At 41.5% G+C, this 576,716-nt stretch overlaps 2 protein-coding genes across 8 annotated transcripts; both read left to right on the forward strand.

Moving 5' to 3' along the window:
• Positions 1-21,958: 21,958 nt before the first annotated feature.
• Positions 21,959-295,204, forward strand: TRPC4 (transient receptor potential cation channel subfamily C member 4). The gene is made up of 11 exons (XM_088460139.1): positions 21,959-22,044; positions 140,864-141,265; positions 215,988-216,506; positions 237,847-238,177; positions 269,032-269,171; positions 271,690-272,012; positions 278,425-278,620; positions 280,666-280,860; positions 282,464-282,505; positions 283,476-283,565; positions 294,416-295,204. Exons 2-11 carry the CDS (start codon positions 140,888-140,890, stop codon positions 295,118-295,120), a joined length of 2,919 nt encoding a protein of 972 aa, XP_088316265.1. The 5' UTR covers positions 21,959-22,044; positions 140,864-140,887; the 3' UTR covers positions 295,121-295,204.
• A 70,127-nt stretch (positions 295,205-365,331) lies between these two features.
• On the forward strand, positions 365,332-428,426 carry POSTN (periostin). Of its 7 annotated transcripts, XM_088460194.1 has the most exons (28): positions 365,332-365,486; positions 366,582-366,680; positions 385,995-386,059; positions 386,841-386,998; positions 387,153-387,317; positions 387,952-388,098; positions 389,809-389,950; positions 390,806-391,018; positions 393,071-393,205; positions 394,307-394,455; positions 396,160-396,296; positions 397,989-398,119; positions 400,439-400,569; positions 401,138-401,240; positions 402,656-402,723; positions 404,745-404,790; positions 407,082-407,111; positions 408,276-408,341; positions 409,928-409,975; positions 412,230-412,292; positions 412,509-412,607; positions 414,163-414,261; positions 414,775-414,873; positions 415,199-415,282; positions 416,401-416,481; positions 421,741-421,809; positions 421,898-421,942; positions 427,285-428,426. In XM_088460194.1, exons 1-28 carry the CDS (start codon positions 365,365-365,367, stop codon positions 427,326-427,328), a joined length of 2,838 nt encoding a protein of 945 aa, XP_088316320.1. In that variant the 5' UTR covers positions 365,332-365,364; the 3' UTR covers positions 427,329-428,426. The 7 variants fall into 7 exon arrangements, with proteins under 7 accessions (XP_088316320.1, XP_088316322.1, XP_088316323.1 ...); XM_088460196.1 differs by lacking the exon at positions 421,741-421,809; XM_088460197.1 differs by lacking the exon at positions 416,401-416,481.
• The last annotated feature ends 148,290 nt before the right edge of the window (positions 428,427-576,716 follow it).

Raw genomic sequence — 576,716 nt, forward strand, 5'->3', positions numbered from 1 at the left:
TTATATTTGGTTTTGCATTCTATTTTGACTTTAGTAAATCTCTGGTGATCAAAATTGAATGAAAATAGAATGCAAAATTCACCGCAAATCTTTTTTGTAAATAGACCCCCTGACCTCTCGCCGAGCTCCGGCAGGTTGTAGAGACCACCTGCTCAGCTTACCTGTGTGCACTGAGAATGAAGGCAGCGCCAGAGCGCTCCTCATCCAACAGTTTCAACCTATACATTTCAGTCTAACAAATTAACAGTCAAAAGTTATAATCTATTGTCCTCCAATCCCTTTACTACGGCGTAGTGTACTAAGGAAGTTTAAATTCCACCAAACAACTATGGTGAAGTCCAATATTAGTCAAATAGGGAATGCTCAGAATTCCGGTGCCGGCAACTCGACTGCTGACATCCTGATGGTAAGTATTGGGGTTAGGCGGAGTGCTAGGGTTAGGGGTTAGAGTTAGGCACTAGGGGGAGGTCTAGGGTTAGGCTGTTGGGGGGAGGGTTAGGTTTAGGGTTAGCCTTCTTACTGGTAGGTGTCGGCATTGTAACCCAGTCGGGATGCCGGCGTCGGGATTCTCAGTGCTGGGATCCTGAGCGCTGGCATGCCGTACCCAACCCATATAATCAATTAATATGACTATTTAAAGTGCTGTCAGTGTGCTAGGGAGTTTTGGATTCCACCAATTGTCTGATTTGTTATTATAAATATTTAAAAACATTAATCAGATAGTGGCAGTAACAAAAGAGTGTCTGTCTCTTTTGATTTTGTAATTAAATCATTATTTCTTGTATAATATTTTATTCGTTCCCTGTTGTCACTAGATCCAAAGATACCTTGACAGCTACTGTATATTAGTGAAACACATAAGCATTTCCACTGTTACTGTAATTGCCATACTGAGAGAGATATAAGAATATTTAGTAACATGGTAAAATATTTTATTATCATGATCTTAATTTTAATAAATAATTCTCTAGCCAAAAAAAATCCAATTATGATATAAACTACTTTTAAATTGTAATAAATAATATTTCAACAAAAAAATTGCTAACCAAAGAATCCAATTATGATATAAACTGTTTATTAAATTGTAATAAATAAACATTGTTTTTTTTTTTTTTTTTTTAAAAGGTGCTAGTCCCATGTGCACCACCAAATGGTTATTAATAGGCAGCAGTGTGGCATGGGTAAATATACTAAGCCTTGGATGGAGATAAAGTGGACGTAGATAAAGTAACAACCAACCAGCTCCTAACTGTCATTTTCAAATGTAGCCTGTGACATGGCAGTTAGGAGCTGACTGGGTGGTACTTCATTCACTTTATCGCCATTCAAGGCGTAGTAAATAGACCCCTTTGTTTCATACATTAACACTGATCAATTTTGTTTAAAGTAATTTTTTAAAAATTGCTAGTGTTTAATATAAAACGGGAGGTGATGACTCGCTCTGCCAAAGTTGAGCGCAGTGGATCCGTTTTTTCTTCTGTGCATGCACATAGATGGCGGTGCCATTGAGGAGCACGAGAAACGCAGAAATGGTGGTGACTGGGAGGTGGATAAGCAGACTCACAGAGATGGTCCGTTCTATGGGCGTGTTAAGTGAGTGTCGCTGAAAGTAGTTGCATACAAAGACGCTCAACCGCTCACATAGGAGACCACACTTGGGCAGAGAAACCGCACTTGCCATAGGAGCTGGTGGAAATTTTGATGGTGCGACCGGCAAATGATGCACACACAGATGCGGCTGCCTACGATTCAGAATCAGCCCCATTTACATGTGGATTTTTAGTTTAATTCCCAAACCCTTTGTGTGTATAGGCATGTAAGACTTTATTTGCAATTCATAAATTAACTTTTAAATAAGCTTCTTAGTCCAGCAAAGTAGAGCACTACTGTAATATGCTGCATCCCCCTGATAGTCTCAGGCCGTTGCACGAGGACCCCTGTGACAAATTTTATATAGTAATAAAAAAATGATAAAATGGACATGTGATTATTAAGGATGTCAGGAGCTGGGATGTTTCCCCAGCTCAATAAAACACATTACAGTTTTATCAGTGCGTGTAACAAGCTCAGAGACTTCTTAGCAACAATTCTGTACATACTGACCAGCTAATTGGGGACAGAGAGAGAAAAATCAGAACGAAGATCAACCACAGAGAAATGCAGCAAATTCTATGTAGCTAAAATATACATAGACAAAGATTGTGCACAAGGTTATACACACACACACGTGCACATAGGACATCTATAAACATAGAACTATTACTAAATACAACATATACAATATTTATGTTTATTATTAATCTCACTCTCCCCATCGCTCTCTCCATCTATGAGATTGTCGTGTTATAAATGCAGCTCACTATGCCATTAGTGATGATGGTAGGAAACGCAAGCATGTAAAGGGCTATCTTACAGGTGGATGGCGTGGGGGCTTGCAGAGCCGTAACTAGACTTTTTGGTGCCCTGTGCCAGAAAGAGCATTGGCGCCCCCCTCATTTTTCAAAGGGACATAATGCACCCAAAAAGGGGAATGGCCTCATGGGGAAGGGTAAGGGAAGAGATAGGGGAGGCCAGCAGGACCTGCTGGGGATGAAATAAGAGGAAGCTACAAGTGAGAATGATAATAAACATAAATTTGACAGGCCCAAACAGCGCCCCCTGACCTGTGGTGCCCTGTGCGATGGACTGGATGCACTACCCTAGCTACGGCCTTGGGGGCGTGCTCAATAAATACCACAGAATTTGGATTGCACAGAACTTTGGGTACTTGCATTCACAAACACAACTTATATAGATAGACTGCTAAAAAGACAGATTTAACAAAACACAAAGTTATGCAACCCTCCACCCCTGCAATCATGCAGTCACACAACCATACAGACATACATTATACTCATAAACAAGCAGAAGATTTAACAAAACACATATCGCAGTGTTAGGTCATAAACAAAACATAGACATATTAATTGAATTCATTATTAATATACATTCAGTATTCTTCATATCTTTATAAAACAGAAAACTGACATTTAAACATTACTGATTAATATCAATTTAAGCGTTCATTTTTATTATGTATAAATTACTGCAGTGTAAAAAATTCGGAAAAAAGTAATTTTAAAAACAGATAAATAAATAACGCCTTCAAGAGGCACAGAAGGGTATTCAATTAGAGGCGAAAAGTAGGAAAATTTTCGCCTGTCCGACTTTTTGCCTGTTTCAGAGGCAAAATCATTCCATGCGCATCCCCGCTTTTCACCTAATTCAATTGCAAAACAGGCAAAAACGGAAATAGGGAATGTGGAACATGCGAAAAGTACTGAAAGAATTGGGGATCTCAGTCTGTTCTTCAGGCCGCTCGCTAAGCTGTGGGTGACCACTAGTGATGTCAGTAGGGCCACCCACAAATGCCAGACGTTCCTTTGGGAACGCCTGCGTTTGCTCAACCACCCCACCTACCCGCCTACAAAATGGGGCGACATCAATCAACATCGACAGCTGTCCTGTCTTGTAGCGAGCCCCGGAGCGACTGAACTTCAGTCGCTCGCTGGGTCTCGCGCATGCGCACGCCGGACGCAGCGCATGCGCAGGGGGCAAACATCAACCCGCTTGCGAGCACTGTGCACTCGCGAGTGGGTCTGAATCAGGCCCTAATAGCCCTAATAAAACTATTTTGAGTACTTAAGTTGTGTAAATTGCTTGCAATTCGCGTCTTTGTAAAAGTGGTGAAGAATAGCATTAAACAGTATTTTTTTGTGAAAATAAGTAGTCCAGTCAAATTTGGGGTACTTGAAAACGTGAAAAATCCACCTGCTACATGCACCTGTAATCCCCAAAACACCTGACCCATCCTTGCAGCCCCCCAAGAAGCCTATTTCGCTAGTTTTTATGCTTGTCCCCCCACTTTTTAAATTTTCAACCCAGATTTGTCTTTTGGGGAACTGTCCCAAGGGTTCTGAGTAGTTTCCCCATGTTTGCACCCCAAAATAAAGATTTTGCACTTTTTTTCACCTGCTATTGATTGGAGAATCTTTTTTGGCGAATTCAATGCATCAAATTTCCGCTTTGGTGAAATTGTCCTGGAATTGAATTAGGCGAAAAGTTTTTAGCCTAAATTTTTGCAAAAAAACAGGCGAAAAAGGTTTTTTGCCTCTAATTGAATATGGCCCAAAGGGGTACATTTACTAAAGTGAGAGATGTTGCCCATAGCAACCAATCAGATTCTAGCTATTATCTTCTAGAAGGTGCATTTTAAATGTTAAGTAGAATCTAATTGGTTGCTATGGGCAACATCTCCACAACTAAAAACTCTCACTTTAGTAAATTTACCCCAAAGTCTATTGCACAATTTCCACAAATTGGCAATCTCCATTTCAAATGAGTTCCAAATATAATTTGCAATTTTTCCCAGCGCATTAATGGCAAAAGAGCATTTCACATAATTCGTCCTATATCTTCTTATACATTATTAGCGCTGTTTTCCCCTGTGGATAATTCTAGCAGCAATCGGTTATTGCATTTTGTCTAATGCAATATACCCATTGTCTGTACAAATGCAAGCTCACATGTCACAAGTGATGTTTAACTCACACAAAGGACTTAAAACAAAGAACCTCTGTCTTAACAACTCGTTGAAACCTGTCCAGTAAATTAGATTCAGAACTCTGTACACAAGTACACAAGTGCACACACTACGTGCACTCCAAAAATATCCTGGTAGGTGATTGGCTCCCAACAAAAATTGACCATAGTGTGTATGTGTGTGAGCATGTGATAGGGAACATAGATTGTAAGCTCAACTGGGGCAGGGACTGATGTGAATGGTAAGATATTCTCTGTACAGCGCTGCGGAATATGTGTGCGCTATATAAAAAACTGGTAATAATAATAATAATAATAATAATAATAACACTTACTGGGTCTGTGAGGAACTTGAAAAATACTGTACACTGGAATACAGAAGTGTAATGAAAGACATATACAATACAATTTTTACAGCAAATTTAAGGCCTGGTTCAGAGATGTACGCAAGGCCGATATTTACACAGTTGAGCGATTACCGGTAAAATCCGCCTGCATCTAAGTTGCACTGTACATATGTTGAGTTACATTACCGTAGTCGCTCGTAGCAACTATTTACTTGCGGTGCGATTGACCGTCAGGGAGTGTTTGTGGGTGGTAGCAGGGAGTAGCGGCCAAGAATGCCAGCATGTCACAACCATTTCTAGGAAGTGTCGCAGCTTGTGTCTGCCATCCCGTACAAGGTGAAATCGTCTCCGGCATCTCAGTTCCTGCGACCACTCTAAGTAGCCATAGGGTTACTCAGAACTGTGATAATCGAATGATCTGCGACCGATGCTGCGTCTTTGTACACAGATGCTTGGAATTACAAAGCTGCAGGTGGGCATCTTAACAAGACGGTGGTTCAATAAATAAAGTAACAAGAACTCTCATTGTATTCAACTCGTACATATACTGTATAGTATGCATATAATCAATAGTATGGCCTTCGTACAGATTATTTTTGTCTAAGCATTTGTTCCAATGTCTGCGGCATTTGCATGTTATCGCACAGCAGCGGTGAACAGGATTGCAGCTGCGATGGCATTAGCGTACATCTCTGAATCAGGCCCTTAGACCAGGGGCATTTCTAGAGAGGAGGGGGCCCGTGTGCAGTCTCCGACACAGGCCCCCTCCTCTCCGTTTGGTGGCTTGCAGCGCACTGAGCTGTGCAAGGCCAGCGCAAGAGTTATAGACTCTGGGCACTAGAGTGCGCCCAGAGTCTATTGAGTATGCGCAGGTCACCGTGAAAATGGCTGCGGCGGCCATTTTCCCTGTACTGCACATGCGCAAACTACGGGAAAATGGCTGCAGCAGCCATTTTCCAGTCATTTTTACAGCGCAGGACCCCCGCGCCGACGTGGGACTCCAGAGAAGTAAGTAATTCTATGGGTGCAGTGCGGTGCCCCCCTGGACCCAGGTGCCCGTGTGCCCCGCACACCCTGCACCCATTATAGATACGCCCCTGCCTTAGGCATAAACTGCAAGGAACATAAAACAGACTGGGCTAACCCAAAGATCAAAACAAACATTTACAAAAATGTAGCAAAGAATAAAAACTTTAGCTCTTACACAGCAAAGTCCAGGTCAAAATCCAGCTATGAAGTAGATGTGAAAGGGCCTGATTCAAGTTAGTACTTAAACACGATGGGTTACTTACTAACCCGATGGTGGGGGAATTGCGCATACGCAGGACCCGTTATGTACATGTGCAGAATGAGTCCTGCGATGATGCTCTCAGTGCCCGACGCCTGATTGACGGGTTGCACCTGTTTCGGGTTGGGGGCAGGAAGGGGGTGCCACTGGCCTACATTCCTAGAAACGTAGATTTCCTGGCCTCAGCAAGGCAGGTAAGATGGCCATTCTGGGAAGCCTTTGGCTTTTTCAGATAGCCTGAAGCTACAACCATCATGACCGTTAGTCGTAATGGTGATCTGATGTATTTATATAGACCATCATATGTTTATTTTTGGTTCATCCTAGTAGTAAAGTCAATGCTTCTATTTGCTATGTTTATTGTTAGTGTATATCTGCTGAACGTACATATCCGTCGCATGACATCTAAATTCATAGTAAGACCTCAATCCTCTATTAAAAGTACCTTTCGTATACCTAGAAACATTTTCAAATATATTTTTTAGCTGTACTGCAATTATGTGGTTGCATTAACTACTGCAAACTTAGGGGGTCATTCAGACCCGCTCGCGAGCGCAGGACGCTCGCAAGCAGGTCGATGTACCCCCACTGCGCATGCGCACGACGGAGGGAGCTCCGTCGTGCGCCTGCGCGAGACCCGGCGAGCGACGGGCTCTCCATCGCTCCGGGTCTCGCACCAAAGGGGACGTGCTGTCAATGTTGATTGACAGCACGCCCCCTTTGGTGGGCGTGCCAGGGGCGCGCCTGCCAGACGGAGGCGTTCCCATGGGAACGCCTACCATCTGAAGCCGGCCCCACTGACATCACTAGTGATGTCAGTGGGAGTGATTTTGGCTCTGATAGAGCCAAAATCACTCCTGGGCTTGCGGCAACGAGACCCTACCGCAGGGTCTCCGTCGCAAAGCCAGATGGTCGCGATGGTCAAGACCATCGCAACCATCATCATGGACGCTCGCATAAGCTGTGGGTGGTCACCCACAGCTATGCGAGCGGCCAGGAGGCCGCTCCATTTTCATGGAGGAGGGCCCTGATTCAGAGCGAGCGCTCTGGTCAGAGCGTTCGGCTCTGAATCAGGCCCTAAATTCCTGGAATAAAGGGCAGAATGGAAAATTATAATTTAAATACTTTTGCAAAATAGTATATTAAAGTACAGTCTTATTTCTAAAAAAAAATCAAAAAGGAGAAAAAGTAACTTTTGTGCTGAAACACTATTGCAAAAAATGCAATCATGGGATGAATACTATTTTGTACAAAATGCCCTTATTATTGCTTTATTCGCATCATTGAATAATAAGCTGTGACTATGTCTTATTATTATTTAAAGAGACAAATAGAACATGACTGAATTCATTCTGAATCTTGTTTTTGCAACACACAACCATGGATGACAACAACTATTTAGTGTTACTTATATGCCATTGCATAGAAAGCTATTGTATTATTTGCCATTTATTTTAATAGGATGAGTTTAAAGGTCAGATGAATATACCAGGAATATAAACACAGCTCCCGGAGAACAGAAGCCAGGGTTGCAGCTGAATAATGAGTCAGGCTGCTGCTGGCTCTGGAAACCCAGTGTATTTGCAGGTAGTCAGTGGGAAACAGGATTTTACTTAGCGCTCATTTCCTGCTATCACATGAGCTTGCGGTTAATATAGCAGAACCAGAGATATAACCCCCCCCCCCCAAAAAAAAAACAAAAAACTAGCATTGCTTTTTATTCAGTGGCTCTTGCAGGGTCTCTGGTCTAACTCTCCCCCGCTCTGCATAGTAGAGGTATACAGTGTCATGTCCTTCCGCAATGGAGGATGGAGTTGAAGACATGCAGACTGGCAGTATAGAGTCCTGACAGCTCAGAGGAGACAGTGCAGAGCACTATCCTCCGACACCCTACTTAGCTCAAGACTGTCTCTGGCTACATAGTAATGCAAAACATTTCACATTCTTGGATGCCTCATCTGTAACCAAAATCCCATGATGATATACAAATCAAAACACAGTATAACACATCAACATTTCAAATGCATTACAGTACACACTTCTGTAGAGAGGAATATACTACATGTAACATCAGACCCTTGGTCAACATAACAGCGAGATTCAAGATATCAGCGAGATTCCCTTCACTAGTTACATATTTCACGCTGACTAAAGTGTGATCTACCAGCTCTCTTTAAAATGGTGCTTTATGGCAATATGCTTAGACAAACCATAATGTTTGGTGCTGGAAAACAATACAATTGCACCTTTGTTGTCACATGCAATGTTCACAGCGTCTTTTGGACTAAGAAGACCTAATTCACATAAAGTCTCCTTCAGCCACAATCCCGCTTTGACTATTTTTGTTAGAGCCATATATCATGCTTAAGTAATAGACAAGGCAACAGTAGGCAGTTTCCTGCTAGCCTAGATGATGCCTGCACCCGTCATAGTGAATATGTAACTGGTGTAAGAACATCTGTTATCCACATCCGATCTCCAGTTGACATCACAGAAGGCTTGTAACTTCAAACTTCCATTTGTTTGCAAACTAGTTTCAAGGTGTTCTTACCGTTTAGGTATCTCAGGATATGTCTAACAGCAGTCCAGTGCTCTTTTCCTGGATTGCTTGCAAATTCGTTAACACGACTGACTGCATGTGTGATGCCTGGAAGTGTGCCAACACTTGCATATATTAAAATTCCAATAGCACTTTGAGGAGGAACTCCTATGATTTAATCTATTTCTGTCTCTAAAGTTGGACAAGTAACCTTGGTGCAAGGTCTTTTAATCTGAACCTGTCACTCAGCCACAATTTTACTTCAGCTATCTGGCTTCCTTGGCCTGTTCGCAATACTGTAGATCATCTACCTACACAGCTACGATGAATAGGCTTTTCTCCTTCCACTTATATTATAAGAAGTGATCCATTTTAGAATCTATTAAGTAAATTTCCAGTTATACACTGCCTAGTTTGATGAACCAGCAATGGCCACTTTGTTCTAGCCCATACAATGATTTCTTTAGTAGATATGCTTTTCTCTCTGGAAATGCATTAACATTATAGTGTTCCAGTGGCTCCATGTAAATTTCTTCAGCTAACTCACCATTTAAGTAGGCTGAATAACAATCTAGGTGGTACAGTAGTAAATCATACATAGCAGGCATAGCAATGATCATACGTAAAGTATTTTACTTTGGAACAAGATCTCTCCATAGTCAATACCAGATTTCAGCATGCAATCCTTGGCAACAAGTCAGACTTTGTAGCAATAGAAAAGGAATGCCTTAAGCGCTTGAACTGGATTGTTTCTCAGATAAAATAGTTATAAATATTGGCTGCTATCACAGGAAATCTACTGGTATCCCACCAAGCAACTGGACTTATATTCATGTTTTGGTTTCAGTTTTGCAAAACCACCCTCAAGTGCTTTGGTTTTGGATATGGATTTTTTTTTAAATGATAGAAAGCTTTTAAAAACATCTAAAATCATGTAATTTTTGCAATCCAAAACTAAAACTCGGGGGTCAGCGCACATCTCTACTTGAGCGGGAAGTTCCCTGTGTGGTTAGGAACACAGCTGCCTACAGTTTGTATCAGGAGACCACACATGTAAGTTATGTTGTCTCCTTGGATGGCTGTGAATGTGCGGCTTGTCCATAGTAGCAGTTTTCTGTCGGTGGACAAGAAAGTACAGGACTTGGCCAAATGCCGGTATTAATTCAGTGGGTGCAATACATTAAGGGCTGAGAAGTGCAGTCCCCTTATGTGTTTCTCTGCATGCAGCAGTTTCTTCAGAAGATAATTACACTATGCTTTATCAAGAGTTATAGTAAATTTTAAAACTGATTAACATCTACTTGAAGGACACTCTTTATTTAATAAGAATTTTTGCAATTATGTGACCATTTACAGTGAAGATTATGAGATACATTGCCATTTATAGTTTTATACTTCTTATAAGCAGAATTTCCTTGTACACAACCACCGGGCGTGGACAGCCGCGGGGCAGGGGAGAGTTAGGTTTAGACTAGGGGAAGTGGGGGTTAGGGTTAGGCACCCCCAGGGGGAGGTTAGGGTTAGGCACCCCCCCGGGGGACTTAGGTTTATGCTGCAGGGGAGAGGGGGGGTAGGTTTAGGCACTTAGAGGGGGGTTAAGGTTAGGCACTTAGAGGGGGGTTAGGGTTAGGCACCCCCCCAGGGGACTTATGTTTATGCTGCAGGGAAGGGGGGGTTAGGTTAGGCACTTAGAGGGGGGTTAGGGTTAGGCACCCCTAAGGGAGGGTTTGGGTTAGGGGGTTGAATAGGGTTAGTGAATACTTACCTTTTGACGATCAGGAATTTCACCCCTACCTCTCTGCCGCTGTCAGGATTTGAACCGCCGGCCATATGGCCATCGGTAAGTAATGCTGATTCTGTGTTATACAGTTTATTCAAATTGACCTCTAGGGCTTTAGTTTCTTGTTAAACACCCACTTGTTTTGAATGTTTTGCAGTTGCATGACCTGTCTACAATGGTCCATGTGTCATTATTGTTTAAGGCTGTTAGTTCTATGGCTGATTTCCAATTTTCCCTGTTGCTACTTGGCTTTGCTTCTTGAACAGTTTGAGATTCATAGTAGACAAAGTTAGCAATTATTTGCTGTATCTTTTAGGTGTTCTACCATCTACCTTTGTTGCTCCTCATAGAGTTCCTGCTCTGTGATTGATCACTTGCATCTGTAACATCAGCTGTTGACTTATCACAAGTTTTTGTGGAGTTGCAATATCCGGAATCGGTATGATTTACCGCCAGACCCCTGCCCGGTGGTTGGAATCCCAACAGTGGCATCCCGGCAGAGGAGGAAATCCCGATCGTCGAAGGTAAGTATTCTCTAACCTATTTCTAACCCCCTAACCATAACCCTCCCTTAGGGGTGCTTAACCCTAACCTTCCCCCCCAGTGCCTATCCCTAATCCCCCCTCTAAGTGCCTAAACCTAACCCCCCCTTCCCCACCGCCTAAACCTACATTCCCCGGGGGGGTGCCTAGCCCCAAGTCCCCGCTCAGCACCCGGCATCCCTTCGATCGGGATGCCGGGTGCCGGTCTCCCGGCATTGGTAAAATGACAGGCGTCTAGATTTAGACGCCTGTCATTTAACCGTCGCTGGGATTAAGCAATATCCAGCTGTTTAGTTGAAGCTGTCTCGTGAAACACCACGTCTCTTAACTTTACAAGTTGTTGGTTGTTAATGCCCCCCAGGGGCGTAGGGAGGGCAGCTCCGGTGGACCACAAGCTCCAGGCACCTAAAAGTTTAGAGGGCATGCCACAGCCTGACTCTGGTGCGGCACCTACCGCCCGGCCGCCTGCGGCTCGCACCTGTCAGCCTGAGTCACGTAGGCTTCCACACTCTGTGCTCCCGAGTCCTCTTCAGACTCTGGCCCTCATTCAGAGTCGGTCAAAGCGGATGCTCGGTCGTACGCCTAACGACCGCAAAACTGAAAGGAAGCGATCGCACGGCCGGTCGATCGCAACCAAAGTGGCGCCCATACGTGAACAATGCACCTCCTCTAGCTAGCGAGTGATAGCAGCTAGCGATCGAGTCAATCATTGTCAGTTATTGTCAGTCGCTGTATGTTAATTTTCTTCTGATGGTTGCGGCCGCTTGTGTTGTGTGCAAATGACACCAAAAATTAACAAAAAATCGCATAGAATAAGCCATCCCCAAGAAATATATTTATTCTTATTATTCGCTAATGCAAACGCAGGTGAATCAATTACATGCCAATTAGCAGTGTTATTAGCTACAACAAACGATTATTAGCTGCTTGCATTGTGTGACTCAAAATAGAAACATCACTCCGAACATCAGTAACATTCAATAGTATCGATTGTACTCTGGGGCTTGAGAAAGCACATACCCAACCTCAAGCTGTATGATCAGCCAGGCCTCTACCCTGCTCGCAGAGTGACGTTTTATTACTTCCGGCCTTCTATGTCGATCGCAGCAGGAAATTTATGTACGCCCCTAAAATGCCCTGAAAACGATGAGGAACACCTGCGTTTTCAGACCACCACCCCCGTCAACACCCACAAACGGCCTTTCATGTCAATCAAATCTCGGAAGCCACTTCCTGCTCATAAGCCATACGATCTACAGCATTTTGGATCGCAAGCTCTCGTACGCACATGCGCACAACTAACCGTATGCCCCAGTCTGATGTCATACGCACGTGAATATGACGTCAGACGGGGGCTGAGATTAGACAGGACCGAATCTGAAGAGAGGAGCCGCACTGACAGGGGGAAAAAAAGTGTGTTCTGGCTGGACTTTGTTTATAGGTTGGCTACCTACAGTATGTACTTTGTAATTTATAGGGGCGGTCACTGCTGGGTGCAATATTGAATATAAGGGATGGGGACCTGCTACAAACAATGAGGGGGAGGAAAATCAGTGGTAGTGCCTCCCCCCCTCTCACTGATTGTTGCCTCCCCATCCCTTATATTTATTATTGCACCCATCAGCCAGTGTCCTGTTGATTATATATCAGTGTACCACTGATATATAATTAACAGGTCACTGACTGATGGGTTTAACCACTTGCCTGGCATGGTCGTATCAGATACGACCATACCAGACTGGGCTTTCCCTGACATGGTCGGTTCTGATACGACCAGTCAGGAAAGCTCTGTGGGCGGCTGCTGGAAAATAAGATTCTAGCAGCCGCCAATCACAGAGGGACCTCCTGGTCCCTCTGCACACTGTCCCTCCCCGTGGGCCGGCCAATCACTTCTAGCAGTGATCGGACAGCCCAGCGCCGGCACACCCACCTCCGACAGCAGCCCGGCGGCTGCTGACAGGGCAGAGAAGGCAGCGCTGATAGCGTTGTCCTTCTCTCCCTCTCTCTCCGGAGGACAGCCGCTGACAGGGCAGAGAAGGCAGTGCTGATAGCGCTGTCCTTCTCTCCCTCCTCCAGAGCTATCAGCGCTGTCCTTCTCTCTCTCTCCACCCCCACTAGCAGCAGCCCGGCGGCTGCAAACTAGACAGAGCAGCCGCCGGGCAAATAGAAGGTATCGCTTTCAGCACTGACCTTTTCTCTGCCCCCTCCCTGTCCCAACGCCCTGTTAGCGGCTCCCCAGTGGCTGCAAACAGTAGAGGGAGCAGCCGCTGGCCAAAGAGCCATCCCCTCCTCTCCCCCCCCATTTTTGCAAGCCCCACCCCATGTATAAACAGCAAAACCCTATACGTGTGTATATATATATATATATATATATGTGTGTGTGTGTATATATATATATATATATATAAAAAATGTGTGTGCACACATGGATATATACATATACTGTGTATATACAGTATATATATATATATATATATATGTGTGTATGCGCGCATATATACCATATATATATATATATATATATATATATATATTGTGTGCGTGTGGAACCCCCCAACCGATGTCAAACAATCGATTGTTTCTATCGATGGCTGAACCAATCGGCCGTCGATGGTACAGCTGTCAATGACCTGAACTACAGTATACCATAAAAATTTTAATTTTTATGGTATATGGTGTTTAAAAAAAAAATTAAATCGTTTTAAAAAGATGTTCTTGACCTAATTCAATCATAAAAAAAACGACAATTTCGGAGCGGTTTTTGGAAAAAAAATTTGTCAGTTGAGTGGTTAATAATAAATATAAGGGATGGAGACCTGCTACAATCAGTGAGGGGGGGGGAGGCACTTCCACTGACAGCCATAAATGAATGTACCATATAAAAAAATGCATGTACTATATAAAAAAAAAGTGTGAACTATATACATTTAGATCTTAAGAGAACGCTGCCTCTTTCATGTGTCTGTGTATGTGTGAGTGTGTGTGTGTGTGTGTGTGTGTGTGTGTAAAGTAGGAGTAAAGGCAGCACTCAGAGGGCCTGATTCAGCAGTGCACACAGATTCCCGATGTTTGGGAATTTGCGCAGGACCCATTCTGCGAGTGTGCAGAATGGGTCCTGAGTATTCACACATATACTCTTGTATGCCTCTGCCTGATTGACAGGCAGAGACATTTAAGGGGCGGGCGGCTGCCGTTCTTGGAAACAGGGTGTGTCCGTCCCATTTTCTGGGAGTGGCCAGCCCAGGGACTGCGTCGATGTATGCAGTTTTCTGTGCTCGCATGCAGGCCAGCTGAGTAAGCTGACTCAGTTAGCTGGCCGCCCGGCGCCGTCCACCATCGCGACCATCGACCACCGATGGTCGCGAAGGTGATACCAGCCTGCGACCTCGGTTACAGTGTTGGGATCGCAAATGCAGCAGGGGGTGTCATACACCTCTTGCTGCATATTGATTATTGCAAGGATTGCAATTGCAAAGCTGCCTGCATGCATACTGTACATCATATCTATAGCCTGCATGCAACTTTGCCATTGCGGTCCTTGAAGAATCAGGCCCTGTGTCACCAATTTAAGATTTTTAAATATTTTTTATTTTCAAATGTAACATGCCCCCACATGTTGGCCATGCCCCCAATTCAGTAGAGGGGAGATGGGGCGCCGAAACATAACCCTTGCTCCAGGCACCATGGCACCTAACTACACCTCTGATGCCCCCAATCTGTATTCTTTGCTTTCTTGACAATATCCAGTCATAATACAGAAGATGGACATGGAATCCAACTTGCTCCTCCTTTCTTTAGGGAAATGGGCAAATGCTTTACACCCAAAGACACGGAGATGACTGACACTTTGCTTTTTACTAGACTGCCTCCAGTGGTGTTTTACTTTTAAATGCCAGTATAGGTGCTCGATTCATAAGGTACATGACAGTTAGGGCTGCCTCTGCCTAGAATCTCTTGTCTAGAATTTAATCACTTACAGATGTGTCCTCAATACACCTAGCCTCAATACGCCATGCAGTGCGAGACTCCTGGCTTGAGTGAACCAGGTTTTGCGCAACTCTGCTTGCACCGAGCATATTTTTTTCTTCTTTTTCATCCAAAATTGCTTGTTATCACAGTACTAGTAAGAAGCAGCAGGAGACTGCACTGATTAATTTGATATGCAACATTTGCATATCGGTGTGCGAGTGAGTCTGTAACTGAAGCACAACAGAACTTGGCGTGGAAAAAAATATGACCGCTGTATCGTAGCACTTCATATACAGATTCAGACTCAGGACCGTATTCAATTAGCAGCAAAAACAGACGTTTTTTCGCCATTGGCTAAAACGGACGTTTTTGTCCAAAAAACGGCGATGTTTTCACCAAAAACTGGAGATAAGTTTTCTCCATCCCAGACCAGGCAAAAAAAATACAAAATCCCTATTTTTGGCTAAAAATGTGGGGATTTCTATCAGAACCCTTTGGACATCCCCCCTAATAATAAATTATCCCAAAAATTTTTCGTAAGTTGCGCACTTTGGCAAAAAACGACCGCACAATTTTGGGGAAAAAAAATAAAAAACGCATCTTCTATGAGCATCATGAAATAGTGGTAACCGCTCATTGACTCCACCTCCATTGGTCCAAATGTGCCTATGTGCATTAATTACAATGGTGCTCATGCTCTGGATGCTGATTTTGTAAATGGGCAATGTGTTACGCAAGTTTCACACTCTGGTCTTTCTCGGTTGTTCACTGACATTCCCATAATCATGCCCTCTATACATTTCTGCACATTGTCATACCCTAGGTGACCCAGTCTCCTATACCATATTTCCATAGATTGGTTGGAATCTTAAACTGTCATTACATAACATTCCTCAGTGTCCAGGATGTACAGTTGTTTATACCAGGTTGCCATTGCAATTACAGTTTCTCTTCTGCAGTATACAATGCACTCTCTCCCTGTGAATTGGAGCTTGTATCACTTTTTTTCCAAAACACCGATCACAATCATATTGGTTCCTAGATCTGGGATCAATAGTACATCTTCTACAGTATGTCTGTGACAAATGTTATGCCTTTAATTCTCAAGCGCACAGTAATTGTCCAGATTTTCGTAGCATTTAGGACTTTATTTTCTATTACCATGATCTTTGCATGAACACATGACTTTAGTGACTTGAACCACCTCCCATTGCAGCTGAAGTGACTCATAACTCCTGAGTCCATGTACCAGCAATCTTTGCAGTGACAGTCAGCTACATTTAATGTTGACTTCTTTTTTAACGCTTGCATGAAGAAGTACCACATGGTTCACTTGCTCTGAATTCTGAGGACTTATGTCCTATTTTGTGGCACTTCAAGTACTTGTACTTGGGCTTCTTGGTTTTATGCCCTTTCACAATAGATTGTAATTCTCAGCATTAGTCTCAACAAGTATGCACTCTTAAAACTGTAGTAGCTTGGCTATTTCAATTTCTGTTGCTAGCTTTGCAGTGCATGACTATAAAGCTACTATTAGGAAATCATACTCTGGTGTAAGGTTTTGCAGCATTGTCATTGAAACCTCCTTGTCGTCTACTTGGGCAGCTACTGAAGTCAATTGAGAGATTGACAGCATCCTATCTATATATTCATACATATCCTTGCACGCACTTAGCTTAGTGCCATACAATGTGTGCCTAAGGTTGATTCAACTCAATAATCCTTTGTCTTCATAAGACGTCTGCAATGCTATCCACATTTCTTGTGCTGTCACCTTCCCATGAATTATGGAATACACATGCTGTTCTACAGCTAAACCTATATTTTCCATGGCTCTATCAATATCATCTGGGATTGAATTATCCCTGGAATCTCTAGTAACTTTCCACAACTTTTCCTGCTGTAACTGCCTCAATGGCAACTTTCCATGTAGCGTAGCTCTCCAAGCCTGTTAACTTGGTGAAGCCCATGCTGGCACTGGTACTGTACATATTCACCCTTTTATTCCATTTTGCTGAAACCAAGTTCTTGGTATCATTATTGTTCACATGATGGTGCTCTGGAAGCCTGAAGGCCTGGGCCCATAACTTATTGGCAGAACCTATAGATGTCAATATATGTGGCAGCGGTGTTTGATGAACATCATCCCACACAATGAATAACTTAAACATATTGTGGTTTATTAACCAGATAGAAAAGGTTTCTGAATAACACAGGGTTAATGCAGAAGGCATACAACGTTCATAACAGGTTCAACTGATCCAACCAGGAATGTGTGGGGGCTTAATACTTTGAAAAAGTCACATGATCGGTGATGAAACATGTTAGACGAGATGCTGACGTATGTTTAAATAATTGGGTACTGCTGCTCTGCTCACTGGTCCGGCGATCACCGAGACGCCACGTTTTCCGCATGCTCCCTGCCAGGACATTGAAAATATTGCTGGCCAGAATACTGATAGCTCCGGTGGTGAGTGACAGTCCGTGGCTTTCAGGAGATTACAAACAAGAGGGGCCCCCATACAGACACCTTCATGCTGTATTAAACGGAGGACAGGATGCCGGTTTAGAGTTGACAGTTACCTGATATCCTGGAATACGGAGTGCTACCAAATGGAAAGCTACTGTTTCTATGAAGTCCGTGAGTACTTCCAGTAGCAAGTAACTGTACATACAGCTGGTTTGAAGCAAGGTCTGTAAGTAATAAACTGTCTCCAATATATGACTATTGGCTTATGTATGTCACTCTCGATCTTTCATACTAGAGAGGTGGCTGGATCAACTAAGCACAAGTAATCAAATTGAAACTACTATTAATTATTAGTACACCATGGTTTTTTTGGGACTGAAATATCAGTTGAGAGCCTCTTCCCGTGGACATTATTGGAAGTGCATGAACCTATATGGTGTATAACTGTAAGCATACAGATACATTTACAGCCCAGGACTCTATTACTCTTTCACTACTGAATTGGTAACATTAATTACTTACAACTGGTAACCTAATTACTTACAACTGGTAACCTATGCTATTTATTTAGAGATTATCCCTGGAGCATGCTTAAAGTATCTTTTTGAGTAATCAACAGTAACAATAGAACACTATAGATTTGCACTACAGGTTGAGTCTCCCATATCCAAAATGCTGGGGACCAGGGGTATTTTGGATAACGGAATATTCCGTATTTTGGAATAATTGCATACCATAATGAAATATCTTGGGAATAGGACCCAAATATACACACAGAATGCATTTATGTGTTACTTACACCTTATACACACAGCCTGCAGGTAATTTTATACAATATGTTTAATAATTTTGTGCCTTAGTTTGTGTACATTGAACCATTAAAAATCAAAGGTTTCATTATCTCAGTCATGCCAAAAAAATTCCTTATTTCGGAAAATTTGGATATGGGAGACTCAACCTGTAATAATATTGTTTTAATTCTACTTGTCACAATGTGTTAAGTATCCTTTTTATACTGTGAATGCTATGTATACTCTGTGTTATATTAAATTTTTTGATAGATTTTAAGTGAGTCGACTATATACTACACTTAAACACGACAGATCTCTTTTTCTCTTGGACAGTATTTTCTGTCCTCACTGCAACTATTTATGATTATTTAATGTCAACTTACATTTGATATTCATTTATTGAACTTAGTGCTTCAACCCTATTTGAATGATAAAATAAATATTGGCTGCACAGACTATTCTTTTGGTTTTTAGGGGCTTAATACCAATGGTGTGCAGATTAGTGAGGGGTTTTTCTCGCTCTAACTTTAAAACTGACCAGACAGAAGATTCTACAGGACAGTTTACTCCTAATTACATCCCACATACACACAGAGGCGTTTCTAGAGAGGAGGGGGCCCGTGTGCAGTCTCCGACACGGGTGCAGCCCGTGTGCAGTCCCCGACACGGGCCCACAGACAACTTGGAGAACAAGATGGCTGAGGTCGTTGCCTCAAATAATGACTTAATATTGTCCCATGAATCTATGGGCCTGATTCAGACCCACTCGCGAGCGGCTGTCCGCTCGCAAGTGGGTCGATGGTCTGCACTGAGCATGCGCACGACGGAGGGAGCTCCGTCGTGCGCATGCGCCAGACACGACGAGCGAAGGACTTTCCTTCGCTCGTTGTGTCCGATCAAAGAGGGCGTGCTGTCAATGTTGATTGACAGCACGCCCCCTTTGGTGGGCGTGCCGGGGGCATGCCTCCCTGACGGGGGCGTTCCCACGGGAACGCCTCCCGTCAGAAGCCGGCCCACTGACATCACTAGTGATGTCAGTGGGAGTGATTTTGGCTCTGATAGAGCCAAAATCACTCCGGAGCTTGCGGTTGAAAACCTCAACCGCAGGCTCCGGCTCGCAATTTCGATGGTCGCGATGGTCACGACCATCGCGGCCATCAAAATGCACGCTCGTATAGCCTGTGGGTGGTGACCCACAGCTATACGAGCGTCCAGGAGGACGCTCCATGAAAATGGAGCCCGGCCCTCATTCAGAGCGTGCGCTCTGCTCAGAGCGTACGGCTCTGAATGAGGGCCTATGTAAGCTGAATAGACAGCCCTTCAGGACAAAACTGCAGATACGGAAGACATGGCCCATCTCAACAATGAAAAAATGATGGGAATACCCGAATTTGGTTGTCGACATTATGACAGTCGACATTTTGGTGTCAACCTTTTGATTGTGTATAGTTTGACTGTCTACATTTTGGCTACATCCCCTGGGGGCATATGTCAGCAGCTTCTGTGGTGCGGATCTACACTGCAGAACTATTTTGGGTCATAACACTGTGCATTTTTAATTTCTACAAATTTCTACAAACCACCAAAGTTAGTGGAGCATCTAGGGGTGTATAATACATCCATATTCTGCTACATAACACTATTATGTGGTGTGTGTTTAATTTTTCTACAAACCAACAGAAATTTATGGAAGCATATGGGGGTGTATACAGGGTTGGACTGGTCCACAAGGGTACATGGGAAATCCCTGGTGGGCCCCACTGTCTTAGGGCCTTACCCCTTCCTCTTGATGTCAGGTTCCAGACTGTGCACTCAAATTATACATTGTTACTCTATTAGAGAGTCAGTTACCTGGTGGAGCAGGACCACTGTTAAACATGGGGGCTTTGTGCTCTTCTATAGAAACAACACCAAGATTTGTCTAATAGTTAACCAAGCAGCTGTAGTGGTTGACCACACCCCTCGGGCATGGGCCCTACCAGCTGACCACACCCCTCGGGCATGGGCCTCTACCAGCTGACCACACCCCTAGGGCATGGGCCTCTACCAGCTGACCACACCCCTCGGGCATGGGCCTCTACCAGCTGACCACACCCCTAGGGCATGGGCCTCTACCATTGCATTCCGGCAGTGAGCCTTTCATACCCCAGTCCTACACTGGGTGTATAGTACTTTATTATGCTACATAACACTGTGTGGTGTGCATTATGCACTACGGTAGATCGCTAAAGATTTTTGGCCTCTAGTGTAGATCACCAAGTCCAAAAGTCTGGCCATCCCTGCCTTAATGACTAACATAACTCAGTGAAAACTCTCAGAGCTTAGGCTACCAGTAATTGATAAAACAACGCTCGCAATATTCAGTCGGTTTGTTTAGAATATACTTTAGTGGTGTAAACTGTGCATTTAAAGTGGTTACAAGTCCCTTTATGCTTCTAGGGCTGTAAGTGGTCTGTATATTTTCCTAAGACCCCCACATACATTCTGTAAACCACAGCTCAATTGCTGAGAAAAGATTAGGACTGGCATCAAATTTATGTTACAGCAAACTGCATGTGGTAGAAGCTTTCAAAACACCCATTCAATTGAACGGATAGTATTATTAAAGCTTGGAGACTAGAAAAAATACAATTTCCTCAATTTCACACTGACAGTTTTAAAAAAAGCTGATTTAAATGTTTCGCAGTGCTATTCCCTGGTTTTGTATCATTTCTTTAGGCAGATGTACAGAATACAGCGTTTCTCCAGGGTTTCTGCTGAAATTCAGCACTGTGTACAGATAAGCTGTCAGTTCCAAAATCCTGTAGGCAGAGAACATGAGAATAAAACTGAATTTAAAACAGAAGCTCTATCTCTGTAAGGGGAAAACAGCATATGGCACGGACATTTTATACAAAAGTAACTTATAAGACTATGAAGTATTTTAATCTATTCTAAAAACAATAAAAATATTTTTGGTTGCAAAGTGTTTTATCTTTTTTTTTCTTATTTCCCTCGATCCCCAAAAAAGACGGATAAGATTTGTGATTTAAATAGAATAGAATGGCAATGACCTGATTAAAATCTGAACACTTTTCTCATGCTCTGTCTGTCTGCAAGTAGCTCAGCAGATTTGGCTATGAGTGACATAAAGAGAAAACACACAGCACAGGCAAATGGAGCTGGCAAATCAGTAGCTAGTGATCAGTGAGCTATGGGGGAGATGCAGGAGAGGAGCTTTCACTCAGAGTGGGAGGAAGGAGAACTACTCAGAGTGGGAGAAGGAGATAATCGAGTGGGAAAGAAGGGAGATCAAAACAGCATGAAAGGATACCCTAAGGGATTTCACCAAAGAGAGGCGTATACTTCACAGCTGAGAGAAAGGCAGGCTCCATATAAGTCACTGTAGGCAGCAGCAGCCCAGACAAGTAGAATTGGAAATCTTCATTTCATGTGCATGTTTCCTAACTGCAACAAGACAGTGTAGAGATGAAGTGATGGCATTAGTGTGGTCATCATGGGATACTCTCACTCAGTGCTCTATTGCTTCCACCTCTACAACAATGTTCTGTCAAAGCTGCTAGATGTGAGAAACAAGGTAATCCAGTCTCCTGGCATGAAGAACAGCATGTAGAAGCATCCAGCGTCTTACCTGGCACCCCAAATCATCTCCTGTAATGAAGTTTTACTTGGAAAGACCCAAACAGGACAATTACTGAACTGTACTTGTGGATATAAACACATTGCAACTGAATGAAGTAAGTGCTAAATAACTTCATATGTGTGTTTGATTTTTCTATTACTTGTGTTTTTGTTTCTAAGTGAATATGATGCTCTATAAAATCGATGGATAGTTTGCATATGGGTCCTTTGTCTTGCCTATTTACACTTATATAATTGCTTTTAATGAAAATCTATTATTATTCTTATTATTGTGGCTATTATTCTTTACTTAATAATATACTGTGCAATTTATCGTACTATTTGTTTTATCAGTAGAGATATACAGTATAGGGCTGTTTTGGCAGATCGCTGGGAAAGGCTGACACCTGCAGGATGGTTGAGAAGCCAAATATCAACAGTTTCCCAGCAAATGTTTCTTATTTAAAATGCTAATACAGCTGAACATTAAAGTTTGCTGTACTATACTTATTGGTGGGCTTACAAATATAAAATGTACTTTTTCTGTGCATCCTTATCTGAGTCATTATAATAAGCAAATTTATAATGAAGTAGCTAACCGTTCTAACTATATATTATCTATGATAATAATATAGGTGCAGACTTAAACATCCATGAGGGTACTGTACATATGGAGATTTTCTGACTGTGGCTAAAACAAATATTTATTATTAAACTAATCATTATCTATTATGAAAGCAGTCATGTGAAATGTATACATTTAAGTTTAATTTTAAGACATTTCCAATAGCTGGAAAATGTATGTGTATGTGTAGTTTGTTGAGTTTTGTTAACCTAAGGGGATTGTAACATTCTGACTTGTATTGATACTTACACTGTGGTTGTTATCATATAGCTGTGGTATATCTGTATATAAGGCACTTACATGGTTTGTGTTAAAAAGAACTTAATGAGGGCATAAGAGAAAGATATCTATAAAAGCATTTGTAGTATGTTATAGTTATGTGCAAGGATTTTATTACCATTTGACATCATTAGTGTCTTCTCCAGAAGACTGGATCATTTTTTTTATTAAATTACAGACAGCAGTCTGGCTTGGATTAGTCCCTCTCTCTAGAGAAAGTGGTTTTTAAAACATTTCTACCAATTTAGCTTTTTATGACATTGAGGAAATAGTAAACATGTTTATTTTACTTTACTAGGTTAGATAAAGTTACAAGAAATGTTCAAAAAAGATACAGAATTTAATTTTATTTTCTGTCATTTTTCTACAATGTCCATCAATAGACATTGAAAAATCCTACACATGTGTGCCATATCCTTTATGAGATCTCTTTAAATGTTGCTTAAAGTAGATTTTAACATAAATGTTGATAAAATGTTGATTTATACAGATAATAATGTTATAGAGCTATCAAAAATTCTAACAGTAACGTTTAGATAGATAAAAGTCTTATATTTGTGGGTAACAAACATAAATCATGTACTGAACTGAAATATATAGTTAACTCTCTTTTAATGGTTTTGCAGCTTAAATCCTGTTTTTCTAAATCAATGTGTTTGTGCAGTTATTTAAATAAAGACAAACTTGCTGCCCCCTTTATACTCTGCATGTCGCAGGATTTCAAAGCCTCCGGTTGTGAACGAGACTTATCACGGTGGGGTTGCTATGCAGTGTGTAGTGCATAGCAACCTGACAATAATTAAACAATGTCACCTATGATGCACCACTCTTTTCACATAAGGACCTACTAGTGTTCTTTTCATGGAAGCGTCATGCTATTATTGCAAACCAAATTGCAAAAACAGGTTTTATTCTAAAATATTATAGTTACAAGTTTTGTATGTATTTCTATATAGCACACTTTGTGAATCAGAGGAGTTGTATGTGTATATAAACTGATAAAAATATACTAAAACTCACCATTTCATTTTTGTCTACCTCTCACAATCCTAATGCGGGCCATACACCGTGCGAGGCGACAGGGGATACGTCGTCCGACATATCGGGCGGTCCCCACACCCAGTGCGATCGAGTGGTCGACCCTCCCTCACACTCATAGTGCTGCATGGGATAGCACATCGCATCCCCTGATCGTCTAATCCTGCAGTAAGATCAGCGGGTGCGATGTACGACCCCAAGGGAGCGTGCTCGGTCTGACATCAGGCCCATACACTGTGCAATATAGCAGTCAAATCACACCAAGGCTGCTTTATCACACCGTGTATGGCCTTAGTCCGCTTTCTCCTGACGCTCCACTTGCATCTTGCAGACCCACCAACATGACCCCTTCCATCAGGTACTGTACAAAATGCCCTACTCCTGGACCTCCCACCTAATGTTATGATTGCCGTCACCTGTGTTAAGCTAGTTAATTGATGAAAAGGTGTTTCAGCACAGGTGATTGTAATCATAATCTAAGAGGGAAGTCTGGGAGAAGAGCATTTCGTACCTAATGGAAGGGGTCATGTTGGAGGGTCTGCATCTGCCACTCAGTTCCCACCTACCTCGTCGTCATCGTTATTTCGCTGCCCCTCCATAATGTTATGTCACAAGCAGATCCCACTCTTACAGTACTTATATCTTACGTCTCCAGACCTCATCCCCTTGTCCGCATGCAAGTGTTTGTTTTTGTTCTGCTTTGTGTCTATTTGTATTTGTATGATGCAACTGGGATGGTTGCATGCACATTTGTTTTGTTTTATGTGCTGCTGACTGTATGGCGCTACGCAATCTGTGGCAGCTCATAAATAAACATTGACGATGATGATCCATGGCGGTCACATGCCCGAAGCTGACCTTATGTTTGGAAACGTCTGTTGTACTGTATCTCTTGCAGACAGTAGGTAGATTGATGAGAAACGGACAATCATTTATAGATATAGTTCTCCCTATAGAAATAAAGGATAGCATACTAAATATTAACTAGCCAGAGGCAGATATTATTGGATGGCCCGGAGATTCAATTGGGCTCTTATGAATTGTGGAGAGGATGTAAATAATGGGAATTCTAGAGTTGGATTGTATAAAGAAATCTGTTTCCTGCTCAATAAACCTGTTGTTAGCACGTATTTAAATGCTCGGAGTCACTGCCCATCTGTAATTACATTACATTGCTGTAATGTAAAGATTGAATCTGATGAGTGTTGAGCTTTCTGGCAAAGTTATTGTTGCTTATAGATGTGTCTTAGGGGCTGATTCAGAAGTGAACGATAAAGGCACGGCCACCACATCTTTGTAGGCAGCAGCCGCAGGAGGCATTTTTGTGTAAACAAAACGTACACTGTCAAAAACGCAGCATCAGATCAACTGCGTGAACATCGCCGGGCCATCGAACATCTGGGTAACTCTCAGGTTAGTCAGGATGTCCTGCAGAACTATGTTGCCGGGGCTATTGATGCTTCGGTACACTTACAAAATGGAACACTCCCCATTGTCGCCAGTTCTGTACGTGAAGGTGCAGATGTAACAAAATTGGAGATTTTTTTTGTGAATATCGATCTAAAGTAAATCTCTTAATCATCCCCTTAGTATTGTAGCTTGGCTCTTAGGAGCCTAATCACTTACAGCATCCCCTACTGATAACTACTGTAGTTACCTGTGGTGGCTCCAGAGGTGGGGCTGCAGCACAGTCCAAAATTCAAATAGGGGAGCCACCCCAACTGCCAGTGAGTCCCGGCCAGCAATGTTTGGCAGCGTTTGAAATGGCAGTTGGTGTGGTTCCCCTATCTGAATTTTGGACTGCACTGCAGTCCCACCTCTGGAGCCACCACTGGTCTTGAGTGATAAAGCTGTATTCCATGGTTTGGAGAAAGTAGAATTGTGAGAGAGAAAGTAGAAATCGATGGTGAATGCAGAATTGTGAGGGATGGAGCACCTGTCATCTGTAGCTGGTATTGCGGTGGAATTTGCAGATGCCAGTGTTGATGCCACCTCTGGAGCCGCCACTGGTAGTTACCTATTTCACATTGTCTGGTGTGCCACAATGCCACAATTTTTGTCCTATACCCCACTATATTGATCCAACAATACAGGTGTGATAATCATTTTTCTCTTTGTTGCTAATTAATTATTCAGGCAACTTAGATGCTTCAATTAAAAGTGACGTATACCATGCCTAAGAGCTAATTTACAAGGGTGCAATCTGCTGTTAAAGATGGGACTGCCTATTTCACTGGCAGTGGTGGTTTCTGTGGGCGGTGTGTTGATAGGTATCGCTTCCCACAGCCGCCTTGGAGTTGGCGTGAGAGATATTTTTATCCGACTGATTATGTGACTTTGCCATGAGGTTGCTTGTAAGCAGTCACATGTCAAATCCCCTGTTGTAGCCCTGGACTTTCTGTTGATATGTAGAGAAGGCATTTTTGCACATAGAGAACTTCCGTAAAGGATCGTAGAAAGCAAGATGACATATATATTGTATTATAGAGAATATAGGCCCTCATTCAGAGCCGCTCGTTAGCGGCAGTACGCTCGTTCCGAGCGATGTTTGCACATCTGCGCATGCGTACGCTTTTTAGTACGCATGCGCGAACCAGTCAGTGCGGCCGAAAATCCTTTGTACGCTATATAGCGAGTGCCTGCTATTTTGAGTGACAGAATGAGGCGTATGTGGGTGGTAACAGGGGAAGGTGCTTGAAAATGGGGAGTGGAGATCCGATCGCAGGCGTGCTTAAAGGTCAAAACGGGCGTTTTATGGGTGTGTATATTTAAAACAGCAGCGTCATTGACCACGTCACTGGGTTATTTTATAGCCAGAACTGCACGCAAATTTGTGGTAGCAAACACCAACCACAAGAATAGCGAGCAGTTCATACGCTGGTCGATGTACTCGATTAATCTAATAAATAGCGGACATGACGTAGGATGCGTGCGGCCAGGGGGCGTTTTTAACAAATAAACGAGCGTATGTTTTGCTCGTTCGTTCAGACTTAGAGGTGTGAACACACTGCAATGTGCGTACGGATCATTTAAATAGCCACCCCTTGATTTTAAACGAACGACCGCAAATAGCGTGCGGCTCTGAATGAGGGCCATAATGTACAAGGGCTGGCTCTGAGTCGCACGCATCCACGGTTGCTATTCTGACTGCTCATGCATATCTGCTTACAATAATATGGTAATTAGAAAAAGGGGGGGTCTACTTGGTATGACCCCTCCCTTTCATGCACCTGAAAAGTACTGCCAGATTGAGCAGCTGCCATTTTTTGTTAATAATATGGTAATGTGAGAATTTGTCTTTGTATACTAGTAAAAATCTGTGTGCCTGCATGTGGAAGCCTATCCCGCCTACTGTGATTACATCTCCTACCACAGCCGTCATCAGTCTTATCTGGACTTACAGCAGCCATGCTGGGTGCAAAAGATCCGCCTGAAACAGAGGTGCCATCTCTGTCCACATGCTGCGATTGAGCACAGAAGCCGGCATATAAGCACACAACACTTCCATGACACTCCCATGAGTTGGGACAGTTTTATCTGATCACATGGTCACCGGCCAGAATCGCCCATTTGACGGAAAGTGCGGTCTGTTGACGGACGGATCAGTACATACACACTAGCGATCTTCATGCACAGATGATGATGATGTCTTTCCTTTGTGCATGCGCAGTATGCTGAAATCACTGAGGTCTATGCACATTGCAACTAACGTGCCAGTTGGATTCAGCCCCACAATGAACAACTGTGTTAGGCCCGTATTCAATTTGAATACTGCTGGACTTTTCGTCTGTTTTCCAGGAGGAAAAGTATCGCTCGTGGGCCCGCTTATCCCCGTATTCAATTTCCATGGACGCGAAAACGGGACCCGGCGAAACTGGAAGCGACAAAAAAATTTGGCAATTTTCGGGAAATCATCCTTGGACCCCCCTAGAGATGTCCAGACATGGGGGATCACTATGGGTACCCCCATTTTTGCATGCTGAAGGGAAGTGGGGTTTTTAAATAGCCGCGGCAGGTGATTAAATGCGGTTTTGAAGAAGGTGATGCAGAAGAGCATTTAGCAATTTTTGGGGAAAAATAACTATGCCCATCAAATTTGGGGTACTTGAACATGGGTGCAAGCATATTTTTAAGTCCTTAAAATAATTTTTTCAAATTCTTCAAAAATGCACCTGCCGCTATCACCCGCATTGAAGAAAACACCTGCCGCATACTTTGGAACCCCTCTTGATCAAATTTAGCTATTATAGAAGTGTGTTCCCTATTATAATTTTTTAACCCCAAAATGTAAAATAATTTTTTGGGGTGTCCCGATTTTTTTTTTGTTTACCCTTTTTTTAACACACATTAATTTTATGGGACATTCCCAGGGGTGCAGGCAATTTTTTTTAAGCCTGCACCCCTAAACCTCAATTCTGCACTTCTATTCTGAGGAGAAAAGTTTTCCACGATTTATACAAAGACTTTTCGCACTGGCGAAAAGTCTTTCAAATTGAATACGGGGATAATTGAAATAGACAAAAATGACGTCATCTGCGATAAATGAATCGCCTCAAATTGAATATGGCCCTTAGTAGTTTAACAGTTCAGAAAGTATTTTAAGCATTTCTGATTCACATGATTATATATAGGTACAACTAGTATATATGCACTAGATCATTTATGTTGTGATAAATAGTAATTCTACAGTATGTATCCATTTACAATAAATCTGTGTAATGTGGATATACTGAATAACTTACTTATAGCAGCTTGTCATGTCCATGCTTGGTTTCTTCTGTCCAATAAGAGTTGGGGAAAAAAATACATTTGTTATGGATCTAACAAACTGTCAATCATTCAACCCCTGTACCTTCTAAAATTCAACACTGTTTCTTAACACATCCCCATTGTTCTACAGCATAAATCTTCATTCTTTTTCTATGCATTTCATTCATGATTTTCTGTGCTTCCCTAGATCAACCGCATGTATTGCTTCTGTACTACCCAGCCAGCTACACTGTGTAATACATAATAATAAGATACTGTAGCAGGAGTAAGTCATAGCAAATATTGAACAGCTTCAAGCAGTTACATAAGATGTACCATATGCACACTTGCCAACTATCCCTGATTGTCAGGGAGACTCCCTGAAATAGCAGCAATCTCCCTGACTCCCTGAAGAGTTTAGAAATCTCCCTGATTGCACTTTTCCCCATCATAAAGCTGCTATATATATATATATATATATATATATATATATATATACAGAGTTATATACATTCAAATGGGATCATTAGTATCATTTCCCTGCATTGGTTATAAGGCACAATGATCCCTATGGCTCAGTGGCGTAACTTGGGCAGGGCGAGCAGGGTGCGTGCCCTGGGCGCTGTGGGACCGGTGGCGCAGGGGGGGCACCGCCGGCCACGGTACCGGCCCGCCCTAGTTAGCCAGTGTAGCGCCGACCGCAGTGAATGCGGTCAGCGCTACACATTTACACAGGACCGGCGCTAGGCTTCCAGCATCGGTCCTGTGCTGCACAGCTGAGCCCCTTCCCTCCCCCTGAGCACTTGCCCAATAGTGCCAGGAGGAGGGTGGCAGGCGGGCTCATGCTGTGCATAACACACACATCGCCGCCAGCGCTGGCGGCGATGTGTGTGTTAACCAGCAGCCAATGAGAGTCAGACGACTCTCATTGGCTGCTACTGCACACACATCACCGCCAAGCGGTAGCGATGCGTGTGTGAATCAGCAGCCAATGAGAGTCTATCTGACTCTCATTGGCTGCTGCTGCACACACATCACCGCTAGTGCTGGCGGCGATGTGTGTGTTAAACAGCAGCCAATGAGAGTCAGATAGACTCTACTGACTGCTGCAGCCGCAGCGCCCACTGCAAGAGCCGGCTCCTGCAGTGGGTAATGGGAGAGACGTCATGACATCATGACGTCTCTCCCATAATGCAGAGCGCGCCAGCCTGGGAGGACTGACGTGCGGACGACAGGGGCGGCGGGAGCGTGGATTCAGGTAAGAATTTTCTTTTATTGTTTAATTTCTGTGTGTATTTACCGGTAGCGGGAGGGGGAGGAGGAGGGGGGGATACTACATGGGGCCACTGCATTGGGGGGGGGACCACTACTGGGGACTACTACAGGGGGGGATACTGCTGGGGGCACTGCATTGGGGGGGACCACTATTGGGGACTACTACAGGGGTGGATACTGCTGGGGGCACTGCATTGGGGGGGACCACTACTGGGGACTACTACTGGGGGGGATACTACTGGATGCACTGCATTGGGGGGGACCACTACTGGGGACTACTACAGGGGGGGATACTGCTGGGGGCACTGCATTGGGGGGGACCACTACTGGAGACTACTACAGGAGGGATACTGCTGGGGGCACTGCATTGGGGGGGCACTACTGGGGACTACTACTGGGGGGATACTACTGGGGGCACTGCATTGAGGGGGACCACTACTGGGGACTACTACAGGGGAGAATACTGCTGGGGGCACTGCATTGGGGGGGGGACCACTACTGGGGACTACTACAGGGGGGTACTGCTGGGGGCACTGCATTGGGGGGGAACACTACTGGGGACTACTGCAGGGGGGGATACTACTGGGGGCACTGCATTGGGGGGGACCACTACTGGGGACTACTACAGGGGGGGATACTGCTGGGGGCACTGCATTGGGGGGACCACTACTGGGGACTACTACAGGGGGGATTCTGCTGGGGGTACTGCATTGGGGGGGCCCACTACTGGGGACTACTACTGGGGGGATACTACTGGGGGCACTGCATTGGGGGGGACCACTACTGGGGACTACTACAGGGGGTACTGCATCAAGGGGGACTCCTACTAGGGCACTCTATAAGGGGCTTACTACTGGGGGCACTGCACAGGGGGGACCACTACTGGGGGCACTGAAAAGGGAAAACCACTACAGGGGGCACTGAAAAGGGAGATCCACTACAGGGGGCACTGCATAGGGGGGATAACTACTGGGGGCCTGCATAAGGGGCACTACTGGGGTCCTGCATAAGAGGAATACTTCTGGGGGCACTGTATAAATGGCACTGTATATGGGGGATCACTACTGGGGGGCTGCATATGGGGGATCACTACTGAGGCCACTGTATAAGGGGAACTAATGGCGGGCTGCATAAGGGGGACTACTACAGGGGGAACTGTGTAAGGGGCAATGCATATGGGGGATCATTACTGGGGGCCTGTATAAGGGGAACTAATTGGGGTCTGCATAAGGGGGACCACTACTGGGGGTACTGTATAAGGGGCACTATTGGGGCCTGCATAAGAGGCACTACTGGGGGCCTGCATAAGAGGGACCACTACTGGGGGCATTGTATACTGGGGTTACTATATAAGGGGTACTACTGGGGACCTGCATAAGGGGGACCACTACTAGGGGCACTGCATAAGGGGGATTGTATAAGGGCATTGCAAAAAGGGGCAAATGGAAAGAAACGTTCCCAGTGACAAGAAAGGGGTGTGTCATGCTGACACGCCCCATTTTTCAGTGGCCACGCCCCTTGTGACCTCGCCCATTTTCACCGTGCGCACATAGGAGGGGGGGCTCCTTTTTCAAATTTGTCCTGGGTTCCAAATACCCTAGTTACGCCACTACTATGGCTACATCCATTTTCTGGAAAGTATCAGTGTGTTTTTCATCAAAAATATTACTAACTGCTTTGGGGCTCATTTACTTTTAGATGTAAATCAACTTTATAGCACGCCTCCCAGATGTAACAGTACACGCCCACTTTACCGCGCACTCAATAGGCGTTGCTTTCAGAGTCTCCCTGAAATGCTTTTTCAAAAGTAGGCAAGTATTACCATATGCTTCAAAACACAAATGCCAAACAATAATGGTGCCAAAAAGGATTTTTTTTTTCCCCGTTACCGCGGCTGTCTGAGGCACTTCACACCTGCAGAGGATCAAACCCTGGCATAAATGAAACTATTACATATTGCATCACAGAGGAAGGCTTCACTAGCCATCCCAGTACAGCATATGCATAATGTCTCTGCGTCATGTGAGTTCATGCCATACAATGTCACATAGGAGCTTCCCCCATCACCAGTCTGCCGCACAATGAAGCAACCGTGGCCTACAAGTGAGCTAGCTCCATGAGGGGGGCCATCTGGTAAAGTATATAGAGCAACAAATGGCCCCTCATAAATGATGGAGAACTGCTCCAGTGCAGCGCTTGAGGGCTTGAAAAAAGTGTCTGTTGTTCAGTGAATACCAACGTTTAAGGACACAACCGGCATTTTATCAAGGTAACATGGAGCAATAACTTTTTCCATTTTCCTCAAGACTTCAAAAGTCTCGGACTTCAAAATTCTCTCTCCTCTCTCTCTCTCTCTCTCTCTCTCGTCTCTCTCTCTCTCTCTCTCTCTCTCTCTCTCTCTCTCTCTCTCTCTCCTTCTCTCTCTCTCTCTCTCTCTCTCTCTCTCTCTCTCTCTCTCTCTCTCTCTCTCTCTCTCTCTCTCTCTCTCTCTCTCTCTCTCCTCTCTCTCTCTCTCTCTCTCTCTCTCCTCTCTTCTCTCCTCTCTCTCCTCTCTCTCTCTCTCTCTCTCTCTCTCTCTCTCTCTCTCCTCTCTCTCTCTCTCTCCGGATGCCTGACCCATTACACCAACAGGGACTGTAATGACATTGTATTCAAATACATATACGTTAATATGGAGTTGGTCCCCCTCTTGCAGCTATAGCAGCTTCCACTCTTCTTGGAAGTGGGCGGATATTTAAATAGAGCGCTCGCTCTTTGCGGTCTGTTGACGCCTCTATGTCTGAACGAGCGAACGAAACAGGCGCTCGCTATTTTTTTAAAAATGCCCCCTGGTCGCTCGCAATCCTACATCATCTCCGCTATTTATTAGATTAATCGAGTACATCGAAAGGCATATGAACTGCTCGTAGTGCTTGTGGTAGCATTTTCCTACCGCAATCATGCGAGCAGTTCAGGCTAAAAGACAACCAAGTGACGTGGTCGATGACGCTGCTTTTTAGCAGGCATTCGCTATTTTGCGAGCACACAATTTCCAACCGCAATGACTGGTTCGCGCATGCGTATTACAACCCATACGCATGCGCAGTTGTGCGAACATCGCTCGGAGCGAACGAGCGGCTGTGAATCAGGCCCAGAGCCTCCACCACAATATTGGACAAATAAAAAATATTTTTTTTGTTTGTCAATTATTTTGGTGGAGGCTCTGTCTTGAGAAAGGCCAGTGTTTCACCAAAATATATATATTTGAAACTTGTAGCGATATTCTATAGTGCTGTCTATCACCTGTTCTTTGTAAATCTTATGGATATGTTTTTCAGCTTCTGTGACTGGTTCCTCCTTGTGATAAGCAGTGCAATGATTTGCAGTGAATTATATGGACAGTTACAGTATTAGCTTAATGTGGATATTGGCATGGATAGATGTTAACAAGAGAATATTTTCACCATAATGCATGGTTGCAAGTTTAAATTAATGTAATTTGCTCTGGTAAGTGTATTGCACTGAATAGATCTGTAGTTTTATGGCTGGTTGTTCTCAAGTATTGGAGATGTGCAGAATTATGCTTGATCATTGCTAGTTAAGATTTTAATGTTTTATATGTTATGTTTTGAAAAGTTTAATTTCAAATATATTTTAAGCAAATTCCTGTAGGTGTTTGAAATCCACCTTTTTTTATTTTATTTTTAGTATTCTATATATAACTACTAATTATGGTTTGTCTAGTATTGCCGGGGCTTTATTGACTGTTGCTTTATTTCTAAGACAAAGGTGAGAGCAATTGACCTTTGTCACACAGCTGGTGTTTATATAACACTTGTAAATTGAATTGATTAGAAGGAACAATTTGTTAAAACCACTTTTGGTGTTCACATTAAAAATAAAATGTCTCCTTTAATTAGATTTTATTAGCCGTGGTCTAGTATGAGGTGTTAATGGAGTAAAGTTAATTTATACAATTTGTATCCATTTATATCTATTTGTGTGTGTGTATATTTACATACATACAATGTATCCATATTGTACAATTTTTTTCAAAATCACTTCACTTCTTCATAATACTGGCCATACACCTGCACGATTTCGGGCCGATTGCCCGATTTTCGATGAGTCCTTAGGATGGATCCGATGTGCGCTCCCGCAGCTCCTATAATGGATCTTATGATCAGATGTGCAGCCCATATGTTCCATCCCATTATGCGCAGATTGTACCGTTTGTTTTGTGCATGCCATGCATCATGCGTCCATTCATGTCATTTCAATGACTTTTTCCCTGATGAGCGCATGAGGCTCACGATCAAGCGTACGACAAAACAACAACTATGCTGCCGGGACTGACAGGGAGCTCCGGGGAGTCGGATGGTGAATCTGATCTGATGCTGGTCGCGCAGTGTATGTCCAGCTTAAGCTGGACGCACTACTACACTTACTAAATTCGGCAATAAAGCAGCCCCCATAGAAACGTATGGGGGCTACGTTTGCGAGCAAAAATGGAGGACTGTAGCATATATCTTTAATAAGAACTTGCTGTGCTCCTCTGTAGATACATTTGGGGATAGTTAATATTTGTGGGTACCCCCAAAAAACATGTTTTCGGAGGATATCCTGCAAATATTAATTGATAAATAGGTTCCATAATGCCTTGCTACCCAATTTCCTAAATAAATGCTGAGAAGGTATTATTAAACATCAGTTCATTATTTCGGGATGTTGTTATGAGACCAGTGGTCATGATGCCGCCGGTCTCAATTCCGATGCTGAAATTCCGACACGGGACTTAAGATAGGCATTGAAATACTGATGCCTATCTTAATCCCGACCTCGGAACACAGAAGGACGCCAGCCTGTGCAAGGTAAGTCCGGGGCACCCTTAGTGTTAGCCGCGCGGGGGGAGTGGGTTAGTTTGGATAGTATTGCTGATTTAGCGTTAGGTGTTTTTTGAGAGGGTTAGAGTTAGGCACCCCTAAGGGGGAAGGTTAGGCACCTCTGGGGGGGTAGGATTAGGCACTAAGGGGGGAGGGTTAGGTTTAGGCACGAAGGGGGGAGACTTAGATTTAGGCACTAACAGGGAGAGTTAGGGTGCGCGGTGGGGAGGGTTAGGGTTAGGCTACAAGAAGGGAGGGTTAATGTTAGACAGAGAATGGGGGAGGGTACGTATACTTACCCGGGGTACCAACCATCAGGATGCCGCTGTTGGTATTTTGACATGAGTCATCCCGGACAGCTGGCTTTACATACCGAATCCCATAATTTCAACCTAGGTTGCTGCATTAGAAAATCTGTGTGGTGTACCAATGTTATTGAGTAAAAGGGATAATAATGGTGAGAGAAATAAAGTGAACAGATTCAGTTTCATAATGAATGAATTTCTTAATTTCAGGTGGTTCAATTACTTAGCAAATAAAGCCTGATTGAGATCAGAGTCATTGGATAAAACTGCCCCCTGTAGAATCAGAAAAGTCACATTTGAGCAAATAAAAAGAAGCCAATCACATTACAATAATCGTAATTAACATCACAATTCCATAACCTTATGAAAATAACATGTAGCCAGTTTCACCTCTATGTACTAGTAATCGTGGTACTGCCACGATTATTATGTATCCATCTCACTGGGAATATTTTGATTTTTAATGAAAATATCCCGGCTATGTACCAAGGGGAACTCACAGGGACAGAGGTTGCGGTAACCGCCATGCCCGAGAGTTACAGTATATCCCTGGCATCTAGGAGACGTCTTTTACAGAAGTGAAAGAATTCCCCGGGGGAAGCTGATACTGCACGTGCGCACAGCGTCAGCTTCCGGGACTGGCCGGGGGCTGCGAGAGAAAGATAGAAAAATATCTCTCCTGCACTGGGAGCCCCCATAGGCTAACAGTAGTTTACACCATCTCAGGATGGTGTAAACTACCCAGGGGTGTATCTAGGGGTCCGAGCGCCCCTGGCAAACTAAGGGACTGGCGCCCCCTCCAATGACTGCTTCTACTAAAAAAAAAAAAAATAACACACACTGGGGGTAGTTTAATTCACACACATGAAGAAATAGGGAGAGTATAATTTTTATTTGTCTTTTTAATGTATATATATCTTTTATAGAACTTACTCTATTGCAAACCACTATATATAAATTTAATTATGCAAAAAAACACAGGAAAAGCTTAAAAACATTGAATCAAAAACAAACAAAATGCATTATGGGTAATTTACATATATTCAAATTGGGCTATCTATACTGCATTATGCTTTTTAACAACAGATACCTCCACTCCACCATTAATTTACTGGGATGATAACTCACATGAATCTTTTATACTAACCCACATAAGAATCAAGGCAGACCATATGGATCATATCTTATTCCCAACACAGGGTTAGCCACAACCTATAAAGATCATAAATAGTCCCCCAAACTGAGGAAAACATAAATTTATTACACTTACACTTGGGGAAGTTCAATTTACATGCCTGTAGAAATAGGGAGACAACATATATATATATATATATATATATATATATATTTTTTTTTTTTTTTCAGTTATAACAGTTACTACATGAAAAGCACTGTTTATTAATTTCTATTTGTCAACAACACAGGAAAAGGAGGCATCAATAACAAACAAGATGCATTGTTGGCAAGATAATTTGCATATATGCAAATTACCTTGTGAATAGAGCCTTGTGATTGATGTGGTGCTTGCACTCTTTTCCTGCAGTGTTGACATATTGGAATTAGTGAGTGGTGATTGGTATGTGTTGTGTATTGTGGGGGAAGAGATATATTAGGGATAAAAATAAAAAAAATGTACTCTCCCTAATTTTAAATGTTTGTGATATAAAGCGACATATAAGAAGGCTAATGCATACTAGCAATCAATGCAGAACACTGACGAGCAGAGGAGACAGAAAGAGAGCAGGGATTTTTTCTGCAGCTGTCTACAGGACACTGCTAAGAGGAGACAGGAGATCATGTGCTAGTGATGTCGGGCTGAAACAGCGCCCCCCCTCAGCTGCCGGTGCCCCTGGCAAGGTCCATCCAGGCCAAAAGGAAGATACACCCCTGAAACTATTGGGGCAAAACATCCTGAAAAGCTTTGCTTTTGGAGTTTAGTACATAGGGGACAGATTGTAGTCCCCTTTGACAATAATCGGGACTGCGAACTGAAGTGCTAATTAGTACTTTCCTGGAGATTTCTGTGAAATCTCCTGCATTGTGCTATTAGTACATAGGCACAATACATAAAATTATGCAGAAACTGCAGTTTCTGCATAATTTTATGTATAATTCAGCTTAATACATAGGTCCATATGACTCACAGTTTTGCACAGTTCTGCCTATTAAAAAGTGTAATTTAAACTCTCACATACATTGCTGTCGACGCTGCATAGTCTGTATTTTGCAATGTTTGTCAGTGTATATAGAGAGGTCTTATACAGTTTGTATTATCACAAATATAATAAATGTTTTTATTTTTTGTTACATATATTACATTGGTTACTTATTAAAAGATGCTTTGTTTTGTTAATTTCTAGTTTGTTCTTATTTTTCAAGCTGCTACTGTATTAATGATTTACAAGTTGCCAAGTGTCCCGTGACATGTGATGTTTTTATCAGAGACGTTTCAGAATGTAATTCCCTCAGCTTGCACGTTCATAGCACAATCCCTCCATTCTGCACCATCACATGACCACTGAGGAGCTTCCTCACTGACTGGATCTGACTCTAGGATCAGGTGTCATTGTCCTCATTAACAAACTTCTGAGCTGAAGCCAAATGGTCTTGCAGTGGAAGCTATTCCAGTCTCCCCATCGAGAGATATTACAAAAGAGAGACTAACTTGGAATCAGCTTAACGTTTCAAAGTTACAAAACTTTGTTTAAAAAGAAACAATGAGGTGGAGATACAAGAAAAATAGCAAATAGGAGCTGATTGGTTGGTGCTTTATCTCTCTCCACTTTATCTCTCTCCAAGGCTTAGACAATCTCCTCCTGAGTCACTTAAATACTCCTAGAACATGGATTAGTGGGACAGCAGACTGTTGTTTAAAGGCTCGCCATTCCTTGTGCTTATAGCCAGCAAACAGCAGTCTGTTGTGCCACTGATCCATGCTGTAGGAGTATTTAAGTGACTCATTGTAATAATAACTGCTGTGGAAATAATTTTATCCAGCATCTCATATTTTATTAATATATTGCACTTCCATTGAAAACTATCCAGTACATTATGTAACCATTTAATATTGATACATGTTAACACTGTATTTCATGACCTGCCGCTACATTATTGCTATATTTTGTTACTTAAGTGTAGCTGCATACTTATTCAATCCAGACTTGCTCTAGATATATGTTGTGATGAAGGTAGTTTAATATATTAATCTGTGTCTTATATTATGCCAGAGATCGTGCCATTATTATTTTGTGCTTTATTGTTTGTTTACTGTATTTTAATAAATTATTTCAGTTTTTGGATGTTTTTCCTGTATCTAGTACCAGCGCTTAGCATTTCTTTTGGTATGTGGTTTATTTGAAGGGGTCTGGCATTCCATTATTGCCAACAGCAGCAGGTGCTTTGATTTCAGGTTGAACACAATTGTTCTGGGGCACCCAGATCTTTTTGTATCTGTTAACGGATACATTGCAGTTAATAGTGGTGTGAGTCATTTACATTGTTCAAACAGAAACTGTTGTTTTACACTTTTTTGTAACAGAAACCATATTATACATTTGTCTTTCAGCTTATCCATGTCATTAGCCATTTTTTTGTCACTGGAATAATTGGTGTGTTTGCAGATTAGAATAAACTTTATCATTTGTAGATCCATGACAGTACGTCTTCTAAAAAACATTTTTTCCCTATTAAATAAATATTGCAGTAAGTTTGGTTGGAAATGATTAGAATACATTTTATCCTTATACTGCATATGTGGCCTGATTCAGTACGGATCGCAACTGTGATTGCAATAGCGATTATGCACGCAGTCTCACTGCAATAATTTGCTAATCCTCTGTAGTCACTATGCCGACGCAGCACAACATAAGGACGCCCACCTTACCTTTCACACATCCGTAATACTTAGTAAGACTGCGAACCCATCGGTAACATGGAGTACCATCGCAGCCTCACGCACACTTGCACAAGCTCTGACCTTACTCAGAAATTGCTAACCTTCCAACTAATTTTTGCATGCCCCTGCAACGACGTTCAAATGCAATGGAACACCTGCGTTTCACCGACCACCACCCCGTCACCACCCCCAAATGTTACTCCCTGTAAATCACTCTGCGATGGGTCTATGTAGCCATTGCGATCGCAGTCCCGATCGCAGTGGAGTATTGACGCATGCGCACTGCAATGCATACGCATTCGCAGTACGCGATAATCAGACGATTGCGTGCGTAATCTCAGTTGCGATCCTTTCTGAATCAGGCCCCTAGTCAGAATATGTCCTGTTATATCATCATATGCTTTTTGTTCACTCAAATACTTCAGTACCTGTGCTGTAAAATATTATTGCTAATACAGGACCAGAAAGCAATAGCACACTTTAAAGACATTTGGGATGTGGCAGCCTATTTACTATCTTATGTGAGAATCCAAATAGAGAAAAACAGTGGGAGCGCTAATGCAGCTGCTGGCTTGAAAAATAATGAACAATTTATTCAGCAATCAATAAAATACATAGAAATATTGCTATACCATGGTACACAGATGGAAAAATTAAAAATGCACAAAATTAATTAAAAAGCCTGTGGCCACAATTTAGATAATGCAATATTGCACGGATCCGACTAAAAGCACATAATTAAAATTAGAAGTGTTGACAAATAAACACAATTTCCCGGTCACAATAAATACAAATTAACAGCAAGGCATGTATCTTGCTCTATAGAAAAAAGTCCAGTCACAGCAGTTGTCAAAGCAGATAGGCAGGCTAATAATGAGTTCTGTTAGCAGCAAAGCATAGCAGTTAGTAATGTCATATGAGTACCGTTCAGTCAATAGAAATATCGGTGTCTGGAAAATGGAGTATATTACCGTCCAGCAGCTTTTCCCATTTCCAAAAACACATATAGGCAGATCATTCCTACCTCTACTCTAATCAGGGGAGGACACTGGATCTTTATTTTGGTGCTTTGTCCTGCACTGCGGTGATATAAAAACTGGTACCAAAATACTCGCGCTGTATGAACTGTGTGGTCTGGAGTTGCTGGGGTCTAAGACAGAGGGACCTCTACTCCTAACCTGCGGCACTTATTGCTGACCTCAATACTGTAGTGTGTTAGGAGATGCTGGAGATCGTGTGATACATCACTTTTGGAGCTTCCGATTTGCGTTCCACCTGCGTTTCTCAAGTCAACTGATGCATTTCTCCGCCCTGTGATGCGGTGTATATATATATATATATATATATATATTTATACACAGCATTTGTCTTTTTATATGTGAGAATCTGCCCGTGTATGCCGAAGAACCATGCATCTGTCCCGCCCAATGTTTTTCCATCTGCAGCCATAACCGTCATCATTAGTATCAGGAGTTGCACCCACCTCATGATGGGTGTAGGATGTTCTATACCCATCCCATGCAGGGTGTAGGATGTTATATATCCTCACCCAGTGCTATTTTTCTGGGAAAAATAGGTTCGGGAACTGTGGGTGGAGCTCTGGGGATGGAGCTATAGAAAAACAATTATATGTATATATATTATATACTTATATATATATCATATACAGTATAAATATATGCAAAAGATCAGAATGAAATAGGTGCACCATCTCGTCTTCACACAACGATCAAATAAGAAAGTTGGGCAATACACTCATGACACTCCCACTAAAAGGAACAGTTCCATATGTCTGCATTCTCACCATCCAGTTATCTGTCCGTACTTGCGGTCTCCATTCATGTGCGTATGTCTGATTCAATGCATGAGCAGTCACTGGGTTCTTTCCGCTGTGCATACGCAGTATGCTGAAGTCTGCAAGATGTGTCCCCAAAAGCACTTGCGTTTGACTCAGGTGTGTATTATACTTCATAATATTGCCATGGGACATGCTTTTTTCATTCAAATAAATTGTTGGTGAAACATGTTTTAACATATTTTATTCTAATTATGGCAGAAAAGTCTCTGTGGTATAGAATATTGGAAAATTTTTTTTATTGTGACTGAAATGTGGAATAAAAGACCAAGGCCATAATAAGGGGTGTATGCAACCAATGCTGCCGTGCACAGCGCCGGACTGTGTCGGAGCCATTGTGCGGCCCTTGCTTCTGGCACTTCAAGCATCCTAGGAGCATATGAAGGTGCCTCTCTGATCGTTCCTTCTCTGTGTCCTCTCATGACTCCTCTCCCCCCCCCACTTCCACTAACAGTAGGAGTTCCCCAAGGTTCTGTTCTTGGACCTCTCCTTTTCTCCCTATATACGTCCTCTTTAGGTGAACTCATTAACTCCTTTGAACTCCAATATCATCTCTATGCTGATTATACTCAAATCTACCTTTCCACCCCTGAGCTCTCCCCCTTGCTCCTTACCTGTATCTCCAACTGTATCTCTGCTATCTCTTCATGGATGTCCCAGCGCTTTCTTAAACTTAACATGTCTAAGACTGAGCTGATCATCTTCCCACCCTCTTCCACTACATCACTTCCCACAATTTCATTATCTATTGATGGCACAACTATCTCCTCTAGCCCCAAAGTGCGCTGTCTTGGAGTTATGCTAGACTCCTCCCTCTCCTTTAAACCACACATTCAGCACCTCTCGCAGTCCTGCCATTTCCACCTAAAAAATATCTCCAGGATTAGACCCTTCCTCACCCAGGATGCCACTAAAACCCTCATCCACTCACTGGTCATCTCCAGATTGGACTACTGTAACCTTCTCCTAGCTGGCCTTACAGTCTCTCACCTCTCTCCACTACAATCAGTTCTCAATGCTGCTGCTCAGCTCATCTTCCTCTACAGACGTTCTACATCTGCTTCCCCTCTCCTTCAAGCCCTACCCTGGCTCCCTTTCCCCTTCAGATATCAATACAAGGTTCTTACACTCGCCTACAAAGCCCTCACCAAATCCTCTCCCACTTACATTTCTGACCTCATCTCCCTTCACACTCCCGCCCGTCCACTTCACTCAACAAATGCATGCCGCCTCTCTTGCCAACTGATTACTTCCTCCCACTCCAGCGTCCAAGATTTTACCCGTGCTGCTCCCTACCTTTGTAATGCTCTCCCTCTCCCTATCAGACTCTCCACCTCTCTACAAATCTTCAAACGGGCTCTCAAGACCCACTACTTCATCAGCGCCTTCCAGCACTCATCCTAACCCACCTCATGCTCTTTCCTCCCTATCTTCCCCTTCTGTGTCATGCCTCTCTGTCTGCCCCTCCCCTTTAGAATGTAAGCTCTCATGAGCAGGGACCTCTTCCCTCATGCGCTTCTCTTTATATTTTCTTCTACTCTTTTCTCCTCATTAGGGCACCTAACACATGACTCCTGGCTGCTTATTGTGAGTGCTTTAATCGCTATTGCAGCAATGTATATAAACCATGTCCTTGTCCTGCACTGTAATGTACTGTAAGTTACTTGTTTCTTGTTCACTTATTAGTTCTATGTACTATGTAAGGCACTGCGGAACACTTGTGGCGCCATATAAATAAAGGATAATAATTATAATAATAAATAGTGGTGTATTTGTAAATGTCTCCAGCATTAGGTGGGAAGCAAGTTTCAACTAGTGGTCAGAATAAGGACAGACCCCCGATGAGCATACCAGATAGCTGGCACTGAAGTCCCCTTCCATACTGTAGCCCAATTATTAAAGACTGATATGTTAGACCTTGGGGGAGATGCAGGTTTGGTTAGATAGGAAGTTAAAAATAGAAATTGGTCCAGATTTGTAATGTAGGGATCTTGGTTTCTTTCCACATGTCAAGCTGCGCCTCATGGTGTGATTATAATAATTATTAATATTAGTTGTGGTAGCCATTTGGGACTGAAGATGCTATTTAACATTATAATAACTAGCATGAGTGTTATACCCCTTTTCCACGTAAATTCCGGGTCTGACCCGGAGTTGGAACAAAGTTCCTATCCGGATCAGACCCGGAATTTTGCCGGCGCTGACTCGGGATATTCCCGAGTCAGCGCCGCTCACACCGCAGTCGGGTCTGCATAGACCCGGCTTTTGCGGAGTGAAAGTGGACGCTTGGAGATGACGTCATCTCCAAGCGCCACTGAAGCCGGACCAATCGGCCGGCTAGCAGCGCACGCCAGGTCTTCGTGACCCGGAGTGCGCTGTTCCCATAGCAGGGTTTCACGGGCTACGCCCGTGTTAAACCCTGCTAGTTGCCTGGGTTGGATTGCCGGGTCACTCGACCCGGCGATCCAACCCTCTGCCCTTTTTGCACCAGGGAGCTGCCCGGGTTAACCCTTCAAAAACCCGGGTTTTAGCTCCGGTGTAAAAGGGGTATTAGTGAGCTTAATGGCTAGGGATTTTGCACAGTATGTTTTAATATCAATCTACCAAATTCTCTAAACCCAGTGACCACATTAGGGATTAGGATACACACAAGCAGAAGTGAAATATAAATCTTTCAGATAAATTGCATGTGCAGCAGTGGCGCCCTCCCCGCGGTGACACCTTGTGCGGGGAGAGTGACTGAATTATGGAGTGCGCACGGCGAAGCCGCTGACATAAAAAAGGGGGCATGGCCTTACAGGCAAGGGGCATGGCCTCGCAGGAGGGGGTAAGGTATCGCGGCCCAAACCCTCGTTCTTATTACTCGGGGGTGGTGGAGGATTGTGGTGCCGGAGGTGCAGACTATGCTGTGTGCAGTGCCGGCTCCCTCACTGTATCAGGAGCAGAGTGCTGCACTTAATGCTACAGTGCAGAACCCGGCTCCTGTCACTGAGGAGGAGTTGGCACCTTGGTGTCACCCCTCAGTGGGTGACATCCAGGTCCGCCCGCACACCCCTTGTGACGCCACTGATCTGCAGTGTAGTACGGCCAATGCAATATATCTGTGAAAGTTGTCTTTTACCGATACTGTATATTGTGTGTACACACTGCCAGATGCCAGATGGACTGAACAATATATATTTTGTTGGCTGTGCCAATAATATATCGCCTAGTGTTTTGGCAGCATAAGTTATAACAGACAATATCCAGATATATATTCTAAATAAAATGTACTCTTTGATTGAAATAAATATACTGATATTTTGGCACTAAGTAGGTGACCAATTGTTGGTGGTTTTGTCTGCGGGATTTAAAGACACCAATAGTATTGAATCAAAACATGCCTGGTTTTGCATTTAACATTACAAACATTTGAAATCAGATGGGCAAGACTGCCAACAATCTACACACTGCTTAGTAAATGTAGCCCTACAGTATGTGTTTAAAGTTTATTCAATAAAGTGTTTAGGTAATACTGTAAAAGCCCTTTTATCTTTAGCTCCATGCTGCATCAAAGAAGTATGTATTCAGGGAACTACAAGCAGCTTTTAGATCAATCAATTACAGGCTCATGTCTGATAGCTGTTATAAGATGCAGGTTAATCAGTGCTCATTGTTATTGACAAAATGCATTGTGTTAAAACTGGAAACCTTTTTACAAACTTGGCATCCTCATCTCACAAACACAAGTATATATCCTTTGAATGCAGCCAATCAGAAAACACAGTGTCTGACATACTTCTCTGAGTGCTGACACACTTATATTACCATCTGCTTTATTGTTCAAGTGAATATACTGAGAAACCTTTTAGTCTGCATATTTAAGGTGATACACTTAAATGAAAAATTTTGGTTACCGCACATTTTATAAAGCTGTGGACAAGTAATCTGATACAAACAAACATTCCCAATAATGGTAAAATTCCAATCTTCCACCTACAATCAAGCTTAGCTATAATACATTTACAGTCAGGTGCATAAATATTGGGATATTGACAGAATTGTCATATTTTGGCCTCTATTCACCACCACAATGGCTTTGAAATGAAACAAATAAGATGTGCTTTAACTGCAGACTTTCAGATTTAATTTGAGGGTAATTACATCCAAATCAGATGAACGGTGTAGGAATTACAACGGTTTCTATATGTGCCTCCCACTTTTTAAGGGGCCAAAAGTAATGGGACAAACTAAACAATCCTAAATCTAACTTTCACTTTTTAATACTTTGTTGCAAATCCTTTGCAGGCAATTACAGCCTGAAGTCTGGAACACACAGACATCACCAGACGCTGGGTTTCATCCCTGGTGATGCTCTGCCAGGCCTCTACTGCAAATGTCTTCAGTTCCTGCTTGTTCTTGGGGCATTTTCCCTTCAGTTTCAAGTGAAATGCATGCTCAATCGGATTCAGGTCAGGGGATTGACTTGGCCATTGCATAACATTCCACTTTTTAGCCTTAAAAAACTCTTTGGTTGCTTTTGCAGTATGCTTTGGGTCATTGTCCATCTGCACTGTGAAGCGCCGTCCAATGAGTTCTGAAGCATTTGACTGAATATGAGCGTATAATATTGGCCGAAACACTTCAGAATTCATTCTGCTGCTTTTGTCAGCAGTCACATCATCAAGAAATACAAGGTAACCAGTTCCATTGGCAGCCATACATGCCCACGCCACCACCATGCTTCACTGATGAGGTGGTATGTTTTGGATCATGAGCAGTTCCTTTCCTTCTCCATACTCTTCTCTTCCCATCACTCTGGTACAAGTTGATTTTTGTCTCATCTGTCCATAGGATGTTGTTCCAGAACTGTAATGGCTTTTTTAGATGTTGCTTGGCAAACTCTAATCTGGTCTTCCTGTTTTTGTGGCTCACCAATGGTTTACATCTTGTGGTGAACCCTCTATATTCACTCTTGTGAAGTCTTCTCTTGATTGTTGACTTTGACACATATACACCTACCTCCTGGAGAGTGTTCTTGATTTGGCCAACTGTTATGAAGGGGTTTTTCTTCACCAGGGAAATAATTCTTCTGTCATCCGCCACAGTTGTTTTCCGTGGTCTTCCGGGTCTTTTGGTGTTGCTGAGCTCTCCGGTGCATTCTTTCTTTTTAAGAATGTTCCAAACAGTTGATTTGGCCACACCTGATGTTTTTGCTATCTCTCTGATGTCCAAATTTTTATGCACCTGACTGTATATAATCTTTGCATTGGATCGAATATTTCAACTTTTTGGTATAAATAACAGGACTGCCGTGTGAGGGGGTCTAGCCCCTTTGTCACCCTGAATTGCATTTCTGAATTGTATTTTTTTAATTTTGCATTCTTTCCACTGCTTGGCATAATTAAGGTGGGACTGGGAATACTTCAGAGTTCCATCAGCAACAAATACAAAATTTTGTAGACAAATATGGAATTAGACAAGTCAAGGTAAGGAGTGTGGCCATGCCCCGAGGGCTTGCATGCTTGGCCTCCTATTATACCCATCCTCTATCTTCCTTTACCCACTCTGTGGCAGGTGCAAGCAGCACCCATTAACCACAGCTCTGCTATGCAGAGCAGCAGGTAATGTACATCTCCCTAACTCCTAACTTAATTGGAACAATGCAGGTCTTGACTCCTAGGTGGAAAACACCAGCAGACTCCAGTGTCCTTCTTTCTGTGCTGCTAATTTTGAAGGGTTTCTTTTTTCTCTATGTTCCGTCTGCCTTTTTGGTGAAGTACAGAGGACTAATGTGTCTTTAAAGTTTTGTTGTGTCGGCCATTTTGGTGAAGACATTCAAATAGTTGCCAAAACATTTATATGTACAGAAGAGTGTAGTTAATGAGAATTTGTTCTTTACTAGGTGAAGCTCCATATGAACTAATCGATAGTATGATGTTATCTTCAACATTGATATATTAGTATGTGCTTCAATAGGATGAACCATTACTCAATTTGTCCGCATCAGTTGGGGAGTGAATTTTCTCCCATAAAATGGAAGAAAAAAGTGAATGAGAAGGGGAGAAAAGATTTTGGATGTATACATAATGCAAATTGAGGTTACCACAGCAGAATTGAAATTTATCACAGAAACCATTTGATTTCAAAATCTAGGTTATACCCTTTGTTGAGGAAATCTTCTTTCAATTGTTTAGTTTGTTCAAGGCATATGGTATCCTCACTGCTATTGTGTCTAATCTTGGTAACCTGGCTTTTTAAGATACCTTGTAACCAGTTATGATGGTGTTCACTAGCTCTAGGGATGTAGTTCCTAGTATCCGTGGGTTTTTGGTATGTCCTTGTCTGTACAGTTCCATCTTTGATGTACATGAATAGATCCAGGTAATGTATTTCCTTCTTGCTTTTAATGAAGGTTAGTTGAATGTATTTCTCATTGGAATTTGTAAATTCACAGAATTTCACCAAGTCCTCTTCTGTTCCTTTCCAGACAAAAACAATGTTGTCTATACAGAGGCTTCAATTCATTATGCTAGTTTCATATACTTCTTTGGAGTAGATCTCTTTGAGTTCCCAGTAGGCCATGAAAAGTTTCACGTAGCTGGGTGCGAAACGCATGCCCATCGCTGTCCCTTTTTCTGTAAATAATAATCCCTGTCAAAAAAGAAAAAGTTGTTTTCCAAGATGAATTTTATGGATTCTTTGATTAAATATTTTCTGCTGTACTGTACTCACTTTTTTCCAAAAACCATATGATAGCTTCTTCGCCATGATGTTCTATCACTGTGTATAGAGACGTGACATCTGCAGTCACCATCCACATGTCTGATGTCCAGGTAAGATTCTGAAATTTTATTATGGAGTCTCCGGTGTCTTTCTAATATGACAGATTTTTTGTAACTAACGGTTGAAGTAATTGGTCAATAAGTGCTGAAAGATTAGAGGTAAAACTTCCCGTACCTGCAATTATGGGTCTTCCAGGAGGTGCCGTGATGTTTTTATGCACTTTCGGTAGAATGTAGATGGTTGGAGTGCTTGAATTCTCTATGTTGATAAAACCTTGGTGATAGCTCATGTCCCCAGATGTTTGTCAATTTCTGAAAGTTCTTCTTAACTCTCATTGAGGGATCACTCTTTAATTTCTGATAGGTGGAATTATCTGCTAATTGTCTAAAAATTAATTTTTTATAGTCCTTTGTATTTAAAACTGCAATGCCCCCACCCTTGTCACAGGGTTTTATGACAGTGCTTGTATCTTCTTTGAGGTTGGTGATGTCCATCATTTGGTACAGTCACCTGTCTTGTTATTGTACCATCTTGCTACAGGTGTCTATATATGTGATCCGTAGGAGTATTCAATTGTGTACCCCACCATATTTTTTACCTACATTAAATATCTCTTTTATATATTTATATTTTTTTAGACCTCTCAGTTTTGTATGGTTTACTGGGTAGCGCCATTTATCTATGACACCCTTTTTTCTAGGCTATTATTTATCCTGGTGAGTTTTATAAGGAAACCCACAGTCTTAGACTTTAGAAGCGCCCACACGAGTCCCTACAAATCACTTTATTACTGTCTGAACACACTGATTGGTGGATGGCTTGAGCTGTTCCTCCCAGAGCCGTAACTAGACATTTTGGTGCCCTGTGCAAGAAAGAGCATTGGTGCCCCCTGCCACCCCCCAACTAGCCTAGCTGTGTTTATTGCCTCTACTGCTGCACATGTTGTAGTAGCAATGCAGGGTTGGGAGTGACCTCACCTGGCAGGTTCTTTCCAGTGTTCACTGACTACACAGTGCCTTACTACTTGCTGCCAGGACCCTGGCTGGTAGTAATAGTAACTGACTGCAGTGGGGAAGAGAAGATATATTTCAAGCCTAGGGACTAGTGGGCAGAAGTTATGTGATGATGGGGTGGATGGGTATGAGGACACAGCAGTGGGTAGCACAGGGTATCAGGGTACTCACTGGCTTAAAGAAAACGCAGTGCTCCTAGTTGCTGCTCCTGAGAAGAGATGTGCTTGGAATGCTCTCAGCACGTGGCAGGATAATTGTTCCTGCTGCAGCCTCTCTATCTCTGCATAGATATTCTTTATATACAGTGCACCCCACACATTGGCAGGGCCCCCAGCCTGCACAGCAGCCTTACTTGCCAGATGAGCATCGCTGCCTGGGTGCACATTCGACCCTCCGTACAGGCGTCCGCCGTACATCCTGTCCCTGCTGCCACGCCTGCAGAGGGGGCAGACTCCTTCAGCGCAGGGGACAATTCTGCTGCGCGGTAGAGCTGCTGCTCGGAGTATTGCTGCTGGCGTCAGAGCTGGATCGGTGGCTGCACCTGCCATGGAGCCCCTGAGATAGGGGGCCCGGTGGTACTCACCCCCTGTGCCCCCCCCCCTTAATCCGACTCTGTGTGCAGCAAGGTCTTTATGTTGCCGGCGCCGGGACTTGGGAGGTGGAGACTCAGACCGAGTCACACTTTCACAGTGTCACGTGGGAGAGGCTGTGGCTGACTGACCTCCGGAGTGGGAGCTGTACACTGCTGGGCACGGTGGCAGTGCATCGCAGTTTAAGCAGCAGCTGCCCAGTGCCAGCAGGCAACATAAAGAGAAAGGATAAGGTGGGCGGCCGGTGTTCCACCCTCATGGCTGTTACGCTCTGTGCGATGGCACCGGCCGCACCACCCTAGCTATGGCCCTGGTTCCTCCAGCCAGAGTTCAGAAGTCATCAAGGAGAGATGTTGAGGGACCAATGGGAGGGTGATTATTATTATTATTATTATCTTTTATTTATATGGCGCCACAAGCGGTCCACAGCTTACAAAGTACATAAATAGAAACAGTATGAACAAAACAGAAGAAAAATAGACATTTACAGTACAAATTCTTGCAGAACATGGACTACAAGATTTATAAACCGTGCTACATAAGCAGGGCCTGATTCAGAGCCAAACGCATGTAATGCCAATGTTCATGTAGTTGAGCAATTTGTCTTTTTTGCAACTACGCTTTTTGTGCGCATCTTCACTAGCTCTGGTGGCTTACAGTACTTCCGAAGGACATTCTGAGCAGCCATAGTATTGCTAAAAAGTTTGATGGTGCGACTAATGGTGCTTTTTTGTACGCAAGCAGTGTATTAGAGACACAGAGGTCTATTTACTAAGCCTTGGATGGAGATAAAGTCAACGGAAATAAAGTTCCTACCAATCAGCTCCTAACTGTCTTGTCACAGGCTGTGTTTGAAAAATGAGTTAGGAGCTGGTTGGTTGGCACTTTATTTCCGTCCACTGTATCTCCATCCAAGCCTTAGTAAATAGACCCCACAGCCGTTGGGCGTCTCTGTACAAATTACAGCAGCTGCGGCATTAGTATAACTTCTCAATACCGCTGAGTACAAAGACGCAACTGATTAGAGTCCACCTCTGAGCAAGGCCCTAAACGACAAAAGCTACAGACAGAACAGGACATCCACCAGGGTGAACAGCTGCGTCAGTGTACAGTTAGTGCGGTCCAACAACAATCCAATACATGGTATTCCTCTGACCAGATTTAGCATCCATCACGGTCAGTATCTGGACAATTTTCTCTCAAAAATGGGATTTGTATATGCTGCATTTTATTGCCTATTAGGCTAAAACTTTTTTCTGGAATAAGTGTATTAGACACGGTCCCTCTGTTGAACTAAACCTTATGTATACTAAACTGCTGTACAGCCCTGGTATAGGACAATGGATTAGCAAAGATTTATTTCCCTGCATTAACCATGAAACCTGCACTGTACCCTAATGGAGTTGAAGCCTGCCTGGACTTAAGACGCAAACCTTTTTAGAACTAGATGTTAATTAATTACAAGAAATGCATAGCATTAAATCATCGCTTCTTATCTCTATGCCAGCAGTGCTTACCTGTGATTAACCTAATATATTCTTTTCTCAGGGATGTACTGTTAGAGCATCAACAACAACAAAAAATCCTGAAGAGAAATTGTATCACTGCCTGAAAGTGTGTAGTATGTAATAGTTATATTAATTCCCAGCTTAATTCATAGCAGACAAGGTTTACATATACTGTGCTGTAAAGCTATTGTGACAACACTGATCTGCAAGTTCAGGTTTGTTTGTACAGTAAATAAGTAAAGATGGGTACAGAGTAGGGGTGAGCGGGTTCGGATTTCTGAAATCCGAACCCCCCCGAGCCCCCCCGATCCGAGGCCGATCCGAGTCAGGCTCGACTTTTCCCGCCTGACTCGGATCTGAAATCGAGGCAAAACATCATCATCCCGCCTTCCAAGCGTGCACCTGTGTCCCATAAGTAAAAGGCCAGCTGGCTTGTCCATTAAAGGGTGCTGTAACCCCCAAAGGGCACTCCAAACAAAATAAAAAAATATATTTTTTTGTGTTTGTGAATTGTGTGCGCAGTAGCCGCACGTGCATCAACAAAGTAGTGCCAAGCGTGCGCCTGTGTCCCATAAATAAAGGGCCGGCTGGATTGACCACTAAAGGGTGCTGTAACCCCCAAAGGGCACTCCAAACAAAATAAAGAAATATATGTTTTTGTGTTTGTGAATTGTGTGCGCAGTAGCCGCACGTGCATCAACAAAGTAGTGCCAAGCGTGCGCCTGTGTCCCATAAGTAAAAGGCCGGTTGGCTTGCCCATTGAAGGGTGCTGTAACCCCCAAAGTACACTCCAAACAAAATAAAAAAATATTTTCTGTGTTTGTGAATTGTGTGCTCAGTAGCAGCACGTGCATCAACAAAGTAGTGCCAAGCGTGCGCCTGTGTCATAAGTAAAGGGCCGGCTGGCTTGACCGTTAAAGGGTGCTGTAACCCCCAAAGTACACTCCAAACAAAATAAAAAAATATTTTCTGTGTTTGTGAATTGTGTGCGCAGTAGCCGCACGTGCATCAACAAAGTAGTGCCAAGCGTGCGCCTGTGTCATAAGTAAAGGGCCGGCTGGCTTGACCGTTAAAGGGTGCTGTAACCCCCAAAGTACACTCCAAATAAAATAAAAAAATATTTTCTCTGTTTGTGAATTGTGTGCGCAGTAGCCACACGTGCATCAACAAAGTAGTGCCAAGCGTGCGCCTGTGTCATAAGTAAAGGGCCGGCTGGCTTGACCATTAAAGGGTGCTGTAACCCCCAAAGTACACTCCAAACAAAATAAAAAAATATTTTCTGTGTTTGTGAATTGTGTGCGCAGTAGCCGCACGTGCATCAACAAAGTAGTGCCAAGCGTGCGCCTGTGTCATAAGTAAAGGGTCGGCTGGCTTGACCGTTAAAGGGTGCTGTAACCCCCAAAGTACACTCCAAACAAAATAAAAAAATATTTTCTGTGTTTGTGAATTGTGTGCGCAGTAGCCGCACATGCATCAACAAAGTAGTGCCAAGCGTGCGCCTGTGTCCCATAAATAAAGGGCCGGCTGGATTGACCGCTAAAGGTTGCTGTAACCCCCAAAGGGCACTCCAAACAAAATAAAAATATATATTTTTTTGTGTTTGTGAATTGTGTGCGCAGTAGCCGCACGTGCATCAACAAAGTAGTGCCAAGCGTGCGCCTGTGTCATAAGTAAAGGGCCGGCTGGCTTGACCATTAAAGGGTGCTGTAACCCCCAAGGTACACTCCAAACAAAATAAAAAAATATTTTCTGTGTTTGTGAATTGTGTGCTCAGTAGCCGCACGTGCATCAACAAAGTAGTGCCCAGCGTGCGCCTGTGTCATGAGTAAAGGGCCGGCTGGCTTGACCGTTTAAGGGTGCTGTAACCCCCAAAGTACACTCCAAACAAAATAAAAAAATATTTTCTGTGTTTGTGAGTTGTGTGCGCAGTAGCCGCACGTGCATCAACAAAGTAGTGCCAAGCGTGCGCCTGTGTCTTAAGTAAAGGGCCGGCTGGCTTGACCATTAAAGGGTGCTGTAACCCCCAAAGTACACTCCAAACAAAATAAAAAAATATTTTCTGTGTTTGTGAATTGTGTGCTCAGTAGCCGCACGTGCATCAACAAAGTAGTGCCAAGCGTGCGCCTGTGTCATAAGTAAAGGGCCGGCTGGCTTGACCGTTAAAGGGTGCTGTAACCCCCAAAGTACACTCCAAACAATATAAAAAAATATTTTCTGTGTTTGTGAATTTGTGTGCGCTGTAGCCGCACGTGCATCAACAAAGTAGTGCCAAGCGTGCGCCTGTGTCCCATAAATAAAGGGCCGGCTGGATTGACCGTTAAAGGGTGCTGTAACCCCCAAAGGGCACTCCAAACAAAATAAAAAAAAATATTTTTTTGTGTTTGTGAATTGTGTGCGCAGTAGCCGCACGTGCATCAACAAAGTAGTGCCAAGCGTGCGCCTGTGTCCCATAAATAAAGGGCCGGCTGGATTGACCACTAAAGGGTGCTGTAACCCCCAAAGGGCACTCCAAACAAAATAAAAAAAAAATGTCTGTTTTTGTGAATTGTGTGCACTGTGGCTGCACGTGCATCAACGAAGGAGCAGCGCCAAGCGTGCGCCTGTGTCCCATATGTAAAAGGCCGGCTGGCTTGTCCGTTAAAGGGTGCTGTAACCCCAAAGGGCACTCCAAACAAAATAAAAAAATATATTTTTTTGTGTTTGTGAATTGTGTGCGCAGTAGCAGCACGGTCCATCAACAAAGTAGTGCCAAGCGTGCGCCTGTGTCCCATAAATAAAGGGCCGGCTGGATTGACCGCTAAAGGGTGCTGTAACCCCCAAAGGGCACTCCAAACAAAATAAAAACATTTTTTCTGTGTTTGTGAATTGTGTGCACTGTGGCTGCACGTGCATCAACGAAGGAGCAGCGCCAAGCGTGCGCATGTGTCCCGTAAGTAAAGGGCCAGCTGGCTCATTTCTTAAAGGGTGGTGTAACCCACAAAGTGCACTAGTCTCCATCAAAAATAAAAAAATATTTTCTGTGTTTGTGTGCGCCTTAGCTGCACGTATAAATCAATATAACATAAATGGAGGACCAAACTTTCTCCGATAAAAATAAAATAGGGAAAGATCAAGAACCACTTCCTCCTAGTGCTGAAGCTGCTGCCACTAGTCATGACATAGACGATAACATGCCATCAACGTCGTCTGCCAAGGCCGATGCCCAATGTCATAGTAGAGGTCACATACAATCCCAAATGACAAAGTTCAGGAAAATGACCTTGAAAAAAACATTTAAATCATCTAAAGAGAAACGTAAACTTGCCAATATGCCATTTACGACACAGAGTGGCAAGGAACGGCTAAGGTCTTTCCCTATGTTCATGACTAGTGGTTCAGCTTCACATGACGATGGAAGCCCTCCTCCCGCTAAAAAAATCAAACGAGTTAAGCTGGCAAAAGCACAGCGAAGAACTATGCGTTCTAAGAAGATATCACAAATCCCCAAGGAGAGTCCAAGTGTGGTGGCGTTTGCGATGCCTGACCTTCCCAGCACTGGACGGGAAGAGGTGGCTCTTTCCACCATTTGCACGCCCCCTGCAAGTGCTGAAAGGAGCACCCACAGTCCACTTGCTGATATGCAAATTGAAGATGTCACTGTTGAAGTACAACAGGATGAGGATACTGGTGTAGCTGGCGCTGAGGAGGAAGTTGGCGAGGAGGATTCTGATGGTGATGTGGTTTGTTTAATTCAGGCTCCGGGGGAGACAGTTGTTGTCCGTGGGATGAAAAAGCCCATCACGGTCATGCCTGGGCAGAAGATCAAGCAAGCATTCCACCTCTTTGGTCTGGCAATATTTCTATCCAAATCCGGACAACAACTGTCTTGCCATATGTACCATATGTAAAGGTGAAATAAGTAGGGGTAGGGACGTTAACCACCTAGGAACATCCTCCCTTATACGGCACCTGTAAAAAGTTACTGTCAAGTTCAGAAACTTTGGCTAAGACCGTAAGCAGTCCAGGGACACCTAAATCCCTTTTTCCTGTTTTATCCAAGGAATCGGTGGATGAGGAGGATGAGGACGACATCTTGCCTCCGTAGAGCAAGTTTGTGCAGGGACACATTAATTGCCAGCTTGTTTTGTGGGGGCCCAAACGAACCAATCATTTCAGCCACAGTCATGTGGCAGACCCTGGCGCTGAAATGATTGGTTTGTTAAAGTGTGCGTGTCCTATTTATACAACATAAGGGTGGGTAAGAGGGCCCAAGGACAATTCCATCTTGCACCTCTTTTTTTTTTCTTTGCAGTATGTACTGTTTGGGGCCATCCTGTCTGCCACTGCAGTGTCACTCCTAGATGGGCCACGTGTTTGTGCCGCCCACTCGTGTCGCTTAGCATAGTCATCCAGCTACCTCGGTGCAATCGTTTGGCCATAAAAACAATATTGTGAGGTGTTCAGAATAGACTGGAAATGAGTGGAAATGAAGGTTATTGAGGTTAATAATTGCATAGGAGCAGAAAAACTAACATTCTGTGATTTTAGCTGTTTTTATGCTTTTTTTAAAAAAAATACAGATCCAAAACACAAAACCCAGAACCCAAATCACGGAAGGGTGGTTTTGGCAAAACCAATCCAGATCCAAAACACAAAGAAAGATCCAGATCCAAAATACAAAACACGAAAAGTGGCCGGTGCACACCCCTAGTACAGAGCAGAGATATGCGCTGATCCCCGTGTTTTGGTTTTTGCAAAAAAAACCACCCTCAAATTACAGATGTGCGGTTCAGTTTTCCTGCAATATGAACACACCCGAACTTGGAGCTTCTGAGTCGAATCGAGTCCCAGTTCGGAATCACTTGTGGGGTCCGAGTGAGTCTGCTGTGTGTTTGTAACTAAGATTTAAGAAACGAACTTGGGTTTTGGATTGCATGTAAACAGGCCCAAATGACAAGATTTTAGCGTTTTTTATTGATTTTTTAAATCGATTTGTACGGAAACTAGAACTGAAACAAAACCAAACCAAAACACTTGAGTTTGGTTTAGCCCAAACCAAAATCAAAACAAAGAGGGTCCGCGCACATCTCTACGTCAAATGTTATGGTTTTAGCAAAACCATTGTGTTTTGGTTTGAATTCGGTTTTGGATTTTTCGAAAATTTATAAAAACAGCTAAAATCATGTAATTTGTACCTGTGTACATGCGATCCAAACCCGAGATTCAGTTTTTAAATCAAAGTTCCCAACCTACAGCAGACCCGAGCTGGGACTCGACTCTACTCGGAACCCCAAAAGTGATCTAAGCTGGTATTCGATGTGATCCTAAAGTCCTGTGTGTTCAGTTTTCAGGAAAATCAAACCGCACATCTATAATACAAAGGGGGAACCAGAACTTTGCGGTATTCAGTGTACACAGGATAGCCATAACAGCATGAGTTTTTCAGTGGTTATACTTTATCACATGAAAATCATAAAAAAAAAATGCTCAATTCTTTGAATAATGCATTTTTTAATATATATATGTTTTTGAAATACTTCACTATTTATTTTACATATTTTTATTTAGAATTTGTGGAACTAGCTCTAGTACTGTATGTGCATATCTACAGTGAATGGCCAGACAAAGTGGTAAGATCACCCTTAACTCTCCAGGGTAGTATTTCTGATGTGGCTAATGTGGTGTGCTAGAATCTTATTGGGTAAATGATTCATCATAGTCTTGATCGTAGCATTGCAAGTGTTATATATCAATTATTCTTGTATGAGTCTGTGGCATGTTACCCTTTTTGTGATTCAGTTTGATTTGTGACTTCTGGTTTTTGAGTAGTGTTTGTGAACTTGCCATCACATGGTTAACAGGTAGATCTATTTCACTGAATTGTTTTGCTACTCCTATCGTACAACGTAAACTGGTAAAACTCATCACAATACACTTTCAAGTGTTTTTTTTTCCACTGGAGATGTGTACAAAGATCTAGCAGCTGAATATTCTCCAGTGACCCACTATGGGAATCTTACCATTCTACAGCTCACATGGTGTAGTTGTTATCAGTTTTGTTCTGGAGTGTAAGGCACTATTGTTTGATCAATGCTTCTTAAAATTGATCTATGCTTCTTTAGATACTGTATGTTGTGCTGTTCTCCTCATATAACCCTCAAACATTATCAGTGTAAAGTTCTACATGTGTGTCCTGGATTTTTTTTGGTTGTTCAACAATTCTTTTATTGCATCTGGATGCCAGGGTCCCTGCCAACTATGCCATGCATAAATATGCCTCTAATGAGGGCTGCACAAAGACTTTAGCTCAGCTGTCTCTGCTTTGAGCTCAAACGTTCTTGTACAGTTTCTCTGTTGTTCCCTCAGCAATGATTTCTGGAACATGTTAAATTGTGCATACTTCTCATTTGATATGAAGAGAGTCCAGCAATAATTAAACATTTAATAAATAGAATGCTACTTCTAAAGGGGCCTATCCATTAGGCGACCTGAAAGACTGAACGTCTAGGGTTCAGACCTTCAGGTCGCCGAGGTATGGTGCCCGCACTGAACGGCGTTCACTGAACGTCGTTCACTGCAGGAACCCGACCTCCTATCTCTGAACATGCCGAAGGTTGACGGACATGTTCAGTAGATGGTCGGGGTCGGCAAGGACCCAGGGTGCACGCGCATCGCTGGTCCTTGCCGGCTATCCATTACACAACTTTGTGAACAATGCGACCAAAACCTCCTGTCATGTAATGAATAGGCCCCTTAAGTCCAGGACATACAGTACATCTTGCTTTTTTGTTTAGTGCTTGTTCCTCATTTGTATCACAGTCTATTTGATAAAATAAAAATAACTTGTTACTGACCATGTGACTGTCACCCCTGGGTCAATACCCCAATTTAACGAGCGCATTTCTTGAATTAGATTAAAATGCCAATTCCTTTCTAGAACTTTCCCAGAGCCTGTGCAGATTATTTTGCTGTGACTGTCATTCTTCTGCATCATTCATTTTTACAAATGGAGCATTATTTTGTTAAATTACCTTCTTACAACAGAAGGTAAACAGGCACAAGCAGAAGATGGGGGGGAGTCTCACCATAGCCTGCGAAGTGCAGGCATAGGTGAGACTCCAGCGAGTCTGCCTGATTTTTTTAAAGCGACAATAATTTAGAATTCAGAACCAACCTGGTTTTGCCTTTTACATTTTTTCCGCTTTAAAAATCCGGCATACACCCCAAAATCTCACCCGCACTTAGCAGGCTATTACATTTTCCCTCCGTCTTCTGCTTGTGCTTCCACACTTTCTGCAGCTTTAAGAGCTGTTTTTTTCCTATGTGGCTTTAGTTGCTGCAATGGTCTCTGTCAATGCTGTAACCTTTGAAAAACTCCCTTAAGAATTGTGATTCTGGTATAGCTTCAATGGCATTAATTGAAACTCTATAAGATTCTGAAAGGCTGCACTCAAGTAACTTATCTATATTTATTTATTATTTATTAGGATTTATTTATATAGCCACAGCAGACTCCAGAAAGTTTTAACATTGGGATGGCTATCTTTAATGTATTTTTCAATTCCTCCTGTTTTGATATTTATAGAATTCTGTTTACATGCTATTACTTTTTCTGATGTTTTTGTAGTTTTGTGCTATATGATTTACATAGAAGAAACAGGGCCCGATTCAGACCCGGACACTAAGCTGCGGACACTCGCTATGGGAGATTGTCACCCGTCTGCGCCTGCATATGCATCACAGCGTGCGTGCACAAGCCAGTCATTGCGATGGGAAATCGTACGCTCGTTGAACACAGACTGAGCGCTACTATGAGTGACAGTGCCGTGGATGGTAACAGGGGAAGGTGCTTGTGTGCGGGGGAGTGGTGGTGCAAAAGCAGGCGTGTCTGGGCATCAAACGGCGTTTACTAGGCATCTATAATTAGAATAGAGGCGTCATTGTAAATGTCCCTTGATTGTATTTCAGCCTGCAGTGATCACAGTGCTTGCGGTGGGGTAGGGTCTACCTCAAGCGCTGCGTGCAGCTCCGATGGCGCTTGATGTAACTGATTAATCATACACTTCCTGGAGATGACGTCTTTAGACCAGCGTGCGCTCACTCTGCCGTCACTTTCTAAAACATAGAGGCATACTTGCCAACTCTCCCTCATTGTCAGGGAGACTCCCTGAAATAGTAGCAATCTCCCTGACTCCATGAAGAGTCTACCAATCTCCCTGATTGCATCTTACTCCCATTATGAAGCTGGTGTATTATAAAAACAGAGATATATACATTCATATGGGATCATTAGTATAATTTCCCTGCATTGGTTATAAGGCATAACGATCCTTATGGCTTCATGTATTTACTGAAAAGGATCCTTATGGCTTCATGTATTTACTGAAAAGTATCAGTGAGTTTTCATCTACAAATAGATCTGACGGACTGCATTGGGGCTCATTTACATTTGGATATAAGTAAATTTCATTACACGGCTCTCAGATGTAATAGTACACGCCCACTTTACCGCTGTGCTCATAGGTTTTTCTTTCACAATCTCCCTCAAATGCATTTTCAAAAGCAGGCAAGTATGCATAGAGGGTGTCCTGAAGCCAGACAGTGCGATCGCAGAGAGCGCACCTTAGTGTCCAGGTATGAATGAGCTCCACAGTTTCCTATTAAAACCTGATCAGTAGTATTTTATAAATATCCTTTTTCTGTGCTTTATTTCCTGATATAGCAGTTGATTACCTATCAGTAATAAGCTCATTACAGGTTAAGTCTCCCATATTCAAATATTCGGAAATACGGAATATTTTGAGCATGACTGAGATAGTGACACTTTTGCTTTCTGATGGTTCAGTGCACACAAAGTTTGTTTAAGGCAAAGAAGTATTACAAATATTGTATAAGATATTCATCAGGCTGTGTGTATAAGGTGTATATGAAACATAAATGAATTTTGTGTATGTACACAAACTTTGTTTGATGCACATAATTATTAAAAATATTGTATAAAAAGACCTTCAGGCTGTGTGTATAAGGTGTATATGGAACATAAATGCATTCTGTGTTTAGATTTGGGTCCCATCCCCTAGAAATCTCATAATGGTATCCAAATATTATAAAATACAGAAAAATTGCATATGGGATACTCAACCTGTACTAATATAGCCTGTTCGAGTTTATCTGTGTTGAATATTTCCTGCGAGTTATTTTTACATAGGAACACCTTCACTTTGAACTTCCATAGCTGATCATTATTGTTTTTATCTTTGCTATGCCTGATTTTAAGTACAAATTTTAAAACGTAGGTTCAGGTTCTTTGTAAATAGGAACCCAAAGACACATGAAAGGCATTGTGTTTAGGGTGCAGGATCAACATAGCAGTCTGACTTGTTTGTAACTTGAGATGTGCGCGGACCCTGGTATTTTGATTTTAAATCATCATCCTGTTTTGGTTTGGGCAAAACCACCCTCAAGTGTTTTCGTTTTGGATTTCTTTAAAAAAAATCACGTAACTTTGACCTGTTTTATTTCCTACATAATTATTAACATCAATAACATTAATTTCCAGTCATTTCCAGTCAATTTTGCACTGCTGGAGCGTCCCTTGGATGCAGCAGTTTTACTAGCTGAAGGGTTCAGTTACCATAGCAGGGGCAGAACTATGAGAGACAGTGGAGGCACCTGCCGCCGGGCGCCAGCACTGAAGGGGCACCTCCTCCATTGCCCACAATATATTCACCGCACTTAGGGCTGTAACTATGGTCCTGATTCAGAGCCGCTCGTAAGCGGCAGTACGCTTGTTCCAAGCGATGTTCGCACTTCTGCGCATGCGTACGGTTTATAATACGCATGCGCGAACCAGTCACCAGCTGAAAATTGTTTGTTCGCTATATAGCGAATCCCTGCTACTTTGAGTGACAGGATGAGGCGTATGTGGGTGGTAACAGGGGAAGGTGCTTGAAAACGGGGAGTGGAGATCAGAACGCAGGCGTGCTTAAAGGTCTAAACGGGCGTTTTATGGTGTGCATAATTAATTAATACAGCAGCGTCACGGACCACATCACTGGGTTATTTTATAGTCAGAACTGCTCGCAAATTTGTGGTAGGAAAAACCAACCACAAAAATAGCGAGCAGTTCATACGCTGGTCGATGTACTCGATTAATCTAATAAATAGCGGACATGACGTAGGATGCGAGCAGCCAGGGGGCGTAGTTATCCAAAAAACGACCGCAAGTTTTGTTCGCTCGTTCAGACATAGAGGCGTGAACAGACCGCAAAGAGCGAACGGTTCATTTGAATAGCCAGACCCTTTTGCTGAACGACCGTCCGCAAATAGCGTCCGGCTCTGAATCAGGCCCTATGTACCCAGAGTGTACCGTCACAGCTGCCCAATACATGGCAACGCTTCCTGGCACCTAAGAAGCCACCATAACCATATACTAGTGGAGGGCTCCGTGTCAGACCACTTCCGTCTATCTATAGCCTGTCCCTGCTCATTGATGTCACTGCTCCTCAGCAGCTTCTCATGCCAGTGTGAGTTTTTAGGGGGGGCACCAGATTATAACTGTCCTTCAGGCGTCTGTGATGAACTTACGCCACTGTACCATAGTAACATAGTAACACACCACCAATGTGCCTTCTGCGCATGCGTGGCTTACTGCGCGTTTTTCCTCCTCTATCCTTCATATAGGCAGTATGTGCCCATGGGTGTCCTATCTGTCACTGAGACTTACATATGTGGCGGTGCCACTGTTTACGAATGTTTCACAACCGCTTACCACTGTGTTACCACCGCTTGTGGAACTAATTCTAAAATTATAATGCCCTCTGGTATAATTTGTGTGGATACTGAATAAAAAGAATTACTGTTATTGGATTGTAATGAGCACAAATCTAAAAATAAATGGGCTCAGGAACGGACTGAGAAAACCCTCCTGCATTGAAGGGGTTAAGCCATTTTTCTACCAATTGGAGATACAATATTAAGGGAAATGCATTACTGCCTTTATCTTTAATTATAATACATAAATTCATCTGTTTTAGTGCCAATAAGTGCTATTTATTAATAGAATGTAAGGTCAGCTTCAGATATGTTCCCAAAGCAAAAGGAATCCTTACTTATAGTAACAGAATCGGTATCTAATGCCGGCGACTGAATAGCTGCCGGATCAGTGGAAGAACGCCGGTTTGAAATCCCAACGGGGGGTGGTAAGTACCCTAACCCTCCCCTTTCCCTACCCTAACCTTCCCTTAGTGGAGCCTAACTCTAACCTCCCCCTTAGTGCTTAACCCTAACCTCCCCTCATTGGTGCCTAAACCTAAGCCCCCCTTTCTGCCCTCTAAACCTATCCCTCCCAGGGGGTGCCTAACCGTAAACTCCCCCAGGGGTGCCTAACCCTAACCCCACCTTCCCCTAGCCTAACCCTAAGTCCCCCTGGGGGTACGTCCTCCATACTTAGAGGCATGCCTCTATTAGCTCTCTTTCTGTACAGCTTACTGCCCATGGTGTGGCCCTTCCCCAGTTCTGCAAGCAGTGTCTTACAGAAGCGAGACTGAGCTGTTGCTGCCTTGTCTTTCATCTCCCTGCAGTCCCAGGAAGCTCCACAAAGTTGGTGAGTGTTAACTATAAAAATGATTACAATAAACAGAGAAGATGTTTATAAGTTATAAATATCTTCTTTGTATTATCTACATCATTTTTATATCAAATATCAGGCGTATGACAGGGGAGTCTCTGCCTAACCTGACTGCTTGTCCCTGGAATGATCTAAGACATCTTTAGTCTAACACAGCAATGGCAACTGGTATGCCCCATAATGGTAACATGGTCTGAATGCCGATATGTACAGAATGTCAACATTCAACATGTTGACATTCACAATGTCAACCCCAACATAATGTCAAAACATTATTTTAGGGTTAGGCTTCAGTTAGGGTTAGGCTGCCATTAGGGTTAGGTTTCAGTTAGGGTTAGGCTGCAGTTAGGGTTAGGATTCAGGTAAGGTTAGGCTTCAGTTAGGGTTTGGCTGCAATTAGGGTTAGGCTGCCATTAAGGTTGAGTTTGAGTTAGGGTTAGACTGCAGTTAGGGTTAGGCTTTAGGTAAGGTTAGGCTTCAGTTAGGGTTAGGCTGCAGCTATGGTTAGGCTTCAGTTAGGGTTAGACTTTCAGGTAAGGCTAGGCTTCAATTAGGTTTAGGCTGCAGTTAGGGTTAGGCTGCAGTTAGGGTTAGGCTGCCATTAAGTTTAGGCTTCAGTTATTGTTAGGCTTCAGTTTGGATTAGGCTGCAGTAAGGGTTAAGCAAAAGTCAGGGTTAGGCTGAAGTTATGGTTATGCTGCAATTAGGGTATCTTAGGGTTAGGCTTCTTAAGGTTAAAATTTGAGTTTGACTAGGCTTCAATTTAGTGTTAGACTGCGGTTAGGGTCAAGGTTAGATTAGGGTTAGGTTTAGATAAGATTTAATGAAAAGTCCCATTGTCTACATGCCGACTGTGGACATTGTTAATGGCGAAATTTGACATCTCGCTATTCTATACATGTTTACATTCAGAACATGTATAGAACATGTTGAGATTATGCCGTCAACATTCTGATTAGCTACAAAATATACAAAATATACTACACCTTTACAACTAGCTCCATATTAACTTCAGTCAAAAGGCAGGTGTTTCTCCATTATCAGATATCATATACAGTAGTTTACATAAGCATGAAGTTATATGACAAGATAATGATTACACAAAAAAAACTGTCATACTGGTTCTACAGTTACAAACAGATCATGTTTAGATAGATAGTTATTAAGTATCAGTTATTTTCTGATTACTAATTTATTTTATACAGTAGTATCCTTCTAATCACTTCCCAAATCTTAATTCCTATTTTAAGGAAACAAATTACCAAGCTCCCTGGCTGCACATCATTCTACAACAGACACTTGTAAGTAACTCAGTGTCTTCTCTATGGTTACCACACTCATCCTGCTTAATTGTAAATTTATTTCAAGATCAAATCAACATTATTTTTATCCGTTTTTGTGGGGCCCCTAAAAGGCGCAGGGCCCATAGGCCAGTGCCTACTCTGCCTATTTGGTAATCCGGCACTGAGTCCGTGGGAAGGTGGGTGAAGCTAAACAATGCAATCCACATTGTTTTAGCTCCTCCCTTCCCTACAAAACCACAATTCCTGGTATTACAGATGTGTATACATACACTTTTCCTAAAATCGAGCCATATGGCCAAATGTGCCATGCCTTTGAATCTGCGAATTAGCCACACCTATTTCTTAAAATGTGCTACTTTAATCTTATACTTTATACAAATACTTTTGCAGGAAAAAAAAATTGGGATCTATCTAATTGCTACTCGTTGTGCTGCATCTTAGCTTTGACAGCATCTTGTGCCAAATGAAGTGATTAGCGTATAGTAAGTATTATAAACGAGAAAAATATTTATTTTTTAAATAGTCTCCCTAGTCCTAAATGTTTAGTGAATCATAGCCATGTTATATATCATAATCAGTTAGTGAGGAAAGGCAGAGGTGGCTGGGCCAGTGACAGCAGACGCTCTGCGGCAGCACTCAGAGGTGGCCTGGGTCTGGGCTCCATAGCAGCCCCATTCTCTTCACCTACTGTCTGAGATCTGCTGCAAATTCGGACAGGTGAGTAGGCATGTACAGTATCCCCTCCATTCTGCCCAGGGGTGTATCTATAATGGGTGCAGGGTGTGCGGTGCACATGGACACCCTGCACCCATATTATCTAAAACTTACCTCTCCAAGGTCCTGCGTCGGATCTCTCAGCGTTGCTCAAAATGCCGGAAAATGGCAGCCACAGCCATTTTTCCAGTGTTTTGCGCATGCTCTGTGAAGAAATTGCAGGGAAGATGGCAGCTGCACCATATCCCCGGCAATCTGCGCATGCGCAGTAGACTCTGGGCACACTCTAGTGCCCAGAGTCTACTGATTCTGAGGTAGCCGATCCGATGTGTCAGACGTGTCATTCGGCTGCTGGCCGTCAGGGTGAGAGGAGGGGGCTTGTGACGGGGATGCACATGGGCCACCTCCTCTCTAAAACTGCCCCTGATTCTGCCCACTTCACTAGATCCTCTCGCTCTTCCAGGGGTGCGGGGGAGTCTCCAGTAATTTCAGTGAGAGTTGGCTTATTATCTTCCACATTAATTATTGCAAAGGGCTCGGTATATTAGGTCAACATTCACCATATTGACAATAAACATGTTGATGCTGTTATCATACCTGATGAACTCCTGCACTGTCAAAACCTAAACAAAGTGCTCTTCACCAATAACAACCCCCTTTCCCAGAACAGACACTTGTTCGTAGGTACTTGGCTGCCGCCTGAACATAGGAATGTGACACTAAGTACTCATATAGGGAACTACACCAAGATTTTCAGGAGGTCTCCCACCCAGGAATAAACCCAAGCCCTTACTGCTTAGTGTCCCAAACTAGACAGAAGTCTGTCTAAAGCTAATTGATGTAGTAATACAAGTAGCACTCCAATAGAGTGATTACCAGAATACTCTCCTGCAGTTAACGTCATTGCAAGCTAGTAACAAACAAGAGTTCAATTTAGCTACTTAAAATAAGCAGCTAAAAAAGGGTATGCAGTTATATTTTAATTTCATTATATATATTCTTAAGCAATAGTAATAATTCCAGAATGATAATTCAATAAACATGAGTAATTGCAAAACTCAGTAATTTCTTTAGATATACAGCAAACTGCAGGATAAGACATTTCAAAACACATGGACTATCCAGAGTAGTATATTAGCCAGGTGTACATCTGCTACCAATAATATATAATAGAATGTTTCCAAGATACTTTGCGGATAAAAAAACCCCAGCAATCCTTCCTAGGCAGCTTGAAAACAGCTAGAACTAGGGACCAGGCAAGACATAGAATCCTGTGGGAGATACAGCCAGAACAGAACAACCCACAAAGGGCTAAGAGCCAGCACCTGATTAAAACTGCTGGCTAACCAATCTCAGTCGACCAGGGAAATGCCCAAGCTGACATAATCACAACAGGTGAACAAGTCAGCAACCATTCCTATTATTCAATCTACACTTGAACAGCTGAGTACAGATATAACAGATGCAAGCAGTGCTCCTGGAGCAAACAGTCTGTGAGCACCCTCTGACCCGTTCAGTGCCTGGAGCTTATGCTCCGCCAGAACCGCACTCCCTACGCCCCTGTTTGCACCTAAAGGCTCTTTTCTATTGCATTGTCTGAGTTGTCTAATGTATGCGATACGTCCTTATTTCCATATGTCAAATATATTTGAAGCAGCTCCATTTCTGCATTTCCCAGCAGGGGGAGAAAGAGAGAACGGAACACATTGAGGTTCCACTTATTACGGATTTTATGCCAAGCTGACATGTTGCCATCCATGACAGATTATGAATTATGAAGGCTGTATTTATTAAGGTGAAGGAAGTATTGTAGAATGATTTTAGGCTTAAATTGTTATTGTTCCATGGCAGTATTGGCATACAGTGGTGTTTGAAGGTTTGTGAACCCTTCAGAAATTTCTATATTTCTGCTGAAATTTGGTCTAAAACTACCTCAGATTTTCACACAAGTCCTAAAAATAAATACCGAGAACGAAATCAAACAAATGAGACAAAAAAATAGACATGCTCCTTTTTTTGGAGGAAAATGATCTAATATCACATATCTGTGAGTGGCAAAAGTATGTGAACCTTTAGTCTTAGCAGATTTTTTGAAGGTGAAATTAGAGTCAGGTATTTTCAATCTATGGGATGACAATCAGGTGTGTGTGGACAACCTGTCTTTTTTAAAGAACAGGGATCTATCAAAGTCTGATGTTCACAACACGTTTGTGGAAGTGTGTCATGCCACAAACAAAGGAGATTTCTGAGGACCTCAGAAGAAGAGTTGTTGATGCTCATCAGGCTGGAAAAAATTATAAAATCATCTCTAAAGAGTTTTGATTCCGCCAATCAACAGTCAGACAGATTGTGTGGAGGAAATTCCAGACCATTACTACCTTCCCCAGGAGTGGTCGCCCAACAAAGATCACGCCAAAAGCAAGGCATCTAATAGTTTGCAAGGTCACAAAGGGACCCAGCGTAACCTCTAAGCAACTGAAGGCCTTTCTCTAACTAATATTAATGTTCATGAGTCCACCATCAGGAGGACACTGAACAGCAATGGTGTGCATGGCAGGATTGCAAAAAGAAAGCCACTGCTCTCCAAAAAGAACATTGCTGCCCATCTGCAGTTTTATAAAGATCACCTGGACCAGCCAGAAGACTATTGGAACAATGTTTTGAGGACAGATGAGTCCAAAATAGAGTTTTTTGGTTTAAATGAGAAGTGTTATGTTTGGAGAAAGGAGAACTGCATTCCAGCCTAAAAACATCATACCATCTGTGAAACATGGTGGTGGTGGTATCATGGTTTTGGCCTGTTTTGCCGCATCTGGCTCAGGACTACTTGCCATCATTGATGTGACAATAAATCTTGAATGATATCAGAATGTCCTAAAGGAAATCTGTCTATGAGCTGCTTCTCAGTTGAACATGGGTCATGCCGCAAGACACTGACCCAAAGCACACAAATCATTCGACCAAAGAATGGTTAAAGAAGAATAAATTAAAATTTTTGGAATGGCCAAATCAATTTCCTGACCTTAATCCAATCAAAACATGTGGAAGGACCTGAAGCAAACAGTTCATGGGAGGAAACCCACCAACATAACAGTTGAAGCTGTTTTATATGGAGGAATGGGATAAAATTCCTCCAAGCCGATGTACAGGACTAATCCACAATTACCGGAAACATTTAGAAGCAGTTATTGCTTCAAAAGGGGGTCATACCAGATACTGAAAAGAAAGGTTCACATACTTTTGACACTTACAGATATGTGATATTGGATAATTTTCCTCAATAAAAAAATGAACACTTCTAATTTTTTTTTGTCTCCTTTGTTTGATTTGGTTCTCTTTATCAACTTTTAGGACTTGTGTGATAGTCTGATGTAGTTTTAGGTCAAATTTCAGCAGAAATATAGAAAATTCTGATGGGTTCATAAACTTTAAAGCACCACTGTACAATTCTAGTTTTTGTATCCAGTCTTGTTGTGATGTATTGGCCTAACGTAACTTGATTACTGCATATAAGAAAATGTTGTAGAAATTTATGTCACCCTCCTCCCCTTAGTTTTATGTAATATTTTAAAGATTATTTTGGGTTTCTTCTTATTCCAGGGAAAGTGTCTAAAGGTTGAAGTAATACTTTTGCCATACAGTAGTAAGTAGACAACCTAAGTGGTACCACCTGAAGCAAGTAAAGAATATTGGCAAATGTGACCATTTTTATTAAATTGGCCTAATTTTTTTTTTCTTTTTACTAACTTTTTCCAAAAGTGGTACTGGAAGTCCAAGTCTGGGCTTCCAATCCACTCCGCATGCAAGAAACCGGCAAGCTGGGTCACCAATGTGCATATGCCTCTGCACTGGTTCAGCCGTTCTGCTGCCAGCTAGGGAAGCTGGGCATTACTCAAGTTTTATTGGTTATCAATGTATTATCAGTTTGACAAGTGGTTATAGAAAATCTTTGCTATAATAATAGACTGCTAAGTCTTGTTTTATTACTGTGTTTTTCCCAGGTTGCACAGCAATGCGGAGTCTGTAAATAAAAAATAATAAACAAGCCTATCTTTCTTTATTGAACAATAAAGAATACACAAATGTGCAAAAAAAATAAAAATCTAGACTAGAAATCTAATTCTTAATATTTAAAATTACATTTTATTTTATTTAGTTTATATCATTGCCTCTTTTATACATAAAATAAAAAGTGAGAAAAAACTAGAAATGTTATTTTTTTGACACAGCCGCTGAGGTCCACACATAAAAATCTGATAATTGCTGTTTGAATGCATAACAGTTGCAATGTTAGAACATGTAATTTGATACTGCCATTAAAGTGAAATGTTGTAATAAGCATTTTCGCGACATACCCAGTGAAGAAAACACAGTAAATCTGTTAATCAAAGAATAAAGTGCAAATGAGTCTCTATTTAGACAAAATTTACAGTATCTAGCTTAAAACACTCCATTAAAACTAGCACAGCATAACATAGAAATCATTATTTCTTATGCAGGTATGGATGGTGAGTATAACCAGGTTTTTAAGAAGAAGATCAGCACATGTGGCTTTTTGTTGCAGTTGATCTGCCTTGGATTTTCTTTGTACACCATACTTGGGATGGGATTTTTCAAGCATCACATTTTGAATGTGATACATCCTGTCATTTACCGCATGCTAAGTCACAGTTATTAGCGCCATATACATGTACTGTAGTGCCATATACATGTAGTTTTGCAATTAAAACAGCAAAGGACAGGTCTTCTGATAAGAGCTGTCCTTTGCGGTGTGAAGACTTCCGGGTTAATGACACAGGAGGACGCCTGCGCATTAGTGGAAGGGAAATGGGGCAGCGCGGTCCAGGTCAGTGACAGTGAGTTTGTTTTTGTGTATAGTGCTGCTGTCGGGGGGGGGGGTTGCCACCATCCAGGTCAGTGCGGTTTCCCCCCTCCTTTTGCCCACCATCAGGTCTGACAGCGCCCAGGGCATGTGCCCCGCTCGACCACCCCCTAGTTACGCCACTGTAATCTGCCTGACTCTTATTGGCTGCTGCACCCAGGGCCAGCGCCAGGCTGGAGCTCACTCTTGAGCTCCGTTTTCCAGCTCCCACAGTGGGTGAAGGGAGAGACGTCATGATGTCTCTCCCATAGTGCAGAGCGGGACAGAAGGAGCTGCGGGCGCAGGAGCGGGGATTCTGGTAAGTATACTTTTGTGTTCTGTGTGTTTCATGTGTAAGGGGCACGGGATGATGTCTGTTGAATCCTGGCATCGGAATCCCGACCCGGGACTAAAAATAGGCGGCTAAATCCCGAACCCAGCCTACACACTGATGCTGGAATCTCGACAGACGGCATCCTATTCGAAGGTAAGCAGGGCGTCCTTAGCCGTGGGAGTGGGGGGGTTTAGGGTTAGGCACCACTGGGAGGGTTAGGGATAGGCACTAAGGAAGGACGGTTAGGTTTCAGCACCAAGGGGGGAGGGTTAGGCACTAACGGGGAGGGTTAGGGTACAAGAAGGGAGGGTTAGGGGTAAGAAGAGAAGGGGGAGGGCTAGTATACTTACCCAACTCCTGTTGGGATTCCAAGCATCAGGATGCAGGCATCCCGACTGCCGGGATATCATACCCAACCTCTGGGGACACTGTATAAGGGGCACTGCATAAGGGACACTACTAGGGGCACTGTATAAAGGGCACTACTGGGGACACTGCATAAAAGGCACTACTACAATGGGCAATGCATAAGGGGCACTACTACTGGGGCATTGCATAATGACACTACTACTAGGGTCATTAAGGTGCATATGGAATGGAAAGGAATGTTTCTAGAGTGACTAGAAACGCTGGTGTGTCATAATGACACGCCCCCATTTTTCATTGGCCATGCCCCTCATGGCATGAGGACATGCCCACTTTTTTGGTGGGTGGAAGGTTGCACCATTTTTTATCTTACCCTGAGCGCCAAATACCCTAGTTACGCCACTGATGGGGGACACTGAGATCTCTCTCAGGGAATTAGTAGAAAAGAAGTCCATAGGCTTCTATTCGGCAACGCATTTATAGATGGCATTGCCTATCGGGTGAAAGTTCCAGAGCCTGATACATTTGGGAAGTGCAGTCAACCCTCCCGAAAACAGAAGGTTTCAGAGGTTTAACTGGGGCTCTATTTATCAATCTTTTTGGCCTCTTTAATCATGCAGAAACAATAGTTTCCACCTGATTTATGTTTTGTTTTTATTTATGTTTAACATACTGTACAATTGCTGCATACCACTATTATGCTGTCTATCAAGATCAGAAAAACAAAAGTTAGCAGGCTCCCTACAGTGGAAATAGCTATCTAAGTGTGACGCCTCTGTTCTCTTCACGAGCGACAGAACCCTGCACTGTAAACTTAAGGCGCGGCCATCAGTACAGGTTTTTGCATTTCCATTTGCTTATCAGAGCAGCTGTCCCGCATAAATGTATAAATAGCCCCCAACATTATTCCTTATCACGTCGCTAAGGATTGTTTCTGCCGCCAAGGATAAGTCGGCCCCTTAATACTTAATATGCCAGTACTCAGCTATCAATCAGACAGATCTCTGCATATACTCACCTCTAAATAGCCCCCAATATTTCTACTTGCCCACAACACAGACTCAGAACATTGGAAAATGCCCAATTGATGCAAAGGTACTCCCATGTGTTCGTAGCTTAAGGTTGCTAGTATTAATACATATTAGCTGAGTAGCGGACCCGGTACTAGCATTAGCATGTCACTGGGCATCAAAGTAGTATAAACACCGGCGGATAGTAGTACTATGCCCCTCTAATATAGCAGTGGTCTGACATTTAAAGCACACAGGCCTACCTTGCGTTACACTTCTTAGTCTATGCTCCTACAAATATAAATAATATTAGAACAACATACAAGTATACACAATACTCTGTATTAAAATACACACAACAGAGCAAATCCTGCAAGGGATTTAAACGTGCCATAGTCAGAAATTTGGTATTTGGTTGGTTGTGTTAGGTAAAGCTGGCACTTCACTGGTGTAGGTCACACACAAAGAAAAGGGAAGGCATTTTCCCAATTGACCAAGCCCTAGTTTAGCAGTTGTAGAGGATTAGATAGCGTTCACTGTGTGAGTTATTTAGGACGGGGGTGCTGAACATAGAGGACATATCTATGCACACCAAAGCAGAGCCATTACTATGGATTTTGGTGCCCTGTGTACATAAAGAGCATTGGTGCCGCCATCAACAACTGAAGCAGGTAAATTGTGCGGTGAAAGCACTCGCCGATTTAAACGTGTGGTCAGCTGGAAAGGGGCGTGACCACACAATAGTACAATAATTCATAATATGCCACACAGTAGTGTCCCCTTAGTCACATTACACAGCACAGTAGTGTCCCTTATTCACGTTATGTCACACAGTGGTGTCCCTTATTCACGTTATTCACGTTACACCACACAGAGCCCATTCACGTTACGCCACACAGAGCCCATTCATGTTACGCCACATAGTAGTGATCCTTATAAACATTATACAATATCATGCATCAGTAGTAGTGCACCTTTTACATTATGACATACAGTAATGCCCCTTAAAACTTATTATGCCACACAGTAATGCCCCTTAAAACACTTTATGCCATATAGTAATGCCCCTTAAAACACATTATGCCACACAGTAATGTCCCTTAAAACACATTATGCCAAACAGTACTGCCCCTTATAACATTAGGCCACACAAAGTAACATCCCTTACACATTATGCCACCCTCCTGCACCAGCCTCTTACCTCCGTTTCTCTGTTTGCCATCAGCAGCCTGCAGCAAGTGAATTTTGTGACGGGCCACCAGCGCTCCAGCATGCAGCCGCAGCCATGGAGAGATAGCGTCGCCGGCATTTCGAATCTGGCACCAGTCGGGAGCCAAACGGACAAGCAGCCTCTGCTGATTGGCTGCCCGGCCGCAAGCTATGATTGGCTCGCAATCTGCACCAGATTAAAAATGATGGTGCTGTCTCTTAACAGCTATAAGGAGCGTTCCTCATCCAGCACCATGGAGATGCGGCTGAAATGAGTAACGACTCTACATCGCATGTACTTACACCACTTTCCCTTAATCTTCTTCTCTTGATGATTATGCAATTCTTTTATTGCCATTTAACATGACAATTTTTCTATCTAAGTGAGAAACAGTAATTTTATTTACAATTATGTTGTTACTTTGGTCATTTTTAGATAATATTTTAATGTCTTTGTTTAAAGTACCATCAGTGTTCTTCGAATTTGAGAAAAGCTGCTTATATGTCATAACAAAAATAGATAACATGTGTTCTATGGGTCAGATTCACCAGCAGACAAAATAGCAATTACAGACGCAGTTGAGCAATTGTTTTCCATTCCACATGCGTACAAGCCACACTGCGCGTGCGCAGCGATCACATTGCAATTATGATCACACAACAGTAGCGCACACAGGAGGGTTTCTGAGTACCCAGAACCCCCCCAGAGACTGGAGAGCAGGTACCATCTCCTTAAGCCCCACCCCTTCAGGCAAAATGCCATGATTCATGGGTCAATCAGGAGGAGGCGGAGTCAATATGACGTGATTCCATTAGAATCACATAATTTAGCTCCGCCCCCTCCCAATTGACCCACGAATTGCAGCATTTTGTTGCTAGGGGGAGGGGCCTAATGATGTGGTGCCAGTCTGCAGAGTCCCATCCTTGTTAGTTCTACAACCCGCAGTTGCTGCAAGGTAAGTGTGTGTGTAATGTATGTGTGACACACAGTAGGTGCGTGTGTAAGGTATGTGTAACATATGTATGTGTGTGTATGTGTGCATATGTATATATATATATATATATATATATATATATACAGTATATATGTGTGTGTGTTGAAAAAGCCTGCGTTTGCCCCTGCACAAAGGAATCCATTGCAAATTGAGTGACAGGCTGTCAGCATTTGGGGATGGTGACAGGGGAGTGGTCAGGAAAACGCAGACATACCAGTCTGTTTGAACTCCGTTTCATGGGCGTGCATAAATTAGTCACTGCGATTGCATACGCAGTCTGAGAGCCCTTTGCATAGGACAAGTCTTGCAGTTTTTGCGGCAAGTCAGACCTGCTGTAAATGCTGCGTGAGTGGTTGATGTGCGTCGATGGTACAGATATTACGCAGGAGAGCGAGTGTGGACGGATGTGAGAAAGCAGCAGGGGGCCTCTTTATGGCGGCTGAGCTTTGGCAAGCATTAGCATATTTTAGCATCTGTGTTGTGTACAAATTCACAGTTGCGATCCATACTGAATGAGGCCCTATATATGCTAGTATACTATATGTACCATTAACACGCTAAAATCCCTGCTAGAGCATACTGCACACCATGGTAATACAAAACTTTCATTCTTTCCAATGGATATTATAAGTGAATTTGGAAGTAACGAATATAATCCTGGAATACAGGGAGAAGCTGAGGACGCTGCTGATGTGGGTTCTTTACTTTCTGTCACAACTTAAAAGTGCTGTCTTATCATATATTCTCTCTCTTATTATTCTCCTGCTGGCTGAGATGACTCATGTATTCATTTATTTCTATGTACTTCAGTATAAATCTGCCGTTTCAGAACACTTTCTCTTCTTTAGTGAATCTTTCACAGCGAGGAGTAACATTGTTTATTGCACACTAATTATTTTGAAATTCAGAATTTTGCTATTGACAGTGAACCTGATTAAGAGATGGACGCAGAAGCGATATTTAAGCAGATCGAGCAATTGTTTTCCATTACGTATGCGTGACACCACAATGCGCACGCATAGCAATTGAATTGCGAATTCGATCACACAGAGGATTCACTCACAGGAGTATAATTACTAAAGTGCAGGTTTTTTTTAGAAATGGAGATGTTGTCTACAGCAACTAATCAGATTCTACTTAACATTTAACTAGCACCTTATAGAAGATTATAGCTAGAATCTGATTGGTTGCTATGGGCAACATCTCCACTTCTAAAAACCCGCAGTTTAGTAAATATACCCCACAAAGTGATTGACAGGTAGTCACCATTTGGGGTAGGTAATGGGGGCTGGTTAGAAAAACACCAGACACACCTGGATAGAAAAACACAGATGTGTCTGACCGTTTAAACACTGTTTTCTGGGCATCCATAAATTAGCCACTGCGCTCTTGCTCACAGCAGCAAAGCTCAGAGCCCTGTGTGCGTCTAGAGACCAGCTGTGTCTGCAACAGCTTAGAGTAGACTTACTTAACAGGCTTGTCGCCGCCTGATCTGCGTTCAATGTTTCCGGTTTTGTGCATGATCGGCGGATGTGAGTTTCTTTCAGTGGGCGTCTCTAAGCACTGGACAGCATGTGCGTCATTAGCATATTTTTGAAATTGTGATCAGTGGGAGCTCACAGCTGTGATAGCATTTGTGTCAATCTCTAAACCAGACCCAGGGTGCAGCTGGAAGAAGTTTAAAAGAGGCAGATGCTGAAAAAGGTGTCACCTGAATTATTAGGGGGAGGGGAGATGTATCAAGCCATTTACTATCACATCAATATAAAACAATTGTCTGCAAGTAAATGTGTGATTTAGCCCCTGAAACACAGCATCGATGTGGCTATGATGATCGATGGGGCTATGATGATCAGTTTAGATACCTTTCAAAACAAGTCAATTAACCTACCAATATATTTTTGGAGTGTGGGAGGAAACTGGAGTACCCTGAGGAAACCCACGCAAGCACAGGGAGAATATACAAACTCCGCACAGGTAGGGCCGTGGTGGGAATTTAACCCATGACCTCAGTGCTGTGAGGCAGCAATGCTAACCATTAGATCGTCTGTGCTGCCTGCAATTCCTAAAAGTATATACACAGGTCAGATGCTATTATTGGACCAAACAGTGAGGTCATATTGTATTATTGAACCAATCAGTGAGCCCAAAATGATGGACTCAAAATGAGACAGTGTTGTCACTGTCAGCCAGAGATATGGTCGGTACCTGCGGAGCACTCAATGAGGCAGCAGGTTCAGAATTTTGAGTGTGTTGGGAAATTTAAGCAAAGCACAGATGAGTGTGTATATTATTTTTTGTCTTTATTACAATATTTATGATGTGTTTCATGGTACATTTATTTTGTATAGTTTGCCGTATGTCCTAGTGCTGTGTGTAATGTTGGCCATGGATGTGTTGTATTAAGAGATCCTGCAATCCAGCAGAGTGACCTGAGCATGTGTGAGGTTGAAAGGCATTTAAATAAAAATGGAATCAGTCACTTATGGCTAATGTTGCCTGCTGGAAGGTGGTATAAACTGCCTGCAGTATCTGTTCTAAGTATTAGGGTAAAATTAGGTAGTTGAAGTGGTTATTGCAGACAAGAGGGTGTATTGACTATGTGGGATAGACATCATTGTTGGGTAAGTAGAATTTATTACTTGTGATATCAGAAGCTATACTGCTCCAATTATTTGTTAGGTTGGCTGTTACCACACAAGACTATGAAAAATAACCATAAATTAGAAGAATGAGTAAGCTTATAATTATGTGCAAAGGGTGAAGCAGTTGTATAAGTTGCTTAATTTTGGGGCCTGTAAGATCAATTGTTTATTTTGGTTAACAATACTGTGTTACTATTTTGTATTTATTTGTTAATTTTTTCACATTATATCCCATTCACACCTCTGTTAGCACAATAAGGTTATCTCCAACAGACAGAGAGATCCTAGAGATATTTCTGCCATTTCTTGCAGTGGTGATATTGACAGATTTGGAAGAGCTGACTATAATATTTATAGGGGCTACTGTTTTCTATTAGCAGAGTGACCAGTGTCAGGACACTAAGGGGTAAATTTACTAAAGTGAGAGTTTTTAGAAGTGAGTTTTAAAAGTGATAGAAGACACAGAAAAAAATCGTGTGCTCCAGAAAAGGCAAACTGAGAAATACACATAGAATTGCAGCTCACCACTAAGGGGATATGCAGACCCCTCAAAATACTAGTTAGGAAAGAAAAAAACACACAAGTGTGGGAGCACTAACAATTTGTTAATGAAACATAAAATGAATGAGGATAAGTAAGTTATAAATACACATTTAATTTTGCAGATAACATGTAAAAAATAAAGGACAGAATGGAGTCTATTCATAGACAGCAATTGTTAAATGAACATGAAATAATATTTGAAAGAATTCTGATATATATCAAAAATAGTAAAAAATTAAAATGCGCATATATTCCAAATTAAGAAAGAATATCTCAGTAAGTATGGAGTCTGGTAATGAATGAGTCAATTGGTCCTCAAAAAAATGGGACACCAATAACTGCGTGCAGTAAATATGTAATAGGATAATAAATAGTAGTATAAATGTTCCAGAAACCAGTCGCCAGATATGATGATCAAATTAGCCAAATAAAGGTGCTGGATGTTTCCAGTGGCTTACCTGCTCAATGCAGTTCGTAGTATGGGTGTTCAGTGGCAGAAGATCTGGATAATGTAGCCGCTCGTGGGTCCCGGCCGGGAAAGAAATGATTAGGCAGAGTCTCGTGATGCTTGTTAGCGGTGTTGCTCTAGTATAGGGCGGCTGAATAGTGTGCCGCTCTTGCAACGACCGATATCTTGCTAACTGTTGCTGACCGTCAGGAGTAGCCTCTCAGTGAATCGGCAACAATGTGGAGCTGGAATCAGCAGGTCTTTATCGGGGCATATGCTTAAAATAGCCCCTGGCTGGACTGATATCAGCTTCTTAGCTTCCTAGCTTCTTAGCAATGGTCAGTTTGACCTATGAACAAAATGTAGATGGGAGCACTAACGCGTTTCTCGGCTCTGGTAATCTGGCCATTTCCTCTGAGGAAAGTGATGTTGCCCATAGCAAAAAATCAGATTCTAGCTATTATCTTCCAGAAGGTGCTAGTTACATGTTAAGTAGAATCTGATTGGTTGCTATGGCAACATTACTCTAAAACTCACTTGTAGAAACTCTCACTTTAGTAAATTTACCCCTAGGTCTATAACCTATTAGCAGAGTATTGGCAGAGTTGGGGCTTATAACAGTACTCTGGGCTATCGGAGTGCTGATAGTGCATGCTGAACTGGTGAAATGTGCATCAAAGGTGCTGGTGACGGTTAGTCCACACGTGAAACAGCTTAACCAGCTCTTTGGCTTGTTAAACAGGCAGAAATACAGGTGGATGTAGACACAGGGATAAAGCAGGTACAGTATAACTGGGTATTAGATTGGGTATACTGGGAGTTGTAGTGCGCCAGGTGGAATCTGAGCATACTCTGTTAGCCCTAGTGGTGTGTGGCACTGTGCTCCACTAGACAAGCTGTGGTGGTACAGGTTGTCTGGGACACCTGTGGGGCCTTGTTAAAGTTCAAGTTCTTTACATCCCTTCCACATTACAAAAAATGTATCAGCAAAATTGTATGGTTGTAATGCTGGGGAGAGTCTCAGAGCATGTCCTCTTAACATGGATACCAAGGAGAAAGACATGTGGAAGTTACGCATGCGCAGTATCTCACATGCTGGAGGTCAGACCTCCTGACAGAGCCATGGCAGTACCTAGAGACTGCCGGCTCCCACTGGTATAGATGGAGGCAACACAGAGCGCTCCTCATCCAACATTGGGCCTAATTTGCTGAAGGGAGATTCCGAATGGTAGGTCATCTGTGCAGGCGCCTGACCCATTATGCGCTTGTGCAGAACATGTCTGCGATCCAGCAAGCAGACTGGCAGATTGTCATTGATTGACAGTGTGCTGCCGTTTGTGGGCAGGAAGGGGGCGGCGACGGGTTCCATTCCTCAAAACAGAGGTGTGTCGATGCTGTTAGGGGGGAGGGAAGAGGCCAGGATCTCTGTCTGCTGATGGAGATTTCCTGGCCTCTTTCTCTCATCTGTGGCAGCCAGCTTGTGTGACAGCCTTGCAATTTCATCCTAAGCTGAATCAGCCCCATTGTCAGCTACTGAATGCCAGCAGTGGGGCTCTCAGTCTGTAGTGGAGGGGGGACGAGACTGTTCTCCTGATTAGGAAAGTGAACTCCTGATCATAAGAGCCTGTCACTCTTTTGTAAATCCTTTAGTTTTATTTGGTACTCTTTGCACTATGCAATTTTAATTTCTTTTACAAGGGGTCTATAAGTGCTCATCAGATATAACAACTTAATGAAAGTGGTCACCCAGGATCAAGCACGTACTCTCAGGAGGAGTCATGGTATTAGCATACAGACACTGTAAAATCATGGCTCTATCTAAAAAGTGGCAAGTCTTTTTTTTTTTGGCACGTATGGGGTTTCTTCTCCTGTTATGTTATAAACATTTTAACAGGGGCAGATTTAGAGGTCAGGGCGCCCCTAGGCACCCCTAAGTAATGTCCGCCTCACGTGCCTAATGTGAAATTCACCACTGCATTTTAGAAAGAAAAAGTATATAAAAAAAAATAGACAAAAATAAAATAAAGACTTTGGGCAGGTGAAGAGAGGAAACATTGTAAAGTTGCCAGATCATCTTTAAACAGCTACAGGTGCATCTGGCAGCTTCAGTACCCAGTATGTGATTGTCATGTTCTTTGTGAGAAAGTGACATTTTTGGCCCTCTAAGGACCGAGAACCGCTGAGCTACAGAAGCAGGAGAGGTCCCCATTCAGAGACTAATGTTGTATATGAAGTTTCTCTATATCTTAAAAGTTTACACTGTTGCTAAATTGTACCATTTATATTACCGGTAACTGATAAATAATTGTACGCTGATACAATATAATATTTCAGAATAATTTCAGCCTACAGTTCATTTACGTGAGACATCAATAGTTTTGCTCTCCTTGTTTTACATTTCTTAGCAGTGACGACAATTTATCAAATTCCAAAGCGCTGATTTGGTTCATTTACAGCCAAGCGACCACTTTCATGCTGAATTAATCAAACTCATTGACAAGTGAAGATGCCATGGCAACATAAATCAAATGACTCTTGTTTGCTCTTTTCCTCTCCACAGAATAAGATCTGTTTAAATCCACTTGTATATAACGTTTAATCTCCAAATAGGAAAAAGCCCATTTTATGCAGCTGGCATTCTTCACGTTTTTTTTTAATTTTATACTTTGCATAATGTATATACTGTAGCAGTATGTTTTGTTTTATTGTCCTTTATTTGCTTATAGGCATCATGGTTCATCATCCATCAGTAAAGTACATAGACTTATTTATTTTAGCAAGCCTCTAGGGCTCGACCTTGTGTATGTTCTATTAAATAAATGTTTTCTTGCAAAATAATAAACCCACTGTTTAAACAGACAGTACAGTATAGGCACAAATTATGCACCAAAAAAGGAAAAAGGATGTGGCTCATGCATGGTGGGTTTCTAAGCAAGGACATTGCAGAATGCAAAGCCAAAAATGTAACTGTTTAGTCTAATGGGCCTGAAAGTTTTTAGAAGGAAACATAATTAGTGTATAACTTTGTTCTATACAGTGGTAAACAATTTATTTTTTATTTGGTAATTTTTTTTTAATTTGGTACTGGACATTTAATATCCTGATATTCAGGAACATTTTCTTGCAGCATAGTGGTTAACAATTCATCCCAACAACAATGTGGCTTTAGGTAGGCCGCCTTATGGAGGAAGGGAGCATACACTATGTACTGTAGGTGGCCATGTCATGCCTGGCAATTAGTCTGGGATGCCTAACTTAATAACTTGAAGATTAGGTCCTGTTCGGATCTCCCGTTGATGTACGCTGGACAGAATTTTGACCTGTGGAGTCTGTTCTGGGCCTTCCACTGGATGGATTTGGATGAAAACTTCACAGGGGTGAAACCAACATGAGGTGGTCCAGATGGATCCTGGCCAGGTTTTAGGGGGGATTAGGGTCCCAGTTGGACCTCCCATTGGTGTATGCTGGGCAGAACCTTGACCCAGGGAACTTGTTCTGAGCCTTTCACTGGATTGATTTGGATGACAACTTCACAGAGTGGTAACATTGGATCCCAAAAGACATACTAGGGGGTTGAGGTCTTGGTCGGACCTCCTATTGGTGTATGTTGGGCAGAACTTTGACCCGTGGAGCCTATTCTGGACCTTCTACTGGATGGATTTGAATGAAAACTTCATAGAGGGGTGGCAATTAGTCTGGGATACCAAACTTAATAACTTGAAGATTAGGTCCTGTTACAAGTCCAGTCCAGGACTTGTCTCCTGCCAGTATTCCTCCTGCTCCTGACCATGCTTCTAGGTTGCCAGTTGCTAGGAGACCCAGACGTCAGAGGATTTCACATGTTTCCTCCTAGTGTTGCCTGATTGGCACCTGATCCTATGTGAACTTCCTGGACTGTCGCCGCCCTGTCGGCTATAGAGGTTTGGTTATGCAAGCGGCTGTCTGTGCATCAAGACTTCCAGCTATATTTTCTACATGCTGCGTGTATTCTGCTCACCGGCTTTTAAGTGACCCAAGTACCCTGGGTCTAAGTAACGCTGTCTCCAGGGCCTCCAGGCCATACAGCTATCCAGCTTCTATACCACTTTTCAAGTAACACTGTCTGCAGGCCCCTCCAGGCCATACAGCTATCCTGCTTCTATACCACGGTTCAAGCATCGCTGTCTACAGAGCCTCCAGGCCATACAGCTATCCTGCTTTTACACCACGGTTCAAGTAACACTGTCTGCAGGCCCCTCCAGGCCATACAGCTATCCTGCTTCTATACCACGGTTCAAGCACCGCTGTCTACAGAGCCTCCAGGTCATACAGCTATCCTGCTTCTATACCACGGTTCAAGCATCGCTGTCTACTAAGCCCTCCATGCCATACAGCTATCCTGCTTCTATACCACGGTTCAAGCATCGCTGTCTACAGAGCCTCCAGGCCATACAGCTATCCTGCTTCTATACCACGGTTCAAGCATCGCTGTCTACTGAGCCCTCCAAGCCATACAGCTATCCTGCTTCTATACCACGGTTCAAGCATTGCTGTCTACAGAGCCCTCCAGGCCATACAGCTATCTTGCTTCTATACCATGGTTCAAGCGCCGCTGTCTACAGAGCCTCCAGGTCATACAGCTATCCTGCTTCTATACCACGGTTCAAGCATCGCTGTCTACTAAGCCCTCCAGGCCATACAGCTATCCTGCTTATATACCACGGTTCAAGCATCGCTGTCTACTGAGCCCACTAGGCCATACAGCTATCCTGCTTCTAAACCACGTTTCTAGCTACGCTGTCTACTAGGCCCTTCAGGCCATACAGCAATCCTACTTCAACACCACGTTTCAAGCACCGCTGTTTACTAGGCCCTCCAGCCCATACAGTAATCCTGCTTCAACACCTAGTTTCAAGCACCACTGTCTACTAGGCCCTCCTTGCCATATAGCAATCCGGCTTCTACACCAGGTTTCAAGCATCGCTGTCTGCTAGGCCCTCCAGGCCATACTGCAATCCTTCTTCTATACCAGGTTTCAAGCATCGCTGTCTGCTAGGCCCTCCAGGCCATCCAGCAACTCTGCTTCTTCACCACGTTTCAAGCATTGCTGTCTACTAGGCCTCCTGGCCATTTAACAACTTCAGTTTGGACTCTAAACAGGGCAGTTTCTAGGGTTTGAGGCTCCCAGTGCGAGCAGTCAAAATGCGCCCCCCCCCTCGAAGCAGTAATATTGTGGAGTGGGCGTGGCCTCATCGTGAGGGGGTGTGGTATCACAGTAAGGGAGTGTGATCTTGAAAGACCAGAGAATGACAGCCACTGTGACTACTGAGTACTGGGTTGGCTAACCTGTCAGAGGCAAAGCGCTGAAAAATATATGTAGCTAAACAAAAGACAGACAGCATGCGGGTGGGGCCTAGCTGTCACAAGCCCACACCGCATTTCTGTGTGCATGCCTTTGGTGTGACATTTGCAGAAGTATGACCTTGCATCACACTCGTTTTTAGTCGCATTGGGAGCGAACCCAGCACATTGAAAATAAAAGCCAGATCCACATAAAATACACTGCAAGAAACCACTTCCACATAAAATATATTGGAAAAGCCAGAGACACATAAACTACGTTTTTAAACCACATCCACTTCAAATACATTATTAAATCCAGAACCACATAAAACACATTGAAAAAACATGATTCACATAATACACATTCATTCCAGCCCCCTCCCTTGCCATTCCATCCCGACAGGTCTTAGGCTTCCCCCCCACTGGCTCTCAGGCAAAAGTGCCCATTATGCAGTGCCCCCTGTAGTTGTCCCCATATGCAGTGTCCCCTGTATTTATGCCCCTTATGCAGTGCCCACAGTGGTAGTGTAACTTATGCAGAGCCCACAGTAGTGGTGCCCTTTATACAGTGCACCCAGTAGTAGTGCCCCCAGGAGTGGTGCCCCCTATGCCATGCCACCATTAGTAGTGCCACCTGTAGTCATGCCCCCATCAGTAATGCCCCCAATAGTAATGGTCCCTGTTGTAGTGCCCCAGTAGTAGTGTCCCCAGTTGTATTGCCCGAAATAGTAATGCCCCCTCTAATAGTGTCCCCAGTATTAATGCCCCTGTATTAGTCCCCCCAATAGTAACGCTCCCTTTGTACTAGTGCCCAAAGTAGTAAAGCCCCTAGTAGTAGTGCCCCCAGTAGTAGTGCCCCTGGGCCCTGAGTAATGCCCCCAGTAGTGGTACCTCCTAAGCAATGCCCCCAGTAGAAGTGCCCCCCGAGTAATGTCCCCAGTAGTGGTGTCTTCCCCAGCAGAAGTGCCCCCAGAGTAATGTCCCCAGGCTGCCTGCACATAAAAAAAAAAAAACAGTAATACTTACCTTCAGCCCTGCTCCGGCGTCCGCTCCGCTCGGCTGCTCCTCTGCACTATGGGAAAGACATCATGACGTCCTCCCATAGTGCTCACTGTGGGAGCCGGAAGCCGGAGCCTCCGTCTCTCCAGCTGCTCTGCTCTGACGGGCGTCCGCTGGTAACTGAATCTCAGCGGGCGCCCGGCAGTTAATAGGCTGTTTCTGCTGCAGAGGTCGGAGGCGGTGCGCCCAGTGCGATTGCACGGGTCGCCTGCCCCTAGAAACGGCCCTGACTGTAAACCTACAGTATATTCTTTTGACTGTCCTATGGTTTCAGCTCCTTATTGCACCATTGACATGTTGTGTTTTCACTGGTCCATCATATCATTTATTTAGTAAACTGCCATGATTTAACTATACTTCTTGTGTTTGTTCTTCGATGTGCCACGTATCTCCAACACCTCCATCTCGGTCCTAGCAATTGCTAGAGGATCGTAACAGGTCCCAGTCAGACCTCTCATTGGTGTACAGTGGGCATAACTTTAACCCAGAGAGCCTGTTCTGGGCCTTCCAATGGATTGTTTTGGATGAAAACTTCACTGCGAGGTGGCAATTGCTGGGATGCCTAACTTAATTACTTAATTACTTAAACCTGGGCAACGCTGTGTACTTCAGCTAGTATGTAAATAAAAAGTGACTGGTATGCTATTTTATTTGTAGAACATTGTCAAATTTACAGACGTTCATATTCTAAATATTTGAATAAATGTACTATGCAGTTTCTGCACTTTATTTCTTTGTGAAAGTTGTTTTCAATTTTAGATATTTAAGATTTTTTCTGAGCAAAGTGTAAACATCATTTTTTTTTCCAGTGTTTCATTCAAGCTTTCTATAAGCTTTCTCTCATCAATTTCTAATCTCCAGGTTCCGACAATCTGTATTTTTATTTTGTATTTCTTTCTGTTTGCTTGCTCTCTGATGCTTGCGGCCTCTCTAATGCAAGTGGTTCTCTATACAAATCAGATGGAGATGCAGCCTAATGATCAAGCAATTAAGATTAACCTGGTCATTGTAGCCTTTGTTTTTATTTATTACAATTGTTTTACAGAGGCAAATGCAGGATATTCTGAGAGACACAAATAGTACAGGATACCAAGTAACGGCGGCACTCAGGGATTTAGAATAAAATGCGACAGCAATCAGCTAATATCGACGTTTCAATGCAACAGCATTTTCATCGAACACAAATAAAGCAACAAAAAACAAACCTTAAATAGGTGCTCCTCCTCACCATGTTGCTGCAAACTCCGACACGGCTTCCAGCTAGGCTCCCGCCGGTGCGCGCATAATGATGACCTCACCATAGTGCACCCATCACCCATAGGCAAATGCAGGGGGGGGCTCCGTCTGCCTGGAAACCCCCTTCCCCAGCACATACCATGACCACAGTAGAAATAGTAATAAAATAGAATTTTACTAGTTCTTCTCAGTATCACAAATTAAATAATTAGCACCACCTGTGGGTCTTTGAACATGTATCAGCCAGTAATAAATAACCTGTGCACCAACTAAGAGATCTGGAAAACATGCACTGTTAGAGATGCACTGCTATAGAGCCCAATATGTATATATATGTCCAGGGAAGTGCTAGGTTCTTCTGCTGCTCCTCCAGGCTCCCGGACTTGCTCCAGTGCTCTGGAATGGTGCCCACATCTACAATAAATACGTTCAGCCCAGGCAGGATGGGTCACTGCCGCATCAAATGACTTACTGTGATCCTGTATATGCTGAAATTATGACACACAATACACATTGCATGACGCATATTAAAACTGGATAAGTACTAATTCTGCCCTCTTCATGGACTGGCCACACTCGCTCTAAAATCAAGCATTTGGAACCCCCCCCTCTAGAAATCTTGCGTTTGCCACTGTCACAATGTACAATATATAAAATACAAATGAGCAATACATATAAATATAATAATATAACTGTATGACCCAGTCTGTCACGCTGAGTCCCACCAGAATCCAGATAATGCATAAAACCATACAGAATAGTCGAGACAACGACACTGCACATGAAGTCAATAAAATGTAGCAGTACAAATACCTTAGTACAAACAATGTAAGATGCATAACCAATTGGTATAATGATATCATAAAAACATTACATACCAAACAAAACTACCAGCTTATAGAGATAGTAATGAAAAAAAGGAGAACATTTTTTATATATAAAATCGCAATCATAAGTAACATTGTAAGCCCATAGTTTCATTGAGGCCTTTTGGACTCAATGTATCCAATAAGAAGATCAATATTCCCTTTGGTGTTTTTGCTTTATTTGTGTCCTGACGAAAATGCTGTTGCATTGAAATGTCGATATTAGCTGACTGCTGTGTCATATTTTATCCTAAATCCCTGAGTGCCGCCGTTATCTGGTATCCTGTACTATATATATATATATATATATATATATACACTAACATACTGTACATACATACATACCAATTCACTATACATACTGTACATACATTTTTGATGCAGCATCTGTAGCAGGTTAGATCACTCTTGGTGTACTGATGTGATTCACTGGAATATGGGGATGGGACTTGTCATATTGGCTATTAAATAGTTCCAATATCCCTTAGCCCTTTGCAATGGAAAGACAGACAAATATATCAGATTAACCAGTGAAGCCTGACACTGAATTACATGAGGGCCTGGAAATAGGAAGTGATAAATTGGCATAAGCAAGTTGTAAAAGTTCTACCTGGTCTTGACATGAGCCAAGTCTGTGGAAGCAAGAAACAACCCTGGACATCAGCAGGTTTCAAATCCACAGCATAAAAGTTATTTGCACTGTGAAAAGTAGATGCACCAATGTCAGCAATATTTAACCTATCTGGAATGAAGAGGACCTTGTTAAGGTCAATGCATTTCACCAAGCATCCCTGCCCTCCCAACACCACAACCACCTTGTTCTAATTGTGTTCTAACTCTTTTGAAAACAAGTTGCAAGATATTGGTGCTGCCTCAATAGCCTGATGGAGTTCTACATTAGATATTGTACAAGATCTGAGATATTGACTTCAACAGGGTATTGATCCCTTTGTAAACTGCACATCTTATATTTTGGCAGCTGCAGTAAACCAAGCAATGCATAATGGAGACACTGTCAGCTCATGTTTGTTTATCACTCTTTAACTATCCAGCTACTCAGCCTCTGCAATCAGCAAAACAGTAATTGGTTGTATAGTAGCTTTTCCTATGTCAATTAAATAAAAGTATTGTCTTAAGCAAAGCTTTTAAAATCCTCATTCACTGCGTCTTCAGTTTGTCACGGTTTTTACTTTACATAATGAAATGTCAGTAAATAAGTAATGTTAAATGAAAGAGAAGAAGGGATGTACTGTTGGAGCAATACAAAACAGTATTGGCGAAAACATTATGGCGATCAATAACATGGTTAAAGAAATATATTTTGGCATTCAACAAATGTTTATATTCCTAAGAAATACTGTCTAGGGAAGTGACAAGAGTTTATACAATAAACTAAAGTTCAAACTTGTATTCATGAGTTAAATCATCTCAGAACTTCCACATTTGCAAGATACTGATCTTTTGACTGATGACCTGTTTAGCAGATAGACAAAAAAAAACATTACATGGTGGCAGATTGGAACCTCACTTCTGCTGTGGAGAGTGGATCTAGTGTTGTAGAGATGCAGAGGAAATATAGACCAGGTCCCCTTTGCATCATCTGACAAATTCAAAGTAGAAAACAAAACCTGCATACATTTAAATTGACTTAAGAAATGGTACTCGTCTACCCCAACCCCTTTCCCAGCATTAATAACGTTCTCATATGTCAGAGAAAAATGACCTACATGATTTTTATGTGTTTCCAAATCCTATTAATATGGTTTTTTTTTCTAATTGTCATTTTGCGTTTTCTTTAACGCCTTAATTACTATTTTATCCATAGTGCCTATCGCCAAAATATGTGACATGCACTCTTTAATCTCCTGCAATGTTTGTTTTACTTGTATCTACTTTCATATAAAAAGAAACCTCTTGACACTCATAACTGTGAGCAGGGGCGTATCTACCCATTGGCCAGGATGGCAATCGCCAGGGGCGCCGCCCAAAGGGGGGGCGCCATCCATCAGTGCCACCAGCAGCCAATGGGTGAACTACCCCAGGGGCTTGAACTAGCCCCGCTAGTCCCTCAGCCCCACAAATGTAGGGCAGACCGCAGTGAGAGCGGTCTGGCCTACACAGTAACAAATACACACAACCGCCAGCGGAGACACGTGTGTTTGTTTATAGCAGCCAGCCAATGAGAGTCAGACAGACTTTATGGGGAGTGGCCGCTACTGGGGGCATTGTATAGGGGGGCGCTACTGGGGCCATGTTATGGGGGGGTGGCTCCTACTGGGGGTACTGTATAGGGGGACTACTAGGGCAATGTATAGGGGGGACTACTACTGGGGACAATGCATAAGGGGGACTACTACTGGGGGCACTGCATAGGGTGGACTACTACTGGGGGCACTGCATAGGGTGGACTACTACTGGGGGCACTGCATATAGGGGATTACTACTGGGAGCATTCCATAGAGGGGACTACCACTGGAAGCACTGCATACAGGGGACTACTACTGGGGGCACTTCCTGAAATTATGGGGGGAGGGGGGCAAGGGCACTGGGATCCCTAGATACATCCCTGACTGTGAGACAAATATATCTAGGAGCAAGACAAACATACGAATATACTACTTCATTTTATAGTATCAATAAACCTGACTTTATATGTGTGTGTGTGTTTGTGTGCGTGTGTATGTATGTATATATATATATATATATATATATATATGTAAACACTTTTTTATTCCATCAGTATGATTTCTAGTTATAGAATCTGAGACATGTTTGTTATTTTATTTTGCAAATGCATTACCAATAACTTTTTTAGAGGTACCAGCAATGTACACCAGGTTAAATTAGAAACTTAATCTATATTAAAAGCAAGGGCTTCTGTAGAAGTGTGGCTTATTAGTTAAGCAAATGACAATCCAGCAGGGTCATGGGTACAAATACTGGACAGTCTGGTTAATAGAGGATAGCATGGCTACAAAACTTTGAAAGAGTCGTAATTGTTCCGGGGTGTTTCACAGTCAGCAACATTTCATGCAAAACACTGTCTATTGTGATGTCAACATGAAATGCTGCAGGAGAACGTCATCAGCAATGGACAACATTTGGTGGAAGTGCGTACTGCAGTATTGTGATATCCATGTACTGTACTAATTTAAAGTGTAAGGCAAAACCATTGCAGACTGATTGAATGCAAATTTCAGGTGGTCACCTGATGTGAATGCAGTTAAGCATTTATGGGATATTCTAAAAAAGATGGCTGGCAAAAAAAAATTCCTTTATTAACCAGGTTTTAGCGACTTTCTTGTTTTAGGATAGTTTTGCACTCCTCCTTCATAATACCAGACATTGGTAGAATCAGTGCAACCCATGGTGCATATATGCCTTACTGTCCGCATGTGGTAGCACATCATTTTATTAAGTTACTTTATTTTGGTGTTTAACAGTGGGTCCACCAATTGAATGTTAGGTGTCATTGTTCCAAAAGGGTTAAAATTTGGCTCCAGCCTATGCCTATGCCAACATCTATATGCAGTAGAGGCATATTAGCACAGACCTTCACTGTTACTAGCCTTTTACACTGATCTAACCTTTATATACAGTAGCTGTATTAGACACAGAACGTACTCTTCCGGCTTCACAGTGTAGCGCAAACCGAAAGTAGTCACAATGATTGGCTCTATCATGCCCAAAGTGTCTCATTGTTTCTATATAAGGTCCTTTGCCAATGTCTTTACAGTGTGACTAAGGGGCCTATTAATCATACCTAAAAAGTCCCTGGAGGTAATTAGGTTTAGAACTCGCATGGAGTTCTATCTAATTACAGGAGGAATTCATCATTCCTCCTTTCCATAACTATCTATTTCGAAAAGCTCTCATTTTTGCGATGACAGCTTTTCGGGAAATAGATAGTTTTCCCTATCTACAACTTTATTGTGTTCTGCTGGGAGAACATGTCTCAGAACAGCCACTGGAGCCAGTGGACGGACCAGAGCGCCAGAGGGAGATGCGGGGGACCTTCACACGCTGGAAGAAGGTAAGTGTTACCTGCTATTCACCACCTCACAGTGGCGAATAGTAACTCCATCAAATTCCGAAAATACATAATTTTCGGAATTTGATGAATACCATAATTTCACAGGGGGACTTTAACACAGGGGGACTTAACCAGGAAATATCAGTGATATATCCTGTGTTAAGTCTCTTCATGAATACTAAAATAACGTTAATTAAGGAAAATGTCCTTTATTTTAGTGTTGATGAATAGGCCCCTAAGATATTAGTGTTTATTTTGTGTCTTTGATCATTTATATGCATTATTAATGTATTATGATTGATGTTGACATCACTTCCGGTTAAAGGTCACATGTGACCTTTAATCTGCATCATTACTTGATTGCCACTGGTATATGAAGGGGTGAACTTCACTGGGGCATATGCTTTTGGTTTTCTTATCCTTGATGTGGCTTATGTTCTGAGGAAGGTCTACTTGTGACCGAAAAGTTGACTATGACTGATGTTATGCTATTGTGAGTAATAAAACTTCTCTCACTCTCTCTCTTTCTCTTTCTCTCTCTTTCTGTCTCTCTCTCTCTCTCTCTCTGTATATATATATATATATATATATACTTGGTATGAGACGGCACTCAAATGGTTAATGGACAGTCAAAATCAGCGGTGCAGGGTCCAGAAGCAATGGATATAGCACTCACCTCTTTCAAATAGAAAAAGTAGAAGACCAGCACTCACATTTAGTATAGGAATTTATTCAGTTAAGAGATAAATACAATTCATGGCGTGTTGGCAGACCCGACAGCCGTTTCAACTGACTCCTGTCAATTTTTCTCAGGGGTTTAACCACAGAGCTAATTAGTAATCTTAATTAGCAGACCACCTGTTAGGGACTAATAAAAGGTGGGTCAGTTTCTCTAATCTGTCTCTCACTGCCTGGGGAGCAGGTTGACACATGCAGAGAAAGAGAGAATGTTACTTGTGATTGTAAGTCCTGACAATAGGATGTAGTCAAAAAGTCAAACGTAACAAAAAAGTGATGCCAACACCACAATGTCATCAGTCATGATGATGACATTGTTAAAATGTTGACAGACAACTGGTCAGTTTGTCAGTATATTGACATTAGGGTTAGGCTGCAGGGGGGGTTAGGATTCGACACTAGAGAGAGTGTTAGGGGTAGGGATTAGGGTTAGGAATTGCAGAGAAATCCTTACTGGAATAGCAGAGGATCGGAACTCTGACCTGGAAGTGACAGTCACTTGATTGCCAGGACCTGGTAGACACCACTGTAGGTGCTGCGGCCGTTGAGAACAAGGTAAGTCACAACTGAGCTACCAGGACAAAATGACAACATTCTAACATGATTGATGATTCTAACATGATGAATGTCGACATTATGACTGTCAATATTTTGTACCAAACCCACTGACAAGAACCCTGGAATAATGTTTGAAGACAGGTATATTTGTCTCAGCTTGCTGGCCTACATTTCAGGTCTATAGGGCCTCTATAGAATACTGACCGACAAGTGTCGATATTATAACCCTGTCGGGATGCCGGCATCGGGATTCTAACCGCCAGGATCCTGAGCGCCAGCATCCCGTACCCATCCCGTAATACATGGCTTATGTTAGAAGATGTAATTATGTCATGTTTTTTAGCTAAATTACTCCATTATTATTAGGGATGTGCGCCGACCCCCGTGTTTTGGTTTTGGTTTTGTATCTGTATCTCCTTCAAGGTTTTGGATCTGGATTTGGTTTTGCAAACCACCCTCAAGTATTTTGGTTTTGGTTTTAGTTTTGGATCTGGATATTTGAAATAAAAAATAGATAAGAAGTTTTAAAAACAGCTAAAATCATGTAATTTATGTAATCCAAAACTCGAAATTCGGATTTAAAATCCGAATCGCAAAAATATCAGAACCGCGACCTGGATTTACCCGGATCTCCTCAGGATATTAGGACCGCGACTCGGATTTACCCAGATTAATGAAATTCGGGTGGATTCGGATTTCTGGAGAACCGAACCGCACATCTCTAATTATTATTACATACTTTAAATCTGAACATCGCTATACTTTCAGATTTCCATTGTGAATGTTTTATTTCATGAAACAGAAGCTGCATTCGTTATCAATCGACACTGATTGTGCTTTCTGCTGCTAAAAATGATTGGAATGATGATTACTGAGATGCAATCAATTATACTCAAGCCCAAAAGATTTTGGCTTCCAGCAAGAGAGAATAGGGGAGTGGTTAAATGTGAAATTTAAAAAGGGAATGATTCTACATAGAACTTATAGTGCTCCTTCCTCTGTGTTTTCCAATTTCTTAAACCTTGTATACAATTAAAGGTATGTTGCATCACTTACACTGCTTTATGGTACATACACTTTTTGGACCTGAGAATTCTTACCAGACTAATTGTACTGAATTGAATTCATGTTTGTTTTTGCTTCACACCAATAAGCATTTATTAGCAAAATAATGGTATATGACCAAGAGTAATATTGCAATGACTCTAGCGCTGTTTTGAACAAGGCCAATGTAGATTTTTTTTCTCTTCTAGCTCCAGCAGTTATTCAATTTATACCATGAACCATCAAGAACTTGTGTAAAAATGAGGCTTTTACGTTAACTGCTTTTTGATTTTTTTTTATTTATTGTATTTTCTGTAGATCTACAAAGCTGGATCTTGGTCCAACTACTGTACCAAATTGGCAAATTCATACAGATATAGTTTCAGTCTCAATAATCATGAATATAATACATTGCCTGTAAACAAATATATTATTGTAGAAATGTTGGGGTATATTTACTAAAGGGCAATTTTAATCGATTTAAAATCAATGAAAGTCGATCAACATTGATGTTGTGTTTCTTGGGCTATATCACACATTTACTAAAAGACAATTTTTGATTTGGTATTTTAAGTATTAGTAAATGTGTGATGTGGCCCCAGGAACACAACATTGATGTTGATCGATTTTCAATGATTTTAAATCGATCAAAAACCTTTAGTAAATATACCCTGTTGTCTCATCATGGTTTACCTTACTTGCACCATTACACAGTTAGCATCTAGAATTCCTTTGCTTATTAAAATTATTACTCCTAAAAAAATGTTTGCAAATAATCATTAAAGCTTTTTAAAAAAAAAATTTGAATAGAGAAATGTAAAACTATGGGCAGATTCAATTAACCACGCGACTAAAGCTCCAGGTTTAACACCCAGAGATATTGATTTATTAAACAATTTCCCTGTATGATAGGCAGTGGCTAATGCACATTAACCTATGGATTCTGGGTTAAGGGGTCTATTTACGAAGCCTTGGATGGAGATAAAGTGGATGGAAATAAAGTACCAACCAATCAGATCCTAACTGTCATTTTTCAAACACAGCCTGTGACATGGCAGTTAGGAGCAGATTGGCTGGTAATTTATCCATGTTCACTTTATCTCCATCCAAGGCTTCGTAAATAGACCCCTAAGTGCTAGAATCTATGTGTTTTCCCATGCAACAAGTCCCAGGGGGTGTAGTTACCACGCGGGGTAGCGACACTAATTGATTAGCTCAGGGCAAACCCTGTGGCTAATTAAATCTGCTTCTAGAATTTGTAATTAGTTGCAATTTTTCTGGCTTTTGCACATTGTATTTTATACTAAAGGTTTTTGGAAGAAATCTCATCATCAATAAAGCAAAAGAGATTGTTAGTGAAATGTGCTAGAAGGATCATAATAAGGGGACAAGCTGTGCAATATTTAATTATTAAAACCAAATAGGTCACGGCAGAAATTATGTAAATTCTGAATATTGTATGTTTGCAATTTGTTGTCATTTCCCTATTGATAAGCTAATAAATATAAACTTAGCTGAAAGTTATGATTCTTTTTTATATATTTTACCTTCAATATTGCTTTAGCCTATGTACAATTCAGCATAGTCATGTTTTTAAATGTGTCTACGTATTTCCTTAGTGTCAATAATTTACGTGTTTCAAATCGTTGTCACAGGAGTTGTCAGTATGCTACAGTATATCGAGAGAATTTCCTTCTTGTTCTGTGCTTTACACTGACTCTTTAGTAGTGTCATATTTATTTTATTTAGTATATATTTGCGATGTTGTGTCCAGAATACAAACTTTCTTGCAAATTAAAATTGAATGTTGCATTAAAAATTTGCAAGCCAGTAAATAACTTTGTTCTTATATTATTATACTTTTGTTGCCAAGGAACTTGACCCATGGGGCTGCAGGAAGATTTCCATTTTAAATAATTCATATTCAGCTGCTCAAAATCTATCTCCGAAGCAGAATACCATAAAAAACAATTAAAAAGAATCTGATAATGTAAGCAAGAAAAAGAATGTTGTGTGTAACAATGTACTTCACTTATTTGACAACAAGAGTTAGAAAAATAATTGCTGAAATTCAAGTTGGATGTTTACGATAACAGAAATAACAATGGAATCTAGGACAGATCTTTAAACATGCCATTTTAGGACACCGCAGAACTTGGAACATGTCCTGTGATAGTACATGTTTACCCTCTCTATGGAATATTTGGCACACTTGCACTTTGTAACTATTTGGTCCTTAGTAAAAGATGGTGTCCCACACAGGTAGTTACATAATGTCAGCATCTTAAAAATCACCTATAAATCATTTCAGTCCACCTAATAAAACACAGGCACCTTTTAAAATCTAAATATTTATAAATAAACTTTGGCACCAGGAGAAAAGAATGTTTCTGCTTGCATAACAAACAGAACTTGTAAAAGTTAGATACAGCATTGGCCACTATCTTGCAATTTTAAGAATGGAGCATGATGTGCAAACAGAGGTTTTAGCATCCCAGTATAAATGTTTGTGAGAAATTTGACTAGACTATTTTACTTTTATTATTCTTACATAACTGAGGTTTGATGTCGCCAGACAGTAAAGGTCACTTTACAAGCACTGTAAAAATCACACTGTATATACGGCTGGCTTTATTCAGAGTAGGGGTGAGCGGGTTCGGTTATACTCGGATTTACTCGGTTCTTATCGCCACTTTACCGCAAATTCGGATTTATTATATTGGCTATCCAAAACACATGATAGGCGATAGCCAATAAAATGCCGTTTAAAGATCCGAGTAAATCCGAGTAAAACCGAACCCGCTCACCCCTAATTCAGAGTGGACATAAATGCAAGTTGTGGTTTTTTTGCTGCAACTTGCATTTTTTTCTTCATGTAAGTTGGACTTTTAACTGTGTATGCCAAGGGGTCCAAATAGGGGGTTGAAGTAGGCGTGACAAAGGGGTAAGTATATGTGGCAGTACAGCAAGGGAGTGTGCATGTTGACATGAATTATTCCCAAAATGGCTACCAGGAAGGACCTCAATTTCAGGTACAGAATCTCTGGTGCATCTCAAGTTGCATTCCTGGCGCATCTGACACCTGAATAAGGCCCAATATCTTATATATCACATCATGCTGCTATTTGTCTTCCGCTCCCTTTCTTTATGCTGACATGTCATATGACATCTAATATATTGTTGCAAGAATATGATAAATATATTCAGTCTAGGCATAGGTTTTATGTTTGTAAAAGGAAGAAAAAAATTTAATGAATTCCTAATAATTTTCAGAAACTTACAGTGGGGCCCTGAAAACTTTCTTTGCTTATTGCAGCATACTGTGACAATAACAAATGACTTTTATGGGGGGTATTTATGGAAAAAAAAACCTTGTCTGATAGGAGCCTGTCCCAGCCAAGGGTTTTGTAGTGAAGAGATAGCTATTGCTCTGACTCTGAAAAACCCAGAGATATTTTGTTTAATGGTGACAGGAGGAGCATAACGCCTGCTGGAGAGGGACCAGAAGATTCCTCTCTGGTGATGCTCTCCCTATAGGGTTAGAATGTCACATCCCATCTGAGGATGGTGTTAGCTATGGCACCGAGCTCAAAAAAGTTCAGTTTGTCAGAGTTTTGTAAATTGGCTCAGAGTGCAGTCCCCATTCAAATTAAAAAGAAACTGTGGTCTGAAGAATGAATTTGCCTACAAATATTATGCCCGCTCTTTAGCAGGGCATGGTAATTTAATACCCATTTCACAGTGCCAGCAATGATCCGGGTTATTTTGCGTAAATGTGCAGCAACCCAGCTTATTGCGTCGTGTGAAAGCTCCCAGTTGAAATAACCCGGGTCGGCATTTCAACATGGATAATCAGCAGGGTTTGAACACGTGTTCAACCCGGCTCACAGTGCAGTGTGAACTGATAACCGGGGTCGATGTGACTCGGGCCCCATTCACTGCATAGGAAAACCCGATGCTTGGAGAGGATCTCTTCTCCAAGCACCGGCTCAGCAGGTGATGGTGGTGACATCATCGTCCTGGCAATAAGTCAGGTTGGGCCGCCAGTCTGAAAGGGGTCTCCGCTGTGTCGCACTCAGGATGGACCAGTATACAAAATTCCGGGTGCGACCTGCGTGTGAAAGGGGTATAGGCTACAGAGTAATAAAGTGAGACTGTTTTACTGAAGCCATCTATCACTACTTATGGATTGGTGAATCTTTCAGATAACAGTAAATCAACAATTAAATCAGTGGACACGAGTCCCTGGTTGTTTAGGGATGGGCAAAGGATAATGCCAAACTAAGGTAGCTGACTGATAAATGTACTTTTATAACATACCTACAATATATAACCTATTATCTCTCCTTTAGATGGGCTGACAAACTATTCTATAAACATCAGTGTTTGCCCTGTATTGAGTCGTGTATTTATTTCAGCATGAAAGGAGTGACATTGTCTGCAATATATTTAGGATATTTGTCCAATGTTGGAGTCTCTGTCAGGGCTTGTTGCATTAGAAGGGATATATATGGATCTATCTGGACTCCGAGCAACAATTATTTGATCAGCAGAGAGAATAGGAAGGATTTTAGATAAATCTTTGTTTTCTTGCGAAAGGCTATGACAGCATCAACTGATACATTTTGTTCCTGTTCTGTAGATGATATTAAAGTTGAATTGAAAGTCAACAATGTTGCTTGTCTGGAATTCAGTGTGAATGTGGCTGATTCAGGGTGGTCAAGATTTTTATAATAAGTATGTAGGATGTTTTTAGTGAAAAAGTACAGTAGTGTGTGTTTTCTAGACCATCACCGGCACCAACTTCTATGATGGAAGTTTGCAGATTATCACAGTGACACAATATGGGAACTGAGAAATACACTTGTTAATATTTTTTGAAGTCTAAATTTGGCTTTTGGTCGATTCCTAGATCAGTGATTTTCAACCTTTTTCAACTCGCAGCACACCGAACATGATTTTAAAATTGCTAAGGCACACCATCAGTCCCTCTCAGGAAAAAAGCACACACATTGGCCCCCATGGGGAAAAACACTCACAAATTGGCCCCCACAGGAAAATGAACAGACATTGCCCCCCACAGAACAAAACAAACACATTGGACCCCACAGAAAAAATAAATAAAACACAATGGCCCCACTTGACAACTGTGCACAGCACACTAGTGTGCCGTGGCACAGTGGTTGGAAAACGCTGCCCTAGATTGTTGCCCTTGTTTGTCAAAGCAATGACTGGTTGAATGAATCATCTTAGTATGGGTTTTACCACTATGGCCCGTATTCAATTGCAGACGAAAAGTCCGGCAAGTCTTGCCTGTTGGACTTTCCGCCTACATCGCGTGTTTTTGGAGAAAACACTTTCCTCACACGCACCCGCTTTTCGCCTTATTCAATTCCAAAGGACACGCAAATAAATCCAGGCGAAACGCTAACAGGCGAAAGGTGTTGGAAGAATTGGGGAAATCAGCCTGATGCCCCCCAAAAGATGCACTAACATTGGGGATCAATCTAGATGTCCCTGATTAGCCCTACTGAAGCTATTTGGGGTACTTAAGTGCTGTTAATTGCTCCTAAAAAGCGTCTTTGCACAAGTGGTGAAGAATAGCATTTAGCAATTTTTTAATGTGAAAATAATTAGTCCTAGCAAATTTGGGATACTTGAAAATGGGTGCAAGCATATGTAAAAATCACTAATGTAAAGCATTAAAAACCGCAAAAACACACCTTCAGCAAGCACCTGCAATCAAAAAAACACCTCCTCCATACTTGCAGGACCCCCAAAGGCTATTTGGCTAGTTTATGAATTTGTACCCCCACTTTGAATTTTTTCGACCACATTTTCAAAGTGCTTTTTTGGGGTGTCCTTTGTGTTTTTTTACGCCTTTTTTTATGCAGTTTGCATCAAGGGTGGTGTACAAAGGGTGCAGAGTGGTTTCCACACCTCAAAACCCCAATTCTGCACTTTGTTCCGCCAGGTATTCATAGACAAAACCTTTTTGCCTATTACATTGCATTGTGTTGTTGCACCGGCAAAAAGACGCTAAAACTGAATACGGGGATAAGTGAAATCAGCGAAAATGACGTCATCGGCAAAAAAGTTTTGCCAAAAAGGCTTTTCGCTCCAAATTGAATATGGCCCTATAGTGGAATTCAGCCTAATATACAATAGTTTTAGTCTTTTCTGGATTCCTGACCTGGGATATACATGGACTATTGCACTAAAATATCATCAAGATCGATGGCGACAAATCGCTTAAAAAATGTTTGAAAATGTATATGACAAAACCTGAAAAATAGTCAGAACTTTTCAGGGACTAAAGGCCTGATTCAGCAATGTACGTTTATCTGATGATGAAAGTACATCGCCAATGTTTCTGGGTCTGCGCCTGTGCAGAAACGGTCCTGCGATTACGCTCGCAGACTCCCCCAAGCCGCAGCATGATTGACATGCTATGGTGGTTTAGGGGGCGGAGAGAGGGCATGGCTGTTCTCCATTCCTGGAAATGGGGGTGTAGCGCCCCCATTTTCCGGGAGAAACGAGGCCAGGGTCTGTGTTGGTGGACGCAGAATCCTTGCCTCTTACGTGACAAGCAGTTGATCTGTTTACATTTTCCTTTTACTTCTAGTTTATAGAAGATTTTACTTTCTAGTATTTGTTTCAAAAGACTAGTTATAATGGGTTAGGAACATTTGTTATAAACTGTAATTTTAAGATTTCTGGGTGTAAAAAATGGCGCTGGATATCAAGTAAATCACGTGACATATAAAAGAAAAAAAAAGAGAAATTTGATACTCAATCTTTATATGAGTTGACAATCTCAAGACGTATTAGTTGAGTGTCTCGGTGTACACCTTTAAATCTCATTGATGTTCTCCGTTCATGCATGAAAAAAATGCAAGAAATTCATATACAGTTTTAGTGGTTAGAATACAAGATGAATTTTAATTAGGGGTGAGCGGGTTCGGATTTCTGAAATCAGAACCCCCCCGAGCCCCCCCGATCCGAGTCCGATCTGAGTCAGGCTCGACTTTTCCCGCCTGACTCGGATCTGAAATCGAGGCAAAACGTCATCATCCCGCCTTCCGAGTCTCGCGGGTTTTGGATCCTATATAAGGTACCTGCGTCGGCGCCATTTTCTCACTCGGCTGTGGACAGTGAAGAGGGAGGGTGGGAGTTAGGGCTGGCTGGGCTGTGTAGTGTAGTGTAGTGTAGTGCTGCTGTTGTCCACTACTTCAAAGTCCATAGGGGCTGGCTGTGTTGTGCTGTGCTGCTGTTGTTAATAGGGGCTGTGTCCACTACTTCAAAGTCCATAGGGGCTGGCTGGACTGTGTTGTGCAGTCAGTTCTCCATAGGGGCTGTGTCCACTCCAAAGTCCTGTGCAGTGTCCCAGTCCTAAAGGGGTGCTGTAGTGTTGTGCAGGGGGTGCTCTGTCCATCAGGGGTGCTCCCCCCAAGTGCTAAAAAAATAATATATTTTCTGTGTTTGTGAATTGTGTGCGCAGTAACCGCACGTGCATCAACAAAGTAGTGCCAAGCGTGCGCCTGTGTCATAAGTAAAGGGCCGGCTGGCTTGACCGTTAAAGGGTGCTGTAACCCCCAAAGTACACTCCAGTCCAAACTAAATAAAAAAAAATTTCTGTGTTTGTGAATTGTGTGCGCAGTAGCCGCACGTGCATCAACAAAGTAGTGCCAAGCGCGCGCCTGTGTCATAAGTAAAGGGCCGGCTGGCTTGACCGTTAAGGGTGCTGTAACCCCCGAAAGTACACTCCAGTCCAAACCAAAAAAAATATTATTTTCTGTGTTTGTGAATTGTGTGCGCAGTAGCCGCACGTGCATCAACAAAGTAGTGCCAAGCGTGCGCCTGTGTCATAAGTAAAGGGCCAGCTGGCTTGACCGTTAAAGGGTGCTGTAACCCCCAAAGTACAGTCCAGTCCAAACCAAAAAAAAAATTATTTTCTGTGTTTGTGAATTGTGTGCGCAGTAGCCGCACGTGCATCAACAAAGTAGTGCCAAGCGTGCGCCTGTGTCATCAGTAAAGGGCCGGCTGGCTTGACCGTTAAAGGGTGCTGTAACCCCCAAAGTACACTCCAGTCCAAACCAAAAAAAAAATTATTTTCTGTGTTTGTGAATTGTGTGCGCAGTAGCCGCACGTGCATCAACAAAGTAGTGCCAAGCGTGCGCCTGTGTCATAAGTAAAGGGTCGGCTGGCTTGACCGTTAAAGGGTGCTGTAACCCCCAAAGTACACTCCAGTCCAAACCAAAAAAAAAATTATTTTCTGTGTTTGTGAATTGTGTGCGCAGTAGCCGCACGTGCATCAACAAAGTAGTGCCAAGCGTGCGCCTGTGTCATAAGTAAAGGGCCGGCTGGCTTGACCGTTAAAGGGTGCTGTAACCCCCAAAGTACACTCCAGTCCAAACCAAAAAAAAAATTATTTTCTGTGTTTGTGAATTGTGTGCGCAGTAGCCGCACATGCATCAACAAAGTAGTGCCAAGCGTGCGCCTGTGTCATAAGTAAAGGGCCGGCTGGCTTGACCGTTAAAGGGTGCTGTAACCCCCAAAGTACACTCCAGTCCAAACCAAAAAAAAAATTATTTTCTGTGTTTGTGAATTGTGTGCGCAGTAGCCGCACGTGCATCAACAAAGTAGTGCCAAGCGTACGCCTGTGTCATAAGTAAAGGGCCGGCTGGCTTGACCGTTAAAGGGTGCTGTAACCCCCAAAGTACACTCCAGTCCAAACCAAAAAAATATATATTTTCTGTGTTTGTGAATTGTGTGCGCAGTAGCCGCACGTGCATCAACAAAGTAGTGCCAAGCGTGTGCCTGTGTCATAAGTAAAGGGCCGGCTGGCTTGACCATTAAAGGGTGCTATAACCCCCAAAGTACACTCCAGTCCAAACCAAAAAAAAAATTATTTTCTGTGTTTGTGAATTGTGTGTGCAGTAGCTGCACGTGCATCAACAAAGGAGCAGCGCCAAGCGTGCGCCTGTGTCCCATAAGTAAAGAGCCGGCTTGCTCATTTCTTAAAGGGTGGTGTAACCCACAAAGTGCACTACTCTCCAGCAAAAATAAAAAATATTTTCTGTGTTTGTGTGCGCTTTAGCCGCACGTATATATCAATATAACATAAATGGAGGACCAAACTTTCTCCGATAAAAATAAAATAGGGAAAGATCAAGAACCACTTCCTCCTAGTGCTATTGCTGCTGCTGGGAGTTGTTCATCATCCCAGAGAGGAAGTAGGAACATCACTACTTTTACTAAACAATTGACCCTCCAACAGTTCCTAGCGATGAGGATGAAGTACGACAGCAGTCGTCCTGGAGCAAAACGTATAACTGAGGCCTTGACTGCTATGTTGGTGTTAGACGTGCGTCCGGTATCCGCCATTGGTGCAGTGGGATTTAGACAATTGATGAAGCTAGTGTGTCCCTGGTTCCAAATCCCGTCTAGATTCCACCTGCATCCTCAAAGCAGCAGCGACAAGCGTGCGTCTGTCTGTTAAAGGGTGGTGACACCCTCAAAGTGTGCTACACAAACAATAAAAATATTGTTCTTTTTTTTTCGGTCTTTGTGAAATGTGTGGGCTGTAGCCGCACCTGCATCCTTAAAGCAGCAGCGACAAGCGTGCGTCTGTCTGTTAAAGGGTTACATCGGTGACAGCATCCAAGTAGGCATGTCAGACAGTCCGTACCTGTACTGGCAGGAAAAAGAAGCAATTTGGAGGTCCCTGTACAAACTGGCTCTATTTTACCTGAGTTGCCCCCCCTCCAGTGTGTACTCCGAAAGAGTGTTTAGTGCAGCCGGGAACCTTGTCAGCTAAAGGCGTAGGAGGTTGCTTCCACAAAATGTGGAGAAGATGATGTTCATAAAATGAATTATCAACTCTTCCAGGGAGACCAGCCTCCAGAACGTACAGAGGGACCTGTGGTTCCAGCGGGGACGAATTAATACTCTGTGAGGATGAGGATGTACACACTGAAGAGGGTGAGGAATCGGTGGATGAGGAGGATGAGGATGACATCTTGCCTCCGTAGAGCCAGTTTGTGCAGGGACAGATTAATTGCCAGCTTGTTTTGTGGGGGTCCAAACGAACCATTCATTTCAGCCACAGTTGTGTGGCAGACCCTGGCGCTGAAATGATTGGTTTGTTAAAGTGTGCATGTCCTGTTTATACAACATAAGGGTGGGTGGGAGGGCCCAAGGACAATTCCATCTTGCACCTCTTTTTTTTCTTTGCATTATGTACAGTTTGGGGCCTAGTTTTTCAAACTGCCATCCTGTCTGCCACTGCAGTTTCACGCCTAGATGGGTCACGTTTGTGCCGCCCACTCGTGTCGCTTAGCATAGTCATCCAGCTACCTCGGTGCAACCTTTTGGACATAAAAACACTATTGTGAGGTGTGAGGTGTTCAGAATAGACTGGAAATGAGTGGAAATTAAGGTTATTGAGGTTAATAATAGCATAGGAGCAGAAAAACCTACAAATTCTGTGATTTTAGCTGTTTTTATGCTTTTTTTCAAAAAAATACAGATCCAAAACACAAAACCCAGAACCCAAAACACGGAAGGGTGGTTTTGGCAAAACCAATCCAGATCCAAAACACGAAGAAAGATCCAGATCCAAAACCAAAACACAAAACACGAAAAGTGGCCGGTGCACACCCCTAATTTTAATACATCAAGTTGTCTACAATAACGCCTATCCCTCTAAGGCAATAACATACCCCACTTACAAGTCTGCAAGTAGGTATAAATATATCAAGGTATCTTTTATCTTCCCAATCAACACCAGATTTTCAATCTTTCTATATATTGTGATATGATGTTGAAGAGCAAATGCGTACCATTACTTACATGTCAAGTAATGTTTCATCACTCATCAAGGTTTCTTTTAAGCATATACAATTTTTCAAGACAAAACAATGTCATTCATATATCCTCCCAAGAGTTAAAATTCATATGGGTATGAGGGAGATGAACACGTGTGGATATTTATAATTCAATTTATTTACACTTAAAAAAAAAAACATTCATAAACATAAGCAGCAGACACTTTTTCTGACATAAGTGTAAACTACAGAAAAAAGGAAAAAATATGTGAATAAAAGAAAATAGGCTTCCTAACCTATAAAAATAGAATAAGTCCTGAAATGCTAATATAAAACTGGCAAAAAAATCCCAGTATAAGTTACCACGGAGTCCTGTGTAGATTGATAATGTCCAAAGAAATAAGTCCCGTAAAATCAACGCCTTTCGATCTGTATCCACAGCTCTTTTTCAAGATGTATGCCATTTGCTCTTCAACATCATATCACAATATATAGAAAGATTGAAAATCTGGTGTTGATTGGGAAGATAAAAGATACCTTGATATATGTATCCCTACTGCAGACTTGTATGGGTATGTTATTGCCTTAGAGGGACAGGCGTTATTGTAGACGACTTGTATTCTAACCACTAAAACTGTATATGAATTTCTTGCATTTTTTCATGTATGAACGGAGAACATCAATGAGATTTAAAGGTGTACACCGAGACACTCAACTAATACGTCTTGAGATTGTCAACTCATATAAAGATTGAGTATCAAATTTCTCTTTTTTTTCTTTTCTATGTCACGTGATTTACTTGATATCCAGCGCCACTTTTTACACCCAGAAATTTGTTTGTTATATACTATGTATAGAAATTTGTATGTTATTCTAAGTGTGGTGACACTTTTTTCTTTGGGGTAGTGTACAGGCTGCAGGTTTTACGCACCTTATTTACCCACAAACTTGAAAATATTCTAAACTGTAATTTTAAGATACCTCCTTCTTTTTTTATTTTACCAACAAGAAGGAAACCTGCTGTCAGGACACAGAGAAATGTACTAAACAGCGGTTATTTGGTGTCCTGCATCACCAGCGATTTAAACTTCACATAAACACACAAATGTGTGCACTACAAGTGTTGATCCCATACTACTGTAAATGTCAAAGTAGTGCCCCCTAATTAAATAAATAATTCTAGTGCCTTCATAATAAATTTAAATAATTCTAGGGGATGTAGTCAGGAAGCCGACGGTCTGTATACCGACCTCCAGCTTCCCGACTGTCTAATCCCGGCAAGGTACTAATGACAGGCATCGAAATCCTGACACCTGTCATTAGACCTACACTGGGAGCACGATGCCCAGCAAACCGAATGAAGGTAAGCTGGGCGTGGAAAGCCGCGCGGGGGGGGTTAGGTTAGGGGCTCCCGGGGGGGACTTAGGGTTAGGCACCCCAAGCAGGAGGGTTAGGTTTAGGCTAGGGGAAGGGGGGGTTAGGGTTAGGCACCCCCGGGGGGAGGTTAGGGTTAGGCCCCCCCAGGAGACTTAGAGTTAGGCTGCGGGGAAGGGGGGGTTAGGTTTAGGCACTTAGAGGGGGGTTAGGGTTAGGCACTTGGGGGGGAGGTCAGGGTTAGGCACCTCTAAGGGAGGGTTAGGGGAGAAAATAGGGTTAGTTATACTTACCTTATTAGCGATCGGGATCTTCACCTCTGCCGGGCTACTGCTGTCGGGATTTGAACCGCTGGCCACGCGGTCGGCAGTAATACTTACTACACCCAATTCTAGTGCCCATTTATAATTTAACAGGATTATTGTGCAATCGTAATTATTTAAAATGATTGTAGTTCCTCTCTAATGATTTAACTTAATTATTGTACCATCATTATAAAACAACAATTTGTTTTCCCCATAAATTTTTATGTACAGTAGAGCGGTTACCATAATAAATGCAGAAAACATGTTCAGGTGCACACTCTAAGAATTGAGAATACTGGTGATCAAAACAATTATGATAAACTCTATAATTAACATGCATAATGAGGTTCTTAGTACATGTTTGGCCAAAAATGCTTGCCCGTCTACCACGTCAAGGTGGACCTCATCAGGGGGGCCCTAACATCCCTAATACTAACACATTATGTCAATGTACTGTATCCAGGACTTACCTATAATAGTGCCCATTCTAATGTGCGGTTTGGATTTCCTGAAAAACTTAACACATCCGAACTCAGGGGTTCCGACTCAGTTCAAGTCCCGGCTCAGATCACTTTTGGGGTTCCAAGTAGAATTGAGTCCCTGTTCGGGTCTGCTGTAAGTTTGGAACTCAGATTTAAAAATCGAATCTTGGTTTGGGATTGCATGTAAACAGGTCCAAATTACATGATTTTAGTTGTTTTTATCAATTTCAGAGAAATCAAAAAGCAAAACCAAATCCAAACCAAAACACTTGAGGGTGGTTTTGCCAAAACCATAACACAGGGGTCTGCACACATCTCTATTTCTATTACAGTATGTATACAGCAAGGATAGAATCTGTACTAGTTAAAAATCACCTAAGGGCATATGGGAGAGGTGCTAGTACCAGACCAAAGGAGTCTCTACCTTGAAGTGTAGCTTTATATACTGTACACAAATACAGAGGAAAATTGCAGGGGACTTACCCTAATTTTAAACATTACAAGAGGTGTTATCATGCTGAGACTTGTAGTGCCAAGATCACATAATAGCATTTAATGGGCACCAAGAGAGGGGGAGTACTGATTACCCTGGCCCGGGCTTGCTGCAGGGGACCTAGTCTGCCGCTTCTTTCCCTTTCCCCACGTAGTCCTGTCAGCAGCAGCGCAGTGAGTACAGTCACCTCTGCCTGCACCTGATTGGAGGGGGGATAGCGAATGCGCTCAACCCCTCCCCCCCATCTGCATTTGGCTTTGCAATGCCGGAGATACTGTTGTTTTATTTTCATTTTTTGTTAGGAGGCATGGCCACAACATTAGGTCATGCACCCTTGCCATTCCCCAGGCCTGACCAGGCTCTCTCTGGCCCCAGGAATAATGGAAATATTTAGGTGTAACTGGCCTAGGAATAATGGATACATTTAGGTGTAACTGGCCTAGGAATAATGGATACATTTAGGTATCACTTGCCTAGGAATAATGGATACATTTAGGTATCACTGGCCTAGGAATAATGGATATATTTAGGTGTAACTGGCCTAGGAATAATGGATACATTTAGGTGTAACTGGCCTAGGAATAATGGATACATTTAGGTGTAACTGGCCTAGGAATAATGGATACATTAGGTGTAACTGGCCTAGGAATAATGGATACATTTAGGTGTAACTGGCCTAGGAATAATGGATACATTTAGGTATAACTGGACTAGGAATAATGGATATATTTAGGTGTAACTGGCCTAGGAATAATGGATACATTTAGGTGTAACTGGCCTAGGAATAATGGATACATTTAGGTGTAACTGGCCTAGGAATAATGGATGCATTTAGGTGTAACTGGCCTAGGAATAATGGATACATTTAGGTGTAACTGGCCTAGGAATAATGGATACATTTAGGTGTAACTGGCCTAGGAATAATGGATACATTTAGGTGTAACTGGCCTAGGAATAATGGATACATTTAGGTGTAACTGGAGAAGACAGGTAAAAGATTAGCACACAGCAAGTGTCTTTTGGTAGTGTCTATAGGAAGACTTGTTTCTTGAGAGATGTTTTGCATGTGTTGAATGAGCTGAAAGAGATAGACCAGGTGTAGCTGCATATCATCTACATGGGTTGGGATTGAAATCCTGGCTGTCGGGATGCTGCTGGTCAGAATACTGACAGCTGCATCCCGACATCCAGAATCCAGACACCCATAGGAAGGAATGTTAAGTACTTTTCTAACCCCTACCCTAACCCATACCCTAACCCACCCTCTCCGGTGCCTAAACCTAACCTCCCCTAGTGCCTAAACCTAACACCTCCTCCCCAGTGCCTAAACCTAACCTCCCCCCTAGTGCCTAAACCTAACCTCCCCCTCCCCGCACCCTAATCCTAACACTACCTCCCCGGTGCCTAACCCTAATCTTCCCTGAACACCTGATTCTTACCTTCGGGATGCCGGCGATGGGATACTGGTTCCAGGATCCCGACCTGTCGGGATTTCAGTGACAGTCTTCTGATCGTTTGCATCCCACACACCGGGCTGCCGACTACATCCCATCTACACAGAGATGTTTAAAGTTAGATTGTGAAAATTGGTAAGCAATAGAGACCAATAACAGGGATTAATGATCTTTGAGTGAATTCATAACATCTTCTATGAAGACATTGGGCTCCCTTGAGATACCGCAAAGTGATAATCACTGTTCACATACCAGGTAGAGGTTGTGGGCCTAATTCAAAGTCACAGGCTATACCGATATTGCCGATAATTCACGCAAATGCCCAATATGTACAGATGTGTCCACATACATCTATCCTCTGTGCGCTACAAGTCAGGCTACACATAACGCGGGAGCTCCGAGCGTCTTTTTCTGCGACAGCATGGTGTGACTAGAATGGCTGTTTAACACGCAAGGAGACTAGATGTATGAGGACACATCTGTAATTGTACTGCGCATGCATTGGAGTATCACTGATATTGCGTTGCGATTGTTAATGTAGATGCAGATTTGGATGCAAGGTCTGTAAAGGTCAGTGGGTGCTGCTGGGAGTTAACAGAAGGCTGGTTAAGCAGACGCAGGCTTGTCACTGTAAGTGGCTGCATCCAATGACACACAGCCACTCACATAGGAGGCCATACTCAGGTTTAGAAACTGCCCCTACCATGGGATTAATGCAAGGTTCGATGGTGCAAAGTTCGATAGTGCATCTAAAGACACGCCAAGATGGAAATGCCCCGTCACAAGACGCTGCAAGGTAGCATTTCAGTATTTAAAAAAAAAGGTCCGCAGCATTAGAAGAAAAGGCTGCTGCGTTTGCATGTGACTCTGAATCAGGCCCTATGTATCTAATCCTTTCGCACAAATTACCCCTGTAGTCAAATGAAGGGACAGCTCACGGGGCATCAGTGAGTATGTGGTTGCCCATGGGGAGATTTATAAAGGTTTTTCCACATGCGTGAGATCTTAAGATTAAGTTGCTGATGTTTTCATTTTCCAAGTTGCCATCTTCATTATTACAGAAGAGATGGAAGTACACTGGCAGTAAGGTAATAGGAAACTGGGTAATGAATGTACACAAATTCAACAAATTAAAAAAATAAAACAGTCTAAAATAATCATGTTATTCAACCTCTCCCTTGACTTGGTCCAGCTACTGCAGCGTTTCCCATCATCAGTATAGGGGATACATAGTGGATACATTTATATTTTTTAATTACAGTATTTGTTTTTCTAACTTGGGAGCAGCCTTATGTAGTTTATCTCACCTTTCTGCTGATGACAGAGAGGGGGTGATGTACTATGGCCGCACTTATCGAGGCGAAGCAGGAAGTGATAACACCCAGATGTATTAACATCGCAGCCGCCGGATTGGGGGAGAGAAAACTCCCCCCTCCAGCAAAGACCCACAACTCTCCTCCGGCCAGGATCTTGTGCTGAGTCTTGCCTCATGACTAGCTGCATTATGAGACCCCAACAGGAGCCGACTGGCTGCTGCAGGTTAGCACACCTATTTTAATAACATTTGAATGATTTTCTGTGGCCGTACAATAGCAACACCAAAATGATGTATGGCAAAACCAAAATGCTTAGATGCTCGCATATCGTATAGAAAACTGATTTTTCTCTACATTATCTGCTTTCATATATATACGGTACCAAGGTTCAATGTAAGCATCAAATAGCGCTGATATAGAGCATTTTCTATAGCGCACTTCTTTCATTCCAAAATCTATATAACCGATTCAGTTCACCCACCAGTAATAATATCAGCCTTTGCACCAAATGAGGCAAAGCATTAAATAAAGTACTACATTTGTGTCTTAATGTAGCAAATACATATTTATGTAATTCCCTTTTTTAATAAATTCATGGTATACACACACTGTATATGTAAGGTATTGAACATGAAAGCCAATCAGACATGAGCTACTGTATCATTTGTTTAGTATATTCTTTAAATTGAGAACTAGGATCTGATTGGCTGCTATGGGTAACACCTCTACTTGTCTCTTTAGAAGTTTTGATTAATATTCCCCCATGTCACTAACTTAGATTTAGGTAAAAATGAAAGTAGGCAAGCATACAGGATGTATGTACGCTCGCAACATATGCATGAAAAAGAATATGTGCATAAATTCAATCGGACACATCTATAGATGCATCTAACTCAATAGTAGGAATTGTGCAAAGCATACATCAGATAAACAAAAGTGTATATTTATGCCCCACAAAAATGTAAAGAAAAAGTAAAAATTTTATTTGACAATATTAGTAGCAAATGCTAATGTTTGATTACCCTTTTGTACACAAAATAATAATGTCATGTACTGTAGTTATTTTAAATGCAAAAGTTTAATTTTCTGTATAAAATGTAGTTAAAAAATAAAAATATAAAAAATAAATATTAAATTAAGTAAAAATTCAGGGGTCTATTTACTAAAGTACCAGCCAATCAGTTTCTAACTGCCATGTCACAGGCTGTGTTTGAAAAATTACAGGAGCTGATTGGCTGGTACATTATCTCTGTTCACTTTATCTCCATCCAAGGCTTAGTAAATAGACCCCTAAGTTAATTAAGAGCATGACCTTTTACCTCTTTGTCCATCTGTTATTAACCAGTCTTGTTTTATCACTATTGTGTTCCCAATTGTAAAGCACAATGGACTATGCTGGCGCTATATAAGTAAATGTTAATAAAAAAATTAAGTTCTATTAGCTGGACGGTCAGATGCACGAAAATCCAAACATCCTCTTTCAATATGCAACATAATATTTATTTTTCATCTTTAGCATATTTTAGGTTACAGTTGGTACATAGCTTATGTTCGGTTATCACACAATACAAACATACAATGTATCTTCTGTTGTAATTGCATTCTTCTTAAGGGGCACATCCACTAGCAGATATAGAAACGACTGCATGATTACGACATTGTAATCGTGCTGTCGTTTGTCAGTCGTTCAGTGCAGGCACATCAATCATCCCCTAACATGCTCAACCTGACGTTATCGTCAGGTTGACCAGCATGTTCGGGCGATGATTGATGTCGAAAACAACCAGCAGGAGTGTGCATTGCTGGTCGTTTCCGACATTAATGTGCGCAATTTGTGCCCGATTACTGAGCGGTTGCACGATTACGATGTCGGATAGTGGATATGCGGCATTATTGTGGAAGGCAAAATGTGTTTTTTGGCTTATAAATATTTATTTGAGCAAAGTGATTTAATGTAAATTTAATAGTTTATACAGTTAATTTCTGTTGTTTTTGTCTAAACTGGAAAGCCATCTCATTTTAGGTTCCAAAGGGTACTTTGTTTGGTATTTGTTTTACAAAACAAAAATCAACGACTTAACAATGTTATTCGACTTCCAAATTATAGTTTGGGAGTTGTTAAGCAAACAGAAAAAGAATGCAATGTATTTACTGGTTATAATAAATAAGGCAATATAATAGTTTGCTTCCCTTAAAAGCCCTTCAGTCCTCGTAGTCCGCTACAGTATCTCCTGCAATCATAAACGGACCTGTGTAAATGTTCCTTATTTATCACTCACGGTCTGTTTATTAAACATTTCCTGTTGCAGCCTTCAGTACTTCTTAGGAGTGTGAGAGATCTTCCCATTGTCTCTAATACACTGTATTGTTTGAGATCATGTTTTCCTATTTTAGCTCCTCAACCACGATTTCTTCAAAATACTTACATTCATTGACCTCAATCACATCCTACACATTCTACTTTAAACTGTTTCCATGTTTCACACCATTAGCCTGCCAACTGGACTAGTGCTGAAGTGAAAGTTACCAAAATTGACACCTGTCACAGGCCATGGAGGGACAGGTAAACCAAACAATAATGACAAAACGCACACTAACGGCGCTAAGTGTGACCAATAATAGAAATATAATAAGACACCGTGGATACTAGTGTGGACTGCAGCTACCTATTTGGGGGTGCTAATCCCCACAAACAGATAAACTGGTCAGGAAAGAAAAAAGAATATAGGAACGCTGACCACAAATAACATTCACATTTTTCTCACAAAGGCAAAAAGTGGGGAAGGGGAACATAGTGCATTCCCTGAAAATGGCAAAATAGAGAGGGAAAAGGGGAAAAGGAGAGAGAAGGAGCAAGTGCATTGGGGGCGGGCGGCAAGGGAATGCATTATGTTCCCCATCCCCACCTTTTTTTGCCTTTGTGGTCTTATACCTAAAGCTGCATACACACACAACGATTTTTTAAATTATTATCGTTAAACGATATCGTTTAACGATAATTGATGGCAAAAATCGTTCACTTTCTGAGTCAAACGATGAACGATTATCGTTCATGCGCGTTCATGTTTGTAGTTTGTCGTTTGTAGTTTGTCGTTCAGTCAGACTTGTCGACTCAACGATTTTCATTAAGCGAATATGCAAAAATCGTTTGTAGTTCATAAAAATCGATCATGACATTTAGTAAATGAACAACTTTAGTAAACGATTTTAGTAAATTTTTTCAAGGGAAAAAAATCGTTTACTCAAATCGTTCATTAAAAAAATCGTTGTGTGTGTATGCAGCTTTAGAATTACATTGAACACACTAGATTATGAGCATTAGTTTACCCTTATAATTAATATGAGGTATTGAATTAAGTAGTAAATACTTTGGATAAATAGCATGAAATTGCCATATATAACATCTAGAGATCGGGATTGTCTATATGTTTTGTATTTGATATTATTTAAATATCAAATGGAGTATTTTTTATTTATTTTATATTATTTTTTTATTATATTTATTTTATTTTTATTCTCATTCTTTACATTTTTTTTTTTTTCATATGTATGTTTTTGCTATTTTTATCTAGATTGAATATGTAAATTGAACATTTTTAGATAATGTTATCACTATTTAGTATAATATTAATGTATATCTGCTCTAATGATTAAGACCTGCTAAAAGTAAACTACATTTTTAATGAATGTCATTTATAATGCCTTGTGATTGCTATTATAGTATATATCAAAAAGAAACAATGTTGTTTTTAAGAAAAATCAGAGAAATGAAAAGTAAACAGCTGTGATTGGCTGGAACAGACAATAAAAAATAGGAAGTATCGAGGGGAGTTACTTCTGAGGAAATAGCTGTTGGAGTAAACCCTCGATAGGAATACCAGTCTGGAGAAACCTCACCCAATCAGAGGATCCACACCCATTTGGAATGCTGCACCACCAGCAAACTCTGTGTTATCGGAGCATACAGTGACATGGCTCTGCTCACATTTAGATGCCAGTGTGGGAGACGACCAGAAGGTGTCACACTGGTCGGGAACCATCTATCATTATTGCCGGAGCCGGACAGCAATTAGTCTCTGAACGGCTAAGTGACGGTGCAGATATACAGCTAAGTGTCGCTGTTGTTTAGCAGTGTTGGGAATTGATAAATCATTAAGGGGCCCCATGCTTAATTGTCATAGCATTATTCCCATGTGAGGTAGTCAATTGGCTTATAAGAGGACCAGAATACTAACATCCGTGCACAGCAACATTTACTATCACTAACCACTATTTACACTGCAGGACTGTGGATTAGATTGTCGAGTCATATCTGATTGGGAAGGAGGTGACTATGATCTTCATTATCCTGATTGAGCTAGGATAACTTATTAGTTCCTTACAGCGCTTCTATAATTTCTTTTATTTTTGGCATTGCAATACATTCTTTGTAATATCTTCTAATCAAGATAACAATAATCTAATTGACTCATAATAACTACTGAGATCTATTACCAAGGATTTAGTTACACCTCTATACTTTTGGGTGCATTGCACCATCTCTGGAGTTCACTGTGATAATTACCATCTTATGTTGCTGTTTGTCTATTGTGGGACTTAACCTATTTACCTATTATAGGTGCATATCAGATTATACAGCTGGATCTGCTTAATAGGCATTTAGAATATTATTTTTTATGTAATTTTTGGCATATGTCTTTTATGTGGGATTCCCATATCATTTGTACCCACACAATTTAATAAACCGTGAATGTTATTTGTGGTCAGCGCTCCTATATTCTTTTTTCTTTAATGGAGGGACAGGTACTGATGATGTAAGGTGACCACTTTACAAATGTCACCTAAGCAAGGGTGTAGTTATAGTAGGTGCAAAAAGTGCAGCTGCTATGGGACCCAGGCCCTCTCCCTGCACCGATAAACACTGCCATCTCCTGAGCCCTGGCTTTTCTATTCACACCAGAGTGCTTCTGCAGGGCATCTGGACACAAGGCTGATCTAAGCTACAGCCATCTCTAGCTGCAGTCTGAATGAATTGTGATGTCACAATGCAGGTCACAGCCCTATATAAAGGATGCCCAGCTATTGGCAGCCATTTTGTGGTAACATTGTGTCCTACATTGATACTCTCTGAGTAGTCCCTGCTTTATTTAAGTGACTTCGGATCACGACTACTGATACAGATTTTGGATTACATCTTCTAATAAGGTCCTGAACAGCAACATCCTCAGAAAAAGAATGTGAATAACATCTTCAGGGAAGGACTATATAACAAATTTTGGCCTATCACCGTTACCCCTTCAGACACCTCCCTTTATTTTATCTGCAGTTTTTAATTTAGTAACAACTAGCTGGAGTACCTGGCATTGCCCGGGATTTTAAGAATGTTTGTTTACACATCATCCTGCAACCAACCTCTCCTTAGGCAGGCCTCACGAAAAGTATGACAAACTTCCCCATCAACAGTTCTAAGGTTTTCGAAGGAAGTAGGACCTGTAACGGTGTAAAGCAAACTTTGGAGATAGAAGCATTCAAAGTTTGTAGGATGTACAGTGTAAACATGGCCAAGAGCTTCTGTTGCTCTGATACCAGGATGACCATCTACAGCGACTCCCTGTTGTCTATGCCGAAAAACTTTGGGAGAAGCATTCCATGTGTAATATTTTGGCAGCTCACAGTACATCAGGGTCCTTGCAAAGTCATCATTTTGACACAGTTGGAAGAAAGAAGTAAATGTTGTTGTGTAATTTGGTATAGTCAGAGAGCTGAGCAGAGAGCAAAGCCTGCTAAAGCTATCTTCAATAATAATCATTAAGAACACGACATAACATGACAACACAAAACGCTTGCTCCGAGGTCCTACCCATATGCCGTGAGGCCCCACAATGAGTGTCCAGCAAAAATTGTGGTTTTAAATTAATTAAAAATGAACAGTAATTAATTTCCATTTAAAAAATTTTTCGGGTTTTAATATGCTCGTATGTAAAATGTCACAATCTTCGCTTGTAAACTGTGGATTTGTATAGAAAGGGCAGAAGTACAGAAGGACAAATTTTTGCTTTGATATAGTAGAGAAGATAGAAAAGAAAAAATAGTAGATAAGCTAAATCCTTTTGTAATTTCGTACCTGACCTGTAGAGGGTGAATGCTATGCAAAAATTGTGGTTTTTCATTACTTAAAAATTAACAGTAATTAATTTCGATTTCAAATTTTTTTTAGTTGCCTCCGCCGTGTACGCTCGTGTGTAAAATTTCATGATTGTGGCATGTAAAGTGAGGATTTGTATAGAAAGACATAAGGACAAATTTTATATTTTATATAGTAGATGGATAAAGCAAATTATTCATCTTATATGAAGCTTCATGATTAAAGATGGGTACACACTTGTCCAGCAAGATTCTGAGGATCCAACTCTAGACCTGACTGTTGATATAATCCTTCTGGAGACCTGGATGCAGATTCAATACCCAATATATGCCTACACACCTGTCCAATTTAGCAGCAGATCTCAGACAGTAGGTGCAGAGAATGGGGCTGCTATGGAGCTCAGACCCAGGCCGCCTCTGAGTGCTGCTGCAGAGCATCTGCTGTCACTGGCCCAGCCACCTCTGCCTCTCCTCACTAACTGATTTATTAGTAAATCATAGCCACGTTATATATCATAAACATTTAGGACTAGGGAGACTATATATTTTTTAGAAAACATTTTTCCCATTTATAATACTAAAACTGCTAAATAATTTGCACGGGGTGGGCCTTGTGGAAATTTTGCTATGGGGGTCATGCTACACCCTGCACCTAAGCAATTGAGATGGAAGGCTTGGAGATCTGGTTTCAAATCTGGAACAGATTGTACAAGATGAAGATTAATAATGAATGCTTGTCCAGGGAGGTTCATCCTAAAGATAGGACCTCGCGGCTCTCGTCTTCCCATTTTTTCAGGCTTGTGTATGGCTGCTGTCTTCACCCATGACTAGGTCTGGTCCTGCTTCTTGCATCCATATCTCTCTGTGTCAGTCTCCTTATCATGTTCAGCTTTAGTCAATATTACAGCTGGGTCAGGAACATAAATATAATCTGGGGAAGGAATACATACAGTATGTTTTGTTGACACTCAATATGTCAACCGTCAATATGCTGACTTGAGACACAGCGCTGTCTATATCAACCAATAGGAGTTAACTAATCTTAAATATTTTTTGATTGGCTGCTGGACTCAACCAAAACAGCCAGACAGCAATGGCATTGACAGTGTTGCGTTCTGTATTTGAATGATTGTAAATACTACAGCCATCATCTCAAATATGATCACAACCTGTGCTGTGTAACTATTGGGACTAGTGCTAGTGAACAGGTAGGTGGCTTAAGACAAACTTTGGGAGGTTGGTGGAGATGGCAATACATCATAGTAACAGGGCCTGACACCCCACCCCCCCTCAAGAAACATTTCCTGTGCCTTATAAATCCAGATAGGCAGGGATAACACACAGAGGTTTCCAAATATTGCCATTACAGTGCAGGTTTTAAGGATATCCATACTTGAGTCCAGATGGATAAATCAAATTGACTTAGGTACTATTTAAGTCACCTGTGCTCAAGCATGGATATTGTTAAAATGTGGACTGTAATGGATGAGTTCGGGAACCTCTGATCTAACAGAAATCTGAGTGAACTTGATGTGGTATACAGTCAATATCCCTACATATGGAAAGCCGGCACTTAGAATACCTGCGCCAGAATCCCGACACCTGCCAGAATCCCGGCTCTGGCATCCCGAAGGTAAGTATCGGGGTTAGGGGGGTCTGGTTAGGGTTAAGCACTAGTGAGAGGGTTAGGCACTAAGATGGTGAGGGTTAGGTTTAGGGGGAGGGGACAGAGGGTTAGGGGTAGGGAGAGAGGGAGTGTTAGGATACTGACCGACAAGTGTCGCTATCCTAACCCTGTTGGGATACTGGCATTGGGATCCCGAGCACCAGCATCTTATACCCAGTCCCTTCATGTCATTGAATAAAAATAAATGAGAAAAGCATAGCTATTACAATCATCACGGTTATGAAAGGGAAAAAAGCTCTCTGGTTAGGAGGGGCTATGGAAATCCACTGGTTGTGTTGCTATTCAGTCATTATTTTGATCAGATTGTTATGATATGTGTTTATACTGATTAGTCTTGCTTGCTCCGATGACAATACTTACATTATATAGCAATGTTCTTCCTAAAAATGAAAAAAAGGATGAAAAGCTTTTTGAGTTTTAATTTATACATCACTGTAGAGAATGTGATCAAAGTTAGTGTTCTGAAGTTTGATTAAATGTTCTGGATTCATTTAAATGTTCTCTGCAGACACCATCTGTTTGATTAAAATGAGTCGGTTTCTAATTTATTAAAGAAAGATTAAGGGGAAAACAGGGCTATTACATTGGTTCATTCCTAAGTGTTAGCACATTTATATTTAACAAGTTGGTTGGTGTTACAGTGTTTCTAGATACAGTATATTTCTGGAACATTGTTTGCTGTATGGTCAACTAAACTTTATTTATACTGTATTACTCTCTTCTTATTAAAGTAAATTGCTTTATTTTAGCAGAAGCTTATACTCTATTTTTATGACTGAATAACGACTAAAGAATTCAGACATAATGTGAATAATTTGTTTAAATAGTGTGACATTGCAATCGTGCATTCATAGAACTAAGGGCCTGATTCAGCAAGGATCGCAAATGCTAAGACGCACGCAGTCGGCAGATTTTCACGATCTGCATATGCGTATGCATCGCAGTGCACGTGCGCGAGCTAGCCAATGCGATCGGGGATGAGATCGCAGTGTATACGCAGACCCATTGCAGAGTGATTGACAGGCAGTGTTGTTTGTGGGTGGTGACGGAGGGGTGGTCGGGTGATCGCAGGCGTGCCAGTGCGTTGGGACGGCATTGCAGTGGCATGCATAAATTAGTCACTGCGATGCCATATGCAGCCTGAGGCCTCATAGTGTGTGCTGAAGTGAGCAATTCCTGAGTGAGCTCCGACCTGCCTTAACTGTGCATCTGGGTCCGATGTTACTCGATGTTACTGATTGTTTCACCATCTTGCCAAAGTACACGGATGTGAGTTAGGGGAAGTGAACATCCTCATGTTAGGCTGAGATCGCATTGCGAATGCAATTATTTACATATCACTGCTGATATTAGCAACTGCATTGTGTGCGTATAAGCAGAATAGCGATCCATGCTGAATCAGGCCCTAAGTCAGCCGTTTGTGTGGAATTGGTTGTTATTAGTACTGTATGTTGCACAATTACACATTTACTACTTTTACTGTATTGTTTCTTTGTTGTTTGTGCCCTGGGCCAGTGCCAGCCCTGAACAGGTGACTTAATAAAGTCATAATGAGGGGGCATGACCAAGGGTACCAGGGACAAGTTCAGTACCCGGATCATCCTGGTCTGTCCTGCCACCATGATCAGGGAGAAGCTGAGCCTAAGGATGCTCCAGGCTTCAGCTTTCCTGGCTGCAGGTTGCTGTGTCAAATACACGTGCCATGGGACAGTGATGGTGCTGCCTGCTAGGCCATGCTCCCTGGGCAGCGCCAATGCTCGCCTACTCCTAGTTACAGCCCTAGTGATGTCACTTGACTAGAAATACCTATACTTATGTAATGTTACACATATACAGAAACAAAGTCACAACTTTATATATTGTGTATATATATATATATATATATATATATATATATATGAATAGTATACTTACTACGGGTCTGATTCAGAGATGGGTTCTATTCCAATGTTTTTGTACTATGCATGTGTCGGAGTCACAATGTGCATGTGTCCTGATGGTCTTATTATGGTAGTCACAGAGAGGATTTATTATCAAAGTGATTGACAGGCAGGGACCGTTTGTGGGAGACAAGGGGTTGGGGTGGCAGCTCAAACACAGGTGACCATTTCAGTAGCGCATCACAGCTTGCGTCTGCATTCCTGTAGGCAGTCAAAATGGCTCCAGTGTCTAGTTCCGTGAGCCATTCTGCAGGCCCATAGGGTTACTCAGATGATTGATGCTATGGCATTTGCGGCCATCTCTGAATCAGGCCCTAAATTTGATGTCATTCCTTTTATTAGTTACAGCTGCAGACAGCTCGGCAGAGGGAAACATCATTTTGGCCACATGGTATATACTGTATGTGTATATTTTATGGCGACATCCAAAAACACCAGGGTGGTTTCGGAAACAGAATTGAAACATGGGGTGGTTTGCTAATCTCTGATTCTCGTATTACTAAAGCTGCATATGCACTAGACAATGTGTGTACCCAGCGATGCAGGAGGCGACCGAACAATATATTGTGCACTCCGTACACACTACACAATCTGGTGTACAACCGGCTGATATGTTGTGCCTTGTCGCATCCACAAGCATGGTGTTGTTCCTGAAATCTTCAGATTGGCCTGCAAGTACGGCAGATCTGAAGCTGCGATGAACGTCACACAGGAGCGCGCAATAGAGCGTACACATTTGACGATGTGGACGATTTGTTCTGATCCATCGGAAATTGGCAAATGGTCCAATACATCATCTAATGTGTACCCAGCTTAACTGTACTTGGCAGCATAAAGCCAGAAAGTACTGAGCAAAACCATTAATCTTAAGTGTGTCTATATCTGTTTACAGAATCATATATCCATGTGAATGTGAGCGCTCATTCTCAATGTGTTTTCACTTTCTTGTCTGAGCCTTTGTACAGTTCCGAAACCAATCTGGGCTTTATCTGATCATTTTCAATGAGTATGCTTTATGTTATTCAGCGTAGCATGTATCTGTCAGCTTCAAAGTGATTCATATTTTCAGAGTACAAACTCCCCAAATCCCCTCACCGAGAACAAACATAATTCAATTTACCACAAGCTTTGATAATAGTTAAGAGAGTCCTATATATAAAGAGAATAAAACAAAGCGGTACCTGATTGAAACACACGCAATTTATAAAAACATACATTAAATAAATATCTTTATAATTACTCCCAGTCTTAAACAACTTTCAAATACAATAGAGCAGTATAATTAGCACATTCATTGAAGACTGTGCGGCCTATGTATCAAGCCATTTTTTACATAAATTTATGCAGAAACTTCAGTTTCTGCATAATTTTATGTATCGATCCTAATGGCATAATGCAGGAGACTTCACAGAAATAATAATAATAATTAGCACTTCATATCGCAATCCCCATTATTATCAATGGGGACTACGGTCTGACACCTATGTACTAAACTCCAAAAAGCCAAGCTTTTCGGAGTTGAGCACCGTTAGTTTACATCATCGGATGGTGTAAACTACTGTATGCCTATGGGCGCTCCAGGAGCAGGAGAGAGATCTTTCGATCTCTCCCCCGCAGCCCCCTGGCCAGTCCAGGAAGCTGACGCTGCGCGCATGCGCAGTGTCAGCTTCCCCCGGGGAAGACTTTCACTTCAGTGAAAGACTTCTTCGAAATGCCAGGGAAATAACTTGCGGGGGCAGTGGTTATCCCAACAGCTATCCCTGCGAGTTCCCGGTAGTACATAGCTGGGATATTTTCCTTAAAAATGAAAATACTCCGGTGATTGGGTGAGTTGGAAAGTTAATATTCGTACCACGATTATTAACACATATGCTGGTAAATCCAATAATATTACAGACTGGAATTTGTCATTTTATGCAAAAATGTAAAAAAAATTATAATTTGGCCATGGTCAAAAGGTGGTAAGTGGCTCTGGCTTAGTCATAACGGGAGCACCCACAGTTCAGAGAAAAGTAACAATTGTATACATAAAATAATTACAATGCACTGACAAAGCAATTAATGTTTATAATTGCTATCTATATAATAAGCGAGAAAGCGTGTCTGCCTATCTGTTTTGTCTTTAATGCACAGCCACATTTTTGGACATAACTCCACCAAATTTGGCCTTGTGATGTAGTTTCACCAGGATTAGGTTTTTGCCTAGGTTTGAACTTTGTCAGGGCCACTTACTGTCACACAATCACTAAAAATGGGGACACTCTTACATTACACAGGTTCCGAGGCTGGCTCTAGTGGAAATTGGCAGTCTGCCAAAAACCTGTGTGAGAGCTACAAATGTATCCTTTTAATCTCACATGCTGAGCAAAGTTTATGACTCATGCAAGTTCATATGAAATCCAGAGTTAGTCCTTTTTAAAGTGTCCATATATATTAGGCAGCCCTCTGTGTTTGCATGCAAGGGAGTAACTAGAACTTTGGAGGCCACATAGCAAGATCTTAAAAGAGCCCCCACAGAGGTAAAAAAACACAAACATTTGCCCCCACACATAGCCCATTCATGTTATGCCACGCAGAGCCCATTCTGGTTATGTAGTAGTACCCCATATACACATTATGCCATGCAGTAGTAGTGCCTCTTATACATTATGCCACACAGTAATGCCCTTTACAGATTATGCCACATAGTAGTACCCCTTACACATTATGCCACACAGTAGTGCCCCTTATAACATTATGCCACACAGTAGTGCCCCTTACACACCCCCAGCTACTCACCTTCCTGTATCCCTCCAGCAGTCTCTAGTCTCCTCCTGTGTTCCATCAGCAGCCAGCAGGTGTGCATTTGGTGCCAGGCCACCAGCTAATTACAGCTGGCTCACCGGCAGTCAGCGCCAGACATGAATAGACAAATGGTGAAATTTGAATCTGGTGGCAGACGCAAGCCAATTTCAGCTCGCGCATGCAAGTTAGCAAACAGTAGGGTCCTTTTCAGGATCAGTGGAATGGGGTTATAGGCAAGGTCAATATAAACAAATAAAGGCTGCTGATGTACTTCAGGGTCCAGTCTTCAACCTGGGCAAAGTCGTGTATCCCAGCTAATATAAAATAATTTTTATAATTTTAATTTTGAAATCGATATGAAATACCGCCGGCAGCGCCTGGCCGACAACAGCAGAGTTCCCGGCAGCGGAAGCCCGACAGCGCTGGAAATCCCAATCGTGGATAGGTAAGTACTAACTAACATAACCCCCTAACCCTAACCCTCCTTAGGGGTGCCTAACCCTAACCTCCCCCCAAGTGCCTAACCCTAATCCCCCCTCTAAGTGCCTATCCCTAACCCCCACTTCCCTGCTGCCTAAACCTAAGTCCCCCGGGGGGGTGCCTAACCCTAACCCTCCCTCCCCCTAGCCTAACCCTAACCCTCCCAGGGGGGTGCCTAACCCTAAGTCCCCCCGGGAGCCCTAAACCTAACCTCCCCCCCACGGCTGGCCGCTTGTGGCGCCCGGCATCCCTTCTATCGGGATGCCGGGCGCTGGTCTCCCGGGAACGGGGAAATGTCAGGCGGAATTTCTCGGCATTTCATCCCTCGCCAGGATATGACAGTCGGGAAGCCGTCTGCCGGTATTAAGACAGCCGGCTTCCTGATTGTATACCTTCATTTGTACTTGAACTTCTTCTAGTGATGTTTGAATGTTCTTTGTGATGGTTCCGTTCGTACTGAAATTTGTCAGTGTGAACGTTTCAATAAAATAGATAAATTTCCCATCATTTAGATGTGACTTAGTGTGAATTTGTCATGCATGAGCCGATCGTGTCAATCATCGACAGTATCAGGATCAGTGTACAAATTGGGTACTCATGTTGTTGGCCAAACTATATGATATCAATGTAATTTATCACCAATGAGGCCTCTTTGTTGAGTTTGGTGAAGAGGGTTCATCCATCTCCAGACATTGAACTGATTCTTATTTTATCATTTTATTATAAGTCATTAAACGCATTTCGCACAAAAAAGTTACTTGATACTGCTGCATATATGTGACTAGTTTGACATCACAGAACCACTTTCCTAATGTCTCCTTCTTCTGGTACTCATTATGGGGCAATATGTTGGCATGAAATTACTAGAGATAAGCAAAGCCTATCCCTAAATGTTATGAGAATGTTGCAGTAAAACAGGCCATGTAGCGGATACTATGTTTTGCGTATTGGTATTGATATTGGTATTCTGAAATTTGTCTGTAAATTCTGCACTTTGTGGAGTTGTCAGTTTTACATTACTATGTATTGTAGTTGTGCTGGGACCATTTTAGGGAGACAAACAGAAATAAAGCAAGACTGATAATTACAGACATGTAAAAGTTATATATATATCGCACTGCAATACATGAAAGTAAAAATAATGGCAAACAGTTAAAGTTATATTCTCAGAAAATAATTTTAACTAACATACTACATTACCACTGGCAGTCCCGCACCAGAGGCTCCAGGACTATTCACCACTAACAATACTTTAACAGTTTTTTGGCACTCCTTGTCAAGCTACCACAAACATGTTGTTTGAATGTTTTTTTAGAGGCCAACAAGGAAATTAAGGAATCTTACACATAAAAAGCTTATAAAGAAGATTAAGATTTGTGGTCATGGATCGTAGCCAGGCAGCAAAGGTGGCCACCTTTGACTCCGGTCAGCTGGTCTCTGGGCTCCTACGCGGTGACACCGGTCAGCTGCTCTAAGGGAGAACACAATGAGGTACATACAATAAGAATGCACAAAAATAAATGTAATACTCTAAGAAAACAATTAAAGAGCAAAAACATATTAAACAATATTATGTGGTGGTGACAGATTTGCGAGGTAGCACAATGTGGCAGCAGCTAAAACAAGAGAATATTTATTTTTCAATTAGCTTATTTTGCAGTGACACTGCAGTACACAATTGTACTACTGTTGTCAAGTATTAATCTATAGAATAAAAACATTCCAGTAGTAATAGTACTAATGCTATTTGTAAAAGAGAAGAAAGTTTCCGACAAGGTACTACAAACAAAGGTTAATAAATACCTGCTGACTTCACCATCAAACCCATCCTAATCTGAATCATTGTCTTTAAGTAACACAGCAAAGTTTCAATCACAAATAGACACCCCTAATGCGATCATGCCTCCCCAAGATGAATCCTTGGGTACTATGGCTGCCACTGTTGCAGAAAGGAACATCTATAAATATGTTGCAAATTATAAACAGCAATTGAATGAGAGACAATCCTGCATTGTATTGATGACTTCAACAAGAAACATACTGATTCCTGAAAAACGTAGCGTTGTCAATACAAATTGGTCCATCATTTTTAGTCTCTCCAGGATCCATTTCTGATAAGAGAATTAAAAATAAATTAGAGGTCAGTGCAAGAGATGCCAGCTGTAGCCCAAAAAATATCTCGCCATTTTCGGCATTTAGTAGATGTGCAGAACACAGCAAAGACTGCAACACAAATGTAATCTTGCAACTGCAAGGCAACAAGGTGGATATAAACCATTTAGGGAACGGTGATATGTTTGGTGGTGTTGTTGATTGGTCGAGGAAATGCTTTTGAACGCAGGTGTCAGTGCGTTTGAACGCCATTACAGGGGCGTGCATAAATTAGTCACTGCGATGGCATACGTAGCTTGGGCTTTCACTGCGTGCGATGGGGTTAGCAAATTCTGAGTAAGGTCAGACCTGTTGTAATTGTGCACCGATGGTACTCGATGTTACTGATGGTTTCTCAGACTTGCACGGTATTACGGATGTGAGTACGGGGAAGTGGGCGTCCTTCTTTTGTGCTGCGATGGCATTGCACACAGCATTCTGGGCCACAAGTCTGACATGTGCAGAACGGATTTCCTCTTTAAAAGCCGTGGGATGGAGGCAGATGGCACGTCACATGTTATGCGGCCGTGTCAGCGAAAGCCCCGTGCCTGTTAAGTGGTTAATACTATCTTTGGATCTGGAATGGACATCATTATGTATGAATAGAGATATACAGCTATTTCATATCAATTTTACATTTTATTAAGAATTCATTGAAATTTAAAGTCACTACATTTTGTTAACTGATTCTGTGTGGGTTTAATATTTTATTTATGTCATTGTCTAAATTGTCTATTTAACTGTATTTTTAATAAAAAATTTTAATAGTGTTAAAAAAATTTGAGTGTGTACACATTTTGTTTAATATAGGACAGTAAGTTCTCCTTTCCCCAAATACTGTTGATCATGATGTGGGGGAAATGTAATAGGCTGCAGCTTTGAGACATCGGCGAGTCCTGTGTGAGACTTCCTGATGTTTTAAAGTACTGTAGCAGTCATTTAAAAGGTAAAACCTTTTGATTTTGCCTATTAAAAGACTGCTACTTTAAAACATTGGGAAGTCTCGCACGGGACTCACCGATGTCTCAAAGCCGCAGCCTATTGCATTTACCCCATGGTCTTTATAAAATAGACTATAAATGAATGTAAACTACAGTATATAAACAAAAGCATAGGTGCCCTTGCTTAAAAATGCATAACATCATAAATTTTTGTTACCATTTTTGATTCTTTTTTTTTTTTTTATTAAAATTGTTTGGTGAAAGCCGAAACACAACAGTAGCCTGGTTTTGACACAACCCCCTCCCTCATGTGCAGTGCAAAAACACACAAGAGGCCTGACTTAGAGCCACATGTAATGCTGATGTTTACATACAGTAGTTGAGCGATTTCTTGCAACTGTGCATGCGCAAACTCATAAGGTGCATGCATTACACAGAGTGTACACACAGAGGCGCTGTTGCCATTGAGATGCACGGTATCTGAAATGTTGTGGAAAAGTGCTGGGCGTTCCCGGGTGGTGACTGGGAGGTGGCTAGAAATGCGCACAAATATGGTGCATTCTGTGGGCGTGTTATAGGAGTGTTGCAGCCAGTGGCGGCTCCGGAGGTGGGGCTGCAGCTCAGTCCAAAATTCAAATAGGGGAATCGCACCAACTGCCAGTAAATCCCGGCCAGTGATGTTTGGCAGCGTTTGTGGTGGCAGTTGGTGTTGCTCCCCTATTTGAATTTTGGACTGTGCCGTAGCCTCACCTCTGGAGCGTCCACTGGTTGCAGACCTGTCAATGCAAGCCGTAGTGTTCCCAGACACACAGCCCCACACACTGCACCAGCCATAGGGCTAGTGCAAGTTTTGATGTTGCCACTGATGGTGGCATCTAAGGACGCACCAATTGGTATTACAGCATGCACAGATGCTGAACATGGGCATCTCAGTCCATGCACATTCGGCACACGTGTGTACACAGGGGAAGGAATTTGTAGCGACATTTGCATAGTTGTAGACGAGCGACCGCCAATAGACCGTGTTGTGTGCGCTTCTGTGTCCTCGTCTGAATCTAGCACAAGATACTCTCTACAAACAAGAGCACATGTAACACTGCTTGTGCCCATTAACCCTAGATCCAGAATTGGTTGCCTTCAAATGGTGATACATCTCTGCATTTTAGTGACTTTAATATTATGCTGCCGATATTTCACAGAAAACACACAATGACTAACCCAATTTTACTAACTTGTATTTCACTTTGAAATGTTCCTGTCAAATGCAGGCTTTCCTTTATTCACTAATGTTGACAAGGATATTAGGATTTGTTTTTCCCGTTACATAAGAAACATTTGCCTGTGACTTTGCCTCTGGATATCAACAAACTAGACACTGCTTACGACTGCGCAGTCATCTTGGGTCTGCAGTTTCTATCGCTAAGAGCAGCTGTCTCTCTCTCCTCCTGGTCATTACTAATATAAAACATAGAAATGCTTAATGCTTCATTTCCATTTTGGCATATTTTTGTTGTTGACGTCTATTCTGTATTCATAACATTTCTCTGGAAACTTTCTATAAAAAATATTACCCACTGTCAACGGCAAGTGGCTAAAGTAGCGATTCCATGAGAAATGGATTTCATGTAAATGTATCATAAAAAAATATTTTAGAATGACATTAGTCTATGGCCATCCTTTTGATCCTACACATGCAGGAATTTTTGCAAATTAAATTACAGTATGTATTTGAGAAATATAGTACGTGTATGTTTAGAGCTTTGGTCAATTCTTTAGAGGTAAATGATGTTTAAATAAACAACTTTAAATAAATGTGTTGCAGATTTAATGCAGTTTACTGATTTCTAGCAAATATATTTTTCTTAGTATTTAAACCATGGTGATTGAGATTTGTTTTTAATGATAAACTTATTTTCTGCTTATTTGCGGATATAGCATATTCTATTTAAAGCGTAATTATGATAATTATGAAAAAATATGTTAATGTTATTAGGATCTACCCTACTATCTGAACTATCTTTGGACGCAGCAGCAATAGTGAAATATGATAATGCCGCAGGAGGCGTTTTGTGTAAATAGACACCTCCCGTCGGCTTCTGTAATCTGCTGCTGCGTCCAAGGATGCATACAACTCTAAATCAGGTTTGCATACAACTCTGTCAGGCCCATTTTTGTCACAGAACAGCAATCAACAGTATTAAGAGTTTCAAGGAAAAGATTGGCAAAGATGAATATTTTGGTCACTCAAAGTTAAGTGTACAGTCTATATAGGAAACACAATGGAACAATGCAATAATTTAACACAACATGTGTTTAATATAGGGATATGCAGGCTCGGAGTAGTTCGGATTTTCACGCCAAATTCAAATTTTTACCATCAAAAATCGGGTCTCAGAAAGAGGCAAAACATCATCTTTCATGGACAAACATCATCTTTCTTGGACTTTTGTCTAGGAATGATGATGTTTGTCCATGAAAGATGACGTTTTGCCTCTTTCTGAGACCCGATTTTTGGCGGGAAAAATCTGAACATGCCGGTAAAATCCGAACTAATCCAAGCCTGCACATCCCTAGTTTAATATATGTACCACCTATAGGAATGATGTAGATTTCCTAGAAATCAATATAATGTAGTCATATTTCATATGTATATGTGTGTAAAACCACACCAAGTTTAGTGGAATATGTGCCATTTCTCTGCTATGTTCCAGAATCAAGTTATGATATATTTTTAGAACCCATGATGAGAACTGTTTTTGGATGAAAAGGCAATAAATCATAGAATGATACAGGCAAACCTCTTAAATTGATGTTACTGATTAGTGTAGTTTGAGCAAAGAACATTGTTTAAAAAGTAATGCAATTATTTAGAAATGTGTCCATTTTGAGATATCAGTCTGTTTTTAAGAATTATCTAAAATGTCTAGCTTTTCTGCAAGTGGCAGATCAATTGAAAAATGATGTACTGGTGTGCTTTATGTTCCTGTATTGTCCTATTTTAATGAAACCATTTTGCATTTATATTAGTGTATGACATTATCACCATTGTTATTCTGTGAGAAATTAGCTGTTTTGTCAACTCAACCCACATTTAGCTTTTTCTTCATAAAGAATTCATGTGTCAGATAGACTTGATTCTGTACAAACACTCCTTCATACAAGGAATTGTTTGGTTTTTATTAATGCTAGTTAAATAAGAAAGTGATTGCATGTTTGTATAAATTAAAGAGTATCTATAGGCCTCCTAAGCTCTATGGGGCTACCGTAGTAGTCATTGGTGTCAATAGGGGCACTAAATTACACAATGTAACAAATTATATTTTTTTGTTTGTCCATTTGTTTGAAGTGTTATTTCCTAAATGCCTATGCCTCTAGTATGTAGAAATTGGCAATTATTCCCCACAAACTATAATTTTGTGACCTGGTCAGAGATATTTTGAAATGTTATTTTTGAGGACATTCCTGATACTTCAGTGCGGTTGTAACACGGGAGCTGCAGAGCAGTCCGACTCTGCCAGAAGGGAGACCAATAACACTGACTGTACTTCCAAATGCTGCTTCTTATTGCCGGGAGTCTGCGTGAACGGTAAGCTCATTGAGGATCAGCTGGATGTATATCACAGCCACTACCAGAACAGAGCATCCAGTCGCATCCCTACCAAGTTTCCCTGGTTTCTTTGCTTTTGGGACAGCAGGGACACCAAGGCGCACTACAACAGACAACATTGGCCACAGCGGACAGAGTTCTCTGTGGGGATGAAGAACATCTGGTGGACTCCAGGAAGGTGCTGATGCCCCCACTACACTTCAAGTTGGGCCTTTTGATGACAATTTGTTAGAGCCCTAGATAAGGATTCGGCAGCCTTCAAGTGCCTTCAAGACTTCTTCCCTAAGCTGTCTGAGGCAAAGATTAAAGCTGGTGTTTTTGTGGGACCACAGATTAAAAAGATCCTACAGTGCAAGGAATTCCCAAAGATGCTCGCCCAGAAGGAGGAAGCTGCTCAGACCAGCTTTATCAGAGGGGTTCGGGGCTTCCTTGGTGGAGACTTTGGTGAAGAACGTCAGCACAGTGGGCTGCAAGATGTCCCTTAAAGTCTATATTTTTAATGCTCATCTTGAGAAATTCTAGAACAACATGGGAGCATACTCAAAGGAGTAAGGCGAGCGCTTCCATCAGGATATACTGCAATTGATTGCCATTACCAAGGACAATATAATAAGAACATGATGGGAGACTACTGTACATCTAAGGGCTGATTTGTGAAAATGATGTACTGTAAAATCATAAATCTCGGAAAGCTACTAACTAAAATTCTTTTGTAGTCATGTTTATAAAACTTTATATGTTCATTTTCATACATACGTTGATTTTTTTCTCACATTGTGTAAAAGAAAATGCAAATTTGCCCTTTCTCATCTAAAATAGGTAAATTTCAAGTATAAAATGTCCTGGTCTCAAAAGCAAAGTTTGAGGGGAATAAATACAATTTTCCGTACTTTTGAGACATAAGCAATTAATATTAGCAATTAAGCAATTAAAAAACAGCACTTACTACCCAAAGACATAAAATTTATTACATATTGTTATCATTTCTTATAGACATATATCATGGCAAAAATGTATGATTTTTCAGGCCAATTTACAGTACCAGTTTTGCTTATGCTGTCAGTTTCCTGCCAGGTTCAAACTTTTTAAAAAGTAGTGCTACAGTAGGATATAATGGCTAACGCCATATCAAGATACAATTACTGTAGCTACTGTATCAGTGGTGGTCAGGCTTTGAAAAGCTTGCTCTTCAGAGTTTGATTTGGAGAAGATTGCAGTCCGCATTGAAAATAAAGGGGTCTATTTACTAAGCAGTGTTAGGAGACAGAGTGAAAAGTGATAAGGTACCAGCCGATCAGCTCCTAACTGCCATGTCATAGGCTGTGTTTGAAAAATGACAGTTGGGAGCTGATTGGCTGGCACCTTATCACTTTTCACTCTGTCTCCTAACACTGCTTAGTAAATAGACCCCAAAATCTGATATCTCCTGCATTCAGCCTTTGGAAATAGCAGGTGTACTTAAATCATGCAGAAACATATTTTTCCACATGATTTATGGGGGTGATAGGTTCCATAAATAGGCCCCTAAATATTAGGGGTGGCAATGAGTGTGAGAAATCTCTTTGCAGTATTTCAGACCTTTTTAGGCAGAAATTGTGTTTTTGTTATGCATGTCCAGGTAGGTCTTGTTGTGGGATGTGCATTAATTTATTTTATTTTATTTAGTGCCTCGGGCTTCATGCAGAAATAAAGTCAATATCTATGACGAGTACATTGGATATATAAGCTGTGTTTTGTCAGTCAGTATCCGCTGGCTGTGAGCTCAGATACAATTTCCTGGCTTTATGTGAATCAATACCAGTTTAATAAGATGGTCACCCATGTGGTCATGCGCAGATAATGTACTATCAAGCTAACAAAAAATTAAATATAAGTGTGCAGTATATGTTATTGAATCATTATTACTAGATATATGCGCAGACCCCGTGTTTTGCTTTTGGTTCTAAATCATTGTCGTGTTTTGGTTTTACCAATCCACCCTCAAGTGTTTCTGGATTTCTTTAAAAACTTATAAAAACAGCTAAAACCATGTAATTTGGACCTGTTTTTTTCCCCTGCGGTGTTATTAGCACCAATGATTTTCATCTCCAGTCAAATTTGACAACCTCAAAGCTCACAATAGTGTTTTTACCAATACTGGCCAAAGGCTGCAGCAAGCTGGTGGATAAACTAAGCGACGGAGCATTGGCACAAACACATGGAAGTTTAAAACAATATACTATAATGTAGCTCATCTATGAAACATAGTGGCACTGTAATGACAGACAGGATTGCATTTTAATAAACTATACGACCCTATAGAAAGTTTTCATTAATCAAGAACTAATTATATAAAATGAAAAGCCTAGTACAGTGGTTCCCAAACTGTGCGCCGTGACACCCACGGGTGCCTTGGCACACTTTTTAGGGGTGCCTCAGGTTGGTGGGCCAGCACCAAATTAAATTATTTATGGTCAATGTAATGCAAATATGTGAACAAACAGAAGTGCAAACCTGTCACCACCACATAACTGACCCTAAGGATGACAGGTAAACACAATTTACTGCACTTTACTACTTCACTAGATTTTTTCTGAATTTCTCGACAACAAATTTAAACTTAGGGGTGCCGTGAAAACAATGCTAATACTGTAGGGTGCTGTGATTCAAAACAGTTTGGGAACCACTGGCCTAGTAGACAAGATTATTAAATTAATAACTTAAATATAGAAAAAATGGTTAATTAAGAACAAAAAAGTTTATGGTCCTCCACCAAATCTGTAACCAACCGCCATCCGATAAGCCTTATCTGGGGGACACACAGCATTGGGTCCACCTGCCATAATGTTAACCAGCCCCAAACTAGTCAGCCCAGGCCTGAAGTCCCTTGGAAAGTTAGGACCCCACCACTCCTCAAAAAACCCGCAATGTTGGAAGATTTTCCAGTGATGCTGTGAGACCTGTCACCCCTTTCATATCCCTGTTTTTGCTATAATAATATCAAAAAGAAAGGCAACATATTGAGTACTATGTCTTTTTTCTATACCATTTATATTTTGAGATTTACGATGCTCTCTTGATAATTGTGCATTTGTTATTCCTTGGCAAATGGGCATTTGTTATTCCTTGGCAAATAAGTTTTTTTTTCTTTTCTACGTCTAATTTCCTGTTTGCTGATTTGTTTGTTTATAACATGCATACCTCATACTATATGCTTTTTTATGTTCATTATATTTTAATCTGCCTTCCTATTGCCATTAAAAATAAACATATATTTAAAAAAAATATATACTTTTATTTGAATTAAAAATTATTTAAACACAAACCTCAGACATGACCTGTGAATGCGTGTCTTGAATTTGAATAAGGTTCCATATTTGAGGTTGTCAAACCAATGAAATGTAAATTTGGAAGTGGTTTGATATTTAAAAGCATCTCACACACTTAGCCATATCACTATAGGCAAGGCTCTTGCTATTACCAAACTTTCTTTCAATCCAGCACAAGTTGTGCCTCTCCATCCGCAATCAGCGATTGAACCCAGTAACTTATTGTTCTGGCTCTATAAGCTCAGATTGTGCCAATATTTTCCTTGCATGGGATCCCACCACTCCCCTTTATCCACTTATGGTCCTGCCCTATGTTGCCTCCAACCCTGTGACTTTTCAGTGCTCATTACAAGGTTAGTGTGTCCTTTGAGGTGGTTACAACACTAGAGAATGTGGTCTCCATTTGCTTACTCAGGGACACAAAACATAAGAACAGGTATACACAAGAAAAGTTATCTTTTTTCTATTTGCTTTTATTATAGCAAGGGTTGTGAGATGGACTATACATGGTGTGGCATTACAGAGAAATAGTCATATGACATAGATACAACTTTGAATAACTAAAAGGAAAAGAGGGAGGGGGATATCATCGCACAGACAAAAATGAAAGAAATATATAACATGTATATAAATATATATACATGAATAACCACTATTCCTATAGTAATGTGACTAATCCTTAAAAAAGGAATGCACTAAGGTGGTGGTGGTGCTCACTAGAGTTGATATGATTGGTAAAGAGAGGGGAAAGAGAAAAAACTCTGTGTGGTGAGCACTCTTTCAAGATAAATATAAATGTTAAGACATAACTTTTAATAAATCAATTAATAATAATCGAGCACCATTGGTACATAACAAAACTGGATACACATCAATGAAAAAAGAACATAAATCTAATTGACAAATATATGACAAAACAAAGACGAATACAGACGAAAAACATTAAAGCATGATAATGAAAGTACCGATATAATGTGGTACATTAATCAATAAATCACTTACTGCAGCTTTATCCAAAATAAGGTTGTACTACATGAATACAAGGCGAAATATAGAAGAAAATATTTATCATATCAAATCACCCAATTGGTGTAATGAATAAAAGGTTAGTTGGTATCATAAAATACAAACATACATGTGAGAAGAAATATCTGAAAAGTCAGGAAAAAAGATTTAGTGTAGGCGGTTCCGCTGTCTCTCACCTGGCCTAAGGCCATCTATGGGAAAACTGCTAAGCCTTCTACACATAATAATCCTTAGAAACAACAGAGTAATTGATACATTGCTCAGGTATGTATTCTCACCCCTGGGCGTCTTGCTGACGTATAGGACGCACGAGGGAAGACCAATTTTCTGAGTTAGTTTTCAATTAATCAGAAAAATATAGTTGTGATAAATTTCATGTGGTTTAAAGTGTAAGGATAGTAAGGGAAAAGGACCGTTACTACCAGTTCTACCACTACTCACTTGTTTTTGATAACCATAGGTGAGAAGTGTGACATGGAAGGACGGTAAACCCTTTTGAAAGAAAGAAATGAGTGATTTGTTGCTCAGATGATCCTTTCTGCTTTCAAGTGTCATACCAAAGCATAGGACACCTGATGAGAGAAGTACTGATCTGAGATTATAACTAATCAATATGGAAAAGATACACTTTATAAAGAAATAGTTAGTTATAACACCAAAATTATAGATTTTCAGAATATCAATAATTTGGTGTATTGAACAGTGCAGTATGTGCCAAGGAATAAAGAAAAATGGCAATATTATGTTTTAAATAGAATACAGCTAGTTTGTGCTGTCATTATGCCAAATTTAAGATGAGATACAGCTAATTTATGCTGACTACTCACCTGTTACTGACTAGGGATACACATTAATGAGTCTGATGGAAAAGCATATAGTCTAATAAATTACACGTATATTCAACAATGTGGATGCATTTTTCAGGTACAAATCAGACATATACATCGATTAAAGCTCATGGTTGGGTAATAGATATTTGTCACGATGTGGCCCCTGATTGCTACAACATATGTATAGACCACAAAGTCAACTATATACATATGTGTAAGCTGATCGAAAAATATACTGAAAATGGCAAAATCATGTATTTAAACAAATTACAGTCTATGCTGTTATTATGCCATAATTAGAATAAGATGCAGCTAGTCTATGCTGTCTGATCACCCGTAACTTTATATTGCAATTAGGACTAAAGCTGCATACACACAAAGATTTTCTGTCCAACAATCCAACTAGCTGATTGGTTGGAATGAAAATCTGGTAAGGTATGAAAGCAAATGACAATCAGCAATTTGCTCCCAAACGCCGGAAAACGGACAAAAACTGTAGTTTGAATTGTTTAGATCAATCAAACAAACTTGTCTGACCGACCATTTTTATCTGTTTTCTGACATTTAGGAGCAAATTGCTGATCATCAGTTACTCCCATACGTTACCAGATTTTCATTCCAACCAATCAACTAGCTGGATGATTGGACAGAAAATCTTTACGTGTGTACACAGCTTTAATGATTTCAAAATTGCTTGACATTTCCACTTAAATTCGTTTTTCAGTGTCAGAAAACGGAACAGAGTTGAGATTGGTACTCACATAGAGAGATAGGGCTTTTCTCTACATAATAAATAGAGCCCTTTGGATCAATGATCCCTGTCACCTATTTTTCAGAAGATGGAACCTCTTCCTATCTACCAAACGTAGGGAAGCCAATTTAAGGTTTTTGGCAGTTCATCTCAAGATGGCAATATTCATAGAAAAAATGTGTTATTTATTTTAATAAAGCATGCACAAAGGCTGGCCAGCGTATCAGCAAATATATATATTTTTTTAACCATTTATGGTAAAAAAATTTCTGGGGCCGCTTAGTGATGTTTGCCAGCAATACTGGCCGGTAGTAGTAAACATAGCATAGCCGGTCAGCTGGGGTACCTACTGCTCATGTGTGACTCAGGGGCACTGCACTTGGAAGCCCGGTCTCTGACTTTAAGGTGCAGAATTGTTAACAATAAAAATAAAAAAAAATGTAAAAAGTAAAAACAAAATGAATACAACTTTCCGAACAAAAAATGCTTGATTTTAATAGTAAATTTATTTTTTAATTTTTTTACTGAATCTGCTGCTGGCGATAGCATAGGAAGACAGTTGGTGGTACAGAACCCTCCACTATCCTTCATAAATATGTGACAAATAGCCGGATTTTCCTTTCATAAATAGACCTTTTAATCACTAACGGGAGGACATAAGGAGCCATGAACCAACTTCCAAACTTGTTTTTATTTATTGTTGTTAATTGTTATAATTGTTATTATTATTTTGTAAGGCATTACTGTGCACTGCAGCAGCAGGCAGTGAGGAAAGCAGGTCACGCATAAAACAGGAACATAAAAGGGGCCCGATTCAGATTTGGAAATAGAGTAAAGGCCTCCATACACCAGTTGACAGACCGGATCCTGAGATCGGATTTGAAATAGCGATCGATGTTCCGCGATCCGTCAGTGGATCGGTGAAATAATATATGTTAAATTTCACCGATTTGCAAATCGCGATCATATTTTGATCGTGATCAGCAAATCAGTGAAATCCAACATGTTGGATCTCACCGATCCTCGGACCCGGTATCTGTGGATCTCAGCATCAATCCATCACTAGTGTATGGGGGCCATTTGATAGAGCAAGTAACTGAGTCACTATCTTAGGCTGGGTACACACTGAACAATGGGCATACATACAACAGTGATTGTACGTCCACACTGGATGAATGATGGAATGATCACTGTTACGTCATTCATTAACAATGCACTGATCGCTAGCTTTGATGTGCAGCACATCAAACCTGGCGACTGTCGCTTGCGACCACGGGAGCGCACAATAGCCGGAACAACACTGAGCGATATAGGCAATTTATCATTCCAAAACCTCACATCGGCCCCACATCGCTCCAGTGTGTACCCAGCTTTGCTCTATTCCCAAGTCTGAATCAGGTCCAGAGACAAGAGAATTTTGCGCAGAGTGGCAATAGGGGCGATTATGTGATATTCTGCCTTGTAATATAATTTATTACACTGATATTTGTGATTTGCTGTTTTTCTTTACTGGATTATAACTTTAAATGTACCCAAATTTCTTCAATCGTAACTGTAACAATGTTATACAGTAGTAGTTGCTACATGCTTTTCCATCCCAATAATTTAATTTTCTCTTTTTATCCAAAGAGCCATAACATGAAGCCATAAGTAAAAGTAGATATGTAGTACGGTAATTTAAGATGTAACATATGAACAGGTTTCTTCTAACACCATAGATTTCTGCATGATTCTGTGGGTTGCAGTGTTATTTCGGTCCTAATCCTATGAGTCATTGATGTGCTGTTCTTAGTCACGAGCAGTTTAATATTGTGATGTTATATCTTGTAAGATAGTAAGTGATCACTTTGTTTTCTATAGTTTACCCTTTAATTAGGAAAATAACATCTCTGAATAGATAAACACACAATGTGCCACACTTGGCAATCTGAAAATCATAATGTAACTTAATGGAGATGTTGAAAATAAATCAAATATATTACAGTATTTTAAGATGATTAAGGGACCTATTTATTAAGTTAAAACTTACCATGGCAATAAGTGTAACTTGTCATTGGGCCTAATTCAGAGATGGAGGCAATGTAGATGTTCGCCACAGTGGAGCGATTCTTTTTGCTCAGTTGGGGGAGGAGATAAAGGGGAGTGGTTAGAAAAACACAAGTATGTTGGGACCATGAGCCTCTGGGAATTCGTTTGAAGCTGCAGGGGCCTCAGTATCTAAGGAGAGCTCCTCTGTCTGAGACAGCATAGGCTTACTCAGACCTTCCCAATGCGACCAATGGTTCCATTTCCCACTTTGTACATGAGCATCAGATGTGAGACGCCAGAGATGGATGTCTCAGTGAAGAAGACGGCATTTGCATAATGTCGTCCCCTGCGTAACGAAATCACAGTCGTGACGGGATTTGCGTTCATCTCGGAATCTGGCCCATTGTTGTCTATTATTTAGACTTTATTTTATCACTATGAGATCTAAGCAATGCTCAGGCTGAAAACTATCTAGACCAATTAGTGTTATTGTGCTATACTGAGCATGTGCAGCTGCCTGTCCCATGCGTATATCGAAACTGGAAGATAGAAATAAATATATTAACTCTAAAAATATACATAGAAGCTGTAAATGTTGGATTCAAATGAAATTTATTTGCACTAATCAACACAAAGTACTCGATGATATAAAAATGTAATCCAGACATTTCTAAATTACTAACAACTGAAAATAAGTGATTGCATTAGTATCACCCCACCCCTACCCTCCCAGAATTAATTCTTGCCAGAACCCCACACCAGTGGACAAGTAGCCGTAACATATATATCTATTAACAGGCATACCTATAAACTGGGTTGGACTGGCCCACAGGGGTACAGGGGAAATCCCTGGTGGGCCCCTCTGCCTGAGGGCCCCACCTCCTTTTCTAATGTCAGGTTTCAGACAGTGAACTCAAATTATACATTGTTACTCTATTACAGGACCAGTTACCTGGTAGAGCAGGAACATGGATGAACAGACCATGCACTGTAGTATCCATGTTGTCTGCAGGTAATGTCCTCTATAATGGTTGGCCAAGCCTCTGTGGTGGCTGACCACAACCTTTAAGCATGGGCCCCTACCACTGCCTTCCCCTGTTGGGCCATTCGTGCTCCGGTACGACACTGCCTGTAGATGTGTTCTGCTCTTACTAGACTGCATCTCCAGGGGTCATCATGCATTTATATGTGCACGTGCTTAAAGTGGCTGAATTACATCTGCACTCTCCAGTCCCCTCTCCAGGCATGTACTGTAACTTATTTTGTACTCTAATTTCCACATCCTTTTATAATATACATCCACAACAGAACAAAGCAGTATTTTGTGCCCAGCTCTACTTTGAATGACACCAAATGTCCTCCATTTGCAGGGACAGACCCAGATTTCAGAATCTCGCCCCACAAACGTTTGTAGCATTATATATTGTCTTACAGCCCAATACAATTTCTCCTTTCTGCCTTTACATGAAATTTTTACAATCTATTACAATTTTCTGGCCCTTAATAAGTTAATATTTATTGAAGATGAATTTTTAAAATGCTAAACACGTTATAATGAAATTGCGGATACGTGACACCATGAGGATTGCACATCTGTAGCGCTCTAAGCTTAGCCAGGACCTTATCAGCTGTGACAGCTCAGCAGTAAAATGTCCCCCGAAACTATTTTAAAATGTTGGCAGCCATCCTGACACATCATCGTATGAAACCCAGGTTCAACATATGACAAATTACCAACACTCTTTTTATGTCGTTTTCAGGAGGTATATTTCATGAATTGTGATGGACTGGCATATCACTGTAATGTCTGTCTGTGACGTACTTACAGTTGGTGGATATTGTACATTCAGCTTTTAAAGTAATTTGAACTTCTTTATTTAATGAAAACATTCTGGCAGACTATTCGCTTAGCTCCAGGAAATTCACCTAATGATAATCGTAAAACAAGGCAAAATATTGCTACTCTGCTGCCCTCTCTAAATGCGCAGAGACTGTGAGCATATAATATATGCTTATTTTTTTCCACAGACGCTGCTTAATTAGCAAAGCATTAAAGCTCTGGTGTATTGGTACAACTTGTGTCAACCGAAATGATTTCAAATAAACTGACCTGAAAGAGGGGTTGTAGTCGACAAATAGAAACAGTCTTTGAAGTAAGATAATTATGTGTAGAAAGACTATTCAGCTTGATACTTAACACTTAGGGGTATAGGGGTATATGTACTAAGCCCAGTGTCGTCACAAGGTGGTGCGGGGGGTATGGTCTGCACCAGGGTGTCACCCGCCGAGGGGTGACACCAAGATACAGACTCCTCCTCGCTGACAGGAGCCGGGTGCTGCACTGTAGCTTTAAGTGCAGCACTCGGCTCCGATCACTGAGGAAGCCGGCCAGCATTCCACAAAGGGGCCGTCTGCCTCCCCACCTCCTCCCCCAAGTAATAGGTACGGAGGTTCGGGCTGTGTGACCACACCCATTCCCTTGTGGCCACACCTCTTCAATGTGACCACGGCCTTCTCACGTGTCCATGTCCCCTGCCAGCGTCCCTCTATGCACCGGGTGACACTGGGAGAGTCTAAGCCTTTGGGGTCTATTCACTAAGCCTTGGAAGGGGATAAAGTGGAGAGAGATAAAGTACCAACCAATCAGCTCCTGTCATATTTCAAACACAGCCTGTAAAGTGACAGAGGCTGATTGGTTGACACTTTATATTTCTCCACTTATCTCTCTCCAAGGCTTAGTTAATAGACCCTTTGGAGAGAGATAAATTGGAGAGATATAAAGTACCAACCAATCAGCTCCTAACTGTAATTTATTCCAAACACAGCCTGTGAAGTGACAGTTAGGAGCTGATTGGTTGGTTACTTTATTTCTCTCTGCCTTAACTCTCTCCAAGGCTTAGTACATCTCCCCCATAATCATTAATATGCCCCATCTGTCCCTATGATTCTTTAGTATCCTACTCACCATGCGTTGCGGCATCAGATACCACATTACTAGTGCAATTCAAGATTGCTCAGGTGGGGAATAGCTGCTCCGAAAATCAGCTGTCCCAGCGTGCCCTAATGTTAGTAATGTCGCTTATAAGTAACAGAGTTTCTTTCCACTGCCAGGACTGACACAGCAATTTTAGTGAGTATGGGTGACCTGAGTTCATATACAGTATGTGCACAGAGTGCTGGCAGATCGAGGAAAGATCTGATTGGATCTCCCTTTGCAACCTGGAATCCCTTCCCATAGGATGGAGAGTGGCTCCAGAAAACAACACCATATGAAGATGGCATAGGTTCCTGCTGTCAAACTCTGAAAACTTTCAGTTACAGTAGGAGATGAAAGGTTAGCACTTAGCAGTAGAAATCAGTGATATATACTGAGTTGCCACTGTAATACCTACGATACCTGGATTTTACAAATGTAAGTGAAAAATAATTATTGATGATGAATGGGTCCCTAAAAGAGGTTTTCAACTTTGAAAATACTGTAATTTATAGGTTTATCCATGACCCGCTGCAACTTGCAGGTATCCATGTCGAAATGAACATATTAAAGTTGTCCATAGGTGTTTATCTCATTTAGGGGCTCTATTTATTAACATTATTTTGACTAAAATAAAGTGAAAAAGGGTGTTTTCACACCCTTTTCACATTATTTTAGTATCACCTATAGTTATTACAGGGCAATTGGAGTAGAATTCGTAAAATTCTACTCCAACCCCTAAGTATCACTTATTTTTAGTAAAGCAGATCGCATTTCCCATAACTGGAATGGGAAATGTAATCCGACCAGAGTTACTAAAAATAAAATGTGAAAAAATATCGGGGAAAGCCCTGTGATAATAACCGCACCTGGAGGTAGTGTTATGCAGGGTCTCCCCCGGTTACCGGACTCCTGCCCTGCTCTAATGGGGAGAGCAGAGCCGGGAGTCGGTCCCAGTAATCAGCTGTGTGGTCTAAACAGACCGCAAGCTGATTACTGTAAAAAAAAGAAAAAAAAAATAGTAAGAAAAAAATTTACTAACCTGACTCAAGGGACCGGTGATCGGGCCTCCGGAGATGACTCCCCTCCGGTCAGCTGGTCTCCCATACTGCACTGCTGCCCGGTCATCAGGTGATCGGGTCCCAAGGCAGTATGGGAGATCACCTGACCGGAGGAATGGAGAACATCACCGGAGGCCCGGAGCATGCAGGTAAGTGTAATTAAGGGAGAGGGGGGTTGCGGGGGTCCGCGATCAACGGGGGCAGGGCTTAGCACTGGGGGGGGGGTAGCAGCAGCGACCGGTCGGCGCATGCGTGGGCACTTAATCACAGTATTTTTAGCAAAAATACCGTAATAAGGCTCCGAAGGGGATTCGCAGGGACAGTGGGCCTGATTCAGAGCCACTCGTAAGCGGCCGCTCGTTCACTCCGAGCGATGTTCGCACAACTGCGCATGCATATGGGTTGTAATACGCATGCGCGAACCAGTCATTGCGGTCGGAAATTGTGTGCTCGCAAAATAGCGAATGCCTGCTAATTTGAGTGACAGAATGAGGCGTTTGTGGGTGGTAACAGGGGAAGGTGCTTGAAAACGGGGAGTGGAGATCCGAATGCAGGCGTGCCAAAAGGTCAAAACGGGCGTTTTAAGGGTGTGCATAATTAACAAAGCAGCGTCATCGGCCACGTCACTTGGTTGTTTCTTAGCCTAAACTGTTCGCATGATTGCGGTATAAAAATCCAACCACAAGCACTGCGAGCAGTTCAGATGCCTTTCGATGTACTCGATTAATCAAATAAATAGCGGAGATGACGTAGGATGCGAGCGGCCAGGGGGCGTCTTTACAAACTAGCGAGCGCATATTTCGTTCACTCGCTCAGACATAGAGGCGTCAACAGACCGCAAAGAGCGAGTGCTCAATTTAAATAGCCGGCCCCTTTTTCTGAACGACCGTTCGCAAATAGCGTCCGGCTCTGAATCAGGCCCAGAGCTTTAGCGCAAGCTCTGTCCCTGCAAGGGATTGTAGTAAATCCCTGTGATATTGCCTGAATTCGCAACGCGAATTCAGTCTTTAATATCACACTACAATCTGCATTCAATATGCGGATTGTAGTAAATAGAGCCCATTAGAATGATATAATATACATAGAATTTCGTACTTAATACATTGGATCTACTACATTATAAATCTTAGTTAACTGGGGCAGACACAAATGAAAATGTCACTGCAGTTGTGTAGAGAGGAGCTAGGCTGCATCCCAGCTGCTTTACTTCGCAGAATATTTAACTTATCTAATAACCTTTGCATGAAAATAATGCTCCGTAAACATTTATTGAAGATTTTCTGTGATTTTGATATTTATTTTTTTCTTTTTCTTTTAGATGCAAAAAGCGATGGCATAAAGTATGGCTCAGTTTTATTACAAAAGAAGCAACAGTTCTCCTTTTCAAGATCGAATTCCTCTCCGCATTGTACGTTCGGAATCGGAACTCTCCCCATACGAGAAAGCATACCTGGTTTCAGTAGAGAAAGGTGATTATGGCAGTGTAAAGTTAGCACTGGAAGAAGCTGAGATTTATTTTAAGATCAATATTAATTGCATCGACCCCTTGGGAAGAACGGCGTTACTGATTGCCATTGAAAATGAGAACCTTGAACTGATCGAACTTTTGCTAAGTTTTAATGTCTATGTTGGAGATGCTTTACTACATGCTATACGGAAAGAAGTAGTTGGGGCTGTTGAACTACTATTAAATCACAAAAAGCCAAGTGGAGAAAAACAGGTCAGTTAATTATTATTGATCGAGATTACATACTGGTATTAATGTCATTTTATTTGTGCATTGCATGAGCTTGTCCATAGATCCAGTGATTTCATTTTAATTTCTTCTTTGTATTTTTTTACTTTTCAAAACAGTGCAAAAGTGATTGATAATTTACCTACTAACATTTAATTCCCAAGTCGAAAAACACATGCATAAAGCTCATGCTATAGTAATCCTTATATATCTCTTCCTTGCAGTAAAATCGACGTTCTTGCCCCACTATTCCAAAAATGAATTGGCTCTTCATCATAGTTCCCAACCATCCTGATTTCAGTGGGACAGTCCCTATTGCAGAGCTCTTTCCCATTGTCACAATTGGATGAATTTTCATGATCGCTATGCAGTTAGGTGGCATTTCCATTCACTGCTGAGAGGGTGCAGGGGGTGTTCGGAGGACCACTGGAGAGGGATTATAAGGGACACTCTTGTGCTTTTAAGCACTAGGCACAGCCTTGAGGGTGTGACTGCCCCCCCCCCCCCCCCCCCGTCGTGACACAACCATGCCCTTCCATTATGAGAGACAGTGGAGTTAGAAATATATATTATTTTATCACATGTAACATATTACAGTGACTCAGAAAAGCCTGGGTGGTACATAAAGATGTGGGTATGCAAATCTATCAAGTTGTCTACAAGCAGCTAATTACAGTGCTCAGCCTTTGCCCAGATAGATATACTGTACATTCCATTTATTCCATTCACAATATTTTGGGGCAAATTAAATTAGACCTGGGATGTCTTGTACAGTCTATTCTCCAAGGAAACATCTACAGAGTTAATCAATTAGAGACTTACGATCAACCGTCGAGCAGCCCTGAGGCAGCAGTTAACATTTATTTCTGCTCGCACCTCCCAAGGTGTAGTTCTAATTTTGAATAGCTCTTTATAGCATATACATGAATGACTATCTCACTATTTCTCTTCTGCAGTTATTTCTAACTTAGGGGAAAAGAAGTATTTTAGTATGCAGCTTGCAAACCGCCACACATCGGATGCGGTTTTCAGCTCCAAACTGCAGAATTGACTATTCTGCGGCTTGGAGGCTGAATACACAAACTACAGCCAATGAATGGCATATGTTTCAGGCCAAACCGCCTGGTAAAACCAGATGTGCTTTGCTTTGCAGTACTGGCGATGTAGATTGCCTGGTGGAGAGTATTGTTTCCATCACAACAGTGCCACCAAAAGCCAGGTTCTACTGTATTAAATAAATCACTTACATTTCTGCATTGTTCTAATACCTGCCTACTCCAAAATATCCAGAAGTCTCCCAAGTTTCAGGTAGTTCCGCAGGCTGGCATTGGGCAGCAGGGGGCGGAGATGGAATTATGCAATTCACAACGGCACATTCCTCACCTTTCACCTCAGAAACTCAGAAAGTAGTATTGCCATGTCATGACTGTAACAGCTAAATTGGGAGAGTTTGGGTTTATGAGAAACTGTCTTTATGTGATGTATCAACAAATGTATAAACAAGTGATAGTCTATGTGCAGAATGCAGTAGTGCTGAAGCCATAACCCAAGATGTATGAAAGTGCTAATGTTTACTGTTCAGAAATCCAACATTTCCCCAGCAGTAGCTGTGGCGACAATTGTATCAGAACTTACAAAGTGAAAGGTTACTTTATCTTTGCTTGTATGTAATGAGAACCATCGAATAGTGACAGTGATGCTGTCATGGGAACATCCCTTGCAATGACATGTAGCCTTTGCAAGGTACAGTAACTGTCAATGGTTTATGATTTTCATTGGTGGTTACTTGCTGCAAATAAGCCTACAGCATCGGGATTTGTGCATGTTCAAAAGATCCTGTCCTGCAGACTTTGCTTCCGGGTGTCCACAGCTGCACTGAAAATATACACCATCGGAGGTAAGAAGGCGTGCAATGGTTGGCAGTCATCGCAATCCAGGCATTGAATGGAAAATATTTACAGTATTTCCATTGAGCTGGGAACATAGATGGTTGCTGCCATCCTTACCTCATTCAAGGTCTTCCTCTCCCGATTAAGAGCCGTTTTCAATTGCTGGCGAAAAGTCCGGATTTTCCACCTACATCACGTGTTTTTGGCGAAATCACTTTCCGTGTGCATGGCTGCTTTTTGCCCTTTTCAATTCCAAAGGATGCGAAGATGCGTCCCGGCGAATCTCAAACAGGCGAAACATGCTGGTAGATATGGGGCAATCAGTCTGACACCCCCCAAAAGATGCACTGGCATGGGGGATCACTATGGATAGCCCCGAATAGCCCTGCTGAAGGTATTTGGGGTGCTTAAATGTTCTCAATTGCTGCAATTTAGCGTCTTTACACAAATGGTGAAGAATAGCATTTAGCAGGTCTTTTTTGCAAAAAAATGTAGTCTCACCAAATTTGGGGCACATGAAAATGGGTGCAAGCATGGTTACAAATCGCTAAAGTGAGGTTTTAAAAAATTTAAAAATGCACCTTCAGCAAACAGCTGCAAGCAAAAAAACACTGGGGCATACTTGGGGGACCCCCCCTGGAGTCTATTTCGTTAGTTTTTAAGTTTGTCCCCCAACTTTTAACTTTTTCGCCCCCCAAAACGATAGTACTTTTTTGAGGGGATCAAAAGTGTTTTTTAATCTTTTTTTGACGCGGTTTACTGTACCTTTGCGGGACTATCCCAAGGCTGAAGGGGTGTTTCTGCACTTTTTTCCGCCTCCATTCATAGGCAAATCTTTTCCACTGGTTACAAGGCACAGACTTTTCGCACCGGCGAAAAGTCTTTGCAATTGAATACGGCAGAAAGTTTCCAACAGGCGAAATAACGTCATCGGCGAAAACTTTTCACCCACAAAGGCATTTCATCCGCAATTGAATACAGCCCTAAGAGGCATAGGGGTATATTTTATAAAGTGTGGGTTAGTAGAAGTAGAGTTGTTGTCTATAGCAACCAATCAGATTCTAGCTATTTTCTTCCAGAAGGTGCTAGATAAATGATAAGTAGAACCTGATTGGTTGCTATGGGCAACATCTCCACTTCTAAAAACCTGCACTGTAGTAAATATACCCCATAGTCTTAGAAATGTAATGGAAATGTATCGGGCATGCCTGACCGGTGACTGATATGTGGCTATTCCAACACACAGACACTCACCGTCTTATGGGTATGTTATTGGACTGTTGGTGGAGTGCCGCAAAACTGGTTGGAAACTCAGGCACTTAATTGCTTACATTGTAGGTCATACTCGGAGAATCTGCACCCAGCATGGGGCAGGTGCACGTTTTGCTGGTGAATCTCACGGTAGTGTCTAAGGACACACTAAGTGGGCGTCCCAGTCCTTGCACAGTTAGATGCACACTTGTACACCAGGAGAAGGAATGATACTTGCATTAGCGTGCAGCAAAGAATCAGTCACTCTATCTAGACTCCGCTCAGGGGCTGGCTGGCAACTTTTAGCCTGGGGGGCAAATGCATGCAGGTGGCCCTGGCAGAGGAGTAGCTTGTAGACAGGGTGCACGAAGCACGTCCGTGCTACGGCCGCCCCCCCTCAAGTGTTCCAGGGAGGAGGTGGGTCCATATGGAATTAATGTAAAGTAAAAATAAAGATATGGGGCAGCCCCCTGTAGTGGTGCCCATATGCAATGCCCCCTGTTCCCTAGGAGAGGACCCCCTTATGCAGGCCTCCAGTAGTGATCCTCCTATGCAGTGCCCCTTATACAGTGCCCCCAGTAGTGGTCCCCCCTGTGCAGTGCCCCCAGTAGTAAGCCCGTTATATAGTGCCCCCAGTAGTGATCCCCCTGTGCAGTGCCCCTTGTGCCCCCAGTAGTAAGCCCCTTATATAGTGCCCCCAGTAGTGGTACCCCCTATGCAGTGCCCCCACTAGTAGTCCCCCCTTGTAGTGCCCCATGTAGTGGTCTCCCTCTTGTAGTTCCCCCAGCAGTAGTCCCCCCCTTGTAGTGCCCCCAGTAGTGCTCTCCCCCTTGTAGTGCCCCCAGTAGTAGTCCCCCCCTTGTAGTGCCCCCAGTAGTAATCCCCCCTTGTAGTGCCCCCAATAGTAGTCCCCCCTTGTTGTGCCCCCAGTATTAATCCCCCTTGTAGTGCCCAGTAGTGGTCTCCCCCTTGTAGTGAACCCAGTAGTGCTCTCCCCTTTTAGTGCACCCAGTAGTGCTCTCCCCCTTTTAGTGCCCCCAGTAGTGCTCTCCCCCACTTAGTGCCCCCAGTAGTGCTCTCCCCCTTGTAGTGCCACACGTAATAAAAAAAAAAAACATTTACCTGAATCCCCGCTCCCGCCGCTGCCATCCGCTCCTCCGTTCATCCTCCCGGGCCGGGCCACTCTGAATTATGGGAGAGACATCATGACGTCTCTCCCATTACCCACTGCAGGAGTCGGAAGATAGAGCGGCTCCGGCCGTGGGCGCAGCAGCAGTCAGTGAGAGTCTGACAGACTCTCATTGGCTGCCACTCAAAACAAACACACAGCTGCCCGTGCCAGTGGCTGTGTGCTAGACACTGTGTAGTGCTGACCGAACTCCGTCCGGTCAGCGCTACACGCGCGGTGCAGCCTGAATCATAGAGACACAGACTGCCCACGGCCAGCATCCCGCATGGCGCTGCGGCCCGGGGGGCACATGGCACCCTGCCCCCCGGCCCTGCCCGCCACTGTCTCTGCTTATAGAATGTAATCTGCACTGATGGGATCTGGGGAACCAAATCCGATTTGTCTTATAATTACATAATGATTCATCACATGAGAAAAGAAGTATTACTGTGTTGTTTTAGATTTTTAGTTTGTGATGTCATAAAGTATTTTCCCTAAGTGTTATTGCATTTTGTTAATCAACACAGTCACAGTTAAATAATATTTTTAGACATCAATTAGAATTTAATTTCACAAAGCTGTTACTGACAATGGATATATTCCTTAATACTTTCTTATATAAAAGCACAGACAATTAAGGGTATATTTATTTATTCGATGTTGTGTTCCTGGATCAAAATCACACATTTACTAACAGACAATTTTTCACGAAGTATTGGTATGTGTGCCAACACATACCAATACTTGTTCGTATGGGTTCGGTTACTCGGTTTGTTATGTTGCCAAGAACCCTGGATGCTATGGAGACAAGCGCGAGGATGGAGGAGAGTATAGGATCTTTATTCCAGATACTCCAAACGGATTCTACATGGGAGAAGTGGACCGAAAAGCTGGCACAGGTAAGTATGTGTGAGTGAGGTAGGTAGGTGTCTAATAAAGTTTTACTTTAGACAGTGTGTGTGTACTGTCTTTTTTTAACTAATTATTTTACAGTAGAGGTACGGGTGCTGGCCACCTGCTGGCACTTGTAGTTCCACAAGTGCAAAAGGGCAGGCAAGCTGGCACTTGTAGTTCCACTGTAAAATACAATAGTTTATAACTAATTAACACACTATTACACCATACATGCCTACCCTCCCGGTTTTCACGGGAGGCTCCCGATTTTTCGGGTAACCCCCCGCACCCCCGGAAGGGTAGGCATTTCTCCCGCATTCTGCCCACTTCCTAGTGAAGTGGGCAGAATGAGAATACCCGCAGCGATCGTGGGTCTCCGTGAAGGGGGCGGGGCTTACGATGTGATTCTGCATGAATCACATCATTTGACCCCGCCCCCTATGTAAATTTGACCCAATTGCAGCAGTTTTCCCATGAGGGGGCGGGGCTTAATGATGCAAATCGTTAGGCCCCGCCCCCAACGGCCCCCTGCTGCTTCTCTTACCCGGGCTTCTCCCGGGAAGAGATTTATAAAGGTAAGTATGTATTACACCCGTACCCACAGCCCAGGGTTGCGGGGAAGAGCCCTGGGCTTCAGCCCAAGCATAGGGTTTCAGGAGGGACCCCTTCTTGGGGGGGTCACCACCTCCCCTGAGATCCCCGGCTTGGGCTGACCGGCTCGGGGTGTGAATGCTTTGGCCATGGAGCCCCGGTGATAGGGTCTCCTGGCTGTGGCATTACACCATGGTCTGATTGTGTCCGGTGCTGGTTTAAATATAGGGGGACCCCAGCACATTTTTTCTCCCTATAATTAAAACCAGCAGTGGCCCTGAAGCCAGGTGCTGGTTCCTAAATTACGGGGGAACCCTACTCGTTTTTTTCCCTGTAATTTTAGGAACCAGGACTGGCTGAGCAGTCCGGGGCTGGTTATGCTTTTGGGGGGAGGGATTCTATGTCTTTTTTTTTTTAAATAAAAACACTTTAAATTAGGTACACATGCAGAAACATACACAAATCACACTGATCTGTGTATGATTCTGCAAAACTTGCAGCTTAGGAGGTGGAGTGTTTGAAACTTCAATTTCTCTGCGTGTTTGCTCCAATCTCATCCGAGATGAAATCTCGATTCTTGGTAAATTCCTGAGTTGCATCTTTTTCATGAAAAGTACTTCCGAGTTTGCTCGAGGGTGAGTTGTTACGAGTTTGCGATCTCACCCGAGTTTTACGAGTTAGAAGAGAGAACTCTCTCCCAAACTCACCCAAGTTTGTCTTTAGTAAATTTGCGAGATGAAAAACATGCCCAAACTCACCTTGAGATATTCATCTCAACCAAACTCGAATCTTTGTAAATTTACCCCTTCGTGTCATCAGTCTTTTTTGTACAGCTGAACAAGACCTGACAGTGCCACAGCAACCATGTTTAATATCCATCTGTCTGTCTATCTCTCAATCTCTGTCTATCTTTATATCTCTCCTGAGGAGATCCGGACAGATCCAAGTCGCGATTCTGATCTTCGGTTTGGAATTCATATTTTAAATCCAAATTTCGGGTTTTGGATTGCAAATGTTTTTAAAAACTTTTTATACATTTAAAAAAAAAACAACCCAGATCCAAAACATGAAGATTAAAGCAGATCCACAAGCAAAACCGAAACACGGGGATAGCGCACATCTCTAATATGAATTATCTCCTTGTATGCAAACATATGTATGATCTATGAATAATAATTGCATGTTCTGATGTAGTCATTTTAAATTGATGAGTTCAGGTGACAATCCTTTACAATTACTTGGAAAATATATGTGCTATAAAGAGTAGCAATACATGAACTCATGTAGAATAGGACATATGCGCACAAAAAAACGCTTGCATTTGTATCATGGGAGTAACTACAATGGCTGTCTGGTGCCCACAGGTCCCTGGATGCACACCCTGCACTTATAACCTATACTTACTTCCAGTGGTGGCTCTAGAGGTGAGGCTGCAGTGCATTCCAAAATTCAAATAAGGGAGCCAGACCAACTGTCACCCCAAACATTGCTGGCTAGGACTCACCGTGCCTCCCCTATTTGAATTTTGTACTATTTTGCAACCCCATCTCTGGAACTGCCACTGCCTGCCTTTCCTCCACTGCCACTGTAATCACTGGAAAAATGGCACTGGTGCCATATTCCCAAAGATCTGCACTGGATTAGCGCCTCCCTCTGGCGCTAATCCAGGGGGAGGCGCGATCAGTGTGATAGCTCACATAACAGACAGAGCAGTCTCGCACTGCAGCCCAGCACACAGCAGTGTGTAATGGGCTGCTGTCAGGTAAGAGGGAGGGGATGGTGTCGACCTGGGCTCCTCCAACAAGCCCATGCCCAGGTAATTAGTACCCCCCCCCTCAGCGCCCCTGTACACATGGACACCCTCATCTCTTAAACCATCCCTGATCATATAGATTCATTTGCAGTTTTTTGCTTAAACAGAGGGGTGGAACAGGGATGGGAATGTGTGGTCAATAGGCAAAGTACAGTAAGGGAGTGTATATAGAAAATAAATGCAACATAGGGAAATATGCGTCCAAGGTCTACCTATCAGGAGGAATATCTCCTGCAGGTTCTCAACCCCTGGTGGACTATATGCGCTGATTATGATCACAATCTGCAGCCGCTTCTGATTGGCTGATTGCAACTGGACTCCTCCCACTGATATATAAATATATAAGTATATAAATCACTAGTGTAACTGCTATTTTACATTAAGTTATGACCATTGAATTGCATTACTTAGTACTTGCATTCAGATTGCACCAATTAAATATATTCACATTTGGGGGGAATTCAGTTAGATGCAATAAAGCGACAACTTAACATCGGAGAGGTTTTCGCACAATTTGCGTGTTTTGGTGCAATATTTTCGTGTCTTTTGTCTATACACACTCCCGTTTATAGCGCTATCCAATTACAAAAGACACAAAAACGCATTCGCTTGAAAAGTGTTCATGGAGTAACCAGCCAAAAGTACAGGCAAATTTGAGGAAATCTGCCTGTACCCCTTAAATTAGGTAAGTGACATAGGTAATCAATTTAGAAGTGTATCGGTGGCCCTAATAAATTTGGGGTTCTCAAATTGTGTCAAATGGTTGTTATATGCATATTATATGTGTGGAGAAATGATAAAAAGCTATTTTTTGGACCAAATAAATGCTGCAGTTAAATTGGGGGTACATTAAAATGGGTGCAAGTATATTTTTGAGTCCAAAACATGCACTTTGACATTTTTTAAAAAATACACTAGGTGCAGCCACCTGCAAAGTTTAAAACACATGTCCCATCCATACAGCCCCCCCAAAAATACCTGACCCACTACTTTAAACCCATATGCACTACGTTTAATTTTTTTACCCCCAAAATTACGTAATTATTGGCCAAATTAAGCTAATTAAAAAATTATTTTTGCCTAATTTGTCATTAGGGGGTATCCAAGGGGTTCTGAACTAAGGAGCTAATTCAGACCCGCTCGCTAAAATGCATACTCTCGCTGCTGCCGATGGTATGCAGTGTGTAAGCATTGTGCGCATACGAATACATAGCATTGCACGTGTGCATACCTTAGCGAAAGTTCACAATGAATTTGCCCGCTGCTCATAGACAGCCCAGCACAGTGAGTGACAGGGGAAGCTGTTTGTAGGTGGTAACAGGGGCTGGCCATTAAAAACGGGGGAGTGGAGGTGCAAACGCAGGCGTGCCTGAGCATCTCAACGGCGTTTTAGAGGTGTACATAATTAAAAGACAGCATCATAGTACACGTCACCTGGCTGGTTTTTACAATCCAGACGTCAAATGCTCGCAGTGCTTGCGGCAGGGTATGGTCAACCTCAAGCGCTGCGATAGCATCCGATATAACGATGGTTGCATACACATCCTTTACATGACGTGCACAAGTGGGCATCTTAAAACAGGCTGGTGGGTGTCTGCATACACTATGTGATCGCTCTCTAAGAAATACTGGGCATACTAATGCATTGCTGTGCGATATCACTGCCTGCGCAATTTGCATACACATCGTGCGAGCGATCGCATCTAGCGAGCGGCTCTGAATCAGGCCCTAAGTCCTCACATTTTTAAGCAAAAATAGGCGTTTTGCACAACTTTTCACCTGCTCTGATATGGTCAAAACAGTTTGCCATTTTTTGTCTATGGAGAATTCACACGTGCAAAAACTTCAACAGTAGGATTGCACGATACGCATTTTTGTGTGAAAAGTTTGCACGTGCGATTAGATACAGATCCACGTGTGCATCTTTATCTAATTGTGTTTTGCATCGTAAATGCAACTTTCACATTAATTAATAACACTGGAATTAATAACACTGGGCCTGATACAGAGATATATGCTAATGCAATCACAGCTGCGATTTTGCACAGTTAGCAACTGCAAAACTATGCTAATGTGTCTCAAGCTTACCCGTGCATAGGGATGCCCACTGCTGCCTTCTTATAACCGTCTGACGTCACTCACCAGCGTAAACATCGGTAACATCGATGCAGATTAGACAGCCATGCAGCTTGTGTGGCAAGTCTGACCTGTCTCCATCACTGCGGCTCTCCTGACACAGAGGACCTCATTCCGAGGCGGTCGGAGGATGCAAGCGGTCGCTCAGAAACTGGGCGGCCACTTGCATCCTGACCGCCCGCCTCTTTTGCGGTCGTTAGGCTGTGGGTTTACACCCACAGCTCTAACGACCGCTCGGGTGATGGTCGCGATGGTCAGAGACCATCGCGACCATCGGGGCTTACGACGAGACCCTAGGGTAGGGTCTCACTTGATGTAAGCCCTGGAGAGCTTCTGGCTCTGTCAGAGCCGGAAGCTCTCCACTGACATCACTAGTGATATCAGTGGGGCCTCCCCCAAACGGTAGGCGTTCCCATGGGAACGCCTCCGTTTGGGCTGCCACCCCCCCGGCCCGCCTTCCAAACGGGGCAAGCTGTCAATCAACATCGACAGCTCGTCCCCTTTGGAAAGAGACCCGCTACGACCAGCGCTGTCGGTCGTAGCGGGTCTCACGCATGCGCACGAGGGAGCCGGCTCTCTCATGCACATGCGCACTGGCCAAACATCGAGGCGGCCGTGCGGTCGTAGTCCGTATGGCCGCCTCTGAATAAGGTCCAGAGAGCTCTCATGCTATGAACGAGATCACAATGGCTAATTTGTGTACACCCATGAAACGGCGCTTAAACAGTCAGACATGTCTGCGTATGCCTAGCCTCCCCCCGTTACCTCCCCCAAATGCTGACTACCTGTCACTTACTTTGCAAATGGTCACTCTGTACGAGCGTGATCTCAATACAGTCACTGCAGGTGCACAATGCGGTATTCGCACATGAGCAATGGCAAACAATTGCTTGATCTGTGTAAATATTGGCATTGCGTAAATCTCGGGAAATCAGCCTCACTGTCCAGACACTTCACTACAGTATTATCAGGCTGCAAGTATTTGCTTTTGTTACTCCTGGTCAGTACTATGGACCTCATTCAGAGGTTATCGCAAGAAGCGATCGCTCTCTCTGAATGAGGGGGGCCACTTCTAGTTTTTTGGTGCGGCATCCTGGTCACAAGCTAAGCTGTGGGTTACCACCCACAGCTTAGCTAGAGACCAGGGTGATGGTCGCGATGGTGATCACAATCTCGACCATCGGGGCTTGCGACCAGACCCTAAGGTTGGGTCTGGGCACTCGCAAGCCCCAGGGAGCTTTCTGCTCTGATCGAGCAGGAAGCTCCCCACTGACATCACTGATGATGTCAGTGCGGCCGCCCACAAAATGGTAGGCATTCCTAAAGGAACGCCTCCATTTTGGAAACCACCCCCCCGGCCCGCCTACAAAAAGGGGCGAGCTGTTGATCAACATCGACAGCCACCTCTTTTGTAGCGAGCTCCGGAGCGACAAAAGAGGCAGCACCCATTGACCCGGTTGCGAGCACATCGGTGCTTGCAACCGGGTCTGAATGACCCCCTATGTGTTACCATTGCAGAGCTGGAAGCATCTTGAGATGCATCTGGCTCAGCATACAGACCTTATTGCTTCTCCTTTTGGCCACATTTGACGTCTGGATTTTTATGTAAGAAACTCCCATCTCTACATGATCGTCAATATAATAGCAACTCCTTTTGTAGTGAAACGCAATCTGATACTCAAATGGATTGACTGACAGACAGACAGACAGACAGACAGACAGACAGACAGATAGATAGATCGATCGATAGATAGATAGATCATAGTGGTATTTGCAGGCCAATAATTCATCAAGTTTCTATTCTTCTATTCTGACATTACTGCACTTATTGTGGTTCTTATATATAGCAGAAATATGAGTCATAGTTTTATGGTGATTTTTTATATATTTTTGTAATTGTCTATAATTGTTTTGTGCACTAAACTTGATCCATCTTATCACACTAATATATTGTCTATTTATATATGAGAGATATGTAATACAATTGTTTCACTTAAAGGTCATGATTGAGCAACTGTTAGAGGTAAATTTACTAAAGTGAGAGTTTTTAGAAGTGAGTTTTAAAAGTGATGTTGCCCATAGCAACCAGATTCTACTTAACATTTAACTAACACCTTCTAGAAGATAATAGCTAGAATCTGATTGGTTGCTATGGGCAACATCACTTTTAAAACTCACTTCTAAAGACTCTCACTTTAGTAAATTTACCCCTTATAGTTAGTCCCGTGGGCAGCTCACCTCTGGTGCATACTTGCCTACTCTACCGAATTTTGAAGTGCTACCTCGGATTCCCTGGAAAGTAGACCAGCCTCCTGGATCTAGCCTAATTCCTTAGTGAGTTGGGCCATCTGGGGGCCTGATGACGTCATTTGCTATGAATTGCCATTGTGGCCCCACCTCCCAATAAATTTCACAAATCTTAGGTTTCACCTTGACCTTCAAATGTCTGCCAGTATGTACTAAACATACTGCACTTCCATAGTTAGGTGTATGGGGTTAGTACAAGACACCTATGCAGTTGGGATATAAATGTGTATAATATTCTTTTAAAACTATATTGTATAGACACAGAGTACATGTCCCTAGCATATCCTGTTTATACTTACAGAATTAATTTTTCCGATACTGCATCTGTAACACACAAGCCAAGAAAGTGTAATATAGCATGTTTATAATTAGAAACATAACCTGCCAACCCCTCTTGAGCAAAGTGTGCATGATGCTAGGGGCTTACTAATTAATTTGTATTTTAAAATACTTTTCCATCCTTCTCCTCCTCAAATTATTTATTCTTAGAAGGATAATTAGTGAGACGGGCAGATAAATATTAAATATATAAACAACATCAGATGTCTCTGTATAACTATGGCCTCGAGGACATTAAATAGAAAACTACCAAGGGATATTTTTTATTTTACTTTATTCATTGCTATTACACATAAACCATTCAACTTAACATTACTTAACATTACTTTCTTTTTATTATTGACTGGGAAACAAGTGAAAAAAAATGACATGAATAAACTGTAAAATCTAAATCAAGATGCCAGTTTTTCTTTTTCAAATGTAGAACCATGCAGGTAGATACAGCAACCATAAATACAGATGGAACTACAGTTTTCTCTAACCAATTACTTCTGTTTTAACCACTTAACTGATAATTTTTTCTGGCAAAACCACTCGGAATTTGCGGGTCTGCAGGAAAATCCGGGGAGTCAGAGTAGATCCATTCTGCACATGTGTAGAATGGTTTTCCTTTTCAAAAATACAGCGGGGAGGACCGGTCGCACCTTTTCAGCTGAAGCACAGTTGGCTGCGGTGCAGCCCATGCGACCACGTCAGTTAAGTGGTTAGTTAACATACTGTAGGAACTATAACTTAACAAAAAATTCCAGCTACCAGAAGACTGCTCTCAGCCTGTGGGCAGGATGTACTATGCATCGCATTTTGAATGCGATACATCCCTTCACTTATCGAGTCCATGGCAGCATTAATAATGCCCGTATGCACTTAGCATTCCGATTAAAATAGCAAAGGACAGCTCTTCCAAAAAGAGCTGTCCTTTGCGATCATTGGATCCGGGGTCCTTCTGCGCATGTGTTGACACTCTGGGGAACATTGCAAAGATATGGCCTTCTATACAGGCCTTCTACGGAGCTTGGTACATATGAGGAATGCAGCCAAAACTCAGAAAATGGCAGTTTTCTGTGTTTTAGCCGCATTTTTGCTTTTAGTACATCCTACCCTATGGCTGTTGTTAAACTGACCAATGAGCCTGCATAGGCTCATGTATGGAGACTATACTTTATGGAAATGCAATGGTACTTACAGCACTTGATTAATTGTTATTCACACAGTTGAAAGTTTTAATATTTTTAGTGGAATCTGAGATATGGATAGGTCCATATGTAATCACCATGTGACATAGACACCAGGGGAAACCCATAAAGCCAAACAGAGTCTGATAATTACTTATTATCCCTTCCTTTTAAGCATTGGGATACTTTGACTTGCACTTTACTCAGCTATAGTCACAGGGGAATGGGTATAAAATACTGGATGCTGTCTAAAATCCTGACTCAAGAAACCTGACAGGACAAGATCCCAACTAGGCTGGTATGTACCCCAACCCTCCCCTCTCCCTTCCCTAACCCTCCTTTAGTGGTGCCTAACCTTAAAACCCCCGGGGTGGTGTCTAACCCTAAATCCTCCCTGGGAGTGCCTAAACCTAACCTTCTCTTTGTGCACCCTAAACCTAAATCTCCCAGGGGGGGTGCCTAACCCTAACCTCCCCCCCAGTGGCTACTAAACTACCCTCTCGCTAGCCTAACCCTAACCTTTCCTGGGAAGTGCCTAACCCTAAGTCCCCCCAGAAGTCCCTAAACCTAACACCTTGCCTCGATCGATCTGGCGTCCTTCTGCATTCCGGCGTCGGAATTAAGATAGGCGACAGTATTTTGACGCCTATCTTAAGCCCCCCATTGGGCTTTCATTGTCAGGATATAGACCGGCTGTATCTCGTCCACCGGTCTATTAACTACATCCCATCACAGGCTGGTGCTAATGCAGCTTTGACACTTTTACAGTACACTTTTAGTACATTTACTAAAGGCCAATTTGAATGAATTAAAAACCTATTTAAATCGATCAACATCAATGTTGGAGCTAAATAACACATTTACTAACAGACAATTTTTTATATTGATATTTGTGTTAATAAATGTGTTATTTAGTCCCTGAAACACATCAATGTTGATTGATTTAGATATATTTTTAATAGATTAAAATCAATATAAATCAACCTTTAGTAAATTTACCCCTTGGTGTTCCATAACAATGGCACATTAATACTAGGGGATCTATTTACTAAGCTTTGTTAGGAGATAAAGTGAACTGAGGTAAGGTTCCAGCCAATCAGCTCCTAACTGCCATGTCACAAGCTGTGTTTGAAAAATGGCAGGAGCTGATTGGCTGGCACCTTATCACCGTTCACTTTATCTCCTAACACAGCTTAGTAATAGATCCCTTGATTTAAAAAAAAAGCGCCAATGTTATAATCCATATCTCCCCATCAGGGCCAGATTAAGACTTGTGGGGGGCCCCGGAGCAACTAAATTGTGGGGGCCCCAACCAATCAAATTGACGCTGACCTCCAGATGCCACTCCTATGCCCCTGCATGATAATAACACACATAATGGGTGGCATCTGTAAGAAACATTGGGGCAGTAGAGCCGGCAGGGAGGGCAGTCTCTGGGCAGCCAGGTGCCAGCTAGCATTGTCAGGTTGCTGGCTGGAGCCTCTCACAGCCACTGTCACTGCATTGGGCAGGGGAGGGCAGAGCGCAGGCATGCACACATTAGGAAATTGCAAGGACCAGACACCGGTGCGTTACCTGTTGGGACCGGCATGACTGATGATGATCATTCCTTCAGCTGACATCTTCCTTTTGCCAGAGGGTGGAGGTGCTGTCACTGGCCAGGCTTTCACAGAGGAGCAGCAGCTTGGGTTAGTAGAGCTGGGAGTCAGGCAAGAGAGCAGAGTGCCGAGGAGCACATCCTCTCCATCTGAGGATACACTAGACTGGAAGGTAAGTAGGGAGAGGGCTCAGGTTTGCAGTTAGAGAGCCTGCTATTGTCCGGAAGCCGGACACGCAAGGGAGGTGGCAGAGTGGGCCGGGTAGGGGCAATGTGAGGGGGCCCCTGGACGACCGCCCCATTCACCCCTTCTATAATCCGGCCCTGCTCCCCATACACTCCAGTTTATCATGAGACCGTACCCAAGAGGTGTAGCATGCTGGTGAGAGAGCATGGCCAAGGTTAAAGAGAACTGTGGCTGATTTGATTCATGGTGTGGCCTGTTTTGTTTTTAATTTTGAAGTATTAGTCGCGCTGGATCTAATAAGTAGTGTGCCTCCAAAAATAATGTGTTATGCTAATCATTGCAGTTGGATAAACATCTGCATAACATTATTATTATTATTATTATCATCATTTATTTATATGGCACCACAAGTGTTCCGCAGCGCCTTACAAAGTACATAAACAAATAGATTGATTTACAGTGACGTACAGTACAATACAATACAATACATTACAGGACATGGATATTATACATTGCTACATTCGCGACCATAACACCCAGATAAGCAACAATGCAAAGCAACCAAGTGTTAGGTGCACTGGCAGAGAGTAAGAAGTAGATGAAGGTAGAGTAAGGAGAAGCACAAGAGGGTAGAGGTAACATAACAATTCTGTCATAGTGCTTGGAGGTTTAGAGGGAGATGTATCAAAGCTTTGAGAGAGATAATGTGGAGAGACCCAACCAATCAGCTGCTAGCTGTCATTTTTCAAACACAAGCCTGTAAATTGACAGAAGTTTCAAAAACTAAGCACTCCTAAAGGAAAGCATATAAGAAAAGACTTATAATATAAAACATCTAAAACAAATAATGTTTAGTATCTCTTTTGTAGAAATAGTAAGATTGAACAGTGTAATAACTGTCCCAATTGTATTACGTACATCGAGGAAAGTTCGCTAGCACTTGCCCTTACTTTCCCTACCTTTGGTTTACAGGAAGTATCTTTGGTTAAAGTGCTGGACACTTGGGATTGGGTCTTCTGTTTCTCCCCAGTATCCAGTAAGATACGAGTGCTGCGTGTCTTCTCCGCGGCGCCGCTAGAGAATGTTAGACGTTACTTCCGATCTCTCTCTCTGGACCTCTGGTTAGTGCCGTTCAGATCATCCAATGCGTTTCGAACCATAGGCGGTTCTTTGTCAAGGATGAATGTAGTAGTCAATTGACTGCTTTAAATAGTAAAACTTTATTCTCCAAACAGGAAGGGGTAAAACTGGAAGTCTTCAAAAAGGCGGCATCCACATGTTTTCTAAGACTCCATTTTATAAAAAGTTCTTGTTTATAAATTCTTGTTTAAAAATCTTTTTGTCTTTTCAATGCTCTCTAAAATAATGTAAGTCAGTAATGTATTTCAGTAATGTGTAGGAGGGATATTCTAATAACTGCCCCTAAGAGTGGGTCTTCACCTCTCCAATCAGCAGTTTACCTTTTGAATGCCTAGAAATTTAAGGCCTTTTGGATTCTTTTGATGGTGTTCTGGGAAGTGAGCTGAGACACTATGTGTCCGTAGTCCTCTCCTAATATTGTAGATTTGCTCGGAGATTCTGGTCTTTATTTCCTGTTTAGTTTGTCCAATATATTGTATACCACACAGACATTCAAGCAATTAAATTGCCCCTTCAGCTTCACATGATAGATTTTCCTTGATTTTGGAACATCCCTGTGTTCTTTTCGATTGGAATTCCAGTGTGGGTTTGGTACTGCTCATATGTTGTTTGCAGCCCATACATTTTGTACAATAATAAAAACCTTTTCTACTGTATTTTTGCATATCCTTCTCTATAGGTAGAAAACTTTTAGTCAGGTGTTGTTTCAGGCATTTAGCTTTTCGGTATATCACTTTGGATTTTGAGGGTATGAAATCCTTTATTTCTTTATCCAGCTGTTATACATGCCAGTGACGGTTCAAAATATTTTCTATTTCTTTATGCTTTCCATTGAATTGCGTGATAAAAAGTGTCTGTATCTCTGTTTGTTCTTTGTTGGCTGGTTGATAAGTCAACAGTTCTTTTCTGTCTAAATTGGATATCTTTATGATTTCATCTTCCAATTTTTGTCCATGATAGCCTTTTTCCAGAAATTTTATTTTCAGTTCTTTACTTTGTTCAAAGTAATTAGTATTATCTGTACAATTTCTTCTAATTCTACAAAATTGTTCTCCTGGGATATTATCGATCCATCTCCTGTGGTGATTACTATTGAACGGTAACATATTGTTACCATTACATTCTTTAATATGTATGCTTGTATGGATGTTATTTTCCCTAATGAGTATTTCGAGATCTAACAATATTACCTTGGTGGGAGGACCAGCACATTTAGAGCAATAACATCTAGCAAGAGAACATCAAATGCTGGTGAAGATATATAAACAACATTTTCTTTGTCTGGAGTGGCTCTAAAGAGGACCTGGATGAGTTCTTACTTTACATGAATGGGAATGGAATGAATCTGGAATTCACAACAACTTACAGTAAAGAGATGGTAATATTCTTAGATCTCAAAATACTCATTAGGGAAAATAACATGTATACAAGAACACATATTAAAGAATGTAAGGGTAACAATATGTTACCGTTCAATAGTAATTAACACAGAAGATGGATCAATAATATTCCAGGAGTACAATTTCATAGACTTAGAAGAAATTGGACAGATAATACTAAGTACCTTGAACAAAGTGAAGAACTGAAAATAACATTTCTAGAAAAAGGCTACTATGGACAAAAATTGGAAGATGAAATCATAAAGATATCCAATTTAGACAGAAAAGAACTGTTGACTTATAAACCAGCCAACAAAGAACAAACAGAGATACAGACACTTTTTATCAATCAATTCAATGGAAATCATAAAGAAAGAGAAAATATTTTGAACCGACACTGACATGTATAACAGCTGAATCAAGAAATTAAGGAATTCATACCCTCAAAACCCAAAGTGATATACCGAAAAACTAAATGCCTGAAACAACACCTGACTAAAAGTTTTCTACCTATAGAGAAGGATATGCAAAAATACAGTAGAAAAGGTTTTTATTATAGTACAAAATGTATGGGCTGCAAACAACATATGAGCAGTACCAAACCCACACTGGAATTCCAATCGAAAAGAACACAGGAATTTTTAAAAATCAAGGAAAATCTATCATGTGAAACTGGAGGGGCAATTTATTTGCTTGAATGTCTGTGTGGTATACAATATATTGGACAAATTAAACGGAAAATAAAGACCAGAATCTTCGAGCATATCTACAATATTAGGAGAGGACTACGGACACATAGTGCATCAGCCCACTTCCCAGAACACCATCAAAAAAATCCAAAAAGCCTTAAATTTCTAGGCATTCAAAATGTAACTGCTGATTGGAGAGGTGAAGACCTTGTAAAGAAGTTGAAAAAAGTCGCAACCAAATGGATCTTCATTTTATACACACTGGAACCTAATGGTTTAAATACTGATATAGAATTAAAAGCTTTTTTATAAAAACACTCTTAGGGGCAGTTATTAGAATATCCCTCCTACACATTACTGAAATACATTACTGACTCACATTATTTTAGAGAGCATTGAAAAGACAAAGATTTATAAACAAGAATTTATAAACAAGAACGTTTTATAAAATGGAGTCTTAGAAAACATGCGGATGCCGCCTTTTCGAAGACTTCCGGTTTTACCCCTTCCTGTTCGGAGAATAAATTTTTACTATTTAAAGCAGTCAATTGACTACTACATTCATCCTTGACAAAGAACCGCCTATGGTTCGAAACGCGTTGGTTGAGCTTAACGGCACTAACCAGAGGTCCAGAGAGAGATCGGAAGTAACGTCTGACATCATCTAGCGGCACCGCGGAGAAGACAAGCAGCACTCGTGGATACCGGGGAGAAACAGAAGATCCAATCCCAAGCGTCCAACACTTTAACCAAAGATACGTCCTGTAAACCAAGGGTAGGGAAAGTAAGGGTAAGTGCTAGCGATCTTTCCTCTATGTACCTCGTACAATTGGGACAGTGATTACACTGTTCAATCTTACTATTTCTTCAAAAGAGCTACTAAACATATTTGTTTTAGATGTTTTATATTATGTCTTTTCTTATATGCTTTCCTTTAGGAGCGCTTAGTTTATTAAATTTTAACCCATTTATTTTATTATACTGAACTGCTGCACATTATTCAGAGTGCAGAGCATGTACACATATTTTTTTGACAGAAGCTGATTGGTTAGTACTTTATCTCTCTCCAAGCTTTGATACATCTCCCCCTAAGTTATAATTCAGAGTTTGTTATAGGAATCTTCATCAAAAATCAATGTCCTATTCATGCATTTATCTTCATAAGTCACAGAACAACATTATTTTATAATTCTCTAGAGTTAGATTTGTTCCAGCATTGTTGTAGTTAAATAAATGTTTGCTTTATCATGCAGTTTCAATGCACAGATTGTATTCTTCAACTGTAGATAATAATAAGTCACTTAGTATGAAAAACAGGAAAACTTAAATTATACTGGTAGATAAAGATGCAAATCTGATTACAATTCTCAGTACATTAATAAATTCAAACTTACTGCTTTATGGTATTTTCATACTATTTACTTTTTATGGTATCAATTACTGAATAATTCTCCGTTATTAAATTAGTCTATGCAGCATCCACTGGAAACAAGTGTTTCTGGGAAGATTGGTTGAACTTTCCCGTAAGCCTACTGAAATGTGCATTTATTAAAACTAATTTACATATTTTTCTAAGGTACTGCATGAATAGTATCTATTTGATTTGGTTTGTAGGTTTTACTTATGTCAAGTTATCCTAAGGAAGTTGCAATGTTTTACAGATTGGAGGATTGTACAGCTGACTGAGCAAAGATGTGTAGTGTACTCATGAGGTCTCACACTCAGCAAAACAAGGTGTTTTATCTCAGGTGCCGTCAACTCCATCCACTGCAATGCAAACATTGATAAAAATGACTAATAGTTTAGAATTCAGTGATCTCTATAGGACTCTTAACATCGCTGTCATAGGAGCCAGTTTTTGTTATAGTGTGGTTTGGTCTGTGACTGCAGCAGCACAAAAATTGGGGGAGCACAATCACTGACAGAGCTGTGTCCCATGATTACTAGGTGCAAATAGGGTGGATATCACAGACCGCACATGAGTTAAATGTATGAGGTGCATGCTGTAGCTTTTGCCTTGTAATAAGGGTTGGGTACAAATGCTCGACAGTTATAATGTCATCAAGACAATGTCCACATGGTCAAACTGCCAACATGCTGTTAGGACTCACTTTGTCATGATTCATGTTTGATTACTCTTATAAGTGTGTAGTTCAAAGAGGTGATGCAGAAGTGGAATGAAACAGTGTCACAACTCATGGATGGATAGTGGATGCTACAGTAGCCTGTACTTTGGGATTGACGAGACCCAGTACTGAGGCGCAGAGTCTAATGTGCTGGCGGCATTCACCAGAGGCACCTGCAAGGGGGTTTGGACTTAGCTGCATCTGACACCCAGTATAAAAGTGTACAATGTAGTCGACAAGCCAAGTCAGAACCACGATACGGGTTTGGACTTAGCTGCGTCTGACACCCAGGTCGCTGGCCTCAGACTTGGTTCCCTTGTACATGTACTGGTGTACTCTGGATTGATGCGGAGTACTATAAAAGTGTACAATGTAGTTGACAAGTCAAGTCAGAACCACGATACCAGTGTGCAGACATAATCAGGTCACGGGAAATAGCCAAAGTAAAAAATCAGTGTGACCGGACGCCTTTCGCCTAGGCCGTCCCTGGTCACGGGTTAGCACTTTTGGACTCCCACTCACCGTCAGTGACCGCCTGTCACTGACTCCGCCCACTGCACTGTGGGCGTGTAGCGATGCTGCCACCACCAAACTCTACCATGGGCGTTTGGAACCGCTTACTAGGTACACTCAGGCTCCTGCCTTGGAACCTGGAACCGCTTCTGCTGCGTATGCGTTTGATTAACTGCAGACACACCTCCTGTTTGGTGTCGGCTGTTCCCACCTGATCCCTCGCAATGGACCAGGTCTGCACGGTAGCTGGCAGAGGGCTTGAACTTGGAGACACGGAGCTCTTACCCAGAACAGCAGGAGAACGGAATAGCGTTTTTGCGCAATTCTGTTGGTCGCAAGATTGAGGCAATTGGTAAAGGCAAACAGTGTTTATTTGCTCAATGTCTTAAAGAAGACCCTCCCTTCCGTCTGAAGGGGAATATCACACAGAATCAAACAGCAATTCTCCACAAAGGATTTCCAAAGATGTACCACATACAGGAATCTTATCAGCAGCTCTTCTCCTCATAGAAGTTACAGGGTTGTACCACATACAGGGCTCACAGTCCCTCTTTTTATGTCATTCTTACACACAACATCACAGGGGGGCAAATCCACCCTGTGTTCCTTCTAGCCAATCGGGCTATCTCATAGAACATGAATAAATACGTCTTACATTTCACAGAAATGAAATCAATTTCCTTGATACCACCCAAAAACATTTGGTTTCCCAAGCACAGACTGAGTTCGCATATACTGTTCTGAAAAGGTAAATATAATGCAAATTACTATTGCATTCGTCTTTTCACACGTCTATGACTAAACCAGTTTAGGCTTTCTGAGTCTTATCACCTTCTAAGTTCTTACACAACATAGAAGCTTCCTAAACACAAACAACTTGTCTTTTACAAATTTGCTTGGTATGGTATACAGACACACAGGTGTCTCCCTAGCCCGCATTTCAAAGGAAAGGCTTCTTCAGTCACCACCTAACCCCCCACTGCCAGGCTAGGGTGATTACCATATCCATCCCTAGGTGAGGATGTCTAACCAGCAGTTTGTCTCCAGAGATCAAGACATTTTACATTTCTATAAGTGCATTTAAACCCATATTACATACAAAAATATATTCAAACATGTCATAGACTATACTACTTTACTTTATACACCAATGCATTGCAGATGCAGTGCTTTACCGCAAAATGGGTATATTAATACAGTTTACTATGAACCATGTACATCTGTGCTTTTAAACTGTCCACTTTAACGGTTTCAGCACTGGTCGTAGTGGGAGCTGGCTCTCCCTGTCCCGCAGCGGCCATGACACACTCTACCTACACTCCCCCAGTGCAGCGAGTGCAGGCCGCTGCATATAAAACATTAAAAACACACTTAACACTCAGCGCATAGGGCAGAGTATACATTTACAATGGGCGCCTGGCGCCTTTTTGTCCTTTTAAAAATGGCGGCACAGCACGGGGGTTAACACCTTCACTGCTGTGGCAGCCATTAACCCCGTGTGGCCTGCCTCCGGCCCCAATCAGAATACAAAGTGCAGTACCAGGGAGGAGACAGAATCAGGTCACAAGCATAGCTGAGGTCAGAAACGAGCAGCAGGGATCTGTAGGAGTGCTGGAGTATGATTTTGGAGCATATAATTTATTATACACTTGAGGGTAAGACAGAGACCATAGTTTACACGGGATCTTCTTAGAATGCTAGGTTCACACACAGTATTGTACAGCAGGATAAATGGTGCAAAAACAGAAGCAGGATAATGACCGCACAAAACAGCTCATTAATGAGAAGTCCAAGAAAAATAACACTCTACTGCAGGCAGGGGTTAATAGCTGAGCAGGAACAGATTACCCACACTGGGGAAGAACTGAGGAAAGTCTATGAGCTCATAGAGATGACCATGGTCACTGGAATGCAGAATAAATCTATGCTTCTCTGGCAGAAATTGGTAACAGGAAGCTGGCTGAATGCATACGGTAGACAACAACAGCTGGATGTGCAGAAACTGGTATAACTTGTAGCACTGTATACAAGTTTAGTGGATGTGTTGCAGCTTGTAAAACCATAGACAAGAACAACAGGACATGCTAAGACTAGAGTAACTTGTAATGCAGTATAACAAAATATCAGACATGACTTGTAATTTAATATAGCAAGATAGCAGACCTGACTTGCAAAGTATAATAACAAGATAGTAGACTTGACTTGCTAAGTAGTATAACAAGATAGCAGACTTGACTTGTCATGCAGTATAGACAGTGGCAATAAAGCAAAGTCCTATAACATAAAAAGTACTTGAAGTGCTAATGAGAACAGTCACAGACACTCACTGGAGGAACATGTATAGCAAGGGTACAGAATGGCCTGTGAGACGTGGAGCTGTAATAGACTTCAGTCTTGGAGCAGGAAGAAGGCTGTGGAGAAGTGCAGATTCTGAGCAGCCCGGGTACTGAACTGGAAGCCAGGAACAGGATTGATTCAGGCAGCTGAAGAGCAGAGAGATTCCACTTGGGATGTGGTCATAATCTCGACCGCGGGGATTCCGTTGCTCAGAATGGCGGCCACCAGAATCCCGACACCTGTCAGAATCCTAACCACCGGAATCCTGTAGGTAGGTAGCGGGTCTAGGGGAGGGTTAGCATTAGGGTTAGGAGTTAGGCACTAAGGGGAGGGTTAGGCACTAAGGGGGAGGGTTAGATTTAGGGTGTAGAGAGGGAGAGGTTAGTTTTAGGCACTAGGGGGGGAGGTTAGGTTCAGGCACCGTGGAGGGAAAGTTAGGGTAGGAAAAGGGGGAGGGTGTCGGTATCCTAACCCTGTCGGGATGCCGGCATCAAGATTCTGACCACCAGGATCCCTAGCACCGACATCCCGTACCCAATCCTTCCACTTGCAGCATGAGCTAGATTAGTCTCAGGTACCTGGAACTGATGATCTGGCACTGACTGCTCAGAGAAGCTAAGTAATAAACAGGAGTAGCAAGTACAGCTTATTAGCCAATTGCCTCCAGCTGCAGAGAGACAAACCAGGAGTGCTAGAAGCACCAGCAGAAGTGCAGCACCACTGGTGAGGAATGATACTGCAGGAATCAACACAACTGGAGGAAGAGTGGTACTGCCGTGTATCATAACACATGCTACATTGATGATATGATGACAAGATGAACTGTTGACAAATGATCCCTAGTGCAGCAGCTCCAATGTCTTCTTCTATTCACGTGAGGATCAGTTCCGGTGGTGGTCTCCCAACAGCGTCATTCTGGTGAGTATTTTCCCCACTTTCCCTAATCCTTCCCCTTAACCCTTGCTCTAGTGCCTAACTCCCTCCCCCCCTCCCCGCTGCCGAATCCTAACTTCCCCCTGCAGCCTTACCCCCACTTCAACACTTGGCACCTAACCCTAACTGTTGGCATCCTCAGACTATTGACATTTCACATGGCAACAGTTCAGATGTCGACATTGTGAACATGTTGACATTATGAGGATGTTGACATGGTGCCTGTCGCCCTTCTGACTGGATACCCTGTAATAAGCATCAGTTCACAGTAGCTGTGTGTTGGATGGAGTTCACTGAGTAAATATAAAATAAACAGTAAATACAGAAATTCATTCATGTAAATTAAACTTACATTTTATCTACTTACTGCAGATTGCAAAGGCTCTTATAGTCCAGTTTTGGCTACTAAGACAACCTATTATCAAACTTAACAACTGCATTATCGATTACACTCCTCTGTCAACTTGAACATTTGCATGAAGACGGCATTGACAACACTAATGCCCGTTTTACGCAGTGGTACTAGTAGAGAGTCACACACTGCTGGATAATTGGAGGCTTTAGGGGATCCGCTCAATCTTGGTAATGCCAAACTGACATAAAAAAAACTTTGGATTTTATTTTATCTTCGTGAAATCCACCCAACTTAATTATGCATTGTTCTTTGAATGATCTTTTGATAATATGTGTTAAGATATATTTTTTAACCAATAAATGTATTGTTATTATTATTATTATTATTATTATTATTATTATTATTATTATTATGACCACAGAAATAGCTTTTGAAGGGTCAAGTAATAGTTTTCTTGTTTTAAAATGTATATTTTCTAAATGCAATTCTTGGGGTGGAAGGGAACCCTGCTCTTATAGTACAGTAGAAGTCAGGACTTGATTTAGATAAAATATAATTTAGACTTTTCTGTACAAGCAGCATATTAAAATATGTGCAACTTTCTAATCTAGCATGTATATACATTATAAATACTCATTGAAAGCCTTCTAAACGCTGCAAAAGTTTTCAATGAACATCTTGCATATATACTTCTAGCTTTAAAATTCATATGTGTCATACAGTATGTAATTCAAATTCGGTTGAGGAGTATTGATCATAGTGAATGTTGAAAAGGTTCAACTAAAGTTGTTTAAGCTTGAATGAGTGCAAGACTTTTTGAACAGCTCAAACACTTGAACTGTGTTTGAAGTTTTAAAGCTTTCAGTTGTAGTGTATGATAATTACAACCTAATGTGAAGATTCTGATAACTAATGTGAGAACAATTTCCAAAATGGTTTGAGCCCCTCTACTCTGGACCCTTCATTCCTCTCCAACCATCAGCCAGTCTAACTATTCCCCTTCTCTAAGCTATTTGAAATTCTTATTCATTTGCAATTGATATCCTTGCTTTCCTCTAATTCCTGAAAAGAGATTGTACAAACTTGTGTCTGATCTCATTATTCCACAGATACAGTGTACTGCAGCCATTTACTCCATCACCAAGGGCTGTCATTGCTCTCTGTAACCCTGCATTCATGTGTTGACTACATCCTCCAGTCTTCATCTTAAATCAACTCCATCATCTGATGCTAGTGTTACATGACTACTTGTACCAGGGCCAAAACTAGGATATTTGTCACCCAGGGCAAGGCAGTAATTTGGCACCACCCCCCCCTGCCATAACAATAGACTCTGTCCCTCCAACAGCCTCTCACCTTGCTCCCTCTGTGCCACTCCTCCAGGAGCCTCTCACCTCGCTCCCCCCAGTGTCCCTCCTCCAGCAGCCTCTCACCTGCATCAGCAGGTGTGGATTTGGTGCCACACCAGCAGGCAGCCACGGCCCTTGAGAGACAGCACTGCAGTCAATCGAATCTGGTGCTGGTCACAACCAATCGGAGCTTGCGGACCGGCAACCGCTGCTGATTGGCTGCCGGTCCGCGAGCTCTGACCGGCACAAGAGGACAGATTCGAATGACGGTAGCACTGTCTCTCTCAAGGGATGCAGCTGCCTGCCAGTGTGGCACCAAATCCACACCTGCTGCCACCCGAGCCCCCCTCCGTGACAATGGCCGGACTGGCCCATCTGGCCATTGGCCCTTTTGGTATTTGCCAGAACTGCCAGATAGACAATCTGGTCCTATCGGTGCCCCATTAAATGCGGCACTCGAGGCACGTGCCACCTCCCACACCAGTTGAAGCTCTATTTGTATAAAGGAAAAGTTTAAGAAATGATGTATATTACTTATGCAGTATTATTTAATATTTCAAAAAACAATTTCCAATAGTGCAATACTTTATGATGTATGGAGTAGAGAAGTGCAGAAGTAATAAAATAATAACAAGAAAAAAATATAGAAAAAGATATCCCAACATTTATATGAGATAATAAATTCTTTATAAAGCTCTTTTATTTTCATATTTTATAAAAGGGAGGTTTGAATGTGTAAAAAAGGAGATATATTGGTATAGGTGAGTGTAAAGCAAAGATTAAATACAAGTATAATACTTTTAGCTAAGACAATTTTGTTGTGCTTTATTACATTTATGTACTGTAATTAGTTTGTAGATGACAGACTCAAAATAGGTTGACTACTTGCTATGATTTTAGTTAGGGTATGTCTTTTTCCCAGAAAGTGGCTATTAAATCTTCAAGTAGCATTTACAATATGTTTTATGAGGGTTGCAAGTTTTTTGGGGATTATATTGATCAAACGACAACATCCTGTAGTAAAGAAAATGTGGGATAGGGTGGAGTAGCAAAGTCTATGATATTTGTATATAATTTGTGAACTTCATTCCCAAGTGTCCTACTATTAGAAGAGGTTCACCATATATGGAGGAAGGTGCTTCTCCCACCGCAAATTCTCCAACATTGGTCTGAGATTAGCAGCTTATTTTGTTGAGTCTAGAGGAACTTGGCACCACCGTGTAAAAAGTAAATATGAGCCTTTAATTTGTAGTTTATTGCCCCCTATGGATGTCCGTTTGGATTGTATTCCACTTGTCTTTCCCAGTCATATCTGCTACATCTTTTTCCCATCTTATGGGCTGATTCAGAGATGTATTATTAACTATTACAAAGCAGCCGCTGTGTCTTTGTGCACAGAGGCTGTGCTAAAATAAAACGCAGATGCCGCAGGAGGCATCCTGTGTAAATATACACCTCCTGTCGTCTTCTCTAAAAATGCCCGGCTGGGGTCCCTCAGGACACTCTTATGCGGCAACATTATTTTCATGTTAAGGAAGCCATTCTCCATGCAACACATATGTTGGATTCTGATGGAGCAGTGTTGGAGGATCTACAGATTTGGAAATATTTCAGCTACACTGTGGCCGCTAGTAAGTCATTCCAACAAATTACAATCGCTGTCCGTAAGGCAGATATACCCTATAGATGGGGCTATTCGACCAAATTGATTATTTCTTGAAATGGATCGATGATAATTATTTCTACACCTGATGATGACATTCAACGTCTCAAATCTTGGAACATTACAGAGGATGTTCCCTCAGAAAGCTCTTCTAGCTCTCGTGCTCCCAAGGTTTGATCCTTGGTGAGACCTAAAGAATGATGACTCTTGTGTTCTTACCTTTGCTTAGAGGGCCTGATTCAGAGCCGAATGCTCTGACCAGAGCGCTCAATCTGAATCAGTGCCCTCCTCCATGAAAATGGAGCGGCCTCCTGGCCGCTCACATAGCTGTGGGTGACCACCCACAGCATATGCGAGCGTCCATGATGATGGTGACCATCGCGACCATCGGGCTTGCGACGGAGACCCTGCGGTAGGGTCTCGCTGCCGCAAGCCCTGGAGTGATTTTGGCTCTATCAGAGCCAAAATCACTCCCACTGACATCACTAGTGATGTCAGTGGGGCCGACTTCAGATGGTAGGATTTCCCATGGGAACGCCTCCGTCTGGCAGGCACGCCCCCGGCACACCCACCAAAGGGGACGTCCTTTGGTGCGAGACCCGGAGCGATGGTGACCCCGTCGCTCGCCGGGTCTCGCGCATGCGCACAACGGAGCTCCCTCCGTCATGCACATGCGCAGTGGGGGAACATCGACCCACTTGCGAGCATCCTGCGCTCGCGAGCGGGTCTGAATGACCCCCCGAGTCCTTTAGTAATTTCGCCAAGTTCAGTTTTTTATAATTACCTGCTCAGATTGGCCTTCTGTTATAAGTCCGATATCCTGAAACATCCAATATCATAGGACTGTATTGGGTGAGATATATGTAATAATAACCCTCTAATCTTTAGGGGCTTTTTTTTTATCTATCAAAGACTGATTGCTGATTGTTGGTGTTGATGCAGTACTTACATGGTTTACGATGTGCATGGTGCTTCAATAATTACATTTTTTGCACTGTTTATATTATGTTAGTACTAATATGCACCTTTAGGAGTGGTGGAGGAGGGGCCTCTACCTCCCTTAATTTTTATTAGTGTCACTCTAGAAGTTATCCAAGTTTGTTTTATTTACCCCTTTTTCTTTTTGAAACGAAAAGGTTTTATTGAGGGTGACGAACCAAAAAGATACATATGTGTACAAGATAATAGTAATAGAACACAGCAATGATGGGTCGTCAGACCATACAACAAATTATCAGCATATAAAAATAATACACATATTAACATATAAAAAAACATTATATGTTGCCCTTTTTTCATGATTTGTTTTTCCCTGATCTATTTCCTATTTGCATTTTCTGCTATTCTGGGTACACATTTTGTAACTATTCTGCACTGTAACATACTATGGTTTAACGCTTTCAATCACTATGGCTTATGTATAAAATTGTGTCAATAAATGTCAAGGGCCTCAACTCCCCATAAAACAGGCATCAGGCTTTACGTTATTTTGCTAAGGTTAGGGCGCAGGTTGTGACCCTACAAGAAATCCACTTTACTAAGTCTTCCCCCCTAAGTTTCTGACCATTACTACCCACATTGCTTTACTGCCAACGGACCTATGAAAGTAGCTGGGGTAGCAATTATTTTTTCCCGCTCATGTAAGTTTACCTTATTGTCCCAACATGCTGACCCCAATGGCTGCTATCTGATCTTAATTGGTCAGTTAGCTACCCAAATAGTAACTTTTGCATCTGTGTATACTCCTAATACAAAGCAAGTTGCATTTTGTAGGAAGGTTTTTTCCCTCTTACAAAAAATACAAAAATGTTGTAAATTCTCAGTTATGGTCCCAGGGGATTTTAATTTAGTTGTCGACCTAACTATTGATAAAACTTCCCTTACCGTTAACACACAACTCACTCCTCCTCAGGATCACTCTCTGGCTTTTCAGAGAGTCCTTATGGAACATGACTTGTTTGGCGTTTGGAAAGCAAAGAACTCCATAGTTCAGAATTGTACTTTTTATTTACATGTCCACAAATCATATTCCCTGTTTGATTTTTCTCTAATGGTCAAATGGACCCTACAACAGGTCCATAAAGCTGCCATCCTACCTATGACATGGTCTGACCATGCCCCCTTAGTTTAGAGTCGGCTGTAGGGACCCCTTATATGCCTTTTAGACCTTGGGGATTGGGTGCTTATCTTTTGTCTAATATTGAATCTAGCCAAGCCATATCCCAATCTCTTACCACGTACTTAGATACTAATGCACCTGTAGACACCTACACATTTAATTCCTGGTGTGCCCTAAAGCAGTAGTTAGTGGTACTACCATACAATCGGCTGCACGGCTTAATAAAGATAATTTACAATTCCAGGTTGAGTTAGAAGCTCACATTGTTAATTTGGAAGACGCCATAAATATTTCACACAAAATCTAGCTATTTTTAAAGAATTACTTCAGGTACGGGATGAATAGACTGTTTATTCAATGTGGGAGGTACAAAAGAATCGGTCCAAGCTTTGACAGAAGTTTTATTTCCAAGTGGATAGGGCTGGCAGGATGTTAACGTGGAAACTGAGGGGAAAATTGGACAAGGAGAGGATTTGTGCAGTTTTCAATAATGTAGGAGCGAAGGTGATGGATCCTTTTGACATAGCAAATGCTTTTGCAGATTATTATTCTTTAACTAATGATTCCCAAATCCATCAGCCCACTTCGAAGGAGATTAATCAGTTTCTAGATGGTCTTAACCTACCATTTTTGGACCCAGAGTTAATTCATTCCCTTATTACCCCTTGGTCTGAGGAGGAAGTTGCTGCAGCTATCAAATTACGGCCTCTAGATAAAGCCCCTGGCCCGGAAGGCTATATTAATGATTTTTATAAATCTTTTAAGAGAACAGTTAGTACAAGTTTTTCCCTAGAGAGATGCTGAAAGCACAAATTGTGGCAATCCCTAAGCCTGGGAAAAACCTTGCTCTGGTCACCAATTATAGACTATGGGGCATATGTATAATGGGTGCAGGGTGTGCAGTGCACACGGGCCCCATACCGCACACCCTGCACCCATAGTTATACTTACCTTTCCGCAGATTTAGGTGTCCTGCTCTACAGTGCTGGACAGCAAAAAATCACAGGTTAAATGGCAGTGACCATTTTCCTGGTGACTCATGCATGCGCAGAAACAATGTCTCCAGGAAAAAGGTGCAGGCAACATTTTCCCAGAGACCCGTTGTCAGACTCGTATTTGTTTGTGGACTCGGTATCTGAGAAAAGTCTGTATGGGTGTCTGGAAGTGTGTAGAGAATGCTGGCAGAAACGGTAAGTGACCTGGCAGCAGGGGAAACAGACCCGGGTTGTGACCATACCCCCGCCCCCTTCAGAAGTGGCCTCAGGACAACCCTTTTGGTTTCCTAAGAAGCTTGGCATGAAAACTGGAAATTAGATGAAGTGCATTAACATCTTCAGAACTCACCCAGGATCTCTCCTCAACCATATCCTTTTCAATGGAACAGATATTGGAGTTTCCCATAATGAGATCGGGAATCGACAATGCTTTCAATTTCAAACTCAGCCCCTCACTGGGTCTTAACTGGAGGAGGTTTAGGAGGAGAAGTCTAGAACCTATTGAGAATAAGTGGTTTGAGGTGAGACACATGAAAAGAATTGGGAATCTTGAGTGATGGAGGAAGCTGTAAACTATAAGCCACTGGGTTGATGATCTTGATAATAGGAAATGGACTGATGAAATGAGGAGCAAACTTCATTGATGGTACTTGAAGTCTGATGTTGCGTGTAGATAGCCAAACACAATCACCCACCTTAAAATGTGGAATGGCCCTCTTCTGTCAGTATGGGGCCTGGGATTGATCGTTACTTACACCTACGCTGGCATCTCCATGCTCTGTGGCCTGTGGATGCCAGGCCTAAGGTTATGAAGCGACTGAGTATCCTCCTCTGGGTCCACTAGTATCCTCATGTGTGTGTGTTGGTTACCATTAGCATGGACATGGACGCTGCCATGTTGTTCATGTCATCTGACAAGTATCCACCAATGGTAGCCTATGGTCAGTCAGCTGTCTCATTCGATCAATAACTAGCTACCTAGAGGTATTTAAACCTGACTCTTGGTGCAGGAAGTTTCCTGTGCAACTTCGCTTCTCTTGTGGTTACTCGCTGAGACTTTCCAAGGCTCACACTTCTCTGAAGTATTTCTACTAGTTGCAAAACCTGAGTATAACATCTTTACCCAGCATCTGGTTACTCAATAGTTAACATCTCTAATCAGCATCTGGATACTCACCAGTTAGCAACATTATTCAGCATCTGGATATTCACCAGTAAGAACCTCTATTCAGCATCTGGGAACACCTCTAATCAGCATCTGAGATTCACTGATGGCTGTCATCACTACCTTGTATCCGAAGTCGTTACAGTTACACTGCTACTGAGAGTCTGGATACTGATCATCTTGCAAATACCTCCTAGTTGTATCATCGCTAGTTTAAGTCTGACTGCTGATACCAGTTCCATACCACCTGTGTCTGGTCCTCTAGTGTATTGTGTTCTTTTGTCTTCTGCTTTTCCCAGGTACTTACTCTAGGGGCCGCGACCTGTTCACTGGGTGCTGTAAACACCCATATCCTGCTTGGAGGGGTCACTGAGTGGATTAGACTCCACACCCTGGACTAGGTCTCGTAAACATCTGGGAATAGCTTATGAGGAAGATCTACATCCAGCCACCCCATCTCCTGCCTCCAATCCACCCTAGCCCCCTGGCTACTGAACCCAAATCTGAGGATCAGACATCCCGGGGCCTGATATCCTCTTTCTGTCAGCAAAGGTTTTGTAATGAGCTAAATATTTCTGTAAAGTGGCATGAATTTCCTTCCAGATATTCGAGAAATATTGGAGAGATGCTTTGGTCGCAGGTACATCAAATGCTGGAAAAGACTGAAACTCAGGAATTCGGGTGTTGTCCATAGACTGTCAGAAAGGGAGTAGTTCCAGATGAAGTGTGGTATGAATTGTTATGGGAGAATTCAGCCATGGCAAGAACAGTCCAATCAGCCTGGGAGGATGTAATATATCTGTGGAGAAAAATTTCTAGGGCCTGGATAACTTTCTCAGTCTGCCCATTAGATTGTGGGTGATAAGCTGTGGAAACTTTTTGCTGTATCTGAAAAGAAGAGCAGAGAGCTCACCAGAAATTAGCAACAAACTGTGATCCTCTGTCTGAGACAATGTCATTGGGTAATCCGCAGAGACGAAATATCTTGGAAATGAAGAGCTGAGAGAGACGTGGAGCAGATGGTAGGCCGGTTATGGTTACAAAGTGTGCCATTTTTGAAAACCTGTTGACTACAACCCAGATGTTGGTAAAGCTCTTGAAGGCTGAGATGTCAGTAATAAAATCCATGGATATATGGGTCCAGGGTTGGATGTGGAATGTACAGAGGCTGTAATGGTCCAACAGGCAGCTGGTGATACATTTTATGCTGGGCACACTGGGAGCATGAGGATACAAATTATTTTACATCAGAACGCATGGAAGGCCACCAATAAGATCTTTTGATATGTTCCAAAGTCTTTTTAATACCTGTATGGCCGGAGAACTTGGAGGCATGAGCCCATAACAGGACAGGACAGAATGTCCTCAGGACAGAGTGTGCATAGTAGACCACTCAATTTGAGGGTTATGTTTCTGCAGCCATGGAAGTCTGAGTACAATAGAGTGAGTGGTTTTTGGAATAATCAAAAAGGATATTTCTTCAGAGTGTAATGCCCCCACCTGGAGTTTAACAGCTGAGGTGCAGTGAGTGATGGAGCCAAGAGAAATCAAACCGCTGTCCACAGCTGACAGACTGGATGGGACAATTGGTCTCATTCAGACCCGGTTGCAAGCACCGATGCGCTCGCAACAGCATCGATGGTTACCCCTGCGCACGTATAGCGGCCGCACTGCGCGTGCGCAAGCCCTGGAGCGAGAGAGAAACTTTCTCTTGCTCCAGAGCTCTCTACAAAAGGGGCGGCTGTCGATGTTGATCGACAGCTCGCCCAGTTTTGTAGGCGGGGTGGCGAGGTGGTTACACAAACGGAGGCGTTCCTGACGGAACGCTTGCCGTTTTGTGGGCGGCTGCACTGACATCAGCAGTGATGTCAGTGGGGAGTTTCCTGCTCGATCAGAGCAGGAAGCTCCCTGGGGCTTGCAGGTGCTGAGACTCAACCTTAGGGTCCCGCAGCAAGCCCCGATGGTTGCGATGGTCTTGACCATCATGACCATCACCCTGGTCGGTCGCTAAGCTGTGGGTGGTAATCCACAGCATAGCTAGCGACCAGGAGGCCACAGAAAAAAAAATTAAGCACCTGCCCTCATTCAGAGAGAGCAATCACTTCTTGCAACCGCCTCTGAATGAGGGCCAAAGTCTCAGTGGGTATATAATAGGGGTGTGCACCAGCCACTTTTCGTGCTTTGTGTTTTGGTTTTGGATCTGGATCTTTCTTCGTGTTTTGGATCTGTATTGGTTTTGCCAAAACCACCCTTCCGAGTTTTGGGTTCTGGGTTTTGTGTTTTGGATCTGTATTTTCTTTTAAAAAAGCATAAAAACAGCTAAAATCACAGAATTTGTAGGTTTTTCTGCTCCTATGCTATTATTAACCTCAATAACCTCAATTTCCACTCATTTCCAGTCTATTCTGAACACCTCACAATAGTGTTTTTATGTCCAAAAGGTTGCACCGAGGTAGCTGGATGACTATGCTAAGCGACACGAGTGGGCGGCACAAACACGTGACCCATCTAGGCATGATACTGCAGTGGCAGACAGGATGGCAGTTTGAAAAACTAGGCCCCAAACTGTACATAATGCAAAGAAAAAAAAGAGGTGCAAGATGGAATTGTCCTTGGGCCCTCCCACCCACCCTTATGTTGTATAAACAGGACATGCACACTTTAACAAACCAATCATTTCAGCGCCAGGGTCTGCCACACAACTGTGGCTGAAATGATTGGTTCGTTTGGGCCCCCACAAAACAAGCTGGCAATTAATCTGTCCCTGCACAAACTGGCTCTACGGAGGCAAGATGTCATCCTCATCCTCCTCATCCACCGATTCCTCACCCTCTTCAGTGTGTACATCCTCATCCTCACAGAGTATTAACTCGTCCCCACTGGAATCCACCACCACAGGTCCCTCTGTACGTTCTGGAGGCTGGTCTCCCTGGAAGAGCTGATAATTCATTTTGATGAACATCATCTTCTCCACATTCTGTGGAAGCAACCTCCTACGCCTTTCGCTGACAAGGTTCCTGGCTGCACTAAACACTCTTTCGGAGTACACACTAGAGGGGGGGGGGCAACTCAGGTAAAATAGAGCCAGTTTGTACAGGGGCCTCCAAATTGCCTCTTTTTCCTGCCAGTACAGGTATGGACTGTCTGACATGCCTACTTGGTTGCTGTCACCGATGTAATCCTCCACCATTCTGTCAATGGTGACAGTATCATATGCAGTGACAGTAGACATGTCAGAAATTGTTGCCAGGTCCTTCAGTCCGGACCAGATGTCCAAACTTGGTCCTGCCTGCCCTGCATCACCGCCAGCGGGTTGCTTAGGATACCTAAGTTTTTTCCTGGCAGCCCCAGTTGCGGGAGAAAATGAAGAAGGAGCTGTTGACGTGTCACGTTCTGCTTCAGCTGACAGTGTGTTCACCAGCAGGTCTTTGCACCTCTGCAGGCTTGTGTCGGCCGGAAAGAGAGACACCACATAGGCTTTACACCTAGGATCGAGCACGGTGGCCAAAATGTAGTGGTCTGATTTCAACAGATTGACCACCCTGGAATCCTGGCAAAGCGAATGAAGGGCTTCATCCACAAGTCCCACATGCCGAGCGGAATCTCTCCATCTTAGCTCCTCCTTCACTTTCTCCAGCTGCTTCTGCAAAAGCCTGATGAGGGGAATGACCTGACTCAAGCTGGCAGTGTCTGAACTGACTTCACGTGTGGCAAGTTCGAAGGGCTGGAGAACCTTGCACAACACGGAAATCATTCTCCACTGCGCTTGAGTCAGGTGCATACCCCCTCCATTTGCCTATGTCATAGGTGGATGTATAGGCTTTTATGGCCTTTTGCTGCTCCTCCATCCTCTGAAGCATATAGAGGGTTGAGTTCCACCGCGTCACAACCTCTTGCTTCAGGTGATGGCGGGGCAGGTTCAAGAGTGTTTGCTGGCGCTCCAGTCTTCGGCACGCAGTCGCTGAATGGCGAAAGTTGCCAGAAATTTTTCGGGCCACCCAAAGCGTCTCCTGCACGCCCCTGTCGCTTTTCAGAAAATTCTGCACCACCAAGTTTATTATGTGAGCAAAACATGGGACGTGCTGGAATTTGCCCAGATGTAATGCCCGCACAATATTGGTGGCATTGTCAGATATCACAAATCCCCAGGAGAGTCTAAGTGGGGTAAGCCACTGGGCGATGATTTCCCTCAGTTTCTCTAAGAGGTTGTCGGCGGTGTGCCTCTTACTGAAACCGGTGATACACAGCGTAGCCTGCCTTGGAACGAGCTGGCGTTTCTGAGATGCTGCTACTGGTGACGCTGCTGCTGTTGCTGCGTAAGGTGATACATCTACCCAGTGGGCTGTCACAGTCATATAGTCATTAGTCTGCCCTGTTCCACTTGTCCACATGTCCGTGGTTAAGTGGACATTGTGTACAACGGCATTTTTCAGGACACTGAGGACACTTTTTCTGACGTTTCTGTACAGTCTCGGTATCGCCTGCCTAGTGAAGTGGAATCTAGACGGGATTTGGAACCGGGGACACACTACCTCCATCAATTGTCTAAATCCCACTGCACTAATGGCGGATGCCTGACGCACGTCTAACACCAACATAGCACTCAAGGCCTCAGTTATACGTTTTGCTTCAGGATGACTGCTGTCGTACTTCATCCTCCTCGCTAAGGACTGTTGGAGGGTCAATTGTTTAGTAAAAGTAGTGGTGTTCCTACTTCCTCTCTGGGATGATGAACGACTCCCAGCAGCAGCAACAGCAGCAGCTGCAGCAGTAGGCGTAGCAATGCAGGATCCTCAAGAGGAATCCCGGATAGGAGAGTCAGTCATGCCAGTGACATGGCCTGCAGGACTACTTCCGATCCTGACTAAGGAGGAAATTGACGAGGAGGGAGTTGACGGTGTGGTTTGCAGGCGCTTGGATACAACAGGACAACGGGAATTAGGTGTCCCTGGACTGCTTACGGTCTTAGCCAAAGTTTCTGAACTTGACAGTAACTTTTTATGAACGCGCTGCTGGTGCCGTATAAGGGAGGATGTTCCTAGGTGGTTGACGTCCCTACCCCTTCTTATTTCACCTTTACATATGGTACATATGGCAAGACAGTTGTTGTCCGGATTTGGATAGAAATATTGCCAGACCAAAGAGGTGGAATGTTTGGTCTTCTGCCCAGGCATGACCGTGATGGGCTTTTTCATCCCACGGACAACAACTGTCTCCCCCGGAGCCTGATTTAAACAAACCACATCACCATCAGAATCCTCCTCGCCAACTTCCTCCTCAGCGCCAGCTACACCTTCTTAGAAAGCACAGTTCTTCGCTGTGCTTTTACCAGCTTAACACTTTTGATTTTTTTAGAGGGAGGAGGGCTTCCATCGTCATGTGAAGCTGAACCACTAGTCATGAACATACTAGGGATCGACCTTAGCCGTTCCTTGCCACTCCGTGTCGTAAATGGCATATTGGCAAGTTTACGTTTCTCTTCAGCTGATTTAAATGTTTTTTTCAAGGTCATTTTCCTGAACTTTGTCATTTGGGATTGTATGTGCCCTCTACTATGACATTGGGCATCGGCCTTGGCAGACGACGTTGATGGCATGTTATCGTCTATGTCATGACTAGTGGCAGCAGCTTCAGCACTAGGAGGAAGTGGTTCTTGATCTTTCTCTATTTTATTTTTATTGGAGAAAGTTTGGTCCTCCATTTATGTTATATCGATTTGATATATACGTGCGGCTAAACACAGAAAATGTTTTTTTATTTTTGCTGGAGAGTAGTGCACTTTGTGGGTTACACCACCCTTTAATAAATGAGCCAGCCGGCTCTTTACTTATGGGACACAGGCGCACGCTTAGCGCTGCTCCTTTGTTGATGCACGTGCGGCTACTGCGCACACAATTCACAAACACAGAAAATATATATTTTTTTGGTTTGGAGTGTACTTTGGGGGTTACAGCACCCTTTAACGGTCAAGCCAGCCGGCCCTTTACTTATGACACAGGCTCACGCTTGGCACTACTTTGTTGATGCACGTGCGACTACTGCGCACACAATTCACAAACACAGAAAAAATATTTTGTTATTTGGTTTGGAGTGTACTTTGGGGGTTACAGCACCCTTTAACGGTCAAGCCAGCCGGCCCTTTACTTATGACACAGGCGCACGCTTGGCACTACTTTGTTGATGCACGTGCTGCTACTGCGCACACAATTCACAAACACAGAAAATATATATTTTTTTGGTTTGGAGTGTACTTTGGGGGTTACAGCACCCTTTAACAGTCAAGCCAGCCGGCCCTTTACTTATGACACAGGCGCACGCTTGGCACTACTTTGTTGATGCACGTGCGGCTTCTGCGCACACAATTCACAAACACAGAAAAAATATTTTGTTATTTGGTTTGGAGTGTCCTTTGGGGGTTACAGCACCCTTTAACGGTCAAGCCAGCCGGCCCTTTACTTATGACACAGGCGCACGTTTGGCACTACTTTGTTGATGCACGTGCGGCTACTGCGCACACAATTCACAAACACAGAAAATAATTTTTTTTTGGTTTGGACTGGAGTGTACTTTGGGGGTTACAGCACCCTTTAACGGTCAAGCCAGCCGGCCCTTTACTTATGACACAGGCGCACGCTTGGCACTACTTTGTTGATGCACGTGCGGCTACTGTGCACACAATTCACAAACACAGAAAAAATATTATTTTTTTAGCACTTGGGGGGAGCACCCCTGATGGACAGAGCACCCCCTGGACAACACTTCAGCACCCCTTTAGGACAGGGACACTGCACAGAACTTTGGAGTGGACACAGCCCCTATGGAGAACTGACTGCACAACACAGTCCATCCAGCCCCTATGGACTTTGAAGTAGTGGACACAGCCCCTATTAACAACAGCAGCACAGCACAACACAGCCAGCCCCTATGGACTTTGAAGTAGTGGACAACAGCAGCACAGCACAGCACAACACTACTCTGCACTACATTACACTACACTACACAGCCCAGCCAGCCCTAACTCCCACCCTCCCTCTTCACTGTCCACAGCCGAGTGAGAAAATGGCGCCGACGTGGGTACCTTATATAGGATCCAAAACCCGCGAGACCCGGAAGGCGGGATGATGATGTTTTGCCTCGATTTCAGATCCGAGTCAGGCGGGAAAAGTCGAGCCTGACTCGGATCTGACTCGGATCAGGGGGGCTCGGGGGGGTTTGGATTTCAGAAATCCGAACCCGCTCACCCCTAGTATATAATGCTTGATTACATAGTTTTGTGTTATAAAATTCTCAGCCGCACCGGAGTCTAGGAGAGCAGAAAGGGTGTTATGTTTATTGGAACAGAAATCTTTTCCCTCTCTGAGATATTAGGAGTGACTGTTTCCCTGTCGTTTGGTACATGAGGATATCATATGCCCAGGTCACCACAATACAAACATAAATTTGACTGACGTTGTCTCTGACGCTCCTCAGAAGAGAGACAGGATCTACCGATTTGCATGGGTTCTTTATCAACCGGAGGTTTAACAGAGGGTGATGGAGGACCCCTGAATTTATTTTTCTCACAGGAACGCTCATGGCGGCATAAGTACATTTTAGTGCATAGAGAGATATCTGCCAATTTAGAGGGATGATCACGAGTTGTCAATTCGTCCTTGATTCTTTCAGAAACTCCATTCTCATTCCACCGTAATTCTGATGCTAACGTCTGAAATTGTGCCACATATTTTTACTGCCTTGGTGTAGCCGTATAATGTCTGTAGATGCTGATGTAGATCTTCCGGGCTCGTCAAATATCCTATACAAGGTGATCTGATTGCTCCCATAATGGGGATACCCAATCCAGGGCTGGACCTAATAGTAGAGATACAATATAGGCAATTTTTGTTTTATCCCATGGAAAATTGGTAGGTTGAAGAGTAAAGTGCCCATCACATTGATTTAAAAACCCGCAGAATAACTTGGGGTTCCCATCAGATTTATTAGGAGTGGGTTGTGAAGTCTGGGTGCAGGAACAATAGATGATTCAGGAGGGGTCCAGATCCTGCAGCAGAGTTTAGAATCATATCCTGACGGGTGGAGATTTCCTGTAAACATTGTGCCAGCTGGCGACTTGTCACCTTCAGACCCTCCAGACATTCCGCAATATTGCCAAGGAGGTCCAGTGATAGACAAATTCTTTCGGCCGGACCCATTTGGCCAGTACAAACTGTCAGACTCATATTTGTTTGTGGACTCGGTGTCTGAGAAAATTTTGTATGGATGTCTGGTGTGTAAAGAAAGCTGGCAGGCCTGAGGAGACCTCCTGGCATGAGGCAGAAAACACTTCCCTAACTGGCAATACAACCCGGGTCCCAGTGGAGAGGTGGTGGATCGTACCCACTAGACCACCAGGGACTTCGGTGTTGGAGACAGGTTGGTATGTATAGCAGAGAAGAGTGTTGCAGTAGATTGATCAGGCTGGTACTGGGTTGTTACTGTAGATAATATATAATAACACTCTTGTTACTTGTATCTGTAAACCGAAATGCTGGAGTGGTAGATCTTGGTAACGTATTTACCAAGCTCAAACTGGGTTGTTGCTGTAGTCCAGGATCCAGGAGCACTCAGATGGTAGCAGAACCGGATGGAGACCGAACAATGGAATGGGTAGTGGATAGTGATACCAGGAATGGCACCAATGGAGCAGGAACCAGCAGAAACTCACTGTGCAGCATGGATGGTATATACACTGGCACGAGTCCATGCAGCAAACAGGAACAAAACTGCACCAACAGAAATCCAGGAATGCAATAGGAGCACAGCATAGCTTACTTAGTAGAGACTGAGGTTAGACATTGTACTGGCAAGTTGGTAGAGCCAGCAGCTGGGAGATATACATTTTACACTGTTCATTTTATATTTTGTATGATTGTCTCTACATTTTGAGACCCATTTTTAATGCTCATTAACAATTAAACGTATTTTTATTTTTCATCTGCCATATATGTATTTATATTCATTTATTCATTTTTTACTTTACTACAATTTCATTATTATTATGGGCTCTATTTACTACAATCCGCATATTGAATGCAGATTGTAGTGTGATATTACCGAGTGAATTCGCATTGCGAATTCAGGCAATATCACAGGGATTTACTACAGATCCCTTACAGGGACAGAGCTTGCGATAAAGCTCTGTCCCTGCGTATCCCCTTCGGAGCCTTATCACGGTATTTTCGCAAAAAATACTGTGATTAAGTGCCCGCGCATGCGCCGACCAGTCGACACTGCTACCCCCCGGCGCTAAGCCCCGCCCCTGGCATTAAGCCCCACCCCCATGATCACGGACCCCCCCCGACCCCCCTCTCCCTTAATTACACTTACCTGCATGCTTCGGGCCTCCGGTGATGTTCTCCATTCCTCCGGTCAGGTGATCTCCCATACTGCACTGGGGCCCGATCACCTGATGACTGGGCCACAGTGCACTATGGGAGACCAGCTGACCAGAGGGGAGTCATCACCGGAGGCCCGATCACCGGTCCCTGGAGTCAGGTAAGTAAAATTTTTTTTTTACTATTTTTTTTCTTTTTTTTACAGTAATCAGCTTGCGGTCTGTTCAGACCACACAGCTGATTACTGGGACTGACTCCCGGCTCTGCTCTCCCCGTTAGAGCAGAGTAGGAGGCCGGTAACCGGGGGAGACCCTGGATAACGCCACCTCCAGGTGGCGTTGTTATCACAGGGCTTTCCCCGGTATTTTTTCACATTTTATTTTTAGCAACTCTGGTCGGATCACATTTCCCATTACAATTATGGGAAATGCGATCTGCTTTACTAAAAATAAGTGATACTTAGGTGTTGGAGTAGAATTCTACGAATTCTACTCCAATTGCCCTGTAATAACTATAGGTGATACTAAAATAATGTGAAAAGTGTGTGAAAACACCCTTTTTCACTTTATTTTAGTCAAAATAATGTTAATAAATAGAGCCCTATATCGCTATATACCTATCCCTTTATATTGAATAGATTGTGCCAACTGTTTTATAATTTTTCATACTACATTTACATCAAGTGACTTCTGATTTTTGTTAGCAGCATTTTATATATATATATAAATATATATATTATATTCATTTATTTATTTCTATGTCACAACTTTAGTAGGTTAGACAGCGCAGTCCCACTTCTCTATTTTCATTAGCTGGGAGATATACCCCTGGGTTTTCCGGGATAGGCTGAGCAGAGTCAGGTGGTACAGGAAGGCTCAGGTTGTCACTCGATTGGCCGCTACAGTCAGATGATCGGGACTTGTCATTTCAATACTATAGAACAAGCTCTGATGTTGTCTGTGGCCTAGCAGGCCGGGAAATACTGACGCCTGCGTGTCTAGGATATGACAGAGAATTCTGGCAGAATCGGTAAGTGACCTGGTGGCAGGGGAAACAGACCCGGGTTGTGACACACTGCGTTGACAGAGACGAGGGGGCCAAAATGGAGGCTGCACACGGGCACTCTCCTCCTGTATAGACCAATCGCATTACTGAATGTGCATGTAAACATTTTAATTGCGGCTAAATTAACCCTTTGATACCTTCCCTGACTATCCCAGACCAGGCTGGACTTGTCCTTGACAGACAAGCTTCTGAAAAACACATGCCAGGTTTTCAATATAATCGAGATTTGCTGCATCGGGAGGTCTGTTATTCTTGTTCTCTTTAGATGCCAAAAAGGCATTCGATAGACTGAATTGGGGATATCTAACAAACCCCATTTTGGGTTACTGGATAGGGCCCTTTCTTCTATATTAGCTCTTTATTCTGATCTTTCTGAAAGGTTTTTTGCAAATGGTAACCTCTGGTATTTTCTATTTCTAATGGCACCATGTAGGGATGTCCACTTTCTCCTCTAGGTTTTACGCTTGCTATTGAGCCCTATGCAGAAAAGATTAGACAGTCTGCAACTATTTACGGGTCTAGTTTAGGTGGTTTGTCTTACAAAATGTGTTTATTTGTAGACAATGTCTTATTGTCCCTTACTAGTCCTGAAACTTCGCTGCAATCCTTGCAAGAGGTTTGAAGATTACTCCCGCGTGTCCTATTACAAATTGAATACTGCAAAAATGAAGGCTCTTCCGATAAATCCCCCCCCCCCCTCCACCCCAGACCTCCTGTATAACCTTAAAGGCATTTATACCTATGCTTGGCAGGATAAGAGCCTTTTATATTTATGACTGCATATTCCTCAGCATCCTAATGACATTTAATGGTTGATTCTGTCTTGATGCTTGATACATATGGAGATTTAACAGAACTTCTATTTATCAAGAGTGGAGGTGTTGTTCATATCAACCAGTACATTTTAGAAAATGATAGCTAGAATCTGATTGATTGATTGATTGGTTGGTTGGTTGGTTGATTGGTTTGTTGGTTGCTATGGGAAATACCTATATCTCTACTCTTCCTTTTTGGAAGTTTTGCCATATCTCCCCCATAGCACTTAATGTATCCAAGATGGGTTACACAGTAACATGCTAAGTTAGCACTCTTCAGTATGGTTTTGGAATAGAGATGAGCAGGTCCGGTTCTCCGAGAACCGGACCCACCTGAACTTTGAGATCCAGACCGAGATCTGAACGCAGCTCGAGGTTTCCTGCGTGACGCACATATCAAAACGAGGCAAAACAGCATCCTCTCGCTGTTGGATTCTCGTGGGTTTTGGATTTTGTAAAGGTCCCCATGATCTGCGCCATTTTCACTCCGGCTGTGGAGAGAGAAGCTAGCAGACGTGTAGTCAGTCACTGTCAGTCACTCAGTGTGTGTGTCCAGTCGGGGTCTTGGGCTGAAGGCTGCTGCTGTAAAAAAAAAGTGGTTTTTTTTGTCTGTGTGTGCGTTAGAAACTTAGCTGCACTTTTATTGTTCGTGACACTGTCGCAGTTTATCGTCCATGTATTTGTAACTCTGCAGGTGGTCTGTCTGCACTCAGCAGGGGTGCTTTGTTGTCCATAAAAAAGGCGTGCTGTCTGTGTTTTTTATCAAGGTGCTGCTGCCTCATTCAGGGGTGCTCTTCCCCTGTATCAAAAAAAATAATAGTGCTTTTTTTGTGTGTGTGTGCGTTAGCAACTTAGCTGAGCTATTATTGTTTGGTGACACTGCCGGCCAGACCGCAGTTTATTGTCCACATATTGTGAACCTAAAAGTCATAGCACAGTGTGTTATTCTTATTCATTAAAAATTTTGTGACACTGTAAGTGGTAGCGCAGTGTATTATTCTATTCTTATTCATAAAACATCTTGTAACACAGTAAGTGGTATCGCAGTGTGTTATTCGTATTCATAAATAATCTTGTGACACTAAGTGGCAGTGCATTGTGTTATTCTTTTCTGATTCATAAATAATCTTGTGAGACTGTAAGTGGTATCACAGTGTGTTATTCTTATTAATAAATAATCTTGTGACATTAAGTGGCAGCACAGTGTGTTATTCTTTTCTGATTCATAAATAATCTTGTGACACTGTAAGTGGTATCACAGTGTGTTATTCTTATTCATTTATAATCTTGTGACACTAAGTGGCAGCACAATGTGTTATTCTTTTCTGATTCATAAATAATCTTGTGACACTAGGTCATTGATACCCTAGTGTAATATTTAAAATTGGTACAAATTGACATGTGTGCTGTACCCCATTTCATTCCTGTTTGTTGATATGGAGAACGATCAGTTGAGAGGAAAGCAGGAACCATATACAGACGTGCCCACATACATCTATCCTCCCATGCGCTACAAGTAGAGCCACACATAACTTGGGAGCTTAGTGTGACTCGGTAGCGCAGAGCGTCTTTTCGTGTGTCCTATGCAGCATGCATATGTTCTGTGAGCGACTGCAGGTGTATCTGCATGCGAAATGCAGGGTTACAGCCACTGACACTGTAATGTAGCATTTCATATGCAGATACACCCACACTTGCTCACAGAACATAGGCATGCTCATATCATTTTAATCAGCAGAAGCTGCTTGTGCTATCTAGGTGCATTGTTATGTGAATAAGATGCATTTAAAGGTAAAAAGATGTACAAAAAGATGCTCTGCGCTACCGAGTCACGTCACGGATGGCGCGACGAGAAGGTCTGTTTAACGCGCAAAGAGGCTAGATGGATGTGGACCCATCTGTACTAGTGCTGGAGCTGCTGCCAGTGCCACCAGTCATGACGATACTAGTCCATCTATATCATCTACTAAACCCGATGCCCAAGGGCATACAGAGCTTAAATCAGGGCATCTAACATCAAGAACTAATCTTTTACAGTGGTAAAGAAAAAAACATCAAAGGGAAAGTTAGCTGCAGAAAGACATAAACTTGGCAATATGCCTTTCACCACATAAAGCGGCAAGGAAAGGCTAAGGCCTTGGCCTTTATTTATGACTGGTGGCTCTGCCTCTTATGATAATGTAAACACAAGTGAACATGCTGACATAGAAATCGAGGATGCTTCTGTGGAAGTGTAACAGGATGAGCAGGATATTTGTGTAGCTGACACTAATAAGGATGTTGTTGATGAGGATGTTGTTTGTGTAAATCAGGCACCAGTGGAAGAAACAGTTATGATAAGGAAAAGCCCATTGTCATGCCTGGGCACAAGACAAAAAAATCCACTTCTTATGTGTGGAATTATTTCTACCCAAAACCGGACAACAATTGTCAAGTCATCTGTACCCTTTGTAATGCCTGAGTAAGTAGAGGTAGGAACCTTAACCATCTAGGAATCTCCTCCCTGTTACCTCATCTGCAGCGCATCCATCCAAAAAGTTTTTATGTTTTTGTGTTGACTCATCTGCATCACCAGTGGGTCTTTTGGGAAAGTTTAGTTTTTTTCTCGGCAGATGCACTTGCTGGAAAAACTGAAGGAGAAGCCACCGCTGCATATGTGCCACTTGAGCTGACAATTAGCTTACCAACATCTCTTCAGATCTGTGTCTGTTGGGAAGAAAGAAATCACTTAAACCTTGTATCATAAATCTTGCATTTGCTCTGTTCAGCTTGTCTACATATCTGTGGTTAAGTGAACAATGGGTACAACGGCATTTTGGAGGTCACTAAGTAAGTTTTTTTTAATGTCCCCTGTACAGGTTGGGAATTGTTTTTCTAGTGAAGTGTACTCTTGATGGGATTTGGTAGCGTTGACACAGGACCTCAATTAACTGTCTAAAACCCACTGTATTATTGGCGGATATTGGATGCACATCTAATACCAGCATAGATGTTATGGCATCAGTGATCTGCTATGCAACTGGGTGACAGCTGTCATACTTGCTCCCCCTTGCAAAAGATTGTTTAACAGTCAATTGTTTTTTAAAGTACTACTAGTAATCTTTCTGGTCCTTAAAATCCACTCCCAGCAGCAGGCATAGCACTGGTGTAAATGATTTAAATATTTTTTGTAAATGCCCTCCCTCCTCTCCTACCCTCTTCCCTCATAAATTTGCTTTGGCATTAAAAATTTTTTATTAAATTTACTACTAATCAAATCTTCCTTTCTCTGCCTTCAACTACCTGATGTGCCATTTTAGAAGTTGAACTGCCACTGCTGCTGCAATCTTTGACATGCGGTTGCTGAATGCCAAAACTGTCCAGAAATGTTTATGGCCACAGACAGCATCTCCTGAATGCCCCTTTAATTTTAAAAAAATAACCACCAAGTTAATTTTGTGGGCAAAATATGGGACATATTGTTCACCCATGCTCTCCCCTCCTCCCTCATAAATTTGCTTCGGAATAAAAAAATTAAATAAAATTTACTACCAATCAACCCCTCCTGTCCCTGCTTTCAACTACATACATACTCCAACTCCCTCAGGCCTTTTGATTAATGAAAACATATGTTTCCTTATGTGCCATGTTGGAAGCTGAACTGCCACGTGTTTGTGCTGCCCACTGCTGCCAGCCAGCTAGCTTTGTGCAAATTTTGAGCCTAAACCAGATGAAAACAATATTGTGAGCTGTGAGGTGGTCAAAATTGACTGGAAATGAGTGGAAATTAATGTTATTGAGGTTAATAATACTGTAGGAACGAAACAAATAATTACGTGATTTTAGCAGTTTGAAAAAAAATACAGATCCAAAACCAAAACCAAAACTTGCAAGGAGCAGTTTTGGAAAAACCAAATCCAGATCCAAAACACGAGTAGATACGGGGGTCGGCGCACATCCCCAGTTTGGAAGCTGTATTTATTGTTATGTTACATATCATGTTATCTGAATCCTTACTGACATTTTATTACATGTACAGATATGTAGAGAAGGGTGCACCATACACATTAATTCATTAATTGGAGAATCTAATTATGCAGCACAGTGACACAGTGGCTACCATTGTAGCCTCATAGCACTGGGGGCATGAGTTCAATTACTGACCAGTGCCCTATCTTGGTGGAGTTTGTATACTCTGAGCATATTGGACCTCATTCAGACCCGCTTGCAAGCGCTGAGCGCTCGCAAGCGGGTCGATGTTTAGGCCCTGCACACGCGCAGTGGCCGCCCTGCGTGTTTGCAAGCCCCGGAGCGAGAGATAAATTCTCTCGCTCCGTAGCTCACTACAAAAGGGGCCGCTGTCGATGTTGATCAACAGTCTTGACCATCGCGATCATCAACCTGGTCGATCGCTAAAGCTGTGGGTGGTAACCCACAGCTCAGCTAGCGACCAGGAGGCCGCACTTCAAAATACAAGCGGCCGCCCACATTCAAAACGGGCGCTAGCACTTTGCGAGCGCCTCTGAATGAGGGCCATTGTGTGGGTTTCCTTTCCGCCCGCACTTCAAAAGCTTACTGGTCCCCAGTTGGACAGTGACTGACAAATATTCTCTTTATAGCGCTGCATAATATGGTTGCATGCTATATTAATCAATGTTATTCTATGTTATTGAGACAGCTCTCCGATTAGTTTACTTGGGACTAATATGATATATTTTATTTTGATAATTATTATTATTATTATTATTAGGCTACTATTATTAGTAGTAGTAGTACAATACTTTTGTATACTATAGCAAAATCTCAATTTTAATATATGCTGATAACTCTACAGTATCAGTATTTTACTGTATTGCTGCCACATTACTTCTGTTTATAACATTATTTGCTAACACAATGAACACTAAAGGCCACAATTCACTTGGGAAATGTGTTAATGGGGAATGAGGATAATATTTCACGGAATACTGACAGTTTCTTGCTTCTCTAGTTTACATTAATCAGCGCCTGAGGATATCCTTTAATCCCAGACAATAACCTGTAATTTATAGAGTAATGCTCTAGGCACCTTATTAATATATTTTCCTTTATCATAGCTACATCATAAGATTTATTTTACATTACAGTTATGCTGAACTTTTAGCTTTCGTAGACCTTAGAATTATTTGGCAGTATCTTCATGCAATGCTTAACTCTGCGCATTTCTTTCTTTGTTGTTACACTGTCTGGTTGTCAACCTAAAGAACAGTATCCTCCTCCCACAGATACTTATTTTCTTGCCTGGAGCTATACCCCTGAGCTGTACCAATTGCTGTCATTTCAAATTACACTATCTTTTTCTTCTTCTCATCTGCATCTCACCCTTTCAGGGCTTGGCAAAGCTTCAAATAACTACAAATTATTTGATGCTAGTTCTAGCAGCTGAAATGATTATACAGTATCCGCTTTTCACTGCAAGGGCCAAGTAAAATGTTAAATTAGCTATCTTGGATTTCTCACCACTATCAACGTTGTATCATAACAGCAACAAAAACTGCTGGGTGGTTATACTATTAACTTAATGGGAAAATAGTGTTTGCCAACGACTGAAAAAACAATCCATTCTGAATAAATAGATGTGATTTGGAGAGATAGGAAACGGTAGATTGTAAATGTTAAATTTGTTTTCTAGATTAGTAAATTCTCCGTGGATCAGTGACTTGTTCCCTATCTGTAGAAACTGAATATATCTAGCACAACAGAACTCTGACGTTTATATATAGGTTATATTTTATACAGTATTGGACAGGCAAGGATACTGTATGTATGTATGTGTATATATATATATATATATATATATATATAAACATATATATTAGGGGTGAGCGGGTTCGGATTTCTGAAATCCGAACCCCCCCGAGCTCCCCCGATCCGAGGCCGATCCGAGTCAGGCTCGACTTTTCCCGCCTGACTCGGATCTGAAATTGAGGCAAAACGTCATCATCCCGCCTTCCGGGTCTCATGGGTTTTGGATCCTATATAAGGTACCCGCGTCGGTGCCATTTTCTCACTCGGCTGTGGACAGTGAAGAGGGAGGGTGGGAGTTAGGGCTGGCTGGGCTGTGTAGTGTAGTGTAGTGCAGTGTAGTGTTGTGCTGTGCTGTGCTGCGCTGTGCTGCTGTTGTCCATAAGGGCTGTGTTCACTCCTCCAAAGACCATAGGGGCTGGCTGTGTTGTACTGTGCTGCTGTTGTCCATAGGGGCTGTGTCCACTCCTCCAAAGTCCATAGGGGCTGTCTGTGTTGTGCTGTGCTGCTGTTGTCCATAGGGGCTGTGTCCACTCCTCCAAAGTCCATAGGGGCTGTCTGTGTTGTGCTGTGCTGCTGTTGTCCATAGGGGCTGTGTCCACTCCTCCAAAGTCCATAGGGGCTGGCTGTGTTGTGCTGTGCTGCTGTTGTCCATAGGGGCTGTGTCCACTCCAAAGTCCTGTGCAGAGTCCCAGTCCTAAAGGGGTGTTGTAGTGGTGTCCAGGGGGTGCTCTGTCCATCAGGGGTGCTCCCCCCAATTGCAAAAAAAATTAAAATAATTTCTGTGTTTGTGAATTGTGTGCGCAGTAGCCGCACGTGCATCAACAAAGTAGTGCCAAGCGTGCGCCTGTGTCATAAGTAAAGGGCCGGCTGGCTTGAATGTTAAAGGGTGCTGTAACCCCCAAAGTACACTCCAAACAAAATAAAAAAATATTTTCTGTGTTTGTGAATTGTGTGCGCAGTAGCCGCATGTGCATCAACAAAGTAGTGCCAAGCGTGCGCCTGTGTCCCATAAATAAAGGCCCGGCTGGATTGACCGCTAAAGGGTGCTGTAACCCCCAAAGGGCACTCCAAACAAAATAAAAAAATATATTTTTTTGTGTTTGTGAATTGTGTGCGCAGTAGCCGCACGTGCATCAACAAAGTAGTGCCAAGCGTGCGCCTGTGTCCCATAAATAAAGGGCTGGCTGGATTGACCACTAAAGGGTGCTGTAACCCCCAAAGGGCACTCCAAACAAAATAAAAAAAATTTTTCTGTGTTTGTGAATTGTGTGCACTGTGGCTGCACGTGCATCAACAAAGGAGCAGTGCCAAGCGTGTGCCTGTGTCCCATAAGTAAATGACCAGCTGGCTCATTTCTTAAAGGGTGGTGTAACCCACAAAGTGCACTACTCTCCAGCAAAAATAAAAAAATATTTTCTGTGTTTGTGTGCGCCTTAGCCGCACGTACATATCAATATCACATAAATGGAGGGCCAAACTTTCTCTGATAAAAATAAAATAGGGAAAGATCAAGAACCACTTCCTCCTAGTGCTGTTGCTGCTGCTGGGAGTTGTTCATCGTCCCAGAGAGGAAGTAGGAACACCACTACTTTTACTAAACAATTGACCCTCCAACAGTCCCTAGCGAGGAGGATGAAGTACGACAGCAGTCATCCTGAAGCAAAACATATAACTGAGGCCTTGACTGCTATGTTGGTGTTAGACGTGCGTCCAGTATCCGCCATTAGTGCAGTGGGATTTAGACAATTGATGGAGGTAGTGTGTCTCCGGTTCCAAATCCCGTCTAGATTCCACCTGCATCCTCAAAGCAGCAGCGACAAGCGTGCGTCTGTCTGTTAAAGGGTGGTGTAACCCTCAAAGTGAGCTCCACAAACAATAAAAAAATTCTTCTTTTTTTTCTGTCTTTGTGAATTGTGTGGGCTGTAGCCGCACCTGCATCCTTAAAGCAGCAGCGACAAGCGTGCGTCTGTCTGTTAAAGGGTGGTGTAACCCTCAAAGTGCGCTCCACAAACAATAAAAAAATTCTTCTTTTTTTTTCTGTCTTTGTGAAATGTGTGGGCTGTAGCCGCACCTGCATCCTCAAAGCAGCAGCGACAAGCGTGTGTCTGTCTGTTAAAGGGTGGTGTAACCCTCAAAGTGCGCTCCACAAACAATAAAAAAATTCTTCTTTTTTTTCTGTCTTTGTGAATTGTGTGGGCTGTAGCCGCACCTGCATCCTCAAAGCAGCAGCGACAAGCGTGCATCTGTCTGTTAAAGGGTGGTGTAACCCTCAAAGTGTGCTCCACAAACAATAAACAATTCTTTTTTTTCTGTCTTTGTGAATTGTGTGCACTGTAGCTGCACGTGCATCAACAAAGGAGCAGCGCCAAATGTGCGCCTGTGTCCCATAAGTAAAAGGACGGCTGGCTTGTCCATTAAAGGGTGCTGTAACCCCCAAAGGGCACTCCAAACAAAATAAAAAAATATATTTTTTTGTGTTTGTGAATTGTGTGCGCAGTAGCCGCACGTGCATCAACAAAGTAGTGCCAAGCGTGCGCCTGTGTCCCATAAATAAAGGGCCGGCTGGATTGACCACTAAAGGGTGCTGTAACCCCCAAAGGGCACTCCAAACAAAATAAAAAAAAAAATTCTGTGTTTGTGAATTCTGTGCACTGTGGCTGCACATGCATCAACAAAGGAGCAGCGCCAAGCGTGTGCCTGTGTCCCATAAGTAAAGGGCCAGCTGGCTCATTTCCTAAAGGGTGGTGTAACCCACAAAGTGCACTACTCTCCAGCAAAAATAAAAAAATATTTTCTGTGTTTGTGTGCGCCTTAGCCGCACGTACATATCAATATAACATAAATGGAGGACCAAACTTTCTCTGATAAAAATAAAATAGGGAAAGATCAAGAACCACTTCCTCCTAGTGCTGTTGCTGCTGCTGGGAGTTGTTCATCGTCCCAGAGAGGAAGTAGGAACACCACTACTTTTACTAAACAATTGACCCTCCAACAGTCCCTAGCGAGGAGGATGAAGTACGACAGCAGTCATCCTGAAGCAAAACATATAACTGAGGCCTTGACTGCTATGTTGGTGTTAGACGTGCGTCCGGTATCCGCCATTAGTGCAGTGGGATTTAGACAATTGATGGAGGTAGTGTGTCTCCGGTTCCAAATCCCGTCTAGATTCCACCAGCATCCTCAAAGCAGCAGCGACAAGCGTGCGTCTGTCTGTTAAAGCGTGGTGTAACCCTCAAAGTGCGCTCCACAAACAATAAAAAAATTCTTCTTTTTTTTCTGTCTTTGTGAATTGTGTGGGCTGTAGCCGCACCTGCATCCTTAAAGCAGCAGCAACAAGCGTGCGTCTGTCTGTTAAAGGGTGGTGTAACCCTCAAAGTGCGCTCCACAAACAATAAAAAAATTCTTCTTTTTTTTCTGTCTTTGTGAAATGTGTGGGCTGTAGCCGCACCTGCATCCTCAAAGCAGCAGCGACAAGCGTGTGTCTGTCTGTTAAAGGGTGGTGTAACCCTCAAAGTGCGCTCCACAAACAATAAAAAATTTCTTCTTTTTTTTTCTGTCTTTGTGAAATGTGTGGGCTGTAGCCGCACCTGCATCCTCAAAGCAGCAGCAACAAGTGTGCGTCTGTCTTTTAATGGGTGGTATAACCCTCAAAGTGTGCTCCACAAACAATAAGAAAATTCTTCTTTTTTTTCTGTCTTTGTGAATTGTGTGGGCTGTAGCCGCACCTGCATCCTCAAACCAGCAGCAACAAGTGTGCGTCTGTCTGTTAAAGGGTGGTGTAACCCTCAAAGTGCGCTCCACAAACAATAAAAAAATTCTTCTTTTTTTTCTGTCTTTGTGAATTGTGTGGGCTGTAGCCGCACCTGCATCCTCAAAGCAGCAGCGACAAGCGTGTGTCTGTCTGTTAAAGGGTGGTGTAACCCTCAAAGTGCGCTCCACAAACAATAAACAATTATTTTTTTTCTGTGTTTGTGAATTGTGTGCACTGTAGCTGCACGTGCATCAACAAAGGAGCAGCGCCAAGCGTGCGCCTGTGTCCCATAAGTCTGTTAAAGGGTGGTGTAACCCCCAAAGTGCTCCAAAAAATAAAAAACTTTTTTTTTTCTGTGTTTGTGACTTGTGTGCGATGTAGCCGCACATGCATCAACACAGTAGCAGCGCCAAGCATGCGCCTGTGTCATAAGTCAAGGGCCGGTTTGGACGTCTGGTCTGGACTGAAGGACGTGCCAACAATTTCTGACAAGTCTACTGTCACTGCATATGATACTGTCCTCAAAGCAGCAGCGACAAGCGTGCGTCTGTCTGTTAAAGGTTGGTGTTACCCCCAAAGTGCGCTCCAACAAAATAAAATAATCTTCTTTTTTCCTGTGTTTGTGTGTGAAATGTATGCGCAGTAGCCGCACCTGCATCCTCAAAGCAGCAGCGACAAGCGTGCCTCTGTCTGTTAAAGGGTGGTGTAACCCTCAAAGTGCGCTCCACAAAAAATAAAAAATTCTTTTTTTTCTGTCTTTGTGAATTGTGTGGGCTGTAGCCGCACCTGCATCCTCAAAGCAGCAGCGACAAGCATGCGTCTGTCTGTTAAAGGATTACATCGGTGGCAGCATCCAAGTAGGCATGTCAGACAGTCCTTACCTGTACTGGCAGGAAAAAGAGGCAATTTGGAGGTCCCTGTACAAACTGGCTCTATTTTACCTGAGTTGCCCCCCCTCCAGTGTGTACTCCGAAAGAGTGTTTAGTGCAGCAGGGAACCTTTTAAGCGAAAGGCGTAGGAGGTTGCTTCCACAAAATGTGGAGAAGATGATGTTCATAAAATGAATTATCAACTCTTCCAGGGAGACCAGCCTCCAGAACGTACAGAGGGACCTGTGGTTGTGGATTCCAGCGGGGACGAATTAATACTCTGTGAGGATGAGGATGTACACAACACTGAAGAGGGTGAGGAATCGGTGGATGAGGAGGATGAGGACGACATCTTGCCTCCGTAGAGCCAGTTTGTGCAGAGACAGATTAATTGCCAGCTTGTTTTGTGGGGGCCCAAATGAACCAATCATTTCAGCCACAGTCGTGTGGAAGACCCTGGCGCTGAAATGTTTGGTTTGTTAAAGTGTGCATGTCCTGTTTATACAACATAAGGGTTGGTGGGAGGTCCCAAGGACAATTCCATCTTGCACCTCTTTTTTTTCTTTGAATTATGTACTGTTTGGGGCCTAGTTTTTCAAACTGCCATCCTGTCTGCCACTGCAGTGTCACTCCTAGATGGACCACGTGTTTGTGCCGCCCACTCGTATCTCTTAGCATAGTCATCCAGCTACCTCGGTGCAACCTTTTGGATATAAAAACACTATTGTGAGGTGTGAGGTGTTCAGAATAGACTGGAAATGAGTGGAAATTAAGGTTATTGAGGTTAATAATAGCATAGGAGCAGAAAAACATACAAATTCTGTGATTTTAGCTGTTTTTATGCTTTTTATAAAAAAAATACAGATCCAAAACACAAAACCCAGAACCCAAAACACGGAAGGGTGGTTTTGGCAAAACCAATCCAGATCCAAAACACGAAGAAAGATCCAGATCCAAAATCAAAACACAAAACACGAAAAGTGGCCGGTGCACACCCTTAATATATATATATACATATATATATATATATATCCTTAGGGCCTCTTTAATAGGTACACCTTTCTAGTTCTGCATAGAGTCCAAATTCTTCATTGCGTGGATTCAAGAAGGTGTTGGAGACGTTCCTTAGACATTCTGGTCCATCCCAACTGTGTCACGCCTGTCTGTCTGCCTCTCCCCTTTAGAATGTAAGCTCCCACGAGCAGGGCCCTCTTGCCTCATGTGCTTCTCCTTCCCTTACTCATACGATCATCTACTCCAAACTCCCCACAAGGGCACCTAACACTTGGTAGCTGATGCCATGCTGCTTTTGAGTGTTATGATCACTATTGCAGCAATGTTTATATACCATGTCCTTGTCCTGCATTGTTTTGTACTATAAGTCGCTATTTTCTTGTTTGATCATTTGCTTATGTACTTTGTGAGGCTGCTGCGGAACCCTTGTTGCGCCATATAAATAAAGGATAATAATAATACTAATAATTTTGCCATGATTGCATCACACAGTTGCTGTAGATTTTCGGCTGCCCCGTTCATGCTGTCAATCTCCTGTTCCATGATATCCCAAAGGTGCTCTTTTGGATTGAGATCTAGTGACCCTGGAAGCCATTGGAGTACACTGTAGTAATTATCATGTTCATGAAAGTAGCATAAGATGATGTGTGATTTGCGACATGTTCAGCCACAATAGTCAGGTAGGTTGTGACATTTAAAAAATGTTCAATTTGTAAAATATTCCCCACAGCATTACACCACCACCGGCAGCCTGAACCTTTAATCCAAGGATGGATCAGTGTTGGTTAGTCTCAAAGGTGTGCAATTTTTGGACATTGTATGGTAATTATTGAATAACCGTCACATAAGCCTGTTTGACATTTTTGACAAGGTGTTAATCACAACACAACTGCCTGTTGGTCTAAAATTCCCCCTCTAATACTTTACACTCACTATTGCTCATCTTATACTACCACCACCAAGATTTGATTTGAAAGTTATCACATGATTTTAGAAGTTATTTGGTTCTCCCTGACCTATATGCCACTACAATTAAAACTTAATTTAACCAGAGTTATCATACACTAAACAATCATCTTTTAATTAGTTATGTAGCATTTCTAATATCCAAGCTATCTACCAAGTGAATCCCTTAAGAATACAAAAAAAGAACGTTATTAAATATAAGGAAAATTAGTTTCTAAAAATATAAAGAAGAAATAATCTTCTGGAGGAAGCAGAAACATTAATCATAACCTTAATAACAGATTGACCTATAGAAAATATGTCAATGTCTAACTTTTTTTAATGATAATTTAAATACATTATATCTACCTCAACCTCCCATTATTGTGAAGTTATGAAGTGCTGTGTGTAACCTAAGACTATATTATGGCCTGAATTCACAAACCACTTTTTAGTTAGGAATCCTTAGAACAAAATATTGTTTCTTGAGCAAACAGTACAATTAAAATATTACTGCGCCCATGTTAAACCCTGCTATTTACCTGGGTTGGATTGCGGGGTCACTCGACCCGGCGATCCAACCCTTTCCCCTTTTACACAAGGGAGCTGCCTGGGTTAACCCTGCAATAACCAGGGTTTTAGCTATGGTGTAAAAGGGGTATCAGTGAAGTGTCATTTATGGCCTAGTGTTTATTTAAAACAGAGTAATTCAACTCCTTTGATTAGCTGGTCATGTGGCTTCAGCTGTAGCCTGTATTAATCAGACCTACTTTAACTTTGCATTCAGTTGTGGGAGCAGTTGTCTGGGGGGCAGTTGTCTGAGGTCAGAAATTTACGAAGTGAAGACATTTAAAAAGTTTAGAAACATTTTAAATAACCGTTAAAAAACAGTTGAAAAACATTGACCAACATTTGAGACCAGGTAATTCCAAAAAATCATCTTGCCCATTGTTATTTTGTAATATACTCACAAACCATGTCTCGGAAAAAAGAAACACCACTCTTAGAGCTATGGGCCTGATTCAGAGCCGTTCGCTATTTGTGGTCGTTCGTTCAAAAACAAGGGGTGGCTATTCAAATGATCCGTTCGCAAATTGCAGTCTGTTCCCACCTCTAAGTCTGAACGAGCGAGCAAAACATACGCTCGTTTTTTTTATAAAAACGCCCCCTGGCCGCACGCACCATACGTCATGTCCGCTATTTATTAGATTAATCGAGTACATCGTACAGCGTATGAACTGCTCGCTATTCTTGTGGTTGGTGTTTTCAACCGCTATTTTGCGAGCAGTTCTGAGTTAAAAAAAACCAAGTGACGTGGTCAATGACGCTGCTGTATTAAATATGCACTCCCTTAAAACGCCCGTTTTGACCTTTAAGCACGCCTGCGTTCGGATCTCCACTCCCCGTTTTCAAGCACCTTCCCCTGTTACCACCCACATACGCCTCATTCTGTCACTCAAAATAGCAGGCCCTCGCTATATTGCGTACCAACGATTTTCGGCCGCACTGACTGGTTCGCGCATGCGTACTAAAAACCGTACGCATGCGCAGATGTGCGAACATCGCTCGGAACGAGCGTACTGCCGCTAGCGAGTGGCTCTGAATGAGGGCCTATGTGTGCAAATGCCAGGAGCATAGCTGATACAATCTCTGAACTAATTGCAATAATGACAAGGGATGAACTAGATATTGTAGCAATTACAGAGTCATGGTGTAATGAAAATCATGACTGGGACATAGCTATACCAGGCTATAATCTATTTAGAAAAGACAGAATGGGGAGGATTGGAGGAGGAGTAGCTATGTATATGAAAAACAGCATAAATGCTACTATAATACAAAATGTTGAAGCAACAACTGAGGCCCTTTGGGTGACTATAGAAATGGGGGACAAGGACATAATTCGCACTGGGGTGATCTAGAGACCACCTTAACAGGGTCGGGGACTGGATAAGTACCTATTGCAGGACATTACTAGAATGGCTTTAAAAGGAGAGGTCATAATCATGGGAGACTTTAATTTACCTGATGCAAACTGGGAGGTGTCTGCTGCAAGTTCCTCTAGAAGTGGCCACTTTCTAAATTCTCTGCAGGGAGCATCTCTCAAACAATTAGAGAGGGAGCACACTCACAAAAGTGCTATTCTGGACTTGATACTCACAAACTGTGACAGAATTTCGGATGTAACTGTGGGTGAGAACCTAGGATCCAGTGATCACCAAGCAGTATGGTTTAGTATAAAGACAGGGTCCAATTCATGCCACACACAAACAAAAGTGTTAGATGTTAGGAAGGCTGACATTGCAGTGATGGAAAGATGTGTTACTGAGTCAGTGGCAGATTGGAGGAACTTGGAAGGAGCGCAGGAGAGGTGGGAAAAAAAAAAAAATGCAATACTGAAGGCTACAGACCTTTGTATTAAAAGCAGGGACGGTTCTAGGGGCGGGCTAACAGGGCCATCGCCCGGAGCGCCGCTCCCTAGAGGGCGCCGCCGAGTCCCTTTATTCTTTTTTTAATGTCCAGCAGCTGCCATTTACACCCTCACCCGTTATGTTGGCTGCCACGACCGGAGCTCAGCTCCGATTGGGCACCGTTTACAGCCTCTGCACATGAGCAGCCAGCATCTCAGCTCACTGAGGCTATAGAAACAAATGGCCAAAGGGGGAGCGGGAGCTGCGGAGCCCGTCAGTCACCACTGACGGCTCCGCCTCCAGACCGCCCACCCCTGCCTCCAGGACCTCCAACCATCTCCGTCAGGTGACATGATGTCACTGACATCAGGTCTGCAATGCACTGTTCGGCAGGCCAGTTCACGTGTCCCCTTTGCCTCTGTCACCTGCTGAGCAAGCAGGGCACCCGGCGGCACAACGAGTCACTGCAGTAACAGGAGATCCTCCAGAGACGTGGCAGTGACAAGGGGGACAAGGCAGCGTGTGTGACGTCATGACGCCGCGCTGCTGCTAGTATTATATAGAGAAGCCGCGCACCGGGTCTGAGAGCTGCCCGCCACCGCCAGGGAAGGCTGAGGATGGAAAATAGGCAGCCCAGTGTGGCAGGTAAGTGTTGGCTGGGGGAGGTGTATCAGACACAGGGGCTGGGGAAGTGGGGGGAGGTGAATTAGACACAGGGGATGGGGAAGAGGGGGGAGGTGAATGAGACACGGGATGGGGAAAAGGGGGGAGGTGAATGAGACACAGGGGATGGGGAAGAGGGGGGAGATGAATGAGACACGGGATGGGGAACAGGGGAAGGTGTATCAGACACAGGGGCTGGGGAAGATGGGGAGGTGTATCAGACACAGGGGCTGGGGAAGAGGGGGAGGTGTATCAGATACAGGGGCTGGGGAAGAGGGGGAGGTGTATCAGACACAGGGGCTGGGGAAGAGGGGGAGGTGTATCAGACGCAGGGGCTGGGGAAGAGGGGGAGGTGTATCAGACGCAGGGGCTGGGGAAGAGGGGGAGGTGTATCAGATACAAGGGATGTGGAAGAGGGGGGAGGTGTATCAGACACAAGTGCTGGGGGAGGTGTATCAGACACAGGGGCTGTGGAAGAGGGGTTTGTGTGACACGCTGCTCGGTATAGGCTGTCTATCACTGAGACTTAGTGATAGGTAGCCTGTACTGAGCAGTGTGTGACAGTGAGAGCTCTGCTGTGATACCAATGCAGTGCCCGTTCCCAGCATTCCTCCCCTGCTCTCTCCTCCCCCCCCTCTAGGAGCAGATGCTGGGCTGCCAGTTTACAATGCGAGTGTGATATGTACAGCACAGTTATGCAAATTTGGAACTATATATGAATATATATGTACCTATGGATAATATGAGTGTATGTGTGCATATGGGGCATTACAGTGTGGTATAATGTGTTATAAAGGGCATTACTGCGTAAGACATACTGCGTAAGGTGCATTACTGCGCACATAAATTATTCACCTCTGTAAGTGCTGGGCATGTCCCAAAGTGATGAATTGGTGTGTACCGCAAGGACATGCCCCCGTTTCGGAAGCGTGTGCACCAAAGGCGTGTGCAGAGGAATGCCCCCTATATAGAAATGTTTGTTTTTTTGGGGGGGGGGGGCGCAACTGGGAACTTTCGCCCGGAGCTCCGCAATGTCTAGAACCGGCCCTGATTAAAAGGGTTAGGAAAGGCACCAGGAAAAGGAAACCAGTGTGGTTTACAAAACAGGTATCAACTAGTGTGAAATTAAAAAAAGATGGCTTTTAGGAAATATAAGCAGACTCAAAATAATAACGACAAAGGTGTATCTTGCCAGAAGGAAGGAGGTTAAGAAGGTGATAAGGCGTGCAAAGGCAGAAGCTGAGGAGAAAATGGCCCAGTCAGTAGATAAAGGGAGCAAAACTTTTTTTAAGTATATAAGTGAAAGGAGGAAGTCAAATGGAGGAATAAGAAGACTTAAAGACAGAGAGTGAGTACATGATCGGGGGAAACAAAGAAATAGCAGATCATCTAAATAATTATTTTTGTTCAGTATTCACTACAGAAAAAGAGGGTAATGGGCCACAGTTAAGTTGCAGAGGCATTCATAAAAGAAATTTCATTTACAGAGGAGAGGGTCCTAACAGAACTCTCAAAACTGAAAGTGGATAAATCAATGGGGCCAGATGGGATACATCCAAGGATACTAAAAGAGCTTAAAGGGGTCCTGGTAACACCATTAACAGAATTATTCAACCAGTCGCTAGTATCAGGAGGGATTCCAGAGGACTGGAAAAGAGCAAATGTAATACCACTGTACAAAAGTGGCAGCAAAGAAGAATCAAGTAACACTAGACCAGTAAGCCTTACATCAGTAGTGGGAAAAATTATGGAAACACTATTAAAAGAAAGAGTGGTGGAATATCTCAAATCCAACAATTTACAGGATCCCCAACAGCATGGATTTACTCAGGGAAGATCATGCTAAACAAATCTTATAGACTTTTTTGACTGGGAGACAAAAGTAATAGATCAAGGGGGGCCGTAGATGTAGCTTATCTAGACTTTAGTAAGGCTTTTGACATGGCCCCGCATCGCAGAATGATAAACAAACTGGAAAGCTTGGGATTGGATTCTATGACTCTTGAATGGATAAGATTTTGGTTGCAGGATAGGAAACAGAGAGTTGTAGTAAATGGAGTGTATTCACAGGAGGGAAAGGTAATCAGTGGAGTACCCCAGGGATCAGTACTTTGACCAATGCTTTTTAATATCTATGTTGGTGATATTGCAAATAATATTAAAGGGAAAGTATGCCTTTTTGCAGATGACACTAAAGTATGCAACAGGGTAGACACACCAGGAGGGGTAAAACAAATGACTGAGGATCTGGGTAGACTAGAGGAATGGGCAAGAACATGGCAACTACAGTTTAATGTAAAAAAAATGCAAAATCATGCACTTGTGTCCCAATAACATAAAGGCTAAATATAGTATCAAGGACACTATAATGGAAAATACAGAGGAGGAAAGGAATTTAGGAGTCACCATTTCAGATGACTTGAATGCAGGCAAGCAATGCACCAAAGCAATGAGGAAGGCAAGTCAGATGCTTGGTTGCATAGGGAGAGGAATCAGTAGCAGGAAAAAAGAAGCAATAATGCCACTGTAAAGGTGCTTTGTACGGCCTCATCTAAAATACTGTGTTCAGTTCTGGAGGCCATATCTCCAGAAAGATCTAGACACATTAGAGACGGTACAAAGAAGGGCAACTAAAATGGTGCATTGCCTACAACACAGAACTTACCCAGAAAGACTAAAAGATCTTAATATGTATAGTTTGGAACAGAGAAGGGAAAGGGGGGCATGATAGAAACTTTCAAATACATGAAGGGTTTTAACAAGGGACAGGAGGGAGCATTCTTCAAAGGAAGAGATGTAGAAGAACACGAGGACATGCACTGAAACTGGAGGGTGGTAAGCTCAGAGGAAATTTGAGGAAAAATTACTTCACAGAAAGGGTAGTGGATAAGTGGAATAGCCTCCATCAGATGTGGTTGGAGCTAAAACGGTGGAAAAATGTAAACATTGGGATAGGCATAAGAATATCATTAAGAGAAATGTAAGGAGTAAATAGTGTTGAAGTTGCCTAAAGGACACATGAAAAGGGGCAGACTAAATGGGCCAAGTGGTTCTTATCTGCCATCAAATTCTATGTAAGGACTTATGATGTAGTATATTGTGAGGAATGTGGAAGAAAAGGAGCCACACCGCCAACAGTTGAGTTTACAGAGCTATATTAATATTATGAAATATCAGCCTTTGCTTAAATTAGAGATGTGCACTGACCCGTGTTTTGGTTTTGGTTCTAATTCATTGTCTTGCTTTGCTTTTGTTTTTTCCAAAACCACACTCACGTGTTTTGGTTTTGTATCTGTATTTTTTAAAAATTGATAAAAACAGCTAAAATCACATCATTTTGGCCTTGTTTTGTTCCTACAAAATTATTAACCTCAATAGCATTCATTTACAGTCAATTTTGACCACCTCACAGCGTGTTTGTTCAGTGTGTGCAATACTTCTGTGTGTGTAAAAGTAAATAGTGTTAAAAATTACAAAAAAATGTGTGCTCCCCCCAAAGCACAACCAGCACCAAGATTTTTTGAGCCAGTCCTAGTTGTAAAAATTACAGAGGGGTACTCTGTATTTTATACAGCCAGCACCGGGCTCTATCTAGTGGGAGTGTAATGCCACAGCAGGGGGTCCTCCTGCCAAATAATTCAGCACCCCCTACTGGTCACCTAAAGCGGGGGATTCCTTTGAAATTGGGTACCCCCACAGTAATGGGGTCCACCCTCTAGGGGACACCCCAGGTGCAGCTGGAGGCCCAAGGCTTTGCTCTGCACCACTGGTTGCGATGGGTGCCGAGTTCATGGTGTAAAAGATAGAATTAATAATATTGTCTTTTACAGGGGAACTACAGGTCCCAGCAAGTCTGTCCCCGCTTGCTGGTATTTGGAGAGCCACACGTACTGGCAAGGCAAGACATTAAGGGCCTGCTGGCACCCATAGTACCATGGTAAAAGAAATATAAAAATTAAACAAAACACACACACCGAATATTGTATTATTTTATTAAACATTCACACACACTCATAGTAAATACTTACCTATACTCCCTATAGTCATTCTGTCCTCTTGTCCAATAGTATCCATGAACGCTGAAAAAAGAAATCCATACTCACCTACCCGTTGAGTCATGTCCTCTTCGGGCCATCTAGGCATTAATGGTCTTCTTAAATAAAAAAAACTATTTGCATGAACCCACCGGACAGAGTAGTCACTACTACCCAAATGAATGCTAAACAATGGGGAGAGCATTCCTTGGCGAGAGAGAGGCGAGCCCCCGGCAAATCTACTTGAAAAAAAACTGAACAAACAAATCAGAAATTAATAATCCAAGAATGTAAAAACAAATCAAAACAGAAAATTAAGGCCCTCATTCAGAGCCGTACGCTCTGAGCAGAGCGCACGCTCTGAATGAGGGCCGTCCTCCATAACTATGGAGCGTCCTCCTGGATGCTCGTATAGCTGGGGGTCACCACCCACAGCCTATACGAGCATGCAGTTTGATGGCCGCGATGGTCGAGACCATCGCGACCATCGAAACTGCGTACAAAAGCCTGTGGTTGAGTTTTTCAACCACAAGGCTCGGAGTGATTTTGGCTCTATCAGAGCCAAAATCACTCCCACTGACATCACTAGTGATGTCAGTGGGCTGGCTTCTGACGGGAGGCGTTCCCGTGGGAACGCCCCCGTCAGGGAGGCACGCCCCCGGCACGCCCACCAAAGGGGGCGTGCTGTCAGTCAACATCGACAGCACGCCCCCTTTGAAGAGACACTACGAGCGAAGGAAAATCCTTCGCTCATCGCGTCTGGCGCATGCGCACGACGGAGCTCCCTCCGTCGTGCGCATGCTCAGTGCAGAACATCGACCCACTTGCGAGCGGACAGCCGCTCGCGAGTGGGTCTGAATCAGGCCCAAAATCAAGAGATAAATGATAATGAATAATCAGTCAATTGACTTGTAATGTTAATTATTCAGTTGAGTCAGTTATATTCTGATGGATATCATATTGTATAAATGTGATTGAGAGTGGCGTTCAACATCTCTCATACAGATGAAGGTGTCTCTTTGTCAGGTGGTTAAATCACTGCCAAAATCGTTCCTACTGTGAAGGATAACTCTTGTTGTCATAGAGCAGTGGTCTCTATTTGGGGTACCCCTACGAGTGCAGTCAGGAGGACTGACCAGAAGGGACTAGTGATGGGACCGTGGACTTTACTGCCCTCTGTAGGGACAAGCAATCAGTCTTCTGCCTATCTATAAGCATCTCCTCATACTTGTACCAAACAAGATGCAGCTGCAGCCTGGGAAGGGATGTTCCTTACTTCAGATCCAAACCGGACTTTCTGCTAGGCACCCCCTCCTGTTACAGAGTCTTACCTTCCAGCACTCCTCCAGGTGTCCCAGCATCCACCTATCTCCGTTCCAAACTCAAATTCTGGCAGCTGCCTGATGCTACTGTGGTCTTTCTCCTGGCACTACCAGTCCTGTGATGGCGGTCACGTGATCGCATCTGTGCAGGCTGTGGGAGGCTTCACATTGTATCAAATGGCGGGGTCTTCCAGAGTTATCCCCAGTGAGCGATCACTCTGTTGATTGTGTTGGAGGGTTGAGATGGCTCCTACGTGCATCAGCCCATCCAGGCACTCGTCATGGAGTTGGTGGTGGCCATATTGGATTTGGACATTATATGCCCTTCACATGTGATGTCATTCCGGGTTCTACTCTTTATCTGCCCAAGCATTGCCTACAAATTATCCACTAATTTGTAACACAGGTGGAATTAATTAACACATTTTGTGACTTTAAGGTAATGTATTTCACCTGTGCATATTTGCATTTACCAGGGTGTGAACACTTGGCTCAGCCCACCCTCTTGCAAAAGGTGTTTCAGTGAATAGAAAAATACAGGTGTCTCAGATATCTAATAACACTCAAGTTGCTTTTAATAATGAGACCAGCTAGTTAATTAGTGGTGCTTCTCATCCACTATATAGTGCAGAGGTGGTTGCAGCTGCTTGGTCACCAGTGGAGCAATAAATCCCCCCTTTGTTGTAGAGTGCTCATCACACACATCTATTTGCAAGTGCAGGTGCTGCTTAAAAGAGTGCACCAAGAGGCGCCTGGTTCCTACAAGTGTGAATATTATGCCAGTTTTGAATCCCATCTGGGTGACCCTGCTCTCAATGCGCTAGCAGCAGCAAATGCATTTGATGCATTAGTGGAATCTTTGGTTCCATAATTAGCAGCACAGTTATCTGCATCTGCTGAACCAGCCGGTTCAGCTTCTATGCTGCCTAATCCATGCATAGCTGGCACCATTGACAGGGCAACTGTCACAAGCATTAGGAGTTGCAATCTTGTCTTGGCCACTTTTGATTGGTTCGGCAGCAGCTGTGTCTGTTGATCCAGGTGCACTTGGAACAGAACATGAGGATGAGGTTCCTGGTCCCCCAGGTGAGTTGGGACGACTTGGGGTTGGTGAAAGTATAGTCACTAGTAAGTCCCATTCAGCTTCTAGTACTGATTCTGCAGGTTCAGAGGAACCTGCAACTAAATGATCTACAGTACAGTAGATGCAAGGAATTATTTTGGTGGTCTGTAGCCTTGTGGGGTCTTCATTCCTATTGGTCTGCCTGGTCCAAATGGGAGCAATATTTTGCCTCTTTGGTGAATAGGGGTAAGCATTGTATGATGCTTTCTTTCATCCGGTCTTATTTCAATGCTAGTCGCTTGCTTTCTGTTATAAATAATAATAACGCACAATACGACTTTCCTATAGTCTCCAATCCTTCAAGCGTTCCCTGAAAACTCACCTCTTCAGGCAAGCTTATCAGATCCCAGAACCACCCACATAACCTCCATAGCCTCCATATGTAATTACATCTCCTTTCACAATCCACACACAACCTCACACATCGTCTTTCTCTCACATCCTCATGACATTTGGCCGACATTCCGGTGTAAATGGATCATGCAGCCCACCAAGAAACTCTGCATCCTGGCTGGACCAAAATGCAATATATTGCACCTATCCTTGTGTAGCAATGCCTATTTCCCTATAGATTGTAAGCTTACGAGCAGGGCCTTCCTACCTATATATCTGTCTGTCATTACCCAGTTTTGTTCTATTAATGTTTACAATTGTAAAGCGCAACAGACTATGCTGCGCTATATAAGAAACTGTTAATAAATAAATAAATAATTAAATAAATAAATAAATGTATGGCTGGCTGCATTGCATATTTTTCAAATAACCAGAGGTACTAGACTACTTACTGTATTTTGCAAGGGTCTGTGAGGGATTTGTTTTTCCTACATAAAGGCATCAAGTTATTTACTTCAAACAAAATAATGAATGTAGAAAAGATTCTGTAGGTTTTTTGGTTTACCTCCGGCCTGGATATCGTGCTATGTCCTGCTAACAATTGTATAGTTTTGTAATTATGTGTTAATATGTTTTCCTATTTGTTGTTTGGTTAATGCTGGGCATACACTATACAATTATCTGTCAGATATCTGTCCAATCTAGCTGGTTGGAATGAATATCTGGTAATGTATGGGAGACAATGACAACCGATTATATGGTTTTAAACACTGGAAAACCGACAAAAACAATTGTTCAAATTGGTTAAATTTGTTTTATTTAACCAATTTGGGTGAACGTCCATTTGTGTCTGTTTTCCAGTGTTTGTGAATAAATGTTCGATTGTCATTTGCTCCCATACACTACCAGGTTTTCATTCCAACCAGCCAGATTGGACAGATATCTGACAGATAATTGTATAATGTATGCCCAGCATTAGTGTGTTGGGACATATTTGAATTATAATTTTTCCTTTATTCATTTTTTATTGATTTTTTTTTATTACAGGAATGTTTGATGTAAAGCCCATTTGGATTATTGGGCATTCTTTTGTTTTTTGGGCTTCTAGATTTGCAGTGGATATTGACATTACTAGGTTCCAGTTTGCTGCAGACATGTGTTGGCTTGTATATGTTCTGGCAGATTTTGAAGATACATTTGTTGGATATGGTTCAGTGTTTTGGATTCAGGAAGGTGATCATTGTATATCTTGATGGCAATGATTTAGGCCGATGCATGTCATTGATTATGCTAAGAATATAATTTCCGATATAGATTAGTTACAGCGGCCTCAGACCTTTTGCACGTTTGCATGGTCCATCAATCAATGCCACAAGTGGAGAGCATTAAAGCTGGGTGCAGTCATTGAAGAAGTGCGGGAAAAGGTCAACTCCAAGGTTTCCCATTTTCTATGTTTGAGAGGTGGTGGGGTGATTGGATACAATCTAAGTTTGGGATGCTCATCTTTTTCGTCCTGATGGGGTTAATTTGGCCAATTAGGGTCTTTTCCTATTTATTGAGGATTTGTTTAGAGGAGTTTTCTAATCTGAGTTTCTTAGTAAGAGTATGGTGGCGGTGATTCGACATTTAGGCCTTGCTCTGGTAGTAGAATGATAGTATGTTTTTAATTGTTATTTACTGTAGATTAGAGGGTGCACTCTTCTATGATTTATGATGGCCAATCCAATGTCCCTACCAGAAATTTAACACAAGCCCGTCCAGGTTTGTTAGTTGAGATATTTGAACACTGACGTTTGATTTGTATGAATGGTGGTTGTTATGTTTTCATTATATTGTTTGTCATCTGTTCCTTGTCATACTCACCATACTTACATTAATTATCAATCTATAAAATGGTGAAAAATGTTATTCAATTTGTTTAAAATAAATCTGACCTAATTGGAGCCGCCAACTCTTGTGTTTGTGTCTTTGTTTTAGTATAAGCTAGAGATGTTTAGTATTAAAAGATGGTGACCTACACAAGTGAGGTAACTGATAGGGAGTTTATAGAATGCAAAGAGATAATAGAGTTTATTAGGTGATAAGTATAAAATGCTGAGTTATATAATGTGACAATACTAGAATTAAGACTAGAATGCTGATTACATCAGGCGATAAGCATAAAATGCTGAGTCATATCAGATGACAAGACTAGAATGCTGATTACATCAGGCGATAAGTATAAAATGCTGAGTTATATCAGATGACAAGACTAGAATGCTGATTACATCAGGCGATAAGTATAAAATGCTGAGTTATATCAGATGACAAGACTAGAATGCTGATTACATCAGGCGATAAGTATAAAATGCTGAGTTATATCAGATGACAAGACTAGAATGCTGATTACATCAGGCGATAAGTATAAAATGCTGAGTTATATCAGATGACAAGACTAGAATGCTGATTACATCAGGCGATAAGTATAAAATGCTGAGTTATATCAGATGACAAGACTAGAATGCTGATTACATCAGGCGATAAGTATAAAATGCTGAGTTATATCAGATGACAAGACTAGAATGCTGATTACATCAGGCGATAAGTATAAAATGCTGAGTTATATCAGATGACAAGACTAGAATGCTGATTACATCAGGCGATAAGTATAAAATGCTGAGTTATATCAGATGACAAGACTAGAATGCTGATTACATCAGGCGATAAGCATAAAATGTTGAATTATATCAGATGACAAGACTAGAATGCTGATTACATCAGGCGATAAGCATAAAATGCTGAGTTATATCAGATGACAAGACTAGAATGCTGATTACATCAGGCGATAAGTATAAAATGCTGAGTTATATCAGATGACAAGACTAGAATGCTGATTACATCAGGCGATAAGTATAAAATGCTGAGTTATATCAGATGACAAGACTAGAATGCTGATTACATCAGGCGATAAGTATAAAATGCTGAGTTATATCAGATGACAAGACTAGAATGCTGATTACATCAGGCGATAAGTATAAAATGCTGAGTTATATCAGATGACAAGACTAGAATGCTGATTACATCAGGCGATAAGCATAAAATGTTGAATTATATCAGATGACAAGACTAGAATGCTGATTACATCAGGCGATAAGCATAAAATGCTGAGTTATATCAGATGACAAGACTAGAATGCTGATTACATCAGGCGATAAGTATAAAATGCTGAGTTATATCAGATGACAAGACTAGAATGCTGATTACATCAGGCGATAAGTATAAAATGCTGAGTTATATCAGATGACAAGACTAGAATGCTGATTACATCAGGCGATAAGTATAAAATGCTGAGTTATATCAGATGACAAGACTAGAATGCTGATTACATCAGGCGATAAGTATAAAATGCTGAGTTATATCAGATGACAAGACTAGAATGCTGATTACATCAGGCGATAAGTATAAAATGCTGAGTTATATCAGATGACAAGACTAGAATGCTGATTACATCAGGTGATAAGCATAAGATGTTGAATTATATCAGGTGAAAAATGTTAAATGTTTAGCCCTTTTTAGTTACAAGCATAAAATGCTGAACCATATCTAATGACAAATCTAAACTTATGTACCATAATTTGGTGCCTAAATGGAACAAGTGCTTTGCACTCCACTGATGTCACTGATTTCTAGAGAATTGATAGTGGTGATTGTGTTTTGTGTAGTCGACAGTTAAACGTTAAGAAACAAAATTCTTTAGAGTCTTCGTTTTTCTACAAATATATTGAGCTGTATTGCCCTGTGAGATTAAGTTTTATGGTAGATATGGATTGAATTAAAATGTTGCGCACTCTAGTAATTATGCTGCTGCTAAAACTGTAACTGTGCAACTTCTATTTAGATTTCCTTCTGAAAGACTATTTGATTTTGAAGCTTGTCAAAGACCTGCTAAAAATGGATAAATGATTTCTGCTTCAACCATTTCTATTTTACCAATCATGTAAGCTCCAGTCGTTTATAATCTAAATTCAGCTATGACTTGTTTGCCGAATTAAGCTACAGTAAAATGATTCAACAATTAAATTGACCAAACCAGCAGAAACTTATTAGTATTAAGATTCAATCATTCCTTCAATCAATCAATCAATCAATCAATCAATCAATCAATCAATCCATTTCTTCACTTCAAACTTTCTGGAAGTGACAAGTATCTGTGTACAAAGAAGCTTCCATGCAGTCAGATGGAACAAGTTCACCCATATTATTAGCTTTAGTTTACAACAGCAAAGTGTACAAAACTTGGGGGATCCTGCCCTTTCCTCAGGTAACAGTGTAAACCACAAATATAAACATTTGACCATTTATTATTATTATTATTATTATTATTATTATTATCATTTATTTATATGGCGCCACAAGTGTTCCGCAGCGCCTTACAAAGTACATTTAATAGAATTGCAAAGAAAATTGTATTCCAACACTTAATTAAGTATTTGTCTACTTTAATTTAAAAACAATCTAGTCATTAAAACATTGTTAAAAAAATAAACACATAGTGATAGATATACATAGTCTATCTATCTATCTATCTATCTATCTATCTATCTATCTATCTATCTATCTATCTATCTATCTATCTATCTATCTATCTATCTATCTATCTATCTATATCGATCTTTAAGAGTTTCATAATTTCAACGATCATATGTGAAATAAACAAACAATAGTTTAATTTCAGATCACTTCAATTTTGTTTATATTTATTGGGACATAATTCTCAATCACATATGCGGGATACCCTCCGAAAACACCCATTTTTGGGGTCTGCCTACAAATATTAAGGATCTCCAGTGTATGTGTGTTTTTGACTGCAAAAGCAGCTATCTGCAACTGGCGATGGCCATTGCAGCCTAGGGGCTTCAGTTCATAACAATTACTGGGAGAGGAATCACAGTCATCATTATCATTCTGTATTTTTGCCCCAACCATTTTGCACTTGCAAAAGCCAGACCTCCTGACAATAATACCTGTGTATGCTTCAGGGGCTGGCTGGCAACTTTCAGCCAGGGGGGCAGACACAAGCAAGTGGCCCAGTTTTCTACTAGCAAATGCAATGTAAAATTTGGCGTGACATGGTTTCCGTAATGTGCGTGTGGTTTAAATAGCAAATGAAGCATATGAGGGAAAATTGTTATGACAACGAGCTATAAATAAATACCATCTATTGTGTGCGTCTCCTGGGGGCTGGGTTGAGCAGCTGTGCCCGGCCCTTTGTTCCGCCTTTCTCTAAAACTCTGGCCCTCATTCAGAGGTGGTCGCAAAATGCGAGCGGTCGCTCTAAATGAGGATGGCCGCTTGTATTTTGAAGTGCGGCCTCCTGGTCACTAGCTAAGCTGTGGGTTACCACCCACAGCTTTAGCGACCGACCTGGTTGATGGTCTTGACCATCGCGACCATCAGGGCTTGCGACGAGACCCTAAGGTTGGGTCTCGTCAACCGCAAGCCCCAGGGAGCTTCCTGCTCTGATCGAGCAGGAAGCTCCCCACTGACATCACTGCTGATGTCAGTGCAGCCGCCCACAAAGTGGCAGGCGTTCCTTAAGGAACGCCACCGTTTATGAAACCACCCCCCCGCCACGCCTACAAATGGGGCAAGCTGTCGATCACCATCGACAGCCGCCCCTTTTGTAGTGAGCTCCGGAGCAAGAGAATTTCTCTCTTGCTCCGGAGCTTGCGCCCGCACAGTGTGGCCGCTGCGCGTGCGCAGGGCCTAAACATCGACCCGCTTGCGAGCGGGTCTGAATGAGGTCCTCTGTCCCACAGAGTGTGTGTGTCTGACCCGGACAAAGCAGGGTGCAATTCATCGATCACAAAACGAGCAGGGTGCATTTCACAGTTAACAAAACGGGCAGGGCGTAGTGCCCTGCTAAAAGTACCTAGTGGGAACACTAATAATATACATACATACAGACACATTAAGTACACACACATGCAGGGGAATTCAATTCAAAGCGATGTTGAATAGCCCTGGGAGGGAGCTCCCAAAGCTATTCAACGCGATGTTGGTCGGGCTAAAGGATTTCTTTTCGCACCCCCCTGAGGATGCAAGGAGAAATTCTACAAAAGTGCCGGCTGGCACTTTAGTCCCAGAATGCTGGTTCTCGCGATTAAATACCTAAGTTAGGTGGCGAGAACCAGCATTCTCCGACGTAACAGCGCGCTGAACTGAATAGCTCCGCGAGCTCCCTCCCGGTCCTATTCAGCATGGCACTGAATTGAATTCCGCCCATGGACATTATAAAGTACAAAACAACACCCCCACAAAGTTTATGCCACACTGACACATATAACTTGTATACAAGATATGATAGATAGATATGAGATAGATAGATAGATAGATAGATAGATAGATAGATAGATAGATAGATAGATAGATATGAGGTAGATAGATAGACAGACACACTGTATATAAGCCCCACCCTCCACTTACCTGGTTTCTAAAAGTGTAGAGAAGAAAGGATGTTCTCCTGCATTCTGTGGAGCACTCCTCCCCTCTGCACTCATTGTCTCTCTCTCTTCCCTGGTTGCCATAACGCTTCTTATTCCTCTCAGCTTCCCTGTCAGACTCCGATAAGCTCCGCCCCCTTTTTCCACTTTCCAGCCTCTATGGATCCTGGGAATGAACACCTGGCTCCTCATTGGTCGACAGCGGCCATTTCTTTGTAGCTTAGCATGGGGGCAGCCATTTTTTATTAGCCTCTTTAACTTGGATATCACTCGCTGCATAGCTGGTCTTCCCCTGTCAGAGCTGAAGCAGCACTCTCTGCCACAGCCAGGCGGCCTTCAAGTACTAACAATGTACTGGCCCGGGGGGCAGATGGCACCCTGCCCCCCGCCCAGTCCGCCACTGGTATGCTTCAACTTCTAATTTGGTTACATTTATGAGATCACACCCTTAATGTACTCACGTGGGCCAGGTCATTAAACATGTATGAGGCCACTAACACAATTGATATCTTTAGCAGATTCCATAAGTATTGTGTAACTTTCATTTAATTTTTTTAATTATCTATTTCTTCAAATACAGTTGTTGTCTATCATAAGTCTCAAAGTAGACCATAAGCAGAGGATGACATTTTTGGAATACTCCAGGTATACTCAACAAAGTAAAAAAATATATATTTCTGGCATATCCCTAAAAAAACACCCATTTTCAGCGAGGTAACCACAATTTATTACGTACTTATGGGGACCGCAGCAGCTATCAGAGACTTCGGTGGTCCCCCATTTTTGACCGCAGAAGCAGTTCGTATAGGGTTGCTAAAATGCAGAATTGATCAAGCTCCAGTATACTTTACATTCCAGAGAAAGGGCCCTGTAGCTAATTATCTACTTAAATGGCATTAACCATTGTAGCCTATGGGCTACAGTTTTTGACATTTAATAAATATCCCCCAAGTAAGCAACAGTTTCACGTGAACTAACAGGATTTATTGATCAAATGTATAATGGATTATTTAAGTCTGTGAACATTTACAAAAATATATATAGTATTAATATATATATAAGAAGGAATTGAAGAAAAAATAATTGTCAAAAAACAGAATGTCCAATCTAGAATTCATATCAGGAAAGAAAACCTAACTTTTACTTCTATCTTTAGCCAATTATGCAAACAACATTTAGTTTAATGTACTTTTAAAATTCCAGATATTCAAAAATTGTGACTTTAAACCATTATATTTAGACAAAAATAAATTTCACCAAAGTTTTTAAACAGTCTAACCAAAATATTAAAATTAAATCTATTAATTACCATGGTTACCTGCAGTCCTCCCATAGGCAAACACATGGGGGGTTTGCAATTGCCCAGGAGCACCCACCCCAGCCACAAAATCATAACCACAATAGCAGTAGTATACAGCCACAACATGCAGTATAAAGGATGGAATTGAGCTGCTGTGCATGTACCAGTAGCAGCAGCTTCTCCTTCAAAATCTGCAGTGTGTATGTGTATCTGACTGCTCAATAAGCACACTGGACCAAAGAGCAGCTGCCTGCAAAAATATACTGGTGTCATAAAATGAGGTGGGAAAATCTGTGCTTAGAAAGCTCACTTCCGTCTTCTTCTAATTATAATATGTATGTATATTTCTTATGGGTTGTTTTATCTCTTCATGACCACTTATTCTATTAATATGAGATAAATATTTTATACAGAAAGTTAAGTTTTTAGACTCTCTCTCCTACAGCTTATATTGTAGAGAAACATACGCTAGTGGTAGTTTATAAGATATACTGTATGTCCATGGCCAGTGGTAGGTTCTTCAGAGGCTCCCCAAGACTCCTGGACTTGCTCCAATGCTCCGAAGCGTATGGGCACTTGGACTATGGAATGGTGCCCACATCCAGAAAAAAACATTCAGCCCAGACGAGATGGTTCTACTGCCGCATCTAATGGCTTACAGCAATCGCTGGCCCTGTATATGTCTCAAGTAATATGTATGATGCAGACTATAGCTTGTTATGTGCTAACTGTTCCCGCTTCATGGACTGACCATACTATGTAAAAGAAAGCATTTGGAACCCCTCTCCCCCACTTTGGAACCCCTCCCCCCCCAATCAATTGAAAAAGGAGCCCTGGAAATACTACTAATTAAAATATCCAGGCAGAGTGTACATTTTTGCCCTTGATTACCATCTCAGCTCTGCTCTGTACTCTATTGCATTCACAAGGCATTTTTGAATCAAAGAACAGAAAAACACTTATACTTATAAGTGTTTTTCTGTTCTTTGTGAGTGAGGTTGACAAATAACTCTTTTTATATAATCTGCAACAATACTTGAGCCTAATAATTGTTTAGCGCTGGGTGTTCTTTTCTCATCCTTGCTCATTTTTTAATCAAAACCAAAAGCAATGAAAGCAAACTGCCTAATTGGTGTTTCATTTATTTTTTATGTTTTTGCTAAAAACTCAGAATAAAGTTAGAAAGATAATACAGTGTACTTAGTAAAAGTTACAAGAAGGCATGTACAAGTACATACCTAAAATACATAAACCAAATATATTTAAAGCATATTTTCTGTGAAATGCTAAAATAATAAATAAAACGTGTGTTCAATGTTTTGTTTCCATGCAGGTTCCACCAATTCTTCTTGATAAGCAGTTCTCTGAATTCACTCCAGATATCACACCCATCATTTTGGCTGCTCATACAAACAATTATGAAATCATAAAACATCTGGTTCAAAAAGGCGTCTCAATCCCCAGGCCACATGAGGTGCGCTGCAACTGTGTGGAGTGCGTTTCCGGATCAGACGTGGATAGTTTGCGTCACTCTCGATCAAGGCTTAACATCTACAGGGCTTTGGCGAGCCCGTCTTTAATTTCACTGTCAAGCGAGGATCCTTTTCTAACAGCATTTCAACTGAGCTGGGAGCTGCAAGAGTTGAGCAAAGTGGAAAATGAGTTTAAATCTGAATATGAGGAGCTGTCAAGACAATGTAAGCAATTTGCAAAAGACCTTCTGGATCAGACAAGGAGTTCGAGGGAATTAGAAATTATATTAAACTACAGAGATGATGGTGGCCTGTTGGAAGAACAGAATGGTAATGACCTTGCCCGATTGAAACTGGCAATTAAATACCATCAAAAAGAGGTAAGCTCTGATTCATAAAATGGCATATTTTGTGGTTTAAATTCCTATCAAGTAGATTTGAGATTTACACTTACAAAAGGTTACAAATGGCAGTGTCTTTACCTATGTACATGGAAAATGTGTTCACGCACCATTAATACACACAAAAGGGTAAATGTAATAGCCTGAAAGCTACAGTACAGTCATAAACAGGTTCCCGGAGAATCTGGATGATGTTTTAAATTAGCAACCATTTAAAAGTACAGTTGAGCGGTTCAGTTTTACTCAGTTATGCTCGGATCTCAAAAACGGCCTCATATTTGCTATCTGGCTCTCAAGTGTTTTGGATAGCCAATAAGATAAATCTGAACTAATCCAAACTTGTGCTAATTTGCCTAAAAAAACAGCTCAAAGCCAGATTGATTTTGTCTTTTAAATGATTGTTACTTTAACACATCGGCCAGACTAGCAGGCAATGTCTGTAGTTTGCAGACTGTTGCATTTACCCCAAGAGAATAAAAACATTTTTTTTTAAATGTGTTTAATTACTCCATCAAGAAAATGATATGATGAAAATAAATATTTGAAATACTGTATTTCAGGGACACATTTCTTAACATTTTGCAATCAAATGTGAAAACTGGTGAGTTTTTCAGTTTTAAAAATGTTGTTCTACTCAAACTGGAAACACTGAAATAACAACAGATGATTAAAATACCTATGAAATTGTCTGAGCTGAACCTCTTTAACATCTGCTTCTTAATAATATAATGTAGACAACACAATCCGAGTCTATAATGCAGAAAGGATTAATAAGTACAACTAAGCTTAGACAAGCACTTTTATTATAATATATTGGTGAGATCAATGTAGGAGGTTTAGGCAATGGCCAATTTATATGAACAGAAGATTATTATTAAACTGTTCAAACAATAAAAATGTAGATGACTGACATTATTTATAATAGCGATAAAATGTAGTGAGTGAGCTAGAATTATAGTATTATTGCACATAAAAATAACAGTATGATAATGATAAGTCGTTCAAAAAATGTTTATTGATATGGATGAGAGTATAAAGTCTTTGACAATGATGATAAAATTAAAAAGCACATTATGATATCCATTGACTAAAATATTGGATGTCCGATCAGTAACTTTTAAATGATGTTCTCTTAACGAATGCAATTTAATTCCATTTCATGAAAAGGGAAAAAGTATTATAGGATTGTAAACTATTAACCCTGTATTCAAGGAACCTTCTAACTTTAATGTTAGCGTGAGAGTTTTCTGCTCCATTATACCATACTTGTAAATCTCCCCATCCTTCCCTCCAGAAATATGCCGTCTCCCTAATTCTGGAGGGAGTACGTCAGGGGTCTTCAACCTTGGCCTTCCAGCTGCTGTGGAACTACACATCCCAGCATGCACTGCCACCTTTTTGATATAACAGCATGCTAAAACTATGGCAGTGCATGCTGGGATGTGTAGTTCCACAGCAGCTGGAGGCCAAGGTTGAAGACCCCTGTAGTAGGTATTATGGCCATGATGGCATACCATAGCACCACAATGAGTAGAGCCAGGAACAGCTCGGCACCTGCATTATTAATTGCAGCAGAAATGCAATGTACATTCATCAGTCATTGACCATAAATGCAAATAGAGATAGTAAGTTGAGAGAACACATATTTAGTTAATGACTCAACTCCACAGTTATTATTCTCCTAATACAATGATTGTAGGTGGAATCCCAGGTAAATGTTTTTTTGTGTCACTACGCTACATTCTATGATTTCAGAGTCAATATCAGGATGACTCCTGGCATGAAGACCATAAGTAGGGGTGTGTGACTGGTGCTGCCACCCATTCGGCCCTGCTATGGCAGTGCCTGGCATATAAATAATGACAGAGAAAGTAGGCTGGGGATGTGAGGCAAAGTGATAACCTAGGATTTTGCTACACAGAGAAAGCTCACATTAGTATAGAAATGACCCTGCCTGCATTCATGGATTTTTGTTATCTGCTTTATCATCTATGTTATTATTCTGTGTGAAGGAGGCCATCATATATTGCATAGAGGATAACGATTTTCTTAGTGCATTATTTATATCACTATTCTGTTAAACCTTACCAACAGGATTAAAATCTATTGTTTTTTAAATTTTTGTTGTTTCAAGCAAACATGCAGTATATTAAGGTAGAATGGAAAAAAAGGGAGAGTAAACCATTACTTTATACAGTACTTTCCAGTATACAAACTAGCAAATACAGGAGCAGCAGATGGTGCCTACTTGCCTACCCTCCCAATTCGGCCGCCGACCCCTCTGACAGTAAATACAGTAGCCCTATAAGATGCATTTGATTTAGGCTGTTTTTGGGCATCATGTTAGTTTTGGTCATTTTGGGCCAATTAGATGGTTGCTGCTGAGATGGGCGAATGGATTTGGCCGATTATGAAATACATGCGAATTTCTGAGATTCGTTGAATGCAAATAAATCACTCTATCTACACTGTCAGACACGCTGTTAGCTACCACTCTGTTTATACAGTGATTGTAGGTGGAATCTCTGATAATTGTTTTTCGTAGTTACACTAATTTTGCAACTGCTGCTACTCTTAAGGCCCCCATACATCAGCAATCTGAAAACCACAATTGAACAATTTGAAGATTTATTGCCCGATCTTAGGATTTCCCAATCGAGCAATTTGCGCCCATACACTACAGATCTTTTTCAGTGATTTGCAGATCGATTGCAGAAAACACAGATCAGACAATCTTGAAAGGCCCATCATTTTACTGGTAACGGTCTGCAAATCTGCTGATCATGGCCATACACTAGCAATCTACAGCCCCAATCGATCTATGAAATCCAACATGTTGGACAATCAGATTTAACAATTCCAATCACTTTTTGGTTGCAATTTGCGATCTGTGAAGCCCATACATTGCAGATTTTTATACACAATCGATTGCAAATTGCACGATTGCTGCAATCCATCTCTGATGTATGGGGGCCTTTAGTTAACTGACACCTTGGTCATCAAATTAAGTTGCAGCTGCAGGCAGGCATTTAAAGCAGAGTAATTTCGCTATAAACATTCAAAAAATACAATGTACTTTCCCTCTTGTGGTTAATTTAATACATAAATTAAGCTAAATCGAGCAGTATGTTTTGAGAAAATGGGAAAGTTGAAATGAATAAATTGATGTTTCACTCTCCCCACCATGTGTGTTTTATTTTAGTCCACAACTCTACAACGCTAAGTGCAGTCTTATTTTCCAGAGGCTGTTCTATTTCACTTTGAAATGTTCTAGGCAGATCAGGGGCGTTTCTAGAGAGGAGGAGGCCCATGTGCAGTCTTCTACATGGGTCCCCCTCCTCTCTGTCCGGCAGCCGGCAGCGCACTGAGCTGTGCGCGGACAGCGCCGAGTTATAGACTCTGGGCACTAGAGTGCACTGGGAGTCTATAGAGGATGTGCTGGTCACCGGGAAAATGGCCGCGGTGGCCATATTCCAGTCGTTTTTACAGTGCCGGACCCCCGTGCCGTCATGGGACTCCGGAGAGGTAAGTAATTCTATGGGTGCAGGGTGTGCGGTGCGGCACCCCCCTGGACCCATTATAGATACGCCATTGAGGCAGATAAATAGACTACATGTGCAAATACATAAAAAATATAGGCTAGTATAAAAATAAATGCTGAACTGCAGCTGCTTTCTACCTGCCACTAAATCTGATGCCATTTTAGAACCACAGAATTTATCAACCTCAGATTTTGCATAAAATCAAATTCGATGTGTGCGGGGTTTGAATATCTGAATTTCAAATAAGATGTTTTTTAAATATATGCAATGATGTATCTGCAGTCAGTATTTTGAGTTACTTGCATACAGTATTAAGATTCATGTAACCGTAAATCCAGTGGCGTAACTAGGGTATTTGGAGCCCAGGGCAAATTGAAAAATGGAGCCCACCCCCCCCCCCACTCTATGTGCGCGTGCCTTTGGCGCGCGCAGCAAAAAAATGGCCATGGTCACTTAAAAATGGGGAGTGTGTACATGACACACACCTCTTTATCGTCACTCTGAACATTCCTTTCCATATGCACCTTAACCCCAGTAGTGCTCCTTATACAGTACCCCCAGTAGTGGTCCCCCTTATGCAGGTCCATAGTAGTGCCCCCCCCTTATGCAGCCCCCCATTAGTTCCCCTTATTGAGTGCCCCCAGTAGTGGTCCCCCTTATGCAGTGCCCCATGTAGTGGTCCCCCTTATGCAGTGCCCCATATAGTGGTCCCCCCTATTAAGTGCCCTTTATATAGTGCCCTCAGCAGTAGTCCCCCCCATGCAGTGACCTCAGTAGTGCTCCCCCTTATGCAGGCCCCCAGCAGTGATCCCCCTATCCAGTGCCCCTTATACAATGCCCCCTGCAGTGGTCCTCCCTATTTAGTGCCCCCAGTAGTGGTCCCCCCAGTGCAGTGCCCCTAGTCCGTTATATAGTGCCCCCAGCATTAGTCCCCGCCCCATGCAGTGTCCCCAGTAGTGCTCCCCCTTATGCAGGCCCGCAGTAGTGATTACCCCTATCCAGTGCCCTTATACAGTGCCCCCTGTAGTGGTCCTCCCTATTTAGTGCCCCCAGTAGTGGGTCCCCTAGTAGAAAGCCCCTTATATAGTGCCCCCAGTAGTAGTTTCCCCCCCAGTAGTAGTCCCCAGTAGAGGTTCCCCCTCCTGATGCAGTGCCCCCAGTAGTAGCCCACCCCAGTTGTAGTCCCCAGTAGTACCCCACCCCCAGCAGAGGTCCCCCCCAGTAATTGTGCCCCCAGTAGTAGTAGTAGCTCCCCCCCCAATAATGGTGCCCCCAGTAGTAGTAGTAGTAGTAGTAGTAGTAGTAGTAATAGTAGTATCTCCCCCCCAGTAATGGTGCCCCCAGTAGTAGTAGTATCCCCCCCCAATTATGGTGCCCCCAGTAGTAGTAGTAGTATCTCCCCCCCAGTAATGGTACCCCCAGTAGTAGTAGTAGTATCTCCCACCCAATAATGGTGCCACTGTTTCCCCCCTGTACCCCCCCAATAGTGGTGCCCCCAGTAGTAGTAGTAGTATCTCCCCCCCAATAATGGTGCCCCCAGTAGTAGTAGTATCCCCCCCCAGTAATGGTGCCCCCAGTAGTAGTAGTAGTATCTCCACCCCCAATAATGGTGCTCCCAGAAGTAGTAGTATTTCCCACCCCCCCAGTAATGGTGCCCCCAGTAGTAGAAGTATCTCCCACCCACCCCCATTAATGGTGTCCCCAGTAGTATCTCCCCCCCAATAGTGGTGCCCCCAGTAGTAGTAGTATCTCCCACTCACCCCTAATAGTGGTGCCCCCAGTAGTAGTAGTATCTCCCACCCACCCCCAATAATGGTGCCCCCAATAGTAGTATCTCCCCCTGTTCCTCATAGTGCAGACACACAAGTTACACAAAAAAAAAAAAAAATACACTTACCAGAATCCATGCTCCAGCTCCGGCCACTGCTCCCACCGCATGTCAGTCCTCCCGGGCTCGCGTGCTTTGCATTATGGGAGAGACGTCATGACGTATCTCCCATTACCCACTGCAGGAGCCGCAAGGGAGCCGGCTCTTGCAGTGGGCCTGCAGCAGTCAATGAGAGTCTGTCTGACTCTCATTGGCTGCTGTTTAACACACACATCGCCGCCAGCGCTGGCGGAGATGTGTGTGCAGCAGCAACAGCCAATGAGAGTCTGTCTGACCTCATGGACTGCTGATTCACACACACATCACTGCCGCTCGGTGGTGATGTGTGTGCAGTAGCAGCAGCAGCCAATGAGAGTTGTCTGATTCTCATTGGCTGCTGGTTAACACACACATCGCTGCCAGTGCTGGATGTGTGTGTTATGCACAGCATGAGCCCGCCTGCCACCCTCCTCCTGGCGCTATTGGGCAAGCGCTCAGGGGAAGGAAGGGGCTCGGCTGTTGAGCACAGGACCGGTGCTGGAAGCCTAGCGCCGGTCCTGTGGAAATGTGTAGCGCTGACCGCACTCAATGCGATCGGCGCTACACTGGCTAACTAGGGCTGGCTGTTACCGTGGCCGTCGGTGCCCCCACGGTGCCCAGGGCATGTGCCCCACTCGCCCTGCCCTAGTTACGCCACTGCTTAAATCTAGCTTTTTACCAAGATGCATCTTTACATACCTGAGTGTAAATGCACCTACAGGCAACTCTGAATCTGGCCCCAAGTAATGGTAAGATCAGTGAGGGATTTCAAGTGCAACCCGAGTCTAGAGCATGTGCGCTGCCTGAAAAGGGAGAATTTGCTCATCATAGCAGCCTGGATCAGTGGCGTAATTACAGAGAAAGCAGAGGGTGCAGTTGCTATGGGGCCCGCCGCTTGGGGGGGCCCGAGTTCCAGCAAGGAAACTGCACTTTGTTAAAAAAAAATTTGCTGGACAGACCAGACGCCACCGGAGAGTCTGCTGACAGACTGATACGGTGAGTACAACCTGGTCCCCGGGCTCCCCCACCTCCGCCAGTGCTGACCAAGTATCCCCGCTCCCGCTGCTGCAGGTCAGTATCAGTCTCAGATGGACACACTCCGTTCCAAGACCTGCTGCAGCGCTGCTGATTCCTGTGGCGCTGAGTACTGTCCCGAATAATACATGGAACTCCCTTCCCTCGAGTGACTAAGAGGAGTTTTGCTATGGGGCCCACAAAGTTTTAGTTACGCCCCTGGCCCAGATGGCCACCCCATAAAGATATGTTTTTTTTTTAAAAAGGAATCAAATATTTGAAAATTCAGCCAGGATGTCCCTCCTAAATTCCTTAACTAGCCCTAATGTTATATAGCTATAGAGCTTAGAAATAATATTAACGTAAAAACTACTAAAGAGTGTATGCATGACATTAGCAAGCAACAAAACACTTTGAGACTATAATTCCCCTTAGCGAAACAATTAACACCTATATATCTTGGCTGAAATTCATCACTTTAAGTGTATTCTCATTTTAAGAGACAATTATACAAATATCGCTAGTATTTAACAGATAGTATTGAATCAGAGTAGAAGGGGAGGAATTAACCTTTCAGAAAAAAAAGTATTTTTATTTTTCAAGCTAATTATATGTACATTAATTGGAAAAGACAGCTTTCGACAGCAAAATCTGGAATTTATGAACATCATATGTAAATTGAGTACAATGCGACTGTACAACGAGAACAGACTTTTTATAGAACCATAAAATAAATGATGTAGGCTTTAAATTGAATTTGACAGTGTCAAATTAAATTGCTGTTATCATTTTTCTATGACTCTATTCATATTAAAAATTACTGAGCTGAATAATATATTTATAATAAGTGAACCCATGATTAACTAAAAATTAATAACTATTCTAACTTATCACCTGTCAAAAATCACTTTACGACTGGTCAGTGCTAAGAATAGGCTTAGGCCCGTATTCAATATGTTTCGCACCCGCAATACTTTTTCGCCTGCCGGACTTTTCGCCTATTTCGCTTGTTTTGGGTGCGGAAACTTTTCGGGCGCGTCCCCGCGATTCCTCGTATCCAATTTGAACGTGCGCGAAGACGGCGCCCGGCGAAACTTGAACAGGTGGGAAGTCCTCTCCAAAATGGGGTAATCTGCCTGTCACCCCCCAAAAGATGCACTGATATGGGGGATCACTTTGGATACCCCTGAATTGGCCTGCTGAAGGTATTTGGTGTATTTAACATTTTAAATGGTCTCAACAGGTGCTGTTTTGCGTAAGGGGTGAAGAATAGCATTTAGTTGTTGTTTTTTGTGAAAATAACTAGTCCCAGCAAATTTTGGGTACCTGAATTGGGGGGTAGCATATTTTAAAGTTGCTAAAGTAAAGTTTAAAAAATCGTGAAAAATCCACCTGCCGCAAGCACCAGTAAAGTAAAAACCACCTGGCCCATACTTGGGGGACCCCCTGAGTCTATTTCGCTAGTTTTTAAGTTGATCCCCCAACTTTGAACTTTTTCGCCCCCAAAATGAAAGTACTTTTTTGGGTTGTTCTAAATTCTTTTTTAATAATTTTTTGACACAGTTTCCATTTGGGGGACTGTCTTAAGCATGCACGGCGGTTTCCGCAATGTTGCACCCCAAAACCCCAATTCTGCACTTTTTTCTGCCTGCAATTCATAGGTGAAATTTTTTTCGCCCGGTCCATTGCATTGACTTTCCGCCTAGGCGAAAAGTATTTGAAATTCTATACGGCAAAAAGTTTCCGCCTGGCGAAATAACGTCACCCGCGATAGGCCCATATTCAATTTAAGCCGAGCCAGGATAATTTAACGCGGCCCGGGCTTAACGCTTCCTTCGCCTGTTTTGTGGGCGTTAAAGTATCGCACGCGTGCCCACGTATCCTCGTATTCAATTTGAAAGTAGGCGAAAACGGGACCTGGCGATACTTGGATCGGAGTTGAAAAAATGGGAATTTTCGGGAAATAATCTTAGGACCCCCTAAAGATGTCCAGACATAGGCGATCACTATGGGTACCCCCGTTTTTGGCTGCCAAAGAAATTCGGGTTTTTAAATAGCCCGACTTTGAAGAAGTGATGCAGAAGAGCATTTAGCTTTTTTTTTTCGTTTTTAAAAATGGTCCCATCAAATTTGGGGTACATGAAAATGGGTGCTAGCATATTTTTAAGTCCCAAAATGCATTTTTTTTTAAATTCTGCAAAAATACACCTGCCACGGCTATTTGAAACCCCGACTTCCTTCAGGAGTTAAAAATAGGGGTACCCACAGTGATCCCCCATGTCTACACATCTTTAGGGGGTCCCTAGAATATTTCCTGAAAATTCCCATTTTGTTGTACCTGTAATAAAAAAAAGTAAAAATTTTAAAAAAAATGACATAAGGTCCCTCCCCCAAAAGCCAAACCAGCCCCAGGCTTGCCAGCCAGTGGTGGTTTCTAAAAATATGGGGAACAAAAAGTGTAGGGTTCCACCGTATTTTAGAAACCAACCCAAGGCTGTAGGGACCAGTTCTTGTTTTAAATATAGGGGTAAAAAAAACATGGGGATCCCCCTATATTTAAGACCAGCACCAGACCCAACCGACCGGGGTGTAATGTCACAGCCCGGAGACCCAATCACTGGAGCTCCAGGTCCAAAGCATTAGCACCCCAAATCGGTCAGCGCAAGCCGGTGATTTCGGGGGAGTCGGGGACACCCCAAATAAGGGTTTTCCCCCTCCCGAGCACCACAGGCTTAGGCTGAAGCCCGGGGCTCTTCCCAATACCCCTTGCTTGGTGGGTATGGAGGTAATGGGGGGGGCAAATAATATAAAACTATTGTATTTTACAGTGGAGCTACAAGTGCCAGCATGCCTGCCATTTTGCACTTGTGGAACAAGTGCCAGCAGACATGCGGCAACTGTAACTTCACTTTAAAATAAATAGTTAAAAAAACACAAAACACACACACCATGACAGTATAACTTTATTACACACACCTACCCATTCACACTTATTTACCTATACCAGAAGTATCTGTCCCTTTCTCCAGTATCTGTATCTGTCCCCTGCTTAAAACATGGCTCTGCAAAGAAAAATTCACTAGGGGCACTTCAAGGGGCATTACTACTGGGGCACTGCAGGGAGCATTACTTCTGGGGGCATTACTACTGGGGGCACTGCAGGGAGCATTACTACTGGGTGCACTACAAGGGCATTACAACTGGGGGCACTACAGGAGCCCATACTACTGGGGGCACTTCAGGGGTAATCATCCCTTTAATTCGAGTCATGTGAATATTATTAGGGTGCTGTGTATGTGTCTGTGAGCTGGGCGGAGGGTTTGGGGGAAAACAAGGGCGGCATTGTGAACCTTTGTCTAGGGCGCCCTGAAACCTTGCACCAGCCCTGCACATAAGTAATACAGTGATGGTTGGGACCTACTATGATGGACTCAGTACGTACCTGAGCCAAGGCATGTGGAGGCACCAGCACACCAAGTGTTATGAGGAAGCTACGTATGCAGTGATGTCATCACACTAATGTCTATACTATACTATGCTATTATCACACCAGTGGAAGTGTTGGACCAGTGGAAGTGTTGCCCAATCAGATTCTAGTCATCATTTTTCAGAATGTACTAGATAAGTGATATAATCTGATTGGTTGCCATGAGCAACACCTCCACTTGACCTTTTTAGATGGTTTGCTAAATGTCCCAGTTTGATTCTGATTTAGATGTAGCACAACCATGATGATGTTTCGGTGAGTGCTTAGAAAGGGAAAACCTAAGCAGCCCTGAATGCAAACAGCATATTGGGGAGACTGAGGGCCCCCAGAGCCAATGGGCCCTGCTATGATTGCAATGGCTGCTTCCAATATTATTATTAAACTGAATGGAGGACTTCGTATACCAATCAACATAGATTGGCTCTAAACTAACTTTGGGGTCATATAATTGATTACAAATTCAATCCCACTAATATCATGCAAAGTGCATGTAGAGAAATGACATACAGTGTAAATGTCCTTACAGTATTGTGAGTGGAAGTGGAATAATGGACATATAAGAAGCGCACTTGAAGTGTTCTGTAAAATGTCATGGTGTTTCACCACTGTCCCTAGATGGTCCTTCCAGCACATCCCAATGTACACACCTACTTCCCATCCTTTGCAAACTAAATATTATGGAAACATTTCAAGTAAGATCTCCTACAGCTTTAGAACCACCTATTCCATTAAATACAACTTTTATCTCCTAAAATACGGTATAGTACATCCTAATTAGTGGCTCACATTAATCGTAAAGGCTTGGCTTTATTACATACGGCTTGGCCCTTTTGAAGATTTTTTTTTTTACATTTAGCAAGTTGCGTATATAATTGTGTTGTCTGCCAAAGTGCAGTTGGAAGGTGCAAAGTGCCTCTCATTAAATGTACAGGATGGGATCCGATGCCCTGTAGCTCATATCTCGTGCTGAAATCCAGTTCTTTTGCAGAGCGCAAATGGTTGTGTGACCTCCCACACATATAAGGGACATAGGGCCTGAATCAGAATTGAATGCAATTCTGAATGCAGACGGATTTGGCTTTTTATTCCAGCAAATTGCTCATGTGTTGCTACTGCATGCGCAACTTCAAAGCAATTACGAGAGATTCAGAGTTGTACTTATCTCAGTTGCATCACAATTGCAGATGAATGAGTGTTACTGGGTGGCAAAAGATCGGTATTGAGGTGTTCACACCTAAGATAAACATCCTGTGGGTATTTTATTGGCGTGTAGACAGAATTGCAGAGGTGAGTGTATGCAGAGCTCTATCCAACTTCAGGCAGATCTCCTGCGCCAAGGATGGGGCAGGCACCAATGCCGATAACAGTGATGAGGGCTGCTTTCACAAGTGGGGGCAGAGATTGATGCGGTCACGTGGAATACAGGTGGATGATCACGTGGATTTCTGATCGCTGGAAACAGATGGAATTGCGACCACTTTAAATGTGACTCAGAATGAGGCCCATAAACGCCCTAAATTTGTGCCTGAAAGTATGTTTTTTAAGCACACTTAAATCAATGCAATAAAAACATTCACAATGATATATAATACACAGTCTCGGACTCCTCTCACACTCATGATTGTTTTTTTTTATCATAAATGAGGCTAAACTGAACTTTGTGTGAGATAAACAATTTAAATGAATAAAGTTGGTGATTCTAAGGCGGTTGGCAGTTGGCCTTTGACCTTGGTCTTTCTCTTGTTCCCATTCTGCCCCAATCAGAAATCTCCATTGGCCCACAGAATTACTGTAGGCACAGAGGGCCTGATTCAGAGCCGCTCGCTCTGACAGAGCAATCGCTCTGAATCAGGGCCAGGCTTTTTTTTTTTTGGATCGGCCTCTTGGCCGTTCGCATAGCTGTGGGTGACCACCCACAGCTATTGCGAGCAGCCATGATGATGGTCACGATGGTCAAGACCATCGCGACCATCGGGCTTGCGACGAGACCCTTGTGGTAGGGTCTCGTGGCCGCATGCCCCAGAGCGATTTTGGCTCTAACAGAGCCGGAATCTCTACACTGACATCACTCATGATGTCAGTGTGGCCGCCCCCAAATGGCAGGCATTCTCATGGGAACCCCTCTGTTTGGGCAGCCACCCTCCCATCACTCAACATCGACAGCTCGCCCCCCTTTGGTGCGAGACCCGGAGCGGCGGATTGCCCGTTGCTAGCCGGGTCTCGTGCATGCACACGACAGAGTCAGCTCCGTCGTGCGCTGTGGGCCACCATCGACTCGGTTGCGAGCGCTCAGTGCTTGCGACAGGGTCTGAATTAGGCCCAGAATGCTTTTGCAGGGCTTTTTCTATAGACTGTGAAATGCTTTTGGCATGCACATTGTCCACATAAAGAGACAGCGAAAAAGAGCAGATTTTGCAGTTTGTAACTGACTCTTAGGAAGTAATTTACAAAACACACAATACTGTAGCAGAGGCTTATATCAAAATCTACTTTGGTAAAGGAGTTCACCTTGTATTCACTGAAGGGCGCTTAGATTTCCTGCTAAATAGCCAACGACCAACCTAATAATAAAAAAACATCAATTGAGAAAACGGGAGGGTGAGTGAATAAGAATCACCAATCAAAGAGGCGTGGGCCTTGAAAAATCATTATTATATAATCATGAATCAAACAACACCGTTGGCAGGGGTGTATCTATAACGGGTGCAGGGTGTGCGGTGCACACGAGCTCCTGCATCCAGGGTTGGCCCGCACCGCACACCCTGCACCCATATTATTTAAAACTTACCTCTCCAAGGTCCCGCGGCAGGTGTAAGTGCTGTACAAAAAGCCGTAAAAATGTGCGCCGCGGGCATTTTTACGGCATTTTGTGCCTGCGCGGTAGACTCCGGGCACTCTCTAGTGCACAGAGTCTACTATTGCTCCAGTGGCTGGCCAGCCGCGTCAGTTGGCTGCCGGCCACCGAGAAGAGAGGAGGGGGCCCCCGGACGGGCCCCCTCCTCTCTAAAGACACCCTATGGGTGCATACATGTATGACAGGCAGAAAAGCCAGCCCTCATCCTTGAGGTTTAACCTATTTCAGTATCATAGTAAACCTTCAGTTCCTCTTTCTTGAAAAATATTACATAGACAAACCAGTGCACCTAGCTTTTTTCAATTTTTAGAGTGTGAATATTGAAATTAGATAAAGTGGCAGAGAGATTGCATTTTTAGGAACATCCCCTGCTGGCCAAAAGAATATTGATTTTTACACCAGAAACAAAAGAAAACCATTGGGGCTTTAATAAGCTCAATGGAGATCAGCAGCTACCTGATAGGACAAATGGCCCTATATGAAGTGCTAAAAATGGGCTTGATTCTGACACAGCGCTGACTGCAGACAATTCTCACAATTATCAGCAGACTGCGTGCACACCACAAAAACTAAAAGCAGACTGCGTGCACACCACAAAGACCAAAATCAGACTGCGTGCACACCACAAAGACCAAAAGCAGACTACGTGCACACCACAAAAACCAAAAGCAGACTGCGTGCACACCGCAAAGACCAAAAGCAGACTGCGTGCACACCACAAAAACCAAAAGCAGACTGCGTGCACACCACAAAAGCCAAAAGCAGACTGCGTGCACACCACAAAGACCAAAAGCAGACTGCGTGCACACCACAAAAACCAAAAGCAGACTGCGTGCACACCACAAAAGCCAAAAGCAGACTGCATGCGCACCACAAAAACCAAAAGCAGACTGCGTGCACACCACAAAAACCAAAAGCAGTCTGCGTGCACACCACAAAGACCAAAAGCAGACTGCGTACGCACCACATAAACCAAAAGCAGACTGCGTGCACACCATAAAAACCAAAAGCAGACTGCGTGCACACCACAAAGACCAAAAGCAGACTGCGTGCACACCACAAAAACCAAAAGCAGACTACGTGCACACCACAAAAGCCAAAAGCAGACTGCGTGCGCACCACAAAAACCAAAAGCAGACTGCGTGCACACCACAAAAGCCAAAAGTAGACTACGTGCACACCACAAAAAAGCAATTGCAGACTATGCGGACAAAGCAAAAGCATTTGCAGACTACGTCTGTGCCCCACAATGCATGCGCACCTTGACAGAGGATGCGAAGTGGCGACGCTTTGCTCTGTGTGTGGCCAAATCTCTCCGTATGTGAAATGAATGTCACTAAGTAGTAACTGGGCGGTTACCTTGCTAACGCACTGAAAAGATTCACAGTGGGAGTCATGTACGGAGACGGGACTTCTTTTTCTGATGGATCTTTTGCACCCAGTGCCGATATTAAAGATGATGGCTGCAGCTGTAGATGGAAAAAAAAGTGGATGCATGAAGCCATACATACAGATGTGTCCACATACATCCTATCTCCGTGCGCTACAAGTTGCATCAAACATACTGTATCATGTGAGCGACAGCGTCTGCAGGTGTATTTACTGTACATGCAAAATGCTACCTTACAGTGTCAGCCGCTGACACTGTAACATAGCACACAGAATATAGGCATTGCGCATATCATTTTATTCAGCAGAAGCTGCTTGTAGCATTCCCGCTAGGCTGTTTTAGCGGGGCACGGTGCCCTGCCCTCCTTCTGGAGGTCAAAAAGCACCCTGCCCTCACAGCCTGCGGGTGCTATCTTCACCTGTGGTTCACAGTGTCCCGCGGGTGGGGAAATGTGCGGTGACCCGGTCACCGCCGGTGAATAGACGCCGGGCGCATGCGACCGGCATCTATTCTCCCTGTCAGCAGCGTTTGGGGGTTGCCCGGTGTGTCCGTAAGTGCCGGGCACGCCCCGAAGAGTGAGGAAAAGAGTGACCCCTTTTCAGTGGCCACGCCCACTTTTCGGGAGGCCTTCCCTAGCTCCGGCGCCCTGCCTGCCGCCGGAGCTAGAGTAAACACTATGCTTGTGAGCAGGGCTGCCATCAGAAATGGTGGGGCCCGGTACTGACAAATTAGGCAGGGCCCCCCTCACCCCGGGGTATGGGGCAGAAGTGGGCGGAGCTGTGGATGTGGGTGGAGCTACTTTGGGGGATGAGAGATAGGGAGGGCTGGACCTACTGGGGGCACAGATTAATAGTTCGTAAGTGCTGTTATATTACTTGCTGTGCTGACATTTTCATTTGCATGTTTTTAATTTAATAAATCTAAGCACAAGATGTTTTGTGTGTGTGTGTATATATAAATAAATATATATATATATATATATATATATATATATATATATATATCTATATATATAAAACATACATACACAAACAAAAGCCTCTGGTATGTCCCACTTTTTAAGGGGCCAAAAGTATTGGGACAAACTAAACAATCCTAAATCTAACTTTCACTTTTTAATACTTTGTTGCAAATCCTTTGCAGGCAATTACAGCCTGAAGTCTGGATCGCATAGACATCACCAGACGCTGGGTTTCATCCCTGGTGATGCTCTGCCAGGCCTCTACTGCAAATGTCTTCAGTTCCTACTTGTTCTTGGGGCATTTTCCCTTCAGTTTTGTCTTCATGAAGTGAAATGCATCCTCAATCGGATTCAGGTCAGGTGATTGACTTGGCCATTGCATAACATTCCACTTTTTAGCCTTAAAAAACTCTTTGGTTGCTTTTGCAGTATGCTTCGGGTCATTGTCCATCTGCACTGTGAAGCGCTGTCCAATGAGTTCTGAAGCATTTGACTGAATATGAGCATATAATATTGCCCAGAACACTTCAGAATTCATTCTGCTGCTTTTGTCAGCAGTCACATCATCAATAAATACAAGGGAACCAGCACCATTGGCAGCCATACATGCCCACGCCATGTATGTAATTCCTACACCGTTCACCTGATTTAGATGTAATTGCCCTCAAATTAAATCTGAAAGTCTGCAGTTAAAGCACATCTTGTTTGTTTCACTTCAAAGTCTTTGTGGTGGTGAATAGAGGCCAAAATATTAAAGTTCTGTCAATGTCCCAATAGTTATGCACCTGACAGTATATATACACTGTATATATACTATATATATATATATATATACACTGTATATATATAATATATATATATATATGCACACTGTGTGTATATATATATATAATTATATATATATATATATATATATATATATATATATACTGGATATAATACATAAATTAGGCACTCCCTCCCTACAACAGAGCCCAAACTTACCTGGACACTCGCCCATCTCCGTGACTCTGGGAGCTCCCTCAGTGCAGAGTGGTGTGAGGTACCTCGTGTCACTGGTGGAATGCACCGGCAGCTGCCAGAGAAGAGGAGAAGAGTCTTGGTGGCATTTAATACATGGAGCCGGTTGCAAGCCAATCACATCTCACGGAATGGCAGCCAGCCAATCAGCAGCGGCCGCTGCTGATTGGCTGGATTCTGTTCCACAAGCTGTGATTGGCTCGCGGAACTGCAGCCAATCAGCAGCGGCCGCTGCTGATTGGCTGGCTGCCGTTCCGCGAGCTGCTGTGATTGGCTAGCGGCCGGCTCCATGTAAGTCTCTTTACTACTTTGGCTGCCCCTGGTACATTCATTTCACACCTCCGCTACCCGGGCCCCCTATCTCTCCGGACCCGACTCTGGAGTCCGAGCAGTCCCCCCCTGATGGCGGCCCTGCTTGTGAGTATTATTTGCATCAGTTTGCAAATAAGATAAATTTGAAGGTAAACAGTTGCATGAAAACACGTTTGGAGCTACTGAGTCACGCCACGGCATGGCATGATTAGAAGGCTGTTTAACCCTCAAGAAGTAAGATGTGTGTGGACACATCTGTATACTGGCATTAGCCTAGGGTAGAGACTCTGGCTGCAGCGGCCTTTCACACTTGCAGTCGCTTTGCTTCTGACATTTTATTGAAAAACGACTTAATAAAATAATAACATCAAATCGATAAACAATGTAAATAATTAATTCATACAACAGTATTCATGTGAAGAACATATTTTTAAATTGTCTAATGAGATGATGAGAATCCAGACCCTATATTACAATACACCGGGCCTGTGTTGGTGGAGATTGGGCCTCATCCTGTTCCGTTAATTATATGCATACTGCACCTTTCACTTGCAGTTAGGTGGCGTTTAAGACACAAAAGTGCAACATGTAACAAAGACAGCCCTATGTCTCATTGTTACTTTAATGTAATAAATAGATGCATACTGTATAAGCAGAAAAATTAAAAAAAATTTTCTCTTATAATGGGTAATAAATCAAAGTTCGGATGCGACATTTACACTTCAGCAAAATGTGCCGCTCCAGATTTTTCCCCCGCTTTTTGCACACCTACAGTAGGTGCACTTTTAGTTTTTGGACACGTCTCCCAAGAGCGGAGAGTAGCTCAGCACATTGATGTGTGCTACGTTTTTACTTCTAAACACAGCAGTCTAGAGATAATCATGTTAGAATTAAACTTGTTGGAAATAATCCATCAGACACTCAGTACAACTCTTCAGAGTAGTGGGTATATTTACTAAAGTGCGTGTTTTTAGAAGTGGAGTTGTTGCCCATAGCAACCAATCAGATTCTACTTAATATTTTTCTCGCACCTTCTAGAAGATAACTAGAATCTGGTTGGTTGCTATGGGCAACATCTCCACTTCTAAAAACCCGTATTTTAGTAAATAAATAGACCCCTACCTTTAGCAACCTAGCAGTTGCCACCATTGAAGTCAGTGGTGGGAACCGTTCGTTGACTGAGAGAGGCGGAGGTTCACCTTTCTAAGCCAATGAATGCTCAGCCCATGCTTTTCTAAGTGAAATGCCGTGGCTGAGCTGTCATTCGGGAAGTACCGTCCTTAGAGGATGGTACTTATGTCTGTGAGTCGGGGCTTTGCGTTTTTTTGTTTTAGCAAGACATGGATGCCTACATTGAGAAGAGGACATGTACAGGGATTGTAGTTGAGTATGTGGGACATGCCCACCCTCCGGGGGGGTTGGCAGCCTGGTCAGCCAAGCGGGGGGCTGTGGTGCGGCACAGGGGGTGTGGCCAGGGATGTTACCTGGCAATAGGAGCGGAACGGGGGTGTGGCCACGCAGTCGCATAATTTTGGGCCTGCCCCCGCTACACAAGGCTGAGATTACAGGCATTGTGAAGCATCTGTGTAATTCACACCTGCTCATGCTAATAATTCCTGCATGAAGCAGGTCTATTATTTTTGTAATTTGAAGTTTGATTTTGTGTTCGATTTAGACATGGGCATCCAAAATCAAACAAGAAATCCTTATTCCAAATCGAACCAAATCAAATTTAGAAAAGGCTTCCAAAATCAAATTTTAGTAAATGTGGGATTTTGACAGTGATTTCTACATTCGATTTGATTTAATTTCAGGTGAGCTAAATCGAATATAAAATCGAATGCAAAATCGAACTTTGATAAATATACACCTTAGTGCAGTGGTCTCCAACCCGTAGCTCAAGAGCTACCGGTAAGTCGCGACCGTAATTTGGGTAGCTTGCCCAGCTGCAGTGCTGCTGAGTCTACTAGGAGGAAGCGACCTCTGACAAAGCCATGGGTAGAGCCACGGGGACACACAGCAGGTGAATGTCGTCGGGCGGCACAATATGTTACGGACACCATCTGGACATCACAGGAATCAACTGCATTTGGGGAGAGTGACTCCCACCCAGCCCTGCCGGGAAAATCACACAGCAGCCCTGCCTATATCTTTTGCTCCTCTACTGCACTTACCTCCTTGGAGCCGGTAATTAAAAGTGAAATCTGCAACAATATCTCTGTATTAATTAAATGCATTGTTTTTTTTCTATTAAGTATTTTTTTCATTTTCCTTAAATGATCTTCAATTTTTCAGTTATTAGCCAATTATTTTTTTTCAAAAATGTTATTAACTCTTCAGGAGGTTTCATTTTTCTGGAGTAGCTCACACCCCAATTAAGGTTGGCGACCATTGCCTTAGTGCATATCAGATTTGTATGTCATAAAACTTCCACAAAGAGAGCAAAATAATTTTCCTCTCCTGCAAACAAATACGGCAATATAATATCTGTATGCATTATGAATCACGGACATACTGTACATGATGCATGAGCTACAGTCAGGTCCATAAATATTGGGACATTGACAGCATTTTCACATTTTGTCCTCTATTCACCACCACAATGGCTTTGAAATGAAACAAACAAGATGTGATTTAACTGCAGACTTTCAGATTTAATTTGAGGGTAATTGCATCCAAATCAGGTGAACGGTGTAGGAATTACAATGGTTTCTATATGTGCCTCCCACTTTTTAAGGGGCCAAAAGTAATGGGACAAACTAAACAATCCTAAATCTAACTTTCACTTTTTAATACTTTGTTGCAAATCCTTTGCAGGCAATTACAGCCTGAAGTCTGGAACGCATAGACATCACCAGACGCTGGGTTTCATCCCTGGTGATGCTCTGCCAGGCCTCTACTGCAAATGTCTTCAGTTCCTGCTTGTTCTTGGGGCATTTTCCCTTCAGTTTTGTCTTCATCAAGTGAAATGCATGCTCAATCGGATTCAGGTTAGGGGATTGACTTGGCCATTGCATAACATTCCACTTTTTAGCCTTAAAAAACTCTTTGGTTGCTTTTGCAGTATGCTTCGGGTCATTGTCCATCTGCACTGTGAAGCGCTGTCCAATGAGTCCTGAAGCATTTGACTGAATATGAGCATATAATATTGCCCGAAACACTTCAGAATTCATTCTGCTGCTTTTGTCAGCAGTCACATCATCAATAAATACAAGGGAACCAGTTCCATTGGCAGCCATACATGTCCACGCCATGACACTACTACCACCATGCTTCACTGATGAGGTGGTATGTTTTGGATCATGAGCAGTTCCTTTCCTTCTCTTCTCTTCCCATCACTCTGGTACAAGTTGATCTTTGTCTCATTTGTCAATAGGATGTTGTTCCAGAACTGTAATGGCTTTTTTTAGATGTTGTTTGGCAAACTCTAATCTGGTCTTCCTGTTTTTGTGGCTCACCAATGGGTTGCATCTTGTGGTGAACCCTCTATATTCACTCTTGTGAAGTCTTCTCTTGATTATTGACTATGACACATATACACCTACCTCCTAGAGAGTGTTCTTGATTTGGCCAACTGTTGTGAAGGGGTTTTTCTTCACTAGAGAAATAATTCTTTTGTCATCCACCACAGTTGTTTTCCGTGGTCTTCCGGGTCTTTTTTTGTTGCTGAGCTCTCCAGTCCGTTCTTTCTTTTTAAGAATGTTCCAAACAGTTGATTTGGCCACACCTAATGTTTTTGCTATCTCTCTGATGGGTTTGTTTTGATTTTTCAGCCTAATGATGGCTTGCTTCACTGATAGTGACAGCTCTTTGGATCTCATATGGAGAATTGACAGCAACTGATTCCAAATGCAAATGTCACACCTAGAATCAACTCCAGACCTTTTACCTGCTTAATTGATAATGAAATAACAAGGGAATAGCCCACACCTGTCCATGAAATAGCTTTTGAGTTGATAGTCCCACTACTTTTGGCCCCTTAAAAAGTGGGAGGCACATATTGAAACTGTTGTAATTCCTACACCGTTCACCCGATTTGGATGTAATTACCCTCAAATTAAATCTGAAAGTCTGCAGTTATAGCACATCTTGTTTGTTTCATTTCAAAACCATTGTGGTGGTGAATAGAGGCCAAAATCTGAAAATTATGTAAATGTCCCAATATTTATGGACCTGACTGTATATGATGGTCTCCTTCACTTTCTGTGTGTGCAGTGATGGGGGGCGATTGAATTGTTTTTAAGGCACTCTAATTAATAGTGGCCCCAATGTTGCAATTCAATTGTTTTTCAGCACCCATTAATTATCGCGCTTGTCGCTCCAACTTAGACCGGGTTTGGCTATGTAAAATGGCTAAACCCATTTAAAGTCCTGGTTAGGGCACCCAAACAAAAACCAGGACATCACGCACATTTCTGTTTGCCTCCTAAGGAGGGGGCGAGCAGAAATGCCGGTTCCCACGGCTCTCTCGCCGAATGGAGCAACAATTGAATTGCTCCGTCGGGTGCCCGGCAATGACAGTCACTGGTGCTAACATTTAAATCGCCCCCATTGAGTCTGTTTTTGTCCTTGAAAAACCTCACCTTTCCTGCTTGGAAGCAACTTACTAGTCAACTAGGGTGTTCCCAGTAGCTCAGTGTCTAGCCGTAGTGACTGTACTGTATCACACTACCAACATCAGACTTCTGTACACAGCATAGAATACCAATGTGCCGTACAATAAGCAAAATGGACGACCTACTGTCTCCCATATCCATAAACAATTTTAGTTATTCAACTGCAGTTTAGCAGACTTGTATATGTCATTTATTCTCTTTCTGTTTTGTTTTATAGTTTGTTGCTCAACCTAACTGTCAGCAGCTGCTTGCATCACGCTGGTATGATGAGTTTCCAGGCTGGAGGAGACGACACTGGGCAGTGAAGATGGCGACATGTGTAATAATAGGAATACTTTTCCCTGTCTTCTCTGTGTGTTACTTGATAGCTCCCAAAAGCAACCTTGGACTCTTTATTAGGAAGCCGTTCATCAAATTCATCTGCCACACTGCATCCTACTTGACTTTCCTGTCCCTCTTATTGGGTGCTTCACAAACTGAATTCAACAAACACCGTCCAGGACCTGCACCAGACAACATTGAGTGGTTGATATTACCGTGGGTTTTGGGTAAATGAATTACTAAATTAAATACAGTTCATACACAAATAGCTTTATAAGCCAACTGAAATTTTGCTGTTTACAGGGAATATAACATAATTACGTCACTTACTTTTTATGTGTACCAATGTTTTGTTGTCCAGTACAAGGAGATTGTCCGGTGTGACTTTGCTGCATGTTTAGTATTAGCTTAATCAAAATGCATCTATTTAATCAAATTACTAATACTGTACAAATGCATTGTGAGTTTTTTTCTATAATGCATTGTAACTGCTGCATTTGGACTGTGTTTTACTGTAGGCATTACATTGTAATTGTAATGTTCTAGTAAGAGTTGCAAAGACTATGAGCTGTATTCAATTTTAGAGCGAAAAGTCCATGCTGGACTTTTCGCTCCACATCGCTGATTTTCCGGGGATAAAGTATCGGCCGTGTGCCCGCTTTATCCCCGTGAAATTATCCAGCGAAAATGGGAGCCGGTGGAAAGGTAAGTATCGCTAAAAATTCGTGAATTTTTGGGTTTTGTTCTTAGGATATCCTAAAGATATCCAGACATGGCGGTTTACTCTAGGTACCCCCGTTTAGCCCTGCAGAATGTATTCTGCATTTTTTAAATAGCCGTGGCAGGTGTTTTTTTCCGACATTAGAACAAATGATGCAGAAGAGCAGTTAGGTTTATTTTTTTGTTTTTTTAAGTGGTCACATCAAATTTGGGGTACTTGAAATTGGGTACTAGCATATTTTGAAGTCCCTAAACTTATTATTTTAAAATTCTGCAAAAATGCACCTGCCGCTAATAGCCTATTGTAGAAAACACCTGCCGCACACTTGTAGAACACCCCCGAACCTATTTGGCTATTTTTAAACACTGTTCCCCATTTTTGTTTTATTACCCCAAATTTAAAGTTAATTTTTTGGGGTGTCCCGATTTTTATTTTTTATTTTTTTTGACACAGTTCGTTTTAAGGGGTCATTTCCAAGAGTGCAGGCTATCTTTTTTTAAGCCTGCACCCCTAAACCCCAATTCTGCACTTTTTTTCGCCAGCAAAAGGCTGATGAAAACTTATCCCCGTTTTTTCGCAAAGTCTTTTCGAAATTGAATACGGGGATAAATGAAACATGCGAAAATGATGTCATCGGCGATAAATTAACCTATTCAATATGACTGCGAAGTGTCGAAATCGGCGATGACGTCATTTTCGCATGTTTCATTTATCCCCGTATTCAATTTCAAAGACTTTTCGCCGGGTCGAAAAGTCTTTGCAAAAAAATGGGGATAAGTTTTCACCAGGAAGGTGATGAGAAGCTGAGGATGGTGATGAGGGCAGAGGATGGCGATGAGGGTCTGCGGAAGGTGATAAGGGACTGAGGAAGGTGATGAGAGGCTTTTGGGATGATGATGGCGATGAAGGCTGAGTATGGTGTTGAGGGTCTGAGGGCTGAGGAAGGTGATCAGGGACTGAGGACTGTGGATAGTGCTGAGGGTTGAGGACAGTGTTGAGGGGCTAAGGAAGGTGATGAGGCTTGCTAAGGATGGCGATGAGATGCTGAGGGCCCGGGTGAGGGAGGGAGTGGGACCACTGGCATGTACTGGACTCTCTGGAGGGAGATACTCACTGGTCTGGACTTTCTGAAGTGACTGGAGGCTGGTCTCCTGCAATTACTTCTGCAGCTATTTGTAACAGCCCAGCAGGTGAGGTTATTCAGTATGATGTAAGGGACTGGGGGGAATCAATGTTTTATTTTATTTTTGGCTTTGGGGCAATTAATCAATGTGTGCTATTTTTTTCCTGTGGGAGCAATCATTGAATCTATGTGTTTAATTTTTTTGTGTAGGCCAATGTGTATGTTTTTTTTCCCTGTGGAGGCCAATGAGTGTGTTCTTTCCCTGTGGGGGCCAATGTGTATGTTTTTTTCCCTATGGGGGGCAATGTGTTTATGTTTTCCCCTTGAGGACTATTTTGTGCTTTTTTCGCTTTGGGAGCCAATGTTTTTTTCCAGCCAGGGACAATGTGTGTGTGTTTTAGTTCCCTGTCAGGGACAATGAGTGTTTTTTTTTTCATGTAGCGGCCAATGTGTGTGTGTTTTATTTCCCCTGTGGGGGCTGTACTCTGGTATTTCTTTATTGCGCTTCTGTGGAAAAATTAGTTTAATTAAAAACTAGAAAATATTTTGTTTGGTTATTAAAACTATTAATTATGGATATAGTTGAATCTGGAGCGGGGATCCAGAATTTATTTATAGTATACCTGGAGCTGACCCTGCTAAAGAGCAATCTTATTCATTGTCCATACTCCATTGCAAGGAGCATTTCCTTCCCTCACCTCATCACCCACTACACATCCTGTGTAATAAAACCTACAGTATGTCTACATTGTTAGTGCTCTTTACATACATCATAAATAACAGAAAAGTTTCACTTTTACAATGCCACAACACCACGCTAGAATGATTTATTATTCAGTTTGTGCGATAGGGACTGTGGGCCTGATTCAGACCCGCCCTACTGACATCACACGGTGGATGAGACCCTACCATAAGGGTATCGTCGCAAGCCCGATGGTCGCTATAATCGGTCACCCACAGCTATGCGAGCGGCCTGTAGGCGTATTTAAAAATAAAAAATTCCGCCCTGACTCAGAGCGAGCGCTTGCAAATAGCGAGCGCCTCTGAATCAGACCCCGTATTTGATCAAAAATAAAGAAGACCTTGTGTAGTGCATAATAATGTAATTGTCGGGGATGGTACAAGAGTTTGTAGATGTGTATTGGATTTCATTACATTTTCCCTATTTTTAAATTTCCGATTATTTGTTCTTACCGCTAATTTAGTCTTCTGAAGAGTAGTGCATTTCATTTTTAATATAAAATGTTGACTTTTTAATGTGATAATCTAGATAACCTCTGAATGCTGTTAAGCAGACTGTTTTAGGCCAGTCGACTTTTACGAGCTATGGGTCCAAAAGAAAACAGTTGTACATTTTCAGAAACACAGAATAAATTGCTGCTTTAACAGACATCGTTCTATGTGGCCAAAGCAAAGAGGGATCAAACAGAGCAGCATTGTTCAGCGTATATAAATACAGAGATAAACCGCTATAATTGGAATATGAATCTAAATCTGGAGGCAAACCAGATGAAAAAAGTAAAACAAGTGATAAGCAATTACATTTCTATATTTGGTTTTACTGGTGCTCAGTATACCTAGTAACTGAAAGATAGTAAGTCTGCACTTTAAAATTAAAATATATTTATAAAACTCTATATTCATTTACCTGTTCTGCACTTGAGACAGGATTGTGTGTGAGGTTTGGATTTTACGTTGATTGAAGTGTTATGAAACGTGACAGATAGTACTGCCTATGGTGCTACTACCTTTAGCAAGGTTTCCCAAATTCATAATGGAGGTTATGAACTTGTTGGTGTTGTGATATTGAGTCTTAAAGTGACAGAGGAATGCAGCACTATGACAATAACAGTCACTCTTCTGACGCCTGGCTGATGGTGGTGGAAATATATCCAGTTGACCGAGAATGCAATGCCATATGGATATTCATTTGATGCTCATCAAACCACTGGGCAAGCCCATGTGCTCTTTTAATGGGGACATTGCTGTCCTGGAAAATACCCCTCCCTTCATTAAAGAACTGCTGGGGTGAAGATGATCACTCAGCAATTAGCTTTGACCTTTTCTTGTAACAGAATATCTGTACCGAAACCATGCCAGGATAATATGCCCCACGAAATTATGTAATCAACAGATTCTTTATTTGTTAAAAAGTGCACTCAATGTCAAGCATCATCTGTTTGATGAGAACTTAGTAATGGATGTTTCCTCTGACCATTTCTCCTTTCTCTACTGCCTGCCTGTGCTCATTGTACCACTCAACTTGCAAGAATGCTTCAGCAGGTGTGAGAAGCAATTTATGGACAGTAATCTGACATGTTTCCTGCTCTACGAAGATCCTATTGGACCATTTAAATGAAATTGGCCGCACATGCCTCAGAAAGAAAATTTGCAGTCAATTGATCTGCAGTCACTTGTCTATTTTGCCTTGCACTTTAAATGAATTCATGCATACTGTACCACATTGTTAGTGTATACAATTGTTGCCGTTCCTAAAGATGTCTGTTCTTCGAGATCCCGGCTGACTTCCTCCTAGACATTATCGCTTGAGAATCTTTAGCAAAACAAGCTCTCTTGGGCCAACAACCAACTCTCTTTCAAGGTCACTGAGATCTCCTCTTCCGTGTGTATATGTACAGTACTGTATGTACTGTATGTATAGATAGACAGAGAGACAGTATGGGCCAAATGTAATAGGGTGAGAGTTTAGAAAATGTGAGATTTTAGCAGTAAACTCTCACATTAGTCGAGTTTTATTTTCACAATGGGAAAGTATCTGGATGAGAGTTTAAATCTTGAGAGTTTTTTGAGTCTAAAAACATGTATGTTCTCGGACTCTATTACATTGGCCGAGTTTAAAAAGTGTGAGAGTTTACTGCTAAACTCACATTTTCTAATATCTCACCCTATTACATTTGGCCCTATGTGTGTAAATGTTCATTGTAAAGTATTTGTACTGAAGCCTTTTTATTAGAGATGAGGAGTTCGGTTTTGGCTCGGAGTTGAAACAGGCAGAAAAGGCAACATTTTATTTAAAGATTTTTTAACTTCCAGAGTGAACTTATGTTCAAACTTTGATTTTGAGCAGCGTATCAGTGATCGATAAAAACAAATCAGATAATCTCTAGTCTGCTGGACCAGGAGCTTAAGTTCATTCAAATGAGACAATTTCAAACTGGCTCAAATAGTTGGAGCATCTCCAGCCATTATCCACTGTTCTTAAGTTTTTTGTATAGAAACCAATGAGTACTTTAAAATATCTGTACCAAGGAACTGCACTGACCATCATTTAATGCCTCAGTATAGTATACAGTCGGGAAACCGTCTGCCTTTATACCGACAGCCGGCTTCCCGGCTGCTTTATCCCGGCGTGGGATAAATGACCGGCGTCTATATCTAGACGCCTGTCATTTACCCGATGCCGGGAGACCGGCGCCCGGCATCCCGATCAAAGGGATGCCGGGCACTGCGCGCGGACAGCCGCGGGGGGGACTTAGGGCTAGGCACCCCCCGGGAAGGTTAGGGTTCGGCTAGGGGAAGGGGGGGTTAGGGTTAGGCACTCCCGAGGGGAGGTTAGGGTTAGGCACCCCCCGGGTGACTTAGGTTAGGCACTTAGAGGGGGGATTAGGGTTAGGGACTTGCGGGGGAGGTTAGGGTTAGGCACCCCTAAGGAGGGTTAGGGGGTTAGGTTAGGTTAGTTTTAGGGACGATCGGGATTCCCAGCAGGCTGTCAGACTTCTGCTGTCGGGCTCTGCTGATCTGTCGGGCTGCCGCTGCCAGGAATCGAACTGCCAGCCATGCGGCAGCCGGGATTCCATACTGATTCCCTCAGTATACATAGCACATATTATAGACAGAAGTCACAAAAGCTTTTACATATCTGGCTGCGCTGCTAAATGATTTGCTTCTCGGTATTTAAATCAGTTAGAGGGAGTAATAGATGAAGGAATTTACATGTTGTATCATGTACAATTGTCATGGCCACACAGTTGTCAAAATGTCAGAATCAGAGTACTTTTTCACCCTCCTACAGGTACGCTTTAAAGGACTAATATTGGGTATACATTGATAGATAAAATGTGTGTCAGACTGACAGACATTTTATCTAGCAGCCTGACACCCAGCAGATATCGTTGTCATACACTGGGAGATATACCACAGTGTATGGCCACACAATATCTGGCTTCCTCCCCTGGGGAGGAGACATTTCCCCACTGCTCTGCTGTGAAAGAACAGGGGAAATGTCTGTCTGATGGCTACGGCAGTGCATACACACTGCCCGATGCGACCGACTTGTGACTTCAAGATATCACATGGTACGTACATGCTGGACGATCAGGCATGCCCCAACGATTCATATTTTCGGATCGGTCACACACATACGCAGTACAATTATCTGGCCGATCTGCCAATATTAGGCGGATCACCCAGATAATGATAAAGTCTATGCCAAGCATTATTTATAACCTTACAAAAATATTTATTTGACGTTCAACTCCAAAAATATCTCCATTAGGTAATTTTCAGTTCTTGTTCAGGTTAAATTCACTTTGGGGCTGGTGCAGAGTGAACACTATGCCAGTATGTGTAGCATATCTTGCCTATTTTCACACTGAATATTCTCAGAATGTATTTTGAAGATCTCAAACCTTATGATAAGAGAGGTGGAATGAGGGTTTGATGAGGGCTCATCTGCCCAATGTTTTCATGGGGTGTCTTTATTCAAATGTGACTCCTGCAGACCAGCGAGCAAGTGTACATATGCCTGTTAGGAGGTGTGTAGTTTGCACCTGCTACAGAGCAGGGGAGAGTACAAATTGTTGTTTACAACATAACGTAAACTAGTCGCATATGCTATATCAGCCTACCTTACAATTGCTATTCCCATACACATGTTTTTTAAGTAATTTTGCCACCAACTTTGCATCAGCCTTATAACATTTTATTTGGAAAAACATATAAATTGAGAATTAGATTGTTTCTCTTTAATCTGGTTAAAGCTGGAAATGGAGTTGGCCCCAGGATCAAAAAAATTATTTAACAGGTCTGATGTACAAATTAAAATGCAGTCCTGGAGCAAATTTGGGATTACCCCATACAGTAATATATTTTTTAATGGATTTCTTGAAAAAAAAATGATATGTTCTGTAGACTCACAAGTTATACACTGAAGTGTCATAAGTCATGAGATAAGTGCCTAGTATTGTGTAGGACCCTCTCTAGCCCGGCGAAGTGCAGCAACTCCTCGTGGCATCGATTCCTCAAGTGGATGGAAGACCTCTGAAAAGGTGTTGTGGATAGCTTTCTACAGCTCCCTGATATTTGTAGGTGGACAACTTGGGACCGATGACACGGTGCATTATCCTGCTGGAATATTCCATTGTTGTGAGGGTACATGAAGTCTATGAAGGGCTGCAAATGGTCATCAAGCAGTGCAACATAGTGGTTAAAGATGTGTGGAGGCGAACCAGAGGACCCAATGCATGCCATGTGAACACACCCACACCATGATGGAACCAGTGACTTTTTGACAACTGGAGTCCATAGCCTCATGGGGCCTGTGCCACACTCGAACCCTACCAACAGTCAGAAACAACTTGAACTGGAACTCATCAGACCACGCCACAGGTCCTCAAGGGTCCAATTAGCACCGTTACAAGGTTAGGCGCTGTATGCAGTATCATAGTGTTAATAGGAACACTCTCTGGTGGGTCTTCTGCTCCTATATAACATAGAAACTAAAGAACGCTTCACCGACCTGCTGGATATGCATCTGGTACCTCCTGCATTGAATGTGGATATGACTTGAGCCAGTGTCGCTTATCTGATATCATGGACAATTCTGGCCAGACACCACTGGTCACAACCATTAAGCACCCATGGTCAGCCACTGCACTGTCCACAGTGGGAGGTAAAGCCTTCCATAAGGTATTCCCAGTACACACGTGACACCATAGGAATGTTGAATGTCCGCAAAACTTCGGCTCTGGAATGTCCTATCCGTTGGCCACCCACTATCATGCCCCATTCAAACACTGATAATTCATGTCGCCTCGCCATGAGCAGCCTAGCTGGTTTTCAAACTGACCCACGAGATGTCAGATTAAAACTGATGCAGGTCTGGGCATTTCCAAGACATCACAGTATGGTGACAGCACTTACCATTACCTTTACATACTGCTATCCCATGACTTTTGGCACTTCAGTGTAAGAATCGTTATACAGAGTCTCCCATATACAAAATGCTTGGGACCAAGGCTATTTTAGATATCGGAATATTCCGTATTTTGGAATATTTGTATACCATATTGAAATGTCTTAGGAATAGGGCCCAAATCTAAACACAGAATGTATTTATGATTCATATACACCTTATACACACAGCCTGAAGGTAATTTTATACAATACTTTCTATAATTTTGTAGCTCAAACAAAGTTTGTGTACATACATGAAATTCATTTATGTTTCATATACACCTTATACACACAGCCTATAAGTATTGTTGTGCTTTATTTTTAATAATTTTGTGCCTTAAACAAAGTTTGTGTACATTGAACCATCAAAAATCAAAGATTTCACTCTCTGTCATGCTAAAAATATTCCGTATTTCGGAATATTCCGTATATCGGAATATTTGGATATGGGAGACTCAACCTGTATAAGATATTTGAGGCTATCATATTGTGAGGAGTATCTGACCTTTGCATGTGTAATTAAGCTGCAAAACAGATTGGAGCAATAATTTCTTATTCAAGTAAGTTACTGTATTTGTGCAGATTTCTTGAGCTGGTAGCCAATTTCTAGCAATTGTAAAAATAGCAGAGTGGGAGAAAGCTGTATACTGAAAAGGCTGATACCCCCTTGAGCTATACTTGCTTGCAATTTAAAATTTGTATGCTTTTTGCCGTACCATACAAGACTTAAACATTGTTAGGATATTCATGGATATCTAGCTTAGTAAGACAAATGGGAACGTCAGAGCAGGATAAGCAAGTTTGGGAAATGCAAACAAATTAAGATCCTCATTGCAGACTAGCAAAAATAAGTTTGAACATTTCTAATTGTTATTTTCTATCTAGATAATTAATCCCCACATCATTCGTCTTATTAGGAGCTCATTGTAAAAATGTTTTCTAGAAGTAAAACCAGGATGAGTGATAAGTGGAAAGTTAGATTTATTTATTTTGTTTTTATATTTGGAAAATTATCTAGAAAAGCTCCATTATATTAAATGTGCTTCTGGATGGGATAAATATAATAGAAAATAGGGCTAGTTTACATTCTTTAGTAATTGTTCTAATAGCCGAAGATCTCTCACTTATTGTTCTAATAGCCGAAGATCTCTCACTTATTGTTCTAATAGCCGAAGATCTCTCACTAATTGTTCTAATAGCCAAAGATCTCTCACTAATTGTTCTAATAGCCAAAGATCTCTCACTAAGGGCTCTATTTACTACAATCCGCATTGGTAATGCAGATTGTAGTATGATATTACCAACTGAATTCACATTGCGAATTCAAGCAATATCACAGGGATTTATTACAAATCCCTTGCAGGGACATAGCTTGCAAGAAAGCCCTGTCCCTGCAATTCCCCTCCGCACACTAGTCACGGTATCTTCGCAAAAAAATACTGTGACCAGTGCCCTGCGAATGCGCCGACCGACCATCGCTACTACCCCCCCGGCGCTAAGCCCCACCCCCATCATTAAGCCCCGCCCCCGATGATCACGGAACCCCCCCGCAACCCCACCTCTCCCTTAATTACACTTACCTGCATGATCCGGGCTCCGATGATGTCTTCCATGTTCTTTGGTCAGGTGATACCCCATACTGCACTGGGACCCGATCACCTGATGACCGGGCCGCAGTGCAGCATGGGAGACCAGCTGACCGGAGCGAGGACATCACCCGGAGCCCCGACCACCGGTCCCTGGAGTCATGTAAGTAAACTTTTTTTTAACTTTTTTTTTTTCTTTTTTTTACAGTGATCAGCGTGTGGTCTGTTTAGACCACACAGCTGATTACTGGGGCCGAATCCCGGCTCTGCTCTCCCCGTTAGAGCAGGGCAGGAGCCCGGTAACCGGGGGAGACCCTGGATAACGCCACCTCCAGGTGGCGTTATCATCACAGGGCTTTCCCCGGTATTTTTTTACAATTTATTTTTAGTAACTCTGGTCAGATCACATTTCCCATTACAATTATGGGAAATGCGATCTGCTTACTAAAAATAAGTGATACTTAGGGGTTGGAGTAGAATTTTACGATTTCTACTCCAATTGCCCTGTAATAATTATAGGTGATACTAAAATAATTTGAAAAGGGTGTGAAAACACCCTTTTTCACTTTATTTTAGTCAAAATAATGTTAATAAATAGAGCCCTAAATGTTCTAATAGCCGAAGATCTCTCAGTAATTGTTCTAACAGCCGAAGAGCTCTCACTAGTGCGTAAAAGCACATTAGCATCTCTAGGGCCTGATTCAGAGATAGACCCTAATGCAATTTTTACCCAGATTGAGTGATTGTTTACCATTGCGCATGTGTGTAAGTGCACGGTCTGTGATTGCATTGCGATTACTCACGCACAGAGGATCTATTTGCAAAGTGAGTGACAGATAGTCAGCGTCTGCGGGAGGTAACGGGGGTGGTCAATAAAATGCAGGCATCTGTTACATAGGCGTGCATAAATTAGCCCTTGCAATTTCGTACAAAGCACGAGAGCCCTCTGCACATCAGGAGAGATGCCGAGTCTGCGGCTGGTCAAAGCTTCCGCAAGATATGCGTCGATATTACAAATATTTAAGTAGGTAAGCAAAGTTGTACTCATAGGACGTTGTACGCAGTGGTGGGCATCCTTATGCTTGGTTAAGCTTTGGAGCTATTAGCTGATGCCATCGCTTCAGCATCCATCTCTGATTTAAGTCGCTAATGCAATAGCAGAACGAAGCAGCTGTAATATTTGGTAATAGCATAGTCATAGCAGTAGAATAAATGGTGACTAAAATGTTAACAAATGTATCAGAGACAGATTTGAGAAGGGATTCAAAAAAGTGTTTGCGTTATGTGAGATCAAAGGATTTTTCAGGATTAAATTGAAAACTGTTACCTGGGAATGTGCATTATTACAGCTAGAATCTTTCTGATATTCAAAGCTGAACTCTTTCCCTGAATGTAGCAGGTTTGATCTTTATTGATAAGAGGTCAAATCAACTCCAGCCTGTCAGCAAGGATCTTAGGGCCTGATTCAGAGCCAGACGCTCTGAAAGAGCGCTCACTCTGAATCAGGGCGTTTTTTTTTTTGTGTGCGGCCTCCTGGCTGCTCGCTTAGCTGTGGGTGACCACCCACAGCTATTGCGAGCGGCCAGGTGATGGTCGCGATGGTCTCGACCCTCGCGACCATCGGGGTTTGCGACGAGACCCTTGTGGTAGGGTCTTGTTCCCGCAAGCCCCAGTGAGCTTTCGGCTCTATTAGAGCCGGAAGCTCACCCATTGACATCACTCGTGATGTCAGTGGGCCCGCCCCCAAATAGCAGGCATTCCTTCGGGAACGCCTCCGTTTGGCCAGCCACCCCCCCTGCCCGCCTCCAAAACGGGGCAAGCTGTCAATCAAAATCGACAGCTGCCCCGCTTTGGTGCGAGACCCGTAGCGACGGAGTGTCCGTCGCTAGCCGGGTTTCGCACATGCGCATGTCAGAGCCTGCTCCGGAGTGCGCATGCGCAGTGGCCAAACATCAACCCTCTCGCGAGTGGGTCTGAATCAGGCCCTTAGTAAATATCTTAAATATAGTGAGACCTTTATAAAAGTGGAATTAAAATGTTCCAGTAATTTGGAGAAATAAATACAGTCAGATTAAAATTGTTAATGTTTAACAAGGTAGCTCTTGAAAAGTTTTTTTTTTTAAATCACCTTTATGGGATAAAAATGATCTAAGTAACTTAATACTGGTCACTGTTAAGGTACGTATCCACTAGTAGATAGTGGAACGGCAGAACGATTACAACATTGTAATCGTACAGTTGTCCCTCTTCCCCTGCAGTGCCTATCGTTCAGTGCAGGCACCCTCCCTCATCCTTGAACATGGTCAATCTGTCGTTAATGGCAGTTCGACCAGCATGTTCAGGCGATGATTGATGTCGGAAACGACCAGTGGGAGCGTGCGTCGCTGGTCGTTTCCGACAGTTTCATGCCCGATTAATGAGCGATTGAACGATATCATTATCGTTCAATCGCTCATTTTAATCGGCAAGTGGGTACCCACCTTTCCAGTGATTATAATTTTTTTGCCTTTGTGTTCCATGTTCACATCACCATATACACTGTTGCTCATGAAACAGTATCTAGTTCATCTGTTTGGTGGTCAATGAAGTTTCTGCCAAGCGCTCCCCAACATATATCCATTTTTCAAAGTAACTAAGGTCATCTTTTACAGCTAAATAATACACTATGTAGACAAAAGTGATTGGAGACTAACAGCAAGTAGATCAACAATATTTTATTGATGTCAGTAATTTGTAGGTCCACCACGGGCAGTGATTACTGCAGACACCCTTCTTGGTAAACTGTCCGCAAATTCCTGGACAGCAGTATGTTTTGCCATACCACCTTATGTACAGTGACCAACTGTGACACTGAAGAAAGTTGAGTCGGCCTAGAACGCACCCGTCGATCCATTTCATCCCAGGGGTTCTTAATAGAGTTAAGATCTGGACACTGAGATGGCCAATAAAACTGGGTTAACAAATTTTCTGTGTACTAGTCCAACGTTGCCCTGGAAACATAACAGGTGGCATTTTCATCCTGATAAAAACATTTGTTGTTGGCATAGAGCTGCAAGTGCCTGGGCTTCCCTACAAAGTGTTCTTGTCAAAACTGCCACATTAGTGGCCATTTGGAACTCATGTGCAATGGTATGCATGGTATGTATTTCGCTTGCATGGGGGTGTCCAATTACTTTTGTCTACACAGTGTAGGTAACCAGGGCAGTCCAGAAACTTTATACATGACCATGGCTATTCTAGGATGTGTATTTGCATAATAAACACATAACTCCCCAGAAGATGTCCCCTGGAGAAACGCATAGAGGTTGCTGTTATCCTGTATCTGGTTTCTAGTTTGATATTAAGATCATCTTGCTCTGAATCTTGGTTCCTTTTTTAGAGTGGCAATTTTTTTGCAATAAAAAAATTCACATTAGAGGCCAGATTCTGAGTCGGATGGATGTCTTAGCACCAAGCAAATGGCGAGATTCTTATGCATATTTAGGTATGCCCTTCTTATTCTAAATCAGACAGAACTTGGCCGGATTGGTCTTTCTGTGAAATAGAGCATTTTGGGGGTGGGAACTGGGTGGTGGCAATGCGATCTCATGTAGCTATCCTAACTTGTGGGAATTTCATGGGAGTGTTGTGGAGGGGAAGCCAATTTATGACATACTGTGACTCTTGCACCTAGCATGGGGATGGTGAAAGTTCATATACCAATGATGTTTGTTGAAGCAGCTAGTATAAACTCAATGGGTGGTACAGCTTCCTGCTTGCACACGTACAAGCCCCCGCTTTAGTGGAACAGATATTCCTATTAGCATATATCATAGTACATATGGGTTACGCAGCTGCCTGCAATGACAGTCACTTTGCACTCTCCTCAGAATCAGCACCTATGAGGATTTATAACCCTGAACTTTTACCAGAATAAGATAAACCATAGAGGATTTTTAATATTGGTGTATGGATCTTTATAATGGATTAAATAAATCATCTTTTGAAAGAATACTACACTTCCATGTGCTACTGTAATTGTCCCTGAGGTTAAATATGGCCACTCACTTTGTGAGCTTATGGGTATTGAAGAAGCATGTACTGTATGTTCTACCACCTTACCTGGGTGTAGCCACATAAACAGTTAAGTAATCAGCTAATACATCATGTATTCAGGATCTATGGAAGAAGCCTTCATGTGTGACTAGATATCAAGCAGTCCATCTGGTATGTGGTTTCATTGTCTTTTGTCTTAGTTCACCACTGGACATCTCCTGTATGTTATCATTCATCTCCTGCATGTTATCATTCATTACTCCTGTATTGGAGATATTGCGTTCCAATTGTTTGGTGCCCCTCATGTATTCAGGTGTTTCCAATTTTTCCACTACCTGTACTGACCCTGTTTATCCCAAAGTGCCACTATGTTGGAGTGTTATCTTTGTCCTCTTAAGAAATTAGGGAGTATTTTACCTGTTTTATTGCCATGTCTATAAAAATTGGTATTGAAAGATACATAACAATTTGATGTCCACTGGGAAATTATTTCCTCAAACATCAAGTTCTTTGGTTTTAACTTCTTTAGTTACGGACAAGACCTTGTTTGTGTAGGTTTCAGTTGATTCTTTTTGTCCTTTTTATATTGGCTGCTTTACAAGTTTTATTGTAGTTATTAACATTATGTATCATTTATCCTCTTCTGGAGAATCCTTGGCAGCTGGCAAAAAAATAATAGGATAAACCAAATGTTTTTGATTATTTATCAAATAACTGTGCCAGATGTTTTCTAAAATCCATTGAAAGGATTGAACAATAGGAATCTATAAATCTTCCCTATTAAAACTTGGCACTGTCTCATTAACATCAAAAGGCTTAAGCATGATTAGTTACAGTGGGACTGTTGGGGCAGACCGATTCTACTCACTTCAGGTATTGTTATAAACATGTAAGACCAAAAATGTTTGCTTGACATTGGATCATGTGCAGAAGATGCTCAAGTACTGTATCTCAGGATATGTTCCATGCTGTATTTGCTTGGGAATATTAGTCACTTTTATTGTTTCTTTAATGTTACTAAAAGCTGTAGGTTTTCTCTCAAGACCTGGGGGTATATTTACTAAAGGTCGATTTTTATCGTTTTTGATTGATTTAAAATCGATTAAAATAAATCAACATTGATGTTATGTTTCAGGGACTAAATCACACATTTACTAACAGACAAAGTTTTATTTTATTCATTTTAAGTATTAGTAAATGTGTGATTTAGCTTCAGAAACTTAACACCGATGTTGAGCGATTTTGATTTTTATCGATTTTAAATCTGTTAAAATCGATTAACCTCGAGTAACCTTTAGTAAATATACCCCCTGGAGAGGAAACAATATTGAAATTCCCACCCAAAATTATGTTTCTATCAGCAAGTTGGTAAAGCTTAGCCAAAATAGTAAATGGCATAACGATTACAAGTGAGGCAGTATATTGCACAACGAAACACAAAGAAAAAATATTTTCTAAACTGTATTGTATTGCTAGGATACATAGTATTTATTTATACAGAATAATAAAAGATGAAAAAGCAAGAAAGCTTGGTACAGAATTTGGGGCCTAATTCAGATATGTACGTAAACCCAATGGTTTACATACATATCTGATTGTTGAGGGTCTGTGCACGCGCAGAGCAGGTCCTGCATGATCCCTCACAGTCACCACCAGTCAGTCATGCTGCGGTGTTTGTGGGGGCAGCATTTAGGACCTTTGTATAAAAAGGGGGCGCGTAGGTTTGCCAAGTCCAGGGTCCTCCTCATTGGATGCAGACATCCTGGACCTGGCAGAGGGGTTCTGACGGCCAGGCTGATTAAGTCACGATAGTGATCTGAAGCAGCTGCTATGGACACTGCACTTGGATCGCACATGCATGCAGGAGGGGTTTATTTCCTACAGACACCTTCTGCTTCATTTGCATGTTAGTTGAAGGGTATTGCACAGCCACTTCCCTACAGCTGTGATATATCGTCCACATAATAATCGGGCCCATAGATCTTTGTTGGTTCTCCTTGTGAGTGAAAAGTCATATATGTGAATACAGTAAGATGTCATAAGTACTCACTGGGTTGAGGGCACTGTGCATATTATACCACTCTCCCTAGTCCTAATGACGTGGATGTGATTTGCTCATCCTCTAATCACTGCCCTAGAGACACATAAGGGATAGCAGAAGTTACGTCACCCATATATTTTCCCTTTACTGTGCTACCAACATATCTGCATTTCTTGAAATTTCAGAATAGACTCTCAGGACTAATTACATTGGATTCATCCATAGCATATGTGATTGACAGATGTGTGGTGTGTTATTTTAATTAAGTTTTTGTTTTTCTATGTATATTTTTCCCTTTTTTTTAATCATGTGGTTATCATATTTCAACACCTCTGTATCCAACTGTGATCCTTTCCTAATAGGGATACGTAGTTTGTTTTGTTATTATCTGAAGATCTTGAGACATTGTTATTTTAATGCATACCCTGGCTTCTTCCTGTATTTACATAAAGAATATATTGCACAATCTTATTAAAATATAGATAATGATTACTGATTATCAAGAGTAATTGGGCCCATACATCAATAATCACAAAAAAGACTAATCGATTTAGCATTTTCCCTCTGTTTTAACGATTCTTTAATCCACCAATATGCACACATACATTGCTGATATGTACCAGTAATTTGCAGATCATTTTCACCAAAAAACGGATCTGCAAATTTAGAAAGGCTCATCATTTTACTAATAACAGTCTACAAAATGGCTTATTGGTACCATACACTAGCAATCTACAACACTGATTGATCGTCGGACTCCAGCATGTTGGACAAAATACGGCACTGATTACGATCACTTTTTAGTCAGTATTTGTGATTGGTGAAACCTGTTACATTGTCTATTTTTTTAGACAATAATCTGAATTGCCCCAATTGATTGCTGATGTACGGGCCCCATTATCCTCAATAGCACAAGATATAAATAAATCAAAAAAGCAAACATAAGAAAAATAATATAAAAGATACAATTCTAGCAAAGCAGCCAAACTACTATGCCTTCCCCACAAATTATTTTTCTAGAATTTAAAGTACAATAACATCAAAGCTTTGAGACTAGGGGGTCCATTTATTATGTTAATTATCGGGGGCTGGACGGCCCCCCGATAATTGAGTATCCAACTTGCAAGTAGTGGCGGTGGATACAAGTTCACTGGAGCAATTCAACATTGCTCCAGTTTGGAGACAGCTGATCTGAAGCAGTGAAAGTTAGCACTGCCGAGACTGACTGGATAAGGGTGCGGGGATCTAAAAGGATCCCTCTTCACAACCCGGGACTCCGTCCCATAGGGAAGGAGCACGGGGGTGAGGGGTGGGGGGAGCCGGGGTTAGGCATCACCATCTAAAGAAGGCGAATGCTCCCGCAGTCAAGCTCCAAAAACAGCGTGACAGATCCAGGTTGAAAAAAAAAAAGTGATAATTATTTTATTTATTTATTACCAGTTATTTATATAGCACACACATATTCCGTAGTGCTTTACAGAGAGAATTTGCCCATTCACATCAGTCCCTGCCCCAGTGGAGCTTACAATCTATGTTCCCTATCACATGCACACTAAGGTTAATTGTGTTGGGAGCCAATTAACCTACCAGTGTATTTTTGGATTGTGGGAGGAGACCGGAGTACCCAGAGGAAACTCACGCAAGCACAGGCAGAATATACAAACTCCACACAGGTAGGACCGTGGTGGGAATCGAACCCATGACCTCAGCGCTGTGAGGCAGTAATGCTAACCATTACACCGTCTGTGCTGCCCATGATGATATCACTTGCTTAACCTTCATAATGAATAGCCATGATCCTTAATTTCTGAAAAAGTAGGTAAACATTTTCATTTTCACCTGCTTTTGTAGAAATTAAGCGTTGATGAAAGTAACTCCTTGGGCTCACAAAGATATAATTATGACAATACAAAGTATAAAACATGACAGAATGTTGTCCAGTAGCACAGTCACAAGTGTCACAAGTGTTAGAAATACAAACCTCATTACAGTATGTAAATCTTTAGTCTTTCGTGTCCATATATTTCAGGAGAAGCTTGTTGTGTCTCAGTTTCACAGATGATCTGCAATGGGATCAAGAATTCATACCCTTGAAACAAGAGTACCAGGCTAGATGGGACTGCTCTAGCCCCTTTAGTACCATACATTTCAGTCTTCACATTTGCTTAGAAATCTTTACTGTAATTGTCAGTTAACAAAGCTTGGGCTCAACTAATGGTGTAGAAATCATTATATCTGTGTTTGCAAAGATCCTTAGTTTGTCTATAAGGGCACTTTTGCAACTCTTGAAATTTTCTTTTATGAATACATGAAAACTCCTTTCTGGCTTTCATATCTTCAGAAGAAATTTCTCTCCTCCCCAAAGGATGCTGTTTAAAATGTACTGTAGCTCATAGCATGGACTTGATTATAGTTCAAACATCTGAGCATGACAATGCTTATACTATGTTTGTGCTACAGTAGCTGATCATTCAGCTCATACTCTGTAGCTGTAAGGTTACTATTTGTGCTGGAGTTAGAGCTTGCGTGGTTTATTGTTTGGTCCATCTCCTCATAAGACAATGTAGACAAAAGATGAATTTTATGTTTAAAGCAGTCTATTTGTGTTCTCTTTCCCACCACCTTTCAAATATTGTTTCATTGTTTGTTCTTTTACTTCTATTAAGCTATGATTTCCCTGGTGCAGGAGAATGCCGAAACTTATCCATGCAAGTATAGAAGTGTTTGCTAGAAAAATGTAAATGAGCTTAAATGTGCACTCGGTGGAGCTTCCCTGTTATGTGGCTTCTTGCCATGTGAGTTGTGCAGTTTGGATTTTAGGAACTCCGAGTCCCCCCCCCCCGAACTTCCAGGTTTCTGAGAAAATCCAAGCTCTGACTCGCGGGGTTTGGATTCTTTATAAGACCCTCCTGCGGTGATTTGAGCACCAATTGACTCCAGTCATGCTGCTGTATGCTGTGCTATGCTCTGCTGTGTCCATCCACAAGTGGCTGTGCAGTGTCCATCAAGTGGCTGTGCTGTGTCCATCCACAAGTGGCTGTGCAGTGTCCATCCACAAGTGGCTGTGCTGTTTCCATCCACAAGTGACTGTGCTGTGTCCATCCACAAGTGACTGTGCTGTGTCCATCCACAAGTGGCTGTGCTGTGTCCATCCACAAGTGGCTGTGCTGTTTCCATCCACAAGTGACTGTGCTGTGTCCATCCACAAGTGGCTGTGCTGTGTCCATCCACAAGTGGTTGTGCTGTCTAATTAGTTGACCTTAGTCTAATTATTCTGTCACGCAAGAGATGGGTACGGGATGCCAGTGCTCGGGATACCACAGGCCAGAATCCCGACGCTGGCATCCGACAGGGTTAGGATATCAACACCTCAACACCTGTTGGTAGGGATCCTGAACCCTCTCCCTACCCTAACCCTCCTTCCCTGGTGCCTGAACTTAACCCCCCCCCCTCATTCCTAAACCTAACCTCCCCCTACCCGCACCCTAATCCACCCCCTTAGTGCCTAACTCTAACCCCTAATCCTAATGCTAACCCTCCCCCTAAGCCTGCTACTTACCTTCATGATTCCACCGGATGGGACTCCGTCGCCGGGAATCTGGGGCCGGCATTCTAAGCGCCGGAATCCCTGCCATCGGGATATCGACCATATCATGTCACACAGTGGTACTACACTGATTCCGCAAGCCATACCTCACTGCTTTCACATATAAGTAGTGTGACTCCGCAGTGTCAGTTGGGAAAAAAGTTTTTTTTTTTAAAGTTTATAAAGAGGAAAAAAGAAATAAGTTTGTACAACCTGTGTGCACTGTACCCCAGTGCGTTAGTTCATGTATATATAACAGCCCTTTGAATCCCTGTAGTGTGAGCTGAGCTGTGAATTGAAAAAAAATATATATTATATATTGTTCTATTTTTTGTACTGTTCTGTGCACTGTACCCCAGAGCGTTTGTTCACGTACATATAAAATTCCTTCAAAGCCCCGCAGTGTGAGCTGAGCTGCGAATCAAAAAAAAGTAGAGAAAAAATATTTTCTTCTATTATTTGTGTATCTGTTCCCCAGTGCGTTTGCTCTCATACATAAAAAAGCGCTGTGTTTCCCCGCATTGTGATCTAAGTGTGTTGCAGTTGGTGGTCAGTTTTTTATTTGGTTCACTTTTATCAAAATCAAAAAAAATGTGTGTGTTCTAATCATCCTGGTCGTGATACTGAAGTGTTTTCGAACACTAATGGTCAGTAGGTCAAGGACCACCACCTTAATATCTGCACAGTGTGTTGCAGGTGGTGGGCAGTTTTTTTCATTTGTTTTACTGTTATCAAAATCAAAATTATTTTTGTTTTGTGTATTATCTCTCAGATTCTCTGGTGCACCTCATAAATGTAATACAGGGGTGTGTTGACCAATTAGGAGGGGTAGTATGGCCAGAAGGTTAGCCTCCTAATATGTGTTAGTACTGTATATGATAGGCTAATTTGTTTTTGATTAATGCCTTATATGCCCTTTAGATGTTTAGTTACACAACTGACTGTACAATTTACTTTTCTATGCCTATTTTGTATATGGTTATATTTGTTTATTTACAAAGTACTTTTGATATAAAAGCACAAGCAATAGCGATCCAAAACCTGTTAATAAATGTGCCAGGGTGGCTTTCGCGACATATCTGTGATAAATTCCTGTGATGTTTGTGGTCTAAGGGCCTGATTCAGCTTTGGACAGAATTGCATAGCTGCTCACAAGCAGCTTTGCAATTCTGTCTGTGCAGATATATCAATGCAAAGGAGATATCACGCCTCCTGCTGCATTACTTATCTGTGCTGTGTTGTCCATTGCAGCATCGGATAATCTGTGGAACATCAGCCGGCTAAGGTGACCCATGGGGTCACGCAGAGGGACGCCACAGATGAGAGGAAGAAGCCAGGATATCGTGGTCAGCCAACTGAGATCCTGGCTTCTTCCCTCCCCCAACGGTGGCGACACACCTCCATTTCGGGAAACAGTGGCCGTCGCCGCCTCCTCCCTACCCACAAGCGGCAGCAGACTGTCAATCACGGATCCCAGAATGAGTCTGGGATCGCAGACCCATTCTGCACATGCGCAGAACGGGTCAGGCGCTTGCTCAGACTCCCGATCATTGGGAATCTGCGTTCAGCAGTGCACTAGCGTGCTGAATGACGACCTAAGTAGTGTTGGGCAGGGGGTTGCCCGAATATCCCCCTGGTGGTCCTGAAGAGCACTACGTGTGAAGAGCACTTCGTGTTAAGATTCTGGTGGAGGCACTGAAATTAAGAGAACCACTAGGTGAAAAGTATTGCAAGGAGAAAATCTTTAAATACAGCCCATTACCTAGAAGACCCAGGTAAAGGGGTGTTACAGTGATTTGTGGGCAGCACAGATGGTGTAATGGTTAGCATTACTGCCTCACAGTACTGATGTCGTGGGTTTGATTCCCACCACGGCCCTACCTGTATGGAGTTTGTATATTCTCCCTGTTCTTGCGTCGGTTTCCTCCGGGTACTCCGGTTTCCTCCCACACTCTAAAAGTATACTGGCAGGCTAATTGGCTCCCAACACAAGTTGACCTGTGTGTATGTATGTGCGCATGTGATAGGGAACATAGATTGTAAGCTCCACTGGGGCAGGGACTGATATGAATGGGCAAATATTCTGTAAAGCGCTGTGGAATATGTGTACGCGATATAAATAACTGGCAATAATAATTTGGAGCGCTTCTCTGCAGTGTAACTATTCATTTTCTTGGCTTCTCTTTCAACCCTTTTGAGGAATACTTGGCTATTGATAATGTAATCTTTTATGGCCTTAAATTTAATTTTAATCAATCAATTATAATTATTATTAATCAATGAATCAATCAATTAATTAATACACCACTTTCATCCAATTTGGGTGCTTGCATTTTCCACATCTATGCTTTAATCCTTTTTTATTACTGCTATAAAAAAAAACAATCAATCACTCAATATCTCTTCCACTACATGCTCCACCTCCACTTCCTTGTACTGCCCTCAGGCCTCTGATTAATTAAACATTCTATTGCATTGTAAGGTTTATTAAACTGCCACTGCAGTGCCACTGTTTCCTGGATGTGCGAAGTTGGAAGTTGAACTGCCACGTGTTTGTGCCGCCCACTGCTGTCGCATAGCTTAGTCAGCCAGCTACTGTTGCTCGGTGCAACCTTTTGGCTTAACCTGGATGAAAACAGTATTGTGAGCTGTGAAGTGGTCAAAATTGACTGGAAAATACTGGAAATGAATGTTTTGAGGTTAATAATACTGTAGGTACAAAAACAGGCCCAATGTCAATATTAAGAAGTTGTCGACATGCCGAATGCTGATATTTAAAACAATATAACATTGTCGACAATATGACTACATGTCTGAGACCGTACATACTGTAAGGATAAAGTAAATGTCTTGCCCTTAAAAATAGCACAAAGCATGTCCATGACAGACTAATGTATTATGAATGGTCTGGATGTTCATTCTTTACACAATCATTTCATTTATAACTCCATTTTATTACATATAATATAAACTACAAGTAATTATTTTTTATATATTTAATATTCTCACCATCGACATTAAATAAGTTCAGCAAGTTTTATCAGATGTTAAAGTAATTAAAGAGTATAGAGATATAGAGTTCCCAGCCAGTGCTGGAGGCACATAAGGACAGTCCTGTGGGCATTTTTTTTTTATGTAATTAATGTATTGAATGCTGCACTCAGTAATTTGTCCTGACTGTGCTGTATGATCATGTATGATCTCTGGAAAGGTTATGATAGTGACTTTGCTTTAGTAGACGGTCTTCACAGTTGGGGCTGTATGAGTCACACGCTGTGATTCTTATAAGCATTAGGTAGGAAAGCTTTAAGTCTAACTCTGACCATTTAAAGATTTGGATTAGAATATAATAAAAATGTCTGCTGACTGCTGCAGTTTCGCATCTAACTTTCACCTATTTTATTTTGACATGCCTGATAAAAAAGTATATATAGAGGAACTCATGATGAATGTTATGTGAAGAGGCTTAAAAAGGAAAGTATTGTTGCATTGCGGTATAAGTTTATACTCATGGATAGCAAAGACATTTTTTTCATCTTATACTTTTTCTGACATGGTTCTTGTTTATCATCTCACACACTAATGTTTGAAGCCTAGTTTTATTGAATCAGTAAACTCTAAGGACTGGTTCTCACCTATCTACTCTTAATGCGCTTTTCAACTGCTTATGCCTGAAAACCTAACATAAAAATACTGTAGAATGATTTCTTACATACTCACTCCTACAATTCCTGCAGTGACATCTTTAGGCAAAAAGAAGGTACTACATTTCTCATGTCCACATGTCATTTTTCCAAGGTACTGTACTGTATAAAAGGTTATTTCCATAATCAATGAGTCTTGTGCAGACTTTACAGTTCATTTAGACATGGATGCATGTGCATCAAACAACACATGTGTAGAATGCGTAAATGCTTCCACATAAAGATACATGATTTAGGGGGGAACAATGTATGCTTTAATTATATCGCAAAGCGGCGGCGGCATAACGCGGACACCATTCGCCACTAACTTAATTATGATGAGTAGCATTTTAGCTTTTTGAAAGATTTACATGAATAAAAACTAGGGTTTCCCTCTGTCAACCCAACAATCCCCTCATAGAGTGTTCTGGTTGTGGAACGAAGAGTGTGGGGATCCCTATACAGAAGCTGCATACAGCATTAGTCACTGACAGGCTTGGCTGGTGACACCGGACTTGACTCAGAGGTGAACACTACTGCATGCATGGCTGCAATTTCCTTCGGATTCACAGCTGCAATAATAAGCAAATGATAGTTTCAGCGAACACCTGAGTTGTGAACGCCTGAGATGCCCACTTTCGTCCATGGACAGTGGAAATCCACCGGTGGACTTAAACACTCCACCATGGGCACATCATTGTGATGATTATCTACACTCATTATGCACTATGGCTGGTGCAGTGTCCATGACACTCCCATAACACGCCCATGACACTCCCATAACACGCCCATGACACTTCCATAACACACCCATGACACTCCCATAACAAGCCCATGACACTCCCATAACACATCCATGACACTCTCATAACATGCCCATGACACTCCCATAACATGCCCATGGCACTCCCATAACATGCCCATAACACTCCCATAACACACCCATGACATTCCCATGACACTCTCATAACACACCCATGACACTCCCATAACATGCCCATAACACTCCCATAACACACCCATGACATTCCCATGACACTCTCATAACACACCCATGACACTCCCATAACAAGCCCATGACACTCCCATAACACGCCCATGACACTCCCATAACAAGCCCATAACACTCCCATAACACGCCCATGACACTCCCATAACATGCCCATGACACTCCCATAACATGCCCATGGCACTCCCATAACATGCCCATAACACTCCCATAACACACCCATGACATTCCCATGACACTCTCATAACACACCCATGACACTCCCATAACAAGCCCATGACACTCCCATAACACACCCATGACACTCTCATAACATGCCCATGACACTCCCATAATATGCCCATGACATTCCCATGACACTCTCATAACACACCCATGACACTCCCATAACATGCCCATGAGACTCCAATAATATGCCCATGACACTCCCATAACACACGCATGACACTCCCATAACATGCCCATGACACTCCCATAACATGCCCATGACACTCCCATAATATGCCTATGACACTCCCATAACACACCCATGACACTCCCATAACATGCCCATGAGACTCCCATAACATGCCCATGAGACTCCCATAACATGCCCATGACACTCCCATAATATGCCCATGACACTCCCATAATATGCCCATGACACTCCCATAACATGCTCATGACACTCCCATAACATGCCCATGAGACTCCCATAACATGCCCATGAGACTCCCATAACATGCCCATGACACTCCCATAATATGCCCATGACACTCCCACAACATGTCCATGAAACTGACTTTTTTTGCATTCACTTCAGGTCACCTGTCAGGACGCCCTTTCCTTTCCGATACCAGTTCAAATGAGCCATTGGTTTTCATTATCTAACCTGTGCTAGATAATGACATTGGGCAGTGAGAGCGCAGAGACTGCTGCTGCTCACTGCCCGCTGTGCCGCTGATTCTACGCTGCTATACAGGCGTGGCCATCGGTAATGGTCAGACCAAAGATGGTCTCTCCACCTCACATGGAGCCGCCTAACCGTGCCGAGTACATGGCGCAGCTTAAAAAAATTGTTCTTTACTTTTTTGGGGGGTGGGCACGCCTCTCGAATTTGCCCACACCTGCATGCGTGCCTCTGAAATCGCATTTGTGCCTCTTTACGAACATAGGGCCTGATTCACTACCGTTGGCAACTGAAATTACGCATGCAATCGGCCGATTGTTGCTTACTGCACATTCCTCATGCATCGCCACTGCGATGGGGATTGCGATTGCAGTCACTACTCAGACCCATCGCAGAGTGATTGACAGGAAGTGCTGTTTGTGGGTGGTGATGCGGGGGTGGTCGGTGGAACGCAGGCGTGCCAGTGCGTTCGGACACCGTTGCAGGGGCGTGCATAAATTAGCGACTGAGATGCCGTACACAGTCTGAGGACTCATTGCGTGGGGTGAAGTTAGCAATTTCTGAGTAAGGTCTGACCTTGTGCAAGTGTGCATGAGGCTGCGATGGTACTCGATTGTACCGATGGTTTCGCAGTCTTGCTAAACCATGCGTATGTGTGCTAAGTAAAGTGGGCATCCTTGTGTAGTGCTGCGAGGGAATAGCGATCGCGATGGATTAGCGTACTGTTGCTGTTGAACTGCGTGCGTAATCGCAGTTGCGATTTGTTGAGAATCAGGCCCATAATCGGTATGCATGCGTAGTGTGACTTAGATGCATGTGCAGTAAGAAAAAAATTGCTCAACTACATCCAACATGGCCATAGCGTGCGTCACAGAATTATTATTGCTTATTTCTGTTTGGTTTGAAAGTACAGCATATAGTATGTGCAGGTAGAAATAATTGTTATAAACATACAGAGAAATTATTAAGTATCTAGAATAAAAAACAAACTATAATAAATTCATACACACTTGGAAGAAATAATTAAAATTGGAAGAATTAAAATAAAATGATTACATTCTTATGCAGAAATCATTGGTTATTCCATGTAATCTTCCACTGACATTTTAAATTCCTACAGTGTTTTAATTTGATTTACAAAATAGCTTCTGCTATTACCTGTGGCTCAGAATGTTTTTTGAGTACCTACATTAATTAAATACATGTTATTGGCTAGTCGAATATTCAGACAATTGTTTTTTTTAATCATTCATTACATACAGAGAATGATAATCAGACTTTTAAAAATGTCAATTATTAATATGGTTTTATGACACTCAAATCTAAATCTTAAGAGATGCCAAGAAGAAAATATACCAGGTATGAATAATTGATGTTAGCTTTTTCAATATCCTCTTTATAAAATGTTTAATAGCTCATCCATTACCCTAGCAACACAGATGGCATATCGTAAGAGTGATTAGAGACATATTTACTTGCTTTTGTAGCAATAAGATATATTTTATTGCAAAATCAAATTATTAAATATCTGAATGGCATAATATTAAAAAAACATCCTCATGCAGCAATGCATGACATATACGAACTTAAATTCTATGATGTATAGGGTACTATTTACTAAGCTTTGTTAGGAGATAAAGTAAACGGTGATAAGGTACCAGCCAATCAGCTCCTAAGTGCCATTTTTCAAACACAGCCTGTGACATGACAGGAGCTGATTGGCTGGTACCTTATCACCGTTCACTTTATCTCCTAACAAAGCTTAGTAAATAGACCCCATGGCACCTCAAAAATTAACGGCCTAAGAAGCTGTGACAGTGTTAAGTAAACATATGGGAAATGTCAGAATAAATATGTTTGTGTTACACTGAAGACTAAAACAATGCAAAAACAAAATGTAGAAAGATACTGTATTTCATAATGGGTAAATACATTAAATGCAGAAGAAGAATATCAAAATGTATACTGGTTGAGTCCCCCATACCCAAAATGCTTGGGACCAGTTTGAAATATTTTGGATATCAGGTTTTTTTTTCTATATTTTGAAATATTTGCATACCGTAATGGGATTTCTAGAGAATGAGACCCAAGTCTAAACACATAATGCATTTATGTTTAATAGGGCTGGGTATGAAATCCCGGCTGTCGGGATGCCGATGGTCAGAATACCGACAGCAGTATCCCGACAGCCAGAATCCCAACACCCATAGGGAAGACAGGTAAGTGTTTTTCCAACCCCTAGCCTAACTCTTACCCTCCCTCTTCGGTGCCTAACCCTAACCTCCCCCCTAGTGCCTAAGCCTAACCACCGCCTCCCTGCACCCTAAACCTGAAACCCCTCCTCGGTGCCTAACCTGCCCCCTAGTGCCTAACCCTAACCTCACACCCTAACCTTCCCCTGTCACCCCGATACTTACCTTCAGGATTCCGGCGGTCGGGATACTGGTGCCGGGATCCCGACCTGTCGGGATTTCGGTTCTGATATTCAGACCGTCGGCATCTTGCATGCCGGGATGCCGACTACATCCCGTTTCATTTACACACAGCCTTAGGGCAATGTTATACAATATTTGTAATAATTTTGTGCATTAAGCAAAGTTTGTGTACATTGAACCATCTGAAAGCAAAGGTGTCACTAACTAAGTTGTGCTCAAAAAATTCCGTATATCGGAATTATTGGATATGGGAGACTCAACCTGTACTTAACTTTACAAATAAATATTTCAAACATATAGTACATGTTTACTATAGGTATTTTTAACCAAATTTATAAATTACACTGTATACAGTATCTATAACCCATATTACCTTTTCTTTATTTTGTTTTTTACTGTGCCACTTGTTGCATTTGTTTAGTATTGTGTAATACAAATAAATAATAAGTAGATTTTAAATAAGTTTTAATATGAAAATATGCTAATTAATCGGAGTGCAAATGAATATTAATATTATATAGTCAGTGAATCAGCCACCAAATGTCATGTCAAGTAAAAGACACTAAACAGTTGATTCAATTCAGCTCAAGGTTCTGTCTGAAGTTTGCGCAATCTGCATCTGTGACCATTATAATATGGAAAATGTATTTGCTTGCACGTCTATGGGGTGGGAGCTAAAGCAAGTGAGATTTCGTTGCCCGGAAATCCTGCGATACAGTATATTAGCCATCAAGGTCCCAAAAGAACCCTACAATTAAGTGAATCTCCTCCTATACTTAATTTATTATTTTGTGATTACTGGTGTACAGTATATGTGTCAGACCTAAGCACTTTGTCCTATTATTAGGTGTACTAAATGATCTAGGCCATGTTACTTATTTTTAAATGTATTTCTCTTTGAAGTTTTTTAAAATGTGCTTTTTGGGTGAGGACATAATTGAGAACCTCTTCCTTTGAATATAATATGGAGGCTTTGGCTCCGGTTCAAACCGAAAATGTTATCTGTTGCTTAATGTTGGTTTCCTATTTGTGCTCCAATTTCCTCCCATACTCCGAAGATATTCTAATAGGGAAATTGGTTTCTAGCTAAATTGGCCCAGGTCTATGTGTGTTTGATGTGAATGACTGAAAATCTTTCATTCTACAGCTCCGCAGAGTACACTTGCGTGATATATGCAAATTATGATTATAAATCGATGTCGCGAGAATCAATTTATTGCCGTAATACTTTTTTGCTGAAAAATAAGGTATTTTTTTATTTTATTTTTGTTTTCCTCATTTGCTGTCATCTCTTTATTGCTTAACCTGATTATAAAAATAGAAGTACCAATGTACTGTGGGAGGGTTATGGTTTGGGGAAAAAAAATATTCTTACGTTGTTTTTTTAGCCTATTTTTTTTCCATTTCCCACAACTCTAAATAAATGGTTAAATGTGGTCTAATCTTTTGTGAGCATCATTATTAGTAATTCACAAAAAATTAATAAATAATAAATGTTTATGGCTACATATGAAAACACTGTTCATGTCATATATTATTTATAATTTATTTTACTTTATTTACATACCACTGCTCGTACTATGTAGTGCTGTACATGGAATATGTAGTAATATCACATCAACCCATGCCTCCTTGAAAAATTCCCTAAAACACACACACACACACTAAAGGAAAAGGCATAGCTACAGTAGATGCAGCAGGTGCAGCTGCTGTAGGGCTAGGACTGCCTTGGAGACCCAGCCATCCCCCTGCACCTACACTGCCAGGCCAGCTATGCTCTCACCACTTGAGCTCCATGGTCATCCTCCTTCATCAGGGCAGGCTCATCTGTCCTGGTCGGCTCTGCCTCCGTCTCCCCTCACTGACTGATACTTGGAGGAGGAGTGGCCATGAACCAGAGATGTCCCAGCAGGCTCAGCACAGCCATGCCTCCTCCCAGCATCAGTCAGTGAGAAGAGATGGAGGTGGAGCCAGCCGGGAGAGCAGATGTGCCTGCCCTGAGCAGCACACTGCTGAAGGAGGATGACCAGAGAGCACTGCTTAAGAAGGGCACCAGAGAGCACTGCCTGGTGCTGTTCTAACATGACCCTTCTTGCATGTTTTGCATAAATGTAAACATAATGTGTTACTGCAACTGGAAAATCAGGAGCATAACATTTTGTCACATTTGAAATTGGTTATGTTGGTAGTTATTGAATGGTAAGACTTGATTAAAGGTTCTCCATGGCTCACTATGTTCTTGGTACAATGACATGCCTAAATACTACCTTGTAATTTCCTACTGCCTTCACAAATTTTAACTGTTTTAACGGTTTGTGAGAAAAAGTTTATGGGCCTTTCTCTGAGTTGGATGCATTGCCGATGTCAGATTGAGTTTATTTTCTACTGCGCGTGCGTCTAAGTGTCATTGAAAATGTAATGGTCATTCGTGGGTGGTCCACTTTATGGACGTGTACTGGTAGTGTTGTGGGTGTGTCACAGAAGTGGTTGCAGGCTCAGGTGCACATTAGTGTACATTGGAGGCCCAACTCTCACAGAGAATCTGTACCTAGCATGGGCTGATGCAAGTTATGATGGTGAAGTTTCTAAAATGCACCAAGCGGGTTTGGAGAATCTAAAATGCTCATAGTGGGCGTCTCAGTCCTCGCACAGTCAGACGCACAGCTGTACACCAGGGAAGGGCTTGTAGCAATATTTGCCTAAACATTTCCGTACAACTGTCAAAACATGCATTCAACTTAGAATCAGGCCATTGTGATAGGTAGGAGACAGAACTGATATAATGTGTAGTCAAATAATCTGCGCACCAAATGAGCACAGTTTACCTACCCAAGCTGTATGCCTGGCATTTGATAGGAAGAGTCATTTATTATTATTATTATTATTATTAGTAAAGGGACCACCCCCAACCCATCCTGTACAGCCCATGCTCCAGTCCCCTCACATGTCCTGCCACCCATTTCACCCCCACTCTATCTCTCTGACTAGCCCCACTCCTCCACCCCGTTCCCACACTTACCCCATTCCAGTAGGCTAGCTGGTTACTATTCTAATATAGGGACTGTCCAGTCTTCCTAGCAGAGATAAATGTTAGGACAAACCTTAGACAATTATTATATAGATGATGATGATTATTATTATTGATTATTTTTATTATCTTACCTTAACATGATTATCTTCTGCCAAACCATGTGTGTTAGGGGCAACGTGGCTGCCTTGATTCCACATACAGTATCTTGAACTTTGTTCTGTCAGGGGTGTGTATACATGAGAATGATCAGGGGTGGTGGAAAGAGTTACAAAATAAATTCCTGCATGAGTATTGTCTACGTTATTTCAGAGAAAGTGCGATATACAAAATTTTATTTGTAATTGTATGAATGAAGAATCTTGTTCTCCACATCTATTTCCTAGTGACATTACTTAATATATATTACTCCACTGGGCTCATTAGTGGAATAGCTCAGTGGCACATCTTATTTGTAAAACACAAGTTGGTTCAACATACAAATACAATATTTAAATGCAAAAATCAGATTCACTAAACCCTGTTTTTATCGGCAAAGGAATTGTATATTCTTTTATAATGTTCTAAATAGCAATATTTTCTTACTATGACAATACTTCGAATAATTTGATGTATTAATTCCCTATTTTATGTTGTGTTACATATATATATATATATAATACGTAATATATATATATATATAATATATATACTGTATATATGTATTTGTATTTTAAAATATATATATATATATATCTTTACTTAAAATAGGTATCATATGGGCTGAGATAAAACAGATGTGGGATGGAGGACTTCAAGATTACATCCATGACTGGTGGAACTTAATGGATTTTGTAATGAATTCATTATATTTAGCGACTATTTCATTGAAAATTGTTGCATATTCAAAGGTACAGTACATATACTATAATTATTCAACCTTTCATAGCTATAGTGAAAGTGAATTCATTTATTCTTCAAAAGTTAAGGACTTCATTTCAGTCCATTCCATTTCTAATGAGGTGTACTGTGATCAGAATGCCGAACGTATCCCGAATAGAAACAGCATTTAAAAAGAAGAAATGTACTCATCAAGTTAATTCATTCAAATGTTTAACATCATGTACAAACTAGGCTTAGGCAGACCAATTTGCATGGTTATAATAAAGTTATCATACACATATTGGTGATTAAAGAATACTCCACCTAAATCTAAAAAATAACCTGTGGGTAACTACACCACCAGCAAAAGCAGAACTGTTTCTTGTTTTGCTATTTCATTCTAATATAAATTTACTGCCCTGGCAGCACCCCAGGTGACGTCTCCTCATGGCGTACAGCGGTAACCAAGTTCCACATTATTCTGGAGCCACGGCCACACAGCAACATTTTCCCAATATGTAATAAGCTGCCCTCTGTAAGGATAACGTTCCTACTGTATTTATGGAACCTGTTACTCTCATTAGCTGCAGTCCAGAGGGGCCCCACAACTTTTCAAACTAGAGTCCCCTATAATTCATAATCCGACCCTGGTCTCTGTACTTGTTTTCCAACTCAACATTCTGTGCACTACCAAAGACATCAAACTACAGTTTGAACTTCAATATAATGAGCTGCTCATCTGAAAACAGCATATAGAATATATAAATTGTAGATCAAAAGAATGTTGGCTGTGCTTGGTTCCAGGTTACCGAATGTAATGAGAAAGTTAAAACAAGTAGTGAAGAGCGTTACCAATGTATGCAGGAGAACGTGGGGTAATCGGTGACAAGTAGGGCCATTATTTAATATTACATGGTATATTTACTTTTTTCTTTACATGCAGATTGCTCCCCCCCCATACAAATCAGTAGACCATTGTCAGGGCCGTAGCTAGGGTAGTGCGGCCGGTGCCATCGCACAGGGCACCACAGGTCAGGGGGCACTGTTTGGGCCTGTCAAATTTCTGTTTATTATCATTCTTGCTTGTAGCTTCCTCTTATTTCATCCCCAGCATCTCCTGGCCTCTCCTATCTCTTTCCTGGCCCCATGGCCCTTTTTTGGGTGCATTATGTCCCTTTGAAAAATGAGGGGTGCGCCAATGCTCTTTCTGGCACAGGGCACCAAATAGTCTAGTTACGGCTCTGACCATTGTGTTCTTACTACTGTATTTGAAGAAATGAGGAAATGCATCAAAATTGGATTAGAATATTTTATCTAAATTTCCCTGTCAATGTCATCATTGCTTTTACAGAAAATTCTACAGTATGATGAAAGCATTTAGATTAATTGAAAATATGAGATCAATTGTCCAATTCTAAAGCGCAATGGACTATGCTGGTGCTATATAAATGAATGTTAAAAATAATGCTTATAATAAATATGTTTTTTAGATTTACAAGTTGGATCTCATACTGTCTGAGGATAAATGTTGTAAGCTGAGATTTGTCTAAAGTGCTAAATTTTCAGCAGTTTTGCAGCGGAAATCTGTTTTGTTTTTTTTAAAGTGAAATCTAACCCGTTTAAATCACAGAAAAATCTGCACTTTTTCCAAATCAGAGTTTATTACATTTGCTCATTTATAAATTAAGCCTGGTATTCTCATTTCGATAATGATGTATTTGGAACATAATAGTCTGAATTCTACAGGGAAAAAAACTTTCTGCTTTTAACCTACAGGCTAAAAATAATTGGGATGATTTGAAAAATTATTTACGAGACTCTGGATGTAATAAATATAAGGAAAGGAAAATAAAAATTGGATTAATTGGATTAATTGGGGTGATTTTCTCTTTCAATATCATCATTACTTTTATATAAAATCCTACTGTATGATGGAAAGATGTATATTAATTAAAAGTGTGGGATTATAGATTTATAATGTGTAGCAGACATTTTTTGGTACATTTATAGACTAATCTTGTTTGTTTCATAATCCAGTTTATTATCCCGTGTTTGCTTAAATGAGAACTATCATGAATTAAAACAATGAATAATATGAATAATTATTATTATTATTATTAGTATTGACAATATTATGCTTGTCATGGACTATCCCCATCCACCCCTCTGGAACATACCTGGGGGCTGCCCAGGCGAGAAGTTAATATCCCGGAGGGGAGTAGTCCATGACCCTACAGGGGAGAAGCCTCACTGCGGTACTGGTTTGCCGGCACCTGCACACGCCTATGACCTCCACTTGTCTCCATGATCATGTCACGTGCAGAACCATCCTCATTATCATATCTACATAACTGCACAGGTCTCTGCCTCCCACAAGACCAGCACACTCATCACCTGGTACTGGGGATATTCCGATAACCTGATTGGCTAATAAGCAGACTATAGATGAGCAGTCTCCAGCTAAATTTCCATGATAGATCTCCTTTAAGAAGAAATTCTACATGATTTCATACAAAACCTATATATGTATTTTGCTTTTCTTTGCAGTACAGTGCAGGGTCAATTGATCGACACGACTGGGACATGTGGCATCCTACTCTGGTCGCTGAAGCATTATTTGCTATAGCCAATATTTTTAGCTCCTTACGTCTAATCTCATTGTTCACAGCCAACTCTCACCTGGGTCCTCTGCAGATATCTCTAGGGAGAATGCTTCTGGACATTTTAAAGTTTCTCTTTATATACTGTCTTGTACTACTGGCATTTGCTAACGGTTTGAATCAATTATACTTCAATTACGATACAGATGGTCGTGAACATAATAACTGCACTGGCATCCGATGTGAAAAACAAAATAATGCCTTCTCCACGTAAGTACCAGATTGGGTATTCTTATTTCATATATAAATTGTAATACAAGTATGATAAAGGTTATAAGCAGTGGTGGATTTTACTGTACCTAGGGGCTGTAGCCCCACCAGTAAAATCCTTCACCTACAGTGAATGAGTTGGAGTCTGTGCTCTGGCAGTGACTTCCCATGGGCAGCACTATCTACTAATCCCACACAGGTCAGGCATTGCCAGTGCAAGGTATTTTCTCCCCCTGGGACTACCAGTCTGGACCGCAATTAACAGAGAGACTGACTCTAGTGAGAAGCCACTCCCCTGCCTTTCTGGTGTCCCTATCTGGCTTCTAGAGGCTGCAGTTCCTAGAAGCCAGTGCTTGTGTGCATGGGTTGGTCTGCCGGTGTTTGTACGCATGTGCTGATCCTGGCATGTGCCGATCCTGGCGTCTGCCAGACCCTTTATGCATGCACAATGGACCTGGTAGGCGGCGTGACACTGACAGTTCAGAATGCCGACCATTTGGACTGCAGTAGAGCGGGCAGCCCTCCTCGTCAACAAGGGTAGGAGCCATCACTGGTTATGAGTGTTCTATGCAAAAATCCATTTATAAAGCAGGGAGATACAACTCTGCATTGAGGCAAATATACAGTACAGTATGCCTGTTTTAAATGCAGGAAATTTGGGAACGTCAGGCAATTTGGGAACTCTGCATCAGCCCCATAGCTGCACGTTGCACACATACTGTATAGAATATTAGAATTATACTACTTCATCTTAACTCATAATGAATAACATAGCACATTACATCATGATAACACATAATGAATGTATATTTCCAAGCTTATTCTTATATAATAAGATCAATTTGAGCAGAAAAGAAAAATCTCAAAAACATATACAGTACCTGTATTCTCTCCATTTTGGAATTTTGTCAGAATTTTCATGCTGTCCTCTTAATATTAAAAATAGAATGTGAAATGTTTTAGCATGCAACAAACAGCTGTGATTACTAAAGAGTTTGTATGTTTCCAAATTAAAACTCAGCATAAAATTTATAGTTACATAACAGCATGTAGCATTTAGCCTGGTGCACCATAGCAGATCCCCTAAAGTTTCTATTACCACCTGTCACCGAGTAACATACTTACTGGCAGAACCTGAGGAATGTAAAACACGCCCTACTGAGGATAGACAGATCAGCTGAATAACAGTAAATAAATATAATACAGTACAGTCTTAAAAAAATATTTTTTATCCCTTGAAAAATATTGCAAACATACTCGAAATGAATTGCCAGGGACTCTTCCTGACCTCATTTGGCTTTGGGGGGACCAAAATAATGGCTATAGAGTGCTAGTGTACTTGTATACTTAACAACAGGCGAAACAGACACACGTAAAATATACATACATAAATATAATATAATACTCAAATAATTCATCAGAAAGAACATACAAACACCAGTTTCATTATCAATAAAACATGCATTGAAAGCAGCACTCAATGTTAAATAAGTAATAATCTCCAAAAGTACATCATGTTCACAATGAAATCTGAGCAGACAATGACCTAAAACACTTTTTTTCCAAAAACTAAGTGCAGAGAATAGAGTAAACTCTAAGTGACTGGACCTACTGATAATCAGGGTAGATTTACTTGGCGCTGTACACTAGTGGCTGGATATCTATACTGTATCAACATTAATATCTGCATCTTGGTTAACATAGAAACATAGAATGTGACCGCAGATAAGAACCACTTGGCCCATCTAGTCTGCCCTTTACCTTTTGGTAACCTCAACCCTATGTGATTCTCAATTCTTTGTAAGGATATTTTTATGCCTAGCCCAAGCATGTCTAAATTGATCTACTATACCACCTCTGATGGGAGGCTATTACACTTATCTACTACCCTTTCTGTGAAGTAATTTTTCCTCAAAGTTCCTTTGAATCTACCTCCCACCAGTTTCAGTGCATGTCCTTATGTTCTAATACTTCTCTTATTTGAAGAATGTTTCCCTCCTGTACCTTGCTAAAACCCATGATATATTTGAAAGTTTCTATCATTTCCCCTCTTTCCCTTCTCTGCTCCAAACTATACATATTAAGATCTTTTAGTCTTTCCCGGTAAGTTCTGTGATGTAGGCCATGCACCATTTTAGTTGCCCTTCTTTGTACAGTCTCTAATGTATTTTTATCCTTCTAGAGATGTGGCCAAGAGAACTGAACACAGTATTCTATATGAGGCCGTACCAGTGACCTACAGTATACAGGGGCATTATTACTTCTCTCTTCCTGCTACTGATTCCTCTCCCTATGCAACCAAGCACCTGACTTGCCTTTCTCATTGCTTTGTTACAATGCTTACCTGCCTTTCAGTAACCTGAAATAGTGACTCCTAGATCCCTTTCCTCATCTGTAATTTCCATAGAGTTCCCTTAATAAGATATTTCGCTTTTGGGTTCTTGAGACCCAAGTGCATGATTTTGCATTTTTTAGCATTAACTGTAGTTGCCATTTTCTTGACCATTCCTCTAGTCTACTTAGATCTCCATCATTTGTCTTACCCCTCCAGGTGCATCTACCCTGTTGCATATTTTTGTGTCATCTGCAAAAAGGCATAGTTTCCATTTAATACCATTTGCAATGTCACCAACATAGATATTAAAAAGCACTGGTCCAAGTACACATCCTTGGGGTACTCCACTGGTAATATTTCTCTCCTGAGACAGCACTCCGTTTACTACAACTCTCTATTTCCTATTCTGCAAATAAGTTCATATCCAGTTAACCATCTTAGAATCCAGTCCCAAGTTTTCAAGTTTATTTATCAGTCTGCGATGCGGGACAGTGTCAAAATCTTTACTAAAGTCTAGATAATCTACATCTACGCCACCCCTTGTTCTATTACTTTAGTCAGCCAGTCAAAAAAGTCAATAAGATTTGTTTGGGATGATCTGCCCCTAGTAAACCCATGCTGTTTGAGATCCTGTAAATTGTTGAGATGTTGCACAACTCTTTCTTTTACTAGTGATTCCATTGCTTTCCCTACTACTGATGTAAGGCTCACTGGTTGGTAGTTACTTGCCTTTTCCTTGCTTCAACTTTTGTGCAGTGGGACTACTGTACATTTGCTCTAGTTGATACACAATATTTAACATGGGCAAGAGAGAGATAAAGTAGAGAGAGATAAAGTACTAGCCAATCAGTTTCTGTCATTTTTCAATCACAGCCTGTAAAATTACAGTTAGAAGCTCATTAGTTGGTACTTATCTCTCTCCGAGGTTTGATACAATTCCTCCTATGACTTGTCGGTCTTAAAAGACACAAAGTCCAGTTCTTGAAGTTTTAGCTCCAGCAAGGCTCAGGGAGCAATTAAATTAGCGGCGATGTGCGACTGCCCCCACCTGTAAAATTTCTCCTCTGCCCACTACCACTGGCCGCTTTATATCATTATTTGGGTGAAATCTGATTCACATTTATTTCCTTTAGTAGTAAGCAGAAAAGTGGAAATGTTGTTAACAACATATTATGAATTGTGTTACAAGACTGTGTAAACTGAAGGTTGCTCTATTATTTTAAATTGTACTCTATCTAGCATTGTTCAACTATAAATAAAATATAACAAAAGAGTAATAACAACAATTTAGTAAAATAATTTCCTTGCTGCACCGAATATTATAATGCCCAATAAACTTTGCTTTTCTCCTGGCACGTTATTGTTTTAACACTAACACTGACAAAGGAAACCATCAATTTATATTATAATATGTTCAGATGTGTTCTTATTTAGCTATCATTCTGGCTGGACGTAACTTAGATAGAGCGGCTTTGATGGCTTAGCTATGTTTTTGTCGTCAATCAGAATTATATAATGGTGGATCCAAAAGTCGGTGTCCTGACCATGAATAACAGAGATATTTAAGTTCAAATGGCATTTATATTTCGACATAGGGCGGTATTCAATTAGTTTTGCGTCCGCGATAAAGTTCTGCCTGCCAGACTTTTCGCCTACATCGCGTCTTTTGGATGTAGAAACTTATCATGCCCGTCCCCGCTATTCACCATATTCAATTCCAAAAGACACAAAAACGGTGACCAACGAAGTCAGAACAGGTGGAAAGTGGTGACAGAATTGGGAAAATTAGTTTGAACCACCCCCCAAAAAAGATGCAGAAACATTGGGGATCAATGTAGTAGTGCCCAATTAGTCCTAATAAAACTGTTTGGGGTACTTAAGTTGGTACAATTGCCTCTAATTAGCATCTTTGCACAAGAGGTGAAGAATGGTATAAAGCAGTATTTTTTTGAGAAAAGAAGTAGTCCTGGCAAATTTGGGGTACCTGAATATGGGTGCTAGCATCTTTTAATGTCTCTAAAGTGAAGTTTTAATAAAAGTGAAATTCCTACATCATAAAAGCACCTGCAATCCCCAAAATACTTGGCCCCTTCTTAGAGTACCCCCAGAAGCTTATTTCGCTAGTTTTTGAAGTTGTCCCCCCACTTGGTGCTTTTTCACCACAAAAAAGGAATGTAATTTTTTGGTGTGTTCTTACATTTTCTTCTGGAATTTGTTGACGCAGTTATCCTTTGGGGGGCTGTCCTAAGGGTTCTGAGTGGTTTCACCACTTTTGCACCCCAAAATGAAAATGTTGCACTTCTGTTCTCCTGCTATTCAGAGGCATATAATTTTTACAAATTACATTGCATTGACTTTCCGCATATGCGAAAGCGGGTGGAATTGAATACGGAGATAAGTTTCCACCACACGAAAAGACGCAATCGGTGATACTTTTTCACGGAACTCGGCTTTTCGCGCCTAATTGAATACGACCCATAGTCTCCATTTACTTCAATGCACATCTCCCATAGATGCTCCAACCTCTTCATTCCGTTCAGGAAAAACTCTGGGGATTGGTCCTCAAACCAGTCCTGTACAGCAGTCATGACATCGTCATTAGATGCAAAAGTCTTCCCATGAATGTGTTCCTTTAGCGTGAGTGTAAATTTCAGTAGGGGTCATCTTCTTCATTTGCAGATATTTAATGACGACTCATATTTCAGTTTTCTCCGTTTTTCAGTATTCTCCATTTCTCAACTTTTAGTGATTTTGTTCCATTTATTATGCAATATCTGCAAAAATAAAAGAAAAATTGTGCTTTAATTTTCCTTGTTGTTCTACTAAGACCTCTAGTACGTACTGTACATGCATACAGAAAATCTATATGGGGCGACATCTACTACTACATCAGGACATGGACTTTTAGATCCACCCTCATATAAACATGTTCAGAATGTCGACTTGCAAAATGTTGACACTGACAAATGTCGACTTGTTAAATATGTTGACAGCGAACATGTGGAAAGGTACATAATGTTGCCACCTAATTTTTAACCTAACCCTAAAATTTCTATTGTCAACTTTTTTACTGTCAACATTTCACGTGTTGACAATTTGAATGTGTCGACATTTTTTTCAGGCGTCGATATGCTGGGTGTTGACATTTTAACCATGTTGACATTATGATATCAACCTTTTGATTGTCAACATGAAAACTAAATCCAGGTTTTAGTGAAATGATATCAAAAGAACATAATATCTTGTGATAAGAATAAGACAACTATTACAACTTGTAATAAAGAATCACAAGCTAGCGTCTTATAGAACTCTATAGAAGGTGTGATACCTTATCACGATTGTGATACCTCATCATACAGCCACGCAATAATGTCCAGCCAAAAGAATAGTTAAATGAAACTACTTTAACAGACATTCCACATACCACACATACCACCCAATGACTAGGGGTATATTAACTAAAGTGCAGGTTTTTAGAAGTGGAGATGTTGCCCATAGCAACCAAACAGATTCTACTTATCGTTTTTCTAGTACCTTCTAGAAGATAATAGCTAGATTCTGATTGGTTGCTATGGGCAACATCTTCACTTCTAATAACCCTGCACTTTAGTCTGTTACAAAGAACTCTTATGGCACCAGACCAAGAAAATTCAGATATGTGGCCCTATTTTAATGCTCAAGCTTCTCCATACTATTTACACAGCTTGTCCACATTTTTCATATAGATACAACCCTTTCAGAAACCCATAACTGAGCCACCAGCTTATTGGTCTTTAATAACTTGCCCTGCATCACTGATTTAATAAATTTATCATCTACAACCTTCTACAGATATCTTAAAAACATTGTTATGGGGTTAATAGGATAACACAATATGTTTGGATTTTTTTTCTTACTACAGTATGTCCTCCTATTACCCTTTAAGTGTGAGGCTCTACCATGTAAGGTCTATAATGTATTTTAGATTAGCCTTGTGTAGTGTGGGAGTGGGTTGATGTAATGCTTGTACGCTAAATTGTATGAGGTTCCTTCTTTCTCATGATGTATTTTTGTTGTTGTTGCTGTTTTCTTGTCTAGAATATTTGAAACATTGCAGTCATTGTTCTGGTCCATTTTTGGCCTCATCAACCTTTATGTAACAAAAGTGAAACCTGACCACAAGTTCACTGAATTCGTTGGTGCAACCATGTTTGGAACCTATAATGTAATCTCCCTGGTCGTTCTTCTGAACATGCTAATAGCTATGATGAACAACTCCTACCAACTCATTGCTGTAAGATATACTTTATAATATTTTCTACCTGTACAACACATTTGTATTTAGTTTGGTAGTTTATTTTATTGTTATGGGAATCCTCGAAATATTGCTGTAAAAAAGTGTAGCTATTTTTCCCTGTAGTCATTGAATGTTGTCACATTTTTTTAAGGATACTGAACATTTAAATCAACAACCATAAAACAGATCCTCTCAGTAGGGGCGATGGGTTATTTATTAAACCTTTTCCTACCTATCATCTGTGTGTATAATGTATATTGGGCAGACTTCACTTTGGATATACTATAAGACCAGGGACGTTTCTAGAGAGGAGGGGGCCCGTGTGCAGTCTCAGACACGGGCCCCCTCCTCTCTGTCTGGCGTCTGGCAGCGCACTGAGCTGTGCGCAGCCAGTGCAGGAGTTATAGACTCTGGGCACTAGAGTGCGCCCAGAGTCTATAGAGTATGTGCAGGTCACCTGGAAAATGGCCACGGTGGCCATTTTCCCTGTACTGCGCTTGCGAAAACAACGGGAAAATGGCCGCGTTGGTAATTTCCAGTCGTTTTTCCAGTGCCGGACCCCCGTGCCGACATGGAACTCTGGAGAGGTAAGTAATACTATGCGTGCAGGGTGTATGGTGCGGGGCCCCCTGGACCTAGGGACCCGTGTGCCCCGCACACCCTGCATCCATTAAAGATACGCCCCTGTATCAGGCCATATCAGGGGTACTCGCCCGTCAATAACATGGTGGTGCCAGCAGTATTTGGTTTTTGGTTGCACAATTGTTGTACACAATGGGCCAGATACAGGGATGGACGCTAGCGTCGCTGCTGTTACAAATTTGTATACAGTGGCTGTGCAAGAATATGCAAATGTCACTCACGGCTGCCTGGATGTATATTGAGACGTCCACTGACTGCTCTGCAAATCCTAGCGATTGCGTACAAAGAACCAGCATCGGTGACATATCGGTTTATTATAGGACTTCTAAGTAACCTTATGGTCACGCAGAATGGCAACTGTAACTGAGACGCTGGAGCCATTTCTACCTCGTACAGGATCACCACCGTGGGCCGACGCATGCCCCAGAAATGGTCATAACTTGCCTGCGTTTTCACTGACACCTCCCATTGCCTCATACAGACTGTCCCTGCTGTCAATAACTTTGCGAGGAACGATGGTAATAGAACTTGACGCATGCACAGTGCGACTCAGATGCATGCTCAGACCACCGATAATCGCTCAACAATATAAACATTGGCATTGCATCTCTGAATCAGGCCCAATGTTCAAATTACTGTAGATCCATTGTGCAGGACAATGTGGAATCCTGCACTGCCACATAAATGCCAAAACATTGGTGACACTATCGGGGAAATCCCTGGGTGCTGCAGGGGAGATGTGCACCACCTGCAGTTCCTCCAGTGAAGTTCTCAAGCACTATTAAGGGCCTCATTTATTGAAGAGTTTAATCATTCACAACGGGTGATTAAACTTGGTGCGTAGGATAATGGTGCTCCAGCCAATCAGCTCCCAACTGTCATCTGTTTGAAAAATGACAGTTGGTAGCTGATTGGCTGGAGCACCATTTATTATACGCAACGAGTTTTGTCACTCGTGAATGATCAAACTCTTTAATAAATGAGGCCCTACACACAACAGACTACCTGACAGTAATCCTGTGGAAGCAGCATCTCCTCAGATATGGGAGGCTGATCACAGAGAATAGTAATTCATACTCATGTATAAAGCAAGTTTAAGTATATTATGACAATTATCAAGCTACAGTATGTGAAGTTACAATTGTTACATGTACAGTATCTCACTAGTGTGTAAAAGACTTTATTTCAGACTTAAGTCCACCAATCTTTGAATCCAGGGCTTTTTAAAACCGTATAGAGATGTACTGATAACTGCGGTAAATGATGTAGATAGTGTTTATGCACTAACTCTGACGACTGCATTTAAAACATGGCTTTCAATTTTAATCCTAAAAAATGTAATTTAAGAAGAGAATTCATTTTAATTTCACATTTTTACTTTCTTACCATCTTCTGCCTAGGATCATGCAGACATTGAATGGAAGTTTGCAAGAACAAAGCTATGGATGAGTTACTTTGAAGAAGGAGGGACGCTTCCTACCCCTTTCAATATTATTCCTAGTCCAAAATCCCTCTGGTATTTTTTTAGATGGGGAAGGAGACAAATATGCAAGAAAAACATACGGAAAAAACCTGAAAGTTTTGGAGTAATAGGTGTAAGTAGCTCGGGATAAAGTAACTTATTGAGCAAAAGCCATTGTCATAGAGAAGCTTATTGTTACAATCAGTGCTAGTATTGATGGTTGTTGTAAGTAACAATGCAAAAAGACTGGTAGCACTAACTGTCAGTGAGCTAAAACACTGTTGCAACAAGGTTATTGTATATTGGGCCTGATTCAGCATGGATCATTGCAATAATGCACATGCATCAGGAAGTTTATGACACCCCCTGCTGCATTTGCAATCCCAGCACTGCGACGGAGGTCGCAGGCTGGGATCACCATCGCGACCATCGGTTGTCGATGGTCGAGATGGTGGACGGTGCCGGGCTGGTCAGCTGAGTAAGCCTCAGCTTACTCAGGCTGGCTGACTTGCGAGCCCAGCAGACTGTGTACGTCCGTGCAGTCCCTGGTCTGGCAACTCCCGGAAAACAGGGCAGACATGGCCCGTTTTCTGGAACACTGGTCGTCCCCGCACCACCTCTTAAATGCCTCTGTCTGTCAATCAGTCAGAGGCATTCAAGGGCTTGCATGCGTCTTAGCAGGATCCTTTCTGTACACTTGCAGAATGGGCCCCGTGCACGCGCAGATTTTTGGTAATTGGGAATCTGTGTTCAGCAGTGCACACTGCTGAATCAGGTCCAGTGTCTATATCTATGGGGTCTATTCACTTAACAGTGTTAGGAGACAGAGTGAAAAGTGATAAGGTGCCAGCCAATCAGCTCCCGACTGTCATTTTTCAAACACAGCCTACGAGATGGCAGTTGGAAGCAGATTGGCTGGCACCTTATCACTTTTCACTCTATCTCCTAACACTGCTTAGTAAATAGTCCCCTTTGGTCTATTTACTAAATGCCAGCCAATCAGCTGCCAACTGTCATCTCACAGGCTGTGTTTGGAAAATGACAGTTGGGAGCTGATTGGCTGGCACCTCATAACTTTCTTATCACTTTTCACTCTGTCTCCTAACACTGCTTAGTAAATGGACCCCTATATGTTTTATATTTTGTTAGTCAAAAGATTCACTATTTGATACAGTGGGGTATATTTACTAAAGTGCGGGTTTTTAGAAGTGGAGATGTTGCCCATAACAACCAATCAGATTCTACTTAACATTTATCTAGCACCTTCTAGAAGATAATAGCTACAATCTGATTGGTTGCTATGGGCAACATCTCCACTTCTAAAAACCCGCACTTTGGTAAATATACCCCAATGTGTCAACCTTTGGTCGGCTAACCAGCGTTAAGGACAATTTCAAAAAGTCATGAATGTTTTGGAGTCCTGTATTGTCTGAGTGCCAGGCACCTGTTATGCAAGTACGGCCAAGGACAGAATCAGTTTTATCAAACCATTGTGAAGAGAAAATTGTCTTAATATAAAATCCTGATCAAAACACATGGGTGTTTAGAACTGATTTTTCTTTTGGGGGGAGGGGTGGGCGTTGTGGCAGAGTGCCCAGCATATCATTTTCTATGTGAATTCTGATCACCCAAATGATCAATTTTCTTAAGAAAATGCTGCTAACTTTACAGCGCTTGATTTTACATACTGCCCGGTAAAATACAATTTTACGTGTTATTTCTTTATATCATTACAGAGAAGAGCAGCTGACAATTTTAGAAGGCACAATCAATATCAGGTAGTTTTCCTTTGTTGTAAAACATAATATTTCATGTTTAAACAAGATAAACCAACCACAATACTTCAGTTACTGTAGCTTACTGTGTATGCGCGTTCTGTTTAATTTATGATATAGTTGTCCCTTTACTAAGCTGTACAGTTTGTTCTCTCATTAAGATGTGACAATAGCGCAGTAAACATGGCAGTTGTATCTCTCAGCTGTCCCCCGAACAGGCTGCATTGACCAGCCATGTCTATTGTTGAGGCACCAAATCTCAATTTCACTGCATGACACGCAGGTCCCCTAAGTCTCTGCTGCCTAAAACTTAAGCAAAAACACAAATACGCCACACTATAAAAAAAAAACTTTATTAGGCTCCCAAGATACTTACTACCCTCTTTTTATACGTGGTCCACAAATCTTAGTTAAAAAAATATATATATATTATTATTATTATTTTATTGTACGCCTTGGCCAGCTGTGGACCACTGGTATCTCCATAACCACTGGAAAACATGGACACCGCTCACCTTTCACCATAGGTGGGTAAAGAAGGCCTTTAGCGCTAGACTATCACTATCCTTTCCTCCATCACTACCAATGGAATAGTGCTATTGCAGATTTACTAGGCTAGGGGCTACAGTATATTGCATGAAACAGATTGGCTACACTGCCGCCGATTGTCTCCACAGGACCGGATAAGACTGGTGGCCATATAGCTCCCACCGCTTTACAGTGGGCAGAAAGATTTGCCCAAGAGCACATATTTAACACATTAAAATTTTGAAAAGCTAAAAGTGGGCCTCAAAGAGTCCCCAAGGCATGGCGGGTGTGTATTATCTGTTTCACAGAGATCCTAAAGGACTTAACGGAAGAAACAACATGAAATGTGACTTTCTGTATATTAACTTCAAAAAATAGAAATGTTTTAATGTTTAAAATATTTTCTGTTTTTATTTTTATTTTATTTTTATTATTGAACTGTTAGGAAGTTCTAAAGAATCTTGTTAAGAGATATGTTGCAGCAATGATCAGGGATGCCAAGACAGAAGAAGGATTAACAGAGGAAAACTTTAAGGTATGAGGTTTAACATCTCTAATGTTTAACTATAATTACTAGGGACCTCATTCAGAGCCGCTCGCTATTTGCGGTCGTTCGTTCAAAAACAAGGGGTGGCTATTCAAATGAACCGTTCGCTCATTGCGGTCTGTTCACGCCTCTAAGTCTGAACGAGCGAGCAAAACTTGCCGTCGAAATTTTTAAAAATACGCCCCCTGGCCGCTCGCACCATACGTCATGTCCGCTATTTATTAGATTAATCGAGTACATCGATCAGCGTATGAACTGCTCGCTATTCTTGTGGTTGGTTTTTCCTATAAAACAACCAGGTGACGTGGTCAATGACGCTGCTGTTTTAATTATGCACACCCATAAAACGCCCGTTTTGACCTTTAAGCACGCCTGCGTTCTTAATTTCACTCCCCGTTTTCAAGCACCTTCCCCTGTTACCACCCACATACGCCTCATCCTGTCACTCAAAGTAGCAGGCATTCGCTATATAGCGAACAAACGATTTTCGGCCGCACTGACTGGTTCGCGCATGCATATTACAAACCGTACGCATGCGCAGTTGTGCGAACATCGCTCAGTGCGAACGAGCGGCTCTGAATCAGGCCCTAGATTCCTTTCTATAGCTGTGTTATGTTTGCAAACTGACCTTTTTTGCCTATTTTAAATAGTATACAAGTAAAATTTATAGCTAGTTATATGCTACAAATATATGTCAGGATGGAGGGGATGAAATTGTATATCTGCAGTCAGGTCCCTTAGCCTGTGTGTTTCAGTCTTGTATCGTTATCCTGATTTTACTCTGATTTTGTAACTGTCTTTATTGTTTTACAATTACTAACAGCGGTGAGAACCTATATCTTGGTGGTTTTCATATTGATAAGGTAAACTGATAATAATAGTGATAAGGTAAAATAATGATGTCTGTATTGAGACTGCTATGAGATTATAAAAGTAAGCAAGATTTTTTGTAATGCTGTGACTTGGTTATTGCTAAGGTTACAAAGATGTTAGCTGTTACTTTTATTTTTATTGCTATACCTTATGATTCCTGCCCCCTTTTTGTTGAACTTTTTGATTGTACACTATGTAAACAAGTGACTGGACACCGACAGCAAACAGATCAAAGAGATCTTATTGATGTCAGCACTAGGTCCACCACGTGCTGTGATTACTGCAGACACCCTTCTTGGCAAACTATCTACAAGTTCCTGGACAACAGCAACATTTGCCATTCCGCCTAAAGTACAGTGACCAACTGTGACACTGAAAAGGTCCAGTCGGCCTAGAATACACCCATTGCTCTAATTCTTCCCAGAGGTACTCAAAAGGATTAAGATCTATACTCTGAGCTGGCCAGTCCATCGGCGTTACCGAATTTTCTTTATGCCAGTCCAGCGTCGCCCTGGAAACATGATAGGTGGCATTGCCGTCGTGATAAAAACATTTGTGGTTTCCATAGAATTCCACATTGTAGGGAGCACAGAGTTATCGAGAACATCTCTACAGAGTACTTATCGTTTTATACCTTCACGAACACGTGTCTGCTACAGGAGCATACCATATAACCTGCGCGGTAGTGTCCAATCACTTTTTTCTACATAGTGTACTACTGGCTGTCTGCATGGGTCTAAATGGTGCGTACACACGTAGCGATTTAAATGCACAATTTGAACAATAACAATATTGTTCATATCGTTATCGTTCAAAACGTTCATTTTTTGGTCCCTACCAACCTACCATTGACCAGTGATACACTGGCACGTATGGACGATAGCGACATCATCCATCGGTCGTGCATGCTGGCCCCAACCTGCTCGATGTCGAGCAGGTTACTATAGGGACCCATGATCATTGATCACGGGTCGCTATAGTAGTTGGTAAGTTGGTGGTGTGCTGGATGATCGATATCGATCATCCAGCACACCAGGGAGGGTGAAGGACGATCAGCCAGTGATATTGTATCGCTGGCTGATCGCTACATGTGTACGCACCATAAGAAATGATGGTTGTGTTTTATTTATTACCATTTACTTATATACAGCACGCGTATATTCCGTTGCACTTTTTTTTTTTTTTTTAATGGTTGGTATATCTTTTTATTTGTTCATTTAACATGATATTAAAATCTTCCAAAATAATTATCATACTAGTTGTAATTTCCCTACATTTTGTAATACATCTGCAATAGATTTACAATGAGACAAATGTTAAAAGCGTGTGGGCAATAGGTTTTAACTAGGGATGAGCGGGTTCGGTTCCTTGAGAACCGAACCCACCCGAACTTCAGGGATCCGGGGCGATCCGAGCCCAAGCTTGGATCTCCCTGTCTGCCCCAGATCCCTCTCTGTCGAGATCCCTCTCTGTCGAGATCTGCTGTCGGATCTCGAGGTTTTGCCTTGAGCGGCCATTTAAAAAAAATGCCTTTGCCTTTAATGGGCAAAGTGCTGATTGACAGACAGAGCCGTCTGTCACAGCTCTCAGCCAATCAGCATTATGGTGCTCATTTGCATGTAGCACAGACTCGTGAGATCCGTGCTACATGCATCTGTGTGATTGACAGTGACACAGAGCACAGATGGGTCAGTGAGACCCGTCTGTGCTGCTGTGTATTTCAATGACACAGATGCACGCACAGACCAGGAGATCCGTGCTACTTGCATCTGTGTCATTGACACAGAGCACAAAAAAAAACCTGTGTAAAAAAAGAAAAAAATGGTGTGCACCCCCCCAAAAAAGAGCCATCAGCCCCGGGCATTAGTGACCCAGTGCTGGGTGTGCTTAAATACAGGGGACAAACGATTTAGGGGTCCCCTGTACTCAAGCACAACCAGCACCGGGCTAGTCAGAACCAGCGCTGGTTGCCAAAATACGGGGGACAAACGACGTAGGGGTCCCCCGTATTCTGCGCAACCAGCTCTGGGCTCTGATCCGGTCCTGGTTCTGGAAATACAGGGGAAAAAAATGAGTAGGGTTCCCTCTGTATGTTCCAGAACAAGCACTGGACTTTTTCTAGCGGGGGGCGGATGCCACAGCCAGGGGAGCCCTTTCACCGGGCCCCCCAGCTGCAGCATCAGTCCTGACCGCTAGTCAGCCCAGGCCGGGGATCCCTGGAGAGCTGGGGACCCTCCCCAATAAAGGGGTCACCCTCTCCAGGGCACCCCAGGCCCAGGCTGATAGCCCGGGGCTATCCCCGCCACCACTGGTGGCGGTGGGTGGCGGGTTGATAGTGTGGTGTGGTGTAAATAAAGAATATCAAACATTGTCTTTACGAGTAGAACTGCAAGTCCCAGCAAGCCTGCCCCACATGCTGGTACTTGGAGAACCACAAGTACCTACTAGTACCTGTAGTTCACCTGTAAAAAAATGTTTAAAAAAAACACAGGACACACACACCATGACAGTATAAGTTTATTAAACATACATACACACACACACACATGTACACATACTCACCTATGTAACCCTGTAGCATCGGTCCACTTGTCCGGTAAAGTATCCATAGGGGACCTGTGAAAAAAGAACATACTCACCATCTCCTATTCGAGGATCTGTCCTCTTCGTTCCAAAGTAGGCATCCCCGGACTTGGCAAAAAAAAAAAACGAAAACCCGATCCACGAACTTAGTACTGTTCTATAGAACGGTACTTCCCGAATGAGAGCTTAGCAGCGGGGTATCACCATGGAAACCCCACTGCTAAGCGTTCATTGGCTGAGAGAGGTCATCTCCCGACTCTCAGCCAATGAACGGCTCCCTCCATTGTAGTCAATTACCGCAGGGTAAACTTTAATAACCTTGCGGCTCTCACCATTGACTACAATGGAGGGAGCCGTTCATTGGCTGAGAGACGGGAGATGACCTCTCTCAGCCAATGAACGCTTAGCAGCGGGGTTTCCATGGTGATACCCTGCCGCTAAGCTCTCATTCGTGGATCGGGGATCGTGGATTAAGTTCGTGGATCGGGTTTTCGTTTTTTTTTTTTGCCAAGGCCGGGGATGCCTACTTTGGAACGAAGAGGACAGAACCTCGCATAGGAGATGGTGAGTATGTTTTTTTTCACAGGTCCCCTATGGATACTTTACCGGCCAAGTGGACCGATGCTACAGGGTTACATAGGTGAGTATGTGTACATGTGTGTGTGTGTATGTATGTTTAATAAACTTATACTGTCACGGTGTGTGTGTCCTGTGTTTTTTTTTTTTTTTACAGGTGAACTACAGGTACTAATGGGCCCTTAATGCCCTGCATGCTGGAACTTGTGGTTCTCCAAGTACCAGCATGCGGGCAGGCTTGCTGGGACTTGCAGTTCTACTTCTAAAGACAATGTTTGATATTCTTTATTTACACCACACCACACTATCAACCCGCCACCCAGCCTGGGCCTGGGGTGCCCTGGAGAGGGTGACCCCTTTATTGGGGGGGTCCCCAGCTCTCCAGGGATCCCCGGCCTGGGCTGACTAGCGGTCAGGGCTGATGCTGCGGCTGGGGGGCCCGGTGAAAGGGCTCCCCTTACTGTGGCATCAGCCCCCCGCTAGAAAAAGTCCAGTGCTGGTTCTGGAACATACAGGGGAAGCCTACTCATTTTTTCCCCTGTATTTCCAGAACCAGGACTGGATCAGAGCCAAGAGCTGGTTGCGCAGAGAAGGGGGGACCCCTACGTCGTTTGTCCCCCGTATTTTGGCAACCAGCGCTGGTTCTGACTAGCCCGGTGCTGGTTGTGCTTAAGTACAGGGGACCCCTAAATCGTTTGTCCCCTGTATTTAAGCACACCCAGCACTGGGTCACTAATTCCCGGGGCTGGTTGCTCTTTTTTGGGGGGGGAGGGGCACGCCATTTTTTTCTTTTTTTACACAGGTTTTTTTTTTTTTACCACAGCAGCACAGACGGGTCTCACGGACCTGTCATTGTTCTGTGCCAATCACACAGATGCAGGTAGCACGGATCTCCCGGGTCCGTGCTACATGCAAATGGGCACCATAACGCTGATTGGCTTCCTGTCTGCCACTGCAGTGCCACTCCTAGATGGGCCACGTGTTTGTGCCGCCCACTTGTGTTGCTTAGCATAGTCATCCAGCTACCTCGGTGCAACCTTTTGGCCTAAAAACAATATTGTGAGGTGTGAGTTGTTCAGAATAGAGTGGAAATGAGTGGAAATTAATGTTATTGGGGTTATTAATAGCGTAGGAACAAAAAAAGGCCCATTTTATGTGATTTTAGCGGGTTTTTTTTATTTTTTAAGAAAAAATCCAGATCCAAAACACAAAACCCAGAACCCAAAACACGGAAGGGTGGTTTTGGCAAAACCAATCCAGATCCAAAACACGAAGAAAGATCCAGATCCAAAACCAAAACACAAAACATGAAAAGTGGCTGGTGCACACCCCTAGTTTTAACACGGAGGGTGGTTTTGGCAAAACCAATCCAGATCCAATCCAGATCCAAAACACGAAGAAAGATCCAGATCCAAAACCAAAACACAAAACACGAAAAGTGGCTGGTGCACACCCCTAGTTTTAACTAGGGGTGTGCACCGGCCACTTTTCGTGTTTTGTGTTTTTGTTTTGGATCTGGATCTTTCTTCGTGTTTTGGATCTGGATTGGTTTTGCCAAAACCACCCTCCGTGTTTTGGGTTCTGGGTTTTGTGTTTTGGATCTGTATTTTTTTGAAAAAATGCATAAAAACAGCTAAAATCACAGAATTTGTAGGTTTTTCTGCTCTTATGCTATTATTAACCTCAATAACCTTAATTTCCACTCATTTCCAGTCTATTCTGAACACCTCACACCTCACAATAGTGTTTTTATGTCCAAAAGGTTGCACCGAGGTAGCTGGATGACTATGCTAAGCGACACGAGTGGGCGGCACAAACACGTGACCCATCTAGGCATGAAACTGCAGTGGCAGACAGGATGGCAGTTTGAAAAACTAGGCCCCAAACTGTACATAATGCAAAGAAAAAAAAGAGGTGCAAGATGGAATTGTCCTTGGGCCCTCCCACCCACCCTTATGTTGTATAAACAGGACATGCACACTTTAACAAACCAATCATTTCAGCGCCAGGGTCTACCACACAACTGTGGCTGAAATGATTGGTTCGTTTGGGCCCCCACAAAACAAGCTGGCAATTAATCTGTCCCTGCACAAACTGGCTCTACGGAGGCAAGATGTCATCCTCATCCTCCTCATCCACCGATTCCTCACCCTCTTCAGTGTGTACATCCTCATCCTCACAGAGTATTAATTCGTCCCTGCTGGAACCACAGGTCCCTCTGTACGTTCTGGAGGCTGGTCTCCCTGGAAGAGTTGATAATTCATTTTATGAACATCATCTTCTCCACATTTTGTGTAAGCAACCTCCTACGCCTTTCGCTGACAAGGTTCCCGGCTGCACTAAACACTCTTTCGGAGTACACACTGGAGGGGGGGCAACTCAGGTAAAATAGAGCCAGTTTGTACAGGGACCTCCAAATTGCTTCTCTTTCCTGCCAGTACAGGTACGGACTGTCTGACATGCCTACTTGGATGCTGTCACCGATGTAATCCTTTAACAGACAGACGCACGCTTGTCACTGCTGCTTTGAGGATGCAAGTGCGGCTACAGCCCACACAATTCACAAAGAGAAAAAAAAAAAGAATATTTTTATTGTTTGTGGAGCGCACTTTGAGGGTTACACCACCCTTTAACAGACAGACGCACGCTTGTCGCTGCTGCTTTGAGGATGCAAGTGCGGCTACAGCCCACACAATTCACAAAGACAGAAAAAAGAAGAAGAATATTTTTATTGTTTGTGTAGCACACTTTGAGGGTGTCACCACCCTTTAACAGACAGATGCACGCTTGTCGCTGCTGCTTTAAGGATGCAGGTGCGGCTACAGCCCACACATTTCACAAAGACCGAAAAAAAAAGAACAATATTTTAATTGTTTGTGTAGCACAGTTTGAGGGTGTCACCACCCTTTAACATACAGACGCACGCTTGTCGCTGCTGCTTTAAGGATGCAGGTGCGGCTACAGCCCACACAATTCACAAAGACAGAAAAAAGAAGAAGAATATTTTTATTGTTTGTGTAGCACACTTTGAGGGTGTCACCACCCTTTAACAGACAGACGCACGCTTGTCGCTGCTGCTTTGAGGATGCAAGTGCGGCTACAGCCCACACAATTCACAAAGACAGAAAAAAAAAGAACAATTTTTTAATTGTTTGTGTAGCACACTTTGAGGGTGTCACCACCCTTTAACAGACAGACGCACGCTTGTCGCTGCTGCTTTAAGGATGCAGGTGCGGCTACAGCCCACACATTTCACAAAGACAGAAAAAAAAGAACAATATTTTAATTGTTTGTGTAGCACACTTTGAGGGTGTCACCACCCTTTAACAGACAGACGCACGCTTGTCGCTGCTGCTTTGAGGATGCAGGTGGAATCTAGACGGGATTTGGAACCGAGGACACACTACCTCCATCAATTGTCTAAATCCCACTGCACTAATGGCGGATACCGGACGTACGTCTAACACCAACATAGCAGTCAAGGCCTCAGTTATACGTTTTGCTTCAGGATGACTGCTGTCGTACTTCATCCTCATCGCTAGGGACTGTTGGAGGGTCAATTGTTTAGTAAAAGTAGTGATGTTCCTACTTCCTCTCTGGGATGATGAACAACTCCCAGCAGCAGCAACAGCACTAGGAGGAAGTGGTTCTTGATCTTTCCCTATTTTATTTTTATCGGAGAAAGTTTGGTCCTCCATTTATGTTATATTGATATATACGTGCGGCTAAAGCGCACACAAACACAGAAAATATTTTTTTATTTTTGCTGGAGAGTAGTGCACTTTGTGGGTTACACCACCCTTTAAGAAATGAGCCAGCCGGCTCTTTACTTATGGGACACAGGCGCACGCTTGGCGCTGCTCCTTTGTTGATGCACGTGCAGCCACAGTGCACACAAGTCACAAACACAGAAAATATATATTTTTTTGGTTTGGAGTGTACTTTGGGGGTTACAGAACCCTTTAACGGTCAAGCCAGCCGGCCCTTTACTTATGACACAGGCGCACGCTTGGCACTACTTTGTTGATGCATGTGCGGCTACTGCGCACACAATTCACAAACACAGAAAATAATTTTTTTTTTGGTTTGGACTGGAGTGTACTTTCGGGGGTTACAGCACCCTATAACGGTCAAGCCAGCCGGCCCTTTACTTATGACACAGGCGCACGCTTGGCACTACTTTGTTGATGCCCGTACTGCTACTGCGCACACAATTCACAAACACAGAAAATAATTTTTTTTTTGGTTTGGACTGGAGTGTACTTTCGGGGGTTACAGCACCCTTTAACGGTCAAGCCAGCTGGCCCTTTACTTATGACACAGGTGCACGCTTGGCACTACTTTGTTAATGCACGTGCGGCTACTGCGCACACAATTCACAAACACAGAAAATATTTTTTTTTTTGGTTTGGACTGGAGTGTACTTTCGGAGGTTACAGCACCCTTTAACGGTCAAGCCAGCCGGCCCTTTACTTATGACACAGGCGCACGCTTGGCACTACTTTGTTGATGCACGTGCGGCTACTGCGCACACAATTCACAAACACAGAAAATAATTTTTTTTTTGGTTTGGACTGGAGTGTACTTTCGGGGGTTACAGCACCCTTTAACGGTCAAGCCAGCCGGCCCTTTACTTATGACACAGGCGCACGCTTGGCACTACTTTGTTGATGCACGTGCGGCTACTGCGCACACAATTCACAAACACAGAAAATATATTATTTTTTTAGCACTTGGGGGAGCACCCCTGATGGACAGAGCACCCCCTGGACAACACTACAGCACCCCTTTAGGACTGGGACACTGCACAGGACTTTGGAGTGGACACAGCCCCTATGGAGAACTGACTGCACAACACAGTCCAGCCAGCCCCTATGGACTTTGAAGTAGTGGACACAGCCCCTATTAACAACAGCAGCACAGCACAACACAGCCAGCCCCTATGGACTTTGAAGTAGTGGACAACAGCAGCACTACACTACACTACACTACACAGCCCTAACTCCCACCCTCCCTCTTCACTGTCCACAGCCGAGTGAGAAAATGGCGCCGACGCCGGTACCTTATATAGGATCCAAATCCCGCGAGACTCGGAAGGCGGGATGATGACGTTTTGCCTCGATTTCAGATCCGAGTCAGGCGGGAAAAGTCGAGCCTGACTCGGATCGGACTCGGATCGGGGGGGCTCGGGGGGGTTCGGATTTCAGAAATCCGAACCCGCTCACCCCTAGTTTTAACTAACTATAAGTTGTGTTTCATCTATTTTACAGTCCATAATGCAATAATATATCTTACCTTGCAATTTAGTTTCAGGTTTAAAATTTTTATCAACTCAGAGGCAACGCTGGCATGATTTTAGAATGTGGAATGATTGGTGTAACCAATCAGCTGTCCCTTCATTGCTAATATCCTTTGCCCGGTAAAATTGGTCTGTAATATATAACTCTTTTAAAAGAATGACATCTGTTATTACATTTTTAAGGTATTTAATTACCAGCACTCTCATATACAGTATGGATAAATATATATATATATATATATATATATAAACTATTTATGTGGCATAATTGTGCAAGGGTTGTCTACAGCTTAATCAGTTCACATACATTATTGTAAGTACTCAGAGTAATACAATAATTCTACAGCACACAAGTCTGAAGGATCTTGATTCCCATTTGATTTCCAAGAATATCTAATTATGTATAAAAATAAAGAAATGATGTTGACACAAGGGTAATGACGGGTGGGGAGGGTCACCCATGATCACATGTAATCAGATTTAACATTACTAACTTTGTTGTAACATTTTCTTTTAGTCGTTTCTGGCATTTGATGATCTTAGAATATTTAACTATTCTCTTGCCAAAAATATTAATAAATATTTGATAACATCCCATGAAATTATATCAATAATTATCCTAAAATTCACCTCACCCAAGCTGCTTCTCCACCGCAGCTAAATAAAGGCTATATTCTTAAAATGATCAATTGGCCACTAGTGCAAAAGGTTAACAAACTTAATTCAAGTACTATTAATTTATAATTAGCAACTGCAAATTATGTCAAACCTGGTGTTAAAAAGCATGGTCATTCTCAGTTATTTAGCACTGAGGGTCTAATAGTGAGGAAAATATATTAATGACCATTTAATAACTATTTATAAAAAATATAATTAACAAACACTCATAAAGGTAAATTGCAGTTTACCCAAGATACTGTACATACAGTAGCTCTTTTTTTGCTCTAAATTCACATGAATAATAATATTCATTAACAAATAGTGAAGATTGCATGTGACTATAGTTTATTTTAGGATATATTGTTTTTTTTTTCATTAACATTGTTGTTCAAACCTTACACATAATTTAAAAATCACTATATCACAAATGATATTAACACAATCACAGTACCTGTTTCCCCACAATGTATAGGCACATTGACTGACAGAACGGGAATATTATCATATGTCAGTCATTAGGTATACAGTATGTGTTTATATCCAGTGAATACATTTGCAAATACTTGCTACAGTAAATGTTTATATACCCAGAACAACATGTTATACAACCCAAGGAATTAATGCAAACCTCAAATTACCCCAATGCTAGAAAAATATTCATAAAAGAATTAGTAGCCCCTCCTTTTCCTTATATACTTCCATTCATCCACCTCTGAGTCTTCCCAAAGTAAATTAAGTTAATAGTTTGTATTTAAAATTCCTTTTTAGGACATCATTGTACTTGTGTAAGACATGTTACAACAAATTGTAAATGGCTCATAATATATCATATTTTTTTTCGTTTTAGGAGCTAAAGCAAGACATTTCTAGCTTCCGTTTTGAAGTTTTGGGTTTGTTAAAAGGAAACAAATTTAATCTTCACAACACAAAAATGAGCAACAGCATCTCCGATTTCTCAGATACAGATGAGAACATTAAACCGAAAGAGAAGAAAAGTAGAACACAGAAGAACAACTTCAGCTTCTTTGACATAACCACCATGATTCATCCAAAAACAGCAGAGATAACAGCTGATAAGATTAAAACCGTGAGCAACGGGTCTGCCTTGTTGGCTTCAGAAACTGCAAAGGAGAAACCCAAGAAAATCCAATTTTCCAAAGACATAAAAAGCTTTGGGCTTTTCCACAGACGTTCAAAAACGAGTATCTCGGATGAGTTCAGAAGGAGTTCTAGCAAAATATACTCTGTTTCCGAAGAAGTTGCGGCGGAGCAAGTATCCGATCCAAGTAAAAAGACTTTGGAAACTGTGAAAGACCTAAAACCGAACTGCGAACTAAATGTTAATACACTGGAAGGACAAAGTATAGTAAGCCAAGGTGCACAGGATACCTCAGAATGTCTACCATCGCAGCCTTCTGGCACTTGTCACAGTCTTGTAGATGAAAGTCGAACGGATAAATTGAAGCAGACGTTGGACAAAGACGTACAGCCAGACACTAACAACGCACAGGCAGCAATTCCCACAGAAGAAGATTCTATAACAAGACTGTGATTATAAATCTCTCTATACAGGAAAAATATATTTTAAGAGTGTATTTTTGAATGTTTAAATATTCCTTTACAAACATGTTCACCATTTTAGGCATGAGAATCATTAATATAGGTTTCACCATATATTGGGAAAGGAATGCATTGTGTGAATGGTATGTTATGCGAAAATGATCTACATTGCTGTTTTCTTTATATTAATGGACATTGTCCTGGCATTCATGTATTTGTTTTTTGCAATAACCTATTTAAATGGAAAACACAATTGACTGATCATGCTATAGATACACTTACATTTCTATGTTAGACTATGCAAAATAATCATATTGGCAGCATTGGATTAAGCAGTTTTTTTTCGGACCACAGGTGTTGGTAATATTTAGTGTATCATTATGTTATTGCTTGTTAAGAGGTGTATAGAGACACCTACTGTATTATTACTGTACATAGTACACACTGAATTTGGAAATGCAGCTCAGGGAATATAAGAAAATACTTTCTTCTTTGTACAGGGTGTTTTATTGTGTATTGCACAAAACTCTATGGATATAAAGGGTATAAATTATAGTTAAAACAAAGCTTCACTTATTTATAGGCAAACTTTACTCATGTTGTTTTTTTGTGGATATGATTACTTCTTCAGCTGACTGAAGTCAGGGGTTTGGGGGTGGGAGATATATCAAACCTACTAAACAGGACAAGTGGAGAAGTTGTCCGTACCAACATCGGATTCTAGCTATCATTCTATAGAATGTTAGAGACAATAGAGCCGATAGAGATGTACGCAAGTATTTTATGCAGACGGATTCTGCGTGTTTTTGCACAGCACATGCAGGGTTGGACTGGCCCACAGGGGTACAGGGGAAATCCCCGGTGGGCCCCACTGCCTATGGGCCCACCCTCCCCCCTCTTCTAAGTGTCAGGTTCCAGACCTCAAATTATAGATTGTTACTCTATTAGATGGTCAGTTACCTGGAGGATCACTGATCAACATGGGGCTTGATTCCCTTCTATAGAAACTAACCAAGATTTGTCTAATGGTTAGCCAAGCATCTGTAGTAGCTGGCCACACCCCCTCTGGTGGATGACCACACTCCTTAAGCAAGGGCCCCCACCAATGCATTCTCCTGGTGGGCCCTTCATGCCCCAGTCCGACACTGAGCACATGTAGCATCTCCGAACGTGTGCATCTATGGGCGGTTCAAAGTGGTACACAGCTCCACTTACAGCTGAATGTGTGCAATCGGGTGGTAACGGGGTGTTTGTGCCTCACTAGGGTGTACCAAGGACATGTAGATGCTAGTGCGGGCTTTGTAGAGTAGTCAGTAGGTGGAGATCAGTCTGAATTCAGCAGCATCTCTTGCACCAAGGATAAGGATGATAAAAGTGTACACTGACTGTGATGGCAACTTTAAAACAAAGTGCATGGAAGGTGGTCCCAGCAATACTTACAACTGGGCCTACAGACAAATGTCTACATCTAGTTCTGTGTAGGCAATGCAAGCGTCATTTCGGCCCACTTAAGGCTTACTCTGAATTTGCACCAGTGCCTGTAGAGAGAATGGGGGCTTTGTAACAACATTTTCTTTACACTTACTTCCTTTCATTCCATTGCCAGATATCTTTCTTTGGCAGAGTCATAACTAGGGGTGTGCAACAAGTGTCACCACACAAAGTGCAGGGCTCTGTGGAAGGCACAGTCACCACCCCAAGGCAAAGTACATCACTTGCACGCCAGACCTATGGGAATGGGCAACTTGTATTACAGTATAACAATCTTTTCAGGAGTTGGCATCAATGGGTTTTGGTAGGAGGGCTTCTTTAGTCAGTATTGCTACTAAGGCAGTAGACACCACTGGAAATCAGATAAACAGAAAACATGATCTCCCTTACTTAACCCTTAGGATCTTTTCATACATTCAAGGTGGAGATTTATCAACCTTCTAGGGAGGACAAGTGAAGGTGTTACCCACATCTACCAATCACATTCTAGCTAACACTTTATGGAATTTACTAGATAAATGATAGCTATTATCTGATTGGTAGCTATGGGAAACACTTCCAACTGTCCCCTTTGGAAGGTTTGACAGAGCTCCCTCATAATATTTTGTTGCATTTTATTGAATGTACTATAAAAATTGTGTCTCATGAATGAAAAATGTAAACGTGAATGGACCTTTATTATGAAGCAGATTATTTTTTTTCATTCATTAAACACTAAGCAACATGCACAAATATTATAGATATTCCTATATAATGTGGTGTGGTGATAATTCCCTTAACAAATGGAAAGTTAATTATTGTTTTTATTTTTAAATGACAATTTGGGATTGAACTCTACTGTACATGTTCTGTTCCAGCATACAGTCCAGCAATTAATGAGTATAGTAAAATAATTTCTGTTCATCCGCTCACCACAAGCTAATATTACAATCAGTGTATGAGCTTTCAATCTGCTTATTCACCATCAGCTAAAATGTTGCCATTGATTATTAGAAGCAGAAAGATGATAACATAACTGCAATACAGTAGGGCTCAATTACCAACATTTGGGATATTGTGGAGTTAGACTTTTGTCTGTTTTAATTTACTTTCTTACCATGCATGCATACAGTATGTATACAGCACGTCCAAATGCAGATTTTGATGCATCATACTCTCTTTATGACTGAAGAGGAGAGACAGGAGAGGGAAGGACAGGAAGCAAAGGCTGAGTACAGTAACAGTATGTCCACAAAATTGTGATGGAAGTAATAGTGACTGGACACACAGATAAACCTTACAGGAGGAGAATCACTTACAGCTACTGGATAGTTGGTTAAACAATATACAAATATGAGGATGACTATCTGAAACACTAACTAGTGGTTTCTGATTGGCTGATTGCTGACTGACTTCTGTAGCTGATAGTACATATTTCATTAGTGTGACCACTAAATGATAGAAAGCTTTGGACATATTTTTGCATTATTTAATTGATATTTCTATTTGGACATTCAAAAATTTTTATTTAATTAAAATGAATTACCATTTATATTTTGTATTTATGTTTGCCTTTAATTATATGGTACATGCGAATTCCACAATTATTTAAAACTTTGGAGACACTATTCTCTCTTCTGTATGCAACACTTCATTGCATTATTATCAGAGATGTGCGCCGATCCCCATGTTTTGGTTTTGGATCCAAATTCATCTTCGTGTTTCAGTTTTGGTTTTGGAAAACCAACCTCACATGTTTTGGTTTTGGATCTGTATTTATAAAAAAAAAAAAAACTAAAATTACATCATTTTGCCCTGTTAGCATGCAATCCAAAACCTGAGTTTGTTTTTTAAATACGAGTTCTGATCTGCAGGAAGATCCAAACTGGGACTCGGTGCGACTTGGTACCCAAAAATAATTACGAACTCAGACTCGGTTTGACTCAAAACCCCTAAATTTGGTTGTTGTCTGTTCTCTGAGAACTGGACCCGCACATCTCAAATTATTATATTGTGCACAAATAGGGTAATGGGACTTTCGCATACAATACTAACACTGTCAGAGCTCATCTCTACGCTTTTTCTATACTATTGTTGTGCATTAGTATAAGCACTTGTTCTACTCCATACAGACCTGGGACAAAGGCTACAGCTGGATGCATCTTGAGATATGCATGTAAATGTGCATTTTCATGTGTACATCTTATCTTGCAAACAATCAGGATGCAATGGCATTCTGCTCTACATTGAAGTTAAACACAATTTGGCTTTTTTAAATTTAGGAGGCAATCCATCTATAGGGTGCACATTTGCACCCTGACAAAGCATGCTGTGATGCAAGAGGTGGAAATGCAATTTGTTATGCATGAAGGGAAAGTACTGCCTGCTTAGTATATCCTGTAGCACAAAATTACTAGCCAGTTTTATATTACACTGCAATTTAGAGTTCGGCTAAACCCAATTCCTTTCAACTCTAAATGAATCTGCATATTTTAAAATCCTCTGCCCCCATCTGCCACTGCAGGTGAAAGTCGTTTTGCCAATGTGAAAAATTTGAATTTCTGGCTGGATTTACTCCTAACCGTAAGGGGCTGATGTAATAAACTGACGTTTCATAGATTGCCCCATTAAGTATTATGGCTATGTATTAAGGGTGTACCGCAGTAAATATCAGAGATATCTGCTGCCGTCCCTCTGTTATTGTTCTCAAAAGAAATCCCTACAGCTTTATATGGGCCCTGCAAAAATGCCAAAAGCATCAAGCTCTGTAAATCTTGGCTTTTAAGAGCTTGGCCTTGATAGGTAATGATAACTATTGGCATCTATAGGCTACATTTACAGAGCGGTATCCAATTCCAAAGGATATTTTCGTCCGGTAAAGGGGCCTATCCATTAACAGATCTTTCTCTACGATGAAAGACAAAAGATTTATCCCTTGAAAATTCCTGGGGCTGCGGTGACAGATATCTATCATGTACATGACAGATTTTTGCAAACGACGAATGATATTGCATGACATCATTCAGGGAGTGGATTTTTTTTAATGTTTCTATTAATTTTCATTTAAAATATCATTCGTCGTTTACCGCTTATAAACTGACAGATATTTCTAATATCTGTCAGCGATAAGCGATAATTGACCAACATGTTGGAGAGACGAAAGACACAATTTGTCGGCCGCGGGAGTGCGCATCTGTCATCGTTCAGGGCCTATCCATGACAGACAAATTGAACGACTGAACGATATATCGTTCATCATTCAAATTTATCTGCTAAAGGATAGGCCCCTTAACTATTGTTTGCACATGCCTGACACGATGACCGTTCATGCAGAGTAGTTCAGCTGGGTCTGAAAGCAGAAGCAAATTGATATCAAATGACTGTATTATTACTTTATTTCTTACTCTCTACCAGGACAGGCTCTTATCGGATTTGGTGTGCTGATAGCAGAATTTTGATACGTCCCAAACTAAACTAATTTCTTATTGCCACTTTATGCGGTCATAAGAAATTATACTGACCAGATGGATAAACTGGTTCATTGTTTAGATACTATATATATATATATATATATATATATATATATATATATATTTATATATTTATTCTGTATGTCCCTATAAATAATGCAGATATCTCTCTACCTGGAAAACTTGTGTGTGCTACATATTTATTTTGCACTTCTAGACAATAGAGAGGCCTGTTCTTTCCTATGGAAGATGACTTCAAGCACAGGTCAATAGATGGTCAATAGAAGTAATTTTCTGATAGACTTTATAGGCATGGCCAGTAACAATCTGCATGATTATATTCAGGCATTGTACTTATTTTAGAGCTACAGTGCAATAGCAAGAAACGAGGATTTCAGTATGTTTAATTACAACAGATATCCATGCACATGATGGACATTTTGGCTTTGCATTAGGAATAAACATGAATGAATTTTCCATTGTGTCTAGGGCTGGTCCTGTATACAGCATATAACTCACATTTTAGATAAAATACTGTCCAGTCAATTCTAAAGTATTATTGCTTATTTGCAGCTTTATGTACAGTAACATTCTGAAAATGTTAGTTTATTCAGTGCATCTATATAAAAATTATATTAATTTTATGAACATTATAATAATACTAAAAATAACATAACTATTTCATTGGAGCATGCTATTGTATGTTTCAAGCTTGGTCTCATTTATGAGATATCATGGTCTCTGAGTTTTACAGAACTAGTAAAACTTTTAAGATCAGTTTGTTGAGGAAGAAAGTGAATACTACAGGCGTGTAGTCAATTGCTTTATCTTTTTATGTACTGTTATATCTATCACATAGCACTGTACGTTAAATAATTCATGCACAATTCTACAGTTTCTCTGCCCAGACAAGCTTATAGGATCCCCTAGATGTACTATGGAGGGATCGCAGCAGATATCTGATATCTGTCGGGGTCCCTCCATTTTCATCCGCAAATGCAGCATTTCCGGAGTTTGGCTCCAATAGGTAATGCCATTCCCTGTCTATGGGCTAATAATATTCCACAAATGTTTTTGTTGGCCCCCGATGACGCATGTGACACCTGAACAAGTACAGTGTGATATTTATCTATCTATCATCTACCATTATTTAGACTGATGATATAATCAAATACCTATCTGCTACCCACCATATTAACACTACAGAAAGAATGGGGCAAGTGCTTTGCGATCTAGTGTACTGTATATTTGGGAATGACTTGATCTAGGCTGCTCATGCACTCACCTGTCTAGTGCTTATGATGATGGTGCAGTAATACAAATCTACTGCCTAGTGCAAACTTTTTTTTTTCTACAAATTTGTTCTTAACTCCAATTTTCACATCTCTCAGAGATAACCTAGATGTTAACAGGTGTACAAATATAAATACTTTTAATAAACACTTCACAAGTTATAAAGTACCTAAAGAGACACACTCAAGATCTATTGAAGTTATTTAGCCAAATAGCCAGACCGTAAGGACTTGGTTTAGGGACTGGATTAATGTTAGGTCTAGGGTTAAGGAATTTGGTTAGATTCAGATTTTAGATTTGGGCTGGTCTTTGGTCTATGGAAGGCCTTGCATTACTTTACACTACAGTGGATAAGTTTGTGGTCAGACTGAGCATTTCACTCTAAAGAGGAAACGTTCTTGTTTAAAACAAGTGTCATGTGTCTTCCTGAGACCAGAGTCCTAGTATAGAAGGTTATTTGGGGCATTTTCTGCTCAGGCACCAGGCCCAATGGCGACTTGAAATTTTTCTGGGCAAATGTATTTCTGCTTTTTGTTAAAAAGGCCATGGGGGCATGGTGATCCTACCATCCTGCTATAGCTGTATAGTTTATTAACAATGGTGATCCCAATGGTGTACCATTTTGCTTATTAAAGTTTTGAAATAGTAGATGAACTTGGAAGCACTTAAACCTCCATGAGTTTATTAAACCACAGTGATGGCAGCAATCACCTCTTGTAAAATCACACTTAGGGGTAAATTTATGAAAGTGAGAGTTTTTAGAAGTGAGTTTTAGAAGAGATGTTGCCCTTAGCAACCAATCAGATTCTACGTAACATTTAACTAGCACCATCTAGAAGATTATAGCTAGATTCTGATTGGTTGCTATTGGCAACATCTCTTCTAAAACTAATTTCTAAAACTCTCACTTTAGTAAATTTACCCCTTATTCTCTTCAATTATGTGGACCATAATGTACACTACTGACACTACTACAGGCTGAAGTGGTGACTGCGACCACTTTGATACTTTCTTCTGACCGCTGTGCATGTTTGCCTGCCGTATAACCTTATGTATAGCCTGATGTGCAGCTATAAATTAGATACAACTTTTATCAGTGTTAGATACAGTCGCCATGGTTACAAATTTGTAGATTGCAACAATTTTACTGTATATATATATATATATATATATATATATATATATATATATATATAGTCCACTGGAAAAAACTGCACTCCCGGGCCTCAGACTTCAGCAGCTGCTGGGGTGCCAAATCTAAGGAAGTCCAATTGATTTTGGGCTCCCAAATATATTGTAGGTAAATGGGAGAGCACTCACCAGACTTTCACATATTTTCAGCTGAAGCATATCCCCCAAAAATTCAGTGTTAATCCATAAATATAGTCTTGTCTATATTTATGGATTGATTAAAATTGAATTTTTTTGGATATGCTTCTGTTGAAAGTTTGTGAAAGTCTGGTGAGTGCTCTCCCATGTACCTACAATATATATATATATATATATATATATATATATATAAGGAGTTTTTTAGGGGTGCACTCACCAGACTTCAAGTAAAGATTTGAAAAAAATCAGCTTTATTCCAACCAACGCTAATCTAATTGGTTGGAATAAAGCTGATTTTTTTCAAATCTTTACTTGAAGTCTGGTGAGTGCACCCCTAAAAAACTCCTTATCTATTGGTGGATTTTCCGGAACCACGATTTGAAGTTGCACCCCAGCAGTTGTCTGTTTTAAGTGAGTGCGGAATTGACAAATAAATATATATATATATATATATATATATATTAGTCCGAGGGTTCGGCACACTCACTGAGTACAATAATACTATGACCAGGTGCTTCCACAGTATTAGCACTTACAACTCCCCATAGGTGCGTACTCAGGTACAGACATCGGACACGAGGCATATGATATGCTTGTCAACATTTCAGTTTATAAAAAACTGTCTTCAGGATACAAATACATAAACATGCTTACCTATATATAGCCCATCACCAACACCATGTGCAAATTCTGGCGTCCCAGCTTCCCCGCCAAAGCAGGGCAGCGGTGGATGATGACATCATCATAGTACTCCGGCCGGCGCACACCCACTGAGGTCTGTACCTTAGTGCCGCACCTATGGGGAGTTATATATATATATATTTATATATATATATCTCTAGCACAATCAGGTGGCACTCCAGACGACTTGAATAAATACACAAGGAACAGCAAAGATATAAATCAAAGTTTCAATGCATAAGCATTTTCATCAGGATGCCACCTGATTGTGCTAGATGTTGTTATCCCTGTGTCTAAGGAGGTAATAGGAGACCACCGGATGCTGCTGCATTGTTACAGTTTTGAGTGCCGGCTCACAGAAAAAAAAAAAAAAAGAGATATATATATATATATATATATATATATATATATATATTTAGTATATATTTGCCCAGTGATTGATGTCCATTTGTGCATCTCTTCAACTTTAATGCAAAACTCCTATAAAACTCTCATGCATTTGGTCTTCATCGGATTCCCTTTCCATCACCTTTATTTGTAAATATACATGCTACAACCTAATTTCTTATTGAAAAAAGTAATATGATAGCAGTAAATAAATTAGAACCTTTCAGGGTGTCTTCCTCATGCATATACAGTATTTTTTCCCAGAAGGTACCTAGGTCTATAGCTTTGCAACATTTCTCTTAAATCTTTAGTGATATCACAATAATGTCTCCTTGTTATTCTACAGATGTATGTTTGTTCTTAAAATCTACAAGCTATCCTGGTACATATTTCAATTTATTTATTCTTATTGAATATGAAAATCCATGAGAAACATAATTTCATAGCTTTCATTTAAAATAAATGAATCACTGAAAATAATTTACACAACACAAACCTTTGTAATACTATATTAATTTGGGTGTGATGACTGAAATGAAAATTTTATTAACACAAACCTAAAAAAAAACATAATTTTGTACATGTTAGATGTATAGTTAAATTACAATTTATTTATTTATTTTTTAAATTTTTCTTATTTTTGCATTTTTGTATATAATCTCTTTTATATCAACAAAGAAAATAATAAATAAAAATTCTAAACATTCTAAGAACTCTGTACGAAGTAAAAAAAAAATCCCATCTTTTTTATGGTAGTCTAAGTAGAAAATAGAGAAATCTATTTCTACCAAAAACAATTTGAATTTTGTGCTCTTTAAAGTATAACATTTGTCTCACAAATAGATGAAAATTCCCCAAGGAGTTTAACATTAGTTAATATGTGGCCTTTATCTGATTACATTATTATGACATGCTGTAGCTCTTCATTTTATAACCTAAATAATAATTTCTTCTAAATTATTAAAAAAAACACTATGGCTATGGTTGTTTATAAAACAATGTCAGTGATTACTTTTCTCTCAAAATAATCTTCATACTGTATGTTTGTATTACCTAGACAACGTAAGGCATATTCTATTTCACTGAAACTGTATGCTAGTGATTCCAAGCATATTTGTTAATTTATCAAATTTAATGTACGGATGAAAGATAGTAAGACTGAAATAATACTGGCTTAATATTAAAAAACTGTATGAAACAAAATAAAATATTGCATTAAATAAAATTGTAATAATCATAATATTGTATAGTGTACTGTTTTCATAAGCAAAGTTTAACAAAATGCTTTGTCACTTTGCAGGCATCTATGTATTTCACAAGTTCTGAACCTCTTAGCAAAAAGGAACCAATCACAATGAAATGAACCAGTTCAATGTCTCAGATTTTAATAATTTTTCAAAATCGCTTAAACATTATCAGGTGTTTTTTTTAGCCTGGGTTGTAATAGATCATTTACATCCCAAATATATAGAGACATACATTGAAACTTTTTTACCTCTGAGTCCACTGCATAAAAATGGGGATCAGGAGTAAAGTACAAGTACAGTCAAATATAACAACTAAAACTAAACATCTAGACATGTACATTCAACTCTGTCATTTTGGACTTGAACAATCATACACATGACCATAAATAAAGTGATTATACTTATGGTAGAAGGGTGGGGTATAGTTTATAATATATATCAGGTCCATGGTTTATAAATGTGATACAGCACTATTGGTTGTAGTGGTACATGTGGATTCAGATAAAGATCTGAAAGTCCTTATGAGGGACTAAGCTACATGGCATTTCTATTTTTTAAGAACCATGGCAAACATTATAGTATGTGTGGGCATGTGGTTGCTTCCAATGATTGCATATCAAGCATTTTATTACTTTGAGAATATGATTATCCAACATATCCACAATTGGAAGCACTAACAGAAACAACAATGGCTCTTTTTGAATGAGGCGTTCATCAATTTTGCAGATGATCTTTGATTTCATGTGAAAGCATTTATTATGGAGAACCCACCATTTCACCAGCAAAGAGACTAGGTGATGTGATATATTTCTTGAAAACTATATGGAAGACAATAGAATTCATATGAAATCTCCATTATTAGTGGTAATACTGAATATTTAGATACTAATTTTCTAATGGTTGCCCAAACCTCCTCCTCTTCCTAAGTCAACCTCCCATTGTTCTTCAAAAGACATAATTGATGTTTTAGCCAAATAATAAATACTAGAGCACCCCTTGCCCTCTATTTGTTGAAGCATATTGGGGGAGGCTGGGAGTGACATTAGTGTCATACCATGATGTGTGATAAATTACTACAGATGTTAAAATGAGATCTACAATGATCTCAAAAATAGCAAGGAAAATAAATCACAGGTTACATGTGAGAGGTGATTGGTCTTAATTAAGAGGGGTACTTTTAACTGAAATCATTGACTTAACTGGATGCTTCCAGTTCAGTCCATCTTAGTGACTTACTGTATGTCAGAGAACCACCTTAGAATTTGAGTCAAAGGCAAGGTGAAATAGTGAATTCCTGTCAGGAACTCCTAGCTTCAAAATAAAACAACAACCCTTTATCAGGCCCTGGTATGGAAGAACAACAGTCTGTGTGTCACATAAACACTGACCAATCATGAATGCATTTGTTCAGCTTCAACCTATAGTATAAAGCACAAAATGCCATCTCCTCCAGTATCTGACTTTGCCAGTAACACGTCCCATGGTGAGGAGCTACAAAAGAGATGTATAATAATACATTCAATTAGATTGTGAAAGTGCAACTCAAAATTTTAAATTACATAATTAAAGGATCATGAGCCTGATCTGGAGAATTAAAGCAATGAGAATGATGTAATAAAACTCCCTTCTTATAACTTATTGCCCAGATGCCAACAATGGTAAAAAATTATTATTAATAATACCGGCATATGGATATACCATGAAGCCTTCTGCCATACAATGAAGAATCTATAGCAGACAAACAACCAGCATATAAGGCTACCTGCACATCTCCAACATCTCCTTCACAACAATTATAGAGAAGATGTGAAGATGTTGAATTATTAATTTCATTATACTCAAGCACTTTTGTAGCTGAAAATGGAAAATTCTTATCATGCGTTCCTATGAGTGTCGAATGAGTGATCCTCGGCTGTCGGGATGCGCTGTCGGTATTCTGACCAGCGGCATCCTGACAGCCGAGGATTTCATACCCACCCGTTCAAACATACAGTATTTAAGACTACTTATATTATGTAAAAATAAATTACATTACAAAGAGTACTTATCCTAAGCGCCCACTTCATACCTGCATGTTTTCATATACGTGACTCTGCATGTTACTGATGAATTAATATTAGTTTGAATATATTATCTCTGATTTAAACATTACTATAAGTAAAGTTTAGGAATGTAAATGGGCGTTTTCATGGGACATCCCCATTCCCAACCTGCTACACAACTTAGTCCCAGAGCAGCTGAGGACAACAGACTAGACTTTCTCTTCTGAGGGAGGGTAGCTGGAGGAGGCATATGAATAATAGAACTATACAAGAATAATGTCAGGCTGTGGCTGCAAGATGACACCTACCCAGCCACATCTGCTATGCAGTGGTCCCAGGTTCTACAGCTAAGGGACACATCAGCTCCTCTGCCATGACAAAATCCCCAACAATGTCTCACTGTATCAGATCTGGTCAGTGAGTGTGAGAAGAGGACCCCAGCTCAAGCCAAGAGCCTGCATTTCAAGACTCACTCATCGGAGCTCTAAGATGGTGGGCGCAACACAGGAACTACAGGTGCCAGCATTCCTGCCCTTTGGCACTTGTGGTACTACAAGTGCCAGCAGGCGGCCGGCACCTGTACCTCCACTCTAAAATAAATAGTTTCAATAAAGACATAACACACACATTTTAGATAGTACAAGTTTATTACACACATACATCAATCACACATACTTGTCTGTACCAGCCGGTCTGTCCACTTGTCCCAAGTAGAAATCCGTGAGCATAGCCCTGCAAAAAAGATTGTATACTCACCTCCATCCTTGCGCTGGTCTCCGTAGAGTCCAGGGGAGTCTTTGCCAAAAGAACAAACCGAGTTTGCGATCAATATACTTATGTTAGTGGTGTATGTGTGTGACCACATACACGCCTAACTGGCTCTCTACTGGCTGTGGCATTACACCCTGGTCTGTTTGGGTATGTGCTGGTTTTAAATATAGGGGGACCCCTATGCAATTCCCCCCTATATTTAAAACCAGGACTGGCCCTGTAGCCTGGTGCTTGGTCCTAAATTATGGTAGAACCCTACTCATGTTGTCCCCATAATTTTAGGAACCAGGACTGGCTGACAAGTCCGGGGCTGGTTATGCTTTTGAAGGGGGACCCTAAATATTTTTTTTATTATTTTTTAACCGTTTTTTTACAGGTACAACACACAAGCAGCTAACACATATCTCACTGATATGTGCAGACTGCTTGTTGGGGTAAGTTTGGCAGAGAGAAAACACTGCAATCTCGGGTGTGTAATCACATCTAAACTCGCAACTAGGGGAAGAAATCTCAATCTGCTTCACCATTGGAAAACTCACTTTCAGCTAAACTCACTTCTTAGTAAATTTGCTAGTTGAAAAATGGAAAACTCACCCGAGTTTCGGCGAAGTAAAGAGTGTTTAAAAAAAACAAAACTCGACCAAACTCGATTCTTACTAAATTTACCCCAATGAGTGAGCTTGTACAGGGAGTAGATGCAAGACAGGGAATCCTAACCAGTTTGAGGGTACGTACAATATTAAATAGGGTTGGTCCGGCCATGCATATATTAAGAAATTAACACAGCCCTGTCTTAAATCAGTTCAGAGTCTGGTGATTGCTGTACAGTGTCTGGATAATTACCATGTATTAGGTAATGAATACAGTCATGTATTAATTCATTTAATAGTCTCATGATGCCAATATATGGATAATTACCATATATTAAGCTATGCTTACAAATTACAATAGCAATGATATCATAGATGAATAGTCAAAAGTCCTCATTTGTTAAAATTGCTGTAATAATTCTTTGAAAAACTACAATAGGTTTGAATCTATTATATAATGCAATGTAATGACAACATACTGTATACAGTATATAAACAAACATACAAAAATTGTATGGGCAATACTTAAATGTAAATTATAATTGAAATCAATAATAAACAACAATTATCTTAATTTATTACATTAAATTATACTTTAAGCAACCTGATATCATTAAGCACTAAATCACTTTCCTCTTTAGCCAGATTAAATATTGAAAGAAAATTGTAATACGTTCCTTTTGTAGTATCAGCCAGAAGCCAGAAGCCATTTCACCATATTGTTAGTTAGTTTGAGCCATCATTATTTTAGCAATGTACTAGTTCAATATCTTTGTGCTTATAAATACAAATTAAACTAAGTCTCATTGTCTCTGGTCATCTTAGGTGATCATAGGCATTAGCCAATTAGGGTTACTCATTGGATTAAATCAGGTTGTGTCATGCATACTGTATAGAAAAAGAAAGTCTTATTAGCCTCTGGTAATTATGTTTAGTATTCCATTAATACATTGGTGTAATGTGTTTTCACAGTTGTCCTCTGTCTTCATTGTTTTCATTTGTTTGAAAATAAGGTTACTGTATGTGACCTACTCTATTTTGTTATTATTAATTAAAGAAGTGAAATTATATTCTAGAAAAGAGTTTTTATGGTCACTAATAGAGTACATTTATATTAGTTATATGTATAGAATAGTTATATGTATAGAGTTATATTGTAGAGTTATATAATGGTATGACTTATAGCTGTATTTACCATATTGGCATACTTGGCATATGGCTAAAGTGGCCCTATACTACAAAGCACTTATTGTTCCAGTAAAAATAATGGATGTGGATATAGGATTGAAGACATGAGCCTTTGGAATGTACAATTACAACTATATGATATTTGCACATACATAAGTAGAAAAGAGCAAACACGTGGTCACATTTCCTGCACATCGAGTTTCACAGTGCAATAGGTCATTAATCAGAGGTGCGGTACCCACACAAATTAAATGAGGACATCCATTTTTTTATTTGACTCAAGATGAAGAACACCTGATAGCTGTTTAAGTGGCCACATAATTTTAAAGATGAGACTCCCCTCTTTCAAATGTGGGTGCCCTTGAATTTATATGCTCCCATTCCTGGACTCCATGATTTTTATGCACTGTGATCAGTGTGATCGCAAGGCACTAACTTTTATGGACTCCTACCTTTCATATGTGCACACCCCTCATCTTTGTAGATGCCAAGGTTGGGGAGACAGATGGACTTAACGTCCAGTCCACCCCATACTTAATTTTTTTTACTCTTTATTTGCAAAACAGAAGGAACCTGCTCATTGGCTGGATTTGGTTTTCCACTTAAAGCGGTCCATCTCTATTGCAAACCACCTGTACCATCAGTGAGCAAGTACCTGAGTCTCTACTGAGCAGTCCTGAGTCCCCAGTCATGACAGGGACCCATTTATCAATGATACATAACCTCTTTAGCTCTCACTAAAGGGGTTATGCCATCCTTTAAATATTTAACAAACAGTGGTGATCTAAGATTGCCACTGATTGTTACTGCATTGCTCTTGCCATTTTTAGATGGTGAGAGTGATGTCCCCATTGCTGGCAATAGGGACCCGGCAGCAGCCTTTCTTGCTTCAGCGAAGCCTTCCAGGCACTGCTGGGTCCCCGTCAGGTTTCTGTTTCATGCGTATGATTCATACATTTGGGAAAGTGATGGGAGAAGTCATAAGCAGCCTTACTGATTTTGCAGCACAAAGCCATACAAAACTACTGGTTCCTACAGATGTATCCTCTTATGTTGTTGCTCACGTCATGCCATACAGACTTTTAAGTGCGGCATGAGAATAGCACGGTGAGGCGTGGTAAGGCACAGTGAGACTTGACAGTATCCACAGCATGCAATACACAGCTTTACTGCTGGGTGGCCAGTGCTCCATTGATTAAAACTACAGTGCTGAATAATACAGCAGTGGATGGATATGGCACTACAGAATACAATAGTACAGTAAGCCCTGACAGGAGGGCCAATCACGTACAGTTCTGCAGTGTAAACAGTGTCTTTAATACAGTATACAGTACTGTAATAATACTGCACGATGGGCTATTTTATGAAAGACTGCCTGTGCGATTACTTGTGCCATGCACATTGTTCTGCAAGTGCCTAGCAACAATTTTGGCAGTGATGTGCTGCACTGACACAATGATGGCATGCCTTAGAAATTAGTAGTGGGGTTTGAGCAGTGGTGCATGAAACCATCAGTCAAATACAAGTCTCAGCCCACATAGAGGTGTCTTTGGATGCCAAACTGACTGTGCGTTTTCTGCAACACACTTGCAGCAATTTCTGCACTGCTGTGCCGCTAGGATCTTGACACTAATTATTATTCTTTCTATGCAATGACATACAGTTAAAATAAAGTGATAGAACATGTAAACTAATGTGTACTAGCATATGTCATTTAAGCACATTACACCAGTCACCAGTGATCTAAAGTACAAGTCTACCACGGGAGAGGGGATGGGGCTGCCTATGAAATCAGCGGGGAAGCAGTAAACTCCAAATCTCAGCACAACAGCACCTCATGTATACAGTGGGGGATGGGAGCATTTTTCTGTTTGCCTGCACCTCTGCCCTAGAGAACTGACTTGGACTTGGATGTCCTCCGGGACGGGCTGAAAAAACCCATACAGTAGAACACCATCTATGATGTTAAAAAAAAAAATACAAGAAAAACAGACAACATTTAATAAATACAGTAATGAAAAACATTCTATGCATTCAGTCTGAGTATACTACGCAGTGGCAGTTACAAAGAACAACAAAAGACAAAACGGTGTACAGCAGAATTTTGTTAAACATTATTAAATTAATATCAAGAAATAATTACAGAACTAGTCCACCAGCATGTGGGTCGTGTGCTTGTAGAGAGCAATCACCTATTGGACAATGTGTAGCAGGTTGCCCACCCCTCTGTCTTAATGAAATGACTTGGACTTGGATGTCCTGGGGGATGGGCTGAAAAAAAACCTATACAGTAGAAAACCCTCTATGATGTAAAAAAAATAAATAGAACATGTAAAATGCTGTAGCAATTGCTTGCATTCTTAATGTATAACAGTTACAGTATATACCAAGATACACGCCCATATATTTACACTTACAAATATGTAATGTAATGAACAGTAGCATTATCCCTATTATTTGAAAACCCTGTATACTGTAGAAGGAAATCCTCTTTGCTGTAGTTGCGGTAAATAGTACACTATTGCATTGCTGTACAGTACTTTACTTCTTGTGAAGCCATGGGGACTGTGGACCTCATTCAGAGTCGGTCGTAGCGGCCGCACGGTCGTACGGGCTACGGCCGCAAAATCATAAACAGAAGCGATCGTATGGCTGGTCGATCGTAAACAAAGTGACGCCCATTCGTTAGCACTGCACCTCCTCCTATCTGTCGCTGTATGCTAATTATGTTATGATGTTTGCGGCCGTATGTGTTGTATTGATGGTCACATGTCATGTTTACATGGACTATCTAACAGCTTGTTATTAGCTTGTTGTCAATTATCTAATTAAGAGTGTTTAACTCTTGCTGTTCTTTTTATTCATTTTTTTTTAATGTGTCAATAAACTTTATTGTTTTTTTGTGGGGAGTTTCCCTGTTCTCGTTTTTTTTTTTAAAATTCCAAAACAAAGTAATGTTTATTATCTGTGAATGTAGTGTTGCTAATGGTGTTAACTTTAAAAATGCATGTGCATTTTGCGTTAGGATCATTTGCACTCTTATGTTTGCAATTGCACACTGCGTGTTTTATCCAATCAAATCTGACCTTATTTTTCGGGTCACATGATTAAAGGATTGTCCAATAGTGTTTTTTTTTAGAAAACTGAGTAAATATTTTAGCCAATCATCTTTATTTTACCCCATGTATATTTCATGTTTTCTGTAAAATCGGCCATTGCCATCATGAGAGCCGCGGCCTTTACCCGTCGGGAATTGAGCATCCTGGTAAACATTTTGGACAGGCGACTTACAAACGCCCAGCCTCCCATTTCCAACTGCTTAAAGCGTGCGGCCTATGCGGAGGTGAGGAGAGCCCTTAGCCGTGCGGGATTTCGGCACAATATTGCGCAACTAGAGAGGCGGTGGTCTGATTTGCGCCGCCGGTCGCCAGTCCTTTTGGCTAATTTGCGGGCGCGATTATGCAGACGTAAGTATGCGTTTGTATACATGTTAAAATTAGTGGACTGTTAAAAATGTCTGTTCCTTTTCCAATTCTTTTATTAAATGTAAACAAACCCTCCTGTATGTTGTCTCTATTGTCCTGAATGTGTAAAGTGTACTTGTATTGTGTAGCCGAAAGTGAAAACTAAACTTAGATTTTTTTAAGATCTTTAAATTTTAGAACCACAGCGGAGGCAGAGAAGGGCCCACAGATTTGGCCGCAATGCAGGTCCCAACCTGCAGCCCTCACCTTCCCCATCGGCTCAACCCAGCCCTCCCCACCACCATACTCCCCCAGTAACCCTCCCTCCCTCTTCCAAAACTCCCCTAGTATTCCTCCCTCCCCTGCCCACTCATCCCAAATTACCACTCCCTCAACCTCAGTCCTCAACCCAAATATCCCCTCCCTTGGATTTTTTCCAGTCCATTTCCCCTCCCACCATTCCACCAACTCCAAATTTCTCGCCATCTCCATCTCCAGCACCATCTCCATCGGGTGCTTCCTTGCCAGGCTCTGATGGTATGTGTTTTTTAATTTTATGTTTTTTGACTTTTTTTTATTTTTGGAGTGTTGTTGTTATCCATGTTTTTTTTTAATACTTTGGCTGTGTGTTTGTTTTCATTTTTACAGTATGGGTGTCATAATCATTGCGCAGTAATCCTGTTACTCAATATTTTGTGGTTATTTTTTGTGCCTGGGCCCTTTTTTTGGGGGGGGTGCCCAAAAATGTATGCCTTTTGGGGTTTACAAAATGCTTTATTTTTGGTGTAAAAATTGATTATATTTGATTTGTATTTTAGATTTAAATAAAACATGTCACAGAACTTGGGAAGGTGATAGGAACCAGACTAACCTTGTTAATGTTGTGTATAATGTGTTTAAAATGTACTAAGATGTAACTTCATTAGGAAAAGTGAGGTTAGCGATACCAAACAAACACATTGTAGTTTTGGATTATCAAGAACATTCTAGAAGTGAATACGTGCAGTGTGTTTTAAGGATATGGCCATCATGACTTAAGAATACACCTCCCAGTTGTTTATAAATCATCCTAGGGTATTTTTGATTATGCCACATAGTTAGGGTTTCAAAGTGTTTTTACACCATAAAAGTTTAGACATAATAATAATGTTGTGTGGAGTAAACTTTAGAACACACCCTAACATCATTGTGTCTACCCACTGTTTGGGACATTGAATAATTTTTAATGTTAAAATGTGGGTAATTTTTTAGCTGTTTATAACCTACAAATACATTTTTCTGACCACAGATCTAACCAACATACTTGTTGGAATACGCGAGGAGCTCACTCGAACAAGTGGCAATCTATTGGAGGCCTACTGCTGCCTACAGCGGATTGTGGGGAGTCTGGAGCAGTTTTAGTTTTTTTCCCCTTTCTACATTTCAAAATGTTTACAATTCAAGTAAAGTTTATGTTCTAAAAACATTTGTCCTCTTTTTTCTTAAAAATTAAATGGTGTAATTCTGCATTTCAAATACTTTGTTAACAAAGCTGGGTGCCTTTCCATAGTGTAACTAAAACAAAAATGTTTATTTTAACCTTAAGAACATTTGCAGTAATGTTTTTTTGTTTTTTGTTTGGGGTTGCCCTACATTATCCACCTTAAAATGGGTTTCAAGATACATTTACACCAAACCTTGTTTTTTGGTAAAACATTTATTAAATAACAAACATGTTGCCAACATGCTTTTAATTGTAAAAAGCATTTCATCACAGAATCACACAAAAAAAAGGGCCTCAGGTTTTTCTCAAATAAAATATCTTGCTTAGTCAGACATAAACAACAAAAGCTAAACTCAAACATAATATTTATTTTTTAACAGACAAAATAAAAAAATGTTTTCAAAATTAACTAAACATGTGGTGGTATATCCAGAAAAATTATGTTATTTGTCCAAAAACAGTACAGGGTATTGCCAATGGGTTCCATTAGTTTTTCAGTTTCGGAAACTGTTTGGTTTTTTGAGAATAAAAAAAAAATTAGGTTCACCTTAAAATACATTTGCTCTAAGTGTAAAATTAAAAATAAAGTAAAAAATTATTACCTAAAAAATCTTGAAACCACAGAATCGCGTCTGGCCCCCCCCCCGACAGCATCACAACACCTTCCTCCGGGGGACCATCCTCTGGCAAGGCATCCTCTGGCTGCATGGGTACTCGACTCCTTATTGCAATGTTGTGTAAAATCTCACACAGGACCACAATGCGAGAAACCATATCCGGCGAGTACATGAGTGCACCACCAGAGTGATGGAGACACCGGAACCGACCCTTTAAAAGGCCGACACAGCGCTCCACCACCTGCCTGGTGGCAGTAAACGCAGCATTATATTGAGTTTCTGGCCCTGGTGTGGGATTCAAATAAGGAGTCAGCAGCCAGGGTGTGCAAGGATATCCACTGTCACCTGATGGAAATGGGACACCAAAAGATCCATAAATTGTCAATGAAAACATGTTTACACTATTGCTATAGCTACATACTGGATTTATACTTACCAAGAAGCCACGCGTCAACAGCTTGCAGTGTGCTTAATTTTGGCCAAATCCCTGAATGCTGGGTCACGTATGCATCATGGTTGCAGCCTGGAAATTTGGCATTCAGGGAGAGGATCTGGAGGGAGGCATCACATAGCACCATTATATTTAGCGAATGGAAATGTTTATGGTTCCTATAGATTTGTTCCCTGCATGCAGGGGGCTAAAGTGCTTTGTGAGTGCCATCCACTACCCCTATGACGTGTGGAAAGCCTGCAATCTCAAAAAACTTCTGCTTTACCACATCAAGGGCTTCCGTATCCAAAGGCATACTAATAAAATGTGCTATATGATTGAAGAATGCATCTAGCACACGCCTCAGGATCCATGAAAATGAGGGCTGGGAGAGGCCACCCACCAGCCCCACAGTGGTGTGGAAGGACCCTGAGGCACAGAAATGTAACACCGCCAACAACTGTGTAAGTGGTGTGATTGCTGTAGGAATGTTAATCTGACTTTCTGGATCATTCTTTATTATTGAAAGAGTGTCTAGGATAATATTTGGAGGCAGGCGATAAGTGGTTACAACCACATCATCAGGCATTCCAAAAAGGGTGACACGTGTTCTATATATCTTGGCCCTTGCATGCCTCCTATGCCTACGCCCAGGAGGAGGCTGAGGAAGGTTGGTGGGGGGCAACATGGCCACTATTAGCTGGCCCACATTGCTCTGTAAAGTTAGAATTTAAAAAAATAAGTGGTGTTGAGAAAGAATTTTCAATATTTTTCCTAAAATACTTAGCTTAGTAATAATGGTGCATATTCTTACAGGGTCGGGCTGTGCCATCTTCGGGAACCCCTACAGGTGTTGTTTGTGTACGGGTTTTTATTTTATGGAAGAAAAAGAAAATAATATTTTGAAATAGAAACACGTCTATTACTACTATTATTGTTAAAACAATCCTTAACTTTGAAATTGGGCAATATAAATAATTGAAAACATAATTATTGTTTTATCAATAAAAACCACAAATGCATTATTAAATGTAAAAAAGACAGCATAAAACACTTTATTATTAAATACGACAAACTTTTAGGTTTTTAAAAATAGACACTTACCTGAATCCAGTACAAACTGGACTGTTAATCACCTAAAACAAAACAATAGAACATGACAATAATTGTTTGAATAATGTCCTTTTTTTGGTTTTAAATTCCTAAAAATAAAAAAACAGCTTGCAGTAGGCTGGCACACTTACTGGAGTCTGCAAAGAAAGTTGTTATTTTGTTCCTCCAAAAACACATCCACCCAAACATACAAAGTAACCGGGTTTGTTAAATTTATGGACAAACTAAAATTATAAAAATAACCCACCCCCCCAAAAAAAAAAAAAAAAATTGAATCCCCCCCAAAAAATACCCCCCCCCCAAAAAAAATGGAACCCACAAAAAAACAAAAAAAAGGGAACCCCCCCAAAAAATAAAGAAACCCCCCCCCCCCCAAAAAAAAAAAAATGAAAACAAGCACCGCTCAAACAACACACACAAGCACCACTCAAACAACACACACAAGCACCACTCAAACAACTCCAAACACTGTAAACACTAGCAATTCCTTCCTGCACCACAAATCACTCCAACTACAACCCACAAGTAAGGGAACATTTGGCTTTGCCTTAAATAAGACCAAAAAAAACACAATGATTGAATAATGCAGGCAAGGTGTGCATTGTACGTAGGGAAATAGGGATGCACGGGTAACCAATCCAGGGATGCGCTCACATCTCGGACAACCCACGCAGTGATTACGGAATGCAGGCAAGGTGTGCATTGTACATAGGCAAATAGGGATGCACGGGTAACCAATCCAGGGATGCGCTCACATCTCGGACAACCCACGCAGTGATTACGGAATGCAGGCAAGGTGTGCATTGTACGTAGGCAAATAGGGATGCACGGGTAACCAATCCAGGTATGCGCTCACATCTTAGCAACCCACGCAGTGATTACGGAATGCAGGCAAGGTGTGCATTGTATGTAGGCAAATAGGGATGCACTGGTAACCAATCCAGGGATGCGCTCACATCTCAGACAACCCACGCAGTGGTTACAGAATGCAGGCAAGGTGTGCATTGTACGTAGGAAAATAGGGATGCATGGGTAACCAATCCAGGGATGCGCTCACATCTCGGACAACCCACGCAGTGATTACGGAATGCAGGCAAGGTGTGCATTGTACGTAGGCAAATAGGGATGCACGGGTAACCAATCCAGGGATGCGTTCACATCTATAAAATAGTCATCAAAAGCACTTTTCTTCATGCTCTCTTACAAGTTTTGAAAATGGCAAGAGAGGAGCATGGTGGGCAGAGGACAAATGAGGCAGGTAAGTGTTAAACACATTTTTTTAAAAACACAATAACAGTTCATATCTTCCAAAAATGCATTTTTTAATTTAGCAAAAATAAAAATATTGTAGGTGCTGGGAATCCACTACCACCACCAGAGGAGGAGGAGGCGGGGCCAAGCAGGCCAAGGCCCAGAAATCCACCGTTTTCAAGGCTAGAGCTTGAGACATTGGTGACTATGACAATGGATAACCTTGTCCATGCCCCAAGAAATATGGGGGCTGTAGCCAAAGACAGGATTTGGGAGGAGATATCCAGGGCTGTTAATGCTGTGGGGCAACCCACAGAACCATGAAAGTCGTCTAAAAAAGGTAAAAAAAATTTATTGTGTGTACTGAAGTCAAAAGCGAGATTTTAATTAAATAAACTAACCCTTAAAAAATGCCAAATCACATTGTCAGATGGACTGATTTCAAAAACCAGCTGAAGAGGAAGCTACGGAGTAGGGTGGACCATGCTGCGGGGACAGGTGGTGGTCACATCCTTGAGGAGCTGACCTTGACGAGGTTGGAGACGTTGGCTCAGGGATGTGTGACGGAAGAGGAGATAGTCGGCGTGTCCACTATGGACACTGACATGGCCGACTTCAATGCTCCACATGTGCAAGAATGTAAATATATTTTGGACTCAAAAAAGTATAAAGCTAAAACGTGTATGCGTTTTTTTTTATAAAAAAAAACAAATGTTTTTTTTTTTTTTTCCAGACTCAGAGGAGGTAGTGCCTGCTCCTGAGATCAGGTCTGGGTCCAGCATAGATGGCGACTCTGCAGGGGAGGATCCAAGTACTCCATCTGGGGATCCTGTGGGGTCTACTCCAGGGCAACCATCAGAACGAGCAGTGCCTCTCCTCACCAGGTTGGTCTCCCAAACTCAGGAGAACAGATATGTTCTTCTGAGGATGGAGACCACTCTGGTGAGGGTGGCGGTGGCCCTGGAGACCATTGCTGGGGCCATAGATCATTGGGCCAATACCCAGGAGCAGGCAAACCCACCTGCCATGATGGAGTGAGACTCCCTTCCTCCCAGAACCACCACCTCTGGCAGCCCAACAGCCACCCCTGCAAGTATGGAGAGCCCTATGCCTAGGCCTGAGGAAATACCATCTACCTCTGGCCAGGCCAGTCGGCGGGTTACACGCCAGTCGGCTGTCCGTAGCTTACCTCTTCCTCCGAGCCGGCCCAAACGACGCAAGTAGCCCTGGATATCTCCTCCCTCACCTCTTGTCCAGTCCCCATATTTCTTTTCACCAATGTCTCAAGCTCTTTTTTTTTTTGTGTATTTTAGAATTGTGTTTTTTATTTTTTATTTTTATTTATAGGCAAATGTTGGCCTAACAATTGTAACTAAAATTGTGAATAAAGGCTAATTTCCTAAAAAAAACAAAATGTTATTAACAAAATGTCTATATTTAACTATATCAATGTATACATGGTTTAAAAAGTATGGTATCTGAAAAAAATAAGTTAAAAAAGCACACATAGGCCCTCATTCAGAGCCACTCGCTATTTGCGGTCGTTCGTTCTAAAACAAGGGGTGGCTATTCAAATGAACCGTTAGCTGTTTGTGGTCTGTTCACGCCTCTATGTCTGAACGAGCGAACAAAACTTGCGTTCGTTTTTTGGAAAAATACGCCCCCTGGAGTACATCGACAAGGGTATGAACTGCTCGCTATTCTTGGGGTTGGTGTTTGCTACCACAATTTTGCGAGCAGTTCTGACTATAAAATAACTCAGTGACGTGGTCAATGACGCTGCTGTTTTAAATATGCACACCCATAAAACGCCCGTTTTGACCTTTAAGCACGCCTGCGTTCTGATTTCCACTCCCCATTTTCAAGCACCTTCCCCTGTTACCACCCACATACGCCTCTTTCTGTCACTCAAAATAGCAGGCATTCGCTATTTTGCGAGCACATGAATTTCGGCCGCACTGACTGGTTAGCGCATGCGTATAACGATCCGTACGCATGCGCAGTTGGGCTAACATCGCTCGGAACGAACGAGCGGCCGCTTACGAGCGGCTCTGAATCAGGCCCATAAACAGTTGTGTTACGAATTCCCTAATGCACACGCAAGTGAAATCATCTTCAAGGTAATTAGCAGTGTTAATAGTTACAATGCACCAATCTTAGCTGCTTGGTTCGTGTGGTTCCAATTAGAAACATCACAAGTAACATCGGATTAACGATTGTACTGTTGTGGCTTACGGAGGCTTCTTGCCTACCTTAGCCTGGACGATCATCCTGTTCATAGAGTGACGTTGTCATGCATCCGCAATTCATGGTCGTATGAGCAGATAATTTATGCACTCCCCTAAAACGCCTGGAAACGCTGAAGCACGCCTCCGTTTGCAGACCACCACCCCTGTATACACCCACAAACGGACTTTCCTGTCAATCAACTTTCGCAAGCCACTTCCATTTCGGAAGCCCTACGACCGACAGTATTTTGCATCGGTAGAGCTCGTACGTACATGCGCACAGCTAGCCGTGCGCAGGAGCAGAAAGAAAAACATCAGATGCGTATGACCGTGCGGCCACTACGACCGACTCTGAATGAGGTCCAGTGTGTGCCCTAGCCAGTGCCTGGTCCTTGGCCCTCTCTTGGGCCACCATAAATAACAATATGGTCTGTATTGGAAAAAAAATACATTATTCACATACCAATGTGGTGCTGTGCTGTACATTATGTATTGTCTTTTTCCTTTATTTATATGGTGCTGCAAGGCTTGCACAGCGCCTATCAAATGACAAAGAAATCAGAAAAACAATAAAATAGTGACTTACAGTACAAGACAATGCAGGAGAAGTACGTAGCGTGTACATGGTATACAGTATAACATTGCTGCATCAGTGGTCTTGACAATGAAATAAGCATCATGGTGGTATAAACCAAGTGTTAGGTGCTGTTGTAGGGAGTACAGTAGATTATAGTCTAAGTAAGAGATGTTAAAGCACAATAGTAGAGAGGGCCCTGCTTGTGAGAGCTCACAGGGCCCTGTAGCTTGTAGAGAGCAGCGGGTACAAAATTTGGAGGTGAGAGGAAGTAATCAGTAAGCAGTAGAGATGGCAGGTATGTGTGGAGTGTAAAAGATAATAAAGTCAAATGTAAATGGGAGAGGAATGGGTGAGGGTTTTGTAAGTGTGTGTGAGAAACTTTAATTGGATTCTAAAGGTGAGCCAGTGTAGGACTTGTGAGAGAGGGGAGGCAGATGAGGAAGATAAGCCAGACAGCAGCAATGAGGACAGATTGGAGTGGAGAGAGGTAGGAGTCAGGTGGGTCAGATAGGAGATCACAGCAGCCCAATCTGGAGATGACCAGTGAGTGGATGACGGTCTTACTAGAATCCTGTGTGAGAAAGGTTCAGATGCAGGAAAATTTTTTGAGATGGAAATGGCAGGACTGCGAGAGGCACTGAATGTGAGGTTTGTAGGAGAGGGAGGAGTCAAGGATACAGTAACTCCAGGACAGCGCACATGGGGGCTAGAGGAGATAAAGTAGTTGAGCCTTTAATAGATCATGACATTATGGGAATATATTCTCTAACTCTTTCATTACCAATAGTCTCCTCCTCTTCCTCCTCCTCCATTTGGAGGTGGCGCAGTTCTGAGCCTGCGAAAACAAAAATAACTAATGTAATTTTGCCTCAAAACTATTTGAAAATATAAAAAAATGAAACCCTGACTGCACTACAATACAAGTCTATACCTGAATCCTCAATAACAACACAGATATACTGAAATACTATGTGACAAGGAAAAACAAATACAGTACTATACAAGAATTATAATGTTTATGACGTGAAAACCGATACAGTACTTGTACTTTATTTCCCCTCTTCTAATGATGTATAGTACAGTACTCCGGGTATTTTGTCACAATACAAAACAATACCAATATTTTGCACACAATACCAACATTGACAGAATACCAACAACCAAAATATCGACACATGGAAATCCCGACACCTTTAAAATCCCAGTACAAATATAATAGTGTACAGGCAAAGGAAATACACTATCAAAGTTTTTCTATATAAGGTGACTAAGAAGGGCAGAATACTGTAGTAATAAAAATGACTGCACATCGGCGGACATCAGGTCTTGGTCCCTGGCACAAACACAAAATTGGCCCCACATGGAAGTGAAGTATGAAACGGGGGGGCATGATAGAAACTATCAATTATATAGTATCAAGGCTTTCAATAAGGTAGAGTACAGGAGGGAGAGAGACAATCTTAAAAGGAACAGAAGTACAGCTGGGGATGGACTGACAGCCTCCTCATCTCATGCGCATAGGGTCTTCTATTATAAATATTAAGTCTGTGTGTAAAAGGAAAAAAACTTTAATGCAAAATCAGAAAATTACAGTAACAATACATTAGCTTTCCATAGCAGTAGCAATCATTACCACCATCTGTTCCAGTACCTATGTGCTTTACTAGGGTGACTATGGTGGTGCAGTCCAAACCCGTAACTAGACTTTTTGGTGCCGTGTGCAAGAGAGAGCATTGGCGCCCCCCCCCATTTTTTAAATAGGGACATAAGGTAGTGCACCTGAAAAGGGGCCACGGCTTCATAGGGAAGGCCAAGGAAGATGTAGGGGTACTTCTGGGGCAGCCAGGAGATGCTGGAGATAAAAGAAGAGGAAGCTACAAGTGAGAATGATAATAAAAAGGAAAATTGACAGGCCCTGCCCTGCGGTGCCCTGTGCCATGGCACTGGTCGTTCTACCCTAGTTACGGCCCTGGTGCGGTCGATGTATAATATGATAATGTATAATGTATAATAGTAGCAGTGCGCTACTATTTCTCTGGCGGACACACCGCTACAAATATACAGTATGGCTGGAACCTGTAGTCCACTTATAAAATACAATATTTTTTTATTCTAAATTTTACCACTTATTAACCACTTTGTGTTGTTATTCTGTGTTCTGGTAAATACTTGTTGTACAGTAGGGACTTATTTTTATTCAAATTGTTTTCAGACAAACTTTACTTTACTGTACATCACAGTGTCGACAGAACCAGAGGTTGAGGCAGGCAGAGGAGGCAGAGGCAGGAGGGCCTCCACAGCCAAGTACAGTAAGTACTGTACATTGTGTTTCCAGGCTGGGTCAATGTGTTGGTTTTTTACATGTGGGGCAAATTATTATCTGTGCCCATGTGTTTGTTTCCAATAGGTTTCTTTTGTCTTCAAATTGTGTTAAGGCAAAATTACATTACAGTGTTTTGTTTCACAGTAGTATATCGATGGCACATCCACCATCTGCCCTCTGAGGAGGAGGAGGATGGGGCAGCGGGACCCAACAACCATCACCAGCCAATTAAGTACTGGCTGTATTCTACTTCCTGTATTCCAAAGGCTCCTCTGCTCCCTACATCTCCAACTTCATCTCCTAACAAACTCCCTCCCTCACACTCCGATTGGCCAAGGACATACCTGCCAAGTGTGCTGCAGAAGACACATAGTCAGTTTGTCATCTAAAGATGCCTTTTTCTGGGCTGAGACTTGTAGTGCAGTAATGGTGTTAATACCGCTGCTCAAACCCCACTACTCATTTCTAAGTCATGACATCACTGTGTGAGTGCACAGCACAATTCACACGAACTGGCATTGACTTTTTTAAAATGAGGTGTTATCATGCTGATACGTGTATTTAGCATAAAATATTGTAACAATGATGGCAGAGCAGATTTATAATTTTTTTTTTTCAAAAGTGTACTCAGGACTTGCCCACCGAATGATTTAATCCTATATTACACACTAAATGACGAACTGTTCTATAGCGTACCGAATGACAGGTTCAGTCAGCCAATCAGCAGGCGGTGCATAGTCTTTTTTTTTAGGCATGCACAGTGCAGTTTAGGAAATGCAACATCTGGTGGACAGAAAGTTGTATTACACTCTCCTGCTTTTCCAGCGCTTCAGTACGTTACGATGCGACTCAATACGGCACAGCAGGGCCATAACTAGGGTAATGCGACCTGTGCCATGGCATATGGCACCACAGGGCAGGGGGTGCTGTTTGGGCCTGTCAATTTTCCTGTTTATTATCATTCTTACTTGTAGCTTCCTCTTCTTTTATCCTCAGCTTCTCCTGGCCTACCCTATTTCTTCCCTGGCCCTTCCCCATGAAGCCATGGCCCTTTTTAAGGTGCACTATCTTATGTCCCTATTTAAAAAATGGAGGGGGAGCGCCAATGCTCTCACTGGCACAGGGCACCAAAAAGTCTAGTTACGGCTCTGCGGCACAGCATGACTAGCAGAGCGCATTACATGGATATGGAGCAAAGATGTAGAGGATACAGCACACTGCTTTCTTGTACTATAACTAGGGTGCTCAATTTGTTATAGAACAGACTATTTATATTCTGTTAAAATTCCAGGCGCCAGAAATTGTCTTTACTGCTAGTTTACAAAGCTTACACAGATTGACTTTATTGGCTGAAAATTTACTTATAAAAACGTAATCATCTTAATGGGCATTACACAAAAGAGTGAACGCTTGTGGTTATAAGTGTTTTCTTTTTGGAATATATTTAATGCTTGTTGGATTTTAAGGTTCTCAAAATAAATTGTAAAGTACAATATGGGGCCGGTGAAGAGTTAAACGCACATTGCAAATAATTGCGAATGTAAGGATTACCCATAAACTAGATGCGTCCTGCTTGGCATGCCTAGCAAAATGCACCTCCTTACTCCAGAAGGCTACAGGAACAAACTGGCCAGAATATGACAAGAGGTGTAACAGTAACAAAATGCTGACTAGGAAACATGTTTTATTATGTGACTGATCACTTGTTTCACTGTAATCCTACAAATAGGTTGCAGCAGCAGCATTCTGAAAATATTAGCATACATGGGAGGACCCCCTGAATTTTTGAGGTCCCACTGACTCCCATAGGTCACTATCCTGCATTCTGGCCACATACTTGTGAAATGGGCAGAACTGGGCAGGCGATGATGCGATTCTCAGGGAATCGTGTCATCTTGTCCACTTCCCCTATGAATGGACGCACAATATGCAGCATTAAGGCCCACACCCCACAGTAATCCTCTGCATCTCCCCTTCAGGAACCTCTGGGAATATTAATATTAGAAGTTATACAAAAGCAAAAGGCTACAGGTCACATTGATCCTAGGTTCCAGATACGTACAACCAGTTCAGCAGTGCTACACTGGAGTGCTGGCCAGGGGGTGGGCTTACTGCCAACAATCATTTTTATTTTTTTTATTTTAATGATGATTCTCACACAAGCACTGGTCCTTCGTTATCACTAGACAGTGGATGAAAGAACAGCATTTTACCATTAGTCAGTTGATAATTCGTCCATTCTCTATACATCTTTGCTGAATCTCGAGTTCAGATCCTCCGTCCACAGTTCCTCACTGGTGCACAGGGAATGTTGGAAGGTATGGCATCGTTGCACCCTCCTAGTAAGCAGAGATACCTGTTCGGCATATTGAAAGGGGGGTGCGCTACTGCACTGACTCCATGCTGCTGCTTTTCCAGGGAAGCTTCATTCCCTGTACCAAGATGGCTGCTGACCTAAGTGCAACACATGCTGTTCGGCACCACTGCACTGCTACCCACATCCAGAATACACTCTCCACACAAGCTCTAGTCCATTCTGACAAGAGTGTGCACAACAGTGAGTACGGTCGTACGCTGTGTAACATCAATAATCCACTCTACTGGTTAAGCAACCAGGCTGTTCATAGTTATAAGGCATTTGCTGGTATTTACAAGAACTCTGCAAATTCCTCAAGTCTGTATACACATATTTACAACAGAGAGTTGGGTGCAGGGGAAGACAGCCGGACCTAAGGAATGCTGGGAGCTGTGACATCATTGCCCCACCCAGCAGACAGGGAACACTGTTCTGCAGCATTTGGTGACAGGAGAGACAGCCACGCCCGAGGAATGCTGGAAGGTGTGATGTGACTGTCCCTCCCAGCAGTCTGGGAACACTGAGGTGCCACTGGGTGCAAGGGGAGGCAGGCTCAGGGGGCGCAACTTGGGCCCTGCAGCAGCCACATCCCCTGCACCTATGGTGGCTACGCATTTGCAGTAGGGGGTACATTACTTCTTATAAAACATAAGTTTCCTAATGAATAGTAAAGTGATGAAGTTACTGTCTATACAGATGTTATCTACAGTCATTTTTACATTTAATAACATCACTTGAACATTATAACGTCTTACTAATATTGCAGAAAAAAAACGAAAGCAACATTACCATAAGAGCCATTTTAACATGAAATGCCCATTCTTTGACACGTATTTTAGTTCTAATTTGGGTACTTGTGTACTTTACGGACTCATTGCAGAGAGAACCCAAGTGTCCTACACTCATTATTATTATCAATCACGGTAATGTCTAAATCCCCTTTATGGAAAGGACCCTGATGTCATCAGCCAGTGTCCAGCGTCATTCCCAGTGTCCAGTGTAATTCCCTACCATTCAAGTGGGCATAGAGGGGGAATATAACCTTGTGGAGAGTGTAGCGAGCCACCGAGCCCGAAGCATGGCGAGCGCAGCACGCCCGCGAGGGGCCAACTTTCTCCTTTAGGTGGGGACAACTTTTGGTACTTGTGTACGTAAAGTACACAAGTACCATTTAAAACATTAATTGGGTTCTCTCTGCAGCAATGAGTCTGTAAAATACACAAGTACCCTAATTTGCTCTAAATAGGTTGCTTTAAAAAAAAAGGATGACTGCAAGGAATAAAATAAAGCTCTGTGGTGTCTATGTACTAAGCCTTGGAGAGAGATCAAGTGAACAAAGATTAAAGTACCAACCAATCAGCTCCTAACTGTCATTTTTCACACACAGCCTGTAAAGTGATAGTTAGGAGCTGATTGGTTAGTACTGTCCACTTTATCTCTCTCCAAGGCTTAGTACATAGATCCTTAAACATGTGATATTGGGCACAGTGTAACAGTAGTTAGCATTGCTATCCTGTGTGATATTTGTATGGTTCATCCATATTTGCCTGGGATTCCACCAAGTAGATAAATTAGTTAACCTTATGGTGCGTACACACGGTACGTCTTTTATAAGCGATTTGAACAATATCGTTCATATCTTTCACTTTTTGGCAGTCACCAACCTGACCAACCTGACAACTACCAACGATGCGCGTTCCCGCATGAATGATAACGATATATATGGTCTTTCATGCATGCAGGCCAACTTGGACAATTTTGTAAAGATTTGCCTGTAAAAAGATAGCTTCACTAAAATATCTATCATAGATATCTATCAGTGTGTACAACCAAAGTCGTTTGCCCTGCACTACAGAAAGTTGGAGGGAAATCTATCAACAATATCTATGGTTGTTCAAGTTGTTCCGTGTGTATGCACTATGCAGCATTAAGTCTGCACTTCTATGCTTCATTATAAAAAGTAAATGACTTCTGCCATCACAATAAAGCAGTTGCTTTTAAATTCTTTATTATGACGTATTATTTTTTCTGTAACAATAATGTCTAGATCTTCTGTCCCTTTTTGAAATGATAGTTGTTATACTTTGCAATGAATGTTAAGCTAAGCACTGTTTATCTGTTATACAACACTGACCTCTAGAGGTAAATTGAGTGAAATTCAGAGCACACATTACAGGATTATCACCTTTTTAATTTGGCAGTATTTGCATTTCATAAGTATCTCAAATTTATTCCCAGAAGTTAGTATGTATTGTTCATTAACTAATCAGAATGGTTAAAAATAAAAACCTGGTATACAGCAAATAAAACACAAGGCATATAACAATAGTGTAAAGACAGAGTATATGAGACTATCTAAAGATAAAGAGATAAATAGTGCAATAAAGTAGTCACGCATTTTCTATTTGTTTTCTTGGCTAATTTATGCAGACACAGTTTCAGCAGTTCTGGATTAAGGCTTTGGGGGCACGGGGCACCTCAAACAGATTATGCACTCTATTGCGGAATATTAGGATCATAGTGTCATCATGAACAAGAGAGTAGGTGGTAATTCAACCTAATTTTTACTAAAATACAATACAAATTCAGAGAGCATCCTAGTTACTGGCATACAATACAGAGAACACCAGGGTGAATGCCCTACAATACAGAAATCATCACAGTGAAAGCTATCCCTACTTATGCCCATGTATCAGCTCACAGGTTCTATCACTACTTGCAAGAGCCATGCTGCAAGGACTGCCAGGAGTAGAGAAAAGTCACCAAGATGCCATTGACCAAATTTATACATAAAAATGGCTGTTAAAGACCATAGAGAGACACAGGGAGGTGCCGTGCATCCCGCAGCCAGGTAAAGATCTGGGAGGGAGGGGAGTGATCAGTGTAATCACTCTTTCCTCGGGGGCATAGCAGGTGCAGGCAGAAAAGGCTGATGTTGAACTCAGTGGCAGCAGCCTCCCTGAACCCACCACAGTTAAGCACACAGCAGAGTGCGGGGGTGGGGAGGAACTGCTTCATCTCAGAGGTAAGATGGGGTGAGGGGGGGGCAGTGGGCCCGGGCCCCCACCAGGCCCCTCCAACAATTTGCAGCCGCTCCCTCCCCTTACGGCTCCCCTGGATATATTATCTAAAGTGCTGAGGAGAGATCTGCCTGCACATGTAGGACCTCATTGAGAACCGCTAACAAGCGATATGCACTCGAAAGGGTCGATGGTGGGGCACTGCGCACGCACCACGCGTCCATCCCCGTAGTGAGTGAGAAATTCACTCGCTTCGGGGCTCGCTACAAACGGGGCGGCTGTCGATGTTGATCAAAAGCTCGCCCCATTTTGTAGGCGGGGGGGGTGGCTGGACAAACGGAGACGTTCCTGAAGGAATGCCTGCCATTTGTGGGCGGCCCTACTGACATAATCTATTTGAGCAGGAAGCTCACTGGGGCTTGCGGCAGATGAGACCCTACCACAAGGATCTCGTCGCAAGCCCGATGGTTGTGATAATCGCGACCATCACCTGGCCGCTCGCAAAAGCTGTGGGTGGTCACCCACAGCTTAGCGAGCGGCCAGGAGGCCGGTTTTAAAAAAAAAGCCGCCCTCATTCAGAGCAAGCGCTCACTTTTTGTGAGCGCCTCTGAATGAGATCCATACTGTAGTAGCTGGTTTCTGTTCAGAAATAGAAATAAAGTGTGTTGCAATTGTACCACATAGCAGAGTATAGTTGGTATTATGCATAGAGAGGTTAGGATAAGTACTGTACATAAAAGAGTAGCTATGGAATGTAATTGCCTAAAGTGGCAAATTTACAGCATCGCCTAAAAATTATGAAGCACAGAATTCAATTTGTGATTAATTCACCAAATGTGATCATCATATTTGTAAAACCAAGAATTACTTCATCAATCCGGTGAAAATTAAATTTTTATAATACAAACAAAGGAGTTTACAATTAATAAATCCGCAGCTATTGCAGTGATTATTTCAACACAAAAAGATGTTTCTATAATACAAATGAATGTGCTAATTATAATAACATATATTAAACAAATTTGAACCACAGCTGCTTGGGTATTCATTTGAGTAAAACATATAGGGGTATTCAATATGGGTGTGATAACATCGTTTTTTGAGTTAATATCGCACTTTTTAAAGTTTTTGCGTTAATATCACTTGTTTTAGTTTTACACCGTATTCAATTTCAAAGCCTTATCGCAGTTTTGAAAAGTCTTTGATAAAAAACGGTGATAACTTTTCACCATTGAATAGGTGTCGAAAAAAAGTGCAGAATTGGGGTTTAGGGGTGCAGGCTTAAAAAAAATTGCCTGCACCCCTGAGATTGACATTTAAAAAAGAACTATGTAAAAAAAAATTGAAAAAAATAATAGGGACACCCCAAAAAAATAATTTAAAAATTGGGGTGCAAAAAAAAAAAAGGGAAAAAATTGTTAAACAATAGGGAAATAGGTTCAGGGCTATTCTGCAAGTATGCAGCAGGTGTTTTCTAGAATAGAATTATAGCGGCAGGTGCACAAATGCAGAATTTTTAAAAACTGACTTTAGGGACACCAAAATATTCTAGAACCCATTTTCATGTACCCTAAAATTTGATGGGAACACTTAAAAAAACGAAAAAAATAACCTAAGTGCACTTCTGCATCACTTCCTCAATGTCGGGTAAAATCCCCGACTTTCAATTAAAGGCTAAAACAGGGGTACCATATATTTAGGAGAGAAAAAATGAAATGCCTAAGGTGGTGCACAATAAAATTAAAATGTAACTTTTATTGACATATTAATATTGTCATATGAGACAAATTCAGCAGCAAAAAATTTAAAAGGTAAGTAGTGAAAAAAAGTGTTGAATATAGTGATTTAAAATAAATGCAACGATCCTGTACTTCCACAAATACATATATTTAATCCACTATATTGAATGTGTTATATATTACCCCTTCTGTATTATATAACATATATATGGTATCTACTCCTTGCTTTATATCAGCATCAGTCAGATACCTAGATTATAGTCAATAATAAATGGCTATAAACACCATTCTGGGGTAATAGCTGTGGCTATTATAACGTTGTCTAAATCTGTCTTTGACAAATGGGTAAATCGCAGAATTAATAAGTGATGTTTTATAATTGCTTATAAACTCATAGTGCAAATCACTTTATTTAAATAAGCAGTATTATATCTCTCCTGTGTTTTTCACATAAATAAACATATATATCTCCAGATGGTCATTTTCGTTCTGGTATAGATTTTATATGAATCTTAATATCAACCCTTAGTGCAATGCTCATGGGAAATATATGTAAATTCTATTACAGTGTAATTTCTGGTGTATCTGTTTCTCATGGGACCATGAGTCAGCCCTTCCAGATACTGAGTGAATAACAGGAGGATAATAACTCCCAATATGCAGCCTCAGATTATTTATACAACACACAATATTGCAATCTCCATATCAATATAGACTGGCTCTCTTAGGTTTTCACGGAGAGCATAAGGAGTATTGTATTTTTAAAGCATAGTTAGTGGTTACAGGATGCGTCGCGGACCAACGCGGCGTTTCGCTTTAGAAGTTTTATCAGGGTAAGCCGAGCCGCTCACCGGAACTGCCTTAAATACCCGCAGGCATGTGGTTTGAGGAGCGGGATGTCAATCAATCCTCAGGTCCCAATCCTATTCGGCTGCGTGTAGCGCACCGCCCCTTCTCACTCAAACCAACGTCAGTGTTAGTGATGTAGGAATCCAAGGAATCTTAATCGCACCCTGATCTAATCAATGGTTGTCAGGCTAAAGTAATCAAACGCCGATAACAATATTCCTATAGACCTTAATACATGGAAAAACAGTACTATTCAGCAACATTCTTAATAACTTATTACTGAAATCAAATTAAGTTACGATATTAATGACACTGACAGGATTATGTGTGTAATATATATCAAAAGAAAATAATAATTAATAACATACAAATGTCACATGTCACATAATTGTCCTATGACATTACTTTACTTACAGATTTTCAAGATAGATCACATAATTATCCTGAAATATAGATCACTGAATTCTATCTATATAGTAAATGATCACAGAAATTCTGTGACACAATATTCTTGGTTTATGGAATTATCATTCCCATTATTAGTTTTATCAAATATCCTTCTCACAAATTATTGATTATCTCATTACGATCATCAAAAATATGTAATTATTAATCTCTTCGTATAAATATATAATTGAAAGTGACAAGTGAAAAATTATTTTAGTATACAACAAAAGTAATAAAAAATAAAATATATAAGAATATCATTATATAGTGATAAAAAAGTATATTGGTTACAAAAAATCAACCAATCTATTTAGTGATAAATAATTCATATGTATATACATGTGTGTATGCACAAACGTATACATACATTTGTGCATGTGCTAAAAAAGTGTTCAAACAAACAGACAATAGTGATCAAAAAAATTTGAAAAAATAAATATGTATATATATTCCTAATCATTTAAATATAGTGTAAATACATAAGTGAAAAATAACCCTTCTTAAAATCACTGAATGATAAATATATCATATGTCATATAGTGTCAGAAAATTCTTATTATTCCAAAAATAATCAATTAGTTCAGAAAAAGGGGGTGAATAGAATCTCACCCAGATAATGTCTGGAAGTTTGTATATGTGAAGGAAATATGTAATTTCCTCCAGATCCATCCCATCAATAGATGATCATAAAAACTCTAGGTCAGTCATCCATGAAGTGAGTTTATATTGTCAATACAGCTAAATTATCAATTATGTGGAAGTATTATATAAATTAATGATAGACACAGTAGTGTATAATTATTAATCCCTGATTATAAATATATGTGACATAGATGTATCATAGTGACAAAAATTGTTTATAAGTGAAATTATTAAGTTGATATGTCAGGACGACCAATATGTTATATCCCCATAATCACATGGGTTAATTGATATTAAGATATATACATGTGCATGCTCATATGTGCACATCCTTGTCCATATAACAAAACTCAATAATAAAGACAAAACAAATTAAAAACTAATGATCTATATGTATTTTCCTAATATGGGATTATATTAATACTCTGACAGTATCCATAAATGAATATTGTACATTCTAAAAGATAAAGATAAAATAAACCGATGATGTGTTATTGTGTCATGAATTATCAAAAATTCTTTTAGGTCAAAGAGAAGATGATATTATCAATCCAAATTTATGTCTATACAGTATAGTGTGATCATTACCCATCAATGTATATATATATATATATATATATATATATATAGTAACATTATTTCAGGAAGGCCAAATAACTGTTTTCCTCATTTAGGCCTTTGGGCTTTAATGTATCTAATAGAAAAATAAATCTGGATTCCTGCTTTAAGAGTTCAGTATCAATATCTCCCCCTCTGATGTTCATATTGATTTTCTTCAATCCAAAGGCTTTCAACTCTTTAGAATTTCCATTGTGGAACTTAAGAAAATGTCTAGCTATGGGAGTCAGGGGTCTGAATTTCTGTTTATCCTGTTCCGCATTTCTTATGCTCCCTATGTGTTCCAAAACTCTTGTTTTAAGACTTCTTTTGGTTTTACCAATGTACATTTTCTTACAGGGGCACTGAAGATTGTAAATGACCCCTGTTGTGTTACAGTTGATGTGTTCCTTAATATGCCAGATCTTATTGTATCTATCACTAAAAATGTTAGTTGTGATCATATTTTGGCATGCTTTACATGTTCCACATTTACTGGATCCATTTTTGAAATATAGTTGTTTCTTTGGGGATTCCAAATGACTCTTTACCAAAATATCTCTTAGGTTTTTCGATCTTCGCCAGCTCATTTGGATTTTATCTCCAATGATCTTGGCTAGATCCTGATCAGTGTGTAGAACATCCAGGTGTTTATATAAGATTTCTTGAATCTTTTGCCATTCATGACAAAATGTTCCCACAAATCTGACACAGTTTTCCTCTTTCCCTTTCTTTTTGGGTACTAAGAGCTGATCTCTAGTGTACCCTCTAGTATCTCTGTACGCTTTTTCAATAGCTCTACCACTGTATCCTCGGGATTTTAATCTCACACTTAATTGTTTAGACCGGGATTGAAATGTATGTTCCTCTGAGCAATTGCGTTTCACACAGAGGAATTCTCCCTTGGGTAATCCCTTCAATACTGGTGGAAAATGTGAACTCTTGTTATGTAAGATACTGTTGGTAGAGGTTTTTTTGCGAAAAAGGTCAGATGAGATATGTCCATCTTTTTCAATTGTCAATCTGATATCAAGGAAATTAATTCCTTCCTGACTGGCTTCATGAGTTAATTTCAGATTAAATTCATTTTTATTGAGTTTCCCTAGGAATTCGTCAAAGAGCTCAATTTCTCCCTCCCAGATTATCAAAAGATCGTTGATATATCTCAACCACAAAAGGATGTGGTTGGTAAAAGAATCATTGTCTTCATTAAATACCCACTCCCTCTCCCACTATCCTAAATAGATGCCAGCATATGTGGGGGCACACGTAGTCCCCATAGCTGTTCCTCGTACTTGTAAATAAAAATTATTATTGCAAACAAAATAATTTTTGGTGAGTACGAATCTTAAGAGGGAGATGAGAAAGTTGTTAAGATTCGTACTCACCAAAAATTATTTTGTTTGCAATAATAATTTTTATTTACAAGTACGAGGAACAGCTATGGGGACTACGTGTGCCCCCACATATGCTGGCATCTATTTAGGATAGTGGGAGAGGGAGTGGGTATTTAATGAAGACAATGATTCTTTTACCAACCACATCCTTTTGTGGTTGATATATATTGACAATCTTTTGATAATCTGGGAGGGAGAAATTGAGCTCTTTGAGGAATTACTAGAGAAACTCAATAAAAATGAATTTAATCTGAAATTAACTCATGAAGCCAGTCAGGAAGGATTTAATTTCCTTGATATCAGATTGACAATTGAAAAAGATGGACATATCTCATCTGACCTTTTTCGCAAAAAAACCTCTACCAACAGTATCTTACATAACAAGAGTTCACATTTTCCACCAGTATTGAAGGGATTACCCAAGGGAGAATTCCTCTGTGTGAAACGCAATTGCTCAGAGGAACATACATTTCAATCCCGGTCTAAACAATTAAGTGTGAGATTAAAATCCCGAGGATACAGTGGTAGAGCTATTGAAAAAGCGTACAGAGATACTAGAGGGTACACTAGAGATCAGCTCTTAGTACCCAAAAAGAAAGGGAAAGAGGAAAACTGTGTCAGATTTGTGGGAACATTTTGTCATGAATGGCAAAAGATTCAAGAAATCCTATATAAACACCTGGATGTTCTACACACTGATCAGGATCTAGCCAAGATCTTTGGAGATAAAATCCAAATGAGCTAGTGAAGATCGAAAAACCTAAGAGATATTTTGGTAAAGAGTCATTTGGAATCCCCAAAGAAACAACTATATTTAAAAAATGGATCCAGTAAATGTGGAACATGTAAAGCATGCCAAAATATGATCACAACTAACATTTTTATAATGATAGATACAATAAGATCTGGCATATTAAGGAACACATCAACTGTAACACAACAGGGGTCATTTACAATCTTCAGTGCCCCTGTAAGAAAATGTACATTGGTAAAACCAAAAGAAGTCTTAAAACAAGAGTTTTGGAACACATAGGGAGCATAAGAAATGCGGAACAGGATAAACAGAAATTCAGACCCCTGACTCCCATAGCTAGACATTTTCTTAAGTTCCACAATGGAAATTCTAAAGAGTTGAAAGCCTTTGGATTGAAGAAAATCAATATGAACATCAGAGGGGGAGATATTGATACTGAACTCTTAAAGCAGGAATCCAGATTTATTTTTCTATTAGATACATTAAAGCCCAAAGGCCTAAATGAGGAAAACAGTTATTTGGCCTTCCTGAAATAATGTTACTATATATATATATATATATATATATATATACATTGATGGGTAATGATCACACTATACTGTATAGACATAAATTTGGATTGATAATATCATCTTCTCTTTGACCTAAAAGAATTTTTGATAATTCATGACACAATAGCACATCATCGGTTTATTTTATCTTTATCTTTTAGAATGTACAATATTCATTTATGGATACTGTCAGAGTATTAATATAATCCCATATTAGGAATATACATATAGGCCCTCATTCAGAGCCGTACGCTCTGAGCAGAGCGCACGCTCTGAATGAGGGCCGGGCTCCATTTTCATGGAGTGTCCTCCTGGATGCTCGTATAGCTGTGGGTCACCACCCACAGGCTATACGAGCGTGCATTGTGATGGTCGCGATGGTCGAGACCATCGCGACCATCGAATTTGCGAGCCGGAGCCTGCGGTTGAGGTTTTCAACCGCAAGCTCCGGAGTGATTTTGGCTCTATCAGAGCCAAAATCACTCCCACTGACATCACTAGTGATGTCAGTGGGCCGGCTTCTGACGGGAGGCGTTCCCGTGGGAACACCCCCGTCAGGGAGGCACGCCCCTGGCACGCCCACCAAAGGGGGCGTGCTGTCAATCAACATTGACAACACGCCCCCTTTGATCGGACACAACGAGCGAAGGACTTTCCTTCGCTCGTCGCGTCTGGCGCATGCGCACGACGGAGCTCCCTCCATCGTGCGCATGCTCAGTCCATAACATCGACCCACTTGCGAGCGGACAGCCGCTCGCGAGTGGGTCTGAATCAGGCCCATAGATCATTAGTTTTTAATTTGTTTTGTCTTTATTATTGAGTTTTGTTATATGGACAAGGATGTGCACATATGAGCATGCACATGTATATATCTTAATATCAATTAACCCATGTGATTATGGGGATATAACATATTGGTCGTCCTGACATATCAACTTAATAATTTCACTTATAAACAATTTTTGTCACTATGATACATCTATGTCACATATATTTATAATCAGGGATTAATAATTATACACTACTGTGTCTATCATTAATTTATATAATACTTCCACATAATTGATAATTTAGCTGTATTGACAATATAAACTCACTTCATGGATGACTGACCTAGAGTTTTTATGATCATCTATTAATGGGATGGATCTGGAGGAAATTACATATTTCCTTCACATATACAAACTTCCAGACATTATCTGGGTGAGATTCTATTCACCCCCTTTTTCTGAACTAATTGATTATTTTTGGAATAATAAGAATTTTCTGACACTATATGACATATGATATATTTATCATTCAGTGATTTTAAGAAGGGTTATTTTTCACTTATGTATTTACACTATATTTAAATGATTAGGAATATATATACATATTTATTTTTTCAAATTTTTTTGATCACTATTGTCTGTTTGTTTGAACACTTTTTTAGCACATGCACAAATGTATGTATATGTTTGTGCATACACACATGTATATACATATGAATTATTTATCACTAAATAGATTGGTTGATTTTTTGTAACCAATATACTTTTTTATCACTATATAATGATATTCTTATATATTTTATTTTTTATTACTTTTGTTGTATACTAAAATAATTTTTCACTTGTCACTTTCAATTATATATTTATATGAAGAGATTAATAATTACATATTTTTGATGATCGTAATGAGATAATCAATAATTTGTGAGAAGGATATTTGATAAAACTAATAATGGGAATGATAATTCCATAAACCAAGAATATTGTGTCACAGAATTTCTGTGATCATTTACTATATAGATAGAATTCAGTGATCTATATTTCAGGATAATTATGTGATCTATCTTGAAAATCTGTAAGTAAAGTAATGTCATAGGACATTACATTTGTAATGTCACATGTGACATGTGACATTTGTATGTTATTAATTATTATTTTCTTTTGATATATATTACACACATAATCCTGTCAGTGTCATTAATATCGTAACTTAATTTGATTTCAGTAATAAGTTATTAAGAATGTTGCTGAATAGTACTGTTTTTCCATGTATTAAGGTCTATAGGAATATTGTTATCGGCGTTTGATTACTTTAGCCTGACAACCATTGATTAGATCAGGGTGCGATTAAGATTCCTTGGATTCCTACATCACTAACACTGACGTTGGTTTGAGTGAGAAGGGGCGGTGCGCTACACGCAGCCGAATAGGATTGGGACCTGAGGATTGATTGACATCCCGCTCCTCAAACCACATGCCTGCGGGTATTTAAGGCAGTTCCGGTGAGCGGCTCGGCTTACCTTGATAAAACTTCTAAAGCGAAACGCCGCGTTGGTCCGCGACGCATCCTGTAACCACTAACTATGCTTTAAAAATCCAATACTCCTTATGCTCTCCGTGAAAACCTAAGAGAGCCAGTCTATATTGATATGGAGATTGCAATATTGTGTGTTGTATAAATAATCTGAGGCTGCATATTGGGAGTTATTATCCTCCTGTTATTCACTCAGTATCTGGAAGGGCTGACTCATGGTCCCATGAGAAACAGATACACCAGAAATTACACTGTAATAGAATTTACATATATTTCCCATGAGCATTGCACTAAGGGTTGATATTAAGATTCATATAAAATCTATACCAGAACGAAAATGACCATCTGGAGATATATATGTTTATTTATGTGAAAAACACAGGAGAGATATAATACTGCTTATTTAAATAAAGTGATTTGCACTATGAGTTTATAAGCAATTATAAAACATCACTTATTAATTCTGCGATTTACCCATTTGTCAAAGACAGATTTAGACAACGTTATAATAGCCACAGCTATTACCCCAGAATGGTGTTTATAGCCATTTATTATTGACTATAATCTAGGTATCTGACTGATGCTGATATAAAGCAAGGAGTAGATACCATATATATGTTATATAATACAGAAGGGGTAATATATAACACATTCAATATAGTGGATTAAATATATGTATTTGTGGAAGTACAGGATCGTTGCATTTATTTTAAATCACTATATTCAACACTTTTTTTCACTACTTACCTTTTAAATTTTCGCTGCTGAATTTGTCTCATATGACAATATTAATATGTCAATAAAAGTTACATTTTAATTTTATTGTGCACCACCTTAGGCATTTCATTCTTTCTCTCCTAAATATATGGTTCTATATTCTTTGCCTGTGGTAGCACCCCCCAATAGATTATAATTAACACTGGGGGTTACCATTGTCCCTTATTTTAGGGTACCATGTGGATCCTGTGCGACTAGATAATTTGTATTTTAAAACGGGGGTACCCATAGTGATCCCCCATGTTTTTACAACTTTAGGGGGTCTTACAATTATTTTAAGGAAAAATTCGTAACTTTACGCAAATCCAACTTCGGAGTTTCCCGTTTTCGTTAATTTGATATTGAATACGGGGATAAGCGGGAGCGCGCACCATACCTTTACGCAGAAAAAAACTCCGATATGAAACGTTAACTTCGCCAGGGAAGTTAACCTTTCATATTGAATACCCCTCATAGAGAGTTATAGAACAGAACATTTATATTTGCAGTTAACATAAATTATATGAAAAAAATTTCAACAGCACCTAATGCTATCTTTATTTGAATTAAAAATGTGTTTAATAAAACAGACAATTATCTAATCCAATTAGAATAAAGTACATTAAAATAATCTGACCTGTGAATAGTGATTATTGTGATTATTTGAGTGAAGATTTTGAGTGAAATCTGGTTCAATTAAAAGACAAAGCACTAATATTGTTTCCCATTGACATAGTCATGTATTTGTCAAGCATCATCACTCTCCTGTTCACTGTGAGAGTATATACAGTTTAATTTAAATATACACAATTTGGTTGCTTGATCTGTGAGTTTCTGCAGATTACATATGTCCTCATTGTCATTTTTCATTGCATTTGCAATTTTGCATTACATAGTCATTGATGGCTTCTATGTTCCCAAGCATGGCCAGGGCACAAATTCATCTAATTAAATTCTCAAATATCAGATAATATAGAAGTGAATTATTATAAGAGTGTTTCTTGCCCCACAATACCTTTAAATGTGCACTGATCTTTCTTGCACTTGTTAACGAGCTAACGTATCTATGTCTTGGTAAGTGGGTAAGAATCTCTGTAATGCTATGCTAAGCACATAACTAGGGGATACTGTAGTTGTGTTTATTTTACAGCAGCACCAATATCTGGATCTTTATCATTTGCCTCTTTATAATTGTTTAAAGATTAGCTACACATCTGTCCCTATATCTCCTCTACAAAACATACAGTACACCAATAACCTGTACCCCTTCTTCTAAATAAAACTCATCTTGTACCCACATGTTTAGATTCAACCCTCATCTTATACACACATTGGAGTATGTGTCAGCATTTACCCTCTCACTCTCTACCCCTCTAATGTACCCCAATATTACCTGAATTGCCACTGTTCCTTCTGGGAGTTCTCGTCTCTCATACAGTAGGTGAACGCTAGCTCACTGTACTCACTCATAGGGGTCGATTCAATTGTTTTTTACGTTGCAGTAATTAATGAGCACCCAATGTTGCTATTCAATTGTTTTGGGCCTCCATTAATTATCTCTCTCTTTGCATGTAATTAGATCGGGTTTAGCTGCGTAAAACAGCTAAACCCCGGGTAAAGTCCAGGTTAGGGAGCCCAAACTCACATTTGGGTGCCCAAACCGTGACTTATCGCACATTTTTGCTCACCTCCCAAGGAGGGGGCGAGTAGAAATGCCGACATTGGCGGCTGTTCGCGCCCTAACGTAGCAACAATTGAATTGCTCCTTTGGGCACCTGCACTACCCCAGCAGGGCCGACAACAGAAATCACGAGGCCTGATACACACATTTTTTTAGGGGCCCCCCCATCCCCATAAAGGCATTTGAGAGCCTGTTTGAGAGTCTGCCTTACCTATATGTGTTTTCTCTACAACGGGGAACCTTTGAAGAAATTGTTCCTTCCTAGGACTGCAGTCGGTATTCAGTTTTTACTAGGGAGATCACATGGTTCAGAGGACGCCTGTTTGCGAAGGAATATAACCAATGTGACTGTCATATAGCAGAGGTTTGACCAGAGAGAGCGTGATGAGGAGAGACAGAGGGTGATGGGGAGAAGCATTGGATGACAGAAAAAGGGTGACAGAGGGAGGGTAATAGGGAGAAACAGAGGGTGACAGGGAGAAGCAGTAGGTGACGGTGTAAGGGTGTAAGGGAGATGATGGCAAGGAGAGGAAGAAGGTGATGGGAAGAGGGTGACAAGAAGGGGACACGGTAAAGGTGAAAGGGAGAGGGTGACAGGGAGAGGCAGAAGGTGACAGGGAGAGGCAGTGGGTGATGGTACAGGGTGAGAGGCAGTGGGTGACAGGGAGAGGCAGTGGGTGACGGTACAGGGTGAGAGGCAGTGGGTGACAGGGAGAGGCAGGTGGTGACGGTACAGGGTGAGAGGCAGTGGGTGACGGTACAGGGTGAGAGGCAGTGGGTGACAGGGAGAGGCAGGTGGTGAAGGATAGGGGCAGAGGGTAAGCGAGGCGTCTGTAGGCGAGGCCTGCAGCAGTGTACTGTAATGAATCAGTCTGACTCATTACAATACTGCTGTCAATGTCGCTGTGGGCCCCCTCATTACCAAGGGCCCCGCACGTTGCACCGGCTGCATGTTCCACCACTGATATGATGGACCATGCAGTGATGGGGCCCTCTGGAGCCTCTAGAATATTGGGGCCCAATACGACTGTGCCCCTAGCCCCCCCTGTCACCGGGCCTGACTACAATTAAATTGCCCCCTCAAGGCACTCGCATGACGGGCCCCTTCAAGAGATTCCATCTGGGTAATGACTGAATAGAACACTCACCTTTGGGTGGCGCTCTACACAGTTGCCTACCTAGAGTACCTATTGTGAAAGCCTGCACTTACTCCCTTGTCATTCTCTTTACTACCTATATAAACTGCCTAGACCAGTGATAGGCAACAGGTAGCCCTGGGTCTCTACAAGCCATCACTTGCAGACCCCCTTCCTGCTTTGTTGAGATATTTGTTCTAGCTTGTAAAACTTGTTGAAAGGCCTGTTGGATATGTTACCACAGTTAGGTGTCTCTTTCCTTGATTAAATATATTAACTTAACTTGCTACTGAGCTTAAGAGTAATGTGCTGCCCTTTTGAAATTTAGATGGCCACCCAATGTGGCCCCCGAAGTGCATCAGGTTGCAAATGTATATGTTGCATGGAGTACAGTATGTTACAAAACACAAAGATTAAATATATAACAATATTCCCACTTTCCACTAGGGGTCCCTAGAGAAGTGCAAGTCAGAGCTGGTTGCAGAGAAATAAGCAGGAGGACAGCATCCAATATATTCTACATCATTAATATGCTGGTGGCAACATTCCACGTCTGTATCTTTTTCTGCAATGTACCACTATGTCCAACTATAAATATATTTAAAGAAATATGATCTGTCAATGTTCATTATTATAATATAGATGTATCTTTAAATTACCTATCAGACTTTCATTGCAGCTTAGATATTATTGTACCTAATCATAAAAGAGTACATAGAGATGTATTTTGTGTCCAAATACATGAACAGATGACTATGCAGCCTTTGAAGTGATTATCACGGCTACATAGATTTCTTTAGCATTTGACAGTTATTTACACATTTGGTAAGTGAGGTCCCTCTCATGTGGTTCTCAAAAAAAGCTGTGAATTATTTACAAAAATATGTTAGTATGTGGGCACATTTATTTATACTTCTAGGGGTAAATTTACTAAGAATCGAGTTTGGGCATGTTTTTCATCTCGTAAATTTGCTAAAGACAAAACTTTAGTGAGTTTGGAAGTGACTTCTCTCTTTTCACTGTTAAAACTCGTGTGAGATTGCAAACTCGAAAAAACTCACCATCGGCCAAACTAGGATGTACTTTACCTGAAAAAGATGCAACTCTGGAATCTACTAAGAATCGAGTTTCCAATCTCGTGTGAGATGTAGCAAACTTACTGTGAAATTGAAGTTTCAAATAGACCACCTCCTAAGCTGCGGGTTTGGCAGAAACAGGCACAGAAATAGAAACAAGGTGATCTGTAATGCACGAAAAAAAACTTTTAACGTAAAGCCGCTCTGTGTGACACAAACAGAGCCTTCACCACACTCTTAGATAGATGCTTAACAATAAAAAGTAGTGTCCAACAATGGCGCAGGATCATGCTTTTGATGAAGGACTATACAGTCCGAAACGCGTTAAGCTGAGGATTTCTGGGCGACATCGGTGTTGACACTTACCTGACCAGTAGTGGAGAAACAAGTTTCCGGGACTTGTGGATATCCACTTCAATTAAGAACCATCTTGGAAAGGAGATTGTGGAAAGACCGTGAGCCCTGTTTTATACACCTGGGATATGATGATATACAGTATGCTTATTTTATATTGTTGAAATGTGAGTTTATTGCATAAATAAATCTTTTTATTTGATAGAAGGCAATATTATGCTATGTGTCTCTATCTTTTTTCTTCCCTGAGATAAAACGGGTTGTTGGAGATCATTAATCTGGAATAGAAGTTATTAAAGACTGGAAAAAAGGAAAGAGACTAAGTGGAATATCTATGTAAGAGAACTTACACAATTGGTGGACATTTGTGAATGCGCCATTGTTGGACACTACATTTTATTGTTAAGAAACATGCACAGATCAGTGTGATTTGTGTATTTTTCTGCCTGAATACCTAATATAAAGTGTTTTTATTTTTTTTTAAATGACATAGGGTCCTCCCCCCAAAAGCCTAACCAGTCTCGGATTGCCAGCCAGTCCTGGTTCCTAAAATTACGGGGAACAAAACGAGTAGGGTTCCATCGTAATTTAGGTACCAGCACCAGGCTGCATAAGGGTCCCCCTATAATTAAAACCAGCACTGGACCCAAAATGACCGGGGTGTAATGCCACAGTCCGGAGACCCTACTACCGGGTCTCCAGGGCCAAAGCATTCTCACCCCAAGTCGCTTAAAAAAGCACCACACAGTGCCTACCCCCACAGCCACTTGAAGACAGGCGAAAACACAGGATTTTCTTTTGGGGTGGGGGTCCTAAATATAAATATACAGCATACTGTACACTCACACATAAACAGTCTACACACACTATCACATATACACACATTAACACATACGTACACACTACCACATATATACCTTGACACATATCACATACATACAAACACACACACTGACACAGTACACAAACATACCTTCACTTGATGCAGCAGCTGCTGTGGGACCAGTCCTGGTTGTACCTCGATTCATTAGGCCCCGCCCCCAGTGATGTAATGCCGCAAATCGTGGGTTTATGGGGAATTAGAATCAAACCCAGCAGGAATGGTCGGCGCACAGCTCTAGTTTTCTGTAGTATCTATTATTGTTATTATTATTAATTTTTTATTATTATTATTATTATTATTAATAATAATAATGATATTAATAATGTTATTTATAAAGCACTTTTCTCCCATTAAAACTCAAAGGGGACAATTTAAATTATACGTGATGTACTCGTGGGTGCGAGTAATCGCAACAGCGGGCGCACTTGACGGCAGCTCAAATTTGCATAAAAGCAAAATTATACAAATTCGGTCTCGGAGCCATCGCGAGTGGTGCGAGATGGGGTGCTGTTTAACGCTGTTGCAATGGCAACTGGCACCCTTCGAGTGTAATTGGATTGAGTCCATAGTGCTTTACAGAAAAGAGAACTAAGCATTTTAGGTTGTATTTTAAAAAAAAAAAAATCTAAATGGACATTAGTGAAAAGCTTGGTATATCTTCTTACTACAGAATGCAAGTCACACAAAGCAATAACAAGTGATGGAAAAAGTAACATGAATAAACAGTTGTTTAAAAGTATATGTGTCTATACAGGAAGAAATGTAAATATACAATAATTCATTACTTTAGAACTTTAGAACTAGCTCTGAGTGGCGGTCAAATGACACCACTGCCTGCTTGAAACACACCAGCTCGTTGCAGCATGGGGCAAAATTTAGAGGCTTAAGGGCACATGCAAACTTGGACAAATTCCACACAGCAACCTTATTTCGACTATTATACTGAACCAGGGCTTAACAAGGGGTGGGCGTGCGCTGCAGCTTCCCAGAGTGCAGGACACAGAGGACGGCATTGTCGCTACACCATGGCACCTGCATTTGGCTTGCAGGGCTCCTGGAACAGCCACCTGAGAAAGCTGCCACAGCTCCTTCCTGGTCCTGGTGGACCCATTACCTCATTGTGACATCATGATATCACATGTTCGAGGGAGGGGCTAGAACATAGTGAATTATATCGCCCTGCGACGGGCCTGTACTGAAGTGTGTTATTCTGTTTGCATTTCTAGCAATTTGCATCTTGAAATCAATACAACTGAATAGAAGTTTTAGTTAGTCAAGTCCTTCACTACATACGGTACTGTTGGTGTCTGTGATGATCATATCGAGTGCCTCACTAACTGTGAGGAGCAATGCTAAAATTGTAATGAAGCTGGGAATACCAGGGTCAGTGTGAGGAAAGATGGTCGAGATTATAAAATATAATTTAGTATATTTTAGGAATTGTGCTTCCAATTGTAAAGAAAAAACTTCTCATAATAGGTTCCATCTATGAAGCATCATATGCTCACAATACAGAGAGGTGTTGCAGGGAGTTAACTGAAAAGAATGATATATAAAGAAGACAAAAGCCCAAATGACATATACAATGTGTGTTTTGTCATTTTTTATTGAGGTTTTCTTCATACGTATATATGAACCAGAGAGGCAGAAGTGAATACCCCACATGTCCATTCATGCCAGAATGCAGTCCATGCCACAAGAATTTCATTGTGGTGAAAGGTCTAATTTATGTTACATAGATTATTTCTATTTAAAGGCACACTGCTGAATTTAGAACAATGATTTACATCAGTTTGCCCTGTGTAAAATGTATTTCAGACAGTTTCACATTTTAATGCTATGTTAAGGGTTGGGCCATTTTAGTGCATACTGTTCTCAAGAAACAAAGTAACACTCAGCACTTTAAATTAATGAAGACAACCTGTGATAATTTGCAGTATACTGACTCACCACAACTCATACATACCGACTTGTAGATCTCCTTTTCCGGGAGCAGCCTGGACAGCTGCTCCTGCACGCTGGTCCAGGGGGAGGGGCCGGGCAGGAGATGTAATTAGGCACCTTGCCCCAAAATAGTGATGCGATTTGCAGGTCTGCAAAGTGGGGGCGGGGTTAAATCATGTCATTTAACCGCACCCCCTCTTCGCGGACCTGCAAATTCCCCATTAAATATCCCCATCTTGCCAGCTTCACTAGGAAGTAGGCAGGATGCGGGAGATCTGCCTACACTTCTGGGGGTGCGGGGGTTACTCGAAAAAGCTGAAGCCTCCCGTGACTTCCGGGAGTGTAGTGATAATATTAAATCTTCTTCAAAACAGCTTGTAGTGAAACAAAGGTAGATTTATTCAGCTGGACCAGTCACAAGATTGTGCGCACAGACGTGGACCAAGCACATTGAGTTATCAATAAGATTTCTTTCATTAGGTTACAATACATTTTATGCACTCCAATGACAATGATTAATGAAAAAAGGTGTACATAATTACATTGCAATACATGATATTACAGAAACGTGATTTGTTAATCCGTTATCAGAAGGTGTGACAGGGAGGTGACAAGGAGGTGAGGGGATAGCAAGGGGCGTTCAGGGGAGTGGGCAAATAAGGCAAGTCCAGGGGAAATTACTGGCCTACGTGACGAGAAATGCAGAGTCTTCACTTTAGGGGGTATAAAGTAGTTCATTATAGTTCATAAGAGTCTCTAGTCAACAGGTCCATTGTCCATCTTGATTTCCAGGTGGCATGATCATTTTAATCCCTTTTAATCAATACAGTATCGGGATAAGTTTCTATTACCATCTCCATATCTCATACTTCCAACTTGTCCTTATAGCTCATAGTCCAGAATAAAATGAAATCACTTCTTGTTATGTGGTTAACCCATTCCAAACCTTTGTGGTCACTGCAATAGTTAGCTCAAGACAGTTTAATGCATTCACATAAAATCACCTTGTAAAAAGAATATTTTGAAGCAATACAGAGGTATTTCATTTCAGCCTTAACAGTAGGCAAGTATGCCACAACTCCTGGTTAAATTAATGAAAGGCTGCATTTTAAAACCAATGGTCATGACTAGCAGTTTGGGGGGCCAAAACACAGTATTTACTATTCATCGTTGTTGGTGGTGTTTTGGTTATTCTAAACAACGATCCTGTTGCAATCCAGCCATCCTGGGGCAAAAATTATAGGGTTTAGAAGCACTGCACAGATCCCCAGGGCTGGATTAATCATTATGCAAAATAAGCAAATGCTTAGGCCATCAAGGGAAAGGAGACACCACAGAAATGTACCATTGCCAGATTTACCATGGACTATATGGTGCAAAACTGCAAATTGTGCAGCTAAAAAGAAATAATAATACAATAGTAATAATAGAGGTTGATGATATACATACATCTTGGTAATACAACAAAATTTCAATCTGGTAATTGGTAAACTGCCACACGATCCACCGAGGCTCATGTGATCATTCCTATGTTGGTCATGTCGCCTGTCCCGTTCACCCATTCAGTCATCCACTGAGAGTGAGTGCAGTGGCTCTCAGTATAGTGTTTCCAGAGGGGGGTTTCCCCAAATTTGGAGTTTTTAAAGGCCTAGGCGAGAATTTTGGAGATAACTTTTCTTTGGGTTATTTATGGGGAGCAAAATAGATATGGGGGCACCACAATCTTTTAAGTACTTAAGGTCTCTAAAGGTCTTAATCCGGCAGATCTTTATATTATTTAAAAAAAAGATATAGGGTTATTCCTAAATTGGTAATTAGCACTAGTTCATTAAGTTTAGTCCCCCGAGGTAGTCACACAAAACCCAGGGATCCATGCATCACCAACATAGGAGGCACTGTGGAATATGTGAACAGGCGTTTCACTGTGGTATAATGTGAACTAGGGGCACTACAGTGTGTTTAACACATTTGTGGTGCTGGGAAAATTAACACATAATATTTTTTAATCAATTGCAACATCATTTTGACAATTTTATTGGTAGGGGCCCCCACAGGTTAGTTGCCCTGGGGGCCCCCGCAAACCCTAATATGGCCCTGGGACTCCATGGTGTGTTTCCCACCAGCCCCGGCAGGTAAAGTCTACTGCTGGTTCCAGGAAAATCTTTGTCCCCCCAATCTTCATCTACCAGCCTATGAGTAAATGCCCAGTGCTTGTTAGTAATTTGCAGGGGAACCGCATGCCATCATGGGGATCAGTGCAGCGTTTTACCCAAATTGCTTCAGAGATAAACCATTTTTTTTTTTGCATCGATATCAAAATCCACCACTTAGTAAATGTGGTGGTTTAACTCATTTGAATGAGGGGGAACTCATAATGACAATGTCTATCCTAAGTCTGGTTTCTTTGCATTTTTGCAGCTGTTTTGAGCTTAGGGAAAAACTCCACAATCACACAGAATTTAAAATCCGATCTTTAGTAAGTTTCCCTCAAGATCTCTGATGGATAGAGAGCCATGGCAGAGTCACAATGTTTAATGCCATGAAGCTCATATCCAAACTTTAGTCAGGCGCTGCTACCAAGTCTACTGGTCAAGGTGATAAGTATTGCTGTTTTACTTGTCGGATATACATAGATATATAAAGATATACTTAGTTTACTTACTTACTATATCTTAATTAACTCTAGCATCTTCTCTGTTCTTATCTCCATGTTTTTACTCTGTCTGAACATTAACCCATGCGATGATTGATTTAGATGTGCATCAACCCATAGGGGCTTATGTAACTGGTTCCCTGCTGCAGCCACAGCAGGAACTCCTGCGAGTCTTCCCATAAAACCAGTGTCTCCATCTCTGAAAATGACATAATACTAATTATTTTAAGCTGCCAATACATGGATAGATCTGATAGCCTGATAGGTTGAGCAGAGTGATTAAAAATGTGTCTAATTTGGCCAGATCTACATGATGTGGTCAAAATTGGATGGATCCATTCACTTGAATCTCAGCTCAAGCATTAAGATCACATGGAAACCAGTAAGTGCTGTTTTAGATATAAAAGTACTTAGGTATTTCTTATGCCCTGATCTAAACCCTGCAAGGGAAGAGGACATATTCTAAAAAAAAAAATACATCTAGGCTTTGCAATCAATTCAGACATTCATAGGAATACAGCAGAGCCCTGTAAAAAATGCAGACAGTTCATGAGGATGTAGCCAAGCTCTGTAATGGATGCAGGCATTTCGAAGGGTACAGGTAAGCTCTGCAAGGGATGAAGGAATTTTATAAGAATTCAGACAAGCTCTGCAAGTTATGAAGGCATTTCATAAGGGTACAGCTAAGCCCTGCAATGGATGAAGACATTTCATAAGGGTACAGCTAAGCCCTGCACTGGATGCAGGTATTTCATAAGGGTACAGCTAAGCCCTGCATTGGATGAAGACATTTCATAAGGGTACAGCTAAGCCCTGCATGGATGCAGGTATTTCATAAGGGTACAGCTAAGCTTTCCAATAAATAAAGGCATTGCATAAGAATATAGGTCAGCTCTGCAAGGGATGCAGACATTTCATATGGATACAGCTAAGTCCTGCAAGGGATGCATACATTTCATATGGGAACAGATACCCCATTCTAACTTTTTTAAGAGCAAGCATAGTCACCCATGTACCTTAATACACATAAACACCTGGGCATTACTGAGCTAAATAGAAATAAACACATTGTTAAACTTACCGAATGTATCTGTCTAGCATTCTGTTTCTATCACGGTTTTTATTGCATTATCTGGACATTGTAATAACCAGGTCTTATTGACAGGCTTACAAACACAATCAATAACAATAAAATTGAGTGTAGAAGAGATAAAAGATTTGTGTCTGCTGTCAGGGGTGCTGTTACTGGGGTCTCCAGGTCAACTCACACATGTGACACCGCTGACAGCAGGCGCAAATCTTTTATCTTTTCTACACTCAATTTCACTGAGCCGCTGCACTCACCTGCTCACCTCCATCCAATGCACATGTGACACGGGGGTAGTAGTGATGAACAACTTGTAAGCACTCAGTCTTTATTTTACTATCCTTTTATATTCACCAATAATGCGATCAATTGTGATTTGTGATTTGCATTTTCCAATATGTGTCATTGGTGGCCTGTAAGGGCACCCTAGGTAACAAAGGCACACTTTCTCTTTTTTCACTGAGCCATTGTACCTACCCACTCACCTCCAATACTCAAGTAAGACGGAGGCAGCAGCAGTCAGCGACTCGTCAGCACTAAGGGCCTGATTCAGACCCGCTCGCGAACGCTATGCGCTCGCAAGCGGGTCAAAGGTGGACCAGTGCGTATGCGCACAACGGAGCTGGCTCCGTTGTGCGCATACGCGAGACCCGAGACCCGGGCAATCCGTTGCTCCGGGTCTTGTACCAAAGGGGGCATGCTGTCGATGTTGAGTGACAGAACGCCCCCTTTGGTGGGCGGGCCGGGGGCGTGACTGCCCAGACGGAGGCATTCCCATGGGAACGCCTACCGTCTGGGGCCGGCCCCACTGTCTGTCTGACCACCGCGACCATCATCATGGCCGCTCGCTATAGCTGTGGGTGGTCACCCACAGCTATGCGAGCGGCCAGGAGGCCGTTCGAAAAAAACAGAAGGCCGGCCCTGATTCAGAGCGAGCGCTCTGTCAGAGCGTACAGCTCTGAATCAGGGCCTCAGTCTTTATATATCCTATCCTTTATACTTAACTTTGGTTAAATTGTAACTAATAACAACTGTACTATATAATATGTGTTGTTGGGAAATTCCCACTCTATAATTAAATGGATATACAGAAACCAATATATTCTCTGTATTCACAACAGGCATCTCTGACAAAAGATGCAATATTTTGTATTTTACTCTACTTCACTGAGTCATTGTGCCTACCCGCCCACCTTCGTCCAATGCTTAGGTATGACTAAGGTAGCAGCAGTCAGCAAACATAAGTACTCAGGGGTCTATGTACTAAGCAGTGTTAGGAGACAGAATGAAAAGTGATAAGGTGCCAGCCAATCAGCTCCCAACAGTAATCTCACAGGCTGTGACTGAAAAATGACAGTTGGGAGCTGATTGGCTGGCACCTTATCACTTTCTTATCACTTTTCACTCTGTCTCCTAACACTGCTTAGTAAATAGACCTCAGTCTTTATTCTTCCCTATCCCTCCGCACTTACCAACAATTAGGATAATATTGGACATATCATCTTTATTTCACATGATATGATGTTGGTGGTTCTCCACCTTATAATCAAGTGGATATACAGGACATAATATATTCTCTGTGTGCACCATAAATTTGATCAAAAATCGTGATCCATTAATACATTCAACAACAACTGTTACCTGAGATTCTTGCTAATGGACACATTATATATAAATATCTGTCTGATCAAATTACATATATGTAGAAATGCTTTAGACTTGTGCATTTAAGTTAATAAGAGAATTGTGTTAAGGGGCACATCCACTAGGCGATATTAATGAGCGAGAGAACAATAACGATATTGTTATCATTCAATCTCTCATTAATCGTGCACTAAAATGTCAGAAACCACCAGCAATGTGCGCTCCCGCTGGTCGTTTCCGACATAAATCATCGGCCGAACATGCCGGTCAAGCTTCCGATAATGACAGATTGGCCATATTCGGGGATGATGGAAAGTGCCTACATTTTTGTTCAGTGTAGACACTGCAGGGGATGGTAACGACAGTACGATTACGATGTTGTTATCGTGCTGTCTTTCCCTAGTCGCCTAGTAGATGTGCCCCTTTACAGTGGCTGGCAGTTTCTGTATTAAAATTAATTCCCTGCGGTGCAATTGAATACAGTATTTGGAGGATACCCAGCGATACGTGATATTAAACGCATATTAGATCTACTTGAAGGAACAAGTGCAAAATTCATAAATGTCTGCCAAATATTATTTGCAGGCTGAATTGGCGTTTTTTATATTGTCTTATATGGTGTCTGGGAGCACCTATATTATTTTTTATATATATATATCAATAGGAAACTTACCTTGAAAATAACATTCAACCCATCTTGTCATCTAGCCACGGGTGCCTGGTGGTCCAGAGGAGCACAAGCTAAGACACAAGCCTTCACTTCCAGAGTAAACATAGCGTCCACACATTGGAACGCAAACCGGAAGACACTACTGTCAGCCTGAAATGCGAACAGGAAGCAACAGCTTCCTGATGCTAGTACACAAAAAAAGTTAATTAATCAGCTAATTTAACATTCATAATTAAACATAAATTAGCAACATTGCCAATAAAGTGGCCCACATAAGTCTGACAAATATCAAATATCTAACATATATAGAGTAGAGGTGCAGAACAAAATTTGGTGTAAGATTCATCATATAAAAAGGACCTAACCCCCCAATTTCAATATAAGGAGTGCCAATATACCAAACATAAGAAAGGAATGAAAAATATAGTGAAAAGAGATGCACATATAAATACGTGTCTAAACACATTCAAAAGACAATTTCTAGTAGATGCCAATGGATGTCTAAAATATTTTGTAACAAAAATTTTGCAACTGAACTTATACCCACCCCAACCATCTGAAAAACAGACATCTCACCTCCATCTGCACGTAATGGTCGGGGACGAAGGACAGCAAACACACCCACAACATTTCTATGACACTTCTAGTAGATAGAACAGATCCATTTAACAGATAGTGAGGTCCATCGAAGGACAGATCAGTCTGTAGACACTAGTGAACTCCATCCACTTGCACATAACTGATTCCGTGCATTTGCAGTCACCGATTTATTTCTTTGGCGCATACAAAATACTGTATGCTGAAATCCGCGAGATGTGACCACATTGCCCACTGCATCCTTCTCAGAATCAGACCCGCTATCCCTAAATCAGGAAATAGTTCATCAACAGTAAAATCCAGCACGTCTACAGTGAGGCAAAAGAGTTATTCAACTGAGCTGGTTCTTTATCCCATAGTGGCTCTTTAAATGTTGGGCAGCATGAGAAAGTTCCAAAAAGGTAATAAGATAGTGTTTCAGCGCTGATAATTGCAAAAAGTATAACGTGTATGTGGTATTTTATTTTAAAGTACAAACTGGCACTTAATGGCATCACTACTTGACAATGGGCCTGATTCTGAGATGGACGCAATGGCGCTTTTTACACAGAACGAGCGATTGTTTGCCATTGCGCAAGTGTATAAGCTGTACTGCGCACACGCTGCAATTGTCTTGCGATTCTGCACACACAGAGAACTCATTCGCAAATTGAGTGACAGGTAGTAGGCATTTGGGGGAGGTAACTGGGGGGTGGTCAGAAAAACGTAGGGGTTTAAATGCTGTTACATGGGTGTGCATAAATTAGCCATTGCGATAACATACGTAGCAGCTTGTGGCTGGTCAGACATGCCAAAAGGGCAAGATGGCTGCTCGATGTACATCGATGTTACCGATATTGATGCAGGTAAGCAAAGCCGTACGCATATGAGAAGGCAGCGGTGGGCGTCCGTATGCTCTGGTAAGCTTTATAACTATGAGCATATTTTCACAGCTGCGATCGCATTAGCGTCCATCTCTGAGTCAGACCCAATGTTATGGATATAGATAAACATCTCACAAGATGGTATTAACCACTTACCTCTATCTTCTTCAGTTTCTAGGCAAGTGATCCCAGCAATTTGCAAAGACTGTACTTCTCTCTTTCTTTATGGCAAAATGTTTACTTGAGACAGTCACAGCTCCCCTCTGGTATAGGAATCTCATTACTCAGCTGCAGCAGTTGGTATTAAAGTTACTTTAGCAGTATCTTTTGAAAAAGTTAGACTCTAAGGGCCATATTAAATTTGGAGCAAAAAGTCAGCTGCCGGACTTTTCACCGTCATCGGAGGTTTTGCCGTCGAAAACTTACGTATCCCTGTATTCATTTCCAAATTGTCAAAAACGGGACCCGGCGAAAACCAAATCGGCGAAAAGTACTGTAATTTTTGGGGAAATCAGCCTGACATCCCCCTAAAGATGCTCTGACATGGGGGTTCACTATGGGTACCCCTGAATAGCCCTGCAAAAAAGGTATTTGGGGTCTTTGAATGGTCTCAATAGGAGCTATTTAGCGTCTTTGGGAGAGTGGTGAAGAATAGCATTTAGCAACTTTTTTTGGCCAAAATAAGTTGTCCCATCAAATTTGGGGTACATGAAAATGGGGGCAAGCAAATGTAAAAATCGCTAAAGTGAAGCATTAAAAAGCGCCAAGCACCTGCAATAAAAAAAACCCTCCCCCATACTTGAAGACCCCCAAAAGGCTATTTCACTAGTTTTTGAAGTTGTACCCCCACTTTGAAAGTTTTTGCCCACTTTTTCAAAGTGCTTTTTTGGTGGTATCCATTGTGGGTTTTTGTGTGTTTTTAAAGCAGTTAGCGTCAAGGGGGGTGTACAAAACCCCAAATCTGCACTTTTTCCGCCGGGTATTCATAGGCGAGACTTTATTGCCTATTACATTGCATTGCATTTTCGCACCGGCGAAAAGACGCTAAAATTGAATACGAGGATAAGTGAAAAAGTTTTGCAGAAAACAGCTTTTCGTTCCAAATTGAATACGGCCCTTGGTTTGCAATGAGGTTAGTGGGCTTGATTCAGAGATGCACACAGTGTGGGATTGAGGATTTTTTCCCAAAGTGAGTGGCAGGTAGTCAGCGATTGAGGGAGGTAATGGGGCATGGTTGCAAAAACATTTTGGACCATTTTCTGGATGTGCAAATTCATACGCAGTTGCAAGAGATCCCGGCGTCATAGGTGAGACAGGCATTCTGAGACACCAGTTTGCTCAGATGTTTATTGTGTCATCAAAGTTCTCGATGCTGGTGCTCAGGATCCCGGTGGTCAAAATCCTGACGCCGGCATCCCAACAGGGTTAGGATACCAACACCTGTCGGTAGGTATCCTAACCCTCCCTGTACCTCTCCGGAGTCCTGCTGCGGCCAGTGCTGCTATCTCAAATCACTGGGAAAATGGCACGGCAACCATTTTCCCTGTGATTTGCACATGGGCACTAGAGATGTCTCCACGAACATAGCAAAGGCGCCATGTTAACAGAGACCTGCGCATGCGCAGTTGACCCTGGCACACAGCCACAGTCTACTGTGCTGCAGGAGAGAAGAGGGCCTGCACGGAGGCTGCACACAGGCCCCCTCCTCTCTTAAACTGCCCTTGTAGAACCCTAGAAGCTAAAGATTGTGTTAGCTCATGGATCCTAGCTCTGAAAGCTAAGCTTTTTTGTAGCTTGATAAACTGCTTCAGACCAAGGGGTCTATGTACTAAGCTTTGGAGAGAGATAAAGTAGATGGAGATAAAGTACCAATCAATCAGCTCCTGTCACTTTACAGACTGTGTTTGAAAAATGACAGGAGCTGACTGGTTGGCAATTTCTCTACATCCACTTTATCTCTCTCCAAGGCTTAGTACATAGACCCCCGGGTCCCCATTATTTGTTATCGGGGTAGCTGTATCCTGAATTACAGTAGATTGATTACACAGGAAATATCTCTGATTTTGCATTTGTTAAAGTGTTGTTTCTGCACAAACTCCTGGGGAATTTACTTTAATAAATACAACCTACAGTATATGTAATATAAATACCAACCACCATAGCCCTTCCATTAAACCCATATATCTGTATATTTAGTTCATATTTAGTTTATACAGTATTTGGGTAGAATACATTTGGGCATTTGGAAGCCAACCTATCAAATTCTTCACTTGCCCCTATAAAAGTACAGAACTACCCAGTTAATTTTAACAGCTTCCTATGAGCTACAAATAATATTATGATACTCTGTAAGTCAGTATTACATGTACATCTATCACTTGTACATTTGCTGTATGAATATCTACTTCTTACACTGAATTTGAATGAAATGATTGTAGAGCTTTAGTGCCAGTTTTAATAGGAATTTACGTTTGGAGAAAACTTTATACTTAATACAGAGCGTAAAGGGTTGGCGTACCTCCTGGCTTTACTGTATCGCTCTCTTATCCTGGGTTAGGAGAAGCGTGAAAATGGGCATTGAAGAGAGTAAAACTTGGTGGTTTGGCTGTACACCATATTCAATCGCGTGCTTCCTTCATTGGCCTGGAATATCTCACTCCATTCAAGTTTCACCTGGGCCAGTTGCTGTCAAATAACCCTGGGAGTTGGACCAAACCCTTTAATATAGAACTATAGTAACCTTTCTTTGCAGGCAGCCAAGTATACTGTACTACTTAGGGACGTAATGTAATACCAGAATGCAAAAAACTGTTTTGTGGTTATATCACGACAATTTCCCTTAATCTAAGTGATCAGAGTGTGAATTATTGGCAAAGAAGAACTCAACAGTATAGTTTTCAAATGGCATAAAATGTGACACATCCTGCCAAACACTGGGACACATGGGAGCCATATTTTTGTACCTGTCTACTATTCTTGGTTACAGTGAATCTGAGAGTCTGGGCAGAGGAACTAGCACTAGTGCTTTACAAATTTATTGTCTCTAGATAAATAGTAAAAGTTCCCTCCTATTGACTAATCCACCAAATAGAGGCAAAGTTAATAGGCTTTATGAGGCACTTGAGATATTTTTTTTGGGCTGTCAGTTTGGCAGGAAGATAACAGAAAGATGTAACATACTGTACCATGACATTATGGTTAACAAATTAAAAATTGTTGCCAAATTAGACTACTGAAAGAACCAACGCAGGTAAGCCGATGTATAAAGTAGAGATATGCGTGGACATCCGTGTTTGGTTTTGGTTCTAATTTATCATTATTTTTGATTTTGGCAAAACCACCCTCAAGTGTTTTGGTTTGGATTCTGTTTTTGTTTGGCTTTGGATTCCTTAAAATCAGTTAATTTTTTACTTAATTTCTATTAACAAACACGAAAACTTATGTGTAATGAAAAAAAAGTTACAAATAATTTTTAATCTACAACTGTAGGTTCACAAAAAATATGAGTAAAATACGAGAACCAGACCTGTTTTCTGTAAATCTCATTGTCATCCATTTTTTAAAAGAAAAACAGGGGAGCGATACAATACAGCGTGATTTGAATAGTGCCAGTTCCCAGAGCTAATCAATTGACCCTGCTGTGTTCTGCACTTAGTCGGGAGATGCCGGTTACCGCGCCTTAAGCCGCGTGTGAAGCCACAGCAGTAACTGGCTTTCTCCGACTCAAGTGCCGACCCCGATGCTGTTAGAGAACCTGCTACGCTGGAAAGCAGCATTGTAGCCCTAGTTTAGGCAGATTTATGCTCACACCTCACGAGGGTGCGAGCAGAAATCCTCTAGTCAGGAGTTTACAGCACAGTCAATGGAATAGCTCCATCCAGAACTCCATCCTCACTCTGGATTGAATCGCCCCCAGGGTGTAAGCAATGGATGTGGGCAGAATGAAGAATATTATGGACCCCAATAACCAGGATAATTTGACAAATAATGACTGTAAAGAATTATTTACTACATATAAGTACAGTACATACATTCCCTGTGTTCCAAGAATTTGCAGGAAAACCTTGTGAGATGATTAGATTGTCCCATCACCTGATGACTACCGATTTTCTATTAATGGGATGTAAGACTGTAACCAACTGCAAAACATCATACATCAGGTGAAACAAGTGTTATTCCTTTTATGATATTATTTGGATATCTATAGATTCAACTCTTCCAGCAGATGAAAGGGATTGAATTTATTTACGTCTGGATTCTACATTAGTTTTATTAACACAGCACGTTAACACCACTTATTTTCCCACTGTTTCTCTGTGCCTGGTTTTACCCTCCTACACATGGCTTTGCGTGTATATATGGCAGGCATGATAAAGTCTTTAGATTGGAAAAGGGACAATTATTTGGTGTGCATGATGGTGGATTGAAGGCTTTTAGTTATATGACGATCTAATTTTCATTGCATGTCACTCCAAGTGCCAAAAACTGATCTTCTACACATAGTTATTAAAATATGGTAGGGAGAAAAACTATTTTTAATCAACAATATTTAAAAAAATAATCATTCCTTGCTCCACTTACTTTAAAACCTGTATATTTCTTCTTTCTTCTTTTGCTGTTTCTTACCTCTGTGTTTTGTTCTTTCATGCCTATTAATAAGACACAGGGTAGTTTGGTTTAACATTAGTTTCTTTCTTACATGTGAGTACTAGTTATTTAACTGGTAGGGGTAAATTTACTAAGAGTTGAGATGGTCCCGATTTTCAATGAGATTAATCGTGGTGGAACTCATCAAAACTTGGGTGATTTAATCACTTTTTAGCTCTCAAAATTACCAACAGGCGATTTGAGGCAAATCAAGTTGGCCGATGGTGAAGCAGAACGAGATATCTCTCCTGAGTTTCTCATTTTGCAGGAGATTACTTACCCGAGATTGCAGAGCTTTCTCTCCAAAGCAAGCAGCCTGCACATATCAGGGAGATATGTGTAAGCTGCTTGTGTAGTTTACCTGTAAAAATGGATTAAATTTTGTTAAAAAAAATGACGTAAGGTCCCCCCCCCAAAAGCATAACCAGCCCCGGACTGGTACCTAAAATTACAGTGAACAAAATGAGTAGGGTTCCACCGTAATTTAGGAACCAGCACCAGGCTGCAGGGCCAGTTCTGGTTTTAAATATAGGGGGAAAAAATGCATAGGGGTCCCCCTATATTTAAAACCAGCACCGGGTATAATGCCACAGCCAGGAGACCCTATTACTGGGTCTCAAGGGCCAAAGCATTTGGCCAAGCTGTGGATCTCAGGGGAGGTGGGGACCCCCTAAAAAAGGAGTCCCCCCTTTCCCAAAACACTAGGCTTGGTCTGAAACCCGGGGATCTTCCCCGCACCCTGGGGCTGTGGGTACGGGGGTAATAATGTGTAAAATTAATGAAAACTATTGTATTTTACAGTGGAACTACAGGTGCCAGCATGCCTGCCCTTTGGCACTTGTGGAACTACAAGTGCCAGCAGGCGGTCGGCACCCGTACCTCCACTGTAAAATAAATAGTTAAATAAAGACATAACACACACACCTTGGATAGTACAAGTTTAATACACACATACCTCAATCACACATACTTACCTGTACCAGCTGGTTGGTCCACTTGTCCCAAGTAGAAATCCGTATGCATGGCCCTGCAAAAAAGATCGTATACTCACCTACATCCTGGTGCTGCTCTGTAGCATCCATGACCGACTTGTGGGGATAATGCTTTAGCCCTGGAGACCAAGTAATAGGGTCCTGGCTGTGGCATTACACCCCGGTTGTTTGAGTCTGGTGCTGGTTTTAAATATAGGGGGACCCCTACGCAATTTTTTACCTCCTATATTTAAAACCAAGACTGGCCCTGCAGTCTGGTGCTAGTACCTAAATTACAGTGGAACCCTACTCGTTTTCTTCCCCATAATTTTAGGTACCAGGATAGGCTGACAAGTCCGGGGCTGGTTATGCTTTTGAAGGGGGACCACACATCATTTTTTTTTAAATAATTAAACCATTTTTAACTAATTAAAGGCAGAAACATACACAAATCACAATGATTTGTGTATGTTTCAGGCTATCTCACAGCTCAGGAGGTGGAGAGTTTGAATAGTGATTTGGGCAGAGAGTTTGCTGTCATCTCACCCGAGCTTGTCATTCCGATTCTTGGTAAATTTGAGAGATGTATATTTTAGGTGAAAAGTACTTCCGATTTGCCCGATAGTGAGTTGATTCGAGTTAGCTATCTCTCCCAATGTTTACGAGTGAGAAATCACCCGACTTTACCTTTAGTAAATTTGCGAGATGAAATCAACCCTAAAATCGCCCGAGATTGGCATCTTGACCAATCTCGAAACTTAGTAAAGTTACCCCCTACTCACAATTATCTACACACAGGGCTCTTTCCGGGTAAGACTGCTTCAGTTACTAAATATGAACCCTAGGGCGTGTTGCAGGTAGTGAAAACTAATTATTAAACGTCGGTGCCATTGATTGAATTTCAGGGCTAGTTGAGGACAAGAATATTCACACATTGCTAGGACTGGCCATATGAGAATATTGGCAAATGCCAGAAGGGCCAATGGGCAGTCCAGCTATCTGGGAGCCAGGCTGTGCAGATCAGCCTTTAGGTGCTCTGCTCAGCCAGCATGTTTCGATGGGGCATGATGCAAGCCCACTCCCCATGACTCACGGCATGCCCCTGTGATGTGTTGCCACACCCCATAACACATGGCCTATTTAAAGCCCTAGTTATTCCTTGTTGCTGTTTATGTTACAGGTACTTTAATTTATCATATTTTTCCATAATAGGCCCCAGTATTCCAGGATAAAGACAATCACCAACTGAACTTAAGACAAGAGCATCTGCAGGTGGTGAAAGCTTCAAGAACAGGTAGGAGAGGGCTGAACATTCTGCCAACTGTCCTGATTCTGGCAATGTAGTCTCAATTTTAAGTGACTAACCTGCTTAGTGAGGACTTAGTGAGGACTGAAAAGACTGTTAGGAGATATTTCTTGCTTCTCACTGTTCTGTTAGTAAATGGGAAACCTTGTGCCTCTAATGTTTCTATATTTTGTAGCTGTGGCTTGGAATTTTGAATGTCTGGCATCCAATGAAAAAAACATTGGCTGCCTTTGGGCTATAGTATCGCTGGACAGGGATCCAGGGATCTTGGGATCCCTCTCTGGTAGCTGTGGGTATCTACTGTAGGTAGCCGTGGGTATCTACTGTAGGAAGTGAAATCTCACCAGGACAGCATTTGCCTTGGATGCCACTAGTCAGGTTGGCACAAATAAATCCATTTAAAACTGCTGCCTGTGACTTGCAGTGACTGCCCGGGCACCACATATAGATCCATTTTTCCACTGCAGCAGAGCAGACAGCAGGTAAAAATGGATCTATATGTGGTGCCCGGGCAGTCACTGTCGCTTGACGGTGGCTGCCTGGTATAATAAAGTTGTTTTTTTTCCTTATTGTGACAAGGCACGCGTGACGTCATGGCATCACAAGTGTGTGTGGGCTGCAGGGGACTGACTGTGCAGGCTAGCTGGAGAGACAGAAGGCTGCTGGCTGAAAAAACAGAAGGGGGCTGGCTGGGGAGACAGAAGGGGCTGGCTGGGGAGACAGAAAGGCGCTGACAGGAGAGACAGAAGCGGGCTGCACAAGGGATAATCTTTTTCCTTGTCTGAACCTTTTATATAGGGTTGTTTATATTTAATGTTATTTAATTGGTATTTGTCGGGGAAAACCCAGATAAAAATATGTACTGTAGTCCCCAAGTCTTTTAACTTCTGCTGTATTGCAGCATACCCAACACAATAGCAACAATCAGATATCACACACTGTAAAGAGAGTTTCCATATCATGCTAACTCATAGTTTATTGCAGTGGTTGTCAACAGGCAGCTCTGGGGCCGCATGTGGCCCTCCATGCCTTCCCTTGCAGCATCCAGCTACTCTCTGCTTTGTAGTCATATTGGTTTGTTATATGATTGTAGCACTTGTTTAACAGGCCTGCTGATATGTTTTTACAGTATGTTACCTCTTTCATCGACTAAGGGCCATATTCAATATGGGGCGAAAAGTCAGTTATCGGCGATAATTACATAATTTTCGCCTATTTCAATTATCCCCATATTCAGTTTCAAAGACTTTTCGCAGGTGCGAAAAGTCTTTGTTAAAAAACGGGGATAAGTTTTCACCATGTAGTACTGTACATGGCGAAAAAAAGTGCACAATTGGTTTTTTTTGGGGTACAAACAAGTAATAAAAAGTAGCCTGCATCCTTGTAATGTCCCCCTAAGGTACTTTTTAAAAAAAACTCTGGTCACCCCAAAAAAGGTACTTTCATTTTGGGGGCAAAAAAAAAAATATTGGGGGACAAAGTTCTAAACTAGCTAAATTGACTCCTGCGGAGTTCCCAAGTATGCGGCAGGTGTTTTCTTGAATGCGGGTGGTAGCGGCAGGTGGATTTTTGGAGAATTTTTAAAAATTACTTTAGAGACTTAAAAATATGCTTGCACTTATTTTGTACTCCAAAATTGATGGGACTAGTTATTTTTCCCCCCAAAAAAACCTAAGTGCTATTCTTCACCACTTCTTCTAAAGCCGCATTTATGCACCTGCCGTGACTATTAAAAACCCTGACTACCTTCAGCAGGCCAAATCGGGGGTACCCATAGTGATGCCCCATGTCAGGACATCTTTTGGGGGTGACAGCATGATTTCCCCCAAAACTGTCAGGACTTTTCGCTACTTACCGTTTTCGCCGGATCCTAATTGAATACGGGGATAAGCGGGTATGCGCCCGATACTTTATCCCCTCGTAAAACGGCGATGATGGCGAAAAGTCCGACCTTGGACTTTTCGCCTCAAATTGAATATGGCCCTAATTGTATTAATTTAACTAACTACTGAAATTAAGAGTAATCTGCGGCCCTTTTCAAGGTTAGGAAGCACCCCAATGTGGCCATCAAAGTAAATCAGGTTGCCAATCACTAGTTTAATATCTATCATGAGCAGGTTTATTTCTTTTTCAATGGAAGCCCATGAGAATAAATTGGATTAGGTAATAGTAAGAGGATGATCGAGCATATATATTTCTGGAATCCTCAATAAGTAAGAAATCCTGTTAAAGGGGAACAAAGGCCATTGCTATACATAGACATTGCTGCTATAACTTGCCTTATTTTGCATACTTAAGGCTCATACACACTGGTCGATGTGCTGCATGAACGATATTGGTAAAAAGATTTCCCTTGAACTTTCTGTAGTGCAGGACAAAGGATATTGGATGTACACACTGACAGATATCTTTCAGTGAAGTCATCCTGCCACATCTCTGAACAGGCAATTCTTGACAATATCGTCAGATTGGGCTGCATGTACGGACGGCAAAAGACACCGATAACAACCCGTGGGAGCGCACATTGTTGGTTATTCACTGCATACACACGGAATGATATGAATGATATATATAGTTGAACGATATAGTTATCGCCCAATTTGTTCATAAAAATTGTCTAGGGTGTATGCGGCTTAACTGTCGCTGATCTGGCATTGTCTCTGAATTTCTGTGTGTCTGATTGTTTACCTGTCACTCTCTCTGTTACCAACCTAGCTTGTCTCTGACCATTGCTGTCTCTTTATGATCCTGACATTTTGGCCTGTTTTGACCTTGCACTAGTATTTCCTCTCCCAGAGCACTTTTTTTTGCCTCATCCTCAGATCTACCCAGCGTTAGCAGATTGGCTACTCTGAATGCCTCAACTTGTGTGTCCCAGCACAATGTGCATTGGAGGCTTCCTGGTAAACTCTGATGAGCTAGCAATACTTGCTACCAATACACAATACACCCATAGTCAGTGATAGCCACGTGTCATAAGTGAGATGAGCTAGCATTGGGCCAACTGGTTGCACAACCTCCATTGCTCCAAGAAATTTACACAAATGAGCCATAGGAAATCTGGATTGGTTAATTTAATTATTTTATGACCATGTGGCAAAGTATTATCACAGTAGCCAAACAACATACAGTACATCTTAGGTACTGTAAATGACAAGTTCTAATTGCCATTTCTTATCACTCCAGGAAATATACCTTTTTATTGATTTATGCCCAAGTGGCAAATCAGCCTCACTCCTGCTTCCTGATACCCCCTCTTTTCCCTTGGCACCCTGCTTGCCGTCACCTGACAACATGGGCTCTGACAACATCCACCTTTTCCCCTGACACCAGCTTCTCTGGATTTATTCCCCATGATATTCTCTTCTTTCGTTCATGTGCAGTTTAAAATAAATGCAGGACAAAAGTTATATGAAGTTTTTAATTATTATGACATTCAATAATCTGAATATCACCCCTTTTTTGCAAATCCCCCCTCCCCCGCATCTACCAGAAATAATAAAAACTGGAGTTGCCAAAAACTAAACACTGAAATCCAGGCACACTTTATATAATGTATTTCTTTCAGAAAAGGCAAAGCTGTAATAAATAATTAGGATCGCTAATTAAAATACTTGGCACTGACACGACGGTGACTTTGCCACATGGGCAGGGCATGGCCAATTCACATTGGAAAGTCTGAGCCCCATCTGTTACACTCATTGCTGAAAGGGACATAGGGCCTCATTCAGAGATGTGCGCTAATGCCATCACAGCTGCAGTCCCATACGGAATGTACAGCAGTTACCAGACCGGCGGACGGCATGCCGCCGGACTGAATACCGACGGTGAAATCCTGACACGGAACTTAAGATAGGCTTCAAAATACCAACGCCTATCTTAATCCAGGCGCCGGAATAGAGACAAGACGCCAGCCCGAACAAGGTAAGCTTGGGGCATTTTAGCTGTTAGCCATGGGGGGGTTAGGGTCAGGCACCCCTAGGGGGGTTAGGCACCAGTGGGGGGGTGTTAGGCACTAAGGGGGGAGACTTAGGTTTAGGCACTAATGGGGAGGGTTAGGGCGTGGGGCGGGGAGGGTTTGCCTACAAGAAGGGAGGGTTAGGGGGGAGAAGGGGAGAAGGTAAGTATACTTACCCGACCCCTGTCGGGATACCAACCATCAGAATGCCGCAAATCCAAGCATCTAAGTACGTCTGCATACAAAGATGGAGCATCTGTCACAGACCCTTCAAAAATCTGCCTCCTGAGTAACCCTATGGTTGCGCAGAATGGGAGTGTGTACTGAGACGCCAAAGTCATGTTAACTGTTTACGGGATCGCAGGTGCAGGATATGACATGCACCTGAAACAATTACATTACAACTACGTTCTTTTCCATCACTCCCGTTACCACCCCACTGAGCGTATACGGTAATGTGCCTTGACGCATACACAGTGCAACTTAGATGCATGCTCAGTTTACCGATAATCACTCAACTGTGAAAACATCAGCATAGCGTACAACTCTGAATCAGGCCCATAGACACAACATGCTGGGTCTGTGGCAGCACCTCTTTGGCAGAACTGCCATAGAGGGCGCTGGTACTTTGCACCCACCCTTTCAGTGCTCCTGCAAATAACACTCATTAACCCATGTTCCTGGATTTGTAGCATCTCTTGTTCATTAGAAAATATGGGCCCCATTTAATAACAAGTGATATGCTTGCTATCACTCATTACTAATCTTAAATGGTGCACAAACCAATTAGCTCCTAACTGTCATTTTTCAAAGACAGCCTGTAAAGTGACAGGAACTGATTGGTTGGAGCACCATTTAAGATTAGTAACAAGTGATAACAAGGATATAACTTGTTATTAAATAAGGATTCAAATCAGTTGGTAATAGTGAGAGACACCCTCCAGTAAAATACTTCTGCATTATCTCTATTGTATAGCATGCTGGAACCATTATGTCTGCCTTCTTAGATGTTGCTATTAAGTAGGCATCTGGTATTGTCTCTCCATATTCCATCTACAGTATACATTCATGCAGAGCAAAGCGACTACCCTTAAAACAACACAAAATATGAAGCAAATATTGGCAAGGAAAATGATTCACTTTTCTATTACTCACATTTTGAGCAGTGTAATATTTATTTTCCTGGAAAGGAAGAAAAAGTTGCATTTGGCTTAAAGAACTTTAACTTCTTAACTGATTTCAACAGATGCTGATCTTTGTAGAGGGTGGTGCATTAGTCTCAGGTTGACACAGTGTTCCCCTCCCACAAAATTCCAGGCTGTATATAAACTGTGTTCAGCTCTATATCATTTGGCAGTTCTCCCTTTTTCATTTACAGGGAGCATTTGGGGGACTAAACAATGAAGGCTATATTTTTGTCCATCTTTACCATTTTTGTACTGTCTGCATTTGACCATGCAGACAGTAATGCTTATTATGACAAGATCCTGTCACACAGTCGCATACGGGCCAAAAAAGAGGGGTAAGTAAATTACTTCACCCTTGCATATTAGCAGTAACTAAAAAAATGGAATTACTATTTTCTTGGGATGCTGATCATAATATTAAGAAGACCTAGTTCTGCAAAACCTAAGCTGCTTTTCAGATATACATTTTAATTTGATTTTTTTATTTTTATTTAATTTTTATTTTAATATTTGTTTTTTGATGTATTGCATCCTTTCGCGGATTTCAAACAAGCATAAGCTCCCAAACAAAGAACAACCAATTATACAGTATATACAAAGCACTGAATGAAAAATATTTTGTTTTAGTAGCAACTTCCTTTGTTTGCTTTAGTTTTTCTTATCATGTTTTGCTATTAAGCAATATAATGGATTTTTTTTTTTTCGCTATTTAAGCTTTGGCTTGTATTTTTAATATAATGTAGCATTAAAATCAAACATATTTTGTGATATCTTAGGATTTGATTGTCCCTGTAAAGTTCCCTGTAGACACTGAACATTAAATTGTTCCTTTTACTTTTTTAAATTATACACGATTTGTTTAGAGATTGTTCGTTGACAGTTTTATTTACAGTAAAAAAAAGTGAACACTATAACTTTAAAATATAAGAGGACTGTTATTTTGGCAAGCGTACAACAAGATAAAGAGTAAATGTGCTATAAACTGTGCAATAACAGTTTGGGAGTATTTAGGATGCTTAATGTATTGTTTGCTTAGCTGTGTTTGGTATCGTAAACACCAATGATGTGCATTGTTAACACTGACTGCTTTCCAGTGTATTGGAACCTCCTAAAGTTTCAGGATTTTACCTTCTAGAGTACATGGAATTTTAGAAGGAAAATTAGTTTGGTGTGGATTACTGCCTCAGTGCTCATGGATGGGAGACCCCTGTAAAAAAAAAAAAAAAAAACTATGACCCATGTTCCAGGGAACCTGGTGGAAAGTTTAGCTTACATAAAGCTTCCTTTGTTTCCCCTTAATGTACCAGGAAGGGGCATTGTAAATGACGATTTTATAGGAGTTTTGTGCTTTATTGTATAATAACAACTACAATCAACTATTAACCCCCAACCTTCTCCCCACAAATGTAAAACTTTATTTTTCCTTTTAGTCCAAATGTCTGTGCTCTGCAGCAAGTTATGGGGACCAAAAAGAAGTATTTCAGCACTTGCAAAAACTGGTACCAAGGTGCAATCTGTGGAAAGAAAGCGTAAGTTTGAGTTATAATATTATTTATTAATAGTTTAGCTATTTTTTTATTGGCCTGTTGTTTTAATATTATTATTTTATTGCTGATAAGTGAGTGCATCTATTCTTGTGCAACAGCCAGTGATCATACAATAAAGAACAATAAGTCAGTAAGATGTTTAACATTAAATGTAGTTTATGCAACAAAAAAAGACAAAGGCAATGAGACAAAGAGAGTGAGGCCAGACAAGTCCCTTCAGAGCTGTCTTGCAGAGATTAAATGCTGAATAATAGCTTCCTGTGGAAAATTAGATGCATTGAACAACATTTTTTTTTACATGATTTATGTTTGTCTTGTACTTTACATTATTCTTTAAACTATTAACAGACATGCAGACTGCACTGAAAAAGTGTTATACAGTATAATTGTGTAAAACATGTGTCTGTTTGGAATGATGACTCTACTACTGGTGCACCAAAGCAGGCTACATTGCTGGAATCAGCTTTTTGCTGACACTGCTTTTAGTAAACCCAAGACTAACAATCAATCTTCTGTGTTTTACCATTTTTGGCACTGCAGAGCCCTTTTCACAGCTCCTCTTTTTAGGATTGTGTGGTCTGTAGACTTTTCTAGGACATGACACTTATACAATCGTTAGGATTACTAGTGTATGCATGTATTGTATAGGCAGTATGAAAAATATGGAGCAAGCAAAATGCATATTCTGGGCTTGCTCAGCTGTTCCAACATAAACTAACTGGTAAACTTCAATTCAATACATTTCTCAAAGAACTTGAAGTATATACCGACCATATTTCACAATTAAAACTTAGGGGTCTATGTACTAAGCCTTGGTGCCAGCCAATCAAGTCCTAACTGCCATTTTTCAAACCCAGCCTGTGACATGGCAGTTAGGAGCTGATTGGCTGGTACTTTATCTCTGTTCACTTTATCTTCATCCAAGGCTTAGTAAATAGACCCCTTAGAACTTTAGGACACCCTCAAAACATATTTACTTTTACTCTTTTGTAAAGATCTGCTTAGGAAAAGGTGTCTCAATATTTTATGGAAACTCTGGTCCCCACTAACTCCCCATACTTACTGTATGTACAGTACATCACATCACAAGAAACAATAGATATAAGCAGTAATTTATATTTGTGTAAACCGAGTCACTCTGTAGACAGAACTTTATTAGAATCTTAGTGGTCATGAGCCACAGACATAAAAGGATCTAATCACCTAAGTATTATATTCAATAGACAATTTGGGAGATGTTGCCAAACAAGGTGTACTGTAAGCCAAAGAATTTTAATTTTAATTCCTGCGATAGAAATGTTTCCATGGTACTTAAACACAGTGCTTGTGTCTAATATTTGTGGTAATAACTATTAGTGTTGTGTTTGGCATCTGCTGTGTATATGTATATATAGTTATTGAACATGTATATATGTATTTTCATTTTGAGGAAAAAATAATTTTTGCCAACTTACCATAAATATAGTATTTGTGACTCATTAATAATACATAAATCAGAATGTTAATTTACCTAGTGGTGAAAATCCCCCATCATAAATAGAAAAAAATAAATCAGTAGCAAAAGTTAAAATGATAAAAAAAATAGACAAAAAGAGCCTTTTTGACTGTTTTTGAATTTTTTTTTAAATAGCTTGTTTAATTAAAGTATCTGTTTGTATTTTGGTTTAGCCATCATTCTCTTGTAACCAGCTAACATTACAAATTGTTTTTCTTTTTATCTGTGATATGTGATGAATGTCATATTGTGAGCAACTTTTTTTTATCTGTAAATGTGTTTTCCTATTCAAAGCCACTAGGGGGAGTTCTTATACCTTAGTCATAATCATGCTTTCTAATAATTCTACTGGAATTGGTTACTAAATAATTCATATGACTTCCATTAAATGTGTTCAATGAAATATTGTGTGACCTTGTAACATGTGTGGCCCAACGTGATGTTTTTGTTTTACAGAGCGGTCATTTTTGGATGGTATCTTTTGGTTGGCAGCATTTTTTCTTTGATAATATAAAAAAAATACAATCTGTAAAATAGGAAGATGGTTTACAGTATTTTGGCAGCCATAAAAAGAAAAGAAAAAAAAGAGAGAAAAAAAATGTACAGAATATTATAATCACCATTTAAATTTCAGATTTTTGTTAACATCAATGTTAATTGTAAATAATCAATGCTATTAATAACTAAACCTATTTTCCCATCATACATGTACTAATAAGCATGCTGTGCATGTGATAATGTCCATGTTACTATATTTTATATGTACCAGTTACAGCACTTTACATTGACTCTTCTGTGACTTATATAGCTGCATCAGGCAGTGATTTACAGCTAGTCCGAAAGTTCCTCTCTATACATCCTTAGTGTAAGACCGAGTCCTTTTGCTGCTGACTACTAGGAAATATACAAAGCACACAAATGGTGCGCAAGCCACTGATCTATTAAAAGCTGTATGTTGCATTATTGTGTCTTCAGGTAGGCTGTGATCCTGATCGGCTATGGCTATTACCGAAGCCCAGGGAAAGCAGCCTGTTCAGTACTTACCAGCGTTATGATATGGTTTATGGAATAACAGTATGAAGGATATTGTACCCTAAATGTCATGGCAAGTCTTATGTTCCCTAGTCGCCAATTCACATTTGCCATACCATCCAGCAAATCCCTGCTCTTGCGCCTCATATACTCCAGAATCCACATCAAATGATTCATCCTTACAGTACCTCCAAAATCCATTAATCCCCCCCCCTTATTACATCTCTCCCATATCTGCAATTATTTTATTTACCTTGTATGTACCTGTTGCAAATATTCTCTTCGTACTCCACCATGGTGATTCTGCGGAGCACTGTGGAATCTTACAAAGCAACACAATAATAATTCTTAGTATGTGCATGATACATTTGGGCAATTCAAACCCAACTCCCCTTGCAATCCATATTTACACCTGCTAACTAAAGCACAAAGCTACAATCTGCTCCAGAGAATTTATTTGAGCAAACTGCATTTATATTTCTCAGACAACTTTCGCAGGTTGACAGGTAGTCAGAAAGAATCCTTTTTAAATTGCAACTTTGTTCCATTACCTCATTGGTCCCATACCACAGAGGGAAGCTTAAGTCATAAGCAGTTGCATCCCTTTCTCACAATGTATTGTTTATCACTATAAAATGTACAGAGTTTACTATGTCCTAAATTGTATATATAACTGTGACCATGACCAGAGTGCTTGGGAATTAGCACATTTAACACATACAGATTTACATTGCAACTTAATCCCGTGGTTTACATCATAAGTAATTACCTAAAAGAATGGTTGCTATATGTTTTCAAGATATATAAAACCATGTAATATTTAAACTACGTACTGTTTTTTTTAAGCATTTGAACACTGTAAACTCCAATTTTAGATATTATCTCATAATGCCTTAACTGCAAAGAATCAATTTCACTGCTGGTAAACTATCCATAGTCTGAAGATGAATGTGTCCAGGAATCCGTTTAATAGAATTGTATAATATTTTGTAGATTCTGGTATATAGGCTCAAAGGGCAACTTCTGCTCTGATCATAGACACAGACATTTTAGTAGATATAACCAGATCACCCATTAGGCTTAGGAGCCAGTGGGCTCATAGGATTTGTGACAATCAGGGAGGGAATGGGCCCAAACCAGTATAATTCCTAAGGTCTCATGGGGTCTTCATTTAAGCTTTGCTGCCATGCTATTGTAGCCTGTATGGAGAAAAAGAAGATGGATAACAGTTAATGTTGCTCCTTACTTGAACCTGTTGTGATTATTTCCCTGACCTAACAGCAAATTGTATAGGCTTTTACCTTTTCTCATGATAAAGGATACACTTACAATTACCAATGTGACCGTTTTAATAAATGAGACCAATGTGCATGATTTTTACAGTGCCAGAGTTCTTGCTATTTTCTGCACATCTGCCAAATGACTAGTTTGCCATATTTTTGAAGAAACCCCTGTAAAAAATGGCACCGGTCGCAGCCCGATTAGACCTTGTTTTGAAGCAGTGATGTTACTACAGGTGGTGACACCTGGTGCAGCACCCAGTTAATCCTCACGTGTGCCAAAGGGGGCATACCCAAGAGGCCATGCCCCCTGATATGTGCCATTTTAGGGGCATGACCGTATGTCATGCCCCCATTCTTGTCATGCTGGGGTCTTGCCCAGCTCTCCGGGAGATGCTGGGCAGACCCCAGTCTCTCCGGACATAGTGGGTGTGGATCCATTATCGCTGCTTCACCACTGGTGACATCATCTGAGGGGGTGACACCAAGATAGCATAGCTGCTCTGCTATTTTGGTGTCACCCCCTTAGATGGTGTCACCCGATGTGGCCCACACCACTGTTTTGGGGTGCAGGGTGTACAACATAACCCACTCTAAACCCATATGGCAGTGTGCACCACACACGCATAACCCATGATAGCAATGCCCCTGCTAGTATAAACAATTTAGAGCAGTGTTTCCCAACCATGGCTCAGATATTTCAGCAAAGTGTTTACAACATGTTTCGGAAATTCATTCTCAGAAATCAAACTGCCTGATAGAGACGATGTGGGCAATTACCAGTGTATTCATGTGTCATAACACATGGTCTTAGCTACGGGAATTCATCAGTTGTTTGACTATTCTGACCTCTAGGGTCATTTGCTTTGACCTCTGTGGTCATGTGAATGAGGAACAGACATGAGCATAACGGCCTTTCCTGTTATTACAGCTTTTGCAAGAAACATTACCTACACTACCTCATTCTTTTTCTGCACTTTGCATTAAAATGAGGAGAATCTGCTTTCAGAAATATGTCTGCCCATCTAAATATATAGTTATTTTTATGGTTTTATTAGATGATCATGTTGGGGAGATGTAATTAAAATATGGCTAAACGTACCTTTAGTTTTGCTTAATAAATCTTAAACTACCTTGGGTATTGAAACTTGAACCCTGCTGGGAAAATATCTGGGACTGCAAATCTACTTGAGTTTCTGTTGTAAAATATCCCAGAGGAAAGGAAAATCCTTACCATGAAATCAAGATGCAAACTGTTTCTGGAAAAAAAACCTGCCATCTGTTTGCCATTAAAATCACATACGCCAACAAATCCTACTTCCAAATCCAGATACTGTTAGCACATTTACCTTTCTGGAAAAAAAATATATTCATGGGAGAATTGAGCATTAATTTCAAGCTAGAACAACACCAAAAAAGTAATATGTATGAAAGGGACTGGCTTAGCTTCACACTATTTTTAATATGTATTCATTATATACCATTTTATTAATGAAATAACTTGTGTGTCACAAGTAATGTCAACATATAGAACATGTGTAATGGATTTGTAAGGTAAAAGTTAGTAAAAAGGGTACTGTACAGTATTTAGTCTCAGATTTTGAAATAGAAAGCATATGTTAATAGTGACTCATAATAAGTATATTGCATGTTGTCCTGAGATGTAACGTAATATTATCCCTAACTTGTTACGTCAGAGGAACGTAAATAACGAATTAAACTTGGTGGTTGAGGGCCTCAAGTTTGTTTATGGTATGAACCTAAACTTAAAAATGAGTTTGCAGCTTGTTTACACAGGGCATAACTCAGAGATGCACGCAAACCCTACGGTTTACGTAAATCTCCGATGGTGTGAGATCTGTGCATGCACAAATGCTGCACTGCCCATGTACAGATTTTGTTCTGCGAGATCGCTCGCAGTGCCCCCTAAGCTACAGCATTATAGACATGCTGTGGCTGATTGGGGGCGTGGAGTGGGCAATGTTCACGCAGAGTGATCCGATGGTGCGTCGGATCACAGAAGCCGGCAGGAGGTGTATATTTATAAAAGACGCCTCCTCCGGCATTAGCATATTTTAGCACAGTGCCTGCAGCTACTGAGTCCATCTCTGAATGGAGCCCACCGTTTGTAGTTCACATTCAAGGATCTTACAGATTTTTATAAAAAACTATTACATTTTATTAGTTCAAGTTTAAATGGCCACATTTAATAGCACTTTAAAAACTTGTTCAACAGCACATGTTACTGTGTTTCAGTTTAAAGCTCGCCATTAATGTTCGAGGTTCAAAGTTTACTCTGATAATTATACTACACAATATAGGACCTGATTCTGAGGCGGAGGATCATTTATGCACGGATGCAAATGGGCAGTTTTTGCATACAGAGCATACAAAGCGAATTGACAATTTTCTTGCGTTTGTCCGTTCTATTCTGAGAAGGACGGAACCTGGCCGGATCTTTCTTTCCGTGAAATAGGGCCTCTAACCTTGGTGAAGTCCTAGCCGCCAGTTCAAATGTTTTCAACTCGACCATATTCAAATCTGTTCACCTAACTTGAGTTTAGCCTAAGAGATTGCCATCAGCCTCAAGATCAGAGCAAGTCTCTGGACCTGTGGAGTTGTAGTAGACTAATCTGCCATCAATCTAAATGGAAATGAGTGAAACTGACATATTTTATTTTGGGATTCATATTTAGTATCGCAGTGATACTAATGAATATGCTGTTGGTATCTAACATTACTTACCCCCTCTGGCGTTGTACCTCTCCTCTGCATCATTTGCCGGTCTGCTGCTGGTAGCCTATTGCTGCCAGCAACGGGCTTCTGTGCCATGTGCATACGTGACAGCCAGTCTGCACATGCGCATGACACTTTCACCTAGCGGGGAACCGGCAGTGCCTGGGAGGGTTCGCTGAAGCCGGAATGTCTGTTGCTGGGTATCCATTGTCAGCAATGGTGACCATATCGCTCACATCATCTATAGATGGTGTAAGTGTTATGTTGCGTACACACGGTACGACTTTCATGAACGATATCGTTCATATCATTATCGTTCATATCGTTCACTTTTTTTGCAGTCACCAACCTGACAACGACCAACGATGTGCGTTCCCGCATGGACGAAAACAATATCTATGATCGTCCGTACATACAGGCCAACTTGGACGATTTCGTCAACTTTGCCTGTTCAGAGATGTGGCAGGATGACTTCACTCAAAGATATCTTTCAAGTAGTTGGTGGTACCGATCACACCGTGTGTATGCACCATTAGATAGCTGCATATGTGACAGGACTACTTTAACCTACTGGGCAGAGGCTTTTCTCTCTTTTCTTCAATGTTTACTCATTAGTACCCTCAGCAGGATGTACCTACTGTACGTAGCATGAAGCCTTGGATCCGTAAACTCTTATTAACCCACTGCATTAGTGAGCATTGACCTTTGGCTCTATATGACACACATGCATGCACAGACATTTAAGGCATGTTGCTGGTTTCGTATAAATGTTTGGATGGAGATACATGTACCGCTGCGTTCCCTGGGGAAATAAGAAAGGCATGCTTAAACAAAGCTATATCTGTGCTTGTTGCTGCTTATCTCAAATGTCTATGTTCATTTTCTGGGGGGAGTGAGATTGCTATGTCTATGTACTGTACATAGTTTTAAGTTACAGTTCCTTTACTATGATTTGGATCAGCCTAACTCGATAAAGCCAACTTAATCCAAACCACGACTTCCTCTCATTTTCTTGCACAGGATATTACAGATATAATTGTAATATTTAGGTTGAACAAAAGGAAGGGAAGTCATTTCCAAATGTAGAGAGAATGTTTAGAAGTATAAATGGCAAATATGTTCATAATGTATGTTGGATCCCACATTCATTAACATTTTTAGTGTTAATCTGCATATTAGGGTTTATGCTTAAATTGACAAAGAATAATATACCTAGCATGCCCTCCACCTATAGCATTTCTTTTAATCTAAAAAAAACCCCTACAACTCAGTTTCTGAATTTTTAGGAAATAAAATATACAGGTGTACAGTCTGGGGGCCATGCATGCAGAGATAAAAAGAATCAGTCATTATGCAGACTGAGATTTATCTCCCAGTTGTGCCTCTCAGAACGGGGAAGGGAATGGGCTGGCTGACATAGCGGAAGTACAGTAAGTAACGCTGCTTACATCCTATGTGGAGGGGAAGTAGTAGCCTATACGCCTCTTAGGTATGTGGCTGCCTATGACCGATGCATGGTCCATAAACTACAGAAAACAAGTAATTTCCTTATTATGCAGATTGAACCACAATGCCTGTTGCTCTAGATATTATGTAAATTGTGTATTTTTTATTGACAATTTACACCTGTGTTATTGACGTAAATTGTGTCCAACTATATAGGAGCCCCTATACCACTTAAACCACTGACTCAAGATTAAACTAAATTTTTCCAGGGGTCACATAGGCTGTATTGGGATATAGTGTATAATAACAATATATATAAAAAATCTCTTAAGTACTTGATTTCCTGGCATAGCTGTATTCAGTAATTTAGCTTTTGTAAGCATTGTCAAATGACCATTGCTCTGGATTATAATTCTGAAAAAAAAACATTATCAGTATTTTGTCAGTATTGGCAAATGAATAGTGTATCTCATCAGGTAAGTGAGATTATATTGCAGCATGATGAACTGCATGGGTAGGATTTTAAATTACAAGCATCCTTCTCTGGGCTTAGAAATATTTCTTACATCATTACAAGTTTGTTCCAAACGTTAGACCTCTCTTTTCTATTGTTTATCTGTTTGTTTTGGCGACACATTTTCTATGCTAGCTAAGCCAAATCAAATCAAATTAAAACAAAATTTATCTGGCAACAATATAGAAATCAGCCTTTTGGGATGTTTAACATTATCATATTAGTATCATATTTTAGCATGTTAAATAATGATAAATATGATATAAAGCGAGTGTTTTTCTGAAAATAAATGCTGTCGATTAATTTGGGGTGCATAAAAGGTCTGTTATACTCCTTGGGTTTCTGAACACGGTTCTGACTTGGGTTTCTGAACACGGTTCCAACCCGTGTCACAAGTGGGTCAGACCCCTTTTACACTGCACCCTGGACCCTAGTAGACCCCATTCACACTGAACCCATGTCTGCCCTGCTAAACTTGTCATTACAACAGAAGTTTTTAAGGCTCATGAAGATGATGTCATAAAAAGTGCGTGGTGACTGCTCCACAGCCACCAATCAGCTAATTTTAGGCAAGACCCTGGTCAAATGACCCGGCTCGCGCTTTTCACATCGCACCATTACACGGATCAGTGCCGGGTTCGACCAGGGTCAGATTCCCGGGACACACAACCCGGGTTGACCGTTTCACACAAGCCAGGACCTGGGTTGTCCGAGCAATAACACGGGTTACAAGTTTGGTGTGAAAGCAGTATACATTTTTTTTTGTTTTCTTTTTAAGTCACTTTTAAAAATTAGTTAAACACCTGAAACTCCCACCTGCAATCTTAAAATCAACTGTCTCATCCATACAACACCCCCATATACATGCCCCTCATCTTTTAACCCATTATTCTGCACTTTGCAGAACATCATCCCATTAATGCCATATCATTATTGGCCAAATTCAGCTACTAAAATCTAACAAGTGCCTAATTAATCATTAGGGGGGGGAGTGTCCGAGGGGTTCTGAGGCAATTCCCGACATATTCACCTTAAAAGTTAACTTGTGTAGTTAATTGGATAGCAAATAATTCACACCTGCCTGCGTTAACTTGCAAAATGGGTTAGCACGGCTAATTGAATATGTCCTTTTGTCTTGTATTGAGAGCCGACATTTCACTATGAACATTTTATAAATCAATTATACACAAAAATATAGCAAAGGAGGTAATGAAATTCTGCTGCGGCATTACCTTCTTTAAACAGTCAGTGATTTATGAGGGATGCACTTCCATAGAAAATATGGTAATGTGCTAAGATCAACTTGTAATTGCTTTTCCAAGCAGAGTGCTTTTGAGGTTTGAGCATAGGTAGCACAGCATGTTCAACCACTAAAACTTGTAGAAGTATAATTTATAGGTTTATTTACATTATTCATACCTCCCAACATCTGGGACTATAAAAAAGAGACTCCTACCAAAGAGGGACGTGGCCTGGTGGGATAGAGGCATGGCCTCATGGCACCCCCCCGTTTTCATCACTCTGGTGGCATGCTCAGCACTCCTAGAGATGCTGGGCTGCCTCCAGGTTCTTCCCTCACTGTGTAGATGCCATGTATATGCGCACAGCATCTATTCACATGCTGCTCTCAACTGTCAAAGCAAGACTGTTGGGAGGTATACACGAGTCATGGTTTTCAAAACCTTCCTTTCTCGTGTGTGTGTGTAATAATGCAAGATGTTTTATCACAGGCATGACAGTGCATTAAAAATATTATGTTCTAGCATGATCCCCCTCTAACTCTCTTTCTCCCTTAGGTTCATGCAATTCATCAAACATACTTGCATACCTCCCAACATGACCCTCTCCAGGAGGGACACAATGCTCTGGTCCCGGACGTCCCTGGTAAGAGGTTGGGCTGCAGTGCTGTTCAAAATTCAAATAGGGGAGCCACACCAACTGTCATTTCACACGCTGCCAAACATCACTGGCTGGGACTCACTGGCAGTTGGTGTGACTCCCCTATTTTAATTTTGGACTGTGCTGTAGCCCCACCTCTGGAGCCAACAGGGAAGTCCAGGACCAGAGCATTGAGTCCCTCCTGGAGAGGGTCATGTTGAGAGGTATGTACTTGGGCACACAGCCACTCAGGTAGCCCTCAATGTGCTGGAGAGCAGTAGCCATTTTCTTGTAGCACATATTAGTCTTCTCTCCAGTGTTTCCTAAATGGTGGGTGGAGAGTGATGATATCATTACTTTATTGCACACACCCAGCCCAGCCTCAGAGATATTGTTAAACTCTAGGATGTCTTGGAGATCACTACTATTTCCGGGAGTCTGATGAGAGAGTGAAAGCGTACTGTATGGCTCAACCTTACTACCAGGGAATTAATCTTTGGAAAATAATAGAATCTACCAAAGGATAATGTAAAATATAATGTCAACTTTTAACATGTGGTCATCTATAAATTTATTGATTGAAATATTTTAAGCATAATAGAGCAGATTTGTCTTTATTTAACTAAGAGACTTTACAGACATATAAGCACATGGGGCCTGAATCTGAGTCACACGCAGATGGGTCCTTGTCTACAACTGTGACATTATGCATATGCCACCACAAAGCCTTTCTCTAGGTGTAAAGTCATGGTTGGTGCATTGGTTGCACCAGCCCCATGCTAGATGAAAATGTGATTATGTATCTGAATCCTCAACCACTTCAGTGACACATCTGTGACACTCCCATAGCAGGCCATATATCATACTTGCCTACCCTCCCGATTCGGCCGTGCCTCCCGGAAATCGGGTGTCGCTCCCGGCCCCCGGAAAGGTAGGCAAGCCTCCCGGCGCCTGCCAACCACTCCGCCCCTGCCCCTCTCCTCCCCCCGGCGGTTATAAGAGAAACCCCCACAGTGGGGGAGGCAGATTACACGATTCATGCTGAATCACATCATTTTGGCCCCACCCCCTGCTTCACAATGCCGGTAATCTCAGCATTGTGTAGCAGGGTGGGGCCAAAATTACGTGTTTGCGTGTCCATGCCCCTGCTCCGTCCACAAATGCATAGTAAGATGTCTGGCCATGCCCCCTGCTATGCCGATTTGGCTACTCCCTCCCGGAAGGGGCAGCCAGAATATCGGCAACCCTGTCATATATGGATGTACTCCCATGTACATCCATATAGCCCCCTCCCAGTGGCCGCATAGGAACACACAATACATTTTTAAGAACTATTTGAGACAGTGTGTCTCAATTGCACCTGCAACTCTGTCCGATATCGGCAATGTATCTGACTCAGAATCGGGGCCCATGGTGATTCCAGTACAGGTGCAGGAGCAGCTCTCCTCACAAAGCACAATGTAGCCTACATTTCATTATGTGACAGAGGAGAAAAATGTATGCTTTATTTTAGTCTACATAATTTACCTTAGTTGATGTTTTATGGTTCCTACCAACACTAACTATCCTCATAGTCAGGGCCATCACAAGGAGATGTAGTCATTAGATCGACATGGACAATGTCAACATTCATAATATCAACAGTTATGGTGTCGACATTGTAAAACTGTCTAGAGGTAACATGTCAACATTGTCAGAATGTCAACATTAGGGTTAGACTGCGGTATGGACAGTTTAGGGTTAATCTGCAGGTTAGGGGAGGTTAAGGTTAGGCACTAGAGGGAGAGTTAGGGATTGGGATAAATTGAGAATACTTATGGGAACTCTGGAACATCAGATAAGTCAGCTGGACGTGACGGTCACATGACTGCCGGGACCCAGAAGCCATGCTAGAGCCACTGCTGCCATCGGTAGTGGAGAAGGAACCGTCGGCCCACCAGTATGTTGACATTCTAACATTTCATCAGTGTTGACATGAATGTCAACATTATGACCATGTGAACAGTCTCATGTCAGTGCTGTAAACTCCTTTGTCAGGATCTTCAGCCTCTCAGGCTGGGAGTGTGTCACATCCTCTGCGAAACAATGACAGAAAGTAATTTGTTCAGTGTTTTAGGGGCCTTCTAAACATTGGGGAAAAAAATGGTAAAATACCCAAATATCTTACAAATACATATATAGTGAAGACGACTTGCAAGTATCAGCATTATGTTGTGATCTGATAAACTACATTTGTTGCCATCTAGTAGTAGAACATCACTCCATAAAACTTTCTTACTTCCTGTTTTCTTTCAATTTGTCTTGTTTTTTTATCTTCACTACCAATTCCCCCGGGCAGCTCCTCTCCGCGGTTCCACCTCCTCTTCACTCACTGTTGGGGGAGACATTATGACATTACGACAGGCCGTGGCTTCATTCATTCCTCTGGCTGTCGTCCAGGGTAGTGGTGGAGCCGCCTCCACAGCACTGCACTCAGGTGATGGCACCAACTGCACCACCCTTGCAACGGCCCTGATCACACTTTAATGGTATTTGTAATTAGCAAATGTGGGGTATTTTTTCTAAAGATAACACTGATTCCTATATATGAAAGACTGCCCCCATGCTTTTGCCATGCTAGCAAAGAAATTTACAGGTTTCCCTCCGGCGCAAGCTTCCCAATGCAAAGCATGGATAAGCTTATTAAGGGGCATATTTACCATAGCTAATTTGGAGGGAAATGTAAGTATCCCCTACATGTAACAAGGAGGGGCTGTAGCAGATATCTCCAATATCTCAATTTCTGACCACGAAAGTAGCAACCATATGGGGGCTGCTAAACAGTCAGAATTGCCAAACTCCAGAATACAAAGCATTAAACCATAGTAGGCTACGGACTACTCTACCGCAATTGTTTTTGGAGAAGTATCCTCTGGATCCCCAACAATAATACATGCAAGTGGTAATTTTCATTATCGCATAGTAAGTTGAGGCATACTTACAGTATAACATCACTACTGCAATAAAATCCAGTTGTGATAAATATGTCCCTTAATAATTCAATCCATCTTCTGCTACCACCATGGTGATTGCTGGGTATATACAAGGAAAACTTCTTTATTTATTTAAATAAAGTATTTTTATAGGAATATTACCAAAATATATATATATTTTTTAATATATTTTGTAACTTTTTTTTCATAGGTTCCAGCTACAGTACACGGGGTATACGTTCAGGACAGCTGGGGGGGAGGGTTAGGTTTAGGGCTCCGGGGGGGGGACTTAGGGTTAGGTACCCCCGGGAGGTTAGGGTTAGGCTAGGGGGAGGGAGGGTTAGGGTTAGGCACCCCCGGGGCAAGGTTAGGGTTAGGCACCCCCCCAGGGGACATAGGTTTAGGCACTTAGAGGGGGGATTAGGGTTAGGCACAGGGGGGGAAGGTTAGGCACCCTAAAGGAGGGTTAGTGGGTAGATTCGGTTAGTGAATACTTATCTAGGGACGATCAGGATTTCTTCATCTGTTGGCCAGGCGCTGTCGGGATTTCAACCGCCGGCCAGGGGTCCAGTGGTAATTCATACCGATTCCGTACTCGGCATATGTATGAACCAGTGAGCTGGGTCACACATGAGCAGATCCTGTTATGCCCAGGTCACTGGGAAGTTGGCAGGAGGCAAGAGGATGAACTATTCTCCTGGAAGTCTGTGTCTCCCCAAAATGTTGTCAGTCCATCAGACGTTCTGGGAGAGTTGGCAAGTACTGTGCATGTGAACTGGAGTTTTCTTGTATCTATTCAGATAAAATGTATGTCTCTGGGCAGTATGTGTCTTTTCTGTCTTTATATTATTTTAAAACCTATCTGCTTAGTGTCTGCACCACATTTTTTCGTTAACCAAGCTTCAGTTTATTTAATGGCTTCCAACAGTGGATTACATTAAGCCAAGATAAAATTATTTGTTTGGATAACATTGCAAGGAGCAGTCCTCGGAGCTCTGGTTACGGTGTGGAGATAGTAAAATGCATTGAGTAAGTGGCAGCGCAGCTGAGGAGATTCTAAGTATGTAACGTTCTGACAATAAATTCTTTCAGATTTGCTTTTGCTTTGCCATACAGGAGAATGGTAATACAGATGTGCACAGTTACGTCTTTGACGCTTGTGCGGCAAATTGCGCCATGCATGGCGCAAGTCTCGCACCCACGAATGGTCACACACGCCGCATTCGCACCTGCAGCCCCCTAGGATTGTAAGGTGTGATCGCAGTGCACGCCATAGTGTACCGTATGCTGCTGCAGGTAATCGCATGGCGCGATGCGTGCGCACATTTGTAGAGTGATCAGCAACGATGTAACAGGGCGCATCTGTATACACAGTATCAAATGTCAAAGAGAGCAACCTGTGCTGTCCTTTAGGTACAATAATGAGTCATTGAGATGCATATTGAGAATGGAAATGTTTTCTGACATCAGTTTTAGATGTATTATCCTTAAAAGGGACTAGTCATTTGTAAAATGACAGCGAGATGGAAGTGATAGAATTTGTATCAAGGAACTACAACTGATCTGAAACAAAGAGAACAGAAAAAAATGGTAATATAGAAATAGGGAAAGAAAGTTGAGCTTTCAAATAGTGATAGAGATGAGTGAATCCAGTTCCCCAATTCTATTACTGTATATTACTGACATACAGTGCTTGTTTCCCATGATAATAGTTACCAATACTCAGAGAAAGGTGTCGGTACTAGGTTACAAGTGGATACCAGACTTACATCAGTTTCTTTACTCGGGATAAGTCTGCAGATGCTTATTTTAGTCATTTCTATAATGTTACCACTGATTTCCTCCTCTTGCCAGAACTAGTTATAAGAATGATAAATTATACGAAAAAGAAAGTTGCCGGTAATGTACACGGTTGAGTACCATCAGAAAAAGCGCTGATAATGTACAGTATAATATCATAAGATTGGTAAAGTGGATTCATGGCTAAATACATTTCTCAAGGGGGGTGTCATTCAGATAATATTCTGTAATGTATATGAGAGGACTTTAAATGAATTTTTTTTAAAAGAAAAGTGTGTGTTTAGATGACAATTTAGTTTCTCCATTTGAATGAAATATATTTAAAGTATACCATGTAAACCACAAACGTGCGTACGCATCGCGCTACGCACCACAGTATGCAGTGGCGCATTCCCGATCGCAGGAGTGCATCTTCATTTAGTCCTATTGAGACGCAAATGCGTGTCCCAAATCGTGGGAGTGTGTCTCCATTCAGTCCTATGGAGATGCAAATGTGCGTCTCCGATCGCGGGAGATGCTGCGCTGCAGGCAAGGATGCAGCTGGGCATATCTGTACGCCCTTTTGGCACTTATTACTGGGGTAAGCTAAATGGTCATACAATAGGAAATAAAGCAAAAACAGCCAGGCAAGCCAGGGTAAAGTACAAGAGAATGCTATAGAGGTACAAAATGAACAGACAATATGCAATAAACACAAAAGCAGAGGTCAAGGGCAGTTGGAGTTAAGACCCAAGTGTAGTCAGTATGGTAAAGATCATAACAAACACACCCAGGAGCAAATCAAACCTATCATGGGTGAAGTACAAATGCTAGGCTTGGTCTTATGTAGTCTATGGGCTCGATTCAGACCCACTCGCTAGATGCGTTCGCACGCAGCGAAAGTATGCAGATCCGCGATCGCACAGCAAGGCAATAGCACGCCCACTATGTCTTAGCGGGTGATCACTCTCTGTAAGCAGATGCCCACCAGCCTGTCTTAAGATGCCTACTTTCCCACGTCATGTCCAGGAAGTGTGTATGCAACCATCGGTAACATCGAGTGCCATCGGATGCGATCGCAGCACTTGTGGTTGACCATACCCTGCCACAAGCACTTGCGAGTGCTTTAGTATGTAAAGCAACCAAGTGACGTGTACTATGACGCTGCGTTTTAATTATGCACACCTCTGAAACTGCGTTGAGAGGCTCAGGGACACCGGGGTTCGCACCACCACTCCCCCGTTTTCATGGACCATCCACTGTCACCACCCACAAATGGCTTGTCCTGTCACTCTAGCTAGCGAGCTGTCTATGCGCAGCAGGTGAACGCTTCCCAGTCGCATGGACTAGTTCACGTACGTGCGAACGCAGCCTAGGGTGCACATAACATGTTAGGTCACTCGGATTCATGATAGAAAAATGCCCCAAACAACTTGTGAGCAGTCATTTAAGAAAAGTTCCCAATGAGACCCATAAATAATGGTAGAATAGGCACTACCATGACTGGTTAGCACCTTACAAAGACAGACAAATAAAATAAAGCACAGAATGATATGATCCACATCTACTTCTGCATTTATTTCAGCAAAAATTAGGCATTTATAAGTCCAACCCATTTTGAGAGCAGTTAATATATTATTATTATTCAAACCAAACTTACCGTAATATTTATTTCAGTATTGTGCAATTTATTGCAACTTTCAACATTTGTAAAAACGTTTGCATTTGTGACTTTTGTATATAAGGAGGCTGACATTTATTACTTTCCATCAAAAAGTTCAAATACATTGCGTTGGCTGTAGTTGTACAGTGGCACAGGGTTGTTTTTGAGGCCTGCCATGTAAAATAGTTGTTTTCAAGACTTGTTAAACAGACTGAAAAAGCTCTGCCTAAGGACAATGTGTATTAATATACTCCACTCTATAACCACATTGCTAAACTCTATTCCCAACTGTTCTGATCTAGTAATAAGAATGTTGCTGATTTACCCATAGGCGGTACAATCGCTACAAATCTTTTTGGCGTGTAAGCACTTGTCTCAGGCATGTACACCTTCATCACACAGCTTATTAAATGGAAAAATTGTTGCTGTCATTGATCCCAAGGGCAGCCTCACCGTCCTGCATCACACAATCCACTCTAAGGGCTGTGAGCACATAGGCATTAATGGATGAGTCCACCATTGCAGAAATATGTTTTCGTTATGGCTATTGGTGAGCATTGATAATGTCCAACTAAACTCTGACATCAGTCTGGTCCAGGGGCGCATCTATAATGGGTGCAGGGTGTGCGGGGCACACGGGCCCCTGGGTCCAGGGGGGCCCCGCACCGCACACCCTGCACCCATAGTATTACTTACCTTGTCGGAGACCCACATTGGCGCAGGGGTGAGGTGCTGTAAAAACGACTGGAAAATGGCAGCACAGGGAAAATGGCCGCTGTGGCCATTTTCCCGGTGACCTGTACATACTGTATAGACTCTGGGTGCACTCTAGTGCCCAGAGTCTATAACTCCGGCACTTGACGGGCACAGCTCAGTGGGCTGCCGGCCGCTGGCCAGAGAGGAGGGGGCCCATTTCGGAGACTGCACACGGGCCCCGTCCTCTCCAGAAACACCCCTGGTCTGGTCATGTAATGGGAGAGGTGACATACCCTCTAACTCCATGTAGCCCCTGTCCTCTGAAGCAGTTAGGATGAAGGATTTTCCCTTCTGGGTAATGCAAGTGGAGGAGAGGCGGAATCTCGCAGTGAGATTATTGATGTCTATGGACTAAGCCGGCGCTCTATGTTGCTCTGTGAACTACTGTACTGATAAACGCAGATGATTAAAATTATTATTATATTTTCAAACTTATTCAGATTGAATGGGATTTGGGGAATTTAATTTTTTTTTGTAGCTCGCTGGGCTGGTTAATAACTATTCGTCATAGTCAGGTTTTAGAAAGATTGTATTAAGCTCATTCCAGATTGGAGACCATTTAGCTGTGCAATCATTTCCTACTTATCCTCAGTTTGTTCCATTGTATCATATAATGCCTTTAGAATCTGTCACTTCAGCTCTGCAGACAAGTTTATAAATGGTGTTCTGTAGCATATATATGAACATGTTCCTACAGTAAAGTTTAGCTACAGGAAAGTTTAATTTTGTTGGTCATCTGCCATACAGACTCGACTCATTGTTGTATTGTAAATGTAACAAGTTGGCTAAATAAATGACTGCTGGTGCAGAAGTTCATATAAGGTCTTTCTTAAACAGGAAACTGGTGCATCTAGGATTGTAGCGCACACTAGCAGTGTATAGTATTTCATTTAATGCATTCCTATAAGTACAACTCATTTCTTCTATTTTTTTTCTCTCTGCACAAAAGAAACACCTTAGAGTTTCCCAATCTCTACCATTTATATCGTTTTAAATATCAAGGTCTTGAGTTCATTCTGTAGAACATTTTCACTGTGCCTGGAATCTCTTTAATGTCCTGTTCTGCCCATTGTGCAATGAGCCTCTAAAAACCTGGCTCACAAAGTCCATTGCACAGATGAAAATGGAGGGACACGAGGTCACCTACAGGGAAAACAGATCTGCTGCCATGCACAATTTCACAGTGCAAGGTAGATTGGATTAATATACTTCAGGCAGATCTAAAAACACGAGCTGTCTCCAAGATAATGGTCTCTTTAATCTTGTTTTTTTTTTTCCTGAGTAAGGTTTGTTTCATAGTTTTTAAACATCATGTATTAAATGAAAGAATACCCTCAAAGTGATAGATTGCATTTTCCCAATGATACAAAAATATTCAGTGCACTTCAGCTGTCAGAGCATGATAAGCAGGGGCACCAAGGGGGGTTGGGTGGGTACTAACTACCCAGACCCGGACTTGTCCGGGGGTCTTGCCGTGGCCTTGTCAGCCACGGTGCAGTAATATTTTTGCTTACGTGTTTTAATCAGTGAGTGTGGCTGCACTCCATATTTGACCAATGGCCGTGACCCCCGTCTAACAGCCGATCCTGCACTATGTCTTGGCAGCCCAGATGATAAGCACTGTATGCATCATTTTGACAACTAAAGCGAAAAAGTGATAGTAAAAAAAGTGTCAGAAGAGGAGCTTATACTAATACTAATTTTACTTTGGTATACTTATTTAAAATGTGTTTTTGTCTAAACAGGACTGTTCTTTATGAATGCTGCCCTGGTTACATGAAATTGAATGGTCAACAGGGATGTCCTGCAGGTATGAAAACTATTTGTAGGATGGAAGTAATATATATATATATATATATACATATATATATATATATATATATATATATATATCTCCTTCGTAATTAACTGTACTGTATTAGTGAGTTCCTCTGGAAAGTCGTGGGTTCAGAATCTGGCCCCACATGGTTCTGTATCTTGGGAGAGTGGTGTTAATCACTGCAATCATTTACATTTTATTATTTAAATGGGAGATTTTGGCACAGTGGGAGACATTTCTGATAACTGATGCACATGATATGATCTCCATAACAATCAATCAGATTCTCCCATTCTTCTTATGCAGTTTAAAAATGGAAAAGTTGCTGTATGCTTTTCTGTTATGGATAGATAACTACTGTACATATTTCTTGTGGACCAGTTTTTGTAGAGGTCACCAAATGAGCACAAATTCGCCTTACCGTCAACAGTGTCCCGAAACATATTTACTGTAACTAAATTTGGCATGCATGGGTTTTGCAGCTAATGAGAATCCATAGGATTTTTATAAAATGTAAGCACTTTTATTATGTTACTCATTATACTAAATTAAAAGCAATGTTAGTGACTGTTCAATTAAGACATGTAATGGTGGATGTAGTGTGACTTAACAATGAGATCGATTGGCTTTTGGGAGTGGAATGGTACTACGGCTGTTTATGCTATTTGTTAATTTTATAAAGGCTAGATGTAATGCAAAATGCTCACCCATACTTTATTAGATAAAGTAAATCTCTAATATGCTTTTATAATTCTCTCTCTTGCATCACCAGTTGCTCCTATTGACAATGTTTACGGAACTCTTGGAATTGTGGGGGCCACCTCAACACAAGATTACTCTGATAGGTCAGAACTGAGGAAGGAAATAGAAGGAGTTGGGTCCTTTACCTTCTTTGCGCCCAGTAATGATGCATGGGACTTACTGGACCCTGTAAGAACATTCATTTAATTCTAATTATATTTTCACTCATATATTATAAGATATATTTAAAGTTTAAATCCATAATATGTATAATTACATATTATGTATAATTACATAATAATATATTATGATATTACAAATATTTTTGCTCGTTGGTTTTCAGGAGGTCCGGGCATCACTGCTAAGCAATGTGAACATTGAGTTGCTGAATGCTCTGCATTACCACATGCTGAATAAGAGAATGCTGACCAAGGATCTTAAAAATGGACTGACCCTAACATCTATGTTCAATGACCAACCTCTCCTGATTAACCACTATACAAATGGGGTAAGTGTTTTATCTTATTCAGTGGTACTGTCTGCGATTCAGCTATGAGGCAGGTTGGCAGCTCTTGCAAGTTAGACACAATCTCGCTGCCATCTATCCCACCTTAACACCTGTAACTCATTTCAAAGTAATTCATTGATTAAAAGTGTGATCAGTTTACAGAGCAATAAGGAGAGAAAGGGAGCAGACATCAAAAGACATCACAAGTCACATCTGACCTTTCCAAATGAATGATGGCTTGAGTTGGGTAGGACTGGCTTCCCATATAACAGTTTACTAGTCTGAGACAGGTAGGATTTGTGCAGACTGCTATAAAGAAGGGAAGACTGAGATATACTGTTACAGCAGGTGAGAGATGACACTGCACTATAGACATCAATAGATTTTAACAGACTACTTTAAGAAAGTCAGTGAATAAGAGGGTGCCAAGACTGGGTAGAGTTCCCCGAATTGAAGCCTCTGCATGAACTAGCTACTTCTGTCGCATCATGTGACTGATTCACTGGGACTTATCTATTTAATCTTATTAGGGTGATTGTGCTTTTATTTATAGTTAATTGGCTGCCCAATACTTACAAGAGTTGTCGTCCATTCTCAGTTTAAAAACATCATGTTTGTCTCTGATTTATTGTAGATTGTCACAGTTAACTGTGCAAGAGTTATCCATGGTAACCAGATCGCCACCAATGGAGTTGTTCATGTGATCGATCGTGTTGTGACAGCTGCTGGAAACACTATTGAGGACTTTGTTGAGTCTGAAGATGAGCTGTCATCTTTTCGAGTAAGTTTCCAAATGCAAATGAGAAATATTTTGGATAAGTGTCCCACGCAAGACTTCCCAGTGTGCAACAACAACACAAGATAACTTTTAATTACAGATCATGCTTTTACTCATTTTATAGCTGATCATTTACTAATTGGCACAAAAAACAACATACTGTATTATAGGATTTAATGAGAAATCATGAGTGGTATGGTGGCACCGCAGCTAGTATTGCTGACAATTATATTGTCGGGCTTTGGGTTTTAAGTTGCAATGGCTCTATCAGGATGGAGAAAATTTTGGATTTGGGTTGCAAATTATTATAATTATTATTATTATTATTATTATTTTCGCATGCAGAGAAATATAGCGTTTAGTGCAAATTTACTAGGCTACTAAGGTCCTGATTAAGGGAAAAATGTTTTAGCATCAGCAGCTTTGTATGCAGCGGCTGTGCAAAATGATGCTGATGCCGCAGGTGACGTCTCTTGTAAAGAGCTGCCTACTGCTGGCATCTCAGATCCGAAGGCTGCATCGAAAGATACAGCATCGGATCAACATCGTGGGCCCAGATGAATGGGGGCGTGGCCTAATCGCTGGAGGTGTGGTCACATCCCCTTAGAGGGCAAAAAAATATTTTGTGGTGTGGAAGCGGGCACGATCAGTGTGATCGCTCCCCCCACATGCATAGGAGACTGTTGTGCAGCCCAGCACACAGCAGAGTGTGCTGGGCTGCTGTGACGTAAGAGGGAGGGAGGTGGTGCCGGGCCCGGGCCCCTCCAGCAAGACCGGGCCCGGGTGATTAATACCCAGCCCCCTTCTCGGTGCCCCTGGTCGCAGCATTGGCCATCTGAGTGAGCCTAAGGTTTACTCAGAATGGTCACCATATCTCCGCTGCCGTGGCCAGTAAATCCCAGGATAGGATCCAATGGTGTACAAAGATATATAGCAAGTTATATTTAGGACATTAGTCTCACTCGCAGTGTATAAATGAATAAATAATGGATAATACAAAGCAAGCATATTAAAAACCAAGTGTTTTAAAATGCCGCTTCTGAACCAATAATATATATATATATATATATATATGACAGCATAAAAATTTGTATTTTAAAACAACATAGGCAATGAAAACGTTGATGATAAATCATAAAATAAAAAAATAAAAATGACTTCACACATGAAAGCGCTTGTGTCTCTGCAACGCGTTTCTCCAACAACTGACAGCATTTCTCAGCTAATGACAATTTATTTATTGTTTTATTGTATTTGGTATAACTTGGGTGATGCCAGTCAGAACATCTTTCTATACGTAGATTATTTATCCTAACCCCTAGCGCCCAGTGGACACTGATGAGCCAAAATTACCCTAACTTATTTCTATAGTTTTTTTTTCATGAACAGGGGGAGGAAAAACAGTTTATTTCCCAGGACCCCCGTGGGATTCTAATCTAGCTGTGACCACATTGCAACATGGTTTTGTCAGAATTTAAAATTGCGCCTGCTGCCTGGATTTACTACTAATGCTAAATGATGCCCATTTTTGATGATACTGTATATATCCCTTCCACTGGAATTCTGGGGGTCCCTATTACATACAGACATGACACAATTGCACTAGTATCATTTTAAGTTGTTATAGATAAATATTGTGCAAAAAAAATAGTATTGCAAACTACGGAAGCACAGGAAACCTACATAACATGAGCCATTTAATGTGCTTTCCAGGCAGCTGCCATTGCTTCAAATGTGATGGAAAAACTTGGAAAGCCAGGACATTATACTCTGTTTGCTCCAACTGATGATGCGTTTGAGAAACTTCCACGTGGGGTCCTTGAGAGGATCATGTCCGACAAGAAGGCTGCTGAGGGTATGCTAAGTACTATAGCTGTGATGAAATGTCACTAATATAGAAGATACTGCGAGACAGTGATTTTCAACCTTTTTACCTCGAGGCACAGTGCACAAGATTTTAAAATTACCAAGCACGCCATCCCACTGTGCGGTGTGCATGACCAATGAAAAAACACAAACATTGGCTCCCACATAAAAATATACACACATTGGCCTCCACAGGAATAAAACACACTACATTGGCCTCCTTAGGGATAAAACGCACTACAGTATGAGTGCGCTGAGCTGACCGCCGCGGCACACTTGACAATTGCTCGCGGCACACTAGTGCGCCACGGCACAGTGGTTGAAAAATGCTGCTGTAAGATCTTAACATGAGGAACAAGTTATTTGGAAAGCTCAACCCAAACTAATGATACTGTATATGTCAGCCAATGTAATAGTGACTATGATTGTAATGTATTAATCCTTGGATAAAGTGAAGAGAGAAAAAGTACCAACCAATCAGCTCCTAACTGACATTTTAAAGCCTGTGTTTGAAAAATGATTAGGAGATGCTTGGTTGGTACTTTATCACTCGTCACTTTCTCTCGCTAAGGCTTAGTACATAGGCCCCTACATTTGATAAATTATTACTCCAATTGTTTTGTTTTTTTTACCATATTTAAAGCTGTAACATTAAATACACAATGGATAACTCACAAAGTATTAGCTTGAGAAGTACCGAAAAGAACTTGGTGGTTAATTGAAACTCTACAAATATATTTTAAAAGCTATGGATTGAGCTGGATGGCTACTAGCGATGGACATTATAATTATAATAATATAATATTACCTGATATTCTAATAAAAGTTTTCTCTGTTTCTTTAGCTCTTGTTAACTTCCACGTCCTGGACAGCGTCCAGTGTTCTGAAGCTATATTGGGTGGAGCAATCTTTGATACCCTGGAAGGAAGCCCACTACAGATTGGGTGTGATGGCGACAGCCTGACAGTAAATGGCAAGAAGCTGGTGAACAGGAAAGATATTGTCACCAGCAATGGAGTTATTCACTTGATTGATGAGGTTCTTATCCCCGATTCCGGTGAGGAACAAATGTGTATTGAAAGATATTGAGATAACCACATGAATGGATATTACAGCTTCATTTAAATCGTTTACAAAACTCTCTGTATGCAATAATTGTCTTCTGCAGATTCACACAGGTCACTTATAGTTCTGTACATACAAAGAACGTTCTCTGCATATTGGGGACGAGGCATAGTTGAACACAAGATGACTGTAATTGCATCTGCATTGCGTCTATGGAACTAAATGCAGATATCCACTTACAGAGTTGTACAAATCTCTGCGGCCGTACGTTTTCATATCATAGCCATCATCATTATCAGTGCACACTGTTACCAGCCCTATCCTTGGTGCAAGAGATCCATCTGTCAAAAGGTTAATTTACCTGCACATATAACATAAACATGAAATTGCTTTGATAGCCCTCTTCAGCCAGTGGAGATGTGAGTGAGTTATATATGGCTCAGCATAGTGCGTACTTGCAAATGCGCATCTTCAAAGCATGCGCAGTGTGAAAACATCATCTGCAAAACGTACTCGTGGTGCATCTACTGCATACAACACAGTTATACTTTCTCAGGTCAGTAGAAAATAATGTGGTAGTGGCCTGTGTAATTGGGGATAATTAGTAAGCTTGGGGCCTGATTCAGAAACAAATGTAATGCAGATTTTCACACAGATCAAGCAATCGTTTGCCATTGCACATGCGTGTAAGACGCAATGCGCACACACAGTGATTGTTTTGCTATTACGCTAGCACAGAGGATCCATTCACAAAGTGAGTGATAGGTAATTCAGAGTTTGGAGGTGGTAAAGGGGGTGGCGAGGTAAATGCAGGTGTGTCTGACTGTTTAAACAGCGTTTTCATGGGCGTGCATAAATTAGCCATTGCCATCTCCTTTGCAGCATGAGAGCTCTCTGCGTGTCAGGAGAGCCGCAGGGTTTACGGCTGGTCAGACTTGCTGCATATGCTGCATGGCTGCCGGATCTGAGTCGATGTTACTGATGTTTACGCTGTTGTATGTTGTCGGACATACATGGTAATGCAGCATTGGGCGTCGCTATGCTCGGCTGTACTTTGGAAGGAATTATCATATTATAGCAACTGTGATCCGTGAGAGAAGACAGTTGTGATTGCATTAGTGTACATCTCTGAATCAGGCCCATGCAGGGCCATCTCTTCCATTGGGCTTGTTGGGCAGCTGCCCAAGGGCCCAAAACTTGTAGGGGCCCACCAACCTACCCCCCTTGCAACCACGGCCATTTAGTAAATTTGTGATATTTTCATGAGCCGGCCGCCAGTGCCCTGTTTTCTGAACTAACTCCCCCCCCCGTTGATGAGTACTCACCTCAGTCCCAGTTTCACTTCATCCGCCGGCTTCAGACCAGTCAGACAAAGTCTGTCAGCATGTGTGGGAGGTCTGATCGGCATGCAGGAGGGTTTAATTTTATTGACCATTCAAATTTATTTACCCTGAATGGGTGGGTAGGGGCCCCAGTGCATTGCTTTGCCCAGAGTCCACACTGCTGTTAAGACAACCCTGGGCCCATTGTTAGCGGAATTGGCAGTAAAGCCTGTTACATGTGTATAGAGATTGGATTTAAGCCAAGTGTTGAACTATTAGAAAATGTATCACTACAGTATACTGTATTGTATTACACTTGTCAGAGCACCGATGCACCAAATCCATTTAATTATACTTCTAAATACAATAAGTCATCTCATAAGTATCCTCATTTGCATAATATGATTGTAAGCTCTTTATAAAAGGCTCAGCGGCTTCATGCGTCTTTTACATGTCTTTTTGTATTGTGCCTGGGCTGCATATTTTTCTGTATTCTAGATCCTCGCACCCCCTTCCCCCATCTTGCTCCCTTTTAAAAGAAAGATAATTATTCATAATGTATTTTTATGTGATGAGATAACAAAATGTGCTACTTAACTTTTTATATACATAATTTAAATGAAAAATGTATATATTCATACAGTGATGAAAGGAGAAATGTCTAGCCTAATGAATAAATGACAGCAAGATAATAATAATTCCTATTGTATTGATGATTTCAGCAAAGCAAGTTATGGAGCTTGCAGGCAGCCAGCAGACCACTTTCATCGACCTCATGGCACAAATGGGTCTGGCAGGCTCACTGAAACCAGAGACAGAATACACTCTCCTGGCACCATTAAACGAAGCTTTCTCTGGTATGTAATATAAAAACAGTATATATGTATTTGTTAGTGAATACTGAATACCCCAATGAGTTTCAATAAATAATCAAAAAAACACCCTTCCCCTCATATATATCTTTTACTTTGTTCAATCACCTTACAATGTAGTTGAGTTGGTCCTTAAAAAATTAGCAGTAAAGCCACACTTTACTCCACAATCAACACAGGGTGCAAAAAGTGAGATTGGGACAAGTCAAGCACTCACCATTTATTTTAAAACATTCGTGCATAGAAATGGATGAAACAGATCTCAAAATTACTATAGAGCAATGAGACACACAGGGGATTTCTGGGGGAGAGAGACACTGTTCTATTCATTACCGGTCTGATGTCCTCCTTTATAAAGAGGACTACTACATAAAATTAGGGATATTAATTAATAATGCTTTTCAGACTTCCACTGCTAACTGGACACACTCCTATTGTCTGTTTTAAAGACATCATTGTTTAATAACAATTGGGTCATTGTTTACTTTAAAAACAAAAAAATGAAGAAATAAAATATATTAAAAAAAGAAAATATGTAACAATAACTGTAGCAGCCCATCCAGCAGCTATGGGATGAGAGGTATGTGGGACATGGCTCAATCAGGGCCACTTACATCCCGACAGGGTTAGGATATCGACACTTGTTGGTCAATATCCAAACCCCCTGGTGCCTAAACCTAACCTCCCCCTCGTCGTGCCCTAAACCTAACCCGCCCCCCTTAGCGCCTAACCCTAATTCTCCACCTAGTGCCTAACCACTAACCCTCCCCCAAACACCAGCATTTACAGTACCTTTGGGATGCCTGCCCCAGGATTCTGACAGGTGTCGGGATTCCGGTACCAGCATTCTAAGCACCAGGATCCCGACTGTCAAGGAATGCTCCTTGGAGTACTTGGGTTAGATCTCAGTGGAGACAAACATTTTTTATAGCACCCACTGACTCCTAATTTCACCTCTGCAAAGAGAGTGCAGTTAAACTTTATTGAAGATTCCCTTCCCTCTGATTACATGTATAAACTGTAGTGCATTCAGCAATGTACTGTGCTACAATATTTTCCATTGAAAGTATCCTCTTTATTTTGCAGATGAAGCAATGGCAATGGACCAACGTCTCCTTAAGCTAATTCTGCAGAATCACATTATCAAGCAAAAATTTGTCCTAAATGGTCTCTATAATGGACAAACATTGGAAACTCTTAGTGGAAAGATTCTCAGAGTATTTGTGTACCGTACTGTAAGTATTTTCCTTTATTATTGCAGCAAATAATATTTCACAGCACAGTGTATAGTGATATAAGAATCAGTGTGTCCTTGCTTGCTATAGCTAGGACAGCATACGTTATTGGCACATGGTAATGAACTCATATATTTAATGGACCAGAGGGAGGTTCTGCGCTCAAGTAACTTCTGTAGTGGTAGTATTGATGTGATGTATTATATACAGTATATATCAACAGGTGACCTGCTCAATTGAATGTTGTATATTCCTATACCTCAACTCACTAATGTCTGTCAGAGATGATGTCTTAAGTGTGTTCTAGTTGAGGTATAGGAATATACAACATTCAAAAGGGCAGGTCACCGGTTGAGATATATATATATATATATATATATATATAAGTTACTTGAGCACAGAACCTCCCACTGGTCGATTATTGTCTCAATAAGGTTGGGTTAACCTTACAGGTACTGCAGCTTAGTAGCTACACCCTCATAATTGGTGAGCGCAGGTACGCCACAACTGAGAACATCATATATTTAATGGTCTATTCATTATTTTTTGTGCTTTTCCCTGATAATTAACAATTTATAATACATTGTGAAGTATTTAGCTAAATACTTCTCTTCATACTGTAGATGCCTGCAGCAACTGAAGAGGGATCTGAAGATCCCACTCCAGCAATACTGTAGCTGATAGGCTACAATGGTGTTAGTTAATAGGCCAAGCATGTCTATATTGTCATTAGGCAAATGGGATGACTGCCACAGGCCTCCATGGTATAATAAGCCCATCATCATGATAGCACAATGATGACTAGCTGCTCAGCTGGCCACATATTCAGCCAAAAATCATAAGTATTAAAATTGGATTTCTACTTTCTTCTCAAAATTATGCAACTTTTCCAATTTAACGTATTTAGAAACACATTGGGACAGGGGGTGTACACTCTACTCTGGACTGGCATTGCACTGGCCACATCCACACATTTCTGGTCACAGCCCCTTGACTTCTCACAATAGAGTTCCTGTATGCACATGGCCTTAGGTCTGGTAGTGCAGAGGCATTGGAGTGATCCACTTGGACACCTCTTCACAACCCGGACCACCTTCCTATAGGAAGTTCTGGGGCTCTGGGAATCAACACCATCTGAAGATGGTGTTTGTTTCTGCAGGCAAACTCCAGATACTGATTGCTTTGGAGTTTGCTGAATACTACAGTAGACGGACCCATCAGGCCGCTAATAATGAATTGGCATGTTACGTAAAACATGTAACATAATCAGATGATGAATAAGCTTCAAAGAAACAAATGTACAGACATAGGGCCTTATTTATCAACAAGTTTTATCATTCAGTGATAAAACTCGTGTATGATAAATGGTGCTCCAGCTAATTAACTCCCAACTGTCATTTTTAAATAGATGAAAGTTGGGAGCTGATTGGCTGGAGCACCATTATCATATGCAACAAGTTTTATCACTCGTTGTGAATGATAAAACTTGTTAATATATAAGGCCCATAATATTGAAGAATTGCTGAGACCATAAAATAAACACCCTGGATCAAAAACTTACATGGTTCACTTATTTTATTTTATTCCTGAATAATATGACTGTGTGCTTGCCAAATAATTGAAGTTTACAAAGGTTGTAGATTACAAAATGTAGTCACAGAATACTTCCTAAGTTCTGACTATGGGTATTCCCTTCAATGTTAGGCTGTCTGCATTGAAAATTCCTGCATGCTTCGTGGAAGCAAAGAAGGAAGGAACGGTGCTATTCACACTTTCAGAGAGCTCATCAAACCAGCTGAAAAGTCATTCTTCGATATTTTGAGCCTTGACAAGCGTTTCAGGTAAACTCGATAATTTTTTGTAAACTACATAACTTTTAGTAAACTACATAACTTTTTGTAAACTCAATAACTTTTTGTAAACTCCATAACTTTTTGATTCTTAAAAACTTGTTTTAACACATAACTATATTATTATGCAAATTTACAATTGAGATATAAACAAGGTAATTTTAACATAATTAATTGTTTAAGAATAGACAGGAATATTATAGTTGGAGCTTTAATTTGGCAGTATGCACTGGGCAGGTGTTCATGAAGTCTTGGCCAAAACCTGTTAAATTACTCTCCTCCGAACATTTATAAATGGAAAATCATTACAAAGTACCTTGCCCTGATCCACCCCAACATGCCTACTTTTCGGTGTTGCCTAATTCGCTTCTGTGTAAGCCCTATCCCTTTCAAGGTACTTGAATAGTGAATGTCTCACCAAAATTGGGACAGTTGGTATGTATGATTCTCATTGTAGCTCAGCACCTCCCCATACATAAAATTATCCCTCTCATTTGTCTTATCTTCAGCCTTGAATCTGTGGGGCGGCAGGATCAAACCCTCTACACAGCCGCCTCTTTCTTACACACCCTCTCCCCCAGGGGTTGAGACACTAGCTAATAATTTTTACCACAGCAGGGATTGTCATGTGTGAAGGGTGGGGATGGGATGCTGTGAAACATGTCATTGCAGCTCTGTCCACTGTGACATAATGACGCAGTTTGGGATCATGATGATATGATGGAAAAAAATGGTGTTATCATGCCTTTGCCTACTTCACTGGATAATTGGGTAGGATACAGAAGGCTTTCTATTGTCCCTGGGGTCCTGGAGAACTCTCCCAAGTTTAGGAGTCTTGTGAAAATTCTTGGAGAGTAGGCTAGTGTGATATTGACCTGCCTAATAATGCTTGAAGGTAGATGTCATATATGCCTGAATTATCAGAAGTGTGATTCATTGTAAAAGAAAGAGATGTTAATAGACTTCAGAAGAGAATAAAGCTTGACGTAGAGTAGTTTGAAAAGTGTTCATCAAAGTAAAACCGAGATTGAACATCAAGATGAAGCTGGTATTACAATAGATGTGGACTGAATATATGAGCTCATGTGCTTGAAATGAAAACATCTAATTTATATCTGCTGATGGAGTGGTTTTTATGAGTTATATTTGCAATGCAGGTTTTTGAACTGTTTAATAAATAACTTATGAGCCATCTGGCAAATAACTTGCGAGCCATTTCCTAAGCTTACTTCATTCTGGTTTGGCACAACTTTATTGAACGTTTTTGGTTTGTGGCTCTACACAGTATTTTAAACATAGTCTGCAGTGCACAACAATGCTCTCATTTATATGGTGTTAGCTAAGTTGGTACTGTGTATAAAACAATAACATTAAGCAGCTATAACTAAAAACATTGTTAGTAAAATATATATAATTATATTTAGGTTACCGTGGCATATCATTATTTTTTATTCAGTTGTAACTGAACTTACATGACATCACATTATTACTACTGTATACTGTAGTTGTTTATGTCTTCTTTAGATTGACATGAACATGTGATTCTATTATTATGTATACTTATCACCCACCATTCTCATGTACTTATGCTGCTAATATAACCAATGCAATACTGTTTCTTTGTTCTGCATGTATAATATATGAATACTTGTGTATTGAAGCCAATATTTCTATTTTTATTAGCATTTTCCTAGACTTGATCCAACATGCTGAACTGAAAGAACTTTTGTCAAAGCCAGGAGCCTGGACTCTCTTTATTCCTACCAATGATGCTTTCAAGGGACTTAGCAGTGAAGAAATTCAAATCCTAAAACGTGAGTTTGCTGTTTGGCCTGTCTCTCTTCACAATAGTAAAGTTTGTAAACTCCTCCATTCTAAATACCATTCACGGACTTGCCCATCAGTTGTCCTGGGTGTAGAGTAAAAGAGGGTGGTATCTGATTGGTTGTAAGTCACCAATGACTTAATGTACCTTCTTGTCCCAATTACTAACAGATGCCTCTATATATCTGACAAGGTTCTGGTATGACTTGTCGATAGTCAGAATGTCTACATGGTCACTAAGTCAACAATCAAAATGTAGACCTATATTAAGGTTGCCATGATTAAAATGTCGACACATTAAGAATGTCGATATTTGACAGGTCAACACCCAAATGTCTAATTTTTTTATGTGATTTTAACCTAACCCCAACCCTTACCCTAAACCTAACCTTAACCATGTTGACCTAAAAGCATGTCTACATATTGATTGTCGACCTAATTACCATGCTGTTATTCTGGCTATCGACATTCAGAACCTGTTGACATTCTGACTGTTGACCTACTGAATGTCAACAAGTCAACCAGATAACATATGATAAACATCTATTATAGGATATAATGTGCTGCAATGCAATGTTTTATTTGTATCCGATTATGTCATACAGACAGGCCCATCAAGAGCCGCTCCGGGCCTGATAAAAAGAGGGGCGTGGTCTAAAAACGGGAGGCATAGCCACTCCCCCTTAGGTTAAAAAAAATAAGTTTTGCGGTGCTGTGTGCTGGCGAGAGGGGCGCAGTGAGCCCCCTCAGCCCAGCACATAACCAGTGTAAGGCGCGATCAGCTGGATCACTCCCCCGACAGGCCTAGGTGACTGCTGTGGCTGCTTCTTAGCAGTCGCGAGCAGTCTCCTAGTGCCGCCCAGCACATGGCAGCATGTGCTGGGCTGCTATGATGTAAGAGAGGTGGGGGAGCATTGTCGGACACGGGCCCCCGCCGGGCCCCTCCAGCAAGCCCGGGCCCGGGTAATTTGTACCCGCTCCCCCCCTCTCGGTGCCCCTGCATACAGATAGCATAAAGCACATTTAGTAACTATGCTTATAGACAACTCTTGTCATAGAAATGACTTGATTCTGAGAAAAAAAATCACCAACTGTTTTAATTACACCAATCATTAACAGCGGTTACAATTTAGAACTCTGTACACTTTATCAGTTTTATTTGACAGACTTTTGCAGACAAAGGTTTCTGGAGCATAAATGCACAGTATACCCATTGTACAGAATGTCCTTCAATGTTTTATAGCAGAAGTTAAGAGCCTAGATCACAGGTTCTCAAACTCGGTCCTCAGGACACCAAACAGCGCATGTTTTCCAGGTATCCTCACAGAACCACAAGTGAAATATTTAGCTCTTCCAGTGGAACTTTTAAAATGTGTCAGTGAGTAATGAATACAAATGTGCACCTGCTGGGTGACCTGGAAAATGTGACCTGTGACCAGGTTCCTACCAGTAACTTTGTGATCATGTATTCTATATTTTAGCAGAAAAAGAGAAAAAACTAACAGATAGTAAAATATTTGTGAAAGTTTACAGGCTACAGTAAGATGTATCAAGAATACCTATATAAAATTAGCCCATAGGCTTCAAATATATATTTTTTCATTTTATAGATAATGTAATTCACTTACAAACAGCCTGTTTTGTCCTTGTTTAGACTCCTCAGTACAGGATAAGTTGTTCTGGCCAGCATGTGAAGCATTATAGAGCATTATAAAGTTAACTCCATTAAAACATTAAGAATTATGGATGTCTATTAGACCAATGGATAAAGAATTGCTAAAAAGTCATGTTAGGTAAATTGCACAGTATTTCCCAGAAGTAATTTTCTGCTGGAGTAAGCATGTATGTTTTAAGCTTCTTACAGAATATGTAATATAATATCACATATCAGATCAACAGAAATAAGCATCACAGTCTACTCATAAGAAAATATGATCTATGTACTAAGCCTCGGAGAGACATAGAGTCAACCAACCAATCAGCTTTTAATTGTCACTTTACAGGCTGTATTCAAAAAATGACAGGAGCTGATTGGTCTGTACTTTATCTCCATCTCTCCAAGGTTTAGTACATAGACCCCTACTGTATGTCAGGCAAAAATTGAAGGAATTAAGAAGATAAAGCAATGTACTGTATATACAATAGTAAAGTTGCACAAAAGCTTATACAAGACAACAAAATAAAGCGGTGTATAGGTGGAAAACCTATATGCTATAAATAATTATTTCATTGTTACATTGTATTGTATATATTATAGAACAAATGAAAATGCTGTGTTTCATGTTTCCATGTTTCATGTGTACTTTTAGGGGACAAGGTTTCACTTAAGAATATCCTTCTCTATCATCTGGCCCAAGGAGTGTTCATTGGTGGTGGATTTGAACCTGGTGTAACAAACGTATTGAGGTCTCTCCAAGGAAGCAATGTTATGATTAAGGCAGTATGTAAACTATGTTTTGTATATATACTTATATACATAGCTCTTCAAGTATGTGACCCTAGGAAACTTGTTTCAGTCTGTTTTTACAGTTTGGAGACTTTCACACAGTCTGTAATAAGTTATACATTACCTTAGGTCCCGTTTACATCCCAGCATAGCCGGCAGCGTGTTCATCCATCATACTGCTTGAAAACTGTCAGAGAAATGATCTGACATTGGGAGCTTTGATCTTTATGACAATGCTGCCCGTTCATGTCTGAACACAAACATTTAACTGGACGAAAATGCATGATGCAGTGAGATGTGAACTGGAAGCTGCAGTTCTCATGGACATCAGTGATTACACAAAATTATTAATACAATTTCTATTGCAGGATGATTATGTAATTTATAATAGCTTATTTATATCTGAGCGTTCAACATGGTGAGAATACTATGATCTTATAACATAAGGTTATCATTCAAATCTCTTGGACTGCTAATAAATTCATACATCACAAAAATATATGCATAGTACTAGTCCAAACGTATTTAGGTGATGACTAAATCCTGTTTTGTTTTCCTACAGATAAATGATTCCATTTCTGTGAATAATGTAGTCACAAAGGAAAAAGATATAATGGCAACCAATGGCGTAATTCATGTTGTAGATAAGCTGCTATTCCCCGCAGGTTAGTATAAGGTATAAGGGTAATTTTTTGAAAAAGTAAATAGTGACACATACTGTACAGTACTCACTAAATTATCATCATTGGGTTATACTTATATCCCACTAATGTTATGTGTAATCATAACTGTCCTCTATTTTGTTTGGATACATATTACACAAACTGTTTTCTGTTTGTGGTTATGCGCTATAGCTGTCAAGATGACTTTTCTCTGACGGATCAGTGTATTGAAAATACAATACAGTTAAACCACTCATTTCCAGTGAGATGTACATCACTGAGGCACCACAGTACAAGATCACTGCAATTCAATAAATGGTTCAGCCATGATGTGCTGCTCTGGAATGACTTATCATGACAAGCAACATAATTCAATTTTGCTCATAAACCCTTAGAGATGTACAGTAAAAATACTGATGTTGACCTACTGTAATAGTAATAATAATGCGGGTGAGATGTATCAAGCATTGCATTTTAAATTAGATACATCCTGTCACTTACTGCATGCATACCAGCATTTATTAACACCGTATGCTCGCAGACCCATTGGCCAGCACATACATGAGCTGAGGAGGACACTCAAGAGTCCCTCTCCGGAAATTATTGGAAAGAAGCCTTCTATTAGGCAACGCCATCTATAGAGTCAGGTGCAAGCTCTGAAAAGTTTTGCTTTCCGGAGCTTGATACATATGGGAAATGTGGTCAAACTTCTGAAACCAGTAGTTTTTTATGAGGTTTGAACGTAATTTAGTTTTAATATATCCTGCCCTATGTGCACAGCCGAACATTGCGGGATGTTCACCGGCACATCACCCGTAATTGAATAACCCTCTTAGTGTCACCGAAGGTATGAATAAAAAATGAGGGATGGTTATCCCTATTCCAGACACAAGCTCATTGTCGAACTACTGTAATTTTGTATTGTTCCACAATTTCCAGTATGATAATAGTATATCCATCCCACACTGAGTGCAGACGTTCCAGAACTATACTGTATATTAGCCCCTAGCCATCATAACTCATACCTGTATGACAATGCAATGTCTGAAGCCAGAACCCCATCCAGTAGATGGCAGGACACTAAAATAGTTCAGTGCTGAGAGCCGGTAGGGAGAATGTTACAGTCCTAGTTCTTTTTTATTCCAGAAAATGATCTGGCCATTAAGTAGTAACTGTAGTTAGATTTAAAAATGAAAATTGAAAACATGCGCTGTTAGATTGGGGACATTACATCCCTACTTAAGTTCTAGCACCCAACATTGGTTCATAATTTATTTTATTGTATTATTATTACACAAATGCTATCTTTAGCCAAATTATTTTTTTTGTGTTTTTATGGCATATGATAAGTTACATGTTATTATAATATTGATGTAGCTCTCATGTAAAAGTATATTTATTATTTTCTTTTCTTTTAGATGCACCTGTTGGTGATGAACAATTGATGGGAATTCTTAATAAGATCATAAAATATTTCACAATAAAGGTACATTATTTTTAAATCTCTCTACTTATATTTGATAAATGAAACGTAAAACAATATATAAGAACGTGATCTGGGATCTGCAAAACTGTAACAGTGTATTTCATAGTGTGGACATGTTGGGGCTCATTTGACTTTATGGAAAACAAATCAGTAGCTAATCCCCCAATGCAACTAAACCTCCCAAAATAAGAATTTTGGAATGGATGGTGACCTCTTCTGTCTTGCCATTATTGATAATTACATAGCTCTATTTACTCAGAAACGTATATAGCTCACAGCTAGCCACTGACTTCAATAAAGAAAAGTAATAATAATAGTAAAGTATAGCGCACAGATTGTTCTTATTTTAGTTTACTTTTTACAATAAATAACCACAGCAAATCATTTTTATTATCCAATGCTCTCAATGCATACAATACTACCCAATTAAATTTTTTTATCATGTCTGTCCCCACTCACATACTATAGAGATTATAAATAAAAATATGTTTTTAGGTTTTTGTAGTATCATTAGATCTTGGCTAAGTCTGCTGCTTGTATGATTTGACTGTCATGCAGAGAGGTGAGAGTGTTTAATCAGTGGTAAGATTTTTCTAACACTTGTGCAAGTCATTTACTCAAAGTGGACCTATCACCTACACACAAGCAAAGCAGGTATTTTGTGGGATCTGCCCAGGGCTATTTTTCTGGAAAAATAGGTTCAGGAACTGTGGGCGGAGCTACTGGGGGTAGAGCTATAGAAAAACAATTTTATATATATATATATATATATATATATATAGTATTTAGAGAAGGAGGCATGCAAAATGGAACAAAATAAAACTTATCTTATGGAAAATTAATTTTGGCCCAGGACAATACGTCATAGTTAATAATAGGTTCAGGAACTGAGTGCTTGTTCTTTCTGAAAAATAGCACTGGATGTACCTATCTTTAGACTGTCAAATCACTAGGAACTAGTGATATCCCAGAAGCGTGAGGTACCTACTTTTGAAGAAATGCATAGCATTCATGGGGCTGATGCTGAGTTACAATAAAGTCCATTTTGCAAACAGATCTTGCGGTTTCTAGCACTGCACATTCTCCAATAATGAGTATATGCATCTACAGAACATTCCAAGTTGTACGCTTCTCAATCGCACCTACACTTGTGGTGGAATGGACATAACTGGGTGATGAAAGGCTGTTTACACCTAGGCTCAGTTTATTGATGACATTCAGAGGGGGTGTAGACAAAATTGTGGCCAATGATGAGTTAAGCTGGATCTCCTACACCATGGATAGAGCTGGTGCAAGTGCTTCAACTTTGAATCAGCCCATATAGGGCTGTAACTAGGGGTGTGCGAGCAGTGCAGTTGTGCAGGGCTCTGGGGGCGGCACCCTGCAGCCAGTAGCATTGCAGCCTGTGGATCTGCCCAAAGCGTCCTCAGTATGCTCGGGACAGTGCTCTAATTCCTTGGGCTGGTGGCCCAGCCCCCTAGGCTTGACATTATGACATCACAGGTTTAGCAGGCAGGGCCAGCACAGGATGGCATACTAATTTTTATTACCAGTTATTTATATAGCGCACACATATTCTGCAGCACTTTACAGAGAATATTTGACCATTCACATCAGTCCCTGCCCCAGTGGAGCTTACAATCTATGTTCCCTATCACATGTACACGCACTTACACACTAGGGTTAATATATGTTGGGAGCCAATTAACCTACCAGTATAATTTTGGAGTGTGGGAGGAAACCGGAGTACCTGAAGGGAACCCATGCAAGCACAGGGAGAATATACAAACTCCACACAGGTAGGGCCGTGGTGGGAATTGAACCCATGACCTCAGTGCTGTGAGGGGGTAATGCTAACCATTACACCATCTATGCATAGAGCCTTGTTCTAGCCTTGGGCCTGTATGTGTGTAGATGACATGTCCATTTTAAATAAATTTTGTATGTGTTAAATTAGTATTGTATAGTAGTTTTATAATTCTTCATCAACTACATGACTTTCTGTGTAATGTTTACTTTAGTTTGTCCGTGGCAGCACGTTTAAGGAAATCCCTCTCGAGAAATACTGTAAGTAATGGCTCTTTATTTCATGAGCAAATAAAGGTTATCTCCTGATACAGTTAAAATGTTGTTTTGAACAGAAGATTTAATGATCTGCAATTAGGGAATGTGATGCTTGTGATAACTCATCCCTTTCTTCAAGAACTGTCCACATTGATTTAAATGATTATTCTTTTGGCAACTACATTGCATGGTTTGGCTCCCATCATTTCTTGCAGATTGGTAAACTAGACCACAAGTGAAAAAAATGAATCCTGATTGGTTTTGTCATGGCTCCATACTGATGTGGCTTGCTACAAAGTGTTTTCTCTTACTTGTTCCCTTACTATAGCGTTATTAAAGCATACTTAAAAAAATATATATTTTAATTTACTGACTACTTGCAATGAGAGGATCATCATGCTCATTTTACCATTGCAAACGAAAAGTTATGAGTGAAGTGTTCTAGTAAATTTCAAGGTGCTATTGAATTGTTTTGTGAAAGTCAGGCTGAAGAAATATAGGAATTTTGAAATAACTTCCTTTGAGCAGTGATTTTTATACATGCAATCTATTAAAAAATAAATAAAAAAAATTAAGCAAAAAATTTTTTTAAATCGCCCCATCAAGTTTTGCCTATCATCACTATCTTCAATCTGGAAGGCAAAATAACCTTACCTGTTGCAAAACAGGCACATGCTAGATCAGCCAAACATTTTGAAGACTGACAAGTGAAGCCGTATATATATATATATATATATATATATATATATATTTAATTATACCCTATGTGCAGGCATTCTTTAGGTATTATTGGCAAATGAAAATCAGCAGCAAAAACAAACAAATAACATTCAAAGTGTAAAAGATAATTCAATGCAGAGTACACATATAGATATTCATCTATATAAAACAATAGTCACATTGGTTGAAACTCCGGGTCAAATGTAATAGGGTGAGAGTTTAGAAAATGTGAGAGTTTAGCAGTAAACTTTCACACTTTTTAAACTCGTCCAATGTAATAGAGTTCGAGAACAAAGCAACAGAGCAAACTCACATGTTTTTAGACTCAAACTCTCACGATTTAAACTTTCATCCAGATGTTTTCCCATTTTAAAGATAAAGCTCGCCAAATATGAGTTTACTGCTTCACTCTCACATTTTCTAAATTCTCACCCTATTACATTTGGCCTTCAAAATCTAGTTACTGTTGAAGATTGCAGATTTTAAATCTTGTTGGACTGATATATTCACACTATTGGTCTGGTCTTTCAGAAAGCCCAACATGACCGCAGCTATAGTATACATAAGCAGGTCATCTGGTATATTAAATAGCCAGTTTGGGTCTGTTTGTACAAATCTCTTTTCATGAAATTAATTTTCATAATTTTCCTACTCTTTGTCCTTTTCTGCTGTCCTTTTGTTTGTCCCTCACACGAATTTATATTCCAGAGTGTGTGATTAAAAGTGCACTAGTTGTGTAGAGTAAGTGTCATTGGCCAAAGTTACTACTATTCATTTCCACCCCCATTACATGGGCATCTTTCAACTGGTTTGACATGTTTGACATTGATCATAATAGCAGGACATTACACATACATAAGTTACCCTAGTTTAGAAAAATGTTATAGAAAATAACTTAACCTTAACCAGTTTGGCTTAATGCTCAAAGCTCCAATATGGCCACCTCTACAATCATGCCGTACAGCCTATCACCTTTTGTGTACAGTTTGGTCCTTCACATGTGTGATTGAAGATGTCATAGACAAAACAACCAGCTTGCATAGATTTTTGCCAGCAATAAAACGTACTATTAAAACATTAAAGGTGCGTACACACTGGGCGACTAAAGTGGACGATTGAACGATAACGACTTCGTTATCGTTCAGTCGTCCATTTTATCGTCCATTTTTAACATCAAAATGATGAACGATAACGACAACGCGCATTCCCGCAGGTCGTTCGTCATTATCTTTCATTGAGTAAACATGCAGGCCAACCTGACGATGTCGTCAGGTTGCTGCATGTTGGGGAATGGGGGAGAGAGCCCGGTGCTGAACGATATCGTTAATGATATCGTTCAGTGGGTGTGCTCAATGTCATGAACGACATTGAGCACACCCTGCCGGGGACACACTAGACGATATCGCTCAGGGAGCATATCGTCTAGTGTGTACGCTCCATAAAGCACTTTTGTAGGTGTTTATTTAATATAATTTGGGTGTTTACATAACCACTAGACATGACATTATTACATATTGATTATTTGATAAGTTATAATAACATAACATTAAAGGGATTTTTTTTTCTCCTTTCAGTTACAAAAGTTACAACCACAATTATCAAAGGTATGTGACATAATGTGCTTTTACTTACAATGCAATATTATGGTTACCTAGAGATACTGTTGCTTAGTTAAGCATAGTTAAGTGCTCCTACACAGTAACGCGTTTCATGTTTCAACAAACATCCAGATGCCTTTTTGATGTGTCAAGCAAGACTATTCAGTTGTACAAATATATAAATTGTGCATTGATCATGATATTTAAAACACAACAGGGCTTTTGAAAAATAAACATCACCCTGCACATTCATACACATGGTAGTATACAAGGGAAGGTCTTTGTAGTGGCATCATAAAGTCGCAGACGCACTACTGCCAAAATACGGACACATGGACATTGCTGGTTTGTTGAAGCCCTGGAGGCTTTAGTGTGTTTGAAATTAAAGAACTCAAAAATGGCAGAAGGTCTTTTAAGGTAATTTTTAAGCAGCTTAAAAAATATAATTAATCAAGAAGTATACTATGTTAAATATATTTAGAAGTTTTATTGATATATTTTGCATTTATACACTGATTAACAAGTTACATATTTCAGTTTTATCTTATGCAAAAACACATTTACTATAGCAGGCACCTTTTCCAATGACAAGTTTCCTAGAATCAGTTATATATCATTTAGATAACAAAAACAATATAATGAAGTCTTTTTCTACTACCTGCAAACTTTAAGGGGTTAAGGATCAGTACAAATTAGATTCAGAAAGTTATGAAATGTTTCTGCTTATGTGGCTGTATAATTAACTAGTGTAAAATAAAGAATATTTAATTTGATATCATTGTATACAAATGTTACTGTTGTTTTCGCATAAAGCGTCTTGAGTCCTATTGGATAAAGAGCACTATATAAATAATATAATAATAATAATAATAATAATAATAATAATAATAAATGTATGTATGCTAGATGGACATCAACCCCTCACTCTCACATTACTGATACTTTCTATTATAGTTGTTCAGATCATATTTACAAGTACCACAAAGGTATTTTTGAAATATTGCAGTTATTAAGTTACAATTGCCAGGTGACAAATTACTCAATGAGTCCAAAAATACAGAAGGAGCAAATCTTATTTTTTTGTGTTTTTTTTTCACTACAGTAAATCATTTTATAATATTTTATTCCTATCTGTTATTTTCATTTTAATTGATTTCTAATCTATAACAGAGCCAGTTACAACAATCACTAAAGTAGTTGCTGGTGGATCTGGGACCATTCGCAAAGTTATTCAAGGTACAGTATGCAGCAAATTGGTATATGTACTGTATATGTTATTTTTATACTATTTTCAAATTAAATATATACTAAATTATTATAAAACTTTCAAACATTCTGGAAAAAAAGTTACAAATCACTCTAAATTACACATGTCCGTGCAAAAATGTTTCTATAAATGTTTACAATATTAAAAAAAAAAAATGTTTTAATTTGCTCTCATGGAAACAACACTAAAATTTCACTGTCTAGAACAATAAAATGTGTCAGTCATTATGTAAATTTTTGAATATTGAAGATCAAGGGCCTGATTCAGAGTCACATGCAATGCTGATGTTCACGGAGTTGAGCGTTTTTTTTTTTTTCTAGAAGTCCCTAAAATCTCCTGCAGAATACATGTAGTGTTACACAGTGTGTACGCACAAAGGTGCAGTTGCGACTGAAAAGCACCATATCAAAAATGTCTTGAAAAAGTGCTGGGCTTTCCTGTGAGGTGGCTATAAAGGTGCACAAAAATGGTCCATCATATGGATGTGTTATGGGAGTGTTGCGGCCGCGTCACTAAAGTATTTGTGTACACAGATGCTTCTTCGCTCACTCAGATGGATAATCTGTACCCGCCATAGGGCTGGTGCACGTTTCGAATTTGTCTAAAGACGCACCAGGTCTTAAGGCATCGGACGGCTATTTTTGACTCAGAATCAGCCCCTAAATGTTAAATGGGATATCCACCTTTTTCCAGATCTGACCCCAACAGAACAGTGATGGTTCCTTTTTTGGAAATTACCATTAATGAGATTCTACTGTTGCACTATACATTGACTGCAGATAGTCCAGCTTGTTTTGGAGATAGTCCAGCTTGGTTTGGAGATGATAAGAAGTGTAGGAAAGCACTAGGACTAGGTAACCACGTTGACTACTCCAGTCAGATAATGCTCTTCAGTTTACAGTGTTCCTAAAGGCCACATACAAAACAACTGCAGTAACATCTGTATGTAGCTCAAAAGAGAAAAATGCAAAGCATTAAAAAATAAATATAGTGTCATTCTCTACATTTCCTATAGTACAAATTATGCGTGTGAGCTGTTCTCACAAGTTTTCATAAGCAAGGTTCACTACCTAAATGTTTGGCTTAGATTAGAGCTTGGACAAATGTTAAAATATGAGGTTGCTTCATAAACAAAACATGAATGTAGGGGGTACAGTATGTTCATTTTTCAAAATCTGACATTGAGGATCTTATATGATCACATTGAAAGAGGAGACAACCCTGTTTGCAAGAGGGCAATTTTCGCTTCCTAGTCCTCAGAAGACAGAAGCTCTTTAGGTCTTCTCCCATTTTAGCTCAACCACTAGGAAGCCTGATGTAGAGCCCCCTGTGCTACTTGGCCCAGAGCAAGTGCTCATGTTGCCCCTTTCTTAAAACAACCCTGGCTGAATTTCAAACTAAGGAAGGGGACTCCAAGGGAAGGACCCTCACTGATTTGCTATGTCTTGGAAAAGAGGATGTGTGTCTAACCTCAATCCTTTGTGGATATCCCCATTTAAACTTGAAATATCAACTAATTATAATGACAGGCTTTATATGTATTACTTTACAAAAGAATCAGATATGACTTTCGAACAAGATGCTACTTTGGATACAGAATCAGGTATTCCCTAAATTCGTCAACTGTCTTGGTTTGAGAAACACTGCTTGTTGGCCAGGCATCCACAGAGCACGACACTGAATGTTTTCTTAGCTGTCACTTTTTCTGTACCCTGTTGATCCGATCAGAATTCAGTGACAAGTTTACTTTTCCTTTAAAACTTGACTGTAAGACTCTGCATGTACAGTTGAACAAACTCATCCACATTGCTTCACAGAAAAACTTTTTGCACCACTCACTGTCATTAAAATCACAAAATCTTTCAGAACTCTAAGAGAATTCTCACGCTATTTTATGAATATCCTTCAGTCTGTATTGTTGAATCTTTACATTTTCTACATCACATGCTGTCTGTTATGCCCACATGTATTCACTGCCCAAGACTGGTGTCACACCCATGTTATAGAAACTGCATATTTCTGCTGCTTAGACAAATGTATTTCCGAGCATTGTCTTTACATGCTGCTTTGATGGATCTTTACAGCTTGTGAATGATAGGCTGTAGAGTTTTACATTAATTACAGTGAAATCAGATTTCAGCAGCGATTTTATCTGCCAGCTGCAAATTCTAGATGCAGGGCCACTGGGAGGTCAGTCAGGCTTGACCCTGGGAGGGGGGAGTGACTAAGGGGTCTATTTACTAAGCATTGGATGGAGATAAAGTACACAGATAAATTACCAACCAACCAGCTCCTGTCATTTTTCAAACATGTGACATGGCAGTTAGTAGCTGATTGGTTGGCACTTTACCTCCATTCACTTTGTCTCCATCCAAAGCTTAGTATATAGACCCCCTAAGCATGTGGCCAGGAGTACTCACCCCACTTTCTCAGTTCCCATTATTTCAGTATATGTAGCATTTGTTTTAGCATTATACACTCTGGCAACAGCTAGTTTGCCAGCAAGGAACAGCTTTCTTGAGAGGCAGTTTGAGGGGAGTAGGAGGGAATGTACCGTCTTTATGCGGGGCCCCCCTCTATTGCCGGAACATGTGATGAGGAGACTCTAGTGCAGATCTCCAAGAAAATGTCTTCCATAGGCTTTATTGAGTGATAAGCAGCACATAAAGTATTACTTTATTGACACATACTGTAAAAAGATGATTTCTAAACACACGTGTAACACCAGTCTAATTATAACTTTTTTCACATGCTTTCACTTGGTATGCTGTTTGCTCACGGAATCACCATGTACACAATAACACTAACCTTTTCTTTAAAGATATATACACTGATGTGCACTGAGAATAAAGTTGCCCGAATGTGTCTTATGCGTTGTTAATGTGTATATTATTATTATTTATTACCAGCTATTTAGAAAGCTATTACCAGCTATTTATATAGCGCACACATATTCTGCAGTGATTTACAGAGAATATTTGTCTTGTCACATCAGTGCCGGCTATGGATTATTGATAGGCATCTAAATACTGACACCTATCATAATCCTGATGCCAGACTCTAGAATGACGTCACAAGGTAAGTACGGTCCACGCATCCTCATAGCTGCGGGGGGAGGGTCAGGTGTAGGGCACCCAAAGGAGATTTAGGGTTAGATACCCCCCCTGGAGGGTTAGGGTTAGGCTAGGGGAAGGAGGGGGTTAGGGATAGTCACCCCGGGGGAAGGTTAGGGTTAAGCCCCCGCTGAGAGGGTTAGGTTTAGGGTGCAGGGAGGGGGGGTTAGGTTTAGGCACCCCAGGGGGTAGGTTAGGGTTAGGCACCCCTAAAGGAAGGTTAGGGTTTGCGGGGAGAGGGGAGGGTTAGGTAGTTTACTCACCTCCGTCGGGATCTCCGCTGTTCAGCCTGCTGGCATCGGGATTTCGACCACCAGCGGTGATTCATTCTGATCCCGTTATATGTATATGTTCTGCATATTGTATACCTGCATAGTAAAATACACACTTAATGATCCCGGCTAGTTCGGACTGAAGAAGTAACCTCATTTGTGATTGAGAATACTTCTGCAGCAACAACTTTAAGCACAGCTTAAACTCATCCATCAACTGTACTAGATTTATTAGTTTGCTATGCATCAGTAGTGTAGTGTGTGTGTATGTGTGTGTTTTGTGTATGCCTATTACTGCATTTGCACTATGATTGTGCATATCTTTGCTTACAACTAATCTGAAACCAATGTATTGTTTAAAATTATTTGCAAATTTTTCCTACTATACTGTGCACCTTTGGTAATTTTTTCTGCAATTTTCTTTTTTTTTTTTTCTATTCTTTCTTTTAAATTTTGGTTTGTCAATTTGAAGGACAACCTGAAGTCAGAGTGATTCCAGGAGCAGAGACCAAAGTGACTAGAATAATCCAAGGAGGTAATATGATGATTATCATACAGCAAGTGCATACTACATACAGTACAATATACATCATTTATTTTTATTTTTTATTTTTTTGGGGGGGAGGGGGGTTGTAAGTCACTTAGTGGTAACTTTTAACTTAAAAATTACAAGTGAAAGTAAGATTGGGCACATTAATTGTTTAAGCATGCAGTTTATTAACAATGTTTTCCGCTTTTGTCATTTTTCCAGAACCCACCATAACCAAAGTCACAAGAGTCATAGAAGGCCACCCAGAATTTAGCCTGGTCAAGGAAGGAGAGACTAAAATAACCAGAGTCATTCAAGGAGGTAATTAATTTTGTATTTTCCCAAAATATTTTTAATGTTCCCTTGCTGCTATGTAATGGTGCAAATTTTGGCAAAGATGTATCAAGCCTTGGAGAGAAATAAAGTGGAGAAGAGGCCCATAGCAGCCAAACAGCTTCTGTTATTTATGTAGGGCAGTGTTTGAAATGGAGTACAGTATGCTCTACTATAGAGGTAGGTTATCATGGAGTGTTTAAAGATTTGAATGCAGAGTGAGAGTCTGGTCAGGTGTGGTAGGGAATCAAATTAACTGGACGAAGCACGGGATAAGCATTGTAGGTGGGAGTGATAAATGGTTACCTGGGATGAAGTGTGGAGCAGGTCAAAACACTTGCCTGCTATATCATTACTGTATATATGCTTTGGACTGCATTTGCATTTGGACTGCAATAGCATTTGCCATTATTATTATTATTATTATTATTATTATTATCCTTTATTTATATGGCGCCACAAGTCTTCCGCAGCACCTTACATAGTACATAGAACTAATAGGTGAAACAAGAAACAAGTAACTTACAGTACATTACAGTGCAGGACAAGGACACAACTTATATACATTGCTGAAATAGTGATTAAAGTACTCACAATAAGCTGCCGGGAGTTGGCAGTCCCGTGTTAGGTGCCCTAATGGGGAGTAGAGAGTAGAAGAAAATGGTAGTCTATTGGTAGGTAGTTCAGTTAGTTAGTGTATATCGCTTGTGTATGTGTTCTGTCTATTGCTGGTAAGTCCATACTCATGAATTTCTCAACATGACCAGTTAGCTAATTAGAATGTGGATTAACAATCTTAGTACGTGATTAAAGAATATGTAAACAATAAATAATCTACTGTACACAGGGAAACTTATATACAGTATATGATTTTCTTCTTTTAATTTCAAATTCTTTAGATTCCAGTTTCATGCTTGTGTGTTTCGACTGAGTTTCTAAAGCTACAGGAAATTGTGTTTTGTTTAATTTCACACATTTCTATTTCAATTATTTTAATTGGTAGAGAATATGATTGTTCTTCAACTGTTTTAGCAATCTGATTTGGAAAACATCTGTAAATTGCTGTTAATGCATTTGTCCCACCAGATTTGGAAAGTAAATTTAAAATATAATTATGCTTAATGATTTATTATGGTGAAAACTATTTTATTATGCACTACTCAAGAGATTCCTTTGTTTTTTACTTCAATAACCAGCAACTACTTACATTATAACAAGTCAAGATTAATAGCATTTATTGCACTTACTGTATGTGTACAAAAGTGCATTAATGATGCTATAATGTATTTTAATTTTCCCAAACAATATAAGCTAATCAATACTTACAAATATTTCTGCAGTGTAGCTATAATAATAAAGAAGTGTGAATTTGTACTCTCAGTTTTATTTGAGCCTATGTGTTTAAAATTGATGTTAACATGAAAGTTTGCACCATGCCATACCCTATCTATCTATCTATCTATCTATCTATCTATCTATCTATCCATTTTAATATTTCAACTACTTTATCATTTATTTATTTTTCTTACAATGAATTTATCAGAACCTACAATTACTAAAATCACTAGGGTGATTGAAGGTGAGCCAGATTTTAATCTGGTAAAGGAAGGGGAAATTCAACTGACTAAAGTGATCCAAGGAGGTAAAGTAGAAAAATTGGGATTTTACAATTTTTTTATGCTTTATAACAGCATCTCTTTAAAAGTATAGCCATAAAAATGAAGGAGGCTGAAGAAGTATATATCACCAAATAAGTGGTGATCTCTATGCTTCATTCTGCCCTGAGGTTGATTAAAGACTTTAATAACAAAAGGGTTAATTGCAAGACTTTTGCCTTTCTCTATTAAAAAAATAATAATTTATGATTTGCAGCTTAGCCTTACATACTATTGATAGGCATTGAAATAATTTTTGAGAGAAATTATAATTTTGTTAAATATCCCTAAGGCTTAATGACCCTGGAGTATGCAGTTCTGTATGCTCTCACATTATAATATAACTATAATTGAAAGTGAACAGTTATTTCCAGATAGTTTGTGACCTAAATATTGTTTTATTTTTAATACTTACAATTACATTATTTTTTTCATCCAAAGAGTTAGTATTGCATGTACATTTCAATTTATTAATTTTTTTTTACAACCAAATTTATCAGAACCTACAATTACTAAGATCACTAGAGTGATTGAAGGTGAGACAGAGTTTAAACTGGTACATGAAGGCGAAATGCAAGTGACTAAAGTGATCCAAGGAGGTAAAGTAGAAATTATGGGGTTTTTTGCCTTTCTTTACACTATATCTCATTAAAATTATAGCCCACAAAATAAAGGAGGTTTAGCCATACAAGATACCAAGTCAAGGGTTGAAGTGTATATCACCAAAAAGTGGTGAGCTCTATGCTTCATTCCACCCTAAGGTGTAAAACCTTAAATTCCAATCAAAAACCGTAAAAGCCTGTCTTAAAAAATATACTAACCATTACATCATTTATCCACTGTCTCTGGAAGAGAATGTCAAAGGAACCAATATGTTTGTTAATGCCAGAAGGGCTTCACATTTTTAAAATTCTTGTCTTGCAGGCCCTGAAATAAAATATTCTCGCATCACTACCGATCTTGGATCAGACCTTGATGATGCTGAACTCAAAAGGAGGCTAGAAGATGGTTAGTATTTGCTTACACAGGTCACATTTCAAAAAATATTATTAGCCTGTCGGTGAATGTTCAGTAAAAGACAGACACACACACACTATACACACAGAGAGAGCAAAAAAAAGAGACAGAGTGTTCTTGATTAAAGTTATTGTCACAGACAACACCGACAATGTACAGATAATATTAGTAAAAAAATATATAAACTATAAACTATTTATCAAATTGTCCCTAATAATTGGGAAAGATGTTGTAATTACTGTGTAAAGTATTCAGACCCTTATCCACATTCCATTATTATGCGTTAATAAAAAAATATATGGACAAGGAATTGAAAAAAAGGTAAAAAAAGGATATTTTAAAAAAGAAAAAACCCAAATGAAACATAAAAGTAAACTTTAGCCAGTTGAATAATATATCATGATAAATGTGAAAAATGATAACCAAGTGGTAAATTATGCAATATCTTTTTTCTAACAGGTTAACATTATTGGGTGTTGTGTACTTATGGTTACACATTTGTAATTAATTTGTTTGTAAATCAAGCATTAATGTACATTTTTCCACTGTTTTCATAAATTTGTGCTGCAAACTGGTGGTGCTGACCCAACCATGCTCTCTTGCATTTATTGATTTATGGTTGGAGAGTGAATGGAGACTTGCATTGTGATCATTGATAACTATAGAGGAATCCACTCTCCACATGCCTTTTGCTATTACAGATGATGAACTCTCTTTTTTGGAAAAGTACTGTTGTATGTGTGCACAGTTTATTTATTTTCTCCATGACAATTTATTAAAGAGATTATCAAACCTTCTAAAGAAGATAAGTGGAGAAGTAGCACCAATCAGATTCTAGCTATCATTTATATAGTACATTCTATAAAATGATAGCTAGAATCTGATTGGTTGCTATGAGTAACTTCTCCTCTTGTCATCTTTAGAAGGTTTAATAAAACTCCATCTATTTCTATTGACCAAAAAATTAAATGGAGCTCCGGATGCTCAACACCATTCCCTAAGTTTGACATAATCACATTTTCTCCAATCACTGTTATTTGGGTTTAGTCAACTCTCTGGTTTATAAATATATTCCTGAACATTGATGCAATAAACATGTATCCTATCAGAAGTCACCAGGGTATCCAAGTTCATTGAAGGTGATTCACAAATACTTGAAGATGATGAGCTGAAAAGGCTTCTTCAGGGAGGTTAGTGATTGCAACTAGGTGACTAATATCACATAAATATTTGTTGGTGATCGTAAGCTATCTGGTGCAATCATTTCTTTTTAAAGACTAAATTTATTGTTTAAACAGTATATACATACTGAATTATCTGCTTTATCCTTTAAAACAATCAGGTCAATAATCAAATTAAAAATAACAATTTAGTCTTTAAAAAATAACTAACAAAAGGGGACAAATGAACATTTATTTACACTGTTGAATTGTTTTGTAGTACTTATTTGAACATGTGTAAATGAAAAGATAAAAAAAAAAATTTCAACAAACAAATATTCATTCCTCCCCTTATTAATCTTATTTATGGCATGTGTTTGGTAATCTTCTGACACCACTCATTACAAATTAAATATAATCTTTTAAACCTACACTATTAACAACTGTACAATTGTTTGTTTTCTAACAAATAAATGAGTAATAAAAATAACTAATAAACTGTTTGAAATTGTAAAAAAATGTATGTACTAAGTACATTGAATATTTTTGAATGTTAATATACAAATTTTTGAAATTATTATTATCTTGCATTCATTTCTGTATTTGCATTATGTGAGGAATGTATTGAGTTAGCGTTTAATAAAAGTCATAAAAAAGTAATTACTATAATAAAGTTAATATGTTCACTGTGCCTATTTAAATAGATGTTTAAGTAGAAAACTACTTTTGTATCTGTCCAGCATCGGCTAAACTAGCTATAATTTTATACATAGAGCAAATGATAATCATCCTTAAACATATGTGAACTGTAATTGCATACTAGTGCACAAATAGATATGTATGTTTTTTGACAAATCTAATATACAGTATGTACATAAGTGTATTAATAGCTGTATAATAACTTATATTTATGTGTCTAGAGACGCCATCTCTTTATTATCTAAAGATGTCTCCTCATACACTGCTACTCAAGTAGCACCAAAAAGCCCCTCTCTGTGTGCCTGGTCTCTGGTGACTAGGTCGTGCTGAGCATCTTTCAGCTCAAAATGTGCTTCTTTTATGCATAAATAAAACAACTGGGAGCAACAAAACTACATTGCTACCTTGCACTGATAAATCTGATGTGTGATATTTGTAGATCTTTGTGTGGCTGAGTCTGAATCTGTGTAAGAAGGACTTCCATGCGAATAGCTGCATCTTTTTTTCATACTGTACCATGTTCAGTTGTGCTTCCCCTGCAACTTTGTACATGTTTAAACTAATTCCTGTGTGGTTAAAGTCACAACTCATCATCTCTAGAAAACTGTGTGTTGTTTCACTGTGGCTGTGTTGCGAATAAGATGCAAAATGTAAAGAAGAATGTTGTACGCTGCACCTCCCGGAGCAGTTCAGTCAAGCCAGGCGTTTTGAGCCAAATGCCATATAGACACTAGGGGGTAAATTTACTAACAATCAAGATAGGTCGAGATGACCATCTTGGGTAATTTATTGATTTTTTTTCCCTGCTTGCAAATTTACTAAAGGCAAAGTCCGGTGAGTTAGAAAGAGATTTCTCTCATCTCCCTCGTAAAACTCGGGTGAGATAGCAATCTCGAATCAAATCACCATCGGGCCAAATCGGAAGTACTCTTCACCTAAAACATACATCTCTCAAATTTACCAAAAATCGGGATGACAAGCTCGGATGAGATAGGAGCAAACTCTCTTGCCAAATCACTTTTCAAACTCTCAACCTGCGAGATGGTCAGAAACATACACAAATCATGGTGATTTGTGTATGTTTCTTTCTGTAACTGTAAAAAATAGGGATAATTGTGAAAAAAAATTACTTGAGGTCCCCCCAAAAATACTTGCCAGCCTGTCCAGGTTCTTAAAATTACAGGGAAAAAATGTGTAGGGATTCCCTGTAATGTAAGAACCAGCACAAGGTAGCAGGGACAGAGCTGGTTTGAAATATATGGTGATAAAAAATGACGTGGGTTCCACCGTATATTTAAAACCTGCCCTGGACCCTTTCTAATGGGGGGCTGATGCCACAGCAAGGGGTGCCCTTTCACCAGGCCCCCTAGCTGCAGCATCAGCCCTGACCATTAGTCAGCCCGGGCCAGGGATCCCTGGGGAGCTGGTGACCCCCCCAATAAAGGGGTCACCCTCTCCAGGGCACCCCTGGCCTAGGCTGTTAGCCCGGGGCTATCCCCGCCACCCCTTGGTGATGGGTTGCGGGTTGATTGTGTTAGGTGAAGTGTAAAAAATAGATGTATCATCATTGTCTGTACAGTGGAACTACAGAAAGCCTCCCCCCGCATCCTGGTACTTGGAGAACCACAAGTACCAACATGTGGGGCATTAAGGGCCCACTGGTACCTGTACTTCACCTGTAAAGAAATGGTTCAAAAAAACACACAACACACCGTGATAATAATGCTTTAATGCATACATACATACACATACATACTCACCTGGTTCCAGATGTACACGTCCACTTGTCATCGTAAAGTATCCCCATGATTTACCTGTTAAAAAATATCCAATACTCACCTTTCTGTCCCACGATGTTCTCTGCAGAAATCCAAGACGGGCCCCTGATACAATGTAACAGCATGTTACTGCATGCTGTTACATTGCGCTACTGTCTGCTCGTGGGAACATTGGGGTCTCATTGGTTGGGACCCACGTGGGCTTAGCCAATGAGCGTCTCCTCCAAACCCCAATTCTGCATTTTTTTCCACCTGCCATTCATAGGCGATACTTTACCGCCTATAACATTGCATTGACTTTCCGCTTAGGCGGAAAGTCTTTAAAATTGAATATGGGGTAAAACCAAAACAGGCAATAATGATGTCATCAGCGGTAACTTAACGCGAATTTGGACTTAACAGACTTAACGCTTTCAGCGTTAAGTCCGGATCCGCGTTAAGTTACCGCTGATGATGTCATTATCGCCAGTTTTGGTTTTACCCCGTATTCAATTCGAAAGACTTTCCGCCTAGGCGGAAAGTCAATGCAATGTAATAGGCGGTAAAGTATCGCCTATGAATGGCAGGCGGAAAAAAGTCCCCCAAAGGTAATCTGTGTCAAAAAATGAAAAAAAAAAACTTAAGGACACCCTAAAAATTTACTTAGAAAAAGGGGGCAAAAAATAAAAAAGTTGGGGTACAAACTTAAAACTAGCGAACTTGACTCTGAGGGGGGTCTCCAAGTATGCCCTATGTGTTTTTTCGTTTGGAGGTGTTTGCGGCAGGTGGATTTTTCACAATTATTTCAACTTTGCTTTTTCAAATTTAAATATGCTGACCCCCATTTTCAAGTACCCCAAATCTGATGTGCAAAGTTATTTTTCCCTTAAAATTCTTCAACATGCTCTTCTGCATCACTTTCTTCAATGCCGCATTTATGCACCTGCCGCAGATAATAGAAAACCCAACTTCCTTCAGAAGATAAATATGGGGGTACCCATAATGATCCCCCTTGCCTGGACATCTTTAGGAGGGTCCTACAATTTTAACATGATAATTCCCGTTTTTTTAAGCCCTTCCAAATTTCGCCGGGTTCCGATTTCGAGCCACTAAATCAACACGGGAGAGATATCTCGCTCGAGCTTGCTTACAAATCACCCGACAATCTCATTCTGCTTCACCATCGGCAAACTCATTTAGCCTCAAATCGCCTGTTGGTAAATTTGGTAAAAGAAAAGGGATTAAATCACCCGAATTTTGGCGAATTCCAGCGAGATAAATCACTTTGAAAATCGGGATCATCTCGATTCTTAGTAAATTTACCCCTTGATGTATGAGGACACATCTTTACTTGTGTGTATTAAAGTAGTACTTTTAAGATGCTAAATTATAACTTCTAAGTTTTTTTGTATACTTGTTTTTTATTTACTGAGATCTCAACACTGTCGTGTGTCAGGCTTTGAATGCTCAGTGAATAAAGCAGTGACTCAAAGAGCTGTCATTCCAAGAAGTCTATACTCTTATAAAGGAGGAATGTTTTATCTGAGTGGTATTTAGAATGTTTCAGTGATAGACAAAGAGAGATTTCATGGATTAATGTTTTACATTTAGGTACTAAGACTTGGTAAATAATTTATGCTTAAATTAAGATATTTTAGATTATCTGTTTTACAAAAGCAGAATTTGCTCAAATGTATATATGTTAATTTGAGTTATTATTAGTATTACATATTCAAGAGTGTTGTGATTACAATAATGCTATAAGCTGAAAGGCTTTCACATACTTGAAACAGTGGGTCATTCTGGGTCTATGGGATACATCACAAATAGTATATTTTAAACTTATATTTGCCCTCTGTTTCTGTGCAGTGCTACAAAATATGTTGTTGGATAATTAAGAAAAATATTATCAGCAATATAAAATATCCTGCATTCTTTGACCTAGAACATCCCATTACAATATTTTAAATCTGTCTAATATCTCCACCTAAATGGAGCCATTGGCCCATTAATATAAATGGTGATAAAAACCCATTAGGACATTTCAAGTTGTAACTGAGCACATGCACATTGACTTTTATTTTCTATAGCTATATATTTATACTTTGATTCATTGTCATTCTTTAAATAACATAGACCTTAATCAAAATACCAAAGCAATCCAATATTGCTCCAGTGCAGGGAACCCTACTACTAACCCTTTCACTGTCAGCTATTAGCAGTGAAAGTTTACACTGCTGAGTTTGACCCAGTAGTGTTACTGCACATGCATGACCTGAGTTCACGCATGTGCATGAAGGGGGGCATCACGGTTGGAGTATCCAAATAGATACTTCTTCACAACCTGGACCTCCTTCCCATAGGAAGTAGTGGGGGTCCAGGAACTAAAGCCATCTGAACATGGTGTCAGTTCCTGCAGTGAAGTTCTGAAAATTATGCAATACGGGCCATGTTCCTTTTAAGGGATGACCAGTAAGCAAAGAGATTTCAGTGAAATCTCTTCTGTTATCATTTTGGTAACACTTTTTGAATGGGGCAAGAACTTAATTTTTACAAAAGTAGGTGAAAATGGGAATCACACTCAATGAGAATCTGTGGAATATATGTCATCAACCAGAAGACTCTTTGAAAAGGACAGAAATCAGCCCCCAGAAGTATAAGGTAAGAAATGTAAGAACATTCCAAGAACACACAGTATCATTATACTCGATGATACTTCATGGAATGAAAAAACTTACATTTCAGCTAATTACCATTCTTCACTTTGATATGACTTTGCCATAAAGCAAACTATATCACTGTACTCTTCTGAGTGTCATTATTTATATTCCAGGCAGCCAGATTTCAACAGTATTTGAAAGCCAGCCATCAGAAACCGTAGAAATCACAAAGATTGTGAAAGGTTTACCAGATTTAACATCTACTCACTACTGCAAAGGTTTTACATAATTATTTTAATTGCCTAATTATTTTTACTTTTATTCCTTTAGAACCTCAGGTTAGAAGAGTACAGACTGGACACAGAAGGCTACAAGGTACAGTACAGTTTGCTTTTACAAATAAAATTAATAATGTCCTTAAGGGGGAATGTATTTTCTTAATTAGCACAACAGTGTGGAGTAGATAGTGTTATAGTTTGAAGCAGGTTTTATAAAGATTTGCCCTCTAATTACTCCAACATCACTTCCTGAATGGGCCTAAAGAAATTGCCAAGGATATTTTCCCCCATCAAAATGTGGTTGGGTTTTAATGGAACTTACAGGGATATCAGGGTTACTGATGATAGTAGTGTTTTTATACTAAATTAAGCTTACTTGCCCCCAGATGTAGCATTTCCTCTAGCTCTTCAACCCATCAACAAACATTGCCATCTCCCCCCAAATCTTATGTTATAAAAAGAAAAAAGTTATTAAGAATTTATTTACAACTATGAGTAGTTATAGTAATTATTGTGTTCCTTTATTTCTTTTAATGGTGGGGGCTAGGCATAAAGGCAACCATGTTGCACATTTATGGGAAAAAAGACAATTCTGATCGTCCTTTTTGCCTTTTTACAAGTCTGGGTGTGTGGTGTAATTTGGTGCATGTTGACCACTGCAGCTCAGTCAGACAGCCTGATCAACAAACAATAACATCTGACCCACATGTGGTCATTCTTCATTTTGTCAATTATATATCAGATCTGGCCACAGAACAGCTTGCAAGATGTAAATGATAAGAAAGCAATAATAATGGGAGTTAATGATAAAGAATCATTCTTGTAATTATTCTTCAATCCATTGATTGTATATAATGAAGAAAATAGAAAACACCTACATATAGCCTTATCGTTTTTGTTTACATTCCTACCAGATTTTAATATACAGATTCTACTGTCATAAACACACAGAAATGACAATTAAATTAAGTGCAAAATTAGCTACTGCATGTAGTTAATTATTATTCTTAGAATCTTCCAAATGACCATTTGATTTGCTCTAAAGTGAATAGTTAGCAAATAGTGTTATATTTTAATTACTTTTACTTATGAGAAATATGTACATTTTATTAAGGGAATGATTACTCTTATAAAATATATTTCCTGTTTTGTCATCATTATCAATTTAGACATTTATTTTAATTCAGTATCAGTAACTCAATTTGGAGATGTAGTCTAAACTGTAAGATTTACTATAATCAAGATACTACATGCCTTAAAATGTTCAGAAGTAACATGATCAGGCTCTTATTTATAATTTAGTTTAATTCTGCTTGGGGCTAATTTGTATGTTATATGTGAAGCCTCTGTAGGGAAACATCTTTAGTAAGGAAAGGATGAACTATGTTCATTTAGTGGATATGTCAATGCCACTTATGTAAAAGCATTTTGGATACACTTATACTGATCACTATATTGTTCAAAGTTCTCTAGGATGTGGAGTCCCAGAGAACTATCCATTACTGATAGAGGATGAGATGAGTTTATTGAGACCTGTAGGGATCCTGGATATGGAAACAAAATATTAAAAAAAAAGAAAAATTAAGTTAAAATACATGGTCTAAAAGTTATACTGACATGCCACGTTATTGCTATTAAAAAATAAAATAGTACTATACTAAATGCAGCAGAAGTTTCTCCAGGTGAAAAAGCTGAGAATTACATGTCTGGGAAATCACTGTAACTATCTATGAATCCACTAGTTCACACAGTATACTCTGGCAGAGCAAGTATGCTACTGTAAGTTGTCACTCAAACTATGCCTGGTCAGGTAGTGAGGCATATCCAACCTGCTACAGAATAGTGACTTATTACATGGAAACATTTTTAGTTCAGTAGTCCAGCAATTTCCCGTATAGTATTTAGCTCAAAACATTGCCCTTGATTTCAAAGAGTTTGATGTTAAAATTATATTTTCTTTTGGAAAATAATTTATGGTATAAAGGACAAGAAAGTAAAACAGACATATAGTAACATAATGGATAAATAATGATGTGAGGCTAAAGTTTTTTAGCAGGAACAGCAATACATAATCCAACCTGAAACCCTCCCACATTGAAATATTAAAAAGACGAAGCATAAAATTATTCAGATTAGTCACAAGTTCCTAAATGCTTGTGTGTGTTTTCAATTTATTGCAATTATGTATTTCCTGGGCATAGAAATATTTTTTTCTTTTGCACTAAGCTTGTGACTTAAATTTATGTAGTTTTTTTCACATTTTATTACACATATATTCAAATAAATTAATTCAGACAAACTAGGCTTGCATTGCATAAGTTAACTAAATTGTTAAAATAACATTTTTGTATTCCAGCTTGGTTATTAAACACATTAGCTTTCTTAAAAATAAAATTTTACTTGTATTTTTGGTGCTATAGTTAGAATGGAAGGCATTTCTATAATTTTTATGTAGTGACTTTGATTAATTCTCTGCAGCAAGAAATTGGATTACTATATGGGCAAATATAAAAACATTGGATGTGGAAGACAAATGTTAAAACTATGGGCCTGATTCAGAGCCGCTCGTAAGCGGCCGCTCGTTCGTTCCGAGCGATGTTTGCCCAACTGCGCATGCGTACGGATCATAATACGCATGCTCGAACCAGTCAGTGCGGCCAAAAATCGTTTGCTCGCTAAATAGCGAATGCCTGCTAATATGAGTGATAGGAGGAGGCGTATGTGGGTGGTAACAGGGGAAGGTGCTTGAAAACAGGGAGTGGAGATCAGAACGCAGGCGTGCTTAAAGGTCAAAACGGGCGTTTTATGGGTGTGCATAATTAATACAGCAGCGTCACTGACCACGTCACTGGGTTATTTTATAGTCAGAACTGTTCGCAAATTTGTGGTAGGAAAAACCAACCACAAGAATAGCGAGCAGTTCATACGCTGGTCGATGTACTCGATTAATCTAATAAATAGCGGACATGACGTATGATGCAAGTGGCCAGGGGGCGTTTTTATCAAACAACGACCGCATGTTTTGATCGCTCGTTCAGACATAGAGGCGGCAACAGACTGCAAAGAGCAAACGGTTCATTTGAATAGCCACCCGCTTTTTCGGAACGAGCGAGCGCTAATAACGACCGGCTCTGAATCAGGCCCTATATTTGAAAAACCATATATCAACTCCCTTTACTAATATAAACTGTTCTTTAGAAATTGAATTAATATTTAATTATGTAAAGCATTACATTTTTATTGGTGTGCAAAATATGTATCCCAACACAAAAAGCCAGAGTACCAACAAAATACCCAGACAATGAAGCCAGAACTCAGGACTTTAATGGCACCATATCATTATTTAAAAAGCTAAATGTTATGCTGAATATAACTAAAATGTGTTTTTATTTTTCAGTGTACTTTTTAGATAAATGAACGTCTACATGCTTGTACTGATCAGTTAATTTTGAATTGTTTACAGAGGGCATCACACTAATGTATATTCAGATGAATGCATTTATGTAATTCTGAATAGTTTTTATTGTCCTTTTGTGTCACTAAAGAATGCTTCATGTAACATTATCCTTATGCCAATATAATGAACACAAAAGAGTAATTTCTAAGCCACTGTAATGCATGATACATGATATGTAAAGAGATAAGTTTATCAAAGATCTTTGAATATATAATTTAAGTTTAGAGATGATCTTATTACTTAATCATCTAAAAGTTACTAGTCCTTCACTAACTTTAAAAAAATATATAAATAAAATTGGCTCCAAACATCATTTACAGTAATCTTGTTTTTGATCAAGAGCAAAATGTAAATACCAGGTATATTAAAAATAAAAGTTGTAAAGAAAGTTTCTGTAGGAACCAAGTTAATCTGCATTATTTAACAGGTTTTCTTTTTACTGTAAGTCAAGTTGATTTAATTGATGTAATAAAAATGTGGCATGTTATGAAAACATCAGCAAGCACCATTATCTAGAAACAAAAAAGCATTGCAACATTGGCCAAAGCAACAGCTTTCTTTCAAGGTTATAAATGCCTCTTGTACTGCCTCTCTATGCATAATTAAATTAAAGCAATTTAATATTTAAGCCTAATGGTATAAAACTATCTTATTTAATTAGTTAACTGGCTACACGTGTGCAAGTGCCATTTAAAAAAAAACATGGCAACTCTCATTTATTGACATGTACAACCAGCTCGGCATTGATGATCCACATGAAGGAAGTCACATACCAAATAACATGTGAATTGATGCATGCTATACACTGTATGTATGCTAAATCAAACTGTTGGCAGCAGGCATAACACTAACTACATGTGACCTTCATCTAGGTTTCATATGGCTTTCCTGACCAAAGCCATTGTTCCCCTTTTGTCCTCTTCTAATGAAGTCCACACATTAGGCAGCTATTGTGGCAATTCCCTATTCTGCCAATGCCTGGGTCGAGGGATCAGGAAAATATAACATGTGGGACAAACTTGATTAGCCGATTCCGACCTACAAATGTTCAGAATTGGTGAGTCAGGATTGTTAACATGTAGTATATTGCTGATCCTCGATATCTAATTTACTGTACAACATTACTTAAACTAGCTAAATTTGGTGGGTGTAGTAACAGGAGATGCAGAACACTAGTTAACAAGTATAGCGGTTCCTGTTACAGCTTATAACTGGGTTATACAATCCAGCCAATGTTTTTCCATAGTGCTCTATGGAACTTCTTTGAAAAGGACTGAATGGGTTGTGTCCTCCAGTAGAGTGAGCTGCAGCATGATCAGGTCAGGGGTAGTTTGAGGGGTGCCATCTATCTACTACTTGAGTGGGTGCACTATATATTAACAAAGGTTGTCCTAAAATGAGAAATTCACATAAATCTCAAAATAAATAAATAAAATAAGAACAGTTAATTTGCTCTACAGTAGTTTTCTCCCTTAAACATGTGGCAGCTTAGCTAAACTTGTGTCCTTATAGTATGCGTCCATTATTATTGAGACATATTTAGTATGGCTTGCCCATACAGTACTTGATTTGTTACATTGTTTAGAAAAACTCCTCTCATGGACTTATCATTTTCCTATGAGAAACTTATGAAATGTATGGACATGAGGGTCAGCACAAGGAGAATACTAAAAGACTTGCTAAAAGACCGAACTTACAGTAGGCACATCTTGTATTATTTGTTTTCCAAACTCTGTTCAACATTTGTTCAGTGTCTACGGAAATTCCATGTTTGTATTCAAGGTGCTTCTCATAGAGACATAAGAAGCTTTAAGTTTGTTACATCTGTTCCATTTATCACAATGTAAGTGGAATGAGACATCATCAGAGAGGCAACATGTAATATCAAAGTAGCACATAACTAATGGGTTCCAATATGTAAATTTTGTTAAGCAGAACATTCCTTTTACTATTCATTAACAAGAGTTTTTCATCTTTGTCAGGTCAACCAATCAGAAGGAAGCTAAGGAGAAGTCACCAGTCATAAATCCATGTGCTGGAATTGTTGCTAAAGAATTACCAAAGATTTACTCTTTAAGAAATGTAAGGCATACACTGCCTTGGGATAAGAATCAACCGGACTATCTAACATCTTGCACAAAATGTTCTAAATAAATAAATAAAATGTTATTGTTCTAAATTTTCTTAAAAGAGGTTGATTTGTAAAAAGTATTTTATGCATACAATCAAACACAATGCTGAATGTATCAAAGAAAATTAATTGTTCATACTATTTGACCCTCTGTTACAAGCCGTAAGATGACATGTTTTGTTGTATACTAATTTTTACAAAAGAATTCTGAACACAGCTATGCCACTTCATCCATGGTGGACCAATATACCTTATTGAGATATTAAATCTCTAAATTGTTGGTGTTTTTATAGGATTCTTTTTGTCTGAAAACATTTTACATCAATTGGTGCTTTTATTTTTATCCAAGCCCTGTAAAGCTAATTTTTGGTACTAACTCAAAAGGGGTCAATTTGTAAATGATGCCATTTTTATAACTCTGGTTTTATATGCATAAAATGATAGAGTCATTTGCTTCTTTATTTTTTTCTGTTTTTTTTTTTTTTTTTAAATCTCAGATGTTGCAATGCAACTAAGTATACTAGGGAAGAAGTGTTTACTTTAAGTTCCAGTGCCTTTTTCGTTAAAGGGAAACTAATTAAAATTGGGTTTTAGATTGTGAAAGTCAAACCATGTTTGTCAGAAAAATATTGGATGAAGATAAATCTGGTGTGTAAATTTTATGCTGCTTTTCTGACTATTGTGCACCTTTAACATGCTAGGAAATACCAGGGTTTGCCACTTGAATAATGCTGGTCTTTCATTCACAATTACGCTGCTGTACGCAAGTTTTTAAATTGGTGGCTTAATGAAATGTCTACAATTCCAGAAATTCCAAATCCTCACAAATTTATTTAAAAAATGAACTAAAATATGATTCTCTTTCACATTCTAAAGTTTTGTTTTAGAATATTAGTTTTCTTCTTAAAGGGTTTAAATTGAAAGCTGTCGGGTGTGTCTGTATACCTCTGTTTCTTAAACAAATACTCAATAAAGAATGTGGTTAAAAAAATATGCATTATAATGTATTTTATTTTTTATATATCAAGTCATAATTCTGGCTACATTGAACATGCTACTGATAAAGATTTAAATTGTTTCATTCAAATTAGTTTCTACTACGATAATTTTTACTTGTATACAGGCAGCCTCACTGAATAGGAAGAGTTTTAGGGACATATTTATCATCACTTAATTTTTACAAAAGTAGGTGAAAATTGCCATTTTCACCTACTTTTGTAGAATTTAAGTACTGGGGACAATCAGCATAAAGGTTACACAGGAGATATCACTGATATCTACTGCTTACCCATCACTACCACTCTGACCTGGCATCCCCATACACTAGTATAAATAAATTAATCAAGCTCCGAAAATACAATATTTTCGATGCTTGACTGCAGGAACATTTGCCTTCTTAAGATGGCATTTGCTCTCACACCTTGCTTTGGAATCGGTATGGGATGCCGGAGCTCGGGATTCCAGCTGTTAGAATTTCGACGCCGTCATCCCAAAAGGGTTAACATACCGACACTTACTGACCGGTATGCTAACCCTCCTCTAACCCTAACCCCCTCTCTTTGGTGCCTAACCTTAATCTCCCCCTCCCTGGTGACTAACCCTAACCCTCCCCCCTTAGTGACTAACCCTAACCCTCCCCCTGGTGCCTAACCCTAAACCGGGCATCGGGCTTCTAACCGGCATCAGGATTTCAACGCCGGTAATATGAGCGTTGGCATCCAGACCGCCGGGCATAACCTTGCTCCTTCTCTATGGGAAGGAGTCCTGGGTTTCAGGATCCCTCCACAAACTGGGACTTTTGGATCCCTCCAACTCCTTCCACCGGGGCCTTTTGCGCCTGCATAAACCCTAGGTCACACAGGCACACTAGCACTGCTGAGTCAGACTCTGCAATGTTAATTTTCACTGCTATGAAAGTATGATCAATTGCTCCCACACCCATGGTGAGTCAGAATCTTAATTATCGGGGGCCGCCTGGTCCTTGATAATTAACAAAATGAATATGCCCCTTAGAGAGATACTAAAACTACAAGCAATGGACAATTAGTAAATTACATTTTGTGGTTGATTCTGAGTAAACCAAAAAAACAAGGAACTTTGCAGTTGGAAAAAGCATGTATTAGTTTTGTATGCAGCCTGCTTCTGCATGTAGAGAACAGATACCAGACAGCTTTATTTTTACACTGCAAATGAAATAAGATTTTTGGACACGTGACTCTCAAAGCTAAATCTCGCTGAACAATCCGCCCCACCTGCAGTGCAGCATGGTTTTGCCAAGGTGCAAAGTTACTTGCTTTGTTTTGCTTTATTCTCAGCTCTTACTCAGCCCCTCTATGTATGTTAATAACACACAGGTTAAACCACAAGGGTTTATAGTGGGGTACATGTTGGTACACATCTTTAATCCCCTGCACTGTATATACTGTATACACTGGGTGGGCACAGTTGGCATTGAATCCCTGTTGAAGCATGCTTACAAAAATACTGTGATCAATTTCCCCAATTTTAAAGAAATAAAAACTGGCTAAATAAAAACATATATATTTCTTACTTAGTATTTTACTGCATAATAACAGAATCAAAGTTGTATTGTCAACTAATATTTATGAAGCAATGTACATACTTTTTTCTATGACGGGAAAAGAGGTGCCGGTACTCACCCAAGTTGATAGATATATAGCAGCTTATAAACTCTGGATATGTGTGCAGATGTTTATTTTATTAAATGATTTCACTGATATCTTCCTGTTTTTGAAAACAGTTAAAAATAATTAAAAATTAGACCATCAAAAACGTGTCAGTGTTGCACACCCATGAGTAATGACAACAAAAATAGCACTGCTTTGTGTCATGTTAATGATAGGAACACTGAGGCTAATATAGAGTTAGTTGCAATTTTGTGCCACAGATATAGATAAAGGTGTAAAATTTCCCCGATAAGAGAAACAATTTACACAGCTTGCAGAACCAGATACAGTACATCTCAAAATAACAGGTAGCAGTTTTATGCCAGTAGCGTGTTTGTGTTAGTAGTAAATGCTAAAGTTACATTACACAATTTATGTGCAATATAATATTATAATGGAGTATTGTATACATAAGACAATGTGTGTTTGGACAGAGCTATTAATGTATAATAAAGTCGCATTGGCTATTTAAAATTCAATTAAATACAGATGCAAATAAATACAAAATAAAACTGGTAATTCAGTTCAGTTAAATACAAACATAATCAAATGGGAATCAGTTTTTGTTCCTCGGAGTGATGGAAAAAATATCAAAAATATAATACACATAACTCGCAGCAACCACGCTACTACTGCTAATAAAATCAGTGGGAGGGGTTAGGACATTATTATTATTATTCTGTTTCACTGCAATATTCCTTTAGGTCATTATGTAGCTATTGTATGTATGCCTTGGAATTCTTTTAGTTATAAATTGCATCCATGAGCTCTTTAGTCAGTTCCTTATTTGTCATATCTATATTACTGTGTACGTTGCGGCAGAATCTGCCTTATACAATAGATAAATGATGATGATGGATTGAGAACACAGACTGAATACTTCCTCAAGAAGAAAGGCAAAGTTGAGTCCTCAAAATATGAGGTTCTTTTCTTGTTACGTAAACATAGAGGGTATTTCAGGACTTTCCTCTTTGTTCACAACTGCTATAAATATTTCCCCTTTTCAAAATAATTATACATCATTTATAATGAGTGCCACATTTAAGTGGTGCAAGGAAAATGATGCATTCAAGTGAACAAATCTCTCAAGAAGAGGCATTTCTGGAGAGAAAAAGTTCTGCAAGTCATAAAAGTGACATAACAAAAACATTCGGTAACGTACAGCAGATTAATTACATGTGTTTTATACTTTGCTGTTCACAGATGTGAGGTTAAACACTAAAACGATGCAGCTAGCTTCATGGCCTCATAGTGACTGTGTGTGTGTGTGTTTGTGTGTGTGTATACATACAGTATATATAATATATATGATATATAGCAATTGCTACTAATTTAAAAAAGTTCTATTATTAAATAGATTTTTTTTTTTAGTTTATGTCAACATTGCCTGAATGTCAACATTGATGAAATGGTGACAGTGAACATGTTGCCATTCACAATGTAATCATGGACATAATGTCAACATGGCCACAACGGCCAGATTTACAGGATTAAGTTAAGGGTTAGGGTTAGGCTGCAGTTATGGTTGAGTTAGGGCTCTAAAAGTACAAAAATATTCTGTTTACATGCAGAATGTCGACATAACAACATGTCAACATTCTGGATGTCGACGTTCAAAACATGTCAACATTCTGGTATCAACATTGTGACAGTCAAAATTTTGTACCAATCCAGAAGATATCATAGATCCTACTAGAAATGTTATGTCTTGTTCCTTAACAGCAAATGCAATTTCTGACAAATGAGGTTTACAGTATAATCTCACAGTTGTGCCATGTTTATAATCACTGCCTATCTGCACAATACATGATAATACATGTGTATCAGCAAAGACATTAATTATGTCTGAATGTGTTTTATCCTATAGACAAATTTTGAAAAGTGATTCATTAACAACATTTAAAAGGCAAATGTAAAGGCAATTAAAACACATAAATGGTAATGCAAAATACAGACAAAGTTTAATTTGTCTATAAAAGGAAAATAAGAAGTGAACAGTACTGCAAATATGCAAAAGTGTAGATGACTTCTACACGTATGGGAAATCCTCAGGTGAGGGTAAAAGCCAGGGGGTTAGGGTAGCTAGGGAACAACTAAGCGAGTGCCAATGCCTAGATCTCCTTATTGCGGCCAAACCCAGGTTTGGCTAGACCTGCCCAGAGGCGTGGAGTCTAACCCACTTAATGGTCTTCACCAGCGACCCCTCCAATCGGGATTTGGGTTTCGCTGCACCAAGTAGGCAGGTCGTGTCCCTCTGGACAGGGACCTGGGAGTAGCAGAAAGACCGGGACTATATTAGCATGAGTATTTTAACACAAGAGATGAAGTGACTACTTGAACACAGGAGTTTAGATAATATTTTGAACATAGGAGTTGATATAATACTTGAACACAGGAGTTGAGATAATACTTGAAAACAGGAGTTGAACTTAAACATTTGAACACTGGTAAAAAAAAGGAATACTTGAACACTGGAAATTAATTTAAATATTTGAAAACTGGTGAAGAACGGAATACTTGAACACTGGAAATGAACTAAATACTTGAATACTGGTGATAAACGAATACTTGAACACCGCTGATGAACGGAATACTTTAACACCGGAGATGAACTTGAGAATGCTTGAACACTGGTGATGAACGGAATACTTGAACACTGGAAATTAACTTGAGAATGTAGAGGTACTGGTGTAGATTTGCACAGAGGAATTGAGAGAAATGTGGACACAGGCATGTACTGGGATTTGGTAGAGGTCCAGCTGAAAGCTAAGTAGTAATTAGCAGGAAACCTGACACCTCAGTACCACAGAGATGCTGCAATAGAGAAGCACACTACAAAATACACAGGAAAAGTAACATAGACTGCAAAACTGAGAGAGAGTTCAAGTCTCAGATGGAAAATTAGCATGGAAGCTAATGCAGGAAATATTGGAGTACTGGGAGTAGGATGAAGCAACACTCTGGAAGAAATAGCACAGAGCCACACTGGTGAAAAACACAGTCACTGGAACAGCTAAGTTGAACAGCAGTTTCCTGTTCCTGGAGTCAGACTTAAATACCCATGGGTAGCTGGTCATTGGATCAGAGGATCAGCTGAGTGACCACAGGACTACCATTGGGAGAGACTAGTCAGGTGATATGGACCAACATGGCTGCGCCCATGCCCGGCACCCCGGAAACCAGGATGCACGCACGAAAGCCCTAGCAGACCCCGGGAAGAATACTCAGACACCACTCACCTTCACTCCCAGTGACTGCACACCTAAGCCCAAGATGCTGGTGCGGAGGTGAGCAGCGGCCGATCCCAGGCCGCATCTTGACAACTTCATGTTGCAGTAAAACATGGATAGAGAAAAAACAGTGCAAAAACTACAATCAAATTAGGTTATGATTGTAAGTATATGCACAATAATTGTAAGACATGAAATTGAAAGAAAGATACAGTAGCTGCAGATAAAAAAAAACAAATTCCCTTGCGGTACTCCCATTGATGGGTGTTAGGCCCTGGATCGTTAGTAGGAAGATGAAGTGAGGGCTACAGATGTAACATTTCTTTTTCAGGTGAGTGCCTCAATAAATACTCCATATGACAGACACATCTAACTGCACTACATGTCCATAATGTATCTGTGCATAAGTAGCTTCAGCATGGCAAAAAATGTTTTCCTAAGTTGACTATACATAGTTTCTTCATCTGCCAGTACAGTAAAAATATTTGTAATTAGTTGTGTTGACATTGTTGACCGTGTTTGAATGTTGACGCCTTTTTTTCTTTCTTTTTCTTTGGCAAAGGAACATTTTTAACTAAACAATTTAGTGTTTGATATTTCGTTTGCAAGTTGATTTGAGACCAGAAAACTAGCCAAGAGAAATTTTGAATAATTACGGAACATTGTTCTCTAATCCTTTCCCATATATGTGTCAAATTGCAAATGATGAGATCCTCTAGGAGGAATTGCCTTGTTTTCTAATAAGATGTCAATTTATAACAACTTCAAATATTGAGATTTACTAGTAAAAGGTAAAAGTGGTTTAAGATGGTATCTTTAGAAATTAAATGTACCCTTATGCCCTTGAACAAGATTTTTATGCACCTTATAATGGTATCAAGTGTAAGACCAATACTGAGATACTGCATGGGAATAGCTATAGTGGGTGCATGGGTGTCATTGCTATAGGTCCCAGAGGCTCACTTCCGGGACCTGACTTCTCTTTTACCTTTTGTGATCCTCTTGGTAATAGTTGTCTACCAAGTACCCAGAATTGTCCACTACACAATTGGGTCTGGCCCATTGCCCGGCCTGAAAAGGGGGACTCATCGGCGCTCATATAGATAGCAGTCTTTGTCTCCCGCTCTCAGTAAAGCTCCACTCTGCTATGATCCTACTCCCAGGTTCCTGCTAATCAAGTAGCTCAGCAATGTTGCAGAATAGAGTTCTTCTTGATCACAATCTTTGCGAAGTGGGCTGGGAGCTGGGGATTGATTTCCAAGATTAGGTCTGCCACAGAAAGGGACAGTTTGTTGAAATTAAGAAGATCTCCACTAAAAGTGGAATTTCCTCCATTAAGAACTATCCCCTTGAGGTAGGAGCTGGTTGGTCCCTGCCCACTTCTCCCCTGTCTTCACACTCACTGTAAGCTACAATCTTCTCAGCCTTGAAGACCCTGCAGATGAGGTGCTGTCATGTAAAATTCAAAAGCTGCCAATTGGGATGGAGCACTTGAAACATCACCATGTATGAACTGGCGGTACTGCAATATGACATAATATTAACTGGGGTAATAGTGTAGCATAATATGAACTGGGCGCATTGTGTGTCATGTGAACTGGGGCACCATATGGCATAATGTGAACTGGCAACACTAAAAGGAGGCATATTTTGAACTGGGGGCACTACAATGTGGCATAATATGAACTGGGTTAGTGTGTGGTATAATGTAAATTAGGGTACTTCAATAGAGCATATCTTTAATTATGGCGGCCCCTTCAAAAATGTTACTTTAGGACCCACAAAGTTCTGCCTATGCATGTGAGTTATTGTATATATTTATGAAACAACACTAATGAGTAGGCGCAGTGCCAGTAATCACCAACAGCCTAGAGCTTAGCAGAGCTGAGCTGCGGTGGTGCCTGAGTGTCCCCAACCTCCCGGCCACCTGTGGGACACTTCGGCTCGTGGATGGGACAGTGCCCAAAAAAGTGTTCTAACACTTCAAACTGCTTGCCATTTTTCAAACACAGCCTGTACAGCAGTGATGTGCGGTGAGGTGACGCAGGTTAGCGGAGCCTTTCCTGTCACACTTAGGTATAATCCACATTTTTGCCTATATAAATAATAAGAAAAATGTAAAGAAAATATTTTAAATATCTTCTTTGTATTATTCTAATAATTTTTATAGTCTAAACTCTGGGGTAAAAAGTGTATGGTGCGTGAGGCACTGCCTCCCCTGTCTACCTTTTCCACACATCCCTGATCAAAACACACCACATTTCCAGCTATATATACTGATGCACTTTTGTATAATGCCCACATGAACCCTGGGGTTCATATATGCATGTGTAAAACTGGCTCTGATACTAGGCAGTGCCTCCCCAGCCATTTACCTCACTGCATGTCACTGCTGGAACTGATTGGTTGGTACTTTATCTCCATCCACTTTATATCTCTCCAGGGCTTAGTACATAGGCCCCTTAGACTCTGTCCATCTACTTCTGTGACATAACAAGATGGCTGATGAAAAAGTTAGTTAGGTGTGTGGAGCACCATTTCAGTTGAACAGACACGTTGGACAGTTGGTTATTTGGAAAGTAGGTCTGGTGTATTGTCAGCTTTAGCCTTGCCTAGCATTTTGTGCCCAGGCTGGAAGATCTTTGGGAGAGGAGACTGCATTTTATTTTTGAGGACCCCAATTTCCGAGGATTTCCAGCCTCAGGCTGACCAGGCTGGGGCTGGTTAATGTTATGGCATGGGAACCTCACGCTGTGTGTCCCTCTACTATGGCATTACCCCTATTTTCCTGTACCAGCCCAGGCTGAAAGGTCCAGGGCTGGTTATGGATTTCAGAGTGGGACCCTAAGCCATTTTTTTTAACTTTTGGACATTTTCATTTACTTTTAATCCTAAGAAGCCTGCACAGATCATAGTGATCTGTGCAGTGCTTCTCTCAAGCTCACCAACATTAGGCAGCTCTATTGTTTGTGTTTTGTTTGTTCAGTAGTAGTTAAATGTTTGATTTTAAATCAACCATTAGTACTGTAAATCTTGATGAAAGTTAGGGTTTTTTGACCGATTATTCACTCGGTTTTGACTTTAGTATATTTCCGATTTGCAAAATCGACAGAAAATCAGCCAAAAGTCACCAAATTGACATTTATTAAATTTACTCCCTAGAATATTTGTCCACACTGCTCCTGTTTGTATATTTGGTGCTCACTTGCACCAGCTACACAGATAGGGTAGTGGATAAGTGGAATAGCCTCCCATCAGAGGTGGTTGAAGCTAAGACGGTGGAACAATTTAAACACGCTTGGGATAGGCATAAGAATATCCTTAAGAGAGACGTAAGGAGCATATAGGGTTGAAGTTGCCAAAGGGATAATGAAAAGGTGCAGATCAGATGGGCCAAGTGGTTCTTATCTGCCGTCAAATTCTATGTTTCTATGTTACATGCCTTCAACAAGCCCTCACTAAATGTGTGAGTGTCCTGTCACCACCCAGTAACGCCCAACAGCAAGTGAAGCGGCAACTGAGATTTATATGTAGCACATAGATAGGAGCATGCAAAGTGTAAAGAAATGCATGGTGCAACTTTGCTTCAACCCCACATCCTAAAAGGGCATTTCATTTTAGTTTTATCTGCATAGCAACAAGTGTGAAACATTCAGAGACAACAAAAAACATGTGCAAGGCAAATTAGAGATCATACTGGGACTTTGTTGGTGTTAAGTGACAGGATAACTAAGGAGCGTGCAGAGCATTATAGGGCTTTGCATAACATTGTGCAGGAAGATACATTTCTAATCCCAATGTTCTAACACTTAAAATCCCAACTTCTTAAGGTTCTTGTTAAGTTTTTATTAGAGAATATCTTATACGTCTACAAGAACCATTGTGGTTGCCAGTAGCTGACTGTTTTATTCTACAATGACTAGATCATGTTTTATATCGCCACCTTCCACTGTCTCTCTTCATCCCAACTGTATAACACCATAGCTGAACAGAAATGACTGTCGCTGAAGGCTGCTTTATTTTTGGAAGCTGATAATCTTTCTGCCTTATCAAAGTAGCCACATGCACTTCTCCCACTACCACCTACAATTGTTCATCAACGCCTTTATGTTGTATCAAGTGTTCCCTTCTTCTCATAAGCTCATTAAGGCACGGTCATCCTTACCTTCTGTTTCATGTCATTGTAAGTAATTTGTTTGTGTTATATATCCCTCCATTGGTGCGACCGATGGTGCGTCTTATTACATACATTGGTGTATTAGTGCCGCAACCAGTGGGCATCTCTCTACGAAGTCCATTGGCAGTGACATTAGCATAAAGATGCAGTTGCATCTGCAATAGCATGCACCTCTGAATCAGGCCCTTAAAGAGGAGTTGCCTTGTACCCTTCTAAATAAACCTCAAGAAATGTGTCCTTTCAAAAATAGGACTATACAACCCATATCACCATTCTCGCCAGACGGAAAAGATGGCACCATGTGTTAATGGCCCACTTCCTTATTAAATACTGGGGTGTGGTATATTTTGTCAACATGCATCGTGTCGACAGTCACAATGTCGACATGAGAATGTCGACGTGGTTGTAATGTCATCATGAGAGTGTCAACATGGTTGTAATGTTGAAATGCAGCAGGTCGACATTGGCTAGGTTGACATTCAGTATGTCAACACAGATGAATGTTAACATGATTAGAATGTTGACAATACATTCCTAGAGGTCTAGTGGTTAACTACCAGCTACTGCAGGTCCGACAGTGTCTTTTTCATGTACAGCAGTGACGTCATGTTGACTTCTGGCTCATCCTGCAGTGGTTCCGGTGGGGAGTATTCCTAATGCCTAACCCTCTCCCTAGTGTCTAACTCTAACATATCCCCCAAAGGCTAACCCTAATGCCTAGTGCCTAACTCTAACCTTCCCCTCCTATGGCCTAACCCTATATCCCCACCCACAGCCTAACCCTAATAGTCCCCCATCACAAACCCTCCCCTCCTATAGCTTAACTCTAACCTCCCCACCCGCAGCCTAACTCTAATGCTCCCCCTAGTACCTAACCCTAACCCTCCCCTCTTATAGCCTAACACTAACCCTCCCCCTGCAGCCTAAACCTAACCTCTCCCGCAGCCTAACCCTAATACTCCCACTAGTGCCTGAACCTAACCCTCCCCTCCCATAGCCTACCCCTAACCCTCTGGTTAGCTGAACATGTTGACATTCTGCAGATGTAGACATGTTCAATGTCAACATTTCAACAATGTTGACATCATAATTGTTAACATTGTGGCATCAACATTATAAATGTTGACATAATGACTTCATAAATAGTGATATAAGAATTTGTTGCATGAAAATATTTTCTAATAGTCTTTCGTCCTTCACTTATGTTTGATCCAGTCAGACCAGGTGGGATTTGTGCTGGGTAGACAGGTGTGAGACAATGTTACCTAGCTCCTTAGTTTGATTTACTTTGGTCAGACATCCAATATTCCAGCGCCTGTACTGTCCATAAACAATTTAAGGCAACATGTGTTGGGTAGTTTTTGGGTGGGTCCAGCAGTTGTACAAGTAAGGTGGTACGGGCTGGTATGGTGTACCATTAAGAAATTAGTAGGCGGTACACCGCACCCCTTACCTTACCGCCAGCACCATTAGCTGTCCCTAGCCCCTATGTCTTTCAGCTTCACCCTAGCCCTTGTGTCTCTCAGCCTCACTGAGAGACACAAGGGCTAGAGTGAAGCCACTTTCACATAGAGGCATGCTGCTCTAGATCCCTATTGTGAGTAGAAGGTCCGGGACAACCGACTGATCACGCTGATACTCGTCCCCCCTCCCAGCCTGAAGATTCCCCGGGCAACTGATACAGATAACAGAGACTATTCATTTGTGCACTGAATTTACTTTTTCCACATTGTGGTAAGAGACTTAGGGCCTGATTCAGAGCCGGATGCTATTTGCGCTCGCTCATTCAGAAAAAGGGACCGGCTATTTAAATTGAGCGCTCGCTCTTTGCGGTCTGTTGACACCTCTATGTCTGAGCGAATGAACAAAACATGTGCTCGCTATTTTGTAAAGACGCCCCCTGGCCGCTCGCATCCTACGTCATCTCCCTATTTATTAGATTAATCGAGTACATCGAAAGGCTTCTGAACTGCTCGCAGTGCTTGTGGTTGGATTTTCCTACCGCAATCATGCGAACAGTTCAGGCTAAGTGACAACCAAGTGACGTGGCCGATGACGCTGTTTTGTTAATTATGCACACCCTTAAAACGCCTGTTTTGACCGTTTGGCATGCCTGCGTTCAGATCTCCACTCCCCGTTTTCAAGCACCTTCCCCACAATCCTGTCACTCAAATTAGCAGGCACTCGCTATTTTGCGAACACACGATTTCCGACCGCACTGACTGGTTGGCACATGCGCATTACGATCCATACGCATGCGCAGATGTGCAAACATCGCTCGGAGCGAACGAGCGGCTCTGAATCAGGCCCCTAACCAGAGCGGTCACGGGACGCCGTGGACCCCCTCATAGACTGGGTACACAGACATTAATTTTATATGCCATATTCACTGGCATACACGCATCATTTTAGATTGCTGCTAGCATCGTTGCATATTTATTTTTTATTTTTCACGATATGTCATGAAAGTCAAGCGACTTATGTTTCATGAAGTGTGATTTTTGAGATAACATTTGTTTTATACGTTTAACGTGAAAAGGTATTGCCTTTATGACTGTGTCACATAGATGTTCATCTATAGAATGTATATATGAGTTAATATTTACTACTAATATATAGGTATTGATCAGCAGTAACATTTACAATTTCATAAAGGAGCTTAGGCTGCAGTATATAAAGGGGGGCTTCCTTCAGTGGGTGCTGCAGCTGTTGTGTCACTTGTCCTGTCAATTAACTGTGGCTGATGCTGTGTTTTTGTCCTGTCCATCAGGCTAGGGCTGCAGTCCATAAAGGGTGTAGTCAAGGGGGGTGCTCCGTCAATTAGGGGTGTTCTACCCCACTGTTAAATGAAAATAAAAGTGCTATTTTGTGTGTGTGCTTTAGCAACTTATTGTATGGTGACACTGCCACAGTTTATCGTCCACGTATTTGTGACTCTGCAGGTTGTCTGTCCTAACTTGGCAGGGGTGCTTTGTTGTCCATCAAAAAGGGGTGCTGTCTGTGTTGTTCATCAAGGGGCTGCTGCCTCATTCAGGGGTGCTCTTCCCCAGTGTAAAGAAAATAAAAGTTGTTTTTTTTTGTGTGTGAGCGTTAGCAACTTAGCTGCGCTTTATTGTACGGTGACACTGCCACAGTTTATCGTCCACGTATTTGTAACTCTGCAAGTGGTCTGTCCGCACTTGGCAGGGGTGCTTTGTTGTCCATCAAAAAGGGGTGCTGTCTGTGTTGTTTATCAAGGGGGTGCTGCCTTGTTCAGGGGTGCTCTTCCCCAGTGTTAAAAATATATTGTTCGGTGACACTGCCAGTTATACCGCAGTGTAAGTTTGTTGATATGGAGGACGATCAAAAGGAGAGCAGGAACCACATACCAGTCTTGCTAACAATAATAATAAACAGTGGGATTTTGGTTCATGAATTGATCAGTGCATTTAAGCTTGCAACCCCTGTATATTGCATTGTGCTCCAGTGAGTGCTAAGGTCTGATATTCTTATTCTCCCTTGAGCTTTGTATGAAATGTGTTGATCTTTTACATAGTACAGTAATATTACGTGTTGAGTTGGCGTGGCATGGAAATGATTAATGACTATGGCGTTAAAGCAAAAAGTGCTAACATACTGCCGTGCTGTCTATGTTCACATCCACTTACAGCTGGAGATAGAGAAACAAGACAAACAATACATCTGGAATTGGTAATGATAATATGCTACATTTTATGGCCTTTCCATTGTATGATTTACATTTTTGCCGGAATTGGATTTGGTTCTAATTCGTCGTCCGGTTTTGGATTTGGCTTTGGATTTGCCAAACTGCGCTGACTGGCTTTGGATTTGGATTTTTTTACAAAAATTGACAAAAAAAGCTAAACTCACATAAATTGGTCTTTTTTTCTTCCTAGAGTATTATTAACCTCAATAACATTAATTTCCAGTCATTTACAGTCAATTTAGACCACCTCACAGCTTATAGTATTGTTTTCAACATTATTGGCCAAAGGTTGTAGTGAGCTGACTGGTTACCTAGTGACAAAGCAGCGGCACAGACACCACAGTTTAAAGTACATCTATGAAACATTCCCACAGAGCAGTGGCAGAAATGAAAAGTAGTGCACCCACCCAGTGGGGTATGGCCAGCAGAGTCACAGTACTTGTTTACAAAGTGGACTACGGCCCTAGGAGTCACAGGCCCTGATTCAGAGCCGGACACTCTGACCAGAGCGCTCGCTCTGAATCAGGGCCGTCCTATTTAAATGTGGAGCGGCCTTTTGGACGCTCGCAAAGCTGTGGGTTACCACCCACAGTTTATGCGAGCGTCCATGATGATGGTTGCGATGGTCAAGACCATCGCGACCATCGGGCTTGCGACGAGACCCTGCGGTAGGGTCTCGGTGACCGCAAGCCCTGGAGTGATTTTGGCTCTATCAGAGCCAAAATCACTCCCACTGACATCACTAGTGATGTCAGTGGGGCCGGACCCAGACGGTAGGCGTTCCCATGGGAACGCCTCCGTCTGGCAGCCACGCCCCCAGCATGCCCACCAAAGGGGGCGTGCTGTCAATCAACATCGACGGCATGCCCCCTTTGGTGCGAGACCCGGAGCGACAGCTTGGCTGTCGCTGTCCGGGTCTTGCGCATGCACACGACGGAGCTCCCTCCATCGTGCGCATGCGCATTGGGGTAACATCGACCAGCTTGCAAGCGTCCTGCGCTCGCGAGCGGGTCTGAATGAGACCCACAGTGCACAATCTTATTCACATTACACCGCACTTAGTGCCCCTGATTCACATTACACCATAAAGTAGTGTCTCTTATTTATATTACGACACACAGTAGTGCTCCTTTTGCACATTGCCCACAGTAGTGACCCTTTTACACAATGCCCACAGTAGTAATGCCCCTCATACAATGCCCACAGTAGTAATGCCACTTTTACAATGCCCCCAGCAGTGGTGTCCCTTACACAATGCCCCCATTAGTGGTGCCCCCTATGCAGTCCCCTTAGTAGTAGGGCCCCCTATGCAGTGCCCCAGTAGTAGTATGCCCCCCAGTAATATGCCCCCCAGTAGCAGTGCCCCCATTAGCAGGCCCCCAGTATTAGTGCCCCCATTAGCAGGCCCCGAGTAGTAGTGCCCCCATTAGTAGTCCCCCAGTAGTAGTGCCCCCATTAGCATGCCCCCAGTAGTATGCCCCCAGTAGTAGTGCCCCCATTATCAGGCCCCCAGTAGTAGTATGCCCCCAGTAGTAGTAGTATGCCCCCCAGGAGTAGTGCCTCCATTAGCAGGCCCACAGTAGTAGTGCACCCATTAGCATGCCCCCAGTAGTATGCCCCCAGTAGCAGGCCCCCAGTTGTATTGCCCCTATAAGCATGCCCCCATTAGCAGGCCCCCACTAGTAGTCCCGCCATTAGCAGGCCCCCACTAGTATGCCCCCAGTAGTATTATGCCCCCCAGTAGCAGTGCCCCCAGTAGTATGCCCCCCAGTAGTATGCCCCCAGTAGCAGTGCCCCCAGTAGCAGGTCCCCAGTAGTAGTGCTCCCATTAGCAGGCCCCCAGTAGTAGTGCCCCCATTAGCAGGCCCCCAGTAGTAGTATGCCCCCCAGTAGCAATGCGCCCATTAGCATGCCCCCAGTAGCGCCCCCTTACACACACACAAATAAAAAAGAAAGAAAAAAACGTACCTGAATCCCCATTCCTGTCGCCGTCCGCTCTGCTCTGCTCTATTACGTGCGAGGAGGGAGCTGGAAGACGGAGCTCATGAGTGAGCTCCAACTGGCTCCCTCCGTGCACCAGCCAATGAGAGTCTGTGTGACTCTCATTGGCTGCTATAACAAACACACAGCTGCCACAGGCTGTGTAGAGCAGACCACTATCACAGCGGTCTGCCCTACACTAGAGGAGCCCTGACGCCGGATTCTCTTGCGAGAATCCGACATGAGGAGGCTGCCTTTTGGCCCCGAACGAGAATCCGAGTCAGGCGGGGAACACCCGAACAGGGTTCGGGTGGACTCGGATCCCCTATGTTCGGAGCGATTCGGATTCCACAGAATCCGAACCGCTCATCTCTAATTTACATACAGCAACTTTTAAAATGTGCATGTTTTACTTAAATGGCTTATCCCCTTCACCAATCCATATATGCTTCGACTGATCGATGGAACCTAACAACTTCAACAAAATATTCAACACACCAACTGAATAGACACACGGGAAGCTATTTATGAACCTTTAAAATGAGGATAAGCAGTACATTTTATTATGCTCTAAGGTGTCCAGCTGGCAGATGCAGAGGTGCACTCCAACGTCTGGTTTTTGGAATTGCCACAGAATTTCACTCTGTTCCTACTTTTGTGGGAATGTGGGTCCAAATGGAGATGAGCATCTGGAAATAAAAGGCCGGCTCAGTATTGCTTTAGAATCACACACATCATTCATTTAATTGTTTCTTTTTGTCTACTACAATTTTGCTCAGTTAACCTTTATTAAATAGGAGAGTGAGAGAACATTGCGGTTGTTTTTATTACATGTGCGACTGTTGTACATATAAATGTATACATCATATTCCTTAGTATGTATCCATTCCACAAGTTCGGGACAAAAAAGGAAGGCAGCAGTTCCCATTCTCTGGGCCTGATTCCAAGATTTGTGCTAATGCGATTGCAACTGCGATCTCTTACGGATCGCATTAGCGAAAATATGCTAATAGCAGGTGAAAGCCATTTAGGCTTGAGAATAAATAAGAATCCTGGGTTTTTTGCTGATTGGCTGTCTGGACAGCCTAGTTACTAGGTAGATTAGCTGAATTAAGTGGTCAGGTGGTTGGTTATCTGACCAATGGAGTGAATTGTGGGTGTGTTTGAGGATTATGTATATAAGAGGTGGATGTGCATGTGATCAGCCTCTTTGTCATTTCTGGAGTGATAAGTATCAGGCAATTCAGCCTCACTTCTACACTTTTCAATCTGTCCCTCTCTCTTTGTTCTTTCCTTTTCTCTGCATTTTCTTTACTATTTTTCTCCTTCCCTTTCGTTTTCCCCTTTTTCCAACTTTGCCTCATTTCATTCATTTATTTTTTCCCCATTTTACAATATGCCCTGTCCCTTCAGGCCCCCCCCTGCCCTTCTTATTTCCCCCGCACACCCCGCGTCCGCACCCCACCTCCCAGCATCTCTCTTGTGTCCCCTCTGCATTTATGCCCAGCCCTGCGTCCCACGCCCCCCACGCCACACCAGCTTGGGGGTACCTTTCTCCTCCCCCCAGGTGGCAGGCCTGGTGGCCATTTCTTCCATGGCGGCCATTTTGGGTCCCACCTTTATAGTGGGAACCAGGGTTCAGCCTCAGGCTGCTCCTTTCACTGAGCTCCTGTTCTCTTCCCTTATTCCCCACTTCCTGTCCCTTTCATGGTAGCCTCTGACTACCTTTATTTTACCCCCACCAATCCCCCTCCCCCTGGCCTCAGGTTTCTTGCAGCTTTTGCCCCACCCCCTCACCATATTTTCTTCTGTTCAGCTGCCCTCCCTTCACCTGGCTATCCTTCCTTGGCTCCTTCATCCCTGCCTTCTTATGTTTCCCCTTTTTGTAAAACCGTACCTAATTCCTGTGCTTCACCCTGGCAATCCTGCCCCCTCCTTTTCTTTCCTCATCCTTACACCCATGTTTTACCCCCACTGCTCCCCCTGTTCCTGCACCTCACATGTCTGCACCCCCGTGTCTCTCCTCTGTTCCTGTACCTCCTGCTCCCCCCCTCTTTCCAACCCTGTTCCTGCCCCCTTGGTGCCTGTTCCCCCTTTTCCTTTTCCTGTGTTTTTCTTAGCACCCTCCTGTCAGCCCCCCCTCCTTCCTTTGGGTTCCTATTCCCACCCTCCCGCCCAGCACTCCTGCTTCTGTCATGGCTACTCACCTTTCTCCTTCAGTTACAGGTCTGTTGGACTCAGCTGTGGTTCCTCAGTAGTTTGTACGGCTGCTGTTCCAGTGCGCATCGAGATGGCCCTGGAATACAATCCAGTGGCTCCTCCGTGTGAAGTCGCAGACGATGCGGTTCTCATGCCATCTGGTGGTGGTGAGTATGGATTGCTTGATTTTCTTACCTGACTCTGTTACAGCTCTCGCTTGTCTAGTTCCCCCGAGCGTTTGAACAAGCTTGTATTTGTTTGCGCAGCGGTTGTCCGAAAGTCAGGTGCTAGGGTCAGGGGGCAACTGCTTCACAGACTCAGGAGCCTGAGATGGGGGTGGACTTGGTACTTTGTGCCAATTCAGCGGTCCTTTAGGGGTTGCGCTAGAGCGTACATGTGATTATTTGCTATCTTTAGGCACGTACTTATATACATGCAAATTTGTTTAAATGATTATAGTTGGTTCCTGATATGTTCACCCTAATGGTCTTTCATGTAAGTAGTATATTCGTATTTATTATTATTATACCTCTAAGAGTGCATTCGTAGAAGTGTGGATTGTTTTTCATGTGGTAATGGGTGGGGATAGTCAAACGAGGGGATAGTCCCATGCCTCTAGTCAGGCTAGTCTCCCATTTGTTTGAGATCAGCTGTCCAAATGGTATTAATGGTACCCCGAAAGCGTTTAGGCTCCTCCTTTTCTTTCAAGTCTTCATGGTTGGTTGTTGGTTTACCATTGCTGAGTCACTTAATTTAGGACACCCTGCAATTGATGTTCTGTCGGCGGGTCCCTGCAGATGTTGCGGGTTGTTGTGCTCACTGAGATTTGTTGGGTAGGTTGTAGTTCCTGTTTCCCTTGATCCTCCCTCTCCTTTGTCGGTGGTTCCATTTTAGGCCCCGGGGTGGTATTCGCCTTATTTTATATTTACCTTGGCCCGATGGTTTTTCTGTCAATGTCGCCATACCAGAGCCGGCCTGCAGATCGTTTTTATCAGTTGTTTGTTGAGGCATTGTGGCTTAGTTGTAGTCTTGTTCAGGTATTTTGTTTTCTTGGTAAGTTATTTTATCGTTATCCTGGCTGTTGCCTTTCCATCCATCTGCAGCACTTTATGTGTTCCTTGGTACGTGGTGTATTTGTTAAACGTTGCGTATTTGTTAATAACTGTTTACACATGGGCTCTGCGACCCCCTGCACCTATTTTGAGAAATTCACTTCCTTTTACATTTGTGCATTTCCGATGGCATTGTTGGGCCCGTATTGCACACTTTTTATACCACATTTCTCATATAGGGCAAGGGGGAACTATGGGCGTTATTCAGACCTGGATGCTATGCTGCGCTCACTCACATTGAGCGATTTTTTGCAATCTGCGCATGCGTATGATTTGCAATGCACGTGCGCGAACCAGTCATTGCGATGGGAAATTGCACGCCCGTAGCCCGCAGTCGGGCCGGTATTTCGAGTGACAGATAGTGCCGCTTGTGGGTGGTAACAGGGGGTGTGGATGTGCGAACACAAGCGCGCCCGACCGTCAGAACGGCGTTTAATGGGTGTGCATAATTAGCAAAGTAGCGTCATTACACACGTGACTGGGTTGTATTTTATCCTGAACTGCTCGCAATGTTGTGGTGGGAAAAGGCTACCACAAGCGCTGCGAACAGCTCCGATGGCTCTCGATGTTCCCGATTAAACCTACAACTGCCGGAGATGACGTGTGTTGCGAGTGGCAAAGGGGTGTCTTTATACAGGTGCGAGCGCATAGTGCGGCCGCTCAACATTACTTAGTGGGCGGCTTTATGCGATGCAGTGCGAGCGCATTATTTAAATAGCCGGCCCCTTTTAGCCAGTGAGATGCCGCAAATAGCGTCCGGGTCTGAATCAGGCCCTATGTCTGTGCTGAACTCCTCTTTTCTGCCCAGACTTCGGATTTCAGGTTTTCCTCTAGTGCATTACAAGACAGAGATTTTCTATTCATGCTTTTATCTGGGCACCTATTTAAACGTGGTTGCTAGTTGCGGTCATTTGCCGCAGGTAATATGGTTGATTTTGTCTTCCTTTGCTGGTGGTTTGTAGGCGACAAGTTTTAAGCTGCGCATGGTGCATTCGTTTCTAGGTTCATTTATTGTTCTTGTCATTTCATCCCTCTGGGCAGTTTGTTGTTCTGCAGTTGGTAGGGGCTGCGTTCGGTTTGAGCAAACCCCATTTTCACGTGCTGTTGTCTTCTGTGATTTAGAATGACCTCTGATCCAGGTTATTGGTTCAGTTTTGCAGCCGCCACCTTTGTTCCTTCATATCCGGTCACTAATACAACGCTGCGGCTTTTTCCAAATCAGCTGGCTTGTGGGATTCGGCTGCTTTTTTATGGTTTCTGATATGTTGCATCCCGGCCGTGGGAACTACATGCGGAAGGACTTATTAGCACTATTTTGGTTGTTGGTATTGTTTCAGTTTTTTGTGGCTTTTTTTTTTTTCATAAGGAGTGGTCGTTTAGTAATTGGCGGCAAGCAGAGTGTATAATTAGCAATCTGATGGTTCCCTCTACTCTAGCTTTGCGGCTGTTGAGGCATTTAGTTTGCGCTGTCTGGGGTACGATAATATATTCCGAGCCTGCCATGTGCCCGGTGTATATGCTGCATTTTGCGTTTTCTTTGTCTAGCTTTATTGCCCATTTTCATATGCTGGCTTCAGCGTTGCCTTGCCCGTGGTATGGCAGATTGTCAGGCTGGCACAGAGGGCGCTTGCATCATCGTCTCTTTATACTTATTTAGTAGCCTGGTGGGACTGGCAGACAGCACAGATAGTGTAATAGTTAGTATTACTGCCTCACAGCACTATGGTCATAGGTTCAATTACCACTTAGGGCCGTATTCAATTAGGAGCGAAAAGTTTGTTTCAGCAAGTAAGTTTCAGCGATCACATCATTTTGCCTTCTGCGTGCTGGGCTCTCAGGGGATTCGGTTTTCCAGGGACTTTTTTTTGTCAATTGTATGAGGGCATCACCAGTGTGGTCTATTCACGGTTTCTTGGTGACAGCGCTTTCACACATCTCCTTCTTGGGTTAGTTGAAGGGTCTTTATGGTCCTTCATACTCTTTCCCGCTAGTTAGGCTCTTAAAATTTTGTTGCAGGGGTTTTTCCATCAGCGCTGGCTCCCCCAGAGCCATTGACTTGTAGCTTTAGGGTAGGTTGCTTGGGTTCAGACAAGGTGGCTTCTGCCTTTTCAGTATTTGCCCTTTTAATTTTGGCCATTCAGTTGCAATTTGTGTGTGATTGGGTTGGTGCAATATTGTGTCCAGGAAGGCTTTCTTTTCCTCAGGTTCATTGTTTTAATATACTTTATTCAAGGCTTCGGCATATGGGCAGGCTTAGGTTTTCCAGTCTGGCCGATTAGGGCCAGATGGTTTACCTTACCTAGGCTGGGTATCCCTCTATTTGCCCTGTGCAATTCGTTCCTTGTACATTGGTGGTGCCCTTCAGACGGGCCCAGGGGTTGGTATATACCATGTTCATTCCTCTCTCCTTCAGTGAAGTTTAGCTGAGTTGGGTTTAGATGGTGCTTTTAATGTAACTTAGTAGGGGGAGGTTCTCTGCTTACTATATTATTAGCACTTCCTGCGCCAACCCAAAAATGTTGTTTACCTATCAGTTATTGAATGGCTAGCATTCGATAAGTGGGGGTGTGAAGGAATTTTTACATTTTTCCTCCCGGGGACCATTATCTAGCCCACCTTGGTTCACAGGGAAGGTTTTTTAGTTTTTCTTCTTCACTCAGGTTACATTATTTCTCCATTGGCATCCCTGCTAGTTAGTTGCTGTGTTTTATAATTTCGTTGTGTGCAGCTTGGTTTTGGTGCGGTGGCTCCTGGTTTGGGTGTTCTTTCCTTACTGTGTAATATGCTGGAGAAGATCGGGTTTGGTTAGTTGGCCATTCCCATATTTTCTGGGCAGAGCGACAAGATTTGGCAAGATGTGCCATTTTGTTGCTGGGTAGCAAGCATGTTCGCCGGATTGGTATGCATGGCCTGCTGTGTGCATCCAGGGAGGCTCTGTTGGTTGAGTCGGTTGTAAATTGGGTGATGACTGATTGGTGATCCTGCTTGTTGATGGGAATGATCTTCATCAGTTGGAGCATTTGGAGCTGATTGTTCGGTTGAGGGGGCTGGTGGATGCGGCACATATGTTGGCCAAATGGGTGCATTGTATGGTCCGAAATAGTGCCTCGTCTTGTTGGCGTGGTGCATGGTAACATAAGGCCTTGGACAGACCGAGGTGTTAGGTTGATAGGTTTGTGAATGAGTATGTCTTGTCTTTGGGTGGCTTGGTAGTTAGGTATGGCTGTTGGGGCTTGGATTTGGCGGGAATTTTTCATTCAGACGGAGTGCATTTTAAAGCTTCGGGTTTAGGTTTGTTTGTTAAGGATTTGCTTACTTTTAGATTAGTTTGTCTCTTGGTGGTGGGCCAGTCTCCTTCTGAGTCTGGCTTTGGCAGGAGAATACTGCATCTCAGTGGCTTTATTGTGGTGCAAGAGAGCGTTGTGAGGGCGCTGGACCTTGATGTATTATGGCGAGTTTGTCCTTCTCGTACAAGGGGACCTGAGCGCGTTTTTGTATGGAAGCGCTCGGTCTGGCCCAGGAGGGAGGTGAGACCTTCGCAACGTAAGTGCATCTTTAGGGGGAGTGTTTCAGTCGTTCCCCATGTATGTCTCCAGCTTGAAAGCTAGAACTGAGTATGCAGCGTCTCCTGGCCACCTCGGTTAGGTGAATTAATGAATAGGTAAATAAAAGCTGTGACATTTTAGCCAAGCTGTTTTTGTGTCAGTCTCATTATTTATTAGATAAGCTTAGTGTTAAGTTAAGTAAGGATGTTTAAGGTATTAATCGGCACTAAACCAATGGAGGCCTTATCTCTTCCAAAGCCTCTCTGTCACGAGCAGGATTTTCCGGCATAGGGGACGACGGGTATTACCTGTGAGGGCGCTGTGGCATGGTTCTTCCGGCAGATGGGCTGGCGTCTGGCAGCAGGCATTGACTGTGCAAAGTGTTCCGCAGGCATCATGTCATTCTGGCTGGGATAAATCTGGTGGTGTTTCCATTCCGCTCTGGTATGGGCGCCGCCATCTTGCTTCTAGTCATGTAACTTAGTTGCTCCATCCAGGCGTGTCACATGCTCTCTCTGACCTATCACATTCCTGCACTGGGTACTTAAGGGAGTTCAGAGCTTCCCATAGTTGCCAGTGCAACAGACCTGTCTGTTCTGTGCTCGCCTGTGCTCTTGCTGGAACCCAGCTTCCTAGCTGCCGTCACCGCTCTGCCTGCTCCCAGCCTCCTGCTGGAACCACCCTGCACCTTCTATCAACCATTTCCTTGCCAAAAGACCTGAGTGTGCAGTTAACCCTGTACCTACACTGCCTCCGCTTACCTAGCTCTCTGTTGGCTCATATTGCAGCTAATCCAGTTTCTACATTAACCCATCTCAGTACAACTCTCCAGTAAACCCAACAGCTACTACTATTCAAATTACTCCATAACCTCTCTGGATTTCATCTCACCTGAATCAATTTGTAACCTGATATCCTTTCTGCAGCCTTGCAGTGACCATTTGGATTACAAAGACTTTTTATTAGTTCTGCCACTACCTGGACATTACTCATTCATACTTCACTACAGTTTCTAGTCATCACTTCCCTATCTATGTTCTGGACTTTATATTATCTGTGTAGTGTGTACATGTTTTCAAGTTCAACCATTAAAAAACCCACTTTTCAGTTTAAATCTGTTCAGGTGTCTGCTCCTATTACCACTCCGGGTCCTCAACAAACCCAGATCCTAACACTCTCCGAGCATAGATACATCCACTGCTGCCTTCTCATATCTGTCTGACGATGTGCATTAGCGTACACATCGGGAACATCGACATAGATCGAGCAGGCACACAGCTTATGAGTGAAGTCTGACCGATCCCAAACACTGTCTCCTGACACGCAGAGAGCTGTCATGCTGTGAAGGAGATGGCAATGGCTAATTTATGCACTCCCATGAAACTGCGTTTAAACAGTCAGACATGCATGCGTTTACCTAGCCATCCCCCGTTACTTCCACCAAACGCTGATTACCTGTCACTCACTTAGCAAGTGACTCCTCTGTGTGAGCGTAATCGCAAAGCAATCGCGGCTTTCACACATGCGCAATGGTTATAAATCGCTCAATCTTGGTAAATATTGGCATTGCATAAATCTGGGAATCAGGCTGTGTGGTTGGACCCCCCCTCTTGTTGGCGCATGTACTGCGTTGGTGCAAATCTCCAGGAAAATGGCACTGTCACCATTTAGCTGGTGATTTCTCTATTGCACACAAGCAGATCTCCAATAACAAAACTAATGCAGATATGAAAACAAGAGTAGTGTGGGCCCTGCTCATAAGAAATTGCAACCTAATGACAAATGATCAGAGCTGAGACAACTTATGTTTTAGAGTTGAAATGGACTTGCACTAAAATAAGTGGATGATAAACTAATATTTTGAATACAGAGTGCATTAAGATATGCAGGACGTAATGTAAACCCCCCAGGCAGGATCAGTCTGGTAGCATTAGTGTAGGGCAATGAGAAGTTCATTGTAGTTGCATAGGCGTAGGTTTCAACCAATAGGGCACCTGTTCTTTGTTTTTAGGGGTGGGGTGGAATGTTCTTAGTGCTGTGTTAGGCAGGGAGCTGCCTCTTTTGCTGGTGTTTCCCTCCACTCTACCCCATTTTTTCCTGTGTTGGCTTCTTCTGGCAGAGAAAACACGGCACTCCAGTGACTATCTTGCTGCATGTTTGTTAGGTGCACTCCCCTTCAATACACCAGGAAGGCTGATTTACCCTACTGGGATCAGCGGAACTGTCTTTTCAGCAAGCTTGACAGTGTATTGTCATGGGAGCCATGTACCTATTTTGCTTGCCATGGCAAAGGGGCTGTAAACCCTTGCAAGCTTTGATAAATCTAGATTTGCTTAAGACGAGTGGTCACTGATCAGCTGGCTGTCCTTTCCTGTCGCCAACATACTTGATGTTATTTGAATAAAATAATTACCTTTTTTAAATGCCACAAATGGTGGTCCGTGTGTTTATTCTTAGATAGGTTATATCAAGAAAAGAGATTTCACTACACTTCATGGGTGACAGGCTGATGTCTGCCACTAGGGCGTTTATCCTTTTTACACATAAAAAATTCACTTTGGACACCCCAAATGCTGTAACTTGGGGCGTGTGACTGATGTCCACATCCAGGACCCAGTAGCATTACTGTAGAGTTTTCAGAAGCATCTTAAGGATGATGTCATCGTGATGTCAGCACAGGGTGGCACAGAGCAATCCTCCGGCACTGGAACTCTCTATAATAATAATAACAGAATTCACAACAACATTTTCTACATAGACAAATGCTTAACCTATAGGAGCATTAGAAAACTGCAGTACAGTATGCCTTGTGTGCACTGCATATCTATAATGGATGCAGGGTGTGCACAGGGCTGCCACCAGAAATTGTGTGGCCCGGTACTGATAAAATAGACAGGGCCCCCTTGGGAGGGCACAGGGCAGGGAAGGCTGGAGTAGGGGGAGGCACAGGGGTGGGAAGGCTGGCTAGAGTAGGTGAGAGGCACAGGGCAGGGAAGGCTAGCAGGACTTGGAGGGGGGACACAGTGCATTAGTACCTATGTACTTACCAGGCTACCTTCAGCTGGTCCGGAGAGAGTGGGGGCCCGTGTGGCAGCAGTGCAGTTATGCAAAGGCAGCCAACCAGAAACAGCACCGGCGGCAATGGCATTTCAAATATGGCTCGTGCCGCAAGCCCCCTGAGCAGTGATTGTCCCCCCCTGATGAAGCCCAGGGTGTGCACCCATTGACTATACTTACATTTCCATATTTACCTCGCCAGGAGATATGTGCATGTGCTGTAGAGAAATCACTGGGAAAATGTTGCCAGCAATATACGCTTTATATAGCTGTATGTTTAACTCTGCATTGGCCCCTGTATGTGCAGGATCGGTGAGGCATAGGGCAGAGCCAGGTGATCCAGGGAGGTTTGGGCAGTCCTGCTCTAAAAACTATACATGCCACCACAAAGGGGGGCACATTAATGGCCACCTCCTCACTTAGCACCCCTCTGTATGTACATTGATTTCCTTGAATTAACCAGACCGGGATTGTCACCATCAAGTTATACATTCACCAGGACAGGAGTTTTTAATGCAACTGCTATCCCGGCTATGCTTTTAGTTTTATACATTCTGGCAATGATATACATTCTTTATAATATGTCCTTAGTTTTACCTTAGCAAATTATTAGATACCTAGTAACATTTGTTTATGTGCAGTATATGTACACGTATCTATGCATACAGAATTGTGCTGTAAATCAAACCTTACTTTTGAGAAGAGTGTGGAGTTTGTCATACTGTAAATGAAAACAGACTCATATTTTCCAGAGGAATGTAATACTGTAGTCAGACAATTTTCACGTTAGTAACACAATTATGGACCATGATTCCCAGCAGTCAAATAAAAAACAGAAGCCACATGTCCTTTGCTGTTACGTTTACTATTCATGGCAGCAATATATCCATGTAGCTTAGATTTACCACACAATAGATAGCCTTCCAGCTATCATCCTAATTCTGAAGGTTTGGAAGGGTAGTGCTGCACAGGTATAGGTGGGGGATGGTGGTGGGGGAGGGGGGATGAGGGTGTACAGGGAGGGGGCAAGGGGGGGCGAGAAGTGACTGGACATCCTAATTCGCTGCTACTTTACATGCTCCTTCCTCTCCGTCTATCCCATCTATGCCAAACCTGTTTGTCTGCTACTCCCTTTAAGGGGCTTTTGTTAGCTCTTACGAGCAGGACCCTCTACCCTCTTGTGCTTCCCCCTACTTTACTTTCATCTACTTCTTACTCACCACTAGGGCACCTATCACTTGGTTGCTTACCTGGGTGTTATGGTCGCCACTGTAACAATGTATATTATCCATGTCCTGGTCCTGTATTGTATTGTATTGTACTGTAAGTCACTGGTCAATAATTTGTTTATGTACTTTGTAAGGTGCTGCAGAACACTTGTGGTGCCATATAAATAAATGATAATAATAATAATAATAATAATAATAATAATAAAAATACATATACAGTAGAGCTGGAAATTAGAGTGCCTGTGTAAAAGATTAGTGCTTGCCCTCGCCCTGCACACAGATACACACAGCCCCAATATGCAGACCTCCCAATTCCTTTGAATGAATAATTGGGTCAAAGCACGCACAAAATGGGGGCATGGCCATGCTACATTATCTATTGGGGGCATGCCATGTCTCCGGGACTCAAGTCCAATGCTTGGAGCCCAAGCCCCCTTTCTCTCCCCTAAACACATTTTTTCAATGCTGTGCACACCTGCAGCCGGTAAGCATGACTTTGATGTCCCACTTCTTAGTTGGATAAATCTCCCCTTTGTCCCCAAATTTGGAAACAAGTCTGTTAACGAAGGACGTTGGGACAGTGCCCTCAAATCATGACTGTCCCTGAATAACCAGGACAGTTGACAGACTGTGCTGCTCTCTCTTATCTTTTCTTGAAGCTTTGCCAGCCTACTGCTGCTGAGGTCTCAATATCTTTCTTGCTGGTTGGCTGGATCATGGATTGTTGGGACCCATTGTAAAGGAAATCTTAAATGCTGCCCTTTCGGTTGCCGGGCAAATTTACTTCACTTCTCTAATATCCGACCAGTCTTCTGACCCCTCTTTGCTTCAACTCACTTCTCTAGACACTGTTACTTTGTCCCTCACAGCCTGGTCCTTCTCTCCAACTGCCATCCTACACTTTGCCTCCAAAGTACATATACAACCACCTATCTCACTCCATCCATGACTCTATGCAGTTGGAGCTCCACCATTTCCCAGAGACTGCACCTTCAAAACTAATCTACTTCCAGCAAAGTCTAAGGGTCACTTCTTCATACTCATCCTACTGGACTCTCTGCTGCTTCAGCAATGATGATCATCTCTTTTCCTCCACACCCGTCACTCTGCTGGCCTTTGTGACACAGTTTAATTCTGCCTCACTTCTTACCTATCTTACTCCTGGCTTAGGATTTCTAAGGAAGATTTATCAAGCCTTCAAAAGATTGTTGTCTATAGCAACCAATCATATTATAGCTTTCTTTTATCTACTACATTCTATAAAATGAAAACTATAATCTGATTGGTTATTATGGGCAACAGTTCCTCTTGTCCTCTTTAGAAGGTTTAATAAACCTCTCCATGTACCTCTCTGGCACATCTTTTCCTCCACTTACAGTATACTCTCTGTTGCAGTACTACAAGTCTCTGGTCTCTGTTCTTGAGCCTCTTCTCATTTGGCTTTTCTAGTGCCACCGGTACACTGCCTTGGTGCCACACTGGACTCATTTTTTTTATTTCTCATAGCCAATCTCTGGGTCTGATTCAGCAAGGATCGCAACTGCGATTATGCATGCAATTGGCTGATTGTTGCGTTCTGCGCATGCGTACGCATCGCAGTGCGCGAACCAGCCACTGCGATCGTAGTGAGCCTGTGTGCGTAATCGCTATTGCATTTGCAGTTGCAATCCATAATGAATGAGGCCCCCTGTCTCAATCCTGTCACCTACACTTTAGTAATATTATGAGATTATGCACTTTTCTTACACAAGATGCTACCAGAACTCTCATCTTCTCTCTCATCATCTCCCATCATGACAACCACCACAACCTGGCATCTGGAATTCCTAGTACCCATCTATCACCATTCCGCAGCATGTCAGACTGCACTTCCTCTTTCATGGCTTCACATCTTCTCTATCACTTTGCAAATCTCTATACTGTTGTTTTCCATAATCTATATGAAGTGAATCACCCTTAGTTACAAAGCCCTCGAAAATACCCTTTCCTACATCTGAAATCTTATAACAAAATACTCTCCGTCTCTCCTTCGTAGATCGCCAGTCCTTCTCTCCAACTTCTGTCTTTACTGAACTTCACTTGTTTCTGGTAACCACTTCTCACTCCCCTGCCAGTGCCCATCTATGGAGTTCCCTACCATCAGCATTGTAACAGGGCATCAGTGCATCCTGTACCGCCTCCGCCCCCTAAGCCCATGATGTCACATCTAGGGAACCGCCAGCTCTAGGAAGTGGAAAACTGCCTGCATTGTCCTAAGGTTGCTCCAGGCAGCTCCACAGGCTGCAGCTTCATGGTGCCTGCCTGTAGCGTTCCTTGGACGCTTTGGGCGGCTCTGCAGTAGTGCTACTGGCTGCAGGGTCCTGATTCAGGCACCCTGCAAGCCCATACAGGTGCCAAGGGTCAGCGATGGTGCCGCCGCTGCATCTTGTGGGTCAGCACCACTCGCACATTCCTAGTTATGGACCTGTCTCCCATGCCCGATCAGTCTCACCCAGAGGCTTCAAATCTTTAAATGCACTCAGAAGACCCATCTCTTTATTATAGCTTATCCACTTCCACATATACTACCCACAGTAATGCTCCCTCACATATGACGCAATCTCTACTCTGAACCACAGTGCTCCCCTTATTCCAGCTGTGGAAAGTAAACTCTCCCATGAGCAGAGCCCTCCCTATGTTTGGTTTTCATGTCTGCATCTATTTTGGCTACTTTATATGTCCCACTTTTATTATGTCCTGTGTTTCCCACTGTCTAATAAATCTGCCTTATAAATCTATGATGATATTATTATTATTATTATTATTATTAATAATAATAATAATATACCCCACCGTAAATAATTTTCTCCCACAGCGGCACCACCCCCACATGTAATTACATCCTCAGACTTTTCCTCAGCCCGCCCACTATTATTCTTCCTCCTGTTATTAATCACCCCACAAACTGTGTTTTATAATCATTTGTAACCAAACATCTTCCACATGACAAGTGTGTCTTTTCTTTTTTTAGGACATAACTGATGTGTTCCTGATTGGCCGCTTGTTGAAAATATGTAAGTAAAATGCCCACACTAAAAGGTTTCATAAGGAAATCACTATAATAATACAACCATAAACTGCTACCACACGATATACCACCATCAATCTCAATGGCAGGACGGTGGATTGGGCCAGTTGTACTTATTGAGACTGTAAGCCACTTGACTGCCAAACCCACTTTCCTTTTATTTTTTACAGTCTAAAAAGAAAAAAGTGAACGACATCATACATTTAATCTAACCTACGGGCATAATTTTATTAAACTTTATCAAAAGATTGGAGTTGTATATGCTGAAGACATTTACAATACAATACAGAAACCTACAGTACATACTGGAATAGTAAGGACTTGCTATTTTGTGCAGGTAAAAAAGGAGTTCAATGTAATTCCTCAAGTCCATATTTGGTCAGTGGAGGATGTGCTATGGTACTGTATTGCTGCTAGTAATATATTATGGTTAGTGGAGGATGTGCTATGGTACTGTATTGCTAGTAATATATTATGGTTAGTGGAGGATGTGCTATGGTACTGTATTGCTAGTAATATATTTTGGTCAGTGGAGGATGTGCTATGGTTCTGTATTGCTAGTAATATATTTTGGTTAGTGGAGGATGTGCTATGGTACTGTATTGCTAGTAATATATTTTGGTTAGTGGAGGATGTGCTATGGTACTGTATTGCTAGTAAAATATTTTGGTTAGTGGAGGATGTGCTATGGTACTGTATTGCTAGTGCTATATTTTGGTTAGTGGAGGATGTGCTATGGTACTGTATTGCTAGTGCTATATTTTGGTTAGTGGTGGATGTGCTATGGTACTGTATTGCTAGTAATATATTTTGGTTAGTGGAGGATGTGCTATGGTACTGTATTGCTAGTAATATATTTTGGTTAGTGAAGGATGTGCTATGGTACTGTATTGCTAGTAATATATTATGGTTAGTGGAGGATGTGCTATGGTACTGTATTGCTAGTAATATATTTTGGTTAGTGGAGGATGTGCTATGGTACTGTATTGCTAGTAATATATTTTGGTTAGTGGAGGATGTGCTATGGTACTGTATTGCTAGTAATATATTTTGGTTAGTGGAGGATGTGCTATGGTACTGTATTGCTAGTAATATATTTTGGTCAGTGGAGGATGTGCTATGGTTCTGTATTGCTAGTAATATATTTTGGTTAGTGGAGGATGTGCTATGGTACTGTATTGCTAGTAATATATTTTGGTCAGTGGAGGATGTGCTATGGTTCTGTATTGCTAGTAATATATTTTGGTTAGTGGAGGATGTGCTATGGTACTGTATTGCTAGTGCTATATTTTTGGCTGACCTTAAAAGCAACAATGCAAATTCTTCTTCTCTGCTTATAGAACCACGTTGACATTTTATTTATATTTCTGATCTAAGTGACTGGAAACGACTTCATCACGTGGTCTGATGTCAGGATACAAGCTGTTGATGGGCCACCCTATAAGTGTAAAGTCATGGAGATGGCCCAGGGACAACCTGACACATGGGCCCACTTGCACAAAGGGCCTGATTCAGAGTTGTACACAAACCCTGATGGTTTATATACAACACTGATGGTAGGTGGACTGTGCATGTGCAGGACTCTTACTGTGCATGTGCAGAATGAGACATGCAAGATCGCACTCAGGGCCCCCAAGCCGCAGCATGATTGACATGCTGCAGCCATGTCTGTGGGGGAACAGGGCGGTGCTGCCTGTGTTTCTAGAAAACAGGGGAGTGACGGCCGTGTACTCCAAAAACGCAGCTGCTTTGCAAAAGTGTCAATCTTTGAATCAGGCCCTAAATACCATCAGGCCCTAAATTCCACATACCAAATTACTCATTGCAAATCACTGAAAAAATCCTCTGAGCTCTGCTGGTTACACAATGCAGACCATTCTCAAAATCTGTGATGTCTATACAGTGCAGTACTCCAAATATCTATAAAAGAGATGAGCGCTTCGGCTTTACCTTGGATCTTTCTACCAAGTTCGGATCTTGGAAAGAGGCGTCATCTTTTATGAACATCTTGGCACAGATGATGTTTTCTGTCTCGTTCTGAGATCCAAACTTGGCAGGAAGATCGAGCCAAAGCCGAATCTCTAATCTCTACCTGAAATACAATGAAAACCCTTAACATGTTGCAATTCAAGTTCTAGATACTTGATGTCATTGCAATGCACATGCCCAAATCTCTAGCATAAGCATTCCAGACCATATTATCTCCTGTCTTTATAGATATCTGAGGGCTATACAATGCAGACCCTAGATCTCATGTGCGAATGCAATGCAGTACTAGACCTTAATGGCTACTCACTACACCTTCAGTACTAAACTGTCATACTGTAATGCACAAATCTGACTGTGCCAGCAAATTTCTATACTCATTTCACAGCACTTGTGTATAGTGCCAGCCATTAACCAATCAGACTTTTGAGAGCTTGTCACACTCTTAAGCTGCATACACACACAACGATTTAGTAAATGAATGATTTTAGTAAACGATTTTCATTCATTTTTTCAAGGGAAAAATGAACGCAACTTATTTACTAAAATCGTTCATTTACTAAATGTAATGAAAGATTTTTTTGAACTACTGAACAAATGATTTTTGCATATTTCCTTATTGAAAATTGTTGAGTTGGTCAGTCTGACTGAACTACAAACTACAAACGTAAACGCGCATGAACAATAATCGTTCATCGTTTTAACTCAGAAAGTGACCGATCTTTTTCAACGATTGAACGTTAACGATAATCGTTCCAAAAATCATTGTGTGTGTATGCACCTTTATTGGTTAATATCTGCCACTATGTTCCAATCTCACCTAAAACCATAGGGGAAAGTTTATCAATCCTTCTGAAGAGGACAAGTGGAAGTATGGCAACCAATCAAATTTTACATATCACTTATCTAATACATTCTATAAAATGATAGCTAGGATCTGATTGCTTGCTATGGTCAACATCTCACTTGTACTGTTTAGAAGTTTGATAAATCTCCCCCAAAAGCAACAGTGGATGTAAATAATCTGACCCCATATCTCCTGGTGTCATGTAAACCTGGAGATTGGATGATAATATTGTAAGAATGAAATGTCTGATCACATTTGGAAGACTAACAAAAACATTTGTGAAACTTGATGACTTTATATTATCTCAAAGTTACATTACTTTTTTTCTACTACATGAGGGAAGTTAGCAGTAATCTAATTGTTTAATTGTATGAAAGTTATCTCATTGATGCCATATTGACATAAATCCTATGTAATGTTGTGTAATGTGTGTGTGTGTTTCTTTGCATTAGCACTGATTATTTTAGCTGTTTGTGACAATTTCCTCACAGTATACTGCAAAACCAAGTGATATTCATTAACATGAGAAGCAAAAGTGAAATAACTTGTGGCTTACTGAAATGAAGGAACAATGAATGTCTTCAGCAGTACATGCATGTGTCTACATAGTTATAGTATGACCAGTATGGAAAGTAGCTCTCGCAGGAGCCATCACTCACTTGTCTACTACTGAACAGCTGACAATTCCATTAACCTTGTTGAATGACAAGCATAGAATCACAATAGGTACTGAAAATGGGCACAAAAGCTGCAAAATGCACATTAGACACACTTTATTTGAACTGATAATCTAAATGAAATAAGTAACATTGATTGTTTGTTGCTGCTGTATATTTTCTTCGTTTTATGTATTTTCATATAGTGTGTAGCAGCCATTAATAAACGTATTAAAGAGAGTGTAGACTACATATAGACAGGAACGTGATCATTGTGTTCACAGAAAGCATGACATCATCAGATTCTGGGACATGTAACAGCATAAACTATTCAGAACTTAACTGACTCTTAATGACTATTACTGACATTCTTTTATATAGTAGAGTAAGGGAAGGCTGTTTTGTAAGCCTGGTGGCCTTTAAACACAAAGGGCAAAATTTACTAAGTGGCGGGTTCTAAACCCCGGCGGTTTGTTGGGGGTTTGACGGTGGGTTCTAAAACCTGGGGGTTTGGTTGCGGCTTCGCGGCAGTTTCTAAATGACAGCCCTGTTCTATTCTATTCTATAATATGTTTTGACTGCGGTTTTGCAGCAGTTTTGGCCTTAGTAAATCTCTGGATATCAAAACCGCCGCCAAACTACCACCAAACCGCTAGGGTTTAGAACCCGCCGCTTAGTAAATTTTGCCCATAGGCTTTGGCAAATGACCATCCTTTTGTTTGAGACAGGTCCGTTTAAGTGTCCTTACAGATTTTTAGTTGTTTCACAGACGACTAATGGTGCTGGCGGCAGGGTGGTGCGACATGTGCTACGGCACAGGGCACCGCAGGGCAGTGGGCGCTGATCTGACCTGTCAATATTCTGTTTATAATCATTCTCACTTGTAGCTTCCTCTTCTTTTATCCTCAGCATCTCCCAACCACCCCTACAGGTACAGTATCTCCTCTGTGACTGACTCCCTGTCCATGTGGTCAGGCCACCTTCCCAAGCACCTTCAGTCACATCCTGTTTTATGTAACACACACATTTCAAAAAACTGTCATACCTGGGACTTAGATCTCCCCATCACTAATATTTGCTGCATATACTACAAGCACCACTCTTTCTATACCTTCAGTGATCTACACTGCCGGCTCCAGGCTTGTGCACGGCTGTTCTGATGGGCAAACCCTGCTGCAGGTGCAGCTTCGCCAGCGCTCTCCTACATCTAGAGCTGGAGAGTTATACTGTATAAATATAATGTGTCATCACTGCAGCCATTGGATTTGGCAGTGACACCTGGATAACAGTGTTACAATGGGATCGGTACCCCTTCATCATCGTACGGGACAAATCAGATACGTCATGCGGCATTACTAATGCATTACTAATGCCCATTTCCCATGAGGCCATGCCCCTTTTTTGGGCATGCATCTTATGTTCCTTTTTGACAAATGGGGTGAGGGGGGCGCCAATGTTCTTTCTGGCCTAAGGCAACAAAAAGTCTAGTTACGGCTCTGGTTAGCAGTGTGTGTAGGGGTGTGTTTTCATTGTTTATAAAAGGAGAGGTTGGTTTTCAGATAGCTCATGTTATTTTGTTTGTTTGTGTGGTTGTCATGGGGTATGGCTTGGTAATGGTAAAGTATGGAAATTCTGCAATTATAAAGGGGCGAGATGTACTAAGCATCGCTTCTGCTATTATCGCGGTATGTACCTAGAAATGTGATTTATATCACAAAGAACAGCTCTCCCGATAAGAGCGATGCCCTCGGACAGAGGCACTTCTGGGTTTAAGGATGCCGGCTGTGGGGGAGTGATGGGAAGGATCCGATTGGATCCCTCTTAGGGTATGCGTCCCGATAAGAAGCTCATAGGATCGAAGGTGGCGTTACCCCCCAGGATGAAGCACCGGAATGCATTGCTTAGTACATATGGGAAATGCATTTTCCCCTCTAGTACATCTCGGCCAAAGTATTTAATTTGTTACTCTCTTCATACAGTTGTTTTATGGCCTGTCCTACTGAATATGGTGACACCATCTCACCTGATGGGTCCATCATTTAAAGTTAAAAGAGAATTGTTCACCAGCAAATGGTTTGGTTTGGCTGTGAGTTTGAGTTATTACTGTCCTATTTATGCCACTGTAATTCCTTATACTTACTGCCCCATAATATATTTTCAATAAACATTTCACAATTTTAACATCAATACTGTTGTCTGTCATTATATCATTTATTATGTCATTAGGTTATGATGGGTATAATGAGTCATTAGTCATTAGAGCATTTACAGTGCCATCATATTATGCACGGCTGCACATAGAACATATCTCATTCACATCACCCTAAGACACATTAAAACACACACATACACACAAACACACACACACACACATACACACACACACACACACACATACACACACACACACGGGAATATTTACTAAAATGCGCGTTTCTAGAAGTGGAGATGTTGCCCATAGCACCAATCAGTTCCTACTTAACATTTATCTAGCACCTTATAAAAGATACTAGCAACATCTCCACTTTTAAAAACCTGCACAGAGTGGTGTATACCACCCAGAGGAAGCCCACACAACACACATGTAGAACATACAAATTCTGGAATCGGTATGTTATACTGCTGGACCTAAGCCCGGCGGATGAAATACTGATGCTGGTAGGCTGGCAGATGGATATCCCGACAGGGTAAGTATTAACCTTATCCCTAGCCCTCTCCCCACCGTAACCCTAACCCTCCCTTAGTGGTGCCTAACCCTAACCTCTCCCCCTAGTGCCTAAGGCTAAGCTCCCCCCAGTGGTGCCTAAACCTAACCCACCCAGCAAACCATAAACCTAACCCTCCCGGGGGGGTTTCTGACCCTAACTTCCCCCGGGGGTGCCTGATGCTAAGCCCCCTTCCCCTAGCCTAACCCCTTCCCCGAGCCTAACCCTAACCCTCTCGTGGGGGTGCCTAACCCTAAGTCCCCCCGGGAGTCCCCATACCTAACCATCCCCCCAGCGGCTAACAGCTCCCGACGCCCGGCTTACCTACGTTCGGTATACCGGGTGTCGGGATTTCGGTGTGGAGCTAATGATAGGCGTCGGTATTTAGACGCTTATCATTATTCCCATGCCGGGCTTTCACTGTCGGTAAGCTGGCGGTCTGCATTTCGACTGCCGGCTTCCTGACTACGGCCCACAAATTCCACATAGAAACTGTATTGCTCTAATTTCAAATGAGTTCATCACCCCAGTCGCAAACTCATTTTTACTCCTCACCCCATGAATGTGGGGACACCCTGCACAGGTCCACACAGCCTTGAATCTGTCCATCAGTGGCTCATATTATTACTTTATACAGAGCAGGACTTTTTTTTAAATCTCCATTATTAATTTAAGAAGAGGGTAAAATACAGTGCCAAACCGTTCATCACTGGCATGAGACCATCACGGGGGGAGGTGAGCTGGTGAATTAAATTGAATTTGTGACTTGACAAGTAATTTAACACTAACTACAAAATTCCTGAGTTTTGCAGCTGAAATAAATCTATTGCATAATCTCTACATTTCCTAATTATAATAATTATATAATTATTATTATTATAATATACAGTATTATAATATACAGTGTACAAATTTCCTAAAAAAAATGCTATGATGTTTATTTTTGTATGCATGTCATATAGTTGTGTGACTGGACTTACTTTGGGGTAGATTTACTAAAGCTTCTAAGGGGCCTATCTATCAAGTTTTTTTTTATAAAATTATGTAGAAGCTGCAGTTTCTGCATCATTTTATGAATTGTTGCAAGTACTAATAACCTAACTCAGCAAATTTCACTCTCCTACAGAAGGTTCATTATTGCTGCAGTTCGTAGTCCCCATTTTTGTCAATGGGGACTATGGTCTGACCACTATGCTACGAAATGCTTTGTTTTTCTGAGTTTAGTCCTATTAGTTTACACCATCTTCAGTTGGTGTAAACCACTGAAAGCCTATGGAGGTTTTATGCGCAGGAGAGAGATCATCCGATCCTTCTCCTGCACTTTCCAGCTGGCAGCGCAAGCTGACACAATGCGCAGTGTCAGATTCCACCAGAGAAGACTCCAACATGCCGAGAAGAACTTTGCAGAAACAGTGGTTAGCGCATATGAAAATATCTGCCATGATACAGTTTGTTAATAATGCAGTGCTGCAATCATTAATACATAAGTCCCTAAAATGAATATAGATGGTTGTAGCCATCTGATAGACATGATCTGATTGGTTTCTTACTATGGGCAATGCCGCCACTTGTCTGCTTTCGCCACTTTTGTAAATTTTCTCCATTATTATATTACTTATGTATATGTGACCGAATTTTCTAATGTGTGTCTTAATATTGCTTCGAAGGTTAATTGGAACCAATGGTCCAATAATTCTATTTTCATCAAATTATTTTCATGATTTTATTTTAATCAATCCATAATTTCACTAAGGGCCTGATTCACTACGGATCGCAATATTGTGTACACACACTGGCCCTGAATCAGAGCCGGACGCTCTGACAGAGCGCTCGCTCTGAATCAGGGCCGTCCTCTCTTTTTTTAGAGCGGCCTCCTGGCCGCTCGCATAGCTGTTGGTGAGCGAGCGGCCAAAAAGATGGTCGTGATGGTCAAGACCATCGCAACCATCGGGCTTGCGACGAGACCCTTGTGGTAGGGTCTCATTGCCGCAAGCCCTGGAGTGCTTTTGGCTCTATCAGAGCCGAGAGCACTCCCACTGACATCACTTGTGATGTCAGTGGGGCCGGCCCCAGATGGTAGGCGTTCCCATGGGAATGCCTCCGTCTGGGCAGCCACGTCCCCGGCACGCCCACCAAAGGGGGCGTGCTGTCACTCACCATCGACAGCACGCCCCCTTTGTAGCGAGACCCGGAGCGCCGGCTTGGATGCGCAATGGGCCAACATCGACCCGATTGCGAGCGCTCAGCGTTCGCAAGCGGGTCTGAATTAGGCCCACAGTTCAACTGCAATAGCATACTAATCCATTGCGATCGCAATGCAAACTCAGCACTACATAAGGACGCCCACTTTACATTGCACACATCTGTAATACTTAGCAGAATAGCGAAACCATAGGTACAATCGAGTACCATCGCAGCCTCACGCACACTTGCACAAGCCCTGACCTTACTCAGAAATTGCTCACATCCATGCACTCTATGTAGGCTATCGCAGTGGATAATTTATGAACGCCCCTGCAACAGCGTGCAAATGCGCTGGAACGCCTGCTTTTCCCTGACCACCTCCCATCATCACCCAAAAACAGTACTTCCTGTCAATCACTCTGCGATGGGTCTGCATAGTCTCTGCGATCGCAGTCCCGATCGCAATAGCTAGTTCACACATGTGCACATGCGATGCATACGCATGCAATCGTCCGATTTCGTGTGCATTCGCAGTTGCATACAGAATGAATCAGGGCCCCAAGCCCATTAATACAGGAGTAGTTTATGGATTCTCTCTGTGAATGAACCTAACTTATTTATTTAAACTATTCCAAGTATGAGCCATAAAAATCTGTCAAATTGAAAACATTTTAGAAATTTTCTTTTCATTAGGTATGCCAATAATTATGAAAAAATTATGAAAAAACAGAATTCTGACCCTAAATCTCTCTCAAATTACGTCCCACCTCCCATGCCCCTCCAAGTTACTTGAGACTCGCCTCACACACTTTCGCCACTCGCACAACTTATTGGACTCACATCAGTCAGGCTTCCGTTCCCAACACTCCACAGACACCACAGAGACAGCACTAACTAATTTAGTGAATGATCTGATCACTCCTAAGTCTAAAGGCCATTACTGACTTCTTATTCTTCTGGATCTCACTGCTGCATTTGACACTGTCGACCACTCTCTTCTCATACAAAAACTACAATCCCTAGGTCTTCAGGACAGTTCTATCCTGGTTCTCATCCTACTTATCAAACTGCTCTTTCAGTGTTAATATATCTGCATTCACATCCTTTTTGCTACCTCTATCAGTTGGAGTACCACAAAGCTCAGTCTTAGGTCATCTGTTTTTCTCAATTTTTATCATGTCTTTTGGCAAAATTATCAGCTCCTTTAGATTTCAGTATCATCTGTATGTGGATGGTAATCAAAGTTACCTACCCTCTCCAAATTTGTAACCATCTGTATTGGTCCGCCTTCCGGAATGTCTTTCTGCCATCTTATATGTAATTTCATCACGTTGAGCTTAATCTTTCCAAAACAGAATTTGTATTATTTCCACCAGCCATTAGAAGTTACCAACCTGATATCGCTATCACTGTTGATAACTCGACTATCAAACTTACCCCACAAGCTCGCTACCTAGGTGTCATCGTTCACTCTGAACTGTCCTTTGTTCCCCAAATTTAATCTGTTTCCAAATCTTGTTAGATACATCTAGAAAACATATCCAGAATATGCCCATATCTTACACAAGACAGTGCAAGAACTCCAATCCATGCACACATTATCTCCCACGTTGATTATTGAAATTATCTCCTTACTGGTATTCCCCAAAACAGACTTTCTCCATTAAAATCCATTTTAAATGCAGCTGCAAGGCTGATCTTTCTCACTGACCATTCTTCTGCTGCTCTGCTCTGCCAGTCCCTCACTTGTCACTGTATTCTACAAAATTCAGTAGAAAATACTTTTACTTACACACAAGGCTATTAACCAAACTACTCCAAGAATATCCTCTATGCTTATCTCAAAATATCTCCCAGTCCGATCAGCACAAGATCTGCATCTCTCATCTACATTCATTACCTGTGCTCATTCTTATTACAGGACTGTGTTTTGGCTGCACCCATTCTGTTGGAATGCCTTCTTAAAGAAAATTAGACTTTCCTCTAGTCTTTAAACCTTCAAGCATTCCCTGAAAATTCACCTCTTCAGGCTGGTGTATCAAATTCCACTACCACCCACATAATCTCTATAGTTTTCCAACCCAATTTCATCCCCTCTATATAGTCCATATATAACATTACATACTTTCTATTTCTTCACTTTCACTTCCTCCTGACCCCAGGTCAACATCCCTGTGTTACTGGATCATACAGTCCACCAAATACCTCTGCAATCCGGCTGGACCATTTTACAATATGTAACACTTATCCTTGTGTAAAAATTCCTATCTCCTTATATATTGTAAGCTTGAGAGCAGGGCCCTCTTCTCTCTTTGTCGGTCTGTTATTACCCAGTCATGTATTATTACTGATTTGATCCCAATTGTAAAATGGAATTTGCTGGCGCTGTATAAGTAACTATTAATAAATAAATAAATAAATTATTATTGTCACTCAATCCAAATAAATTTTATTTTTATAACAATTATCATTTGCATTGGAAATACATTGGTGTTGACATAAGCAAACTTATATTGTCAATCTTTTATACCACACCGACTCATCTATTACACAAGTACAGTATTTAATGCTTATAAATACACAGATGAATCAGCCATAAGTACAGCTCACTTTAATTAGAACCATTAGTCCATTATAAAGTATTTTTAATTTGAATGGTGGTTGGTTCTGACATGGTGGTCTGATCCAAGGTCTATGTATTGAACCATGAGCCTGATTCAGCAAGGAACGCAACTGCAATAGTATGCTAATCCATTGTGATCGCAATTCCGCTGCTGCACTACACAAGGACGCCCACTTCACATCCGTAATGTTTAGCAAGACTGCAAAACCATCGGTACAATCGAGTACCATCACAGCCTCACGCACACTTGCACAAGCCCTGACCTTACTGGAAATTGCTAACTTCCACGCATGCTATGAGTACTCAGACTGTGTATGGCATCGCAGTGGATAATTTATGCACACCCCTGCAACGGTGTCCAAACGTACTGGGACGCCTGCGTTTCGCAGACCACCCCCCCGTCACCTCCCACAAAGGGCACTACCTGTCAATCACTCTGCGATGGGTCTGCATAGCCACTGCGATTGCAATCCCGATCACAGTGGAGCGTTCGCGCACTGCAACGCATACGCATGTGCAGTGCATATTCGCAGTTGCAATCCTTGCTTAATCAGGCTCTATATGTGCATATATGTGCAGATGTTCTACGCAGATAGATATATATCTGTACATTTTATTAAATAGCCGTGAGCAATATTAAAATATTTCTTGTTTTGATTTCTTGTTAGGACTTGAGAGTATAGTTACTTTAGGTGTGCTTAGAGGTGTGCTTAGAGATGTGCTTGTTTATACTCTGTCTAGTCCACATTATCCCACAAGTATTTACATTTAAAATAAAATCCTCCATCACACACCTTACCTTTTTACCATGTTCTCTGGATTTAAGAAACACAATAAACCAAATTTATTCTACTGGCATGCAATAAGGAATCAGATGTACTATAGCTACAAATGCAGTCATATCTACAGGTATAGTGTGAAATGATATTATATTATATTATATTATACCCACCGTTACCCCAAAACAAACACAACGGTGTAAATGTAATAGCCTGCATGATGCTGGCATTGGCGAATTCCCAGCAAGTTTGTCCCATGTTTTCAAGGGGTAATAATTAAATGCACAACCAGTTTGGGTTTGTCTTTGAAATGATTGCCCCTTTAAAACATCAGGCATACTCACAGGGAACTTGCCGATGCCTGCATATAGAATGGACACTTTGCTGTTCTAGTTTCTTGAAATGCATAGCATGAAGGATAGCATTGCATTTAAGACTAGTCTGTACTGACCTCATATTCTTAGCTATAGTTCTTTGTTATATGTATTACATTATGATGCAATGTAAGATAAAATATAAACATTATTATAAAAACAAAATCAGATCACATTGCTTTTCCCTTTGCAAACACAATGCATATGTGAGAGACTGTATACTTTGTCAGACATGATGTACATAAACAGCTTTACCCATTTCCTGAACTTTGATGAAGTGCTGTCTAATGACTTCATGCAGCTTACAAGACAGAACACGAAGAGAACTTTTACCATCTATTGTATAATTAACTAAGTTAAGTCACGTCAGTCAGAATCGCTCAGGAAGGAAGACTTTCAGTGTTCTTGATAGTAAATGGTCTATCAGGCTCCCCAGGTTTCTCAACTTCAAAAGTGTAAAATGTGTGGCACTGCGTTACTGGACAGTGAGGCTGGATAAAGAATATAAGATAAAAAGCACAAAGATATATCTCTTGCAGATTGCTGCCTAACATGAAAATGTGCAGGCCCTCAAACACAATGTAACATCGAGCTCTGGGAGGACAAGCTAGCTCCTTATCTTAGCAAAAAAAGAAAAAATGGATGTGTTTCTATATGGTGATCTCTGACTGTTTTACAACAAAGTTATGTACGTTTGTTAAAGAGACATTTGAATGGACAAATGTACTATATAATAAAATTAAATATATGTATACAAAGCTAAAAGAGAATACTTTATATGGTGGCACAATGGCTAACAATGCTGCCCTACAGCACTGGGGACATGGGCTCAATTTCAAACAGAGCCCTATCAATGTGGAGTTTGTATGTTCTCCCCAATATATGTGGGAATTTTCTGGGTATTCTCGTATGCTTCCATAGTCCAAAAAAACATACTGGCAGGATAATTGAATAATCTGACAAAATAGTCCCATATGAATATTTATTGTAGTGAATTTAAACTGTGAGCATCAGTTGGGTATGGACTGATATGGGCTGATTACATATTCTCTAGACAGCACTGTAATATAATTGGTGCAATATAATGAAATTATACATTTAGCTTTGCTTGTTTTTATTTAGAAAATGTTTTAAATTGAAGTTTAAAAAGTTTATTTATGGTGACATCATGTTTAAGGAAGTGCAGCAATCTGATTATTATATGAAATGCGTAAAACGTAATAGTCGTATTATAATGGCATGGCCTTGAAAGTGTTAAATAAGTAATACTACCAACAATTTGGTGATCTGTTATCAAAGTGTGTTACAGTACATTTCTGTTCTTCACTGAGTAAACAACAATTATTATTGGGACTATTAATAAAAGCACACTTGTCCAATTTGGCTTAGAATAATAAAGCATAGGACCTCATTCAGAGGCGGTCGTTAGTTGCAAGCGGTCGTACTGAATCAGGGCAGCCGCTTGCATCCTGAACGGCCGCCTCCTTGCCGATCGTTAAGCTGTGGCTTACCACCCACAGCTTAACGACCGAACAGGTTGATGGTCGTGATAGTGATCACCATCGCGACCATCGGGGCTTACGACCAGACCTTAAGATTGGGTCTGGGCACTCGTAAGCCCCAGGGAGCTTTCTACTCTGATGGAGCAGGAAGCTCCCCACTGACATCACTGATGATGTCAGTACGGCCGCCCACAAAATGGTAGGTGTTCGTAAAGGAACGCCTCCTGTTTGGAAACCACCCCTCCGGCCCGCCTACCAAGCAGGGCAAGCTGTCGATCAACATCGACAGCCGCCCCTTTGGTAGCGAGCTCCGGAGCGACGGAGTTTCTCTGTCGCTCCGTGGCTTGCGCACCTCAGTGTGGCCGCTGCGCGTGCGCAGGCCAAACCATCGAGTCGGTTACGAGCGCATCAGCGCTTGCAACCGACTCTGAATAAGGTCCCTAGTACCTTAACTTAAATTGCAGTTGCATATAATTCATGTATTATAAAATTGGACTTCCACACCTTTGCTAACATAAAACAATGTATAAAAAATTTTGTAGGATAAAGAGGTTGATTCAGTTAGCTGTGAGGTGGCTTGCACTGCAAAAAAGGGCGGCTATATGCCGCGATTAAGGTAGCTCCAAACTCAAGGCTTTTTGTTCACAGCCCCATAAGGTTGCATATAAAAAACATGAGTCCGGAGCGAGGTCGAGGCGCGAGCCGTTGCCAGCATTTCCTCACCGTTGCTATTTATTTATTACCAGTTATTTGTATAGCGCACACATATTCCGCAGCGCTTTACAGAGAGAATATTTTCCCATTCTTATCAGTCCCTGCGCCAGTGGAGCTCACAATCTATGGCCCTCATTCAGAGGCACTCGCAAGAAGCGAGCTCTCGTTCTGAATGAGGGCAGGCGCTTCCTTTTTTTTAGTGCGGCCTCCTGGTCGCTAGCTAAGCTGTGGGTTACCACCCACAGCTTATCGACCGACCAGGTTGATGGTCGCTATGGTGAACACCATCGCGACCATCGGGGCTTGCGACGAGATCTTACAGTTGGGTCTCGGCAACCGCAAGCCCCAGGGAGCTTCCTGCTCTGATCGAGCAGAAAACTCCCCACTGACATCACTGATGATGTCAGTGCGGCCGCCCACAAAATGGTAGGTGTTCCTTACCACATGCTCACACTTGGGTTAATTTTGTTGGGAGCCAATTAACCTACCAGCATATTTTTGGAGCGGGGGAGGAAACTGGAGTACCCAGAGGAAACCCATGCAAGCACAGGGAGAAAATACAAACTCCACACAGTTTAAGGCCATGGTGGGAATTGAACCCATGACCTTATTGCTGTGAGGCAGTAATGCTAACCATCTCACCATCTGTGTTGCCCAAGGTAACTAGCCCCCTTTGCAGCTAATTCAATTGACATCCATGTAGACAGCTGGACTCACCACATACTCACATACTGTAGGATATGCTTCATGGTCCAAAGATAGATACATATATATAAACAAAAGAAGTTTCATGATAAATCCATCTATTTCATCAGTCTACATGATGTATTAATAACCCTATATTGTTCCTTTAATATTTTACTCATATTTTAAACATTATCCCACTGTATTCACATAGCACAAAGAAAAACAAAGTAACAAATAATAACCAACCAAATATTTTCAATCTTCAGTTGAGTGTAATTGCAGTCATTATATACATGGTTGATTATTATGGATTCGAGTACATGTAATACTAGCACCACTGTGTGCTTCTAATGAGGAAAAATATACTTCTAACACATTCAATGAAGAATCCTGTAAAGTCCTAATTATATGATGAAAATGTCTATGTATTAATCAGTTGAGTATTATGAACATACATTTTCTCCCTCACATATGAGGATGAATTAATACATACATACCAGGAGTCTTGGCACTATCTAATTATTTTGTATATTTTAGCATTTCATGATAAAGTATTTGACTTTGTAGTATAGATAGGGAGCTAATGGATTTATTTAATTAAAATTATACATATTAAATATATTTTTTCCTAGATATTTTTTGATAAAAGTCAATGTATTCATTATTCATATTCTCATTTATTTTTTGTTGCCTGACATATTTATTAATTATTAGCATTCAAATTTACTATCTCAGTCACCACATTTATTTATTGTAAATTCAATCCAGAAACCCATCTATTTTTACATAGGCTGTTTTAGAGTAAGAGTTAAAAAATGGATTTCTAGCATATGTATTGTGGTGATTTATTAAATATGTATATTTCTGTTACAAAGATACATTTTATTTGAATGTTTTTGTGTTAATTTATTATAGAAGTAAAGGCTGCTTCTCCAGCTACACTACTAATTATTTCACCTACAGTACGTGTTTTTTTTTCTACTAGAGATGTGCAGGTTCGGTTTATTCGGTTCTTATTGCCAAATTATCGCAAATTCAGATTAGTTCGGATTTCTCTTATTGGCTATACAAATCACCTGACAGCCGGATAGCTAATATTGATGCCTTTTTTGAGATCCAAACATTTTAGAGTAAATCAGAGTAAAACCAAACCGTACATCTCTATTTTTTACTACTGTAGTTGAATTAAGGTTTGGTTAATTTTTATTACAAAATTTCATACCTGGGAAAAGTAATGACATAATAAAAAAAAACAGTAATTTACATTGCTGTGTTGGGAAATATGCATATTATAATGCAATGTAATATAACATATGATCAATATATTCTCTTAATGGCAAAATTTCCCCCAGGCTACAGTACGTATGTGTGTGATTTCATCTATAAAAAAAAAAAAAAAATGATCAAATAGCATTTCAGAACATGTGTAAATGTTTCAACACTTTTGTCCTTGGACAAGCTCACTCCATTTCTATCTTAATGTGACAGCTTAATAGCCCACATAGTAAAATGTACTTGTACAGTGTGTCAACTTTGTCAAGCTAAATCTTTCTGCAGTCTATTTACGAACAATCTTGATAGAAATATCATGCAGTAGAAGAAGATGCCAGACAAAAACGCATATTATGTTACACGTACAAATAGTTACAAATTGTTGCATGTTTTTCAACAAGTGTACCATTAATAATGACTCCTTCATACCACGTTGTATACTTCTTATTGTACTTTCTGCAGATACATTTCTAGTGCCTATAGTGTATGTAATTTATAACAGGATGTAGTCAGCATCCTGGCGTATGGGATGCTGGCAGACAAAATAGCTCTGTCAGAATCCCGACAGTGTCGGGATCCTGAAGGTAAGTATCAGGGGTTAGGGGAGGGTTAGGTTTACAGTTAGGGGTTTGGGTTAGGCACTAGGGGAAGGGTTAGGGTTAGGCACTAAGAAAGAGGGTTAGGTTTATGGTGCGGGGAGGGGGAGGTTAGGTTCAGGCACTGGGGAGAGAGGGTTAAGTTTAGTGGTAAGGGTTAGCATTAGGGTACTTACCTAATGTATCGGGATTCTCACTATCGGGATGCTGCTGATCGGTATTCTGACCTGCGGCATCCCGACCATCGGGATCCCATACCCAACCCGTTTATAACACTGTTAAAAAAATTTACTAAATATTTTCTTTAATCATTCTGAAACAAATGATCTAATTTCAATATTTTTCATAAGAAATGCATTTCCCAAGACAAAACATATAGTAAAATCATACAGATGAGCAAAAAGTTCAAGGACTACCTGGATAAGTAAATGTTGTCATTCTTCAAACGGAAGATCACATTTGCCCTTGAAAAAAAGCTTCACCTAAGCATGATGTTCATTGACCCCTGACATCTCCAGTTTAGTATAATTTAATTTGTGAGTGTTCCTTGGATTAACATATTAACATGGTGAGATTTTGCTAGTCCATAAAATCTTTTACATCATTGCAAACTTTCAAGCAGGGCCCTCTTACCTCTTTGTCTGTTACTACTTTGTTTCTAATCTATGTTGGTGCAAAAGTAAATGTAAATAAATAATATGTTGCAATATATTACAGTACATTCACATTCCAATTTCCTACAACTATAAATTCTGTTTATTCCCAATATAATCTTTTATACAGTACCTGGTGTATTCTTTTTTTTTCATTACAGACTTTTGCATGCTGACACAAAAACATTTATTTTCTTATTTTTGTTACATTCTCTACTATAGGCAGTTTTTTTTCCTTTTAGGGGCTTATTAATTAATCTAGTTTTCCTGAAATGTATGTGGAATATGTTTATTTTTTTCTCTTACAAGTATTATAAGAGAATAAGGTGGGAACCTTGAGGTTACTAAAGTGCATTCCCACTGTTGAAGACAATGGTGAAAACTGCTCATTGGCTGAGATGTGGAAGCTCACTTCTCTCAGCCAATGAAAGTCCAGCCAATGCATTTCTATGTGAAATGTAGCAGCTGGAGCAGCATTCGGGAAGTACCATCCTTAGAGAACGGTACACTGTCCGGTGGGTCCTCTCTTTTTGTTTTTATTTTTTAAGAAAACCGTGGATGCCTACAGGGAACGAAGATGACTGGGACTAAGGGATAGGTGAGTATGTTTCTTACAAGTATTATGTTAAGTGCGGCTACGCCTACGGCCGCCAGTCAAGACAGTGTAGTCTGTGCAATAGAACCTGCTACCGCCATCTGAAATATATCACAAGCTATTGACTTTAAACTCTGAAACAATTAACTTTTTTAAAGCTTGATAAATTTCATAACTATCAGGACCTCTGCATGCGTACACCATACCCATGAGCTGTAGTCAAATTTATCAAGTTTCAAAAAAGTTAATTTTTTCACAATTTGAAGTCATAGCTAGCGACATTTTCAGATGGCGTTTCAGGTACTATTGTCAGACAAAGATACAGATGCACTTGCGCAGTCATGGATTAACTGCCAGTCAAGGTCTCTGACTATGTTGATTGTGTAAAAAAATATTTAAAATAATATTGTCCTTTACAGGAAAACTAGAGGTCCTGGCAAGCCTCCCCCGCATGCTGGTACTTGGAGAACAACAGGTACCACAATGTGGGGCATTAAGGGCCCACTGGTACTGAGAGTTCACCTGCAAAATGTAATATAAAAAAAAAGATGAGACTCACTCTGTATGTTGACTTCAATGGTGGGAACTTTGAGGTTACTAAAGTGCATTCCCACTGTTGAAGACAATGGTGAAAACCGCTCATTGGCTGAGATGTGGAAGCTCACCTCTCTCAGCCAATGAAAGTCCAGCCAATGCATTTCTATGTGAAATGTAGCAGCTGGAGTGGCATTCGGGAGGTACCATCCATAGAGAATGGTACACTGTCCGGTGGGCCCTCTCTTTTCATTTTTATATTTTAAGAAAACCGTGGATGCCTACAGGGAACGAAGATGACTGGGACCAAGGGTTAGGTGAGTATGTTTTTTTTCTACAGGAACCGATCATGGTTTCTACTGGAGAAGAGGACATACTGGTGCTAGAGTAGGGACAAGGTGAGTGCGAGTGAGTGAATGAGTGAGTGTATGTCTGTGTAATAAAAATACACAAAATATGGTGTGTGAGCCTTAACTTATTTTAATACTTGCTGTAGCATTAACATGCCCCTGTTTGTGGAGCCCGGTTCTGGTTATAAAAATACAGAGGACCCCCTACTCATTTTGTTCCCCATATTTTTAGAACCAGGACTAGCCCTAGAGCCCAGTGCTGGTTCATTAAATACAGGGGAACCATATACATTTTTTAATCTTTATTTTTTGAAGCAGGGCCACCTCAAAGAGCCCGGGGCTGGATATGCTTTTGGGGGGAACCCCACACCGATTTTTCAGATTTTCCACTTTTTACTTTTACACACAGAAACATGCACGGTTCTCACTGATCTGTGCATGCTTCTGTCATACCCGCACCTTGTAATGAACTCTCATTACAAGGTGCGAGTTTACCCGCAGTTTAACTCTCATTAACTTGTATGCCAGTTAAACTCACACCTGCAAACTTGTACCTTATTACTGTGCGAGTAGGTGTGAGTTTGTTCCCGCAATTTAACTCAGACCCTATTACATTTAGCCCAACACATGGTCCACATAGCTATACTGAAATCTTCATTCACAAGTACAATATCAGTCAAGACTGGAATATTTATTAAAGGGGAACCCAAACATTGTAATATGTAAATCTCCGTCACACCTTTGTTCAAATTGGCTAGAAAAATGTTAGCTCTTATTTATTCATTTTGCGAGAGACAAGCTTGACTAAAAATGAAGGTACTCCCTCATCGTTACAATGAAATAACCCTAGTGTTTGTGTGTGTCTATGTAATAAGGTGTATAGATTGTAAGCTCCACTGGGGCAGGGACTGATCTTATATATAAAAATTCTCTACAAATCACTGTGTAATATGTAAACACTATATAACTGTTAATAATAATAATAATAATAATAATAATAATAATAATAATAGTTTTTAAAATGTTCTATGCTATTGATAGACAATCTTGAACTATTCACCAAGTATCTGGTTATAATTACTTTAATTATTCTAACAGACTTCCTCTTAATGGCATTTATCACCACATAGACCCATTGAAGGAATGTGGCGGAGAGGATGTTTCTCCTGCTGTGTTATTCTTACACTGAACTGTAATGAATGATGTCTGTGTTCTTAAATGTTTATCATTTAATTTTTCTCTTACTAATATGGAATATGACAGAGCCAGATCTGCAATTTTAACAACATAATAGGTCAATGTATGCACATTCTTTATCTGGTAACATTCTTAGAAGACATTTTTAAATAGAAATTATAATTTAAAAGGCGAATTTGAATATTTTTTTATTTTTGTTTTTTGGTGTAAAGCTAACATTGGGCCTAATTCAGAGCTGGATGCAAAGGCATTTACGCACACAGATTGAGCGATTTGTTGACATCGCGCATGGGTATAAGCCGCACTGCTCATGCGCAACGATTGCATTGCGACTCTGGATGCACAGAGGAATCCATTGCAGAGTGAGTGACAGGTTGTCTGCATTTGTAGGTTGTGACAGGGGGTGGTCTGAAAAACGCAGACGTGTCTGTCCATTCGAACGCCGTTTTATGGTTGTGCATAAATTAGCCACTGCAATTGCATATGCAGCTCTGCGTATCAGAAGAGCTCCCGAAGCTGCGGCAGGTCAGACCTTCCGCAAGGGCAATTTGGCCGCTCGATGTGAGTCAATGTTACTGATATTTATGCAGTTAAGCATCATCGTACGCATATAAGAAGGCAGCAGTGGGCGTCCCTATGCTCGAGTTCTCTTTGGGACCATTAGCATATTTTTTCTGCTGTATTACGTACGAAATTGCTGTTGTGGCCGCATTACAGTCCATCTCTGAATAAGGCAATTTGGATGGAAAATGAGATATGTTGCCTTTAATTCAAATATAAGGGCAATTCAATTAATTATCTGCAATATTGGTGATCCATAAATATCTCAGTGTGTGATGCTTTAAACATGAACTCCAGCCATACACAAAACAGTATTATTATCAACCTTCTCTCTCCAACTAGCCAAGCATTAGAATCCAGTGAACGAAGATATAGTTATGTTTCCATCCACAGATGGCAGGAGAATGCACTATTCTACAGTCAACAAAACTGGGCCTATAGTGCAAAGAAAATAAATCATCAAAAAATGACAATTTTAATAATGGTCAGTGAAATAAGATAACAATTATTCCCTCCTCGCTGGTTAAGAGCTGCTAAAAATATTCATAGCAGAGACAATGGCCCTCATTCAGAGCCACTCGCAAACAGCAGTACGCTCGTTGCGTTCCGATGTTGAATAACCGCGCATGCGTTGGTGTAACACTGCGCATGTGCGTACGGCAGATTGCGAGCTTTTTTGGTCTCGTTCGTCAAATAGCGTACAGGAAGTGACATGTCAAATGTGATTGACAGAACAGGACGTTTTTGGGTGTTGACGGGGGTGGAGATGGAAAAACGCAGGCGTGGCGAGGCGTTTTTGGGGCGTACATACATTAGCAAATGCGAGCGTAAAATGTGTTCGGACCGACTCATACGTCACTGGATGATCCTCTTTCCCTTCAAAATGCTCGCACAGCTTAGGGTCTGGATTACTCGACCACATTGGCGATGGCCTTCTCCTCCGTCCCGGGACTCCACGATGTTGTTGCGATTAATTGCGGGAGGGCTGAAAAGCAATTAGTGTTGGATTGAAAACCGGCTTGGTATGTGTTTTGAAATCAGTTTTTTGGGATAGCACAAAACCGTACGCAGGTGGAACTCAGAGCTGCTAATGTCAGGATGACACAATCAATTTGCGTACATTTGTGGGGGTTTATTTTGCCCTCAATTTGGTGGTTAGGGCCTATTGTAACAATAATGTCATCATGTTTTAATTTTCGCACCATTTTATTTTTGCCTCTTGAATTTGCCTCGTTATATGATTTTTTAAACGTTCCTTAAAGAGCCCATTTCTTTTTTTTTAATTTTTCTTGTTTTTTGCCAGTTTTTGCCTTTTGGTCCAGGATTAAATGTAACCCATTTGTACAATAATTTCACAATCCAATGTCATATTTTTTGTTTCAATTTATTGCTCAAACAAAAATATAAAAAATTAAAATATTGGGGACATCTTTTTTTGCCAAAGATATGTCCCAAAATCAAACAAAAAACAAATTGGCCCAACATAACTGTTGACATAAGCATACATCCAAAATGTAAAAACATTTCACAATAAAGGAGAGGGAAGTTTTGACCAGAAAGGAATATGAGCCAAGCACAGAAGGATTGTGGGAAAAGTCACCATTGCTGTCACTGTTTTTTCACCCGTTTGGATGGGGGAGGGAGGGCGCCAGACCGGGTCCGGGATGTCATCGGGCTGGCCTGTCCAGAGGCAGATGTTGTGGCCTCTGGACTAGGCACAGGGCTAGGCACATTTGGAGGATTGGCTGATGTTGTGCCAGAGGTGGAGGATCCTGATGTTCCGGCAGGAAGGGAGGTCGGCTCCACCATGTGCTGGCGAACGAGCTGCTCCAGGGCATTGGCGATGCGGATGTTGGCTCTGGTATTTTCCGCCAGGGCCTGACCAATGGTCACGTTGGCTGCAGCATTTTGCTCCAGGGCCTCAGCCACCCGTACCAGACTGGCGTCCATCCTCTGCAGAATCTCCGTATGGAAATCCGATTTGAAATTGAGTTCTGTGAGGAGGGACACTGCCTGCGAGGGGGATTGCCCTGGACTGGCTTCTGCAGGGTCCTCAGCCGGATGTACTGGTTCCTCCCCTGCCGAGCCAGCAGAAATTCGGCGGCCAAGGCTCCCCTCTGGAGCAGACTCATCCGCCTGTGTCTCTGTTAGGAAAAATGAGAAAAGCCTCACATTAGAATCTACATATTGGCACAATGACATTTCAGAGTTGATGACATCAAAAGATTTACCTGGGACAACATGAGGAGCCGCAAAGTCTGGCATGTCCGTATCCATGTTGGACACGCCAAACACCTCCACAGGCTGCACACACCCCTGTGCCAGCTCTTCTAAATCCGTCAACTCCAATGACACAGGGGTGGGACCCCCACCTGTCCCCCTTGCATGCCTAGCCCTGTCCGCGAGTTTTTGCTTTAGGCGATATTTGAAGTCGCCCCATCTGTGGGAAAAAATGGAAGCCATTATCCTTTTGTTTAAAATGGTGTTTGTTTTTAGGGGGGGAAAGTGTTTACTTACCGCCGTTTGACATCCCGGGCTAGACGGACATAATCACCCACCCTATTGACAGCACGGCTACCTCTTCCCACATTCTCCCCTTCTGGCTTAGACTCATATTCCTGTCTGCCTGTGGCAGGATGTCCACACACTTCTGTATCAAAACCTCCATCTCCTTTCTTGTGAAATGTGGCTGCCTTTTTTTTTTGGCAGCTTTGGCCGGAATACTGGGCCCAGCAGCCTCTTCCATGTCATCCTCCTCACCTATTTGTGTAAATATTCAGATTTCACAAAATCACAACTTGCCCAATCTTATGTTTCAAATTAATCATTGATACAAAATGCATGAAAGACTTACCGCCTGACTCTTGGGCATTGTTTCCCTGGTCTGTCGCCATGTCTGAGGTCCAAACAAGAAATACACCAGAATTTTAATGTGTTTTCGTGACGTATTTATACATGCGTCCTTATTTTGCGGCCGCATCATTGATTGTGCGTTCCTATGATCCCTCCTTAATTTGTGCGGGAAACGAAACACTATTTATGGCTTGGTGTGTCTCGAGTCGAGGTGGCGTTTTTGGATTGTTGGAGGTTACCTTGGCTGGAGTGTATTGTTTGCGTATAAAGGAGTTGGCGGTTGGAGATTATTTTGTTTGGTAGATTTGCGTTTTTATTTTCCGTTCTCTTTTTTGCTTTTTATTTTTTGGACCTCGTTTCTTGATTTGGTAAGTTTTGTGAAGTCTAACTTTTGATCAATTGTTGTTTCATTGTGTTTCTTCTTTTTTTTAAATTTTGGATCCCTAATTTCATCTATTTTAGCTTTTGATTAATTTCGGACCCAAAGACCTTTTGATTTGGACTCTTATATATTTGCTCTTGGTAAGTCCATTTTTATCTTGTATTTGCGAACTAATTAGCGCATTTTTACTACTTACTATTGTGACTTGTATTTGCGAACTAATTAGCGCATTTTTACTACTTACTATTGTGACTTGTATTTGCGAACTAATTAGCGCATTTTTACTACTTACTATTGTGACTTGTATTTGCGAACTAATTAGCGCATTTTTACTACTTACTATTGTGACTTGTATTTGCGAACTAATTAGCGCATTTTTACTACTTACTATTGTGACTTGTATTTGCAAACTAATTTGCACATTTTTACTACTTACTATTGTGACTTGTATTTGCCAACTAATTAGCGCTTTTTAAAATGCTTATTAATCATTTTTATATTTTTGAGGTTGCTCTTTCACTTTTTGTGCAAACATTTCAACCCATTTTGATGTACTGTGTGCAATGTCGTTTTGCACTTTTGCCAAATGTGTGTTTCGCATATTTTAAGTTTGGTCTAGCACAAAATTTAGAAACAAAAATGCACAGAGTGAAATTTGTAAGCAGCAATGGATTTGTAAGCAGCAATGGATGGTATCATCAAGCTAAGTTGTTTTGAACTTTCTTTTGGGGTGGGTCCAAAGCCTTACATTCCAATCTTGCCATTTCAGGTTGATCTAGGGCGGATTGTTCTGGCCATGCTCCCGGAAGCCGACCAACCTCAATCACGTCCCAGGCATAGGCATCGTAGGCGTGCAAGGCCCCAGATATTTCGAACACGTGTCACCCTTTTTGGAATGCCCGATGATGAGGTTTTAAGACGCTACCGTCTTCCTCCCAAAATCATCATAGACACTCTCTCATTAATAGAGAGTGATCTTGAGCGGCAAATTGACAGTCCTACAGCAATACCACCACTTACGCAATTTATGGCGGTGTTACATTTCTGTGCCTCAGGATCGTTTCAAACAACGGTGGGAATAGTGGCGGGCATCTCACAATCCTCCTTTTCCCGGATCCTGAGGGCAGTGATGGAGGCACTTTTCAAGCACCTCCATCATTTTATTCAAATGCCTTTGGAAATGGGTGCCCTTAGTGTGGCCAAGGCCAATTTTTACCAAATAGCTGGCTTCTCACACATCATAGGGGTTGTGGATGGTACTCACATACCACTTCAGCCTCCAGCACGGCTGGAGGCCATATTTCGAAACAGGAAACACTATCACTCCCTGAATGTAATGGTGGTATGTGATGCCTCCCTCCAGATCCTGTCCCTGAATGCAAAATTACCAGGAAGTGCACATGACTCCTTCGTCATCCGGCAATCAGGGATATGGCACAAATTAAACAACCTACAAGCTGGTGATGCGTGGCTTCTGGGTAAGTGGAGACCCTTAGTACATAACAATGTTAAGCTTGATACACAGTGATCCTGATGTTGTCTATTCTTTTTCACAGGAGACAGTGGATACCCTTGCATGCCCTGGCTGCTCACTCCTTACTTGGCTCCCACACCAGGTCCACAAAGTGAGTTTAATACCGCACTTACAGCCACCAGGCAAATGGTGGAGCACTGTATCGGCCTTTTAAAAGGCCGATTCAGATGCCTCCACCGCTCTGGTGGCGAGCTCATGTATTTGCCGGATATGGTTTCGAAAATTGTGGTCCTGTGTGGGATATTTCACAACATCGCCATAAGGAGTGGTGTTCCAATGCAGCCAGAGGATGCCTTACCTGAGGATGGCCCCCCCGAGGTTGGTCGGAGGTCAGTATGTGGGGGGGCCATACGCGATGATGTGGTGGCCCGATATTTTAGGTAATTATTGATCAAACAACAGTGTGTATACCCAATGTGTTTCGTTTTTTTAACGTTCATCTTTTTTTATATTAATTCTTGCACCATCTTCTGTTTGTTTGCATAATCTTTGGCACTCCCACGATGACTACTTCCTGCTACCCTTCCAAAACCTTTCTGTGGAAACTTCGGGAATATATTCTGACACCAATATTGCAACGCCATATTTTTGAAATCATGTGGGCATGGACCTTCGTCAACCAGTTCTTGATTTGTTGTGTGTTTGTTTAGTTTTTTTGGTATGTGGAGTTTTTCAGATTATCACTGTGTGTTTTGTTTGTGAGTGACCACTTTGGATTTTGATTTGTGTTGTGAATAAATATTTGGAGAGTGTAATTTGTTTCCTTTTTGGGCACGTTAGAAGCAAGTGTAAACAAACTCCCAAACGTTAATTTTACCTAAGGGGTAACCCAGTAATAAAGCAAGTGGAGCTAAAATGTAATATGTTTTCGGGGTACTAACCAACACAACAAGGAATCGTGTACAATCAGTTGCCTTCGTAAGATTGTCCTGAGCAGTTTGGCCACCAAATAGGAACCTGAAAAATGGTGTAAACTATCATGTTGACCACCACAAAAAAGGAAAATGACATTGGTACTGGGAGGTGTTTCTTGTGCCTGTTTGCATTCGAAATACAACACACAATCTGTAGTGAGTTTCTGGGGCAAACCTTGCTTTAAGAGTCTACTTATGTCAGTGTAAAGAATCTTGGATTTACTCCAAACGCATGAGACAGAGCTTGATTTTAAACAGATTTATTAAGAAACAATTTGTAAAAAAAATAAAAAAAAAACTATTTCCTAAGGAGGACCAACAGATGCTCAAGGCCCTGCATTAGCCCGGTGACCTGCTCCCGCATACGGCCCACACAATTCAGAATCTCTTCCCGACGCCTCTGTTCCTCTGTGGGTGACAAAAGTTTGGGGAATAATAAATCGATAATGAAGCAACATTGTAAAAAAACAAAAACAAGCAAACACAAACTTACAAGCTTGTGGGCCAAAAAAAAATTACACGGATAAAACCCAGAACCCCAAAATGTCGTATGCCAAAAATACAAGGGCCCTAAAAAAAGGCACACAGGTGTGATATGTGTATGGTGACATCAGCAGGAACAGGTAAAGACAACCCCCAAAAATACCCTAAGGCGAAAAAAAGTTTAAATAAATGGGGACGACACATGATTACATACAAACAGTTTGTGGTGTCCAAAATAAACTTTAAAAACATACCGTTCTCCAAAACGAGAGAGCCAGAAGCCACTCCCTGGACCACCTCGGAGGTGGCTACATTCCCCAACCCGAGGGGCAAGGTGTTTTCTTGATCCTGGGAGGGGGTATTTGGAGGAGGGACGGATGGAGGAGAGGGGGAATTGGGCTGGAGGGGAAGTAGGCCAGAAATATCGGCCACAGGGTCTGGGGAGGAGGGGGGAAATAGAGGAATTGGGGGTTGGAGAGAGGGGCCGGGACCGGCGTCTTGTGTGGCGATGCCGCTGTAGTGTTTGCTGTGCCCCTAAAAAATGACCAAAAAATTGTTGTTAGTTTCAACAGGAAACCAAAAAAAAAAAAAATAGGACAGACATAAAAACATGCACATGCAGATATGACTACAATGACTCAATAGGACAGACATAAAAACATGCACATGCAGATATGACTACAATGACTCAATAGGACAGACATGAAAACATGCACATGCAGATATGACTACAATGACTCAATAGGACAGACATGAAAACATGCACACACAGTTAGGGCCCACAAGAAAAACTTGAAAACCACAGTCCAGAACACTTACTTTCCGCAATCTGCATGCGAAAGCATGCCAGCAAGCGGGGCGTCCACCGGTGCAGGTCCGACCACCTGCGCTCCAGCTGGCCAATATGTCGGCGTGAGCCGAAGGAGCGCAGGCGTTGACGTACCTCCGCATATGCGGAACGCTTGCGCCTATTGGAGATGGGTGGAGGCTGACTGGTGATCCTCCTGTCCATCACCTCCGTCAGCACCAGCAGTTCGCGCCTGGTGAATGCGGCGGATCTCATGATGGCAATGGTGTTTTTTTGACAAAATATTTTTAATAAAGCACCACAAAAAAATTTGATTGGCTAATGTATTTGGGAAATTAACAGGACCAATTCTATTGGTTAGTGTATGAGTCATGTGTTCGACAGGGCCAGAAATCTCTTGAGAGTTATGATAGGCTTGATGCAGTGACATGCGTAAGCTAATTTAAATAAAGAAATGAACCACAGAAAAATTGTGGGGAGACAAACAAATAGAACAATTGTTTAATTGGGGCTAACATGTCTTTGGAACAATAAAAGCGAAGGTTTCAGCCGTACGTATTCTGCGAGCAAATACAAACACGGACAAGATTAAAGTTTATTGCATTGTGTTGAAAAAAATAAATAAATTAAGCTAATTGATATATTGATTGGCATGATACGATTGAGGGAGGTAGGCCGAAAAAACGAGCAGGTAATCGGAATCTGACAGTCCCACTTCCGGTTTGTACTTGTGCGTGCGTTCCCTTCAAGCCATTTCGGGGATGTACGCTCGCTATTTGGCACGCTCGTTAGTCAGAGGAGGGGTCGCCTGAGTTTGGGGCGGATTTTTAGCTGCGTAGGAAAAAACGAGCGAGTGCTTGAATTTAAATATTTTTTTACGTACGGCGAACGTGCGTACGCCCACTTGCGAGTGGGTCTGAATCAGGGCCAATGACTCTTCACTAAACAAATATCAAAAAAGAGCTGAACATTGGCCCAGTTCTAAAATACCACAGGCTTTCCGATTAAGCTGCGCCATTCATCCTGTCACACAGTTGGGTAGTAAATTTGGATCTTATACGCATCACTAATGAGACAAATGTACAATGCACGAGTACCTGGGCAATGGTGTTGGCATTGCATGCAGACGCTACCCTGGGTAAAAATACAAAATCCTGAAGGCCGACACAAGTGACCCACGCCATGCATCGCACCATGCAATTTTAGGTCAACTCTGTTGTGACAAAAATACTAATCCTAAGCGATGTATCGTTACATACTGCATGTCACTACACTGCCTTGTACGTTGAATCATCCCAACTAATGTGCAGCACAGCAGATGGGATGTTTTAATGAATGACAGCCGGGTACAAGGGATCACACATACACACTATACAATATATTGTTTTGATCCACCCCGGGACGATATATCAGATGATATATCATATGGTGTGTACCCAGTTTAAGTATCCACACTGTCTCCCCTATCATCATAGTCCTATTTCTCCTGTCCCCCTCCTCTCTCTGTGTGTACAGATGTGTCCTCATACCATACATGCCTACTCTCCCGGGAATCGCGGGAGGCTCTTGATTTTTTGGATAACTTGCCGCACCGCCGGAAGAGTAAGCATATCTCCCGCATCCCGCCCACTTCCTAGTGAAGTGGGCAGGATGGGGAGATTTTACCTGGAATTTTTGAGTCCGCAGGGAAGGGGCGGGGCTAAATGACGCAAATCGCGTCATTTAGCCACGTCCCCTCCTCACAGACCCGCGTACCGCAGGGGTTTTCTATAAAGGGGCAGGGCCTAATGCTGTCTAACATCTGTCCCCGCTCCCCGAAGAGGAGAGCAGTAGATCCCCTCCTGCCTCTCCCGGAAAGCTGCCCAGGAATGTCGGCACGTATGCCTCATACACCTAGGGGTATATTTACTAAAGTGCAACTTTTAGAAGTGGAGTTGTTACCCATAGCAACCAATCAGATGCTATCTATTTTCTGAATCTAGAAGGTGCTAGATAAATGATAAGTAGAATCTGATTGGATGCTATGGGCACAACTCCACTTCTATAAACCCGCACGTTAGTAAATATACCCCCTAGTGTCCATTCGCCATATGGCGATAGATGTCTGGCATGATTCAGTCTTTTTCTTTCAATTTTGTATGTTATTTGCATTGCAGATGCAGCAAAACACCACTGACGGCATACCAGAGATGCTGGGCTGCAACTTTAACAGCACAGGAATTCGTTTTACACTTGTACAATGTCACAGAAGTGGAATGTGTTATCCTGTTGGCATTATAACTGTACCAGCATGTTTACAGTTATAATGCCGACACAGTAAAATGCTTTAAAGAACATTACTATCATGCTGGCATTCTATGGTTGGCATTATGCTGTCGACATTTTGACTGTTGACAGCATAACTGTCCACCAAACATACCTATCCCCATGCCAGACAGGGATTCCTCAATGAAGAGGCATGTTTCAAAGACCAAAAAGCTCTATTATTAACGAGAAGCGGGTGGGGGGCCCTGAACCTATATCTTGCCTAGGGCTCCATAATGTCTTAATCCGGCTCTGAAAGGTGAATCTGTAATCAGTCAATCAGAAACATTAAACTAGTTTTGCTAGTTCTCCTGACAGTCATTACCATCAATGTATGTTTTCATCTGCCCTCAGGCCCCCGTAATTGATATGAAAAATAAAAGAAAAAAACCTCTAGCGCCTCCTATAGATACTGAATGTATTGAATGAATAAGTGAAGCAGTATTAAAAATAATACAGGTTTATTAAATCAATTGACTAAATAATACTAGCTTATGTAAAAACTCACTGACTCACAACAGGTAACAGATAACAAAAAACTGGATAACATACAGACATGTGATAGAAATAAAGTATGGGATTCAGACACGCTATATTAGCGGATTACTCTGGTCCCCTATAAGGATCAATATCCCAGAACTCTTCTTTGGTGGGGAAATGTCCTTAATATGGCATAGTATTATTATTCCAAAGGGTAAAATCCAAGCAAAGGGCGATCAGTTGAAAAGTTTGCCGGCAAACTATAGGGTACCTGATACACTGCAGTGATAACGTCCAGGTCCCCCTCCACTGTCATCAACGCATTTCACCTGTCATTAGGCTTCCTCAGGATGGTCCATAATAATAGATAGATAATCTATCAACTCAAATTTTGATACAAATGATTGGTCTCTAGGGCAGGGCCGCAACTATGGGGGGACTAAGGGGGCAGGTACACCGGATGCCAAGACGAGATGTCATGTGACCAGTGACATCAGCTCACCTCCGGCCGCGGCTCCTGGGTGTGTCTATGGCAGCACTCCCCTCTCTCCCTCTCTGGCTGTGCACAGGCACCCAGGTCCCGGGCGGTAAGGGGAACCAGGTCGCCATAGCAATCACAGCCCTCCCACTGTCAATCCCCTGCTCTGACACCTGCCCTGGGGCACCCAGCGGACGTCACTCCAGGAAGCAGGGGCTTCTGGGAAGTGTAGTTTCCCCGGTATCAGGCACGAGGCCCTGAGTGACTGCTGGAGCCGGATTTTCACTTCATGTTGTGAGGCTGCAGACAGGTGCAGGACCGGGCAGCGGAAGGTGAGTTGTCAGAGGGCCTGGGTACAGGGAGAGCAGCATGTCCTTAGCATCAACTGCGCATCATATATTGCTGGTTCATGTATGTAGTCACACATCAGCTGGGGAATCGGAAAGTTCCTGGGCTCTATGATAATATACAGCTGGGACAACCTATGTTTAGAGCTGAAACCTCCCTATACAGCTGAGCCCCCTCTATATATACAGCTCAGCCGCCACCCCCCCTATGTATACGACTGCAAGGCCAGATTAAGGAGGGTGCACAGGGGGTAAGTACATGTGTATATGTATGTATATTTGAATATACTGTGTATATATATATATATATATATATATATAAATATATATATATACTATTACTATATCAGCTGTTGCACACATGAGGGGGGGTTTAAAAGACAAAGGGGTCTATTTACTAAGCAGTGTTAGGAGACAGAGTGAAAAGTGATAAGAAAGTGATAAGGTGCCAGCCAATCAGCTCCCAACTGTCATCTCACAGGCTGTGTTTGAAAAATGACAGTTGGGAGCTGATTGGGTGGCACCTTATCACTTTCTTATCACTTTTCACTCCGTCTCCTAACACTGCTTAGTAAATAGACCCCTCAGTCTACAGTTATGTAGGTATGGTTGGAGTAGGGGGCGTCAAATTGCTGCTTGCCCTGGGTGTTAAATATCCTAGTTTCGGCCCTGTCTAGGGGTAAATTTATTAAGTGGTTGGTTTTTACGGCAGTTAGAATCCAACGGGCATTGCTGCGGATTGACGGCGGATTCTAGGTTTAAAATACAGTAAAGGTCGTCGTGACCTTCATTGTGGTCCTCTAAACAGAACCGCATCGGCTTTTAAACTTCTATCCCCCCAATAACACAACGCAATTATGCTGTGAGCCAGCCACAATTGCAACACAAGCCCACTGTGATTTAAAAGCTCTAGGATCTGTGCAGCTTTCTATATTTCAGGCATGAGAAAATTAGCAAAATTAAATATTGCATGGGCTTCCCCTCAAATTGTTTACCAGACCAAGAGAGCAGTGAAAAGTGTGGAGAAGTGAACCAGTGGAGAAGTTGCCCATAGCAACCAATCATCTCTGAAGTAGCATTGATCAAGTACAGTCTATAAAATAATAGGTAGGAGCTGATTGGTTGCTATGGGCAACTTCTCCACTGGTCCACTTCTCCACACTTTTCACTGCTTGATAAATAGACCCCCTAGCCTTTAAGACTGGGCTAGCAGTAGAATACTTGGGAGGACAAAAAATGCGTTTTCCCCCTGATTTCCGAGTAATACCAATTTTAGGCCAGAGTTAAAACCCGGGTTATTGCAGGGTTGACCCAGGTAGCAAATTGGTGTAAAAAGGGACTGGGTTGGATTCCCGGGTGGAGTGACCCGGCAATCCAACCCAGGTAGCTTGCAAGGTTTTACACGGGAATAACCAGTGAAACCCTGCAGTGTAAACGGCGCGGTCCGGGTCACGAGGACGGCGTCCACTCGGGAATATCCTGGGTCAGCGCTGGCTAAATTCCGCGTCTGATCTGGTTTGGAACCCTGTTCCAACTTCCGGGTCAGACCCGGAATTTAGGTATAAAAGCAGTATAACCAGCACTGCTGCTTGCACTGGAACTTTAGTAAATCAATGGAATTGGAAAAACAGCACCTTGTAAATTTAACCATTAGACTTCAGAGAGACTCAGGAGCTCATTCAGACCCGCTCGCTAGATGGGTTCGCTCGCACCCTGCGTATGCAAATCCAGCGCATGCCCAGCAAGGCAGGCGATCGCACGGCAAGGCATTAGCATGCCCACTATGTCATGTGATCACTATGTGTCTGCAGACGCCCACCAACCATTCATAAGATGCCCACTTACACATGTCATCTCCTGGAAGTGCATAAAACCATTGGTACATCGAGCATCATCGTATGCGATCGCAGCGCTTGAGATTGACTAAACCCTTCCGCAAGCACTGCGATCACTTCAGTGTGATATACAACCAAGTGACGTGTACTATGACGCTGCCTCTTAATTATGCATGCCTCTGAAACGGCGTTGAGAGACACTCAGGCATGCCTGCGTTCGCACCCCACCCCCCTGTTTCTAGTGGCCTGCCCCTGTTACCACCCACAAATGGCCTCTCCTGTCACTCATTCAGATGGGACGTCTATGCTGGACAAGCTAGCGCTTCCTGATCTTTCGCAGTGGTTCGCGCACGTGCATTGCGATGCATACCATGCGCAGGTTTCAGATATCAGCCAGCTACGAGTGTTCGCATCCTAGCGAGCGGGACTGAATCAGCTCCTCAATTCAAATTGAGACAAATAAGACTCCACAGTAATGAGTGGAAGGATTAATTATGAGGAATCCTTGATTAATTTGATTAGCAAGAACAGCTCCATTAGCAACTATAAATGTATAGTAATATTAAAACAAATGCTGTATATGGCCCTCATTCAGAGCCGTACGCTCTGAGCAGAGCGCACGCTCTGAATGAGGGCCAGCCTCCATGAAAATGGAGCGTCCTTCTGGATGCTCGTATAGCTGTGGGTCACCACCCACAGGCTATACGAGCGTGCATTTTGATGGCCGCGATGGTCGCGAGCATCGCGCCCATAGAAATTGCGAGCCGGAGCCTGCGGTTGAGGTTTTCAACCGCAAGCTCCGGAGTGATTTTGGCTCTATCAGAGCCAAAATCACTCCCACTGACATCACTAGTGATGTCAGTGGGCCGGCTTTTGACGGGAGGCGTTCCCGTGGGAACGCTCCCGTCCGGGAGGCACACCCTCGGCACGCCTACCAAAGGGGGCGTGCTGTCAATCAACATTGACAGCACGCCCCTTTTGATCGGACACAACGAGCGAAGGACTTTCCTTCGCTCGTCGCGTCTGGCGCATGCGCACGACGGAGCTCCCTCCGTCGTGCGCATGCTCAGTCCAGAACATTGACCCACTTGCGAGCGGACAGCCGCTCGCGAGTGGGTCTGAATCAGGCCCTATATACAATTAAATTACATTCATACTTTGATAAAGACACATTTTGTAATCAAGTAATGAGTCTATGAAATTTAAAGTAAAAACCCAGCAATATTACATATTGAAAAACGTGGTGTCAAAATATATTTTGCTGTAATTTTGAACACAAAGTACATAAAAATTCAGACTTCATGATAAGTTTTAGCAGCACCTGACACATATTTCTCCAACTTCCCACAAATGTAACTCACCTATATTTTCTTAAGTGAATCACAGTTTCCACTGTTGTACAAACATTATAACTTTTGCCCGAAGTTAGGAAATATTTATTTTATTTATCACCAAGTTCAGTTGTTTACAAGACAGCGAGTTCCACACTTTGAAGTCAAGTTAAACAATTGTCAGTCTCATGAGAGTGAAGCAGTGATTTCATTTTACTTTTGCAAATATTTCTGAATATCCCGTCCAGAAAGGAAAATACAGGTTGGGTACGTAATGCCGCTGCTTAGGATCCCAGTGGTCCGAATCCCTTTCCTGCGAGACAGAGATCGAAAGATCTCTCTCCTGCTCCTGCTGCCTCCATAGGCTTAAAGCAGCTTACACCATCTGAAGGAACTACCTGGGCCAACTCCAAAAAGTTTAGCTTTTTGGAGTTTGGTACATAGGGGTCAGATTGTAGTCCCTATTGATAATAATGGGGACTGCAATCTGCAGTGCTAATTATCACTTTAGCAGAGATTTCTGTGAAATCTCGAACATTGTGCCATTAGTACATAGGAACAATACTTAAAGTTCTACATCTATATATTCAAGTTATTACGTTTTATTATGTAATTTCGTCCAAACAGTGTTGGACTGGGGCTTGAAGGGCCAACAGGGGAACGTAATGGCAGGGGCCCGGTAAAGGGGTGTGACCAGCCTTTGGTAGACTTGACCATCAATTGGAGGGTGTGGTCATCCCGCATTGTTATAATGTCAATAATTCTCTTACCCTTTTAGTAGATTGGCAATAATACATGCCCCCTTTAATTAAAATATGAATAAATGCTAACCCCTACAGGTTAGCTATATATATATATATATATATATATATATATAATATATATATATATATATATATAGCGTTCCCGCTAGGCTGTTTTAGCGGGGCGCGGCGTCCTGCCCTCTTTCTGGAAGGCAGAAAGCGTCCTGCCCTCCAGAAGGAGTGCAAAAAGCGCCCTGCCCTAACAGCCTGCGGGAACCGTCTTCACCCGCGGATCACAGTGCCCCGCGGGTGAAGAAATGTGCGGTGACCCGGTCACCGCCGGAGAATAGACGCCGGGCGCATGCGCCCGGCATCTATTCTCCCTGTCTGCAGGGCTTGGGGGCTGCCCGGGGTGTCCGTAAGTGCCGGGCACGCCCCCCAAGAGAGACGAAAAGGGGACGCGTCTTATAGACACGCCCATTTTCGATGACAACACCCCCTTCTCGGTTGTGCGCGTGCCGGAGGCATGCACGGACATGCCCTCTCTAGCTCCGGTGCCCTGCCTCCCGCCGGAGCTAGAGGGAACACTATATATATATATATATATATATATATATTTACACATACACAACAACCAAGAATGTGGCACTCAGACATAGAATCCAATAAAAAAAATAAATGCACCTTTTTTTTAGTGGACTCCAAGTCCTCTAGTGCTGCCTTCCTGGTTGTTGTTTGTACATATATATATATATATATATATATATATATATATAAAGATAAGATATACGTATTCCGGTATGCATCTTTCCATGCTAATGTGTGTCCAAAAACCAACACGTAGTGTATAGTCACAAATCCTTCAAGCACTAGAATCCTTTAAAGGGACTTGCAGAAAAATGGGGTCCCTTCATGCTGGGCTGCAGGCTTAAATGCTTTGATCAAATCATGACAAAATCCCCTTTGTTTTATTTGCTGCACACACATAATTTGCAGTATATTATTGTTAACGCCGATAGCAAAATTTTTTCTGTTTTGTATACATATATGGCATTAATATTGCCATGCTGCTGGTACCATGTATGATATGGGTAAAACCGAGCGCGGGCATATTTCTTTTCTGAAGTATACCACTCCCTGTTAAAATTAAAGAAAAGGGAGGTGGATTTTTATTTTCATGGGATAACATTATCCGATTATCACAGAGACCGAAAAATCCCCCGAGGCTTCCAGATCAAAAATGTTCCCACTATAGGGAGAAATAACGTCGACTTTTGCCGTCGTTGGGTAGCAATACTCAATAATTGCTCCTTTGATTTAATCTTACTAGTAGTGGAAGAATCAACACGTGAGTTGAATGAGATCAGAAAAAAGATCAGTGACATGGAAGCCTCTACTAAAAATATATTGTCTAAAGATGTATCTGTTCCTTGGCTGGATAAACTCAACACCAATATTGAATTATACAGGAAGGAATTGATCAGCTTTAAGAAGAATAAGCTGTCTATAGTCAACAGAGACTATCAAGATCAAATGGTATATGCCTTGGTGACGGGCTAACAGCCTTTAACAAAACCTAGAAACTTTACACTGACGGGAGAAAATACCCCGACAACCAATGGACGATTCATCTATTAATTATAGCCAAACGGCTAGTGACAGTGATTGTACCCTGGGGCCCTCTTCATACAAGCCCCCTTTAGGGGTAACTACCCGCGCATATGGCGCGGAAGGAAGAGAATGAGGACACGACGAGGTGGCCAGAGGAAGAGGCAGAGTAAAATGGACAAACAGATGCAAGACTTAGTAATTAACTTGTCTTCCCATATATTAACCAAGGCTGAATCCACATTGCTTAATAAAGGATTATCTTTTGTCCTGTCCAACAAGTTCAATGAATTTGAATGGAAAAAGGACATATGGAGACATAACAGAAGTCTCAGACTAAAAGAGTATTTTGACAATACTCCACCCAGTGTCACCAGAGATCTTACTCCTCATCCTGTCAAATCTCCTTCATCTTTTGACCCTCCCTCATCCAATAGATCTATAAAGAATTACACCAGAATTTTGGATCATGAAGTCACCAAGGTGGCCAAAACATCGAAGTGGTCTAATTTATCAAAGGAGGAATATATAGCGTTGAAAAATCTAAGTGAACAAGATTCGCTAGTGATCCGCTCAGCTGACAAAGGAGGAGCTATAGTCCTTCAGGATAAGGATAAATACAAACAGGAATTATATAGTCAATTTAGTGATATTGCGACCTATGAAAAATTATCTATAGACCCTACGGTCAAATATAAACAGGAGGTCGATGTGATCCTAGTAACAGCATATAATGATGGTATTATTGATCATTTGACTAAGCAAGCATTGAGTGTGGATTTTCCCCTTGTACCTCTGCTATACTCATTGCCGAAGATTCATAAAAATGTATTCAATCCGCCAGGCCGTCCAATAATCTCGGCCTGGTCTTCGATCTTCTCGTCTATTGCAAAGCATTTGGATTTTTATCTTCAGCCCATTGTCCAAGTGCAGGACTCTTTTTTGAAAGATACAACTGACTTTCTTTTGAAATTACACAATTTAAAAGATTTACCAGATAACTATTTGTTATGTTGTATAGATGTTATTAATCTTTACACCAAGATACCACATGATAAGGGTCTGCAGGCTGTTCGTACATTTTTGTCAGATAATCCTCTATATACTGGACCAGAATTGAATTTCTTTCTGTCTCTGTTGGAGAAAACTTTGACATGTAATTTTTTTTATTTTGATGGAGGCTTTTATTTGCAGAGACGGGGGTGTGCCATGGGTTCGAACGTGGCCCCTGATTTTGCAAATATTTACATGTTCCAGATTGAGAAACAACTTTTTCTAACAAATCCGAGGTTTGCATCTAGAATGCTTTTTTTCACCTGCTACATAGATGATATTTTCGTTCTATGGGCAGGTACAATGGATGAGTTTTATCAAGTTATGGTTGAAGTAAATCAGATGGATGACACAATTAAATTCACTTTTACTTGTGACCCCATAACTGTAAACTATCTAGATGTGAAGATATGTAAAACTGAGGAAGGGTTGATAACTGATTTGTACACCAAAATTTCTGACAGAAATACTCTATTACATGCCTCGAGCTGTCATCCACCAGAACTTAAGAAAGGCCTTCCTTTCTCACAGTTTTTGATTGTTAGACGTATTGCGAGTAGGGAAGAGGATGTTGAAATTCAGATGGAGTTGATGTTTAACAAATTCCTGACTAGGGGATATCCGGCCAGAGATTTGGAATTGGCCAGACAAAAAGCTTTAACTATGACTAGAAGTGAATGTCTGTCAAAACAAAAGAAATCTTCTTCTAAAAAAATATTTCCATTAATTACTCATTTTTCTAATACCAATAAGATTGTAAATCAAACCTTTAAAAGATTTTGGCCGTTATTACAATCTGATAAACGTATTCCCACCTTGCATGATACACATATACTCACTTGCTTCAAAAGAGGCAGAAATATGAAAGACGGGCTAGTGAAAAAAGACATTACTAATAAACAATGTCAATCGTCCCATTTTATGACTAAAAAAATGGGCTCATATCGTTGTACAGGTTGTACTACATGTCGATATTTAGAGGTGGGTTCTTTTTTCACACATCCACATTTGGGGACAAAAATCACCATTTATCAGATTCTATCTTGCATGAGTAGATATGTCATCTACCTTATTAAGTGCCCATGTGGACTAGCCTATGTGGGCAAAACCACATGTATGTTTAGGGAACGAGTGGCACACATAGGTATCCATCAGATTAGCTCTGGAAGGCAGAGAAAGTGACCAGCCGGTCGCTAAACATTTTGTAGCTGCCAAACATGGCTTGGCTACCCTCAGATACAAACTAATAGATCAGATATTACCATCAGTGAGGGGTGGTGACCGGGCGAAAAATCTTTTGAGACTAGAAGCAATGTGGATACACCGATTAAATACGGTGGCCCCTGCAGGTCTCAATGAACAACTGAACCTGTCTTGCTTCATCTAAGTAGATGACTATATATAAGCCAATATTCTGGCATTTATCATACTTTTTATAATTTTTGTTTATTTTATGGAATTGTCCTTTCTTTGCTATTTGTTGATATATAATTTGGTACATAATTATCGCTAGACAATATTGATTGAATTTGATATATGTCTTGGTTTATACTCTAATGGTCCTGTTTTTATGCCTTGTTGCGATTAACGTTTGTAGATGACAGTTATTTCAGCACTACTTCCATATTTGTATTTTTGTATGCATGGTTAAATGTGGTGATGGGTTTCACTTATCTCCTTGGCTACAGGCACTCACCTGACCTGACGTCGGACGCGGGGCGTGTAACGTCACGTCGCACGCCGATGGAGGGGGAAGGATGCCCGCCCGGCGCTGTGCACACTCGGGTGCTTAAAGTATTTAAGGTAGGACATGTTTTTGCATATTTAGCTTGACGAAAGATTTGTAATAAATCTGAACGTTGCTTCACTATAACGTGAGTCTGGAATGGCTCTTTTCACTTGCCTGAAAATCCGTGGAGTGCTGCGTTATATGGATCTACGTTAATTCAGCCTGCCTTTGCCTGCTGTCTTCTGGCCTGAGCACCCCGGTCATTGGAAACTGTAACAGTGAGTGCCGGTCCGCAATAATCTTTATATATATATATATATATATATATTGCATCCGGAAAGTATTCACAGCACGTCACTTTTTCCACATTTTGTTATGTTACAGCCATATTCCAATATGGAATAAATTGATTTTTTCCTCAACATTCTACACACAATACCCCATAATGACAATGTGCAAAAAAATTTTTTGAGATTTTTGCAAATTGAATTAAAAAAAAAAAATCACATGTACATAAGTATTCACAACCTTTGCTCAATACTTTGTTGATGCACCTTTGGCAGCAAGTACAGCCTAAAGTCTTTTTGAATATGATGCCACAAGCTTGGCACACCTATCTGTGGGCAGTTTCACCCATTCCTCTTTGCAGCATCTCTCAAGCTCTATCAGGTTGGATGGGAAGCATCGGTGCACAGCCATTTTCAGATCTCTCCAGAGATGTTCATCCGGATTCAAGTCTGGGCTCTGGCTGGGCCACTCAAGGACATTCACAGAGTTCTCCAGAAGCCACTCCTTTGATATCTTGGCTGTGTGCTTAGGGTCGTTGTCCTGCTGAAAGATGAACCATCACCCCAGTCTGAGGTCAAGAGTGCTCTGGAACAGGTGTTCATCCAGGCTGTCTCTGTACATTGATGCATTCATCTTTCCCTCTAACCTGACTAGTCTCCAAGTTCATGCCGCTGAAAAACATCCCCACAGCATGATGCTGCCACCACCATGCTTCACTGTAGTGAAGGTATTGGCCTGGTGATGAGCAGTGCCTGGTTTCCTCCAAACATAACGCCTGGCATTCACGCCAAATACAGTAGTTCAATCTTTGTCTCATCAGACTAGAGGAGTTTGTTTCTCATGGTCTGAGAGTCCTTCAGCTGCATTTTGGCAAACTACAGGCGGCTGCCATGTGCTTTTTACTAAGGAGTGGCTTCCGTCTGGCCACTCTACCATACAGGCCTGATTATGGATTGCTGCAGAGATGATTGTCCTTCTGGAAGGTTCTCCTCTCTCCACAGAGGAATGCTGTAGCTCTGACAGAGTGACCATCGGGTTATTGGTCACTTCCCTGACTAGGGCCCTTCTTCCCCGATCGCCCAGTTTAGACAGCTGGCCAACTCTAGGAAGAGTCCTGGTGGTTCCGAACTTCTTCCACTGTGCTCACTGGGACCTTCAAAGCAGCAGATATATTTCTGTACCCTTCTCCAGATTTATGCCTCGAGACAATCCTGTCTCGGAGGTCTACAGACAATTTCTTGGACTTCATGCTTGGTTTGTGCTCTAACATGCACTGTCAAGTGTGGGACCTTATATAGGCAGGTGTGTGCCTTTCAAAATCATGTCCAATCAACTGAACATACCATAGGTGGACTCCAATTCAGCTGTAGGAACATCTCAAGGATGATCAGTGGAAACAGGATGCACCTGAGCTCAATTTTGAGCTTCATGGCAAAGACTGTGAATACTTATGTACATGTGATTTCTTAGTTTTTTTTTTTAATTAAATTTTGAAAAATCTCAAAAAAACTTTTTACACGTTGTCATTATGGGGTATTGTGTGTAGAATTTTGAGGAGAATTTATTTATTCCATTTTGAAATAAAACTGTTACATAATAAAATGTGGAAAAGGTGATGTGCTGTGAATCCTTTCCGGATGCACTGTATATACACACACACACACACACACACATACATACACACACACACACACACACATACATGCTACTTACCTTGAGCACCAGATTCTCTGTGTCGAAATATATATATATATATATATATATATGCATATATATATACACACACTCACACATAGTGTACATATAAAAAGTATACAAATACAGAGCATACCTGCATATACCTACATATATATACATACATGTACATAGTACTGTACACAGGGATACATTCAGTATCCCGGCACAGGGGATGCCGCACACTTAGAATACCGGCGCTAGAATACCGACACCTGTCAGAATCCTGGTGCCATAATCCAACCACCGGCATCCCAAAGGTGTGTAGTGGGGTTGGGGGAAGGGTTAGGCACTAAGGGGGGAGGGTTAGGTTTAGGGTGCGGGGAGGGGGAGGTCAGGTTTAGGCACTGGTGGGGAGGATAGGTTCAGGCACCAGTGAGGGAGGGTTAGGGTAAGGAGAGGAGGAGCATTAGTATACCTACCGACAGGTAAAGTATCCTAACCCTGTTGGGATACCGGTGTTGGGATTTTGACCGCTGGGATCCCGGGCACCGGCATTCCGTACCCATCCCCTATACACATACATAGTATACATACATTTACATATTATACACATACAGGAGCACGTGGGTGGCGGGTTTGGGTCACACATCATTTTTTATTCTCCTTTGTTACCTAAAGAGATTTCCTGGGAGGAGAGATAAGGCATGCTGCATGACATATCACAGCCATCAGCCAGGATCTCACTCACTGTGATAGAGAACAGTCAGCTGTGCAGGGAAACGATAGCAGTAGCACTGTCTGTCTGACTGGCACTGCAGTCCGGGGAGAGGAGGGGGCGGAGCCTGTCTCCCCTGTGCCAGGTGGTCTCTGTGTATCTGTGTGCTTCCTGTTCCTGCCTCCTCCAACTTCCTGAAGTAGCCTAGGCTTTTCCAGCCTCCTCCACCTCCACCCTGCAGCAACCTGGGTGCTTCAAGAATCCAGCCCCACCTCCCCCTGTGACAGCCTGGGCACTTCCAGCATCCAGCCCTACCTCCCCTGCAGCAGCGTGGGTGATTCCACCCCTCTTCCTGCAGCAGATGACTTGCTCCAGATTCCTCCGCTCTCCCAACAGCCCCTCCCCGCGCGGCGTGTGACATCACCGGCACTGCTGATTTCAGAAAATATAATCAGTGGTGCAGACAGTGCCAGAGAGACTGCACTCACTCACCCGCCTCCTGCCGCCCACAACTACAGTGTGACAGTGATAATCTAGCAGCTGGTAAACCAGCACTAGGCCACACCCACCAGTGATAGAGGGCATGGTTATGAAGTAGCAGGGCCCACCGGGGAATCCCCCGAATCCCTGGCAGCCCAGTCCGAGCCTGGGTTCAAATCCATCCAGTGGAAAGCTCAGAACAGCTCCCCGGTCAAAGTTCTGCCCACCGTACACCAACAGGAATTCTGACTAGGATCCTAACCTCCCTAAAGTCTGGCCAGGATCCAAATGATCTACCTCGTATTGGTTTCATCCCAATCGGTGGGTGTATCTTAAAGTTGTTAAGTTTTACTATGTGATGTCTTCAAAATCTATCCAGTGAAAAGCCCAGAACAGGCTCCCTAGGTCAAAGTTCTGCCCAGCGAACACCACTGTGAGGTCCAACTAGGACCTCAACCACTCCATTAGGCATCCCAGACCAATTGCCACCCCTCTGTGAAATTTTCATCAAATCAATCCAGTGGAAGACCAAGAACAGGCTCCTCAGGTCAAAATTCTGCCCAGCATCCCTGGGTCAAAGCCTACTCCTTAATATATCTTCTCTGATCTAATGTTAAGGTGCATACACACGGTCAGATATGTCAGATGAACGATTAAATGATTTGAAAACGATTTGAAAACGATTTGAAAACGATTTGCAAACGATTTGCAAACGATTTGAAAACTATCTGAAAACGATTTGCAAACAATTGAACGAATGAACGATTTCAGCCTGTATTAAATTGAATGAATTCGACCAAATCTGACTGCAAACACATCAGATGTCAGATATCGTTATCTGATAAACGGGAACGCACATCGTTCATTGTTGCCCACATGTCAGATTTTTCTTTTAGATATGAACTATTGAACAATTTTTTAAATCGTTATCGTTCAGATCTGAAGAAAATCTAACCGTGTGTATGCACCATTATAACTTTGCGAAGTTTACATCAAAATCCATCCAGTGGAAGGCTCAGAACAGGCTCCCTGGGTCAAAATTCTGAGTAGCATACACCAACTGGAGGTCTGGAGGTCCGACCAGGACTTTAACCCCCCTACAACCTGGTCAGGATCTAATTGGACCACCTCGCATTGGTTTCATCCCAATTGGTACAGAGGTGTCCAAATGCATAACTAGACAGTCAAACAAAGAAACAGATCAATTAATTTTATATATAAGATTTGTCAATCTGTAGCTTTGTCGCATTGCTGCTATGTGGTGTAATAGCTTACGTTTCTATACTAAAATACGATGTAAGATTTGACAGTTTTCCCTTCATAGCTGTGAAATATATTTACCAACAAACAAACTTCTATTATATATATATAAAAGCTGGGTAGCCGGCACTCCTCTGCTCCCTGAGTATTCTGCATCGGAGTCCTCCTTGTTTACTGTTCCTTGCAGGGAAGCGGAATCTGTATAAGGATGTGTGCAGGCAGCACTCAGACGACGTATACTGTACTGTATATACAGTGCAGATGGAGAAACCGCACACACTTTTCAAATAATAGGAACTGCTGGGTGCTGTAGTCACATAAGTAAACAACAGGTTGGGTATGAAATACCGGCAGTCGGAATGCCTACTGTCAATATGCTGACAGCGGCATCCCGGTGCTCGGTATCCTGACTGTAGAGCCGAGGTCGGTTCTATGCTGTTGTTCATTTTGTTCATTATAAAAAAAGTTCTTCTGTTGTTTAAAAAAAACCTCTGTTGAAGCTGATCAGGTGGTCACTGTGTGACTCCTCCGTGCAGTGCAGTCGGCTACCAGCTGATCGGGGCTTCTTATCTCCCTTCACACATGCGAGGTAACCCTTCAGGAATGCGCTGTGTGCTTTAGCTCTCACCGCTGAGAGGGTGACTTTACGATCATCCTCTTCAGCAGGACCTGCAATAGTAACTATCGCGGTAGCCACCTCCTGCTTTGAAGCGGCAGCAGGCAAAGCAGCAGGGGGCTTTTCTCAGCAAAAAGTGCCTTGTTAGTAAATAGACCCCCTAGTGCCTAACCCTAACCCCCAAAGTGGTGCCTAACCCTAACCCCCCACAGTGGTGCCTAACCCTAAACCCCCACAGTGGTGCCTTACCCTAACCTCCCCCCCAAAGCCTAACCCTAACCCTGCTGTTGTGCCTAAACCTAACCCTTACCCCTCTATGTGGCTAACAGCTAAGAAGCCCCTGTGTACTGTACCTTCGTTCGGGGTGGCGGTTGTCGAGATTCCAGCATCAGGATTTAGAAAGGCGTCAGGATTTCGGCGCCTATCTTTAGTCCCGGGTCGGGCATCCGATGTCGGTATTTCGACAGCCGGCATCGCGTCCGCCGGCATGCTCACTACATACCTTAAAAACCATATATTTCAGTTCAGCTTCCAAAAAGAGGCCAGAAGAGAGACCAGCACACCAGCTTATAATGCAAAATTAGAAGTACAGGTTGAGTCTCCCATATCCAAAATGCTTGGGACCAGGGGTATTTTGGATAATGGAATATTCCGTATTTTGGAATAATTGCATACCATAACGAATATTTTGGGAATAGGATCCAAATATACACACAGAATGCATTTATGTGTTATATACACCTTATACACAGCCTGCAAGTAATTTTATAGAATATATTCAATAATTTTGTGGTTCAAACAAAGTTTGTGTACAGAAATTAAATTAATTTATGTTTCATGTACACCTTATACACACAGCCTGAAGGTAATTTTAAACAATATTTTTAATTTGTACCTTAGACAAAGTTTGTGTACATTGAACCATCAAAAATCAAAGGTTTCATTATATCAGTCATGCCAAAAAAATTCCGTATTTCGGAATATTCCGTATTTCGGAGTATTTGGATATGGGAGACTCAAATTGTATTTCCAATGCACATCCATATTAAAATTCAGTAAAAAATGCATGATATTTGTACTAATACTACAATGTATTTCTGCTTGCTGCTTGCAATGCTTTCTTCATACTGAATTTTAGCCATATTCTATTCACCGACACTTTAAAGGAATGTTAACTATCTGCTATCTTCCAGAAATAGAATTGTATGTAGTTGATTTTATTAACCAGTTTAAACTTTAGTCATTGTGGAAAGGCGGAAAAGAGCATCTGGAATAAATTCAACTGGACGGTTCCTTAAATAGCAACATAATGGATTTAACAATTTCTCATGGACGTGAACCACTGTCTCAGATATATACAACAATTAATAATTTTAAAATAAAATACTTTTCTCGTTATACATTGTAGACCTAAGAGTTTATTCACCCATGTTAATTTATTTAGATGACTGTTAAATTATTACTATTGCTCATCAGCATCCTGAAATAAAGAATTGTCACGAATTAGACTTCTGTCATATAGAGAAGGCAGAAGTCACAGGTCACTATCTGGGTTTTATGCCATCTCATCTCCCCCCGAATATGTTCCTTGTGGAAGGAAAGTTTCCCTGTGATGTGTCTGCATATGAATAATATAATTTATAGTCTGGTAATAGCAATCCCCATTCATCCAATTTCCTCCCTTACCTCACTTTCCTATGGATGAAAAGTGACTTTAGGAAAGATCAGGGTCAAATGTAAAATGACTTACTGTACTGTAATGAAGTCATCCTTTGTTCTGGCATAACCCACACTGGAAATTAAAGTGTACGGCAATATGCAACTACATTTGTAACTATTTCTATACAAACTGTGTGGCTGAATCTGAGTCGGAGAAAAAAAAAAGGTGTAGCAAAACATATTGCAATGCAAGAGGTGCAAATAAATGTATTTTTTTGCATTCAGGGTAAATACTACTTTAGCTGCTTTTGCATGTAAGCCACAAATATTGGACAGCTTTAATTTTACACTTAGATTTGGGTTTTTGGATACACCTCTCCCAAATCGAAATCTCTCTGCAGCAGGGGTGGACTGGCCCACAGAAATACAGGGGAAGTCCCTGGTGGGCCCCACTGCCTGAGGGTCCACCCCATCCTCTAGGGGTCTGATTACAGACCATGCATACGAATATGTCCTCATACACGTTTGCTGCACCCACACCAGACAGCCCTTCTCGGTGCGCCAGGTCCTGTGTGACTTGACTTCTGCCAAGCTGCTTTTTTGCACCTGAGCTGGAATGTGATGTTACAAAACCATTTCACGATACTGCTCAATTTGATATGCACCACTTGTGCATCTGTGTGCGTGTGAGTGCAATTCTGTATATGTAGTGCTATGATGCAGCAGCCGCCGCAGGTTTTTTTCAGGCCAAATTCCATTGTGCTTCATATATAGATTCAGACCCAGCTGGTCATGTCCCATAAGTATGAGCCCATCACTGAATTTCCCCGGGGCCTCTTATGTCCCAGATTGAGCATGCCCTGCACACTTTAAATCTGCCCCACCTACAGTGCTGCCTGGTTTTGCCAAAGTGCCAAGTTACTTAATTTTTTTTGCTCTGCTCCCAATTCAGAATTTACATATATATATATATTAGGGGTGAGCGGGTTCGGATTTCTGAAATCCGAACCCCCCCGAGCCCCCTCAATCCGGGGCCGATCCGAGTCAGGCTCGACTTTTCCAGCCTGACTCGGATCTGAAATCGAGGGAAAATGTCATCATCCCACCTTCCGGGTCTCGCGGGTTTTGAATTCTATATAAGGTACCCGCGTCGGCGCCATTTTCTCACTCGGCTGTGGACAGTGAAGAGGGAGGGTGGGAGTTAGGGCTGGCTGGGCTGTGTAGTGTAGTGTAGTGTAGTGCAGTGTAGTGTTGTGCTGTGCTGTGCTGCGCTGTGCTGCGCTGTGCTGCTGTTGTCCATAGGGGCTGTGTCCACTCCTCCAGTCCAAAGTCCATAGGGGCTGGCTGGACTGTGTTGTGCAGTCAGTTGTCCATAGGTGCTGTGTCCATTCCAAAGTCCTGTGCAGTGTCCCAGTCCTAAAGGGGTGCTGTAGTGTTGTCCAGGGGGTGCTCTGTCCATCAGGGGTGCTCCCCCCAAGTGCAAAAAAAAAAAATTCTGTGTTTGCGAATTGTGTGCGCAGTAGCCGCATGTGCATCAACAAAGTAGTGCCAAGCGTGCGCCTGTGTCATAAGTAAAGGGCCGGCTGGCTTGACCGTTAAAGGGTGCTGTAACCCCCAAAGTGCACTCTAAACAAAATAAAAAAATATTTTCTGTGTTTGTGAATTGTGTGCACTGTGGCTGCACGTGCATCAACAAAGGAGCAGCGCAAAGCGTGCGCCTGTGTCCCATAAGTAAAGAGCCGGCTGGCTTGTCCGTTAAAGGGTGCTGTAACCCCCAAAGGGCACTCCAAAAAAAATTAAAATATATATTTTTTGGGGTTTGTGAATTGTGTGCGCAGTAGCCGCACGTGCATCAACATAGTAGCGCCAAGCGTGCGCCTGTGTCATAGGTAAAGGGCCAGCTGGCTTGACCATTAAAGGGTGCTGTAACCCCCAAAGTGCACTCTAAACAAAATAAAAAAATATTTTCTGTGTTTGTGAATTGTGTGCACTGTGGCTGCACGTGCATCAACAAAGGAGCAGCGCCAAGCGTGCGCCTGTGTCCCATAAGTAAATGGCCGGCCGGCATGTCCGTTAAAGGGTGCTGTAACCCCCAAAGGGCACTCCAAACAAAATAAAAAAAATATTTTCTGTGTTTGTGAATTGTGTGCACTGTGGCTGCACGTGCATCAACAAAGGAGCAGTGCCAAGCGTGCGCCTGTGTCCCGTAAGTAAAGGGCCGGCTGGCTCATTTCTTAAAGGGTGGTGTAACCCACAAAGTGCTCTAGTCTCCAACAAAAATAAAAACATAAATGGAGGACCAAACTTTCTCCAATAAAAATAAAATAGGGAAAGATCAAGAACCACTTCCTCCTAGTGCTGAAGCTGCTGCCACTAGTCATGACATAGACGATAACATGCCATCAACGTCGTCTGCCAAGGCCGATGCCCAATGTCATAGTAGAGGGCACATACAATCCCAAATGACAAAGTTCAGGAAAATGACCTTGATAAAAACATTTAAATTATCTGAAGAGAAACGTAAACTTGCCAATATGCCATTTACGACACGGAGTGGCAAGGAACGGCTAAGGTCTATCCCTATGTTCATGACTAGTGGTTCAGCTTCACATGACAATGGAAGCCCTCACCCCGCTAAAAAAATCAAACGAGTTAAGTTGGCAAAAGCACAGCGAAGAACTGTGCATTCTAAGAAGATATCACAAATCCCCAAGGAGAGTCCAAGTGTGGTGGCGGTTGCGATGCATGACCTTCCCAGCACTGGATGGGAAGAGGTGGCTCTTTCCACCATTTGCACTCCCTCTGCAAGTGCTGAAAGGAGCACCCACAGTCCACTTGCTGATATGCAAATTGAAGATATCCCTGTTGAAGTACAACAGGATGAGGATACTGGTGTAGCTGGCGCTGAGGAGGAAGTTGGCGAGGAGGATTCTGATGGTGATGTGGTTTGTTTAAATCAGGCTCCGGGGGAGACAGTTGTTGTCTGTGGGATGAAAAAGCCCATCATGGTCATGCCTGGGCAAAAGACCAAACATTCCACCTCTTTGGTCTGGCAATATTTCTATCCAAATCCGGACAACAACTGTCTTGCCATATGTACCATATGTAAAGGTGAAATAAGTAGGGGTAGGGACGTTAACCACCTTGGAACATCCTCCCTTAAACGTCACCTGCAGCGCGTTCATAAAAAGTTACTGTCAAGTTCAGAAACTTTGGCTAAGACCGTAAGCAGTCCTAAATCCTAAATTTAGGGACACCTAAATCCCTTTGTCCTGTTGTATCCAAGCGCCTGTAGACCACACCGTCAACTCCCTCTTCGTCAATTTCCTCCTTAGCCAGGATCGGAAGTAGTCCTGCAGGCCATGTCACTGGCATGACTGACTCTCCTATCGGGATTCCTCCAGGAGGATCCTGCATTGCTACGCCTACTGCTGCTGCTGTTGCTGCTGGGAGTCGTTCATCATCCCAGAGAGGAAGTAGGAACACCACTACTTTTACTAAACAATTGACCCTCCAACAGTCCTTAGCGAGGAGTATGAAGTACGACAGCAGTCATCCTGAAGCAAAACGTATAACTGAGGCCTTGACTGCTATGTTGGTGTTAGACGTGCATCCGGTATCCGCCATTAGTGCAGTGGGATTTAGACAATTGATGGAGGTAGTGTGTCCCTAGTTCCAAATCCTGTCTAGATTCCACTTCGCTAGGCAGGTGATACCGAGACTGTACAGAAATGTCAGAAAAAGTGTCCTCAGTGTCCTGAAAAATGCGGTTGTACCCAATGTCCACTTAACCACGGACACGTGGACAAGTGGAACAGGGCAGACTAAGGACTATATGACTGTGACAGTCCACTGGGTAGATGTATCACCTTACGCAGCAACAACAGCAGCTTCACCAGTAGCAGCATCTCAGAAACGCCAGCCCATTCCAAGGCAGGCTACGCTGTGTATCACCGGTTTCAGTAAGAGGCACACCGCCTACAACCTCTTAGAGAAACTGAGGGAAATCATCGCCCAGTGGCTTACCCCACTTAGACTCTCCTGGGGATTTGTGATATCTGACAATGCCACCAATATTGTGCGGGCATTACATCTGGGCAAATTCCAGCCCATCCCATGTTTTGCTCACACAATAAACTTGGTGGTGCAGAATTTTCTGAAAAGCGACAGGGGCGTGCAGGAGACGCTTTTGTGGCCCGAAAAATTTCTGCCCACTTTCGCCATTCAGCAACTGCGTGCCGAAGACTGGAGCACCAGCAAACACTCTTGAACCTGCCCCGCCATCACCTGAAGCAAGAGGTTGTGACGCGGTGGAACTCAACCCTCTATATGCTTCAGAGGATGGAGGAGTAGCAAAAGGCCATTCAAGCCTATACATCCACCTATGACATAGGCAAAGGAGGGGGTATGCACCTGACTCAAGTGCAGTGGAGAATGATTTCCGTGTTGTGCAAGGTTCTCCAGCCCTTCGAACTTGCCACACGTGAAGTCAGTTCAGACACTGCCAGCTTGAGTCAGGTCATTCCCCTCATCAGGCTTTTGCAGAAGCAGCTGGAGAAAGTGAAGGAGGAGCTAAGACGGAGCGATTCCGCTCGGCATGTGGGACTTGTGGATGAAGCCCTTCATTCGCTTTGCCAGGATTCCAGGGTGGTCAATCTGTTGAAATCAGACCACAACAATTTTGGCCACCGTGCTCGATCCTAGGTTTAAAACCTATGTGGTGTCTTTCTTTCTGGCTGACACAAGCCTGCAGTGGTGCAAAGACCTGCTGGTGAAAAGACTGTCAGCTGAAGCAGAACGTGATACGTCAACAGCTCCTTCTTCATTTTCTCCCGCAACTGGGGCTGCCAGGAAAAAACGTAGGTATCCTAAGCAACCCGCTGGCGGTGATGCAGGGCAGGCAAAACCAAGTTTTGACATCTGGTCTGGACTGAAGGACCTGGAAACAATTTCTGACATGTCTACTGTCACTGCATATGATACTGTCACCATTGACAGAATGGTGGAAGATTACATCGGTGACAGCATCCAAGTAGGCATGTCAGACAGTCAGTACCAGTACTGGCAGGAAAAAGAGGCAATTTGGAGGCCCCTGTACAAACTGGCTCTATTTTACCTGAGTTGCCCCCCCTCCAGTGTGTACTCCGAAAGAGTGTTTAGTGCAGCTGGGAACCTTGTCAGCGAAAGGCGTAGGAGGTTGCTTCCACAAAATGTGGAGAAGATGATGTTCATAAAAATGAATTATCAACTCTTTAAGGGAGACCAGCCTCCAGAACGTACAGAGGGACCTATGGTGGTGGATTCCAGCGGGGACGAGTTAATACTCTGTGAGGATGAGGATGTACACAACAGTGAAGAGGGTGAGGAATCGGTGGATGAGGAGGATGAGGACGACATCTTGCCTCCATAGAGCCAGTTTGTGCAGGGACAGATTAATTGCCAACTTGTTTGTGGGGGCCCAAACGAACCAATCATTTCAGCCACAGTCGTGTGGCAGACCCTGGCGCTGAAATGATTGGTTTGTTAAAGTGTGCATGTCTTGTTTATACAACATAAGGGTGGGTGGGAGGGCCCAAGGACAATTCCATCTTGCACCTCTTTTTTTTCTTTGCATTATGTACTGTTTGGGGCCTAGTTTTTCAAACTGCCATCCTGTCTGCCACTGCAGTGTCACTCCTAGATGGGCCACGTGTTTGTGCTGCCCACTCGTATCTCTTAGCATAGTCATCCATCTACCTCGGTGCAACCTTTTGGACATAAAAACACTATTGTGAGGTGTTCAGACTAGACTGGAAATGAGTGGAAATTAAGGTTTTTGAGGTTAATAATAGCATAGGAGCAGAAAAATCAACACATTCTGTGATTTTAGCTGTTTTTATGCTTTTTAAAAAAAAAATGCAGATCCAAAACACAAAACCCAGAACCCAAAACACCGAAGGGTGGTTTTGGCAAAACCAATCCAGATCCAAAACACGAAGAAAGATCCAGATCCAAAACCAAAACACAATACACGAAAAGTGGCCGGTGCACACCCCTAATATATATACAGTATATATAAATAATTTGTTGTAGGCTTATTGTTCTATATTATTAATATTGTAGACAAAATTTCACGTAATGTAACCACTGATACTGTACAAAAGTCCTTGAAAATGCTTTGGAGACGAGTGGACGGGTCTCCTGGTGTGATAATATCCAGCCACATCAGTAATGACCAAACTGTTCTGTTTATAGGGAAGTATTTAAGTGTGAATTGCGGGCTGAACAAATCCCATCATAAATTACTTTTGGGATTCCGTTTGGGTTAGTGCCCAGCAATAATTTATCTCATTTGTAGGAGTCGCAGTGAGAGCAGCTGATGCCAGTGAAGATATACAGTATGCCGCTATGATTGCATAATGTATTTATATAAGGCCAGGTTGTCTTTTTACAAGTCTGGAATAAAGTACAGACAAGGGAATAGTGCAGGCTGTTTCAAATGAGAGCAACATAAAGAGTAAAAGGAAAGGATGGCATGGGCGTAGCTAGTTATGTGAAGGCACCATAGCAAAAGTTTGTAAGGGCCCCTATGTACCACCCATTGGTGAAAAATTTATATAACACATGTAACTTTAACAAGGACAATGGGCCCCTCTCAGCTCTGGGCCCCATAGCAGCTGCTCCACTTGCACCTAGTTACGCCCATGGATGTTACAGTCTGTATGTGATATGTACAAAGGCTCATGATTATTACACAACTAAAATGTACACATATCAATCAGCTTTGCTCCAGTTTCTTTGGAAAAATGTACACATTTCCAGAAAAGATTATCTACATTATATTTCATAAAATTTGTAACAATTCCATTAATATGGCTGAATGAAATCATTGTGCGATATACAGGTTTTTTTTTGTTCTTTTGATATATTAGGTAGATATCTTTGCAACCCCTGCCCATCATATCGGGACCACCGCTGTGGCAGTTTTGGAAAATCTTGTTATGTACTTCCAGACAGCTTGGATGTTATTTCTGCTCTATAATCCCCAATTATAAAGTGGTTGTGGAGAGGTGGTGTGAGTGGGAGACTCAATAAGAAGCTGGCACGGGGTCCTGCTCCGTCCCCATGGGAGATGGCTGCAGTCTGAAACAGCTCCCTTACAGCTGCAGCTTTTACACTGCTCCCAGACCTCCTAAGGGTCTGAAAAGTCGGGACTTTGCCACCGCTATTGTGAGGAACATTTTGGCTGTGCATGGGGAAGTATTTTACACCTCTCATGCCCCCTAAACAGCAGCGCCAGAAGCAAGAAAAGGTGAGTGGTGAATTCAAGATGGCCACAACTCACACATAGTCACCACACCCAGCCACCTCTAGCTCTCTCTCTTCCTCACAGACTGCTTCTAAGGTCCTGGAAAACCCTCCTCATGCTTTAGCCACTTATGCTGAAATAGTTCAAGCTATTAAAACAACCATGGCTCCTCTGATGCAGGAACAAGCTGAGGGGTCTATTTACTAAGCAGTGTTAGGAGACTTTCTTTCTTTCTTATCACTTTCTTATCAAGTGATAAGAAAGTGATAAGGTGCCAGCCAATCCGCTCAAAATGGATTTTTCAAACACAACCTGTGAGATGGCAGTTAGGAGCTGATTGGATGGAACCTTATCACTTTTCACTCTGTCTCCTAACACTGCTTAGTAAATAGACCCCTCAGTCTTTTAAGCAAGCACTCCACGAAGCTAATCACAATATACTGCAGATTACACAGAGGGTGCAATCTAATGAAACTAAGGTGGAGGAGGTTTTCCATGATGTTTTTCTACTGAAGCAACAGCATGATGCCCTACAGAAAGAACATTATCAAATTATTAACAAGCTTGATGATTTAGCAAACAGCTCAAGGAGAAACAATTTGTGCATAGTCGGCCTCCCGGAGTCACTTAAAGGTGACACACTTACTAGTTTTCTCACCACCTCTCTGCTGGATATGCTTGATATATGGGACTCCTGTGGCGACATTGTGATAGAACGTGCTCACCGTATTGACCCACTGCAAGACAAACCGGAGGTCCGGCCTCAAGTGACCATCTTTCGCTCTCTGAATTTTCTCCACCGTGAGGCAATATGGCAAGCTTCCAGAAAGCATCGCGCGCTTACATGGGATGGTCGCAAGATCTTCAGATTCCAGGACTATTTGGCAGAGGTCACGAGAGCCTGCAAAGCTTTTAATCAGGTGTGTGCTAACCTGGTTAATGACAACCGCCACTTTGCCCTGCTGTTTCTGGCTTGTCTACGTATATTTACTGGGGACTCCTCCGTGGACTTTTCCTCTCCAGAGGACGCTGCTGCATTTCTTCGTGAGGAAACTGAAACGGCTGCTGACGATTCTTCTTGCTTCCATATGGACTCTCAGGGCTGACATATAGGTTCTATAAGTTTCACTATCCTCTCCCTATTTATATTGCCTATTATCACGGAGGTTTAGACCTCTCTATATACAGTAGGTTGTTCCCGATTTCTTGATCTATGTGATTATTTTTTGCTGTTGTTTTATGTAATTGTTTGAATTACTTGAATTATTTATGCCTTATTTGTTTTGCTATATTATTGTCGCTGCAGTGGCGACTGTCCTGACGAAATGTTTGCACATTGTTCCACCCAATTTGTTTATGTTGATGGCTGGTCTCTGTTTATGCATATGGGTGGACTGTTCAGATTTAGCTGCAGCTTCCTGGAGCCTTATCCACTGCTCTACTATTAGTGTTTACTGATATATTCCTTATATACACCGTGAAGTCCTTATATCCGGCCTGATGGCTTGCAAGGACTCATATTCCTTGCCCTGGTTTGTTTTATTTATTTATTTTTCTCCATGTATGTTTTTTTTTTCATTATTACTTTGTACTCTCTTTCACCAACCCAGCAGCGTTGCAGAGTCTCTAGAGCTTTTACTATTTCCAAAAGGTTATCTTATCAGCAATATGTCATGTTTCACAACCTGTGGCTGTATGAACCTTGGGTACATATTTACATATTTTCATGTATTATTTGCATTGTCCCTGGTCTTTTTCTATGCTTAAGATTGCATTATGACTAATCTCAAATTTTATTCCTGGAATGTGTGAGGTATTAACTCCCCTATAAAATGTAAACGTCTCTTGGCATATATTCGTAAATTGCATATTGATGTGGTCATGTTACAAGAAACTCATTTACTGCCTCCTGAAATTTTAAAACTTAACACCATGGGATTTTCTGTATTAGCCTAAAACCTCTTATAACTCTAAGAAACGTGGTGTGGTTACCCTGATTAGGAAATAATTGGCCCCACAAATTCACTTCTCCTGCTCACACCCATCGGGGAGATATACAATCACTGACGTTAGTATAGCAGGTGAGAGGTTTGCAATATGTAATTTGTACGCTCCCAATCAGTACTCCAGACGTTTTTTTCAGGTTCTATTTGGTAAATTATGCCCTTATATGGACTCCTCACTTATTTTTAGTGGAGACTTTAACATGGTTTTCTCCCCTTACATGGATAGGCAGCATCCTCCTTCCAGACACCATGCTGCCCTGTCCCTAGGCCTCCCTTCCCTGGCATCGGAATTACACCTGAAAGACGTGTGGCGAGTACTCCACCCTTCCGATAAAGAATTCACTTGTTTGTCCACTGCCCATGCCACATTGTCCCATATAGACTACACATTACTTTTAGAATCTTTGCTTTGCAGAGTGGATGATACAGGTATAGAGGCAATCGGATTATCCGATCATGCACTGATTTGGTTCATGCTGACTCCTTTGGTAGATACGGGATCCTATAAGCCGTGGAGATTTCCGTCTTACCTAGGCAAATCAGTTACTTTTCGTAATTTGCTGGAAGCAAAATGGTGTGAATATGTAACAAATAATGCCAATCATATAGATAACCCGGCTTTATACTCGTAAACCGCCAAATCTGTTCTTAGGGGAGAAATAATCACCTACATGTCTAAATATAGGAAAGATTATTCCAAATTGTACTTAAAGGTCCAGGCAGCACTGACTGAATCATTCAGAGTATTCAAACTTGATTCTAACCCCACCACTCGGAAGGCTTACACACAGGCTAGGGCGCACTTCAGTGGGGTTCTGGATCAGGCTGCTGCTCGCCAGACCTTTCGGAATCGCTGCCACTTTTATAAACATGGCAATAAGTCAGGTAGGCTGCTGTCTAATCTGCTGTCTAACCCATTCCACCCCCTCTTCTATTACTTCACTCATGACACCTTCTGGCATTGTGTCCAGAGAAGGGAAGGACATTCCTTTGGGGCATTTTATACTGATTTATATTCTGATCCTGCCATAGATCATGCTCAGAAGCAGGGCTTCTGGCATAAACTGGTATTCCCGACCCTCTCCCCTGAGCAAGCAGAATCCCTTACTGTTCCCATCACCCAGGATGAGGTTTCCAATGGTATTAAGGGTTTAAAGGCACTGTAAATATTCGCAAAGTCCTGCAGTCGACTGTGGTCTCGTCTTGCCCACAGGTTATTATTTCCATGGATGTGGAGAAAGCATTTGACTTAGTCACCTGGGATCACCTGTACTATACTTTGATGAAATGTGGTTTTCCTACTAAATTTATTTATTTATTGAAAGCTTTATACACCGCCCCTTACACCCAGGTATCCAACAATGGCTTCCTATCTGCTCCCTGCTATGTACACAGAGGCACTCATCAGGGATGTCCTATGTCTCCACTTTCATTTGCGATAGCCCTGGAACACCTGGCTGTAGCTCTACGTCAGTCACATAGCTTTACAGGTATATGCATTGGTTCGGCCGAGCTTAAATTGTCCCTGTTTGCAGACGACATGCTCCTGTTTGTTTCCAACACCGCTTCATCTATACCAAGTATTATTTCTCTGTTTAGATCATTTGCAGGGTATAAAATCAATTTACACAAATCGGAATTGATGCCTCTTGCGAATATCACGGCAGCGGATTTGAGGGATCCTGCCTATCAACATTTTCGTGTTACAGCCTCCCATTTCAAATACTTAGGTATTAATATTCCTGTGGTTACTTCCTCCCTATTTCGTCTTAATTATACTCATATTATTGCCCAACTGACTAAATTGCTGGATGCCTGGAAGATGCTTCCCCTGTCCCTACTTGGTAGAATTGCACTACTTAAAAGTGTAGCGTTTCCCAAATTATCTTACTCCATACAAATGTTCCCGATTACCATGTCACTAGCAGACATAAAAATCTGCACCAAGCTATTTACCAAATTTCTGTGGAGAGATGGCAAACTCTGGTTGGCAGTGAACATGTTACTACTTCCTAGGTCTCATGGAGGGCTGGGGCTCCCCAATATTCTCACATTTACTAGGGCGGTGCATTTTAGATATATTGGTAATTGGTTGTTGAACAGGGAAACGTATACCCATGCGCCTACTCAGGTAGCTATGTTTTCACCTTACGCAGCTGCTGCTTTGTTGCATACTCCTAGAAAATCTATCCCAACTCACATATTTCATAATGTCTTACTTCATGATACCTATTTGGCCTGGAGAGCTATTTGCACAAAACTATCTAGACCCTATACCGCCTCAAAGTATATCCTTTTTACTGGTAACCCTATGTTCCCACCAGCACTAGATAACTCTGGCTTTTGCCAGGGGAAACAGAAGGGTATTGCCTTAATTAAGGACATTTTCGACCCAGGTGGAGTTATTTTCTCTACCCTCCATACTGATGCCCATATTCCACACAGACAATTCTATATGTACCTTCAAGCCACTCATTATGCTCGTTCTCTTAAATTCACGGTTCATTCCTCCAATTCACCTGATCCTCTGCACAGTCTCCTATGCTTTCTCATGCTACACCCTTATAAGACTAAAGGTGCCCACACACATACTGTACCGATATATTTACGATCCGACGATGTGTTCGATTTCCCTTGAAACTCTCCCCAGCAGCTCAGCACAAGATCTGCACACGATATGCTGTCCAATCTTCATCTGATCTCCTGCAGCCAGACTTTTTTATAGTGCATTGTGTCCTAGATTGTCAGATCTGCCGTACTGCACGGCAGATCTGACGATGCGATGTGCGACCTGTGGGGGGGGCGCATCGCATCGTGATCGTGAGTGGGGACTCACGATTTGGGCATTTTTTACCCGATCTGTCTTTCCGATGTGTCGGAATCGGCCAGATCCGGTAAAAAATCGCTATGTGTATGGGCAGCTTAAGTATCTTACCACCAGATTTGGTGGGGAGTTTGCATGACAAGGTATGGAAACATAGATTTTTAGCGTGGAGCAGAGACCTGAATACTGTCACTTCCATGGACTGCTTGTTGCATACTTATGATGCTATTCTTACAGATTTGCGCTGTTCCTGGCTACAAGAGGTTCACATCAAAACTATTAAGTCGCAGGAACGCAGGAGCTTTATGGTGCAAGGGGAGACGGGTGATTGCTTAAAATGTAGGCATCGGAATGCTATGTTTTTTCATAATTTCTGGACATGGCCTAAGATCGCAAAGTTCTGGGGTAAGGTAATCATCTTTAATAACTGTATTTTTCTCCTATAACTTTATAGTGATCCGCTGGCCTTATTATGTGCTAATTTCACAAACTGGGATTTGGGCCCTGATAAATCTCGCATAGTCCCATTACTGACTGTCATTGTCACCGTAGCTAAAAAAGTCATTTTATGTGCTTGGACCTCCCCTTCCCCTCCCTTTTTGGGAACGGTTAAGTCTCTTATGCTCCAGACCCTGTATTATGATAGACAAGCAGTTTTCCCTGCGCTGGAAGCAGGGGTTACATCCTTTTATAATAAATGGGGCACATATATTGAATCACTCGACTCCCCTACACAAGCTCAGATTTTGAAGGTGTTTGAGAGTACCTCATGGTGTTTACACAGAGAGTTATCTTGATACAGAAATTGTTATGTATAGTATTTCCTTTTGATCAACTGTAAACCTGGATGTTCCTATACATAGTATGTTTGCTCAGGGGACATGCTCTGTACATCACCCTGATATTGACCACATATTCTCTTCATTGATTCTATTGCAACGTTGCCTTTCTTTTTTTCTTTCTTTCTTCCTCCCCCCCCTCTTTTTTTCTAATATTTGTATTTTTGCTGTTATCTTTGTTTTGATCCAGATATCCATATGTATTGTTTTACTTTTTTTTGGATATTATAATATTGTTCATGGGCTGTTTTTGTAGTGTTATACAATTGTTATTCGAACTGGGATTATATTTCTACTTCCCTAATGTATGTTTAGCGGCTGGATGTTTAGCACCAGTTTGCTTTTTCCATGTTACCTTTATATAACTTTTGCACATTGTGATTTACTGTTATTGATATCAGCCTGTAATATTTTCTATTTTTCTGTCACTTGATTTTTGAAAATCGAAAATAAACAGATCTTTAAAAAAAAACAAAAAAACCTGGCACAGGAGATGAACCATTGGGACCAGGGGAAATAATTGAGGGGTTTTCATTACATCTTTAATGTGTCCTCATAGATCTAGCATCTATATGCCATATGGTGTGAGACGCCCAGCACTACTGAGAAGAGTAGCATGCCAAATTTGTCTTCAAATTTTACATCTGCGTTTGCATCGCAGACTCAGGCAAACACCACTCAAAGGGCCTGTTTCAGAGCGGCGCACTATTGCAGCTGCAACTGTATATTTTGCAGCAGCGCAACTGCGTCTTTATGCTATTGCTGCAGCTGATGGGCGCCCACTGGCTGCAGCACTAATCTGTCAATGTGCACATCAAGTCGCACCATTGGTCACACCAGCAAACATTGCACAGCCCTATGGAGGCGCTGCTTATCTGTCTGAACATGGCCACCGGTGTCCGTACAACTGCGGCAAAAGATGTGCATAAAGGTCCATCTATTGCAGTTTATTTCACATACTCCACGGGGGTTGGGTACGGGATGCCGGTGCTCGGAATCCCGACAGTCATAATATGTCCCATATTTGTAATGGTGGCGGTGCATGTAAAGAACCACTTTTAGGGTATATTTTTGGAAAAATACCTTGAAAAGTGTGTGGAGAGGATTTGCAGAGACAGTGCTTTCTTGCAAGTTATTTCACTGCATGCGATATTTAATACATTCTTGCAATGTACTCAAATATCACTTTGTGAATCCTGCCAACTTTATCACATCCAATCCGCATCTATGACATCTCCTGGTTGGTGTTGGCTAATTCCACACTGGCCAATTTCTATGAAGCAGTGCTGTGCTTTGCAGATGGCAGAGAGCTTGAACTTTGAGACACTGGGCTCAACTGCAGGGCAGCGGTTGGTGTTTAACTGGTAGCCACAGGATACAAGCAGATGCAGGCCTCGCGAAGCAAGGAGATGATTACTTGTTCCAGTAGAATAACTTTAAAGAGTCACTTTCTAGGTGCTAGTAATGTCAGAGCATGCTGGTGTAAGTAGAAGTACTGATGATACACAATTCCCAGCTGGTCAAGAGGATACACACAAAATGGGGCTCAAACAATTAATAGTTTGTTGCACTAAATTCATTTTATAACCATAAAAGATGAATTTTGTTTTGTTCCAAAATTAATTTTAACAAAAAGATTTATTTTGTGGGACAAAAACTGTAAAGATTAAAGCTTAATTTTATAGACAAAATAAATAGTTGCTAAATGGCAACCATACTTGTCCCAGGAACTCTTCTATCCCGTCACTGCACTTTTGATGTTCCAGATTTTTATTTGAGAAGAAAACAAAGAATATATTTACATACCTGAGACCAGTGGAGGCTCCAGATTGGGGGCTGCAGCACAGTTCAAAATTCAAATAGGGGAGTCACACCAACTGCTAGTGAGTCCTAGCCAGCAATGTTTGGCTTTGTTTGAAATGGCAGTTGGTGTGGTTCCCCTATTTGAATTTTGAACTGAACTGCAGCCCCACCTCTGGAGCTACCATTGCCTGAGACTATAGATGTAAAATGCCAGAGTACAACATGAATAACAGCCCTCTATTAAATTCTGTATTTTAATATTGTATAACATGAGATTCTGGCAGATGCATTATAATGAAGTATGAGATCCTTGCCAACTCACTTCTAGATAATAAGTGATTTACGTTCAACTTTGTACAGTTTGCCAGAATTTGTTATTAATATTTATCACTAGTTAGCTTAAAATATGAACCCACTGGCTTCTTTGGAAATTATTTCATAATTTGTCTCACTTCTGTAGTTGGTATATTATCGGATTTCAGAACATAACTGTATAATTAGTATTGCAGTCTCGTACATAATATCTAGACAACAATGAAGACATTTAAAGTAAAAAAATATATATATTACTATTTCAAGACTGAATTATGAGCTGTAATTTCAGTAGCGCTGTCCTGAGAAATTTGGACCACATTTATATAAAACATGACTACAGTTCAAATTGTGAAGTTTAGAGTCATTGTACAGATCTGCTTCATACAGCTTCTGGCATCCAGATCATACAGTAGCACACAACATTCAATCAGAATGCATTATTTAAATACTGACATTTTAACACTTCTACATTGCATAAGCAAGCATTATGACTCCACTGTAATAAAAGGAATTTACAGTATCCAATAGATGACTGAAGCATTATAGGGCAGAGAAGACCTGTATCATGTCTAGAAGACCCATCATGCAGTTCAGGAGAGACCTTTATCGTGTCTAGATCACCCATTATGCAATGCCAAAGAGACCTGTATCATCTAGACCACCCATCAAGTAGTGTAGGAGAGACCTCTATCATGTATAGAGAACCCATCATGCAGGAGAAGAGAGAGACATGTATCATGTCTAGACTACCCATAATTCAGTGCAGGAGACACCTGCATCATATCTAGACCAACCATCATGTAGTGTAGCAGAGACCTGTATCACGTCTAGCGAACCCATCATGTAGTTCAGGAGAGACCTGTATCATGTCTAGACCACCCATCACGCAGTATAGGAAATACCTGTATCATGTCTAGAGCAAACAACATGCAGTAAAGGAAAGACCTGTCTCATGTCTTGACCACCCATCATGCAATTCAAGAGAGATCTGTATCATGTCTTGACCACCCATCATGCAGTGCAATAGATACCTATATCATATCTAGACCACCCATCATGCAGTGCAGAAGAGATCTGTATCTTGTCTAGACCACCCATTAAGACGTGCAGGAGAAACCTGTATAATGTCTAGACCATCCATCATACAGTACAAGAGAGAACTGTATCAGGTCTAGAGCACCCATCATGCAGTTCAGGGGAGACCTGTATCATGTCTAGAGCACCAATCATGCAGTGCAGGAGAAACCTGTATCATGTCTAGACCACCAATCGCAGTGCAGGAGAGACCTTTATCATATCTAGAGAATCCATCATGCAGAGCAAAAGAGACCTGTATCATGTCTAGAGCACCAATCACGCAGTGCAAGAGAAACCTTTATCATGTCTTGACCATCCATCATGCAGTGCAGAAGAGACCTGTATCATACTGTATCTAGACCACCCATCATGCAGTACAGAAGATACCTGTATCATGTCTAGAAACCCATCATGCAGTGCAAGAGAGACCCATATCATGTATAGACTGCCCATTATGCAGTGCAGTAGAGACCTTTAACATGTCTAGACCACCCACCATACAGTGCAGAAGAGACCTGTATCATGTTTTAACCATCCATCATGCAGTGCAGGAGAGACCTGCTCCATGTCTAGACCACCCGTCAAGCAGTGCAGGAGATAAATTGATCATGTCTAAAGAACCCATCATGCAGTGCACCTGTATAATGTCTTGACCATCCATCATGCAGTGCAGGAGAGAGCTTTTCCATGTATAGAGAACCCATCATGCAGTACAAGAGAGACCTGTATCATACTGTATCTTGACCAGCCATCATGCAGTGTAGGAGAGACCTGTATCATGTCTAGAGAACCCATCATGCAGTGCAAGAGAGACCTGTATCATACTGTATCTTGACCAGCCATCATGCAGTGCAGGAGAGACATTTATCATGTCTAGACCACCTACCATGCAGTGCAGGAGAGACCTTTATCATGTCTAGACCACCCATCATGCAGTGCAGGAGAGACCTGTATTATACTGTATCTATACCACACATCATGGAGTGTGGAGAGACCTTTATCATGTCTAGACCACCCATCATGCAGTGCAGGAGAGACCTGTACCATGTCAGGAGCATCCATTATACAGTTCAGGAGAGACCTTTATCATGTCTAGACCACCCATCGTGCAGTGCAGGAGAGGCCTGTATCATACCTAGACCACCCATCATGCAGTGCAGGAGAGACTTTTATCATGTCTAGAGAACCAATCATGCAGTACATGAGACACATGTATCATGTCTAGAACACCCCTCATGCAGTGTAACAATCTCTCTGTACATTTTAAATCTGTCCCACCATGAGTGCAACATGATTTTGCCAAAGTGCATAGTTTGTGTGAGGTAAAAATTTTGCATGGAAAAAAAGGAATGTCATGTAGGTGCTAGCTTATTCTCTTGCATTTTTAGTTTATTAAACTGCAAGCATTCAAATTGAAGACATTGTATTAGATACAAACTGTACACTTAACCCTTTTGCAGACAATTTTGTACCTCAGTAGCCAACACAACTTTAGGTTTTCACACTTTCCACTTTCACCATCATTAACATTTGTAGTTTTTACTCTACACAAGAAAATGTTTAATTTGTTTTAGTTTTTTTTTTTGGGGGGGGGGGAGGGAGGGGACAGAAAATTGGTTTAATTAAAATAATAGCTGACTAAAATATTTCCATTTATTGGAATTGTTTTTTTAAAAAAAAAGACCTTTATGTTATTTCCCTTACTTACTTTCATAAACTTAATTCACCTTGCAAACTACTGTATACCTAGAACAGTGCATTGATGTGATGGTGCTCAATAGTACAAAATACCAGCACATTTGCCTCCAGAAACAGGAAGTTCTTCTGCCATTATTGCTTCTATTGTGTAACACTCACACCTGGAACTTGTATCACAGACTCCCCCAGCAATTGTATAGATAAGGAAGACACTTACCTTGCCACATGACCTACAGCAAGCAAGAGGTGAGTTTAGGTGAGTGCAACTTTTATGCTCCGCAAAGATACTAAATATGAGTAATTCATTAGAAGTTTGGTCTATGATGTGAGCCATAATAAAATCTAGATATAAAAAGTGTGTGCGATTTATTTTAGCTTTAATATTAACATTCAAAGGGTTAACATGTGGGTAGGATGCCTCAGCATTGTTGAAACATGAAAGCTTGATAGCCGATGGTATAAATAACTGGTTACCAGTTAACATTTTATAGTAGTTAAGTGAAATCTCATAAAACTTCATGGCTAAAAGAAATCCCACTCTTATTTACATCCCCAAGTCAGAAAATTGCTGAATCTATCTACCTATCTATCTATCTATCTATCTATTATCTATCTATCTATCTATCTATCTATCTATCTATCTACAGTGGCGTAAATTCATTCCAGACGCCTGAAGGCAAGTTATAATTTGGTGCCCCCCCATACAAAAAGGGGAAATAAATATGGTTCATATCTATCTATCTATCTATCTATCTATCTATCTATCTATCTATCTATCTAAACGCACAAAAACACTAATATTGAATATGTGAATTTGTTTCTATTAGGCCTATTTACTAAAATAAATTTGCAGGATATCCCCCCACTTTCTCGGGTATATACAGCTATGTGTTAGTCACAGATAAGATAGTGACCTGTATAGTGCAAATAGCATGAGGCTCAGAGTGCTCCTGATGGAGGCGAAAGCCATCTGATTTGGGGTAGGGAGCCCTCCTGATACCCCAGATAGAGGGGAAAACCAACTGATGTGGGGGCTTTGAGGACTGACTTTGAGTCAAGATACTGTAAGACTGCTACTGTGGTGGAACTACAAATCACAAAATGCCTGGTCTACTGTCAACTGCTTCACATGCCGGGAAGTTGCTCCACCAAAGATCTGCCCCCAGACTCAGTCGCTTGAGCCCAAGGCCCCTGCCTCCCATGCCCTATTACCCGCAGCTCTGTCTGGTGCATCCTTGTTGACATCCAGCTCCTGGAAGATCTGCAGCCACACTTATGCTCAGGCCCGCAGCACAGGTCCGTGGCTGGAGCTGCCACCAGGGAGGAGTGGGACGGGAAGTTGTGGGTGAGGGGGAGCGCCAGAGTCACACTGGCATGAGAAGCTGCTGAGGAGCAGCAACATCAATGAGCAGGGACAGGCTACAGATAGACGGAAGCGGCATCTGGTGGTCTGACATGGAGCCCTCCACTAGTATATGGTTATGGTAGCTTCTCAGGTGCCAGGAAGAGGTGCCATGTATTGGGTGGCCGAGATGGTACACTCCGCGAACATATTTACAGCCCTAAGTGGGGTGAATATATTGTGGGCAATGGAGGAGGTGCCCCTTCTATCTATCTATCTATCTATTTATATTAATGTATTTCCTTTTCTGTTTTTCAAACTAAGATTTTAGCATTGTGTTCATGACGATATAATCTTGTTTACATTTACAGTTTCTGTTTGTGTCATTGATTTAGCATTTTGATGTGTCTAATCTGGTGCTCATATAGTTTAATTTTATCCAGATGCACTTTGTTTTATGTCATGTGTAAAATGAGTCAGGGTTTCAGCAAGCAGGGATTGTAGATTGATAGGGTTATATTCCCTATATAAGAAAAACAGAGCACGTGGGTCAAATAAATCCTATCTTCAAAACTGACCTACTCATATTCTATTGACACCACAAAATTTAAACCTACCTTCAAATTCTAAATCTGTCCTCAGCTCTAAGTGAGCTCTGATCGTACTAACTAAATAATATGAAGGTAAATATTCTAAACAAGCAATGCAACTACCTTATAGTCTCATGATATACATATAAAAGTTGGCTTCATATCTTGCTCCAGGTGTACTTTCCTGCTGTGGTTCAATAATGATATTTCTATAGAAGCGATGCCATGATTGGACAATACTTTAATAAAGTGATGATCTTATAATTATCTTAGAGGATGGCATCTAATTAAAGCCAAATGTTATGTAAGGCAAGAAAGCTACAGACATTTTTACTATTATCCTCTTAATCTTCATTTACTTTTATCCTCTTTTGTTTTGAAATGTTATTATTACATAGCTGAGGCACAAGACTTTATCCAAATATTAATCTTAATTGACCAATCACTTCAGTAAGAAACCGAACATAATATAAAACAGAGCATTACTTTAATAGTTTTTATTACTTAAAAAGTCAATGTAATTGTATTTCTTGGCTTCCATTTTTCTGTGGCTTGGAACAGTTTCAGTGATAATGTGTGATATTTTTATCCTCTGGCTTTAAAGCTGTTGTTGACTTTTGGTCACTTTCACAAAGCATTCTTATGTAACTATTACTTACTGATTATGCCCCCACAGAACCCTGATCTCAACATCATCAAGTCTGTCTGGGATTACATGAAGAGACAGAAGGATTTGAGCAAGCCTACATCCACAGAAGATCTGTGGTTAGTTCTCCAAGATGTTTGGAACAACCTCCCTGCCGAGTTCCTTCAAAAACTGTGTGCAGGTCACAACAAATAATGATTTGATTTAGATTTCTCTTCTGTTCATACATTTCTTAATTGACAAAAATAAGCAATTAACACTTCTAGATTTGTTTCCACACCTGCTTAAAACTTTTGCACACTACTGTAAATAAATATATATATATAAATATATATATATATGTACATATATATTAGTCTATACCCAAATATAAAGAAATATGTAGATGGACAATGTATGATCATCTACTGCTGTTGTCTGTGATTTGATGCTGCTGAGTCCCCAAGTGCCTTTACATTACATTGTCTATATATATATATATATATATATATATATATGTCCAAGTTCCGTCCGGAACTCCCTCCAATATGGGAAAAGCTTGCTCCCAGTGCCCTCCTTTGGGGTGCGGATCCCCCACAATATAGAAATAAGATGCTGGTGGCACTCAGAAGACTTTTAGCAAACAGTGAAAATCTGTGCTTTAATTGACGTTTCCTGATGACAGTTGACATAAATGAAACATTGATATATTAAGCCTGGACGTGGAGTCTCTCTGTATATGCCTTGAGTGCCGCACCTTCTTCGCTTTGTATCTACTCATTTGTGAGGGCATCGGCAGAAGCTGATCACGTGGTAACTGTGAGTGCTAGTCTACAAAATCTTTGTATATATATATATATATATATATATATAGTACGTATATAATTTTAATGTTTCTGAAAAAAAATATTGATTGTTATAAGTATATGAATGGCATTTTATTACATTGTTGTTGTTTTTCTAATAGTTAGGATATAACAAACTTATTCAGAATAATTACTAATAGTTCTGTGTATAGGGTACTATAATGGGTACTGTAGCAAACAAAGTGATACAGTCTTTTGGAGTTTGGATGATATATTATTACCTCTTGTGTACTAATTGAAGTGACTTATCTCAGTTTTCTTACAGTATATCAACAACAAGGTTATTGTTGCTGACATTTAACTTGTTATACCAGTGTCTTTATGTTTAATATAAAAAGAGATATTCCTGTGATTTTTCTAAAAAAAAAAATATTTTTTAAAAAAGGTAATAGATGTATTGTGGCTATAGTAGTATTGTATTTGTATTTTATGTACAGGAGTAAGGCTGTAACATAACAAAGTGTGGAAAAATTGAAGCGTTGTGAATACTTTCTGGATGCACCGTATTATGCACTATAAATAAATTATAACACTAATAATATTATTAATGGAAAATGTGAAAAATTCTGAAATAAGGCACATTTGCAATATATTATTTACAAAATATGTTTGCAGTATAGCCAAGTTATTTAAAGTTATATCTATTTTATGCTTATTGAGATAATAAAATGAACATACAGTAAACGGTTTTCAAGAAATTAGATGTCATGTAATGTCTTTATTGTCTTATGTTCTTTAGGACAGGTAAACAAAGATAAAGAGGCCTCTTTCTTCTCTGTAAAATCAAACTGTGACCCATTGGCCGTTGTTATGTGGGGGGAGGAATAGAATCGAATTTACTTATCATTTTTTTGCATTAAATAATGGCCAAATTACCAGATTTTCAGAGCACAATATTTAATTTCATTTAATAAAATTTCCAAGTAATACAGAAATTATATTTGCCATTTTTAGCATTTAACACAAAATTAACTATTGTTTTCCTCCCAACCTTCTCATTACCTACTTTAGGTAGTCAACATTGATCCACATCTCTCACATCAGTGCACCATGGACTAACTCAATTTACAATCTCTTTTTCTCCTACAGTGATTACTTTGACCAATCTTATCTAAAACTTCTCTCTCCATCTCCAGCAACCTGTTTCTCCATTCCCTTATTATCTCTCTGCCCATATAAGTAGAAACAAACCTCAGAAAACATCACCACTTATATCTCACTTGTTACTTCTCATGTCAGCTGGTTACATCTCACTATATTTGGGCCTCTTGCAATCTGCACTCTCTGCTTACACACCTTTTCCACCACAAAACTTTCCATCTATGGCATACTGTAGTTCCAATCCCTACAGTACAATCATATACACATTTCTCCCCTACCCTCTGTAGTTTGGAAAGTGAGATCTGTTTGTAATTTACTTTACATTAATTCGTGATTGATTAATCTCAAAATCCCTCAACCTCCTTATCATTAAAGAAACCTGCAACGTTCTCCTATTGGTAATCTCCATCAGATACACTCCAGGAGCCAGATACAGAGAAAGTGGATTAGTAGGTATTGTACCTCCTGAGTCACATCCCAGAGCTTCTCTTCTTTTTTATTTATTTGAAGTCCATGCTCTCTGTCTATTCTCGTTTATCCACCTGTCACTGTTAATTATATCCCCCCTAGATGCAGTTTCCCAATTCTTTGAAAGTCTTGCTGTCTAGCTCACTTAGGGCCTAATTCAGACCCGATCGCGAGCGCTGAGCGCTCGCAAGCGGGTCGATGGTGCCCTAGTGCACATGCGCACGACGGAGGGAGCTCCGTTGTGCGCATGCGCGAGACCTGCATAGCAACAGCCAAGCTGTCGCTATGGGTCTCGCACCAAAGGGGGCGTGCTATCGATGGTGAGTGACAGCACGCCCCCTTTGGTGGGCGTACCGGGGGCGTTGCTGCCCAGACGGAGGCGTTCCCATGGGAACACCTACCGTCTGGGGCCGGCCCCTTTGACATCACTAGTGATGTCAGTGGGAGTGCTTTTGGCTCTGATAGAGCCAAAAGCACTCCTGGGCTTGCGGCAGCGAGACCCTACCACAGGGTCTCGTCGCAAGCCCGATGGTCGCGATGGTCTTGACCATCGCGACCGTCTTTTTGGCCGCTCGCATAAGCTGTGGGTGGTCACCCACAGCTATGCGAGCGGCCAGGAGGCCGCTCCATTTTTAGGTAGGAGGGCCCTGATTCAGAGCGAGCGCTCTGGTCAGAGCGTTCAGCTCTGAATCAGGCCCTTAGTTTCTTATTATTTGGCCTTGATATTCTTATACTGAGCAACACTGGAGGAAATATCAAAACTATGCCAACTTTTTCCACCATAAATTAATTATATAATATTACAACCAGAGCCGGCACAAGGCAAAGACAAACTAAGCATATGCCTAGGGCACTTGGAATGCCTAGGGGCATCCAAGCCTGCCTAGGGCTGATGGAGGTTCAGAGTATACTGTTGCCATGAAATGGTGGTCTGCAACAATGGTTAGGTAGGTGGTATGTGTCAAAGTAACATCCATGTGAATGCCAGGACCCAAGGTTTCATATGAGAACACTTCACAGAACATCACACACCCTCCACTGGCTTGCCTTCTTCCCTTTGTACATCCCGGTTCCAACTCTTTGTCAGGTAAAGGACACACATGCACCAGGCCATCCACATGATGTAAAAGAAAATGAGATTCATCAGACCATGCCACCTTCTTCCACTGCTCCATGGTCCAGTACAGTACTGATGCTCAAGTGCCTATGGAAGGTGCTTTTGGCAGGCATTCTGACTGGTCTGCAGCTACATAGCTGTGATACATTGTGTTCTGATACTATTCTATCATTGCCAGCATTAACTTTTTCAGCAATTTGTGCAACAGTAACTCTTACTTGGGATAGGACCAGACAAGCTAGCCTTTACTCCTCACATGCACCAATGGGCCTTGGGGGCCCATGACCCTGTCGCCGGTTCACTGGTTGTCCTTCCTTGGACCACTTTTGGTAGGTGCCAACCAATGCATACCGGAAACACCCAACAAGATCTGCCATTTTGGAGATGCTCTGACCCAGTCATATAGCCTTCACAATTTGGCCCTTGTCAAAGTTGCTCAGATCCTTATGTTTGCCCATTTTCCTGCCTCTAACACATCAACTTCAAAAGTGTTCTCATTCTAGATGAGATAATCTACGCTACTCGCTTAACCTGTCAGGGGTTTTATGTTATGGCTGAACAGCTTGTATATATATATATATATATATATATATGTATATAAGAGGGCCCTCACCACATATATTTTCCTATATTGGGAAATACCCTGGATATATAGAAGGACCGGTTTACTGGTTTGGGAGGCTGCACCCCGCTGGTGGGACTCTGATGTGAGTGCAGGTACTATATATATATATTGGTATATATATATATATATATATACCAAGTGCACAAGAATTCCGACGTTTCAGAGGTATCCATCCTCTTTCCTCAGAGAACAGCAAATTATTACAAAACATGCACTTAAATACTTCCCGACACCAACCACAGTGTCCGTTGTGCTTCCGGTCACCCTCCTGCACCTACTGTCGTAGCATCTGACAACACAATGTGTGTTGCATATGTGACACAGCTTTGTAACATTGAGCATCAGGGTGCACCCATTGGGTCTTGATCACCTTAGTAATTGTGTACACAGCAACTAGACAAAAACTTCCATACTATATAACGAAAGCAAATATAGCAACATGTTTGCAAACACTGAATCATTCAGTATATACTTTACCATTGCTATTATATATGTTGTCAAAATATTATATATCTACATTATACTATATAAACATAAACAGTCTATAAATAAATATCTATACATTACCCAAAAAACTGATTGACAGACATATAGAATAAATTGGGACCTGAGCTCACTGTGATAGTATAACGTATCACTAAACGGCTAGCTGCGGTAATGGACGAGTCAATCCTGTCTCGTAGACAATTATAGATAAGTTAATCGCTACTGTACTCAGCCTATATGCAGTGTCAGACAGAAATCAACGTAATGTCTAAAAAAAACATTGCTTGTTAATAGTATATAGAGGTATATAAAAAATGCACACTATAACTGTCATTAAATGTCACAAGTCTCTAATCCTGCTAATCAGGTAATTCTAAACCAGAGCAGTCTTATATGTAGCATGCTATCCACTTAATAGACAAATTAGTACTGGTGTACAAGTCGATGTAAGTGATGTCCAAATCCTTAGTTAAATTGCCTCCAGAGTATGGTTGGAATTGATAGCATTTACACCCGGAAGGAAGGCTCTCAGCCTCTGAGCTTTCCTTACAGGTCAGTGAATTGCCATACTCCGTCCCTGGGAAGACACTTCTACCCTGGGCATTTACTGTAGTACCCCAGCTAACCCACAACCAGCGGGACGCCACAGGTTTTCATTAGGATTAAGGAACAACTGCTCAATTTTCATCAGTACTTACAGTACAATTCCAACCATACTCTGGAGGCAATTTAACTAAGGATTTGGACATCACTTACATCGACTTGTACACCAGTACTGATTTGCAAATTATCTCCTAATACATTTTTCAATTTGTCAACCAACAATATTAATAAACCGTACGTAGGTTACACCGAAAGTGTTTTACAAACTGACAGCTGACAAAAGAAGAGCTTTTGAGAGGCAAACTGTAATGTGAATATGATGTCCATGGTTTATGCACTTTAAGTTCTTAATGGGTACATAACATTAATACAGTATTTTCTCTATAGAGGCTTTAATGTAAAGTTTTCGTTTCTTTGAGTTTACTCATTTTTTCTATCTTTTGGAAATCATTTAAGATGCTTGGTTGTGATTTTCTTTTAAGATCAAATCAATATTATTTTGATCCTTTGTTGCAGTCACCCTAAAAAGTGTGGGGCCTATAGGCCGGTGCCTACACTGCCTATTTGGTAATCTGGCACTGTTTAAATGCAGGGCCAGCCTTTGTAGGCAATATAAAGGTGCTTTAAAATAGTGGTTGATGATTCAAATGATGTACTGTAGCTGTTGTGAGGGCTGTACAATTAGCAAGTGCAGGGACGTTTGAGAGACTATGACATTTCTGATAAGGGGCATATTTATAACAATTCACATCTCAGATGCTGATGGGATGTGATAGATTCACCCCAAATCACAATGAGATATTTGAACACATCGCTAGGATGTATCATCTATTGCAGGGCCCTCCAGCTGCTGTGGAACTACACATCCCAGCATGCACTGCCATAGTTTTAGCATGCTGTTATATCAAGAAGGTGGTAGTGCATGCTGGGATGGGTAGTTCCACAGCAGCTGGAGGGCCAAGTTTGAAGACCTATGATCTATTGCATGCAGGGAGAAAGCACTGTCCCTGTGAATCCAGTCTATGCACTTTTAAGAGCATTTTTTTCAAACAGAGTGTGACCGCACATACGCCGCCTGCTTCTTCTCCCCCGTGACCAACGCCAGCATCTCAGTTAACAGCACAGAGCAGCTGACTGTGGTCACAGTGCATCAGCCCGGTAATCAGCTGACCGGACTGACAGATGAGCTGCTCGGATCACCAATCACTGCTTCCTGGGTGCAGGTAAGTGTTATTTTTTAGATATATTTAATAGTTTTTTTCTTGCACTGTTATCAGCCTGTGGCACCATCTCCCAGCTTTGCTATGCTTGCCAGAGCAGAGCTGGAGTCAGTGAAATGGGGGAAATCCATAATAATGTCATCCCCAGGTGGCATTATTATAACAGGGCTCTCCACGTTATATTTTACAGTTCATAATAAATTGTGGGAAGTGTGATCTGCTTACTAAAAAAAAATATGATAATTATTGTAGGGCTTGGAGGAGAGTTTTGCAAATTCTCCAACATTTGCAGTTTAGTACATTTAGGTGAAACTAAAATAATGTAAAAAAGGTGTAAAAGCACCCGTATAAATTATATTGATAAATGTGCATGTAGGTGTGAAGAACCAGGTGAGATAACAAATCACAGCCGACTACAGTATGTTGAGGTGAAAAAATTGGAACCAGCTAGATATGATATGAATGCACAGACAGTGTAATGGTTAGCGTTACTGCCTCACAGCACTGAGGTCATGGGTTTAATTCCCACTATGGCCCTAACTGTGTGGAGTTTGTATATTCTCCCTGTGCTTGCATGGGTTTCCTCCGGGTACTCCGGTTTCCTCCCACACTCCAAAAATATAGGTAGGTTAATTGGCTCCCCACAAAAAAATTGACCATAGTGTGTATGTGTGTGTGCATGTCATAGGGAACATAGATTGTAAGCTCCACTGGGGCAGAGACAGATGTGAATGGTAAGATATTCTCTGTAAAGCGCTGCAGAATATGTGTGCGCTATATAAATAACTGGTAATAAATAAATAATAAATCATGAATGTAATATAAAGTTATCTGCAGAGAAAGAAGTGAAGGTGAGAATATAGGAAAAACTCTTCTTACTTCAAATTACATGCTTTATATGCAGGCTCCATAATACAGTGAGACAAAAAACATGAATTAAATCACAGCATGACTAGAGATGACTTGGAATTCCTTGCTGAGGGGTAAAAAGTAATTGCAATTTATAATTATTCTCAAAAACCTCAAACTTGAACCCACTATATATCATCTAGAATGTTGGCCAGAGCCCTTGACAGCATTTTTGATAAAAGACGCCTGCCACAAACTCTGATTTAACTCTTTACTTGCCATCAATGTAGTACGTACTTTGATGCCTGTTCCACACCTTGAAAGTCAACAAAGAAATGATGGCCCCCTGCCCCTCCAATGGGATTAGTTACATGGATCCAAAGTCATACTAATACAATTTTGGCACTAAATAAATTAATAACATTTTGGCACTAAATAAATTAATAACATTTTGGCACTAAATAAATTCATGAATTAATTATTGATTTGTCAAGTAGAATCCCAGCTATTTAAATCAACTTATTTGAAAGTAATTCGGGGATGTTTAATTTGTGGTCTGACCTAAACACTAGAATTTACTTTAACCTTTTTGCTGCGGAGGATGAGTGGGGATCATCATCTGCATATGCCTTAAAGATGTGGATGATGAGTCCCACTCATTATCTGTAGCAAAGTGACAAAAGAATTGCCTTCTCTCCACTGGCAGTAATCAGTAAGTAGCAGTGGGGCCGGTCCCAGAACATGTAAGATTACATCAGTTTAAAGTGAAAAAGGATTAAAAGTATTGATAGAGAAGTGGGGGGGGGACTTTAAGTTCCTCAACACCCAACTCTGGCACCTAGAGAGAAAGTGGAACCCTTGTTTGAAAGAGAGGAGTCCCCTCTCACAAACTATGTATCCATATACAGCTTATTGCCTGGTGATCAGTGTGATCAGCAGGCAAAACCCCCTGTACTACAGAAAAATTATGGAGGCCAAGAATGAGGGAAGGTCTCCCCCAACCTGGCATCCATAAATTTATAAAGAAGGGGGTCCCTTTATTAAATGATAGGTCCCCTTAATATTTTTTATCAAGTGATCACCTATGATCACCAGACAATGTTACCCTATGGTACGGAAAACGTATATATGGAGCAAGGGCACTGTATCATTCCCTATAATTACACATTTTAATGTTGAGTTGAAGGAGTCCACTCTTTCAAATTATGTGCCCCCTTAGCAGCTGTTATCTGGTAATCAGCTGTGATCACCAGAGAATATTATCTAGCACTATAGAAAAAAATAGTTTTTCATAGTAGGGGAAAGGACATATTGTACCCTATCTCCCCTTAAACTGGCCCCTACGCTCATGGGGCACCCTATCTTGAAAAAGTAGAGAGTCTCCTCTTTCAATGGATGTGCCCCCTTCATAATTATTATTTGGTGAGACAATAACTGAAATAGTAAACAAAATATTTAATTTTCCACAGATGCAGAAGGATCTGAAGCTCATGATTCCTTCATCTTATGTCAAATAAATGTGGTAGGCCTTCTAGTTGGGCTACCATATTCTTTCTAACATACTGTAGGGAGCATTTAAAGGAAAACAGGGAAACATTTTTAAAAATGCATTTTTATTTCACAATGGAGAATTTTTTTTCGGCAAAACCTACACATAAAATCCTTTCTTACTATTTTGGAAAGGTGGATTATAGTGAATCAAGAACCACATAATATTTTTATGTGTGTTCACAATATGAAAAACAAAATCACGTTTACTCTTTAGTTTTCTTTATGTGAGATTTAAATGAAAAACACTTTCTTAGCCAGTTGGGTTCCTTTTTTTTTGGATGTGGTAGAATGAGTATAAAGACAAATGGTATTTTCTGAAAATGTCTTCTAAAAAAAAATATATAAATAAAAAAGGTATAATTTGTGTGGGTAGCGCAAAAAATGTCCTCAGCATAAGGGTGAAGAATTCTCAGCAGCAAAGGGGTTAAAATGGCATCGAAAAGTTAAAAACGTTTATTGAAATTGCTAGATAAATATAGTAGTAAGTAAGGCAAATGGAGTTGATGTTCCATGAATTTCTTACAGATATGCCTAGTCCTAGTGTATGTATATTAAGCATCTAACAGGCTTATTGGACATACAGTAGAACAGGGTTGAAGAAGATGTTTTTGAACATCCTTAAAGTATGTCCAACTGTTTTGAGAATGGTTTTCAAAATGGATCAATCATCTCTATTATAACCATATTAGTAAGCTCCAAAAAATGTTCCAGATTTAAAAAATGTAATGCAAGGTTCCATTGAAAGTCCACTAACATCTTTGAACAACAGACTTATTCCAACCTATGGGAGAAAGAAACATTTCTACTGTATATGGCAAACTTTATGGCATTTCTGAAAGAAAAGATTGAAATTGTAATTTAGAATTGTTGTCCATACTGATGGTGATAATGCTGTGTGTGATGATCGTTCTGGGTCTAACGCTGCACCTATTGTTAATTGTGATGTTCAGACTATATTTTGTCAGTCATCGTCACTAAGGTTTGAAATAATTCTAATGGCTATTTCTGTCAACCGTTACTGCCGAAGGTTATAAAGTACAGCAGGACAAATCGTAGATCACTCTCTCTAGATGCTCAATTAGCAATAATAATACTTTCAAAAGTGTGTTGTATATGAATCGTTTTGGAAGGTGATGACATATTTACCCAGTCTCTAATATTTTATAAGCATAGCTGTACCTATTTCATTCACCTATATCCTAACTGATCCCTATATTTGAACTTTTAAGCAGCCTCTTAACTTTGTATGCTGTCTGCACTATATGCCGCTCCCATAGACACAGTACTGAGAGTTGATAGGAAGGCTGCGGGGTATGTTCGAGCTAGGATACCCTAATCAAACTTAATTGCGATTTACAAATGGAATCTAAAAAACTAGTTTCAATGTGATTTGCACATTTTGATTTGCAATTTAGCATTATAAAGGCAAACAGAATTTCTACGTTTTCATACCTTCAACCTTATATATAACCTGACCAGATAATAACTCCTTCTACTCAACTTAATTGTTACTATTGTTTTCTTCTGTTCTTGTTTTACACCCGATATTTAAAAAGGCAATGCTTTTACTAATCATGCCTATCTGGTAAAAGCACTGCCCTTTTAAATATCAGGCATAAATTAGAAAAGAAGTGACAGTTTTTACAACCCGACAGTGGCGTCATGAGGGGGGTGCGGACCCTCAGAGAGCGTGACACCAAAATGCCAGCTACTCTGCAATGACAGGAGCTGGGTGCTGCAATATGACATTCTCCTGCAGCACTCGGCTCCTGTTATAGAAGAGGAGCTGACAGTGTAGACTGCCCAGTCTCCGAAGGCAGCCCAGCATCTCCACTAGGCTACACCCCCTTTATTTATTTAGGCCACAACCCCTTTTTGGGCCGGGCGCTCTTCCGGTGTGCGGGGTGTATCAAGAATGCGCACCAGGTGTCACCAGACCCAGTGATGTCTCTGTTAACCGACACTTCGTAAATAAACCCCCTGGCGATTCAGTGCATTGCAAGAATATGTAATGGTTTATTCTAGTTGATAGATCTCACAATCTAAGCGGTATATTATGAGAAACGCTATCAATAACCTGCATTATAGTCTGAATGAGGAGAAGTGAACCCAATTCAATAATAGCTTTAAATATTTTTTACAAATTGAAGTGATACACAAAAAAGATAAAAATATCAGTAATACTATAAATTATAGCTAACATTACAAAAAAGTAAAAAAAACTGTCAATATAAAAATACAATTAAAAATAATGCACATTATTTAACATTTTTTGTTCCATTCAAATACTAACATTTAAGAAGTCAGATTATTTTGCATATGTTAAAATATATCAGTGTGTATTAGTCACCTTGTTGCACGTTTCAACATAAAACACTGTGTACATATGTATATCATAGTGCATATTTAATAAGCAAGAATGAAAGGTTCTCTCACCACATTCAAATCTTTTATGTTATGGAGCACACAAGTTATTGCATGCTTTGTTTAATATTTAATCAACGTGAAATGATGGGTTATCAACAATGACTCTTTTAAATGAGAACGCCAAAAAATTTTGAACTACACAGAGCTTCTTTTGAATATTAGAGGGTCCTGGGCAAAGATCCAATTCCAGAGCCCTCCACCTCCAATGTACTACAAATGAATGTGTCTGTCCTCATGTTATATGAGAAGTATCGCATGCAGTAGCATGATCTGCACTGGCAGAAACAGTACTGTACATGAGATTAAAGTTTAGTGGATCAAGGTAAATTATTAAATTTGTTGTTAGAGTCACAGAGAGGAAATGAAAACTTGGATTAGAGGAGCTCATTCAGACCCTCTCGCTAGATGCGAACGCTCGCTCGATGCATATGCAAATCCAGCGTACGCCAAGCACGGCAGGCGATCGCACGGCAAGGCATTAGCATGCCCACTATGTCTTGGCGTGCGATCACTATGTGTATGCAGACGCCCACCAGCCATTCCTAAGATGCCCACTTGCAGATCTCATCTCCTGGAAGTGCTTGAAACCATTGGTACGACAAGCAACATTGGATGCGATCGCAGCACTTAAGGTGGACCATACCCTGCCACTAGCACTGCAATCACTTCAGTGTGTATTTCAACCAGGTGACATGTGCAATGACGCTGCCCGTTAATTAATAATAATTGAATTAATAATCTCGCTGTGGTTCAGGCACACGCAATGTGCTGCATACGCATACGCAGATCACGATGATCGGTCAGCTACGAGCATTCGCATCATAGAGAGAGGGTCTGAATGAGCTCCAGAGTTCGAGACACATGTGATAATGTTAGATTGTTAGATATAGGGGTTAACATTAAGTAATAGCCTCACTGATCTATATATATATATATATATATATATATATATATATATTAGGGGTGAGCGGGTTCGGATTTCTGAAATCCGAACCCCCCCGAGCCCCCCCGATCCGAGGCCAATCCGAGTCAGGCTCGACTTTTCCCGCCTGACTCGGATCTGAAATCGAGGCAAAACGTCATCATCCCGCCTTCCGGGTCTCGCGGGTTTTGGATCCTATATAAGGTACCCGCGTCGGCGCCATTTTCTCACTCGGCTGTGGACAGTGAAGAGGGAGGGTGGGAGTTAGGGCTGGCTGGGCTGTGTAGTGTAGTGTAGTGTAGTGCAGAGTAGTGTTGTGCTGTGCTGTGCTGCGCTGTGCTGCTGTTGTCCATAGGGGCTGTGTCCACTACTTCAAAGTCCATAGGGGCTGGCTGTGTTGTGCTGTGCTGCTGTTGTTAATAGGGGCTGTGTCCACTACTTCAAAGTCCATAGGGGCTGGCTGGACTGTGTTGTGCAGTCAGTTGTCCATAGGGGCTGTGTCCACTCCAAAGTCCTGTGCAGTGTCCTAAAGGGGTGCTGTAGTGTTGTCCAGGGGGTGCTCTGTCCGTCAGGGGTGCTCCCCCCAAGTGCTAAAAAAAAAAATATTTTTTCTGTGTTTGTGAATTGTGTGCGCAGTAGCCGCACGTGCATCAACAAAGTAGTGCCAAGCGTGCGCCTGTGTCATAAGTAAAGGGCCGGCTGGCTTGACCGTTAAAGGGTGCTGTAACCCCCAAAGTACACTCCAAACCAAATAAAAAAATATTTTCTGTGTTTGTGAATTGTGTGCGCAGTAGCCGCACGTGCATCAACAAAGTAGTGCCAAGCGTGCGCCTGTGTCATAAGTAAAGGGCCGGCTGGCTTGACCGTTAAAGGGTGATGTAACCCCCAAAGTACACTCCAGTCCAAACCAAATAAAAAAATATTTTCTGTGTTTGTGAATTGTGTGCGCAGTAGCCGCACGTGCATCAACAAAGTAGTGCCAAGCGTGCGCCTGTGTCATAACTAAAGGGCCGGCTGGCTTGACCGTTAAAGGGTGCTGTAACCCCCAAAGTACACTCCAAACCAAATAAAAAAATATTTTCTGTGTTTGTGAATTGTGTGCGCAGTAGCCGCATGTGCATCAACAAAGTAGTGCCAAGCGTGCACCTGTGTCATAAGTAAAGGGCCGGCTGGCTTGACCATTAAAGGGTGCTGTAACCCCCAAAGTACACTCCAAACCAAATAAAAAAATATTTTCTGTGTTTGTGAATTGTGTGCGCAGTAGCCGCACGTGCATCAACAAAGTAGTGCCAAGCGTGCGCCTGTGTCATAAGTAAAGGGCCGGCTTGCTTGACCGTTAAAGGGTGCTGTAACCCCCAAAGTACACTCCAAACTAAATAAACATTTTTTTTCTGTGTTTGTGAATTGTGTGCGCAGTAGCCGCACGTGCATCAACAAAGTAGTGCCAAGCGTGCGCCTGTGTCATAAGTAAAGGGCTGGCTGGCTTGACTGTTAAAGGGTGCTGTAACCCCCAAAGTACACTCCAAACCAAATAAAAAAATATTTTCTGTGTTTGTGAATTGTGTGCGCAGTAGCCGCACGTGCATCAACAAAGTAGTGCCAAGCGTGCGCCTGTGTCATAAGTAAAGGGCCGGCTGGCTTGACCGTTAAAGGGTGCTGTAACCCCCAAAGTACACTCCAAACCAAATAAAAAAATATTTTCTGTGTTTGTGAATTGTGTGCGCAGTAGCCGCACGTGCATCAACAAAGTAGTGCCAAGCGTGCGCCTGTGTCATAAGTAAAGGGCCGGCTTGCTTGACCATTAAAGGGTGCTGTAACCCCCAAAGGACACTCCAAACCAAATAAAAAAATATTTTCTGTGTTTGTGAATTGTGTGCACTGTGGCTGCACGTGCATCAACAAAGGAGCAGCGCCAAGCATGCCCCTGTGTCCCATAAGTAAAGAACCGGCTGGCTCATTTCTTAAAGGGTGGTGTAACCCACAAAGTGCACTACTCTCCAGCAAAAATAAAAAAATATTTTCTGTGTTTGTGTGCGCCTTAGCCGCACGTATATATCAATATAACATAAATGGGGGACCAAACTTTCTCCGATAAAAATAAAATAGGGAAAGATCAAGAACCACTTCCTCCAAGTTCTGTTGCTGCTGCTGGGAGTCGTTCATCATCCCAGAGAGGAAGTAGGAACACCACTACTTTTACTAAACAATTGACCCTCCAACAGTCCCTAGCAATGAGGATGAAGTACGACAGCAGTCATCCTGAAGCAAAACGTATAACTGAGGCCTTGACTGCTATGTTGGTGTTAGACGTGCGTCAGGTATCCGCCATTAGTGCAGTGGGATTTAGACAATTGATGGAGGTAGTGTGTCCCCGGTTCCAAATCCCGTCTAGATTCCACCTGCATCCTCAAAGCAGCAGTGACAAGCGTGCATCAGTCTGTTAAAGGGTGGTGTAACCCTCAAAGTGCGCTCCACAAACAATAAAAAAATTCTTCTTTTTTTTTCTATTTGTGAAATGTGTGGGCTGTAGCCGCACCTGCATCCTTAAAGCAGCAGCGACAAGCGTGCGTCTGTCTGTTAAAGGGTGGTGACACCCTCAAAGTGCGCTCCACAAACAATAAAAAAATTCTTCTTTTTTTTTCTGTCTTTGTGAATTGTGTGGGCTGTAGCCGCACTTGCATCCTCAAAGCAGCAGCGACAAGCGTGCGTCTGTCTGTTAAAGGGTGGTGTAACCCTCAAAGTGCGCTCCACAAACAATAAAAATATTCTTTTTTTTTCTGTCTTTGTGAAATGTGTGGGCTGTAGCGCACCTGCATCCATAAAGCAGCAGCGACAAGCATGCGTCTGTCTGTTAAAGGGTGGTGACACCCTCAAAGTGTGCTCCACAAGCAATAAAAATATTCTTCTTCTTTTTTTCTGTCTTTGTGAATTGTTTGGGCTGTAGCCGCACTTGCATCCTCAAAGCAGCAGCGACAAGCGTGCGTCTGTCTGTTAAAGGGTGGTGTAACCCTCAAAGTGCTCCAAAAAATAAAAAACTATTTTTTTATGTGTTTGTGACTTGTGTGCGATGTAGCCGCCTGTGCATCAACACAGTAGCAGCACCAAGCGTGCGCCTGTGTCATAAGTCAAGGGCCGGTTTGGACATCTGGTCCGGACTGAAGGACGTGCCAACAATTTCTGACAAGTCTACTGTCACTGCATATGATACTGTCCTCAAAGAAGCAGCGACAAGCGTGCGTCTGTCTGTTAAAGGGTGGTGTAACCCTCAAAGTGCGCTCCACAAACAATAAAAATATTCTTCTATTTTTTTTCTGTCTTTGTGAAATGTGTGGGCTGTAGCTGCGCCTGCATCCTTAGAGCAGCAGCGACAAGCGTGCGTCTGTCTGTTAAAGGTTGGTGACACCCTCAAAGTGTGCTCCACAAACAATAAAAATATTCTTCTTTTTTTTCTGTCTTTGTGAAATGTGTGGGCTGTAGCCGCACCTGCATCCTTAAAGCAGCAGCGACAAGCGTGCGTCTGTCTTTTAAAGGATTACATCGGTGACAGCATCCAAGTAGGCATGTCAGACAGTCCGTACCTGTACTGGCAGGAAAAAGAAGCAATTTGGAGGTCCCTGTACAAACTGGCTCTATTTTACCTGAGTTGCCCCCCTTCCAGTGTGTACTCCGAAAGAGTGTTTAGTGCAGCCGGGAACCTTGTCAGCGAAAGGCGTAGGAGGTTGCTTCCACAAAATGTGGAGAAGATGATGTTCATAAAATGAATTATCAACTCTTCCAGGGAGACCAGCCGCCAGAACGTACAGAGGGACCTGTGGTTGTGGATTCCAGCGGGGACGAATTAATACTCTGTGAGGATGAGGATGTACACAACACTGAAGAGGGTGAGGAATCGGTGGATGAGGAGGATGAGGACGACATCTTGCCTCCGTAGAGCCAGTTTGTGCAGGGACAGATTAATTGCCAGCTTGTTTTGTGGGGGCCCAAACGAACCAATCATTTCAGCCACAGTCGTGTGGCAGACCCTGGCGCTGAAATGTTTGGTTTGTTAAAGTGTGCATGTCCTGTTTATACAACATAAGGGTGGGTGGGATGGCCCAAGGACAATTCCATCTTGCACCTCTTTTTTTTCTTTGAATTATGTACTGTTTGGGGCCTAGTTTTTCAAACTGCCATCCTGTCTGCCACTGCAGTGTCACTCCTAGATGGACCACGTGTTTGTGCCGCCCACTGGTATCTCTTAGCATAGTCATCCAGCTACCTCGGTGCAACCTTTTGGATATAAAAACACTATTGTGAGGTGTGAGGTGTTCAGAATAGACTGGAAATGAGTGGAAATTAAGTTTTTTGAGGTTAATAATAGCATAGGAGCAGAAAAACACACAAATTCTGTGATTTTAGCTGTTTTTATGCTTTTAAAAAAAAAATACAGATCCAAAACACAAAACCCAGAACCCAAAACACGGACGGGTGGTTTTGGCAAAACCAATCCAGATCCAAAACACGAAGACAGATCCAGATCCAAAACCAAAACACAAAACACGAAAAGTGGCCGGTGCACACCCCTAATATATATATATATATATATATATATATATATATATATACATATACATACACACACACACACACACACATGTATACAGTGTATATATATTTATATTTATATATATCTATATATATATATATTTATATATATATAATGAAATGAATGGAGGTGGTACTCCAAGTCTAATATCATCAAGTGAAAACGTAGGTGTTTATTCAACGTTTCAGGGTCCAGGCCCCTTCCTCAGGACACACAATGTGTGTCATTGTGTGTCCTGAGGATGGGGCCTGGACCCCGAAATGTTGAATAAACACTTACGTTTTCACTTGATGATATTAGGCTTGGAGTGCCACCTTCATTCATTTCATTGCATTAGGAGTGATGTTGCTCCAGGAAGGCACCCAAGCAAGTTATTGGCAGGTACCAGCTGCCTGCAGAGTGCCGGCTTTTTGGATTGCTATATATATGTATATATAGATATATATATATAAAATCCAATATGGTGCACTCACAGATGTCCTTGAGAGACATAGGTGGGCCTTGGCCTGGAGAGATGCAGGGGGCCTGTAAAGATCAGGGAGCTTGTAAAGATGTAGGGGGCCTGGAGAGACACAGGGGACATGAGGATGAAGAGACACAAGGAGAGATATAGGTGGTCCTGGATAGAGACAAGTGGGCCTGGAGATGGACAGACACAAGGGAACCTGGAGAGACACAAGAGGGCCTGGAGATGAAGAGAAACTAGGGGGTATGGAGAACCACAGGAGGCATGGAGAGAGACAGGGAGGCATGGGGATGGAGTGATGTAGGGGTTTTGGAGTAACACAGGGGGTCCTGGGGATGGAATGACTTGGGGGTCTGGATAGACACAGAAATTGTTTGATCAGGGAAATTCACATTTTGCCCTGCACTACACTACTCTTACTATATATTTTCTGGTTAATCCTCAGTTATGATGATGACATTGGTTATATTTCTACGTAAACAGACAAATTCCAGACAATGTGATCTCCTACATGAAGAGTGAATACTGGCTGAAGACGCTGCCCAGTGAGGCTCAAATTCTTCAGAGGTTCCCCATTGCAAATAAACCAGCATATAAAGTAGGTAAGAAAAGACTTTTAAACTGACTTGTCTGTACCTAGTGCTAGAGGGGTGGGGGGCCCCAAAAAGAGTGTATCGGCAACCAAGATTTCAGTTGCCAACCCTGCTCTCCTCAGTGGCTTGCAACAGCCACTCCAGGCCTCTAAGAGGGAGTATCCTACCCTCCTCCACAGTCCCTGCCCCCTCAACAGACCCACCCTCTCAACTGTGTGAGGGGCTAGGGCTGTGGCACCCATGGGGGGGGCTAGGCCACCACCTTTATAGGACCACTTTAAGCACTAGTAACATGGATAATTTACTAAACAAGTGCTGTAAGGAGGGTGTCATGATTACGTTATGGATCACGAGATATTAGGCAACGTGGAACTCTGTATGTTTACTAACTGTATTTCTTTTAATTACCAGCAGCTTGACTGCAAATTAACCTTTATGTGTATGTTCAGCTGTTGGCGTAATTATCTGTGTGAGAAGATGGCATGTGAATGGGGAGGCTGGCAGATTTATGTATAGCCTATTACGACTGCCAGCAAATGATCCAACAGACAGATAATGGTAAATTATAGGGTCTTATATATTCCGGGCTTGCCCTTCTCACCAACATGAGGTTGGCCTGGGAAGTGAAAGCCGACCTAAGGATTCTTGGTGTTGGCAAGCAGGATCTTGGCTAATTTGCATTGACACAGAAAGTTAGGGGAGGCAGGCAATCTGACACCCACATACTGATAAGTAACATATTGCACATACCAAACTTTGTACAATTTTTGGGAGCCTATCTGACATTGGGAGTTGCTCCATCTTGTGACTACCTGGGAGCCTATCTGACATTGGGAGTTGCTCCATCTTGTGACTACCTCATATAAGTGAGACTGTTTTGTCAATAATTCCTTTTTGTTTATAATAAAATTATTTTCCTATGACTATCTTTGTCTCTTATTCTTGTTAATTGTATTTGTATAAACTCCAAGTATTGTACGTAAAAATTCTCATATTAATCTTTATTCAATAAATTTGATCTATATGATTCTTATCAAATCCTGAGGATTTGGCTAATCTATGCTACATATCTATGGGCTATTATTTAGGTAATGATAGCTGTGACTTAATTGTAATTACATATATAGATCCGAAACTTCCTACTTGAAGTGTGTTGCTCCTAAAACAAAGTCCATGGTGGCAGATGCTGGAAAGTATTGGGAAAGATATTGGGGAGTGTAATCATTTCTGCAGATAAAACAGTTTGTTGTTCTTTAATTAACTTGGTGTCAGACCCACATCATGTATGCTCAAGTGAATGTTGATATTGACAAAGTTACAGACAGCTGTTACAGATTGGTCTATCACAAGGGAGGATGTGCAAAAGTCAGTGATGCATGTAATTCCTAAGGAAAAGAGAGGAACATATGGTTTCTTTATGAGAGACCCTTATTAACCTGCAATTCCAGGGAGGGCTGCCAACAGGGAGGGATGATGGGGTAAAGGTGAACAAGTTCCCCATGCTCTTCTACCAATATGCTGCAATGGAAAAATGTGCTTCTCAAAAATTGTATGATCATCGTTTTTCTACTGTGGGTGTGGTGTTATATGGTCAATGATGTTTGTAAAAATATTTTATGTCAAACAACTATGGTCAAATACAATGACTACAAGACCCATTTAACTAATGTTTAATTCAGTACTGAACAGGACCCGCTTTTGCGACCAAAACAGCCAAAATTCTTTGTGGCATGGAGTCAATTGCTGACATGTTGATATGATAGCATCACTTAGTTGCTGCAGATTCTGCTGCACATTCATACTACCAGCCTCCTGTGCCACAATATCCCTAAGGAACTTTATTGGACAGAGACCTGGTGATTGCAGGAGTGATTGGAGTACACAGAACTAATTTTCATGAGTATGGAATCAGTTTAAGATGATGTGTTTTGTGACATGGTACGTTATCCTGCTGGAAGTAGCCATTAGAAGATGACTGTGACCATAAAGATGTACTCATACATGGTCACAAACAAAACTCATGTACATTAGGTGGTGGTACAGTATTTAAATCACACATAATTGGTATTGAGGGGGTACCGATGTGTCCTCATACACCTATTATCTAAATGCCACACAGTGCGAGACGCCCAACGCAACTGAACCGCTCCAAGAGGTGTAGTGTACAATTTTTTCTTTACATTTTGTGTCTTCTTCGCAAACACAGTGAAACAGCACTCACAGTCCCAGGGCTGCAACTTTACCTGCACAGGAATTAGTTTAAAACAAATGCAAAGTTGCAGATTAAGTACAATGGAACTTGGCATGAGTAAAAATCCACGGCCGCTGTATTAGATCAATTCCTACGATTATACAGATTCAGACTCATTTGCACTCAGATGTACAAATGTTGCAGTGTAATCCAGCAAAGCAGTTTTGTTGCTTCATCTTGTTTTATTTATTTGAATGAGATGCAATCTTGAGCAAAATATAAGGTTGTTGCGACCGAGGCGCCTTGAGAGAAGTTGTTGGCTGTGACTGAAGCTGCACAGGGCTGTATTAACACTCGAGGCAGCCCGTGTGCAGCGAGGCCCCCCCTCCTCTGAGCAGAGGAACCCCCCAGTCTTGCATGTTATCTAGTACTAACAAGCGGGTTCCTATTCCTCCACAGCACCCTCTATTCAGGAAGTTGGCACATGCGCACAAGAGAGCAAAGGCAAGAGCACAGCGCAAGAGTCTTTGATTTCACTGTGCAATTTCATCTTCTCACTGATGTTGCTGGGAAGATGGAGTAGCAGTGGAAGAGGGACCTGCTTGACAGCACAAGGTAAGTATACTCTGGGTGCAGTGTGTGTGGTGCAGGGCCCCCTTGGACCCAGGGGCCCAGGTAGACTTCACACCCTGCACTTATTGTAAATACACCTATTAAGCCACATAGGACACATCTGTATGCCAAGAAAACATTCCTAATACCATTACACCAGCCAGAAGTGTTGACACAAGATGGATCCATGAATTCATGTTGTTTAATACGTAATTCTGACTTTACCACCAGTTATCCTCCAATCAGTGTGCTACAGTAGGAGCCATCTAATGAGTGTGCATACCTAGTACCTGAGAAGGCTCAGAGTTCATGGTCACTGCTAGAGGTCAAGGATACTCCATGGCTGTTACCACTGTGCATGTAATAGGACCAGTGGTGAATTTCCTGTTAGGCATGTGCCTAGGAGCACCACTTGTTGGGGGGCAGCACTTGGTTGCTCGTTTTATTACTGTCAGTCTGAAATTTACCTGTAACTACTGTACAAAATATTTCTACTCCTCAATACCATACCAGGAGTGATGTTAAAATATGTAGGATATGCACAGACTGCGTCTGTAAGCTGTCCTACTTAGTACATATACATACATAATTAAAAATAAAAAAAATGTCATAGTCCATGGCTTTTTATTATTATTATTATTATTATTATTATTATTATTATTATTATTATTATTATTATTATTAAATTGCCAATCATCAAATGAGGGCTTATAACCAAACAATAGAAATAATAAAATTGGGCAGATTGTGACGGCCATTACCATTGTGCCTAGAGGCATCCTGACCCCTAAATCTGCTCCTGAAAACCCCTGTATTGCCTGCTTACTATTGTGTTTTAGCATTAAATATTAGGTATTTATTTGTGCCAACAAGGCCATTCAATGTATTTGAATCAGCAGCTATGGTTATTGTGCTTCTTGGTAAATGTCCTCATTGCGCTCAGCACTAACTATTTGCGCCAGCATTGTTATCAATATAAATACATTTATAGAGACATGAATATGTTGTTGCAAACTGGGTTTTTTTACATTTCTCTACTAGAGATTCTTTTCATTTTTAGATCTTAGAATTTGATCATATATCACACTTTTTACTGCACTTTTAATTAATGCAGGAATGCCTATAATTCATAGGCTTTCAGCTGTAAATTTCCATGTGGACTCAAGAATGACTGTAGTATGACACAAGTTGATGGGTTATACATCCAGGCTTGACAATGTGAGTACTTTTTGTTCTGCTCTTCTGACTTCTGTGAATTATGTGAGAGGATGAAACTTGTTTATTGTGCACATACTGTAGTGATTAACAGATGGATTCTGACTGAAAAATATCCAGGTACAGTACAGTACATGCTAAGGGCACACTAAAGGCACACTAACCCTATATTTATTTCCTTTTGTATGGTAGGAGCGGCTTTACCAATTCTTCATTAACATACCAGAGTGTTCATTATTACTAGAGATGTATGGTGCAGGGCCCCCTTGGACTAAGTGGCCCATCTAGACTTCACACCCTGCACTTATTGTAAATACACCTATGAAGCCACACAGAGCCGGATTTAGACCTCATGGGGCCCTAGGCAAGATACCAGTTTGGGTCCCCCCTACCTCAAACAATCCATAGCACTTTATTTGCATTCCTGATTCATGCAAAGCATCCCTACCCTAATCCTGACCCTAACTCAACCCTAAGCTCAAACCTGACCCTAACCATAACCTCTAACCCTAATACTCTAACCGCTAAATCGTAGACCATCCCTAATACCCCAACTCAAACACCTAACCTGACCCTAATACCCTAACCCAAACTGATACACCAACCCTAATACCTTATCCCTAATGCCAAAACCCAAACTAAACCTAATACCCTAAGGTTATACTCCTCATTATCCATTGAATACATCACATAAGCCTGAGAAGTGCTAAGGATTAGAAGGTGGCTGCGAGGTGGCATCTGCAGTGGGGGCTGTGGTGTGGACATGCCCAGTATTGTGTGTTACTGTGCTCAGCTGAATACAATGATGGGGATGAGTCATCACCATTACACCCCCCCTTTTTTTTAAATACACTATAAGATTTATTTTTGTAATGGTAGGTGGGGAGTGGACAGGACTGCACTACAGTATAGTATATTACAAGTGCCTAACCTGAAAATACCATGTACTAATAATAATAATAATATCATGATCATCATAATGTATATTACTATATGCTTGTAATATAAGGAGGTCCCATCCACTTCCCAGACCCCATCTACCATAAAAAATAAATCCTACATAACTCAGTCTATATTAGAGTAGTTGAGAATAGCGCAGTACTGTACCCTACCTGCCTGGCTGCTGTGATTCCCTGAGATCTGGATCCTCGGTCACTGTCTCATGCAGCCAGACTCTGCCTCTGCCTGTCCCTCTGCTCCTCGCTGGGTGCCACCGGTACGTGCTGCTGGTGGCAAGCTGCAAGCCTGGCAGTCAGTGGCAGAGGCTGCTGTGCTGGGGGTGGGCTGGAGATGGATGGGGCTGGTCGGGGGACCTGGTGACCCTCTTCCTCCCTCTTATGCACAGTCACTCTGTGACAATGCAGACAGCGGCGCTGCAACAGGACTCTATAAGCGGGTCCTCGTGACATCATGATTTCACGCGGCACTTGTACAGTGCTCTTCTGGGAGCATTTTGACCAACCAGATTTCTTGGGGAAAAGGGGCCAGTCTAGGGCCCCGTGAGTCAAAAGGGGCCCATCCACGGGCCCCTTGGGACTCGTGGGGCCCTAGGCGAGCGCTTAGGTTGCCTTGTGGGAAATCCGGGCCTGAAGCCACATAGGACACATCTGTATGCCAAGAAAACATTCCTCATACCATTACACCGGCTCCACCAGCCAGAAGTGTTGACACAAGATGGATCCATGAATTCATGTTGTTTAATACGTAATTCTGACTTTACCACCAGTTATCCTCCAATCAGTGTGCTACAGTAGGAGCCATCTAATGAGTGTGCATGCATAACTAGTACCTGAGAAGGCTCAGAGTTCATGGTCACTGCTAGAGGTCATGGCTGTTACCACTGTGCATGTAATAGGACCAGTGGTGAATTTCCTGTTAGGAATGTGCCATGGGGCACCACTTGTTGGGGGGCAGCACTTGGTTGCTTGTTTTATTACTGTCAGTCTGAAATTTACCAGTAACTACTGTACAAAATATTTCTACTCCTCAATACCATACCATGAGTGATGTTAAAATATGTAGGATATGCACAGACTGCGTCTGTTAGCTGTCCTACTTAGTACATACAGTATGCATACATAATTAAAAATAAAAACATTTCATAGTTCATGGCTTTTTATTATTATTATTATTATTATTACTATTAAAATGCCAGTTATCAAATGAGGGCTTATAACCAAACAATAGAAATAATAAAATTGGGCAGATTGTGATGGCCATTACCATTGTGCCTAGAGGCATCCTGACCCCTAAATCTGCCCCTGAAAAGAACACAATCAAGTGTCCTCTGTCGCCCCTACAACCCCTGTATTCCCTGCTTACTATTGTCTTTTAGCATTAAATATTAGGTATTTATTTGTGCCAACAATGCCATTCAATGTATCTGAATTAGCAGCTATGTTTAATGTGCTTTTTGGTAAAAGTCCTCATTGCGCTCAGCACTATTTGCGCCAGCTTTGTTAGCAATATAAATACAATTATAGAGACATGAATATGTTGTTGCAAACTGGTTTTTTTTTAATACATTTCACTAGAGATTCTTTTTATTTTTAGAACTTAGAATTTGATCATATATCACACTTTTTACTGCACTTTTAATTAATGCAGGAATGCCTATAACTCATAGGCTTTCAGCTGTAAATTTCCATGTGCACTCAAGAATGACTGTAGTATGACACAAGTTGATGGGTTATACATCCATGCTTGACAATGTGAGTACTTTTTGTTCTGTTCTTTTGACTTCTGTGAATTATGTGAGAGGATGAGACTTGTTATTGTGCACATACTGTAGTGATTGACAGATGGATTCTGACTGAGAAATATCCAGGTACAGTACATGCTAAGGGCACACTAAATGCACACTAACCCTATATTTATTTCCTTTTGTATGGTAGGAGCGGCTTTACCGATTCTTCATTAACATACCAGAGTGTTCATTATTACTAGAGATGTGTGCCGAACGCTGTGTTTTGGTTTTGGATTCGGATTAATCATTGGTTTTGCAAGACCATCCTCGTGTTTTAATTTTGGTTTTGTATCTGTTTGCATGCAATTTAAAACTAGAGTTTAGTGTTTAGTTCTAAAATCTGAGTTACGAACTACGGGAAGATCCAAATCTGGACTTGGGGCCTGATTCAGAGCCGGACGCTCTGAAAGAGCGCTCGCTCTGAATCAGGGCGTTTTTTTTTTTATTTTTGGAGCGGCATCCTGGCCGCTAGTATAGCTGTGGCCATGATGATGGTCGCGATGGTCAAGACCATCGCGACCATTGAGCTTGCAACGAGACCCTTGTGGTAGGGTCTCGTTCATCGCAAGCCCCAGAGAGCTTTCGGCTCTAACAGAGCCGGAAACTCTCCACTGACATCACTCGTGATGTCAGTGAGGCCGCCCCCAAACGGCAAACGTTCCCTCGGGAACGCCTCCGTTTGGGCAGCCACCCCCCCGGCCTGCCCACCAAACGGGGTAAGCTGTCACTCAACACCAACAGCTCGCCCCCTTTGGTGCAAGACCCGGAGCTAGCCGGGTCTTGTGCATGCGCACGACGGAGCCGGCTCCATCGTGCGCATGTGCTGTGGCCCACCATCAACCCGGTTGCGAGTGCTCAGCGCTTGCGACCATGTCTGAATCAAGCCCTCGGTACCCCAAAGTGATTCCGAACTCGGCCTTAGTTCGACTTGGAACACCTAAATTCGGTTGTTGTCGGTTCTCTGGGAACCGAACCCGCACATCTCTAATTATTTACCTTCTGCCAGTCCCATAATCATCCAGAGACAGGTGGCGTGAGTGACATGTGCCTCATTCTAACAAATGCATGTTTACTTGCTTAGCTTCAGCTGTAAATACATTAGATTATACTTGCTTATTCTCCCGGAATGGCCGGGAGGCTCCTGAAAATCGCATGGTGCTCCTGGTTGCCCAGAAGAGTAGGCAAGTCTCCCATAGCTCTACGTAGCTGCCCGACCTCCACATGACCATCCCACTTACTGGTTAAAAGTGGACAGCCCGGAGTGCTGATGATGCAATTGTATATTTAAAGAAGTGTGTGTTGAGACACAGTGTAAATTACTATACTAATTGTGTGCAGTGGTATCCCCACCATCAGAACCCCAAAACAATTATTGCAAATAAGTAATTTTCTTTCCTGGTACAGTATGTAACAAATAGCCAGTCTTTATAATTCAATTTAACATTTTTCATTGTGTGATTTTCAGTGGAAGCTTGTGTGCGGTGGTATCCCATCATCTGCACCCCAAAACAATTCTTGTAAAGGAGTCATTTTCTGGTCCTTATGTGTAAAATAAATTGCCAGTGTTTTGTTTAAGGAATTAAAACATTTGCATAGTGTGTTTTTCAGTGGCAGCTAGTGTGTGCGGTGGTATCCCCCATCATCTGCACCCCAAAACAATTCTTGCACATTGCACTTTTTCTATTCTTAGTGTGTAAACAAATTTATATAAATAAAACTTCATGGTAAAGGTTATAGTCTATCCTTTCACTATCTCATCGTTGTACATTCACTTGGTGTGGTGGCAGTTAAGTTTAAGTTAAGTTTAACAGCAGTAGCTTTACTCCTGTCCTGGTGTAAAAATACAAACCAGTCATAGATCGGTTGATAGAAGAGCAGGAGCAGCAACCCTATACTAGTGCTACAGCTGCTGCCAATCATAGTACTTTCCTTAACATCTACAAACAGAGGTCAAGGGGAAAACATGTTTAAGAAAGGGCACCTCAAATCTAAACAGTATTTCACAATCTTAAAAAAAGCATCACCTCTAACTATGATGGGAAACTTACTGCTGAAAAACATAAAATTGCAAACATTCCATACATCACATGCAGTGGCAAGGAAAGGCTCGGACCATTGCCTTACTTTGCGAGTGGTAGTCCTACTGCAATAGAAGGCCAATTGCGAAAGACAGGACCAAACACAGTCAGGCATCTTCTGTAACCTCGCATGCAACCCCTGCTCACTATAGAACACTAAGGCTGAAGAACAAATTGTATGGCAGATGTACTAAGCTCTGGAAAGTGATAACTTGGAATGTGATAACGTACCAAACAATCAGCTCCTAACTGTCATTTTTCAAACACAGTCTCCAACATGACAGTTATAAGCTTAGTGGCTGGTAGTTTTTCATTTTCCAATTTATCACTTTCCAGAGTTTAGTATATCTCCCCCTGTGTGTTCATACGCTTTACAGATCAGAGAAGTGGAGGAGAGTCTAACGGTGTCCACCAGTGCCATTGGCATTACTTGGAGAGTGTGGGCCGCACCAGGTGATACCATCAAAGGGGGTGACACCAAAATAGCAGAGCTGCTTTGCTATTTTGGTGTCACTCCCTCGGATGGTGTCACCAAACAGTACTGAAGAGGTGATGAATGAAGTGCACATACGGTGTCATCCACACTGTGCTGGGAAAGACTGGGGGCTTACCTGAAGCACTGGGGAAGCCCCCCAGCATGATGAGGATGGGGTGTGACCAGGGGATAGAGAGCCAGCCTGGAGGAAGGGGGCATGGCCTGATTGTGGGAGAAAAACTTTTTTGCACTGGTGAGAGGGGCGCTGTGAGCCCCTCATCCCAGTACAAATCCATGGGAACACAAACAGTTTGATTGGTCCCAAACACAGGCAAAGGAGATGCTGCAGAGAGTTCAAGCAAATTATTTATAAAAATCAGAAATATCCTGTAAAATACTAACAAGCAGTTCAGTATCAGCTACCAGCATCAAGGACAGATGCCAGCACATACAATCTCTATCACCAACACCATCATCATCAACTTCCTCATTAATGATCAGAGGTAGTCCTCCTGCGTCCAATTTGTAAAAGGCTAACCGACTCGTAACCTATCCAGAATTCCCAAGAAAAATCACTGCATGCTGGGGTAGCTACTGCTGGGGTGAATCTTCATCACAGAAGGGGACCAAGAAGACTAGTACAGTAGTTTCAATCAACAACTGACTATGAAAGAATCATTTGCAAGAGGAACAAAGTATGACAGCTGCGATTCTGATGCACAGTGGATCACTGAAGCCATGATGACTATGTTACCATTATATCTGCGTCCAATATCCACCATCAATGCACCAAACTTTACACAATTAGTTTAGGTCATGTGTCCACACTGTCAATTTCCATCTCAATTCCATTTTACCACCAGAACAGACTGGAATGTTATAACAAAAATTACTTCTTGGCCTAGAATATGCCATTGTACCACCTATCCACTTAACTACAGATATGTGAATAAGTAGTACTGGTCAATTGAAAGATTACATAAATGTGACAGCCCTTTGGTTGGGTGTATCACCTTCAGTAGCAGCAGCAGTATCTAACACAAAATACCAACTCATTCGCAGACAGGCTGCTCTCTGTATTATTGACTTCACTAAGAGGTATACCTGTGTCAATCTGTTGGAAAAACTCAGGGATGTGATAGCAAAGTGGATTTTTCATTTCCGATAATGCAAGTAACATTGTACAAGCATTACTACTGGGTGAATTTGAACATGTACCATTTTTTGCACACACAATAAACTTAGTGGTTCCAAATTAATAAAAAAAATTACAGGTCTGTGCAGGAGATGCTGACTGTGGGGCAATAAATGTTTGGACATTTTTGCCATTCAGCAACCGCATGAAAAAAATTGCAGCACCTGCAAGAACAGTTCCATTTGACATGTCACCAACTAAAACAAGAGGTAATAATTAGGTGGAATTGGCTAACAACAAGCCATCTAAATATACACAACAATTGATGACATTGGGAGAGAGGTGGGTGCAATGTACTCTAGTTCAGTACAGTGGAGAATACTTTGTTTTATGTACGCTACTGTCTCCAAAGAAGTGAGCTCAGACACTGCCAGTCAGGTAATTCCTTTAATTAAACTTCTAAAAAATTCACCATAGAAGCTGAAGGAGAAGATGAAACAAAGCGATGCTAAGTATGTTGGACTTGTGGATCAAGTTCTTTATTTGCTTCACCAAAGGGTTTGCAACACCTTGGATTACTACATTTTGGCAACCATGCTTGATACCAGGTTTAAGTCATATGTAATGTTTTTCTTTCCAAATGACACAGATCTTAAAAGAGATTCAAAGAGCTCCTTTCAAGCAAGTTGTCAGCTCAAGTGGCACATGACATGATGATGTTTCCTGCCAGGAAAAATCTGACCTTTTCCAAGAGACCAACTGAGGATAATGATTATTTTAATGACAATGTACAATTTAAAATCTCACAAAGTGCCTTTGAATACTGGGAGAACAAAATGGAAATTTGGAGCCCCTTTGGAGCTTTACTTAAGTTGCCTACCCTCCAGTGTATACTCGGAAAGAGCTCACAGCCAGAACCTTATGAGCAATCAGCATAGGAGGCTACTTCCAAAAAATGTGGAAAAGCTGATCAAAAAATTAACTACAAATTCTATGAGGAGGAACTTTGCCGCCAATTACCACAAAGTACTGAGACTTCTGTAACAGTGGATTCCAGTGGGGATGAGCTAATATTGTATGATGATGATATTAACACTGAGAAGGGTGAGGAGGAGGGTGATAATTACATCTTTCAATTGTGATGGTGAATAACAACACTGTTAGCTGCCTAAAGTCCATTTGTAGCATGGTTTGTTGGGGCCCAAACAAATCAAGCACTTCAGCCACAAAAATGTCAGTCCCTGTAGCTGAAGAGCTTGGATTGTTAAACTGTGCATGTTCATTTTAGTTCTTAAAATGTAACAAAATGTGGGTGAGATGGCCCAAGGACTATTCCATTGTGCACCACTTTTCATTATGGCCTTTGCCAAGATTGTGTGTGTTTGACAGGCAGTGTATATTATTGTACTTTATTTGAGCTTTCATGTACTTTTTTATCTTGCAATGCCATCCATCACCAGCTTCTCATCCAGACATATGGTCCCCATTTCCTGCAGCTTCTCCACAGATACAGACAACTATCATCAAATAATCATATAGGTAATAATTAGGGATGTGCAGGCTCGGATTAGTTCGGATTCGCCAAAATTGGATTTTTCCCGCCAAAAATCAGGTCTCAGAAAAGGGCAAAACATCATCTTTCATGGACAAACATCATCATTCCTGGACAAAAGTCTATGAAAGATGATGTTTGTCCATGAAAGATTAAATTTTTCCTTTTTCTGAGATCCAATTTTTGGCGGGAAAAATCCGAAGTTGGCGGGAAAATCCGATCTAATCTGAGCCTGCACATCCCTAGTAATATATATCAACTTTGACTAGGTTGTTACTCTGTGTTGAATCTTTTGTATTGTCCCGAGGCCTGCAAATTTCTGTTAGGATTCAGTTACCACTTTCATAATCTCAATGAGATTTTGGAAGCTTGTTATTTAAGTGTTTCCATGTCTCTGATTTGTTTTTTTTTCTATTTTTTTCTATTATTTGTTTTTTTTTCTATTAATACTGATCATAAATATCTCACAGATGCTTGTACCACCGATGCTGCAGCCAAATGGTACAAAAGTTCCATATAGATTAATCGGCCACATGCTCAGGAGGCAGACAAGTAGTCAGTGAAACATGGCAGGTAGATCATAATGTGTTTCTAAGATTGGCTACCAGTTTCAGTATCACATTTGATACAACTGTAAAATCATGGATGGTGGAAGGTCTCTCCAGCCTGGATTCAATAATTAAGGGGCACCAACATTAGAAAGAGGAGGGGTCTCCTCTTTAAAATGATGGAGCCTTTCAGTATTTATTGTTTTGTGATCATCTGTGATAACCAGACAGTATCACTCATCACTATGGAAACATAAACATAGGACACCAAAATAGGGCACATAATATGAGCACAACTACATGTGAGGGAGCTGTCAAATAAAACAGGAGAATCCCCTCTTTCAAATGATATTCCCCCTTAGTCATTATTGTCTGTTTATCACCAGAGTCCCCTCTTTCAAATGATATTCCCCCTTAGTCATTATTGTCTGTTTATCACCAGACAATATCTAAAACAGTACGCAGAAAAAATAAAATTTTCCACAGATGGGGGATCTAAATCTCAGATCTCACCTAAAAAGAGGGGCATTTTTCACCAAACAACAAAATCCATTATAATTTTCAAATGCAGATGTTTTATTATGAAAAACTACAAGTACATTCCTGCTTTTTGCAAATTTGGAAAGGTGGATTAATGTCAATTCCAGAACATCACAGTATTTCTTTGATTTGCTTATTAAAAAAAAAGCATTTGCTTTTATTTATTTTTATTGAACTTTCAATTTAAAAAAAACAAACACTTTTTTGACCATTTTGGTTTAATTTTTCTTTGAAATGTTAGTTGGTTTAAAATTACTAATGATATTTTCAGAAAATGCAGTATCTTCTTGAAAAAAAACAAGCTATAATTGGTGTAGGTACTGAATAAAGAAATTCAGTGATATTAATGCCGGAATGAGATGAGTGGAATTGACACAAAATAGATCCAGTACAGGATCGAAAACCCTCAGCAGCAAAGGGGATTCATATTTTTTGGTAAATAATTTCCTTTAAGGATAATAAAATACACCAACAGCATAATCTCCATGTGAAAACTGACAATCTCCATGTGATAATTGACATAATCTCCATGTGATAACTGGCATAATCTCCATGTGACACAATTGACATAATCTGTATGTACTAAATATTATTAGTAGTGAATGATGAATTTGCTCCATATCCAGTAAACAGATGCAACGAGAACTTCTGTACAGGTTTTTTGTAAATTCCTGTGGATTAAAGATTTAATTCTGAGACAAAATGTGTGGTCCTTTACTTAAAGTGTCCCTGGGGTAAGTTATTTATTAGGGAAATATACTGGAAAATGTTGTATGAACATAAATTAAATTTCCCATGGTAGCAGGAAATCATCAAAGTTCAACACATTAAGACAAATTTGGAGCTTGACCATCTGTACAGGGATATGAGCATGAGTTTAATGCTAGAATTGTCAGAGGCATATTACTAGTGTGTGCTGATGTATTAAATCTTCAGACTAAACGCTTGTTAACCATTTTGACTTAAATATTCACTCACTTTGCTGATGTTTTTTACATTTGTGCACTTTTATAAGTAAGAATGTTTATTTGTTTTATTTAATGACTTTGATGAGAAATGTAGAACATTTCAAGTCTACATTCAAGTAGTGGAAAAAGGGAAAAGGGCTAAACAGTACTGTATGTGAAAGATCCTTTTGTAATAAATTAAGAGGCTACTAAAGTTACTATTTGACATAAAGGTACATATATAAAAGGTTGTATTTGACTGAGCTGAATAATATTCACAAAATAACTGAGTGTTTATAGTCATCATTCTCTCTTCAACTCTCTGCAGCAAGTTGCCATATTAGAAGATAGGTGCTTCTCTTACAGCACAGGTTCTCATACTCGGTCCTCAGGACCCCAAACAGGTCTTGTTTTCCAAGTCTCCTCACAGAATCACAAGTGAAATAATTAGCTCCACCTGTGGATCTTCTAAAATGTGTCAGTGAGTAATGACTACACCTGTGCACCTGCTGGGTGACCTGGAAAACGTGCACTGTATGGGGTCCTAAGGACCGAGTTTGAGAACCACTGTCTTACAGAGTAAGCCAGTGTGAGTCACATCTTGACAGACTTGCTCTTGTAAGAATGTTCTATGTGTTGGAAAGAGTGCGCTCCTGCGTTGCCACCCCCCAGTATTCTGTTAGTTACACTGAGCCAGAGGTCACTAGGACCCACATGGACTAAGTCAGAAAGGGTCAGACCTCTGACAGCCAGAGCCAATTAGCACCAAAACATAAACCACAAGTATCCTATGCCACCACCAAAAATAATAAGATACAAAGGCTACGAATCGCCGGTGCCTTCACCCGGCTCATGCCCAGAGCACTATAATGCCCAGCATTACCCTAAACTCCAGACTGCTATATTCCACACAGATTGCCTACTGCTGTTACACCTGAAATGTGTCATTTGTTACTTACTGTTCCAACGGATTACAATAGATCTAAGAACTGGTTTGGACTAACCGCCACCAGCACCAACACATGCATTACACACATAGTGCCTGATTCAGAGATGTACGCTAGATGCAGTTAATGGATTATTGGTCAACTGCACAGGCATAAAGGTACCTTTGTGATGCCGCTCACAGAGAGGATTTATTTGCAAAGAGATTGATATACAGGGACCATTTGGGAGAGGCAACGGGGAGTGGCGGCATCAAACGCAGGCATGTCCGGCTATTTTCAGGGCGTGTAGTTGTCTGTGATCCCGTACGCAGATAAAGTGGTTCAGGTGGCTCAGTTCAGGCTGTGTGCAGGATCGCAGCTGCGAATGCGTTAGCGTACATCTTTGAATCAGGCCCACAGTACCATCAGTACCTTGGCCAATACATGTGTGCCTGGGTTTAACTTCTAATCTGGAGGATTAATGCACTAAGCATGTTCCGCAACGTATATCTGTGACAGCTTTACTCTGCTACTACTATCTGCTGTCACCCTACTACTCTGCTACTACTATATGCTGTTATCTTACTACTCTGCTACTAAATGCTGTCACCTTACTACTCTGCTACTACATATCTGCTGTCACCATGCTACTCTGCTACTACTATCTGCTGTCATCATACTACTCTGCTACTACTATATGCTGTCACCTTACTACTCTGCTACTACTATCTACTGTCACCATACTAATCTGCTACTACTATCTGGCATCACCATACTACTCTGCTACTACTATCTGCCATCTACATTTGAACTCTGCTACTACTATCTGTGTCACCATACTTCTCTGCTACTACTATCTGCTGTCACCATATTACTCTGCTACTACTATCTGCTGTCACCCTACTACACTACTACTATCTGCTGTCATCATACTATTTTTCTACTACTATCTGCTGTCACCGTTGACATGTATTTAAATGGTTAAATGCTATAAACTGTCTCTTAACTGTGTGTACATGACTCTTCTGACTCAATAAAATCACATGTCTGTGTTATTGTGTATGACTCATCTGTCTCATGTCTGAGTCACCAGACTTAAAGGTCATGCCACTTAAGATAACAGGTTCATCATTTGTTTACTTGGCTCTATAATAGGGTCTGCATGTGCCCAAGCTTGTCACTGTGCTTTTGGAGCCTCACAGTGCTGTACAGTATTTAGCTCAAGAGAGATTACTACCTTATCATATTGAATGTTGTTTATCTTCTAACACCTGTGTCCTGTTATCTTCAATATAACCTACTCTGGTTTGGAATCAACGCGTGGACTAACCTCCTTGTTCACATCCACTACGCACCTACCAACTTGTTGGCATCTGCCAATAGTCACCAAACTACTATGCTAACACTACGCTGATTCCTATACAGGGGCAAAGCTAGTGATTTCAAAGGAACTGAAATGACTGCATTCTCAGCTTTTACCTGCATCGCTGCAATAAGGAGAATGTCCTGACAATGTGTCAGGAGATTCATCTCTCTGTAATAGAGCGAGGATGTAATACTTAACTGCTTAACAAGCTGCAGGTGGATTCCAGGTTAACTCTAAAACATACATTTTTCCTTTATAGTTTTTATGTGACAATTTAAATTTGGTCTTTAGTGGTCCTTTATTGTAAATATTCAATGAAGCTGTAATTCATTGTAAAGCAGATCCTTAATGTTCTTTTCATCAATGTGGCCTCAGTCTGAGAAACAATTGTCTCTCTATATGGTGCATTTACAGTATCATTATGGAGCATACAATACAAGAATAGAGCTTTCATTTTCCATATGACTGGTCGTGATTGCCAGGGACGGCTTTGGTAGCAAGTGATTTTAATTAGTCTTTCAATGATGGATAATGCCATGAATTTTTCATCCCACATTACTTCACTTTATAATAATGTTTTAATTAAGAACTGAAAATGTGTGGTTTAATTGATGCACAGTGAACAAGAGACCTCATGAGAAAAAATCAAGAGAACCTAAAATAGCTGAACTATTTTAAGTGGGTACCTCCACAAATTAATGTGAGATCCATGTATAGTTCTTAACCCATTCAGAAACCCTTGTGTTTAAGCTCATGAAACCAGGACAATTTTCACATTTCTAAATACAGTAAGTCATTTTTCAGTCTGTACCAAAGTAAATTGTTTTGTTTTTCAGCATAATTTTTTTTGTTGTATATTTATATGCTTTTTTTATTTTTGATATTATAGGGGGAAAAACATCTAGCTCTGGTTTTTCCTCATGTTATTCTTATTCAGCGGATCTCCCAAGTATATTGCTAAATTTAGACTATGATTTATTGGGACAAATTCAACAATGGAGGTGCGTACAGTAAGGAGGGAAAGATGCGCCAACAGAAGCTCGCACGTAACTAATTCTGCCCCATAATGTATAATATGTGTACTATATTACAGAATATGCTCAGAGAGTCATAAAATGTTACTTTATGTATACATTGGGCAAAATTTACTCAGCAGCGGCTTTTGCAAGCCGCAGATTCTTACTGGTTTTGACATCAAAATTGAATATGCCTTCTGTATGTGTGCTTGCTTGGAGACATTATATTATTTTAACTTTATTTTTTACTGTCAATAAAATCACCATGTGTTTACATGCTATGACTTTATCTTTGATTTCTGCTAACACATACTCTCTCTCACACTCCTATTTATTGTATCTCCTTATTTACTACTGTCTTTAATCTGTCCTACACTGGCTGATTCATCATCCTGATCCAGTTCCCAGGCTATCATACCTGATTTCTCTTCTTATTTTGATACAGTAAACACTATTTAATCCCATGGCCTTTGTAGAACTATTCTTTCCTGGTTCACCTCCTTCATTTCTGAACATGTGCTCATTGTTTCTACTATTTCCCTAAATATGATCTGCCATCTGCATTTCTCTTTTTATACCTCACTTGTATGCTTCTTACATGCTTCCCTACCACCACTAGACAACACACAAATCTACCTATCCTCCTCTGACCTCTCTCTGTCTCTTTTATCCTGCCGCTCTATCATCTCTACCTGGATGTTCCAATGCTTCAACATTTCCAATTCTGAGATAATCATCTAACCCTATCCTAGTGTCACTACCCCTCCTCTAGTCTCCCTCACTGTTTACAACATCACGCTCTCTAGCACCCTTTAGCAATCTACAACTTATATCACAACAAATATTTTGGTTCCTTTAGTTAGTTTCAAAAAGCCAAGGATCCCATTCATATTTTCCCTGCAATGACATTCCTACCTTATATTGGTAGGGAAACTCCCAATATAAATTAATCCGTATTTAAATTCAAAACCAAAACAAAAAGGTAAGTTACCTGTTATGGTTTTAATACTGTTGACCACTCTCTTCTCATACAAACACTACAATCCCTAGATTTTCAAGACACAGCCCTTTCTTGGATCTTATCCTACCTAACTAATTGCTCTTTCACTGTCCACTTCTTTGAATCCATCTCCTCTTCACAGTTGGAGTACCACAAGGCTCAATCTTAAACCCTCTGCTTTTCTCAATCTATACCATGTCTCTTGGCAAACTAATCAGCTTTTTGGGATCTCAGTATCATCTGTACATGGATGATACTCAAATTTGCCTGTCCTCCCCAGATTTGTCACCATCTGTATTGGTCCGTTTCACTGAATACCTTTCTGCCATTTCATTTTGAATGTCATCTCGCCACCTCAAACTTTATATTCCAAAACAGAATCTTGTATATAAAATTCATTGGTCTGTTTGTTTGTTTGTTTATTTGTTTGTTTGTCTGTCTGTCCGATTATGCATTCGGACACCCCTGCAGTGTTTGGGATGAAACCAATGTATGGTAGCCCAGTTGGATCCTGGACAAGTTTAAGGGGGGGTTAGGGTCCTGATCGGACCTCCCATTAGTGTATGCTGGGTAGAACTTTGACACAGGGAGCCTGTTCTGAGCCTTCCACTGGATGGATTTCGATAAAAACTCCACATAGTGGTAACATTGGATCCAATAAAACATACTAGGGGGTTGAGGTCCCGGCTGTACCTCCTTTTAATGTATGCTGAGTAGAACTTTGTCCAGGGGATGCTGGGCAGAACTTTGACCCCGGGAGCCTATTCTGAACCTTCCACTTGATGGATTTGAATGAAAACTTCACAGACAGGTGGAAATTGGTCTGGGATGTCTAATGGAGTGGTTGGGGTCATGGTCGGACCTCGCAGCGGAGTGCCTGGGAACTTTGACCCAGGGAGCCTGTTCTGGGTCTTCCACTGGATGGAATTGGATGACATCACATAATAAAACTTAATAACTTGAATATTTAAACCCGGGCAACACTGGGTACTTCAGTTCATTAATTATATTTCCACCGGCCAATAGTAGTTATTCATCTGATCTCTCTATCACTGTTGGTAACTCGGTAATCAACCCTGCCCCATAAGCTCACTGCCTAGGTGTCATCCTTGACTCTGAACTGTCCTTTGATCTCCACATTCAATCTGTCTCAAAATCATGTTGCATACATCTAAAAAACATATCCAAAATATGACCGTATCTTACACAAGACACTGCAAAACTTTATTATCACTCTTAAAACATCAAATTATGTATCCCTGTTCCATTGGTACATTTAAATTGTAATAATTTCATGTAATATTTTCAATTTATCCTGATTTTTTGGATTGTTTGGATTGAAATAGCAAAATAAAGTCAGATAGACAGGAAAGTATAATAGAAAGAAACATTTTTTGATTGAAATGGCTGTGCGTTATTCATAATTCTTCTCAATATGTTCTTGTTATGGGGACGGAGTTATGGGATTGACAGTTATGTGATATCCCTGTGTCATATGCTACTTGTTGTTCTACCTGATTAATTTAATCTAAGAACTGGTTAAGCTGGACCATATATAGACTAACCGTCACCAGCACCAACAACTGAGTTAAATATTTAATACCACATGTACCTTGGCCAAAGTGCAATATAAAAAGAAGGGGGCTGAACTGCACACCTTAATTTAAACATAATAAGAGGTTCTACCATGCTGAGACTTGTAGTGCCATGCAGAAAAAAGAAAATGCAGGGGCAAAATCTAAGCACAAAGAATACTGATAATTGAAACATATATAATAAATGATCTCTCCCTCTCACCCACTTCACCATTTGACCATGCATCTTATTTGCACTCTATAAGTATTTCCATAGTTACAGTGATTGATCTTAACAGGGCTGCATTTCAGGAGCCAGACTACAAGGTGTTCCCAAATGCAGATGATATGATTCAGACTTTGGTATATAATACTATTTTCTTTTTACAAGGTGCTTCAAGGTCATTCAAGGATGCATGAGTAATGGCCAAATAAATTTGAATATAGGAAATGGGCCTTCTTTTCCAACTATTGTCTTGGATCTTTGCCTGACTGACCTTTGCCTGTTCCTTTTTCTATACAAAGTCGCTGCTTGCCAGAAGTAACATATAGTAGATTATTATCATCTCTTGAATTTCTGTTATAAATTTGAGGTTATATTTAATTTGTCTAGTTTTTTGTAGGTGGCGCTCCTAACATTCTCAGATGAGTAACATCAATCTTTAGATGAGTTCCATTTCACATCTTTATATCAAACTAGCTGAAGTACCCGGTGTTGCCCAGGTTTAAATCTTCAAGTTATTAAGTTTTATTATGTAATGTCATCCAAATCCATCCAGTAGAAGGCCCAGAACAGACTCCCTGGGTCAAAGTGCTGCCCAGCACACTCCACTGTGAGGTCCAACCGGGACGCCAACCACTCCTCTAGGAATACCAGACCAATTGCCACCCCTCTGTGAGGTTTCCATCCAAATCCATCCGGTGGAAGGCCCAGAACAGGCTCCCCAGGTCAAAGTTCTGCCCAGCGTACACCAACAGGAGGTCCGACCGGGACCTCAACCCCCTAGTATGTCTTCTGTGATCCAAAGTTAACCCTCTGTGAAGTTTTCATCCAAATTATGTGATGTCATCCAAATTCCTCCAGTGGAAGGCCCAGAACAGGCTCCCTGTGTCAAAGTTCTCTGCGCATTCCGCTATAAGATTCGACTGGGACCCCAACCACTCCATTAGGTATCCCAGACTAATTGCCACCCCTTTGTATATAATAACTATAAACACAACCACTATGTCAAAGGGTGAAGGGAAAGAAGGAAGAAGAGGTGGGCTAGAGAAACTTACAGCAATTATGGTGGTAAGGAGTAGGGTGGAAAATAGCACTCAATGAGCCGGTATCCATAAGTAGATAGTTGTCGGCAAGTCTGTCCAATGTTTAAAAGGGGAAATAATTTAAAAGCCAAAAGCAAGTAGAGGAACATCACAAGAAGAGTCTTGGATGAGGGAGTGAGATCTGGTGACCAGAGCAGAGATGAGAAAGCATTCAGTTGAGAAGCGGAGGGAACAGGAGGGAGTGTGAACACGAATGGGGTTGGAAATGTACAGTAGATGTGAGTGGAGCAATTGAGGCTTTATATGTTGAGATGAGGAGTTTAAACCATATACTGTGGTTAATGGAGTGCCAGTGAAGCAGGTTGCAGAGTTGAGGGACAGAGGAGAGGGTTCTACTGACAACAGGAAGAGGAAGGGAGCAACTCCTGAATGGTGAGAATATGAGTTTGGTTTTAGACATTCTGAGCTTGAAAATGCATTAGGATATCCAGTGCATGCATCTCTACTCAACTGTCCGTGAGTGAAAATCCTTGCATTTCAAAAGATAGTTAACCATTGCCAATTAATCACCATGACCAAGGCTAGAATGCAGAGTCCAATTGAATTAAGACTCATATATTGCATCCAGGAATTGTGAAGCTTCCAAACCTGGCTTCCATTTGTCTTCAGTATGGAAATTAACCAGAAAAGCATCTGAAAATAAACTAGTATATATGCAATGTGATCGAATTTCGTCTGACTCTGATTCAACCCCATGATGTAATTCTGATGATCAATTATTTCTAATGAAAGCACTCATACATATATATATATATATATATATATATATATATATATAACAATAGAGTAGGTGCAGCACTCAGGGCTAAGCAAAGAAAAGAAACTACAACACCGCAATAGGTTGCATATAGGTATGCAACCTGTTGCAGTGTTGTAGTTTCTCTACTTTGCTTAGCTCTGAGTTACGCACCTGCTCTATTGTTATTACCCCTTCTGTGAAGGTACCGGGCACAGTTACCCATGTAAATGAGTGCCGGACCATCGGGATACCATATATATATACATATATATTAGGGATGAGTGGGTTCGGTTCCCTGAGAACCGAACCCACCCGAACTTCGGGGATCTGGGGCGATCCGAGCCCAAGCTCAGATCTCCCTGTCTGCCCTGGATCCCTCTCCCGAGGCAAAACCTCGAGATCTGCTGTCGGATCTCGAGGTTTTGCCTCAAGCGGCCATTTTAAAAAAAATGCCTTTGCCTTTAATGGGCAAAGTGCTGATTGGCTGACAGAGCCGTCTGTCATGGCTCTCAGCCAATCAGCATTATGGTCTTCATTTGCATGTAGCACGGACTTGTGAGATTCGTGCTACATGCATCTGTGTGATTGACAGTGACACAGAGCACAGATGGGTCAGTGAGACCCGTCTGTGCTGCTGTGTATTTCAATGACACAGATGCACGCACGGACCAGGAGATCCGTGCTACTTGCATCTGTGTGATTGACACAGAGCACTGACGGGTCCGTGAGACCCGTCTGTGCTGCTGTGGTAAAAAAAAAAAAACCTGTGTAAAAAAAGAAAAAAATGGCATGCTCACCCCAAAAAAAGAGCACCCAGAAAAAGAGCAACCAGCCCCGGGCATTAGTATTCTGCGCAACCAGCTCTGGGCTCTGATCCGGTCCTGGTTATTAAAGTTTACCCTGCGGTTCCCACCATTGACTACAATGGAGGGAGCCGTTCATTGGCTGAGAGACGGGAGATGACCTCTCTCAGCCAATGAACGCTTAGCAGCGGGGTTTCCATGGTGATACCCCGCCGCTAAGCTCTCATTCAGGAAATACCGTTCTATAGAACGGTACTAAGTTCGTGGATCGCATTTTCGTGGGTTTTTTTTGCCAAGTCCGGGGATGCCTACTTTGGAACGAAGAGGACAGAACCTCGCATAGGAGATGGTGAGTATGTTGTTTTTCACAGGTCCCCTAGGGATACTTTACCGGACAAGTGGACCGATGCTACAGGTTACATAGGTGAGTATGTGTACATGTGTTTGTGTGTATGTATGTTTAATAAACTTATACTGTCACGGTGTGTGTGTCCTGTGTTTTTTTAAACATTTTTATTACAGGTGAACTATAGGTACTAGTGGGCCCTTAATGCCCTGCATGCTGGTACTTGTAGTTCTCCAAGTACCAGCATGTGGGGCAGGCTAGCTGGGACTTGCAGTTCTACTTGTAAAGACAAAGGCCCTCATTCAGAGCCGTACGCTCTGAGCAGAGCGCACGCTCTGAATGAGAGCCGCCCTCCATGAAAATGGAGCATCCTCCTGGACGCTCGTATAGCTGTGGATCACCACCCACAGCCTATACGAGCGTGCATTTTGATGGCCGTGATGGTCGTGACCATCGCGACCATCGAAACTGCGAGCCGGAGCCTGCGGTTGAGATTTTCAACCGCAAGCTCCGGAGTGATTTTGGCTCTATCAGAGCCAAAATCACTCCCACTGACATCACTAGTGATGTCAGTGGGCCGGCTTCTGACGGGAGGCGTTCCCGTGGGAACGCCCCCGTCAGGGAGGCACGCCCCCGGCACGCCCACCAAAGGGAGCGTGCTGTCAATCAACATCGACAGCACGCCCCCTTTGATCAGACACAACGAGCGAAGGACTTTCCTTCGCTCGTCGCGTCTGGCGCATGCGCACGACGGAGCTCCCTCCGTCGTGCGCATGCTCAGTGCATAACATCGACCCACTTGCGAGCGGACAGCCACTCGCGAGTGGGTCTGAATCAGGCCCAATGTTTGATATTCTTTATTTACACCACACCACACAATCAACCCGCCACCCACCGCCACCAGGGGTGGCGGGGATAGCCCCGGGCTATCAGCCTGGGCCTGGGGTGCCCTGGAGAGGGTGACCCCTTTATTGGGGGGGTCCCCAGCTCTCCAGGGATCCCCGGCCTGGGCTGACTAGCGGTCAGGGCTGATGCTGTGGCTGGGGGGCCCGGTGAAAGGGCTCCCCTGGCTGTGGCATCAGCCCCCCGCTAGAAAAAGTCCAGTGCTGGTTCTGGAACATACAGGGGAACCCTACTAATTTTTTTCCCCTGTATTTCCAGAACCAGGACCGGATCAGAGCCCAGAGCTGGTTGCGCAGAATACGGGGGACCCCTACGTCATTTGTCCCCCGTATTTTGGCAACCAGCACTGGTTCTGACTAGCCCGGTGCTGGTTGTGCTTAAGTACAGGGGACCCCTACATCGTTTGTCCCCTGTATTTAAGCACACCCAGCACTGGGTTACTAATGCCCGGGGCTGGTTGCTCTTTTTTGAGGGGGTGTACGCCATGTTTTTCTTTTTTTACACAGCCTGCGGGCTGCCTGTCATGTAAGAAAGCAGTGACTTAGTGGTTAGGGGGCGGGGCCACAGGTGACAAGCGGCCCCACAGACCAATCGGCCCACCGGGAATCTTCCCACTGAAGGTAATGGCCAAGCCACCCCTGTGTGTATATATACACATATACATATATATACTGTATATATATATATATGTGTATATATATATATATTATATATATATATATATATATATATATATATATACACACACACATAAACATATAAAGTCAGTAATTGAAGCAGCACCATCAATGAATACACACAAAGTTAATTCGCACACACAAGCAGGGTTGTATCAGGGCTTAAAAGGACCCTGTGCCATCCTGCCTCCTTAGCGCATGATGTCATGACGTTTGGCCTAGGGGACGGGATAACCAGCACCTGGAAGTGCAGCAGTGCAGCAGTGCCTGGTGCGTCTTCAAGCCACCAGACACGTCAAGTCACCTCGGTTATGGTGGTCCCTACACTACATTATAATTGCACCATTATTGGGGTATATATTTATGTATTTAAAGTGCACCCCAAGATCCTCCAAAATGGCACTACAAGGATCAGCATATCCTTCAGCCACTGATCTCATACATGCCTCACAGAATGTGATACACAGAATTGAAGTTGCGCAAATCAATTTATAAGTACATCACAGGTGCATGAAAGGGAGGGGTTAGTCTAGACAAGAAAAAACACAGATTTCCCCTATTATCATGTAGCGTAGAGACCACTCAGCACTACTGCAGAAAATTGTAATGTAATACTTTTAGTTCTCTTCCTGAGTGTTTTTAATCCAGCCCTTTTTCATCTCTCTATGCTAATCATGTTTACTTCTGGCTTCAGTGTACAGTAGCCTGAAATGTTGAGAGTGTGTTCGGTGTTACAATCTTTTCTTCCAATATTTTAGACAGATGAGTTTCGAGGGTCACAAGTTATATTGTCTATGTGTATACGCACAAATCAGCCCTTTGATCTGGGCTTCTGAATGTAAAGTGAACTTGAAAGTAAAATGGCATCAAAAGTATGATTGTACAAGTGTGTAACCAGCTTTAGGTGTTTCTATAGGCAGTGGAGAGGAGATGATGGTATACAGTAAGTGAGGGAAGGAAAAGCACATGAGAGAAGAGGGCCCTGCTTACATGCCTTACATTCTAAAGGGAAGGGGCAAACAGACAGGGGTGACACAGAGGGGAGAGAAAGTGAGCATGGAACAGTGGTTGAGAGCTGGATGGCTTTGATAAACTCTTCCAGCTAAATAAATGTTCACACACTTGGGGGTAAATTTACTAAAGATTGATTTGGCATTTTGAGTGGTTTGAGGTGCGATTTTTATTCGATTTGAATTCAATTTTGGTTTTGAGTATTTTAAAGGCCAAATCGCATGTAAAATCGAACTTCAAATCGACTTTGGACTCAAATCGCCCTCAAATCGACCGTCGAAAAAACATTGGTACTTTTACATAGCCTAACACACAAAACCCTGATTTACTATCATTCTATTTGAAATCGTCCTCAAAATCGGACTTGAAATCACTCTTCAAATCCCCAATACAATAGACCTAGTTCATGCTTTCGATTTGAGCATGAGCAGGTCGGATTCACACAGATACATGCAGACATTAGTGGGATGCCTGCATGTATCTCACTGTAAAAAGCAACTAAAAAAAAATTGATGTGAGGTCACCTCCCAAAACACAACCAGCCCCGGACTTTGCCAACCCTGTTCTGGTTGACTAAGTACAGGGAAAAAATTACGTAGGGTCTCCCTGTAAGATCCAGAACCAGCCCTGGACCCTTTCTAACGGGGGACTGATGCCACAGCCAGGGGAGCCCTATCACCGGGCCCCCCAGCCGCAGCATCAGCCCTGACCGTTAGTCAGCCCAGGCCAGGGATCCCTGGGGAGTTGGAGACCCCTTCAAAAAAAGGGGTCTTCCTCTCCAGGGCACCCCTAGTCTGGGCTGATAGCCCGGAGCTATCCCCGCCACCCCTGGGTGGTGGGTGGCGGGTTGATTGTGACAGTGTGGTGTAAAAAGAGATATAAAAACATTGTCTTTCCAGTAGAACTGCAGGTCCCAGCAAGCCTACCCTGCATGTTGGTATTTGGAGAACAAGTACCAGCATGCAGGGCATTAAGGGCCAAATGGGATTTGTAGTTCACCTGTAAAGAAATGTCCCAAGAAACACACACAAACCTTACAAAGTATAACTTTAATACATACATACACACACTCACACAATACTCACCTATATTACCTCCATTGGTCCCCTTCTCCAATAGGCATCCATGGGTTAAAATAATAAAACGATAAAACCGGTCCCTTGCATTAAGGAGTAATCAGTCCAACCGTATGAAGCGCACAGACGCGGCTTCATCCTTTGAAGCTCCGTGTCTGTGCGTTGATTGGCTGAGAGAGGTCAGGCCACGCCTCTCAGCCAATGAACGGCTCCCTCCATTGAAGTCAATGGTGGGAGCCACAGGATAAACTTTAGTAACCCTGCGGCTCCCACCATTGAGTACAATGGAGGAGCCGTTCATTGGCTGAGACGCGGGGCCTGACCTCTCTCCGCCAATGAACGCACGGACATGGAGCTTCAATGGATGAAGCCGCGTCTGTGCGCTTCACTCGGGAAGGAGTAATCCGTCTGGTTAGACTGATTACTCCTTGATGCGAGGGACCGGTTTTATCATTTTATTTTGCCTACTGGAGAAGGGGACCAATGGAGGTAAGATAGGTGAGTATTGTGTGAATGTGTGTATGTATGTATGTATGTATTAAAGTTTAACTTTGTAAAGTGTGTGTGTGTTTCTTGGGACATTTCTTTACAGCTGAACTACAAGTCCCAGTGGGCCCTTAATGCCCTGCATGCTGGTACTTGTGGTTATCCAAGTACCAGCATGCAGGGGAGGTTTGCTGGGACCTGCAGTTCTACTGGAAAGACAATGTTTATTTATATCTATTTTTACACCACACTGTCACAATCTACCCGCCACCCACCGCCCAGGGGTGGCGGGGATAGCCCCAGGCTATCAGCCCAGGCTAGGGGTGCCCTGGAGAAGGAGACCCCTTTTTTTAACCCCTTTTTTTGCAGCCTTTCAGCCCCAAGTAAAATCCGCCACTGTATCTATCTATCTATCTATCTAATTGACCAGCAGTCATAGAGTAACCATAAATAGATGTCCAAGTGCCCTCAACATTATCAAATAGTGAAATATATACAAGCAGATCAGCAGTACTCACTGGACTTGTACGCTCCAATAAATTCATGCTATCTGCTGTAATTACATTTCTTTGTTATTGTTGTTATTGGTTCATCTCATAGACAAACCCCCTAGCTGCATATGATTGTGCAGACACCGGGACGGGTGGCAACTGATGATCTCAGGGATGATATGCATCATGGAGACGTGCATCTGTGCCCTGGTGGTGTACCTACTGAAATGTAAGGCTGTGTTTTATTATTTTCTGTATCCTTGAAAAAGATTAAATAGATACTGAGACATCAGAATGTGTGTGTATGTGTGTATATATATATATATATATATATATTTATATATATATATATATATATATGAAACTGATATAAAGCGCTCAATGTGCTGTGTAAGTGCAATATTGTAAAGATATAGGTAATAACAGTGGAAAACATTGAATTATATATATATATATATATATATATATATATATATTAGGGGTGTGCACCGGCCACTTTTCGTGTTTTGTGTTTTGGTTTTGGATCTGGATCTTTCTTCGTGTTTTGGATCTGGATTGGTTTTGCCAAAACCACCCTTCCGTGTTTTGGGTTCTGGGTTTTGTGTTTTGGATCTGTATTTTTTTTTAAAAAAGCATAAAAACAGCTAAAATCACAGAATTTGTAGGTTTTTCTGCTCCTATGCTATTATTAACCTCAATAACCTTAATTTCCACTCATTTCCAGTCTATTCTGAACACCTCACACCTCACAATAGTGTTTTTATGTCCAAAACGTTGCACCGAGGTAGCTGGATGACTATGCTAAGCGACACGAGTGGGCGGCACAAACACGTGACCCATCTAGGCGTGAAACTGCAGTGGCAGACAGGATGGCAGTTTGAAAAACTAGGCCCCAAACTGTACATAATGCAAAGAAAAAAAAGAGGTGCAAGATGGAATTGTCCTTGGGCCCTCCCACCCACCCTTATGTTGTATAAACAGGACATGCACACTTTAACAAACCAATCATTTCAGCGCCAGGGTCTGCCACACAACTGTGGCTGAAATGATTGGTTCGTTTGGGCCCCCACAAAACAAGCTGGCAATTAATGTGTCCCTGCACAAACTGGCTCTATGGAGGCAAGATGTCATCCTCATCCTCCTCATCCACCGATTCCTCACCCTCTTCAGTGTGTACATCCTCATCCTCACAAAGTATTAACTCGTCCCCACTTGAATCCACCACCACAGGTCCCTCTGTACCTTCTGGAGGCTGGTCTCCCTGGAAGAGCTGATAATTCATTTTGATGAACATCATCTTCTCCACATTCTGTGGAAGCAACCTCCTACGCCTTTCGCTGACAAGGTTCCCGGCTGCACTAAACACTCTTTCGGAGTACACACTGGAGGGGGGGCAACTCAGGTAAAATAGAGCCAGTTTGTACAGGGGCCTCCAAATTGCCTCTTTTTCCTGCCAGTACAGGTATGGACTGTCTGCCATGCCTACTTGGATGCTGTCACCGATGTAATCCTCCACCATTCTGTCAATGGTGACAGTATCATATGCAGTGACAGTAGACATGTCAGAAATTGTTGCCAGGTCCTTCAGTCCGGACCAGATGTCCAAACTTGGTCCTGCCTGTCCTGCATCACCGCCAGCGGGTTGCTTAGGATACCTAAGTTTTTTCCTGGCAGCCCCAGTTGCAGGAGAAAATGAAGAAGGAGCTGTTGACGTGTCACGTTCCGCTTCAGCTGACAGTGTGTTCACCAGCAGGTCTTTGCACCTCTGCAGGCTTGTGTCGGCCGGAAAGAGAGACACCACATAGGCTTTAAACCTAGGATCGAGCACGGTGGCCAAAATGTAGTGGTCTGATTTCAACAGATTGACCACCCTGGAATCCTGGCAAAGCGAATGAAGGGCTTCATCCACAAGTCCCACATGCCGAGCGGAATCGCTCCGTCTTAGCTCCTCCTTCACTTTCTCCAGCTGCTTCTGCAAAAGCCTGATGAGGGGAATGACCTGACTCAAGCTGGCAGTGTCTGAACTGACTTCACGTGTGGCAAGTTCGAAGGGCTGGAGAACCTTGCACAACACGGAAATCATTCTCCACTGCGCTTGAGTCAGGTGCATACCCCCTCCTTTGCCTATGTCATAGGTGGATGTATAGGCTTGTATGGCCTTTTGCTGCTCCTCCATCCTCTGAAGCATATAGAGGGTTGAGTTCCACCGTGTCACAACCTCTTGCTTCAGGTGATGGCGGGGCAGGTTCAAGAGTGTTTGCTGGCGCTCCAGTCTTCGGCACGCAGTCGCTGAATGGCGAAAGTGGCCAGAAATTTTTCGGGCCACCCAAAGCGTCTCCTGCACGCCCCTGTCGCTTTTCAGAAAATTCTGCACCACCAAGTTTATTGTGTGAGCAAAACATGGGACGTGCTGGAATTTGCCCAGATGTAATGCCCGCACAATATTGGTGGCGTTGTCAGATATCACAAATCCCCAGGAGAGTCTAAGTGGGGTAAGCCACTGGGCGATGATTTCCCTCAGTTTCTCTAAGAGGTTGTCGGCGGTGTGCCTCTTACTGAAACCGGTGATACACAGCGTAGCCTGCCTTGTAACGAGCTGGCGTTTCTGAGATGCTGCTACTGGTGACGCTGCTGCTGTTGCTGCGTAAGGTGATACATCTACCCAGTGGGCTGTCACAGTCATATAGTCCTTAGTCTGCCCTGTTCCACTTGTCCACATGTCCGTGGTTAAGTGGACATTGTGTACAACGGCATTTTTCAGGACACTGAGGACACTTTTTCTGACGTTTCTGTACAGTCTCGGTATCGCCTGCCTAGTGAAGTGGAATCTAGACGGTATTTGGAACCGGGGACACACTACCTCCATCAATTGTCTAAATCCCACTGCACTAATGGCGGATACCGGACGCACGTCTAACACCAACATAGCAGTCAAGGCCTCAGTTATACGTTTTGCTTCAGGATGACTGCTGTCGTACTTCATCCTCCTCGCTAAGGACTGTTGGAGGGTCAATTGTTTAGTAAAAGTAGTGGTGTTCCTACTTCCTCTCTGGGATGATGAACGACTCCCAGCAGCAGCAACAGCAGCAGCGGCAGCAGTAGGCGTAGCAATGCAGGATCCTCCAGAGGAATCCCGGATAGGAGAGTCAGTCATGCCAGTGACATGGCCTGCAGGACTACTTCCGATCCTGACTAAGGAGGAAATTGACGAGGAGGGAGTTGACGGTGTGGTTTGCAGGCGCTTGGATACAACAGGACAACGGGATTTAGGTGTCCCTGGACTGCTTACGGTCTTAGCCAAAGTTTCTGAACTTGACAGTAACTTTTTATGAACGCGCTGCAGGTGCCGTATAAGGGAGGATGTTCCTAGGTGGTTGACGTCCCTACCCCTACTTATTTCACCTTTACATATGGTACATATGGCAAGACAGTTGTTGTCCGGATTTGGATAGAAATATTGCCAGACCAAAGAGGTGGAATGTTTGGTCTTCTGCCCAGGCATGACCGTGATGGGCTTTTTCATCCCACGGACAACAACTGTCTCCCCCGGAGCCTGATTTAAACAAACCACATCACCATCAGAATCCTCCTCGCCAACTTCCTCCTCAGCGCCAGCTACACCAGTATCCTCATCCTGTTGTACTTCAACAGTGACATCTTCAATTTGCATATCAGCAAGTGGACTGTGGGTGCTCCTTTCAGCACTTGCAGGGGGCATGCAAATGGTGGAAAGAGCCACCTCTTCCCGTCCAGTGCTGGGAAGGTCAGGCATCGCAACCACCACCACACTTGGACTCTCCTTGGGGATTTGTGATATCTTCTTAGAAAGCACAGTTCTTCGCTGTGCTTTTGCCAGCTTAACTCTTTTGATTTTTTTAGTGGGAGGAGGGCTTCCATCGTCATGTGAAGCTGAACCACTAGTCATGAACATACTAGGGATCGACCTTAGCCGTTCCTTGCCACTCCGTGTCGTAAATGGCATATTGGCAAGTTTACGTTTCTCTTCAGCTGATTTAAATGTCTTTTTCAAGGTCATTTTCCTGAACTTTGCCATTTGGGATTGTATGTGCCCTCTACTATGACATTGGGCATCGGCCTTGGCAGACGACGTTGATGGCATGTTATCGTCTATGTCATGACTAGTGGCAGCAGCTTCAGCACTAGGAGGAAGTGGTTCTTGATCTTTCTCTATTTTATTTTTATCGGAGAAAGTTTGGTCCTCCATTTATGTTATATCGATTTGATATATACGTGCGGCTAAACACAGAAAATAATTTTTTTTTTGGTTTGGACTGGAGTGTACTTTGTGGGTTACAGCACCCTTTAACGGTCAAGCCAGCCGGCCCTTTACTTATGACACAGGCGCACTCTTGGCACTACTTTGTTGATGCACGTGCGGCTACTGCGCACACAATTCACAAACACAGAAAATAATTTTTTTTTGGTTTGGACTGGAGTGTACTTTCGGGGGTTACAGCACCCTTAACGGTCAAGCCAGCCGGCCCTTTACTTATGACACAGGCGCACGCTTGGCACTACTTTGTTGATGCACGTGTGGCTACTGCGCACACAATTCACAAACACAGAAAATAATTTTTTTTTTGGTTTGGACTGGAGTGTACTTTCGGGGGTTACAGCACCCTTAACGGTCAAGCCAGCCGGCCCTTTACTTATGACACAGGCGCACTCTTGGCACTACTTTGTTGATGCACGTGCGGCTACTGCGCACACAATTCACAAACACAGAAAATAATTTTTTTTTGGTTAGGACTGGAGTGTACTTTCGGGGGTTACAGCACCCTTTAACGGTCAAGCCAGCCGGCCCTTTACTTATGACACAGGCGCACGCTTGGCACTACTTTGTTGATGCACGTGCGGCTACTGCGCACACAATTCACAAACACAGAAAATAATTTTTTTTTTGGTTTGGACTGGAGTGTACTTTCGGGGGTTACAGCACCCTTAACGGTCAAGCCAGCCGGCCCTTTACTTATGACACAGGCGCACGCTTGGCACTACTTTGTTGATGCACGTGCGGCTACTGCGCACACAATTCACAAACACAGAAAATAATTTTTTTTTTGGTTTGGACTGGAGTGTACTTGGGGGTTACAGCACCCTTTAACGGTCAAGCCAGCCGGCCCTTTACTTATGACACAGGCGCACGCTTGGCACTACTTTGTTGATGCACGTGCGACTACTGCGCACACAATTCACAAACACAGAAAATAATATTTTTTTTGGTTTGGACTGGAGTGTACTTTCGGGGGTTACAGCACCCTTAACGGTCAAGCCAGCCGGCCCTTTACTTATGACACAGGCGCACGCTTGGCACTACTTTGTTGATGCACGTGCGGCTACTGCGCACACAATTCACAAACACAGAAAATAATTTTTTTTTGGTTTGGACTGGAGTGTACTTTCGGGGGTTACAGCACCCTTAACGGTCAAGCCAGCCGGCCCTTTACTTATGACACAGGCGCACGCTTGGCACTACTTTGTTGATGCACGTGCGGCTACTGCGCACACAATTCACAAACACAGAAAATAATTTTTTTTTTGGTTTGGACTGGAGTGTACTTTCGGGGGTTACAGCACCCTTAACGGTCAAGCCAGCCGGCCCTTTACTTATGACACAGGCGCACTCTTGGCACTACTTTGTTGATGCACGTGCGGCTACTGCGCACACAATTCACAAACACAGAAAATAATTTTTTTTTGGTTAGGACTGGAGTGTACTTTCGGGGGTTACAGCACCCTTTAACGGTCAAGCCAGCCGGCCCTTTACTTATGACACAGGCGCACGCTTGGCACTACTTTGTTGATGCACGTGCGGCTACTGCGCACACAATTCACAAACACAGAAAATAATTTTTTTTTTGGTTTGGACTGGAGTGTACTTTCGGGGGTTACAGCACCCTTAACGGTCAAGCCAGCCGGCCCTTTACTTATGACACAGGCGCACTCTTGGCACTACTTTGTTGATGCACGTGCGGCTACTGCGCACACAATTCACAAACACAGAAAATAATTTTTTTTTGGTTAGGACTGGAGTGTACTTTCGGGGGTTACAGCACCCTTTAACGGTCAAGCCAGCCGGCCCTTTACTTATGACACAGGCGCACGCTTGGCACTACTTTGTTGATGCACGTGCGGCTACTGCGCACACAATTCACAAACACAGAAAATAATTTTTTTTTTGGTTTGGACTGGAGTGTACTTTCGGGGGTTACAGCACCCTTAACGGTCAAGCCAGCCGGCCCTTTACTTATGACACAGGCGCACGCTTGGCACTACTTTGTTGATGCACGTGCGGCTACTGCGCACACAATTCACAAACACAGAAAATAATTTTTTTTTTGGTTTGGACTGGAGTGTACTTGGGGGTTACAGCACCCTTTAACGGTCAAGCCAGCCGGCCCTTTACTTATGACACAGGCGCACGCTTGGCACTACTTTGTTGATGCACGTGCGACTACTGCGCACACAATTCACAAACACAGAAAATAATATTTTTTTTGGTTTGGACTGGAGTGTACTTTCGGGGGTTACAGCACCCTTAACGGTCAAGCCAGCCGGCCCTTTACTTATGACACAGGCGCACGCTTGGCACTACTTTGTTGATGCACGTGCGGCTACTGCGCACACAATTCACAAACACAGAAAATAATTTTTTTTTTGGTTTGGACTGGAGTGTACTTTCGGGGGTTACAGCACCCTTAACGGTCAAGCCAGCCGGCCCTTTACTTATGACACAGGCGCACGCTTGGCACTACTTTGTTGATGCACGTGCGACTACTGCGCACACAATTCACAAACACAGAAAATAATATTTTT

This window comes from Taudactylus pleione, unplaced genomic scaffold, assembly GCF_031769625.1.
Source record: "Taudactylus pleione unplaced genomic scaffold, aTauple2 ptg000043l, whole genome shotgun sequence".
Classification (NCBI taxonomy): domain Eukaryota; kingdom Metazoa; phylum Chordata; class Amphibia; order Anura; family Myobatrachidae; genus Taudactylus; species Taudactylus pleione.

What these genes read in the sequence shown, in the direction of transcription:
- TRPC4 (XM_088460139.1), top strand. Translation starts at nt 140,888, where the DNA reads ATGGCTCAGTTTTATTACAAAAGAAGCAACAGTTCTCCTTTTCAAGAT. An exon ending in TTAAATACCATCAAAAAGAG is followed by an intron (nt 216,507 to 237,846) that starts GTAAGCTCTGAT and finishes TTTGTTTTATAG; the next exon opens with TTTGTTGCTCAACCTAACTG. An exon ending in ACTCCTACCAACTCATTGCT is followed by an intron (nt 278,621 to 280,665) that starts GTAAGATATACT and finishes TCTTCTGCCTAG; the next exon opens with GATCATGCAGACATTGAATG.
- POSTN (XM_088460194.1), top strand. Translation starts at nt 365,365, where the DNA reads ATGAAGGCTATATTTTTGTCCATCTTTACCATTTTTGTACTGTCTGCA. An exon ending in TCAACAGGGATGTCCTGCAG is followed by an intron (nt 386,060 to 386,840) that starts GTATGAAAACTA and finishes TTGCATCACCAG; the next exon opens with TTGCTCCTATTGACAATGTT. An exon ending in GGTTCTTATCCCCGATTCCG is followed by an intron (nt 391,019 to 393,070) that starts GTGAGGAACAAA and finishes TGATGATTTCAG; the next exon opens with CAAAGCAAGTTATGGAGCTT.